The sequence below is a fragment of the Hypanus sabinus genome, chromosome 17, assembly GCF_030144855.1.
Source record: "Hypanus sabinus isolate sHypSab1 chromosome 17, sHypSab1.hap1, whole genome shotgun sequence".
Classification (NCBI taxonomy): domain Eukaryota; kingdom Metazoa; phylum Chordata; class Chondrichthyes; order Myliobatiformes; family Dasyatidae; genus Hypanus; species Hypanus sabinus.
The window spans coordinates 83,608,029-84,055,665 of NC_082722.1; the positions used below are offsets into that span (position 1 = coordinate 83,608,029).

Below are 447,637 nucleotides of genomic sequence, written 5' to 3' on the forward strand. Positions count from 1 at the left end.
CGTGACTTAAGCTGCCATTCTCGACGATAACATCACCGGAACCCCCCCCCCCCCAAAAAAATGAGCTTTTTGACCATCAGACTGAATGCTTTGTTTGGCACAAGTCAAACACTATGAAGCATGGTGGTGGTGGTGGTGCTTCATACTGTAGGGATGCTTCACTGCAGCAGGTCCCGGAAAGTGTGTGAAGGTAGAGGGTAAAATGAAAGCAGCTAAATACAGGGGAATCCTGGAGAAAAACCTGATACAGTCTGCAAGAGAACAATGGCTTGAGAGAAGATCTGTTTTTCAACGAGACAATGACCCCAAGCATAAAGCCAAAGCTAAACAGGAATTGCTTAAAAAGAACAAAGTTAATGTCCTGGAGTGGCCAGGTCAGAACCCAGACCTCAATCCAACTGAGAATTTGTGGCTGGACTTGAAAAGGGTGTTCACTGATGATCCCCATGCAATCTGACAGAGCTTGAGCAGCTTAACAAAGAATGGGGAAAAATTGCAGTGTCCAGATGTGCAAAGCTGGTAAGGACCTCTCCACACCGACTCAAGGCTGTGATTGCTGCCAAAAGTGCATCTACAGAATACTGATTTCAGCAGGACTGGGAGAGCAGAAGTAATCACAGCAGGGGAGCAGTGAGAGGTTTTCACTGAACTCCTATCAAAGAGAAGATCTCAACTTCTTCAGGGAGGCACCCCTGGAAGAGACTTGTCAGAGTAGTAATCCAATCACAAACAACAGAACATCTGCAGATGCTGGAAAACCCTGACAAAACGTCGACTGTACTCTTTCCATAGATGCTGCCTGGCCTGCTGAGATCCTCCACCAGTTTGTGTGTGTTGCTCAGATTTCCAGCATCTGCAGATTTTCTCTTGTCAGCTATGAAGAAGTGGCAGAGCAGACTCGATGGACCAAATGGCTTAGTTCTGCTCCTTATGGTCTTGCTCTCAATGGCACACGGCACAGGCAGCAATCCAGAGATTACAACCCTGGAAGTTCTGTTTTTCAGCTTTCTATCTAACTCCCTAAATTCTCTCTTCAGGACCTCCTCTATTCCTACTTATTTCATGACTTCTAGCTGCTCAACCTCCCCTTTTAAAATGCTGTGGATCCGATCCGAGACATCCCTGGCCCTGGCACCAGGCAGGCAACATACCATCCGAGAGTCTCTATCAAGCCCACAGAATCTCCTCTCCGTTCCTCTGACTATGGGATGTGGAGGAATGGAGGCCCCCCGGCCTTGTCGGACCCGCTTCTGGCCGAGGGTCCAGCTAAACAAACACATGGCGTTGTCGTCAACGTTACCGTCCGGGTCACGTGACCTCCGCGCCTGCGCCAGCGCACCCCGCCCCTTTACCACCTGGAACGGCGCAGGCGCAGGCGCAGTGTCGGCAGCCGCAGTGGACGGGAGGCGAGCGGAGGGGAAAGGTAAGGGTCTGGGCGGGGTAACCACGGTGACGGGGGCCAGCCGGCAGCCGGCAGCCGGGACGGAGGGTCTTGGCTGGCGGGAGGGAATGTCGTTCGGCCGGTTGGCCGGCTGCTCTGGATGGAGTCGAGCCTGCAGAGTGAGGTTCGATCTGAACGCTGAGCTGGTCCTGGGACGGAGGGGCTCGGTTAGTCTGAGGTCAGTCGCTGCTGGGCTCTAACGCCTTGGCGTATTTGTAGTCCAATCCACAGAAAATCGGACGCCACTGCACCCAATAAAGGGAGCTCGAATAAATATTAGGAAAGCCGAAGTAGATAGATTATTGACAAGAAAGGGGTGGAGGGCAAAAATGTGCAGCTGGAGACCCAATCCACTTATTGAATTGCAAAGCAGCCTCAACTTCCCCTTAATTTTCAAGTCTGTATGCTAAGTGTCTCAGAGTCCCAAATAATAATTTGTTTTAACTGAAGAATAATCAGATTAGTCAGCATTTATGGAGGAGACACATTTGGCATTATAACTAAAATCTTGCTTAAAACTGCAGAAGCTGGCCCATTACTAATAGGCTTTTGTTTTGGAGAATGTTTACTTGTGAATGAGACTGATTTTATGATAAAATGTTTGCATCTTTTATACATTTTGCATTTATTTATATGTAATTGTTTCATTAAAAAAGATGTGCTATAACATTTAAATCGGGATTGTGTGCAAAAGCTGCAAGGTTATGATGCAACTGGAAAAACTCTGTATCATTGTGTTCAGTTCTGGTCGCCTCATTATAGGAAGGATGCCAAGGCAGGAAGTCAGGAGAGAGAGAGAGAATCCTGAGGATTACCATCTCAGCTGATGAAAGGTCATCACTTGAACTGGGAATTCTGCACAGATGTATCCTGATCTGTAGGGAGCATTTTCTTTGCTTCCTGTTTTTATTTTATGTTTCCAGCCTGCCTGGTATTTTGCTCTTTGGAATTGATGCACGGTGGTTTCACAAGGATGCAAGGCATACATCTAAGGCTTATTATATCTACAGTCCTGTTCTTTATTACCTAGACATCTGTTTTTATTGTGAAGTTGGCTTCTAAGAGCAAAGATGTAATGCTGAAGTTTTATAAGGTATTGGTCAGACCACACTTGGAGTATTGTGAACATCTTTTTGGTGCCCTTATCTAAGAAAATATGTTCTGGCATTGGAGACAGTTCACAGGAGGTTCATGAGAATGATTTGGAAATGAAAGAGTTGATGCATGGGGAGCGTTTGGTGACTCACTGGAATGGGGAGGGTGGGAAATCTCACCCTATTGAATGTTGAAAGGTCTGGATGGAGAGGATGTATTCTGTAGCGAGTGAGTCTAGGACCAGAAAGCACAGTCTCAGAATAGAGAGGATGTCCATTTAGAATGAGATGGGGAGGAGTTTCGCCAGCGAGCTCTTGAGACATTAGGTTGAATGGAGTCAGAATGAGGAATCGTACTTAAAAGTAAAATGAGAAAGTGCTGTAAGTCGTTAGCAGATCAGGTGTGTGGGGGTAGTGTCAGCAGGGTGGAGGCCATGCATTCATCTGGGGAGGTGTAAACAGAGGAATGAAGAGAAAACAGAAATGCTGAAATTGTGAAGAGCATGGCAGGATGTTGAAAATGTCTAGCAAGGCTGTCATCTGTTTTTTAAAAAAAGATTACAGGTGTCCCCCATTTTTCGAACGTTCGCTTTACGACACTTCACTGTTACAAAAGACCTACATTAGTTACTTGTTTTCGCTAACAGAAGGTGTTTTCACTGTTATGATAAAAGGCATCGCGTGCGTTGAGCAGCCAAGCTCCTCCCCCGGAACTGCATTCTAGCCGGCATTGCTTAAACACGTGTCTGTGAGCATCTGTGCTTTATGTCGATTTATCTTGTGCATCCGTTAGCAAGATGAGCTCTAAGGTATCGGAAAAGCCTAAAAGAGCGCGTAAGTGTGTAAAACTAGACATAATTAAGTGTTTCGATCGTGGTGAACGAAGTAAGTACATAGTGAGTTTAGCTAAGGAGGCTGGGTTTGTGGAAGCTGATGAAGATGATGTTGAAGAGGTTTTGGCATCCCATGACCAGGAACTGACAGATGAAGAGCTGATGAAGAGGAAAGGATAACAATTGAAGCCGCACACAGTAGCAAACTGCTCCAAAGTGATGTTGTCCAGGAACTGAACGTGAAGCAATTACGTGAGATTTTTGCTGCGATTGACAATGTTGTGATGATTGCAGAAAAGCATGACTTTAATTTTGAAAGGGTATGTTGGTTTAGGGCATATTTGCAGGATGGTTTGAGTGCTTACGAAGAACTGTATGATAGAAAAATGCGCAAGGCTAAGCAGTCAAGCATACTATCGTTTTTCAAGCCTTCCACATCAGACACAGCAGACAACGAATCTCAACCTTCAACATCGAGGCAGGCAGACATAGAAGATGACCTGCCTTCCCTGATGGAAACAGACGACAATGAGATGACACCCCAGTCTCCCACCACCCCAACCTCCGACAACTCAGACTCTGCCTAACACACCTCCATCAGTGTGTTCAGTCTTCCTGATTCTGGTAAGTGAAACTACACTGTACATACATTATTTCTACTTTATATAGGCTGTGTATTTTTGTGTTATTTGGTATGATTTGGCAGCTTCATAGCTCAAAGGTTACTGGAAAAAGTGCTTCTGCCGAGAGCGCTTGCGTGAGATTTTCACTACGGTGGACAGTGCTGCAATAATTGCAGAAAAGTATTCCCACTTTATATAGGCTTTATATCTGTATTTATCAGATCATTTCTGCTTTTACTGTATATTACTATTATTTTAGGTTTTATGTGTTATTTGGCATGATTTGGTAGGTTATTTTTTGGGTCTGCAAACGCTCACAAAATTTTCCCATATAAATAAACAGTAATTGCTTCTTCACTTTACGACATTCCGGCTTACGAACCATTTCATAGGAACACTCTACCTTTGAATAGCGGGTGAAACCTGTATTTGTCATGTGTACATTGAAAAATCCAGTGAAATGCATCATTTGTGTCAAAACAAATCAGTGACGATGTGCTGAGGGAAGACTACAAGTGTCAGCGTGATTCTGATGCCAACATAGCATGCCCACAACTCACTAACCCCAAACTGTACGTCTTTGGAATGTGGGAGGAAAGTGGAGCATCTGGAGGAAACTCGAGGGGATATGGGGAGAATGTGCAAACTCTTTAGGGGCAGTGCAGTAAAGTGTTAGGCTGACCATGTCATACTCTGTTATAGTTACGACACTGTTAATCAACATTGGATAGTTCTGATTGGAGTTGGAAGGCCTTGTTAGCTGAAATTGTCAAACACAGTGAGAATTATAATGTGCTGAGATAGAAGATGAGATTCTCACCTTGTTTATTTTTAAGGAAAGATGCAGTGTGGAGCAGGTTGACCCTGCACCCCTGATTTAATCCGAGCTTAATCACGGGATAGTTTACAATGACTAAATAACCGGAAGAAATAGGAGCAGAATTAAGCCATTGAATCTGCTCCACTACTTCATCATGGCTGATTGATTTTTTTCCCTCTCTGCCCCAATTTTCTGCCTTCCCTCCCCCGCCCCCACCCTGTATACCCTCATGCCCTGACTAATCAAGAATCTATCAAGCTCTTCTTAAATATGCATAAAGATTTGGCCTCCACAGCTGCCTGTGGTAACAAATTCCACAGATTCGCTGCTCTCTGCCTGAAGAAATTCTGCCTCCTCTCCATTCTAAAAGGACGTCCCTCTATTCTGAGGCTATATCCTTGGGTCATAGACTCTCCCACCATAGGAAACTTGCTCTCCACATCCACTCTATTGTTGTGGCGGAAGAGCTATTCCACACTGTATCTCTAAACAAAATAAAATCAATAATGGATAGCACGTTTGACTGAATTGTTGGAGGTGTGTGTATAAAGAGGAAACAAAGGATAGTGCAAGGTGCATCAAGGATCATTGTGGAAAATAAAAGCTGAATGTTGCTGATGCAGGAGGTAAAATGTTGCTGTAGATAGAAGATTGGCTGGAGAATAGGAAATAGAACTAGTAGAAGTATGACTTTCCATTTGGCAAGATATAATCATGACTGTAAAACCCAATCTTTTGATCAGCCGGTGAAATTGTACACTTGGTTTACTCCCTACCATGTTTCTTTATTCTCTTCAAATAAATGGAAAGCAATTCTATCACTGATGTTAAATATTAATTGCTTGTTTCCTAGCTGACTGGGATTCTGATGCTGCTCATGTCCCAGATGTGAGGTTCCTCTTCCATGTTGACTGTGGGTCTCAGAGCCGTCAATCCCAATGGACTTAACGTTTCTTCTTTTGTCTTTATCCCAATTTCAGATTATTACATTAATCAAAATCTATATAAGCCAATCAGACACAAGGGAGAATGGAATTAATTGCTATGATAGTTTTCTTATTATGGGTTTCATGACCAAGTTTCCTCAAACCAGTATTTTGATATTTTAACCTCGGCCTTTAGTTACCTCTTATTAAACACAGCGATATGTAGCTGTCTGCCCTCTGAGGCCTTGGATATAATAGCAGATGTTTCCAAGTGACATATATATTTTTATCTCACCATCATATGATAGCCTCTTATGTCTTGTTTTCAATTTATTAGATTGAGACCTTGGGCCTCTGACTAATAATAATGAGATTTAGAGAATGTAGCCTTGTAACTTTGTCCCTTTTATCTCATGAAAATTTAGTCTGTTTGTATTTCACAGCATAATTGCCACACATGGTTTTTCAAAACAGCATCTGAATCAGGTTTATTATCACAAACATGAGAAAATCTGCAGATGCTGGAAATCCAAAGCAACACACAGTGCTGGAGAAACTCAGCAGGTCAGGCAGCATCTATAGAAATGAGTAAACAGCGACATTTTGGACTGGAAAGCAGTGGGAAGGGGAGAAAGAGATACAAAGTGGCAGACGACCGGTGAGACCCGACTTGAATTGGGAGACTACTTTGTTCTGTCTGCCACAAAAATCCGGGTCCCTCTGGTGGCTACCCATTTCAATTCCACTTCAGATTCTCATTCTGACATGGGTGCCTCTACTGTCGTGATGAGCCCACACCACAATCAAGTGGGAGGAGCAACACCTTGTATTCTGTCTGAGTAGCCTCCAACCTGTTGGCATGAACATCGATTTCCTGAGCTTCTGGTAATTGCCCAGCCCAGCTCCCCCACCTCACTATTCCCTATTCCTGTTCCCCTCTCACCCAATCTCCTTACCTGTTCACCACCTCCCTCAGGTCCTCTTCCCCTTCCTTTTCTTCTGTCCATGACTATCAGATTCCTCCTTCTCCAGCCCTTTATTTCTTCCACCAATCAACTTCCCAGCTCTTTACTTCAGACACCCTCCCCCTCATGGTTTCACCTATCACCACTTTTATTTCTTCCTTCCCTCCTTCCACCTTCTTGCTCTTACTCTAATTCCCCCTCTTAACACCCCCTCCAGTCCCAAGCAAGGGTCTCGGCCCAAAATGTTGACTATTTACTCTTTTCCATAGATGCTGCCTGGCCTGCTGAGTTCCTACAGCATTTTGTGTGTGTTCCTCAGGTTTATTATCATGACATACTTTCTGTGCCTAATAAAGTGGCCAGTGTGACCTATATATAGGTGAGACCCGACATAGATTGGGGGACCACTTTGCCGAACACCTATGCACCAGCCACCAGGAAAAGTGGGATCTCCCTGTGGCCACCCATTTTAATTCCAATTCCTGTTCTGACATGTCAGTCCGTGGCTTCGTCTACTTTTGTGATGACGCCACACTCAGCTTGGCGGAGCAACACTTTGTATTCTATCTGGGTAGCCTCCACCTTCATGGCATGAACACAATTTCTCGAACTTCCGGTAATGCCCCCCACCCCCAACTTTACCATTCCCCATTCCCTTTTCCCTCTCTCACCTTATCTCCTTACCTGCTCCTTTTCTTTCTTCCATGGCCTTCTGTCCTCTCCTATCAGATTCCCCTTCAGCCCTGCATCTCTTTCACCAATCAACTTCCTAGTTCTTTACTTCACCCCTGTCCCTCTCCTGGTTTCACCAAATACCTTGTGTTTCTTCCTCCCCTCGCCCACCTTCTACTCTGACTCCTCATCTTTTGTTCTCCAGTCCTGATGAAGGGTCTCAGCCCGAAATGTCAACCGTTTACTCTTTTCCATAGATGCTGCCTGGCCTGCTGAGTTCCTCCAAAATTTTGTGTGTGCTGATTGATTTCCTGCATCTGCAGATTTTTCTCTTGTTTGTTACTGAATGTATGTTCATGGTTTTCTGCTTCTGCACCCCACATGGTTATTTGAGTTACTGTCACCTTGCTGTCATTTTGATCTGGTCTGGTTATTCTCTGTCCTGTCTTTAACAGGGTGTTTTATCCCATAGAACTGCTGTCCACTGGATGCTTCTGTTTTGTTTTTTCTTTTTTGCACAATTCTCTGTAAACTCTAGAGCAGGGGCTCCCATGGACCCTCTACTGTTAACAGAGGGGTCATGGATCACAAGTTGGGAAACCCTTCTAGAGACTGTTGTATGAAAATCCCAACAGTTTCTGAGATACTCAAACCACCTTGTCTGGCACCATCATCAAACTCACTTCGATCATGTTCTAAGGTATAGACAGACAGACGTACTTTATTGATCCCGAGGGAAATTGGGTTTCGTTACAGTTGCACCAACCAAGAATAGAGTAGAAATATAGCAAAATAAAACCATAAATAATTAAATAATAATAAGTAAATTATGCCGAGTAGAAATTAGTCCAGGGCCAGCCTATTGGCTCAGGGTGTCTGACACTCAAAGGAGGAGTTGTAAAGTTTGATGGCCACAGGCAGGAATGACTTCCTATGACGCTCAGTGTTGCGTCTCGGTGAAATGAGTCTCTGACTGAATGTACTCCTGTGCCTAACCAGTATATTATGGTGTGGATGGGAGTCATTGTCCAAGATGGCATGCGACTTGGACAGCATCCTCTTTTCAGACACCACTGTCAGAGAGTCCAGTTCCACACCCACAACATCACTGGCCTTACGAATGAGTTTGTTGATTCTGTTGGTGTCTGCTACCCTCAGCCTGCTGCCCCAGCACACAACAGCAAACATAACAGCACTAGCCACCACAGACTCATAGAACATCCTCAGCATCGTCCAGCAGATGTCAAAGGACCTCAGTCTCCTCAGGAAATAGAGACAACAACTTTGAACAACAACTGAGTCTTGACTCTTTTGTGTATTGAGATTGGCTGATTAGATATTTGCATTATCGAGCAGGTATACCTAATAAAGTCACCGCTGAGTGGATGTTGTGCAATTTGTTGTTTTGAGGCAGCTGGACAGTGCAATACATAAAAATTACTGTAAGTGATGAAATAACTAAGTACAACAAAAGATGAATAACAAGGTAATACTCTTGAACTGTTCAGCAATTTGATAGCAGATGGGAAGAAGCTATTCTTAATAAAAAGGAGTACACCCTATCCTCGTTATATGTTTTCAGACTATGCAGATTCACAGTTATGAGAGGAACCTATTTCTACTAACCCCTCCTTATATGCATCCAAAACTCTCAGTAATGTGAGGAGCACCGCTTTCCCGTCAATACAAGTCAGGTGTGTGCACCTCACAATCTCACTCCAGCTCATCTCGCATTAGTTTTGGCAAGGTGTGGATGTGCGATCTTGTACTCTTAAACTTCTGTTGGATTTAACTATGGTGCAGTGATTTTGTGCTTGAAATATTTAACTGTGCCTCCTAAGTGTCTGATGTCATGTCCTGGGCTATCAGCCGAGCGGCAGAGAACCGCTTTAACTCTTGAAGAAAGGTTGGAAATTATAAACAGCGCAGCAACAGCTGAAGGTAACACAGCTCTGGGACGCTACTACCGGGAACAGAATCTTGCCTTTTAAAGTTCTTTTGCTGCTTGACAATGTGCCAGCTCATCCTAAACATTTGGACAGCATTCATCCTAACATAACAGTGCATTTCCTGTCACCCAACACAACATCGCTGATTCAGCCACTCAACCAAGGTGTGATCCACATTCAAGGTTTTTTTTTATGGCAAGCTATCTCTCAGATGCTACAAGCAACAGACAATTTTGAAAATCCTGGGAGTTTACCAATGGTGAGGGAATGGTGGAAGTCGGAACACTTGCCACAAGTGGCGATGGACATGGACCCAAGTTTAGAATGGAGTCAGCATTTCCGTCGTTCCCTGCCATCAACCCCTCTTCCCTACAAGCAAATTTATGCTGAAAAACAAAATGCTGCCAAGCAAACAACCCTCACCACTTTCTTCAAACCAGTGCCAGCAGTTCTAAGAGTTCTGTGAGACTTCCTTCATCCCTTGCTGTGCTTGATATGATCCCGACACCATAACACCCACTCATCTCCCGGAGCGAACACACCTGCCACTGTTGGTGAGTACTGTACAACATAGTATGTTAAATTTCAACTTGCGCTGAATAGTACCTTAAATTGATGAAATATAATACAAATGTTGCCTTGTGGTACTGCTTTTGTGTCATATTGGTATGAAAATGTGAATAAATTACAGATAAAACATTCAGGAAGCCCTCTGGAACTCATCCCTATTTTCTCCATTTAAATAATTATTCACATTATGCATTTTCACATTATGCGTCGGACTGTGAGGAGCCTATCCCCCGCATATAACGAGGATAGGGTGTATGTGTCTTCAGGCTCCTGTTTCCTCTCCCTGATGGTAGTATTGTGCAGAGGACATGTTCTGGAAATTGATGGTTTTTAGTGATAGATGCTGCCTTAAAACATAGAATGTGGTACTGCACAAGAACTGGGTATTCAGTCCACATTCATGTGCCTATCTAAACATCTACAGTGGCATGCAAAAGTTTGAGCATCCCAGTCAAAATTTCTCTTACTGTGAATAGTTAAGTGGGTAGAAGATGAACTGATCTCCAGAAGTCATAAATTTAAAGATGAAACATTCTTTTCAACATTTTAAGCAAGATTGCTTTCAAGAAGGAGCTAGATAGGTATCTTATGGATAGGGGAATCAAGGGATAGGGGGACAAGGCAGGAACCGGGTATTGATAGTAGATGATCTCAGAATGGCGGTGCAGGCTCGAAGGGCCGAATGGTCTACTTCTGCACCTATTGTCTATTGTCTAAGATTAGTGTTTTATTTTTGTTTTGTACCATTTTAGAGTGAAATAAAGGAAAGGAGCACCATGCAAACGTTTGGGCACCCCAAGAGATTTGAGCTCTCAGATAACTTTTACCAAGGTCTCAGACCTTAATTAGTTTGTTAGGGCTATGGCTTTTCCACAACCATCGTTAGGAAAGGCCAGGTGAAGCAAATTTCGAAGCTTTATAAATACCCTAACTCCTCAAACCTTATCCCAACAATCAGCAGCCATGGGCTCCTCTAAGCAGCTGCCTAGCACTCTGAAAATTAAAATAAATGATGCCCATGAAGCAGGAGAAGGCTGTAAGAAGATGAAGCATTTTCAGGTAGCCGTTTCCTCAGTTCGTAATGTAATTAAGAAATGGTGGTTAACAGGAACAGTGGAGGTCAAGTTGAAATTGCCCTCTCTCGCCTTAAGTACATGCCCTCTGCACCACCACATTGTCTGCACTGCATTTTCTGTGTAGCTGTAACACTTTATTCTGTACTTTGTTATTGCTTTCCCTCAGTGTACTGTTATAATGAAATGATCTGCATGGGTAGCATGCAAAAGTTTTTTACTGTACTTCTGTACATGGTAGATTGTTTATTATTGGTCTAAATAATTATGCAGACTATCTGAATGTTAGGAGAATTGAATGCAAAAGCAAGGAGATTATTCTTCATAAACAAAAAGCTTCAGAACCTCGGTGTCTGTACCTCCCTCTGCAACTGGATCCTCAACTTTCGAACTGGAAGACCACAGTCTGCACTGATTGGAAATAACATTTCCACCTCACTGACAATCAACACTGGTGGACGTCAGGGTTGTGTGCTTCGCCTACTGCTCTATTCAAGTGCTATCTATAAATTTGCTGGCAATGTAGCCATTGTTGGCAGAATCTCAAATAGTAATGAAAGAGTGTGTGCAGGCGGGAGATATACCAACTAGTTGAGTGGTACTGTAGCAACAATCTTGCACTCAGTGTCAGTAAGACCAAATAACTGATTGTGGACTTCAAAAGGAACAGACACACTAGTCCTCATAGAGGGGTCAGAAATGGAGAGAGTGAGCAATTTCAAGTTGCTGGGTGTCAATATTTCTGAAGATCTGGACCCAACATATTGATGCAGCCACAAAGAAGGCACAACAGCGGCTGCATTTCATTAGGAGTATGAGGTGATATGGTATGTAATCTAAAACACTTGCAAATTTCTATAGATCTACCGTGGAGAACATTCTAACTGGCTGCATCACCATCTGGTGTTTGGGGAGGGGGGAGGTGGTATGGGCCTACTGCATAGGATCGAAGAAAGCTGCAGAGAGTTGTAAAATTAGCCAGCTCCATCATGGGCCATAGCCTTTGTAGTATCCAGGACATCTTCGAGGAGTGGCGCCTCAAAAAGGCAGCATCCATCATTAAGGACCCCCATCACCCAGGTCATGCCGACTTCTCATTGCTGCCATCAAGAAGGCAATACAGAACCCTGAAGGCATGCACTCAACGATTCAGGAACAGCTTGTTCCCCTCTGCCATCTGATTTTTTGAATGGACACAGAACTCTTGCCTACAACTTCATTACTTATTACTTCCATTTTGCACTATTTATTTAATTTAATTATTTTATATATTTCTTCTCTATTATTATGTACTACTGCTGCAAAGTTAACAAGTTTAACAACCTACACTACTGATACTAATCCTGATTCTGATAAACGCAGGAGATTCTGCAGATGCTGGAAATCTAGAGCAATACACACCAAATGCTGGAAGAACTCCGCAGGTCAGGCAGCTTTCATGCTAAGACTCTTAATCAGGGCTGGAAAGGAAGGGGGAAGATGCCAGAATGAAAAAGAATGAGGGGAAGGAGGAGAAGCTAGAAGGTGATGGGTGAAGCGAGGTGGGTGTTGAGGGTATGAAATTGTAGCGGCGTGCTACACGCAGCGCTAAAATTACGACACGGAGTTGGTAACTGCAGTCGAAGGAAAAACTTTATTCGAAATCCTCAGCCTTACTTTTAAGCCTCCCTCAACCTGCCCCCCATGGCGCAGAGGCTCCAAAGCTCTGTGCTCGCAAACCCCCGTAGGCTATCTAATTGTGAGCCGGTTCGGATGTGCCAGGAAATGGGTCGCCACATAACCCCCCCCCCCAGAACCAGCGATACACCCCCCAATGTCCACAGTCTGGGCCAGAACCTGCTTGGGAGGTCGTCCTCTGCGCCGAGGTGCCGGAAACTCGGCCGGTTGCGCCAAGTCCACATGGGCCGGTTTGAGGCGGTCCACCGTGAAAACCTCTTCTTTCCCCCCAACGTCCAGCACGTACGTGGACCCGTTGTTCCGGAGCACCATAAACGGCCCCTTGTATGGCCGCTGCAGCGGTGGCTGATGCCCGCCCCTTCGTACAAACACAAACTTACAGTTCTGTAGGTCTTTGGGTACGCAGGTCGGGTGCCGCCCATGCTGTGAAGTGGGTATGGGGGCCAGGTTACCGAGCTTCTCGCGTAGTCTGCCCAGGACTGCTGCGGGATCTTCCTCTTGCCCCCGTGGGGCTGGTAGGAACTCCCCTGGGACAACCAGGGGCGCGCCGTATACCAACTCGGCCGACGAGGCGTGCAGGTCGTCCTTGGGCGCTGTGCGGATGCCGAGTAGGACCTAGGGAAGCTCGTCCGCCCAGTTGGCTCCTCGTAGGCGGGCCATGAGGGCCGACTTCAGGTGACGGTGGAAACACTCCACTAGCCCATTCGACTGTGGGTGGTAGGCAGTGGTGTGGTGCAGCTGAGTCCCCAAAAGGCTGGCCATAGCTGACCACAGGCTGGAGGTGAACTGGGCGCCTCTGTCGGAGGTAATGTGGGCCGGTACACCAAAGCGAGATATCCAGGTGGCGATCAGGGCTCGGGCGCAAGATTCGGAGGTGGTGTCGGTGAGCGGGACCGCTTCTGTCCATCTTGTGAACCAGTCCACGACAGTCAGGAGGTGCCGCGCTCTGCGCGACACTGGCAGGGGGCCCACGATATCCACATGAATGTGGTCGAAACGCCGGTGGGTGGGATGGAACTGCTGCGGTGGGGCTTTGGTGTGCCGCTGCACCTTGGCCATCTGGCAGTGCATGCACGTTTTGGCCCATTCACTGATCTGTTTGCGGAGTCCGTGCCAAACGAACCTGCTGGAAACCATCCGGACAGTTGTCCGGATGGAGGGATGCGCCAAGTTATGAATGGAGTCGAAAACACGGCGCCGCCAGGCTGTCGGGACGATGGGACGGGGCTGGCTGGTGGCGACGTCACAGAGTAGGGTCCTCTCACCCGGGCCCACGGGGAGGTCCTGGAGCTGCAAACCGGAGACTGCGGTTCTGTAACTCGGAATCTCCTCATCCGCCTGCTGCGCCTCTGCCAGTGCCTCAAAGTCTACCCCTTGGGAAAGGGCATGAACGGTAGGGCGAGAGAGCGCATCCGCCACGACATTGTCCTTACCTGAGACGTGCCGGACATCCGTCGTGTATTCAGAGATGTAGGACAGGTGGCGTTGTTGGCGGGACGACCAGGGGTCGGACGCTTTCGTAAACGCAAAGGTAAGCGGTTTGTGGTCCATGAACGTGGTGAAGGGCTGACCTTCTGGGAAGTACCTGAAATGCCGGATTGCCAGGTAGAGCGCCAACAGTTCCCGGTCGAAAGCACTGTACTTGAGCTCGGGTGGCTGCAGGTGTTTGCTGAAAAACGCCAGGGGTTGCCAGCGACCTGCGATGAGTTGCTCCAGCACCCCACCGACTGCCGTGTTAGATGCGTCCACTGTGAGGGCGGTAGGGGCGTCCATTCTGGGATGTACTAGCATTGCGGCGTTCGCCAAAGCTTCCTTCGTTTGAACGAAAGCGGCGGCGGACTCCTCGTCCCAGGTAATGTCCTTGCTCGGACCCGACATCAGGGCGAACAGGGGGCGCATGATCCAGGCAGCTGAAGGGAGGAAGCGGCGGTAGAAATTGACCATACCTATGAATTCCTGAAGGCCTTTGATCGTGGTGGGTCGGGGAAAGTGGCGGACTGCCTCTACCTTAGCGGGCAGAGGGTTGCCCCGACTTTAGTAATCCTGTGGCCCAGGAAGTCAATGGTATCGAGTCCGAACTGGCATTTGGCGGGGTTGATTGTAAGACTGTACTCACTCAGTCGGTCGCAGAGTTGACGGAGGTGGGACAGATGCTCCTGATGACTGCTGCTGGCCATGAGGATGTCATGCAAATAGATGAACGCGAAGTCCAGGTCCCGTCCCACCGCGTCCATTAACCGCTGGAACGTCTGTGCGGCATTCTTCAGGCCGAACGGCATGCGGAGGAACTCGAAAAGGCCAAACGGGGTGATGAGTGCCGTTTTGGGGATGTCGTCGGGATTTGATGTTACCCTCGGACGAGGTCTACCTTGGAGAAGATCCGTGCGCCGTGCAGGTTTGCTGCAAAGTCCTGAATGTGCGGCACAGGGTAGCGGTCCGGTGTGGTAGCCTCGTTCAGCCTGCGGTAGTCGCCGCACGGTCTCCAGCCTCCCGTCGCTTTGGGCACCATGTGCAGGGGGGAGGCCCATGGGCTGTCGGACCGCCGGATGATCCCCAATTCCTCCATCCTCTGGAACTCCTCCTTCGCCAGTCGGAGCTTGTCCGGGGGAAGCCGCCGAGCGCGGGCGTGGAGGGGTGGTCCCTGGGTCGGGATGTGGTGCTGTACGCCGTGCCTGGGCATGGCCGCTGTGAACTGCGGTGCCAGAACCGATGGGAAATCCGCCAGGACCCTGGTGAAGTCGTTGTCGGACAGCGTGATGGAGCCGAGGTGAGGGTCTGGCAACTGGGCTGCACCCAGGGAGAACGTCTGAAAGGTCTCAGCGTGTACCAGTCTCTTCCTGGGCAGGTCGACCAGTAGGCTGTGAGCTCGCAAAAAATCCGCACCCAGAAGTGGTTGGGCTACGGCGGCCAGTGTGAAGTCCCACGTGAACTGGCTGGAGCCGAACTGTAGTTGCACCTGACGGGTGCCATAGGTCCTTACTGTGCTGCCATTCACGGCCCTCAGGGGGGGACCCGGTGCCCTGCTGCGGGTGCCGTAACTCGTCGGAGGTAAAATGCTGATCTCAGCCCCAGTATCGACCAAAAACCGGCGTCCCGACCTTCTATCCCACACATACAGGAGGCTATCCCGATGGCCAGCCGCCGTAGCCATCAGCGGTGGCTGGCCCTGGCGTTTCCCGGGAACTTGCAGGGCGGGCGACAACGGCGGGCTTCTGTGCCCCACCGCTGGTGGTAGAAGCACCAGTGTTCATTGGGCCGGGGGTTGGCGGGCTCTGCGGCCGGGCCTGGACTGGTTTGCTGCCGGGAGCGTGGCTGGGAGATCTGTGCGATGGACGCCCCGCTCACCTTTTTGGCGTTCCACAGCAAGTCCGCCCGGGCTGTCACCTTCCGGGGGTCACTGAAATCTGCGTTGGACAGCAGCAGGCGTATGTCCTCGGACAGCTGCTCCAGGAATGCCTGCTCAAACATGAGGCAGGGTGTGTGTCCGTCGGCGAGAGACAACATCTCATTCATTAAAGCCGATGGAGGTCTGTCGCCCAAGCCATCCAGGTGCAGTAAACGGGCAGCCCACTCGCGCCGTGAGAGTCCGAAAGTCCTGAGGAGCAGGGCTTTGAATTCCGTGTACTTGCCGTCTGCCGGGGGCGACTGTACGAACTCCGCGACCTGGGCCGCTGTGTCCTGGTTGAGGGAGCTCACCACGTAGTAGTAGCAGGTGTCTTCTGAGGTGATCCGGCGAACGTGGAATTGGGCTTCGGCTTGCTGGAACCATAGGTTCGGTCGCTGTGTCCAGAAACCCGGCAGTTTCAACAAAACCGCATGAACAGAGGCGGCGTCGGTCATTTCTGGTCCAAAAATCGTTTGGACCGTCGGGGTCACCAATTGTAGCAGTGTGCTACACGCAGCGCTAAAATTACGACACGGAGTCGGTAACTGCAGTCGAAGGAAAAACTTTATTCGAAATCCTCAGCCTTACTTTTAAGCCTCCCTCAACCTGCCCCCCGTGGCGCAGAGGCTCCAAAGCTCTGTGCTGACAAACCCCCGTAGGCTATCTAATTGTGAGCAGGTTCGGATGTGCCAGGAAATGGGTCGCCACAAAATAAAAAGCTTGGAGATAATAGGTGGAAAAGGTCAAGAGGAGGAGAAGAAAGAGTCTGATGGGAGAGGAGAGTTGACCATGGGGAGCAAAAGGGAAGGAAGAGGGGAACTGGGGGAGTTTGCAGGCAAATTATGCTTGAGTTATATAGATAATTGGTGACCTCACATCTGGAGTACTGTCAATAATCCATTCATCCTTGTATAAGGAAAACAATATTGGAGGCAATTCAAGGTGGATAGAATGAAAAGTTGTGTTATAAGGATGAAATGTTGGTCCAGCTAGGGTTACATCTACTGCGGTTCAGAATAATGAAAGTCAACTTGATTGAAAGGTATCCTGAATGGTCCTGATAGAGCGAATGTTTTCTAATGTGAGAGAGTCTAGAAACGCAAGTACATTGTTTAAAAGGAAAGAGTCACTCATTTAAGACAGATGAAGTATTTGGAATTACTTTCTCAAGGAGCTGTGGCAACAGTATTTGAATTATTTTAGAGCATAATACATAGGAGCAAAATTAGGCCAGTTTGCTCTGCCGTTCTATCATGGCTGATTTATTATCTCTCTCAATCCCATTCTTCTGCCTTCTCCCCATAACCTTTGACACCCTGACCAATCAAGAACCTATCAATCTCTGCTTTAAATATACTTTATTGCCTTGACTTCCACAACCCTCTGTGGCAATGAATTCCACAGATTCAGCACCCTCCAGCTAGAAATTCCTTCTAATCTCTGTTCTAAATTGATGTCTTTCTATTCTGAGGCTGTGCCTTCTGGTTTTAGACTCCTGTGCTATAGGAAACGTTCTCTCCATGTCCACTTTATTTAGGCCCTTCAATATTTGATAGTTTTGAGGCTGATGCAGATAGATTCTTGATGAGCAAGGGGGTGAAAGGTTATGGTGGGTAGCAGGAACATAGAGCTGAGATTACAATCTGGTCAGTTGTAGCCTTGTTGAATTGTACATGTAGCTCAAGGGGCTGAGTGATCTACTTATACCTGTAATTCACATGATGTACAATTAGATTACTTACAAGAGCCCGAGTGATGTAAAAGTTGGAGAGCTCATTCTCAATCACTTAGCCAGTCAGCTAGGTTGCTTCATTTCAACAGGGCCTTGGGTCAAAATCATCTGGCACATTCAAAATGCTGGAGGAACTCAGCACATCTATGGAGAGATAGTTGATTTTTCAGACTGAGCCCCTTTATCAGGAATCTAGAGTACTGCTTTCATTTCAGAAAATCACAGCTTGTTGAAGGTTGTTCTCTCGGAGAAACATACATAGCATCTTCTGCAGAATCTCTTGTGTTTATTATTTCTGTCTGAGATGCTGCTGTGCGGATTAATGAGAATCATACTGGGACTTGAGAAATTACATTGCACATCTCCTGTTTTTTTAAATAAAGGTAATCTAATTGAGTTCCTGAAAAATTTTTAAAGGATTTATTTGTGTAAATATCAATATCCTATTTTCCCGGGCAGTGATAATCTATCAGTGAGAAGTCTTATTCAAAATGAAATTGATGTGGTTTGGAAATGGTGTGCGGTGACATACGGTCCCTCGTGTGCGTGGGCTAATAGGCTGTCAGATCCTCACTGAGCTTTTTCATCTCTTGGGGAATGTGTAATACAGTTCAAGATGGATGTAATTAAATTTCACCACAGTATGTGCTAGATTCCCCCTGGGAGCAGTTGTATTACATTGATCGTTAGCCCCAGCTTTCTCTGAGGCTGCTCTAGCTATGTGTTAGTTTGCTGTAGATCTGACAAGGTAAGGACAAAGATTTATGAGCAGAAGCCTTAAGACAGGCTTGCAGATTGGATTAGTTTTATTTTTTTTCTAGCCTCTTTCCCAAACCCGTAAAGTACTACTACATTTTAAATTTAATTTTATTTAGTGACACTGCGTTGGAACAGACCCTTCTGGTCCAATGAGCTGCACTGCCCAGCAACTCCCAATTATTCCGAGCCCAATCACAGGACAATTTACAATGAACAATTCGCTTACTTAGCAGTACATTTTTGGACTGTGGAAGGAAACCAGATCACTCAGAGGAAACCCACACCTTCCATGAGGAGGATGTACAAATTCCTTACAGAGGAAGCTGGGATTGAACTCCAGTGCGCTGAGCTGTAATAGTATTACGCATAGTATTTTCCATGGAACCATGGAAAATCCCTTAGGCACAGAATGCCTTCTCAAAGATTCCCCTTCTTCACAAATATGTTCATAGGATATCTGATTCTGTCAAACCACGTCTCTGATCTTCTGTGTCCTTGGAGTATTCACCTCATATTACCCAGAATGTTGATGCTAATTTCAGTAATGCTGTTGTGCTTGATGTAGTACAGCATGACAGGAGAGACAGAGAGGGTGCAGAATAGTTTCATCACCATGTCGCTTGGAGTGGGAGGCTGTAGTTGTTAGGTAGGCTGGGGTTATAATGTTTAAGGTGAGGGAGAGTAAGAACAAAGGAGATGTGCGAGGCAAATTTTTACACAGTGGTGTGTGCCTGTTGTGATGGTGGAGGCAGACATGGCGTTGTTCAAGAGGCTCTTGGATAGATACATGAATGTGCAGTAAATGGAAGGATGTGAACATTGTGCATGCAGAAGGGGTTAGCTGGGTATTTGATTACTATTTTAATTATTTTGGCCACGAAGTGTGTCGATCCTTTAACTTGCTCTAAGATCAATCTAACCCTTCCCGCCTGCATAGCCCTTAAATTTTCTTTCATCCATGTGCCTCTCTAAGAGTCTCTTAAACATCATTTCTGTGTCGATGACTGTGACTCCATGGGACATTGTCAAATGCCTTTATTGCAATCCACATATATTGTATCAAATATGCTACCCTAAAAACCTGAGTTAATGAGTTCACAAGGATTTTATTTTTCATGATGGGTTGAGAGGAGGAGAATCTGTGTACTGGCGGGAGATTGGCCAGTCTGATGATGAGATTACTGAGAAGGAAATGGGGTAATCATTTGCTATTTCTATTTTTCAAGGAAATCAGTGATTCTCTGCCAGAAAGCTGGAATCCAGGAGTTGAAATTTAGCCCAGCAAAATTCCATCTTTTAGCATACTAATTTTGAAATGTATTGGGAGTAACGTTCAATATTTGCATTGGCTAATTCATTGAAACTCAGGTGCCAGCATCCTTGTTAGTTTTCTCTGTAGATGACAAGAACTGCGTACAATACTCCAAATGTGTCTGTTTGCAATGCAAAAGGTTCAAAGGTCCATTCATTATCAAAGCATACGTATCCATATACGACTCTGAAATTTGTCTTCTCCAGATAGCCACAAAACAAAGAAAGAACATGAAATTGTTTAGAGAGGAACATCAAAACCATCCCCCCATACAAAGAAGAACAGCATCTCAATCAACAACCTCCCCCCCCCCCCAATCCCCTCCGCATGAAACAGAACAGGAACGTCAATCCCCGTAACCCCTCCCCCACACGTTACTAACAGAACACGACAGAACATCGCCCTCCAAACAGCCCCACCTCTCTCAAAACAAAATGGAAAAGGAGCAGATGATTTTTAAAAAAGTCCCAGCGTATGAAAACCATTAGTCTGAAGAAGTCCACATTCCATAAACACTGAACCACAATACCTTCCTACGCTATCACTGACAATCATTGAAAGAGGGACACCACACGAGGTAGAGAGGACTACCTGCCTGCCTCAGCAAGCCACACAGCCATAGGCTGCTCACAGAATCCTTACTGACAGCGATCAAAAGTAAGGCAGTCAACACTGAGCTGTCACTCGCCTTCTGCTTTCGCCTCCGTAACTTCAATCATCCTCAGTGCTTTAATCGGTGATTATGGATGCTTTAACCGGCGAAATGGAGTTGAACATTGGCTCATGCCCCACCTCGAAGTTTCTTCACATCAAGACTGTCCGAGAAATGCGCCCACCTTCTGGAGCCTTCTCAGAGACAGCAAAGCACTGGATCACTCAATCGATCACCAAGCTGTAAATCACAGGCTCTGACAGTTGCAGAAACATATTTAGGGTGAAAAACAGGTGTAAGAGAAGTTTTAAAAAAAGACATTTTTCAATAGTTCTACTTAATATTAGAAAAATATCAGAGAAATACAAAGCACATTCTGAATTCTTTTTTTCGCCGACATGCCTGAAAACAGAGTGCCCCAAAGAATGAGTGACAGTTCAAACGTTAGAGCCGAAAAGCCCCCGACTCCCCCTCCCACACTTAAGCACCAGCAAAGCAACAACCCTCCCCCACCCACCCATTTCTGCAAAAAAGCATCAGCACCCTCCACCCACCAGCAAGCAATAACAAAGCCCCCAGTAAAGACCATAATCTGCAGAACAAAAACTAATCGTTCACCCGCCAATGCAACATGTCTCTGACTCTGAGAACCAGAGAGAGAGAGAGAACGAACAACAAGCTTCAGTTAGTGACACCAGCTTAGATTCAGCCCATCCGCAGCGCTGCAATGCCTCGCAACCCCGAAGGGTCGTGTGTCTTCTAGGCCACGTCCAATGTTCCCTCTAATTTTTAGTAGTCAGTGCACAAAAATCTTATGTTGTGCAATTTTTTTTCCTGTGACAAAAGTATGTGTGCACTGAATGCAGATATGGCACAGTTTATGTAGGTTTACAAAATATTTGACATAAAACTGCACAGAATAACAACAAAATAACATACATATTTAAGTCACTCAGTTATTTTTTTCTCTCCTGTCTTTGGCATTTACCCATTCTTTGATCTCCTCTGGGTTTGATCGTTTTCGCTCTCACTCATCTGCACTCAGCCGTAACGTGTGTAGCACTCCTGTAACGGATAATGATGGGTCCTGTTGCCTGAGCTTTTGTACACCGTCCAAATGGGATTTACTTGCCAAATGACACTTCAAGTGTCCAAATATCATCCCACTTCTTTCCACTAGCAAATTCCCCAGCAACTTTCACATCACAACAATACAAACAGATAACTCCAGTTTCCAAATCATAAATATTTCTTGTAGCTGAATGTTCATGACCTCATGAGCTTTCAGTGTAGCAGTTTCTATTTATTAAGCCATTCAACTTCACACAAATTTGCAGTTCTTTTGCGCTTCACGTTCTTTGCTTCTTTTGAATTCAACATAGTGAATCAATTTTTTTCAATAAAAATTTAGTAAGTTATCTACAGGATTTGAAACAGATCTTTGTAATCTTTACGATAAGAACACTGTCCGCCAAAGATGGCTGCCGCTGTGATGCAGCTGTACAAACTGGACCAGGAAAGGTGAGGTGACGTAAATTAGTAACGTGCATTGTGGTATTTGAAAACTGACTAGCTAGTTAACAGAAACATTTAACTAAAATATTATTTTCAATAAGTATAATTATTAATTACTACATTATTTTAAGTAACTAACCTTTTGTGTGCACGTTAATTTCCTTTGTGCGCTAGTTGAAAAACACACAGCTTAGAGGGAACATAGGCTATGTCCTTGGGATATCGGCTGATTGTGACCCCACACTGCTCTGCAAAGTACCGAGGTCAGGGTCTTCAGCAGGACCCCATCCACCCTGAAAGGCAAAAGGAGAGGCATTAAAGGTAGAAATTAAGCTGTTTCCATAGGTTAACATGAAGGAGTTGCAATTTAGCACCATCATGACTCCGCTTCTGCCTTTTCGAGAGCTAGCTGGAAGATATCGGCCGAAGAAGCGTTGTACGCTGGTGCCATCTTGACCCGAAGTAGCAAATGTGTCTGAAGAGGGGGATGTACAATGCACGAGCTTGGTCTGCAGTTTCTCACTAACACTGGGTTACGGTGCTGCTGGGTACAAATTTTCAGAATCACCAGCTTGTGATGTGAAATATGTTAACTTAACAGCAGCAGTTCAATGCAATATGTAAAATAAAAGAAGAAAAAGAAATAAAATAATAATAAATAAATCTTATTCAGTATACATATATTGAATAGATTAAAAATTATGCAAAAAACAGAAATATTATATTTATATTAAAAAAAAAGTGAGGTAGTGTCCAAGGATTCAACGTCCATTCAGGAATCGAATGGCAGAGGGGAAGAAGCTGTTCCGGAATCGCTGAATGTGTGCCTTCAGGCTTCTGTACCTCCTACCTGATGGTAACAGTGACAAAAGAGCATGCCTTGGGTGCTAGAGGTCCTTAATAATGGACGCTGCCTTTCTGAGACACCTCTCCTTGAAGATGTGCTGGGTACTTTGTAGGCTAGTACCCAAGATGGAACTGACTAAATTTACAACTCTCTGCGGCTTCTATCATAGTAACATAGAAAACCTTCAGCACGATACAAGCCCTTCGACCCACAGAGTTGTGCTGAGCATGTCCCTACCTTAAAAATTACTAGGCTTACCCATAGCCCTCTTTTTCTAAGCTTCATGTATCTATCCAAAAGTCTCTTAAAAGACCCTATCGTTTCCGCCTCCACCACCGTTGCCGGCAGCCCATTCCACGCACTCACCACTCTCTGAGTAAAAAAAACTTACCCCTGACGTCTCTGTACCTGCTCCCCAGCACCTTAAACCTGTGTCCTTTTGTGGCAACCATTTCAGCCCTGGGAAAAAAGCCTCTGACTATCCACACAATCAATGCCTCTCATTATCTTATACACCTCTATCAGGCCACCTTTTATTCTCCTTCACTCCAAGGAGAAAAGGCCGAGTTCGCTCAACCTGTTCTCATAAGCCATATTCCCCAATCCAAGCAATATCCTTGTAAATCTCCTCTGCACCCTTTCTACGGTTTCTACATCCTTCCTGTAGTGAGGTGACCAGAACTGAGCATATTACTCCAAGTGGGGTCTGACCAGGGTCCTATATAGCTGCAACATTACCTGTCAGCTCCTAAATTCAATTCCACGATTGATGAAGGCCAATGCACCGTATGCCTTCCTAACCACAGAGTCAACCTGCACAGCTGCAGGACCCCAAGAACCTTCTGATCCTCCACACTGCCAAGAGTCTTACCATTAATACTATATCCTGCCATCATATTTGACCTACCAAAATGAACCACTTCACACTTATCTGGGTTGAGCTCCATCTGCCACTTCTCAGCCTAGTTTTGCATCCTATCAATGTCCTGCTGTAACCTCTGACACTATCTACAACACCCCCAACCTTTGTATCATCAGCAAACTTACTAACCTATCCCTTCTCTTCCTCATCCAAGTCATTTATAAAAATCAGGAAGAGTAAGGGTCCCAGAACAGATCCCTGAGGCACTCCACTGGTGACCGACCTCCATGCAGAATATGATCTGTCTACAACCACTCTTTGCTTTCTGTGGGCAAGCCAGTTCTGGATCCACAAAGCAATGTCCCCTTGGATCGCATGCCTCCTTACTTTCTCAATAAGCCTTGCATGGGGTACATTATCAAATGCCTTGCTGAAATCCATATACTCTACATCTACTGTTCTTCCTTCATCAATGTGTTTAGTCACATCCTCAAAAATTTCAGTCAGGCTCGTAAGGCATGACCTGCCCTTGACGAAGTCATGCTGACTATTCCTAATCATATTATACCTCTCCAAATATTCATAAATCCTTCCTCTCAGGATCTTCTCCATCAACTTACCAACCACTGAAGCTAAGACTCATTGGTCAATAATTTCCTGGGCTATCTCTACTCCTTTTCTTGAATGAAGGAAAAACATCCGCACCCTCCAATCCTCCAGAACAGCTCCTGTCCCCATTGGTGATGCAAAGATCATCGCCAGAGGCTCAGCAATCTCCTTCCTCGCCTCCCACAGTAGCCTGGGGTATATCTTGTCCGGTCCTGGCAACTTATCCAACTTGATGCTTTCCAAAAGCACCAGCACATCTTCTTTCTTAATATCTACATGCTCAAGCTTTTCAGTCTGGTGCAAGTCATCACTACTATCACCAAGATCCTTTTCCATAGTGAATACTGAAACAAAGTATTCATTAAGTACCTCTGCCATCTCCTCCAGTTCCATAAACCCTTTTCCACTGTCACACTTGATAGGTCCTACTCTTTCACATCTTATCCTCTTGCTCTTCACATACTTGTAGAATGCATTGAGGTTTTCCTTAATCCTGCCGGCCAAGGCCTTCTCATGGCCCCTTCTGGCTCTCCTAATTTCATTCTTAAGCTCCTTCCTAGTAACCTTATAATCTTCTAGCTTGCTAACGTTACCTAGCTCTCTGAACGTTTTGTAAGCTTTTCTTCTTGACTAGATTTATTACAGCCTTTGTACACCACGGCTCCAGTACCCTACCATAACTTCCCTGTCTCATTGGAATGTACCTGTGCAGAACTCCACACAAATATTCCTTGAATGTTTGCCACATTTCTTCTGTACCTTTCCCTGAGAACATCTGTTTCCAATTTAAGCTTCCAATTTCTTGCCTGATAGACTCATAATTCCCATTACTCCAATTAAACACTTTCGTAACTTGTCTGTTCCTATCTCTCTCTAATGCTATGGTAAAGGAGATGGAATTGTGATCACTATCTCCAAATTGCTCTTCCACTGAGAGATCTGACACCTGGCCAGGTTCATTTCCCAATACCAGATGAAGTACAGTCTCTCCTCTTGTAGCTTATCTACATATTGTGTCAAGAAACCTGCCTGAACACACCTAACAAACTCCACCCCATCTTAACCCCTAGCTCTAGGGAGATGCCAATTGATATTTGGGAAATTAAAATCTCCCATCATGACACCTTTCCAGGATTTGTTTCCCTATCTGCTCCTCGATATCCCTGTTACTATTGGGCGGCCTATAAAGATCACCCAGTAAAGTTATTGACCCCTTCCTGTTTCTAACCTCCACTCACAGATACTCCATAGACAATCCCTCCATGGCGTCCACCTTTACTGCAGCCGTGACACTATCTCTGACCAACAGTGCCACGCCCCCACCTTTTTTGCCTGCCTCCCTGTCCTTTCTGGAACATCTAAAACCTGGCACTTGAAGTGACCATTCCTGCCCCTGAGCCATCCAAGTCTCTGGTGACTGCACAGGTCCAAAAGTCTCTTCTTTCAGTCCTGTGCAGTCGTCTCTCTATACCAGACAGTGATGCAGCTTGTCAGAATGCTCTCCATGGTACATCTGTAGAATTTTTTGATTGTATTTGTTGACATACCAAATCATTTCAAAGTCCTAGTAAAGTATAGCAGTTGTCTTGCCTTCTTTATAACTGCATCAATATGTTGACACCAGGTTAGATCCTCAGAGACCTTGACACCCAGGAACTTGAAACTGCTCAGTCTATCCACTTCTGATCCTTCTGTGAGTATTAGTATGTGTTCCTTCGTCTTACCCTTCCTGAAGATCACAATCCGCTCTTTTGTCTTGCTGTCATTGAGTGCCAGGTAGTTACTGCGGCACTAATTCACTAGTTGGCATATCTCACTCCTGTACGCCCTCTTGTCACCACTTGAGATTCTACCAACAATGGTTCTATAAACAATGGTTGTATCATCAGCAAATTTATAGATGGTGTTTAAGCTATGTCTAGCCACACAGTCATGTGAATACAGAGAGTAGAACAGTGGGCTAAGCGCACACCCTTGAGGTGCACCAGTGTTGATCGTCAATGAGGAGAATATGTTATCACCAATCCCCATAGATTGTGGTCTTCCAGTTAAGGAGTCGCGGATCCAGTCCTGGATCTGTATCCAGGGGTGGTACAGAGGCCCTGGTTCTGCAACTTCTCAATCAGGATTGTTGGAATAATGCTATTTAATGCTGGGCTATAGTCAATGAACAGCATCCTGATGTAGGTCCTGCATGAAACTTTATTCATATTCCCACCAGAGATTATTCATGGGACAGAAGAAATAAGGTTAAGAACAGTGCTCATTCTTAATTAAAAAAAATTATATTTACAATTAAAGAAATTACACCCAGAAGTGATTGTGTTCCCCTTGCAGTAAGTACAGGAGGTACTGAATAACGTGGCCACTAAGTGTATGTCCTATACAAAGAAGAGTTGTGGTATGTTCACTGAAGGCCTGCCCTTTAAGTATCCTGTGTCCTGTTGCCTGCAGGGTTTCTCCTCTTGGTTTCTGCCCCTCTGCTCCTCTCCCTTTTTGATCTATATAGTAATTAACCATTCCTGAATTATATCCCTTCATTCAATTGTACATCTTTGTTTTATTTGTTATTAGCTCTGTTCCTCCTTTCTGAAACTGAACCACCCGTGATCCGGTATTTCCGCATCACTGAGTCATTGCAAACCACTCCCCTGTAGTGGTAAAGCCCATTAAACCGGCCCCCCCCCCCCCGGAATTGTTCGGTCTCCTAATTCCTGTGTCCACTGTTATATGTGGAAAACAGATAACCAGAATTCAGTTAATGTTCCATTCTAGTCAACTATCTATTGTTCCAAGCATAATATTTCCCCAGCACATTCTCTAATCTTTTACATTCTGCATGTTTTAACTGTATACAGGAACCCAGCAAGTCAGGCAACATCTGTGGATAGGAAAGTAAAGTTAACACTTCATCATGTAGATAGATAATTTATTGATCCCAAAGGAAATTATAATGTCACAGTAGCATTACAAGTGCACAGATATAAATATTAGAAAAATAGAAAAAATAAAAAAAATAAGTTACTTATTTGCTATCCTGCTATAGGTTGACTCATTATAGAGCGTAATGGCCAAGGCTGAGAATGACCTCGTATCGTTCTTTGGAGCAGCGCAGTTATCTTAGTCTATTACTAAAAGTGCTTCTCTGTTCAGCCAAGGTGGCGTGTAGAGGGTGAGAAATGTTCCAGAATTGCCAGGATTTTCCATAGGGTCCTTTGTCCTGCCATGGCCTCCAGTGTGTCCAGTTTGACTCCCTCTACAGAGCTCTATAACAGTGTGTCCAGTTTGAATCCCTCTACAGAGCTCTATAACAGTGCGTCCAGTTTGAATCCCTCTACAGAGCTCTATAACAGTGTGTCCAGTTTGAATCCCTCGACAGAGTTCTATAACAGTGTGTCCAGTTTGAATCCCTTGACAGAGCTCTATAACAGTGTGTCCAGTTTGACTCCCTCTACAGAGCTCTATAACAGTGTGTCCAGTTTGACTCCCTCTACAGAGCTCTATAACAGTGCTCCTATAACAGGCACTGTGAGAGGAAAAGGTTAGTTTTAAGTTGTAGAGAAGGTAGGAGAGTAGAGACCAAAGAAAATGTAGGTGCGGTTGTAAATGAATGCTCACAGCTATATTCATCAAGAATGCTATTTATAGTTGGAGAATTTGGGGAGGAGGACAGTGACATTCTAGAACATGTTATGAGAAAGGAAAGGTTGGATTTTTTTTTGCCGGCTTAAACATAGCAATACAGGGCCCTTGGTCCACAATGTTGAGCTGATCTTTTTACCTACTCTAGGATCAATCCAATCCTCCCTTTTATATAGCCTTTTATTTATCTTAGATCCATGTGCTGATCTAAGTCTCTTAAATATCCCTAATGTATTTGCCTCTCCCACCAGCTCTGGTAGCATGTTCCACACATCCACTGCTCTCAGTGTATAAACAAAAAAAACTACCTTTGACATCCTCTCTATACTTCCCTCTGATCGCCTCAAGATTACACCCCCTCGTATTGGCTGTTTCCAGCCTGGGAAAATGTCTCTAGTGTTCACTTGATCCATGCCTCCTATCTTGCACACCTCTATCAGGTCACATCTTGTTGGTAAGTTTCATCATTCTTCATCTGTTAGTACATAGTTTGAGCAGTGATGTAGTTACCTCTAAGTTGCAGGAGGTAGATACCTGGGTGACTGTTAGGAGAGGGAAAGGAAGTTGACAGCCCAACAGCTGTTCCCTTCAGTAATAAGTTTACCATTTTGGATACTATTGAGGGGGGACAATGTGTTGGCATGTGGCCAAGTGGTTAAGGTGTTGGTCTAGTGATCTGAAGGTTGCTAGTTCGAGCCTCAGCTAAGGCAGCGTGTTGTGTCCTTGTGCAAGGCACTTAACCACACATTGCTCTGCGACAACACCATTGCCAAGCTGTATCAGCCCTTGCCCGTCCCTTGGACAGCATCGGTGGTGTGGAAAGGGGAGACTTGCAGCATGGGCAACTGCCAGTCTTCCATACAACCCTACCCAGGCCTGTGCCCTGGAATCTTTCCAAGGTGAAAGGATGGTCTCTCAACTAAGAGGTGTGTGTGTGTGTAAAAAAGAGGGGGGCAACCTACATTGCTGGAGATGCAGCGACCAGCTCTCTGGCACTGAGTCTAGCGCTGTGGCTTAAAAGGGGAGAGGCAGACTGCAGTAGTGATAGGAGTACCTTAGTTAAAGGAGTAGAAATGAAATTCAGTGGATGCGATAGAGACAACCAGATGGTATGTTGCTTCCCAGGTGCTAGGGTCGGGGATGTCTTGGATTAGAAACATAGAAAATAGGTGCAGGAGTAGGCCATTTGGCCCTTCGAGCCTGCACAGCCATTCAGTATGATCATGACTGATCATCCAACTCAGAACCCTGTACCTGCTTTCTCTCCATACCCCCAATCCCTATAGCCACAAGGGCCATATCTAACTTCCTCTTAAATATAGCCAATGAACCAGCCTCAACTGTCTCCTGTGGAAGAGAATTCCACAGATTCACCACTCTATGTGTGAAGAAGTTTTTCCTCATCTCGGTCCTAATAGGTTTCCCCTTTATCCTTAAACTGTGACCCCTCATTCTGGACTTCCCCAACATGAGAAACAATCTTCCTGCATCTAGCCTGTCCAATCCCTTTAGAATTTTATACATTTCAATAAGATCCCCCCTCAATCTTCTAAATTCCAGTGAGTATAAGCCTAGTCGATCCAGTCTTTCTTCATATGAAAGTCCTGCAATTCCAGGAATCAATCTGGTAAACCTTCTCTACACTTGGCAAGAATGTCTTTCCTCAGATTAGGGGACCAAAACTGCTCACAATATTCTAGGTGCGGTCTCACCAAGGCCTTGTACAACTGCAGTAGAACCTCCCTGCTCCTGTACTCAAATCCTTTTGCTATGAATGCCAACATACCATTTGCCTTTTTCACTGTCTGCTGTACCTGCATGCTCACCTTCAATGACTAGTGTACAATGACACCCAGGTCTCGTTGCATCTCCCCTTTTCCTAATCGGCCACCGTTCAGATAATAATGTTTTCCTGTTCTTGCAACCAAAGTGGATAACCTCACATTTATCCACATTAAATTGCATCTGCCATGAATTTGCCCACTCACCTAACCTATCCAAGTCACCCTGCATCCTCTTAGCATCCTCCTCACAGCTAACACCGCCGCCCAGCTTCGTGTCATCCGCAAACTTGGAGATGCTGCATTTAGTTGCCTCGTCTAAATCATTAATATATAATGTAAACAACTGGGGTCTGAACACAGAGCCTTGCGGTACCCCACTAGTCACTGCCTGTCATTCTGAAAAGGTCCTGTTTACTCAAACTCTTTGCTTCCTGTCTGCCAATCAGTTCTCTATCCACATCAATACCATACCCCCAATACCGTGCACAATAATCTCCTGTGTGGGACCTTGTCAAAAGCCTTTTGAAAATCTAAATATACCACATCCACTGGCTCTCCCCTATCCACTCTACTAGTTACATCTTCAAAAAATTCTATAAGATTCGTCAGACGTGATTTTCCTTTCACAAATCTATGCTGACTTTGTCCGATGATTTCACCTCTTTCCAAATGTGCTGTTATCACATCTTTGATAACCGACTCTAGCATTTTCCCCACCACCGATGTCAGACTAACCAGTCTATAATTCCCCTGTTTCTCTCTCCTTTTTTAAAAAGTGGGGTTACATTAGCCACCCTCCAATCCTCAGGAACTAATCTAGAATCTAAGGAGTTTTGAAAAATTATCACTAATGCATCCACTATTTCTTGGGCTACTTCCTTAAGCACTCTGGGATGCAGACCATCTAGCCCTGGGGATTTATCTGCCTTTAATCCCTTCAATTTACCTAACACCACTTCCCTACTGACATGTATTTCCCTCAGTTCCTCCATCTCACTAGACCCTCAGTACCTTACTATTTCCGCAAGATTATTTATGTCCTCCTTAGTGAAGACAGAACCAAAGTAGTTATTCAATTGGTCTGCCATGTCTTTGTTCCCTATGATCAATTCACCTGTTTCTGACTTTAAAGGATCTACATTTGTCTTGACCAATCTTTTTCTTTTCACGTATCTATAAAAGCTTTTATAGTCAGTTTTTATGTTCCCTGCCAGCTTTCTCTCATAATCTTTTTTCCCCTTTCCTAATTAAGCCCTTTGTCCTCCTCTGCTGGTCTCTGAATTACTCCCAGTCCTCAGGTGTGCCGCTTTTTCTGGCTAATTTGTCTGTTTCTTCTTTGGACTTGATACTATCCCTAATTTCCCTTGTCAGCCACGGATGCACTACCTTCCCTGGTTTATTCTTTTGCCAAACTGGGATGAACAATTGTTGTAGTTCATTCATACGATCTTTAAATGCTTGCCATTGCATATCCACCGTCAACCCTTGAAGTATCATTTGCCGGTTTATCTTAGCTAATTCATGTGTCATACCTTCAAAGTTACCCTTCTTTAAGTTCAGAACCTTTGTTTCTGAATTAACTATGTCACTCTCCATCTTAATGAAGAATTCCACCATATTATGGTCACTCTTACCCAAGGGGCCTCGCACAACAAGATTGCTAACTAACCCTTCCTCATTGCTCAATACCCAATCTAGAATGGCCTGCTCCCCAGTTGGTTCCTCGACATGTTGGTTCAGAAAACCATCCCGCATACATTCCAAGAAATCCTCTTCCTCAGCACCCTTACCCATTTGGTTCACCCAATCTATATGTAGATTGAAGTCACCCATTATAACTACTGTTCCTTTATTGCACGCATTTCTAATTTCCTGTTTAATGCCATCCCCAACCTCACTACTACTGTTAGGTGCCCTGTACACAACTTCCACCAGTGTTTTCTGCCCCTTAGTGTTATGCAGTTCTACCCATATCGATTCCACATCCTCCGGGCTAATGTCCTTCCTTTCTATTGCATTAATCTCCTCTCTAACCAACAATGCTACCCCACCTCCTTTTCTTTCCTGTCTATCCCTCCTGAATATTGAATATCCCTGGATGTTGAGCTCCCATCCTTGGTCACCCTGGAGCCATGTCTCTGTGATCCCAACTATATCATATTCATTAATAACTACCTGCACATTCAATTCATCCACCTTGTTACGAATGCTCCTCGCATTGACACACAAAGCCTTCAGGCTTGTTTTTAGTCCTTATACAATTATGTTGAAAAGTGGCCCTTTTTGATTTTTGCCCTGGATTTGCCTGCCTGCCACTTTTACAGTTCACCTTACTACTTTTTGCTTCCACCCTCATTTTACGCCCCTCTGTCTCTCTGCACTTGTTCCCATCTCCCTGCCACATTGGTTTAAAGTCTCGTGAACAGCAGTAGCTGTCCCCTGGGACATTGGTTCCAGTCCAACCCAGGTGCAGACCGTCGTGTTCATACCGGTCCCACCTCCCCCAGAACTGGTTCCAATGCCCCAAAAATTTGTATCCCTCCCCCTTGCACCATTTTTCAAGCCACATATTCATCTGAAATATCCTCCTATTTCTACTCTGACTAGCACATGGCACTAGTAGTAATCCAGAGATTATTACCTTTGTGGTCCTACCTTTTAGTTTATCTCCTAACTCCCTAAATTCACCTTGTAGGACCTCATTCCATTTTTTACCTATGTCATTGGTACCTATGTCCACCACGACCACTGGCTGTTTACCCTCCCATTCCAAAATGTCCTGCAGCCGCTCAGAGACATTCATGACCCTTGCACCAGGGAGGCAACATACCATCCTGGAGTCCCTTTTGCGGCCGCAGAAACGCCCATCTATTCCCCTTACAGTTGAATCCCCTATCACTATAGCTCTCCCACTCCTTTTCCTTCCCTCCTGTGCTGCAGAGCCAGCCATGGTGCAATGAACTCGGCTTCTGCTGCCTTCCCCTTATGAGACATCTCCCTCAACAATATCCAAAACAGTATATCTGTTTAGGAGGGAGATGACCCCAGGGGACTCCTGCACTACCTGCCTACTGCTATGCTGTCTAGTGGCCACCCCTTCCCTTTCTGCCTGTGTAGCCTTTACCTGTGGTGTGGCCAACTCACTGAACGTGCTATTTACGACTTTCTCAGCATTGCGGATGCTCCAGTATGAATCCAATTGCAGCTCCAGACGCTCAATGCGGTCTGCCAGAAGCTGCAGTTGGACACACTTCCTGTACACATAGTCGTCAGGGACACTGGAAGTATCCCTGATTTCCCACATGCTGCAAGATGAACAAACCACGGGGCCGATCTCAGCTGCCATGACCTACCCAATACTTGCCTCAACTTTTGAAACTTTCTCCTTTGAAAGGAACTTACCCGGCCTCACCTCACTTGGAGTGGATTGGGTTCACAGCATTCTAAAAGGGGAGAGTGAGTAACCAAGTGTCTCGGTACTTATTGGCACCAATGACATAGGTAGCAAAGGGAAGGAGGCCCTGAAGAGATCATTTAGGGAGTTGGGTAGAAAGATGAAAAGCAGGACCTCCAGGGTAGTGATCTCTGGATTGCTGCCTGTGCCATGTGCCAGTGAGGGTAAGAATAGGATGATTTGGCAGATGAATGTGTGGCTGAGGAATTGGTGCAGGGGACAGGACTTCAGCTTTCTAGATCATTGGGATCTTTTTGGGGAAGATATGACCTGTACAAAAGGGACGGCTTACACCTGAACCCAAGGGGGATCTATATTCGTATGTGTGTGTGTTGGGGGGCCGATTTTCTGCAACTGTTGGGGAAGGTTTAAAGTAACTTGGAGGATGGGAACCAGAGTGATGGGGCAGCTGGTATTCAAGCAGAGGCAGTGTGTAGACTATCAGGAAGGGCAGGAGATTGATAGGGAAAAATTGCAGTCAGTGGGATGAGTTGCAGTGTAATGGAGACAAAATTGAAAAGCAAAGTGTATAGTCATGCACTTTAGTAGAAGGAATAAATGCATAGATAATTTTCTAAATGGGGAGAAGACAAAGAAGTCAGGGGTGCAAAGGGACTTGGGAGTCCTTGTGCTGAGGCTTTATAAGTACTGGTAAGGCTTTACTTTGGAGTATTGTGAGCAGTTTTGAACCCCTTGCTGACATCAGAGCGGATTCAGAGGAGAATCATGAGAATGATTCTGGGAATGAAAGGGTTATGATTTGAAGCATTTAATGGCTGCACTGGCTGGAGTTTAGAATGGGGGGGGGGGTGGGGAATCTCATTGAAGCCAAACAAGCATTGAAAGGCCTAGATAGAGTGGATGTGAAGCGGATGTTTCAAATAGTGGTGGAGTCTAGAACCAGAGGGCACTGCCTCAGAATAGAGGGACGTCCATTTTGAAGACAGATGAGGAATTTCTTTCGCCAGAGGGTGGTGAATCTGTGGAATTTGTTGCCACAGGTGGTGGTGGAGGCCAGATCATTGGGTGTATTTAAGGCAGAGGTTGATAAGTTCTTGATTAGTGAGGGCTTGGAAGGTTGCAGGGAGAAGGCTGGAGAATGGGTTTGAGAGGAAAGTGAATCAGCCATCATGAAATGGTGGAGCAGGCTCAACATCTGAATGACCTAATTCTGCTCGTATGTCTTGTGTTCTTATGGATAAGGTGCATAAATCCCCAGGCCTGATGAGATGTATCCCAGGCTGCTGTGAGAGGTCAGGGAGGATATGGAAACAGATTTGAACATCTTCGCTGGCCACTAAGGTGCTAGATGACTAGGGACAGCAAATGTCATACCTTATTCAGGAAGAGCAAGGATAAGCCTGGTAGCTGTAGGGACAAGTCTGACATTGGTAGAAGACATTGGGGGGAAGAACTGAGGAAGTTTAATTGGCACTTAGTAAAACTGGGGTTCTGTAAGGGGAGATCCTGTTTGACTTTTCAGAGAGATGACATCAATGTGGGCAGTGTGGCTGATATGGTCCTCGTGGATTTGAGTAAGATCTTTAAGGTCCTGCACAGGAAACTGATTCAAAAGGATAAAGCCTATAAGATTCAGGACAAGTGGGCAAATTGGATCCAAAATTGACTTGGTAGTAAGAAGCAGAGGTTGGTGGAGGGTTGTATTTGTGATTGAAAACCTCGAACCAGTGATATACTACAGGGATCAGTGCTGGTACCTTTGCTATTGGGTATATAATGATTTAGATATAGATGTAGAAGGTATGATAATAACTTGACAGGTGACGTGAGATAATCAATTTTGTTGATAGTGACGAGGATAGTCAATGTAGAACGTAGAACAGTACAGCATTGGAACAGGTCTTTTAGCCACAATGTTGTATAGAGCCAATTTTGATTACCTTTGCTTCAACTAACAAAGGTAAGCATGCCATATGCATTCTTAACAACCCCCTCCCCTGCCATCAACCTGTGTAGCTATGAACTTGAATCCCAAGGCCCTCTGCTCATTCATGCTGTTCAGGTTCTTGCCCTCACCAGTGTACTCTCTCTTTACACTTCACCTTTGGCTGGGTTAATCTTCACCTGCTATTTCTCCCGCCATATCTGCAATTGATCTATATCCCATTGAGTTCTCTGCCAATCATCTACACCACTGATGTTCATATTATTGTACTGTTGATGGGAGGATAGCTGTAGGCTACAAAGTGATATTGTTCATTTGGTTGGAACAATGGCAGATTGAATTTAATCCTGATAGTTTGGTAGGACAATCACAATGAAAAGTGGGTCGCTAAGGAGTAGGGAATAAAGGGACCTTGGTGCACAAGTCCAAGGATTTTTGAAGGAGCAGCACAGATAAGGTTGTGAAGAAGACGTGGAATATTTGCCTTCATTAATCTGGGCATAGAAAATGAAGCATGGAGGCTATAAGTCAACTTTATAAAATGTAGGATGGGCTACAGCTGAGGTACTGTATCCTGTTCTGATCACCACACTGTAGCAAGGAAGTGGTTGCTCTGGAGAGGCTGTGAGGGGATAAAGTGCTTTGGTGAGAGCAGGGAAATGGAATGTGTATGCTGGGCTTTGCTGCAGTACACAACCAAAGTGCACTGGTGATCCATTTAGAGGTGCTGTAAGTGAAGCTGGGAAAGGGATGCTGTATGCTGTACAATGGTTTTAACTTTAATTCTCTTAAACTAATTTTTAATTTATAGAGATTTTTGTGAATGTGGTTTATAGAACGGCACAGGAACAGGCCCTTCAGCCCACAGTTTCTGTGCCAACTGTAACATCAATCCAAACTAATCTCATTTGTTCATATCCTTCATGAACAACTGAATCAGAATGAGGTTTAACATCATTGGCATATGTTGTGAAATTTGTTTTTATGCAGCAACAGTATACTGTGATACATAATAATAAAATCTATAAATTACTATATATAAGCAGATATATATACATAAGTAGTGCAAACAGAGAGCAAAAACATTGAGGTAGTGTACATGGGTTCATTGTCCATTCAGAAATCTGATGGAGGAGTGGAAAAAGCTGTTTGTGAAATATTGAGAGTGTGTCTTCAGGCTCCAGTATTACCTCCTTGAAGATAGGAATGAGAAGAGGGCATGTCCTGGATGATGGGGATCCCGAATGATAAATGCCACCTTTTTGAAGCATGGTCCTTTGAAGGTGTCCTCGATGCTGAGGAGACGAGTGCTCATGATGGAGCTGGCCAAGTCTTCAACTTCCTGCAGCTTTTTCTGATCCTGTGCAGTGACCTTTCCACAGCAGATGGTGATGTAACGATTTAGAATGCTCTCCATGATATATTTGTAGAAATTTGTGAGTGTTATTGATGCCATACTAAAACTCTTCAAACTCTCAATGAAATATAGCTGTTGTTGTGCCTTCTTTGTGATTGCATCAATATGTTGGGCCCAGGATAGATCGTCAGAGATGTTGACACCCAGGAGCTTGAAACTGCTCACCCTTTCCACTGATGATCCCTTCATGAGGATTGGTGTGAGTTTCCTCAACTTTTCTGTCCTGAAGTCCACGACCAATTCCTTGGTCTTACTGATATTGAATGCAAGGTTTTGATTGCGACCCCACTCAACCAGCTGATCTGTCTCACTCCTGTACACCTCCACATCGCCATCTGAAATTTTTTTTTATTAGTTTTTTTATACATTTTCTACATAACTACAGATAAAAAAACCCAGACCAAAATGAAGAACATTGATACAGTGCAAAAATAAACATACAATAACAATATGATACAAAGAAAGATAATTGAAAAAGCACCCAAATTGAAGACATGTAAAATTAGTATCCTCCCCAAGCCCAGCAACAAAAAAAAACTCCAAACCAACCACAACACAATATAGAGAATATAAATCAGGACAATCAAACCCCCAAAACTGTAAATACACTTAGCAACAGAAGATATTAATGCCTACTACCAAAAAAAAAGAGCTGAAAGCAAGGGACCGAAAAAAAACCTTAGTTAAGAGGAAGGTTATGAAAGTACTCAATAAAAGGTCCCCAGACCTTATGGAACTTTAAATCCGAATTAAGAACTGAATAATGAATTTTTTCAAGGTCTAAGCAGGCCATAATATCATTAAGCCATTGAGCATGCGTGGGCAGGGCAACATCCCTCCATCTAAGGAGGATTAAACGTCTAGCCAGGAGAGAGGCAAAAAATAATATTCGACACTTAGTCGAACTCAGACATAAATCTGTCTCACCACAGAATCGAACAAAGCAATTAAAGGGTTAGGTTCTAGGTGGTGATTCAGAATATACGATAATGTTATGAAGACAACTTTCCAAAATTTCTCCAAGATAGGACAAAACCAGTACATAAGAATGAGAGAGGCCTCGCCCCTTTTGCATTTATCACAAAGCGGACTAATGTTAGGGTAAAATCGAGATAGTTTAGGTTTAGACATATGGGCTCTATGAACAATCTTAAACTGTAAAAGGCAGTGGTGAGCACAAAGAGAGGTTGAATTAACCGATTTGAGAATTGAGTCCCAAGTCTCATCAGATAAGGAGGTATTTAAATCATGCTCCCATGCCATTTTAATTTTATCCACAGGGGCACGTCGTAAGGCTGCTAATTTATCATGAATAATTGATATTAAACCTTTACCTAGTGGATTAATAGAAAGAAATAAGTCCATAACATTTTTCTCAGGCATTTCAGGGAAGTTAAGAATTAAAGGAGTAATAAAGTGTCTAATTTGGAGATATCTAAAAAAATGAGCATTGGGCAGATTGAACTTAGCAGAGAGCTGTTGAAAGGAAGCGAAGCGATTATCAATAAAAAGATCTTCAAAATGTCTAATGCCCTTCCCATACCAATCCCGGAATGCTGAGTCATACGTAGTAGGTAAAAAAAAAAGGTGATTATGTACGACAGGGCTAGAAAAGGAAAAACCATGGAAACCATAAAATTTCCAAAACTGAGCCCATTTACACAAAGTGTGTCTAAAAAGAGGATTAACTATTAATCTGGACAAACTACTAGGGAATACAGAGCCAAGAAGTGCAGAGATAGATAATTCTTTAGTGGAGCTCAACTCCATTGCCACCCAATTAGGGCACTCGGGCTGGCCATGGAAAAAGGACCAAAAGGTAGCACAACGTATATTGGCTGCCCAATAATATAAACGAAAGTTTGGTAAAGCCATGCCACCCTCTTTTTTAGATTTTTGGAGATAAACTTTATTAATTCTAGAGTGCTTATTCTTCCACAGATATGACAAAATAATAGAGTCTAAGGAATCAAAAAAAGATTTAGGAATAAAAATTGGGATTGATTGAAATAAATATAAAAATTAGGGAGAACATACATTTTAGCAACATTAATACGACCTACCAAAGACATAGATAGAGGTGACCATTGTAACAGACTCTGTTTTATAGTATATGAAAAATTGGCAAAATTTTCACGAAAGAGATCTTTAAACTTCCTTGTGACTGTAATCCTAAGATAAGTAAATTGATTGCCATCTGAAATTCTGCCAGCATTATATAGTTACTTTGTGGCATGGCTTGTAATCTGTCTGGCAAGATTTATTAACCAATTTCATCTTTGCTCAATACCAGATGAACACAAAAGATTTCTTTGTTACAAAGTGTTTTAACAATTTCATGTATCATAACCTTGGAATACAGATGAAATAGCACTTTATTTTACTTTATTTATTGAGTAATCATTTAACCACAATACTCATTGCCTTAGGCTCAGGGCAATTAAAAGATTTTTGACATGTTTATTTCTACACAAACAGCCAACAGGATCTCAGTAGTCTAGTTAAGGAAATCTCACATGGACACTTCACTGAACAGAAGCTGGTGGTTCCCAGTTGATGCACAGGTCTGTCTGTACTACAGACAGTTCTGAAACGTGACCTTGTATATGTAATTGACAGAAGTTAAGGAAAAATAGAAAAACACTGCATAAAGCAAAAAGTGAAGATCTCCAGATGTATTGGAAGAGTGAATTCTTCAGCGTCGGAGTGAACACAGGCTATTTAAAGATATTCTGATCATGAAGCAAGCAAAGATCTATCACAACAAACTGAAGATTGAAGGTAATTGTGAATGTTCAGCAGACTAATAGCAGAACTTTAAGCAAAAGCATGGCATTACATTTAAAGCATCTGCTGATCATGAAACAGCTGAGAAATTCATTGAGTTTGCCAAGGTAATTGCTGATGAAAATCTATCACACTGAATGACTTCTTCGGTATATATGTGTGATGAACAAGTGTAAGATAAAGACTGCTTACCAATAGCACTTAAATTCAGTGTCAGAAATGATGCAAATCCCATGCTATATCATTATATATTACAAAATTCAAAATCTGGAAGATTTCCAGCTTCAAGCATTTTGAATAGGGGGTACTCAACCTGTAATGATAATAATAAATAAGCAATAAATATCAAGACATAAGATGAAAAGTCTTTGAAAGTGAGTTTACAGTTTAGTGCTGTGATGAGTGCAGTTATTCCCTGTGGTTTCCGAGCTTGATGGTTGAGGGCTAATAACTTTTCCTGTGTTTGCTGGTGTGGGTCCTCCTTCCTAAAGGCAGCAGCAAAAAGAGAGTGTGGCCTGGATGGAGCAGGTCCTTGATGATGAATGCTGTTTTCCTGCAACAGCACTCCATGTAGATGTGCTCAGTGGTGAGGAAGGATTTACACGTATGTTATGACATCTGTAATCTCAGTGTTCCTTGATTAGAGAGGGAAACATCAGTTCCAGCAACCTCCTGCCTGACTCAGTTTCTGTGTGTGGTCATTGTGGAAGGATGGGAAGAGAGGTTTTTGAATAGAGAATTCTTGGGCTATCCTGTGAGGGTGAACAATGAGTTAATTTCTCTTGGTGATGCATACAGAATGATGACGTGACCTGCAGAGTACAAATGATCCCATGCGATATAAAGTATGGCTAAGGGCACTGGATATAACAAAAGCTAAGAAACTATTGTACATAAAGATCACATCCTGTCTGTGATCCAAAGGCACATGTCCTCTGGCCAAGTTAGACTTTAAGACCATAAAACATAGAAGCAGAATTAGGCCATTCAGTCCATTGATACCATAAGATGAAGAGTTGTTGAAAGTGATTCTTTCAGACAGTAGAACTTGGGCTAGAGGTCGTCGACCACAGACAGAGACCATTGACCACAGACCGTCATGGCTGATCCCAGATTCCATTTAACCCCATACACCTGGCTTCTCACCGTATCCCTTGATGCCCCAACCAATCAGGAATCTATCAACTTCTACTTTGAATATACCCACAGACTTGGCCTCCACTGCAGTCTATGGCGGAGCATTCCACAGATTCACTACACTCTGGCTAAAAAAATTCCTCTTTACCTCTGTTCTAAAGGGTCACCCCTCAATTTTGTGGCTGTGCCCTCTAGTTCTGGATACTCCCACCACAGGTAACATCCTCCCTATATCCACCCTATCTAGACCTTACAACATTCGGTACATTTCAAAGAGATTCCCCCCATGTTCTACTAAATTCCAATGAGTACAGGACCAAAGCTGTCAAATGCTCCTCATATGTTAACCCCTTCATTCCCAGAATCATCCTCATGAACCTCCTCTGGACTCTTCAATGACAACACATCCTTTCTGAGATATGGGGTCCAAAACTGTTGACAATACTCCAATTGTGGCCTGACTAGTCTCTTATAAAGGCTCAGCATTATCTCCTTGCTTTATATTTTATTCCCCTTGAAATAAATGGCAACATTGCATTTGCCTTCTTTACCACAGACTCAACCTGTAAATTAACTTTCTGGGAGTCCCTCTGCACTTCCAATGTTTGAACCTTCTCACTATTAAGATAATAGTCTGCACTATTGTTCCTTTAACCAAAATGCATTATCATACATTTCCCAACACTGTATTCCATCTGCCACTTTTTTGCCCATTCTTCAAATTTTTTCAAGTCCTGCTGAAATTGCATTGCTTCCACAGCACTACCTACTCCTCCACCTGTCTTCAAATTATCCGCAAACTTCACAACAAAGCCATCAATTCCATTATCCAAATCATTGACGAACAATATGAAAAGTAGCAGTCCCAATACTGACCCCTGAGGAACTTCAGTAATCACTGGTAGTCAACCAGGAAAAGCCCCCTTTATTCCCACTCGCTGCCTCCTGCCTGTCAGCCATTCCACTATCCATGCCAGTATGTTGTTAAGCAGCCTAATATGTGGCACCTTATCAAATGCCTTGTGAAAATACAAATAAATGACATCCACTCCCTCTTCTTTGTCCACCCTGCTTGTTAATTCCTGGAAGAATTCTAACAGGTTTGTCTGGCAATATTTCCCTTTATAGAAGCCATGTTGACTTTGACTTATGATTAATCTCCAAGTATCCTGAAACTTCATCCTTAATAATGGACTCCAACACTTTTCCAACCACTGAGGCTAAGCTAACTGGCCTGTAATTTCTTTTCTTTTGCCTTCCTCTCTTAAAGAGTGGAGTGGCATTTACAATCTTCCAGTCCTCCAAGACTGCCAGAGTCAAGCGATTCTTGAAAGATCATGACCAATATCTCTTCAGAAACCTCTCTCAGGGGTTGTAGTCCATCTGGTCCAGGTGAGTTATCCACCTTCAGACCTTTGGCTTACCTAGCACTTTTTTCTTTGTTATAGCAACACCACTCACTCCAGCTCCTTGACACAAACCTCTGGCACACCATTAGGTTCAACTGCCAATTCTTTGTACCCCCTTACTACTTCACCAGCATCATTTTCAGTGGTCCAATATCAACTCTCACTTCCATTTTACTCTTTATATAATTGGAAAAAACTTCTAGTATCCTGCTTTATATTATTGGCTGGTTTCCCCTTATTTTCCTATAGATGCTGTCTGGCCTGCTGTGTTCCACCAGCATTTTGTGTGTGTTGCTTGAATTTCCAGCATCTGAAGATTTCCTTGTTTTCCCCTTATATTTCATCTTTTCCATTCTTGTATCTTTATTAATTACCTTTTGTTAGATTTTAAAAGCTTCCCAATCATTCAACGTCCCATTCACATTTGCTACCTTATGCCCTTTCCTTGGATTTTATGTAGTCCTTAACTTCCTTTGTCAGCCATGGTTGCCTACACCTGCCACTTGAGAACTACTACTACTGTGGGACATGTCTATCTTGTGCCTTGTGAACTATTCCCAGAAATTTCAGCCATCTCTGCTTTGCTGTCATCCCCACCAGTATCCTCCTCCAATCCACCTGGGCAAGCTCCTCTCTCATGCCTCTGTAATTTCCTTCAGCCCTTCTCCACCACCTTCCTTCTTACCTGGTCTCACCTATCACCTGCAAGTTTGTACCGCTCCCCCCCCTCCTCCAGTTTATTCTGGCTTCTGCTCCCTTCCTTTCCAGTCCTGATTCTGAAACAATTGTTTATTCCCTTCCTGCCTGACTTGCTGAGTTCTCTTGCACCGACATTCCAAGACTTACTGATTAGGGTTAGTAAGTTGTGGGTTTGCTATGTTGGCACCAGAAGCATGGTAACTTTTGTGGGATGCCCAGCACATCTTTAAAATCATACAGGATGCACGATATACACAATGTACAAAAATACAAGAAATGTTAGTGCTTGAATTATTTTATTATTTATGTAATTGCTTCATTCTTTTGGGTGTAAATTGAATTGCAGAATTATATAGTGTACAATATTGATGATGTGCTCACATCCTAATCCCATTCTCTAGATTTGTCTATAAAACCCTGCAACTCCAAACATTGTGACCACATTGCACACACAAAATTTATCACAAAAGTCTAGCTGACATGAAGGATTCTGCCCCCCACTATGGACTGTTTATCTCACTCCCATCAGGGAGGAGGCTATGTAGCTTCCACACCAAGAGAACCAGACTCAAAAACAGTTATTTTCCCCAAACTGTAAAACTGATCAACACCTCCACCCACTAACCCACCCCTCCACACCCCCAACCACCACTACCTTATCATTGCCTGTGCCCAGCATCACTTTATGGACATAAAATAAACCTATGTATATAAGCTATCTTCTGTACTTGTACATTCTTGTGTGTTTCTTAAATTATTATTATGTTCTGGTTGTATTTTTGTGCTGCATCGAATCTGTTGGTTTGATGCCATTGTCTGCTTCCTTGTAACTAGAGGTGGTGGTAGCTCCTATCTGATTAGAAGAAGCAGGTCTTTATCTTAAAAAAAGTCCATAGTGCTGTGCCACAGGATTTTGGCTACTTGTTGAAGCTTGTTGTTTACTATAAGACCATAATACATATGAACAGAATTAGGCTATTCATCCTGCCATGTCATCTTTGCCATTCCATCGTAGCCAATTTATTATCCCTTTCAACCCCATGCACCTGTTTTCTGCATGTAACCTTTTATGCCCTGACTAATCAACCTTACTTTAAATATATTCCATGACCTGACCTCCACACCTGAATTTCACAGATTCATCACATTCTGGCTAGACTAAATGGGAGTCCCTGTATTCTGAGACTGTGTCTTCTGGTCGTAGAATTCCCCATTATAGGAAATATCCTCTCCACGCCCACTGCATCTAAGCCTTTCAGTATTTAGCAAATTTCAAAGAGATCCCACCTCAATCTTCTAAACATCAGTGAGTACAGGCCCAGAGCCATCAAATGCTCCACTCTTACTGGCACTCTCAGGACAACAGAGACCCTTGCTTAGATTCTCCAATAGTTTTCCTTTGTCAGTTATACCTTTCAGAACTCAGGTGAGTCACAGGAATTTGTAATTTGCTCCTTGGTATTGAGTGGAATTTGTGCAACCTTGGGAAAGATTAACCTCTACAAATTGCAAGGGTTATGGTCTGGGTGGGACCATGAGATCAACTACTTTGAAGCCATATAGAGAGATTAATGATGGCTTGTCATGGGTTGCAAGAGAATCACAGTAAAAGAGCAGATCTTGCACCTGCTTGGCTGTCAGATACTCAAAGGAATTTGTGTAACTCTAATGCGGGGGACTTCCGGTAAGATGGCGATTGCTTAGCTGCCCCAAACTTTTGCTCCGTCATTCTCTCTATCTTTGCACTATATGTCTCCATTCTTAAACCTTAGTTAGGAATTCTATTAGGTCTCTTTTACTCGCCTGCAAACACATCTATCTTATAATGTCTACCAAAAGCTCTAAATCCGGGAAAAAGGAAGCTATGGCTCTGCTGACTGAGATTCTCGCTGCTCTGGAACAACATCAAGAAGATATTTTAAAGGAATTTAGAACTTCTTTCAACCAGCTGGATGCCAAATTGGATCGGATCAACGCTAGAGTGGACGAACATGCTGAACATTTATCTCGCATCGACTCGACCTCTGAAGATTTAAAACGCTGTGTCCAATACCTTGAGACCCTCTGTTCCAGCCTAGAGGAGAAGAATAGTAAACTTTTTTTCCAAAATGGTGGATCTTGAAAACCGGAGCAGACGTTGCAATCTATGAATTCTTGGTTTGCCAGAGGCCACCGAACAGGGTTCCCTCGTGAAGTTTTTTTCCAATTTTCTCTGTGAGATTTTTGGGAAAGAATTTCTTCCGAATCCACCTGAGCTTGAAAGGGCACACAGGGTCTACGTTCCCCACGCAACTCTGGGTTCCCGCCCACGACCGGTAATTTTGTGCTTTCATCAATACCAGGTGAAAAAACGTTTGATTATGGAGGCACACCGCAGAGGTACTTTTGCTTTTCAAAATACGGTCATTCGTTTTGTGGACGATTATGCCCCCCAGGTTCTGAAGATGCGTGCTGAGTTTAAAGGTGTAATGAAAGTGCTTTTTGATCGTGGATTTAGACCGGGGGTCGGCAACCCGCGGCTCCGGAGCCACATGTGGCTCTTTTACGTCTGTGCTGCGGCTCCCTGTTGCTTTGGGAAATAATTGGTTGTGGCGACCCTTTTCCTGGCACATCCGAACCGACTCACAATTAGATAGCCTACGGGGGTTTGCGAGCACAGAACTTTGGAGCCTCTGCGCCATGGGGGGGGGGGGCAGGTTGAGGGAGGCTTAAAAGTGAGGCTGAAGATTTCGAATAAAGTTTTTTCCTTCGACTGCAATTACCGACTCCGTGTCGTAATTTTAGCGCTGCGTGTAGCACACCGCTACATGGTCAGTATTTAATTAAAATGTATTTTATGTTAGTTTGTTAGTTTTTGAAATGTAAATCTAAATTTGAAGATTATGGTGATCTTGTACAATCTAAATAAGACGTTGTGGCGACCCATTTTCTGACACATCCGAACCGGCTCACAATTAGCCAGCGTTCAGGCTAAGGGAGATAGCCTACGGGGGTTTGTGAGTACGTGTCTTTTGGAGCATCCGCGCCCATGGGAGGGCGGGTTGAGGGAGGCTTAAAAGCAAGGCTGTTTAGTTCGAATAAAGCTATCTTTGACTGCAGTTTACTGACTGCGTGTAGCATGCCGCTGCAACTTGTTTTTATCGCTGGCTGTCCAGAGGGGAGGTGCTGAAACGCTTTGTCGCGTGTCTGGAAGAAGTGAAAACTTTCCTGGGCAGCAAAGGGCTCACCTTTCCTGTCAGAAACACACTGAGTCTCAGCAATTTGCAGAACGGTAAACTTTATTTTTCGAGTCTGCAGAGTCGGACCCAACCAGCTCCTGCTAGATTGAGTGCCGAATTACACTTTGCACAGTTTTTTATACCCTACTTGTTTACGACTTTGTGAGTTGCACCCATGTGAGGTGCAGACATTCTTCCTTAATCTCATTACAAAATTACAAGTGTGATTACCCTTTGGCCCACTTATCAGCCTCAGCGCATTAACACCGTTATTGTTCAACCGTTAAGCATGTCTTCCCGTTACCCGTATCGCTTCTTTAATCAGCAAGCTATTGTTTCATCCTGATTTTGCAAATTGGTTTATACGTTGCCCTGCAAGTTGCTTTGCTCGTTCTTTCTGTGTCAGCACATTCTAAATGGACTCCTTAAGAATCATTTCTCTCATTTCCTGAGCTGGAACAGCCAGAGTGGCTGGAAAAGCTACACTTCATGGTAGACATGACAGCGCACCTGAACAAGCTGAACACAGCTCTTCAACGGGGTAAGGACGTACAGCCCTGCACATGTTGGAGGATGTTTTGGCATTCGAGCGCAAGTTGACGTTGCTTGCCAGAGATTTACAGAAAGGCACTTTGTCTCACTTCCCCAATTTGAGAGAGTTCAAACAAGGTCACGACATGATAAATTCGGAGTATTTACATTCTGCAATCATCGCAATGCAAACATCGTTTGGGAAACGCTTCTGTGAGTTCAGAGAGGAAAAAAACACATTATCCTTCCCGGTCACTCCCCTAAGCATCGATCCATCCCTACTGAATACGACTGCATTGTCAGGTGTGAGTCAACCTGAACAAGTATGATAAATATTTTAATTGCCTATTATTTTACGTATATTCATATGTTTTCATTGTTCAGTGAAATAGTCCTTTTATTTTTCAGGTTGACAGCTGGCTGACGTTATTTTTGGTTTGCTGCTGGCGGCAAATTTAAGTTTGGCGTTTTTCATAAATACAAGAAGGACTCAAATAGACGTTGAGTATTTTACTTAAAAGTAACCTTCAACCCAACGTCTCTTTTTCGGAGTTCAAAATGTTTTTGTTGCATGCAGAAATGTAATTTCGTTTTCTCTGCAGGAGTTCATCAATTTCATAAATGCAACACATTATAGTTTGTTTATACATAGCATAAAGGCAAAAAAAAACGTTGTATGCAGTGTTATTTCATTTTAAATGTCAAACGGGTTTTGCGGCTCCCAGTGTTTACTTTTCTGTGGGAAACGGGTCCAAGTGGCTCTTTCAGCGGTAAAGGTTGCTGACCCCTGACTTAGACCCTCCCTTCGTAACCCAGTCGACCTTCGAATTACACTTGCTACTGGAGAATATAAGTGGTTTAAGTCAGTGAAGGAGGCTGAGGCATTTGTTGGAAGTCTTCCGGCTATCCAGTCTTCTTCGGAACCCAGTCGGACCTCCTAAAATGGTGGATAAGTACCTCTCGTAGTAGAATTATTTTTTCCTGACTCAGACTTGAATTACTTGAATAACTCAGACATTATCTATTGAAACTCTAAGGGCTGTAGACAATCCCTCCTGGTCTTGGTGCGTTTTTTCTAAATAGATATTCTGTGCTTAATGTTTCCCTGCGGACGTTTAGATTGTACTTGAGTATTCTATTTTATTCCTCTATAACTTTATCTATAGAGTTCTACAATTGACTCTAACTTGTTTGGAGGTTTGGAGTTTTTATTGAAGGCCTCCCTGTTGGTTGATTTACAGTTTAAGTTTTGCTGCCATTTTTTTTCTGTAAATGGTTGATAAGTACTCTCCTCGAATCTATAATTTCCCCCTTTTCTCCCTCCCTTTTTTTTTCTCTTCTTTTAATCTTCTATAATTTTTTGTGGGTAGGTTAGTTTTGGTTTTTCTTTGATTTTCTTTGTATTAAGTTTTATACTTCTGCAGAAGTTGTTCCTATTTGTAACTATGTTTTCTAGTGCATAAACTAGTTACCATTTGCTATAGTATTTATACGGAACTGTTGTTAATGACACAGATCTGGAAGTCATATTTGGATTAATTTTTTTGGTAGAGCTAGCTGCTTTTTTTGGTAGCCGTCTAGTTTTGGGTTGCGAGGGTGGGGTGGATTTTCCAGTTCTAACATCACTCACTGTTTCTATTGCTTTCCTTTGTTACTCAGGACATGTTTATATTTTGATTCTACGAATCTATGTTTACATTTCTGCTCCCAGACTGTTATTGTACTGCCTGACTTTTTATATGCCTGCTGCCTTTTATGCATTAACAATTGATAATGGCTAGTACACTTAAATTTGTGAGCTGGAATGTAAAGGGATTGAATCATCCTGTTAAAAGAAGGAAGGTCTTCTCACATATTAAACAACTTAAAGCTGACATTGCTTTCCTTCAAGAAACTCGTATTTGTTGTTCTGATAACTCCCGGCTTTTGTCAAAGTGGGCGGGTCAGCATTTTCATTCATCCTTTGCCGCTAAAGCTGGGGGGGGGGGGGGGGGGGTCTCCATCCTTGTTAACTCAAATATTCCTTTTGAACATAATAAGATATCTGATACAAATGGCCGTTTTATTATTGTTTCTGGTAAACTATATAATACTAAAGTTGTACTAGCAAACCTGTATGCCCCCAATTTTGATGATGTTAATTTTTTTGAACGTTTCTTTTCCTCACTACCAGACTTAAACTCATACTCTCTTATACTGGGTGGTGACTTCAATTGTTGGTTAGATCCTAATTTGGATTGATCGTCCTCTGTTACTAGACCACCTACTAAATCTACCTTAGCTATCCAATCGTTTCTCTAGTTATGGTATCTCTGATATATGGCGTTTCCTTCATCCTACTGAGAGAGATTATTCTTTTTTTTCACATGTTCATCATACCTTTACTAGAATTGACTACTTCTTACTCGATAACCAACTCATTCCATTTGTCTATTCTTGTGATTATCAGAGTATACTGATTTCTGACCATGCCCCAATTACTCTCTCTTTAAACTTTCCTGGTCTCCCTCAGAGGATTAAACACTGGCGGTTTGATTCGACTTTATTATCGGATGATGATTTTCTAAAATTTATTAAGGATCAGATAACCTTTTATTTTAACACTAATACATCACCTGAAGTGTCATCCCAGATTGTCTGGGATGCGATGAAAGCATATCTGAGGGGTCAAATAATCTCCTATACAGCAAATCTTAATAGAAAGTCCTGTGCAGATCGATTAGACCTCATTAACCAGATTAAAGAATTGGATCAACTGTATGCTCAAACTAAGAACCCTGAACTATACAAGAAGCGTGTAGAACTTCAAACTAAATTTAATCTTCTGTCTACTCAACCTGTCGAACGCCAACTTCTCGAAAGTAAGAGTTGCTTTTACATTCATGGTGACAAATCTGGTAAATTTCTAGCCAATCAGCAGAGGCGTTCCAAAGCCAAACAACATATTACAAAGATCCGGAAGGAGAACGGAGACTTTACATCGGATCACTTAGAAATTAATGACGCATTTTAAAATCTCTATTCTCGACTTTATTCCTCTGAATCTTTGAATGACAATGTTGATCATTTTTTAAATAATCTGAATATTCCTTTGCTTTCATCTGATTTTAAAGCCAAACTTAATGCGCCTATATCATCAGAAGAAATATCTTTTGCAATTTCTGCATTGTCCTCAGGGAAATCTCCTGGACCTGATGGGTTCCCCATAGAATTTTATAAATCATTCTCTTCACTTCTTTCTCCTCAGTTACTCTCAGTATTATCTGACTCGTTTAATTACGGCAAATTGCCACCCTCTTTTAATGAGGCATCTATTATTCTTTTATTAAAAAAGGGTAAAGACCCAACAGAGTGTTCCTCGTATAGGCCGATTTCTTTGCTTAATGTTGATGTTAAAATCTTGGCTAAAGTTTTGGCTTATAGATTAGAAACTGTTATTCCCTCTATTATCTCTGATGGCCAAACTGGTTTTATTGAAAACCATCTCCCTTTTTTTAACATTCGGCGTTTATTTAATATTTTATATTCACCTCCAACTGGGATTCCTGAATGTGTTATTTCCCTTGATGCGGAGAAAGCATTTGATCTTATAGAGTGGAACTACCTTTTTACAGTTTTAAAAAAATTTGACTTTGGTCAAAGTTTTATCTCTTGGATCAAATTGCTGTATTTGTGTCCTACTGCCTCTGTTTTAACTAATTTTCAAAAATCCCAGTTATTTAACCTCAAACGTGGCACCCGTCAGGGATGCCCTTTAAGTCCCTTTCTCTTTGATTTGGCTATGGAACCTTTGGCGATAGCATTTCGAAATTGTCCTGAATTGACCGGGATTTGGAGAGGGGGTGTTGAGCATAAAGTTTCTCTTTATGCTGATGACTTATTACTCTTTCTCTCAAATCCGTCTACATCCTTACCTCCAATGTTTTCACTTCTTGACCAGTTTAGCCAGTTCTCTGGCTATAAACTTAATTTACATAAGAGCGAACTTTTCCCAATTAATAAAGAAGCACAAGAATTAACATTTCGTGATCTCCCCTTTAAAGTAGTCCATAATCAATTTACCTATCTTGGGATTACAGTCACAAGGAAGTTTAAAGATCTCTTTCGTGAAAATTTTGCCAATCTTTCATATACTATAAAACAGAGTCTGGTACAATGGTCACCTCTATCTATGTCTTTGGTAGGTCGTATTAATGCTGTTAAAATGTATGTTCTCCCTAAACTTTTATATTTATTTCAATCAATCCCAATTTTTATTCCTAAATCTTTTTTTGATTCCTTAGACTATTATTTTGTCATATCTGTGGAAGAATAAGCGCTCTAGAATTAATAAAGTCTATCTCCAAAAACCTAAAAAAGAGGGTGGCATGGCTTTACCTAACTTTCGTTTATATTATTGGGCAGCCAATATACGTTGTGCTACCTTTTGGGTTTTTTTCCATGGCCAACCCGAGTGCCCTAATTGGGTGGCAATGGAGTTGAGCTCCACTAAAGAATTATCTATCTCTGCACTTCTTGGCTCTGTACTCCCTAGTAGTTTGTCCAGATTAATAGTTAATCCTCTTTTTAGACACACTTTGCGTATATGGGCTCAGTTTTGGAAATTTTATGGTTTCCATGGTTTTTCCGTTTCCAGCCCTGTCGTACATAATCACCTTTTTTTACCTACTACGTATGACTCAGCATTCCCTGAATGGTATACGAAGGGCTTTAGACTTTTTGAAGATCTTTTTATTGATAATTGCTTCGCTTCTTTCCAACAGCTCTCTGCTAAGTTCAATCTGCCCAATGCTCATTTTTTTAGATATCTCCAAATTAGACACTTTATTACTCCTTTAATTCCTAATTTCCCTGAAATGCCTGAGAAAAATGTTATGGACTTACTTCTTTCCATTAATCCGCTAGGTAAAGGTTTAATATCAATTATTCGAGATAAATTAGCAGCCTTACGACGTGCCCCTGTGGATAAAATTAAAATGGCTTGGGAGCAGGATTTAAATACCTCCTTATCTGATGAGACTTGGGACTCAATTCTCAAATCGGTTAATTCAACCTCTCTTTGTGCTCGCCATTGCCTTTTACAGTTTAAGATTGTTCATAGAGCCCATATGTCTAAACCTAAACTATCTCGATTTTACCCTAACATTAGTCTGCTTTGTGATAAATGCAAAAGGGGCGAGGCCTCTCTCATTCATATGTACTGGTTTTGTCCTATCTTGGAGAAATTTTGGAAAGATATCTTCATAACGCTATCGTATATTCTGAATCACCACCTAGAACCAAACCCTTCAATTGCTTTGTTTGGTTCCTGGGGTGAGACAGATTTATGTCTGAGTCCGACTAAGTGTCAAATATTATCTTTTGCCTCTCTCCTGGCTAGACGTTTAATCCTCCTTAGATGGATAGATGTTGCCCTGCCCACGCATGCTCAATGGCTTAACGATATTATGGCCTGCTTGGACCTTGAAAAAATTCATTATTCAGTTCTTAATTCGGATTTAAAGTTCCATAAGGTCTGGGGACCTTTTATTGAGTACTTTCATAACCTTCCTCCTAACTAAGGATTTTTTTTGGTCCCTTGCTTTCAGCTCCTTTTTTTTGGTAGTAGGCATTATTATCTTCTGTTGCTAAGTGTATTTACAGTTTTGGGGGTTTGATTGTCCTGATTTATATTCTCTGTATTGTGTTGTGGTTGGTCTGGAGTTTTTTTTTGTTGCTGGGCTTGGGGAGGATACTAATTTTACATGTCTTCAATTTGGGTGCTTTTTCAATTATCTTTCTTTGTATCATATTGTTATTGTATGTTTATTTTTGCACTATCAATGTTCTTCATTTTGATCTGGGTTTTTTTTATCTGTAGTTATGTAGAAAGTGTATAAAAAAACAAAAAAACTCTAATGCTGCTCAGAATGCCAAACTGTATAGCATGCTTGCCTTTGTTAGTCTGGGTCTGGAGTATAAAAAGTCAGGAAGTAATTTTTCAGTGATGTAAATTCCTGGTTAGGGCACGTATGGAGTATTATGTGCAATTCTGGTCACCCCATTTACAGGAAGGGTGTGGTGGCTTCGGAGAGGATGTAGAAGAGTTTCACTAGCATGTGTCCTGGAATAGAGGGTATTGGGTATTAAAGGAGGCTGAGGAGTGACATGATGGGGTATATAAAATTTGGAAAGGTATAGACAGAACAGAACCTTTTTTCACAGAGTAAAAATGTCAAATAACTACACCATGGGCAGTCCCAAGCCCAGCTACAAAAGGAGGATGGTTTGGCATGGGATAGCAACCCGTTCTGTCAAAACCCAGAGTGTCCCAGACACTTACCCTCTTGCTGGTAAGGTCCAAACACTGCTTTTCTTCCGAATTATTCATTGTAGTCAAGTCAGGTCAAGTCGTTTTTTATTGTCACTTCAACCATGAACTGCTGGTACAGTACACAGTAAAAATGAGACAATGTTTCTCCAGGACCCTGGTGCTACATGAAACAACACAAAAGCTACACAAGACTATGTGAGACGACTCTCATCCTCCATCACTCAAAGGAGAGAAGGCCGAGTTTACTCAACCTATTCTCATAAGGCATGTACCCCAAACCAGGCAACAACCTGGTAAATCTCCTCTGTACCCTTTCTATGGTTTCCACATCCTTCCTGTAGTGAGGCGACCAGAATTGAGCACAGTATTCCAAGTGGGGTCTGACCAGGGTCCTTCGTAGCTTTGACATTACCTCTGGGCTCTTGAATTCAATCCCACAGTTGATGAAGGCCAATGCACCGTATACTTTCTTAACCACAGTCAACCTGCGTAGCAGCTTTGAGTGTCCTATGGACTCGGACCCCAAGATCCCTCTGATCCTCCACACTGCCAAGAGTCTTGCCATTAACGTTATATTCTGCCATCATATTTAACCTACCAAAATGAACCACCTCACAATTATCTGGGTTGAACTCCATCTGCCACTTCTCAGCCCAGTTTTGCATCTTATCAATGTCCCGTTGTAACCTCTGACAGCCCTCCACACTATCCACAACACCTCCAACCCATCCCTCCATTTTCTCATCCAGGTCATTTATAAAAATCATGAAGAGTAAGGGTCCCAGAACAGATCCCTGAGGCACTTCACTGGTTACTGACCTCCATGCAGAATATGACCCGTCTACAACCACTCTTTGCCTTCTGTGGTCAAGCCAGTTACAAAGCAATGTCCCCTTGGGTACCATGCCTCCTTACTTTCTCAATAAGCCTTGCATGGGGTACCTTATCAAATGCCTTGCTAAAAACTATACACACTACATCTACGGCTCTATCTTCATCAGACAGACAGAGATATTTTATTGATCCCGGGGGAAATTGGGTTTCGTTACAGCCGCACGAACCAAGAATAGTATAGAAATATAGCAATATAAATCCACAAATAATTAAATAATAATGTTAATCACGCCAAGTGGAATTACATCCAGGACCAGCCTATTGGCTCAGTGTGTCTGACACTCCGAGGGAGGAGTTGCTAAATTTGATGGCCGCAGGCAGGAATGACTTCCTATGACGCTCAGTGTTACATCTCGGTGGAATGAGTCTCTGGCTGAATGTACTCCTGTGTCTAACCAGTACATTATGGAGTGGATGGGAGTCATTGTCTAAGATGGCATGCAACTTGGACAGCATCCTCTTTTCAGACACCACCATCAGAGAGTCCAGTTCCACCCCCACAACATCACTGGCCTTACGAATGATTCTATTGGTGTCTGCTACCTTCAGCCTGCTGCCCCAGCACACAACAGCAAACGTGATAGCACTGGCCACCCCGGACTCATAGAACATTCTCAGCATCGTCCAGCAGATGTTAAAGGACCTCAGTCTCCTCAGGAAGTAGAGACGGCTCTGACCCTTCTTGTAGACAGCTTCAGTGTTCTTTGACCAGTCCAGTTTATTGTCAATTCGTATCCCCAGGTATTTGTAATCCTCCACCATGTCCACACTGACCCCTTGGATGGAAACAGGGGTCACCAGTGCCTTAGCCCTCCTCAGGTCCACCATCAGCTCCTTAGTCTTTTTCACATTAAGCTGCAGATGATTCTGCTCACACCATGTGACAAAGTTTCCCACCGTAGCCCTGTACTCAGCCTCATCTCCCTTGCTGATGCATCCAACTATCAATGTGATCAAAGGGTTTTGTCACATCCTCAAAAAAAATTCTATGTTATCTGCAAATTTAACTGACCATGCCTTCAATTCTCATCCAACTTATTGATATAGATGATAATAACACTGAGCCCAGCACTAAGTGCTAGGGAACACTGCTAGTTTCTGGCCTCCAGTCTGAAAAATAACCTACTACCATCACCCTCTGTTTCTTACCATTAAGCCGATTGTGCATCCAATTCGCCAGCTCTCCCTGGATCCCTTGCAGTGTAATCTTCCAGAGCAGCCTAGCATGTGGAACCTTATCGAAGATCTTAGTGAAGTCCATAAAGTTCGCCCTAGCCTCATCAGCCTTTTTGCTTAATTCAAAATAACTCAAATTCATGTGACATGATCTGCCGTGCACAAAGCTGTTTGTTTATCCATTACCATAAACAAACCATTGCTTTCTAAATACTCGTATATCTTATCCCACTGAGAGAACTCATTCAGCTCCATCATAGGCACTAGCCTCCCCACCATTGAGAACATTTTCAAAATGCAATGCCTCAAAAGATGACACCCATCATTAAGGACTCTTACCACCCAGGACATGCCCTCTTCCCCTTTCTACCAACAGAGGGGAGGTACAGGAGCCTGAAGGCTTGTACTCAATGTTTTAGGAACAGCTTCTTCCCTTCTGCCATTTTCTGAATGATCCATGAATAATACCTCACTATTTCTTACGCTACTTGATTTTAATTATATACTATAGTAATGACATGTCAGTAATTATAAACGTAGTTCTGATTCACTGAATCCCCTGGAGTAACATAACTACTACAAATGTTAGGCTTATTGGTGTATAGTTTCTGTCCCTCCTTAAATAAAGGTGCAGCATTGGCCACCCTCCAATCCTCCTGCACCTCACCCATCACTACTCATGATGCATATACCTCAGCCAGGGCTCCTGCAAATTGTTCTCTAGCTTTCCGCAGTGTTTTTGGTTATAATGGGCTGCCAGCGATGGTGGTGGAGGCAGATCTGATAGGATCTTTTAAAAGACTCCTGGACAGGTGTATGGACCTCAGAAAAATAGAGGGCTATGGGTAATTTCTTGGGCAAGGACGTGTTCGGCACAGCTTTGTGGGCTGAAGGGCCTGCATTGTGTTGTAGGTTTTTTTATGTTTCTATGTTTACCTGAGCCGGCCTGGAGATATGTCAGCTCAGATGAAAGGTCTTGACCCAAAACATCAACTGTCCATTTCCCTCCATAGATGCTGACTTCCTCCAGTTTAATGTGCTTATTTATGAGAGGAAAGAAGGGGTTAATCCTTATTTGCCATATTAACAGTTTTGCCTGGAATGATTTGGCAGTGACATCTGTCATTGGATAGGTGTGCAAGCTTGATTTTTCCCATGGGCAGTGCTCTTCCTGCAATTAAAACTTGGTCTGCCTCATGTGCAGTGCGCATGACTTTCTAGTGCATTGTTTTCGCCTAAGATGGATAAGATTACACAGGATCTTTGCCGTGAATAGTAATTTATTCTTGTGTGAAGCACAATGCTAAACATGCTAAAAGAACAGCAAAGTCCCGATTCCATAAAAATCTTGTTTAGTTTTGGGATATAGTGTTTGTACAATTCTAGAGCATAGACCAGTACAGCACAGGAACAGGTTCTTTGGTCCACAATGTTGTGCCAAACCAATTAAATTAATAATCAAATGGCTAACTAAACTAATCTCTTCTGCCTACACAATGTCCACATCCTTCCATTTTCCTCACATTCATGTGTCTACCTAAACGTCTCCTAAAAGTCTCCAATGTTTCTGCCTCTATCCCTACCCCAGGCACCCACCATTCTCTGTGTGTTTTTTAAAAAAAATACTTTGTCCCTCATGTCTCCTTTGAAATGATCCCTCTCATTTTAAATACATGCCTTCTGGTATTAGACATTTCAACCTTTGGAAAAAGAAATTGTGTACACTTGTATCTTTTCTTGGAGGCTCACTGTTGGTCGAGGTTGACCATGGATATTGCATACTAGCTGACCACATGATACCCAAGCCAGGGCAGTACGAAATGGAGAGCAAGCTGTTTCCCTTACAGCAGGCTTTGCCTCTCCACGCAGCCCATGAACCTAAAGGAACAGCATAGACTGACACAGTTTGGCACCAGCAGCATTGCAGGAATTGCCAGACGGTGTAGAGCTGAACATCGGGCTGCCTTGAGGACTCCAGCTCCAGACTTTTCCTCAAGAGTTTACTCGTGCCTTGAGCCAGTATAGACACAAGGCAGTGGAGGTTTGAGATCAGGGTTTTCCTTTTGGATGAGCTGCCAACCACGGCTGATGAGCCCCATCTGCCCAAAACAACTGGTTTTAAGGCATCAGTAACACGCTTTGCCCCTACTGTCAATAGAAGCGGTTCTGCCGGGCTCAGTAACTAGGTTACATGTGAAGGTTAGGAGCTGACCTTAGTTATCAGAGTCTATTTGAGACGCACACCATTGGGAGTATTTGCATAGGTTGTGCAAGCTTATCCCCACCCTCCCCCCTTCACACCCCCCCCCCCCCCACCCTGAACCCCTGTCTATGACAGCCTTAAAAAACCCTACTCCATCTATCTGGCTCATAATCTTATAAACCTCTATCAGATTTCTGCTCACCCTCCGCCACTCCAGAGCAAGCAACTCAAGCTTCTTTAATCCAGCCTCGACATCTTCCCTATTATGAGGCAAGCAGATATTTTGCTAGCTTTGCTAATGTTTGATAGGTTCGCTTCTGTCTGTGTCCTGCTGAAAGCCTCCTGGGAGTTCTGGTTCTTTCCCTAGTTTAGAGTAAGCCAGTGGAAAACTGGGCGCACTGCATACTTCTTCACCCGAAGGACTGCAATTCAAAAAGGTATTCACCTCATCTGAAGGGTATTTGGGGTTATAAATCCTGATGCATGGGGAACCTGAGGGGGAACATCACTAAGAATGTGGTGCAAGTGTAGAACGAGTGTAATTGGAAGTGGAGGATGAGGATTCAATTTCACCAATTAAGAGAAGGTTGGATAAGTACATGGATAGGAGGGGGGGATGGAGGACTATGGTTCAGGTGCAGGTCAATGGAGCTAAGCAAATTAACAGTTCCACAGTAACTAAAATTCCAAGTAAATTTATCATCAGAGTAAGTATTTGTCACCGTATACTGTCCTGAGATTCATTTTGTTGCAGGCATTTACAGTAGATACAAAGAACCACAATAGGATTGGTGAAAAACTGCATACAAACAAAGATGGGCAAATAACCAATACATAAGAAGACAAACTGTGCAATTGTAAAAAGAGAGCATGGCCTGGATGGTAGCAGTCCTTGATGATGGATGCTGCTTTCTTCTGGCAATGGTGGGACTAGATGGGCCGAATGTCCTGTTTTAGTGGTGTTTGTTCTATGATTCTTAAATGCTGGCCTTACCAGCGGGAGCAGATTCTGAAAATTGCTTATAATTTTTTAAAAAGCTGTGGGATTGGCATGTCAGCCTAGATTTTTGAGCAGTGGGGTTGGCGTGTGACTTGAACCCTCATCATTCTTTGGAAAGAGTATTGATGAGGGTGGAGTGGTAGATGTGAGTTACATGACTTTGGCAAGGTCCCATGTGGGAGACTGGTTCAAAAGGTTAGGACCCAAGGGGTTGAACATTTTCCAAAGTTGAATCCAATATTGGCTTAGCAGTAGGAGGCATGGGTGATGTAAATTGTTATGATTGTATCCCTTGGGTATTGGTGGTACCGAGGTACAGTAGAAGCCTTGTTTTGCATGCCATCCGTACAAATCACGTCAATACACTGAGATGGTACAAATGAAAAACACTAACAGAAAACAAAATATAGTTTTCTTCTTCTTTTTCAGTTGTCCATCGGAATCCGCTCCTTTAACGGTGAGATCTTTGATGACAATACAGTCCTATCCTGGACCCACAAGCTCTATTGCAGGTGGGACATGTATATGTGGTAGTGGTGGTAGTGATGGCAACCATGGCTGTATTTCTCCTGGCTCTCTTCTGCTGTCTTCTGATTGTTCTTTCCATCTCCAGAATATGAAACCCATCCCTACACAGCTGTCGCCAAGTGTTACGGTCAGCAGCAACATTTTCCAGGTCCTCAGGTCTGATCTTGCACGTCCTTAAAGCATTCTTCATCTGATCCTTGTAGCTGGCGGTATAACACTCTGCTGGGTAGCCTTCGTGGGGGCATCCTTATTACATGCCCCAGCCACTGCAGCTGACACTGGGTGATCATGGCCTCAATACTTATGCAGTTGGTCTTTACAAGTATTTCAGTGTGAGGTACCTGCTCGCGCCAGGTAATTCCCAGGATGTGCTGAAGGCAGCTTATGTGGAAGCGCACCTAGAACTTGATGTGATGGCTGTAGGTTACCCAAGCTTCACAGCTATAAAGGAGGATGGTGACACAGACTGCTTGGTATACAGCGACCTTTATGGAGGGATGAAGGCTCCCAAAGGCAGCTGATGCCTGTTTAATGCAGCTCTGGAGTGTTACAGTTACAGAGAAAGCACAGTGCAGGCAGACATTAAGGTGCAAGGCCATAACAAGGTAGATTGTGAGGTCAAGAGTTATTCTTAACCATTCAATAGTCTGATTATGGTGGGATAGAAGTTGCCTCAGCCTGGTGGTATGTGTTTTCAGGCTTTTATATCTTCTGCCTGATGGGAAATGGGAAAAGAGTGTGTTCAGGGTGGGTGCTATATTTAATTATTGAGGCAGTGGTCTTGGAGGACAGTTTGATGATGTCAACTTTCTTTAGCCTCCTGAGGAAGTAAAGGTGTTGGTGAGCTTTCCTGGCCTGAATGGCATTGTGGCTGGGGACCAGGTCAGGATTTTGCTGATGTTCACACCCTGGAATTTGAAGCTGTCAACTTTGTTGACCTCAGCATCTTTGATCTTGACAGGAGCATGTGCACTGTCCCCTTTCCTGGAGTAAATGACCAACTCTTTTGATTTGCTGGCACTGAAAAAAGGTTTGCTGTCATCACACCATGTCACTAAGATCTCTATCTTCTTCCTGTACTCTGGAATATCATCCCTCTACGCTGGTATCACCAGCAAACCTGCAGAAGGAGTTGGAGTAGAATATGGCTACACAGTTGTGGGTGTACGGAAAGTTAAGGAAGGGGCTGAGGAGACAACCTTCTGGGGCACCAGTATTTCGTGGCAGAGGGGTTGCTGCCTATCCTTGCTGATTGTAGTCTGTTGGTCAGGGAGTTGAGGATCCAGTCACCAAGGGAGGTGTTGAGTCTCAGGTATACAAGCTTGGAGAATGAGTTTGCTTGGAAATACAGTACTGAAAGCAAGCTGTAGTTAATATATAGTAATCTGACATGGGTATCTTTAATATTGAGATACTCCAGGGAGGAATGTAGAACCAGGGAGATGGCATCTGTTATAGACCAGTTTTAGCAGTAGGGGCATTGCAGTGGGTAGAGGTTGTGTGGGAGGCTGGAACTGATGCACTTCATGATGATGGATGTCGGAACTACAAGGTGGTAGTAATTAAGACACATTACTTGTTTTTTTTTAGATGCTGGGATGATAATGAACTTTTTAAAGCAGGCTGGAACCTTGAGTTGATGTATAGGCAGAGTGGAGACCTTTGTTGTTTTATCATAAATGTGCACAAGTTGGATGTGGGAGGCAAGGTGAGTAAGTTTGTGGATGGCACAAAGATTGTTCATCGTGCAAAAGGTCTTCAGGCTTCACTGTGCTGGTGAAATGGTCTGCAAATGGCAGATGGAGTTTAATCCAGATAAACGGGAGGGCATGCATCTTGAGAGTACTGGTGAGGCTATGGCATGCACCTTGGGTGTACCGGTGAGGCTCAGGTTTGCCCCTTGGGTGTACTGAGGCTAAGATATACACCTTGGGTGTACCAGTGAGACTAAAGCATGCACCGCAAGTAAGGTTTTAGGGAGTATTGAGGAACAGAGTGGATCCATCAATCCTTGAAGGTGACAATATTCTGGTGGGGATGCTCCCACTTTCTGCCTGTTCAAAGGGCACAAGGTGCTGGTCACTGCCATTCAGATGCATGAGTGTGAGCCACGGCCCATGGAGAAGGCAGGAAAATTTGCGTATTACAGGAATCTTTTAATGAACTATATCACTCTTGACTTGCAGACTCTGCCAATTAAATGCTAATGACATTTCCCTCAGGAGATATCAATGAATAATTGTTTATAGAACACAAGCTTGCTTAGCAAATAAAACCATGTCTGGGGAGTTCACCATCAGCTTTGATTCATCTGTGTAGTTTAGTCAGCCGAGAAGATAATTGGGGTCTCTCTTCCTGCCATTTCAGACATTTACACCACATGCTGCATCCGCAAAGCTAACAGCATTGTGAAGGACCCCACGCACCCCTCATACAAACTCTTCTCCCTCCTGCCATCTGGCAAAAGGTACCAAAGCATTTGGGCTCTCACGACCAGACTGTGCAACAGTTACTTCCCCCAAGCCATCAGACTCCTCAATATCCAGAGTCTAGACCAGGCATGGGCAAACTACAGCCCGGGGGCCATATGCGGCCCATTAAGCTTTTTAATCCGGCCCGCAGAACTTGATGAAATTATATTAATAAACCTTGTTAACGTTTTTTCCCTGCAATTCTGGCGTTTTCCCAATAGATGACGCACTCTATATACATTTGTGGCGACCCATTTCCTGGCACATCCGAACTGGCTCACAGTTAGCCAGTGTTCCGGCTAAGGGAGATAGCCTGCGGGGGATTTGCGAGCACAGAGCTTTGGAGCCTCTGTGCCACGGGGGGCAGGTTGAGGGAGGCTTAAAAGTAAGGCTGGGGATTTCGAATAAAGTTTTTTTCTTCGACTGCAGTTACCGACTCCGTGTCGTAATTTTAGTGCTGCATGTAGCACACCGCTACACATTGACCTTTGTTGAGGTGCAGCGTATTACTCCACATTTGCGCTTTACTCTTTGTTCGGCTCGACCTATTTGTGTGAACAGGCGTTCAGCGTCATGAACATCAACAAAGCCAGCCACAGATCCAAGTTAACTGACCAACACCTCAGATCCATCCTGAGAATCGCCACAACAAAACTAAATCCAGACTTTGATGCGCTGGCTAAAAAGGGAGACCAACAACACTGTTCCCACTGAAATTAAAAATAAGTTTCTTCGTTGTGTTATGTAAAAAATGCATTTGAAAATATTTTTTTCAATAAGCCTTACATGTTACATGTCATTTCTGTTAAGTGATGGACATGAGTAGTGTGCAGGTGCACGTACGTTCTCAAAATAAAAAATGCGCTCCAGATCAAATAATGCGCTCCGCATACTGGCGCACTGTCACTGTTCTGTCCTTGTGCTGGTCGTTGTTGAGTTTTGGCACAGGGGACAATTGAATAAGAAGGAGCAGGACAAGTAGACCTGCATCTCCTACCGTTTTTGAAATAAAGACAGGAAGGAAGAGAGTGATGTTGATAATATCTTGAAGGATAACAGAATTTTCAGTGCTTTAAAATAATAACTGTTACTATTAAAAAAGCTGTATTTTATTCATTTAATTTTCAGTGTTTTAAAAGTCATTTCAATAAATAGCTAAATACCATGGGACTTCAAAGACAGATATTTTGTTGTAATGCATTTGTTCATTTTCAATTGAAATTAAAGCACATGTTTTCTACATATCCCATGATATTGTGGCGACTCATTTCCTAGCGTATCCGAACCGACTCACAATTAGATAGCCTACGGGGGTTTGCGAGCACAGAGCTTTGGAGCCTCTTCGCCATGGGGGGCCGGTTGACAGAGGCTTAAAAGTGAGGCTGAAGTTTTCGAATAAAGTTTTTTCCTTCGACTGCAGTTACCGACTCCGTGTCGTAATTTTAGCGCTGCGTGTAGCACACCGCTACAATATTTTATTTTCTCTTATGAGGTGTATTACCAAAACACTCCGTCCATCTGCTCCTGGTCCGACCCCCCCTGTCAAATTTTAGAACCCTTTGTGGCCCACAAGTCAAAAAGTTTGCCCACCCCTGGTCTAGACTGACATCTACATCATTTATTATTATATTGAAATTTGTCCTCTACTGTGCTTATTGTCTTGTTTATTAATTATTAATTAATTATTATAATGCCCTGCCCTATTTTGTGCACTTTATGTAGTCCTGTGTAGGTCTATAGTTTAAGTTTTGTGTTGTTTTACGTAGTCTAGTGTAGTTTTGTGTTTCATGTAGCACCATGGTCTTGGAGGAGCTTTGTTTGGTTTTTACTATGTATTGTACCAGCAGTTTATGGTCGAAATTACAATAAAAAGCGACTTGATGTGACTTGATGAGATGTGTTCATTCCTTGTATCCCATTAAAATGTGAGCTTGCAACACACACAGAATGCTAGAGGAACTCAGCAGGCCAGGCAGCATCTATGAAAAAGAGCACAGTCGACATTTCCGGCTGGCATCTTTTCTGTGGATGCTGCCTAGCCTGCTGAGTTCCTTCTTCATTTTGTGTGTGTTGCTTGAATTTCCAGCATCTGCAGGTTTCTCTTCTTTGAAAATGTGAGCTTGGGCAGTGTTCCTTCCAGAACTTTCTCTTGTTAATGAAGAAGGTGACAGTAACCCTGATCCCTACAAATATTCCTCCTGCAAAGCTCTGGAGTGACCATTGAGTCATAGAGCATTACTGCACGGATATAGATGCTCAGGCCCATTGAGTTCATGTTGACCACGGTGCTTAACCAGCTAGTCCCAATTTCCTGTGTTCAGACCATCTCTTTAAACCCCACTCCTTCATGAACCTATCCAAGTTCTTCTTAAATGATACTATTGAACTTGATGTCTTTTTGAAAATCCCTATCAAATGGTTTGTGTAGGATTAAGAAATAAGAGTTACAGGTTGATTCTGGCGACCAATGGTAGTGTGTGTGTGTGTGTGTGTGTGTGTGTATATAAGGTGGTCTGATCAAAGGAAATCAAACAGTGTTCATGTTTCAACTTAATTCGACCATCCCTTCCTTCAGGCTATCATCTCAATGAAGTTTCGATAGTGAAACAGGTTTAAAAGGGAGTGTTATGTACTTTCAACACTTCCCCGAAAATAAACTGAATAGAAACTGGTTAGTCAGTGACTGGATGCCAGCATGCTCCTTAGGGAAAGAGTCTTTCCAAACCTGTTAGTTGAGCAGGTTTCTCTCGCTGCAGAGTGTTGCAACTGGCAGTCATGTTCACTTCACAGTTTCGATGAACTATGCAGCCAATGAGAGGTGTTAAAGTTAGGAGAGTCCATGATCTGTCTCGTAACAGCTTGAGCTTTGGTTAATCTACCGCAGTGTTGGTTCAGTACGACATCAGAATCAACTTAGCAGCTGCAGTTCAATTCAATACACAATATAGAAGAAAAAATATAATAATAATACATTAATAATCAATTACAGTATACATATATTGAATAAATTAAAAACATGCAAAAAACAGAAATAATAACAGGGTTGTCATGATGTGAGATTTTGGTGCAATAATAATAGGGTTGTCGTGATGGGAGATTGTAATTTCCCTCGTATTGATTGGCATCTCCTTAGATCAAGGGATTTAGGTGGGGTGGTTTGTTAGGCGTGTTCATGAAAGTTTCCTGACACAATATGTAGATAAGCCTAGAAGAGGAGAGGCTGTACTGGATCTGGTGTTGGGAAATGAACCTGGTCAGGTGTCAGGTCTCTCAGTGGGAGAGCATTTTGGAGATAGTGATCATAATTCTATCTCCTTTACCAGAGCATTGGAGAGGGATAGGGGCAGACAAGTTAGAAAAAGGTTTAATTGAAGTAAGGGGAAATATGAAGCTATCAGGGAGGAAATTGGAAGTATAAATTGGAAACAGATGTTCTCGGAAGTGTACGGCAGAATGTGGCAAATGGTCAGGGGACGTTTGCGTGGCGTTCTGCATACGTATGTTCCAATGAAATGGGGGAAGGATGGCAGGTTACAGGAACCATAGTGCATAAAGGCTGTTGTAAATCTAGTCAAGAAGAAAGGAAAATCTAACAAAAGGTTCGAAAAACTAGGTAATGATAGAGATCTAGAAGATTATAAGGCTAGTGGGAAGGAGTTTAAGAATGAAATTAGGAGAGAGAGAAGGGGCCATGAGAAGGCCTTGGTGGACAGGATTAAGGAAAACCCCAAGGCATTCTACAAGTATGTGAAGGACAAGAGGATAAGATGTGAAAGAATAGGATCAATCAAGTGTGACAGTGGAAAAGTGTGTATGGAACTGGAGGAGATAGCAGAGATACTTAAGGAATACTTTACTTCATTATTCACTACAGAAGAAGACCTTGGCGATTGTAGGGATAACTTATAGTGGACTGAAAAGCTTGTGCATATAGACATTAAGAAAGAGGATGTGCTGGAGCTTTTGGAAAGCATCAAGTTGGAAAAGTCACTGGGACTGGATGAGATGTACCCCAGGCTACTGTGGGAGTCGAGGGTGGAGATTGCTGAGCCTCTGGCAATCATCTTTGCATCATCATTGGGGACAGGAGATGTTCTGGTGGATTGGAGGGTTGCAGATGTTCTCTTATTCAAGAAAAGGAGTAGAGTTAGCCCAGGAAATTATAGACCAGTGACTCTTACTGTAGTGGTTGGTAAGTTGATGGAGAAGATCCTGAGAGGCAGGATTTATGAACATTTGGAGAGGCATAATATGATTAGGAATAGCCAGCATGGCTTTGTTAAAGGTAGGTCATGCCTTACGAGCATGATTGAATTTTTTGAGGATGTGACTAAGCACATTGATGGAGGTAGAGAAGTAGATATAAAGTATATGGATTTCAGCAAGGCAATTGATAATAGACAATAGACAATAGGTGCAGAAGTAGACCATTCGGCCCCTCGAGTCTGCACTGCCATTCTGAGATCATGGCTCATCATTCACTATCAATACCCAGTCCCTGCCTTGTCCCCATATCCCTTGATTCCCCTATCCATCAGATATCTATCTAGCTCCTTCTTGAAAGCATCCAGAGAATTAGCCTCCACCGTCTTCCGAGGCAGTGCATTCCACACCTTCACAACTCTCTGGGAGAAGAAGCTCTTCCTCAACTCTGTTTTAAATAACTGACCTCTTATTCTCAATCCTATCAAATCCTTTAATTATCTTAAACGTTTCAATCAGATCCCCTCTCAATCTCCTCAATTCCAGTGTGTACAAGTCCAATCTCTCTGCGTAAGACAGCCCTGCCATCCCAGGAATCAACCTAGTGAATCTACGCTGCACTTCCTCAATTGCCAGAATGTCCTTCCTTAAACCTGGAGACCAAAACTGTACATAATATTCCAGGTGTGGTCTCACCAGGGCCCTGTACAAATGCAAAAGGACATCCTTGCTCTTGTACTCAATTCCCCTTGTAACAAAGGCCAACATTCCATTTGCCTTCTTCATTGCCTGTTGCACTTGCTCATTCACCTTCATTGACTGATGAACTAGGACTCCTAGGTCTCTTTGCATTTCTCCCTTACCCAAGTCTACACCGTTCAGACAATACTCTGCCCTCTTGTTCCTGCTTCCAAAGTGGATAACTTCACATTTATTCACATTGAATGACATCTGCCAAGTATCTGCCCACTCACCCAGCCTATCCAAGTCTCCCTGTATTCTCCTAACATCCTCTTCGCATGTCACACTGCCACCCAGTTTAGTATTGTCAGCAAACTTGCTGATATAGTTTTCAATGCCCTCATCTAAATCATTGACATAAATCGTAAAGTGCAAGGCTTATTGAGAAAGTAAGGAGGCATGGGCTCCAAGGGGACCATGATTTGTGGATCCAGAACTGGCTTGCTCACAGAACGCAAAGAGTGGTTGTAGATGGGTCATATTCTGCGTAGAGGTCAGTCACCAGTGGTGTGCCTCAGGGATCTGTTCTGGGACTCTTCTTTTCATGATTTTTATAAATGACCTGGATGAGGAAGTGGAGGGATGGGTTAGTAAATTTGCTGATGACTCAAAGGTTGGGGGTGTTGTGGATAGTGTGGAGGGCTGTCAGAGGTTACAGCGGGACATTGATAGGGTGCAAAACTGGGCTGAGAAGTGGCTGATGGGGTTCAACCCAGATAAGTGTGAGGTGGTTTGCTTTGGTAAGTCAAATATGATGGCAGGATATAGTATTAACGGTAAGACTCTTGACAGTGTAAAGGATCAGAGGGATCTTGGGGTCCGAGTCTATAGGACACTCAAAGCTGCTACGCAGGTTGACTGTGTGGTTAAGAAGGCATATGGTGTATTGGCCTTCATCAATTGTGGGATTGAGTTCAAAAGCCGAGAGGTAATGTTGCAGCTATATAGGATCCTGCTCAGACCCCACTTGGAGTACTGTGCTCAGTTCTGGTCGCCTCACTGCAGGAAGGATGTGGAAACTATAGAAAGAACGCAGAGGAGAATGACAAGGATGTTACCTGGATTGGGGAGCATGCCTTAAGAGAATAGGTTGAATGAATTTGGCTTTTTCTCCTTGGAGTGACGGAGGATGGGAGGTGACCTGATATAGATGTATAAGAAGATGAGAGGCATTGATTATGAGGATAGTCAGAGGCTTTTTCCCAGGGCCGAAATGGCTAACATGAGAGGACACAGTTTTAAGGTGCTTGGAAGTAGGCACAGAGGAGATGTCAGGTAAGTTTTTTTTGCAGAGAGTGGTGAGTGCGTGGAATGGGCTGCCAGCGACAGTGGTGGAGGTGGATGCGATGGGGTCTTTTAAGAGACTCTTGGATAGGTACTTGGTGCTTAGAAAAATAGAGGACTATGGGTAACCCTGGGTAATTTCTAAAGTAAGTACATGTTTGGCACAGCATTGTGGGCTGAAGGGCCTGTATTGTGCTGTAGGATTTCTGTGTTTCTAAATAATATACATTAAAAAGTGAGGTAATGTTCAGGGGTTCAATGTTCAATTAGGGATCAGAGGGGATGAAGCTGTTCCTGAATCACTGACTGTGTGTCTTCAGACTTCTGTATCTCCTACTTGATGGTAACAATGAGAAAAGGGCATGCCCTGGGTGCTGGAGGTGCTGAATAATGTATGCTCCCTTCTGAAATGCTGCTCCTTGAAGATGTCCTGGGTACTTTGTAGGCTAGTACCTAAGATGAAGCTGAGTAAATTTACAACCCTCTACAGCTTCTTTTGGTCCTGTGCAGTAGCCACCCCCCCCCCCCCCCCCAAACCAGACAGTGAGGCAGTCAGTATGGTCTCCATGGTACATCTATAGAAGTTTTTGAGTATTTGTTGACATACCAAATCTCTTCAAGCTCCTAATGAAGTATAGCCACTGTCTTGCCATCTTTATAACAGCATCAATATGTTGGAACCAGTTAGATCCTCAGAGATCCTAACTCTTGTACTCAGTGCCCCAACTGATGAACGCAAGCATAGCATTTGTCATCTTCAGTACTCTGTCTCAGTGGTAAACCCTCACTCTATTGATTCCAGCAATGTAAAGCTGAATTGTGTGTGTAAATGTGGGGAGTGGGGGTCATGCAAGTTTTGGTTTAAAAGGATGAAACTTAGAGACCGCATTAGTCCATTCTCTTGTGGACCCAATGTCTGTTAGCTCAGTGCAAGCTGACCTGAGGATAGTTTAGTTTGCTATTTGACTGTTAATTTATTTGGTTTTGCACAACATTGTCGGGTGAAAGCCCTGTTCCTGTACTGTTCTGGGTCACCCCAGGGTAGTTGCTCTGAGTTTGTGTACTGATAGTGTTCAGTTGCCTCTCTTTGTTTTAGCAGAGTGCTTTCTGTATGAAAGCAGTTTGTACCACCAGGCACAGAACTGTTTAATTGGGTTCTTGTCTTCTTTCTGTTTGAGGACAGGCTGTACTTTTCATATCCACCTGATATGTATAAATAGTTTTCCTTTTCAAGTCACGTTTGTTGACTCAGCTGAACATTGGATCTGGTTCACCGTCCCTGCCCACTGCAGGCTGGCCTTGGCGTTTGTAGATCCGGCCTTGAAATGTTGAAATGAAATGTGGGATTGTGTGACAGGGTAGTTTATCACTGGGTTTGGTGATCACTGCTCTGAAGAAGTTGTCATTTCTTACCAGTGAACGTGTTTCAGAAGAAGAAGAGATAGTTGCATCATCCCTCGTGTTCATAATAGAGAAGTACAGCTCAGAACAGACCCTTCGGCCTGTCTAGTCCATGCACGTTAGTTGCCTACTCCCATCAACCGGCACAGGGACCATAGTCCTCCATATCCCTACTATCCATGGACCTGTCCAAACTTCTCTTAAACATTGAAATCAAATTCGCATGCACCAGTTTGCACAGTCAACTCATTCCACACTCTCACTACTCTCTGAATGAAAACATTTTTGCTCATGTTCCCTTAAACATTTCACCTTTCACACTTAAACCATGACCTCTGTTGCCCAACCCGAGTGGGAAAAGCCTACTTGCGTTTGCCCTATCTATACCCTTCATAATTTTGTATATCTCTATTAAATCTTCCCCTCAGTCTACTATGTGCTAAGGAGTACAGTCCTAACCTATGCAGTCTTTCCTTATAACTCAGGTCCTCTAGTCCCGGCAACATCTTTGTAAATGTTCTCTGTATTCTTTCAACCTTGCTTATACCTTTCCTGTAGGTAGGTGACCAAAACTGCACACAATACTCAAAATTAGACCTCATCAATGTTTTATGCAACTTCAACATAACATCCCATCTTCCGTACCCATTACATTAATTGCCAAAAGCTTTTTTTATGACCCTATGTGCCAAAAGCTTTTGTCTCATCCAGATGGGTGTAAGCCTGTTGAAGCAGGAAGAGAATGGCATTCAATGTGCCAAAAACTTTCTTTATGATCCTATCTACCTGTGGCACTACTTCCAACAAAGTATTTCATTTGTTCTACCACATTCCTCAGTGCCCTACCATTCATTGTGTAAGACCTACCCTGGTAAAAACCTCACACTCATCTTCATTAAGTTCCATCTGCCAGCTGGCAGAGATCCCTTTGCAAGCCATGATCGCCTTCCTCATTGTCCACTACACTCCCAATCTTGGTGTCATTCACAAATTTGCTGATCCAGTTAATCACATTATCATCCAGATCATTGATATACACTAGATGATAAACAACAGTGTCCCAGCACCGATCCCTGAAGCACCCCATTTGTCACAGGCCTCCAGTCAGAGGGGCAACCATCTACTCCCACTCTCTGGTTTCTCCCACAAAGCCAATGTCTAATCCAATTTACTACCTCATCCTGAATGCCAAGTGACTGAACCTTCCTGACTGACCTCCCATGTGGGACCTTGTCAAATGTTTGGCTAAAGTCCATGTAGGATACATCCACTGCCACTTCATCAACTTCCCTGGTAACTTCCTCAAAAAACTCTACATGATTGGTTAGACATGACCTGCCACACACAAAGCCATGCTGACTATCCTGAATCAGTCCATGTCTGTCCAAATTCCTATATGTCTAGTCCCTTACAATACCTTCCAATAACCTTCCCTCTACCAATGTCAAGCTCACGGGCCAATAACTTTGTGGTTTATTTTTAGAGCATTTTTTCAACAGTGGAACAACATTGGCTACCCTCCAATCATCTGGTACCTCTCCTGACACGAATGATGATTTAAATATCTCTGCTAGGTCCCTGGCAATTTCTACACTTGCATCCCACAGGGTTCGAGGGAGCACCTTGTCGGGCCCTGGGGATGTATCCACCCCAAGCCTCGGATAGCAAACAACACCTCCTCTGTAATCTGTACAGAGTCCATGAAATTGATGCCACTTTTCCTCACTTCTTTGCTTGCCAACCACATATTGGGAGTTGAGAACACCATTCTCTTCCTGCTTCAACAGGCTTACACCCATCTGGATGAGCCAGGCAGTGCTGTGAGAATCATCATCTTTGAATTCTCCAGTGCTTTTAACACAATACGACCTGCTTTACTAGGGAGTAAGCTCACAGAGATACAGGTGGATGCTTCACTAGTGTCCTGGATTACAGACTACCTGTCCAGATGGTCACAGTATGTGAGATTGCAGAGATGTTTTAAAGGTACATTTAATGTCAGAGAAATGTATACAATGTACATCCTAAAATGCATTTTCTTCACAACCATCCATGAAAACAGAGGAGTGTCCCCAAAGAATGAATGACAGTTAAATGTTGGAACCCCAAAGTCCCCCTCAGCTCCTCTTCCTTTCACACGTATGCAGCAACAAGCAACGATCCCCCCCCTCCCTCCACCGACCAAAAATAGCATCGGCACCCACCACCGAGCACTCAAGTGTGAGCAAAGCAACAGCAAAGACACAGATCTGCAGTACTCCTAAGACTGCTTGTTCACCCAGTATTCAACATTCCACAGGCTCTCTCTCCCTAATAAGGGAGAGAGAGGTATCTCCATTTCACAGCAAGAGGGGAGACATAACAAACAACTCGCTGGTTTACGATGTAAAAAGTCTGTTGCATCACTTTTACCGAACTCTGTACCCAAAGATCTCGGGTCTCTGGGCACACAGCCTTAGATCTTCCATCTCCCACGACATACCAATCTCCCGCCCGGACACCGACCTCCAATACCCGCTCTGTCTTCAGAGCCACAAAATCTTGAACTTCCAAAGACGAGCAAAGCTCTCAGGGGGTGCCCTTGGCATGCTGAATAACGGCCAGTCGTGAAACCCCAAGATCGGGTCCCATTCCCACAAAGAACCAAGGTCACTGTGTAACTCCAGGTCAGGGTTTTCAAAAGAACCCTGAAAGGGGAAAATAGAAATATTAAAGATGGAAATAGAGCTGTTTCAGAAGATGCAAGCAAAGGAGTCGCCGTTAGGCGCCATTGTTTTCTTCTAAGCTGTGTGTCAGATACTGTGGTCAGCAGCACAGGGGCAGCTCAGGGGACTGTCCTGTCCCACTCTGTTCTCCGTCTACACTTCAGACTTTAGATACAACTTGGAGTCCTGCCACCTGCAGAGGTTTTTGGATGATTTGGCAGTTGTGGGCTGTATCAGCCAGGGTCAAGAGACCGAGTACAGAAGAGCGGTGGACAGTTTTGTTGAGTGGTGTGGGCTGAATCACCTGCAGCTCAACATCACTAAGACAAAGGAGTTGGTGGTGTATTTCAGGAAGGTGAAAACACCCTGCATTCCCACCTCTAGCAAGGGAACAGATGTTGAAGTTGTCTGGGACTACAAACAACTGGAAACAGTAGACTGTTCAATAAACTGGACTGGACTAAAAGTACAGGGTCTCTGTACGAGAAGGGACGGAACCGTCTGTACTTCCAGAGGAGGCTCTGGTCATTCAACGTCTGCAGTACTGTGTTCTACGAGTCAGTAGTGGCCAGCATTCTATTTGACGCTGTAGTCCGCTGGGGCAGCTGGGTGAGAGCAGCGGGCGCCAGGAAGATCAATAAGCTCGTCAGGAAGGCTGGTTGTGTTCTGAGGTGGAACTGGATTCCCTGGTGGTTGTGTCTGAGAGGAGCATGCTGCAGGAGCTAAGGAGCACTATGGACAATCCCTCTCATCCCCTCCATGACGTACAGAGGAGCACTAAGGTGCACCTCTGAATGCCGCAGGGGATCCTTTCTCCCCGTGGCTATCAGACTCTACAACTCCTCCTCCTCAAGTATGCAAGTATAGGGTTTCATTGCTCATCTGTATTTTGCACTGTTACTTTTTAATGCACATTTTGTCTTTTTTGTACCTCAGTGGTGACATTTTGTATTTTGAGGTATATATTTCTGGCTGAGCAGCCTTGCAACAATAACTTCCTTCAGGATAAATAGTTTTATCTTATCTTCTATACATTCTGTGTCTGTCTCCTGAGTAAATACAGATGGCAAAAAATAGTCAATCTAATGTGTCCTAGACCCTGGCACCCAGGAGGCAATGTACCATCCGGGAATCTTGTTTTCGCCCACAGAAACTCCTAATGTACAATGTACCGCAGCAGCTTATCACAGAAACAAAACAGACCCTTTTTGCTGTTCCAGCTATCTTGTAAAATCTATGATTCTGGCTGAAGAACCTTGTCCCTGAAGACCATGAGACATAGGAACAGAATTAGGCCATTCAGCCCATCGAATCTGCTCCGCCATTCCATCATGGCTGATTGCAGATCCCACTTAACCCCATCCACCTGTCTTCTCACCGTGTTCTTTGATGCCCTGACCGATCAAGAAACTATCAGCTTTCGCCTTAATATACACACGGACTTGGCCTCCACAGCAGACTGTGGCAGAGCATTCCACAGATTTACTACTCTGGCTAAAAAAAATATCCTACTTACCTCTGTTTTAAAAGGTCACCCCTTAATTTTGAGGCTGTGCCCTCTAGTTCTGGATACCCCCACCATTGGAAACACCCTCTCCACATCCACCCTATCTACTCCAGTATTAATCTTCATGTTGGAAGCAAATTTCACATCACGTAAGACTCAGTAGAGTCTCTATGGACTGTAGGACTATCAAACTCTCCAACTTTAGATGAGAGGAATGCTGAAATGGTGTTCCTGGACCGCAGGACCCTATCAGATTCTCCAACTTCAGCTAACTCGCCCTCTTTGTTCACATTCAAACTGGCCACTTCTGCCTATCATCATCACCATTGTGTAGTTTCCTGTTTTTCTGTATAGTTTGGCTTCTGTGTATATCCCCAAGCCTTATCAGCACAAGGCAGAGAAACATAATCTGTCTTTACCTTTTCTTCAGCTGCCATATTAGAATCAGAATCAGGTCTGTTATCACTGACATTTATTGTGGAATTTGTTGCCTTGTGGCAGCAGTGCAGTGCAATGCATAAGAAATTATAAGTTACAATAAGAAATCCATATAAATAATAAATAATTAGTGCAAAAAGTGAGGTAGTGATCATGGTCTGTTCAGAAATTTGATGGTGTGGGAATGAAGCTGTTCCTGAAACATTGTGTGTGTGGATTCAGACTCCTGCACCACCCCCTCGATGGATGGTAGCATTGAGAAAAGGACATGTCCTGAGTGTTGAATGATGGATTCCGTCTTCTTGAAGCACTGCCTTTAAAGATATCCTCGATAGTGGGAAGGCTAATGTCAATTTTGGAGCTGCCAGAGCTTACAGCCCTCTGCAGCTTTTTCCAGTCCTGCAAATTTGCCCCTCCATATCAGATGGCAAGGCATCAAGTCAGAATGTCCTCCACAGTACTTTTGTAGAAATTTGTGAGTCTTTGACATACCAAATCTCCTGAAACTCCTAATGAAATACAACCACTGTTGTGCCTTCTTTGTAATTGCATCGATATGTTGGACTCAGGATAAATCCTCAGAGATGTTGATACACAGGAACGTTACATTCTCATCCCATCAGAGAGATTCCCTTTGTTCCATAAGTGACTTCCTCACCTTCTCTAATATCTGAAATGCTTATTTTCTCCAAGTTTTCACTGGGATTCCAGACCTGTAATGTTAAGTATTGCTGCCTAACTTACTGAGTTTTCCCAGCTGCGTATTTAGTTCTAAACATCTACTTGTGGTGGGGGCATGAATGGCCTTAGGGAAGAGGTGGGCATTTCTGGTATCCTTGGAGATGGTTCAGTTGAAGCATTGGTGCCCACATGTCTGACCTACTGAGTAAATCCAGCACCTCCTGTTTCTGATCACTTTTACATCCATTTGGACAGAGTGTTGAAGTCGGTGTTTCTGATGACTGCTAGTTTGCGTTGATGTAGAATGTGTCATTGAAGGGCAGTGCTGTGTCTTCCCTGATCTAATCTAGGACGTTAAAAACAGAAATCACAAAGTGCATAGCAGAACAACTAAGCTGCTTTTAAGTGGGTGACATTCAGCTGTCTTCTAAGCTCAAGCATGCTTTCATTTGCACCTATTGATTATGGCGATTGGGCGAATTGTACTAAGCATAAGATGTAGGAGCAGAAATGGGCTATTTGGCCCATCGAGTCTGTTCTGCCATTCCATCACCCCATTCTCCTGCCTTTGACACCCAGACTAATCAAGAACCTATCAACCTCCACCTTAAGTATACCCAATGACTTGGCCTTCATAGCCATCAGTGGCAATGCATTCCACAGATTCACCAACCTCTGGCTTAAGATATTCTTCCTCATCTCTGTTTTAAATGGATATCCCTCTATTCTGAGGCTGTGCCTTCTGATCCTAGACCTCCCACTATAGGAAACTTCCTCTCCACATGCACTTTATCTAGCCCTTTCAGTATTCAATAGGTATCAATGAGATCCCACCTCCATAAACAGTGAAAGTTTAACTGCATGGTTAAATTGGACAGAAAATTATCAAGATTCCAGACACAGAACTTTATCAAAATAAATATTCCTATCTGGCAGTTAACCTGTCACTGCCTTCTCAGCAATTGGTATGAACTATATTGACTAACTTTATGTGCCTTGTAAAAGTATTCATCCCCAACCCTTTGTTCACATAAAAGAGTATTTCAACAGGGATTTGGTCAATTTAGTTGACAGCTTTTATTTGTGAATTGCATGCCCCTTCTTTCACAATAAAGCCCAAAATCAGGGAAAATTATGAACAAATGAGAAAATCTGCAGATGCTGGAAATCCGAACAATGCTGGAGGAACTCAGCAAGTCAGGCAACATCTGTGGAAAAGAGTACAGTCGAAGTTTTGGGCCAAGACCCTTCAGCAGGACTGAAGAACAAATGCTGAGGGGTAGATTTAAAAGATGGGAGTAAAGAGCTGGGATGTTGATTGGTGAAAGAGATACAGGGCCGGAGAATGGAGAGTCTGATAGAGGACAGAAGGCAATGGAAGAAAAAAGAGGGGGGAGGAGCACCAGAGGGAGGCAATAGGTGGGCAAGGAGATAAGGTGAGAGGGGGAAAAGGGGATGGCAAATGGTGAAGGAGAGGGGTTGGGTGGGTATTACCAAACGTTTGAGAAATTGATGTTCATGCTATCGGATTGGAAGCTACGCAGACGGAATATAAGATGTTGTTCCTCCAACCTGAGCGTGGCATTGCAATATTGGAGGAGGCCATGGATAGACATATCTGAATGGGAAGTGAAATTAAAATGGGTGGCCTCTGGGAGATTCCACTTTTTCTAGTGGATGGAGCAAAGGGGCTTGGTGAAGCAGTCTCCCAGTCTACGTCGGGTCTCACCAATGTACAGGAAGCCACACCTGGAGCACCGGACATAGTATATGACCACAACAGACTCGAAGATGAAGTGTCGCCTCACATGGAAGAACTGTTTGGGACCCTGAATAGTTGTGGAGGAAGTGTAGGGGTAGGTGTAGCACTTGTTCCACTTGCAAGGATGTGCCAGGAGGGTGATCAGTGGGGAGGGATGAATGAACAATGGAGTCACGTCAAGAGTGATCTCTGTGGAAAGCAGAAAGTGGGGCGGGGGAGGGAAAGATGTGCTTAGTGGTGGGATCCCGTTGGAGGTGGCGGAAGTTCCGAAGGATTATGTGCTGGATGCAGAGGCTGATGGGGTGGTAGGTGAGGACAAGAAGAACCCTATTCCTGGTAGAATGGTGGGAGGATGGAGTAAGAGCAGACATGCGTGAAATGGAAGAGGTGCGGTTGAGGGCAGCGTTGATGGTGGAGGAAGGGAAGCCCCTTTCTTTAAAGGAGGACAGCTCCTTTGTTCTGGAATGAAAATTGTGAAGCATGAAAAACTAAAGATTCAAAAAATATAATGTCAGCAGTTCAAAAGTATTCATCCGCCTTTGCTCAGTACCTAGTTAAACCACCTCTTGAACCTATTACAGTCTTTTTAGATAAATCTCTTAGCTTTGTACAATGTGATGAAGCAAGATTTATTCATTCCTCCTTGGAAAATTGCTCAAGCTGTGCTAGGTTAGTTGGGGAGAGGCAATGGACAGCAAACTTGAGATCTTGCAAGAGATGTTCAACTGGGTTAAGGTCAGGATTCTGACAGGGCCACTTGAGGACATCAATTTTCTTCATTTGAAACCGCTCCATATTTGCTCTGGCAGTGTGCTTTGGATCATTGTCCTGCTGAAAGACAAACCTCCTCCCCAGTTTAAACTTTCTGGCAGAGGTGCTCAGTTTTTATCCAGGATCTCCCTGTATTTAGCAACATACATCTTCTCAACAATTCTGACCTGAATTCTAGTCCCTGCTATTGAAAAGCATTCCCATAGCATGATGTTATCATACTTTCAGTAGGGATGGTGTCACCTGGCTGTTGAACGGTATTGGATTTATGCCACACATACCGTTTAGTGTTGAAGCCAATAAGTTCCACTTTAGTCTCATCTAATTACAAGACCTTCTTCCACATCTTTACAGCATCTTCTAAGTGACGCTTTGCAAAGTCCTTACGAGCAAGGGTATGATTTTTATTTTAGCCTGTGTTTCTTCCTTGCCAGTCTTCTATAAATAACTTTTTTGTGCGAGGCCTTAGAGATTATGGAGCCATAAACTTCATCTCTAGTTGCAGCCTCTGACTTGTGCAGCTCACTCCGAGTGACTGTTGGCCTCACAGCCTCTCTAAGTGCCATTCCTCTCCGGCAGTCTGACTTGGGCAGTGTGGCTGTAGTTTCAGATTTTTTTTCCATTTTTTCACAATGGAATACACTGAGCTCCAAGGTATCACAAACAGGAGAAAATCTGCAGATGTTGGAAATCCAAGCAACACGCTCAAAATGCTGGAGGAACTCAGCACACCAGGCTGCATCTGTGGAAAAGAGTAAACAGTAAGTGTTTTGGGCTGAGAAGGTATGTTTAGCGCTTTTGAGATGGTCTTATGCCCTTCCCAGATTTATGCTTCTCTATTATCATCTCCCTGACTTGTCTTGGATGCTCTTTTGGCTTCATTTTGATTTGTTATATTGAAAATCTACCATACTGTTAGGGATGAATAACCTTTTTCAGCCTCTCAATTTTGATTTTTAATTTTAGTAAATTGTTGGTAAGTTTTGGAATTTTTCTTTTGATTTGATGTGATGCACAATGTTCTGTAGATTTAAAAAATCCTACTTCAATATACAGGTATTTTAAATTTAGAAAAGTTAACAGTAAAATGTGAAAGTAGTTGTGGGGGCTGAATACTTTTTCAAGGCACTGTATCTCTTTACATGGAATGCTCTGCCAGGAATGGTGGTAGAGGCAGTTACATTAGGGGCAATTAAGAAACTCTTCGACCCAATAGAAGACCTGTACCCAAACTTGTACCCAACGGTTTTAAAGGAAGTGGATGAAGCAGTCGCCCCAACAGTTAAAATTTTCAGAACGTATTAAATTCCACAAGAGTACCCAAAGATTTTAAAAACAGTCCATGTGACTCCCTGTACAACTTGGAGGGAAGACAGAAAGTAGGGGTTATAGGGCATATATCGGTGGAAGTATGCTGGAGTTAGGTTGGAACATTGCATTGTTAGGCAACGTTCATATGCTGTTGTCTGGAATGGAGGGGGTGACCATGAAGGGCTGTGGATAGTCAGTCTTTATCCTAGGCTACATTATCGAGAATTAAAGGGCATAGGTTTAAGATGAGAATGGAGAAACTTAAAGCAGATCTGAGGGGTTTTCTACACAGAGGGTGATTAGTATCTGGATTGAGATGCCTGAGGAAATGAATGAGGCAGTTGCAATTACAACTTTTAAAGGCACTTGAATGAGAAAGGCAAATGGGACTAATGTTGACAGGCATCAGGGTTAGCAAGGAGGAGTTGGGCTGAAGGGCCTTTTTCCTCAGTGATTCTGTGGAATGGTGGGGCAGGCTTCTTCTATACCTACGTACCATTGACTTTTCCTCCTAGTTCTATAATAGCTTGCTTCTGTAAATCAAAGTAAAATCTATTTTGGAGCAAGATGCAGTTTTCACTTACTTAAAATTACTCCTTTGCAATCTCCTTCCCTCCTCCTGACTTTATCATTGTGCAACAGTTTGTCGGGTCAAACAGGTGGTGTATTTGTGCAACAGTGAAACTCTTGAGTTACAACTTGTTGAATTCCAGCTTGAACACTCTTCTCCCACTCCTTTTCAATTGGTTCATTGTTGTCAAATGTACAGAGATGCAGAAAAGCTTATCTTGCATACTGTTCATGCAAATCAGATCATTACACAGTGCATTGAGGTAAAACAATAATGGAATGCAAAGCAGCACACACAAAATGCAGGTCAGGCGGAATCTATGGAGAGGTTGAGACAGAGATGTTTCCGGCCGAGACCCTTCATCTGGACTGGAACAGTGTAAAGTGCAACAGCTACAGAGGAAGTGCAGCACAGATAAACATTAAGGTGCAAGATGATAATGAGGTAGATTGTATGGTCTAGTTCAATTTATTGTACTAGGGAGCTATTTAATCGTTGACAATAGGGTCGAAGCAGTTATTGACTAGTGGTATGTGTTTTTCAGGCTTTTTTATCTTTTGCCCCATGGAAGAGGGGTGAAGAGAGAATGATACTGCCTAGTTTACTGAGACAGTGAGAAATATCGGGAGGGTCCATAGTGGGGAGGCTGCTTTCTGTGATGTGTTGATCTGTGTCCACAGCAATCTGCAGTTTCTTACAGTCATATGCAGAGCAGTTACAGAGCTGTTATACATCTTGATAGGTTGCTCAAGTTTAATATGATCATTGCCGACAAGTTAGTGGGTAAACTGTCCTCGATGGATCTCAGCACCTCTCTGTAGCTGGATCTTGGACCTTGACTGAAAGGCCACAGTCAGCCCATGTTGGCAGCACCATTTCTAACTCCATCACACTGAGTACCGGTGCACCCGCCAGGGCTGTGTGCTCATCCTGCTGCTGTTCACACTGCTGATACATGACTGTACTGCTGGAACCAGTTCAAACCAAATCATCAAGTTCGCTGATGACACAACAGTGGTTGGTTGGCCTCATCAACAACAATGATGAGAGGTGAGCACAACAACTTGAGTCTCAATGTGGACAAGACCTAAGAGATGATTGTGGACTTTAGGAAGGTACAGGCTGACTAGTCCTTACTGCACATGCATAGCTTCTTCATTGAGAGAGATAGAGAGAGAGGAGCCCTAGGTTTCTGGGAGGGCACATTGGATGATCTCAACTGGTCTTCACCATCATCTCTTTGGTCAAGAAAGCACAGCAACATTTCCACTTCCAGAAGACATTGAGGTGAGCGAAGACTCCTCCCCCCCACCTCCCATTCTAACCATTTTTTACAGGAACATCATTGAGAGTCCTGACCAACTACATCACTATTTGGTACAGGAATTGCAAGCTACCTGACCACAAGACTTTAGCAAGGATTGCAAGGACTGCTGAGAGGATCATCGGGGTCTCTGTTCCACCCATCAGAGATACTTATCAGTAATGTACACAGGGCTCCCAGCGTTGTCAGTGATCCCTCCAATCTATCTTTGACCTCCTACCATCAGGACATTAGAACAAGAACTGTTAGCATGGGAAACAGCTTCTTCTCCCAGGCCATAAGACTATGGAACTCCCTGCCACCACACAAGTCTCATTACGTATGAAATGCCGGTAGTATTATAATGTTTGCTTTTTAACTTGTATCGTAAATTAATATTATTATTTGTCAGTTTATTTGTGGTAATATTATTTTGTTATATGTGTGAGTAATCAGCACCTAGGTCCAGAGAAATATTGTTTCATTTGGTGGTATACATGAGTATGTCCTCAGCAGCAAAATAAAGACAATTATCATTATTTATCACGTGCATTTAAACAGTTAAATAGACCATGACATACGTTGTTTACATCAACGGCCAACACGGTTTGAGGATGTGCTTGGGCAGCTCATAAGTATCACCAGGCTTCTGGCACCAACGTAGCATGCCCACTATTATGTACCCTGTAACTGGGTGTCTAACCAGCAGAGAAAGAAGAATCCGTTGGAGTCTGGTGGTACTATATTTAAAAGTGTTTGTTAGTAAAATAAGCAAATCAATACCAATAATGCAAATATATAGATAACACACATTAGCAATAATAAACCTAAAAGTGTAGGAATAATAATGAGCAATAATAAACAAGCTCTATCGATGTCTAGGGGTAAATGAATTGTCATAGAATATAAAGTTCAGTTCAGTTCATGTGTGCTGAGGTAGATATTGGTTGTTGTGTTGTAATCGTTGGAGAGAGAGAGAGAGAGCAAGCAAGTTGCAACAGCTACAGTCAGGCAAACCTTCCTTTGCGATCTTGATCCGTTGTGTCGTTGTGGTCATTCAGTTATGACCCCTCTGTCCTTCAGCTAGACCGTTCTTCTGTGGTGGACTCGTCACTCTGGCATGAGTGGACACACACACAAGTCCCCACCGGCCCTGCTATAACACTGTGAGTTTAACTGACCGGTCTCTGATGCCCCACACCTTCCCGTGGGTTCCAACACTCAATCAGTGTCCACTAGTGTGTCTCCTGGTGTGTCTGAAGGGTGTCTCTCCAGACCTCACTTTTATCCCTACTCACAGGGTCTCAGCTATCAATCACTTTTGAATGGCTGTGTCCATCAAACCAGCCCACTCCGGCTGTCCACTGAGGAATGTAAATGAACAGAATGGTACAAGATAAATAACCCTCTCAGAAGTCATAATACGGTGAATCAACAAGTCTCTCTCCCCTCTCTTATCAGTAGCAGATGTTCCCGCATGTTTCCTCCTCATCTCTCTCTCTCATGAGCAGCATAACAACAGTAAAGGTTTGTGATTCTCCCGATGGGGGGGAATATGGGCAACTCTGCACCCTTCTGCCCATCCGAGCTGTTCATCCTTCATAACACCACTAATTCACTAACCCTAACTCTATGTACATCTTTGGAATGTGGTAGAAAATAATAATAATAATGATAATAAATATTGGTCCCAAGTGGGAAATGCTTTCATTACAGCAGCAACATTTAAAAACACACTTGGCAGTGTGCAGACTTAACTAATAATAATGTACAGAATAATAATATACATAACGTAGCAATGTGCAATAATAATGTATGAAATAATAAAGCAGAGATTATTGTACTCCTGTCACACAGAGATGGATTGTTGTATATGCTTATTGCATTTGGTGGGAAAGATTTTCTGTAACAATCCTTGTGACAGCAGAGCTGAATGAGTCTGTTTGAAAAGGTGCTCTGCTGCTCATTCAGTAACTCATGGAGAGGATGTGCCTGATTGTCCATAATGGAAACAGTTTGTTTAGTGACCTCCTCTCCACCACCAACTCAAAAGTGTCTGGGTTGTAGCCAAGGATGGATCCAGCCTTTTTGATGAGTTTATTCAGTCTTTTTGCTCCACCAGCATATTTGCTGCTCCCCCAATATAAAGCTGCAAAGAAGACTGCACTCACTGCATCAGAATAGTAAAAGATCTCCAGCATCCTGCTGCACACGTTGAAGGATCTCAGCTTCCTTAGAAAATTGGAGCACTCAGAGGAAACCCATGCAGTCATTGAGAGAACTTACAAACTCCTTATAAACGGTAGTAGGAATTGAACCCTGATTGCTGACACTGTAAAGCATTAGGCTTGCTGCTATGCTACTGTGCTACCCATAATAGGCAACAACATGACAGATTGAGTAGAGTTGGGCACATGTAAAAAATATCTGTAAAGCGAAGATGTTTTCAAAAATAATGAAAGAAAAGTTTCAAAGTATCAAAACAATTACTATTAAAGAGCAGTAAACAGTTAAAAAAAATAAATCAAATCTATATTTGGTGAGACCATCCTTGCCTTTAAAACTGCATCTATTCTGCTAGGTATACTGTCGTGCAGTTTTATAAGAAAACCGGCATGCAGATTGTTTTGTTTTTGTTCTTAATAAAAGACAAACTTAGCATACTTATTTACAGAATGGCTTCAGCCCCACAGGAGCATGTTCCCAGCTCACCAGCGTCACTTCTGGTTCTGGGTGCACAATGCGCATTGCCCACTGGAAACTGCAGTTCTTTATTAAGTATACACAGAATAACAAATTTTCTGGCTTTAAAGAAAAAAAACCAAACACAATACTATGTCCTCATAAACCTGAAACAGACAAGTGAAGACCACTTTGCCGGATGTTGATTGCAGTTTTTCAACCTCTGGATAATTTGAAAAGTAGTCCAATTCAACAATGTGACTCTTCTCATTACAAATCCTCTCCAACTTTGAAATACAGTCTGTCTGATACAGGGTATGATGTAAACAGTTCTGCTTGTTGCTTTGGTCTGTCAGTTAGACCTATTTCACATGGTCTGGTGATACCGTGGTTCATTCGTGGCCAGTACATTGCTTCCTGAGCCCTTCGTTTACATTTTTCCCACCAAGATGCCCTTCATGTATCTCCTGAGCATTTCTTTGCATTGGAATCTTCCACTACTGACTGTTCAGCTCCACGTGCCCAATAATCCTGAATAGACATTGGACAGTTATCCTAAGATGCTGGCCATCCTTTATGTATTGTCTTTTTGATGGTTTTCATTGTTTCATGCTGTCCTAACCTTTCTGTTCTATGGGGAGGTACTGGACTGGAGGTGACAATTATGTCAACATAGGCCTGTATATCTACATTCATCTCTTGGTCACTCTTTTCTGTCCTGTTGACTGCATGAACCAATGCATCAGCAGCAAACAGGTATTTTCCCGGTGTGTAGATCATCTTCACATCATATTTCTGCAGCCTGTATCCTCATGGGACAGTCATTCAGTGGTTTGGACATAATTGAGTCCAGTGGTTTTGGTCTGTCTCCACTTCAAAAGTTTGCTCATAGATAATATTGATGGAACCTTTTACATGCATATGCACTAGCAAGAAGCTCTTTCTCTATCTGATGCATAGACCACAGGTTGCCATGTGTCATCATGTTGCTGCAGTAGTACTGCTCTAAGACCATAGCAGGCCACATCAGCCGAGATCCTTTCTGGATCATAAAACTTCAACATGGGCTTTACAATTAGAACTTTTTTCTGTGTCTAGAAACACTGTTGTTGCTTGTGGGACTAAATCCACTCATTACACTGTTCAAGGAATGACCTCAGTGGTGCTGACACAGTAGACAATCAACAATGAAATTAGCCAGGTAAGACACTGTCCCTAGGAAACGTCTCACCTCCTCTTTGTTTTGGGGCGTCTCCATGTTCTCAATGGCACTTAGTGGCCTCCCTCACTAGTCCCCTTCTTGCACAGTCATTCCATTTTTGAGGATGGCCTGCTCTGGGCATATTTACAACTGTGCCATATTCTTTCCATTCTTGATGATTGACTACTCCAAGGGATATTCAGCGACTTGGAAATTTTCTTGTATCCATCTCCTGACTTGTGCTTTTCAATAACCTTTTTGCGGAGTTGCTTGGAGTTTTCTTTTGTCGTCTTGGTGTAGTTTTTGCTGGGATACTGACTCACCAGCAGTTAGACCTTCCAGCTAAAGGTGTATCTTTTATTACAATCAATTGAAACACCTTGACTATACACAGACTCCAAAAACAGAATTTTGCTTTTTGAATGAAACTGTATTTGACTCGAAAAACAGATCTCCATTTAGTGCATCTACTAAATACTGACTTGAAAGGGGTGAATACTTATGCAATCAATTATTTTGTGTTATATATTGCTAATTAATTTAGGTCACTTTGTAGAGATCTTTTTTCACTTGGACACGAAGAAGTATTTTTCTTTTGATCAGTGTCAAAAAAGTCAAATTAAATCCACTGTGATTCAATGTTGTAAAACAATAAAACATTAAGACTTCCAAGGAGGGGTGAATACTTTTTATAGTAAGATAGCTTATGTACTTATATTGATTTTATGTCCATATAGTGACGCTAGGCACAGGAGTGTCTGTACATAAGGTAACTGACAGGAAATAATGAAAGTAGTGATGGTGGGGTTATGGAGGGGTGGGTTAGTGGGTGGAGGTGTTGATCAGCCTTACTGCTTGGGGAAGGTAACTGTTTTTGTGTTTGGTGGTCCTGGTATGGATGCTATGTAGCTTTCTCCCTGATGGGTGTGGGACAAGCAACCTATAAGCAGGCTGTGAGGGATCATTCATGGTGTTACTGGCTCTTTTGCAGCTCCTTTCTGTATTATTTATCCTTGATGGTGGGTAGGCTGGTGATGAGTTAGGCAGTTTTGACTACCCATTGTACAGACTTTTTGACGGCTACAGTGCAGTTTCTATACCAGCTTGTTAGGATTCTCTCTACTGTGTATGTGTAGAATTGAGGACCAGGAGGAAATATGCCTAGGAACATACTGTGCAGGGCCGTAGTGAGACTGCATTCAATTTATTGTGTACAATGTGGTTCTCGTTATCTGAAAAGGACATGACAGGCAGACTTTGGGGTTACGCAAGTGTTCTGTTCCTGAGAGCTGTCTGACGGATGACTTCTCACAGTCAGAAGCAACCCTTTTCCACGGTAACCAACTGAAGATAATTCACCCTCACACTGCCCATAATTAAACCTGACGGATTCTATACTGTATTTAGTTATTAATATACTCCACAAAAAGCTTTTACTATCTTGAAAGATGCTTTTAAAGTGTTAGATAAGTTGTCAGTTATTTGTAAGTCAGGCCTTTGCTGATCTGATGAGCCCCTGAACTTGCTATAAAGCAAGGTGAGCTAAGATTCTCCAGCTTGCTTCCAGGGATGCCAGCTCTTTCAGATGAGCAGAAACTGGGCAGGCTAGGCTGGTGTTCTCTCAAGTCTTGAAGAGTGAAAGGAAAATATCTACATCAGGCTGCTATTTATTGACTACAGCTCTGTGTTTAATGCCATCATACCCTCAGGACAAAATCAACAAGCTCTAAAGACAAAATATTCTGCAGATGCTGGGGTCAAAGCAACATGCACAACACGTTGGAGGAACTCAGCAGGTTGGACTTCATCCGTGGAAATGAACAGTCAACGTTTCGGGCTGAGACCCTTCGTCAGGAGTTTTAAAACCTGGGCTTCTGTACCTCCTTCTGCAACTGGACCCTCAATTTTCTCACCTGGAGTCAACAGCCTGTGCAGATCCAAAATAGTATCTCGCTGACAAGCAATACTGGCACACCTCGGTAATGCTTGCTTAGCCTGCTGCTCTACTCTCTCTACACCCATGACTGTGTGGCTAGGCACAGTTCTAGCTCCATCTATAAATTTAGCAATGACACAACTACTGTAGGCAGAATTTCAGGTGGTGGTGAGGAGGTGTTTAGGAGTGAAACAGCTAGTTGAGTATAATAACCTTGCACTCAATGTCAATAAGACCAAGGAATTAATTTTGGACTTAAGGAAGAGGAAGTTGAGGGAACACCCACCAGTCCTTATCGAGGGATCAGAAGTGGAAAGGGTGAGCGGTTTCAACATCTTCGGTGACGTGATTACAAAGAAGGCATGACAGCGGCTATTTTTCATTAGGAGTGTGAGGAGAATTGGTATGTCATCAAAGACACTTGCAAATTTCTACAGGTGTGCTGTGGGGAGCATTCTAACTGGTTGCCTCATGGTCTGGTAAGGAGGGAGAGAGATTACTGCACAGGGTTGGAGAAAGCTGCAGAAACTTGTAAACTCAGCCAACTCCATCACAGGCATTGGCCTCCCCAGCAGTGAGGTCAACTTCAAAAGGCATTGCCTCAAAAAGGTGGATCAATCATTAAGGACCCCTGTCACCCAGGACATGCCTCTTCTCATTGTTACCTTCAAGAAGGAGGTACAGGAGCATGAAGACACACACTCAACATTTCAGGAACAGCTTCTTCCCCTCTGCATTTGATTCTGAACAGATTTTGAACCCATGAACACTACTTCAGTATTTTCCCTTTATGTTCCCTACTTAATTTTTTAAAATTTATACTTATTGTAATTTTTCAATTTTTGATTGATACTAAACCTGATATTAAACCTGATTCTGATTATGTTATTGCATGCCATGTACTGATGGTAGGTTGAGCTTTAAGCCAATCCTGGTTAAAACAGGAGGACACTCTAGTAGGAGCTTCACTCTGTATCCAAGCCACGCTGTACCGGTCTGGGTTGGTTTAATGGACAGTATCAACATCCTTTGTCCCAGTTCTAATCTATGCAATTTCTGCCAGGAATATGGAAGCTTTTCATCCCCCTAACTATAACCTTTATTGAAGATTACACTGTAACAGGTATGGATTGAGGGCCTCTGGTACAGACAGTATGATCTAATTTCATGTACTTTGTTTAACAGCAAGTCTTGTGTTCCCAAGTGCTGATCATGGGACCTGTGCTGGTGCACATTGGATTTCTGGACTCCTGGCTGGTTTAACAAGCTTCCTGCACCCTTTGTTTGGTCTGCATTTACACTCTCAGCAGAATGGGGACCCAGGAAATTCCTGTTGAGAATCTTCAGGACGTTGATTGTGTTGTGAGCAAGGATGAGCCCTTGTCTTTGCACAAAGCTGTTGGCTCTGGTCACATCCAGCAGAATGATGGGACGGGCAGAACCGGGAGTGATGGCACCAACTCTGCTGATAGCGATCCAGAAGGCTCCCCAGTGAACACCTCATGGGACAATTCCAAAAGAACCTCTTCCGTCGAATCCCTAGCTTCATATCAGAGCCTAGACGCGGTGTCGGAGGATGAGACTGCATCGGAGTGCAGAGAGTTCATGAGGAGATATGTGGAAAAAATTTTCACTGGGAGGTGAGTGATGAAAAATATTATGTTTGTGCAGAGCAAGAGCAACAGCAAAGCCATATGATTAAACATTCTCACTGAGTAATGGTCATCACGGTAGACAGCTTGCAGTGTGGAAGCTATGAACAGAGACAGCTGAGATGAAAACGTGCACACATGAAAGCCCAAGTGCAAAAAAAAGCCTCTCCTGTATGTAGAAAGCCCGATCAATTAATTCCACGATCAGTCGGCCACATGTGTACTCGTCATATTCTCACAAACGATCTGATACCTTTCAGAAATGGCTGTCACCACTGTGAGATCATTGCAGCCATTATCAAGAGCATAGAATGTAGACAGAGTGTACAGAGTGATGGGGTGTAGAGGGTGCAGAGTGATGGGGTGTAGAGGGTGCAGAGTGACGGGGTGTACAGGGTGATAAGGTGTGTGGGGTGACGGGGTGTACGGGGTGATAAGGTGTGAGGGGTGACGGGGTGTACGGGGTGATAAGGTGTGTGGGGTGACGGGGTGTACAGGGTGATAAGGTGTGTGGGGTGACAGGGTGTACGGGGTGATAAGGTGTGTGGGGTGATAAGGTGTTTGGGGTGATAAGGTGTGTGGGGTGATGGGGTGTACGGGGTGATAAGGTGTGTGGGGTGACAGGGTGTACGGGGTGATAAGGTGTGTGGGGTGATAAGGTGTGTGTGGTGATAAGGTGTGTGGGGTGACGGGGTGTACAGGGTGATAAGGTGTGTGGGATGACGGGGTGTACAGGGTGATAAGGTGTGTGGGGTGATGGGGTGTACGGGGTGATAAGGTGTGTGGGGTGACGGGGTGTACAGGGTGATAAGGTGTGTGGGGTGACGGGGTGTACAGGGTGATAAGGTGTGTGGGGTGATGGGGTGATAAGGTGTGTGGGGTGACGGGGTGTACAGGGTGATAAGGTGTGTGGGGTGACGGGGTGTACAGGGTGATAAGGTGTGTGGGGTGACGGGGTGTACAGGGTGATAAGGTGTGTGGGGTGACGGGGTGTACGGGGTGATAAGGTGTGTGGGGTGTGTGGGGTGACGGGGTGTACAGGGTGATAAGGTGTGTGGGGTGATGGGGTGATAAGATGTGTGGGGTGATGGGGTGTACAGGGTGATAAGGTGTGTGGGGTGATGGGGTGATAAGATGTGTGGGGTGACGGGGTGTACAGGGTGATAAGGTGTGTGGGGTGATGGGGTGTACAGGGTGATAAGGTGTACGGGGTGACGGGGTGTACGGGGTGATAAGCTGTGTGGGGTGATGGGGTGTACGGGGTGATAAGGTGTGTGGGGTGACGGGGTGTACAGGGTGATAAGGTGTGTGGGGTGACGGGGTGTACAGGGTGATAAGGTGTGTGGGGTGACGGGGTGTACAGGGTGATAAGGTGTGTGGGGTGACGGGGTGTACAGGGTGATAAGGTGTGTGGGGTGATGGGGTGTACAGGGTGATAAGGTGTACGGGGTGACGGGGTGTACGGGGTGATAAGCTGTGTGGGGTGATGGGGTGTACGGGGTGATAAGGTGTGTGGGGTGACGGGGTGTACAGGGTGATAAGGTGTGTGGGGTGACGGGGTGTACAGGGTGATAAGGTGTGTGGGGTGACGGGGTGTACAGGGTGATAAGGTGTGTGGGGTGACGGGGTGTACAGGGTGATAAGGTGTGTGGGGTGACGGGGTGTACAGGGTGATAAGGTGTGTGGGGTGATGGGGTGTACAGGGTGATAAGGTGTACGGGGTGACGGGGTGTACGGGGTGATAAGCTGTGTGGGGTGACGGGGTGTACGGGGTGATAAGGTGTGTGGGGTGACGGGGTGTACGGGGTGATAAGGTGTGTGGGGTGACGGGGTGTACGGGGTGATAAGGTGTGTGGGGTGACGGGGTGTACGGGGTGATAAGGTGTGTGGGGTGACGGGGTGTACGGGGTGATAAGGTGTGTGGGGTGACGGGGTGTACGGGGTGATAAGGTGTGTGGGGTGACGGGGTGTACGGGGTGATAAGGTGTGTGGGGTGACGGGGTGTACGGGGTGATAAGGTGTGTGGGGTGACGGGGTGTACGGGGTGATAAGGTGTGTGGGGTGACGGGGTGTACGGGGTGATAAGGTGTGTGGGGTGACGGGGTGTACGGGGTGATAAGGTGTGTGGGGTGACGGGGTGTACGGGGTGATAAGGTGTGTGGGGTGACGGGGTGTACGGGGTGATAAGGTGTGTGGGGTGACGGGGTGTACGGGGTGATAAGGTGTGTGGGGTGACGGGGTGTACGGGGTGATAAGGTGTGTGGGGTGACGGGGTGTACGGGGTGATAAGGTGTGTGGGGTGACGGGGTGTACGGGGTGATAAGGTGTGTGGGGTGACGGGGTGTACGGGGTGATAAGGTGTGTGGGGTGACGGGGTGTACAGGGTGATAAGGTGTACGGGGTGACGGGGTGTACAGGGTGATAAGGTGTGTGGGGTGATGGGGTGTACAGGGTGATAAGGTGTGTGGGGTGATGGGGTGATAAGGTGTGTGGGGTGATGGGGTGATAAGGTGTGTGGGGTGACGGGGTGTACAGGGTGATAAGGTGTGTGGGGTGATGGGGTGATAAGATGTGTGGGGTGACGGGGTGTACAGGGTGATAAGCTGTGCGGGGTGACGGGGTGTACAGGGTGATAAGGTGTGTGGGGTGACGGGGTGTACGGGGTGATAAGGTGTGTGGGGTGACGGGGTGTACGGGGTGATAAGGTGTGTGGGGTGACGGGGTGTACGGGGTGATAAGGTGTGTCGGGTGACGGGGTGTACATGGTGATAAGGTGTGTGGGGTGATGGGGTGTACGGGGTGATAAGGTGTGTGGGGTGACGGGGTGATAAGGTGTGTGGGGTGATGGGGTGTACAGGGTGATAAGGTGTGTGGGGTGATGGGGTGATAAGGTGTGTGGGGTGATGGGGTGTACAGGGTGATAAGGTGTGTGGGGTGACGGGGTGTACGGGGTGATAAGGTGTGTGGGGTGACGGTGTACGGGGTGATAAGGTGTGTGGCGTGATAAGGTGTGTGGGGTGACGGGGTGTACAGGGTGATAAGGTGTGTGGGGTGACGGGGTGTACGGGGTGATAAGGTGTGTGGGGTGACGGGGTGTACAGGGTGATAAGGTGTGTGGGGTGACGGGGTGATGGGGTGATAAGGTGTGTGGGGTGACGGGGTGTACGGGGTGATAAGGTGTGTGGGGTGACGGGGTGTACGGGGTGATAAGGTGTGTGGGGTGACGGGGTGTACAGGGTGATAAGGTGTGTGGGGTGACGGGGTGTACAGGGTGATAAGGTGTGTGGGGTGACGGGGTGTACATGGTGATAAGGTGTGTGGGGTGACGGGGTGTACAGGGTGATAAGGTGTGTGGGGTGACGGGGTGTACGGGGTGATAAGGTGTGTGGGGTGACGGGGTGTACAGGGTGATAAGGTGTACGGGGTGACGGGGTGTACGGGGTGATAAGGTGTGTGGGGTGACGGGGTGTACAGGGTGATAAGGTGTGTGGGGTGACGGGGTGTACAGGGTGATAAGGTGTGTGGGGTGACGGGGTGTACAGGGTGATAAGGTGTGTGGGGTGACGGGGTGTACAGGGTGATAAGGTGTGTGGGGTGACGGGGTGTACAGGGTGATAAGGTGTACGGGGTGACAGGGTGTACGGGGTGACGGGGTGTACGGGGTGATAAGGTGTGTGGGGTGACGGGGTGTACAGGGTGATAAGGTGTGTGGGGTGATGGGGTGTACAGGGTGATAAGGTGTGTGGGGTGATGGGGTGATAAGGTGTGTGGGGTGATGGGGTGATAAGCTGTGTGGGGTGACGGGGTTTACGGGGTGATAAGGTGTGTGGGGTGATAAGGTGTACGGGGTGATAAGATGTGTGGGGTGATGGGGTGTACAGGGTGATAAGGTGTGTGGGGTGACGTGGTGTACGGGGTGATAAGGTGTGTGGGGTGACGGGGTGTACGGGCTGATAAGGTATGTGGGGTGACGGGGTGTACAGGGTGATAAGCTGTGTGGGGTGACGGGGTGATAAGGTGTGTGGGGTGATGGGGTGATAAGGTGTGTGGGGTGACGGGGTGTACGGGGTGATAAGGTGTGTGGGGTGACGGGGTGTACGGGGTGATAAGGTGTGTGGGGTGACGGGGTGTACGGGGTGATAAGGTGTGCGGGGTGACGGGGTGTACGGGGTGATAAGCTGTGCGGGGTGACGGGGTGTACAGGGTGGTAAGGTGTGTGGGGTGACGGGGTGTACAGGGTGATAAGGTGTGTGGGGTGACGGGGTGTACGGGGTGATAAGTTGTGTGGGGTGATAAGGTGTGTGGGGTGACGGGGTGTACGGGGTGATAAGGTGTGTGGGGTGACGGGGTGTACAGGGTGATAAGGTGTGTGGGGTGACGGGGTGTACAGGGTGATAAGGTGTGTGGGGTGACGGGGTGTACGGGGTGATAAGGTGTGTGGGGTGACGGGGTGTACAGGGTGATAAGGAATACGGGGTGTACAGGGTGATAAGGTGTGTGGGGTGACGTGGTGTACAGGGTGATAAGGAATACGGGGTGTACAGGGTGATATGGTGTGTGGGGTGACGGGGTGTACGGGGTGGTAAGGTGTGTGGGGTGATGGGGTGATAAGGTGTGTGGGGTGATGGGGTGTACAGGGTGATAAGGTGTGTGGGGTGACGGGGTGTACAGGGTGATAAGGAATACGGGGTGTACAGGGTGATAAGGTGTGTGGGGTGACGGGGTGTACGGGGTGATAAGGTGTGTGGGGTGATGGGGTGTACAGGGTGATAAGGTGTGTGGGGTGACGGGGTGTACGGGGTGATAAGGTGTGTGGGGTGACGTGGTGATAAGGTGTGTGGGGTGACGGGGTGTACAGGGTGATAAGGTGTGTGGGGTGACGGGGTGTACAGGGTGATAAGGTGTGTGGGGTGACAGGGTGTACGGGGTGATAAGGTGTGTGGGTGACGGGGTGTACAGGGTGATAAGGTGTGTGGGGTGACAGGGTGTACGGGGTGACGGGGTGTACGGGGTGATAAGGTGTGTGGGGTGACGGGGTGTACAGGGTGATAAGGTGTGTGGGGTGACAGGGTGTACGGGGTGACGGGGTGTACGGGGTGATAAGGTGTGTGGGGTGACGGGGTGTACGGGGTGATAAGGTGTGTGGGGTGACGGGGTGTACAGGGTGATAAGGTGTGTGGGGTGACGGGGTGTACGGGGTGATAAGGTGTGTGGGGTGATGGGGTGATAAGGTGTGTGGGGTGACGGGGTGTACGGGGTGATAAGGTGTGTGGGGTGATGGGGTGATAAGGTGTGTGGGGTGACGGGGTGTACGGGGTGATAAGGTGTGTGGGGTGATGGGGTGTACAGGGTGATAAGGTGTGTGGGGTGACGGGGTGTACAGGGTGATAAGGTGTGTGGGGTGATGGGGTGATAAGGTGTGTGGGGTGATAAGGTGTACGGGGTGATAAGATGTGTGGGGTGATGGGGTGTACAGGGTGATAAGGTGTGTGGGGTGATGGGGGGTACAGGGTGATAAGGTGTGTGGGGTGACGGGGTGTACAGGGTGATAAGGAATACGGGGTGTACAGGGTGATAAGGTGTGTGGGGTGACGTGGTGTACAGGGTGATAAGGAATACGGGGTGTACAGGGTGATATGGTGTGTGGGGTGACGGGGTGTACGGGGTGATAAGGTGTGTGGGGTGATGGGGTGATAAGGTGTGTGGGGTGATGGGGTGTACAGGGTGATAAGGTGTGTGGGGTGACGGGGTGTACAGGGTGATAAGGAATACGGGGTGTACAGGGTGATAAGGTGTGTGGGGTGACGGGGTGTACGGGGTGATAAGGTGTGTGGGGTGATGGGGTGTACAGGGTGATAAGGTGTGTGGGGTGACGGGGTGTACGGGGTGATAAGGAATACGGGGTGTACGGGGTGATAAGGTGTGTGGGGTGACGGGGTGATAAGATGTGTGGGGTGACGGGGTGTACGGGGTGATAAGGTGTGTGGGGTGACGGGGTGTACGGGGTGATAAGGTGTGTGGGGTGACGGGGTGTACGGGGTGATAAGGTGTGTGGGGTGACGGGGTGTACGGGGTGACAGGGTGTACGGGGTGATAAGGTGTGTGGGGTGACGGGCTGAGGTAGGAAGTATGTGTGTGAGGCCTATTTTCTGTGCTTGGTGTCAGATGTGGGGATCCTGGAGTCTCCCAGCCTACTAGGATGGAGCTTAAGGAAATTAGGAGAGCCAGAAGGGGCCATGAGAAGGCCTTGGTGGGCAGAATTAAAGAAAAAGTCAAGGCATTCTACAAGTATGTAAAGAGCAAGAGGATAAGACATGAAAGAAAAGGACCTATCAAGTGTGACAGTGGGAAAGTGTGTATGGAACTGGAGGAAATAGCAGAGGTACTTAATGAATACTTCAGTCTTTACTATGGAAAAGGATCTTAATGATTGTAGTGATGACTTGTAGTAGACTGAAAAGCTTGAGCAAGTAGATATTAAGAAAGAGGATGTGCTGAAGCTTTTGCAAAGCATCAAGTTGGATAAGTTGCTGGGACCAGATGAAATGTACTCCAGGCCTTCTCATGGGAGGCAAGGGAGGAGATTGCTGAGCCTCTGGCGATTATCTTTGCATCATCAATGGGGATGAGAGAGGTTCCAGAGGATTGGAGGGCTGCGGATGTTGATCCTTTATTCAAGAAAGGGAGAAGAGATAGCCCAGGAAGTTATAGACCAGTGAGTCTTACCTCAGTGGTTGGTAAGTTGATGGAGAAGATCCTGAGAGGCAGGATTTATGAACAATTGGAGAGGTATAATATGATTAGGAAGGCTTAGTTAAGGGCAGTAAACACAAAGTACACTGCAGATGCTGTGGTCAAATCAACACGTACAACCAAGCTGGATGAACTCAGCAGGTCAGGCAGCATCTGTTTCAACGTTTCAGTGGCTCATTTCAACGGAATGTTCCCGAACTGCTGAGTTCATCCAGCTTGTTTGTACGTATTAATTAGTCAAGGGCAGGTCATGCCTTACGAGTCTGATTGAATTTTTTGAGGATGTCACCAAACATTTATGAAGGAAAAGCATTAGATGTAGTGTATATGGATTTCAGCAAAGCATTTAATAAGTTACCCCATGCAAGTCTTATTGAGAAAGTAAGAAGGCATGGGATCCAAGGGGACATTGCTTTGTGGATCCAGAACTGGCTTGCCCACAGAAGGCAAAGAGTGGTTGTAGACAGGTCATATTCTGCGTAGAGGTCAGTCACCAGTGGAGTGCCTCAGGGATCTGTTCTGGGACCCTTACTCTTTGTGATTTTTATAAATGACCTGGATGAGGAAGTGGAGGGATGGGTTAGTAAGTTTGCTGATGACACAAAGGTTGGAGGTGTTGTGGATAGTGTGAAGGGCTGTCAGAGGTTACAACAGGACATTGATGGGATACGAAACTGGGCTGAGAAGTGGCAGATGGAGTTCAACCCAGATAAGTGTGAAGTGGTTCATTTTGGTAGGTCAAATATGATGGCAGAATATAGTATTAATGGTAAGACTCTTGGCAGTGTGGAAGATCAGAGGGATCTTGGGGTCCGAGTCCATAGGATGCTCAAAGCAGCTGCGCAGGTTGACACTGTGGTTAAGAAGACATATGCTGTATTGGCCTTCATCAATCGTGGAATTGAATTTAGAAGCCGAGAGGTAATGTTGCAGCTATATAGGACCCTGGTCAGACCCCACTTGGAGTACTGTGCTCAGTTCTGGTCGCCTCACTACAGGAAGGATGTGGAACCCATAGAAAGGGTGCAGAGGAGATTTGCAAGAATGTTGCCTGGATTGGGGAGCATGCCTTATGAGAATAGGTTGAGTGAACTCGGCCTTTTCTTGTTGGAGCAACGGAGGATGAGAAGTGACCTGATAGAGGTGTATAAGATGCTGAGAGGCATTGATTGTGTGGATAGACGGAGGCTTTTTCCCAGGGCTGAAATGGTTGCCACAAGAGGACGCAGGTTTAAGGTGCTCAGAAGTAGGTACAGAGGAGATATCAGGGGTAAGTTTTTCACTAGAGTGGTGAGTGAGTGGAATGGGCTGCCGACAACAGTGGTGGAGGCGGATACGATAGGATCTTTTAGGAGACCTTTAGATAAGTACATGGAGCTTAGTAAAATAGAGGGCTATAGGTAAGCCTAATAATTTCTTTCTAAGGTAGTGACATGTTCTGCACAACTTTGTGGGCCGAAAGGCCTGTATTGTGCTGTAGGTTTTCTGTGTTTCTAAAAGAGCACGCCCTCAGTGCTGGAGGTCCCTAATAATGGATGTTGCCTTTCTGAAACACCGCTCCTTGAAGATATGCTAGGTACTTTATAGGCTTGTACCCAAGATGGAGCTGACTAAATTTACAACCCTCTGCAGCTTCTTTCGGTCCTGTGCAGTAGCCCCTCCATACCAGACAGTGATACAGCCTGTCAGAATGCTCTCCATGGTACATCAATAGAAGTTTTTGAGTGTATTTGTTGACATACCAAATCTCTTCAAACTCCTAATAAAATATAACCACTGTATTGCCTTCTTTATAACTGCATCGATATGTTGCGACCAGGTTAGATTCTCAGAGATCTTGACACTCAGGAACTTGAAACTGCTCACTCTCTCCACTTCTGATCACTCTGAGGATTGTAATGTGTTCCTTCATCTTACCCTTCCTAAATCCAGTTAGCTCTTTCGTCTTACTGATGTTGAGTGTCAGGTTGTTACTGCAGCACCACTCCACTAGTTGGTATATCTCTCTCCTGTATCCCTCTACTCACTACCTGAGATTCTACGAACAATGATTGTATCATCAGCAAATTTATAGATAGTATTTGAGTTATGCCTAGCCACACAGTCATGGGTATAGAGAGAGTAGAGCAGTGGGTGAAACACACATCCCTGAAGTGCGCCAACACTTGATCGTCAGCAAAGAGGAGTTGTTTTCACCAATCTACACAGCTTGTAGCCGTCCAATTAGGAAGTCCAGGATTCAATTGCAGAGGGAGGTACAGAGGCCCAGGTTCTGCAACTTCTCCACTGATCTCCCTCCTGGCATTTATCCTTGAAAGTGGAACAAATGCTATATCTGCTCCTACTCCACCTCCCTTACCACCATTCAGGGCCCCAAACAGTCCTTCCAGGTGAGGCGACATTTCACCTGTGAGCCTGTTGGGGTCATATCCTGTGTCTGATGCTCCTGGTGTGGCCTCCTGTATGTCAGTGAGACCCGACGTAGATTGGGAGGCTGCTTCGCCAAGGACCAATGCTCCATCCGCCTGAACAAGCTGGATATCACAGTGGCCACTATTATAATTCCACTTCCCATTGCCATTCCAATATGTCAATCCATGGCCTCCTCCACTGTCGTGATGTGGCTACACCTAGATTGTAGGAACAACACTTTGCATTGGCCTGGGTAGTCTCCAACCTGAAAGCATGAACATCGATTTCTCAAACTTCTGGTAATGTCCCCTCTCACCATTCCCCATCCCCTTTTTCCTCTTCCACTTTATCTCCTTGCCTGCTGATTTCCTCCCTCTGGTGCTCCCCTGCCTTTTCTTTCTTCCATGGCCACCTGTCCTGTCCTATTAGATTACCCCTTCTCCAGCCCTGTATCTCTTTTGCCTATCACTTTTCTTCCTCCCCCCACCTTTTAAATCTACTCCATCTTTTTTTTAATCTTCAGTGCTGCTGAAGGACTGGAATGTTGACTGTACTCTTTTCCATAAATGCTGCCTGGCCTGCTGAGTTCCTCCAGCATTTTGTGTGTGTTGCTTGGATTTCCAGCATCTGCGGATTTTCTCTTGTTTGTTTTAGACAGTAATAATTATATTTTAATTTGAATTTATTCACTATCTTGTAAATACTTAATGTTTGTACATTTTCTATGTAAATACACTTTTTAGTTTTGTTAAAGAAAATAAAAGGTGTGGTGCTGAGGAAGATTCACTCTGTGGGAGGGCTATGCTTTGTAGCGGGGAATTGCTATCCTGATATACCTGGTCCTAACTCTGGTGATTGTTTTGTTGCAGGGACGACATTGGCCAAGAGGAAAAGGCCCGATTTGGGGAGCTGTGCTCAGAAGAAAACAGTCATGGCAGGGAGTGGTTTGCGAAATACGTTAGTGCTCAGGTGCAGACAGTTGGTGGCTTAGTAGAAGGTTACAAGTTGTGATTGTGCTACACATATTCTGGCTTCAGTTATTGCTGGGTTTTGACTATAAGGAGACATAGGAGCAGAATCAGGCTACTCAGCCAATCATGTCTGTTCTATCATTCAGTCATGGCTGACCCTTTTATCCCCTCCTTAGCCCCACTCCCTGGCCTTCTCCCCATAGTCTTTGATGCCGTGTCCAGTCAGGAATCTATCAATCTCTGACTTAAATACACCCAATGACCTGGGCTCCACAGCTGCCTGTTGTAATAAATTCCACAGATTCACCATCCTCTGGCTAAAGAAATTTCTCCACATCCCTGTTTTAAGTGGATGCCCCTCTATCCTGAGGCTGTACACTCCTGTCCTAGACTACCCACCATAGGAAACGTCCTTTCCACATCCACTCTGTCTAGGGCTATCACCATTCAAAAGGTTTCAATGATATTCCCCCCCCATCCATAAATTCTAGCAAGTACAGACCCAGAGCCATCAAATGTTCTTCGTATGATAGCCCTTTCATTCCTGGAATCATCCTCTGCACCCTCTCCAATGCCAGCACATCATTTCCTAGATAAGGAGCCCAGAACTGTTCACAATACTTAGATGAGTCCTCACCAGTGCCTCAGCATCACATCCCTTCTGTTGTATTCTAGACCTCTTGAAATGAATGATAACACTGTATTTGCTCTCCTCACCACCAACTCAACCTGCAAATTAGCCTTTAGGCTGTTCTACACAAGGACTTCCCACGTCCCTTTGCATCTCAGATTTTTGGATTTTCTCCCTGTTTCGAAAATAGCCTGCACGTTTATTTCTTCTATCAAAGTGCATGACCATGCATTTTCCAACATTGTATTTCATTTACCACTCTCTTGCCCATTCTCCAAATCTCTCTTAAGTCCTTCTGCAGCCTCCCTGTTTCCTCAATACTACATACCCCTACAACAAATCTTCATATCATCTGCAAACTTGGCAACAAAGCCATCTATTCCAACATCTAAATCATTGATATACAGCATCAAAAGAATCGGTCCCAACACCAACCCTTACGGAACACCACTAGTCACTGTGCTTCAGTTAGCAGTTCTCTCAGGGACAGCTTCTGAGCAATATTTCAGAATCAGAATTGGGCTAAATATCACTGATATATGTTGTGAAATTTGTTATTTTGTAGCAGCAGGCCAGCCCAAGGCATAAAAATTACTAAGTTAGAATAGTAAATATATAAAATGCAAAAAGAGCAAATAGTGAGGTAGTGTTCATGGACAGTTCATAAATCTGATGGTGGAGGGGAGGAAGCTGTTCCTGAATCATTGAGCATGGGTCTTCAGGCTCCTGTACCTCCTCCCTGATGGTAGCAATTAGAAGAGGGAATGTCCTGGGTAGTGAGAGTCCTTAGTGAGGGTGTTAAGGTCTTGTACTCTCTCCAGGTGATACATTATGAATTGTCCAAACTTGCAAATTTAATTATTCTGTCTCAGCAAGTATTGTGGTGCAGCGGACCTCTAGTTGTCTATTCCAGGGAACATAGGGTATTCTGTCCTCCAAAATCTTTTAATTGCATTTATTTATTTAGAGATACAGCAGAAAAAAGGCCCTTCCAGACTTTGAGCTGCACTACCCAGCAACGCCCCAACAACCCTGATTTCACTCGAACCTAATCACGGGACAATTTACAATGACCCATTAACCTACCTGGGAGGAAACCAGAGCACCCGGAGAAAACCCATGAGTTCCATGGGGAGGACTTGGAGAGACCCCTTACAGAGAATGTTGGGATTGAACTCTGAGCTCTGACACTGTGAGCTGTGGTGCATAATTACATTTGTACATCTGCAGGAAAAGGGTAGGAGTCAGACAGTTTGAAGAGTTCGTTCTGAGAGCTTGTCACTGGCCTGCAGGACTGTATGCTTAGCTTGGTTGTCTGATTTTTAAACCTTTGTCACTGAATCCTGCACCACATCTTCTGAAATTCTGATCCTAAATAACACTGGATGATTTCTCAAAGAGTATGTAAATGCAAGAACAGAGCAGGTAGAACTGACTCAGACTTCCAGCAGTCCTCACCTCCGTGTGAAGTTTGCACATTCCCTTTAAACACAACAGGCCATTTAGATCACAATTCCAAGATCATGTCTATTCGACTGATGTAAATTCCCCCAACTAGTACAGTTGGATGACAGGTAAATTAGGGAGTCCCATCCCACAATATTAACTGTTTATACTCCTCCATAGGTACTTCCTGACCTGTGTGTTACTCTGGGCTTCTAGCATCTGCATTGTCTCTTGTGTTTATGAATTGGGGAGTTAATAGGGATTAACAGTGAGAGAAGATGTTGCAGAAAAATAATGAAGCATGGGAATTACTCTGAGGGCCAGTTTGGGCTCGATGGACCAAAAGGCCTCCCATGTCATAAAGAGTGATCGGAATCAGGTTTTTTTGCCAATGATTTGAATGATGTGAAATTTGTGATAGCAGTACAGTGCAAATATATAAAATTAAAAATTACAAAATAAGGAATAACGAGGAGTAATGTACAGATTCATTGTCCATTCAGAAATCTGATGGCAGAGGGGACAAGCTGTTTCTGGAACATTGAGTGTGGGTCCTTAGGCTCCCTGGTAGTGGTAATGAGAAGACAGCATGTCCTGGGTGGTGAAGGCAGCATGTCCTGGGTGGTGAAGACAGCATGTCCTGGTAGTGGTAATGAGAAGACAGCATGTCCTGGGTGGTGAAGGCAGCATGTCCTGGGTGGTGAAGGCAGCATGTCCTGGGTGGTGAAGACAGCATGTCCTGGGTGGTGAAGGCAGCATGTCCTGGGTGGTGAAGACAGCATGTCCTGTGTGGTGAAGGTCATTCATCACCACCTTGAGGCAACATGTTGTGAAGATGTCCTCGATGGTGAGAGACTTGTGCTCATAATGGAGCTGGCACCCTCTGCAGCTTTTTCTGATCCTTTGCAGTAGCCCCTCTCTACCAAACAGTGACATAACCAGTCCAAATGCTCTCCACCATACATCTGTAGGAAATTGCTAGGGTCTTCAGAAGCAGAATCAGGTTTAATATCACCAGCATATGTCATGAAATTTGTTAACAGTGCGTCAGCAGTACAATGCATTATGTGATAAATATAGAAAAAATAAATGAATTACAGTAAGTATATTTGTGTATTAAATAGTTACATCAAAAGTAGTGCAAAAACAGAAATATTTAAAAAGGTGAGGTGGTGTTAATGTGTTCAATGTCCATTTAGAAATCAAGACAGCAGGAGGAAGAAGCTTCAGGTTGACGTACCTGAGTGCCATGTCCCAGTTTGTCTGGGGAGGGTATTATGGCCACTATGTCTGTGACCATCAACTAGTAAGGACAGACTTTATTCCTTCCCTTTATTCTCATTAACTCCCTGCAGATTCTGTTGCCTGCCTACCCACCCACCTGGGACAGGCTATGGATGTAATTATGTAATTAACCGATCATCCTCAGTGTCTTGGATTGTTTTGGGGGACAATCTCACAGTCACCAGCAGAATGTACAAACTCTCTATGCAGGATCAAGCCCAGATCTCTGGCGCTGTGAGATAATGGCTGTACCTGCTGTCTGTTGTAATGCCCCAGAAGAACAGTACCAGAAACTTAATTACAGTCCCAGCAGCCAATGAGGGGATAGAACACGCACACAGGGGCCACAATGAGTGCAGTTCTGGTCACTGCACGAGATGTAATTCCACCAGAGAGAGGTCAATGGGGATTCCACAAGATTGAGCATTTTGGATGCCAGAACAGGATGGGCAATCTGCCTTTGTTTTCTATGGGTGAGGGAGGCTGAGATCTGGAACACATTGTCTGATGAAACATATTTGATAAATATTTGAAATGCCAAGACAAGTATTGGGAATACTTTGGGCCAGTGCTGGAAAATGGGATTAGTATGGATAGGTACTTGATATCTGGCATAGACAGATGGGCTGAAGGGTCTGTTACTGTATTCCAGTGCTTTGACTCTGAATTCTTTCCATCTTCCCAGCGGTGCCATTCCAAATGCATTTCCGAACATGCTTTCTACCGATTGGTGCAGTCTTTCGCTGTGGTTCTGTTTGAGTGAGTATTTTTTCATTTGTGTTTGAGTTTCTTGTAGTATTATGACCATTTCCAGTTGCCTCATTATAGGAAGGATGTGGAAGTTTTAGAGAGAGTGCAGAGGTGATTTACCAGGATGCTGCCTAGACTAGAGAGTATGCCTTATAGCAGTGGTCCCTAACCACCGGGCCGCAAAGCATGTGCAAGGAAATGATATGATCTGGCGGTATGAAACAATACGGGTCAGCTGCACCTTTCCTCATTCCCTGTCGTGCCCACTGTTGAACTTGAACACACATGAGGTCATTACAATACCCTAGTGCCAGGGATCACTGGTTGGCCTTGGGTAACCGGCTGCCTCGTGCGGCCGGCGAGAAGTGCCGTTGCTACTGGCCTGGAGTGCGGACAGATGGGCGCCGCCTCTAAACCTGTTCAGCACACCGAATGTTTGTGGGGAACTTGGTGCTAAAATATTCACAGATGACCTAAATCAGGCTCATGATTTTCTAAGTAGCAGAGCAGCTACCTCGCTGCGATCTACTGAAAGTCATCCCTCGAGCCAAACTTTTGTCGGCCGATAGATCCTACCTACCTACAAGGAGGGCAGGCACGCGTCCTGTTGCACTCCTCCTCGCTCGGTCGGTTGCTCTCTCCGGACTGCGACTGCTAGGGCCCCGGCACGGGGACCTCTGGCCCTTACCTTGTCCTCTCACTGGTGTGTTGCAATAATTTTATATGTTCATACGAGGAAAATATGCACTGTGTGTTTAATATCCCCCAAATGTTACTTAAAATGTTATGATGCTATTGACTTATAAGTGAGTTATAATTGACTTATCACTATGTTCATACAAGGAAGATAAGCACTGTGTGTTCAATATTAAATTCATTAGATAAACCCTTTTAGAAACGAAATTGAGTGTATTAGCCACTTATAAGTGACTTATAGTTGACTTATCACCTATATTCCAGTTGTGATTAACACCCCCACCTCCCCCACACCCCCCCCCCCCAACCGGTTGGCCAGTCCCCCTGTCTTATATGAAAGGTTGAGTGTGTTAGAACTTTTCTCTTTGGAGTGAATGAGAGGTGACTTGATAAAAGTGTTCAAGATGATAAGACCTATAATTCAAGTGGTCAGCCAGAGACTTTTTCCCAGGGTGGAAAGCTAATACAAGGGGCATAATTTTGAGGTGATTGGAAAAAGTATAGGGGGATGTCAGAGTTAGGTTATTTACATAGTGGTGGGTGTATGGACTGCGTTATCGGGTGGAGGTAGAAGCAAATAGAATTGGAACAATTAAGAGACTATAAGATAGGCCCTTGGGTGAAAGAAAAGTGGAGGACTATGTAGGAGGAAAGGGTTAGATTCATCCTAGAGTAGTTACAGAGTTGGCATAAAATCATTGGCTAAGGATGTGATGTTCTGTGTTCTGAAATGTAATCAATTGCATATACCACATACTCTGGCATTTTGAAAACAATACGTTGATCTTCCCTGCCCCTTCTACAAACTGCCCTGCAGACCCTTGGCCAATAACTCCACATGACCTCCCAGACCCAACACCTCCATCACCAAATAGACCGGGGCAGTGGGTGCGTGGGACACCGCTTTCTGCAGCTGCCCCGACAATGCACGGGCTTATCATTGGTCCCTTTAACACCTCTAGATCTAAATGATGGAATTCTCTCCCCTACTGCACAATGAGGTCACCTCCACCAGGACATCAGCAGCTCACCGCGGCCTTCTTGAGGGCGGTGAAACCTGGTCATTCTGGGACACTGTTAACCCAAAAAATCAGTGTGCACTTGTTAACAGCTGCCACCCACAGGCTGTGTGGCCTCACAGCTAACTCTACCCTTCTGTGTTGCTCCATCTCCCACGCTGCCAGGAAGGTGTGGAGTTAGTATCTGCTGGCTGGTAGGGCTCATGACTCGGAAATAGATGCGCATGTGTGCAGCTGTGATGTGAGGACATGTCTGTGTGGCCGCTCACAGTTTCCCACTGCTGCCCACACAGAGACTAGCCTCAGCCATGTTGCTGTCTGTGTTTGTGTGAACCCAAATTCAAGTGAATATTTACCCTCAGGAGAAGAGGAAAGGAATTGGAAATTAAAATGTATAATGAAAATATGTAAATAGCAAATTTTAGTCGATAAGTTTCAACCCTTATAGAAACGTTGTGCATGATGCAGGCAGCGAAACTGTTGCAGCAGAGTAGTTCACATTGCTGCCCCTCTGTTCTGTGGGAACTGAGATGAGAATTCAGTGGCATGGTGGCGCAATGGTTAGTGTTTACACTTCAGCATCAGTGATCAAGATTCAATTCCCACTGCTCTCTGTAAGGAGCTTGTATCTTTTCCCTATGACCGTGTGGGTTTCCTCCCACATTCCAAAGACATAACGGTTAAGGTTCATAAGTTACAGTTGTGCTACGTTGATATTGGAAGCACGACGGCATTTGTGGACTGTTCCCAGCGCATCCTCAGACTGTGTTGGTCATTAACACAAACAACACATTTTACTGTACATTTCAATGTACCATATGAATCAGAATCGGGTTGAATATCATTAGCATACTGTATGTTGTGAAACTTGTTATTTTGAGGCAGCAGAACATTGCAATACATAATAAGAAAACAATAAAGTACAATAAGATACATATACTGTGATAAGTAGTGCAAAAAGAGAGAAAAAATACTGAGGTAGTGTTCACGGGTTCATTGTCCATTCAGAAATCTGATGGCAGAGGGGAAGGAGCTGTTCCTAAAATGTTGAGTGTGTGTTTGCAGGCTCCTGTATCTCCTCCTTGATGGTAGCAATGAGAAGAGATGGGTGATGGGGGTCCTTAATGATGTGTACAATGTCCTGTGTATGTTACTCAAAATGGGTTTTTTGGTTTGTTAAGAGTAGGAATGCTTCTTTGATAAGTGTTTCTCTCGCAGTTGTTTTGCTTTATACTTGTTGATATGGTAATTGTATTCATTTGTTAACCAATGGGGAATGTTATTTTGTCTTGTGAGGCTGGGAACTTGGGGGAGGGGTTTTTCACGGGCTTTTTGGGAGAGAGCGGGAGGAAGATGTCGAGGAAGGTGGACGTGCGCTGCACTGCTCGGAAGACCACCGGGCGTGGTCCTAGGTGCGAAGACGTGGAGGTTGGAGGCAAGCGACGAGGGGTCGAATGGTTCAATGTTTGAGCTCCAACGATGTGCACTAAACTGACTGAACTTTAATAAGTTGGCGCCTTTTTGTTTGTTTACCTTGCATATATATTGTATTGCCTAATACTCTTTTAATTTTAGTAAACTCTTTAAAGTGTATTTCATAACGGTATTCGTTGTGGGTTTGATACTGTGGGGGGGTGCGAGGCATAAACTCGATTCTCACAGCACCTGCGTGTATGGGCGGTGGGATTGGTGTGTGGCTGGATCTCCTTTTCCCCTAGACATATAGCAGCCTGTTGGGTAAGTGTTACATTTGTGGGGTGCTCGTCCCGGATTGGATTGTCAGGGGCTGTGGAATCGCACAGGCAGCAGAGCGGAGATGGATAGAGAGAAGATTGTTAGCTGGTGCGAATTTGAAGGTGTACCGGCGCAGTATGCTTGTGCAGTGAGCGGATTGAATTTTCGAGTTTTGGGAGACGCGATAGTGCAGGGCTTAAGTTCGGTGAAGGGTATTGGGCAGGTAGAATTTGTAGCTAGATGGTGTGGTAAAGAAGTGGAGTCTAGCTGGGTGTTGGTTCGTACGAGTGCTGACGACAGGACGGTGGAACTGCCGGCGACGGTCAGTGTTCCGGGGGAGGAGGGGCCGTGGGGGCTCCACACCCTCTCCGAGGATGAGGCTGAGGAGCTAGAGCTAGAGGTGGACCCCAGAGAGGTGCCTGGCACTAGTAAAGGGAGGTGGGAGAAGGGAGTCGTGACTAAGCCCCGCTCCCCAGGTAGGGTGGAAGCCTCAGAGCTGGCAGCCGCACTTAATTCCCTGGTGGGGGTGGCCGAGAGGCCACGGCTGAAGCTGGGGGTGTTCTCCGGAACTAAGCCTAATCCAGACGGGGAGGTGGACTATGAGACCTGGATTGAGCATACGTCTTTGATGTTAGAGGAGTGGCCAGGCTCGGAGGAGGAGAAGAGGCAGCGATTGGTGGGAAGTTTTGAGGGGTTTAGCAGCCAAAATAGTCCGGGAGTTGAAAGCTGAGAAGCCTGGGGCCTCAGTGGAGGAATGCCTAGAAGTTTTGGAGGGAGCGTTTGGGTTGTCAGGGGAACCCTGGCTGCTTTTAGCGGAGTTCCAACGCCTGGAACAACGGAGAGGGTAAAAGCTCTCCGAGTACATATTTTGGATGGAGGGGATGCTCTCGGGGCTGCGGCGCCGGGGGGTAGTGAAGGCGACTGACTTGGCTAGCCTGAGGATGAGTCAGCTATTCAGTGGCTCTCTGGAGGAGGACAAGGTGGCGTGGACTATCCGGCAGGCTTATAGGAAAGGCCCCCCTCCATCGTTTGGGCAACTGATTAGAGAGGTGCGGGAGGAAGAGAGAGCGTTGGGGCGGAAAAGGGGCGCGGGCCTACGGGAGCGATCTTCAGCGATACAGGAAGTGGTGGCTGGGTGGAGGATTGACAACCCCCCAGGGAGTAGGGAACCCCCTCTGGAGGGGAGGGACAGGGGAGGTACCCACTCCCGGGGGCGACCAGTGCAGTGGGTTAGGAGCGGGAGCCGTCCTGGGAGAGGAGGAGCGGCCGGCAGTGTTTGCTTTAACTGTGGGAAAGAGGGGCATTTCAGGCGGGACTATGGATGGCCGAGGGTGTGCTATAGCTGTGGAGAGGAGGGACACTTTAGGTGGGATTGTGAGAGACAAGGAGTCCCGCGGAGGACAAGCCCCCCTACGACTAAAAAAGGGAGAGGTGTCGGGAAACTTAGGAGAGGCTCAGTGAGGGAATGGACTGGAGCCTCTGGAGGAACACGTTCCCAGAGATCAGCTGGAAGACCACTGGGTGCTCACGCCTCTATTCCGGATGGGCTGGTAGGACCCCGTGCCAGTGTGGGTCTACGGATAGAGGGAATTTACGCAAAAGCCGTTCTTGATACGGGATCGCAGGTGACCTTATTGTACTGGTCTTTCTACAACCAATATCTAAAGCATTTGCCCGTAACCCCATTTGACGCCCTGCAGATTTGGGGTGTGAGCGAGGGTGACTACCTGTACGATGGGTACCTATCGGTGAGATTGGAGTTCTCGGAGGGCGACGTGGGAGTGTCTGAAGCTATTGAGACGTTGGTGTTGTTGTGTCCTGACCCGGTGGAAACCGGTGGTGCTGCCCTCCTGGTGGGGACTAACTCCCCCATTGTGCAACGGCTCCTGGGAGCTTGTAAGGAGAAAGTGGGGGAAGACTTTCTGGAGACCCTCTCGGTGCATCCAGTGTTTCGAGCGGTGTTCGAAGAAGGGGTTGCCTCCCAAGGGCTGGACCCGGAGTGTAAACGAGGCTTCGGTGTGGTGTACGCAGGCGAGGCCCAGGGTGATCCGACCAGGGAAGGTAGCACTAGTGATGGGGACCCCCAGATTCCCAGGAGTGCCGAAGGGCGAAGCCCTGTTAGTAGACACCCCGGACGATCTTGAAGGGGAGACACGATTTCCGGCAGGGGCGCTGGTGAGGCCCGAAGTGCAGAGACCAGAGGTGGTACATGCGAGGCGTATAGCTATAAGTGTCAGGAACACCACGGCAAGAGAAATCACCTTTAAGAGGGGAATGCCGCTGGCACATCTGTTCCCGGTGACGGTAATGTCTAGCGCACCAGTGAGGACCCCTACCGGGGAGGGATTAGAGCATCGAAGGGAGCTGACTGCTGAAGCCTTTAACTTCGGGGATTCCCCAGTGTCGCCGGAGTGGAAACGCAGGCTAGTGGAGAAGATGCTGAAGATGGAAGCTGTTTTTTCTCAGGGCGAGTTTGATGTTGGCTGTTCCAAAAGCACTCACCACACCATCCGGGTGACGGAGGACACCCCGTTCCAAGAGAGATCCCGGCGTCTGGCTCCGGCAGATGTTGAGGACGTGCGACAGCACTTGTGCAAGTTGAAGGAGGCCGGAATCATAGCTGAGTCTCGAAGTCCTTATGCGTCCCCAATAGTGGTGGCACGGAAGAAGAATGGGAGAGTGAGCATGTGTGTTGACTACAGGACTTTGAATCGGCGAACTGTCCCTGATCAATATACTGTCCCAAGAGTCGAGGATGCGTTGGCCTGCCTGAGTGGTGCGAAGTGGTTCAGTGTGCTGGACTTAAGAAGTGGGTATTACCAGGTCCCGATGAGTGCGGCTGATAAAGAGAAGACCGCTTTTATCTGCCCGCTGGGGTTCTTTCAGTTCGAACGAATGCCCCAAGGCATATCGGGAGCCCCAGCCACCTTCCAGAGGCTCATGGAGAGAACTGTGGGGGATATGAATCTGTTAGATGTGCTGGTGTACCTGGATGATTTGATTGTATTCAGATCGACTTTGGAGGAACATGAGGAGAGGCTGTTGAAGGTGTTGGGCCGGCTTAATGAAGAAGGGTTGTAGCTTTCCCTAGACAAATGCCAGTTCTGCAGGTCATCGGTTAGCTACGTTGGCCATATCATTTCGCAAGAGGGAGTGGCTACTGATCCAACCAAGATAGAGGCCGTGACCACCTGGCCGAGACCCCAGAAAGTGGTCTCTGCGCTCATTTTTGGGGTTCTGTGGGTATTACCGCCGATTTGTGAAAGGATACACAAAAGTGTGTCATCCGTTGACTCAGCTGTTGTGTGGCTATCCCCCGGTGGGAAAGAAAAGGAAGGGGGACCCGAGACAGGATACTGGAGGATACTGGAACCCGGCGGAACCTTTTGGCTCAAGATGGGATGATCAATGTGAAGAGGCGTTCCGATCTTTGAAAAGGGCACTGACCCAGGCCCTGGTGTTGGCTTTTGCTGATCCCCAGAAGCCATATGTGCTACACACGGATGCCAGCCGAGAGGGTCTAGGGCCGTTCTGTACCAGGAGCATGGCAAAGCATTGAGGCCGGTAGCCTTTGTCAGCCGAAGCTTGTCGCCATCTGAAAGAAACTATCCCACTCACAAGTTGGAGTTCCTGGCGCTGAAGTGGGCGGTGGTGGACAAGCTGGGTGATTACCTGTACGGAGCCAAGTTTGATGTGAGAATGGATAACAATCCCCTCACTTATATTTTGACTTCGGCAAAGCTGGATGCCACAGGACATCGGTGGCTGGCGGCATTGTCGGTATATGATTTCAGCCTGAGGTACCACCCCGGAAGCAGGAATGTCAATGCGGATGCGTTGTCTTGTCGGGAGCTGGGGGAGGAGGAGAGGGACGAGGAGTGGGAGAGTGTCCGTGCCCCTGGAGTAAAGGCGTTGTGTCAGTTTGCTATCACCGTGAAGGTCGAGGGAAGAGAGAGGATGGAAAGAGCCATGGACCACTTGGGGGTTTTTGACGACGCCATACCCCTAGTTTACTGTGACCTGACCGCACTGCGGACTAAACAGTTGCCGGAACTGAGTCCGGGGGAAGTGGCAGCTGCTCAGCAAAATGACCCGGGCATTGGCACAGTGTGGAGAGCGGTCGAGAAGGGGGATGGGGCATTGGCTGAGAAGGTGAAACACCCATTCGTGCCTCTGTTGTTGAAGGAGTGGTCTCGGTTAAAGTTAAAGAACAAAATCTTGTACCGGGTAACGACGCCTCCGGACCAACCCCACTGTTGGCAACTGGTCCTGCCGGAGGAGTATCGACAGGCTGTACTCCAGGCCTTACATGATGATTCTGGACACTTGGGGGTGGAAAAGACATATGGATTACTCAAAGACCGGTTCTACTGGCCCTGGATAAGGGGGGAGTCGAAGAATACTGTAGGGGATGCCGTCGTTGCATCCGGAGGAAGACCCTGCCAGCGTTGGCGGCTCCACTGTCGCACTTGCAGAGTGTGAGACCTCTGGACCTGGTACGTATGGATTTTCTGTCGATCGGGCCTGACACCAGCAACACCGTGAATGTCTTGGTCATCACCGATCATTACACTCGCTATGCTCAGGCATTTCCCACCAAGGATCAGAAGGCGACGACAGTGGCGAAGGTGTTATGGGAGAAGTACTTTGTGCATTACGGCCTTCCCAGGCGAATCCATAGTGAGCAGGGGCGGGACTTTGAGAGCCGCCTTATCCATGAATTACTGACTATGCTTGGGGTTGAGAAATCCAGGACTACCCCTTATCACCCACAGGGAGATCCTCAGAGGTTCAACAGGACCCTGTTGGATATGCTCGGGACACTGGAGATTGGGCAGAAAAGTAGATGGAGTCGTCATATTGGACAATTGGTTCACTGTTACAATGGTACTCGCAATGATGCTACAGGGTACTCGCCCTATTATCTGATGTTCGGGCGGGAAGTGAGGTTGCCAGTTGACTTGTTTTGGGGGTGACGTGGGTGAATTACCCGGGAAGTCCTATCTAAAGTATGTGTCCGACATGAAGAGGGAGTTACAGTGGGCGTATGAGTTGGCCAAGGTGGCGGCTACCAAACAAAACCAGAGAAATAAGATGCGGTATGATCGAAAGGTGAAGTTTGTCCAATTATTGCCGGGCGACCGGTTCCTTTTACAGAATTTGGGACTCCCTGGTAAGCACAAGTTGGCAGATCGATGGGCGGCCAGCCCCTATGTAATAGAGAGCCAGATGCCGAAACTGCCAGTTTACCAGGTGAAACCTGAGGATGGGAAAGGGCCTATCACGGCACTCCATCTGAATCACCTGCTGCCCTTGGGTCAAGCGGTGCAGGTGGATAAGGAGCCTGAGTGGGAGGTTACGCCTAGTACAAGGACTCTGCGAGGATGCGGAGAACGGGAAGAGCCCGCTGCTGAAGAGCGGGGACAGGTCCCTCACCTGGGAATGGCTACCGATTCGGAAGAGGGCGACTCAGATGAGTGGGCCCTGTTCCTATTCGCTGGCGCTCCAGTACCAGAAGAGGAGGCTCCTGGCCCTTCCCATACTGAGTTGGGTGAGAGGAGGGAAGGTCTTGAGGGTCAGATGGAGAGGCAGCCAACATTGGGGGGAGAGAGGGTGGAACCCGAGCGTGAGCCGGAGAGATTTCAGGTGAGGGAGGACCCCCGTGAAGAAGGGGGTGAGGGTCTGTCATGTAGACCTGGGGAGTCCGAGACAGTGGATTCGCAGGTGAAGAGAGAGCCCAGTGGGGCAGAAGGAGTATGGAGATCTCAGAGGATTAGGCGCCCCCCGGAGCGGTTGACATATGTGGTACCGGGAGAACCGAGTGTGATTTCTACTGCTCTGGGTAGTTATGTCACTTTTCTGCACCTGGGTTGGGTTTTGTGTGTTACAAGAAGCGTTGGGGAACTCTGGTAATGCCATGAGGGCATGACATTTGCAGGTGGGGAGAGAATGTACAATGTCCTGTGTATGTTACTCAAAATGGGTTTTTTGGTTTGTTAAGAGTAGGAATGCTTCTTTGATAAGTGTTTCTCTTGCAGTTGTTTTGCTTTATACTTGTTGATATGGTAATTGTATTCATTTGTTAACCAATGGGGAATGTTATTTTGTCTTGTGAGGCTGGGAACTTGGGGGAGGGGTTTTTCGCGGGCTTTTTGGGAGAGAGCGGGAGGAAGACGTCGAGGAAGGTGGACGTGCGCTGCACTGCTCGGAAGACCACCGGGCGTGGTCCTAGGTGCGAAGACGTGGAGGTCGGAGGCAAGCGACGATGGGTCGAATGGTTCGAGGTTTGAGCTCCAACAATGTACACTAAACTGACTGAACTTTGATAAGTTGGCGCCTTTTTGTTTGTTTACCTTGCATATATATTGTATTGCCTAATACTCTTTTAATTTTAGTAAACTCTTTAAAGTGTATTCCATAACGGTATTCGTTGTGGGTTTGATACTGTGGGCGGGTGCGAGGCATAAACTCGATTTTCACAGCACCTGCGTGTACGGGCGGTGGGATTGGTATGTGGCTGGATCTCCTTTTCCCCTGGACATATACCAGCCTGTTGGGTAAGTGTTACAGATGGATGCTGCCTTTTTGAGTCGTCGCCTTTTATAGATGTCGATGCTGGGGAGGCTAGTGCTCATGATAGAGCTGGCTGACTTTGCAACTTTCTGCAACTTTTTCTGATCAATGTGGCAAATAAAGCTGATCTTTAAGCAGTCACTTGTGGACTGCTGGTGACTTAAATTTGCTTTGCTTTCCTGCCACTGTGGTAATTATGTGGCAGTCACAATCTTCAGAAACACTATGCCAAGAGAGATTCCTGGGCTGGTCTTCCCACAGGGTTCATGTGTGCTATCAACTCCATCTGATGTCCCAGCTCCTTCCCATTTTGTGTGCACGCGTGCGCAGTGGAGCCCTGAATCGTGTGGTGTTTATATTGCAGGTGTTACCAGAGGGATGACTTCGGCCCAGCCAAGAATCTGATGACCATGTGCTTCACCTTCTATCACATGGGTGAGTGAGAGCTCTGGCTCGATTCTGCTGACTTGGTGAGGCTGCTCCAGGGATCTGTAATGGGGCTGAAGAGCGAGTTCATGCTGAACCATTAATCTGTCTAGTTGTATCGACCAGCATCCAGACCATAGCCCTCCATACCCCTACCGTCCATGTACCCATCCAAATTTCTATCAAATGGGGAAACTGAACCCACATCCACCACTTCCACTGACAGCTCGTTCCACACTCCAACCACCTTCAAAGTGAAAAAGATCCCCCTCATGTTCCCCTTAAACATTTAACCTTTCACCCTTAACCCATGACTTCTAGTTGTAGACTCACCCAACCTCTGGAAAAAGCCTGCTTGCATTTACCCTATCTACGTCCCTCATAATTTTGTACACCCCTATCAAATATCCCCTCAATCTTCTATGCCCAAAGTTCAAAGTGCATTTATTATCAGAGTTTATATACTATATACAACCTTGAGATTGGTCTCCTTACAGGCAGCCACAACATGAAGAAACCCAATAGAACCCATACTTTTAAAAAAGAGAGACTGTCGAGCATCCAGTGTACAGAGGGGAAAAAAGGTATGCAAACAGTGAAAGTAAGCAAATAATATTCCGAATTGAAGTTCATGAAAGTGAATCCACAGACATGAAGCCATTCACAGCCAATCCAGGCTACAGTCTCAGTGGAGCACAGAGATGAGTAAAGCTTGCTGAGCAGCAAGCTGAATACTGGCCTGGTCTTCTCCTCCAGCCCCAACACCCTGACTTTTTCAACCTTAGGGAATAAGATCCTAACCTATTCAATCTTTCCCTATAACTCAGGTCCTCCAGTTCTGGCAACATCCTTGTAAATTTTCTCTGTATACTTTCAAACTTATTTACAGCTTTCCTGTAGGTAGGTGATTGAAACTGCACACAATACTCCAAACTAGGCTTCACCAATATCTTGTACAACTCCTGAACACAATACATTGATTTAAGAAACAGGAAGAGACTGTATCCTGAACATACTGGAGGCAATATTCAGAGTGCTGTGCATCCTGGTGATAGACATCACTTAATGTACATTTATACTCTTGACCGGTGTGTTGGTCATCACATCAGACTAAGTACTGATACAAACCTCAAATACCAGGACTTGTGAGGTCAGCGACTGTGTGGATGATATTGAGACAAAGCTTAAGCATTTGTAATAGTGTTCAGCCAAAGTGACTTCCATCAGCTTCAGATTTCATCTCAGTCTTGGTCCAACATAAATCAAAGAGCTGAATTCCAGCGAGAGTGGCAGTGACTGCCCTTCACCTCAAACCAACATATCAAAGAGTATCATAGAGCCCCATAAAATAGAGGATCATCAGAAAGTAGGTGTAGGTGTTATCCAACTGGTCCCTCAAACCTACCCACCATTCAATATGATCATGGCTGATCTACCTCAGGTCTCATCTCTTGCTCTGACGGTACCCAGTTCAGTGGTTATTGAGGGTAAAACACAGGCACAGCAGTTAGCAAATCACTTTCTAGAGCCAGTGACCTGGGGTCAATTCCCACCGCTGTAAGGACATTCTCCCTGTGACTGTCCTCACACGTTCCAGAGACTTACCATTTAGTAGGTTAAATGATTATGTGGGTGTAATTGGGTGGTGAAGGCTAATTGGGCTGTTAGGGCCTGTTACCATGCAGTACAGTGCCTATAAAAAGTATTCATCCCTCGCAGAAGTTTTCATGTTTTATTGTTTTACAACATTGAATCACAGTGGATTTAATTTGACCTTTTTGACACTGATCTACAGAAAAAGACTCTTTTGTGTTAAAGTGAAAACAGATCTCTACAAAGTGGTCTAAATTAATTACTAATATAAAGCACAAAATAATGGATTGCACAAGTACTCACCCCCTTTACCATGACACTGCAAGTCATCACTGATGCAGCCAGTTGGTTTCAGAAGCCACATCGTCAGTGAAATGGAGATCACCTGTGTGCAGTCACGTGTTCCAATCGATCACAGGAGAAGTACACCTGTGTCTGGAAGCTCCCACTGCTGGTGAGTCAGTGTCCTGAACACTCCAAGCAACTCTGTGAAAAGTTATTGAAAAGCTCAGTTCAGGAGATGGATACAAGAAAATTTCCAAGTCACTGAATATCCCTTGGAGTACAGTTAGGTCAATCATCAAGAAATGAAAGAATATGGCACAGCTGTAAATCTATCTAGAGCAGGCTGTCCTCAAAAACTGAGTGTCAATGCAAGAAGGTGACTCGTGAAGGAGGCTACCAACAGATCAATGACAACTCTGGAGGAGTTACAGGCTTTAGTGGCTGAGATGGGAGAGACTGTGCATTCAACAATTGTTGCCCGGGTGCTTCACCAGTCGCAGCTTCATGGAGAGTGGCAAAGAGAAACCCACTGTTGAAAAAAATGCACGTGAAATCTCGGCTAGAGTTTGCTGGAAAGCACATGGGAGATTCTGAAGTCAGCTGGAAAAAAGTTTGCATGGACTGATGAAACCAAAATTGAGCTTTTTGGTGAACAGACTAAATACTATGGTGTAAGCCAAACACTGCACATCATCAAAAATACACCATCCCTACTGTGAAGCATGGTGGTGGCTGCATCATAAGGCATAAAAGCAGAATTGGGCAATTTGTCCCATTGAGTCTGCTCCGCCATGTAATCATGGCTGATCCTTTTTTCCCCTTCTCAGCCCCACTCCCCAGCCATCTTCCTGTAACCTTTGATGCCCTGTCCAATCAAGAACCTGTCAAGCCCTGCCTTAAATACACCCAAAGATGGCCTACATAGCTACCTGTGGTAATAAATTCCACAAATTCACCACCCTCTGGCTAAAGAAATTCCTCCAGGTCACTATTTTAAATGGATGCCCCTCTATCCTGAGGCTGTTTCCTCTGCCCTAGACTCCCTCACTATGGGAGACATCCTTTCCATTTCTACTCTGTCTAGACTTTTCAACATTTGAAAGGTTTCAATGAGATCCCCTTTTGTTCTAAGTTCCAGTGAGTACATTCCTTGTATGATAACTCTTTTATTCCTGGTATCATCCTTGTGAACCTCCTCTGAACCCTCTCTAATCCCAGCACATCTTTTCCTAGATGAGGAGCCCAAAACTGTTCACAGTACTCAAGCTGAGGCCTCACCAGTGCTTTATAAAGTCTCAGCATCACATCCCTGCTCTTGTATTCTACACCTCTTGAAATGAATACTAACATTGCATTTGCCTTCCTCTCCACCGACTCTACCTGCAAGCTAACCTTCAGGGTATTCTGCACAAGGACTCCCAAATCTCTTTGCATCTCAGATTTTTGGATTTTCTTCTCATTTAGAAAACAATCTGCATATTTATTTCTACTGCCAAAGTGCTTGACCGTGCATTTTCCAACATTGTATTTCATTTGCCACTCTCTTGTCCGTTCTCCTGATCTAAGTCCTTCTGCAGCCTACCTGTTTCCTCAACACTCCCTGCCCCTCCATCAATTTTCATATCATCTGAAAACTTTGCAACAAAACCATCTATTCCATCATCTAAAGCATTAATATACAGCATAAAAAGAAGTGGTCCCAACACCGATCCCTGCAGAACACCACTGGTTACTGGGAGCCAACCAGAAAGGATCCTTTTATTCCCACTCGCTGCCTCTTTCCAATCAGCCAATGCTCTATCTATGCCAGTAACTTTCCTGTAATGCCATGGCTCTTGGTAAGCAGTCTCACGTGTGGCACCTTGTCAGAGGTCTTCTGGAAGTCCAAACATACAACACCCACTGTGGGATGCTTCACTGCAACAGGCCTTGGAAGGCTTGTGAAGGTAGAAGGTAAAATACAGGGAAATCCCAGAGGAAAATCTGATGCAGTCTGCAAGAGAACTGCAAGTAGATTTGTTTTCCAGCAAGATAATGACCCCAAGCCAAAGTTACACAGGAATGGCTTAAAAACAACAAAATTTCATGTCCTAGAGTTGTCAAGTCAGAGTTCAGACCTCAATCCAATTGAGAATTTATGGCTGGACTTGAAAAGGGCTGTTCGCTCACGATCCCTGTGTAATCTGACAGAGCTTGAGTAGTTTTGTGAAGAAGAATGGGGGAAATTTTCAGTGTCCCCATGTGCAAAGCTGATGGAGACCAATCCACACAAACTCAAGGCTGTAATTGCTGCCAAAGGTGCATCTACTAAATACTGAAGAGGTTGAATACTTGTGCAATCAATCATTTTGTGTTTTATACTTGCAATTAATTTAGATCACATTGTAGAGGTCTGTTTTCACTTTAACAAAAGTCTTTTTCTGTTGATCAGTGTCAAAAAAGCCAAGTTGAATCCACTATGATTCAATGTTGTAAAACAATAAAACATGAAAAATTCCAGGTTGTGGGTGAATACTTTTTGTAGGCACTGTATCTCTAAATAAACTAAAAACCATTTCAGTGATGGGAGTCGTACCTAGCATGAAGAATAATGGCTGAAGTTATCAAGGGTCAACCATCCCAACTCCAGGATGTCACTGGGATTTTCACTGACTTCACCCCACCCATCTTCAGCTCCTTCCTCAGTGATCTTTCTTCCATCACAAGGTCAGACGGGCTGAGTATTTACTGGATTTTCCATTTCCTTTCCATTGTGCAGCATCCCTTGGTTAGCTAACCCTCCCCAATACAAGCCAATCTCCCCACACAGGTACAGTTCCTCATCCTGTTGTAGTTCCAACTAGTCTGGTGTATACAAATCCCATTGGCCCCATAATCTAAAACTATTGCACTTCCCTGCCTACAACCTAGGCATTCACTGGCACAAGCTTAGGTAGTGAGTAACTAGCAGATTGCTCTCTTTGACCTCTCCTCCAGCTTTCTATAAGCCTCCTCCTTTCTTTCCCTTGTCATGGATTGTGACCAGTGGCTGCTCAGTGAGTTCCTGCCCCCTGTAATATATCTGATGTCCCAGCCACAATCCCAGGCCATGCTCATCTGTGAATCCCCATTAATATATCGGATGTCCTAATATAATGGAGTAGAGAGAATTACAGAGGAATGAGGGAGGAATTGGCCAGATTTGATTGGAAAAGAACACTTGCAGGGATGATGGCAGAGCAACAATGGCTGGAATTTCTGGAAGCAATTCGGAAGGCACTGGATATGCACATCACAAAGAGGAAGAAGTTTTCTAAAGGCAAGATGACACAGCTATGTCTAACAAGGGAAGTCATAAAAGCCAAAGAGAGGGCATATAATGGAGCAAATATTAGTGGAGAGTTCGAAGATTGTGAAGATTTAAGTACCAACAGAAGGCAATGACAAAAGTCATTAAGAAGATAAAGATGGAATACAAAAGTAAGCTAGCCAGTAATAAACAGAATACCAAAGTTTCTTCAGATACATGAAGTGTAAAAGAGAGGTGAGAGTGGATATCGGACCTCTGGAAGACGATGTTAGAGAGATAGTAATGGGGAACAAGGAAATGGTAAACGAACTGAATAAGTTTTTTGCATCAGTCTTCACTGTGGAAAACACTAGCAGTAATGTGGAAGTTCCAGGTGTCGGGGGATGAAGTGTATGGAGTTACCATAGCTAGAGAGAAGGTCCTTGAGAAACTGAATATCTGAAGGTAGTTCAATCACCTGGACCAGATGGTGTACACCCCAGGGGTCTTGAAAAAGATGATGAAGCGATTGTGGAGGCATTAGTAATGATCTTCCAATAATCACTAGATTCTGGAATGGTTCCAGAAGAATGGAAAATTGGAAATGTCACTCCGATCTTCAAGAAGGGAGTGAGGCAGAAGAAAGGAAACTATAGGCCTGTTTGTCTGACCTCGGTGATTGAGAAGATGTTGGAGTCGTTAGTTAAGGATGTAGTTTTGGTGTACTTGGAGGCACATGATAAAATAGGCCGTAGTCAGCATGGTTTCCTCAGGGGAAAATATTGCCTGACAAATCTATTGGAATTCTTTGATGAAATAACAGGCAGGATAGACAAAGGAGAATCAGTTGATGTTTTGTACTTGGATTTTCAGATGGTTTTTGACAAAGTGCGACGTGAGGCTGCTTAAGAAGCTACAAGCCCATGTTTTTACAGGAAAGATTCTAGCAGGGATAAAGCAGTGGCTGATTGGCAGGAGGCAAAGAATGGAAAGGCTGGCTGCTGATGACTATTAGTGTTCTACAGGGGTCTGTGTTGGGACTGTATTTTTTTTACATTATATTAATGTTTTGGATGATGGAATTGATGGCTTTGTTGTAAAATTTGCAGATGATATGAAGATAAGTGAAAGGGCAGGTAGTTTTGAGGAAATAGGCTATAGAAGGATTTAGATTGAGTGGGGAAAGAAGTGGCAGATGAAGTACAGTGTCAGGAAGTGTATGGTTATGCACTTTGGTAGAAGAAGTAAAAGAGTTGAATATTTTCTAAATGGAGAGAAAATACAAAAATCTGAAACTCAAATGAATTTGGGAGTCCTTTTGCAAGATTCCCAAAATGTTAATTTGCAGGTTGAGGCTGTGAAAGGAAGGCAAATGCGATGTTAGCATTCATTTCAAGACAATTAGAATATAAAAGGAAAGGTGTAATGTTGAGACTTTATAAGACAGTGAGGCCTCACTTGGAGTATTGTGAGCAGTTTTGGGCCCCTTAGAAAGGATGTGCTGAAACTGAAGGGGATTCAAAGGAGGTTCACAAAAATGATTACACGATTGAACACCTTGTATTATGAAGAGTGTTTGGTGCCTTTCGGTCTGTATTCTATGAAATACAGAAGAATGAGGGGTGACCTCATTGAAACCTATCGAATGGTTAAAGGCTTTGATAGAGTGGATATGGAGAGGATGTTTCTTATGGTGGGAGTGTCTAAGACCAGAGAACACAGCCTTAGAATACTCCTTTTAGAATGGAGAACAGAAGGAATTTCTTTAGCTAGAGAGTGGTGAATCTGTGGAATTTTTTGCCACAGGCAGCTATGGAGGCTGTCTTTATGTATATTTAAGGCATGGATTGATAAATTCTGGATTGGTCAGGGCATAAAGGTGTAAGGGGAGAAGGCAGGGGATTGGGGCTGAGAGGAAAATTGGATCAGCCATGATGAAATGGTGGAGCAGACTCAATGGGCCAAATGGCCTAATTCTGCTCCTGTATGTTACATTCCAGTCACAACTCCAGGCCCTGCTCATCTGTGGGTCCCCTTTATCCAGCGGCCTGCTGTAGCTGAACTCTGTCCGATGTGCCACAAGTGGCTGGGAGCTGACGTGGCAGTGGGATCTGAGTAGTTCCTCAGCTCCAGGCTGGTGTGCCTGTGTGCAGATGTTTGCCTCTGTGCCTGACCGTGTTGTGTGTGTGTCCAGACTTCACAGTTATCTTTGTACTCTGCAGGCAAATCACATCCAAGCATGCTTGAGCTGAAGAGAAAGGCCGCGGGGTCTGGGGAGAAAACTGGGAATGGCTGGCTGGGTCGGAGAGACCTGCTGAAGAACACGGAAAACATGAAGGGATTCTTTGGGGCTCTGGAGATGAAGCTGAAGAATGGGTAAGTGTACTGCAGCAAGTTGCCAAGCATAGCTCGGCCCCCTTCCAACACGGTAGCAGGTGCAGACTCAGAAGATTCTATACTGCAGTGAACAGAGTCTTAGAGTGAAACTATACAGACGCAAATACTCACCATGTCAACCATAGTGTCCACCCAGCTAGTCCCAATTCCCTCCAAACGCTGCCCTTTCATGACCCTCTCCATGTGCCCCTCGCCACCTCTTGCATCATTACTCTGTTTATTTTTCGACCAGAGCAGTCAGTTCTATCTCCTCTGAGCGAGTTGCTTCTGGACCCAACATTACACTCACTCAACTGTAAAGGAGTGTGAGCTGTCACAAGTCTGTAATTGTAGATGAGGCCAGTCTCTGTTCTTTTGAAGGGGTCTCACTGGAGTAGCAAATCTCTTGATTAAATCGGGCTGGGATAGAGAGATTTGGTGTAGCCTCTGCTGCCGTGCCCTGGTGGTGAGCTAAGGGGGAAGGACGCACATCCTGCTGTTCACTTATTGTTCAGGCAAAGCCACTAACTCAGAGCCTTGCTTACGTTGCAGACATGCGGTAAACCGGGCCCAGGAGAAGCCCAAGCATGGAGGTAAAGATCCTTAAAGGTTTCTCTTAATTTGTCATTTGTGCATCGAAACATACAGTGAAATGCACCGGTTTGCATCAATGGCCAACATAGACTGAAGATGTGATGCTGGCACCACACCATGCTTCTGGCACCAACACAGCTTGACAACATCTCATGAGCCCTAATCCCTATGTCTTTGGAATGTGAGAGGAAACTGGAGCACCCAGAAGAACATAGAAATCTACAACATGTTACAGGCCCTACGGCCCACACTGTTCTGCTGACTATGTAACCAACTCGACACTGCCTAGAATTACCCTACCAAATCACCTTCTATTTTTCTAAGCTCCATGTACCTATCTTAACAGTCTCTTAAAAGTACCTGTTGTATCCACCTCTACCACCTTCGCTGGCAGTGCATTCCATGCACCCACCACTCTCTGTGTGGAAAAACTTAGCCCTGACATCCCCTCTGTACCTACTGCCAAGCACTTTAAAACTATGCCCCCTCGTGTTAGCAGTTTCAGCCCTGGGAAAAAGCCTCTGGCTATCCACACAGTCAATGCCTCTTGTCACCCATACACCTCTATCAGGTTACCTCTCATCCATTGTTCCAAGGAGAAAAGGCCGAGTTCACTCAACCTATTCTCATAAGGCGTGCTCGCCAATCCAGTCAACATCCTTATAAATCTCCTCTGCACTCTCTCTATAGTATCCACATCCTTCCTATAGTGAGGTGACCAGAACTGAGCACAGTACTCCAAGTGGGGTCTGACCAGAGTCTTATATATCTGTAACAATATCTCACCACTCCTGAACTCAATCCCACGGTTGATGAAGGCCAACACACCAGAAGCCTTCTTAACAACACTGTCAACCTGTGCAGCAGCTTTGACTGTCCTATCGACACAGACCCCAAGAGCCCTCTGATCCTCTACACTGTTAAGAGTCTTACCATTAATGCTATTATTAAGAGGTATTTATTGAATACTTTACTTCAGTATTCACTATGAAAAAGGATCTTGGTGATTGTAGTGATGACTTGCAGCAGACTGAAAAGCTTGAGCACGTAGATATTAAGAAAGGGGATGTGCTGGAGCTTTTGGAGAGCATCAAATTGGATAAGTCACCGGTACCAGCTACTGTGGGAGGCGAGGGAGGTGATTGCTGAGCCTCTGGCGATGATCTTTGCATCATCAATGGGGAAGGGAGAGGTTCCGGAGGATTGGAGGGTTGCGGATGTTGTTCCTTTATTCAAGAAAGACAGTATGATGGAGAAGATCCTGAGAGGCAGGATATATGAACATTTGGAGAGGTAAAATATGATTAGGAATAGCCAGCATGGCTTTGTCAAGGGCAGGTCGTGCCTTACAAGCCTGATTGAATTTTTTGAGGATGTGACGAAACACATTGATGAAGGAAGAGCAGTAGATGTAGTGTATATGGATTTTAGCAAGGCATTTGATAAGGTACCCCATGCAAGGCTTATTGAGAAAGTAAGGAGGCATGGGAACCAAGGGGACATTACTTTGTGGATCCAGAACTGGCTTGCCCACAGAAGGCAAAGAGTGGTTGTAGACAGGTCATATTCTGCATGGAGTTCGGTCACCAGTGGTGTGCCTCAGGGATCTGTTCTGGGACCCTTACTCTTCGTGATTTTTATAAATGACCTGGATGAGGAAGTGGAGGGATAGGTTAGTAAGTTTGCTGATGACACAAAGGTTGGGGGTGTGGAGGGTTGTCAGAGGTTACAATGGGACATCGATAGGATACAAAACCGGGCTGAGAAGTGGCAGATGGAGTTCAACCCAGATAAGTGTGAAGTGGTTCATTTTGGTAGGTCAAATATGATGGCAGAATATAGTATTAATGGTAAGACTCTTGGCAGTGTGAAGGATCAGAGGGATCTTGGGGTCCGAGTCCATAAGACGCTCAAAGCAGCTGTGCAGGTTGACTCTGCATACGGTGCATTGGCCTTCATCAATCGTGGAATTGAATTTAGGAGCCGAGAGGTAATGATGCAGCTATATAGGATCCTGGTCAGACCCCACTTGGAGTACTGTGCTCAGTTCTGGTCGCCTCACTACAGGAAGGATGTGGAAGCCATAGAGAGGGTGTAGAGGAGATTTACAAGGATGTTGCCTGGATTGGGGAGCATGCCTTATGAGAATAGGTTGAGTGAACTTGGCCTTTTCTCCTTGGAGCGACGGAGGATGAGAAGTGACCTGATAGAGGGGTATAAGATGATGAGAGGCATTGATGGTGTGGATAGTCAGAGGTTTTTTCCCAGGACTGAAATGGTTGCCACAAGAGGACACAGGTTTAAGGTGCTGGGGGTTAGGTACAGAGGAGATGTCAGGGGTAAGTTTTTTTTCCTCAGAGAGTGGTGAGTGTGTGGAATGGGCTGCCAGCAACAGTGGTGGAGGCATATACAATAGGGTCTTTTTTTATGCAGCTTAGAAAAATATAGGGCTATAGGTAAGCCTACTAATTTCTAAGGTAGGATCACGTTTGGCACAACTTCATGGGCCAAAGGGCCTGTACTGTGCTGTAGGTTTTCTATGTTTCTACTATATCTTACCATTATATTTGACCTACCAAAATGAACCACCTCACACTTATCTGGGTTGAACTCCATCTGGCACTTCTCAGCCCAGTTTTGCATCCTACCGATGTCCTGCTGTAACCTCTGACAACCCTCCACACTATTCACAATATCACCCAACCTTTGTGTCATCAGCAAACTTACTAACCCACCCCTCCACTTCTTCATCCAGGTCATGTATAAAAATTAACTAAGAGTAGGGGTCCCAGATCAGATCCCTGCTTAACACCACACTGGTCACTATTCTCTATGCAGAATACAAGCCATCTACAACCACCCTTTGCTTTCTGTGGTCAAGCCAATTCTAGATCCACAAAGCAATTTCCCCTTGAATCCCATGTCTCCTTACTTTCTGAATGAGCCTTTCACAGGGAACCTTAACAAGTGTTATTGAAATCCATATATACTACTAACACTGCTCTACCTTCATCAGTGTGTTTTGTTACATCCTCGAAGAATTCAGTCAGGCTCGTAAGGCATGACCTGCTGCCGATTCCTAATCAGATTAGGTCACTCCAAACGCTCTTAAATCCTGCCTCTCAGGATCTTCTCCAACAACTTGCCCACCACTGAAGTAAGAGTTGCTGCTCTATAATTTCCTGGATTCTACTCCCTTTCTTGAACAAGAGAACAACATTTGCAACCTTGCAGTCCTCCAGTACTTCTCCCCTCTGTATTGATGATGCAAAGATCATTGTCAGAGGCTCAGCAATCTCCTCCCTTGCTTCCCACAGTAGCCTGGGGTACATCTCATCTGGTCCTGGCGAATTATCTAACTTAATGCTTTTCGAAAGCTGCAGCACATCCTCTTTCTTAATGGCTATATGCTCAAGCATTTCAGTCTGCTGTAAGTCATCCCCACAATTGCCAAGGTCCTTTCCACTGGTGAATACTGAAGCAAAGTATTCATTAAGTACCTCCATTACCTCCTCAGACTCCATGTACGTTTCCACTATCGCACCTGATTGGTCCTATTCTCACTTGGCTCATCCTCTTGCTCTTCATATACTTGTAGAATGCCTTGTGGTTTTCCTTCATCCTGCTCACCAAGGCCTTCTCATGGCCCCTTCTAGCTCTCATCGTTTCATTGTTAAGTCCCTTACTGGCAACCTGTAATTTTCTAGAGCTCTATCAGTACCTAATTTCTTAAACCTTTCAAAAGCTTTTCTTTTCTTCTTTACTAGATTTTCCACATCCTTTGTACACCATGATTCTTTTACCCTACCATCCTTTGCCTGCCTCAATGGAACATACATTTGCAGAACGCCATGCAAATGTTCCCTGAATATTTGTCACATTTCTGCCATTCATTTCTCTGAGAACATCTGCTCCCAGTTTACGCTCCCAAGCTTCTGCCTGATAGTATCATATTTTACCTCACCCCAATTAGATGTTTTCCCAAAGTGTCTGTTCCTATCCCTCTCCAGCGCTCTGATAAAGGAGGACTATCTCCAAAATGCTCTCCCACCGAGAAACCGACACAGTCATGGGGAGTACATACACACTCCTTACAGCAGCTGGAATTGAACCCAGATCATGGCACCGTAAAGCGTTGCACTAACAGCTACACCACTGCTATGAGTTGTTGAGAAAAGAAGCAGTTTCAATTCTGCTCTGGGTTTTCGATTCCTTCAGCTTTCAGGGACTCTGGGTACGAACTTGAATTTATTGTCACTTACATGTGTACGTGTACACGTAGAACAAAGCAGCTGCATCACAGACATGGCATCAGATAAGCAGAATTTACAAGAAAACCATCAATTAAACATAGCTTCTATGCTGATTTTAGAAGAAAGGACACAATAAGAACAAAACAACAGAATAAAAGTGTTCAGAGTGCCAAACTTGTAGGGATTAGGGTTCAAGCAACACACACAAAATGCTGGTGGAACGCAGCAGGCCAGGCAGCGTCTATAAGGAGAAGCACTGTCGACGTTTCGGGCCAAGACCCTTCGTCAGGATTAGGGTTCTGCTGGTTGGTTCAAGAACTGAATGGTTGAAGGAAAATAACTGTTCTTGAACCTGGTGGTGTGGGGCTTCAGGCTGATGGTAGGTGTGAGATGTTATGTCCAGGGAGTGGGGAATCTTTTATGTATATTGCCTTCTTCAGGCTGTATTTCCTATAGATAATGCTGATGGTGGGGACAAATATGGCCATGATGTACTGAGCTGAGTCCACTGCTCATCGCAGTTTTTGCAGGTGCGTCACATTGTTTGCATTTCTTTGTGGTGCTTACCCCAAATTTTTCTTTTCACTCTGAGTCAACTTATGCCTCAATTTAGAATTTATTAATTTAAGTATTTCAGTTCTCTCTGCGTGAGACCCAATGCATCAATGAAAGGATCTGAAATGAACTGCTCCTTCAGGGCCCTCTGTGACATCTCAGGAGCAGCAGGGACAGGAATCATGGGCTGAGATTTAAGATCAGTGACAGGAATCATAGGGACAGAATGAAAATTGAAACAGAATGAAGATCAGGGTCACAGAATACAGATCGGGGCAGGAATCATGGGCAGAGAATGAAGATCAGTGACAGGAGTCACAGGGACAGAGACTGAAGATCAGGGACAGAAATCACAGGGACAGAGACTGAAGATCAGTGACAGGAATCACAAGGACAGAGACTGAAGATCAGGGACAGAAATCACAGGGACTGAGATGGAAGATCAGGGACAGAGAATGAAAATCAGGGACAAGGAATCACAGGGACTGAGACTGAAGATCAGGGACAGAAATCACAGGGACTGAGATGGAAGATCAGGGACAGAGAATGAAAATCAGGGACAAGGAATCATAGGGACTGAGACTGAAGATCAGGAGCAGGAATCACAGGGACTGAAACTGAAGAACAGGGACAGAGATGAAGATTGGGGACAGGAATCACAGGGACTGAGACGGAAGATTGGGGCAGAGACTGAAGATCAGGGGCAGGAATCACAGGGACAGAGACTGAAGATCAGGGACAGAAATCACAGGGAGTGAGACTGAAGAACAGGGACAGGAATCACAGGGACTGAGACCGAAGATCAGGGACAGAGATGAAGATCAGGGACAGAAATCACAGGGACTGAGACTGAAGAACAGGGACAGGAATCACAGGGATTGAGACCGAAGATCAGCGAGAAGAATGACAGAAGCAGAATTAAAATCAAAACAGACAATGAAGATCAGGTTTGAACATGAGAAATAGGAGCAGGAGTAGGCCATCAGGCCTGTTGAGCCTGTTCTACCATTCAATAAGATCATGGCTGATCTGGCCATGGACTCATCTCCAACTATCTGCATTTTCCCATTAACCCTTAATTGCCCTACTATGCAAAAATCTATTCAATCTTGTCTTAAATATATTTACTGAGGCAGCCTCCACTGCTTCATTGGGCAGAGAATACCACAGATTCACCATTCTCTGGGAAAAGCAGTTCCTCCTCATCTCTGTCCTAAATTTGCTCCCCTGAATCTTGAGGCTATGTCTCCTATTTCTAATCTCACGTATCAGTGGAAACAGCTTTCCTGCTTCTACCTTACCTATCCCCTTTCATAATTTTTTATGTTTCTATAAGATCTCCTCTCATTCTTTTGAATTCCAGTGAGTTCAGTCCCAGGCTGCTCATAGTCTAATTGCTCTTCATAGTCTAACCCCCTCATCTCTGGAATTAACCTGGTGAACTTCCTCTGCACTGCCCCCAAAGCCAGTATATCCTTCCTCAAGTAAGGAGACCAGAACTGCACACAGTACTCCAGGTGCGGCCTCACCAGTACCCTGTATAGTTACAACATAACCTCCCTGCTCTTAAATTCAATCCCTCTAGCAATGAAGTCCAACATTCCATTTGCCTTCTTGACAGCCTGCTGCACCTACAAACCAACCTTTTGTGATTCATGCACAAACACTCCCAAGTCCCTCTGCACAGCAGCATGCTGCAATTTTTTACCATTTAAATAATAATCTGCTCTTCTATTTTCCTTCCAAAGTGGATGACCTCTCATTTACCAACATTGCACTTTGGAAGGACAAACCAAGGTAGAACATACAAAGTAAATGGAAGGATACTGAGGAGTGCAGTAGAACAGAGGGATCTGGGAATACAGATACAAAATTCCTTAAAAGTGGTGTCAAAGGTAGATAGGGTCGTAAAGAGAGCTTTTGGTACATTGGCCTTTATAAATCAAAGTATTGAGTATAAGAGTTGGAATGCAATGGTGAGGTTGTATAAGACATTGGTGAGACCGAATTTGGGGTATTGTGTGCAATTTTGGTCACAAAATTACAGTAAGGATATTAATAAGGTTGAAAGAGTACAGAGAAGGTTTATAAGGATGTTGCTGGGACTTGAGAAACTGAGTTGCAGAGAAAGGTTGAATAGGTTAGGACTTTATTCACTGGAGCGTAGAAGAATGAGGGGAGATTTGATAGAGGTATATAAAATTATGATGGGTATAGATAGAGTGAATGCAAGCAGGTTTTTTCCACTGAGGCTAGGGGAGAAAAAAACCAGAGGACATGGGTTAAGGGTGAAGGAGGGAAAGTTTAAAGGGAACATTAGGAGGGGCTTCTTCACACAGAGAGTGGTGGGAGTGTGGAATGAGCTGCCAGATGAAGTGGTAAATACGGGCTCACTTTTAACATTTCAAAAAAACTTGGACAGGTACATGGATGAGAGGGGTATGGTGGGATATAGTCCAGGTGCAGGTCAGTGGGACTAGGCAGAAAATGGTTCGGCACAGCCAAGAAGGGCCAAAAGGCCTGTTTCTGTGCTGTAATGTTCTCCGGTTCTATTGTACTTCATCTGCCAGACCCTTGCCCACTATCTCTCTGCAGACCCTCTGTGCCTTCTGCACAATTTGCCTTTGCATTCTTTTTAGTACCATCAGCAAGCTTAGATACACTACACTTGGTCCCCTCTTCCAGATTGTTAATGTATATAGTGAACAGTTGCGGGCCCAGCACCAACCCCTGCGGCAAACCGCTCACCACTGATTGGCAACCAGAGTAACACCCGTGTACCCCAACTCTCTAAATTTTTTTAGTTAACCAATCCTCTATCCATGCTAATATATCACCCCCAACTCTATGCATCCTTAACTTATGGATAAGTCTTTTATGTGGCACCTTATCGAACGCCTTCTGGAATCCAAGTAAATAACGTCTATCTGTTCCCCTCTATCCACTGTGCTCGTTATATCCTCAAAGAACTTCAGGAAGTTTGTCAAACAGGACCTGCCTTTACAGAATCCATGCTGCATCTGCCTGATGGATCCATTTCTTTACAGATGCCTCTTTATTTCTTCTTTAATGATAGCTTCAAGCATTTGTCCAACTAAGATGTTAAACTAACTGGCCTATAGTTAACTGCTTTTTGAACAGTGGCATGACTTTCACCTTCCAATCTGCCAGGACCTGCCCAGAGTCCAGACAGCTTTGGTAAATTAACACCAAAGCCTTTACTATAACTTCTGTCATTTCTTTCGCTACCCTGGGATGCATTCCATCAGGACCAGGGGACTTGTCTATCTTCAGACCCACAAGTTTGCTCAGCACTGCCTCTTTAGTGATAGCTATTGTACTAAGGTCCTCACCTCCTATCGCATCCACAACATCTCTCTTGCATGTTAGATGTGTCCTCCATCATGAAGACCAACACAAAATAGTCATTCAAGGCCTCAGCCATTTCCTCATTACCCATGATGAATTCCCTCTTCTCATCCTCCATTTTCCACTTTATATAATTATAAAACCTTTTATTATCCTTTGTTATATGTTGTGCAAGTTTTTTTTCCTAATCTAGCTTTCCTTTCTCTATTGCTCGCTTAGTGGTTCTTTGTTGCTTTTTATAGTTTTCCTAATCTTCTAGTTTCCCACTACTCACGATGACTTTGTACGCATGAGCTTTTAGTGTGATGCCTTCTTTTATTTCCTTAGTTATCCATGACTGGCTCTCCCCACCCTTACTGTCCTTGCTTTTAACTGGAATATACTTTTGTTGAGCACCGTGAAAAATCTCTTTGAAAGTCTTACACTGTTCAGCTGTTCCCAGTCTACACTAGCCAAATCCTCCCTCATCTCATTGTAGCATCCCTTGTCTAGGCATAATACATCGGTTTTTGATTCAACTATTGTACACTCCATTTGTATGAGAAACTCAATCATACTGTGATCACTCTTTCCAAAAGGATCTCTAACCTGTCTTATTGCACAGGACCAGATCTAAGATGGCACATTTCCTTTGTGGGTTCAGTAACATGCTGTTCAAGAAAGCCATCACGGATGCATTCTGTGAAGTCGTCCTCAAGACTGCCATGACTAACTTGATTCACCCAATCTATGTGCAAGTTAAGGTCCTTCCCCCCCCCCCCCCCCCCCAATAACTGCTTTTCCATTCTTACATGCTTCAGATATTTCTCTGGTTATTACCTGTGCCACTGTAATATTCGGTGGTCAATAGACAATTTCTACCAGTGATTTTTTTCCTTTACTATTCCTAATCTCTACCCAGATGAATTCAACATTCTGCTTCTTAGATCTGATATTATCTTTCACTATCGCCCTGATCTCATCTTTAATTAAGAGCGCTTTCCCATCTCCCTCACCTTCCTGCCTATCCTTCCACATTACCTGATATCCTTGGATATTTAATTTCCAATCCTCTCCACCCTGCAACCACATTTCTGTAATGGCCACTAAATCATACCCTTTTGTGCTGGTTTGAGACACAACTTGACTGACCTTGTTTCAAATACTACGGGCATTTAGATAAAGTGCCCTTCCACCCATTGTACTTTTAAAATCTTGTAATCTTTTACTCTTTTTCACTTGACTTTTCTTCACTCCACTCTTAGTTTACTCTTTTTTTATCTTTTGTTTTTTCTTTATCCACACTTTTCTCTTTTACGTTATCCATACTTCTCCAATCTGTTGAATCCACCCCCCCCCCCCCCCCGCTATTTATGTTAAAGCCCTAGTTATGCAATTCACTAGGATCCAGATCCCATCACGGTTCAGGTGGAGCCTGTCCCATTGGTACAGTTCCCTCCTTCCCCAATACTTGTGCCAGTTTCCTACAAATTCAAACCCACTTCTCCCACACCAGTCCTTGAGCCACACATTTAACTCCTTAATCTTCTTGACCCTATGCCAATTTGCTCAAGTAGTAATCCAGAGATTACCACCTTTTTGGTTTGGCTTTTTAATTTAGTTCCTAGCTGCTCAAATTCCCTCAGCAGAACCTCTTTCCTCATTCTACCTATGTCGCTGGTACCCACATGGACCACGACAACTGGACCTTTCCCCTCCCACTGCAAATTCCTCTGCAGGTCAGATAAGATGTCCTGAAGCCGGGGTACCAGGCAGGGAACACAATCTTGAAGATGCTCTGTCCTCGTGACAGAGAACTCTGTCTATTGCCCTGACTATACTATCCCCAATTACCACTACATTTCTCTTCTCTCCCCCCTCTTGAATGGCTCCCTGAACCATGGGGCCACAGTTAGGTTGTTCAACCTTCCTACAGTCCCACTCTCATCCACACAGGGAGCAAGAACCTCACACCTGAAGGACAAGCTCAGGGGCTGAGGCTCCTCCAGCACTGTCTCTTGGATCCCACTACCCACCTCACTCGCAATCACACCCTCTTGTCCCTGACCACAGTCCGAATTTGAGGCAGCAACAGTGGCGTGCAAAAGTTTGGGCACCCCTGGTCAAAATTTCTGTTACTGTGAATAGCTAAGTGAGGAAAAGATGACCTGATTTCCAAAAGGCATAAAGCTAAAGATGACACATTTCTTTAATACTTTAAGCATGATTACTTTTTTCATTTCCATCTTCTACAGTTTCAAAATAACAAAAAAGGAAAAGGGTCCGAAGCAAAAATTTGGGCACCCTGCATGATCAGTACTTAGTAACACCCCGTCTGGCAAGCATCACAGCTTGTAAGCACTTTCTGTAGCCAGCTAAGAGTCTTTGTTACATACCCGTGGGTATCTTGTACCTGTCACGTGACCATGATGTAATTGAGGCTATGCTGGAGATGGAGGTAATGTGATGGTGGAGTGATGTCATTTTCCCACCAGTGAGAGGTCACGTGATAGTTTTTGTTTGCAAGGTATAAAAGGAGAACCCCACCCTGTGACGTTGGCAGTTCGTGGCTGAATTCACCACTGACTCCATGTTGCTGCGTATTCCGATATTATGACGCAGTTTCGTTTAAAAGTGGAGTTTTACTTTCTGTTTTAAGTCTCAGTTATTGCTAGCAGTTTCACTATTGTACTACCAGTTTGGTCAGTGGAGAGTGAAGATTTTAAAGGAGTTCGGAAATCCCAAAGAATTGGGAAAGTTAATGTCGACGGTGAAACAGATTCGACCTTTGTTTAATCTTCGCACGAGGAATTAGTAACAAGTATCCATGATAACTTCTGTTCTGCCAGAAGAGCTGAGGGTTGGATACAAAGTTTCATCAAAGAAAGGCCAGTGCCTTTAAGCCGTTTTATTTCCTTCGATCGCAAATCCTCCGGGGAATAACATACTTCGGCTGGGATCAGCAGTAACTCCACAAAAGAAGATTTAAATCATTTCAAGAAGTCTCTCCTTTAACGGACTGTGTAAGCATTTGGACTTTTGCATTACTACTTCTAGGAACTATTTTCGCATTATCGCTTTAAGAACTTTCGCATTCTCGCTTTAAGAAGTGTTCGAGCTGCTGTATCGCAGCTGACTTCCGGTTAAGTTAATCATTTGTTTACTTTTGGGTTTTTTACAGTGTTTAATAAATGTTTTATTTGTTTATTAAAAAAAACTGTCTCAAATCATATATTCATTGTTGCTGATTTGTAACTTTCAATTCTTGTTTGAGGAATTTTTGTCCATTCTTCCTTGCAAAAGGCTTCTAGTTCTGTGAGATTCTGTGGCTGTCTTGCATGCACTGCTCTTTTGAGGTCTATCCACAGATTTTCGATGATGTTTAGGTCAGGGGATTGTGAGGGCTATGGCAAAAACTTCAGCTTGCACCTCTTGAGGTAGTCCATTGTGGATTTTGAGGTGTCTTTTGGATCATTATCCTGTTGTAGAAGCCATCCTCTTTTCACCTAAAGCTTTTTTACAGACAGTGTGATGTTTACTTCCAGAATTTGCTGGTATTTAATTGAATTCATTCTTCTCTCTACCCGTGAAATGTTCCCCGTGCCACTGGCTGCAACACAAGCCCAAAGCATGATCAATCCACCCCCGTGCTTAACAGTTGGAGAGGTGTTCTTTTCATGAAATTCTGTGCCCTTTTTTCTCCAAAAATACATTTGATCAATGTGGCCAAAAAGTTCTATTTTAACTTCATCAGTCCACAGGACTTCTTTCCAAAATGCATCAGGCTTGTTTAGATGTTCTTTTGCAAACTTCTGATGCTGAATTTTGTGGTCAGGACGCAGGAACTGTTTTCTTCTGATGACTCTTCCATGAAGGTCATATTTGTGTAGGTGTCACTGCACAGTAGAACAGTGCACCACCACTCCAGAGTCTGCTAAATCTTCCTGAAGGTCTTTTGCAGTGAAACGGGGGTTTTGATTTGCCTTTCTAGCAATCCCGAGCAATTCTCTAGGAAAGTATTCTTGGTCTTCCAGACCTCAACATGACCTCCACAGTTCTTGTTAACTGCCATTTCTTAACTACATTATCAACTGAGGAAATGGCTACCTGAAAATGCTTTGCTATCTTCTTACAGCCTTCTCCTGCTTCATGGGCATCATTTATTTTAATTTTCAGAGTGCTGGGCAGCTGCTTAGAGGAGCCCATGGCTGCTGATAGTTGGGACAAGGTTTGAGGAGTCAGGGTATTTATAAAGCTTTGAAATTTGCATCACTTTGCCTTTCCTAACAATGACTGTGAACAAGTATTATCCCTAACAAACTAATTAAGGTCTGAGACTCAAATCTCTTGGGGTGCCCAAACTTTTGCATGGTGCTCCTTTCCTTTTTTTCACTCTAAAATTGTACAGAATAAAAATAATACACTAATCTTGCTTAAAATGTTGAAAATAATGTTTCCTCTTTAAATTTATTACTTTTGGAGATCAGTTCATCTTCTAATCATTTAACTATTCAGAGTAACAGAAATTTTGACTGGGGGTGCCCAAACTTTTGCATGCCACTGTAATCTAATGGATGTGACTACCTCCTGAAACAGAGAATGAAGAAACTCTCCCCCCTCCCTGATGTGCCTCTCCCAAAGAATGAAGATTAGGGATGAGAATCGCAGGTAAAGAGAATGAAGATCGAGGGAGAAATCACACGAACAGAGTATGAAGGTAAAGAACAGAATCACAAGGACAGAGAATGAAGATCAGGGATTGGAATCATAGGGACAGAGTATGAAGATAAAGAACAGGAATCACAGGGACCCAGAATGAAGATTAGGGTCGGGAATCACGGGTACAGAGAATGTAGATCAGAAAATGAAGATCAGGGAGAGGAATCACAGGACAGAGATTGAGGATCAGAAAGAGGAATCACACGGGCTGAGAATGAAGATTAGGGACAGACTGAATCTCTGTGAATGGTTCTAAGGGAGGAATAGGCAATGTATCAGACTGTATCTGTGGGAACATTTCTGAGGGAGGAACAGCCCGCAGGTCAGAATGTATCTTGGAATGGTTCTAGGGGAGTATTAGTCAGTGAGTCACACTGTATCGGGAAAGGTTTTGAAGGCAAAATAGTCAGCAGGTCAGACTGTATCTCTGTGAGTGGTTCTGAGGGAGTAAAAGGCAGTGGGTCAGACTGTATCCATAGGAACGTTTGAGGCAATAATTTGTAGATCAGACTCTTACATGTGGGAATGGTTCTGAGGGAGGAACAGCTAGTGGGTCCAAATGTATCTGTAGGAATGATACTGAGGGAATAGCCAGTGGATCAAACGGTATCTGTGGGAATGATACTGAGGGAATAGCCAGTGGGTTAAACGGTATCTGTGGGAATGATACTGAGGAAATAGCCAGTGGGTCAAACGGTATCTGTGGGAATGATACTGAGGGAATAGCCAGTGGGTCAAACGGTATCTGTGGGAATGATACTGAGGGAATAGCCAGTGGGTTAAACGGTATCTGTGGGAATGATACTGAGGAAATAGCCAGTGGATCAAACGGTATCTGTGGGAATGATACTGAGGGAATAGCCAGTGGGTTAAACGGTATCTGTGGGAATGATACTGAGGAAATAGCCAGTGGGTCAAACGGTATCTGTGGGAATGATACTGAGGAAATAGCCAGTGGATCAAACGGTATCTGTGGGAATGATACTGAGGGAATAGCCAGTGGGTTAAACGGTATCTGTGGGAATGATACTGAGGAAATAGCCAGTGGGTCAAACGGTATCTGTGGGAATGATACTGAGGAAATAGCCAGTGGGTCAGACTATCTGTGGGAATGAGGGATCTGTCAGCAGGTCAGATTGCGTGCAGGAGAACAGTTCTGAGGAAGGGCCTCCAATCTGAAATTGTGAATTTGTTTCCTTTCCTACAAACGCAACCCGACCTGCTGAGTGGGTCCAGCACTTTCTGTTGGCGTATTTAAAGAGACTGGTGCAACCAGAATAAAGCCTACAAAATGCTAGAGGAACTCAGTAGGTCAGGCAGCATCTGTGGAGTGGAATAAACAGTCAATGTTTTGGGCCGAGACCCTTTATTGGGACTGAAAGGAAGAGGCCCAGAAGGTAGCTTCTTGTGTTTGTGTGTGTTGCTGAAGATTTGCTGAATCTGCAGAATCTCTTGTGTCAGAGTGAAGAATGAGACTGTTATCCTGAGAAGTGCTGCCACACAGGCTAAGGGGAGCAGTTTCACCTAGAAAGTCTGGAGTGGAGCTGGAGAAGTCTGCAAGGATGTGGAAAAGCAGGGCAATGAGACCTGCTATAAGACACAGGAGCACATTTAGGCCATTCCATCCATTGAGTCTGCTCTGTCATTCCATCACAGTTGATTTAAAGTTCAACCGTACGCGTGAATACAGCCAAATGAAAGTGTTGCTCCAGTACCAGGGTGCAAAACACAGCGCATACAGTCACACACTGCACATATAATTCAGTTAGCAGCGTTTGGACCTGGAAACCCAGATGCATCCACGTGTGCCGCCTTCTCATGGGACATTATCCTTCTCAACCTCAGTCTCCTGCTTTCTCCCCATAACCTTTGATGCCCTGGCTAATCTAGAACCTATCAACTTCCACTTTAAATATACCCAATGACTTGGCTTCCACAGCTGTCTACGTTAGCAATTTTAACGGCTAGCCAGATGAAAACCATATCTCACAACTGCACACACTACTGTAGTTGATCCATAATCTCACATTTTCTCCTCCCTTGAAATACAGCCTTCAAAGAGTGAATTTGTAATGGAGCAGCTGGCATTGAGGCCCCTGTGCATGTGCTTTTGGTTTCTGTGTGGGGATTTGTTTAATGGTGGGGGTGGGGGCAGGAGAGGAGATACAGCAGAGAACAGCCCAGTAACCCCCCGATTTAACCCTAGCCTAATCAATGAATGCTTTACAATGTCCAATTAACACACTAACTGGGACATCTTTGGAATGTGGGAGGAAACCCATGTGGCTCATGGGGAGGGGGGATAGTCTCCCTACAGAGGATGCCCGAGCTGCAGTGGGGCCCCGCTGAGCAGAGAACTGGGTGATGAAATGCCTGTTTCTTTCTGCAGCCTCGGAGAAGTCCTGTGCGGAGGAGACAAGAGGGCTGAAGGTTTACCTGTACACTCACCTGAAGCAGCAACCCATCTGGTAATGTTTCACTATACCTGAATTAATCACAGAATGCTCAGTGCAGGATGTCCATTCGGCCCATTATACGTGGTGCTGAGGCTGAGGTGGTACATTGGATGCGAGCCTCGCTTTGTGGAGGAATCCGGAGAGTGGTAATAGGCAGTTGCCTCTCTGACTGGAGGTCTGTAGAAGAGGTTGTTGATACCTAATATGGTATTGTGGGCAGGTTTGGTTGCCTACCTACAGGAAAGATGCAATTAAAGTTGAAAGAGTATAGAGAAAATTTACAAGGATGTTGGGGGACTGGATGGCCTGAGTTATACGGAATATTCAATAAGTAAGAACTGTATTTCCAAGCATGTAGAAGATTAAGGGCAGATATACAAAATTATGAGGGGTATAGATAGAGTAAATGTAAGCAGGCTTTTTCCACGGATGTCGGGTGAGACTGGAAATCAAGGTCATGGGATAAGGGTGAAAGGTGAAATGGTTCAGGGAAACATGAGGAAGAACTTCACTCAGAGGGTAGTGAAAATGTGGAATGAACTGCCAGTGGAAATGGTAGATGTGGGTTCAGTTTCAACATTGAAGAGAGATTTGGATAGGTACATGGATAGGAGGGGTATGGAGGCCTATGGTCGAGGTGCAGGTCGATGCGACTAGGCAGGTAGTTTGGCATGGACTAGATGGACCAAAGGGCCTGTTTCTGTGCTTTAGTGTTCTATGACTTTATGATATAACCTCTGGTCCTCAGTACCTCTGATAAAGAGAACTCATTGACCCTGAGAACACCATCTGTGCAAGTCCCCCATTGGCTCTCTCCAATCTATCATTGTGATTGAAGTCCTGGTCCTAAAACCCATTCTAGTAAGTCTACTGCCCTCTCATCCTTCCTGTCATGAAGTGACCAGATTAGCTTTATTTATCATGTGTATATTGAAACACAGTGCAATGTGTCAACAACCAACACACTCTGAGGGGTAGCCTGCATGTCGCAACGTTTCTGCTGCCAATGTGGCATGCCCACAAAGTACTAACCCTAACCTGTGCGTTTTTGGAACGTGGGAGAAACCACGTGGTCACTGGGAAAACATAGGACCAATGTCCTAGGAGGAGCGTTTGCTACTGCTGTTCAGGAGCATTTAAGCTAATGTGGCAGGGGGATGGGAACACGTGCAGAGAAACAGAGGGGTGTAAAATGAGGGTAGAAACAAAAAGTAGTAAGGTGAAAAGTAGAAGTGGCAGGCAGGCAAATCCAGGGCAAAAATCAAAAAGGGCCACCTTTCAACATAATTGTATAAGGGCTAAGAGTGACGTCAAAACAAGCCTGAAGGTTTTGTATGTCAATGCGAGGAGCACCATTCGATCCCCTCCGAACTCCTCGACTCGCAGCTCAGGACCCTCCGAGTGGTCAACCAAGCACATCTAGCTTCATCCCCCCTCCTCAGAGTACCTCCTGGCCTCAGACCCCCGCTTGGGGTCCATTCCTCGCCCAGCTTACAGCATTGCGTCCTCTCTCTCGACCCCCTCGCGCCGATCTGCCCAAAAGCCCGTCAACAAAAGCTTACAGACTCAGAAGAAAGAACATTAATCCCCATTTGGTTTACAAAGGAATACAATTCTCGTTATCAGTAAATTTTAACCCAAACAAGCTTCCAGCACTCTCTCGCAACAAAGAAGCATTCCTGCTTTTAACAAAACAAAGAAAAAAGAAGAAGCCCCCATTCCTGCTAGTTATCAAAACAAAGAAGCCCTTTTGATTACATACACAGTAACAAAGAAAAAAGAAGAAACCCCCTTTACACTTTGAAGGTGTGAGATGTGAATTAGCTAAGATAGACTGGCAAACCATACTTAAAGGGTTGATGGTAGATATGCAATGGCAAGCATTTAAAGATCACATGGATGAACTACAACAATTGTTCATCCCAGTTTGGCAAAAGAATAAACCAGGGAAGGTAGTGCACCCATGGCTGACAAGGGAAATTAGGGATAGTATCAAGTCCAAAGAAGAAACAGACAAATTAGCCAGAAAAAGCGGCACACCTGAGGACTGGGAGAAATTCAGAGACCAGCAGAGGAGGACAAAGGGCTTAATTAGGAAAGGGAAAAAAGATTATGAGAGAAAGCTGGCAGGGAACATAAAAACTGACTGTAAAAGCTTTTATAGATATGTGAAAAGAAAAAGATTGGTCAAGACAAATGTAGGTCCCTTACAGTCAGAAACAGGTGAATTGATCAAAGGGAACAAAGACATAGCAGACCATTTGAATAACTACTTTGGTTCTGTCTTCACTAAGGAGGACATAAATAATCTTCCAGAAATAGTAAGGGACCGAGGGTCTAGTGAGATGGAGGAACTGAGGGAAATACATGTTAGTAGGGAAGTGGTGTTAGGTAAATTGAAGGGATTAAAGGCAGATAAATCCCCAGGGCCAGATGGTCTGCATCCCAGAGTGCTTAAGGAAGTAGCCCAAGAAATAGTGGATGCATTAGTGACAATTTTTCAAAACTCCTTAAATTCTGGATTAGTTCCTGAGGATTGGAGGGTGGCTAATGTAACCCCACTTTTTAAAAAATGAGGGAGAGAAACCGGGGAATTATAGACCAGTTAGCCTGACATCGGTGGTGGGGAAAATGCTAGAGTCGGTTATCAAAGATGTGATAACAGCACATTTGGAAAGAGGTGAAATCATCGGACAAAGTCAGCATGGATTTGTGAAAGGAAAATAGTGTCTGACGAATCTTATAGAATTTTTTGAAGATGTAACTAGTAGAGTGGATAAGGGAGAGCCAGTGGATGTGGTATATTTAGATTTTCAAAAGGCTTTTGACAAAGTCCCACACAGGAGATTAGTGTGCAAGCTTAAAGCACACGGTATTGGGGGTATGGTATTGACGTGAATAAAGAATTGGTTGGCAGACAGGAAGCAAAGAGTGGGAGTAAACGGAACCTTTTCAGAATGGCAGGCAGTGACTAGTGGGGTACCGCAGGGCTCAGTGCTGGAACCCCAGTTGTTTTAAATATATATTAATGATTTAGACGAGGGAATTAAATGCAGCATCTCCAAGTTTGGGGATGACACGAAACTGGGCGGCGGTGTTAGCTGTGAGAAGGATGCTAAGAGGATGCAGGGTGACTTGGATAGGTTAGGTGAGTGGGCAAATTCATGGCAGATGCAATTTAATGTGGATAAATGTGAGGTCATCCACTTTGGTTGCAAGAACAGGAAAACATTATTATCTGAACGGTGGCCGATTAGGAAAAGGGGAGATGCAATGAGACCTGGGTGTCATTGTACACCAATCATTGAAGGTGGGCATGCAGGTACAGCAGGTGGTGAAAAAGGCAAATGGTATGTTGGCATTCATAGCAAAAGGATTTGAGTACAGGAACAGGGAGGTTCTACTGCAGTTGTACAAGGCCTTGGTGAGACCGCACCTAGAATATTGTGTGCAGTTTTGGTCCCCTAATCTGAGGAAAGACATTCTTGCTATAGAGGGAGTACAGAGAAGGTTCACCAGATTGATTCCTGGGATGGCAGGACTTTCATATGAAGAAAGACTGGATCAACTAGGCTTATACTCACTGGAATTTAGAAGATTGAGGGGGGATCTTATTGAAACGTATAAAATTCTAAAGGGATTGGACAGGCTAGATGCAGGAAGATTGTTTCAGATGTTGGGGAAGTCCAGAATGAGGGGTCACAGTTTAAGGATAAAGGGGAAGCCCTTTAGGACCAAGATGAGGAAAAACTTCTTCACACAGAGAGTGGTGAATCTGTGGAATTCTCTGCCACAGGAGACAGTTGAGGCTGGTTCATTGGCTATATTTAAGAGGAAGTTAGATATGGCCCTTGTGGCTAAAGGGATGAGGGGGTATGGAGAGAAAGCAGGTACAGGGTTCTGAGTTGGATGATCAGCCATGATCATACTGAATGGCGGTGCAGGCTCAAAGGGCCGAATGGCCTACTCCTGCACCTATTTTCTATGTTTTCTATGTTTTTTCTATACCTCCTCCTTACAGACACTGGCAGGAACCGAATCCCTATTACATTTACTCCACTGAGGCAAATCGCTTACGTGAGGGATACCTGCTTTGTGTAAAGGTTCAGTGTGACTTCCACACCATAACATTCCTGATAAAACCCAGAACTGTCTTTCTCCAGCTGCTCTGAAGAAGGGTGAGGTATTGTGGTGTGGGGGAGGAGAGTGAGGGAGGTACTGGGATGGGGGAGACAGAAAGTGATTAGGGTGGGGCAGGAGGGCTGACAGAAGGTGCAAGGGGCTTTGGGGAATAGTGAGGACTTGAACCTGAAGAGCCTGATGGAGGTGTTGGGGAAGTGAGTCCAGTGTCAGGGTAGGAAGCTGGCAGAAGGCTGCTGGGTACACATGGAGGTGAGTGCATTAGTTGGACCTGGATTGTGGACAGTGTGCCCAACTATGCTGCAGTATTGCACTGTTTATTATCACTGACATATGTCATGAAATTTGCTGCTTCCAGGCAGCAGTACAGTGCAAAATTCATAAACATTATAAGCTACAATAAGAAATATTACAGTAGAACATTATATGTAGTGCAAAAAGAGAAAATCATGAAGTGTTCATTCAGAAATCTGATGGGAGAGGGTAAGAAACTGTTCCTAAATCATGTGTGTCTTCAGGCTCCTATGCTTCCTCCCTGATGGTAGTAATGAGAAGAGGGCATGTCCTGGGTGGTGGAGGCACTTAATGATGGATGCTGCCTTTTGAGGTATCGCTTTTCAAAGGTTCCCATGGTGGTGAGAGGGTTTGTACCCAAGGTGGAGCTTGTTGGGTTTACCATCCTGTGCAGTGGTCCCTCCATAACAAATGGTGCTACAGCCAGTTAGAATGCTCTCCACAGTGCATCCATCTGTAGATATCTGCAAGTGCCTTTGGTGACATACCAATTCTTCATAAAGTCCTAGTGAAATATAACTGCTGTCATGCCTTCTTTGTAATTGCATTAACATATTGAGCCCAGAATAGATTCTCAAAGATGTTGACACTAGAGAACTTGAAACTGCTCCCCTTTCCACTTCTGATCCCTCATCAAGGACTGGTGTGCGTTCCCTCGACTTCCCATTCCTGAAGTCCACAATCCATTGCTTGGACTTACTGACGTTGACTGCAAGATTGTTGTCGCGACACCACTCAACCAGCTGATCTAATTCACTCCTGTACGCCTCCTCGTCACCATCTCAAACTTTGCCAACAATAGTTGTGTCATCAGCAAGTTTCTAGATGGTGTTTGAGCAGTGCTTAGCCACACAGTCATGGGTGTAGAGAGTGTAGAGCAGTGGGCTAAGCACAGTCCTGAGGTGCTCTAGTGTGGATTGTCAGCGAGGAAATTTTATTACTATCCACACAGACTATGGTTTCAATCGCAGACTGAAGTCAAGGATCCAGTTGTAGAGGGGATACAGAGGCCCAAGTTTTAGAGCTTGTTGATTAATAATGAGGGGTAGGATTGTGTTGAACGCTGAGCTGTAATCAATAAGCATCAGCCTGACATGTTGTCCAAGTGGAGAGCCACTGAGATCGCGTCACTGTAAATCTGCTGTGGCAGAGACACTGCCTCCTTGACCTCAGGCTAACCTTCAAATGTCCAGCTCAGCTTCCCCTTCTGCTGTCCCACTGTGGGTGGGGGTTAGTGGGGGAAATGTGCTGGTCAGGCTGCAAGGGTGCAGGTCATGTGGGGGAAGGTTTGAACGTGTGGGTTGCATTGTTTCTGAGCAACGCATGCAAAATGCTGGAGGAGCTCAGCAGGCCAGGCAGCATCTATGGAAAAAAAAGTACAGTTTACGTCTCAAGCCGAAACCTAGACTATACTTTTTTCCATAGATGCATTTCAAAGGTTCCCATGGTAGTGAGAAAGATTGTACCTTCTGAATTCCTCCGGCAATTTTGGTGATTTGCTGGATTTCCAGCATGTTGTTTGCACAGTTTCTGACTCAGCTTCTCCCTTTGTCTAAGGCACAGTTTGCGGTTCTGGAATGCTGCTTTCTTCGACGCCGTGCACTGTGAGCGCAGGAAACGATCCCCCACCACCAGGTATCAGGCAACAGGAGAGATCTTCACCTTCCAGCCTCCCTCCCCACCAGCTTGTGCACCCCCCAACCCTTACTCCCTCTCATCCACCCATGAGGTCTCCACCAGCTGGGGTTGGAATGGAAGGACTAGGGAAGTGATTGGGTGAGGTGGGGTGTCATCTAGTTGGACACTGACACTCCCACCTAGCACCCTTCCCCATCATTTACCCTCCAGCAGCCTTGCCCCCGCTGGGGGCCTTGGCTGCTCTGTTGAGTGGGGAGCCTTGCTCAGCTGTGGAGAGGATCCTCAGTGTTGCCCACTCCAGCCCCAGCGCCGGAGGAGGTGTGTCACTGCTGGTCATCGCTGTCCATGTCTCCCATTGTCAGGCTGCCTCTCACTGTACACAGGCTAATCCCACCCTCCCTCACTAACATCTGTGAATTCCCCAACACAGGGAGAAGTGGTGCCACATGACCCCAGAGGAACGGGACGACACCCATTGGTTTGACAAGAACATTGCCTTTGGACAGCTAGGGTAAGGCTGGTGCATGCAAGTCACTCACAGGAAATGGGTGTGCCCGTGCATGCTGCATTGTGTGTGAGCTACAGAACTGTGTCCGGTTGTGAACGTCCTTCGGATCATACGGATCATTCGGGAGGCAGAGGCAGAGATAGATAGGAGTTATCAGGAGGTAGTCACACCAAAAATCCAAGAAGTAGGCAGATGGGTGACGGTCCAGAGAGGCAGGGGGAGCAGGCAGAGAGAGCAGAGCACCCATGCGGCCATTCCCATTAACAATAAGTATACCGTACTGGATACTGTTGATGGGGATGACCTACCAGGAATGAGTTGTAGTGGTCCTGCCTCTGGCACAGAGGTTGAACCCTCAACTAGGAAGGGGAGGAGGGAAGAGAAAAGAGCGATAGTTTTAGGGGATTCTATAGTCAGGGGGGCAGATAGGAGATTTTGTGGGGCAGATCGGGAGTCTCGGATGGTATGTTGCCTCCCTGGTGCCAGGGTCTGGGACATCTCAGATCGGGCTATTCTTTAGAACGAGGGCATGAACCCAGATGTAGTGGTCCATGTAGGGACCAACGATGTAGGTAAGGTGAGTGAGGGGGTCCTGAGAGTTAGGAGTGAAGCTGAAAGGCAGGACCTCCAGGGTGACAATCTTGGGATTGCTACCTGTGCCACGTGCGAGTGAGGCGAAGAATAGAATGATTATGCACATTAATACGAGGCTGAGAGCATGGTGCAGGAAGGAAGGGTTCAGGTTTTTGGACAATTGGTCTTTGTTCCAGGGACGTTGGGATCTGTTTTGAAGGGACGGTCTACATCTGAACTGGAGGGGTACTAACATTCTTGCAGGAATGTTTGCCAGTGCTGCTCGGGGGGGGGGTTTAAACTAGATGTGCAGGGGGCAGGGATCCAGAATACGAGAGAAGATGATATGAAGGATAAGGGACAGGTGGGGCATACACGTTTCCCAAATATTAATTGTGTAAAGGAGAAAGGTGAGACAGAACATGTGTTGGAAAAGTTACATGTACAGAGGGTTGGTCAGAAGGAGCATGGGATTAAATGTGTAGAAGGTTTGGGTGATCTTGAGAAGGTCATCAAAATTCAAGGTGCAATTAGCCCGATGGAAGTTCAAGGAGCTGGGTTAGGTACAATAGACAGTCTTTTAAGCAAAGAGAGGAGGAATGGGCTAAGAATTCTATACTTGAATGTGCGTAGTGTCAGAAATAAGACAGATGAGCTTGAAGCTCAGATGAAAATGGGGAACTATGATATTGTTGGGATAACGGAGACATGGCTGCAAGGGGATCAGGCCTGGGAATTGAGTGTACCAGGGTATACGTGCTATCGTAGAGACAGAAATATGGGAAGAGGGGGTGGGGTGGCCCTGTTGGTGAGGAATGAGATTCAGTCCTTAGCAAGGGGGGACTTAGGAACAGGGGAAGTAGAGTCTGTGTGGATTGAGCTGAGGAACAGTAAGGGTAAAAAGACCCTAATGGGTGTTGTGTACAGGCCCCCTAACAGTAGCGTGGATATTGGGTACAAGTTGATTAGGGAGTTAACATTGGCATGTGCTAAAGGTAATGCAGTCGTTACGGGAGATTTCAACATGCAGGTGAACTGGGAGAATCAGGTAGGTGCTGGACCCCAGGATAGGGAGTTTGTGGAGTGTCTAAGGGATGTATTTTTGGAACATTTTGTGCTTGAGCCAACCAGGAACGAGGCTATTTTGGACTTGGTGATGTGTAATGAACAGGAATTGATAAGTGATCTTGAAGTAAAGGAGCCATTAGGAAGTAGTGATCATAACATGATAAGTTTTTATCTACAATTTGAGAGGGATAAGGGCAGATCAGAGGTGTCAGTTTTGCAATTAAATAAAGGAGACTACGGAGCCATGAGGGAAGAGCTGGCCAAAGTTAAATGGGCGGATGCCCTGGCAGGAAAGACAGTGGATCAGCAGTGGCAGATATTCTTGGGGATAATACAAAAGATGCAAAAGCAGTTCATTCCAATGAGAAGGAAGGATTCAAAGAGGGGGAAGGGGCCACAGTGGTTGACAAAGGAAGTCAGAGATTGTATAGCATTAAAGAAAAAGAAGTACGACAGGGCTAAGGTAAGTGGGAATACAGATGATTGGGAAAGTTTTAAGGAACAGCATATCTTAACCAAAAAAGCAATACGGAGAGAAAAAATCAGGTATGAGCTCAGTCTAGCCAGGAATATAAAAGGGGATAGCAAAAGCTTTTTTAGCTATGTGAAGAGAAAGAAGATAGTTAAGAACAATGTTGGCCCCTTGAAGAATGAATTGGGAGAAATTGTTATGGGAAACAGGGAAATGGCAACAGAATTTAATGCGTACTTTAGATCTGTCTTCACCAGGGAGGACACAAGCAATCTCCCAGATGTATGGATGGGCCAGGGTCATAAGATATCAGAGGAATTGAAACAGATTGACATTAGGAAAGAAACTGTGATGAGTAGACTGATAGGACTGAAGGCTAATAAATCCCCGGGTCCAGATGGTCTGCATCCGAGGGTTCTAAAAGAGGTGGCTCAGGAAATTGCGGATGCATTGGTAATCATTTTCCAATGTTCCTTAGATTCAGGATCAGTTCCTGAAGATTGGAGAGTGGCTAATGTTATCCCACTTTTTAAGAAGGGAGGGAAGAAGAAAACGGAGAACTATCGCCCTGTTAGCCTAACGTCAGTCGTGGGGAAGATGCTTGAGTCCATTATTAAGGACGAAATAGTGGCATATCTTGATGGCAGTAATAGGATTAGGCCGAGCCAGCATGGATTTACCAAGGGCAAATCATGCTTGACTAATCTGTTGGAGTTTTTTGAGGGTGTAACAAGGATGTTAGACGAGGGTAAGCCAGTGGATGTAGTGTACCTAGATTTTCAGAAGGCATTTGATAAGGTGCCACATAGGAGATTGGTGAGTAAAATCAGAGCTCATGGCATTGGGGGCAGGGTTTCAACATGGATAGAAAACTGGTTGGCAGATAGAAAGCAAAGGGTAGCAGTGAATGGGTGTTTCTCGGACTGGCTGGAGGTGACTAGTGGGGTACCACAGGGCTCTGTATTGGGACCACAGCTCTTTACGATTTATGTCAATGATTTAGATGAGGGCATTGAAAACTATATCAGCAAGTTTGCTGACGATACTAAACTGGGTGGCAGTGTGACATGCGAAGAGGACGTTAGGAGAATACAGGGAGACTTGGATAGGCTGGGTGAGTGGGCAGATACTTGGCAGATGTCATTCAATGTGAATAAATGTGAAGTTGTCCACTTTGGAAGCAGGAACAAGAGGGCAGAGTATTGTCTGAACAGTGTAGACTTAGGTAAGGGAGAAATGCAAAGAGACCTAGGAGTCCTAGTTCATCAGTCAATGAAGGTGAATGAGCAAGTGCAACAGGCAGTGAAGAGGGCAAATGGAATGTTGGCCTTTGTTACAAGGGGAATTGAGTACAAGAGCAAGGATGTCCTTTTGCATATGTACAGGGCCCTGGTGAGACCACACCTGGAATACTGTGTACAGTTTTGGTCTCCAGGTTTAAGGAAGGACATTCTGGCAATTGAGGAAGTGCAGCGTAGATTCACTAGGTTGATTCCTGGGATGGCAGGGCTGTCTTACGCAGAGAGATTGGAGAGATTGGGCTTGTACACGCTGGAATTGAGGAGATTGAGAGGGGATCTGATTGAAACGTTTAAGATAATTAAAGGATTTGATAGGATTGAGGCAGGAAATATGTTCCAGATGTTGGGAGAGTCCAGTACCAGAGGGCATGGATTGAGAATAAGAGGTCATTTATTTAAAACAGAGTTGAGGAAGAGCTTCTTCTCCCAGAGAGTTGAGGAGGTGTGGAATGCACTGCCTCATAAGACAGTGGAGGCCAATTCCCTGGATGCTTTCATGAAGGAGCTAGATAGATATCTGATGGATAGGGGAATCAAGGGATATGGGGACAAGGCAGGGACTGGGTATTGATAGTGAATGATGAGCCATGATCTCAGAATGGCGGTGCAGACTCAAGGAGCAGAATGGTCTACTTCTGCACCTATTGTCTATTGTCCTGTGTTTGCTACCATAGGACCTTCACACACAACATGCTGGATTTCGGGCTGAGCAGGGAACTGTGCACCAACTTCCTGAAGAAACAGTCAGTGATTGGGAACCTGAATCAAGGTGAGAACGGACGAGGCACAGCTCATCATTGAACAGTGAACACCACAGGCCCTTCGGCCCACCAGAGATCAATCTAACCTTTCTCTCAGAGCTCCAATACACCTGATGGTCTACCCCTTTGTGCCAGGCCTTCACCCCCTTGGTGTTGATGAGAGACGGTTCAAGTTTTAATGGACAGCCAGGCCATGATTTTTGTCTCTAGGCCCTGCCAGTTTGCCAGTCAGGTCTCCCCAGGAGGACTCCATAGACTTCCAGGTAGAGGAGATGCATGGCCTCAGGCGTCCATCTTCCACACTAAAAGTCCAAACAGTTTCCGCAGTTGATCCTGGTGGAGTACACTGCCAATAAAACCTCCTGGCACTCGTGGACCCTCCATCAGGAGTCAGGAGCCAGTCCTTGGCATAGACCTATTGTATCTAGTGACCACCAAGTCATTAGTTTCAAAGTAACCATGCAAAAAGATGAGTGAAAATTCTAAATTGGAGATTAGAGGGCTTGTTTAATGAGGCCATATGGGTGGAGCTGAGAATCAGGAAAGGTATGACCACATTAATGGGGTTGTATTATAGACCACACAATAGTCAGCGACAATTAGAGGAGCAGATCTGCAGAGAGATAGCAGACAATTGCAGGAAACATAAAGTCGTGAAAGGGGATTTTAATTTTCCACATATTGATTGGGTCTCCCATACTGTTAAAGGTCTAGACAGGTTAGTTTGTAACATGTGTTAAGGAAAGTTTTCTAAATCAATATATAGATGTACCGACTAGAGAGGATGCAATATTAGATCTCCTATTAGGAAACTAGTTAGGACAGGTAACAGAAGTGTTTGTAGGGGAACACTTTGGTTCCAGTGATCATAACACCATTAGTTTCAACTTGATCATGGATAAAGATAGATCTGGTCCTCGGGTTGAGGTTCTAAACTGGAAAAAGGCCAAATTTGAAGAAATGAGAAAGGATCTAAAAAGCATGGATTGGGACAGGTTGTTCTCTGGCAAGGATGTCATTGGGAAGTGGAAGGCCTTCAAAGGAGAAATTTTGAGAGTGCAGTGTTTGTATGTTCCTGTCAGGGTTAAAGGCAAAGTGAATAAAAATAAGGAACCTTGGTTCTCTGGGGATATTGGAACTCTGATAAAGAAAAAGAGAGAGATGTATGACATGTACAGGAAACAGGGAGCAAATAAGGTACTTGAGTATAAAAAGTGCAAAAAAGTACTGAGGAAAGAAATCAGGAGGACTAAAAGGAGACATGAGGTAGCTTTGGCAGTCACAGTGAAGGATAATCCAAAGAGCTTCAACAGGTATATTAAGAGCAAAAGGATAGTAAGAGATAAAATTGGTCCTCTTGAAGATCAGAGTGGTCGGCTATGTGTGGAACCAAAAGAAATGGGGGAGATCTTAAATGGGTTTTTTGCATTTGTATTTACTAAGGAAACTGGCATGGAGTCAATGGAAATAAAGCAAACAAGTAGGGAGGTCATGGAACCTATACAGATTGAAGAGGAGGAGGTGCTCGCTATCTTGAGGCAAATCAGAGTAGATAAATCCCCAGGACCTGACAGGGTATTCCCTCGGACCTTGAAGAAGACGAGTGTTGAAATTGCAGGGGCCCTGGCAGATATATTTAAAATGTTGGTATCTACAGGTGAGGTACCGGAGGATTGGAGGATAGCTCATTTTGTTCCGTTGTTTTTAAAAGGCTCTAAGAGTAATCCGGGAAATTATAGGCCTGTTAAGTTTGACGTCGGTAGTAGGTAAATTATTGGAAGGAGTACTAAAAGATAGGATCTACAAGTATTTGGATAGACAGGGACTTATTAGGGAGAGTCAACATGGCTTTGTGCGTGGTAGGTCATGTTTAACAAATCTATTAGAGTTTTTCAAGGAGGTTACAAGGAAAGTGGATGAAGGGAAGGCAGTGGAAGTTCTCTACATGGACTTCAGTAAGGCCTTTGACATGGTCCCTCATGGGAGGTTAGTTAGGAAGATTCAGTCGCTCGGTATACATGGTGAGGTAGTAAATTGGATTAGACGTCTCAATGGGAGAAGTCAGAATGGTAGTAGAGGATTGCTTCTCTGAGTGGAGGCCTGTGACTAGTGGTGTGCCACAGGGATCAGTGCTGGGTCCATTGTTATTTGTCATCTGTATCAATGATCTGTATGATAATGTGGTAATTTGGATCAGCAGATTTGCTGATGATACAGAGATTGGAGGTGTAGTGAACAATGAGGAGGGTTTTCAAAGCTTGCAGAGGGATTTGGACCAGCTGGGAAAATGGGCCGAGAAAATGGCAGATGGAGTTTAATACAGACAAGTGTGAGGTATTGCATTTTGAAAGGAAAAACCAAGGTAGAACATGCAAGGTAAATGGTAGGGCACTGAGGAGTGCAGTAGAACAGAGGGATCTGGGAATACAGATACAAAATTCCCTAAAAGTGGTGTCACAGGTAGATTGGGTCATAAAGAGAGCTTTTGGTACATTGGCCTTTATAAATCAAAGTATTGAGTATAAGAGTTGAAATGTTATGGTAAGGTTGTATAAGGCATTGGTGAGGCTGAATTTGGAGTATTGTGTGCAGTTTTGGTCACCGAATTACTGGAAGGATATTAATAAGGTTGAAAGAGTGCAGAGAAGGTTTACAAGGATGTTGCCGGGACTTCAGAAACTGAGTTGCAGAGAAAGGTTGAATAGGTTAGGACTTTATTCACTGGAGCGTAGAAGAATGAGGGGAGATTTGATAGAGGTATATAAAATTATGATGGGTATAGATAGAGTGAATGCAAGCAGGTTTTTTCCACTGAGGCTAGGGGAGAAAAAAACCAGAGGACATGGGTTAAGAGTGAAGAGGGAAAAGTTTAAAGGGAACATTGAAGGGGGGGCTTCTTTACACAGAGAATAGTGGGAGTGTGGAATGATCTGCCAGATGAAGTGGTAAATGCGGACTCACTTTTAACATTTAAGAAAAACTTGGACAGGTACATGGACGAGAGGTGTATGGAAAGATATGGTCCAGGTGCAGGTCAGTGGGACTAGGCAGAAAATGGTTCGGCACAGCCAAGAAGGGCCAAAAGGCCTGTTTCTGTGCTGTAATGTTCGATGATTCTAAAGGCCAATTTTGATGATATCAGAATTGATCTGGCAAGTGTGGATTGGGGCTGACTGTTTTCTGGCAAAGGTGTACAGTACTTGGTAAGTGGGTGGCCTTCAAAAGTGAAATGTTGAGAGTACAAAGCTTGTATGTGCCTGTCAGAATAAAAGATAAAGGTAACAGGTCTAGGGAACCTTTGTTTTCAAGAGACATTGTAGTCGTGGCTAAGAGAAAGAAAGATGCATTGCAGGTATGAACGAGAGAGGTGCTTCTGGAGTTAAGAAATGCAAGAGAACGCTTAAAGAAATCAGGAAGGCAAAAGAAGGTATGAAGTTGCTCTAGCAGACAATGTGAATGAGAATTTTCGGGGATTCTACAGATATGTTAAGAGCAAAAGGATCGCAAGGGACAAAATTGGTCCTCTGGAAGATCAGAATGGTAGTCCATGTGTGGAGCCAAAAGAGATGGGGGAGATCTTAAAATAATTTTTTGGTGTCTGTCTCGTGAGTAAATACAGATGCTGAGTCTATAGAAGTGAGCAGCTTCAACGTCATGGACCTTTTACAGATTACAGAGAAGGTGTTGGCTATACTGAGGCACATTGGAATGGATAAATCCCCTGGGCCTGACAATATATTCCTTCAGACCCTACAGGAAACAAGTGCAGAAATTGCTGGAGCCCTAGCAGAGATATTTAAATCATCCTTAGTGGCAGGAGAGGTAGCAGAGGATTGGAGGATAGCAGGGTTGGTCCACTGTTTGAAATAAAGCTCAAAACCTTTCCCTGGAAACTTTTGGCCAGTGAGTCTGATATCAGTTGTGGGAAAGTTATTGGAAGGTATTCTAATGGACCAGATATGTAAGTATTTGGAGAGACATGAGCTGGTTAAGGATATTCAGCATGGCTTTGTGCGTAGTAGGCCATGTCTAACCAATCTTATAGAGTTTTTTGAGGAAGTTACCAGGAAAGTGGATGAAGGCTAGGCAGTGGATGTTGTCTACATGGACTTTGGTAAGGCATTTGACAAGTGTCCCACATGGGAAATTGTTCAGTCATTTGGCATTCAAGATGAGGTAATAAATTGGAGTAAACATTAGTTTTGTGGGAGAAGCCGGAGAGTGGTAGTAGAGGATTGCATCTCTGAATGGAGGCCTTTGAATAGTGGTATGTTGGGTCCTTTGTTGTTTATCATCTATAGGTGATTTGGATGATAATGTGATAAACTGGATCAGCAAATTTGTAGATAACACCGAGATAGAGGGTGTAGTGGACAGTGAGGAAGGCTGTCATGGCTTGCAGAGAGATCTGCATCAGCTAGAAAAACTGGGATGAAAAATGGCAGATGGAATTTAATGCAGACAAGTGTGAGGTTTTGCACTTTGGTAGGACCAACCAGGTTAGGTCTTACAGAGTTAGGCACTGAGGACTGTGGTACAATGAAGGAATCTGGGAATACAGGTCCATTATTCATTGAAAGTTGTGTCATAGTTAGATAGGGTCGTAAAGAAAGCTTTTGGCACATTGGCTTTCATAAAGCAATGCATTGAGTACAGGAGATGGAATATGTTGAAGTTGTATAAGGTGTTGGTGAGATCTAATTTGGAGTATTGTGAGCAGTTTTGCTCATTATCTACAGGAAAGACGTAACCAAGATTGAAAGAGTACAGAGAAAGTTTACAAAGATGTTGCTGGGACTAGAGGGCCTGATTTATAAGGCAAGATTGAATAGGTTACCGTATAACATATAACCATATAACAATCACAGCACGGAAACAGGCCATCTCGGCCCTCCTAGTCCGTGCCAAACTCTTAATCTCACCTAGTCCCACCTACTCGCACTCAGCCCATAACCCTCCACTCCTTTCCTGTCCATATACCTATCCAATTTTACCTTAAATGACACAACTGAACTGGCCTCTACTACTTCTACAGGAAGCTCATTCCACACAGCTATCACTCTCTGAGTAAAGAAATACCCCCTCATGTTTCCCTTAAACTTCTGCCCCCTAACTCTCAAATCATGTCCTCTCGTTTGAGTCTCCCCTACTTTCAATGGAAACAGCCTATTCACGTCAACTATCTATCCCTCTCAAAATTTTAAATACCTCGATCAAATCCCCCCTCAACCTTCTACGCTCCAATGAATAGAGACCTAACTTGTTCAACCTTTCTCTGTAACTTAAGTGCTGAAACCCAGGTAACATCCTAGGAAATCGTCTCTGCACTCTCTCTAATTTATTGATATCTTTCCTATAATTCGGTGACCAGAACTGTACACAATATTCCAAATTTGGCCTTACCAATGCCTTGTACAATTTTAACATTACATCCCAACTTCTGTACTCAATGCTCTGATTTATAAAGGCCAGCATTCCAAAAGCCTTCTTCACCACCCTCTCTACATGAGACTCCACCTTCAGGGAACTATGCACTGTTATTCCTAGATCTCTCTGTTCCACTGCATTCCTCAATGCCCTACCATTTACCCTGTATGTTCTATTTGGATTATTCCTGCCAAAATGTAGAACCTCACACTTCTCAGCATTAAACTCCATCTGCCAATGTTCAGCCCATTCTTCTAACCGGCATAAATCTCCCTGCAAGCTTTGAAAACTCACCTCATTATCCACAACACCTCCTACCTTAGTATCATCGGCATACTTACTAATCCAATTTACCACCCCATCATCCAAATCATTTATGTATATTACAAACAACATTGGGCCCAAAACAGATCCCTGAGGCACCCCGCTAGTCACTGGCCTCCATCCCGATAAACAATTATCCACCACTACTCTCTGGCATCTCCCATCTAGCCATTGTTGAATCCATTTTATTACTCCAGCATTAATACCTAACGACTGAACCTTCTTAACTAACCTTCCATGTGGAACTTTGTCAGAGGCCTTGCTGAAGTCCATATAGACTACATCCACTGCCTTACCCTCGTCAACATTCCTCGTAACTTCTTCAAAAAATTCAATAAGGTTTGTCAAACATGACCTTCCATGCACAAATCCATGCTGGCTACTCCTAATCAGATCCTGTCTATCCAGATAATTATTAATACTATCTCTAAGAATACTTTCCATTAATTTACCCACCACTGATGTCAAACTGACAGGTCTATAATTGCTAGGCTTCCTTCTAGAACCCTTTTTAAACAATGGAACCACATGAGCAATACGCCAATCCTCCGGCACAATCCCCGTTTCTAATGACATATTAAAGATCTCCGTCAGAGCTCCTGCTATCTCTACACAAACTTCCCTCAAGGTCCTGGGGAAGATCCTGTCAGGACCCGGAGATTTATCCACTTTTAAATTTCTTAAAAGTGCCAGTACTTCCACCTCTTTAATTGTCATAGGTTCCATAACTTCCTTACTTGTTTCCCACACCTTACACAATTCAATATCCTTCTCCTTGGTGAATACCGAAGAGAAGAAATCGTTCGAAATCTCTCCCATCTCCCTCGGCTCCACACATAGCTGACCACCCTGATTCTCTAAGGGACCAATTTTATCCCTCACTATCCTCTTGCTTTTAATATAACTGTAGAAACCTTTCGGATTTACTTTCACCTTATTTGCCAAACCAACCTCGTATCTTCTTTTAGCTTTTCTAATCTCTTTCTTAAGATCCCTTTTACATTCTTTATACTCCTCGAGCAATTCCTTTACTCCATGCTGCCTATATCTATTGCAGACATCCCTCTTTTTCTGAACCAAGTTTCTAATATCCCTTGAAAACCATGGTGCTTTCAAACCTTTAACCTTTCCTTTCAACCTAACAGGAACATAAAGATTCTGTACCCTCATAATTTCACCCTTAAATGACCTCCATTTCTCTATTACATCCTTCCCATAAAACAACTTGACCCAATCCACTCTCTCTAAATCCCTTCGCATCTCCTCAAAGTTGGCCTTTCTCCAGTCAAAAATCTCAACTCTAGGTCCAGTCCTGTCCTTCTCCATAATTATATTGAAGCTAATGCTATTGTGATCACTGGACCCGAAGTGCTCCCCAACACATATATCTGTCAGCTAAGACTGCATTCCTTAGAATGTAGAAGGTTGAGTGGAGATTTGATAGAGATATACAAAATTATGAGGGGTATAGATAGGGTCAATGCAAACAGGCTTTTTCCTCTGACTACAACCAGAGGTCATGGGCTAAAGGTGAAAGGTGAAAAGTTTAAGGAAAACTTCACTCAGAGGATCGTGAGAGTGTAGAATGAGCTGCCACATGTGGCATGTGAGCTCAATTTCAGTGTTGAAGGGAAGTTTGGACAGGTACGTGGATGTGCTATGGTCCTGGTGCAAATCGATGGGAGTAGGCATAGATTAGATGGGCCAAAGGACTTGTTTCTGTGCTACACTTGAATTGATTTTATTACTTGCATTCTTCACATACATGAGAAGTAAAAATTTTTGTTACATATCTGTCTAAATGTGCAATTTATACTAATTTATAATAAATAGTATGTACAACAAGGTAGTCAATATAACAGAAACACTGTTGTGTCAACATGAATTAAGCAGTCTTATGGCCTGGTGGAAGAAGCTGTTCCGGAGCCTGTTGGTCCTGGCTTTTATGCTGCGGTACCGTTTCCCGGATGGTAGCAGCTGGACACATCTTTGTTTCCCACTGGTAGGAGATTCTGGCTCTCAGTTCACACAGCTTATTTTCCAGGGACTGAACTTTAGACAGGAGTATGCTAGGGAGCAGCGATCAATTAGCACACCACCTCAACCTCACCAGGATGCCGGCCCTTCTCCCTCACCTCCAACACTGCTTCTGAGGTAGAGACGGTGTAGAAGGTGAGCTTCCCATTGATAGTGCAAGCAGGAGATCCCAGCGTAGGAAAGGCCACCTTCCCAATGTTCAGAAGAGTCATTCTATAGTACTTGATGTGACTACCAGCTTCTTGAACAAGAAATGCAAGGAAATAGCGGAAATTAACAGTATACTGTACAGTTGGAATGGAGCTCGTAACACAGCTGCCATTCACAGCGCTATCTTTTGACTCCAGGTGGATGTTCACTCTGGGTGTGTGTGATGGGATGGTGTGGAGTGAGTCTCTGTATCTGATACCAGGAGAGTGTGATAGCATGGTTTGGAGGGAGCTTTACTCTGTGGTGTGTGTGATGGGTGGAATCTCTCACTGACCTATGTGTTCCTTTGGATTTACAGAGCAGTACAAGTTGCTGTGTGACCACATCGAACAGAAGGCACTGGAGTAAGGGAGATGAATTTATCACCATACATAGAACTTTGGGGAACCGCACCTTAAGCTGCCGTCCTTCATTGCTGCTGTCACTGTGGTTGCTGTGCCAACATCTCTGACCTTCTTGCAGTTCATCCCTGTTCATTCTGCTGGCAGAGTGACACAATTGTTGGCTCCAGTAATATCCCTGACATGCAGGAAAAAGAAGATGTAGCATTGAGATACAGAGCCACCAGTGAACCTTTCCAAGTCTAAAGATGGTGAAGACGTTGGTCTGTGTGTTCCACAGGAACCAGGCTGACCGCAGTTTGGAATGCTCTGCAGTCCTCACTAAAACCTGGCAGGAGCCAGCACTGGAACACATCACAGGTTTACTGAGAGCAGAGGTTAAATTCCCTTCTGTAATAGTCTCAAGTGCTGAGCCCCACAGCCTCAATAATGTGTCTCACAATGCCTTGTCTATGGAGCCCTGCTCTGTGGTTTTGGGAGATTTCAGTGTTAGCACCTGCCACGTGAAATTCCTATGCCCCTTTATGTTAGTATGACTTTTTTTTAAACAAACATAACTGCTCTAGTCAATGTTTTAAGCCCTTTTAAGCAATAACCTGGTTTTCTGTCTATTCTGGCCCTGATTCCTGTGTTTTCACAATGTTTTAACCTGTGACTTTATGGAAAAGCCCATCGTGTTCCTTGCTACACCCAGATCTGGTAGAAGTTTTCTCCATCGACACAAGATGGCCTCAGACTATCACATTCTTTAAAGAATCTGGTGCAAAATGTGTTTGCATTAGAATATGAACTCTGTAAGAGTCTCTACAGGAACTGGTGTGACTTCAGTGGTATTGAAGGAGGGTAATTGTAGGATCTTCCTTCCTGAAATGTACAGTGAAGAAGAGATGGCGGAGTTACTTAGCTGGGAGTTAGCAGGAAATTGTCTTTTTAGTGAATTGGCTGGTTCTTGTTACACAGATTTATCCTTAAGTGCTTAATATTCCTGAAACTTGGAGCTAATTTTGTTTTATAGTCATAGAACACTACAGCACAGAGGCCCTTTGACCCATCTAGTCCATGCTGAACTATTAATTTGCCTCGGCCATTTGACCCTCACTTGGACTATAGCTCTCCATTGCCCTTTCTCTGTACCTGGACTGTAGTTCTCCATTTCCCTCCCATCCATCCAAATTTCTCAAATGTTGAAATGAACCCACAGTCAACATTTCTCCTGGCAGCTTGTTCCACACTCCCACCACCTTCTGAGTGAAGCTATCAGAGATCACAGCTCTTGAGGCCCTGGTTTTGAACCTTCTGCCCAACACAGAGCACCAGGATGGAATAGTGGTTAGCATGACACTATCACGGCTTGGGGTGTCTCATTTCGGATTTCAATTCTGGCAGCCTCTAAGGAGTATGTATGTCCTCCCCGTAACCTGTGTGGGGTTCCTCTGGGTGCTCCAGTTTCCTCCCACAGTCTAAAGATGAAGGTTAATTGGTCATTGGAAATTTGTCTTGTAATTAAGCTCTAGCTAAATTAATGGTTGCTGGTAGCTTGGCTTGAGGGGGTGGACTTCCCTATTTTTCACTATCTTTAAATAAAAAATAAAAAGGGCTTTATCCATTTTCCTGGCCACGTCAATGGCACCAAGATCTCTGGCTACTCGCCCTCCTTCCAGAGTATATTCTGAGGCTGCTTGGAGACCTCCTGGATCCTGATGATGAGTGTGTGTGGAAGATGGGGGGGGGGAGGGGGAGGGAAGAGATAATTTATTGCTTGTCACTTCTGTGATTAATGTTGCTATGCCAGCCTGAACTGAATGTTTCTTGACTTGCTACAGACTAATCATTCAGTTCCAGTGAACGAGTTTTGAGTGGCAAATGGGAACTTGCTTTCCAACTAAGATGAAAAACTGGCCCAACATTGACCTCCTGAATCATGTGGAGCTCGGTCACCAGTCTGTTGCTTGTTTATTTACTGAAGTGCCATCGCCTGAGTATTGTAGGGATAACCTGTTGAAATGACTACTGTGCCTGTGTGGATGTGTTGACCTGATGCTGTAAATAAATGTTTCTCATTGAATTACTGAGGAATTTTTGTGTTGTCTACAACATTTGAGAGAGAACCTGTATTTTTATAGAGCCATGCAAGTTTACCAGGCTCTCAAACTTACTGACTTTCTGAATGAGCCTATCATGGGGAACCTTACTAAATGCCTTACTGAAATCCATACACACCACATCCACTGCTTTGTCACATTCAGATTCAGATTTCAATCCTGGCAGCCTATTTCCTGTAATGCCATAGGATTTTACCTTGTTAATCAAACACCTTCAAGTAAATGACATCCACTGCCTCTCCTTTGTCCCCACTGTTTGTTACTTCCTTGAAGAACTATAACAGATTTGTCAGACCAGGTTTCCCTTTAGAGAAACCATACTGACTTTGACTTATCCTCAATCTCCAAGTACCTTGAAACCTCATCCCTAATTATAGACCACCACTTTCCCAACTCACTGAGGTTAAGCTAACTGACCTATAATTTCCTTTCTTTTGCCTTCCTCTCTTCTTAAAGTGGAGTGATATTTGCAATCTTCCAGTCCTCCAGGACTATGCTAAGTGATTTTTGAAAGATCATGACCAATGCATCTATTATCTCTTCAGCACCCTCTCTGGACTCTGGGATGTAGTCCGTCTGATCCAGTTGACTTATCCACCTTAAGACCTTTGAGTTTGCCTCGCACGTTTTCCTTTGTAATAGCAATGGTATTCACTCTGCTCCCTGACACTCACACTGTTAGGGTAAAAAAAAATCATTATGGGAATCCTACAAGCCTCCAGCCAGTAGCCAAGATGTGGGATTGAGATGGCAAAGGGAGCTGGAAAAGCCATATAATGACACAATTGTAATGGGGGACTTCAATATGCAAGGGGATTGGGAAAATCAGGTTGGTGTTAGATTGCAAGAGAGGGAAGTTGTTGAATGTCTACAAGATGTTTTTTTTAGAGCAGCCTGTGTTTGAGCCTACTCGGGGAAAGGCCATCTTAAATTGGGTGATGAGTAATAACCCAGATATTAGGGAGCTTAATGTAAAGAAACCCTTGGGAAACAGTGGTCATAATACAGTTGAATTCATACTGCAATTTGAGAGGGAGAAACACAAGCCACATGTTTCAGTATCACAGTGGAATAAAGGGAGTTTCAGAGGCAGGTGGACTGGAGGAGGAACAAGCAGGGTGCATAAAGGAGAGGTAGTGGATGTCATTTACTTGGATTTTCATAAGGCATTTGATAAGATGCCACACATGAGGCTGCTTAAGATAAAATTCCAGTGCATTACAGGAAGATACTAGCATGAACAGAGGAATGGCTGACAAGTAGGAGCCAGAGAGGGGTTTTCTGCTTGGCTGCTAGTGACTGGTGGTGTTCCTCAGGTGTCAGTACAGTATTCGGACTGCTACTTTTCACATGGTTGAATTGACTAGTTCTTATCCTTCACATACATGAGGAATAAAAATCTTTGTTACATCCCCGTCTAAATGTACCATGTTCAATCACAGTAATTTATAACAAATAGAACAGTCAATGTAATATAGTATACTCAAGACAGCGTGAGTTAATCTTTATTACTTACATCCTTCACATACATGAGAAGTAAAAATTTTTGTTACATATCTGTCTAAATGTGCAATTTATAGTAATTTATAATAAATAGTATGTACAACAAGGTAGTCAATATAACAGAAACACAGTTGTGTCAACATGAATTAAGCAGTCTTATGGCCTGGTGGAAGAAGCTGTCCTGCAGCCTGTTGGTCCTGGCTTTTATACTGCGGTAATGCTTCCCGAATGGTAGCAGCTGAAATAGATTGTGGTTGGGATTCTTGGGTCCCCAGTGATCCTACAGGCCCCTTTTACAAACCGTCTTTGTAAATGTCCTGAATCATGGGAAGTTCACAACTATAGATGCGCTGGGCTGTCCACACCACTCTCTGCAGAGTCCTGCGATTGAGGGAGTTCCCATACCAATCAGTGATGGAGCCAGTCAGGATGCTCTCAATTGTGCCCCTGTAGAAAGTTCTTAGTATTTGGGGGCCCATATCAAACTTCCTCAACCGTCTGAGGTGAAAGAAATGCTCTTGTGCCTTTTTCACCACACGGCTGGTGTGTGCAGACCATGCCGAGGAACTTGAAGCTGTTTACCCTCTCGACCCCAGATCCATTGATGTCAATAGGGGTTAGCCCATCTCCATTCCTCCTGTAATCCCCAAACAGCTCCTTTCTTCTTGCGACATTGAGGGAAAGGTTTTTTTTTGATGTTATTGTGTCAGAAAGATGACTTCTTCCCTGTAGGCCACCTTGTTAGTGTTTCAGTTAAGGCCAATCAATGTAGTGTTGTTGGCAAATTAGCAGATTGGAGCTGTGGGTGGCTATATAGTCATGGGTATACAGGGAGTAAAGGAGGGGACTCAGTACACAGCCCTGAGGTGCTCCTGTATTGAGAGTCAGAGGGCTAGAGGTGAGAGAGCCCGCTCTTACAACCTGCTGACGATCTGACAGGAAGTCTAGGATCCAGCTGCACAAGGCAGGATCAAGGCTGAGGTCTCTGAGCTTCTTGTCGAGCCTGGATAGAACTATGGTGTTGAATGCTGGACTGTAGTCCAAGAACAGCATTCTCACATAAGCAACCTTCTCCAGAAGTGTAAGGACAGTATACAGAGCAGTGGCTATTGCGTCATCTGTCCATCGGTTGTGTCAGTAGGCAAATTGCAGGGGGTTCCAGACTGGGTGGTAGCAAGCTGCAGATGTAATCCTTGACCAGCCTCAAAGTATTTGCTTATTATTGAGGTGAGTGCGACAGGACGCCAGTTGTTCAGGGATGTGACCTTGGTCTTTTATGGTACAGGGACAATGGTGGATAATTGGAAGCAGGAGGACACTCTACACTGTGAGAGAGAGAGAGAGAATAAAAATATAAGTAAACACACCTGCAAGTTGTGCTGCGCACATCCTGAGTACTTGCTCTGGGATGCCATCTGGTCCCACAACCCTGCAACTGTCCACTCGTTGGAAACATCAGAGATGACCGGGTTTCCTCGGAGGCTCAGAGTTAGTGATATCGAACAGAGCATAAAAATGATTGAGCTCATCTGGGAGAGGCCACGATGTTGGCGGCACCACAACGTTTGGCTTTGAAGTCTGTGATGGTATGCAGCCCTCGCCACGAGTCATGTGCTATTCGTTGTGAATCTTGATTCAATCTTCTCCCTATGTTGTTTCACAGCCTTGATAGCTTTGCACAGATCATAGTTGCTTTTCTTGAACTCTAGTTGATCGCTAGCAATGTAAACTCAATGCCACGCTGTAAGTGCTGCTCACATGGAACTATTATCAATGATTTGGTTAGTGGAACTGATGGGCTTGTGATGAAGTTTATAGCAAACTGTGTACTGCCCCTTTACGTTACATCTCCTGAAGTGCAACATGTCACATTTGGCAGATGAAGCTCCATTGGCCTTTCCCCACCCATATCTACTCTTAGTGGCCACTTTATTGTGTACCTCCTATACCTATAAAGTGGCCAGTGAGTGTACGTTTATGGTCTTTTGCTGCTGTTACCCATCTGCTTAAGGTTTGATGTGTTGTGCATTCAGAGATGCTTTTCTGCATAGCACGTGTAATATGTCATTTGAGTTACTGTTACCTTCCTAACAATTTGAACCAATCCCACCATCCTCCTCTGACCTCTCTCATTAACAAGGAGCTTTTGCTCACAAAATTGCTGCTCACTGGATTTTTTTTTGGGTTTTTTTTGTGCACTATTCTCTAAATTCTAGAGACTTGTGTGAAAATCTCAGGAGATCACCAGTTTCCGAGATACTCAAACCATGCCACCTGACACCAAAAATCATTCCATGTCAAAGTCACTTAAATCACATTTCTTCCCCATTCTGATGTTTGGTCTGAGCAACAACTGAACCTCTTGACCATGTCTGCATGCTTTTATGCGCTGAGATGCTGTAACATGATTGGCAGATTAGATAATTCCATCAATGAGCAGATGTACCTAATAAAGTGGCTACTGAGTTATATGTTCCTTTCCACACCACCAATCTTAATAGCATCTCCAAACTTACTAATCCACCCAGCTATACTTTCATCCAGGTTATATACAGTATACATACACATCACAAACAGCCGAGGTCATAATACAGACCACCAACCAGAATAAGTCCCATCAATCATATCCTCTAACTTCTGTAGGCAAACCAAATCTGAATCAAAAAGGCCAATTTACTGTGGATCCTGTGCTTCTGAATGAGTCTCCCATGAGGGATCTTGTCAAACTTCTTACTAAAATCCATGTAGATAACATCCACAGATCTACCTTCCCTGATCACCCTCGTCACTGTGTCAAAAAAAATTAATTCAAGTTACTACATAGAACATTACACACAGGAACAGGCCATGTGGCCCACAATGTTATGCCAAACCAACTAAAAAGCAAAGCAAAAACACCCAAGCCCCTCTTACTTATATCCCTCATCTTCCTCATATCTAAAAGTCTCTTTAAATCCTCTCATGTATGTGCCTCTACCACCACACCAGGCAATGCATTCCAGGTATCCACCACTCTGAATAAAAAAAACTTACCCCTCAAATCCCCTTTGAACTCATCTCCTCTCGCCTTCAATGCATGCCCTCTGGTATTAGATGCTTCAACATGGGAAACAGATATTTTCCGTCCATTCTATCTTCTCAGTCTTATAAACCCCCATCAGATCTTCCCTCAGCTTCCACTGTTCCAGAGAAAACAATCCAAATTTATCTAGCCTCTCAACCTGCACTCTGAACCAGATAGCATCCTGGTGCACCCTCTCCAAAGCCACAACATTGTTTATATAATGGGGTGACCAGAACCGTGTGCAATACTCCAGATGTGGCCTAACTAGAGTTTTATAAAGTTGCAACATAACGTTTTGACTTTTGAACTCAAGCCTTGACTAATAAAGGCAAGCATTCCATGAGCCTTCTTACCCACCTTATCAACCTGTGTGGCCACTTTTAGGGAGCTAAGATCTTTCTGCTCAGCAACACTGCTAAGGATCTTGCCCTCAACAGTGTACTATCTCCTTGCATTTGCCCTACTGAGGTGAAACATCTCACATTTATCTGAGTTAAATTCCATCTGCCATTTCTCAGCCCATATCTGCAACTGATCTATATTGCACTGTATTCTTTGCCTGTCTTCTACACAATCCATATCTCTACCAATCTTGTTATCATCCACGAACTTACTAATGCAGCCATCTACATTTTCATACGTTACTTATATACATCACAAACCGCAGAGGTCCCAGCACAGATCTCTGTGGAACACCTCTAATTACAGACCTACAGCTCAAATAAGTCCCTTCAATTACTACCCTATTTTTCTATACATAAGTCTGTTATGAATCCAAACGGCCAATTTGCCACGGACCCCATGCATCTTAACCTTGTGGACTAGCCTCACAAGAGGGACTCCCATGCAAGTCCTGGATGGAGACTCAGGAATACCAACGCAGTCAGATATAGAAGGATTTTTCATTGCTGCTTCCATAATAATTTTGTTTTACCAGTCAGGGTTGTTATCCCTGAGCTGAACCCTTGAACTGGAGGACCTGTGGACCTACAATACTCCCAGCATTAAAATGTACCCATTTCAAACAATCCGATCCATCATACCTTTCAATACTTCCCCAACATTTACCTTCCCTTACTGATCTGGTGCTCCAGTTCCCAATACCCTGCAAAAGCTGATCTCGCCCTTGGCTAGAGCGGACACAACAATCTTGGTCAAGGCCCCAGCAATCTCATCTCACATCTTTTAATAACCCCGGTACATCCCTTCCAGCCTTAGGGATTTATCCTCCATAACGTTCTTTAAGAAACCCAACACTACTTTCCTCTTTACCTCAACATATATTAGCACATCAGCACACTCCACACAGATCTCCTGATCCTCCTCAGTAAATACTGATGCTAAGTATTAGGATTTAGCACCTCACCCACATCCTCTGCCTTCAATCACATAGAATGTGGAGTACAGATACAGATCCCCGTCTTTAGAACCTAGTGTTCTCACAACCCTTACAGCCCATGGAAATGCAAGCAGAGACTGTGGCCGTGACAAGAAGCAGCAGAGGATTGTTGCAGCATCAGAGCACCAGAATTAAAATAATTTATTGCAGGGATAGCAAAGTACATTGCAAATAAAACAAAGACTGGTTCCATTTGTGACAAATTCTGCCTCCATCACAAGACAGTACTTCAGTACTACTTGTCTTTCAGCCCAGGGAGCCTTAATAATATGGAACAAACAGACATCTTACTAAAATCTCACAGTGTACATTCCAGCACCCTCACCTCTCAGCACCAGTAGAGGCCATCTCACTATTCTCAGCCAAACCACTTTCATGGTTTAATAAAACCCTTGCTCACTGCATTTGTGTTGGAGGAGAGGTCTGGAAAGAGGCAATGCAGGGCACCTGGACAGAACAGGAAGCTAGTCCACAGCTGACCAGGTCCCGGGGGGGAGGAGGAGGATTTGAGGAGTTAATAAAACTAACACACTGTGGGGTGTGACCTTTGCAAAACATTGCAAGGAGAGGGCATCGACTAGAGCAGCAGGTTGTTCAATGACAGCACAGCCCATCTCCACGGCAGCTAACAGCTCCCCAACTCACCCATTTGTATGCCGGAACAAAACCAAACCTGAGAAGATGGGAGGCTCCCAGCAGGTTGGACGGTGTCAGTGCAGGGAGAAAGTCATTGCTTCAAGCCAGAAAATGAGGACCCAAGTGTTTGAACGGAAAGGATGAGCGAACAGAAGGACAGATTTGGCAGGGTTCCCATTACTAGAAAGATAGTTGTTCAAGATGAAAAACAAGAACACAGAGGATATGGACTCAAGGGTCTTCAACAGAATCCCCAATTTCCTCACTGCACAGACAAGTTCCCTGAAGTTATGTTGGGTGGCCTGGGAGCTGTGTAGGAAGCAGAGGGTAGAATAGGAGGGTGGCAGAGATTTCATGTGACCTTGTGTATTTGAATTAGCCAGGTCAGTATTGAGCTTCAAGCTTCTGTTGAGAGAGTCTGGCTGCTGCAATCCTTTGAGAGAGTTTCTTCACATCCCACCTAACTAACAGCATCACGTCATCTCCAAAGGTACACACCCGTGCCACAGACAGACCGCTCACTTCCTTGCAAAAATCACAAAACAATTCATTCTTTGACTGATATTTTGGAATGCAGGGTACAACTGTGCAGAATATGGATGATCCCAGTGAAACAATGACAGTAGGACAGGTCACCACCGAGAGGGTGTTGTGAATTATAGTTGCCTGCCGCAACCATCCCTGTGTAGATGAGATTAGCCAAGGGGAGACTGAGGTACCTCATGAATGTCCTGGATAAAGTAAACAGCAGGAGTCTCCGGAAGCTGCAAGTTGGACAGTGGACAGAACCTCCACCAATTCTTGGATGAGCACTGAGTAGCTGAAAGGACCAGGAAGTGGGGAAGTAAGGAAGGCAATATCCATCTTGGCCAGACGGGCAGAAAGTGGCCTCCTTCACAACTCTACAGGCTCAGTTCACCTAGATGTGTCTGCAGTCAAACACTAGGAGCCCTCGGTTCCTGCTAACACTGCATGCATTCAGAGCTCAGCACGTCTAGGAGTCAGATAATTCCGTTGGGCTTGTATGCTATGAACTGTCCCATCTCATTCCTGGCAGGGTAGGTAACCCAGTGGCCAGAGGGAGTCAGCTGGCTACAGAAGGGGAAATACTCGTCGTCACTGGTGTCAGACAGTGAAGACTCCTCACTGGATGAGAGCAGCCTCTCGTCCGGGCTGCCCTGAGCCATTGCCATCCGTTTGCTCACAGTCCAGCTGGCACTATCTGCCTGGCACTGCCGGGGCCTCTTTCGCAGGTTCCAGTGCCAGGGAGGGGTGGGGGCTACCTCGCCCAGCTGATGGTGGTTCCCACTGACCACGGGACGCTCTCGCTGTCGCCAGTGGCTCCCGGCGGCTGCGGGCTGCCCCTTCTGCCCAGAGCTCAGTCGGAAGAGCAGAACCCTGGGCTGGAACTGTGAACACTGCAGGAGCCTGCCCTGGACCTCTGGTGAGAGGGGAGCTGTGGCCAGCAACTCGATTTCCAGCCCCTGGTTTGGTGATCGTGGACACTGGTGGGTCCGTTCTGTGGTTCCTGCTTCGGCACCACTGTCCTGGGGCAGAGGGCAGGCTGTGGCTGGGCACTCTCTTTGCTGAGACTGCAGGGGATCAGGGGGGGACTGGGTCAACGAGGGGAACACACCCACCTCCTCGTCAGACAACTGGTCAAAGTGTAAGGCAGAAAAGACAATGGGCTGCAGTCTTCTGCCACAGTTCTCTCCGCCACCATCTCTCTCCATCAATCCCCTGCTGAATAGATGCCCTGTAGGAGAGGGTTTTGTGGATGCCTCAGACACTGTCTGCTCCTCCTCCGATGCCTGCTCCCTCGATGACACACTGTCTTCGCCCTCCTGAGTGTTTGCTGTCACTGGCTCTGTGCCAGGATGGTGTCCACATCTCAGCCCACACTCTTCCCCGGTGCTGCTTCCAGAGGCTCCTGATGCCAAATCACCACTGTCCTGACCGCCATCTATGAAAGAACGCAGACACCTTAGTGCACAGGTGAGGCAGAGGTCCTCACCCCCACAGGGGAATCGATAACCCCACAGGCTACCCACTGACCATTCCACTGTCAACTAACAAGTCTTGCTGCCCCAATCAACCCCAACCATCACCACCCTGCATCCTCTCCCACAGCCCACAAGTACATTGCGGGCCGCTGGAGGATGCAAGGAGAGAGGAAGGGCTGAAGACCCTGATATTGCCTGTCCCTTCCACCCTCTGCACTTGTCTCCCCAGTCAGTCAACCCGGGCATGAGCGAGTTCCTTCCAAAGACATTTCAGACAGCCTGTATGGGGCATCTTGGTCAACACAGATGAGCTGCGCTGTAAGAGCCTGTTTCCGTGCTTTTGGACTCTGTGATCATTTATTTACCTTCTGCCCCCCCCCCAACAGCTCTCCCCCATCATAACCCCTTTCAGCAAACTCTGCATTACCTGGCTCTCTGAGCAAATGGGAACTCCTGTGTTGTTGCCTCATCCCCAAGGTTGATCTCCATAAGGACACTCACTGAACAGCAATGTCTGCAGCTTCTCATGTTTTCAGCACCAACCCACAGCACTCAGGGAGGGGGGAGAGGGGCAGAGCTGATGGGACAGGGGTCACACACGCACAAAGCCATCTGTGGTGCTTCAGGTTGCCAGCCCAAGTGAGATTTACTTTCCCTCAATGGCAGCCCCTTGGCTGGCAGTTGTGATCAGCTTGGACAATGCCTCTGTTCCACTCACCGCTCTTCTCCCAGATCCATGGCTGCTGCAGGAGAACGTCCGGAATGGATGCACCAGGATCAGTAAGCAGACACACGAGAGACTGCTCCCGCGGGGAAAGGCTGCCTCGGTCCACACACGAGGCAAGGAGCTAGAGAAAAAAGATTAGCTTTACTTCTCACATGTACCTCAAAACACAGTGAAATGTGTCATTTCCATCAACAAGCAGTACAGTCCGAGGAAGTGCCAGGAGCCCGCAACTCCCCAACCCTAACCCGTACATCTTCAGAATGAGGGAGAATCATGGGGAGAACGTACAAACTCCTTACAGCCGTGAAAATGAATCCTAAGTGTTGGCTCTGTAAAGGGTTATGCTAGCCGCCAAGCTATCCTGCCAAGAAGGCAATGAGGAGAAGAGGGGAGAGGTTGAACCACAGCCCAGAGGATAGGGGAGAAGGGGGGTGGAGGGGGTCAATGATACAGTTGGGCGGGATTGTGAACAGCTCCAACTCTCCAAGTGAAGAGAAACTGAAGCTGGAGCCTTGAGCCATGTCACTATGTGAAGTTCCAGGCAACAGGACACAGGATGCAATGGCAGGGGTTAGGTATGGGGCTAGTTCTGTGTGACTGGATCCAGTGCAATCTAACTCCACGTCCCTACCCCAATCAGTGTGTGTGATCCACACCAGACTTTCTCCTGTCCCTAACCATATGGGCAATAGACCTCCCAGCTCCAGGGCGTACGCGTGGTGAATGCAGGATGAAGTGGGTGGGGGTGATACCTGATCGAGCCGGGGAGGCAGCAGGGCATTCTCAAGCCTCTCCAAGAACTCCCTCAGCAGGTTCTGAGCCGCCACCATGAACGAGGTGCCGTACGCATCCTCCAGCTCATCCTTGGGCAGAAAAACAACACAATCAGATCCTCCTCAACTGCAGGAGAACAGACGCCGATCTCTTTATCCCCACTCCTTGACCTGACCCCGCACTCCTCGACCCCCCTCTCCCTGACCTGACCCCAACTCCCCGATCAATTCCCCGATCTTCAACCCGACCCCCACTCCTCGACTCCCATTCGTCAACCCAATCCCCCCTCTCCTCGACCCGACCCCTCACACCCTGACCCCACCCCCCACTCACCTTATCTGCAGGGGTAGGATACAAGAACACAGCTCTCCAACATAGACACAAAGAGTCCTACCAACTGAAATGCACACCCTGGCAGAGCATTCGCCCCCACTGTGGAGGTAGATTACCCAACAATTCCCCCCACCAGCCTCTCACACAGGAACTGTGGTGTCCAGCTGTGCTAATGTCCCTGGTATCCAGGCAGACTGGACCATGGGAACTGTAGTGTCCACCTGTGCTAAGATTTTTGCTTTATATGACCAGACCACACCACAGATGTTACTGACTCCCCAGGGTAAAGGGTACTTGGAGAATTGTGCTTAGTTCTGGTTATAGGGAGGATGTGGAAGCTTTAGAGAGGATGCAGATGAGATTTACCAGGATGTTGCTTAGACTGGAGAGCATGTTGATGGGAAAGGGCTTTTTCTATTTGGAGTGAAGGAGGTTGAGCAGTGACAGAGGCGAATAATACAAGAGGCAGAGATAGCGTGGGCAGCCAGTGCCTTTTTCCCCAGGGCCAAAATGGCTAATGTGAAAGGAATTGATTTTGAGAAGATTAGAGGAACATTTTCGAGGGGTTGTCATGGTTAGTGTAATGCACTATCAGGGGTGGTGGTAGACGCAGATACATTAGGAACATTTAAGAGAACCTTAGATGAGCACATGGATGATAGAAAATGGAGGGAAGAAGTGTTAGAGGGTCAGCACAACATTGTGGGCTGAAAGGCCTGTACTGTGCTGGTCTATGTTTCTAGGTACAGGGCAAGTACTGGTGAACTGGATCCTTACCCACCGCCTCGTCTCCAACACCTACCCGCAGGAACCACTCCTGGAAATCCCTGTCTCGGATCAACAGCAGGACCAGTTTCCGGAACTGCAACCGACACTGTCGCTCCTTCTGAATGTCACTTGTGCTCTGTCGATGAACCAGACAGAGGGTTACATCCCCACCCCTGTCCCTGAGCCTGGATCTCTAAAACCCTCCATGGACTCATCCCACCCGTACCAATTCCCAATGGATCTGCTACCAAGGACTTACCCCACCCCCACAGCAGCTGTTCCCCTTGATTAGCACCCACAGACAGCCACCCAGCACCCATTCCCCATGGGTCTGCATCTACAGACAACCCCAGCACCCGTCCATAGAAACATAAAAAACCTACAGCACAATACAGGCCCTTTGGCCCACAAAGCTCTGCCAAACGTGTTCCTACCTTAGAAATTACCTAGGGTTACCATTAGTCCTCTACTTTTCTAAGTTCCACGTATCCATCCAGGAGTCTCTTAAAAGACCTTATCGTTTTCGTCTCCACCACCATCGCCAGCAGGCCATTCCACACACTCACCACTCTCTGCATAAAAAACGTAACCCTGACATTTCCTCTGTACCTACTTCCAAGCACATTAAACCTATGCCCTCTCGTGCTAGCCATTTCAACCCTGGGAAAAAGCCTCTGACTATCCACACAATCAATCTTGCTCATCACCTTATACAGCTCTATCAGGTCACCTCTCAGGAGAAAAGGTTACATTCACTCAGCAAAGTTCCCCCACAGACTCCCCCCCCCCCCCCCAGCACCTGTTCCTACGGATCTGCACCCGCAGACTGCTCCCTGTACCCGTTCCCCACAGATGTGTACGCACCATCTCCACCCCCCACCCCCAGTGTCTGCGAGATCTGGGAGAGAGCCGAGAACACCATTCCGGGGGAAGCCAGGTGCCGGCTGCTTCCCGCTGATTGCAGCATCAGTGGCTGCTCAAACACTTACCGCTCTGGGGTCAGCTGGGAGCAGCTCGGGGAAGAATTTGTCCAGCGTTTGCAGGATGTCCAATAAGCTCCTTTGCTTTACAAACATCTCCATCACCATCTGTACAGAGACAGGAATTCAGAGAAAAGAGCCATTGGCATAATCTGGAAACACTCCAAATTTACAGTCATCAGCTCCTGGTGCAAGACACAGCAGTAAAGGACTGACATCCATCACTGAGTGCCCCCGTCATCCAGTACATGTCCACTTCTCATTGTTATCGCTGGGGAGGAGCCACAGGAGTCTGTGCCAGTGATCCAGGTTCAATTCCAATGTCAGTCAGTGTAATGCTTCACTGTGCCAGTGATCCAGGTTCGATTCCAATATCAGTCACTGTAACATAGAACAATACAGCGCAGTACAGGCCCTTTGGCCCACAATGTTGTGCCGACCCTTAAACCCTGCATCCCATATAACCTTCCACCTTAAATTCCTCCATATACCTGTCTAATAGTCTCTTAAATTTCTCTAGTGTATCTGCCTCCACCACTGACTCAGGCAGTGCATTCCACGCACCAACCACTCTCTGAGTAAAAAACATTCCTCTAATATCCCCCTTGAACTTCCCTCCCCTTACCTTAAAGCCATGTCCTCTTGTACTGAGCAGTGGTGTCCTGGGGAAGAGGCACTGGCTGTCCACTCTGTCTATTCCTCTTAATATCTTGTATATCTCTATCATGTCTCCTCTCATCCTCCTTCTCTCCAAAGAGAAAAGCCCTAGCTCCCTTAATCTCTGATCATAATCCATACTCTCTAAACCAGGCAGCATCCTGGTAAATCTCCTCTGTACCCTTTCCAATGCTTCCACATCCTTCCTATAGTGAGGTGACCAGAACTGGACACAATACTCCAAGTGTGTCCTAACCAGAGTTTTATAGAGCTGAGTCATTACCTCGCGACTCTTAAACTCTATCCCTCGACTTATGAAAGCTAACACCCCATAAGCCTTCTTAACTACCCTATCTACCTGTGAGGCAACTTTCAGGGATCTGTGGACATGTACCCCCAGATCCCTCCGCTCCTCCACACTACCAAGTATCCTGCCATTTACTTTGTACTCTGCCTTGGAGTTTGTCCTTCCAAAGTGTACCACCTCACACTTATCCGGGATGAACTCCATCTGCTACTTCTCAGCCCACTTCTGCATCCTATCAATGTCTCTCTGCAATCTTCGACAATCCTCTACACTACCTACACCACCACCAACCTTTGTGTCGTCTGCAAACTTGCCAACCCACCCTTCTACCCCCACATCCAGGTTGTTAATAGAAATCACAAAAAGTAGAGGTTCCAGAACAGATCCTTGTGGGACACCACTAGTCACAACCCTCCAATCCGAATGTACTCCCTCCACCACGACCCTCTGTTTTCCGCAGGCAAGCCAATTCTGAATCCACCTGGCCAAACTTCCCTGGATCCCATGCCTTCTGACTTTCTGAATAAGCCTACTGTGTGGTACCTTGACAAATGCCTTACTAAAATCCATGTAGATCACATCCACTGCACTACCCTCATCTACATGCCTGGTCACCTCCTCAAAGAACTCTATCAGGCTTGTTAGGCACAAAGCCATGCTGACTGTCCCTGATCAGACCATGATTCTCTAAATGCCCATAGATTCTATCTCTAAGAATCTTTTCCAACAGCTTTCCCTCTACAGACGTAAGGCTCACTGGTCTATAATTACCCGGACTATCTCTATTACCTTTTTTGAACAAGGGGATAACATTCGCCTCCCTCCAATCCTCCAGTACCATTCCCATGGACATAAAGATCCTAAAGAGAGGCTCAGCAATCTCTTCCCTTGCCTCGTGGAGCAGCCTGGGGAATATTTCGTCAGCCCCCGGGGACTTATCTGTCCTAATGTATTTTAACAACCCCAACACCTCTCCTCCCTTATTATCAACATGCTCCAGAACATCAACCTCACTCATATTGTCCTCACCATCATCAAGTTCCTTCTCATCGGTGAATACCGAAGAGAAGTATTCATTGAGGATATCGCTCACTTCCTCAGCCTCCAGGTACATCTTCCCACTGTCACGTACCCCGTGACGGATTAAAGAACCAGCAGAAATGGAAAACACATTGGAGTCTGATATTGCTATAGACTAATAGTGTTTATTAGTGGCTACGCAATACAGTACTATAAAGGTAGATATATTACACAGGTTAGCAATGATAAATATGTACATGTGTGGAAATAGGAACAAAACTAGGCTCTTTCAAACCTAGGGGTGGATGGGTACAGTCTTACAATGATGAAGAGAGTTCAGTTCTGTTCGAGGTGGTCAGTTGAGTAACGTTGGAGAGAGAGAGAGGTGACGTGAGCCGATGCCGTCGATCTTCCCGTTGTCTTCCGAAATCCTGTTGTCGACACTAACTATGACCATAACACGTGTGACCATTCTTCAATGATGGAATTATCACCCAGGCAAGGATGGACAAATAATTCCCCACTGGTCACACTTTTTCACACTGTTAGTGCCACTGATCGATTTCCCCGAATCGATCCTCCAGAAACCCTACCTTCCTGTGGGTGCATCAAAGCTCGTTCAGTGTCCGACACTGTGTGTCTGTCTGTGTAACAGTGGACCTGGTATTTATCCCCATGTGTTGGACACCAGCTGTCCATCAACCTGCTCCGCCCTCCTCTCTCTGTAAGAACTTTACAAGCAGGCAAGTGTCCTTGTGGAAAGGTAAACAACTTGTAGAGAAACCATAACATCAATCTTTCAAGCTGTCTCTGTCTCTCTCTCTCTCACTGCGTTGGACGCCTCCCTCTCTCTTTTAATAACAGGGTCTCTGCGTTGGACACCTCCCTCTCTCTCTTTGTAACAGCTCAAACAGTGTCCAAAAGTCAGTCTCATTCTCCCGACATTTTAAAGTGATTGCCAACAGAAAATATGAACCCTAGAGGTTTCTATGTTTCTAAATCATTGACAATGTGAAAAGCAGCGGTACCAACACTGACCCCTGAGGAACAGCACCAGTCACTGGCAGCCAACCAGAGAAGGCCCCTTATATTTTTACTCACTGCTGGTCAGCCATTCTTCTATCCATACTAGTATCTTTCCTCTAATGATCATGGTCTCAACGATGCATTTTTATCCAAAACATTTACATAAAATGAACGGAGGTCCCAACACTGACCCCTGGAGAATCCCACTAGTCACAGACCTCCAGTAAGAGAACCTACCTTCAACCGTCACCCTCTGTTTCCTATTCGAATCTCATAAGACATAGGAGCAGAATTAGTCCATTCGGCCCATCCAAGACTGTTCCTCCAATCTATCACAGCTGTTCCCTGATCCCACTCAACCCCATACACCATATTGCCATATCCTTTGATCTCCTGACCAATCAGGAAACTATCAACTTCTGCTTCAAATAAACCAATAATGGTGCCAGGAGAATAGTGACATGTGCAGACTGTCCCACATTCTTCCGGCTGTGTTGGTCATTGACACAAATGGCACATTTTACCGTAGGTTTTGATGTACGTGACAAATAAAACACATATTTACAACCATTTCAATGATCCATCAATCAGACAACTCCCCAGCATTCCGCTCGTCTGTCACCCCTCCACATCCTCTCCCCAGACTCCAGCTGCTGTCTAACTTGATTTCTCACCTCCCTGCTGGAGGCTCTCATTCTGAGATATTAACCCAGTCCCTCGCTTCAGAGACCCTGCCCAACCAGCTCAGCATTTATCTTCACTTCAGCACGTCTTTATCATCACCTTTTGTCCCCATTTCGGGCAGATGGGGTGCATCAGCCGTGGTTGGCTGCTCACCTAGAATGAAACCTCTGATCTCAAACCTCCACTGCCTTGTGGTTATACCCACTCATGGGGAAGGCTCTGGGAGTAATCCCCAAGGGAAAGATCTGGAGCTGGACTCCCTATGTTGAGTCCAACACTGACTAGCAAATCCTGCTACGCTACTGGTGCCAAACTCTATCGGTCTTTGCCATTCCTTTCGATTCATCAGCTGCACAGAAAGGGAGAGTCTGCTGCATGGGCAACAGCTTTCTCTCCACATTGTACAGCCCTGCCTTGCATATCGAGTGAACAGCTGGGGGCTTAACATCCATGGTTGACCCCGACCAACAGAATGATGCCAGAATCATCATTTTTTTATTTTAATTTACAAAACCCTCAGCTATTCACTCAGTTCCACGTTAATCTTCATTAGATAAAGTTAAAGTCCTCGTCTGCTAAATCAACTACTCTTGCTCAACGGGTGATTCTCACACGCAATCATGCAGTATGGTGGTGTAGTGTTTAGTCTTATGCTTCACAGTGCCAGTGTGCAGGGTTCAATTCCCATCGTGGTCTGTAAGGAGTTTGTAAATTCTCCCCATGAATGCATGTGTTTGCTCTGGGTGTTACGGTTTCTTCCAGTAACGATGTACAGGTTAGGGTTAGTGAGCTGTGGACACACTATGTGGATACTGGAAGCACTGAGGTACTTGCAAGTTGTCCTCAGCACATCCTCAGACTGTGAGGGTCATTAATGCAACTTTCAGTGTACCTGTGACAAACAAAGTTCATCTGCAGACCTTTAATCTTTAACCACTTTGCCACTGTACCTGTATTACTGAGAGTTACAGCTACTGAGAAACGACCTACCAGCAGCAGGGAGAAGCTTTCTCAGTCTCTACGAGCGAACCCAGCATTCACCCCCAGTGCTGTCAGCTGCGCACACTGTGCTGTCTGTACAATACATCAGGCCATTCAGCCCATCAAATCTGCTCCGCCATTCCATCATGGCTGATTTATTATCTCTCTCAACCCCATTCTCCCTTAACTTCTGACACCCTTTCTAATCAAGAACCCATCAACCTCTGCTTTAAAATATACTCAATAACGGCCTTCTGTCAATGGCATTGAATTCCACAGATTTACCACTCTCTGGCTAAAGAAATTCCTCATCTCCCTTCTAAATGGATGTTCCTCTGTTCTGAAGCTGTGTCCTCTGGTCCTAGTGTCTCCCACTATAAGAAACAGTCTCTCCACACCCACTCTTCTGAGGCCTTTCAATATCTAGTAGATTTTAATTAGATCTCCTCCCCCCCATCCAGTGAGCACAGGTCCTCTACCTTGGCTTTGAACACACCACTGACCCGAGCACACTGGGCTGTTTGTCCAATACCTTGGCTTTGAAAGCGATGCAGAGCTTGAGGTAGTGACGATAACTGATGAGGTATGAAGCCTGTTGCCAGACGATGTTCACAAAGTCCACCACCCTCCCGTAGTGTTCTGTACAGCGTCTTGTGACAGTGCTCCACAATGCAGCGCAGGCGATTCGAAGTGACAGAGGTCCACTCTCAGTGAGGCTGGCATCCCACCCCCGCAGACAAACTGCAGGAGAAATCACACAGGACTCTGGGTTAGTGAGTGCACCACTCCAACCTCAGCTCAGTGCTAGATAACACAACAGGCTAATGACATGTCGGTTCTCTCAGCCTTTCCACAGTTTGTGTGGATTGCTAATAATGTGAGGTTGGACAAACTTGGGCTGTTTTCTGTGGAGCAGTGGAGGGTGAGGGGAGACCTGAGAGAGGTTTATAAGATTATGAGAAGCACAGACAGTATCTTTTACCCAGGGTTCAAATGTCTAATACATGCATTAAGATGAGGGGGTAATTTCAAAGGAGGTGCGAAGGTCAAGATTTATTTTATAAATGTAAAGAGTGTTGGGCGCTTGGAACACACAGCCTGCGGTGGTGGTGGAGGTAGAAATATTACAGACTTCTAAGAGATGTTTAGGTGGGCACATGATTGAGGAAAATGGAAGTATATGGACATTGCGTAGGCAGATTTGTTTAGTTAGGCATTTGATTACTAATTTAATTGGTTTGGCAAAACATTGGGGGCTGAAGTTTCTGTTCCTGTGCTGTTCTATGATCCAATATCTGTTCCTCGCTGACAATCAAAACCATCACCAAGCTTCAGTACCTGGGCCCCTGTACTTCCCTTTGCACCTAGATCCTCGACTTCCTCATCAAGAGACCACAGTCAATGTGGGTCAGAAATAACACCTTATCCTCACTGACAATCAACATCTGCACACCTCAGGGATGCATGTACCCATGACTGTGAGGCTAGACACAGCTCAAACACCATCTGTAAATATACCAATGACAGAACTGTTGTTGACAGAATTTCAGATGGTGACGATAAAGTTCACAGAAGTGAGATTGGTTGGTTAAGTGATGACACAACAAAATCTTACACTCATCTTACTTCAGCAAGGCCAAGGAATTAATTGTGGACTTCAAGAAGTCCTCATTGAGGGGTCAGCAGTGGAAAGGGTGAGCAGCTTCAAGTTTCTGAAGATCTCAGCTTCAGATATGTGAACACGTGAACTATAGATATAGTTCACACAAAGTTCACTGCAGATGCTGTGGTCAAATCAACACATATAAATAAGCTGGATGAACTCAGCAGGTCGGGCAGCATCTGTTGAAATGAGCAGTCAACGTTTCGGGCCAAGACCCTTCGTCAGGACTGAAGGAGGAGGAGGCAGGGGCCCCATAAAGAAGGTGGGGGAGGGTAGAAAACCAATCAGAGGAAAGATCAAGGGGTGGGGGAAGAGAAGCAGGGAGGGGATAGGCAGGAGAGGTGAAGAAGGAATGTAAGGGGAAAGCACTATGGGTAATAGAAGAAGGCAGAATCATGAGAGAGGTGATAGGCAGCTAGAAGAGGAGACAGAGCGAAAGTGAGATGGGGGAAGGGAGAGGGAGGGAATTACCAGAAGTTGGAGAATTCAATGTTCATACCAAGGGGCTGGAGACTACCCGGATGGTATATGAGGTGTTGCTCCTCCAACCTGAGTTTGGCCTCATCATGGCAGTAGAGGAGGCCATGTTTGGACATATCCAAATGGGAATGTGAAGCAGAGTTGAAGTGGGTGGCAACCGGGAGATCCTGTCTGTTGTGACGGATGGAGCGTAGGTACTCGACGAAGCGGTCCCCCAATCTGCGTCAGGTCTCACCGATGTAGAGGAGGCTGCACTGGGAGCACCGAATGCAATAGATTACCCCAACAGACTCTCAAGTGAAGTGTTGCCTCACCTGGAAGGACTGTTTGGGGCCCTGAATGGTGGTAAGAGAGGAGGTGTAGGGACAGGTGTAGCATTTGCGTTTGTAGGGATAAGTACCAGGTGGGAGTTCTGTGGGGAGGGACATGTGGACCAGGCAGTCGCGAAGGGAATGATTCCTGTGAAAAGCAGAGAGGGGTTGAGAGGGAAAGATGTCCTTAGTGGTGGGGTCCTGTTGAAGGTGGTGGAAGTTGCTGGATCTGGAGGCTGGTGGGGTGATAGGATATAGTTCATTGTCCATTCAGAAACCAGATAGAGGTGGGGAAGAACCATCCATGAAAGGCTGAGTGTGGAGGCTGGAAAATTCTGACAGCATTCTCCACACTCAAGGGACAGGTATTCTCTTACAACCGAACACCTGCACTTGGGAGCTCTACACAGTCAGTGAACAGACAGCACACCTGGGCCCATGCACATAAAGGTATCTACACCTTTGATCTGTAGAAAGGAGGGAAAAAACCCCCACCCCCAACAGCCACCGCACCTGAAATACCCCCTGCCCCAACTGCCTCTGCACTCACCCCCTCAGCCCAGCTCACCACAACCCCGTGACCGTCCTCACCCCGCGTCAGCGGCTCCAGGCGGTGCCGGCAGCTGTACTCCAGCACCAGGCTGCGGAGCCGAGCCCCACCGGGCCGGCGGGCGTCCCGGGTCGTCTCCATGGGCCCGACCTGTCCCGACATGCCGGCAACGACCGCCCGCCTCCACCCCACCAGCCAATCAGCGCTGCAGCCTGCCATCAAACCACCAATCACAGGCGTGTCAGCATCAGAGCCACTTGATTGGCTACTACTTCATTTAAATCCAAATTTACCTCCCGGCCTCGGCATCTCCAACGGGAGTTACCCCGCGGGGATCGCTCCCTCCGCGACTGCCCCGTGCATTCGTCCCTCCCGGCCTCGGCATCTCCAACGGGAGTTACCCCGCGGGGATCGCTCCCTCCGCGACTGCCCCGTGCATTCGTCCCTCCCGGCCTCGGCATCTCCAACGGGAGTTACCCCGCGGGGATCGCTCCCTCCGCGACTGCCCCGTGCATTCGTCCCTCCCGGCCTCGGCATCTCCAACGGGAGTTACCCCGCGGGGATCGCTCCCTCCGCGACTGCCCCGTGCATTCGTCCCTCCCGGCCTCGGCATCTCCAACGGGAGTTACCCCGCGGGGATCGCTCCCTCCGCGACTGCCCCGTGCATTCGTCCCTCCCGGCCTCGGCATCTCCAACGGGAATTACCCCGCGGGGATCGCTCCCTCCGCGACTGCCCCGTGCATTCGTCCCTCCCGGCCTCGGCATCTCCAACGGGAGTTACCCCGCGGGGATCGCTCCCTCCGCGACTGCCCCGTGCATTCGTCCCTCCCGGCCTCGGCATCTCCAACGGGAATTACCCCGCGGGGATCGCTCCCTCCGCGACTGCCCCGTGCATTCGTCCCTCCCGGCCTCGGCATCTCCAACGGGAGTTACCCCGCGGGGATCGCTCCCTCCGCGACTGCCCCGTGCATTCGTCCCTCCCGGCCTCGGCATCTCCAACGGGAGTTACCCCGCGGGGATCGCTCCCTCCGCGACTGCCCCGTGCATTCGTCCCTCCCGGCCTCGGCATCTCCAACGGGAGTTACCCCGCGGGGATCGCTCCCTCCGCGACTGCCCCGTGCATTCGTCCCTCCCGGCCTCGGCATCTCCAACGGGAGTTACCCCGCGGGGATCGCTCCCTCCGCGACTGCCCCGTGCATTCGTCCCTCCCGGCCTCGGCATCTCCAACGGGAATTACCCCGCGGGGATCGCTCCCTCCGCGACTGCCCCGTGCATTCGTCCCTCCCGGCCTCGGCATCTCCAACGGGAGTTACCCCGCGGGGATCGCTCCCTCCGCGACTGCCCCGTGCATTCGTCCCTCCCGGCACTCATCTTTGCAAGCGGAACAAGCACTGCACCTCCTCCCTCACTACCATCCAGGGCCCTAAACGACACTTCACCTGTGGGGTCATTACTGTGTTCGGTGAGACCCGGCGCAGACTGCGAGACACAAAATGTCCTGCACTGAGTGTGTGTTGCAGATTTTCTCTTGTTTCTGATATTGCCCCTTCTGCATTTCCCATCCCCTTTCACTTTATCTCCGTCCTTGCCGCCCATCACCTCCCTCTGCTGCTCCTCCGCCTTTTCTTTCTCCCATGGCTTTGCTTTTCAACTTCATCCCTCCCCCTCCAGGTTTCTCTCGCTCCTCCCCCACATTTTAAATCTTTCCCTCTCCGCCCTGCTGGAGGGTCTCGGCCGGAAAAGCCGACTCTACTCCGCTGGCCTGCTGGCTTCCTCCAACCTTCCCTGCATTTCCAGTCCGTTGTTCAGACTGAAAACTGATTGGTTACGCTGTGTACAGGAACAGAGACTATTGCTTATTATGTCCATCAATCACCATAACTCGAGCCGCTATTGGTGAGAATGGGAGGAACTGTTGCGGATCAGACTGAAGGCGGGAAGTCGGACTGAGGTGAGTCTCTGCTTTTGCCTCGGAGCACTGGCATCCTCCCTCAACTCCCCACTCCCTTCATCTTCACAACCCAGACCCTCAGCCTTCCTCCCCCCCTACACACTTTCTCCCCTTCACCTGTCAGTCCAGACCCCCCCACACACCCTCCCTTCATCTCTGTCCAGACCCCCCACACACACCCTCCCTTCATCTTCACAACCCAGACCCTCAGCCTTCCTCCCCCCCTACACACTTTCTCCCCTTCACCTGTCAGTCCAGACCCCCCCACACACCCTCCCTTCATCTCTGTCCAGACCCCCCACACACACCCTCCCTTCATCTTCACAACCCAGACCCTCAGCCTTCCTCCCCCCCACACACTTTCTCCCCTTCACCTGTCAGTCCAGACCCCCCCACACACCCTCCCTTCATCTCTGTCCAGACCCCCCACACACACCCTCCCTTCATCTTCACAACCCAGACCCTCAGCCTTCCTCCCCCCCACACACTCTCTCCCCTTCACCTGTCAGTCCAGACCCCCCCACACACCCTCCCTTCATCTCTGTCCAGACCCCCCCCACACACCCTCCCTTCATCTCTCACAATCCAGACCCCCACACACACCCTCCCTTCATCTTTCAGTCCAGACCCCCCCACACACCCTCCCTTCATCTCTCACAATCCAGACCCCCCACACACACCCTCCCTTCATCTCTCACAATCCAGACCCCCAACACACACCCTCCCTTCATCTCTGTCCAGAACCCCCCACACACCCTCCCTTCATCTCTCACAGTCCAGACCCCCCACACACCCTCCCTTCATCTCTCACAATCCAGACCCCCCACACACACCCTCCCTTCATCTTCACAACCCAGACCCTCAGCCTTCCTCCCTCCCTACACACTCTCTCCCCTTCACCTGTCAGTCCAGACCCCCACACACACCCTCCCTTCATCTTTCAGTCCAGACCCCCCCACACACCCTCCCTTCATCTCTCACAATCCAGACCCCCCACACACACCCTCCCTTCATCTCTCACAATCCAGACCCCCAACACACACCCTCCCTTCATCTCTGTCCAGAACCCCCCACACACCCTCCCTTCATCTCTCACAGTCCAGACCCCCCACACACCCTCCCTTCATCTCTCACAATCCAGACCCCCCACACACACCCTCCCTTCATCTTCACAACCCAGACCCTCAGCCTTCCTCCCTCCCTACACACTCTCTCCCCTTCACCTGTCAGTCCAGACACCCCCACACACCCTCCCTTCATCTTTCAGTCCAGACCCCCCCACACACCCTCCCTTCATCTCTCACAATCCAGACCCCCCACACACACCCTCCCTTCATCTCTGTCCAGACCCCCCCACACACCCTCCCTTCATCGCTCAGTCCAGACCCCCCCCACACACACCCTCCCTTCATCTCTGTCCAGACCCCCCCCCACACACCCTCCCTTCATCTCTCACAATCCAGACCCCCCACACACACCCTCCCTTCATCTCTGACAGTCCAGACCCCCCCCACACACACCCTCCCTTCATCTCTCAGTCCAGACCCCCCCCACACACACCCTCCCTTCATCTCTCAGTCCAGACCCCACCACACACACCCTCTCTTCATCTCTCACAGTCCAGACCCCCCCCACACACACCCTCCCTTCATCTCTCAGTCCAGACCCCACCACACACACCCTCCCTTCATCTCTCAGTCCAGACCCCACCACACACACCCTCTCTTCATCTCTCACAGTCCAGACCCCCCCCACACACACCCTCCCTTCATCTCTCACAGTCCAGACCCCCCCACACACACCCTCCCTTCATCTCTCAGTCCAGACCCCACCACACACACCCTCTCTTCATCTCTCACAGTCCAGACCCCCCCCACACACACCCTCCCTTCATCTCTCACAGTCCAGACCCCCCCCCCCACACACCATCTCTCACAATCCAGAACCCCCCCACACACAGGCCCTCCCTTCATCTCTCACAGTCCAGACCCCCCCACACACACCATCTCTCACAGTCCAGACCCCCCCACACACACCCTCTCACAGTCCAGACCCCCCCACACACACCCTCCCTTCATCTCTCACAGTCCAGACCCCCCCACACACACATCCTCCCTTCATCTCTCACAGTCCAGACCCCCCCCCCCGCACACACCCTCCCTTCATCTCTCATAGTCCAGACACCCCCCACACACACCATCTCTCACAGTCCAGACCCCCCCCACACACACCCTCCCTTCATCTCTCAGTCCAGACCCCCCCCCCGCACACACCCTCCCTTCCTCTCTCACAGTCCCGACCACCCCACTCACACCATCTCTCACAGTCCCGACCCCCCTACTCACACCCTCCCTTCATCTCTCACAGTCCAGACCCCCCCACACACACCCTCCCTTCATCTCTCACAGTCCAGACCCCCCCCCACACTCACAGCCTCCCTTCATCTCTCACAGTCCAGACCCCCCCACACACACCCTCTCTTCATCTCTCACAGTCCAGACCCCCCCACTCACACCCTCCCTTCATCTCTCACAGTCCAGACCCCCCCACTCACACCCTCCCTTCATCTCTCACAGTCCAGACCCCCCCACACACACATCCTCCCTTCATTTCTCACAGTCCAGACCCCCCCCCCCCGCACACACCCTCCCTTCATCTCTCATAGTCCAGACACCCCCCACACACACCATCTCTCACATTCCAGACCCCCCCCACACACACCCTCCCTTCATCTCTCAGTCCAGACCCCCCCCCCCCCGCACACACCCTCCCTTCCTCTCTCACAGTCCCGACCACCCCACTCACACCATCTCTCACAGTCCCGACCCCCCTACTCACACCCTCCCTTCATCTCTCACAGTCCAGACCCCCCCACACACACCCTCCCTTCATCTCTCACAGTCCAGACCCCCCCCCACACTCACAGCCTCCCTTCATCTCTCACAGTCCAGACCCCCCCACACACACCCTCTCTTCATCTCTCACAGTCCAGACCCCCCCACACACACCCTCCCTTCATCTCTCACAGTCCAGACCCCCCCCCACACACACCCTCCCTTCATCTCTCAGTCCAGACCCCCCCCACACACACCCTCCCTTCATCTCTCACAGTCCAGACCCCCCCACACACACCCTCCCTTCATCTCTCAGTCCAGACCCCACCACACACACCCTCTCTTCATCTCTCACAGTCCAGACCCCCCCCACACACACCCTCCCTTCATCTCTCACAGTCCAGACCCCCCCACACACACCATCTCTCACAATCCAGAACCCCCCCACACACAGGCCCTCCCTTCAGCTCTCACAGTCCAGACCCCCCCCACACACAGGCCCTCCCTTCATCTCTCACAGTCCAGACCCCCCCCACACACACCCTCCCTTCATCTCTCACAGTCCAGACCCCCCCCACACACACCCTCCCTTCATCTCTCAGAATCGAGACCGCCCCACTCACACCCTCCCTTCATCTCTCAGTCCAGACCCCTCCCCACTCACACCCTCCCTTCATCTCTCAGTCCAGACCCCTCCCCACTCACACCCTCCCTTCATCTCACAGTCCAGACCCCCCCACACACACCCTCCCTTCATCTCTCACAGTCCAGACCCACCCCCACACACACCCTCCCTTCGTCTCTCACAGTCCAGACCCCCCCACACACACACCCTCCCTTCATCTCTCACAGTCCAGACCCCCCCACACACACCATCTCTCACAGTCCAGACCCCCCCCCCCACACACACCCTCTCACAGTCCAGACCCCCCACACACACACCCTCCCTTCATCTCGCTTGTAGCAGGATCAGACCACGCAGTCATGAGTGTATAGGAGTGATGCACCATCAATAACTCTTGGAGACGATAGGCTTTAATTAGTAGCAAAAGGGAGCACGACATCTCGGAGACTGAGGGAGGAGCAGTGCCCCAATCGCCTTTATCCAGGGGTCTGTGGGAGGAGCCACAGGAGCAGTCAGCGGGGGGGGGGGGGGGGGGCGTGTGCAGACAGGTATACATGGTTCACTACAAGGAGGTGAGTCGGAGGCTGAGAACACAACTTTGTGGAACACCAGTGTTTAGAATAATCGTGATGGAGGTGTTGCTAATTGCAGTCTGTTGGCCAGAAGTTGAGGACCAAGTTGCAGAGGGAAGCATTAACTCCCGAGGTCTGGAGTTTGTTGATGAATTCTTCAAATTCTAGTGTTGAAGGCAGAACTATAGTCAATAAACAATAGTCTGATGTTGGTGTCTTCACATTCCAGATGCACCAGTGATGAGTGTAAAGCCAGGGAGATGGTGTCTTCCGTCAACAGGCAAATTGCAGTGGGGCGAGGTTATCTGGAAAGCTGGAGCTGATGTGTGTCATGACCAGACTCTTGAAATCCTTCATAATAGGAAGTATGAGTTGTCAAAGCATGTTACCTTGTTTTTCTTAGGTACCAGGATGATGGTGTTCTTCTTAAAGACTGAAGCAGGGAGAAGTTAAAAATGTCTGCAAATACCCTCACCAGCTGATCTGTGCAGGACCCAGGGACATAACCAGGCCCAGTACTTCCCACGGGTTCATGTGCATCGGAGGCTGGGGGTGGTGACATACCAATCTGCTTCTATTCCTAATCTAGCTAGAACGCATTAAGTTCGTCGGGAGGGGCTGTGCTGTTGTTGCCAATGTTCATCCCATCCGTTTGTATTTGTTTATTTCCTAGGCTTGTTCTGCAGGAGCCACATGTGACAGTTTGCCACGCGTGTTTCCTGGCAGCCACATGTGACAGTTTGCCACGCGTGTTTCCTGACAGCCACATGTGACAGCTTGCTAGACATGTTCTGCGGAGACACGTTCACCGGGTGATGGTTCCATGGATGCATTACTGAATTTGAGTGTGTGTAACACTTCGGTCCGAGCAGGGGCCAGCGCAGTTCCCTTTGGACACGTGATTGTGAATGAGAAGTGGAGGGGTTCAGAGCTGGCTCTTGGCTGTCAGGGTAAGTGGGAAAGACTCTTAACAGACCAGCAGAACTGCTCCTTCCAGAACAAACTTCACATGCCTTTTTCTCTCTCCAGCCCTTGACCTGGCCCTGTTAACCCAACCCAGTAGTCTAGGCCATTATCCTGCTGAGGCCTCCTATCTACAGCACTCTGAATTAAAATCTCATTGTGTCCCTGTGATTTCCATTAGAATTGTATCAACTCCCTCACCCTCTCACACTCCGTCACTCCTGTGTCCTCCCTCCACACTTCTGTCTCTTCTCTCAGCCCACTTCCACCTCTGCGCTGTCCCTTCAGTCTCAGAAACGTGGCTGACTGTATGGTCTCACATACTCTTTCCTCCAGGCAGGATTACTGTCATCTTTGAGGATGGTTTGGGCCTGGTCGATTTCCACCTCTCTAAACGACTCTGTGTCTTGTACATTTCTGAGGCAGACCTCGTGGCTGGAAATAGTTACAAGAAGAAACTTGTGCAATTTCGGAATGTAAGTAAGGATAGTTTCTCTTGGGCCAAGATATCGCCTGTTCTGTCAAGTTCAGAGGAACATTTCAGAATCAGAAACAGGTTTATTATCACCGGCATATGTCGTGCAATTGGTTAACTTAGCAGCAGCAGTTCAATCCAATACATGATAACAAAGGATCAGACATAATTGAATGGTGGAGCCGACTTAATAGGCCAGATAGCCTAATTTTGCTCCATGTCTTATGGCCTTGGGGAAAAAATAAATAAGCAACTCAATTACAGTAAATATAAGACCATAACATATAGGAGGGAGTATAAGTAGGCCATTTGGCCTATTGAGTCTGTTCCACCATTCAATCATAGGATGGGCTGATCCAATTCTTCCAGTCATCCCCACTTCCCTGCCTTCTCCCCATACCCTTTGATGCCCTGACTAATCAAGAACCTTTCTATCTCTGCCTTAAATACACCCAATGACTTAGCCTCCACAGCAGCTCGTGGCAACAAATTCTACAGATTTACCACCCTGAGACTGAAGTAATTTCTCCGCATCTCTGTTCGAAATGTCAGTCAACATCTCAGTCCTTCAATCCTGAAATCGTGCCCTCTTGTCCTAGAATCTCCTGCCATGGGAAATATTTATCTAATCTGTTCAGACCTTTTAACATTCACAATGTTTCTGAGATTCCCACCCCCACCCCCAACCATACTCCTGAACTCCAGGGAATACAGCCCAAGAGTGTCAGACGTTCCTCATACAATAAACCTTTCATAAAGTCACAGAAAACCTACAGCACAATACAGACCCTTTGGCCCACAAAGTTGTACCTTAGAAATTACTAGGCTTACCTATAGCCCTCTATTTTTCTAAGCTCCATGTACCTATCCAAAAGTCCCTATCATATCCACCTCCACCACTGTTGCCGGCAGCCCATTCCACGCACTCACCACTCAGAGTAAAAAAACTTACCCCTGACATCCTCTGTACCTAACCCCCAGCACCTTAAACCTGTGTTCTCTTGTGGCAACCATTTCAGCCTTGGGGGAAAAGCCTCTGACTATCCACACAATCAATGCCTCTCATCATCTTGTATACATTTATCAGGTCACCTCTCATCCTCCTTCACTCCAAGGAGAAAAGGCTGAGTTCACTCAACCTATTCTCATAAGCCATGCTCTCCAATCCAGGCAACATCCTTGTAAATCTCTGCACCATTTTTATGACTTCCACAGCCTTCCTATAGTGAGGTGACCAGAACTGAGCACAGTATTCCAGGTGGAGTCTGACCAGGGTCCTATATAGCTGCAACATTACCTCTCGGCTTCTAAATTCAGTTCCACAATTGATGAAGGCCAATACACCATACGCCTTCTTAACCACAGAGTCAACCTGCGCAGCTGCTTTGAGCGTCCTATAGACTCGGACCCCAAGATCCCTCTGATCCTCCACACTGCCAAGAGTCTTACCATTAATACTATATTCTGCCAATATTTTTGACGTACCAAAATGAAGCTCTTCACACTTATCTGAGTTGAACTCCATCTGCCACTTCTCAGCCCAGTTTTGCATTCTATCAATGTCCCGCTGTGACCTCTGACATCCCTCCATACTATCCACAACACCCCCAACCTTTGTGTCATCAGCAAACTTACTAACCCATCCCTCCACTTCCTCATCCAAGTCATTTATAAAAATCACGAAGAGTAAGGGTCCCAGAACAGATCCCTGAGGCATTCAAATGGTGACTGACCTCCATGCAGAATATGATCCATCTACAACCACTCTTTGCCTTCTGTGGGCAAGCCAGTTCTGGATCCACAAAGCAATGTCCCCTTGGATCCCATGCCTCCTTACTATCTCAATAAGCCTTGCAATAACTATCTCAATAAGGGGTACCTTGTCAAGTGCCTTGCTGAAATCCATATACACTACATCTACTGTTCTTCCTTCATCAATGTGTTTAGTCACATCCTCAAACAATTCAATCAGCTCGTAAGGCACGACCTGCCCTTTACAAAACCATGCTGACTACTCTTAATCATATTGTGGTGGCATCTGTCTGTCTCGAGAGACCATGGATCTGCGCAGGGTTGTATGGGAGACTGGCAGTTGCCCAAGCTGCAGGCCTTCCCCTCTCCACGCCACCGATGTTGTCCAAGGGAAGGGCACTAGGACCCATGCAGCTTGGCACCGGTGTCGTCGCAGAGCAATGTGATGTTAAGTGCCTTGCTCAAGGACACAAACACAATGCCTCAGCTGAGGCTCGAACCAGTGACCTTCAGGTTACTAGTCTGATGCCTTACCCACTAGGCCACGCGCCAACACATAATTATACCTCTAATTAATCATATTATACTTCTCCAAATGTTCATAAATCCTGCCTCTCAGGATCTTCTCCACCAACTTACCAACCACTGAGATAAGACTCACTGGTCTATAATTTCCTGGGCTATCTCTACTCCCTTTCTTGAATTAAGGAGTAACATCTGCAACCCTCCAATTGTCTGGAACCTCTCCTGTTCCCATTGATGATGCAAAGATCATCACCAGAGGCTCAGCAATCTCCCTCCTCACCTCCCTGGGGTACATTTTGTCTAGTCCCGGCGGCTTATCTAACTTGATGCTTTCCAAAAGCTCCAGCACATCCTCTTTCTTAATATCTACACGCTCAAGCTTTTCAGTCTGCTGCAAGTCATCACTACAATCACCAAGATCCTTTTCCATAGTGAATACTGAAGTAAAGTATTCGCTAAGTTCCTGGAATCATTCTCGTGAATCTGCTCTGAACCCTCTTCAATATCCTTTCTAAAATAAGGAGCCCAAAACTGCACACAATACTCCAAATGTGGTCTCACGTGTGCTTTATAGAGCCTCAACATCACATCCTTGCTCTTGTATCCTATACCTCTAGAAATGAATGCCAACGTTGCATTTGCCTTCTTCACAACCAACTCAACCTGGAGGTTAACCCTTAGGGTATCCTGCACAAGGACTCCCAAGTCCCTTTGCATCTCTGCATTTTGAATTCTCTCCCCATCTAAATAATAGTCTTCCTGTTTATTTCCTCCACCAAAGTGCATGACAATACACTTTCCAACATCGTATTCCATTTGCCAGTTTGCCCATTCCCCTAAACTATCTAAGTCTCTCTGTAGGCTCTCTGTTTCCTCAACACTACCTGCTCTTCCACCTGTCTTTGTATCATCAGCAAATTTAGCCACAAATTCTTTAATACCGTAGTCCAAATCATTGACGTACATTGTAAAAAGCAGCGGTCCTAACACTAACCCCTGTGGAACTCCACTGGTAACTGGCAGCCAGCCAGAACAGGATCCCTTTATTCCCAGTCTCTGTTTTCTGCCGATCAGCCAATGCTCCACCCATACTAGTAACTTCCCTGTAATTCCATGGGCTCTTAACTTGCTCAGCAGCCTCATGCGGCACCTTGTCAAAGGCCTTCTGAAAATCCAAGTACACCATGTCTACTGCATCTCCTTTGTCTACCCTGCTTGTAATTTCCTCAAAAAATTACAGTAGGTTTGTCAGGCAGGATTTTCCTTTCAGGAAACCATGCTGGTTTTGGCCTATCTTGTCATGTACCTCCAGGTACTCTGTACCCTCTCATTCCTAACAATCGATTACAGCAACTTTCTAACCACTGATATCGGGCTAAGAGGTTTATAGTTCCCTTTCTGCTGCCTCCCACCTTTTAAAAAGCAGAGTAATATTTGCAATTTTCCAGTCATCTGGTACAATGTCAGAATCTATCATTTCTTGAAAGATCATCATCAATGTCTCCACAATCTCTCCAGCTACTTCCTTCAGAACCCAAGGATGCATTCCATCAGGTCCAGGAGATTTATCCACCCTCAGACCATTAAGCTTCCTCAGCACCTTCTCAGTCGTAATTTTCACTGCACATACTTTACTTCCTTGACACTCTTGAGTGTCCGGTATACTGTAGGTGTCTTCCACTGTGAAGACTGATGCAAAATACACAACACACTAAATGCTGGTGGAACGCAGCAGGCCAGGCTGCATCTATAGGAAGAAGTATAGTTGATGTTTCGGGTCAAGACACTTCGTCAGGACCAATGGAAAAAGAAATAGTAAGAGATTTGAGAGGGGGAGGGGAAGACCTGAAATGATAGAAGAAGACGGGGAGGGGGAGGATTGAAGCTAAGAGCTGGGAAGATGATTATCCCTTTTGCCAATCAACTTCCCAGCTCTTAGCTTCATCCCTCCCCCTCCCCATCTTCTATCATTTTGGGTCTTCCCCCTCCCCCTCCCACTTTCAAATCTCTGGCTATCTCTTTTTTACGTTAGCCCTGACAAAGGGTCTCGGCCCGAAACATCGACTGCACTTCTTCCTATAGATGCTGCCTGGCCTGCTGCGTTCCACCAGCATTTTGTGTGTGTTGCTTGAATTTCCAGCATCTGCAGATTTCCTCATGTTTGCAAAATACGCATTCAGTTCCTCTGCCATCTCTGCATCTTATTACAATAACTCCAGCATCTTTTGGTATTGGTCCCATATTTACCCTCAACTCTCTTTTACCTTTCATATACTTGAAAAAGCTTTTAGTATCTTCTTTGATATTAGTCACCAGCTTCCTTTGGTAACAAGTATAAATGTATATTAAATCATTAAATTAAAAATATTGCAAAAACAAATAATAAAAGTGAGGTGGTGTTGTAGGGTTTAATGTCCACTTAGGAATCGAATGGCAGAGGGAAGAAGCTGTTTCTGAATCACTGAGTGTGTGCCTTCAGGCTTCTGTACCTCCTACCTGATGGTAACAGTGAGAAAAGGGAATGTCCTGGGTAATGAACATAGAATGCATTAAGGTCATCGGGAGGGGATGTGCTGTTGTTTGCTTCTCACTCATCCCATCCATTTTGATAATAATGGACGTCGCCTTTCCGAGGCACCACTCCTTGAAGTGGAGGCTATGGAGGCTAGTACCCAAGTTAGGGCTGATTAACTTTACAATTTTCTGTAGCTCCTTTCAATCCTGTGCAGTAGCCCTCAGCCCCCCCCCCCCCATACCAGACAGTGATGCAGCCTGTCAGAATATTCACCCCCCCCATACCAGACAGTGATGCAGCCTGTCAGAATATTCACCCCCCCATACCAGACAGTGATGCAGCCTGTCAGAATATTCACCCCCCCCCATACCAGACAGTGATGCAGCCTGTCAGAATATTCACCCCCCCCATACCAGACAGTGATGCAGCCTGTCAGAATATTCACCCCCCATACCAGACAGTGATGCAGCCTGTCAGAATATTCACCCCCCATACCAGACAGTGATGCAGCCTGTCGGAATATTCACCCCCCCCATACCAGACAGTGATGCAGCCTGTCAGAATATTCACCCCCCATACCAGACAGTGATGCAGCCTGTCGGAATATTCACCCCCCCCATACCAGACAGTGATGCAGCCTGTCAGAATATTCACCCCCCCCATACCAGACAGTGATGCAGCCTGTCAGAATATTCACCCCCCATACCAGACAGTGATGCAGCCTGTCAGAATATTCACCCCCCCCCATACCAGACAGTGATGCAGCCTGTCAGAATATTCACCCCCCATACCAGACAGTGATGCAGCCTGTCAGAATATTCACCCCCCATACCAGACAGTGATGCAGCCTGTCAGAATGCTCTCCACAGTCCATCTATAGAAGTTTTTGAGTGTGTTAGGTGACAAACCAAATCTCCTCAAACTCCTAATGAAATCTAGCTGGATTTAAATTTAAAGGAGGAAGAGGTGTTCAGTCTCTGGAATGTATTCCATTCAGTAGGATCTTTGCCTCCCACCACATCCCCAATGTCCCCACACCCCTCTATTTGGTTGTAGTTTAATTAACACAGTCACTCCCCAAATCATGCACTAATATTTTCAGTGTTCAAGATTTAAGGTTGCTTAGTGTCATTTACAGTGTGTAAGCGTAAAGGAGAATGAAATAATTGTTACTCCGGATCTGATGCAACACAAAACTCTAAGTAAAGTAATACAATAATAATAAAAACATAATTAATATAAATACACAAGACCAGACCAGGAGTGTCTGTACATAAGGTGACTCCGACAGGAAATCATAAAGTGGTGGTGGTTGGGATGTAGAGAGGTGGGTTAGTGGGTGGACTGTTGATCAGACATACTGCCTGGGAAAGGAACTGCTTTGGACTGATCCAAACAGGACTTGCTGAGAGTGCAGCACAGATCACTAGGAGTTCTGGATGGTTTTCAGTATGTGCTGAACCCTGCACAGTGAGGCAACCTACTGCTTTTTATAGGTAACTTAGGATTCATTGGAGACAAAACCAGTAACAGGCAAATGCTTGAAAAAGCAGGTCAGAGAGGGATGTGAAATTAATGTGAGCAAGTGGGATGAGGATAGGAGGGTGAGGTGGTAACAGTAAGCTGGAGGGCCTGTTTCTGTGCTGTACAACAAGGCATTGAAAATCCTTCCATCTGCCCCTTTCCCCACTGAAACCAGGCGAGCACGTTGAATGGGATAGTGCTGGTGGAGAAGACCCGGCTGAGTGAGCAATATTTTGCTGGAGTGCAGAAGTTTGTCGTGTTGGAACTGGGCCTGACGCTGTTACCTGTGGCCAGTCAGTCTGAGGCTTCACAGCTCATTGCCCAGCTGGTAAGTGACCTTCCCTTGAGCCGAGCTCGGTGCATGTTGAGTGGGCACGTCTCTAGCCCGTGTGTGGAGGCAGTGTTCAACCTCTTTACCCAAATCTTGTTTCTTCCATCATCAGGAATGGTTGGAAACGATGAGCAGGATCAGTGGAGGGATGGCTAATGTTACAGGGCAGTGACTCCTCCTGAAGACTGCAGACTGTGGAGGTGGGAACCCTGAGTGGAGAGCAGAGCTGGAGAAACAGTGATGATTAGGAGGGAACTATATTACCACCACCACTCCTATGTACACTAGGGCTTGGAGCAGGGGTAGCAAGTCTTTCTGAGTTGTGTGTGCCCATACTGCTGATGATCTAAAAAAATTCTCCCTCGTGCCTTGGTAATTTTGAGCAGTGATTATCATTGATGAATTAGTAATGGTAATTACAGACTTTAAGAATTGGGGATGAGTTCTATTGCTTATTTACGTGTATACATGGTACAGACTAGATGGGCTGTAGTGTTCTATGACTAAGCTATTAATCTAGTCCTATCAACCTTCACCTAGACCATAGCCCTCAATGCCTGTCCCATCCACGTACCTATCCAAGACACCCACCACTTCCACTAGCACATTGTTCCACAGTCTCACCACAATTTGAGTGAAGTTCCCCCTCAGATTCCCCTTAAGTACCTTTCACCTTCAGTCTATGACTACTAGTTTTAGTCTCGTCCAACCTCTGGGGGAAAAAAACCTGCATGCATTTACCCTAAATATGGTCTGGTGTGGTTGGAATTCCTGTGTTCTGGTCCAGGTCTGATCTGTTTGTGATTTCTCCTGGAAACTGGTTAACACTGTGGTTATAACATAGACCAGTACAGCACAGGTACAGGCCCTTTGGCCTGCAATGTTGTACCAAACCAGTTAAATTGGTAATCAAATAGCCAACTGATCTCTTCTGTATAGACAATGTTCATATCCTTCCATTTTCCTCATTCGTGTGTCTATCTAAATGTCCCTTAAATATCCCCAATGCTTCTGCCTTTACCAGCACCCCAGACAACACATTCCAGGCACCTGCCATTCTATGTAAAAATAAATAAATACAAACTTGCCCCTCACATCTCATTTGGTTCTGTGGTACAGTTCTCTCATCTGAAGCTCCAAGAACTGCAGGGCACCCCAGTTAGCATAAAGGTCTTTGGGGGGCATTGCTGTGTGGAACAGGCTGATGCTGGAGGGTGAGCTGACCTCAATTCTCTGTGCAGGTACATGAGGAGAGTAGGGACCGGGACCACAATCCATTTCTGCGTAACAGCCGCTCTATTTTGTCTGACGCTGGGATCCTCGCCTCCGTCCAGAAGATTCCTGGAGTCGGGAAGGTGAAAGCCATGAATCTCCTCTGTCGGTTCCCCAGTATCCAGCAGCTCAGTGTTGCTACACAAGAGGAGCTGGAGCCAGTAACCGGACCAAATGTGGCTCAGCAGATCACAGAGTTCTTTTCACCAGTCCCCTGAGAGTGTCCCAACAGCCAGATCACGCAGTTTACCACAGTTAAAGATGCGGGGCACAGGAAACCTTCTCCATATGGAGCTGTCTGACCCTGGCTCTTCCCCACTGCTTGGTGTCCCATGAACAGTCCACCAGATCCCTGACACATGTACGCATCAGCTGCAGCTCCACCGAAGCCATGCAGGTGCAGGATGCAACAACCTCTCTCCTCTATACGGGGTTGTTTGCTCTGAGCTTACCCCGCTGCTTGGTGTCTTGTGGACGACTTGCCAGCTGTGGCGTCACAGCTACACACCTCTATATGGGGCTGTCTGCTCCAACCCTACCCCACTGCTTGGTGTCTCTCACACAGCTGACTGCTGTAGCTACACAGATGCAGGCAACAGGAATCTCTACCTTCATACAGGGCTGTGTCTACTTCACACCCGATATTTCATGAACTTCTCGCCACTCCCCTGAAAAGACTCAAATCAGCTGTCTGACAGATACTCAAACATGTGGCTTAACCGTAGCTAGAGACACAGGGATCAGAAACCTCTACCCCCACAAGGGGCTGTCTGCTCCAACCTTGCCCCACTGTTTGGTATCTCGTGAACTTCTCACTACTCCCCTGACACAGGCACACACCAGCTCCACAGGAGTGAGGCATAGGAACCTCTAACTCCCTTACCCCACTACTTGTGCTTTTTCAGTTGTTGGGTCAAGCTGTGTGACTGCAGGGTACCACGGATGTTCCTCAGCTCCAGTGAACAGCACTCCCACTGCTGTCCTGCGGAGCCACATCAGGTGGGGAGGGGTGAGAGATCTGTTCCTGTTGCAGGTCTGACTCTGCTGTGGCCACAGAAGGAGGAGATGCTGGAGTTGGATGTGTGCTGCTGGATTCCACACTGGGTTGGAGACTGGCCCGTCCCGTCAGTATTCACTTGGTGGGAGACAAAAACTGTTCTTGCAGAAATGAGGCTCCAGGATACCATCCATGCACCATCAATCTGAAGGCTGTGACACTCAAGGACTTGGGCTATATTATTTTTTTATTTTTTTGGTAAATGTTTTTCTGCTTTCATAATTATATGTGCTGTGTGTCTGTTGATTCTGTGTTTTGTACTTTAACCCCAGTAGAATGCTGTTTTATTTAGCTGTATTCAGGGGTAAGGTCGAATGACAATTAAACAAACTTAAAATAACGAAGCTCAAGGATCTTCTGAATGTGCTGTGTACTGGGAACTGGCACTGCGTTTGTACGTAGACCTATTTCTGCCTCCTGTAATTTGGGACTCTGGGCCAAATTAGGATGCAATTTTCGTGTAAGGGGACTGCAGGGTTGGGGTGGGAGGGAGGAGTTCTGGCCAAGATACTGGTGTGGTGTTGAGATGTAACCCCGTCTCCTCCCCAGCTAGTCTCATGGCACTGAAAAGACTGGATACAGTCTGTCTGGGGATGGGTACAGAAAGGACACATGGTAATGTGATGACCAGCTCAGTACACCAGTCCTGTGATTGGGGGGGAGCTTCTCAGATACAGTCTGACTTGCCAAATGTTCCCTTGGAACCTGGGGCATGTGCTTCACAAGGCTGTGATCAGACCCATCCTGTGATGTGTTGTTGACAACAGCACAGGAACAGGCCATTCAGCCCACAATAGTGTTACCAGATAAAAAGCAAATCACAAACACTGCTCCCTCCAACCCATACTGTATCCCACCATCTTCCTTGCATCCATGTACCTTTCCAAACATCCCTGAAAGCCTCCAATGTTTTTGCCTCTGCCACCACACCAAGCAGCACATTCCAAGCATCCACAGTTCTGAGTTTAAAAAAAACTTGCCCCTCCCATCTTGTTTAAACCTACTCCCTCTCACCTTCAAACAAGAGAAAGTTTGCAGATGCTGGAAATCCATGTAACACACAAAAAATGTTTGAGTAATTCAGCAGCATCTATGGAAAAGAGGACTGGGAAAAAATGGTGTAGTGGTAGATTTAAAAGGTGGCGGGAGAGAGAACCACCAGGTGGTAGGTGAAACCAGGAGGGTGAGGGATAAAGTAAAGAGCTGGGAAGTTGAATGATGAGATGAAGTGAGAGAGGGAAAAAGGGATGGGAAATGGAGAAGTTGGATGGTGGGGGAGGCATTACAGGAAGTCTGAGACATTGACGTTCATGCCATCTGGTTGGAGGCTAGCCAAACAGAATGTATGTGCTGTTTCTCCAACTTATGAGTTGTCTCATCCCGACTGTGGAGCAGGCCACAGACGGATGTATCAGAATGGGAAGTGGAATTAAAGTGGGTGGCCACTGGAAGATCATGCTAAAACAAGCGGACTATGTGAAGCGGTCTCCCAATCTATGTTGGGTCTCACCAATGTACAGGAGGCCACACTAGGAGCACCAGATACAGTAAATGACCCCAACAGACTCACAGGTAAAGCGTCGCCTCACCTGGAAGGACTGTTTGTGGCCCTGAGTGGTATTGAGGGAGGAAGTGTAGGGGTAGGTGTAGCACTTGTTTCACATGGATAAGTGCCAGGAGGGAGATCAGTGGGGAGGGAAGAATGGACAAGGGAGTCGCGTAGGGAGCAATCCCTGGGGAAAGCAGAAAGTGAGGGAGGGGGAGGAGATATGCTTAGTGGTGGGAACCCATTGGAGATGGCAGAAGTTTTGGAGAATTATGTGATGGGCGCAAAGGCTGGTGGGGTGGTAGGTGAGGACAAGAGGAACCCTATCCCTGGTAGGGTGATGGAATGAACTTGGATCCCCAAGATCTCTGCTCATCAACACTGTTAAATGTTCTTGCCCTTAATTGTGTACTGTCTCTTTGCATTTGCCCTACCAAAGCACAATATCTCATATTTATCTGGGTTAAACTGCATCTGCCTTTTCTCTGCCCATATCTGCAACTGATCTATATTGTGCTGTATTCTTTCCCAGTCTTCTACACTATCCACAACTCCACCAATTTTGGTATCATCTGAAAACTTTATCAAACCCATCTACATTTTTATTCAGGCCCATAAGGCCATAAGACATGGGAACAGAATTACACCAGCCAGCCCATTGAGTCTGCTCCACCATTCCATCATGGCTGATCCCAGATCCCACTCAACCCTGTACACCTGCCTTCTCACGATAATCTTTGATGCCCTGACTGATCAGGAAATGATCAACTTCCATCTTAAATATACCCACAGCCTCCACCACAATCTGTGGCAAAGCATTGTACAGATTTACTACTCTCTGGCTAAAAAAATTCCTTCTACTCTGTTCTAAAGGGTCACCCCTCAATTTTGAGGCTGTGCCCTCTAATTATGGATACCCCCACTATAGGAATCCTATCCACATCCACCCTATCTAGTCCTTTCAACATTAGGTAGTTTTCAATGAGATTCCTAGCCATTCTTCTAAATTCCAGTGAGTATAGGCCCAAAACTGCCAAACACTCATTTGTTAACTCTTTCATTCCTAGAATCATCCTCGTGAATCTCCTCTAGACTCTCTCCAATGACAACATATCCTTTCTGAGATATGGAGTCCAAAATTGTTAACAATACTCTAAGTGCAGTCTGACTAGTGTCTTATGAAGCCTCAGCATTGTCTCCTTGCTTTTATATTATATTCCTAATGAAATAAATGCTAATATTGCATTTGCCTTCTTTACCACAGACTCAACCCGTAAATTAACCTTCTGGGAGTCTTGCATGAGGACTCCTAAGTCCCTTTGTACCTCTGATGTTTGAAACTTTTCCCCATTTAGATAATAGTCTGCACTAGAGTTCTTTTTATGAAAATGCATTAGCATACATTTCCCAACACTGTATTCCATCTGCCATTTTTTGTCCATTCGTGGGAAACTTGTCTAAGTCCTGCTGCAATCGCATTGCTTCCTCAGCACTACCTATCCCTTCACCCATGTTTGTATCATCCGAAAACTTTGCCATCAAACCATCAATTCCATTATCTAAGTCACTGAAAAACAGCAGTCCCAATACTGACCCCTGAGGAACACCACTAATCACTGGAAGCCAACTGGAAAAGGCCCCTTTTATTCCCAGTCACTGCTTCCTGCCTGTCAGCCATCCCTCTATCCATGCCAGTATCTTTCCTGTAACATCATCCACTGCCTCTCCTTTGTCCACTCTGCTTGTTACTTCCTCAAACAGATTTGTCAGGCAAGATTTTCCTTTACAGAAACCATGCTGACTTTGACTTTAGTCTCCAAGTACCTTAAAACCTCATCCTTAATAACAAACTCCAACACTTTCCCAGCCACTGAGGTTAGACTAACTGGCCTATAATTTCCTTTCTTTTGCCTTCCTTCTTTCTTAAAGAGTGAATTGACATTTGCAAACTTTTAGTTCTCTGGTCTGGGACCATGCCAAAATCAAGTGTTTCTTGAAAGACCATGGCATCAGCAATCTCTTCAGCAACTTCTCTCAGGACTCTGGGATGTAGAGATTAGGAAGAGTAAAGGGAAAAAAAAATCAATGGTGGGAGTTGTCTTTTGGCCACCAAATGATAAAATTACAGTGGCACAGGCAATAGAGAAATAGCTGAGGCGTGTAAGTATGGAACAGCAGTTCTCATGAGGGTCTTTAACTTACACATAGATTGGGTGAATCAAGTTGGTCGAGGCAGTTTTGAGGAGGATGTCTTTGTAGGTTCGGTAGCATCCGTGGTGTTACTGAACCTACAAGGGAACGTGCTATCTTAGATCTGGTCCTGTGCAATGAGACAGGTAAAATGAATGATCTTATAGTTAGGGATCCTCTTGGAATGCATGATCACAGTATGATCGAGTTTCTCATACAATTGGAGGGTGCAATAGTTGGATCTAAAACCAGTGTATTGTGTCTAAACAATGGAGACTACAGTGGGATGAGGGAGACTTTGGCTGGTGTAGACTGGACTGGGAACACAGGAACAGCAGAAGACTTTCAAAGAGATTTTTCACGGTGCTCAACAAAAGTACATTCCTGTTAAAAGCAAGGACAGTAAGGGTGGGGAGAGCCAGCCTTGGATGACTAAGGAAATAAGACATCAAACTAAACGCTTGTGTATACAAAGTCGCTAAGAGTACTATAGTGGGAAACTGGAAGATTGGGAAAACTTTAAAAAGCAACCGAGAACCACGAAGATTAGGAAAATAAACTAGCAGAAAATATATAAAACAGATAGTAAAAGTATTTACAATTATATACAGCGGAAAAGGGTGGCTAAAGTGAACGCAGGTCCCTTGGAAGACGAGAAGGGGGAATTGACATTGTCCCTGATTAGCTGTGCAACTCTGCCCCTCCCCCCATGGGACTGGTCTTGGGGGAGCTCCTCAAAGATAGTCAGCAGAGTCTGAGGTCTGAAATTAATGACTACTGAGTGATTGGATGAAACAAACATTTTGCTGGGAAAGGCCAGGAGAGATTATCAACCAGAACCTCCCAGCCTACCCGATCAGAGGGGACAGGCTAATTACAATCAAACTTACCCCCTCCCATATCCCCTCAGTCAGCAAGAGTCCATCACTCTCCCCAGCACAGCTGACCACGGTCTCTGCCTAGCTGCTTTTAACAAGTGTGCCACTCCTCTGGTTCAATAAACATGAGACACAGGCAGATTTACATGTGTTTTTAATTCCTGCACAAATAGAAACAGTACAGATGAGCACAGATGCACACAGAAGGGCATGTACATTGTTTTAAGCAGCTCCAGTGGTAACAAATCACCTGTTTGTAGGCAGGCGAGGGTTTTATTCTCTCTTAGAATGAGAAAGGGACATCACCTTGTGGTCAAGGATCACCTGTGCTACAGAAGGCTGAGGAGACCAAGTTATTGAGTATACTTAAAGTGAGATTGGTAAGTTGCTGATTAGTCAGAGTGTCAAAGGTTACAGGGAGAAGGCAGGAGAATGGGATTGAAAGAGATAAAATGGCAGAAGAGACATGATGGGCCAAATGGCCTAATTCTGTTCCTTTGTGTTAACATCTAAGGGGCAGAGGGATCGTATTTTGATCTCAGGTTGGCATCAATGAACTTCGGTTCCAGTTTCTCATGCAAGGTAGACTGGGAGAATGTAAAGTGCTCATCACAAACATGGGGTTTGAAGGATTGTAAATAGCAAAGCATGTACAGCATAAACAGTTCATTTACAGTCGCACCCACGCAAACCCTGGTGACAATGATTTATACTGGAAAAATAAAACTTGCCATATAAATTTGCTTCATTTATAAAAATCATTCTCTAGTTATAGGATTTTCTTATTTCTAGTCTATTTGTTAAATTAAGATAATTTCCATTTGAGTATCAAACAGTAATATTTTAAATCTACGCTGTAGACATCGATGATCTAAGTGTATAGAGGTGAGCTGGTTTCCACTCCACCCAAATCTGGACATTAATAGCCACAGATTGTGAGGAGAGTTTCATGTAGGCACCATACATTGACGCCATCTCTGTTCTTACCGGTTCCCCGACAAGGTGGCCGCCACTGCCCATCTTGCACAAGCAGCAACTGAACCAAGTCAGTGGCTGCGGGGGTTGGAGTCTGCATGGCACCTGTTCTCAACGTGTTCTTGATTAGTCAGGGCATCAAAGGTGATGGAGAGAAGGCAGGAGAGTGGGGATGAGAGGGATGATGAATCTGCCACGGTGGAAAGGCAGAGCAGACTCAATGGGCTCCCATACTTCAGACATGAACTGTAAAACCATGCGTTGTGGAGTGAAGCCAAGGAGAAATATCTGGGGACCGCACACACGTCTGAAGGTCAGACATCCCATGAGAGAGGCTCAGAGGTGAGTGAGTCACCAAACTCACAATTCATGAGGTGTTCAGGTTATGACTGTTGGTTAGATGAAAGAGCTGGAGCAGGCAACGAGTGTCGCTGCACCGAGTCATGACGATGGACGGTCGGTCAGTAGAGAGAGCTGTCATCGGGGAGATTGCCTCCAGAGAAAGACTTGAATCCAGTGTCCATGGCTGAGTGAAGACTGACCGTGCTTGAAGCCTTCTTGCTGCCCTTGCTCCCCCAGCTCAGAAATGACAGCTTCTTTGAGACTTTCTTGTTTTTACTGTTCTTCCCCTCATCAAGAGCCCAACAGGACAGGGAGTAGGCTTTGGACAACCCGCTGCTGTACGTGGCACACTTGGGCTGCAATCAAATCATCAAGACATGCAAAAACACCAGCTGTGAGATCATGGATGTTAAATACCTGCTAAACCCCAGGGAGGGCCCAGGTGCTCAACAATATAAACACGAGATTCTGCAGATTATGGAAATACTGAGCAACACAAAACAAATACCAAGCAACATGAAACTCAGCAGGTCAGGTAGCATCTATGGAGGGGATTAAACAGTCAATCATTTGGGCTGATACCCTTCATCAGGACTGGAAAGGAAGGGGGAAGAAGCCAGAATAAGAAGTTTATGGAGGGAAGGAGCACAAGCTGGTAAGGGATATGTGAACCCAGGTGTAGGGGAGGATACGCCTGGCCTGCTGAGTTCCTCCAGCATTTTATGTGTGTTATAGGGGCGGAGGAATGAAGTAAGAAGCTGGGAAGTAATAGGTGGAAAATGTAAAGGGCTGAAGACAAAGGAGTCTCATGGGAGAGGTCCACAGGAGAAAGGAAAGGTGAAGGGGCACCAGAGGGGGGAGAGGAGAAAGGAAAAGAGGGGAGAGAGAGAGAGAATGGGAATGGAAAAAGAGAGGAAGGGAAAGGGAGAAGAATTTAAGGGAAGTCAGAGAAATTAATATTTATGCCGTCAGTTTGGAGGCTACCCAGATGGAATATGAGACATTACTCCTCCAACCTGAGACTGGCTTCATGGCAGCAGAGGAGGCCAAGACCAACATGTCAAAATGGGAATAGGAAGTAGAATTAAAGTGTGGGCCCTCTAGAAAATCCCACCTTTTATGGTGGATGGAATGAAGGAGCTTGAAAGGTCATTAACAATCCTGCCCCACCAGGAAACTTATGGTGAGCATTTAATGGCTCTGGGCCTATACTTCCTGGAGTTCGGAAGAATGAGGGGGAACTCACTGAAACACTGAATATTGAAAGGCCTAGATAGAGTGGATGTGGAGAGGATGCTAGTGCCTTGATGATATATGGCATCAAAAGTTACAAGTAGAAGGGAGGAGAATGCGGTTGAATAAATCAGCTATGATTGAATGGCAGAGCAGGTTTAATGGACTGAATGACCTAATCCTGCTCTTATGTAACAGAAGGACCTCAGCAGCTGAAGAAAACAGGGATCTCCAGCTGGAAGCTGGGATCATCTCCTGTACTTGTTTAGGACTGCAGTTCTTGTGGGGAAAGCCCGGGGTAGATGGCAATGAGAAGGACATTCAACACTCAAAGACCAGCCTCTCTAACATCTGGAGTCAAAGGAGCAACTGTTTCCAGGTGGGAACAGGGGATTAGGCTTGAGGGGGCAAGCAGCCAGCTGATACTAGTTTCAGAGAGGGTAAATCTGTCCTGGGAATAGGTAACCAAAGCCTGGCTGTATAGATCACACCAGAGACTGTAACTGGGCTGGTGGGTGAAGGGGAAGCATGACACACACACACAAAATTGGTGAACAGCCCAGATAAAGCAAGTAAAACACACAAAATAAGAGGCTCAGATAGAATAGACAGCCAGAGACTTTTTCCCAGGATGAAAATGGCTAAGACTAGAGGAAAGTGTGGCGGGGGGGGTGGGTGTCAGAACTTTAAAAACACAGAACAGTGGGTACATGGAATACACTGTCATGGGTGGCAGATATATTTGGGACATTTCAGAGATGCTTAGTTTGGGAAATGGATGATAGAAAACCGGAGGGCTATGGGGGGCGGGGGGGGGGGGGTGGTGAGGGGTGAGATTGATCATAGGTTAGCACAATACCGTGAGCCAAAGGGCTTGTAATGTGCTGTACTGTCCTATATTCTAAAATGCTGGAGGAACTCAGGAAGACAGGCAGTATCTATGGAAAGGAGTAAGTAATCAACGTTTCAGTCTGAGACCCTTCATCAAGACGTTCAATCCTAATTGGGGGAGGGGGGAGTCAACTGCTTATTTCTTCCACAGATGCTGAGTTCCTCCAGCATCTTGTGTGTGTTGCTCTGGATTTCCAGCATCTGCAGAATCTCTTGTAAAGTAAATACTCCTAGTCAGCAATAAACACTTCCAATAATCTCAGGATTATTACCGGAGCCACGTGCTAGCCAGAGTTGGAATAGCAGGATAGCTAGAATGAATATGTGGCTTGAGCGGTGGTGCAGGAGAGAGGATTTCAGATTCTTGGAGCATTGGAACATCTTCTGGGCGAGGTGGGACCAGTACCGTCCAGATGGTCTACATCTGGACAGGGCTGGGATCAATGTCCTAGGGAGATTGTTTGCTAGTGCTGTTGGGGAGGTTTTAACCTAATATGGCAAGGGGATGGGAACCCACACAGAAAAGAAAAGGGAAGTGATGTAGAGACCAAAGCTAGATTTAGTGTAGAAAAAAAGAGTAGAGTGCATAAAAGCAAAAATCAAAAACCACATAGCTCACTAGATTCTAAAATGACAATGAGTAAAAGGGCACTTTATCTAAATGCCCGTAGTATTAGAAAAAAGATTAGTGAACTTGTGGCACAAATCAGTACCAAGACATATGATTTAGTGGCCATTACAGAAACCTGGTTGCAAAGTGGAGATGACTGGGAATTAAATATCCAAGGGTATCAGGTAATATGGAAAGATGGGCAGGAAGGCAGAGGAGGTGGAATGGCGCTCTTAATTAAGGATGAAATCAGGACGATTGTGAGAGACAATATAAGATCTATGTGGCAGAATGTTGAGTCCATCTGGGTAGAGATTAAGAATAGTAAAGGGAAAGAAGATCACTGGTGGGAGTTGTCTATAGGCCACCTATATTGCAGTGGCAGAGGTGATTAACCAAGAAAAAACTGAGGCTTATAAGAACAGCAGTTGTCATGGGGGATTTTAACTTCCACAAAGATTGGGTGAATCAGGTTGTTCAAGAAAGTCTTGAGGAGGATTTCTTAGAATGCATCCATGATGGCTTTCTTATGTATGTTAGTGAAACTACAAGGGAAAATGCTATCTTAGATCTAGTCCTGTGCAATGAGATAGGTAAGATTAACAATCTTGTAGTCACGGATCCTCTTGAAAAGAGTGATCATAGTATGGTTGAATTTCACATACAGATGGAGGATGAAATAGTTAGATCTAAAACTAGTGTATTATGCTTGAACAAGAGAGACAGGATGAGCGAGGAGTTGACTAATGTGGATTGGGAGCACAGGCTATTTAAAGAACAGTGGAATACTTTCAAAGAGATTTTTCACAGTGCTCAACAAAAGTATATTCCAGTCAAAAGTAAGGACAGTAAGTGTGGGGAGAGCCAGCCTTGGATAACTAAGGAAATAAAAGATAGTGTCAAATTAATAGCTCATGTATATAAAGTTGCCAAGAGTAGTGGGAGACTGGAAGATGGGGAAAACTTTAAAAAGCAACGAAGAACAACTAAACAAGAAATAAGGAAAGGGACGATAGAGTATGAAAGTAAATTAGCATAAAATATAAAAACAGCTAACTGAAGTTTTTATAAATATATAAAGCGGAAGGGTGGCTGAAGTCAATGTAGGTCCCTTGGAAGACGAGAAGGGAAAATTGATATCAGGTGGTAAGGAAATGGCTGAGGCATTGAACGACTATTTTGTGCCGGTCTTCATGGTGGAGGACATATCTAATATGCCAAAGAAGGATGTTATGGACGAAATGGAAGGTGAGGACCTCGATAAAAATCACCGTCACTAAAGAGATAGTGATCAGCAAACTAGAGGGCTTGAAGGTAGATAAGTCCCCTGGTCCTGATGGGATGCATCCCAGGGTGCTGAAGGAATTGGCGGAGGTTATAATAGACGCGTTGGCAATCATTTACCAAAATTCTCCAGGCTCTGGGCAGGTCCTGGTGGATTGGAAGACAGTAAATATCACAGCCCTTTTTAAAAAAGGACGTAGGCAAAAGACGGGCAACTATAGGCCAGTTAGCTTAACATCTGTACTCGGTAAAACGCTTGAAGCTGTCACTAAGAAAGAAATAGCGAAACATTTAGAAAGGAGTGGCTCCATTTGACAGACACAGCATGGATTCTGAAAGGGCAGGACCTGCTTGACAAACTTACTGGAGTTCTTTGAAGGACCTAATGAATGCAGTGGATAGAGAGGAACAAGTGGACATCATATACATGGATTTCCAGAAGGCATTCAATAAAGTGCTGCACAAGAGACTTAATACATAGATAGAAAAACACAGAAAATAGGTATAGGAGTAGGCCATTCGGCCCTTCAAGCCTGCACCGCCATTCAGTATGATCATGGCTGATAATCCAACTCAGAACCCTGTACCTGCTTTCTCTCCATACCCCCTGATTCCTTTAGCCACAAGGGCCATATCTAACTTCCTCTTAAATATAGCCAATGAACCAGCCTCAACTGTTTCCTGTGGCAGAGAATTCCACAGATTCACCACTCTGTGTGTGAAGAAGCTTTTCCTCATCTCGGTCCTAAAAGGCTTCTCCTTTATCCTTAAACTGTGATCCCTCATTTTGGACTTCCCCAACATCGAAAACAATCTTCCTGCATCTAGCCTGTCCAATCCCTTTAGAATTTTATACGTTTCAATAAGATCCCCCCTCAATCTTCTAAATTCCAGTGAGTATAAGCCTAGTTGATCCAGTCTTTCTTCATATGAAAGTCCTGCCATCCCAGGAATCAATCTGGTGAACCTTCTCTGTACTCCCTCTATGGCAAGAATGTCTTTCCTCAGATTAGGGGACCAAAACTGCACACAATATTCTAGGTGCGGTCTCACCAAGGCCTTGTACAATTGCAGTAGAACCTCCCTGCTCCCGTACTCAAATCCTTTTGCTATGAATGCCAACATACCATTTGCCTTTTTCACCGCCTGCTGTACCTGCATGCCCACCTTAAATGACTGGTGTACAATGACACCCAGGTCTCGTTGCATCTCCCCTTTTACTAATCGGCCACCGTTCAGATAATAATCTGTTTTCCTGTTCTTGCAACCAAAGTGGATAACCTCACATTTATCCACATTAAATTGCATCTGCCATGAATTTGCCCACTCACCTAACCTATCCAAGTCACCCTGCATCCTCTTAGCATCCTCCTCACAGCTAACACCGCCGCCCAGTTTCGTGTCATCCCCAAACTTGGAGATGCTGCATTTAATTCCCTCATCTAAATCATTAATATATATTGTAAACAACTGGGGTCCCAACACTGAGCCTTGCGGTACCCCACTAGTCACTGCCTGTCATTCTGAAAAGGTCCCGTTTACTCCCACTCTTTGCTTCCTGTCTGCCAACCAATTCTTTATCCACATCAATACCATACCCCCAATACCGTGTGCTTTAAGTTTGCACACTAATCTCCCGTATGGGACCTTGTCAAAAGCCTTTTGAAAATCTAAATATACCACATCCACTGGCTCTCCCCTATCCACTCTACTAGTTACATCTTCAAAAAATTCTATAAGATTCGTCAGACATGATTTTCCTTTCACAAATCCATGCTGACTTTGTCTGATGATTTCACCTCTTTCCAAATGTGCTGTTATCACATCTTTGATAACCGACCCTAGCATTTTCCCCACCACCGATGTCAGACTAACCGGACTATAATACCCCGGTTTCTCTCTCCCTCCTTTTTTAAAAAGTGGGGTTACATTAGCCACCCTCCAATCCTCAGGAACTAATCCAGAATCTAAGGAGTTTTGAAAATTTATCACTAATGCATCCACTATTTCTTGGGCTACTTCCTTAAGCACTCTGGGATGCAGACCATCTAGCCCTGGGGATTTATCTGCCTTTAATCCCTTCAATTTACCTAACACCACTTCCCTACTAACATGTATTTCCCTCAGTTCCTCCATCTCACTAGACCCTTGGCCTCTTACTATTTCCGGAAGATTATTTATGTCCTCCTTAGTGAAGACGGAACCAAAGTAGTTATTCAAGTGGTCTGCCATGTCTTTGTTCCCTATGATCAATTCACCTGTTTCTGACTGTAAGGGACCTACATTTGTCTTGACCAATCTTTTTCTTTTCACATATCTATAAAAGCTTTTACAGTCAGTTTTTATGTTCCCTGCCAGCTTTCTCTCATAATCTTTTTTCCCTTTCCTAATTAAGCCCTTTGTCCTCCTCTGCTGGTCTCTGAATTTCTCCCAGTCCTCAGGCGTGCCGCTTTTTTTTAGCTAATTTATATGTTTCTTCGTTGGACTTGATACTATCCCTAATTTCTCTTGTCAGCCACGGGTGCACTACCTTCCCTGGTTTATTCTTTTGCCAAACTGGGATGAACAATTGTTGTAGTTCATCCATGTGATCTTTAAATGCTTGCTATTGCATGTCCACCGTCAACCCTTTAAGTATCATTCGCCGGTCTATCTTAGCTAATTCACGTCTCATACCTTCAAAGTTACCCTTCTTTAAGTTCAGAACTTTGTTTCTGAATTAACTATGTCACTCTCCATCTTAATGAAGAATTCCACCATATTATGGTCACTCTTACCCAAGGGGCCTCGCACAACAAGATTGCTAACTAACCCTTCCTCATTGCTCAATACCCAATCTAGAATGGCCTGCTCCCCAGTTGGTTCCTCGACATGTTGGTTCAGAAAACCATCCCGCATACATTCCAAGAAATCCTCTTCCTCAGCACCCTTACCAATTTGGTTCACCCAATCTATATGTAGATTGAAGTCACCCATTATAACTACTGTTCCTTTATTGCACGCATTTCTAATTTCCTGTTTAATGCCATCCCCAACCTCACTACTACTGTTAGTTGGCCTGTACACAACTCCCACCAGCATTTTCTGCCCCTTAGTGTTACGCAGCTCTACCCATATCGATTCCACATCCTCAAGGCTAATGTCCTTCCTTTCTATTGCATTAATCTCCTCTCTAACCAACAATGCTACCCCACCTCCTTTTCTTTCCTGTCTATCCCTCCTGTATATTGATTATCCCTGGATGTTGAGCTCACATTCTTGGTCACCCTGGAGCCATGTCTCTGTGATCCCAACTATATCATATTCATTAATAACTATCTGCACATTCAATTCATCCAACTTGTTACGAATGCTCCTCGCATTGACACACAAAGCCTTCAGGCTTGTTTTTACATCACTCTTAGCCCTTATACAATTATGTTGAAAAGTGGCCCTTTTTGATTTTTGCCCTGGATTTGCCTGCCTGCCACTTTTACTTTTCACACTACTTTTTGCTTCTACCCTCATTTTACACCCCTCTGTCTCTCTGCACTTGTTCCCATCCCCCTGCCACATTAGTTTAAATCCTCCTGAACAGCAATAGCAAACGCTCCCCCTAGGACATTGGTTCCAGTCCAACACAGGTGCAGACCATACTGTTTATCCCGGTCCCTCCTCCCCCAGAACTGGTTCCAATGCCCCAGAAATTTGAATCCCTCCCCCTTGCACCATTTTTCAAGCCACGTATTCATCTGAAATATCCTCCTATTTCTACTCTGACTAGCATGTGGCACTGATAGTAATCCAGAGATTACCTTTGTGGTCCTACTTTTTAGTTTATCTTATTAATAAGATATTAATAAGATACAGATGCATGGAGTCGGAGAGAGTGTACTGACATGGATAGTGGATTAGTTAACCAATAGACGGCAGAGAGTTGGTGTAAATGGGTGTTTCTCCAGTTGGCAGTCAGTGGTGAGTTGGGTGCCGCGGGGTTGGTGCTGGGCCCACAGCTGTTTACCATTTACATTGATGATTTGGAAGAAGGGACTGAGTGTAGTAGAGCAAAATTTGATGATGACACTAAACTGAGTGGAAAAGCAAATTGTACAGAGGATGTGGAAAGTCTGCAGAGGGATATAGATAGGTTAAGTGAGTGGGCCAAGGTCTGCAGATGGAATACAATGTTGGTAAATGCAAGATCATCCACTCTGGAAGGAATAATAGAAAAGTAGATTGTTATTTAAATGGTTAAAGATTGCAACATGCTGTTGTGCAGAGGGACTTGCGAGTGCGTGTTCATGAATCGCTAGAAGTTAGCTTGCAGGTACAACAGATTATTAAGAAGGCAAACGGATTGTCAACCTTCATTGCTATAGAAATTGAATTCAAGAGCAGGGAGGTCATGCTGCAACTATACAGGGTACTGGTGAGGCCGCCCCTGGACTACTGTGTGCAGTTCTGGTCTCCATTCTTGAGGAAGGATATACTGGCTTTGGAGGCACTGCAGAGGATGTTCAACAAGTTGATTCCAAAGATGAAGGGGTTCATCTATAAGGAGAGATTGAGTCACCTGGGACTATACTCTCTCGAATTCAGAAGAATGAAAGGAGATCTTATAGAAACATACAAAATTTTGAAAGGGATAGATAAGATAGAAGTAGGAAAGTTGTTTCCATTGGTAGGTGAGAATAGAACAAGGGGATATTGCTTCAAGATTCAGGGGAGAAGATTTAGGACGGAGATGAAGAGAAACTGTTTTTCCTAGAGAGTGGTGAATCTGTGGAATTCTCTGCCCAGGGAAGCAATTGAGGCTTCTTCACTAAATATATTTATGATACAGTTAGATAGATTTTTACATAGTAGGGAAATTAAGGGTTATGGGGAAAAGGCAGGTAGATGGAATTGAGTTTACAGACAGATCGGCCATGATCTTATTGAATGGTGGGACAGACTAGATGGGCCGGATGGCCTACTCCTGTTCCTGTTTCTTATGTTCTTTTGTTCTCTACAGAAGTCTTGAATATAATTTAGTAACTCAGTGCTGATCTGTACTATATTTCCTGCTGGATCTTGGTAGGTATAGGGGTTGGAATGTTTGCTGAAATCTGCAGTTAGGTGCAGAGAGGAGGTGGGAAGCTCCTCACTGTGAGGTAAATGTTTGCTGAGGCTTACCTGATTTTGTGTAAAGGGAGCATGCCTACACCTGGCACAGAAGCAGCCTCCCCAGGGCACTGTCTGCTCCACCCCCACCCATAGATCCACCTTCTGAAACTCAGTACCCCAGGGAAATCAGGCCTGGAGGACACGGTTCCCTCTCATTTCATTTTAAACAGCTGTGCAGACCAACCATTACTCTCAGCAGGAAATTTTTACACTGAAAACTGCACAGCACTTTAATAAAATATCACATAAAAGAAAATTCCAGCTGCACGACACCAACGTTACGAGTGCAGAAGCATTTCAGTTACTGCACGGCCGCTCACCCATGCAGTTTAGAGGAAACAGTGCTCAAAGGACGCATGTCACAGCAGCTGATGATGTTAGCATATTGTCAGGGTTGAAATGTCTGATACCAGAGGGCATGCATTTAAGTAGAGAGGGGTAATTTCAAAGGAGGTGTGAGGGGCAAGTTTTCTCCCCACACAGAGTGATGGATGCCTGGAATGCACTGTCTGGGATGGTGGCAAAGCAGATATATTTAGGGGCTTTTCAGAAAGTTTAGATAAACACATGAATGTAATGAAAATAGAAGGACATGGACAACACACACAAAATGCTGGAGGAACTCAGCAACTCTGGCAGTATCAATGGAAATGAAAAAACAGTCGATCTTTCAGACTGAGGCCCTTCATCTGGGCTGGAGGGGAAGGTGTGGGGAGGACACTCCAGATTAAAAAGGCAGGGGGAAGGGAAGGAGAACAAGCTAGAAGGTGGTGGGAAAGGTAAAAGGCTGGAGATGGTATCTGATAGGAGAGGGGAATCGATCATGGGAGAAAGGGAAGAGGGAAGGGCACCGGGGGAGGTGATAGGCAGGTGAGGAGAAGAGGGAAGAGGCCAAAGTGGGGAATAAAAGAGGGAAGGGGAGGGAAAACACCAACAATATGTTGGCAGAGGGGATTAGTTTAGTTAGCCATTTGATTACTAATTCAATTGGTTCAGCACAATATTGTTCCTGTGCTGTACTGTTCTGCGTTAGGGTACATCAATGCGAGGAAGGGACTGAGTGGCATTAATTGTACCATTTCCCCAGTGAAGGGTAAACCAGGCTGAACTGTTAGCTTGTGCCACCCTTGAGGATGCCCCCCCTCACCCCAGAACCTCATCTCTTACAGAGAGAAAGCCAGCCTTTGGAAGTGCCAGAGATCACCTCGCCCCTTGCTCCTGTCACATCAAAGTTTCTGGGGCAGGGTCTGACTGGCAAATCTCAGCTGGATTTCTGGTCTGCCCCAGGGGATGGGAGCCAGTAACAACCTACTCCAGCCACCCTGACTCACCATCTGTGCGGGCTCCAGCCCCTGGGGACTGACCACCTCGATGTCCAGTCCATCATCAGGCATTCCCCTCATCATCTCCGCCACCTCGCTCACCGAGCTCCACTTACAGTCTGTCCCTGACACCCTCACAATGACATCTCCATCCTTCAGACCCAGAGCCTGCAGAGAGGGGCAAACATTCGGATTCAGAGACATTTAACTGTCACATCTGTATTGGGGCATGACCACACATTCCAGTGCTAACATAGCATGCCCACACTGTTCACCGAACACAACAAACAACAAAATCATAACAGCAGAACAAACCCTGTTCCCCCCTCACCCACACACCATCCTTCCCCAGAACAAACCCTGTTCCTCCCTCACCCACACACCATCCTTCCCCAGAACAATCCCTGTTCCCCCCTCACCCACACACCATCCTTCCCCAGAACAAACCCTGTTCCTCCCTCACCCACACACCATCCTTCCCCAGAACAAACCCTGTTCCTCCCTCACCCACACACCATCCTTCCCCAGAACAAACCCTGTTCCTCCCTCACCCACACACCATCCTTCCCCAGAACAAACCCTGTTCCTCCCTCACCCACACACCATCCTTCCCCAGGACAAACCCTGTTCCTCCCTCACTCACACACCATCCTTCCCCAGAACAAACCGTGTTCCTCCCTCACCCACACACCATCCTTCCCCAGGACAAACCCTGTTCCTCCCTCACTCACACACCATCCTTCCCCAGAACAAACCCTGTTCCTCCCTCACCCACACACTATCCTTCCCCAAAACAATCCCTGTTCCTCCTTCACTCACACCCCATCCTTCCCCAGAACAAAACCCTATTCCTCCCTCTCCCACACACCATCCTTCCCCAGAACAAACCCTGTTCCTCCCTCACCCACACACGGTCCTTCCCCAGAACAAACCGTGTTCCTACCACACCCACACACCATCCTTCCCCAGAACAAAACCCTATTCCTCCCTCTCCCACACACCATCCTTCCCCAGAACAAACCCTGTTCCTCCCTCACCCACACACCATCCTTCCCCAGAACAAACCCTGTTCCTCCCTCACCCACACACGGTCCTTCCCCAGAACAAACCGTGTTCCTACCACACCCACACACCATCCTTCCCCAGAACAATCCCTGTTCCTCCCTCACCCACACACCATCCTTCCCCAAAACAAACCGTGTTTCTCCCTCACCCACACACAGTCCTTCCCCAGAACAAACCCTGTTCCTCCCTCACCCACACACCATCCTTCCCCAGAACAAACCCTGTTCCTCCCTCACCCACACACGGTCCTTCCCCAGAACAAACCCTGTTCCTCCCTCACCCACACACCATCCTTCCCCAGAACAAACCCTGTTCCTCCCTCACCCACACACGGTCCTTCCCCAGAACAAACCCTGTTCCTCCCTCACTCACACACCATCCTTCCCCAGAACAATCCCTGTTCCTCTCTCACCCACACAACATCCTTCCCCAAAACATACCGTGTTCCTCCCTCACTCACACACCATCCTTCCCCAGAACAACCCCGTTCCTCCCTCACCCACACACCATCCTTCCCCAGAACAAACCCAGTTTCTCCCTCACCCACACACCATCCTTCCCCAGAACAAACCCAGTTCCTCCCTCACTCACACACCATCCTTCCCCAGAACAAACCCTGTTCCTCCCTCACCCACACACCATCCTTCCCCAGAACAAACCCTGTTCCTCCCTCAACCACACACGGTCCTTCCCCAGAACAAACCGTGTTCCTACCACACCCACACACCATCCTTCCCCAGAACAAACCGTGTTTCTCCCTCACCCACACATGGTCCTTCCCCAGAACAAACCCTGTTCCTCCCTCACCCACACATGGTCCTTCCCCAGAACAAACCCTGTTCCTCCCTCACTCACACACCATCCTTCCCCAGAACAATCCCTGTTCCTCCCTCACCCACACATGGTCCTTCCCCAGAACAAACCCTGTTCCTCCCTCACTCACACACCATCCTTCCCCAGAACAATCCCTGTTCCTCCCTCACTCACACACCATCCTTCCCCAGAACAACCCCGTTCCTCCCTCACCCACACACCATCCTTCCCCAGAACAAACCCTGTTCCTCCCTCTCCCACACACCATCCTTCCCCAGAACAAACCCTGTTCCTCCCTCACCCACACACGGTCCTTCCCCAGAACAAATCCTATTCCTCCCTCACTCACACACCATCCTTCCCCAAAACAAACCCTGTTCCTCCCTCACTCACACACCATCCTTCCCCAGAACAAATCCTATTCCTCCCACACTCACACACCATCCTTCCCCAAAACAAACCCTGTTCCTCCCTCACTCACACACCATCCTTCCCCAGAACAATCCCTGTTCCTCTCTCACCCACACACCATCCTTCCCCAAAACATACCGTGTTCCTCCCTCACTCACACACCATCCTTCCCCAGAACAACCCCGTTCCTCCCTCACCCACACACCATCCTTCCCCAGAACAAACCCAGTTTCTCCCTCACCCACACACCATCCTTCCCCAGAACAAACCCAGTTCCTCCCTCACCCACACACTATCCTTCCCCAAAACAATCCCTGTTCCTCCTTCACTCACACCCCATCCTTCCCCAGAACAAAACCCTATTCCTCCCTCTCCCACACACCATCCTTCCCCAGAACAAACCCTGTTCCTCCCTCACCCACACACGGTCCTTCCCCAGAACAAACCCTGTTCCTCCCTCACCCACACACCATCCTTCCCCAGAATAAACCCTGTTCCTCCCTCAACCACACACGGTCCTTCCCCAGAACAAACCGTGTTCCTACCACACCCACACACCATCCTTCCCCAGAACAAACCGTGTTTCTCCCTCACCCACACATGGTCCTTCCCCAGAACAAACCCTGTTCCTCCCTCACCCACACACCATCCTTCCCCAGAATAAACCCTGTTCCTCCCTCAACCACACACGGTCCTTCCCCAGAACAAACCGTGTTCCTACCACACCCACACACCATCCTTCCCCAGAACAAACCGTGTTTCTCCCTCACCCACACATGGTCCTTCCCCAGAACAAACCCTGTTCCTCCCTCACTCACACACCATCCTTCCCCAGAACAATCCCTGTTCCTCCCTCACTCACACACCATCCTTCCCCAGAACAAACCCTGTTCCTCCCTCACCCACACACCATCCTTCCCCAGAACAAACCCTGTTCCTCCCTCACCCACACACCATCCTTCCCCAGAACAAACCCTGTTCCTCCCTCACCCACACACGGTCCTTCCCCAGAACAAACCGTGTTCCTACCATACCCACACACCATCCTTCCCCAGAACAATCCCTGTTCCTCCCTCACCCACACACCATCCTTCCCCAAAACAAACCGTGTTTCTCCCTCACCCACACACAGTCCTTCCCCAGAACAAACCCTGTTCCTCCCTCACCCACACACCATCCTTCCCCAGAACAAACCCTGTTCCTCCCTCACCCACACACGGTCCTTCCCCAGAACAAACCCTGTTCCTCCCTCACCCACACACCATCCTTCCCCAGAACAAACCCTGTTCCTCCCTCACCCACACACGGTCCTTCCCCAGAACAAACCCTGTTCCTCCCTCACTCACACACCATCCTTCCCCAGAACAATCCCTGTTCCTCTCTCACCCACACACCATCCTTCCCCAAAACATACCGTGTTCCTCCCTCACCCACACACGGTCCTTCCCCAGAACAACCCCGTTCCTCCCTCACCCACACACCATCCTTCCCCAGAACAATCCCTGTTCCTCCCTCACCCACACACCATCCTTCCCCAGAACAAACCCTGTTCCTCCCTCACCCACACACCATGCTTTCCCAGAACAAATCCTATTCCTCCCTCACTCACACACCATCCTTCCCCAAAACAAACCCTGTTCCTCCCTCACTCACACACCATCCTTCCCCAGAACAAATCCTGTTCCTCCCTCACTCACACACCATCCTTCCCCAGAACAAACCCTGTTCCTCCCTCACCCACACACCATCCTTCCCCAGAACAAACCCTGTTCCTCCCTCACTCACACACCATCCTTCCCCAGAACAAACCCTGTTCCTCCCTCACCCACACACCATCCTTCCCCAGAACAAACCCTGTTCCTCCCTCACTCACACACCATCCTTGCCCAAAACAAACACTGTTCCTCCCTCACCCACACACCATCCTTGCCCAGAACAATCCCTGTTCCTCCCTCACCCACACACCATCCTTCCCCAGAACAAACCCTGTTCCTCCCTCACCCACACACCATCCTTCCCCAAAACAAACCGTGTTTCTCCCTCACTCACACACCATCCTTCCCCAGAACAAAACCCTATTCCTCCCTCTCCCACACACCATCCTTCCCCAAAACAAACCGTGTTTCTCCCTCACTCACACACCATCCTTCCCCAGAACAAACCCTGTTCCTCCCTCACTCACACCCTCAAAGAGATTCACAGACTAAGGGTCCCCCTACCCTCCCCCACCCCATAAACAAACACACACACACACACACACACACACACACACACACACACACACACACACACACACACACACACAATCTTGCAGCTATTTGAGATTTGCAAACCCGTGTCTCCAACCAGCAGGTCTGACTGCTGGATTTCCAATCAACCTTCTGGCTTTGATTTTTAATATTGACCCAGAACTTGCTGATGGCTTGTTTGATTAAAGTTATAGTGTGGAACAGGTGCTGGTGCATACTCTTTGGCCATGGGGAGGGGGGGTTTTGAGTTCATTGGCTACTTTACTGAGGCAGTGAGAATTTTTGACAGAGACCATGGAGATGAGACTTGCTCCTGTGATGGAGTGGGAAGTGGCCACAGTGATTTAACTTTTCTGTGTTTCATTAACTATTTAATTTATTGACTGATTCTTCAGGAACAGTTCCTAATTTGGGGTTTAATTCATTCAAAATTTATTTATTTGTAACCCCCTGGGTCGCCTCAGGCTCGCTCAGCTCATTCTTGTCTAGGGGGAGCAGCCTTCAGCCCCGCCAAACTGGGTAATCAGCTGGTGTGGATGCTGTGTGATGTCCCCGCCTCACCCAAAAACAGACAGTACACCATATGCGATTAAATGAGTACAATTTATAAAGGTTACTATAACTAAGTGATTAATAACGATACAGTATATATGAAGAGAAAATTAAAGAAAAGGCGCCAAACTTATCAAAGTCCAAACCACTTTGTGCACAGCCGTTGGAGCTCTATTTCTGAAGTCTTCTGGCCACCATTCGATCCCCTCCGAACTCCTCGACTCGCAGCTCAGGACCCTCCGAACTCCTCGGACTCTCCAAACAGCTCAGGACCCTCCGAGTGGTCAACCAAGCACATCTAGCTTCATCCCCCCCCCCCCCGTCCTCGGAGAATCTCCCGGCCTCGGACCCCCCTTTGGGGTCCAATCCTCGCCCAGCTTAGAGCATTGCGTCCTCTCTCTCGACCCCCTCGCGCCGATCTGATCTGCCCAAAAGCCCGTCAACAAAAGCTTACAGACTCAGAAGAAAGAACATTAATCCCCATTTGGTTTACAAAGGAATACCATTCTCGTTATCAGTAAATTAGCATTCCTGCTAGTTAACAAAAAAGAAGAAACCCTCTTTACATATTTATTCAGAGATACAGTGAGGAACAGGCCCTTCAAACCCACTGAGCTGCAGCACCCATCAACCCACCGATTTAATCTTAACCAAATCACAGGACAATTTACAATGACCTACCAATCGGTACGTCTGTGGACTGTGGGAGGAAACTGGAACGCCCACAGGAAATGGATAGAAGCACAAGTACATACAAACTTTCTCATGGAGGATGCAGAAATTGAACTACAAACTCAAATGCCTTGAGTTATTATAGCACCTGTACTAACCGCTGCACTACCATGGTGTCCAATGACAAATGAGGACCATGGATGAAGATCTGAACTTGAGACTCACCAACAGCATGACCCAATCACTAGACCTCAAACTACAGTCTTGTTGATTTGCATATGCTGGGGCTGGGAGATGCAGGAGCAGTCACTGTCACTCGTGCCTCATGTACATAGAAAATTCCCCAGCATCCAGCACAATACCATAGTATCGACTATTACCCAGTACACAGACAGTTCTCCCTGCAGCCTGCCTTAGATTGGAAGAACTGGGTTATATCTGCTCACCTCAGGGCCATTTTCTGAATCAGAATTGGGTTTAATATATCCGGCATCTGTTGTGACATTTGCTGTTTTGTGGCAGCAGTACATAATAATAAAAATACTGTAAATTACAGTAAGTATATACTAAAAAAATAAATTAAGTGCAAAAAGAGAAGAAAAGAAGAAAGGAAAAAAAAGTGAGGTCGTGTTTATGGATTCATTGTCCATTTAGAAACCTGATGGCAGAGCGGAAGAGGCTGTCATGAAACTTTGAGTGCGTGTCTTCGGGCTCCTGTACCTCCCTGACGGTAGCAATAAGAAGAGGGCACATCCTAAACGATGGGGAGTGTCTATACAACTCTGTTCAGAGAGAGGGAGTTTACTCACCGCGGCCACACTATTGGGGTCCATGCCTGTAACGTGCACCGCCACCTCACCCTGCAGCCTGAATCCCTGTTCCCAATCTCCCGGCTTCAGGTGGATCTTGCGAGGGGCTGTCCACCTCTGCCTGGCGGAGAAGACCGTTGGTGGGCCCTGCCAGAGAGAATTGCAGACATGGTAACAGAGAATGAGACAAGGAACCACTTCAGTTTGAAGTTGTTCAGACCAAATATCAGAATGGAGGAGAAATTTACTCAGTAGTTACTCAGAAGATGGACAAAGTATAGAAGTGAGGCAAAGCAGCATAAATTTTTGGGACACTCTCCAGATTACAGGGAAGGAGGTTCTTGTTGTCCTGAGGCAAATCAAGGTGGATCACAATCCCCAGGGCCTGACAAGATGTTTCCTCAGACTCTGTGGGAGGCAAGTGCCAGGACCCTAGCAGAGATAGTTAAATCGTCTTTAACGACAGGTAAGGTACCAGAGGATTAGAGGGTAGCCATTGTTGTCACACTGTTGAAAAAAGGGCTCTAAAAATAAACCAAAAATTTATAGGCTGGTGAACCTAACATCAGTAGTGGGAAAGTTTATGGAAGGCATTCTAAGGGACCAAATATATAAGTATTTGGATAGACATGGACAGCTTCGTGTGCGGTGGGTCATGTCTAACCAGTCTTATAGAGTTTTTCAAGGAAGTTACCAGGAAAGTGGATGAAGGCTAGGCAGTGCATGTTGTCTACACGGATTTTAGTAAGGCATTTGACAAGGTCCCACATGGGAGGCAGGTCAAGAAGGTTCAGTCAGTTGGCATTCAAGATTAGGTAGTAAATTGCATTATATTTTGGCTTTGCAGGAGAGTGGTAGTAGATGGTCGCCTCTCTGACTGGAAGCCTGTGACCAGCGGAGTGCCACAGGGACTGGTGCTGGGTCCATTGTTTGTCATCTACATCAATGATCTGGATGATAATGTGGTGAACTGGATCAGCAAACTTGCAGATGACACCAAGGTTTGGGGTGTAGTGGACAGCGAGGAAGGCTATCATGGCTTGCAGAAGGATCTGGATCTGCTGGAGAAATGGGCAAATGGGCTGAAAAATGGCAGATGGAATTTAATGAGGCAAGTGCAAGGTGTTGCACTTCGGGTAGACCAACTAGGGTAGGTCATGACAGTGAAGGGTAGGGCACTGAGGAGTGTGGTAGAACAAAGTGATCTAGGAATTCAGGTCCATAATTCATTGAAAGTGGCGTCATTGGTAGATAGAGTTATAAAGAAAGCTTTTGGCACATTGGCCTTCATAAATCAATGTCTTGAGTATAGGAGATGGAATGTTATGTTGAAGTTGTATAAAACATTGGTGAGGCCTAATTTGGAGTATTGTGAGCAGTTTTAGTCACCTACCTACAGGAAAGATGTAAATGAGGTTGAAAAAATACAGAGAAAATTTACAAGAATGTTGCTGGGTCTGGAGAACCTGAGTCATTCGGAAAGATTGAATAGGTTAGGACTTTATTCCTTAGAACATAAAGATTGAGAGGAGATTTGTATACAGAATTATGAGGGGTATAAATAGGGTAAATGCAAGCAGGCTTTTTCCACTGTGGCTGGGTGGGACTACAACCAGAGATCATGGGTTAAGGTGAAAAGTTTAAGAAGAATATCAGGGGTAACTTCTTCACTCACAGAGTTGTGAGAGTATGGAATGAGCTGGCCGCACAAGTGGTGCACGTGGACTCGATTTCAATGTTGAAGCAAAGTTTGGATAGGTACAAGGATGGTAGGGATATGACGGGCTATGGTCCCAGTGCAGGTCGATGGGAATAGGCAGATTACATGGTTTTGGTATGAACTAGATGGGCCGAAGGTCATGTTTCTCAGCTGTACTTTTTCATGACTCTAAATGTGCTCTAAGTGACTTTGACCATTGCTTGTGCCAAACATGATGGTTTGAGTATCTCAGACAACTGATGATCTCCTGAGATTTTCAGTACAGCAGTCTCTGCAGTTTACAGAGAATGGTGCAAAAAAACTAAAATCACCCACTGAGCAGTAGTCCTGTTAATGAGAGTGGTCAGAGGAGAATGGCCTGATTGGTTCAAACTGGCAGGAAGGCAGCAGTAATACAACAGTGGTGTGCAGAAATTTGTGGAACTTTGCTGTGCTAGTGGGTGAGAGAGGGTGTCAGGCTCGACCCCATCTCTGTCAGTGAAATGAGCTGCTAGTGGAATTGTCACGAGTTTCAGGGCAGGTAATTCTTGTAAAGGGACAAATTCAGGTCCTGAACTGGAGTGAAAACTACCAGAGGAACTCAGTATCTGTGGAACAAAAGAATGGTTAACGCGACAACACAGGCATGTGACAGGGTGACCTTCATAGGGTCCAGCACGGTGTAAGAGGCATAGACTGGCTGAGACTTTCCACAGGATGAAAAATGGCTAACACCAGATAGGCATAATTTTGGGGAGATTGGAGGAAAGTATGGGGAGACGTCAGAGGTAAGATTTTACACAGAAAGTGGTGATAGAGGCAGGTACATTAGGGACATTTAAAAGACTCTTAGACAGACACATGGATAACAGAACAATGGAGGGCTATGTGGGAGGGAAGGGTTAGATTAACCTTAAGAGTAAGTTAAAAGGTTAGCAGAACATCTTGGGTCAAAGGGCCTGTACTGTTCTGTATTGAATATTAAAAATAGGATGTTATAGTGTTATGTGACAACACAGTTTACGTACCAGCTTTTGGAAGAAGTCAACCACTTTCACATTGGACAACAGCGGCTTCACCGTCTCAGTCTGCTGACTGCTTCTACCTGTAGGGCGTAAACATTGAGACAGGGACTGACAACCAGGCTGGGGTCAGAGCAAGGGAGGGTGGCAGTGACATCTTCTATTGCCTTCAGTTCCTTGACCTTTCAAACTTTTATTTATTTCAAGACAGAGCACGGTAACAGCCCACACCACCCAATTACATTCATGGACCAATTAATCTACCTGTGCATCTTTGGATTGTGGGAGGAAACCCAGGTGGTCATGGGGAGAACATACAAACTCCTTACAGATAGGAATGGAATCTGGGCCACTGGCACTGTAATAGTTACACAATTGTGCTGCTCCAATTCATCTAGTCTCCACCACTTCTATGATCGAGAACTCCAGGATCAGCCCTCACTCTCTACCAGAAGTGGTTTGTACACACCTCAGTTTTAACAACCATGTAACCACGTCCCGCCATTCAAGACTGTCCCACTAGTGCAGACATCTGTACATCTCCATCACATCCCCTCCTGATCCATTCTGCTAAACTCAGATGGCGTAACCCATGGTAACCCTGAGCTTCCAGGAATTAGCCCAGATACAGAGAGTCATACCAATTATATTGGGAGCCTCCATCATGTCAAAGTCATCCTCCTGCTCGAGTTCGGTGTACTTGGTGAGAGAACGTTTGTGGGACACTCTGAGAATCTCCTGGATGGCGTCCATCTTCTTTAGAGTTTTGCAGAGACCCTGAACCCTCAGTGCCTCCTCGTACCCCATGATTGATGACCGCAGATGGGCCTTACCTGTGGACAGAAGGAAACACTCAGCCAAGCAGACCAATAAGCATGGTGATGGGGTGGGGGTCAGACTGAGGCTCCGCTCCTGGTAGGAGTTGCCGTCTCTGAGCTCAACCTGCATGCCTGTGGGACATCAGCACCCAGAAGGGGCCTGGATGAGGGAACTAGTAGGAAGGCACAGTCCAGCCTTCCCTCCTCCCAAAGGTGACCCGGCACTATCACACTGACATCAGATGTTCTTCTTTCAGATGGGTTTCCATAGCCTTCTGACCAGGACACAGGATTGGGGGTAAGCTGCTGGCCAGAACACCAAGGATTGGATCAAATGGGTCATTTTCCAACTGCCAAGTGATGGAATACCACAGGGATCATGCCAATACCAGCACCAGCCTACCTACCATCGGACATATATACAGAAAGGTGCCAGAAACGATTCAGTAACATCATGAAGGATCCCACCCACCCTGCCCATGGACTGTTTATCCCACTCCCATCAGGGAAGAGGCTACGTAGTATCCACGCCAGGACCACCAGACACAAGAAGTTACTTTCCCCAAGCAGTAAGGCTGATCAACACCTGCACCCACTAACTACCCAACCACCACTACTTTATCATTTCCTATACAGACTCTCCTGTGCTAGTGTCACCCTATGGACATACAATCAGTCAATATGTATATATTAATGTTTTTATTATTATTGTGTTCTTTATCTAATTGAATTTTTATTGGTGCTGCATCAGATCCGCAGAAACAAGTATTTAGTTTTCCTCTAAAGTTGTGTACAGGAAATGGTATGAAACCATCTTGAATTCACAATTAGATGCAAATGGCTTGGTTGAGGGAATTAATTAAATCTAGAAGTTTACAGGCAGCAGAGTTGTGAGGGAGGCTTGTGGAAGTTGTGGTAAGGCAAGGATAGACTCCAGCCAGCCCAGGCAAGAAAGGTCTTTGAAGAGCAGAGCTTCCCTTTGCACACCAGGGGTCTGTGAAGAAATAACAATCCAAAGCACACACACCAAATTGCCTTGCTAACTTTAAAGTATCATTGCTTGTCAGCTTGTACTTTCTATTGACTTTCTAACACCTGTATTGTGAATGGTGATTGATTTTGCAAGTAAGAAATTAAAATGTACACAATTTACCAAATCAACATACACAAAATCCTAGAGGAAATCAGCAGTTCAGGCAGCATCCATGTATATGAGTAAACAGTTGATCTTTTGAGCTGAGGCCCTTCTTCACAGCCAGAAAGGAAGGGGAAAACACCAGAATAAAAAGGGAGGGGAATGAGGATAGCTAGAAGGTGATAGGTGAAGCCAGGTGGGTGGGAAAGGTAAAGGGCTGGAGTGGAAGGAATCTGATTGGCGAGGAGTGTGGCGGACCATATCAGAAAGGCAAGGGGGGGCACCGAAGGAGGAGGAGGTGCAGGTGATAGGCAGTCAGAAAGAAGAGGCCAGCGTGGGGAGTAGACAAAAGGAGGCAGGGAAGGATTTTTTTTTAAACCAGAAGGTATTGCTTCTTCACCTTGTGCACAAGAGAACATGGAGCAACATGTCAGAACAGGAATGGGAATGGGAATTAAAATATTGGGCTACCAGGAAGCTCCACTTTTGGTAGATGAAGTGAGGTGGTCGATGAAGCAGTCCCCAAATTTACAATGGGCCTCACTAATGTGGCAAAAGCTACATCAGGAGCATCAGATACAATAGCTGATTGCAATAGCTTCTCAGGTGGAGTGTTGCAGGTGAACTGTTTGAGGCCCTGCAGGGAGGAGCTGAATGGGCAGCTGAAGTACGTTGGCCACTTTCAGGGATAAGTGGCAGGATGGAGATTAGTAGGGAGGGATGAATGAACAAAGGAATTGTGAAATTTACCAAATAGTCACTATCTCCAACTGAGAAGCCAATTTTGTCCAAAAATAGCAGTTTTCTCTTCAGACTTCAGAACAGTGTGGGTAACAGGGGGCCGTGCTGTTCTCCCAGCGCACATGGAAAACAAAATGTGGTTGAGTGTGACTGTTGCTGTGCATACGTGTCTATCTGTGTATCTGTCTCTGTGTCCATGTCTGCAGAAGTGTCTGCATTTCTGTGCGTGTCTGTATGTGTGTGTCTATGTCTGTGCATCTGTCTCTGTGTGTCTATGTCTGCGTGCATGCTTGCGTTTCTGTGCATTTGTGTCTGTGTCTGCGTGTGTGTCTGCTTTTCTGTGCGTGTGTCTTTGTCTGTGTCTGTGTGTGTGTCTCTGTCCATGTGTGTCCTGTTATTTTCTTTTATTATCAGTGACGAGAGCAGAGCCTTGAAGAGGATGCAGAAAGACTCCAGTGTGATTTAGACAGGACAAAGTAATGGGCAAGTACCTGTTGGGTGTAGTGGATGAATGACAGCCTATCAACTCTGGTGGCAATAACAGGAAGGCAGCTTATTATCTGAAAGATGTTTATTGGGAAATAGGTTCTTGCGCACCAGTCACTGAAGGAAAGCATGTTAATGATTAAAAGGGCAATTTGCACATTATTCAAAGCACAAGAATTTGGGCAGAGGAGGAGGGATGTCTTTCTGCAACAGCACAGCCTTGCGGAACTACACTGTCTGTACTGTGTGCAGTTTCTGCCTCCATATCTGAGGAAGGATGTTCTTGCTGTGTAAAGAGTTTAGCATGAGTTCCCCCAATGGGAGAACTGAGAGATCAGGAGTGAAGCCCCATTGCCAACAGTTCACCATTCTCTGCTGAGTCCAATTCTCATTCCCGGATTGTGACCCCTGGTTCAAGAGACAGCTTCCAGGGGAAACTGACTCCACATCCTGTGTGTGGAGCCTGAGGACACTGTTTAGCTCATTAATGTCACATTTCCTTCACATGATCTCCACACCACCAGTCTGGTCCACTAATCCTCTTCCAAGAGGACCCCACTGCCATCAACTCCTGCCCCCAGTACTAGATCAAACATGAATCCTGACCAGATGCTGGGTCAAACGCACGACATGTTGACACGTGACCTGGACACTAGCCTTACCGAGCCGTTGTCGTTGCTCTTTGGACCGGAGGATGGTGAGAGGGGTCAGTCCCTCAGGCATCTGCTGGTAGAGGTCGGTCAGCACTTTCTCCTGCTGATCAGTGTCATCGCTGGGGTTCACTGTAACAGGGACAGTGGACATTGAGTGTCCTGACACCCAGACTGGTTCCCCCCCACTCTAACAAGCAACCCCACTCTCCAATCACCGACACATCCTTTCCCTACCTCAGTGACTAACCCCAAACCACGATCACCCATACCTCAGATGTGCTGGCATCTGAATGAATGATATTGGTGCTGAAAGCATGAACGTATGAGAAGCATTTGATAGCTCTGGGCCTGATCTCACTAGAATTTAGAAGAATGAGGGAGCATCTCATTGAAACCTATTCAATATTGCAAGGTATTGATCGAGAGGATGTTTTCTCAGAATAAGGGTATGTCCCTTTAGAATAGAGAAGGGAAGAAATTTCTTCAGCCACAGGGTGGTGAATCTGTGGAATTCATTGCCATGAATGGCTGTGGCCAAGACATTGGGCATACTTAAAAGCAGAGATTGATGGGCTCCTGATTAATCTGGATGTCAAAGGCTGCAGAAAGAAAGCAGGAGAATAGAGAGGGAAATGGATCTGCCATGCTGAAATGGCAGAGAAGACAACATCTGAATCGCCTAATTTTCCTCTTAGGTCTTACTGTCACTACCAAAACATCCCTCAGATTGAGCACACAGCCCTCAACACCTCAACCCTCCCCATACTACAGTCACCCCCCCCTACAAATCCGACCCACACCCTGTTGACCAACCCTCCCCACACCACAGTCATCAACCCCCCCCACAGATCTGATTCCCTCCCCACCACAGTCATCAACTCTCCCCCCACAAATCTGATTCCCTCCCCACCACAGTCACTGAACCCCCCCACAAATCTGATTCCCTCCCCACCACAGTCATCAACCCCCCTACAGATCTGATTCCCTCCCCACACCAGTCACTGAACCCCCCCTACAGATCTGAATCCCTCCCCACACCACAGTCACTGAACCCCCCCCCACAGATCTGATTCCCTCCCCACACCACAGTCACTGAACCCCCCCAACAGATCTGATTCCCTCCCCACACCACAGTCACTGAACCCCCCCAACAGATCTGATTCCCTCCCCACACCACAGTCACTGAACCCCCCCAACAGATCTGATTCCCTCCCCACACCACAGTCACTGAACCCCCCCCCCACAATCTGACCCACTCACCCTGGTGACCAACCCACTCTATCATCAGCCTTTCTGCGATGCTGGCATACTCTTGCCGTTAACACACCCCTTCCCAAGGTGATCAACCCTGCACCATGATTATCACCCCTTGTACTCACACTGATGGTCCAGTAATGCGATAGAGACGAGGTAATGCGCCAGTGCGCGGTAGTGCTGCAGTTTCACCTGGACCGTGTGGCTCCAGGCTGCAGGGACGTGCTCCGCCACCGGAGCGTGGCTGATGCACTGATTCACCAACGTGTACGAGTCTGACAACTGCAGCCCAGAAACTGAGGTCAGTGGAATTGCAGAGATCCCTCATCCCTCACCACCAACCCCAGAGATCCCTCATGCCCGGGCCTGGCTGATGAATCGGTTCACTAGAGTATCTGACAGCTGTGGCCGAGAGACTGAAGTCAGAGCAACTGCAGAGGTCCCTCACCCCTGGACATCCCTCACCCTCGGACATCCCTCACCCTGGACATCCCTCACCCCCGGACATCCCTCACCCCCGGACATCCCTCACCCCCGGACATCCCTCACCCCCGGACATCCCTCACCCTCGGACATCCCTCACCCTTGGACATCCCTCAGCCTCGGACATCCCTCACCCCCGGACATCTCTCACCCTCGGACATCTCTCACCCTCGGACATCCCTCACCCTCGGACATCCCTCACCCTCGGACATCTGCAGGACTCCTTCACCACCACACCTCACACCTATGGCATCCCCTCTGTCCCACCCCTCCCTGCCGGTGACTCACCGCGGCCGCGTCCTGGGCCAGCCGCAGCAGGGTGTCGAAGCGGTTGGCGGTGCCGGGCAGTAGTGCCTCCTCGAAGGTGCACTCCTGCGCCTGGGTCTCCATCAGGCGCACCAGCAGCTTCTGCATGACTGGGCTAAGGTCAAAGCTCGGCGTGTGGGGGTATGTCTCCCGGAGCAGCTGCAGCACTCCTGTAATGGCACAGCATGTCACTTGGGGGGGGCAGGGCATGGTGTTGGATGGGGCGTGTACATCTCAGTACTCCTAGGTGAGGAGTTTTATGTACTGTGTTGTGCACCTTGGTCCAGAGGAATGTTGTTTCGTTTTGCGGTATAAATGTGTACGGTGGTGTATGAGTTATATGTACTGCGTTGTACACCTTGGACTGGGGGAAAGTTGTTTCGTTTTGCGGTATAAATGTGTACGGTGGTGTATGAGTTATATGTACTGTGTTGTGCACCTTGATCCAGAGGAACGTTGTTTCGATTGGTGGTATAAATGTATACGGTGGTGTATGAGTTATATGTATTGCGTTGTACACCTTGGACTGGGGGAACGTTGTTTCGATTGGTGGTATAAATGTGTATGGTGGTGTATATGTACTGCGTTGTACACCTTGGACTCGGGGAACGTTGTTTCGATTGGTGGTATAAATGTGTACGGTGGTGTATGAGTTATATGTACTGTGTTGTGCACCTTGATCCAGAGGAACGTTGTTTCGATTGGTGGTATACATGTGTACGGTGGTGTATGAGTTATATGTATTGCGTTGTACACCTTGGACTGGGGGAAAGTTGTTTCGATTGGTGGTATAAATGTGTACAGTCAAACCACAATAAACTGAACTGCAATTTGAGTGAGAGTGAGGTCATGGGGGTGGGGAGATTTTGACCCTGCCCAATTGTTGCCCCCCTCCACTTGCAATGGGACCTCCTACTGTACCCCTGTCCCCCACCCTCCTGTCCAGCTGGGCAGATCCCTTCTGGCCCTGTGAGCACAAAGCACAAACCACACAGAGACAGACCCTTTGTTCCAGTGGCCCATGCCTACCCTACAGCATTTAAACCCTTGTCATGGTCCCTCAAACCAAAATATGCCCCGCCTTCGATTGTCCACATCAACGCCAGCACCTTCACCTACTCTCCTTCACACACACTCCTCCAACTGCTTCCTCATCCCCAGCTGACCTGACATGGGGCATAGACTGGTAAGGAATCCATTTCCCCACCCCGCAAACAGCCTCGCTCGTTGCTCCTCTGCTACGTTTGCTCGGTGGAGGAATAAGCTGGGCCAGGACAATCCAGTCATGCTACTCAGGGATTTGAGCTAGATTACTTTTTTTCTTTGTGACTGTATGGTTTTCATATAGCACCATATGTGCTATTTACGCTGTGTGTTGTGAGTAATGTGTTTTACACCTCGGCCCTGAAGAACGCTCTTTCATTTGATTATATATGTGTAGAATTAAATTAAATTTGAACATAAACATGACCTCCTGACCCACACCTTGGGGGACAGGAGGAATTCTGAGCTGTGACCCTCTGGAAGACGGAGTAGGGAGTGGGGAGGTGGGGAGTCTGCGGAGAAACCAGGAAGATACTGATCTGCAGTGATCCAGAGGCAGAGATGAAGACACAGAAGGTAGGGGAGTGAATTGGTACTGGGGATTGTGGTGAAAGTGTGAGGAGATCCCGTGGGGGGGGGGAGTGAATTGGTACTGGGGTTTGTGGTGAAAGTGTGAGGAGATCCCGTGGGGGAGGGAGTTGATACTGGGGATTGTGGTGAAAGTGTGAGGAGATCCCGTGGGGAGGGGAGTGAATTGGTACTGGGGATTGTGGTGAAAGTGTGAGGAGATCCCGTGGGGAGGGGAGTGAATTGGTACTGGGGTTTGTGGTGAAAGTGTGAGGAGATCCCGTGGGGGGGGGAGGGAGTTGATACTGGGGATTGTGGTGAAAGTGTGAGGAGATCCCGTGGGGGGGGGGAGGGAGTTGATACTGGGGTTTGTGGTGAAAGTGTGAGGAGATCCCGTGGGGGAGGGAGTTGATACTGGGGATTGTAGTGAAAGTGTGAGGAGATCCCGTGGGGGGGGGAGGGAGTTGATACTGGGGATTGTGGTGAAAGTGTGAGGAGATCCCGTGGGGGGGGGGAGGGAGTTGATACTGGGGTTTGTGGTGAAAGTGTGAGGAGATCCCGTGGGGGAGGGAGTTGATACTGGGGATTGTAGTGAAAGTGTGAGGAGATCCCGTGGGGGGGGAGGGAGTTGGTACTGGGGATTTTGGTGAAAGTGTGAGGAGATCTCATGGGGGAGGGAGGGAGTGAGTTGATACTGGGGATTTTGGTGAAAGTGTGAGGAGATCCCGTGGGGGGAGGAAGGGAGTTGATACTGGGGATTGTGGTGAAAGTGTGAGGAGATCCCGTGGGATACTGACCTGCAGCGCTCTGGAAGGCAGAGATGGAATAGTGGAGGCCGGCCGTGGAGGTGCGGTCGGTGCGGGCCCCGATCTGCGTGTGAAGAGCAGCGATGTTGAAGAGCACGCTAGCCTTCTCCAGGGACAGGTGTTGCTGGCAGAGTGGCAGACCTGTCAGCGAGTCGTACCTGCAAAGGCAGCACCCTCAGTCTGGCTACAGGTGGGTGGGAGGAGGGAGAGAGGTGTAGGGAGGGGCAAGGAGATAGAGCGAGGGGCAGGGAGGGAGAATCTGTAGGCAATCACTGACTGGGTATAAGAAAGGGATTGAAGGTGGGAAGGTGTTGGTTAGACTGGAGGGTGGGAGGTTGGAGGATGGGAGGTTGGCAGGTGGCATAGGGGAGCAGACACCAGAGTGGAATGGGGAGGGAGGTGGGTTGGGGGGTGGGTGACAGACCAGGTGAAGAAGAGTCTGGACAGGGTGGAATGGGGAGGGAGGTGGGTTGGGGGGTGGGTGACAGACCAGGTGAAGAAGAGTCTGGACAGGGTGGAATGGGGAGGGAGGTGGGTTGGGGGGTGGGTGACAGACACCACTCACCAGGTGAAGAAGAGTCTGGACAGGGTGGAATGGGGAGGGAGGTGGGTTGGGGGGTGGGTGACAGACCAGGTGAAGAAGAGTCTGGACAGGGTGGAATGGGGAGGGAGGTGGGTTGGGGGGTGGGTGACAGACACCACTCACCAGGTGAAGAAGAGTCTGGACAGGGTGGAATGGGGAGGGAGGTGGGTTGGGGGGTGGGTGACAGACCAGGTGAAGAAGAGTCTGGACAGGGTGGAATGGGGAGGGAGGTGGGTTGGGGGGTGGGTGACAGACACCACTCACCAGGTGAAGAAGAGTCTGGACAGGGTGGAATGGGGAGGGAGGTGGGTTGGGGGGTGGGTGACAGACACCACTCACCAGGTGAAGAAGAGTCTGGACAGGGTGGAATGGGGAGGGAGGTGGGTTGGGGGGTGGGTGACAGACCAGGTGAAGAAGAGTCTGGACAGGGTGGAATGGGGAGGGAGATGGGTTGGGGGGTGGGTGACAGACCAGGTGAAGAGGAGTCTGGACAGGGTGGAATGGGGAGGGAGGTGGGTTGGGGGGTGGGTGACAGACACCACTCACCAGGTGAAGAAGAGGCCAGGGTGGCGACTGGAGAGGAAGAATCGGGTTTCCAACAGACTGAGCTGGGAGTAGTAGGAAGTCAGTAACTCCACTCCTGCTTCACTCCGGCTCGGGGTTCGCGTCGCCTGAAACCACACACACCAGATTTATCAGAAGTCATGGACAAGAGCAATGGAGTGACATCAATGAGGATGGAGTGGGGAGCCTGGGGAAGATACAAACACGTAGGGAATGGGTCTGCAGCTCAGACAGCACAGAGTGAATGGGCAGAATGTCATAACTGATCAGAGGGGGTGGGAAGTGAGGGATGTCACCTGTTGGTTTAGAACAATGGGGGGGGGGAATCTCATTGAAACCTATCAAGTATTGAAAGGCCTAGATAGAGTGAATGTCGAGAGGATGTTCCCTATAGTGGCGGAGTCTAGGACCAGCGGACGCAGCCTCAGAATAGAGGGACATCCATTTAGAATGGAAGTGAAGATTAATTTCTTTAGTCAAAGAGTGGTAAACCTGTGGAATTCATTACCACAGATGGTTATGGAGGCCAAGTCATTGTGTATATTTAAAGTGGAGATTGATAGGTTCTTGATTAGTCAGGCTGTCAAAAGTTACGGAGAGAATGCAGGAGGATGAGGTTGAAAAAGGACAATAAATCATCCATGATGGAATGACAGAGCAGACTCGATGGGCCAAATGGCCTAATTCTGCTCTGTTTTATGGTCTGCATGGGGTTGGGTACTGGGGATCAGAAATGGCAATGTGCACTGGTGTGTACCAAGAATCAGAGGGTGGGGTTGGGCAGGGGTGATGGTCAGAGGGAGGGGTGCTGGGGATCGGGGAGCTCACCTGTCGCAGGTCCATCAGGTCAAAAATCTGATCCTCAAAGTCAACTGGATTTTCCCCGTAATGTTCCTGGATGAAGTCCTGGGGATGAAACGGGACATTATGGGTCTCACTGTTTCCCCACTCCCACCTCACCTCACACCAGCCTCAGTGTAACCCACCCAAATCCAGCCCACAGTTGACCGAGCAATGGAACATTTTACTAGCTGCTTTCTTCTTGGGAATGGAGTTAAAATAAAATATTTCTGTAGATACTATACACATGGGTAGGAAGGTACCACCATCATTTTCAGAAGCAGAATTAGGTTTAATATTACTGGTATATGTTTTGAAATTTGTTGTTTTGTAGCAGCAGAACATAATAAAAAAGCTATGAATTACAATAAGTATATACATTGGATTCCAGTTAATTGGGCCATTGGTTAATAGCAGCAGCTGTTTACTTGGGACAACTCTTAAAGAACAAAAACTAAATCGAGAAGGTAGCCGGGATTCTCTACACTTATTTGGGACACGATGCCACTTAATTGGGACAGAAGATTGTTGCCAAAAATTAGTGTCAGTCGCATGAACTTGTGTGGCCATTAGACACTACACTGCGCTTACAGAGAACAGTTTTTAAATAGCATCAGTTGCATGTGCTTGTGTTCAAAAAACGGTGCTGTTTAAAGATGCTAGCTCCTGTCTCGCTGAGGTGACTAAGATATGGAAGAAGTTAAATGACTCGGAGGATGGATCCAGGAGAAACAATGTACGGCTGGTCAACTTACCGACAGGCACTGAGGACGACGATCTGAGCGCCTACCTCAGGAGATGCTGCCTAATTGAATTCCAGTGCTCAAAAAGTCCCACAGCACTCCATTGGAGATCGATAGAGCACATAGGGTCTTTTCCAACAAGACCGCAGACCATGGTCTTTAGGGTTCTACAGTACACCGCCCAGCAGGCTATCCTGGAGGGCGTGAGAAAGGCCAAACCTACTCTCCCTGATGGCACCCAGCTACAGTTCTTCGCTGACTACAGCCCTGGTATGATGCAGGAACAGCAGGGATACAAGGAGATTCACGCTAAGCTTCGATAGAAGGGCTTTGACTCATATACCCGGTGATTTTGAGAGTGAATATCAAGGGCATGAAGATGTCATTCAACTCGGCAGAGGAAATGAAAGATGCCCTGAGATCATCGGTGCTGGGAGATATGGAAGAAGACCCTGGGCAAAATCCACACGCTCCTCAGGAGGAGATGGAACTGCATTAAGAGCTCAGACCAGACTGTATGCGCAATCTAACCGGCACAGGCAACTTAACGTCCTAGGTGTGAAGTTTTCTGGTTATTCTTTTACTGGAAAATCATTCGATGCACTTTTGTATTTAGTTAATTAAGGGGCCAGTTTGTTTCTGAGTATTGCAGGTCAGAGTTTTAAGGTAATGGCTCAGTTAACTTGTTAGTACAAGGATAACATGGTAATGTAATATAAGTCCACCTAGAATATACTTTTTATCTTTTACTTTCTAAGGTGATATTCAAAACACCCAAATGTCATACTTCATCAAGAATGAAGCTGAAAAACAGCAGTGTGTTCTGAATACCTTTAGTTGTACATGCTCATTTCGGGTTATGTCTCCAGTAGACTTGTTTACGTTCCTGGGCGCAAGATAGGATGTCACTGGCATCATCGCTAAGCGATGGTCTATTAAAGCAACAGTCTCCTGCAAGAGAGCTGTTGGGGTCTTGATATGTGTTATATTATATTTGAGACAGGAATGACTTTAATTATATAGGTTAATGGGTTTGACCAGATTTTTTTTTCTTGTCTCTTTGATTTGATTGTCTATGAAAACCGCTTTGCCTTTCTGACGTGTTGGTGCTAGAGGGGGCAGTTAATGTTCAGTGTCTAACATTGCTAAGTGACACTCACAGATGTTACAGAGTAAAGGGTTGAATGGGGGGGGGTGATGGGAAGGGGGGTGGGTAGGGGGTAACTCAGGGCTCCACCACCAACTTACAACAACAGATCCAGGGGAAGATGAGAACACAAACAAATTAGAAAATCTTACTATTGTATCATTTAATGTTAGAGGATTAAACTCTCCCTGCAAGCATTCAAAGGTTTTAGATTTCTTACGCAGAAAGAAAATAGATATTGCACTGTTACAGGAAACATGTCTTAAACGTAATGACATTCCCAGGGTTCAAAACCGTTTTTATAAACCTGTTGTGGCATCAGCTAATGGTACTCATTTTAACGGAGTTGATATTAATGAGATGTAGTATTAATGTATCAATTGGAAGGACTGGCTCCGACAATGAAGGATGTCTGGCTTTTTGCTGTACATCCATTCAAGGTAAAAAAAAGTTGCATTCATTAGCAACTATATTCAACCAACTATATTCAAGGCTGAATTTTATCTCTCACAATCCTTTTGCTATTAATATAACTGTAGAAACCCTTTGGATTTATTTTCACCTTACTTGTCAAAGCAACCTCATCACTCAGAGTTTCTCAGAGTTATTTGACATTGGACGGGGCACACGACAAGGGGACCCTTTGTCTCCTTTAATTTTTACTATATCTATTGAATCGCTTGCACATTTAATTAGAAACTCTCCTCAGATCTCCCCTATTACAATGGGTACAACTTCACATTCAATATCACTCTATGCAGGCAAATATAGTTTATATGGCAACAAACTCTCCCCTATGTTTTAAAAACACTGAAGCAATTTGGATTTCTTTCAGGATACGTTAATCTGTCAAAATCAGCACTGATGCTGATTAATACAGATAAAAGTAAGGTGTCTCTCCCTCCACAGATTACGGTTACAAATGAGGTCCTCTACTTGGGTATTAAAGTTAATACTTCCCTATCACCTGTGGCTAAAACAAATTACTCTTTAATTTTGAAAAAAAAATAGAAGAGGATATTAATAAATGGAGACACCTGCCAGCATCAGTCCCAGCCCGTATATCAGTCATTAAAATGAACATCTTACCCCGCATTAATTTTATCAGCTCAACAATCCCAATTGCACCTCCAGCAAAATATTGGCAAAAACTGGACACCTTACTAGAGTGCTATGTTTGGAATAGTAAACGACCTAATATAAAGTGGTCTGCTCTACAATTCAATAAATCAGATGGGGGATTGGCATGTCCAAATTTTAAACTGTATCACTGGGCATTTGTATTAAAAAGTCTTAGCTATTGGATGGAGGAGGATAAAGTTTTGTCATGGAAAAATATAAAACAAGAGCTAAAAGCACCAATAAGGTTGAAGGACTTTCTCCTTATAGGTATGTCTACCGAAAAATATGATTTGTTTTACGGTCCGATTTTAACCCATATGCAACAAGTGTTTAGAGCAGCAGAACAATTCCTAAAATTTAAAAGCATATGGTGCAAATCATCTCCATTATGGAACAATAATCATTTTCTATCTGGGGGGAAACCATTCACTAACAGAACTTGGGAGGATAAAGGTATTACTACTCTTCAAGATATCCCCTCATACAATCTCTTCTCCCTCTTGCCGTCTGGGAAAAGGCTCCGAAGCATTCAGGCTCTCACGACCAGACTATGTAACAGTTTCTTCCCCCAAGCGATCAGACTCCTCAATACCCAGAGCCTGGACTGACAACTTGCCCTACTGTCCTGTTTATTATTTATTGTAATGCCTGCGCTGTTTTTGTGCACTTTACGCAGTCCTGTGTAGGTCTGTAGTCTAGTGTAGCTTTCTCTGTGTTGTTTTTTCATGTAGTTCAGTCTAGTTTTTGTACTGTGTCATGTAACACCCTGGTCCTGAAAAACGTCGTCTCATTTTTACTATGTACTGTACCAGCAATTATGATCGAAATGCCAATAAAAGTGACTTGACTTGACTTAATGGGGCAAGTACTATCCTTAGCTTTCAAGAACTGGTATCTCGAAATAATATTGATAAACACTCTCTTTTCTTCTACTTTAGAGTAAGATCAGCTTGTAAAGCCTACGGGGTTCCCTGGGGGTCAGATTTAAAGGAACATCCCATTTTAAGTTGGATACAGAGTGCTCCAAGATAGAGAATACGTATACAACACTGGAAGAACTCAGCAGGTCAGGCAGCATCCATGAGAAAAGAGTAGCTAACGTTTCGGGCCAAGACCCTTCATCAGGAATGGGGGAGAAGAGAGGGCCGGAGCCTAGTAATAGAGATAGGGGAGGGGTAGGGCCTAGAGGCGCCAGGTGGAAAACCAATCAGAGGAAAGATAAAGGGGGGAGGGGGAGGGGATAAGCATAAAAGAACTGTAGAGATAAAGAAGCAGAAAGTTGAAAGGGGAGAGAGGCAGAGAGGGACCTGGGATAGGGGAAGGGGGAGGGGAAGGGAATTACCGGAAATTGGAGAATTCAATGTTCATACCACCAGGCTGGAGGCTACCCAGATGGTATGAGGTGTTGCTCCTCCAACCTGAGTTTGGCCTCATCATGGCAGTAGAGGAGGCCATGTATGGACATATCTAGATGGGAATGAGAGGCAGAGTTGAAGTGGGTAGCAACCGGGAGGTCCTGTCTATTGTGACGGACGGAGCAGAGGAGCTCGACGAAGCGGTCCCGCAATCTGTATCAGGTCATGCCGATGTAGAGGAGACCGCACTGGGAGCACTCGGATGCAATAGACGACTACAGCAGACTCGCAGGTGAAGTGTTGCCTCACCTGGAAGGACTGTCTGGGGCCCGGAATGGTGGTAAGGGGGGAGGTGTGGGGACAGGTGTAGCATTTGCGCTTGCAGGGATAAGTGCCAGGTGGGAGTTCTGTGGGGAGGGATGTGCAGACCAGGTAGTCGCGGAGGGAACGATCCCTGCGAAAAGCTGAGAGGGGTAGGGAGGGAAAGATGTGCTTGGTGGTGCGGTCTTGTTGAAGGTGCAGAAGTTGTGGAGGATAATATGCTGATACGCTCCTAGACAGATAGTGTCATCTATCTATGATAAATTAAACTCCCAGAAATATATGCCCACATCAGGAATAAAAGCCTGGGATAGGGACATATCTGAATTGGGACAAGACTTTGACTGGGATGCAATTTGGGATAATTCTGCCAGTGCTTCAAAAGACCCAAATCATTGGTATATACACTTGAAATTTTGTCATAGAGCATATCTAACACCAAGAATTAGACATCAAATGGGACTGGTTCCTGACCCATACTGTTCATTTTGCCCCCACGGAACCATTGGCTCTTTTATGCATGTTATATGGGAATGTCCAGGGATTTTTGGTTTGTGGTGGAAGGTCATCAGTACGTACTCTTACAGAACTAACGGGGGCACAATTACCAATGGACCCCGCTGTACATCTTCTAAATGATAACTCCCACCTTCCCTTACGGAAAAAAATGCAAAATCTGGCTGGAAGGCCTGACTGCAGCTAAGAAGATTGTAGTCCAGCGTTGGAAACCTCCCCATGATATTTCAAGTACTCACTGGCTTCGGGGCTTTTCGGACATTTCTTACCTGGAATTATCATCAGCAAGAATAAATGATGCACGACCAAACACAATCTTAATGTGGACAAATTTGGTATCTAACTTAAAATATCTCCTGTTAAAATAGGAATGCTCTGTCTGTGTATGCACTACTATTCAGTAGGTTGGTGGAAGGGAGATGGGTGGGGGGGAGAGAGAGGGGTGGAGGGGGGAGGGATGAGGGTTGTGGGGGTCACTGGGTTAAACAGTCAAAATGTAATCGGGGCAACTGGTTGTATTGAACGTAATTTGTTAAGTGTTGCAATAAAAATTTGTGATTAAAAAAGTGATTTTTGGTACTGATAGTTGAAGAGAAAGTAAGACAATTCAGAACTGTTTTGCTGACTGTGGTTTCAATCATTCAGGGTTGGAGATGTCAGTAATGGCCAGGAGTGAAAATGAAACAATTTCACTACTTCAACAAGTTAGTAACTACGAAGAATTTGAAGGTATCACCAATCATCTTGAATGATACAATGAAAATGAAGATTTGGAGGAAGCAAATTTCAAAAGTATTGTATGAAAGCAGTCCTCTATTTACACTATGTGTCTGTGCTGATTTATATTCAATCAAAAAAACACAGCAGCGCACATCAGATGAATTCCTCTGTCAATAACTATCAGGAACTAATACACAGTTTTATAGTACTGAAATACTATTGGTAGTGTTCTACATTGTTTTGTATTTCACTTAAATACATAATTTGTTAGTTAAATGGTAGTTTGTATTTTATTATCGTTTTAACTATTCCCATGAAACTTCAGCTAATTAGGCCAAAATGTACTCATCCCGATGTGTCTCAATTAACAGGAATCCACTCTATATTTTTAAAAAATTAAATTAAATAACTAGTACAAAAAGAGAGCAAAAAATAGTGAGGTGGTGTTCATGGGTTCATTGCTTGTTCAGAGATCTGATGGCGGAGAGGAAGAAACTGTTCCTGAAACATTGCGTTTCATTTTTACTCTCTCCCAGCATAGGCCAGCGAAGAGCCCACCACATCCATTCTGCTCCTCACTCCTCTACTGTCCCAATCTGCAAAATCTCAGAAGCAGTCAATCACAGTCCAGATTCAGAATCACACTTCCTGTGAACTGAGACCCACCTTGCCCCTTTTTGACCCCAATCCTGGATCCTTTCATAAGTTCATAAAACACAGGAACAGGATTAGTCCACTTGGCCCATCAAGGGTTAATGTCTGCTTTAAATATAATTCAACCTCAGACATGGGTGGTGGATCAAGTAGAGGAGGGGGAAACCGGGGAGATAATGTTAGAACCCAATGACAACCCACAACCAATCCCACTCCTCCATACCAATACACATCCTCTACACCACCCCCAACCCCACCCTGAGAACTGTTCCTCCACACCTGCCCGGTGACCCCACTTACCCCTTCCCGCCTTCAACTTAACCATGACCTCCCTCATGGAACTAGCCCCCACACCTACCACCCAGACTGACCTTCAGTGGAGCTACAAAGTCCACCTCCTTGGTTTCCTTCAGGCCCAGAGGAATGAGGGGGAAACAGAGATCCTGCCTGTGGACAGAGAGAACATCAGTTTGGCTAGAAAATAGGGCCACTCATTGACCGGGACATGGGGCCACCCTCTGACCACTTGTTCCCTGGGACATGGAGCCACCTGCCACCCGCTCACTGCTCAGCGACCGAGACACGGTATTGTGCCGACCGCTCACTGACCAGGGCACAGGCCGCCCGCTGACTGCTCACAGACTGGGACACGGGCTGCCAGCTGACTGCTCACTGACCGGGACACGGTACTGTGCCGACCGCTCACTGACCGGGACACGGGCCGCCCGCTGACTGCTCACCGACTGGGACACGGGCAGCCCGCTGACTGCTCACTGACCGGGACACGGTACTGTGCCGACTGCCCACTGACCGGGACATGGTACTGTCCTGACTGCTCACTGACCGGGACACGGTACTGTGCCGACTGCCCACTGACCGGGACACGGTATGGTGCCGACTGCTCACTGACCGGGACACGGTACTGTGCCGACCGCTCACTGACCGGGACACGGTACTGTGCCGACCGCTCACTGACCGGGACACGGTACTGTGCCGACCGCCCACTGACCGGGACACGGTACTGTGCCGACCGCTCACTGACCGGGACACGGTACTGTGCCGACCGCCCACTGACCGGGACACGGGCCGCACGCTCACTGCTCACCGACCGGGACACGGTACTGTGCCGACCGCCCACTGACCGGGACACGGTACTGTGCCGACCGCTCACTGACTGGGACACGGTACTGTGCCGACCGCTCACTGACCGGGACACGGTACTGTGCCGATCGCTCACTGACCGGGACACGATACTGTGCCGACCGCCCACTGACCGGGACACGGGCCGCACGCTCACTGCTCACCGACTGGGACACGGTACTGTGCCGACCGCTCACTGACCGGGACACGGTACTGTGCCGACCGCTCACTGACCGGGACACGGTACTGTGCCGACCGCTCACTGACCGGGACACGGTACTGTGCTGACCGCCCACTGACCGGGACACGGGCCGCACGCTCACTGCTCACTGACCGGGACACGGTACTGTGCCGACCGCTCACTGACCGGGACACGGTACTGTGCCGACCGCCCACTGACCGGGACACGGTACTGTGCCGACCGCCCACTGACCGGGACACGGTACTGTGCCGACCGCTCGCTGACCGGGACACGGTACTGTGCCGACCGCCCACTGACCGGGACACGGGCCGCCCGCTCACTGCTCACCGACCGGGACACGGTACTGTGCCGACCGCCCACTGACCGGGACACGGTACTGTGCCGACCGCTCGCTGACCGGGACACGGTACTGTGCTGACCGCCCACTGACCGGGACACGGGCCGCCCGCTCACTGCTCACCGACCGGGACACGGTACTGTGCCGACCGCCCACTGACCGGGACATGGGCTGCCCGCACACTGCTCACCGAACGGAACACGGTACTGTGCCGACCGCCCACTGACCGGGACACGGTACTGTGCCGACCGCCCACTGACCGGGACACGGGCTGCCCGCTCACTGCTCACCGAACGGAACACGGTACTGTGCCGACCGCTCACTGACCGGAACACGGTACTGTGCCGACCGCCCACTGACCGGGACACGGGCCGCCCGCTCACTGACCGGGACACTGTACTGTGCCGACCGCCCACCGACCGGGACATGGTACTGTGCCGACCGCTCACTGACCGGGACACAGGACTGTGCTGACTGCCCACTGACCGGGACACGGTACTGTGCCGACCGCCCACTGACCGGGACATGGTACTGTGCCGACCGCTCACTGACCAGGACACTGTACTGTGCCGACCGCTCACTGACCGGGACACGGTACTGTGCCGACCGCCCACTGACCGGGACACAGGACTGTGCTGACTGCCCACTGACCGGGACACGGGCCGCCCGCTCACTGCTCACCGACCGGGACACGGTACTGTGCCGACCGCCCACTGACCCGAACACGGTACTGTGCCGACCGCTCACTGACCGTGACACGGTACTGTGCCGACCGCTCACTGACCGGGACACGGTACTGTGCCGACCGCCCACTGACCGGGACACGGGCCGCCCGCTCACTGCTCACCGACCGGGACACGGTACTGTGCCGACCGCCCACTGACCGGGACACGGGCTGCCCGCTCACTGCTCACCGAACGGGACACGGTACTGTGCCGACCGCTCACGGACCGGGACACGGTACTGTGCCAACCGCTCACCGACCGGGACACGGTACTGTGCCGACCGCCCACTGACCGGGACACGGGCCGCACGCTCACTGACCGGGACACAGGACTGTGCTGACTGCCCACTGACCGGGACACGGTACTGTGCTGACTGCTCATTGACCGGGACACGGGCCACCCGCTCACTGCTCACCGACCGGGACACGGTACTGTGCCGACCGCTCACTGACCGGGACACGGTACTGTGCCGACCGCCCACTGACCGGGACACGGTACTGTGCCGACCGCCCACTGACCGGGACACGGTACTGTGCCGACCGCTCACTGACCGGGACACGGTACTGTGCCGACCGCTCACTGACCGGGATACGGTACTGTGCCGACCGCTCACTGACCGGGATGCGGTACTGTGCCGACCGCTCACTGACCGGGACACGGTACTGTGCCGACCGCTCACTGACCGGGACACGGTACTGTGCCGACCGCTCACTGACCGGGACACGGTACTGTGCCGACCGCTCACTGACCGGGACACGGTACTGTGCCGACCGCCCACTGACCGGGACACGGGCCGCCCGCTCACTGCTCACCGACCAGGACACGGTAATGTGCCGACCGCTCACTGACCGGGAAACGTTACTGTGCCGACCGCTCACTGACCGGGACACGGGCCGCAAGCTGACCGCCCACTGACCGGGACACAGTACTGTGCCAACCGCTCACTGACCGGGACACGGGCCGCCCGCTCACTGCTCACCGACCAGGACACGGTAATGTGCCGACCGCTCACTGACCGGGAAACGTTACTGTGCCGACCGCTCACTGACCGGGACACGGGCCGCAAGCTGACCGCCCACTGACCGGGACACAGTACTGTGCCAACCGCTCACCGACCGGGACACGGTACTGTGCCGACCGCCCACTGACTGGGACACGGGCCGCACGCTCACTGACCGGGACACAGGACTGTGCCGACTGCCCACTGACCGGGACACGGTACTGTGCCCACCGCTCGCTGACCGGGACACGGTACTGTGCCGACCGCCCGCTGACTGGGACACGGTACTGTGCCGACCGCCCACTGAAAGGGACACGGTAATGTGCCGACCGCTCACTGACCGGGACACGGTAATGTGCCGACCGCTCACCGACCGGGACACGGTAATGTGCCGACCGCTCACTGACCGGGACATGGTACTGTGCCGACCGCTCACTGACCAGGACACTGTACTGTGCCGACCGCTCACTGACCGGGACACGGTACTGTGCCGACCGCCCACTGACCGGGACACAGGACTGTGCTGACTGCCCACTGACCGGGACACGGGCCGCCCGCTCACTGCTCACCGACCGGGACACGGTACTGTGCCGACCGCCCACTGACCCGAACACGGTACTGTGCCGACCGCTCACTGACCGTGACACGGTACTGTGCCGACCGCTCACTGACCGGGACACGGTACTGTGCCGACCGCCCACTGACCGGGACACGGGCCGCCCGCTCACTGCTCACCGACCGGGACACGGTACTGTGCCGACCGCCCACTGACCGGGACACGGGCTGCCCGCTCACTGCTCACCGAACGGGACACGGTACTGTGCCGACCGCTCACGGACCGGGACACGGTACTGTGCCAACCGCTCACCGACCGGGACACGGTACTGTGCCGACCGCCCACTGACCGGGACACGGGCCGCACGCTCACTGACCGGGACACAGGACTGTGCTGACTGCCCACTGACCGGGACACGGTACTGTGCTGACTGCTCATTGACCGGGACACGGGCCACCCGCTCACTGCTCACCGACCGGGACACGGTACTGTGCCGACCGCTCACTGACCGGGACACGGTACTGTGCTGACCGCTCACTGACCGGGACACGGTACTGTGCCGACCGCCCACTGACCGGGACACGGTACTGTGCCGACCGCCCACTGACCGGGACACGGTACTGTGCCGACCGCTCACTGACCGGAACACGGTACTGTGCCGACCGCTCACTGACCGGGATACGGTACTGTGCCGACCGCTCACTGACCGGGACACGGTACTGTGCCGACCGCTCACTGACCGGGACACGGTACTGTGCCGACCGCTCACTGACCGGGACACGGTACTGTGCCGACCGCTCACTGACCGGGACACGGTACTGTGCCGACCGCTCACTGACCGGGACACGGTACTGTGCCGACCGCCCACCGACAGGGACACGGTACTGTGCCGACCGCCCACTGACCGGGACACGGGCCGCCCGCTCACTGCTCACCGACCGGGACACGGTACTGTGCCGACCGCCCACCGACCGGGACACGGTACTGTGCCGACCGCCCACTGACCGGGACACGGGCCGCCCGCTCACTGCTCACCGACCAGGACACGGTAATGTGCCGACCGCTCACTGACCGGGAAACGTTACTGTGCCGACCGCTCACTGACCGGGACACGGGCCGCAAGCTGACCGCCCACTGACCGGGACACAGTACTGTGCCAACCGCTCACCGACCGGGACATGGTACTGTGCCGACCGCCCACTGACTGGGACACGGGCCGCACGCTCACTGACCGGGACACAGGACTGTGCCGACTGCCCACTGACCGGGACACGGTACTGTGCCCACCGCTCGCTGACCGGGACACGGTACTGTGCCGACCGCCCGCTGACTGGGACACGGTACTGTGCCGACCGCCCACTGAAAGGGACACGGTAATGTGCCGACCGCTCACTGACCGGGACACGGTAATGTGCCGACCGCTCACCGACCGGGACATGGTAATGTGCCGACCGCTCACTGACCGGGAAACGTTACTGTGCTGACCGCTCACTGACCGGGACACGGTAATGTGCCGACCGCTCACCGACCGGGACACGATAATGTGCCGACCGCTCACCGACCGGGACACGGTAATGTGCCGACCGCTCACCGACCGGGACACGGTAATGTGCCGACCGCTCACTGACCGGGACACGGTAATGTGCCGACCGCTCACTGACCGGGACACGGTAATGTGCCGACCGCTCACTGACCGGGACACGGTAATGTGCCGACCGCTCACCGACCGGGACACGGTACTGTGCCGACCGCCCACTGACCGGGACATGGTACTGTGCCGACTGCTCACTGACCGGGACACGGTACAGCACCGACCTCTCACTGACCGGGACAAGGTACTGTGCCGACCGCTCACTGACCGGGACACGGGCCGCAAGCTGACCGCCCACTGACCGGGACACGGTACTGTGCCGACCACTCACTGACCGGGACACGGTACTGTGCCGACCGCTCACTGACCGGGACACGGTACTGTGCCGACCGCTCACTGACCGGGACACGGTACTGTGCCGACCGTTCACCGACCGGGACACGGTACTGTGCCGACCGTTCACCGACCAGGACACGGTACTGTGCCAACCGCTCACCGACCGGGACACGGGCCGCACGCTCACTGACCGGGACACAGGACTGTGCTGACTGCCCACTGACCGGGACACAGTACTGTGCCGACCGCACACTGACCGGGACACGGGCCGCACGTTCACTGACCGGGACACAGGACTGTGCTGACTGCCCACTGACCGGGACACGGTACTGTGCTGACCGCTCATTGACCGGGACACGGGCCGCCTGCTCACTGCTCACTGACCGGTACACGTTACTGTGCCGACCGCTCACTGACCGTGACACGGTACTGTGCCGACCGCCCACCGACCGGGACACGGTACTGTGCCGACCGCCCACCGACCGGGACATGGTACTGTGCCGACCGCCCACCGACCGGGACACGGTACTGTGCCGACCGCTCACTGACCGTGACACGGTACTGTGCCGACCGCCCACCGACCGGGACACGGTACTGTGCCGACCGCCCACCGACCGGGACACGGTACTGTGCCGACCGCCCACCGACCGGGACAAGGTACTGTGCTGACTGCTCACTGACCGGGACACGGTACTGTGCTGACTGCTCACTGACCGTGACACGGTACTGTGCCGACCGCTCACTGACCGGGACACTGTACTGTGCCGACCGCCCACTGACCTGGACACTGTACTGTGCCGACTGCTCACAGACCGGGACACGGTTCTGTGCCGACCGCTCACTGACCGGGACACGGTACTGTGCCGACCGCTCACTGACCGGGACACGGTACTGTGCCGACTGCTCACTGACCGGGACACGGTACTGTGCCGACTGCTCACTGACCGGGACACGGTACTGTGCCGACTGCTCACTGACCGGGACACGGTACTGTGCTGACTGCTCACTGACCGGGACACGGTACTGTGCTGACTGCTCACTGACCGGGACACGGTACTGTGCCGACCGCTCACTGACCGGGACACAGGCCGCCCGCTCACTGCTCACTGACCGGGCCACGGTACTGTGCCGACCGCTCACCGACCGGGACACGGTACTGTGCTGACCGCTCACTGACCGATACATGGGAACATCTGCTGACCGCTCACTGACCGATACATGGGACCATTTGCTGACCGCTCACTCACTGATACATGGGACCATTTGCTGACCGCTCACTGATACACGGGACCATTTGCTGACCGCTCACTGATACATGGGACCATTTGCTGACCGCTCACTGACTGATACATGGGACCATTTGCTGAGCGCTCACTCACTGATACATGGGACCATTTGCTGACCGCTCACTGACTGATACATGGGACCATCTGCTGACCGCTCACTGATACACGGGACCATTTGCTGACCGCTCACTGATACATGGGACCATTTGCTGACCGCTCACTGACTGATACATGTGACCATTTGCTGACTGCTCACTGACTGATACATGGGACCATTTGCTGACCGCTCACTGATACATGGGACCATTTGCTGACCGCTCACTGACTGATACATGTGACCATTTGCTGACCGCTCACTGACTGATACATGGGACCATTTGCTGACCGCTCACTGACCGATACACTGGACCATCTGCTGACCGCTCACTGATACATGGGACCATTTGCTGACCGCTCACTGACCCGGATACGGGGCCATTTGCTGACCGCTCACTGACTGATACATGGGACCATTTGCTGACCGCTCACTGACCGATACACTGGACCATCTGCTGACCGCTCACTGATACATGGGACCATTTGCTGACCGCTCACTGACCTGGATACGGGGCCATTTGCTGACCGCTCACTGATACACGGGACCATTTGCTGACCGCTCACTCACTGATACATGGGACCATCTGCTGACCGCTCACTGACCGATACATGGGACCATTTGCTGACCGCTCACTCACTGATACATGTGACCATTTGCTGACCGCTCACTGACTGATACATGGGACCATTTGCTGACCGCTCACTGACCGATACATGGGACCATCTGCTGACCGCTCACTGACCGATAAATGGGACCATCTGCTGAACGCTCACTGACCGATACACGGGACCATTTGCTGACCGCTCACTGACCGATAAATGGGACCATTTGCTGACCGCTCACTGACCGATACATGGGACCATCTGCTGACCGCTCACTGACCGATACATGGGACCATTTGCTGACCGCTCACTGACCGATACATGGGACCATCTGCTGACCGCTCACTGACCGATACATGGGACCATTTGCTGACCGCTCACTGACCGATACATGGGACCATCTGCTGACCGCTCACTGACCGATAAATGGGACCATTTGCTGACCGCTCACTGACCGATAAATGGGACCATCTGCTGAACGCTCACTGACCGATACATGGGACTATTTGCTGACCGGTCACTCACTGATACATGGGACCATTTGCTGACCACTCACTGACCGATACATGGGACCATTTGCTGACCACTCACTCACTGATACACGGGACCATTTGCTGACCACTCACTGACCGATACATGGGACCATTTGCTGACCGCTCACTCACTGATACATGGGACCATTTGCTGACCACTCACTGACAGGGACACAGGGCCGACCACCGACCGCTCACTGACTGAGACAAGGGACCATTTGCTGACCGCTCACTGATCGGGACATGGGACTGCCCATCGACCGCTTACTGGGACACTACTAAGAGCAGCCTGGCTCTGCTTCTCCCAAACTCTCACTCCATCACCATACACACTCACGCAGACCCTCACGCTCCCCCTCCCCGGCGTGGGCACTCACTGTTTACATTGGCAGATCCTTACCAAACTGTTTAACCCCTGCACTGCCGCACCCTCTCCCACAATGCCGACACTCACTGCTCGCTCTGGTAGACCTCCACCGATCCGTTTAACCCTTCAAGCTCCTCCTTCAGCAGCTGCAGGTTGGAGTTGACGAAGCTCAGCTCCAGTAGAGCCACCTCTCGGACATGGGGGTTGTCTGTCGCCCTGGAACACCAAGAGAGCAAGTAGCCCACCTTCTGTTTGCTCCCCACACCCCTCCTCAACCTTCACTCCTGTTGTCAACCCCACCCCCCCCACCAGCTACCTAAACGGAGGATCATTCTGGAAAACCAGGAGAGTCCAACCTATCGTCCCCAACCCACAAATTGCTCCCCACCCCTCAACCCTCTCTCCATCTCTGCCCTTCCATCTGCCACCTCCCTCGCCCTCCCCTCCACCCCGCTGCCTGCCGACTCACTGGCCCTCCCCTCCACCCCGCTGCCTGCCACCTCCCTCGCCCTCCCCTCCACCCCGCTGCCTGCCACCTCCCTCGCCCTCCCCTCCACCCCGCTGCCTGCCACCTCCCTCGCCCTCCCCTCCACCCCGCTGCCTGCCGACTCACTGGCCCTGCAGTCCATAATGTTGTGCCAGCCTTTTAACTCTAAGATCAATCTAACCCTTCCCTCCTACACAGCCCCTCATTTGACTATCAACCAGCCTAAGACACTCGAAGGTCCCTACCTTTACCACCACCCCTGACAGCGTGTTCCAACTCAATGTGTAAAAAAGTTACTTCTGACATCCCTCCTATACTTTCCTCCAATCACCTAAAAATTATGCCCCCTTGTATTCCACCCTGGGGAAAAGTCTCTTGGCTGTCCACTCGATCTTCTATGCCTATCAACCTATCCTCATGAGACATGCACTCTAATCCAGGCCGCTTCCTGGTGAATCTCCACTGCACCCTCTCTAAAGCTCCTAGTAATTTCAACCTTTCTTTGTGAGACACGCTCTCTAACTCCCAGATTTCCTGGCTTTCTTGCTTTTGCCAAATGCCCTTTGCCCGCGAATGTCAGTAGAAAGGAGTAGATGGAGACTCAGCCAGCCAGAGGGACATGGATGTAGCACACAGGTGTGGACTTACCGCAGCAGGTTTTCTGCGCCTGCCCGTAGGCGCATCGCTTTGATGATCTGCTGGTTGAGTGTGACCCGGTGGCTCTGCAGCTTACTTCGGCCAGTCTGTGCATACGGATTACATCCCTGGAATGAGAGTCACCATCAGTAGGCACAGTGGGTGAAGCTGTTGCCTCACGGCCCCATATAACCATATAACAATTACAGCACGGAAACAGGCCATCTCAGCCCTTCTAGTCCGTGCCGAACACTTACTCTCACCTAGTCCCACTGGTCCGCACTCAGCCCATAACCCTTCATTCCTTTCATGTCCATATACCCATCCAATTTTACTTCAAATGACAATACAGAACCTGCCTCTACCACTTTTACTGGAAGATCATTCCACACAGCTATCACTCTCTGAGTAAAGAAATTCCCTCGTGTTACCCTTAAACTTTTGCCCCTTAACTCTCAACTCATGTCCTCTTGTTTGAATCTCCCCTACTCTCAATGGAAAAAGCCTATCCACGTCAACTCTATCTATCCCCCTCATAATTTTAAATACCTCTATCAAGTCCCCCCTCAACCTTCTATGCTCCAAAGAATAAAGATCTAACTTGTTCAACCTTTCTCTGTAATTTAGGTCCTGAAAACCAGATAACATTCTAGTAAATCTCCTCTGTACTCTCTCTAATTTGTTGACAGCTTCCCTATAATTTGGTGACCAGAACTGTACACAATACTCCAAATTTGGCCTCAACAAAGCCTTGTACAATTTTAACATTACATCCCAACTCCTATACTCAATGCTCTGATTTATAAAGGCCAGCATACCAAAAGCTTTCTTCACCACCCTATCCACATGAGATTCCACCTTCAGGGAACTATGCACCATTATTCCTAGATTACTCTGTTCTACTGTATTCTTCAATTCCCTACCATTTACCATGTATGCCCTATTTGGATTATTCCTACCAAAATGTAGCACCTCACACTTATCAGCATTAAACTCCATCTGCTATCATTCGGCCCTCTCTTCTAATTGGCCTAAATCTCTCTGCAAGCTTTAATGTATATGACAAACAACATTGGACCCAGTACAGATCCCTGAGGCACACCACTAGTCACCAGCCTCCAACCTGACAAACAGTTATCCACCACTACTCTCTGGCATCTCCCATTCAGCCACTGTTGAATCTATTTTACTACTTCAATATTAATACCTAACAATTGAACCTTCCTAACTAACCTTCCATGCGGAACCTTGTCAAAGGCCTTACTGAAGTCCATATAGACAACATCTCCTGCTTTACCCTCATCAACTTTCCTCGTAACCTCTTCAAAAAATTCAAAAAGATTTGTCAAACATGACCTTCCACACATAAATCCATGCTGACTGTTTCTAATCAGACCCTGTCTATCCAGATAATTATATATACCATATCTAAGAATACTTTCCATTAACTTACCCACCACTGACATCAAACTGACAGGCCTATAATTGCTAGGTTTACTCTTAGAACCCTTTTAAAAAAATGGAACCACATGAGCAATACGCCAATCCTCCAGCACCATCCCCGTATCTAATGACATTTGAAATATTTCTGTCAGAGACCCTGCTATTTCTACACTAACATCCCTCAAGGTCCTAGGGAATATCCTGTCAGGACCCGGAGATTTATCCACTTTTATAGTCCTTAAAAGCACCAGTAGTTCCTCCTCTTTAATCGTCATAGTTTCCATAATTTCCCTACTTGTTTCCCTTACCTTACACAATTCAATATCCTTCTCCTTAGTGAATACCGAAGAAAAGAAATTGTTCAAAATCTCCCCATCTCTTTCGGCTCTACACATAGCTGTTCACTCCGATTCTCTAAGGGACTAATTTTATCCCTCACTGTCCTTTTGCTATTAATATAACTGTAGAAATCCTTCGGATTTATTTTCACCTTACTTGCCTAAGCAACCTCGTATCTTCTTTTATCTTTTCTGATTTCTTTCATAAGATTCTTCTTACATTCCTTATATTCCTCGAGCACCTCATTTACTCCATGCTGCCTATATTTATTGTAGATATCTCTCTTTTTCCTAACCAAGTTTCCAATATTCCTTGAAAACCATGGCTCTCTCAAACTTTTAACCTTTCCTTTCAACCTAACAGGAACATAAAGATTCTGTACACTCAAAATTTCACCTTTAAATGACCTCCATTTCTCTATTACATCCTTCCCAAAAAACAAATTGTCCCAATCCATTCCTTCTAAATCCTTTCACATCTCCTCAAAGTTATTCTTTCTCCAATCAAAAATCTCAACCCTGGGTTCAGTTCTAACTTTCTCCATAATTATATGGTTCAATCCTGACCTCAGGCGCTGTCTGTGCAGAGTCTGCAAGTTCTCCCTGTGTCCAAGTGGGTTTCCTCGGGGGTGGGGGAGAGACTCCAGTTTGCTCCCACATCACAAAGACATGCATAGCCTCTCACCTGGATAGATATTTTATTGATCCCAAAGGAAATTACAGTGTCACAGTAGCATTACAAGTGCACAGATATAAATATTAGAAGAGAAGTAGAAGGAATAAAAAGTAAATTCTCACAAATATTCTAATGGGAGGGGGTCATCACTTCCCTGGATACAGGTTGACTCCTTAAAGAGCCCGATAGCCTCATATATCGCTCTTTGGAGCAGCGGAGTTGTCCTAGTCAAGTACTAAATGTGCTCCTCTGTTCAGCCAAGGTGGCGTGCAGAGGGTGAGAAACATTTTCCAGAATGGCCAGGATTTTCCAGAGGAGCCTTTGTTCTACCACAGCTTCCAGTGTGTCCACTTTCACCCCTATAACAGAGCCAGATTTCCTAATCAGTTTATGGAGCCTATTGGCATCACCTCTACTGATATCATTGCCCCAGCATACCACCACATAGAAGATTGTACTGGTGACAACAGGCTTGTAGAACATGTGAAGAAGAGGTCTGCATTTGCCAAAGGATCTCAGTCTCTTCAGAAAGTAGAGACAACTCTGGCCTTCCTTGTGCACAGCCGCTGTGTTGGTGCTCCACTCAAGTCTGTCATCCAGGTTCACCCCCAGGTACTTGTTGGTCCTCACCACATCCACATCCTCACCACCAATAGTAACAGGGAGCAGTGCAGGCCTTGTCTTCCTAAAGTCCATCACCACCTCCTTTGAGCTGCAATGATTCAGCTTGCACCATTTGACAAAGCTGTCCACCAGGCCCTGTATTCATCCTCCCATCCTCCCTTTATACATCTGACTGTTGCTGGGTCATCAGAGAATCTCTATAAATGACATGACTCAGTGTTGTATCTAAAGTCTGAGGTATACAGGGTAAACAGGAAGGGAGCCAATACAGTCCCCAATGTGTGACACACAGCTCTGAAGCCACACAAACTGTGGTCTGCCAGTCAGGTAGTGCATTATCCAGGATACAATGGAAGTGCCAACCTACATTGAACAGAGATTTTCTCCCAGCAGTGAGCATGGTATTGAGTACACTTGAGAAATCAGACAAAAATCCTTCATGATGTGTGAGGTTAAGGCCACTGGACGGTAGTCATTCAAGACTTTCATTTGGCCCTTCTTGGGTACTGGCACCACACATGACGTTTTCCCAGATAGAAAATGTACTGGAGAACTCCACACAACTGCTCAGCACACACTCCATCACACCATCTGATCCCAATGCTTTGCCATATCTGAGTTTGCAAGCCATTCTCACCTGCTCAGTAGTGAAGGTGAGCCCATGACAAATGGGAAGTTGATGGAAGTTGGGGGCTGGGGGACGTGAAGGTTGGGACAATACCAGTTGGTATGTGAAGGTATGGATGGTAGGTGAGGGCAAGGAAGGGAGGTAGACAGTGGACCTAATGGCATGAACATTGATTTCTCCAACTTTGGTAACTCTTTCCTCCTTTCCCTACTTCAATTCTCCACTCTGGCATGTTACCGCTTCTCACCTGCCTATCCCCTTCCCCAAAGCCCCTCCTCCTTCTCTTTCTCCCATGTTTCACTCTCCTCTTCTATCAGATTCCTACTTCTTCAAAACTTCACCTTTTCTACTGATGAGCTCCCAGTTTTTTACTTCATAGCCTCTCACCCACCCACCTGGCTTCACCTCTCACCTGCCAACTTGTCCATTTTTCCCTCTCCCCTTCTTATTCGGACATCTTCCTCCCTCTTTCCCAGTACTGTAACAGTGTTTCAGCCTGAAATATCGGCGTTTATTCAATTCTATTCGTGTTGCCAGGCCTGCTGAATTCCTCTAGAATTTTGTGTTCACACAGTTCAGTGGGTTAACTAGCTGCTCTAAACCTCCCCACCCCGTGTGTTCATACAGTTCAGTGGGTTAACTAGCTGCTCTAAACCTCCCCACCCCGTGTGTTCACACAGTTCAGTGGGTTAACTAGCTGCTCTAAACCTCCCCACCCCGTGTGTTCTTACAGTTCAGTGAGTTAACTAGCTGCTCTAATTACCCCCACCCCGTGTGTTTATACAGTTCAGTGAGTTAACTAGCTGCTCTAATTACCCCCACCCCGTGTGTTTATACAGTTCAGTGTGTTAACTAGCTGCTCTAAACCTCCCCACCCCATGTGTTCATACAGTTCAGTGGGTTAACTAGCTGCTCTAATTACCCCCACCCCGTGTGTTTATACAGTTCAGTGTGTTAACTAGCTGCTCTGGAGGGAGTCCTGATGAAGGGTCTCAGCCCGAAACGTCGACAGTGCTTCTCCTTATAGATGCTGCCTGGCTTGCTGTGTTCCACCAGCATTTTGTGTGTGATGTACCTGAATGAAAAGGGCACAGCGGGAGTTGGAATTCGTGCAGGCAAGTGGGATTGCTGTAGACAATCAGGCTGGGCTGAAGGACCTTTGTCCGTGATTTGATGCAGCAGGATTCCAGTCCAGATCAACGTGTGCCCCCAGCCTGGGCAGCAGTCAGCACCCCTGCGCTCAGCATGCGTAGATCAACGTGTGCCCCCAGTCTGGGCAGCAGTAAGCACCCCTGCGCACACCATGCGTAGATCAACGTGTGCCCCCAGTCTGGGCAGCAGTCAGCACCCCTGCGCTCGGCATGCGTAGATCAACGTGTGCCCCCAGCCTGGGCAGCAGTCAGCACCCCTGCGCTCGGCATGCGTAGATCAACGTGTGCCCCCAGCCTGGGCAGCAGTAAGCACCCCTGCGCACACCATGCGTAGATCAACGTGTGCCCCCAGTCTGGGCAGCAGTCAGCACCCCTGCGCTCAGCATGCGTAGATCAACGTGTGCCCCCAGTCTGGGCAGCAGTCAGCACCCCTGCGCTCAGCATGCGTAGATCAACGTGTGCCCCCAGTCTGGGCAGCAGTAAGCACCCCTGCGCACACCATGCGTAGATCAACGTGTGCCCCCAGCCTGGGCAGCAGTCAGCACCCCTGCGCTCAGCATGCGTAGATCAACGTGTGCCCCCAGTCTGGGCAGCAGTCAGCACCCCTGCGCTCAGCATGCGTAGATCAACGTGTGCCCCCAGCCTGGGCAGCAGTCAGCACCCCTGCGCTCGGCATGCGTAGATCAACGTGTGCCCCCAGTCTGGGCAGCAGTCAGCACCCCTGCGCTCAGCATGCGTAGATCAACGTGTGCCCCCAGTCTGGGCAGCAGTAAGCACCCCTGCGCACACCATGCGTAGATCAACGTGTGCCCCCAGCCTGGGCAGCAGTCAGCACCCCTGCGCTCAGCATGCGTAGATCAACGTGTGCCCCCAGCCTGGGCAGCAGTAAGCACCCCTGCGCACACCATGCGTAGATCAACGTGTGCCCCCAGTCTGGGCAGCAGTCAGCACCCCTGCGCACACCATGCGTAGATCAACGTGTGCCCCCAGTCTGGGCAGCAGTAAGCACCCCTGCGCACACCATGCGTAGATCAACGTGTGCCCCCAGCCTGGGCAGCAGTAAGCACCCCTGCGCTCGGCATGCGTAGATCAACGTGTGCCCCCAGTCTGGGCAGCAGTCAGCACCCCTGCGCTTGGCATGCGTAGATCAACGTGTGCCCCCAGTCTGGGCAGCAGTCAGCACCCCTGCGCTTGGCATGCGTAGATCAACGTGTGCCCCCAGCCTGGGCAGCAGTAAGCACCCCTGCGCTCAGCATGCGTAGATCAACGTGTGCCCCCAGTCTGGGCAGCAGTCAGCACCCCTGCGCTCGGCATGCGTAGATCAACGTGTGCCCCCAGTCTGGGCAGCAGTCAGCACCCCTGCGCTCACCATGCGTAGAACATAGAACAGTACAGCACAGTGCGGGTCCCTCAGCCCACACTGTTGTACCGACTCTAAGATCAGTCTCACCCTCCATTTTCCTATAGTCCATGTGCCTATCTAAGAGTTTCTTAAATGCCCCTAATGAATGTACCTCTACCACCACCCCTGGCAGTGCATTCCACATACTTCTCTGTGTAAAAACTTTACCTCTGAAACAGCATGGAGTCAGCCTTTCCAGCCACACCCCAGCAGCCCCATAACCTAATCACAGGACAATTTACAATGACCAATTAACCTACATCTTTGGATTGTGAGAGGAAACCGGAACACCCGGGAAAGCCACGCATTCCACGGAGAGATCCTTACAGAACGGCATCAGAATTGAACTCCCAACTCCAGAACACCCCAAGCTGTAATAATGCCTGTAAACTGCTACGTGACCTTGGCTTCTCCTCCGGACAAACTCCCTGGCTGTTCACTTGATCTATGCCTCTTATCATCTTGTACACGTAGGGCTGTTCTCTCATCTTGCCTCACTCCAGAGGGAACAGCCCTACCTCACTCAACCTATTCTCATAAAACATGCTCTCCAATCCTGGTAAATCTCCTCTGCATCCTCTTTAAATCTTCCACATCCTTCCAATAACCTCCACCCTCTAACCCACCCCTCCACACCCCCAACCACCACTACTTTATCATTTTTGGTTGGAGTCACCTTATACACAGACACTCCTGTGTCTAGCATCACATTATGGACATACAATCAATCTGTGTATATATCCTACCTTATGTATTTATATTTATTGTATTTTTTATTATTATGTTCTTTATCTTATTGTGTTTTTTTGGGTTGCATCAGATTCTGAATACAATTATTTTGTTCTCCTTTACACTCGTGTATTGGAAATGACATTAAACTATCTGGAATCAATAAGGAAGTGACCAGAACAATATTCCAAGTGTAATCTAATCAGAGTTTTATCGAGCTGCAACATTACCTCATGGCTCTTGAAGTTGCACCTGTATTTATGATTTGAAATTAAACACTGAAATGCAGCTGGCGTTGCTTACAAATTAGCAGTGACATACACACCCATACGTGCACACTGACACACACATAAACACACGTCACCACAAGCTCTAGCTTAACAACACCCAACACAACCTTTCTCAGGGCAGGGTGGAGTTAGACTGACAGGGCTGTGTTGTGGAGCAATCAGCAATGGATGTTGTCACGGCTTTGACATCTGATAGGAGCTCACACAGAGCGTCACCACGGACACGGTGTCATTGACAAGAAGTCGGGGCTGTTCCTTGCTGCCCAGAGTAAAGCTGATTCTCCCTGCCAGTGCCCAGCCTCAGGAGTGGGGGTAAGAGGTGGTGGTACGTACCAATCCCAATCCAGTTTACATGGGAGAGGACAGCTGAGAGCAATGCAAGAGCTCAGGGTCAGTGGAGGAGGGGTGGAAACCAGGAGTGTTCTCCCACCCTCACCCCCACCCTCTGTAATCCAAGCTGAAGGGGATTACAGAGGGTGGGGGGAGGAGGTACTTCAGGATCAGAATCAGGTTTACTATCACTGACATTGGTCATGCAATTTATTGCTTTGTGGCAGCAGTAAAGTGCAATGCATTAAACACAATAATACATAAATAATAGTGCAAAAAGAGAGCAAAACAGTGAGGTAGTGTTCATGGGTTTGTGAACTGTTCAGATATTGGTGGAAGGCAGGTGGAGCACCAAATGCAGTGAGTTCTTTCTGCATGCATGGGGGTTTTCCTTACTTTTTTTAAACCATAAAAGAGAGATAGGTTCTAGAGGAGAGACCGTTGTTGGAATGGAGGCCTAGAGTCAGAGTGGGAACTGAGAGACTTGGAATCAAGGAGCTTCGACAAGAAGAGGCCGAGGCCAAAGAAACAGGTAAGAAGGGTAGGATTTTCCTTTCGTGATTGCTGATTTGGTCTTGGTTGCCCACTGTACAGTGCAGGCAGGATGGCAGTGGAATGCTCCTCCTGTAGGATGTGGGAATTCATGGAACCTGATGGTCTCCCTGATGACTACACCTGCGGGAAGTAGCCAATTCCAGCTCCTGAAAGACAGCATTAAGGAGCTGGAGCTGGAGCTGGATGAACTTAGGATCATCCAGGAGGCAGAGCATTTGACAGATACGACTTCTCAGCAGGTGGTTACACCCAGAGTGCAGAATTCAGGAGTAGATGGGTGAACACTGAGAAAGGTAAAGGGAGAAAGAAGTCAGTGCTGGGTCCCCCTGTGGCCATTCCCCTCAGCAACAGGTATACCCCTTTGGCTTACTGCTGCCCAGGCTGGAGACACACATTGATCTGTGCATGCCAAGTGCAGAGTGTGGTTCTAGATGGTTCATATTCTGCATTGAGGTTGGTGACCTGTAGTGTTCTGCAGGGATCCGATCTGGAACCCTTTCTCTTTGTGATCTTTATAAATGACCTTAATGAGGAAGATGAAGGATGGGTTAGTAAGTCTGCTGGTGACACAAAAGTTTGGGGTGTAAGTGTGAACTGGTTCATTTTGGTAGGTCAGATTTGAAGACAGAATATAATATTAATGGTAAGACCCTTGGCAGTGTAGAGGATCATTGTAGAGTACTGTGGTCAGTTCCGGTCACCTCACTACAGAAAGGATGTGGAAACTATAGAGAGAGTGCAGAGGAGATTTACAAGGATGTTTATAATCCTGCCAAAGGGCCTCGGACCAAAACGTCGACTGTACTCTTTTCCATAGATGCTCCCTGGTCTGTGAGTTCCTCCAGCACTTTGGGTGTGTTGCTTGGATTTCCAGCATCTGCAGATTTTCTCTATTTTGTGATTGGTTTACAAGGATGTTGCCTGGATTGGAGAGTGTGCCTTATGAGAATAGGTTAAGTGAACATGGCCTTTTCTCCTTGGAGCAACGGAGGATCAGAGGTGACCTGATAGAGGTGTATAAGGTGATGAGAGGCATTGATTGTGAGGATAGCCAGAGGCTTTTTCCCAGGGCTGAAGAAGCTAACACGAGGAGACATAGTTTTAAGGTGCTTGGAAGTACTTTTAAGGGAATGTCAGAGATAAGTTTCTCACACAGAGAGTGGTGGGTACATGGAATGCACTACCAGCAATGGTGGTAGAGGTGGATAAAATCCCTCTAGCAACGAAGGCCAACATTCCATTTGCCTTCTTGATAGCCTGCTGCACCTGCAAGGCAACCTTTTGTGATTTATGCACAAGTACTCCCAAGTCCTTCTGCACGGCAGCATGCTGAAATCCTTCACCGCTTAAAGAACAATCTGATCTTCCATTTTCCTTCCAAAGTGGATAACCTCACAAATACCAACATTGTACTCCATTTGCCAGACCCTTGCCCACTCACTGAACCTATCTATATCCCTCTTCAGACTCTCCACATCCTCTGCACAATTTGCTTTTCCATTCAACTTAGTGTCACCAGCAAACTTAGATACACACTGTCCCCTCATCCAAGTTGTTAATGTGTATCAGGAACATTTGCGAGCCCAGCACCGATCCCAACAGCAAACTGCTCACCACTGACTGGCAACCAGAGAAATACCTATGTATCCCAACTCTCTATCCATGCTAATACATCACTCCCAATTCTATGCATCTTTATTTTATGGACAAGTCTTTTATGTGGTACCTTATTGAATGCCTTCTGGAAATCCAAGTAATTAATGTCTATCTGTTCCCTTCTATCCACTGTGCTTGTTATTTCCTCAAAGAACTCCAGGAAGTTTGTCAAAAGGACCTGCCTTTGCTGAATCCATGCTGCATCTGCCTGATGGATCCATTTCTTTCCAGATGCCTCACTATTTCTTCTTTAATGATAGCTTCAAGCATTTTCCCAACTACAGATGTTAAACTAAATTGCCTGTAGTTACCTGCCTTTTTCCTACACCTCATTTTGAACAGTGGCGTGACATTCGTCATCTTCCAATCAACTGGGATCTGCCCAGAGTCTAGAGAATTTTGGTAAATTATCACCAAAGCCTCAACTATAACCTCTGCCATACCTTTCAGTACCCTGGGATCTACTCCATCAGGACCAGGGGACTTGTCTATCTTGGAACATAGAATAGTACAGCACAGTACAGGCTCTTCAGCCCACAATGTTGTGCAAATCCTTAAACCCTGCCTCCCATATATCCCCCCACCTTAAATTCCTCCATATACCTGTCTAGTAGTCTCTTAAATTTCACTAGTGTATCTGCCTCCACCACTGATTCAGGCAGTGCATTCCATGCACCAACCACTCTCTGAGTAAAAAAACTTCCTCTAATATCCCCCTTGAACTTCCCACCCCTTACCTTAAAGCCATGTCTTCTTGTATTGAGCAGTGGTGCCCTGGGAAAGAGGCACTGGCTGTCCACTCTATCTATTCCTCTTAATATCTTGTATACCTCTATCATGTATCCTCTCATCCTCCTCCTCCTCTCCAAAGAGTAAAGCCCTAGCTTCATCATATTAATACTCTCTAAACCAGGCAGAGAGTATACCTGGTATCCTTATCTTCAGGCCCCCAAGTTTACCTAGCACTTTCTCTTTAGTGATAGCTATTGTATCAAGGTCCTCGCCTCCCATTGCATCCATAACATCTCTCTGTGGCATGTTAGACATGTCCTCCACCGTGAAGACCAACACAAAATAGTCATCCAAAGCCTCGATCATTTCCTTACTACCCAATATTAATTCCCCCCTCTCGTCCTCCAACAACCTACATTCACTTTGGCCACTTTTTTCCACTTTATATAATTATCAAAACTTCTACCACTTGTTTTTATATATTGTGATAGTTTATTTTCATAATCTATTTTTACTTTCTTTACTGTTCACATGTGGTTCTTTGTTGCTTTTTAAAGTTTTCCCAACATTCCAGTTTCCGACTACACTTGATGACTTTGTACACACAAGCTTTTAATTTGATGCCTTCCTTTATTTCCTAATTATCCATGGCCGGCTCTCTCCACACTTACTGTCCTTGCTTTTAACTGGAATATACTTTTGTTGAGCACTGTGAAAAATCTATTTGAAAGTCTTCCATAGTTCCACAACTGTTCCACCATATAGCCTGTGTTCCCAGTCTACCCTATCCAAGTCCTCCCTCATCTGGCTGTAGTCTCCGTTGTTTAGGCATAATACACTGGTTTTAGATTAGAGTATTACACCTTCCACTTGTATGAGAAACTCAATCATACTGTGATCACTCTTTCCAAGAGGATTCCTAACAAGATCATTAATTTTACCTGTCTCATTGCACAGGACCAGATCTAAGATAGCACATTCCCTTGTAGGCTCAGTAACATGCTGTTCAGGAAAGTCATCACGGATGCATTCTATGAAGTTGTCCTCAAGACTGCCTCGACCAACTTGAATCACCCAATCTATGTGCAAGTTAAAGTCCCCCATGATAACTGCTGTTCCAATCTTACATGCCTCTGATATTTCTCCGTTTATCGCCTGTGTCACTGTAATGTTATTATTTGGTGGCCGATAGACAACTCCCACCAGTGGTTTATTTCCCTTTACCATTCCTAATCTCCACCCAGATGGATTCAACATTCTAACCTCAGAGCTTATATCATCTCCCACTATCGCCCTGATCTCATCTTTAATTAAGAGTGCTACCCCACCTCCCTTACCTTCCTACCTATCCTTCTGTCCCAATCCTCTCCACCCTGCAACCACATCTTTGTAATGGCCTATAAACCATATCCCTTTACACTCACATAGGATCAGAAGGTGTAGCATCTCTATGGGTTGAGTTAAGAAATGGCAAGGGTAAAAGGACCCTAATGGCAGTTGTATACAGGCCTCCAAACAGCAGCCAGGATGTGGATTACAAATTATAGCAGGAGATAGAAAAGGCATGTCAGAAAGGGAATGTCATGATAATTGTTAGGGATTTTAACATGAAAGTGGATTGGGAAAACTAGGTCAGTACTGGACCTCAAGAGAGAATTTGTAGAATGTCTAAGGGATAGCTTTTTAGAACAGCTTGTTGTTGAGCCCACTAGGGGATTGGCTGTGCTGGATTGGGTGTTGTGCAATGATCCGGAGGTGATAAGAGTGTTTACGGTTAAGGAACCCTGAGGGAACAGTGATCACAATACGATCGAGTTCACTTTGAAATTTGAGAAGAAGAAACTAAATTCCAATCTATTGGTATTTCAGTGGAATAAAAGAAATTTCAATGGCATGAGAGGGGAACTGGCCAAGGTTGACTGAAAAAAGACACTATCAGGAAGGACAGCAGAGCAGCAATGGCTGGAGTTTCTGTGCATTATGAGGGAAGTGCAAGACAGATATATCCTCAGTAAGAAGAAATTTTCGAAAGGAAGGACAGTACCGTGGCTCACAAGTGAAGTCAGAGCCAAAGTAAAAGTAAAAGAGAGGGCATACAAGGAAGCCAAAGCCAGTGGGAAGGTAGAGGATTGGGAGGCTTTTAAAAACTTCCAGAAGGAAACTAAGAAGGTCATTAGGAAGGGAAAGCTGAATTATGAAAGGAAGCTGGCAACCAATATCAAAGAAAATACTAAAAGCTTTTTTAAGTATATAAAGGGTAAAAGAGAGTGAGGGTAGATATAGGGCCAATAGAAAATGACACTGGAGATATTGTAATGAGAGATGCAGAGAAACTGAATGTGTATTTTACATCAGTCTTCACAGTGGAAGACATTTGCAATATATCGGACATTCAAAAGTGTCAGGGAAGTTAAGTATGTACAGTGAAAATTACGACTGAGAAGGTGCTCAGGAAGCTTAATGGTCTGAATAAATCTCCTGGACCTGATGGAATGCATCCTCGGTTTCTGAAGGAAGTAGCTGGAGAGATTGCAGAAGCATTGATGACGATCTTTCAAGAATCAATAAATTCTGGCATTATACCGGATGACTGGAAAATTGCAAATGTTACCCCGCTATTTAAGAAGGGTGGGAGGCAGCAGAAAGGAAACTATAGACCTGTTAGCCTGGCATCAGCAGTTGGGAAGTTGTTGGAATTGATTATTAGGGATGAGATTACAGAGTACCTGGAGGCACATGACAAGATAGGCCACAGCCAGCATGGTTTCCTGAAAGGAAAATCCTGCCTGACAAACTTACTGCAATTTTTTGAGGCAATTACAAGCAAGGTAGACAAAGGATTTGCTGTAGAAGTGGTGTACTTGGATTTTCAAAAGGCCTTTGACAAGGTGCCACACATGAGGCTGCTTGGCACGATAAAAGCCCATGGAATTACAGGGAAGTTACTATCATGGGTGGAGCATTGGCTGATCGGCAGAAAACAGAGAGTGGGAATAAAGGGATCCTATTCTGGCTGGGGTCGGTGTTGGGACTGCTGCTGTTTACAATGTATGTCAATGATTTTGACTATGGAATTAATGAATTTGTGGCTAAGTTTGCTGATGATACAAAGGTAGGTGGAGGAGCGGGTAGTGTTGAAGAAACAGAGTCTGCAGAGAAACTTAGGTAGTTTACGGGAATGGGCAAAGAAGTGGCAAATGAAATACAATGTTGGAAAGTGTATGATCATGCACTTTGGTGGAAGAACTAAATGGGCAGACTATTATCTAGATGGGGAGGGAATTCAAAATGCAGAGATGCAAAGGGACTTGGGAGTCCCTGTGCAGGATACCGTAAACGTTAACCTGCAGGTTGAGTCGGTGGTGAAGAAGGCAAATGCAATGTTGGCATTCATTTCTAGGGGCATAGAACATAAGAGCAAGCGTATGATGTTGAGGCTCTATAAGGCACTCATGAGACCACGCTTGGAGTATTGTGTGCAGTTTTAGCCTCCTTATTTGAGAAAGGATATATTGACATTGGAGAGGATTCAGAGAAGATTCACAAGAATGATTCCAGGAATGAAAGGGTTACTGTGTGAGGAACATCTGGCAGCTCTTGGGCTGTATTCCCTGGAGTTCAGAAGAATGAGGAGAGATCTCATAAAAAACATTCCAAATGTTAAAAGGCTGAACAGATTAGATATGGCTAAGTTATTTCCCATGGTAGGGGATTCTGGGACCAGAGGGTACGACTTCAGGATTGAAGGACATCCATTTAGAACAGAGATGTAGTGAAATTACTTTAGTCAGAGGGTGGTAAATCAGTGGAATTTGTTGCCACAAGTGGCTGTGGAGGCCAAGTCATTGGGTGCATTTAAGGCAGCGATAGATAGGTTCATGATTAGCCAGGGCATCAAAGGGTATGGGGAGAAGGCAGGGGAGTGGGGATGACTGGAAGAATTGGATCAGCCCATGATTGAATGGCGGACCAAACTCTATGGGCCTAATGGCCAACTTCTGCTCCTATATCTTATGGTCTTATACTGATTTGAACCACAAGTTCACTGACCTTGTTCTGAAAACTATGGGCACAGATAAAGCGCCCTAACACTCATTGTGCTTTTAAAATCTAGTAACCGTTGTATCTTTTGCACGACTTTTCTGCACTCCACCCTTGCTTTTCTTACTCTTTTTTTAACTTACTCTTTTACTTTATCTTTATCCACACTTTTCTCTTTTACTTTATCCATACTTCTCCACTGTTGAATCCACCCCCCTGCTATTTAGTTTAAAGCCCTAGTTATGTGATTTACTAGGATCCAGATCCCATTATGGTTCAGGTGAAGCCCGTTCCATTAGTACAGTTCCCTCCTTCCCCAATACGTGTGCCAGTTTCCTACAAATTCAAACCCACTTCTCCCACATCAATCCTTGAGCCATGGATTTAGCTCTCTAATCTCCTTCACCCTGTGCCAATTTGCAAGTAGCACTGCAGTAAGCCAGAGATTACCATGTTTTTGGGTTCTGCTTTTTAATTTAGTCCAGAGCTGCTCAAATTCCATCTGCAGAACCTCTTTCCTTGTTCTACCTATGTCATTGATTCTGACATGGACCACGACAACTGGATCTTTCCCCTCCCTCTGCAAATTCCTCTGCAGGTCAGATAAGATGTCCTGAACCCAGGTATCAGGCAGGGAACACAGTCTTGAAGATGCTCTGTCCTCATGACAGAGAACTCTGTCTATTGCCCTGACTATACTATCCCCAATTACCACTACATTTCTCTTCTCTCCCCCCTTTTGAATGGCTCCCTGAACCATGGGGCCACAGTTAGCTTGTTCATCCTTCCTACAGTCCCACTCTCATCCACACAGGGAGCAAGAACCTCACACCTGTTGGTCAAGCTCAGGGGCTGAGGCTCCTCCAGCACTGTCCCTTGGATCCCACTACCCGCCTCACTCGCAGTCACACCCTCTTGTCCCTGACCACAGACCGAATTTGAGGCAGCTAATCTAAGGGATGTGACTACCTCCTGAAACAGAGAATCCAGCTAACTCTCCCCCTCCCTGATGTCCCCCTCCCAGACATGTTTAGATAGATGTTTGCATAGTCGAAGATTTAAAGGTTATGGGGAAAAGGCAGGTAGGTGGAGATGAGTCCAGGGTCAGATCAGCCATGATCTTATTGAATGGTGGAGCAGGCTCAATGGGACAGATGGCTTACTCCTGCTTCTATTCTTATGTTCTTATGAAATCAAGCCCACATCCACCACTTCCACTGATAGCTTTCCCACACTAACAGGTCCTCTTTAAATATACGTATCACCTTAACATATGACCTCTAATTCTAGACTCACACAACCTCAGTAGAAAAAACCTGTCTATACCCCTCATAACTTGGTAAACCTGTATCAAATCTCCCTTATCCTCCAGAACTCCAAGGAATAAAGTCCTAACCTTTTCAACCTTTCTCTATAACTCAGGCCCTCAAGTCCTGGCAACATCCTTGTAAATTTTCTTTGTATACTAAGTTACAAAAAATATTGATATATTTTTGTAAGTTATAGCAATGATTGAAGTGCTGAAAGGTTAACAGATTTGCTAAATGAAATATATGATGGTGAGGAAATGGGCAGGTCAGTATTTATTGCATTGCTGATTAAACTGAGAGCAATTAAATGTGAGGTACACTTCACAATTAGTTTGATGAGTCACGTTGTGCTACAAATCATGATGAGAGGAAGAAACAACATGAAACCAGAGATTGTGCAAAAGCAATGTGGCTTCACTGAAGATAGTACAATGCGAAATGTAATCTTCATCCTTAGAATGATATGTGTGCGCACCAGAGAGGTCAAGAAAACCCCATTCCTATGCTTCACTGATTACACCAAAGCGTTTGATAAGGTGAGACATGAGGAGCTTATCAAAACCCTGTAGCACTTGGACATTGATGGGGAAAATAGCAGGATCATCAGAAATTTGTGTTGGGAACAAAGGGAGTTGAAAAATGAGATAAGTGGTTTTGTCCAGATTAAGAGGGGAGTCAGACAGGGTTGTGTTCTCTCACCGACCTAGTCAACCTTTATAGCAAAAAGATTCTAAGATAAGTTAGCAGAGGATAATGGTGGGGATGACGGCAGAGAAGAGATGGCTGAAGTTTCTGGAATAGTTCACAAGCTGGAGGACAGATATGTCCCACAGAGGAAGAAGTTCTCAAATGGCCGGGGTAGGCAACTGTGTCTGACAAGGGTAGTTAAGGACTGCGTAAAAGCCAAGGAATGCACATATAAGTGATCAAAAGTGAGTGGGAAGTTGGATGATTGAGAAGCTTTTAAAATCCAACAAAACAGACAGACATACTTTATTGATCCCGAGGGAAATTGAGTTTCGTTACAGCCACACCAACCAAGAATAGTGAAGAAATATAGCAATATAAAACCATAAATAATTAAATAATAATAAGTTAATCATGCCAAGTGGAAATAAGTCCAGGACCAGCCTATTGGCTCAGGGTGTCTGACACTCCGAGGGAGGAGTTGTAAAGTTTGATGGCCACAGGTAGGAATGACTTCCTATGACGCTCAGTGTTACATCTTGCACTGATGTAAAAAACAGCTAAAAAAAGCCCTAAGAAGGGAAAAGGTGAAATATGAGGGCAGACTGGGCAATAATATAATGCAGGATAGTAGACATTTTCTCAGTTATATAAAGAGTAAAAGGGAAGTGAGAGTTAATGTTGGACCACTGGAAAATGATGCTGGTGATTTACTAATGGGAGATAAAGAAATGGCAGATAAACTTAATGGGTAACTTGCATCAGTCTTCACTGTGGAAGGCAGCAGCAGCATGCCAGTGGTTTGAGAGTGTCAGGGAGCAGGAGTGAGTGCCATTGCTATTACAAAGGAAAAAGTGTGAGGCAAACCTAAAGGTCACAAGGTGCTTAAGTCACCTGGATCAGATGGACTACATCCCAGAGTCTTGAGAGAGGTTGCTGAAGAGATAATGGGTGCATTGGTCATGATTTTTCAAGAATCACTTGATTCTAGCATTGTCCTGGAGGAGGACTGGAAAATTGCAAATGTCACTCCATTCTTTAAGAAGGGAGGAAGGCAATAGAAAGGAAATTATAGACCAGTTAGCCTCACCTCGGTGGCTGGGAAAGCATTGGAATCTATTATTAAGGATGAGACATCAGGGTACTTGGAGACTAATGTTAAAATAAAGTTTCTGTAAAGGGAAGTCTTGCCTGACAAATCTGTTTAAGTCCTTCAAGATTTTCAGAGGTGTTTGGTAAAGTACCATACATGAGGCTGCTTAACAAGTTAAAATCCTTTGGCATTACAGGAAAGATATTAGCAAGGATAGTGGAATGCCTGACAGGCAGGAAATTGATTGAGGATAAAAGGGGCCTTTTCTGTTTGGCTGATGGTGACTAGTGGTGTTCTTCAGGGGTCAGTATTGGGACTGCTGCTTTTCACATTGTTTGTCAGTGATTTAGATAATGGTGCTTCTCCCTATAGATACTGCCTGGCCTGCAGCGTTCCACAAGCATTTTGTGTGCATTGCTTGAATTTCCAGCATCTGCAGATTTCCTCGTGTTTGCTAGATAATGGAATTGATAGCTTTGCGGCAAAGTTTGTGGGTGATACAAAGTTAGGTGGAGTGGTAGGTAGTGCTGAGGAAGCAATATGATTGCAACAGGACTTAGACAAATTGGAAGAATGAGCAAAAACAGTGGCAGATGGAATACAGTGTTGGGAAATGTATAATAACGCTTTTTGGTAAAAGGAACAATAGTGCAGACTATTATCTAAATGTGCAGAAAGTTCAAACATCAGAGGTGCAGAGGGACTTTGAAGTCCTCCTGTAAGACTCTCAGATTAATTTACAGGTTGAGTCTGTGGTAAAGAAGGCAAATGCAATGTTCCATTTATTTCAAAGGGAATAGAATATAAAAACAAGAAGATAATGCTGAGTCTTTATAAGACAATGTCAGGCCACACTTGGAGTACCGTCAACAGTTTTAGGCACCATATCTCAGAAAGGATGTGTTGTCACTGGAGAGAGTCCAGAGTTCATGAAGATGATTCCAGGAATAAAGGGGTTAACATATGAGGAGTGTTTGGGTGCTTTGGGGCTGTACTGGTTGGAATTTAGAAGAATGTGGGGGGGGGGGTAGAAGAGAGATCTAATTGAAACCTACAGAATGTTGAAAGGAATAAACAGAGTGGATATGGAGAAATGCTTACTGTGGTGGGAGTATCAAGAACTAGAGGGTACCACCTCAAAGTGGAGGTGCGACCCCTTAAGAAGAGAGGTAAGAAGGAAATTTTTTTAGCCAGATAGTAGTAAATATATGGAATACTTTGCCACAGACTACAGTGGAGGCCAAGTCCATGGGTATTTTTAAGGCGGAAGTTGATCTTTTCCTGATTGGTCAGGACATCAAAGCATATGGCGAGAAGGCAGGAGTATGGGGTTGAGTAGGATCCGGGATCAGCCATGATGGAATGGCAGAGCAGACTCGATGGGCTGAATAACTTAAATCTGCTCCCATGCATTATGATATTATTTAAAAGACACGGGGAGAGGTACATGGGTAGGAAATAAAGGGATATTGGCCAAACAGGGACAAACGGGAATAGATTAGCGAACACTGGCTGGGCATAGCTTTGTTGGACCGAACGGCCTATTTCCGTGCTGTTAGAATGACTAACAGGGCCCGGTGAGGGCACCCACTTCTCCTGCCTACTGTCCACCCCCACCACGACCCGGCCACACTAACCTTGCGGAAATAGCCGTTCTCCCGCGGGTTTCCGGACCGAACGGAGTCGGTCATCGCCGCTCCTCCGCCGAGTCTCCGCTCCCGAGCTTCTGTCTCCTGGCCGGTTCCGTGTCCCGGACACCCGCTCTTCCTCCGTCACTCTGGTGCCGCCGACCCGCCGCTTCTGGGGACTGTGGGTGACAGGTTTAACCGCAGTGCCGCTCCCACCGCCTGCGGGCCTGCGGAACAGAGGCTGTGGGTGGGACCTGAAGGTGTCAGGTGTACAGGCTGCTAGTGTGACGAGGTTGCGGGGTTGCCTGCTGTGTGGAAACCTTGGAATTGGGTGTGGGACAAAGGGTGACAAGTGTCTGGACATGTCGGGTGTGGAGTCAAGGATGTTGGGGACAGTCAGTGAAGGGTGTGTGGACTGGTGACATCGGGTGTGGGAACCTTGGGTGACGGGTGTCTGGACTAGTTATGTCGGGTGTGGGGATAGCGGGGGATGCGGACTGGTAATGTCGGGTGTAAGATGTGAGAACTGTGGGTGAAGGGCGTGGGGGAGAGGGTGTTGGGGACTGTGGGTGAAGGGCGTGGGGGAGAGGGTGTTGGGGACTGTGGGTGAAGAGTGCTGACGACGGTGGATGATGGGTGTAGGATGTTGGGGAGTTTTGTTGAAGGGTGTGAAGTGTAGGGTTTTGGGAACTGTGGGTGCCAGGTCTGGGGCCAGGGTGTAGGGTGATGGGGGCTTGGTGTCAGGGTGTGGGGTGTTGGGGACGGTGGTGATGGGTGTGGGGTGTAGGGTGTTGGGGACTGTAGATGAAGGGTGTTGCTGTGTCTGTGGTGTGGGGGGCACCTCTCAGGCACTGAGGTGTGACTGTAAAGAGCAGTCTTCAGGCATTATTTGTCACCTGTTAAATGATCATGAAACCTGTTGGCAGTTTCACTGAACACTCCCCTATCAGCAATCTCTCTCTGTGGCTCACCCTGAAAAGTAAACATTGCTTCTGACCACACCAGTTGATTATATTTTCTCGCCTGTTCCCACAGCAACTGCTGAAAAGCCTTGGCTCAGCTCCAGTAACAAGGGATAAAGAGCAGCGATATGTGCCAGCTGGCATGCCCAACTAACACTCCAAGGGAAAACAAGGAAGCCAGTGTATGGAAAGGTGCTCAGCTGGTGCACCACAGAGCAGGTGTTCAACTGTCCGTGTTAGGTGAGGGGTCCACGTACACATTGGTCTCCCCTGGGGTCAGCATTGGAGACTGGCACACTGCCTCATGGCTCAGACCTCAGGTGTGGAGTTTGCATATTCCTGTCACCATGTTGGTTTCCACTGCGGATTCCCATTCCCTCCCACATCCAAATGGTGTGTGGGGTGGGTAGTTAAACCGGCTGCTTTTAATCAGGCCCTCATGTGGATGAGAGGTAGAATCTGGGGAGAAGTGAAATATTTTGAGAGGCTATATTTCATTAGGAGTTTGAGGAGATTTGGTATGTCACGAAAGGCTTGCAAATTTCTACAGGTGTACAATGGAGAGCATTCTAACTTGCTGCTTCAACATCTGGTATGTGGGAGGGGTACTGCACAGAATCAGAAAATACTGCAGAAGGCTGTAAACTCAGCCTGGTCCATCATGGAAACTAGTCCCCCCACACCCGCCACACCACCCTCCAGCATTGAGGATACTATCAAAATGCAATGCCTCATTAAGGACTCCCATCACCCAGGACATACTCCCTTCTCATTTCTACCAGCAAGGAGGAGGTTCAGGAGTCTGAAGATCCTCACTCAACATTTCAGGAACAGCTTCTTCTCCTCCACCTTCAGATTGCTGGATGGACAATGAATCCATGAGCACTAATTCACTTTTCTTTTTCTTTTCCTGATCTTTTTTGCACTACTGATTTAGTTTTATATATATAGTGTGTAAATGTGTATGCATGCACTGGAATCATTCCTGCACAGATCAGAGTGGAGCTTGAAAAACCCAGTCACCATTAAAGAGAGGTACCGTCTTGCAGAGCGGTTATTGTCAGAGTGCTGAGGCTTTGGCTCAACAGACTTTAGTGAGATTAGGCAGAGGCGAGGTAAGTTTACTTCTTATTTAACTCTAGAGAGAATAGGGGTTATGTCTGTAGGGCCAGTGGTCTGTTCTGGGTGTCAGATGTGGGATTTCAAGGAGACTCCCAGCCTCTCCGATGGCCACAGCTGCATCAAGATGCAGCTCCTCAGAGACTGAATTAGGGAAATGGAGCTGCAGCTTGATGACCTTCGATTGTTGGGGAAAGTGAGGAGGTGACAAATGGGAAACTACAGGAGCCAGATTAATGGGTGACTGTCAGGAGAGGGAAGGGAGAATGTCAGATATTGGAGAGCACCCCTGTGGCTGTCCCCCTCCATTTTGAGTACTGTTGGGGGGGAGAGTGGACCTACCTTGGGGAAGAAATAGCAGTTGTGCCTCTGGCCCTGTGACTCAGAAGGGTAGGGAACTGAAGAGCATGGCAGCAGTAATAGGGAACTCCATAGTCAGGGTGACAGATAGGCGATTCTGTTGACATGAAAAGGATACACAGATGGTAATTTGCCACCCAGTGCCAGGGTCAGAGATATTTCTGAACACATCCACAATATCCTGAAAAGGGAGGGTGAGCAGCCAGAAGTTGTGGTACATATTGTTACCAGCAACGTAGGCAGAAAAAGGGAGGAAGTCCTGAAAACAGAATACTCGAAATTAAGAGCATAGAACATGGGAATCTAGAGCATATTGCAGGCCCTTTGGTCCACAATATTGTGCCAACCATGTAACTGACTTCTCTACAAACTGCCTGTAACTACCTACTGCATAGCCCTCTATTTTTCTAAGCTCCATGTACCTATCAAAGAGTCTATTAAAAGACGTATTTTATCTGCCTCCACCACTATTGCCAGCAGCCCATTCCACGCACCCACCACTCTCTGTGAAATACTTACCCCTAACATCCCCTCTGTGCCTACTTCCAAGCACGTTAAAACTGTGCTGCCTCATATTAGCCATTTCAGCCCTGGGAAAAAGCCTCTGAGTATCCACACAATCAATGCCTCTCATCATCTTATACACCTCTATCAGGTCACCTCTCATCCTCCGTCGCTCCAAGGAGAAAAGGCCAAGTTCACTCAACCTATTCTCATAAGCCATGCTCCCCAATCCAGGCAACATCCTTGTAAATCTCCTCTGCACTCTTTCTATAGTTTCCACATCCTTCCTGCAGTGAGGTGACCAGAACTAAACACTGTTATCCAAGTGGGTTCTGACCAAGATCTTGTATAGCTGTAACATTACCTTACGGCTCTTGAAGTCAATCCCATGGTTGATGAACACACCATATGCCTCACTTAACAACACTGCCAACCTGTACAGCAGCTTTGAGTGTCCTATGGTCACAGACCCCAAGATCTCTTTGATTCTCCACACTGCCAAGAGTCTTACCATTAATACTATACTCTGTCTTCAAATTTGACCTACCAAAATGAACCACTTCACACTTGCCTGGGTTGAACTCTATCTGCCACTTCTCAGCCCAGTTTTGTATTCTATTGATGTCCCGCTGTAACCTCTGACAGCCTTCTAGGCTATCCACAACACCCCCAAACTTTGTGTCATCAGCAAACTTACTAACCCACCCTTCTACTTCCTCATCCAGGTCATTTATAAAAATCACAAAGAGGAGGGGTCCCAGAGCAGATCCCTGTAGAACACCACTGGTCACCGATCTCCATGCAGAATACAAACCGTCTACAACCACACTTCACCTTCTGTGGGCAAGCCAATTCTGGATCCACAAAGCAAGGTCTCCTTGGATCCCATGTCTCCTTACTTTCCGAATGAACCTTACATGGGGAACCTTATCAAATGCCTTACTGAAATCCATATACACTACATCCACTGCTCTACCTTCATCAAAGTGTTTTGTTACATGCCCAAAGAATTCAATCAGGCTCGTAAGGCACAACCCTGATCAGATTATGTCTCTCCAAATGCTCATAAATCCTGCCTCTCAAGATTTTCTCCAACAAATTGCCCACCACTGACGTAAGAGTCACTGGTCTATAATTTCTTGAGTTATCTGTACTCCCTTTCTTGAACAAGGGAACAACATTTGCAACCTTCCAATCCTCTGGTATTTCTCCCATCCCTATTGATATGCAAAGACCATCATCAGAGGTCCAGCAATCTCCTTCCTCACTTCCCATTGTAGCCTGGGGTATATCTTGGCCTGACTCAGTGACTTAAGCTTTTCAAAAGCTCCAGCACATCCTCTTTCTTAATGTCTATATGTTCATGTGTTTTAGTCATCCCCACAATTACCAAGGTCTTTTTCCCTGGTGAATACTGAAACAAAGTATTCAATAAGTACCTTCACTACCTCCTCCGACTCCATGCACAAGTTTCCACTATCGCACCTGATTGGTCCTATTCTCACATGGCCCATCTCCTTGCTCTTCACATACTTGTAGAGTGCCTTGAAGTATTCCTTAATCCTGCTCACCAAGGCCTTCTCATGGCCCCTTCTGGCTCTCCTAAATTCATTGTTAAGCTCCTTCCTGGCAACCTTGTAATTTTCTAGGATTCTAACAATAAAGTTTCTTGAAACTTTCGTAAGCTTTTTTCTTCTTAACTAGATTTTCCACATCCACAACCATGTACACCATGGTTCATTATCTCTACCATCCTTTCCCTGCCTCAATGGAACATACCTATGCAGACGCCATGCAATTGTTCCCTGAACATTTGCCACATTTCTGCTGTGCATTTCGCTGAAAACATTTCCCACCTTATGCTCCCAAATTCCTGCCAAATAGCATCATATTTCCCCCCACCCCAATTAAATGTTTTCCCAAATTGTCTGTTCCTATCCTTCTCCAGTGCTATGGTAAAGGAGATAGAGTTGTGATCGCTATCTCCAAAATGCTCTCCCACGAGAGACCTGACCCCTGACCAGGTTCATTTCCCAATACCAGGACAAGTAAAGCTTTTCCTCTAGTTGGCTTATCTACATATTGCATCAGGGAACCTTCCTGAACACACCTAACATAGAAAATAGGTGCAGGAGTAGGCCATTCGGCCCTTCGAGTCTGCACCGCTATTCAGTATGATCATGGCTGATCATCCAACTCAGAACCCTGTACCTGCTTTCTCTTCATACCTTCTGATCCCTTTAGCCACAAGGGCCATATCTAACTTCCTCTTAAATATAGCCAAATGAACCGGCCTCAACTGTTTCCTGTGGCAGAGAATTCCACAGGTTCACCACTCTCTGTGTGAAGAAGTTTTTCCTCATCTCGGTCCTAAAAGGCTTCCCCTTTATCCTTAAACTGTGACCCCTCGTTCTGGACTTCCCCAACATCAGAAACAATCTTCCTGCATCTAGCCTGTCCAATCCCTTTAAAATTTTATACATTTCAATAAGATCCCCCCTCAGTCTTCCCTAACAAACTCCATCCCATCTAAACCCCTTGCTCTAAGGAAGGATTTAGGAAGGAACCTGAGAAGCAGGACCTCAAGGGTGGTAATCTTGGGACTGCTACCTGTGTCAGGCAATAGTGAGAATCGGAACAGAATAAATGTGTGGCTGAAGAATTGGAGCGAGGGCAGGAATTCAGATTTCTGAATAATTGGGACCCCTTGTGGGGCAGGTGTGACCTGTGCTAAAAGGATGGGTTGCATTTGAATCTGAGGGGAACATATGTCCTTGCAGGCAAGTTTGCTGGAACTTATGATGAGTAATATGAATGTAAGGAGAGGACAAGCTGATGATTGGGTACAAATGCAGACAGAGCAGAGTTAAATTGTACCACAGAGGCAAAATTCAAAAGGGTGAAGAATGCAGGACTAAAGAGGCTGTGTTTAAATGTGCGTAGCATTCAGAATAAGGTGGACAAACTCGTGGCGCAAGTAGAGATTGGCCTGTATGACGTAGTGGGCACCACTGAGTCATGGCTGAAAGAAGGTCATAGTTGAGAGCTTAACATCGCAAGGATATATTTTATATCGCAAGGGCAGGCAGGAAGGCATAGGCAGTGGTGTGGCTCTGTTGGTAAGAGATGGAATTACTGTACATCTTTAGAAAGAGATGACATGAGGTTCCGGTGACGTCATCGTCCGGAATGGCAGCTTAAGTCAATAGCTCCTCTGGAAAAACACATATTTTGCCCCATTAATCCATCAAATATAAGATCTTTCAAAAATATCTGAATTGATAAGGGGGCAAGAATGGGGGAAAAAGAATGGAGATTAAAAAAAGCATCACTGTGGAGCCTGTGGACGAGAGGGGTGCAGTGAGCAGCTCTCCTACCTGAACGTGTGGTAGCAAGACTGACGATGGGCCTCATTCAGGTGAAGCGGCAAATATTATAAAAATTCTGGAAGAGATATGGGGATTCCAAAAAGATATAAAAAAGCAACTAAATGATATCAAGTCAGAACTCACCAACGTCAATCAAAAAATAGCGGTGGCAGAGACACTAATTGAGAAGGTGGAAAATTGCATGCAAAACGTGGAATGGATACTAAATACGACGATAAAAATATTAAATCAACAAGAAAGTAAACTGCTTGACCAGGAGGAAAGATCACGGCAGAAAAATATCAAGATATACAATGTTCTTGAAGGAGTGGAGGGTTTGTCAATGATGGAGTTTGTACGAAAGTTGCTGCAGGACGCACTGGAAATTCCTTCGACTATGGAGCTTGAAATTGAGAGGGCGTATCATGCACTCGCCCTGTGGCTTACTTAAGACAGAGAAGATAAGCCACACTCAATAGTAATTGGATTCCTTTGATACAATACCAAGGCAGAGATTCTACGAAGGGCCTGGGGAAAGAAGAGGTTGTTTTTGGATGAGAAATGAATATATTTTGATCAAGATTACCCCCGGTGGTCCTGCAGAAACGTAAAGAATACTCTGAAGTAAAGCGAATATTAAAGCAAGGAAAAATTAGGTTCCAGACTCCATACCCTGCTAAACTGTAAGTGTTTTATGAAGATGGTATCCAACTATATCAGACAGTGGAAGAGGTGACTACAGACATGAAGGCCAGAGGGTTGCCCGTCAGTGGGATCAAACCGACGGAAAACCTGGCTGAGCAGTTATCCTGCTCTGCTTGGGGAATAGTGAGAGAATTGAGAAAGCAGGGGATGGGAGGAGGGCGAGAGAAGTAGATCAGGAAGAGACTGTGAGTTTTCCGAAGACAGCCCTCACCCCCTCCAGAAGAGCCATAAGATTTGGCTAAATAGAGGCAGGTTCGGTATTGTCATTTAAAGTAAAATTGGATAGGTATATGGACAGGAAAGGAATGGAGGGTTATGGGCTGAGTGCGGGCCAGTGGGACTAGGTGAGAGTAAGCATTGGCACGGACTAGAAGGGCCGAGATGGCCTGTTTCCGTGCTGTATTTGTTATATGGTTAAATTAAAAAATGTTGATAAGCTAAATGGAAGCAAAAATAGATGGTGCTATACCTATCTGAAGAAATACTTACTATAATATGGATTTTATATTAAATTATTCTTTTTTATTCACTCCTTTTTCCCCACCTATATATGTATATGGGAGGAATACACAGGGAAATCTTTTCTGTGTAATTTACATAAATTTGTTCACTTACTTTTATGGGTACAGCAATGGGGGCCCTGAACTCACAGGTAGGAGGGGCTATCCCCCACAGCTAGACGTTTCCTCTAGCTCACCCCAGGTCACCTACCAGAGACCTCATCCTTGGAATTACACCTTTGTTGCCTTTTTATTATTTGTGTTTCTTGGTTCCTATTTGTTCAGGGAGTAGATCGATTAAGTTTTATTCTGCTAATTTCAATGATATATTGACAGATAAATATACATGGCTAAGGACAAAGTAAAATTAATTTCTTTTAATGTCAATGGGCTGTTAAATCAAATCAAATGCAGTAAAATTCTATCCAGAATGAAAAAAGAACAAGCCCATGTAGTATATTTACAGGAAACTCACTTAAGTGATAATGAGCATGGAAAACTAAAGAGAATGGGCTTCACTAATTTGTTTTTCTCCTCATAAATCAGGACATAGGAGAGGAATTGCTATTCTTACCTCAAGCAAGCTAAATTTTGAAAAAGTATTCGAAATGGGAGATAAAGGGGCAGATATATTCTGGTAAGGGGAAGTATAGACGGAAATTCAGTTACTCTATTGAATATATATGCACCCCCGGGAAGTGATATTCGTTTCTTTCAGATAATTACTAATATTATGGTAATGGAAATAGAAAGTCTCCTGATATGTGGGAGAGACTTAATTTATAATTACAACCAAGTCAGACTCTTCCAATAGAAAAACTTATCAAACAAAATCCTTACATAAGAAAGTCAATACACTTTTTGAGGATGTTGGTCTAATTGATATATGGAGGGACCTTTTCTCCAACAGAAGGGATTACACTCATTATTCTGCTCCACATTCTGTATATACAAGAATAGGCTATTTCATAACATTTGGAAAAGACAAAGACAAAATAAACACCTGTGGAATTGGGACAAAAGATGTAAGTAACCATGCACCTATATATTTATTTGTTGATTTTTGACCTACAATCAAGAATACTATTTGGAAACTAATTTCAAGTCTACTCAATGATCCCTACTTTAAGGAACAAATTAAAAAAGAAATTGGTCTTTACTTAGAATTCAATGATAATGGAGAGGTTTCACCTCCCATTCTATGGGATACTCTGAAGGCTGTTTTAAGAAGGAAAATTATAACGATATCTTCATATAAGGAATAAAACATTAGAGGAATTACAAAATAGGCTGAAGGAACTGGGAAAAAAACACAAATTGAATTTGGCACAGGATACATTAGAGGAAATTTAAATTAATAGTTTGGCTACGCAAGAAATCGGGAAAAATTTAATGTTTCTGAAACAGAGACATTGTGAAAGTGGATCTAAGTCTATGAAAATACTGGTGTGGACAATGGGGGAGAAAAAGATAGCAAAAAATACAATTCATAGAATTAGGGATCCAAGAACAAGCCGCTGTTACTTCCATATAACTATAGTCCTCCAAGAGAAATTTGATGCACCATCAAAAACTCTCTGAGACATGAGGCAAGATATAGGCTTTTATTGGCTGGAAGAAAAAACAAGCAACAATTGACCACCACACTGCATCCTGGAGACTGAGGCCGGGGTGGTGTCTCCAATCACCTTTATACCGGGGTCCGTGGGAGGAGATACAGGAGCAGTCAGCGGTGGGGGGGGCGTGTCCAGACAGGTACATGTAGTTCACCACAAAATTGTAAGTAGGTATCCTTGGGCATGGCAAACAGAGTCTTTCAAATATTTGGGCATCATTATGCCAAAAGGTTTGGCAAAATTATCAGAATGCAATTATCAGCCTTTATATAAAAAATTAAGGAATCTAATTACTTTTTTTTAGTCTCAGTTCAAGGATTGAATCTATTAAATTGAATATACTGCCTAGACTATTATATTTCTTTCAAACATAACCAATAGAGATTAATCAAAATCAATTCAATGAATGGAACAAAATATTATCAAGATATATTTGGCAAGGTAAAAGGCCTAGAATTTGTCTCAAAACTTTGCAATTAGCCAAGGAAAAGGAGGGATGGGGCCTACCTTCTCTTGGAGATTATTATTTTGCAGCACAGTTGAGAGCTGTGATATGTTCGTGCAACCCATCATATGACGCTTCATGGAAAAACATTGAGGAGCGGGTACTTCCCATCCCTATACAGGCAATTTTGGCTGGTAACAACCTGCAAAGGTACATAAATACTCTTGATATCCCATGAGTGAAATGGACTCTTAAAATATGGAAAACTATTATAAAAGAATATAAATTAGGGGGAGATATTGCAACTCTTAAATGGTGTGCATATGATGGATTTTACACAGAATAAACTGGATGCTAGATTTAAGGACTGGACAGCTAAAGGAATAACAGTTCTTTGCAATACAATGTAAGAAGGAACACTGTTCAGTTTTGAAATGCTTAAAGAGAAACACTTATCAGAAAAACAAGAGTTTTATCAGTATTTACAGATGCAACAATATGTTAATAGGATGGTTAAAAATGTAACCAAGGCAAGAACATGTTTGATAGAGCTATTTAGAAAAGCATATAATTCAGATAACGGTAGTAGAATCATTTCAAGCGTGTATAAGAGTTTGTCAAATTTTAAAACACATTCAACTTCATACATTAAAACAAAATGGGAGAAGGAAAGAGTGATAATTATATTTGAGGAAGAATGAACAACAATATGGAGGTGTCAATGGAAGTGTACCAGTGCACAGAAATGGAGGGAGTTCAGATGGGAAAACATGATAGGATATTTTATAATACCCTCTCAGAAATCCCATTATGATAGTAACCTCCCTGTTTGCTGGAGAAATTGTAGAAATCAAAATGCAAACCATTATCATATTTTCTGGGAATGCCCCGTTATCAAAGACTATTGGAGAGGGATACACAATGCCCTACAAGACATCCATAATGTGAAATACCTTTAGAAAGTAAGACCATATATTTTGGGTGTATACCTCAAGAATGGTTGAAAAGAGATAAATATTTAATGAATATAATGCTGGTGGCTGGTAAAAAGACTCTTACTAGGAAATGGTTATCACAGGAGAGCCCGACTTTAAATGCATGGATGGAAATTACAATGGACATTTACAAAATGGAGAAGATAACAGCATCTGTTAATCATAAGTTGGAACAATTTGATTCATACTGGGAAAAATGGTTTAACTACATAACACCTCGTTGGCCTGATTTTATACTCACAAATCAATAAATATGTTGTAAAAAAAAAGATCACTCCCTACTTGAACATAGTTTTCACCTTTCGCTTGTTCTTTCTTTCCTCTCTTTTCTCTAAGTGTATACCTCAGATAAATATCATGTGAAGATTTGTGGCATATATGACAATATGATATATATGTAAAATATCTGAAATACATCTTATGGAAATGTTTGATGATGATCTTCAATAAAATATAAATTACAAAAAAAAGAAAGAGGTGACATCGGATCAGAGAATGTCGCATCTTTGTGGGTGGAGTTAAGAAATTGCAACGGTGGGAAAAAAAAACATTATGGGAATAATATACAGGCCTCCAAATAGCAGCCAAGCTGTGGGGTTGAAATTGCAAAGGGAGCCGGAAAAGGCATGTAATAAGGGTAATGTCACAATTGTAATAGGGGACTTCAAACTGTGAAGGGATTGGAAAAATCAGGTTGGTGTCAGATCGCGAGAGAGGGAATTTGTTCAATGCCTATGAGATGGCTTTTTAGGGCAGCTTTTGCTTGAGCCTACTCGGGAAAGGCCATCTTAGATTGAGTGTTGTGTAATAATCCAGATTTTATTAGGGAGCTGAACTGCAAGAAATCCTTAGGAATCAGAATCGGGTTTATTATCACCGGCATGTGATGTGAAATTTGTTAACTTAGCAGCAGCAGTTCATTGCAATACATAATATAGAAGAAAAAAATAAAATAATAGTAATAAATAAATAAGTAAATCTTATTAAGTATGCTTTATACAGTATATGTATATTGAATAGATTAATAATCATGCAAAAACAGAAATACAACAGACAATAGACAATAGGTGCAGAAGTAGACCATTCGGCCCCTCGAGTCTGCACCGCCATTCTGAGATCATGGCTGAATACTATATATAAATACTATACTATAAGTATATAGTATAATACTATACTATAAATACTATATATTTTTTAAAATAGTGAGGAAGTGTCGAAGGGTTCAATGTCCATTTAGGAATCGGATAGCAGAGGGGAAGAAGCTATACCTGAATCGCTGAGTGTGTGCCTTCAGGCTTCTGTACCTCTTACCTGATGGTAACAGTGAGAAAAGATCTTGCCCTGGGTGCTGGAGGTCCTTAATAATGGACACTGCCTTTTTGAGACACTGCTCCTTGAAGTGTCCTGGGTACTTTGTAGGGTAGTACCCAAGATGGAACTGACAAAATTTACAATCCTCTGTTGCTTCTTTTGGTCCTGTGAAGTAGCCCCCCCGCCCCCAATACCAGACAGTGATGCAGCCTGTCAGAATGCACTCCACACTACATCTATAGATGTTTTTGAGTTTATTTGCTAACATACCAAATCTCTTCAAACTCCTAATAAACTATAGCCACTGTCTTGCCTTCATTATAACTGCATCAATATGTTTGGACCAGGTTAGATCCTCAGAGATCTTGACTCCCAGGAATTTGAAAATGCTCACTCTTCACTTCTGATCCCTCTATGAGGATTGGTATGTGTTCCTTCGTCTTACCCTTCTGGAAATCCACAATCTGCTCTTTCATCTTACTGACGTTGAGTGCCAGGTTGTTGCTGCGGCACCACTCTAGTTGACATATCTCACTCCTGTATCACATCCTGAGATTCTACCAACAACGGTTGTATCGTCAGCAAATTTATAGATGGTATTTGAGCTATGCCTAACCACGCAGTCATGGGTAAATAGAGAGTAGAGCAGTGAGCTAAGCATACACCCCTGAAATGCACCAATGTTGATCATTAGTGAGGAGGAGTTGTTATCACCAATCCACACAGACTGTGGTCTTCCAGTTAGGAAGTCGAGGATCCAATTGCAGAGGGAGGTACAGATGCCCAGGTCCTGCAACTTCTCAATCAGGATTGTGGGAATGATGGTATTAAATGCTGAGCTATAGTTGATGAACAGCATCCTGACACAGGCATTTGTGTTGCTAAGGTGATCTAAAGCCACATAGAGAGCCATTGAGATTGCATGTGCCATTGACCTATTGTGGTGATAAGCCAATTGCTACAGGTCCAGGTCCTTGCTGAGGCAGGAGTTCAGTCTAATCACAAGCAACCTCTCAAAGCATTTCATCACTGTCGATGTGAGTGCAACCAGGCAATAGTCATTAAGGCAGCTCATGTTATTCTTCTTAGGCACTGGCATAATTGTTGCCTTCATACTGCAATTTGAGAAAGATAAGTCAAATGAATTACAGAAGCACGAGAGAGGAGCTTGCCCAAGTGGATTGGAGGGGGATGCTGGCAGGGATAATGGCAGAGCAGAAGTGGTTGAAGTTTCTAGGAATAGTTCACAAGGCTCAGGATAGATATGTTGCACAGAAGTAGTTCTCAAATTACAAAATCTCCAGTGTCATTTTCTATTGGCCCTATATCTACCCTCACTCTCTTTTACCCTTTATATACTTAAAAAAGCTTTTAGTGTTTTCTTTGATATTGGTTGCCAGCTTCCTTTCATAATTCAGCTTTCCCTTCCTAATGACCTTCTTAGTTTCCTTCTGGAAGTTTTTAAAAGCCTCCCAATCCTCTACCTTCCCACTGGCTTTGGCTTCCTTGTATGCCCTCTCTTTTACTTTTACTTTGGCTCTGACTTCACTTGTGAGCCACGGTACTGTCCTTCCTTTCGAAAATTTCTTCTTACTGAGGATATATCTGTCTTGCACTTCCCTCATAATGCACAGAAACTCCAGCCATTGCTGCTCTGCTGTCCTTCCTGATAGTGTCTTTTTTCAGTCAACCTTAGCCAGTTCCCCTCTCATGCCATTGAAATTTCTTTTATTCCACTGAAATACCAATAGATTGGAATTTAGTTTCTTCTTCTCAAATTTCAAAGTGAACTCGATCGTATTGTGATCACTGTTCCCTCAGGGTTCCTTAACCGTAAACACTCTTATCACCTCCGGATCATTGCACAACACCCAATCCAGCACAGCCGATCCCCTAGTGGGCTCAACAACAAGCTGTTCTAAAAAGCTATCCCTTAGACATTCTACAAATTCTCTCTTGAGGTCCAGTACTGACCTAGTTTTCCCAATCCACTTTCATGTTAAAATCCCCGACAATTATCATGACATTCCCTTTCTGACATGCCTTTTCTATCTCCTGCTATAATTTATAATTTGCTGCTGTTTGGAGGCCTGTATACAACTGCCATTAGGGTCCTTTCACACTTGTCATTTCTTAACTCAACCCATAGAAACTCTCCAACTTCCAATCCTATGTCATCCATTTCTAATGATTTAATATTAATCCTTTTACACAGGGCCACACCACCCCACTCTGCCTACTATCTTTCCAATACACTGTATATCCTTGGACATTCAGCTCCCAATGGCAGCCAACCTTTAACCAAGTTTCAGAGATGGCCACAACATCATCTCTGACCAATCTGTAGCTGAATTTCAAGATCGTCCATTTTATTTCTTATGCTGGGTGCATTCAAATATAACATTTTCAGTCCAGTATTTGTCACTTGCTGTTTTAACTGCACCATGCCTCTATTGTCCTGTAACTCATCCCACTGGCTGTGATTAAGCCTCATCTCCTGCCTGTCCTTCCTATAATCTCTGTTGCATGTTGCCTTTGATTTATTTCTGTTCCCCCTTCCTGAGCCCTATCACTCCGGTTCCCATCCCCTGCCAAATTAGTTTAAACCCTAACAGCTGTATTAAACCTGCCTGCTAGGATATTGGACTCCTGTGAGCGCATACTGATGCACCATCAATAACTCACACCGAGACGTAAGGCGAGATATCGGCTTTTATTGACTGGAAGAAGGAACCAGGAGTGAGTGTCTATCATACAATGTCTTGGAGACTGAGGCCGAGCGTCAGGCCGCAGATCTCCTTTATACAGTGGCCTGTGGGAGGAGCCACAGGAGCAGTCAGCAGGGGCGTGTCCCGACAGGCACATAGTTCACCACACATACTCTGCTCACAGCTGACAAAAAGCCTGTGCCCACCCTGGGCACCTAGCCAGGAGGTGTCCTAATCCCCTGACCTCAGAAATGTGTTTTCCACCCCTACCCCCAGCCACCATACTCCAAGGGCTGGTGCTGTCTCCGGATGCAGATCAGGTCCCAGTAGCACAATGTGGGGGCATCCAGCCAGTCCGTGGCAAAGCCCAGGATCACTTCCCTCAGAGGCCGCTGGGCCCCAATGTTCTTGGAGATGTTATTGAAATTCTGCAATTTATGGAAGGGACTGTAGTTCATATTTGCCTCTTTCAGTTTAGTTTCTCTTCTATTTTCATGGGAATGGAACCCGCTCTCAGGGCCTCACAACTATCCAAGAATGCTGTCCAGAAGATGAGTGCTCTTTCAGGGCTCTGGGGACATATGGATTCTAGGCCAGTGCCCCGGCTGGTTGGAGAGCTGCGCTTGCTTTTTTAGTTCCGACTCTCCTGTGTGCAGAGATTGGAAAAAGCGAAGCAACAGACTTTTAACATCATAAATCTGCGAGTTGTCTGTTATATCTTCCCTCTCACCGTGAAACGGGGACACCTCTTTTTCCCTTATTAGGGAGAGGGGGAGCCTGTAGTATGTTGAATTACCAGGTGAACGAGTAATTTTTGGTATACTGTGAGTCTGGGTCTTGGCCTGAAACGTTGACAGCGCTTCTCCTTATAGATGCTGCCTGGCCTGCTGTGTTCCACCAGCATTTTGTGTGTGTTGTTGTCTGGGTCTTTATTGATGCTTTGCTGCATGCTTGAGTGCTCGCTGGAGGGCGCTGATGCTGGTGGGGGGAATCATTGCCTTGCTGTTGCTTGTGTGGGGGGAGCTGGGGGGGGACTTTAGGTTCTAATATTTTAACAGTCATTCAGTCTTTGGGGCACTTTTATTGTTTTCGTAGATGTCTGCGAAGAAAAATAATTTCAGAATGTATATTGTATACATTTCTCTGACATTAAATGTACCTATTGCCCATTCTTTCTTGGGTGATCTGTTAGTTTTTGTGCGGGGTGGGGTTTGGGGTTTGTGAGTTTTTGTTTCTTTTTCTTTGAGTTTTGTATCTCAGAGTTGTATTCTGCATACATACTTTGATAATAAAATGAACGTTTGACCTTTAAGACAGAATGTAATACAATACAGGCCTTTTACATTGGCCCAGCAGCAGAACCAGGAGATCCTGATCTATCCTCAGCAATTGTGCTGTACCAACAAACAGGAGTACAGGACTGAAGAACAACACAGAGCAGCTCCTGTAGTCTCACATTTCATGTTCATGGAATAAGGATAACTCCAGGCCACAGAAGTTACCCTTTCTGGGAATCCAAAAAAACAGTTTCAAAACTTTCTGGTGTGCATGAGGAAGGAGAACTACTGCATCGGCAGTCAAAGTTCAAAATAAATTTATTATCAAAGTACATACATGTCACTGTGTATGATCATGAGATTAATTTTCTTGTGGCATTCACAGTAATAGAATCAATGAAAGACCACAACCAATGTGTAAAAAAAACAACAACAAGCTGTTTAAATATAACCATATAACAATTACAGCAAGGAAACAGGCCATCTCAGCCCTTCTAGTCCGTGCCGAACGCTTACTCTCACCTAGTCGCACTGACCCGCACTCAGCCCATAACCCTCCATTCCTTTCCTGTCCATATACCTATCCAATTTTGCTTTAAATGACAATACCGAACCTGCCTCTACCAATTCTACTGGAAGCTCATTCCACACAGCTACCACTCTCTGAGTAAAGAAATTCCCCCTCATGTTACCCTTAAACTTTTGCCGCCTAAGTCTCAACTCATGTCCTCTTGTTTGAATCTCCCCTACTCTCAATGGAAAAAGCCTATCCACATCAACTCTCTATCCCCCTCATAATTTTAAATACCTCTATCAAGTCCCCCTTCAACCTTCTACACTCCAAAGAATAAAGACCTAACTTATTCAATCTTTCCCTGTAACTTAGGTGCTGAAACCCAGATAACATTCTAGTAAATTTTCTCTGTACTCTTTCTATTTCGTTGACATCTTTCCTATAATTCAGTGACCAGAACTGTACACAATACTCCAAATTCGGCCTTACCAATGCTTTGTACAATTTTAACATTATATCCCAACTCCTATATTCAATGCTCTGATTTATAAAGGCCAGCATACCAAAAGCTTTCTTCACCACCCTATCCACATGAGATTCCACCTTCAGGGAACTAACTATGTACCATTATTCCTAGATCACTCTGTTCTACTGCATTCTTCAATTCCCTACCATTTACCATGCATGTCCTATTTGGATTATTCCTACCAAAATGTAGCACCTCACACTTATCAGCATTAAACTCCATCAGCCATCCCTCAGCCCACTCTTCTAACCGCTCTAAATGTCTCTGCAAACTTTGAAAACCTACTTCATTATCCACAACGCCACCTACCTTAGTATCATCTGCATACTTACTAATCCAACTTACCGCCCCATCATCCAGATCATTAATGTACATTACAAACAACATTGGACCCAGTACAGATCCTTGAGACACACCACTAGTCACTGGCCTCCAACCTGACAAACAGTTATCCACCACTACTCTCTGGCATCTCCCATCCAGCCACTGTTGAATCCATTTTACTACTTCAATATTAATACCTAACGATTGAACCTTCCTAACTAACCTTCCGTGCGGAACCTTGTCAAAGGCCTTACTGAAGTCCATTTAGACAACATCCACTGCTTTACCCTCATCAACTTTCCTAGTAACCTCTTCAAAAAATTCAATAAGATTTGTCAAACATGACCTTCCACACCCAAATCCATGTTGACTGTTCTTAATCAGACCCTGTCTATCCAGATAACTATATATACCATCTCTAAGAATACTTTCTATTAATTTACCCACCACTGACGTCAAACTGACAGGCCTATAATTGCTAGGTTTACTCTTAGAACCCTTTTTAAACAATGGAACCACATGAGCAATACGCCAATCCTCCGGCACCATCCCCGTTTCTAATGACATTTGAAATATTTCTGTCAGAGCCCCTGTTATTTCTACACTAACTTCCCTCAAGGTCCTAGGGATATCTTGTCAGGACCTGGAGAATTATCCACTTTTACATTCCTTAAAAGCACCAGTACTTCCTCCTCTTTAATCGTCATAGTTTCCATAACTTCCCTACTTGTTTCCCTTACCTTACACAATTCAATATCCTTCTCCTTAGTGAATACCAAAGAAGTACAAATAAATACAATATAATAATATAATAAAATACAAATAAATACAAAAAGAAAAAAAAAGCAACAAATATAAAGAACATGAAATGAAGAGTACTTGAAAGTGAGTCCATTGGTTGTGGGAACAGTTCATTGCTGTGGTGAGTGGAGTTGGTTCAAGAGCCTGAACACCTTCCTCTGCAACCGGATCCTAGAATTCCTGACTGGGAGACCTCAGTCAGTCTGGATTGGAGGCAGCATCTCCAACACCATCACACTGAGCACGGGGGCCCCCCAGGGCTGCGTGCTTAGTCCACTGCTGTTCACTCTGCTGACCCATGACTGTGCTGCAGCACACAGCTCGAACCACATCATCAAGTTCGCCAATGACACGACTGTGGTGGGTCTCATCAGCAAGAACGACGAGTCAGCTTACAGAGAGGAGGTGCAGCAGCTAACAGACTGGTGCAAAGCCAACAACCTGTCTCTGAATGTGAACAAAAGAGTTGGTTGTTGACTTCAGGAGGGCACAGAGCGACCACTCCCCGCTGAACATCGACGGCTCCTCAGTAGAGATCGTTAAGAGCACCAAATTTCTGGTTCACCTGGTGGAGAATCTCACCTGGTCCCTCAACACCAGCTCCATAGCCAAGAAAGCCCAGTAGCATCTCTACTTTCTGTGAAGGCTGAGGAAAGCCCATCTCCCACCCCGCATCCTCATCACATTCTACAGGGATTGTATTGGGAGCATCCTGAGCAGCTGCATCACTGCCTGGTTCGGAAATTACACCATCTTGGATCGCAAGACCCTGCAGTGGATAGTGAGGTCAGCTGAGAAGATCATCGGGGTCTCTCTTCCCGTCATTACAGACATTTACACTACACGTTGCATCTGCAAGGCAAACAGCATTATGAAGGATCGCACACACCCCTCATACAAACTCTTCTCCCTCCTGCCGGGAAAGGCACCGGAACATTCGGGCTCTCACAACCAGACTATGTAACAGTTTCTTCCCCCAAGCTGTCAGACTCCTCAATGCCCAGAGACTGGACTGACACCAACTTACTGCCCTCTACTGTGCCTATTGTCTTGTCTATTATTTATTGTAAAGCCTGCACTGTTCTGTGCACTTTATGTAGTCCCCGGCAGGTCTATAGTCTAGTGTAGTTTCTTTTTTTCTGTGTTGTTTTCACGTAGTTCAGTCTAGTTTTTGTACTGTTTCATGTTGCACCATGGTCCTGAAAAACAGTGTCTCATTTTTACTATGTACTGTACCAGCAGTTATGGTCGAAATGACAATAAAAAGTGACTTGACTTGACTTGATGGTTGAGGAGTAATAACAGTTCCTGAACCTGGTGGTGTGAGTCCTGAGACTCCTGTACTTCCTTCCTGATGGCAGCAGAAAGAAGAGAGCATGAAGAGAGCATGGCCTGGGTGGTGGGGGTCCTCCATGATGGAAGCTGCTTTTTTGCAACAGCACACCATGTACTGTAGATGTGCTCAATGGTGGGGAGGGCTTTTCCATCTGGTAAATCCTCTGGTGGGATACCTCTCACTGCCAGAGGAGAAAAAAACCTAGGCTGACACAGACTAGTTGGGCCAAAGGGCTGTAATGCTCTGAATAGTCTGTCTGGAACACAAAGATGAGCCTGTGTATAGGAATCATAAAACGTAGGAGCAGAATTAAGCCATTCAGTCCATTGATCTGCTCTGCCATTTCATCACGGATGATTTATCATCCCTCTGAAACTTATTCTGCTGCCCTCTCCCTCTGACTAGATCTTTGCTCTGACTAATCAAGAACCTGTCAAGCTCTGCTTTATATATACTCAATGACTTGGCCTCCACAGCTGTCAGTGGCAATGAATTCCACAGATTCACCACTCACCAGCTGAAGAAATTCTTCCTCATCTCTGTTCTAAAATGATGTCCTTGCATTCTGAGACTGTGCCCTATGGTCCTAGACTCACTCACTATAGGAAACATGTCCATTTCCACTCTGTCAGCAGTATAGATAATGCCTTTGCTAGGCATAAAGTTGTAGAGGACCAGATGCAAAACTAGCTTTCCACTGCATGTTGGTATTTCTTCTTAAGCCCATCACCCGTACTGGAGCAAAGGCCACCGACGGCAGCTCCCCAGAGCCCTCAGTCCTGGGCCAGTCTTACACCTGCATCATACAACGTTAATCAGCCCTGTGACTTCCACGAGCTTGCGCTTTTCACCATGACTTCATATGTCTTGTGGGTGAAGATCCCACAAGATCCCTCTCCCAGGGATGAAGTCTTTTTAGCTTCTGTTGCCTTTTCTATAGCTCTGGATTTTTTATGGGATGGGATTGCTAGCTCCATACCCAATCCTTATCCTTACGTAGCCATGCTTGCAATGGTTCATGGCAGAGTTTACATGTTGGTTCATATGACAATAATAAGGCAAAACAAACCAAACCAGACCAGCCTCACTGGGGAGTGATTTAGTATCTGGTGTGATGTTGATCTAAGAAGATGACTCATTTGGGATAACCCCAGTTTTGGTGCCCACTTTGTTGGAATACCAGTGACTCTGGCCATGAGTCTCTGCAGTGTGTGACTTACTTCTCTGCTACTGGGTCTGTCTGTACATGTCTCCCTACCCATCCCAGTAGGTCTGGCACTGAAGGAACCTGTTTGGCAGATCTCAAGTGAGAACATAAATGGTCCATCTCAGTTCATCACATTCCTAGTGCCTGGTTGGAGGAACACACTCAAAATGCTGGTGGAATCTAGCAGCATCTATGAAAATAAATTAATGGTCGACATTTCAGGCCAAAATCCTTCATCAGGTTTGGAAAGGAAGAGGGCAGAAGCCAGAATAAGAAAGTGTGTGTGGGCGGGGGGGGGGGGGGGTAAGGGGAGTGTACAAGCAGGTGATAGGTGAGGGAGCAGATAGATGGATGGAGGAGGTGAAGTAAGAAGCTGGGAGGTGATGGTGTGAAGAGGTAAAGGGTGGAAGGAGGAGGAATCTGATAGGAGAAGAGAGTGAACCATGGGAGAAAGGGAAGGAGGAGATGATGGGCAGGTGAGGAGAAGAGAAGTGGAACCATAGAGTACTACAGAAACAGGCCATTTGGCCCATCGACTCCATGCCAAACCATTAATCTACCTAGTCCCATTGACTTGCACCTGGACCATAGCACTCCACACCTCCCATCCATGTACTTTTTTCTTAATGTTGAAATCAAACCTGCATTCAGCATTTCATTCCACACTCACACTATCCTCTGAGTCAAGAGTTCCCTACTGTTCCCCTAATACATTTCTGTTTTCACTCTAGCTCTAATCACAATGGGAATGGAAAAAGAGGAGGGGGAAGGAGGAGAAATTAGCAGAAGTTAGAGAAATGCCATCATGTTGGAGGATTCCCAGCCAGAATACAAAATGTCTGTAGAAACTCCTCCCAATAAATATTCCTTAGCTTCCATCTTATGCTGTGGTAATCAGCTCTCCCCTAATTTAGTGCCTTCCCACAAGGTCTGGTTTAATCCTCATTCATAACTATCTGAAAACTTAACGAATTGTAGTCATTATTCTCAAAATATTCACTCACAAGCAGGTTTGTCACGTGGTTCAGTTAATTTCCCAAGACCAGGTTGAGTAGGTTCTCCCTAGTTGGAATCCAGAGAATCAGGGCTGATGGCAGATTTGGGGCTGAGAATTGAGGGGTGAGGGTGGGTTTCAGTGTGAGGGGTATTTGGGGTTGAGGGCGGGTTTGGGCATGAGAGTCAGGGATGCGGTGGTTTTGAGGGTGAGGGTAGGTTCAGGGACAAGAATCGAGGGTGAGGGCGGGTTTGCAGTTGAGAATCAGTGAGGGTGGGTTTGGGATGAGAATCAGGCTGAAGGCGGGTTTGGGGTGAGAATTGGGTGAGGTGGGTCTGGGGCTGAGAATCTGGAGTAATGGGGGGGGGGTTTGGAGTGAGAATCGGTGATGAGGGCAGGTTTGAGGGTGAAAATCAGCTGTGAGGTCAGTTTTGGGAGTGAGGATTGGAGTTCTGTCTGGGGATGGGCAGATTTGGGGTGAGAATCAGAGTGGGAGTTGGGTGTGAGGGCAGGTTTCGGGTGAAAATTGGGAGGTGATGGCAGGTTTAGAGGTGAGAATGGGTTTGTGGAGAGTATCGGTGGTGAGGGCAGGTTTGACGGTGAGGAAAAGTTTGGAGTGAGGGTAGGTTTGGGGCTGAGAATCGGGAATGTGACTGAGTTTGGGGATGGCAGAGTTAGGGTGTGAGAATTGGGGGGGGTGAGGGCAGTGTTATGGGTGACAATTGGAAGTGAGAGTGGGCTTGGGGGTGAGAATCAGTGAGGGTGGGTTTAGGATGAGAATCAGGGTTTGAGGGTGTGAATTGGGGTGGGGGTTTTGAGGGTGAGAATTGCAGTGGGGGTTTGGGGTGAGATTCGATGAAGGTGTTTTGGAGGTGGGGATCAGGGTGAGGGAGTGTTTGGGGTGAGGGTGGGTATGGGGGTGAGAACCAGGGATGGGGGGGGGGAGTTTGGGATAAGAATCAGTGAGGGGGGTTTGGGGGTGAGAATCGGGGTGATGGTGGGAATTGGTGGTGAGGGTCGGTTTGGGGTGAGAAGCAGTAAGGGCGGCGGGTTTGGAATGAGAATAGGGATGATGGCGAGTTCGAGGGTGAAAGTCGGTGGTGAGGGGTGCTTGGGGTGAGAATCAGGGAATAAGTGCGGGTTTCGTGGTGGGAACCAGTGCTGGGGTGTCTAACGGTAATGCTGCGGGGGGAAGGAACGGTTGTTGAATCATTCAGGATCACGGCGAGGGGCCGAGTGGCCGGCCTCCTTCCTCTCGCCGTGCTCGGAGCCGCCCCTTGACCCGGAAGTGGAAGATGGCGGCGGCCGAGGAAGACGAGGAAGATTTTGTGTATTTGGGCACCCCGCTGGAACCGCTTGACGGTGAGCGTGGGGCGGGGGGAACGGGGTAAATGAGACCGGAGGGTGGGACGAGCGGGGTAACGGAGACCGGAGTGCGGGGGAACGGGGTAAATGAGACCGGAGGGTGGGGGAACGGGGTAAAGGAGACTGGAGAGTGTGGGGAACGGGGTAAATGAGACCGGAGGGTGGGACGAGCGGGGTAACGGTGACCGGAGGGCGGGAGAACGGGGTAAATGAGACCGGAGGGTGGGGGGAGAGCGGGGCAACGGAGAGGAGAGTGTGGGGTGGGTCGGGGTAAATGAGACCGGAGGGTGGGGGAGTGGGGTAACGGAGACTGGAGGATGGGGGGAGTGGGGTAATTGAGACCGAAGGGGGGGTGAAACAGGGTAATGGAGACCGGATGGTAAGGATAGTGGGGAATGGAAGGTGTGGGTGGGTTAACGGGGACCTGACAGTAGGGAGTTGTAATGGAGACTGGAGGGTGGGGAGGAAGCTTGGCAGTGTAGGGGTTTATGGGGACTGGGCCCTTAGAGTGAAGGGGAGCTGGGTAATGGTGACAGGAGGTTGGGGGTGATTTACAGAGACCAGAGGGGGGTATGTGGTTAATGGAGACCAGTGTTTGGGAGGGAGTAGGGTAACATGTAGGTGGGGTAATGGAGACTGGAGCAGAGTGGAATGAATGGGACCTAGTAGGAACTGGGTAACAGGTGAGGAGGTGAAGGGGCTTGTGGTGGCAAGCACGTCCCAGCATCTTGGCCTCTACCCTCTGGCAGGGTCCAGGGTTGACAGTCAATGTTTTGGGTGGAGACCCTTCATGTGAACCAAGTCTCCAGGTAAAGTGTCTCAGCCTGAAATATCCACAGAAACTGCTTGAAATGCTGAGTTCTTCCATCAGATTACTTGTTGTTTCAGATCTTTATGTTCTATGTTGGTTAAAACTCTTCTGTGCCAGGTCCATAATAACACCAATTCCTCAATGTTTCAAAGATCTATCTTTCTTCTGCTTAAATATATCCCACATTCTCTGGGGCAGAGAATTCCAGAGATTCACCTCCCTCTGAATGAAGAAATTCTTTCACACAGAAACATAGAAAACCTACAGCACAATACAGGCTGATTGGCCCACAAAGCTGTGCCAAACATGTAGCTACTTTAGAACTACATAGGCTTTACCCATTGCCCTCTATTTTTCTAAGCTGTATGTACCTGTTCAGGAGTCTCTTAAAAGACCCTATTGTTTCCACCTCCACCACCGCTGTGGGCAGCCCATTCCATACATTTATCACTCTCTGCGTAAAATAACTTACCCCTGACATCTCCTCTGTACCTACTCCCCAGCACCCTCTCATGCTAGCCATTTCAGCCCTGGGAAAAAGCCTCTGACTATCCACACTATCAGGGTCTTATCTTGTACACCTCTATTAGGTCACCTCTCATCCTCCATTGCTCCAAGGAGAAAAGGCCGAGTTCACTCAACCTATTCTCATAAGGCATGCTCCCCAATCTAGGCAACATCCTTGTAAATCTCTGCACCCTTTCTATGGTTTCCACTTCCTTCCTATAGGCGACCAGAATTGAGCACAGTACCCCAAGTGTGGTCTGACCAGGGTCCTATATAGCTGCAACATTACCTCACAGCTCTTAAGCTCAATCCCATGACTGATGAATGCCAATGCACATATGCCTTCTTAACCGCAGAGTCAACCTGCGTAGCAGCTTTGAGTGTCCTATGGACTCGGACCCCAAGTTTCCTCTGATCCTCCACACTGCCGAGAGTCTTGCCATTAATGCTATATTCTGCCATCATATTTGACCTACCAAAATGAACCACCTTACACTTATCTGGGTTGAACTCCATCTGCCACTTCTCAGCCCAGTTTTGCATCCTATCAGTGTCCCGCTGTAACCTCTGACAGCCCTCCACACTATCCACAACACCCCTAACCTTTGTTTCATCAGCAAATTTATTAACCCATCCCTCCACTTCCTCATCCAGGTCATTTATAAAAAATCACAAAGGGTCCCAGAACAGAGGCACTCCACTGGTCACTGGCCTCCGTGCAAAATATGAACCGTCTACAACCACTCCTTGCTCTCTGTGGCAAGCTAGTTCTGGATCCACAAAGCAATATCCCCTTGGATCGTATGCCTCCTTACTTTCTCAATAAGCCTTGCATGGGGTACCTTATCAAATGCCCTGCTAAAATCCATATACACTACATCTACTGCTCTACCTTCATCAATGTGCTTAGTCACATCCTCAAAAATGCAATCAGGCTCATAAGGCACAACCTGCCTTTGACAAAGCCATGCTGACTACTCCTAATCATATAATGCCTCTCCAAATGTTCATAAATTCTACCTCTCAGGATCTTCTCCATCAACCTACCAACCTCTAAAGTAAGACTCATTGGTCTAAAATTTCCTGGGCTATCCCTACTCCCTTTTTTGAATAAGGGAACAACATCCGCAACCCTCCAATCCTCCAGAACCTCTCCTGTCCCCATTGGTGATGCAAAAGATCATCACCAAAGGCTCTGAAATCTCTTCCCTCGCTTCCCACAGTAGTCTGGGGTACGTCCTGTCTGGTCCTGGTAACTTATCCAACTTGATGCTTTCCAAAAGCTCCAGCACATCCTCTTCCTTAAAATCTGCATGCTCAAGCTTTTCAGTCCACTGCAAGTCATCCCTGCAATCACCAAGATCCTTTTCTGTAGTGAATACTGAAGCAAAGTATTCATTAAGTACCTCTGCCATCTCCTCTGGTTCCATACACACTTTTCCACTGTCACACTTGATTGGTCCTATTCTCTCACTTCTTATCCTCTTGCTCTTCACATACTTGTAGAATGCTTAGGGGTTTTCCTTAATCCTGTCCACTAAGGCCTTCTCATGGCCCTTTCTGGCCCTCCTAATTTCGTTCTTAAGCTCCTTCCTGCTAGCCTTATAATCTTCTAGATTTCTATCATTACTTAGTTTTTTGAATCTTTCATAAGCTCTTCTTCTTGACTAGATTTACAACAGCCTTTGTACACCATGGTTGCTGTACCCTACCATCCTTTCCCTGTCTCATTGGAACATATCTATGCAGAACCTCATGCAAATATCCCCTGACATTTACCACATTTCTTCCATATGTTTCCCTGAGAATATCTGTTTCCAATTTATGCTTCCAAGTTCCTGCCTGATAGCCTCATATTTCCCCTTACTCCAATGAAATGTTTCCCAAACTTGTCTGTTCCTATCCCTCTCCAATGCTATGGTAAAGGAGAAAGAATTATGATCTCCCACTGAGAGACCCGACACCTGACCAGGTTCATTTCCCAATACCAGATCAAGTACAGCCTCTCCTCTTGTAGACTTATTTACATGTTCTGTTAAGAAACCTTCCTGAACACACCTAACAATCTCCACCCCATTGAAACCCCTCACTCTGAGGAGATGCCAATCAATATTTGGGAAATTAAAATCTCCCACCACAACAACCTTGTTATTATTACATCTTTCCAGATTCTGTCTCCCTATCTGCTCCTCGATGTCCCTGTTACTATTGGGTGGTCTATAAAAAAACACCCAGTGGAGTTATTGACCCCTTCCTATTCCTAACCTCCATCCAGAGAGACTCTGTAGACAATCTCTCCGTGACTTCCTCCTCTTCTGCAGCCGTGACACTATCTCTGATCAACAGTGCCACGCCCCCATCTTTTTTGCTTCCCTCCTTGTCCTTTCTGAAACATTAAAGCCTGGCATTTGAAGTAGCCATTCCTGCCCCTGCACCATCCAAGTCTCTGGAACGGCTACAACATCACAGCTCCAAGTGCTGATCCACACATCTCAGTTTTAACTGACCAGGTTCTTATTCTCTAGCTCAGTCTCTTGTCTCCTTGTGTTGGTGACTCTCCCACAGGTGGAAATATCTCAACATCTACTCTGTCAAGACCCTTAGGGTCATGTATGTTTGAATAAGGTCACTCCTCATTCTTGTAGACTGAAAGGAATACAGACCCAAACTGGTCTCACCTGGTAGGAAACTCTGTCATCCTGTTGAATCTCTTTTGGACTTCCTCCAAGGCTATTATATACATGGGATATTGCAGATGTTGGAAATCTGAAACAACATACACACAATGCTGGAGGAATTCAGCAAGTCAGGCAGCATCTATGGAGGGGAATAAACAGTTGACATTTTTGGTTGAGATTGTTCATCAGGGCTACTCTTTTTTTTAAATAGGTAAGGGACCCTCTGTGAAGAAACCAGTTCCTCTGCAGGACCAGACTGTGAAGGATGAAAAGGGACGATACAAGCGCTTTCATGGTGCATTCACCGGGGGATTCTCTGCAGGGTATTTCAACTCTGTGGGCTCAAAGGAAGGTAAGGACGTTCTGAAGGCACTTTCCCCAAGACCAGAGAATGATGGTGGCAGAGAAAATGAATTTACCCAATTATAAGATGGGCGGACTTCCCAAACACTCCTTCATTGAGAGCACCCATTACCTCTTCACCCAGGAACTGGCTATTTTTTAAAAACAGAGTAAAGATGAGCTTTATTTGTCACATATTTGTACATGGAAACATACAGTTAAATGTGTAATATGCGGTCCCCGGATGTTCTGTTGGGCAGCCCGCCAGTGTCACCATGTTTCCAGTGCCAACATAGCATGCCCACCAATGACTAACTTTGGAATGTGGGAGAAAACCGGAGCACCAGGAGGAAAACCACACAGTTGCAGGGAGAACATCCAAACTCCTTACGTATATTAGCACAATTGCTTGCACTGTACTAGCATTATGCCAACAAACTACTTATCACTTTTCATTGTTTAGGATGTGTGTTTTTGGCAGTAACTTGGCACCAATCCCTGACTGTCCTCAGAAGGTGAAGGAGAGCTGTCTTTGTGAACCACTGTAGTCCTTCTAGTGTACGTAGGTGTTTCTGGGTTGTTGGGGAGGGAGTTGTGCCATCTTTATATGGTGACAGTGGAAGTTTGTATGGTAGGCCTCTTTATTAGGTACAGCTGCTGCTTGTTAATGCAACTGTCTAATCAGCCAATCACATGGCAGCAACACAATGCATAAAAGCATGCAGATATTGTCAAGAGGTTCAAACCAAACATCAGAATGAGGAAGAACTGTGATCTAACTGACTTTGACCTTGAAATCATTGTTGGTGCCAGATGGGGTAGTTTGAAATTCCCAGAATCGCGATCTTCTTGGATTTTTACATAAAATTTCTAGAATTTGTAGAAAATAGTGCCGAAAGCAAATAACATCCAGTAAATGGCAGTTCTGTGGGCAAAAAAAAAAGTACAGAGTTGTCAGACTTTCAGGCTGACAGGAAGGCAAGAGTAACCACCATTACAACAGAGTGCTGAAGAGCATCTGTGAGTGTTCAACACATTGAACCTTGAAGTGGATGAGCTGGAGCAGCAGAAGGCCAAGAATATGCCACTACGTGGCCACTCTTTAGATATGAGATAAAGTGGCAGCTGCTGTATTTCCAGGTCCAAAGATGCAGAGGGAAGCTGCAGATCTGGTGTTTGCCTGTAGATTGTTCCCTTGTCCCACCTGAAGAGGTCCCTGGGATCTGTGGGGCTGTGTCTGGTCTGGGGTTTGAGGCCCTATTTGACTGACCTGATGCAACGTCATGCTGGTGGACCGTGAACAGACACTACCAGGCCTTTAGCATAAGGCTGGGACGTTTTCCAGTTTATCCCGTCATTCCCCAATGGGCCACCCACCTCCCTGGCTCAGTTTATGGGCAAGGGCGATGGGTGCCTCATGCACTTTGCTCACATGAAGTCTTTTGTGCATTTGGCCTGTTGTGCTGTGCATCACAGCGGCCTAAGTAGACTGCTTGTTTCCCCAGCTTGGGCACACGTATCAGTGAGTCATGTGTCGCCCAACTCACGTACGGAGGATTGTGAGGGATGCAGGGCTGACATATTAACCAATTTTTACAGTAGCACTGTTGAGAGTGTCCTGACCAACTGCATTACTTTCTGGTATGGGAATTGCAAGGCATCTGACCACAAGTCCCTACGAAGGATTGCAAAGACTGCTGAGAGGATCTTCGGGGTCTCTCTTCCACCCATCTTGAGTTATTTATCAGGAGTGCAGCGTACGCAGGGTCCTCAGCATTATCTTCTTTCTTTTTCAATCTTTTTATTAAATTTCATATATAAAAAAAAACAACACATAATAATGAATAGATTACAGATTCAATAAACTTGAGATTACATTAGTAATAGGATAATAATATCCTATTAAAACATCCATCAACAAAAGGTACATAAATCAATCAAGTCTATATAAATATATATGAAAAAAAACAAAAATAATCATCAAAAAAAGAAAAAAAAATTGAGATTATATATGAGAAAAAATATATATTGAAAAAAAAATACTAAACTATAACTAACATGGGCAATAATAGTACTTTATAAATATATGAAGGTGTCAAGAAAAGAACTCCGGAACTCCATACCTGAACAAGGATAAGTAGAGAAAAGGATCTGAAATAGGCCAAATTAATTCATATGAAAGTGTCGAATAAATGGTCCCCAGGTTTCTTCAAATTTAATTGAAGAATCAAAGATAGTGCTTCTGATTTTTTCCAAACTCAAATAAGAAATAGTTTGGGAGAACCACTGAAATGTAGTAGGAGGATTTACTTCTTTCCAGTTTTGTAATATAGACCTTCTGGCCATTAATGTTACAAAGGCAATCATTCGTCTGATTGAAGGGGAAAGCTGATTGCCATCTTCATTTGGTATACCGAAAATTGCAGTAATAAAATGGGGTTGTAAATCGATATTCCATACTGAGGAAATGACATCAAAAATGTCCTTCCAATAGTTATGTAAAGTGGGACATGTCCAAAACATGTGAGTCAATGAAGCCACTTCTAAGTGACATCTGTCACATTGAGGATTAATATGCGAATAAAATCGGGCAAGCTTATCTTTAGACATATAAGCTCTATGTACAATTTTAAATTGTATTAAAGCATGTTTAGCACAAATAGAGGAGGAATTAACCATTTGTAAAATTTTTTCCCATTTATCTGTTGATATATTACATCGAAGTTCTTTTTCCCATTCTTGTCTAATTCTATCCGATATTTCTGGCTGTATCTTCATAATCATGTTATAAATAAAAGCTACTAATCCCTTCTGACAAGGATTAAAAGTAAAAATCAAATCTGAAAAATCCGATGGAGTTGAATTAGGAAAAGATGGAAGAATTTTATGTAAGAAATTTCTAATTTGTAAGTATCTAAAAAAATTAGATTTAGGTAATTCAAATTTGTTGGATAGTTGATCAAAAGACATCAAAGTACCTTCAAAAAAAAGATCACGAAAACATTTTATACCTTTCCTTTTCCATATACTAAAAGCTTGATCTGTCAATGAAGGTTTAAAAAAAAAATTACATAAAATAGGGCTGTCCAGAGCAAAGTTTTTCAGATTAAAGAATTTGCGAAATTGAAACCAAATTCGTAGTGTATGTTTAACAACAGGGTTAGATATCTGTTTATTGAATTTGGCTAAATCAATAGGAAGAAAAGAACCAAGAACGGAAAATATAGAATATCCCTTAACCTCACTACATTCCAAATTTACCCACTGTGGGCACACAGGTGAATCCAAATCTAGTTTCCAGTACATTAGGTTACGAATATTATTCGCCCAATAATAAAATCTAAAGTTAGGTAAAGCTAGACCACCATCTTTTTTAGACTTTTGTAATTGCCTTTTGCTTAACCTAGGATTTTTATTTTGCCACACAAATGAGGAAATTTTTGAATCAATATTATCAAAAAAAGATTTAGGAATAAAAATTGGTAAAGCTTGGAATAAATATAAAAATTTCGGTAAAATCATCATTTTAATAGCATTAATCCGACCAACTAATGATAAAAATAAGGGAGACCATCTTGTAGTAAGTTGCTGAATTTGATGAAGCATAGGTAAAAAATTCAGTCCAAATAAATCTTTATATTTCTTGGTGATTTTTATACCTAAATAGATAAAGTTATCAGTAACAACTTTAAATGGCATCCTATCACTCAATAAAGTTTGCGCGTTTAAAGGGAATAACTCACTCTTATCTAAGTTTAACTTATAACCAGAAAAGCTACCAAATTGAGCCAACAAGGATAAAATAGCAGGAATAGACCTACTAGGATTAGAAATATATAACAACAAATCATCAGCATAAAGCGATAATTTGTATAACTTCTCATTACGGGTAATACCAAAAATATTAGGAGACTCACGAATAGCAATAGCTAAAGGTTCTAATGCAATATTAAATAATAAAGGACTTAAAGGACAACCTTGTCTCGTACCACGAGATAATTGAAAAAAAGAGGATCTATAATTATTTGTAAGAACAGAAGCAACAGGTTTATAATATATTAATTTAATCCATGATATAAAATTAGGACTAAAATTAAAGTTTCTCAATGCATTAAATAAATATGTCCATTCAACTCTATCAAAGGCTTTTTCAGCATTAATGAGATAACACATTCTGGGGTTGCAGGTGATGAAGTATAAATTATGTTAATCAATTTTCTAATATTAAAAAAGGAATACCGATTCCTAATAAAACCAGTTTGATCTTCTGAAATAATCTGTGGTAATACCTTTTCTAATCTAATGGCTAAAATTTTTGTAAGAATCTTAGAGTCTACATTTAATAATGATATAGGGCGATAAGATGCACATAAAGTAGGATCTTTATCTTTTTTAAGAATTAGAGAGATAGTAGCTTCATAAAACGATTGAGGTAATCTCTTCTTAACAAACGCATCATTAAAGATTTCACATAGCCAAGGAGAAAGCAATAAAGAAAAAGTTTTAAAAAATTCTACAATAAAACCATCAGGACCAGGAGCTTTCCCTGAATTCATTGATGAGATAGCCTCTCTTATTTCATCCATAGAAATAGGAGCATCAAGCAAGCTACAATCTTCATCTATCAGTTTAGGAATATTCAAGTTATTAAAAAAATTATCCATCGTAAACCGGTCACCGTCAAATTCTGATTGATATAAAGATTTATAAAAATCTTGAAAAGTGTTATTGATTTCTTTATAATCAGTAGTTAAATTACCGTCTTGTTTACGAATTTTAATAATTTGTCGCTTAGTCGAAATAGCTTTTAATTGATTAGCTAACAATTTACCAGTTCGATCACTATGAATATAAAATTGAGCCCTAGTCTTAATTAATTGATTCTCAATTGAAGAAGATAATAATAAACTATGTTCCATTTGAAGCTCAACTCTCTTCTTATAAAGTTCTTTGGTAGGAGTAACGGAATAAATCTTATCAATTTCTTTAATTTTATCCACCAATAAAGCTATATTTGAATATCTTTGTTTTCTTTTACCAGCGGAATATGAAATAATTTGTCCACGAATAAAAGCCTTGAAAGAGTCCCAAAGTATTCCTTTGTCAATCTCTTCATTATAGTTTGTTGAAAAAAATAAGTCAATTTGTTGTTTTATGAAGGTAATAAATTCTGGATCTTGAAGCAAAGTAGCATTAAGTCTCCAAGATCTAGTATTGATAGAAGAGTCCGGAATCTTAATAGATAACTTCAAAGGCGCATGATCCGAAATAGCAATAGAATCGTATTTACAATCAATAACATCTGCTAATAAACGATGATCAATAAGGAAATAATCAATTCTAGAATAACTATGATATACATGTGAAAAAAATGAAAATTCTTTATCTTTAGGGTTCAAAAACCGCCATATTTCAGTAATTCCAGAATCAACCATAAAAGAATTAATAAGTAAAGCTGATCTATTCGGAAGAGTTCGAATAGGTTTAGATCTATCCATCGAAGGATTCAAACAACAATTAAAGTCTCCACCCATAATCAACATATATTCATTCAAATTAGGAAGAGAAGTAAATAAACGTTTAAAAAATTCAGGACAATCAAAGTTTGGAGCATAAATATTAACTAAAACAACTTTCCGATTAAAAAGTGAACCAGTTATCAACAAAAATCTACCCTGTGGATCAGAAATAATTTCATAATGTGTAAACGAAATTGAGGCGTCTATAAAAATAGACACACCCCTAATTTTAGCGGTACAATTTGAGTGAAATTGTTGTCCTTTCCAGAACCTAAAAAAACGTTGATTATCCTCCCTCCTAATATGGGTCTCCTGTGCAAAAATAATATTAGCGTTCAATCTGTGGAATACTTTAAATATTTTTTTACGTTTAATCGGATGATTTAAACCATTAGTATTCCACGAGATAAAGTTAATAGATTTATCCATCATACCAATATTAATTGTGTGTATCATAAAAGGTTAAAAAGACACATAACCCACAATTTAGGAAGGAGGAAAATTGATTCAGGAGCAACCGGAGATCCTGACACCTCAACAATATTAACAATTTAAAGTCAGCCCATAAACTAAAAGCAAAAAAATAAAAAGCAAAAGCATGAAAAAAGATCCCTCCCCCCTCCCCCCACCCTTTGAAAGAAAGCCAAGCGGCAGGCGCATAAACTAATACTAATATTACCCCCATTTCAAGATGGCAGCTCCATAAGAAAATTTTTTTAAGAAAAAACTATATAATTAAAATATAGAGTTGCAAAAAAAAAAAAATATATATATATATATATATATATACCTACATATATATATATATACATACACATACACACACATATCAGACAAGTCAAAAAAAACTAAAATAGTAAAACCAGAAAAATCATTAATAAAAAAAAAATGAACATTAAAGTTTAAAAATGTGATACACCTTTAAAAAAGAAATTCCATATTCAGATACAAAGATGACGTTTCACAAGCCAAGACTTATGGGAAGAAGAAACGACATTTTGAGAAAGCCATATTACAAAATATGAATATAAATTCAGCAATCTAATAAGAAAATTTAGTAAAAAAAGTTATCAAAATAGAATTTTTTTTAAAAAAAAGATTTAATAGACACTACAACATATATAAAAAAAAGACTAAAAAAAAGAATTCAAAACCTTTGTTCCATTTCTAAATACAGGCAAGCAAATAAACGCTTATAAAAAGTAAAGACTTATGGGAAGAAGAAACGACATTTTGAAAAAATAATTCATTATTACAAAATACAAACGTGTATAAAAAAGGATATTATAAAAATTAAAACAGCATCTATAAGCAATAATAATAGTAGTAAAAAAAAAGACCCAGACCCATAGTTCAAAATAAAAAGTTATAACCCAACTTCCAGGGTTAAAACTTAAAATGAAATGGCATCCTCTCTCCAAAAAAAAAATCTTCAATGTAACTCATAGTTCAAGTTGCACTAGAGCAGGGGTCAGCAACCTTTACCACTGAAAGAGCCACTTGGACCCGTTTCCCACAGAAAAGAAAACACCGGGAGCCGCAAAACCCGTTTGACATTTAAAATGAAATAACACTGCATACAACGTTTTTTTTGCCTTTATGCTATGTATAAACAAACTATAATGTGTTGCATTTATGAAATTGATGAACTCCTGCAGAGAAAACGAAATTACATTTCTGCATGCAACAAAAACATTTTGAACTCCGAAAAAAAGACGTTGGGTTGAAGGTTACTTTTAAGTAAAATACTCAACGTCTATTTGAGTCCTTCTTGTATTTATGAAAAACGCCAAACTTAAATTTGCCGCCAGCAGCAAACCAAAAATAACATCAGCCAGCTGTCAGCCTGAAAAATAAAAGGACTATTTCACTGAACAATGAAAAAATATGAATATACATAAAATAATAGGCAATTAAAATATTTATCATACTTGGTTAATGGGATTTCTGCTCCTGGACCTCAGCGCACAGCGTCTGCACATCAGGGCTGTATGACGTCACCTTCATCTTTACACAGGATCGCAAGCTGTCATCTGTGAGGCGTGCGCGATGTTTGTTTTTAATAAAGTTCATGTTGGAGAACACCTGCTCACATACATATGTGGATCCAAAGATCGACAGGACTCCAAGCGCATACTTTTTCATGTTTACATAAATGTCGGGCATAGCATTCCATGTTTCGAACACAAGTTTGTCCGGTTTTGGAAGGTTTTCAATATCACTCCATTTGTGATTCTGAGCAAGAACGGCCTTCTGACGGGCAATATCTTCAAGGTCTGCTGTCAAGCGTCTAAACTTGGACACCCATATGTCTTTGTCGGCTATGTCGGCCAGTTCCATCTCAAGATCAGGTTGACTCACACCTGCCAATGCAGTCGTATTCAGTAGGGAAGGATCGATGCTTAAGGGAGTGACCGGGAAGGATAATGTGTTTTTTTCCTCTCTGAACTCACAGAAGCGTTTCCCAAACGATGTTTGCATTGCGATGATTGCAGAATGTAAATACTCCGAAATTATCATGTCGTGACCTTGTTTGAACTCTCTCAAATTGGGGAAGTGAGACAAAGTGCCTTTCTGTAAATCTCTGGCAAGCACTGTCAACTTGCGCTCGAATGCCAAAACATCCTCCAACATGTGCAGGGCTGTGCGTCCTTTCCCCTGAAGAGCTGTGTTCAGCGTGTTCAGGTGCGCTGTCATGTCTACCATGAAGTGTAGCTTTTCCAGCCACTCTGGCTGTTCCAGCTCAGGAAAGGTGAGCCCTTTGCTGCCCAGGAAAGTTTTCACTTCTTCCAGACACGCGACAAAGCGTTTCAGCACCTCCCCTCTGGACAGCCACCGGACTTTGTCGTGCAGCAGGAGATCAGAATATGCGCTTTCCATCTCGTCCAGTAACAAACGGAATTGACGGTGATTTAAACTTTTTGCCATTATTTTATTGACAATCTGAATGACAACATCCATTACTTCTGTGCATTCCGGAGGAAATGTTTGAGCGCACAGTGCCTCTTGGTGCAAGATGCAGTGAAAAGTCAGCAGCTTTCTGTCCAGCGACTTCTGCAGTAAAGCCACAAATCCCTTGTGCGTTCCCGTCATATTCGGAGCCCCATCAGTAGCTACTGACACCAGATGGGTGGTCTTTATTCCTTTGGCTCTTAAACAATTCAAGACAGCCTCACAGATGTCCTCCCCCCGTGTTTGGTCTTTTAGAGGTATCAACTCAATCAGTTCTTCCTGTGGCCCGGCAGAGTTTACATACCGGCAGAACAACGCTATTTGTTCAATATCACCTGTGTCTTTAGACTCGTCACAGGCAATCGAGTAGGCCACAGCTGAATTGATGTCTTTAATTTGCTGTCTTGTGATGTCTTCTGCCATTTTTATGGTTCTGTCTTTTTTGCAGAGAGGGGCATATCCCTGATTTTCTGCACAATTTCACTCTTGTTTTTAAAGTCCGTGAATAGATGTTCTGAAATCTTAATGAAAGATTCTTTTATATATTCACCATCTGTAAACTGCTTCCCGTGCCTGACTATTTCCTGAGCGGCAATATAACTGGCGTATGTCGTTGATTTTCCAGACTTCATCCATTTCTGGAAATGATTTTTGCTCAGATCAACCTTCCGCATCAGTTCCGAAACGGCTTTTTTTCTCTCATCTCCATCCGGATATTTTTGAGCAAAGGCTGCGTGTTTACTCTGGAAATGCCTTGCGACATTTGACTTTTTGTTGTTTGCTAGTTTCTCATTGCATATTAAGCATACCGGTAAACCAGTCTCGTCAACAGTGAAAGCAAATGAATCTGTCCACGTATCATTAAACGTTCTGTTTTCTTCAGTCACTTTTCTTTTTTTAGAATTCTCCATAGTTGGCTTACCTTGGATCGAAAAATTAAAGAAATCGCGCACTGGCGGGTGTCAGGTATTGGTAGTGGTGACGTATATTAACAGCGATAAAAACACGTTGTAGCGGTGTGCTCACGCAGTCAGTAAACTGCAGTCGAATAACTTTATTCGAACTAAACAGCCTTGCTTTTAAGCCTCCCTCAACCCAGCCCCCATGGACGCAGATGCTGCAAAAGACGCGTACTCACAAACCCCCGTAGGCTATCTCCCTTAGCCGGAATGCTGGCTAATTGTGAGCCGTTTCGGATGTGCCAGGAAATGTGTCGCCACACTTAGATTGTACAAGATCACCATAATCTTCAAATTTAGAATTACATTTCAAAAGCTAACAAACTAACATAAAATACATTTTAATTAAATACTGACCAATTATTTCCCAAAGCCACAGGGAGCCGCAGCACAGAGGTGAAAGAGCCACAAATGGCTCGGGAGCCGCAGGTTGCCGACCCCCGCACTAGAGGATCGATATTCTTCAACAAATTTCTTCGCTTCTTCAGGAGTGTTAAAAAAGTGTAGACTGTTGTCGGGCAGCACAATTCTAAGCTTCGCTGGATACATTAAAGCTTGTTTAAATCCAATCGAATGAATCTCTGCCATCACTGGTTTAAAAGCGATCCTGGCTTTCATTACTTCATACGAATAGTCCTCAACAATTCGAAATGAGTAATTTTTGTAGGAGATCATACCTTTTTTACGAGCTAACCGAATTAGAAGCTCTTTCTCACGAGGATAATGAAGGCGAACAATCACCGCTCGTGGTTTATCAGACACAGACGAAAGCCTCGCAACTCTGTGAGCGCGGTCGATAACAGGTTCATTTTTCAAACCTTCACCACCGAAAATTTCCCACAGTAATTTAGAGAAAAATTCAGTTAAATCACCGGACTCAACTTTTTCGGGAATTCCGATGATGCGCAAATTCTGTCTGCGAGAACGATTTTCAAGATCAGTAATTTTAAACTTATACTGATCTAAAGTTTTAGCAGTCGACTCTATCTTCTTCTCTAACACTTCAATTGTACGTGCTTTTTCACAAATTGATTGTTCAAGAGTCGTGATCTTATTTCCAAGCTGCTGAACCACTAACGCCTGCGACTGAAACTTAGTTTCAAGCGATTTAACAACTCCTTCAAAATCGGATATTTTCGTAGTAATCCTCCTTTCCAAACTTAACAGTTTACTGTCCAATTTACCTTCTAGTCTGCCTTCCAGACCCGCAAATTTAGCATCCAGTTTATTGTCTAGCTTCCATACCCGCAAATTTAACATCCAGTTTAATGTCCAAAAGACCAGAAATTGCGTCGATGGATACAGGATCCTTAGCCGATTTCTTACTTGTAGCCATTTTAGGTTTGACAAGATTAGATCAACTATTATTTTAGGAAAAAAGGGTCAATCAAAGGTAGCAACTCATATGATTAAGTTCGAAAAGATCTAATTAAAGGGTGATTATAGTTAAAAAAATAAAGAGCGCCTAAAAGGCAGATGCTTACGTCGCCATCTTGAAACTCCACCCCCCGTCCTCAGCATTATCAGTGGTTCCTCCCATCCATCCAACAATCTCCTTAACCCCCTACCATTAGGCAGGAGGTCCTGCAGCATTAGGACAAGAACGGTTGGGATGGGAAACAGCTTCTTCCCCCAGACCGTAAGACTATGGAGCTCCCTGCCACCACGTCTGAATCTCATTGTACGATTTAATATCACCCAGCATTTTTTTTGTGAAATTAGTTGTTTTGTTACAGCTGTACATCGCAATAAAAAGTAATAAAACTATAAATTATAATAAGTGTATGCTTTTAAAAAATTAATAAATAGTGCAAAATGAGAGGCAAAAAGTAGTGAGGTAAGGTTCATGTGTTCATTGCCCATTCAGAAATCTGATGACGGAAGGGAAGAAGCTGTTCCTGAGATGTTGAGTGTCTTCACACTCCTGTACCTCTTCCCTGATGGTAGCAATGAGAAGAGGGCATGTCCTGGTGATGGGGATCCTTAATGATGGATGTCACCTTCTTGAGGTCTCGCCTTTTGAAGGTCTCTTCAGTGCTGGGGAGGCTAGTGCCCATGATGTAGCTGGCTGAGTTTACAACTTCCTGCAGCTTCTTCCGATCATGTGCAGTGGCCCCTCCATACCAGACAGTGATGCAACCAGTTAGAATGCTCTCCATGATAAGTACAGTCGGCCCTCCTTATCTGTGAGTTCTGCATGCGCGAATTCAACCAACCGCGAATCGAGAAAACCCGGAAGTGCCCTTCAAGGCCTTGTTGTTCGAGCATGTACAGGCTTTTTTCTTGTCATTATTCCCTAAACAATGCAGTATAACAACTATTTACATAGCATTTACATTGTATTAGGTATTATAAGTAATCTAGAGATGATTTAAAGTATATGGGAGGATGGGCGTGGGTTATCATGGATCAGGATCGAAAAAAATCGGAAGTTCTCCTACTAAGTAAGTCGGAACAGGTACATCCGGTTTTATTTAGCATCAGTTAGTCAAACGTTTGTCTTAGTATATAGTATATATTTTACCTTTCTATGCATATAAAACGCTTAAGAACATATGTTTCAGTGCTGGGCTCAGGAACGAAAGCTCCCGAGTTTGCTTCAGTGACAGACCGCTCCCGAGTGCACTTTCCATCTGTGCATCTGTGGAGGATCAAAAACCCAAAACCCAATAATTAAACCACTATGTTGCTTGTAGTTTTCATTGGGGCAGAGCCTTTCTCACTTTATCCTTTAAAATTGTTCCGATCGTTGACCGACGTAGCTTAACGCTTTTCCAATGACTGATGGCGTTTCACCTCTTTCTGATCGCTTTATTATTTCCACTTTATTTTCATTCGTGATCGTGATTATTTTCATGAACAAAAACACTGTGGATTCAGAGCTCCGTTGCCAGGTCCTAATGTCCACTGCACTGAGACAGGTTAAATAAGGTATGGGGTTCTGCTGGGTCCTAAGGTCCACTGCATTGAGACAGTTTGAATAAGGGACTTGTGCATCTGCGATTTTTGGTATCTGCGAGGGGTCCTGGAACCAATCCTTCGTGGATAAGAGGGCCGACTATATACCTGAAGAAATTCGTGAGCGTCTTTGGTGAAATACCAATACTCTTCAAACTCCTAATGAAGTATAGCTGCTGCCATATCTTATTTGTAGATGCATCAATATGTTCGGCCCTGGACAGATCCTGGATAGACACCCAGGAACTTGAAACTGATCACCTCTTTCACTTCTGATCTCTCTGAGGACTGGTGTGTGTTCCCTCAACTTGCCCTCACTGCAGTTCACAATCAATTCCTTGGTCTTACTGACATTGAGTGCAAGATTGTTGCTGCAACTCTTCCCAACCAGCTGAACTATCTTGCTCCTGTACACCACTGCCATCTGAAATTCTGCCATTTGAGCAGTCTCTACCCACACAGTTGTGGGTAAAGAGAGGGTAGAGCAGAGGAGTAAGCTCATACCCTTGAGGTGCACCAGTGTTGATTGTCAGTGAGGAAGAGATGTTATTTCTGATCTGCACAGACTGTGGTCTTCCTGTCAGGAAGACAAGGATCACCAGTTGTCCTGTGTTACAGTGAAAGGTAAAGCCTTTGAGTTATAGCACTGTGTCTGAAATGGCGGGGGATAGCCATGTTTCTGTGAAGCAAAGTACACAGTAGTTCCTGATGCCCCTTAGACAATGTTGCTCTGCTACCTTCAGTTTTATTTTCCACAGACTGTATATTCAACAGAAAGATAGACGGGAGTGAGGATCAGAAACCTCTGCATTTCAATCATTGCAGCCCAGCCCACTTCTCATGCTTCCTCTTTCCTAACGGGAAACTGCAGTCTGGAATCCTTTGATTTTGAGTATCAAATGATTTGCTTACTGAAGTGCCCATGGCTGTGTGACTGTGGATTTCAGCTGTGGTAGTCCTGAATGGGAATATTTGATGATTCTCATCGAAGTTATGCTCAATGAGTCGCCCCTTATTGGCACCATCTTAAAGTATGAAGTGCCAGGAGTGTTATACTGTTTACTTTTTAACTTATATATGCACCTTATTATTTGTTAATTTATTTGTGGTGAGTTGTATGCCGTGTGTGTGAGTTGTATGTTCTGTGTAGTGCACCTTGGTCTGGAGGAATGTGGTTTTGTTTGGTGATATACAAATGACAATAAACTGAACTTGAACTGAATGAATGATGTGACTCTGTGCAGGATGGACACCTTCAAGCTTTGTGTCTTCACGACAGAAAAAGGCAGAGAAGCAGCTGCTCAGCCCTGAGCACTTCATGGACGAAGAGGTACAATGGGAGGAGGTCCCTGGCATCTTATTCTGTGACTGGGTCTGGAAGTAGGAGAAGAGGTACAGTAGAAGAGTGTAGAGGGAGGAGGTCCCTGGGAACTGTATGGCTGGGTGCGGGGGGCAGGAAACGGGGTACAGTAGAAGACTACACAGAGGGAGGAACTCACAGGGGGCTATAGGGTTGGGTCGGGGTCTGGGAGATGAGCTCACTGTCCACATGATGAGGATTCAAGGTGAGCAAGGTGACGTTCTGTTCTGAGCTGACTTTGGCAAAACCATAAGATATAGGAGCAGAATTTGGCTATTTGGCCCATCGAGCCTGCTCCACCATTCCAATATACTTCACAACCACTTTCTCCTGCCTTCTCCCCACCTCCCTTCATGCCCTGCCTAATCAAGAATCTATCAACCTCTGCTTTAAGTATACCCAATAACTTGGCCTTCACAGCCGTCTGTAGAAATGAATTGCACAGATTCACCAGCCTGTAGCTAAAGTCATTTCTCCTCATCTCTGTTCTAAAAAGATATCCTTGTATTGGCAAAAGCAATGTTGGCATTCATTTCAAGAGGGATATAATATAAAAACAAGGAGATAATACGGAGTCTTTATAAACATAGAAACATAGAAAATAGGTGTAGGAGTAGGCCATTCGGCCCTTTGAGCCTGCACCACCATTCAGTATGATCATGGCTGATCATCCAACTCAAAACCCTGTACCTGCTTTCTCTTTTAAGACACTAATCAGGCCTCACTTGGAGTATTGTCAACAGTGTTGGGCCCTATATCTCAGAAAAGATGTGTTATAATTCGAGAGTCCAGAGGAAGCTCACGGGGATGATTCCAGGAATGAAGGGTTGAACATATGAGGAGCATTTGGCAGCTTTGGGCCTGTACTCACTGGAATTTAGAAGAATGTGTGGGAATCTCATTGAAATCTACTGAATGTTGAACAGATTAGATAAGGTGGATGTGCAGAGGATGTTTCCAATGGTGGAGGTGGCCAGAGCTAGAAAGCACTACCTCAAAATTGAGGGGCGACCCTTTAGAACAGAGGTAAGGAGGAATTTTTTTTAGTCAGAGAGTAGTGAATCCGTGGAATGCTTTGCTACAGACAGCTGTGTAGTCCAAGTCTGTGGGTATATTTAAAGTGAAAATTGATAGTTTCCTGATTGGTCAGGGCATCAAAGGTTATGCCATAATGGAATGGCGGAGCAGACTTGATGGGCTGAATAGCCTAATCCTGCACCTATGTCTTGTGGTCTTATTCTGAGGCTGGGTACAGAGCTGAGGGCACAAACGGTGTGGAGGGCAGTGCTGATCGGAGGGAGGTGGTGGGGGGCTGCCAGGTTACTGAATGGAGGTTAACATTCTTCCCCCCCCCCCCCCCCCCACCCTGTGCCAGGAGGGGAGAGGAGGGCTGAGAGCTGAGATGAGAGGGAGACAAAGGTGCTGGACAGTGTCATGTCTCAGCTTTCAGTTACCATCCCCTGTGAAAATGAGGAAGAACTGCTCTTACAGGAAAGCGAGAGAGACAAAGCTGAGTTAGTTGGAGGATCAACATTGTATGCCAGTGTCAGTAGAGCTGTTCCCTTAACACATGAGTTGGTAACCAGGCAATGTTCCGACACAACTTCCAAGGCAGCAGTGAACACAAGTGTAATGGGAACTTCCCTGGATGGAAGGGCAGCTGGGGACAAGGGGATGGGGAGTTGATGGATGGTGGGGTGAGATATATAGGAGGCTGAAGTAGAGGAATAGTGGTGGAGATTGAGGAGGGGAAGAAAGGAGGAGGGATGGTGGGGTAGAGGGAGGGTTTGGGTATATGGAAGTTGAGGGAGGTGGAGGAAAGGTGGGGTATGGGGTGAAGGGAGGGGTAGGGTATTTGGGTAATTGAGTGAACTGGATTTGGGAGGAAGAGAAAGGGGTGAGGAATGAGGGGAGAGCTGGGAGGGGGAGTTGGGGAAGGAGTTAAGGATATAGGAGTTGACTGAGATGGGGAGGAAGTGGGATGAGGTGGAGGGAGGGGAATGGTGGGGTACATGGGAGGTTGAGGGTTGTGGAAGGGGAGGGATGCGGCAACAGGGCTGTGGGAGTTGGTGGATAGTTGTATGTGAGGAGTTTCATGGACACTGGGTAACTCTGTACTTTGAAGGATCTTGAGGAGCACGGCATTGCACCGAGGAGAATCGTGACTACGGGAGAGTTTGCCTCCAAGGCGACAGACAGGCTGCAGGAGAAGTCCCGGGCTTTGGCGAGTGTAATGGGTCCAATTCCTGGGGCCACCATCTTGGAGGACCTGATCTGCCTGGCAAAGTAAGAGGCTTCTGGGGCAGGGTTGGGTAGAGGGCTTTATCAGCTGACCTTTAACTTTTCCCCTTGCTCTTCCACTTGTGTCAGGGCTGGCAGGTGGTTGGTTGGACTGGGGATATTCCAACCACACTGTGAGGGGAGAGGGGTCTCAGGCATTTTCACCGAGGCCACAGGCACTAAACACGTTCTGTGCAGATGCTGAGCAGTCTGAAAGCAAAGGAACATAGCCCTTGTAGATTCTGCGGAAGCTGGAAATCTTGAAAACGCACGCGCGCGCACACCCACTCTCTCTCTCTCTCTCACTCACTCACACACACACACACACACACACACACACACACACAGTGCTGGAGGAACTCAGTAAGTAAGGCAACATCTCTGGAGCAGAATAAAACTTTGATGTTTCGTGCTAAGGACTGGGTCTTTGCCTGGAGTGGCGACAGTTGTGGAGGACTTGATGTTGAAATCGCTCTAGCCATCAAGGCTGTAATAGAGAGCAGGAATCGTGTCTGTGGGGATGGTGAGCTGCTTGTTTTCTGGAGCTCAGTAAAGGGGAACCTGAGGATCTGCTTCAACAGTCATTACGTCATGAAGCTTAGGTTGCTTTGGTACTGTTCCCTGGCACCAGGATGGGAGTAATGGGGAGGGATCTGTTCCTTCTCTGGATCTGTTCAGAATCCACTGGGTTGGTGATTATTTGCTTAGGCTTATTAAACTCACTACATCTCACTGACATGACCTGGTTAACTTCTATCAACCAACTTTGTTAATCCGAGGATGTAAATTAAAATGCCTAAATGTTCCATGCAGGATAACAATTGGCATGCAGCTGCTGCGGAAAATGGGCTGGAAAGAGGGCCAAGGATTAGGACCACGTGTGAAGAGAAAAGCTCAAAGACAGCAGACTGGTGAGACCATCCCACTATCACTCCTAAATATGAGAAATGCTGTCTATACCAATTAACTGGACTCTGACGACTTGCACTTGTTCCTCAATGACATTTTATTTAAGTATGCACAATAAGTATAGCCTGTTACCACACTGCTCTGAAGTTTGAACCGAGAAATGTGATTTTCATACAGAATTGACCCAATAGAAACTGTTCTTCTCAATCCTATCATTTGCATGTTTAAATACCAATCATAATACATATCTTAGGGTATTAACTAATTAAATTCTTGTGTGAAAGGCCAATAGTACTTGAGAATTAGTAAACTAACTGTCCAATTGTAAGTATTCTTTGTTTACATCTGTATCTTGTCTTGGTGTGCTCAGTGACCTTGGTTCCCAGGGTTGAACAGAAAGCCTGTACAAGAGTTCGGCTTTCAATGACCATGTTCACCCTGGTGACTGCACTATGTCTGTGCACTGTCTCTGTCTGTTTATAATTTCCGTTGCCTTAGTGAACTTTCACACAGAGAAAGGCTACACAAGGTGACTGCACTCTGTTGGCTAGCCTTGCTTTGCTGAAAATTCCACAATGCTGGAGATCCAGAGTAACACACACAAAATGGTGGAGCAACTGTGCAGGTCAGGCAGCAATGTATGGAGAGGATTAAACAGTTGGTGTTTTGGGCAGAGACTTTTTAGCAGTCCTGATGAAGGGTCTCGGCCTGCAATCTCAACTACTTATTTATTTCTGTAGATACTGCATGACCTGCTCAGTTCCTCCAGCATTTTGTGTGTGCCACTATCGCTCTTAACTGGTTTAGGTTTCAAGACCCCTAGATGTAGGAAGAATGTTGCATTACTATAGCATCTTCAAGAGATTGGGTCGTCTCAAAGGCGATGAAGTCATTTTGACAATGAGGTCACTTCTGTGGCTTCTAACTTGTGTCATAAGGTTCAACAGAGACAGTGTGTCACTGAGTGGGTGACCTGTTCCAGTGACGGTAAGGAATAATTATTGATCACACTAAGACCATAACACATAGCAGCAGAATGAGGCAATTTGTCCCAACGAGTCTGCTGTGCATTCAATCATTGCTGATTTATTTGCCCCCTCAACCCCTTTCTCCTGACTTCTCCCCATAACTTTGATGCTGTTATTAATTAAGTACAATCAACCTCTGCTTTAAATATATCTAAGGAACTAGATATGTGATTATTTGGATAGACAGGGACTGATTAGGGATAATCAGCATGGTTTTGTGTGTGTGGTAGGCAGTGTGCAGCCAATCACAGATGTCCAAGGATGTTACCATGGAAGTTGATGAAAGCAAGGCAGAGGATGGTTTCTACATGGACTTCAGCAAGGCCTTTGACAAGGTCCTGCATGGGAGATTGGTCAAGAAGGTTAATTTGTGTTCAGGATGATGTAGTAAGTTGGACTAGACATTGACTTCACATGAGAAGCCAGAGTGGTTGCCCCTCTGACTGGAGCCCTGTGACTATTGCAGTGCTGGACCATTGTTGTTTGTCATCAATATCAATGATCTGGATGATAATGTAGTTAACTGGATCAGCAAATTTGCAGATGACACCAAGATTGGTGGTGTAGTGGACAGCGAGGAAGATTATCAAAGCATGCAGTGGGACCTAAGACACTGGGAGACCTAATATAAAACATTGTGTGCAGTTTTGGTCACCTACCTACAGTTAAAGTCTGTCCCGAGCCTTATAGGCTGATCAGGCCAGTGCTTATGCCGATTTCTGTGGCGTGAAGCGAATGAGAGTACAAGACTAACCCCCCACTCCCGTTAGGATGCCAGTCTATCATGAGGTTGACCCCCCCAGAATTTTTTGCCAGTACTCATTTTTCAGCTGGGTGGACTGGAGCAATGTGTGGTTAAGTGCCTTGCTCAAGGACACAACAGGCTACCTCTGCTGGGCTCGAACTCTCAACCTTCAGATTGCTAGTCCAACGCCTTAGCCACTCGGCCACATGCCACAGACCTACCTACAGGAAGGATGTAAATAAGATTGAAAGAGTGCAACGAAAATATACAAGGAATTGCCAGGTTGAGTACTTCAGCACCGATGGGCTGAAGAGCCTGTTTCTGTGCTGTAGTATTCTGTGACTATGACTAGCTGTGTTGTGGGGTGGCTGAGAGAAGCCACCAATTGAGCCAGTGGATGTGTGAACGGTTTATCAGAATGGAAGTTGTGCTTTGGCTAGCAGTCTGCTGAACCAAAGGATTAACTTAGGTGCAACTTTTAATCAAATTGGCAGTCTTGTGTGATTTCATTGCCACTGAAGGGAGTGGAGGCCAAGTTGGTGGATATATTTAACAGATTCTTGAGTAGTAAAGGTGTAAAATCTTACAGGAAGAAGGCAAGAAAGTGGGGTTGAGAGGGATAATAAATCAGCCATGATTGAATGGGGAGCAGATTTGATGGGCTAAATGACCTAATTTTGCTCCTGTGTTTTATGGTCTTATGTTTCTCCCCCAAGTACGGTTCTGCCCCTGTTGGATTAAGAGACACCCAGTGCAGAGCAAGGATCAGACATCACTCATTGCCTGCCTGAACAGTGATACACCTCAGAAGAATTGAGAACATACAGAGGACTCATTTTCACCAACTGTTCATGTTATTTGCCACACAGATACTGGTGTGAAGGTGTATGGCTGTTCCCTGCCCGATAAAGATTTGCAACAATCACAGGTATGTGATGTAGTGTCCATTCTTGTCCCATGTTGTTTCAACTTCCTGAATCCTAGTGTATATGGTATTGATTTATTATTGCCATGTGTAATAGAACTAGCTTCTACCCTGTTACAAGACTATTGAATAGTTCCCTAGTACAATAACAATGGACTCTTGACCTCACAATCTACCTTGTTACGGCCTTGCATCTTTCTGCCTGCACTTTGTTATTATAACACTTCATCTTGCATTCTATTATTGTTTTCCCTTGTTCCACATCAGTGTGTTGTTTAATAAAATGATATGTAGGGATGCATAGAAAACAAATCTTTTCACTGTGCCTCAATAAAGCAGCCAGTATAATCAAAGACTCCACCCAACCCAGACATTCTCTCTGTCCCCACTTCCATTGGGCAAAAGGTACATACCGCCAGGTTCAAGGCCAGCTTCTACCAGGCCATTATAAGAGTATTGAAAGATTCCCTTGTATAAAAGGGTTTCTTGACCTCATAATTTACTTTATGACCTGCTCTACACTTCCTCTGTAACTGTAAGACTTTAAACTGCATTGTTATTGATTTACCTTGTACTAGCTCAACTATCTGTAATGATCTGATCTGTATGAACAGAATACAAGACAAGTATTTCACCACCTCAGTATCTATGACAATAATTTACTGTGAACAACTTAGTTTTTGCAGGTTGTGTTGTTCAATGTCTTATGCCCTGCTTTTCGCAGTCGGGACCGGTACATTTTGGCCTAATTAAGCGGCTGCCCCAATTCGCCAAAATTTCATGGGAATTGTTAAAAAGGACAAACTATCATGTAACTGAGTAACAAATTGAATTGAATTGAAATTATGTATTTAAATTAAAAACAAAACAAATCAGAACACTGTCAATAATATTACAATTCTATAAAACTATGTATTAGTTTGCTATAGTTATTGACAGATGAATTAATCCACTGTACACTGCCGTGTTCTTTTGTTTGACTGTAAATTAACAAAATCAGCTCAGATACTGAGTGCAGATAATGGACTGCCATCTTACAACACTGTTGATGATTGCATCCTCCAAATCTTCATTTTCATTGTAATATTCAATACCTTCAAATTCTTTGCGGTTCCTAACTTGTTTCATTTTCACTCTCGGCCTTTTCTAGCAACTCCAAGTCTGAATGCTTGAAATCGCAGAGCGCAAAACAGTTCTGTATTATCATATTGCATATTTCTCACTAACTATCAGTGACAGAAATTGCTACATCCGAACATAAGCAAAAACAACTGATGCTATTTAAAAACCGTTCACTCTGAGTATGGTGTAGTATCTAACAGCCACACAAGTGCATGCAGCTGATGCTAGTTAGAAGCTGTTCAGCAACAATCTCCTATTCCAATTAAGTGGCATAATGTCCCAAATAAATGCAGGGAATACCAGCTATTTTCTCAATTAGTTTTTGTTTTTTAAGAGTTGTCCTAAATAAGCTGCTGCCCCAGTTAACCGGAATCTGCTATATCTTAAGGACACTGTGTGATATAACCAAGTGCTGGTTACCTCTCTGTAGGAAGAGCACGAGGAGGACTATCTTCCTGAAAACATTACCTTTGCACCAAAAGACGTAACACCGATGGACTTCATACCGAAGGATGACCAGCGTGGGCTGGGATACAGTGGAATTGATCCTCGCAGGGCTTTGTATGGGCTGCCCACAGAGGAGCTTGACAGTGTGTTCAACACAGACTCCAACCGGTCTCACAGCCTTCTGGGTGATGTCCAGTCCAGCAGGGAGAGGAAAATTGGGATCACTGGTCAGGTGAGTCTGGCGTCTGATGAAAGAGAGCTTGTGGAGACTTGGGTGGACAAAGGGCCTGAGTCCCTCACTCGGAACAGCCGAGAGTGTTTTGTGGGGGATAGAAGCAGACTCTTAAAATGGAGGCTTTGCTTCATCTGGAGGGAGTTGGAGAAAGGGCAGTGTGAGATGTGACAATGTTGGGGCAGGGGGTGCGAGGTGACAGTGGGTGTTGGTGATGAGGGGTGACAATGGGTGATGGGGTCAGTGAGGGGTGACAATGGGTATTGGTAATGGGGTCAGTGGGGGTGACAGTGGGTGATGGGGTCAGTGAGGGGTGACAGTGGGTAATGGTCAGGGGGTCAGCGAGTGTGAATGGTGAGTGTGGATTGCTCAGGTGGGGGGAGTGGATGTTCAGTATGTGACAGTTGGGGAGGTGAGGATGAGGATAAGGGTGAACCGTTCAGGCTTGGCAACACTATTTTGATGTTGTGTTCCTTCTCAATATGTCTGAAAGGCGTTTGGTGTCGGGGCTCTGGAGGAGGACGATGATGATATCTATGCCAGGGATTCACTCTCGCGCTATGATTCAGTGTTGGGTGAGGTGGAGTCGGGAGACGGACTCTATGGATGGACTGCTCCACAAATCCACAGGAAGGCAAAAGGTGAGGTCACGATGTTTGTGGTTGTGAGAGCTTCCTGCACGATATGAGATGGGGCAGTGTTGTGGGACAAGAGATGCCCCTCTGAAGAGTTGCAACGTGAAGGCAGAGCAACACACAAATACTGGAGGAACTCAGTAGGTTGGGCAGCATCTACGGAATGGAGTAAACAGTTCTGCTGGGTTCTGCTAACAATTTCGGTGATGCTCTGGATTTCTAACAACTGCTTAATCTTTTGTGATGAAAATTAATGCCAAGATTCTTAGCAGTGCATCTTGGGGTCCACGTCCATAGATCGCTGAAAGTTGCCACATAACTTGATAGACGAGTTAAGAAAGTACAGAGTGTTGGCCTTCTTTAGTTGGGGGATTGCTTTCCAGAGCTGTAAGGTAATGTTGGAGAAGACAAATATCAGAGTTGTTAAAGCACATGCGTACTTTAACAATAAAATAAACCTTGTAATGTTGCAGCACTATGAAAACTCTGGTTAGACCATACTTGGAATATTGTGTTCAGTTCTGGTCACATCTGTATAGGAAGGATGTGGAAGCTTTGGAGAGATTTACTGGAATGCTGCCTGGATTAGCGTGCATTTCTCATGAGGATAGGGCTTTTCTCTTTGGAGTAAAGAAGACATTTTTTCCTAGGGCAGAAATAATTAATATAAGGTGGCAAAGTGTTAAAGGATTGGTGGAAATATGGGGGGGGGGGGATGCCAGATGGGGGAGATTGTTTTTTAACACAGGGAATGATGGGTGTGTGGAATGTGTTGCTAGGAGTGGTGGTAAGGTTGATACATTGAGGGCTTCTCAGAGGATCTTAGATAGACACATGGCTGATTTTTAAAAAAAAAGATGCAGGGCTGTGTGTGAGGGAAAGTTAAATTGATCTTAGAGTAAGATAAGGTCAGCACGACATGGGTTGAAGGGCCTTTACTATTCTATGTTCTTCCAGCATAATATGTGAGGATTTTACTCACTTGCTGCATCATCACATCTACGTGCTGGGGTTTAAAAATAACAAACTCCGCTTGCAAGCTAATAACAAACCACATGCAGGATATTGCCGGGATTTGGGGCTCTGAGCTACAAGAGTAGGTTGATGGACTTGTATGTTATTCCTGGTACACTGAGAGGTGACCTGATAGAGGTATATAAGGTCATAAATGGGCAAGTTATTGAAAACAAGAGGGCACAGGTTTAAGATCAGAGGGGAGAGATTAGAGACAAGATCCTCATCATAGGAAGGATGTGGAAGTTGAGAGAGGGTGCAGAGGAGATTTACCAGGATGCTGCCTGGATTTGAGAGTATGTCAGGAGTGAAGGAGACCTTTTTCTAAGGCAGTAATAACACTAATATGAGGGGGAATAATTTTAAGGTGTTTAGCGGAAATATAGGGGCAACGTCAGAAGTTTTTTTTTAAACACAGAGACTGGCGGGTGTGTGAAATGGCCTGCCAGGGGTGGTGGTAGAGGCAGATACATCAAAGGCATTTAAAAGACTCTTAGACATGCACATGGATGACAGACAAATGAAGGGTTGTGTAGGAGGGAGAGATTAGTTTGATCCTGGAGTAGGTCAACAATGAACTATACTATGTTCTATGAACATTGGATCAGAGTGAGGGGTGCAGGTCTCCACCATCCCTCTTGTTCCCCTCTGTCACCAGCCTAATTCACTCTGTGTTGCAGGCTCAGATATTCCGACAGGATACATCGGCAAGCTGCTGGAGGGTTTCACATTGGGATCCAAGCTGCCCAAATCAATGAAGGTACTTGTGCCACCTTGTATGCCTGTGGGGTGACCAAAGGATGGAGCATTGTGGATGGGCTTCGGCAGCCTAGTAGGTGGGTTCTTTGCCCTGTTGATCCCAGGATGTGCTATGTGGCAGTCTTGCTCTGTGTAAGGGAAGAACTCAGAGCCAAAGGGCTAGCCAGGGAGCCCAGTCTGTGAGTTCACCCCTGGGGCTGGGAGGGACAACACTGAGGCTCTTGGCATCCTGGCCATCATCAGTGAGTACACTGTACAGGAGTTAGGCCATCACATTACAGCTGTACTGTACATTAATGAAACCTTATTTGGAGAATTACATGCAGTTCTGGTCACTCAACTTTTGGAAGAGTTAAAGATAAAGATTAGATTTATTTGTCACATGTACATCAAAACATTGAAATAAACAGTAAAATATATTGTTTGCATCAATGACTGGTATAGTCTGAGGATGTGATGGGGGCAGGTTGCTAGTGTCATCAAGCTTCTTGCCCCAGCTGAGCATGCCCACAATTCACTAACCCTAACCTGTATGTCTTTGGAATGTGGGAGGAAATCAGCATCCAGAAGAATCACATGAAGTCACAGGGAGAACAGTCCTTCCAGATGAGGCGACACTTCACCTGTGAGTCTGTTGGGGTCATTTACTGTGTTCGGTGCTCCCAGTGTGGCTTCCTGTACATCGGTGAGACCCAACGTAGATTGGGAGACTGCTTTGCGGAGCATCTATGCTCTGTCCACCAGAACAAGCGGGATCTCCCAGTGGCCACCCATTTTAATTCCACTTCCCATTCCCATATGTCCATCCATGGCCTCCTATACTGTCATGATGAGGCCACACTTGGGTTGGATGAACAACACTTTATATTCTGTTTGGGTAGCCTTCAACCTGGTGGCATGAATATCAATTTCCCAAACTTCCGGTAATCCCCCACTTTCACCATTTCCCATCCCCTTTTTCCTCTCTCACCTTATCTCCTTGCCCATCCATCACACCCCTCTGGTGTTCTTCCCCACTTTTTTTTCTTCCATGACCTTCTGTCTCTTTCACAATCAACTTCCTGGCTCCTTACTTCATCCCCTCCCCCTCCAGGTTTCATCTATCACTTGGTGTTTCTCTCTCCTCTCTCCCCTCTCCCCACCTTTTAAATCTACCCCTCAGCTTTTTACTCCAGTCCTGCTGAAGGGTTTTGGCCCGAAACATAAACTGTACTTTTTTCTCATAGCTGCTGCCTGGCCTGCTGAGTTCCTCCATCATTTTGTGTGTGTTGCTCAAACATTCTTTACTGGTATCTCAGCTTAGTGGAAGAACAAGCTGGACCAAAACTATCTATAGTCATGCTACTCAGACTCATGGGCTATATTAGACCATAAGATATAAGAGTAGAATTAGGTCATTTGGCCCTTTGAGTCTACAGCCCATGTCATCAGGCTGATCAAATTTTCCTCTCAGCCACATCCTCTCCACATCCACTCCATCAAGACCTTTCACCATTTGAAAGGTTTCAATGAAGTTCCTCCTCATCCTTCTGAATTGCAGTGAATACAGGCCCAAAGCCATTACACACTCTGCATATGACAAGCTGTTCAATCTGGAATAATTTCATGAATCTTCTTTGAACCCCCTTATTTTTTTTCTTTGTGACTGTATCTTTTTCTGAAACTGTAACAGTATGTGTGGTGTACTGTTGGTAATGTGTTTTGCACCTTGGCCCCGGAGGAATACTGTTTAATTTGGCTGTATTCGTATATGGTTGAATGATTAAACATGAACCTGATGTGCATTCAAAATAGAGAAAAAAAAACATTGGTCAGTAAGAGGGGAAACAGGCCACATTCCAACCTGACACTTGCAACTTCCATTTTTTGGTATGCACTAAGGATGAGTCACAATTTACTCTTACCTTACAGACAGTGGGGAGAGGGACTGCGATTGTCTTTAACTGACAATATTCACCTGTTCCTTGCCCCAGGTATACGGGCCTCCAGAACTGCCCAGGGATTACCGACCTGTTCACTACTTCCGGCCAGTGGTGTCTTCGGGTGCCGTTAGCACTACAGTGGCACAGGCCCTGATGGAATCGACAGGGCAGCTCAGCAGTGACACAACCACAAAGAGCCGTCACCAGCTGAATGCAGCTCAGCGCAGAGAACTGCTTGGAGAGAGAGCCCTGCCAGGTACAGCACCTCAGCACCCAGCCGATGAGAGACACCAAAGCATAACTCATGGAGTACCTACGTGTAGAAGTCAAAAGTTCAAAGTAGATTTATTATCAGAGTATATGTATGTCACCATATACAGCACCAAGATAATCAGTCAGCAGTATGTCATGTGTACACTGAGTCACTCTGTGCTAAATAGAGAAGGAGCGTGCATGGGTACAGAACCTTTCACAACATTCATGTGTGCCGAGCGAAAGAGTGACATTGAAGAACATTCCGGCCTCTTGGTCATTACTGTGACTGATGACTGCACCGTATTTATACTACCCAAACACTGGGGAGGGCTTACTCCTTCAAGATCCCAGTTTGTCTTACCTGACAGTGGCATTCCGCCTGTAATGCTGCTAGGGCTATGTGGCACTCTGCCTGTACAGTCCCACCAGCTGTGTGGGATTCTGGCTGTGTGGCACTCCACCTGGCACTGCCCTGCTGGCTGTGTGGCACTCTGCCTATACCACCCCTCTAACTACATGTACTGCACCTCTTGCTGTGTGATTATCTCCCATAACCTCCCAAGAGGGATTTCTGTCTTGTAGTTTGAGAAGTTTCCTGGGACTTGTTAAAACCTTAAATTTACTTTGTAAGCTTAAGTTATTGGTTATTGACAGCCTGGGATTGATAAGTTACTGGTTATGGATGGACGATTGGAAAACTTGATAGTTATTGATGGAAACAACACACACAAAATGCTAGTGGGACACAGCAGGCCAGGCAGCATCTATAGGGAGAAGCACTGTCGACGTTTCGGGCCGAGACCCTTCGTCAGGACTTCGCCAGTCCTAACAAAGGGTCTCGGCCCGAAACGTCAACAGTGCTTCTCCTTATAGATGTTGCCTGGCCTGCTGTGTTCCACCAGCATTTTGTGTGTGTTGTTTGAATTTCCAGCATCTGCAGATTTCCTCGTGTTTGCTAGTTATTGATGGAACAGTGCTGGTGAGTTGCTAGTTATTGATTGTGTGGGTGGATCATATACTTGCTCCCTGGAGATCTGAAGGTTCCCTATGTTACCTGCAGGACCCTGCTCAGTGTTTGATCTCCTTGCTGAAGAGGATAAGTTGAGACTACAGGAGGTGCAGCGAACAGCGAGCCATGTTCCCAGCCCACACCCGCCTCCGTCACTGCCCTCCCAGCCCAGCAGCAGTGAGTGCTCAGCCAGATCCAGTGAGTTTAAACCCTTCTTGAAGGACCCTGAGAAGCAGAAGCGGTACGAGGAGTACCGGAGGAAGCTGAACGCTGGCCATCATGGTAAGAATGGTTGGTGCCTCTGGTTTGTGTTGGCCCAAACGCTGATGTCTTCTAACTCTCGACACCCCCACCCCAGTAGTAGGGAGACCATTCCAGACTTACATCCCTCGTGTGAAGAAGTGAGTGGTGAGAATCGAAGGGTGAGAGGGCAGGACAGGAATCAGAGTTGGGTTTAATATCTCTGGCGTTTATCAGGAAATTAGTTTTGTGGTAATAATACAGTGCAATACATAATAAAACTATAAATTATAGTAAGTCTATATATTAAAAAAAATCAAGTACAGTTGGCCCTCATCCTTGGGGGATTGGTTCTGGGACCCCCCCCCGTGGATACCAAAAAATGCGGATGCTCAACTCCCTTATATAAAATGGCGTAGTATTTGCATATAACCTATGCACATCCTCCCGTATACTTTAAATCATCTCTAGATTACTTATAATACCTAATCCAATGTAAATACTATGTAAATAGTTATTATGCTGTATTGTTTAGGGAATAATGACAAGAAAAATAATGTACACAAGATGCGAGGCGAACAATGCTCAAACAACGAGTGCTGGAGAGTGTCACGTACCCCGTGACTGGATTACTAAACCAGCAGAAATGGAATGATACGTTGGAGTCTGGTGGTACTGTAACTAAAGGTGTTTATTAGTAAACTAAGTAATACGGTATCAAAAATGCAAATATACATATAAAACAGGTTAGCAATGATAAATACAGAAGTGTAGGAATAAGAATCAAAACCAAGCTGTATCGTAGTCTAGGGGTAAATGAATAGTCTTAAGATAATGCAGAGTTCAGTTCAGTTTGAGTTGAGGTAGCTGCTGTTGTGACGTTGGAGAGAGAGCAAGAGAGAGATGAGCAGTCTTCTTGTTCCGTTGTACTGTTGTGGTCATCGATTTATGACCCTTCCGTTCCCGGCTAGACCATTCTTCAGTGGTGGACTCATCACCCAGGCAAGGATGGATACACACACAAGCCCCTACCGGCCTGCCTTCACACTGTGAGCTTCGGACCGATTCCCCCGAATCGATCCTCCAAGCCCTCACCTTCCTGTGGGTGCACAACGCTCGTTCAATGTTCAGTGGCATGTCTGCCTATGTCTCAGCAGACTCGTCTTTTATCTCCCCAGCTGGGGTACCAGCCATCCATCAACTCATCATGTCCATCAAACTGGCCACTCCCTCCTGTCTCAGCAGGCACTTAGCATCACTCTGCTGTGTCAGCAAGGGTTCACACAAGCAGGCAAAGTCCTTGAAAGTAAAGTCAACAATCAGCAAAGAAGCCATAATTTTAAATCCTTGTGACTCTCTCATTATCAGCATGTGTAGCATGGCACCTCTCCCCCTCTTTATCTCTCTCTCTCTCTCTCTCTCGTTAGCAACATAATTCACGGGGGTCAACTCTGGACCCCATCTCCCCATGGTTTTCTCATCACACCTAAAAAGAGAGAACTTACGGGTTTTCCCGATCCGCGTTTGGTTGAATCCGCGCATAAGGAGGGCCAACTGTAGTTCAAAAAGATGTTGAGATAGTTGCCTCTGGCAACTCAATCATATACTCACCACCCTCTGCATGAAAGTGTTCCCCTCAGTCCCCTTTTGAATCTTTCCCATCTCACCCCAAGATTTGGTCTCCCCTTTCCTGGGGAAATAACTTCACTTATCATTGCCTCTCACAATTTTAAACATTTCTGCTAGGTCATCCCTTATTCTCCTACACTCCAAGGAATAAAGACCCAGCCTGGCCAACCTCTCCCTCTTGGCCTGGCAATATGTTTGATTCCCTGCTGTTCATCCAGGAGGGGCCTGATGCGGCACAGCTCACAGGAAGAACTGATTTCTTGGGTCAGCTGGTCACCTTCTGGTGTGAAAGTGTGGAGGCTTGGTTGGACTGCCTGCCCCCTGTAATCCCACCCTGTTGTGTGTGACATTCCTTAGATGCCCTGAACAGCAGCCTGGACCCCAGCATGACGGAATGGGAGCAGGGACGCGAGCGGGAGGAATTCAGCCAAGCTGCAGCTCTGTATCGCCCCGTCAGCACCTCGTTGTCCTCCCGCTTCACTCGTGCCAAGCTGCCGGATGACACGGACCAGGTGGAGGTCCCGGAACAGCAAGAGGTAGACTGAGGGGGAGGGGGAGCATGGGTAAGAGTCACAAGCACACATTTTTAAGGGTATCTTCTTTACTCAGAGGGTGGTAAGAGTGTGGAATGAACTACCAGCTCAAGTGGTGAATGCAGATTCAATTTCAATGTTAAAGCAAAGTTTGAACAGGTACAGCCGGTGGTGTAGTGGCATCAGCACTGGACTTTGAGGTGGATGGTCCTGGGGTCATGAGTTCGCAGTTGGCTGCGCAGAAGAAAAGCCTGGCAGTTTACTTTAGTATCTTGCCACGAAAACCCTATGGACAACTACACTATTGATAGGGGTGCCATGAGTCGACAATGACTTGATGGCACTCAACAACAACAGCATGGATGGGAGGGCTGTTAGTGGTCTATGGTCTGGATGCAGGTTGATGGGACTAGGGATTAATAAATTATGAATCTTGGTTCAAAGGGCCTGTTTCTGTGTAGTGTTCTATGACTCTATGTGTAAGTAGTGCAGAGTCGTGAGGGCCACGTGTCTCATGTCTTAAACAGAAGAGCAACTTTGGCCACATTTCAGTACTCTGGGAACTCACCTGGGGATAAAGAGGATAGAAACCCAGCAACCTCCTGTCTCGCCTCAATTTCACAGGACAGATCCCATCGGGCTCTGGGGACTTGTACAGCTTAATGTTCTTCAGGAGATTTGTGTTCTCCTTCTTAATGTCAGTATCCCGTAGAATGCCAACACACCAATGACTGATCTCCTTTATTGTAACTATACAAAATACTGATTTAGTACATTGCCCAGATTCATAGCAGGCAAACAGGCCCTTCAGCCAACTCATCCGTGCTGACGGTGTTGCCCAACTTGTTAGTCCTGTCTGCCTGCCTTTGAACTTTAGCCCTCTGATCTGCTCCTATCCATGGACTCCTACCCATCCTCGGCTGACCCCTCCTCTCTCTCTCTCCTCCCCTCAGCTGACCCCTCCTCTCTCTGTCGACCCCCTCAGCTGACCCCTGCTCCCTCTGTCGCCTCTTCCCAGCAAACCCCTACTCTCTGTCGACCTGCTCAGCTGACCCCTGCTCTCCTTTTTCCCCCTCCCCTCACTGACCCCTGGCTCTCTGCCACCTCCCCGGCTCACCTCTGCCCCTGTCGCCTCTGTCGCCTTCAGATGACCCTTGCCCTCTCTCTGTACAGGGTGACGTCAATGACAAGAAGGCTGCAGTGAAAATGAAGATGTTTGGGGCTCTGACCAGAGACAAGTTTGAGTGGCATCCTGACAAACTGCTCTGCAAACGGTTCAATGTCCCAGACCCCTACCCTGGGTACGTAAAGTTTTCAGTTCTCGTTGGATTGTGGGTGTCAAAGACCCCTACCCTGGGTATGTACAGAGTTTTCAGTTCTCACTGGACCATGGGTGTCTGACCCCTACCCTGGGTATGTACAGAGTTTTCAATCCCCACTGGTTGTGGGTGCCTGAGACCCCTACCCTGGGTATGCACAGAGTTTTCAGTTCTCACTGGACCATGGGTGTCTGACCCCTACCCTGGGTATGTACAGAGTTTTCAATCCCCACTGGTTGTGGGTGCCTGAGACCCCTACCCTGGGTATGCACAGAGTTTTCAGTTCTCACTGGACCATGGGTGTCTGACCCCTACCCTGGGTATGTACAGAGTTTTCGGTCCCCACTGGACTGAATATCTGGTACCCTGACACTGGGTACATACAGCATGTTTGGTCACGTGCTGACTCTGTCATCTCCACCCGCTCTCCTACATAGGAGATTGGTGAGTAAAATCAGAGCTCATGGCATTGGGGGCAGGGTTTCAACATGGATAGAAAACTGGTTGGCAGATAGAAAGCAAAGGGTAGAAGTGAAAGGGTGTTTCTCGGACTGGCTGGAGGTGACTAGTGGGGTACCACAGGGCTCTGTATTATGACCACAGCTCTTTACGATTTATGTCAAGGATTTAGATGAGGGCATTGAAAACTATATCAGCAAGTTTGCTGACGATACTAAACTGGGTGGCAGTGTGACATGCGAAGAGGATGTTAGGAGAATACAGGGAGACTTGGATAGGCTGGGTGAGTGGGCAGATACTTGGCAGATGTCATTCAATGTGAATAAATGTGAAGTTATCCACTTTGGAAGCAGGAACAAGAGGGCAGAGTATTGTCTGAACGGTGTAGAGTTAGGTAAGGGAGAAATGCAAAGAGACCAAGGATGTCCTTTTGCATTTGTGCAGGGCCCTGGTGAGACCACACCTGGAATATTGTGTACAGTTTTGGTCTCCAGGTTTAAGGAAGGACATTCTGGCAATTGAGGAAGTGCAATGTAGATTCACTAGGTTGATTCCTGGGATGGCAGGGCTGTCTTACGCAGAGAGATTGGAGAGATTGGGCTTGTACACACTGGAATTGAGGAGATTGAGAGGGGATCTGATTGAAACGTTTAAGATAATTAAAGGATTTGATAGGATTGAGGCAGGAAATATGTTCCAGATGTTAGGAGAGTCCAGTACCAGAGGGCATGGATTGAGAATAAGAGGTCAGTTATTTAAAACAGAGTTGAGGAAAAACTTCTTCTCCCAGAGAGTTGTGGAGGTGTGGAATGCACTGCCTCGGAAGACGGTTGAGGCCAATTCTCTGGATGCTTTCAAGAAGGAGCTAGATCGATATCTGATGGATAGGGGAATCAAGGGATATGGGGACAGGGCAGGGACTGGGTATTGATAGTGAATGATCAGCCATGATCTCAGAATGGCGGTGCAGACTCGAGGGGCCGAATGGTCCACTTCTGCACCTATTGTCTAATGCAACCTGCTCGTTGCTTTTCCCCCTTCTTCCATCCCCCAGTCATCTTGGCCTCCAGTCTCACCACTCACCTCTCCTTAGGACCTGAGGTGTTGACATTTCCTTTCCTGTCACTGATTCTATCAACCTGCGGAATTCCTAAATCATCAGATTGCTTGTTGTTTTTGTAGTGAATTACAGTTGTTGAGTGTACAGGAAATGTGCTCTCAGATGAAAGAGGGTCTCGTGCGACCCTTCAATGTTCGCTGAGCAAGCAATCAACATAGCTCTCCCTCACAGTGTCAAATTGACTGGACAGGACTTTCAACCTGAAATACTAGCGGCAGGTGACAGCAGAGTCGGCGGGTGAGTGAGACCACGGGTGCCAGAGGTATGGAGGTTGTTGGCTCTGGGAGTCACATAGGTTCTTTGGCCCACTGGGATGATGCTATCCATTAATCACTCATTTAGAGTGATAAAACACTTCAGCACAGAAACAGGACCTTTCATCAATAAGTATATTGTTTTGGATACTGTTGGTGGGGACGACCTACCAGGGACAAGTTGTAGTTGTCGCATCTCTGGCACCAAGACCGGATCCTCGGTTCAGAAACAAAGGAAAGAAAAGGGGAGAGCAGTAGTGATAGGGGATTTGATAGCTAAGGAGACAGATAAGAGGTTCTGTGGGAGAGATCGAGAATCCTGGATGGTCTTTTGCCTCCCTGGTGCCAGGGTCTGCGATATCTCGGATCGAGTTCTCAGTATTCTCAAGAGAGCGGATGAGCAGCCAAATGTTGTTGTCCACGTGGGGACCAATGACATAGCAGTAGGGATGAGGTCCTGAATAAGGAATATATGGAGATAGGAAAGAAGTTAAAAAGCAGGACCTCAAGGGTGGTAATCTTGGGATTGCTGCCTGTGCCATGAGACATAGAGGGTAGGAACAGGAAGTTATGACAGATGAATGCGTGGCTGAAGAGTTGGTGCAGGGGGCAGGGATTCAGATTTCTGGATCATTGGGACCTCTTTTGGGGTGGGTGTGACCTGTACAAAAAGGATGGGCTGCACCTGAACTGGAAAGGGACCAATATCCTGGCGGGCAGGTTTGCTGGAGCTATTGGGGAGGGTTTAAACTAGTTTGGCAGGGGGGTGGGAATCAGAATGTGCTTTTCCATCTTTTTATTATCATTATTAATAACAACAAAATAAAATTGGTACATAGGTAATGGGATTACAAACGTACATATTTCAACTAACTATAAAAGATTCCAAAAACAATGATTACAGTATAAATGAGTATTCCCACATCGTAAAAGATACAATATACAAATAGACAAGGCAGGAATCAGAATGTGAGTGCAGAGATTAGGCTAGAAGGACAAGGGCATGATGCTATAGAAATAAAGGGGATGGATCAGTACGTGGAACTACGATGCTGTGACCATTACTGAAACTTGGCTGGAGAAGGGCAGGATTGGCTGATGCAGGTACCGGGGTTCACGTGTTTTAAAAGGAATAGGATGAGAGGTAGAAAAGGTGGGGGAGTAGTATTACTGGTCAGGGATAGTATCATGGCTATAGAAAGGGAGGACACTGCAGGGGGAGTGTTCACTGAGTCAGTGTGGGTGGAAGTCAGAAATAGGAAGGGATCAATCACAGTGCTAGGAGTAGTCTATAGGAACCCAAGTAGCCCTCGGGACTCTGAAGAGCAGATAAGCAGGCAGATTTTAGAATGGTGCAGGAAATACAGGGTTGTAGTTATGGGTGATTTCAACTTCCCTCATATTGACTGGCATCTCCTGACTGCAAGGGGGATAGATGGGCTGAATTTGTCAGGTGTGTTCAGGAAAGATTCCTGACACAGTATATGGACCGGCCGACGAGAGGAGAGACCATACTGGATCTAGTTCTGGGTAATGAACCTGGTCAGGTAACAGACCTCTTGGTGGGGGAGCATTTTGGTGAGAGTGACCACAACTCCCTTAGCTTCAGCATAACTATGGAAAGGGATAAAATCAGACGAAATGGTAAAGTGCTTAACTGGGGAAGGGCTAACTGAAGGGATGAGGCAGGAACTAGTGAGAGTAAATTAGAAACAGATGTTTGACTTAGATTAATACAATATAATTTTTTACATCAATTATATATAACACCACAGAAAATAAATAGATTAAATTCAAATATGTCTGACCAATGTTTTCGATGTAATCAAGAAATTGGTACTTTTTTACATTCTACTTGGTCTTGTTTTAAAATTCAACCATTTTGGATAAATTTAAGACTTTCATTGGAACAAATTATTGGAGTACAACTCCCACATAGTCCACTATTATTTTTATTAGGAGATATTGAAGGGACAATAACAAAATTTAAATTGAATAAGTATCAGAAAAAATTTATAAAAATTGCATTGGCAGTAACCAAAAAAGTTATCGCAGCTACTTAGAAATCTGATTTATATTTAACTATGGATCGTTGGAATAATGAAATACATAGTTGTATTCCTCTTGAAAAAATTAAGTATAATCTAAGAAATGAATATGATATATTTTTGAAAATTTGGTTCACATACTTACAAAAAATAGGATTAAATACATAGGTCCTTTGAAGATAAAATTATAATAATTGGGGAAAGTAAAAATAAATATCAACATTATTTTGAACTCCATGGAGCATGTGGGGATCCTCCGATATCCAGGCAATCTTTCTCTTCTTTCCTTTTTTTTCCTTTCTTTGGATAAGGGTTAAGGGGGGAGGGGGAGGGTTAATATTATTTTTCTTACTATTTTACTACCACATTTATTCTTTGTAATTTCTGAAATTTAATAAATAATATTAAAGAAAAAGAAGAAAGAAAGAAACAGATGTTCAAGGGTGAAAGCACAGAAGTAATGTGGAGGAAGTTTAGGGACCACTTGTGCTGAGTTCAGGATAGGTTTGTTCCACTGAAACAAGGAAAAAATGGTAGGAAAAGGGAACCGTGGCTGACTAAGCAATTGACAAGTACGATGTTGTGGGAATAACAGAGACATTGCTTCAAGTGGGCAGGGCCTGGGAAATGAATATTCAAGGATATACATCTTATCGAAAGGACAGACTGACTGGCAGAAGGGGTGGGGTGGCTCTGTTGGTGAGGAATGATATTCAGTCCCTTGCGAGGGGGGACATAGAATCAGGGTATGTAGAGTCAGTATGGATAGAAAGGTCCCTAAGGGTAGAAAGACCCTAATGGGAGTTATCTACAGGCCCCCAAACGGCAGTCTGGATGTAGGGTGTAAGTTGAATGAAGAGTTAAAATTAGCATGTCGCAAAGGTAATGATACAGTTGTCATGGGGGATTTCAACATGAAGGTAAACTGGGAGAATCAGAATGGTACTGGACCCCAAGAAAGGGAGTTTGTGGAGTGCCTCCGAGATGGATTCTTAGAATAGCTTGTACTGGAGCCTACCAGGGAGAAGGCAATTCTAGATTTAGTGTTGTGCAATGAACCAATCAGGGACCTCAAGGTAAAGGAGTCATTAGGAGGTAGTGACCATATGATATGTTTTAACCTACAATTTGAGAAGGAGAAGGGAAAGTCGGATGTGTCAGTATTACAGTTGAACAATGGGAACTATGGAGCTATGAGGGAGGAGCTGGCCAAAGTTCAATGGAACAATACCCTAGCAGGGAAGACAGTGGAACAACAATGGCAGGTATTTCTGGGAATAATGCAGAAGATGCAAGATCAGTTCATTCCAAAGAGGAAGAAAGATCCTAAGGGGAGTAAGGGGCGGCTGTGGCTGACGAGGAAAGTAAAGGGCAGTATAAAAATAAAAGAGGAGTATAACGTAGCACAGATGAGCGGGAAGCCGGAGGACTGGGAAGCTTTTAAAGAGCAACAGAAGATAACAAAAAAGGCAATATGTGGAGAAAAAATGAGGTACGAAGGTAAACTAGCCAAGAATATAAAGGAGGATAGTAAAAGCTTTAGGTAAGTGAAAAGCAAAAAAATAGTTAAGACCAAAATTGGGCCATTGAAGTCAGAAACTGGTGAATTTATTATGGGGAACAAGGAAGTGGCAGATGAGTTGAACAGGTACTTTGGATCTGTCTTCACTAGGGAAGACACAAACAATCTCCCAGATGTAATAGTAGCCAAAGGAACTAGGGTAATGGATGAACTGAATGAAATTTATATTAGGCAAGAAACGGTGTTGGATAGACTGTTGGGTCTGAAGGCTGATAAGTCCCCGGGACCTGATGGTCTGCATCCCAGGGTACTTAAGGAAGTGGCTCTAAAAATTGTGGACACATTGGTAATCATTTTTCAATGTTCTATAGATTCAGGATCAGTTCCTGCGGATTGGAGGGTGGCTAATGTTGTCCCACTTTTCAAGAAAGGAGGGAGAGAGAAAACAGGGAATTATAGACCAGTTAGCCTGATGTCAGTAGTGGGAAAGATGCTGGAGTCAATTATAAAAGAGGAAATTACGGCACATTTGGGTAGCAGTAGAAGGATCAGTCCGAGTCAGCATGGATTTATGAAGGGAAAATCATGCTTGACTAAATCTTCTGGAGTTTTTTGAGGATGTAACTATGAAAATGGACAAGGGAGAGCCAGTGGATGTAGTGTACCTGGACTTCCAGAAAGCTTTTGATAAAGTCCCACATAGGAGATTAGTGGGCAAAATTACGGCACATGGTATTGGGGGCAGAGTACTGACATGGATTGAAAATTGGCTGACAGGAAACAGAATAGTGATTAACGGGTCTCTTTCGGAATGGCAGGCTGTGAATGGTGGGGTACCGCAAGGTTCAGTGCTGGGACCACAGCTGTTTACAATATACATTAATGATTTAGATGAGGGGATTAAAAGTAACATTAGCAAATTTGCTGATGACACAAAGCTGGGTGGCAGTGTGAAATGTCAGGAGGATGTTATGAGAATGCAGGGTGACTTGGACAGGTGGGTGAGTGGGCAAATATATGGCAGATGCAGTTTAATGTGGATAAATGTGAGGTTATCCACTTTGGTGGCAAGAACAGGATGGCAGATTACTATCTAAATGGAGTCAAGTTGGGAAAAGGGGAAGTACAACGAGATCCAGGTGTTCTTATAGATCAGTCAATGAAAGCAAGCATGCAGGTACAGCAGGCAGTGAAGAAAGCTAATGGCATGCTGGCCTTTATAACAAGGGGAATTGAGTATAGGAGTAAAGAGGTCCTTCTGCAGCTGTGGTGAGACCCCACCTGGAGGATTGTGTGCAGTTTTGGTCTCCAAATTTGAGGAAAGACATTCTTGCTATTGAGGGAGTGCAGCGTAGGTTCACTAGGTTAATTCCCGGAATGACGGGACTGTCATATGTTGAAAGATTGGAGCGACTGGGCTTGTATACACTGGAATTTAGAAGGATGAGAGGGGATCTGATTGAAACTTATAAGATTATTAAGGGATTGGACACGCTGGAGGCAGGAAGCATGTTCCCGCTGATGGGTGAGTCCAGAACTAGAGGCCACAGTTTAAGAATAAGGGGTAGGCCATTTAGAACAGAGATGCAGAAAAACTCTTTCACCCAGAGAGTGGTGGATATGTCGAATTCTCTGCCCCAGAAGGCAGTGGAGGCCAAGTCTCTGGATGCATTCAAGAGAGAGATAGAGTTCTTATAGATAGCGGGGTCAAGGGATATGTGGAGAGGGCAGGAATGGAGTATTGATTGTGTATGATCAGCCACGATCACAGTGAATGTTGTCTATTTAACACTTGAGGCAACTCGTCAAGAGGATGAAGGAAGCAGATGTTAAATATAAGAAGCAGGAAGGGCTCATGAGAAATATAGGGTAGACAGAAACGAGCTAAAGAAAGAACTTAGGAGAGCTTGAAGGCGGCATGAGAAGACCGTGGCATGTAGGATTAAGGAGAACCCCAAGGCATTCTATGCGTGTGTGAAGAACAGAAGGATGACAGGAATGAAGCTGGGTCTGCTAAAGAAGGCAGCATGCCTGGAGGTGGAGGAGGTTGGGGAGGTCCTAAATGAATACTTTGCTTCAGTATTCACAAGTGAAAAGGACCTTGATCAGGGTGAAGTCAAAATAGAATAGGGCAGTGTGCTGGACAATGTGGAGATTAAGGAAGAAGAAGTGTTGGATCTTATTAAAAACATCAAGATTGGTAAGTCCCCAGAGCCGGATGTGATATACCCAGGTTGCTATGGGAAGTTAGAGGAGAGACCACTGGAGCAGTAGCTATGATCTTTGAATCTGCTTTGGCTGCAGGGGAGGTACCGAAGGATTGGAGAATGGCAAATGTAGTTCCTTTGTTTAAGAAAAGTAATAGGGAGAATCCTGGGAACTATAGACCAGTGAGACTTACGTCAGTGGTCTGCAAACTATTGGAAAGGATTCTTAAGGATAGGATCTACGAGCATTTGGAAAAGTACAGTCTACTCAAGAATAGTCAACGTGGTTTTGTGAAGGGAAGGTTGTGCCTCACGAGCCTAATTGAGCTTTTTGAAGAGGTAACAAAAGAAATTGATGAGGGTAGGGTGGTAGATGTGGTCTACATGGATTTTAGCAAGGCATTTGACGAGGTCCCCCACAAGAGACTCATCCAGAAAGTCATGAGGCATGGGATCAGTGGAACCTTGGCTGTTTGGATAAAAAATTGGCTTATAGGAAGAAAGCAGAGGGTAGTAGTGGAAGAAAAGTATTCTGCCTGGAGGTTGGTGACTAGTGGAGTGTCACAAGGATCTGTCCTGGGACCTCAGCTCTTCGTGATTTTTATAAATGATCTGGATGGAGAGGCGAAAGGATGGGTGAGGAAGTTTGCGGATGACATAGATTGGAGGAGTTGTGGATGGAGCTGCAGGTTGTCAAAGGTTACAAGAGAATATAGACAGGATGCAGAGTTGGGGAGAAAGGTGGCACATGGAGTTCAATCCGTATAAGTGTGAGGTGATGCATTTTGGAAGGACAAACCAGAAGGCTGAGTACAGGGTTAATGGTCAGTTACTGAAGAGTGTAGATGAACAGAGGGACATTGGGGTTCAAATTCATACATCCCTCAAGGTCGCTGCACAGGTTGATAGGGTAGTTAAGAAGGCCTATGGCCCATGTTAGCCCATGTTGCAACTCTACAAATCTCTGGTGAGACCACACTTAGAGTATTGTGTTCAATTCTGGTCACCTCATTATAGGAAGGATGTGGAAGCTATGGAGAGGATGCAGAGGAGATTTACCAGGATGTTGCCTGGTTTGGAGAACAAGTCATATGAAGCAAGGTTAGCAGAGCTGGGACTTTTCTCTTTGGAGCTTAAAAGAATGAGAGCGGACTTGATAGAAATCTACAAGATTACGAGAGGCACAGATAGGATGGATAGCCAGTACCTGTTTCCCAGGGCACGAATAGCAAACACCAGAGGACATATGTACAAAATTAAGGGAGGGAAGTTTAGCAGAGATATCAGGGGTGAGTTTTTTACACAGAGGGTTGTGGGTGCCTGGAATGACTTGCCAGGGATGGTGTTGGAGGCTGAAACATTAGGAGTATTTAAGAGCCTCTTAGACAGACACATGGATGAAAGAAAAATGGAGGGTTATGGGGTAGTGTGAGTTTGGTACTTTTTTAAGGAATATATGGGTTGGCACAACATTGAGGGCTGAAGGGCCTTACTGTGCTGTAGTATTCTAGTGTCTCGTCCATGCCACTGTATGGTATGGGTGCCATGGTAGCACAGCAGCTAATGGTTGGGGTGCCGGGGATTGGAGTTCAGTTCTGAAACCCTCTGTAAGAACTTCATACGTCCTCCCCGTGGGATGTGTGGGTTTCCTCCCACAGTCTAAAGAGGTTCCGGTTAGTAGGTTAAGTTGTTCTGTGATTAGGCCAGGAATTACTGGGTGGCACGGCTCCAGGGACCGGAAGGCCTGTTCTGTGTATCTGGAAATAAATAAATACCAAGCAGTTATTCTGCATCTGGGCCATGGCCCAAATGATGAATCCTGTTTCCATCAACTCCCTCAGACCTACACTCTCAGGACAACTGACCATGGTAGTACTAATCTGCATAGCTATGGGATTTGTTCGACTTTCTGTCTGGACTGTTTTGTGATGATTCTATTTACGTTGATGCTTGATTTTACAGGTCAACAGTTGTTGGACTGCTTAAGGTGAAACGAGACAAGTATTCGGTGTTCAACTTCTTAATGGCTCCCTCTGTTCCTGCATCCAGTGGGACGGAGCCAACAAAGGGATCTGGACAGTCAAGTACATCATCTAGTGAGTGGTTATCAGCATATAGGGACTTCAACTACCCTGAGAGCAACAGGCACTCAGTCAGGTGCAGGAGGTATTGAGGGAATTCAGTTATCCTGAGAGAAACGGGAACTCTGGTGTAGAGGGTATTGAGGGACTTCAACTACCCTGAGAGCAACAGGCACTCAGTCAGGTGCAGGAGGTATTGAGGGAATTCAGTTATCCTGAGAGAAACGGGAACTCTGGTGTAGAGGGTATTGAGGGGCTTCAACTACCCTGAGAGTAACGGGAACTCAGTCAGGTGCAGGGGGTATTGATAGCAGAGAACTCCTGAAGCACATTTGGGTTCTGTGTAGCATTCCAGGCAAGTGAGGAATGAGCTGGTCAATGCATATCCAAAGATAAGAACATTAGAAGGTAACTAAGGATAGAGTAGGGACTGTTGAGTTTTGAATAGGACAAGTATGCACAGTGCTGGATAATGTTTCCAGTTGAGGACAGGTGTTGGCTGATGTTTCTGTGACTGAAGGCTGTTAACTCTGCATCGGCGGAGCTCAGCACTGAACCCTGACGTTTTGGTCTACACAGTGTTTTAGAATTAAATGTCGAGTATTGGTCGTGCTCGTGACAGTGAGGAAAAGAGCTTCAGTCTGCAGGAATGTATCAACAGTCTGGTCAGGGAGGAATCAATGGTCTAGACAGGGTGAGGCGGATGGGGTGGGGGCACACAGAAGGAAGGTGGGGGGGAGATGATGGGGGACCAATCTCAGGGAGAGAAGGATTGATTGGGGCTGGTCAGTGGGTGGAGTGGCAGATGGATGGGGTCCAATGTCAGGGAGAGAGACAAGGCTGGTCAGTGGCTGGAGGGACAGATGGATGGGGGGTTATTGTCAGGGAGAGGCAGACGGGGCTGGTCAGTGGGTGGAAGGACAGATGGATGGGGGTTATTGACAGGGAGAGGCAGACGGGGCTGGTCAGTGAGTGGAGGGGCAGATGAATGGGGTCCAATGTCGGAGAGGTAGAAGGGGCTGGTCAGTGGGTGGAGGGGCAGATGGATGGGGGTTATTGTCAGGGAGAGGCAGGTGGGGCTGGTCAGTGGGTGGAGTGGTTGATGGATGGGGGGTTATTGTCAGGGAGAGGCAGATGGGGCTGGTCAGTGAGTGGAGGGGCAGATGGATGGGGGTTATTGTCAGGGAGAGAGCAGTCAGGTCACCACATCACAGGAAAGCTGTGACTCTGTTGGAGCGGTTGCATACTGCCCTGACTGGAAGAACTGGATAGACTGAGGCTGTCTTCCATAAAAGATGCTGAGGAAATTACTTCAGCAACACGGAATTGCTCGAGGTCGTATCAACAAGAAGGGTTTCTTTCCCATGGCAAGTTTGCAGTTCCCACCTGGGGAGGGACATCCATTTGAGTGGAGGCAATAACCCCAGTAGCATGATGCTGTTACTCGGGGTGCTGGAGCTTGGAATTCAGTTCTGGTGTTCTCTGTGCATCCTTCCCATGGAATGTGTAGGTTTTCTCTGGGTGCCCTGGTTTCGTCCCACAGTCCAAAGATGTACTGGTTGGTAAGTTGATTGGTCACTGTAATTTGTCCAGTGATTAAGCTAGGGTTAAATTGGTGGCTTACTGGGCAGTGCAGCTTGAAGGGCCAGAAGGAGCTGTCCTGTGCTGTATCTTGATAGATAAGTAAATAAATAAATTATATAAGTAAATAAATAAATCTCACTGGAGGGTGGCAACCTTCTGAAAGGTTAGCGGAAGCAGTAACTGTATCTCAGTGAGCACGAGGTGAAGCTGAGGTCTGCAGGGCCCTGGGCTGAGTGCGGTTCTCTGCTGGTAGTTGGTCAGTGGGTAGGTTTCCAGTGTTGTCAATTCTCTGTGCTGTTATGAGCTATATTAATCCATCCCACAAATTCTCTGCTGTCTGATCCAGAAGCTCCTGAATTGAAGCGAAGGTCCAGGTGGGACCTGTCAGCAGAGGACAAGGGGAAAGGTGCTACTGGACAGCCTCGGGCTGTGGCTGGACCTGAAACAGTGCCGGAAAGCAGCTCAGTTCTGCCACAGGGAAAGAAACCTGGACACAGCCAGCAAAACCAACTGGAAGATAAGGTATAGGTACAGCTCTGGTGGCCAGTGTGTGAGCTCCTGCTGCAGTCTGAGGGTCTTGGCCTAAAACATTGACTCTTCATTCCCCTCTATAGATGCTGTCTGACCTCCTGAGTTCCTCCAACATTTTGTGTGTGTTGCTCAAGGTTTCTAGCATCTGCTGAATCTCTTGTATCTATGAAAACCTCTAGAACTCAGGGAGCATCTTTTTCAGATGGGTCCTGATATGCAGTGCCTTGACCTGAAGCATCAACTGTCCATCTCCCCCCACAGATGCTGCCTGACACACGGGGTCCCTCCTGAATCTTGAACAGCATGATCCCTGCAAGCCCCTCTCCCTCCAACATGTTACTCCCTTGCGTTTTTCACTGTCTGGTATTTCATGATGGAAGAGCACACATGTTACACATAGTGGCCACTTCCTGTACCACCTGTATCTAATAAAGTGGCCATTGAGTGTACATTCATTTGATGTGGGTTCAGAGATGTTCTTCTGCACACCGCTGTTGTAACATGTGATTATTTGAGTTACTGTCGCCTTCCTGTCAGCTTGAACCAGTCTGGTCATTCTCCTCTGGCTTCTCATTAACAAGACAATTTCTCCCACATAATGCTGCTCATTGGATTTTTTTCTGCACTATTCTCTGTAAACTCTAAATACGGCTGAGTGTGAAATCCCCAGCAGTTTCTGAGATACTTAAACCACTCCACCTGATACCAATAATCATTCCACGATCAAAGTCACTTAGATCATATTTCTTCCCCATGCTCATGTTTGGTCTGAGCAACAACTGAATTATTTCACCATGTCTATATGTGTTATGCATTGAGTTGCTGCTAATTGGATATTTACATTAAAGAGCAGGTGACCAGGTGTAACTAGTTAAGTGGCCACTGTGTATATATTGAATAATTCCAGCCTTGGACCCACTGTTACACAATTCTGTTGGGTCACATTGTTGTACAGCACAGCAACAGGCCCTTTGATCCATCGTAGCCATCCAATAATTAATACAATTAGGGTCATCCCTGAAGGCTAACTTACGGTTGTGAGGAAGACAAATGCAATGTTAACGTTTGCTTTGAGAGGACTAGAATATAAAACCAAGGATGTGATGCTGAGGGTTTATAAGGCATTGGTCAGACTGTTGGAGTATTGTGAGCAGTTTTGTGCCCCTTATCTAAGAAATGATGTGCTGGTATTGGAGAGGGTCCAGGGGAGGTTCACAAGAATTATTCTGGGAATGAAAGGGTTAATGTATGAGGAGTGTTTGATGCCTCTGAGGATGTATTCACTGTAGTTTAAAAGAATGAGGGGAGGATCTTATTGAAACTTATTGAATATTGAAAGACCTTGATAGAGTAAATTTGGAGAGGATATCTAGTGGGGGAGTCCAGGCACAGCCTCAGAATGCAGAGACATTTATTTGCATAAGAACAATAGAAATAAGGCTATAAGATATAGGAGGGGAAGTAGGCCATTCAGCCCATTGTGTCTGTTCCACCATTCAATCATGGGCTGATCCAATTCTTCCAGTCTTTTCCACTCCCCTGCTTTCACCCCTGCTTTCACCCCATACCCTTTGATGCCCTGGCTAATCAAGAACCTATCTGTCTCTGCTATAAATACACCCAATGACTTGGCCTCCACAGCTGCTCATGGCAACAAATTCCACAGATTTACCACCCTCTAACTAAAGTAATTTCTCCACATCTCTGTTCTTGATGGACGTCCTTCAATCCTCAAGTCAGGCCCTCTTGTCCTAGTATCCCCTACCACGGGAAATAACTTTGCCATATCTAATCTGTTCAGGCCTTTTAACATTCGGAATGTTTCTATGAGATCCCCCCCTCATTCTGCTGAACTCCAGGAAATACAGCCCAAGAGCTGCCAGACGTTCCTTATATGGTAACCCTTTCATTCCTGGTATCATTCTTGTGAACCTGCTCTGAACCCTCTCCAATGTCAGTATATCTTTTCTAAAAGAAGGAGCCCAAAACTGCACACAATACTCCCAAGTGTGGTCTCCCGAGTGCCTTATAGAGCCTCAATGTCACATTCCTGTTCTTATATTCTATACTTCTAGAAATGAATGCCAACATTGCATTTGCCTTCTTCTCAACCGACTCAACTTGAGGTTAACCTTTAGGGTATCTTGTACAAGGTCTCCCAAGTCCCTTTGCATCTCTGCATTTTGAATTTTCTCCCCATTTATTTCTTCCACCAAAGTGTGTGATCAGACACTTTACAACATTGTATTTAATTTGCCATTTCTTTGTCTGTTCCCCTAAACTATCTAAGTCTCTCTGCACGCTCTCTGTTTCCTCAACACTACCTGCTCCTCCACCTATCTTTGTATCATCAGCAAACTTAGCCACAAATCCATTAATCTCATAGTCCAAATCATTGATGTACAGCGTAAAAAGTAGTGGTTCCAACTCTGACCCCTGTGGAACTCCACTGGTAACTGGCAGCCAACCAGAATAGGATCCCTTTATTCCCACACACTGTTTTCTGCCGACCAGCCAATGCTCCACCAATGCTAATAACTTCCTTGTAATTCCATAGGCCCTTATCTTGCTAAGCAGCCTCATGTATGGCACCTTGTTAAAGGCCTTCTGAAAATCCAAGTACACTACTTCTACTGCATCTCCTTTGTCTACCCTGCTTGTAATTGCCTCAAAGAATTGCAGTAGGTTTGTCAGGCAGGATTTTCCTTTCAGGAAACCATGCTGGCTTTGGCCTATCTTGTCATGTGCCTCCAGGTACTCTGTAATCTCATCTCTAATAATCGATTCCAACATCTTCCCAACTGCTGATATCAGGCTAATAGGTCCAGAGTTTCAGTTCTGCTGCCTCCCACCCTTCTTAAATAGTGGAGTAACATTTGCAATTTTCCAGTCATCCGATACAATGCTAGAATTTATCAATTCTTAAAAGATCATTGCTAATGCCTCTGCAATCTCTCCAGCTACTTCCTTCAGAACCCCAGAGTGTATTCCATCAGGTCCAGGAGGTTTATCCACCCTCAGACCATTAAGCTTCCTGAGCACCTTCTCTGTCATAACTTTCACTGCACAAACTTCACTTCCCTGACACTCTTGAATTGCCGGTATACTGAAGACACCTTCCACTGTGAAAACTGATGGAAAATATGGATTCAGTATCTCTGCATCTCTCATACAATATCTCCGGCGTCATTTTCTATTGGTCCTATATTTACCCTTGACTCTCTTTTACTCTTTATACCTTCTTAGTTTCCTTCTGCAAGTTCTTAAAAGCTCCCCAGTCCTCTATCTTCCCACTAGCTCTGGTTTCTGTGTAGCCCTCTCTTTTGCTTTTACTTTGGCTCTGACTTCACTTGTCAGCCATGGTAGTGTCCTTCTTCCCTTTGAAAATTTCTTCTTATTTGGAATATATCTGTCTTGTACTTTCCTCATTTTTCACAGAAACTCCAGCCATTGCTGCTCTGCTGTCCTTCCTGCTAATGTCCCTTTCCAGTCAACTTTGACCAGTTCCCCCCTCATGCCATTTTAATTTCCTTTATTCCACTGAAATATTGACACGTTGGATTTTATTTTTTCCCCTCTCAAATTTCATTGTGAACTTGATCATATTGTGATCACTGTTCCCTTAGGGTTCCTTAACCTTAAGATCTCTTATCACTTCCAGATCATTGCACAACACCCAATCCAGCACAGCCAATCCCCTAGTGGGTTCAACAACAAGCTGTTCTAAAAAGCTATCCCTTAGACATTCTGCAAATTCTCTCTTGCGGTCCAGTACTGACCTGGTTTTCCCAATCCACTTTCATGTTAAAATTCCCAGCAATTATCATAACATTACTTTTCTGACATGCCTTTTCTATCTCCTTTTGTAATTTGTAATCTTGTAATCCACATCCTGGCTGCTGTTTGGAGGCCTGTATGCAACTGCCATTAGAGTCCTTTTCCCCTTGCCATTTCTTAACTCAACCCATAGAGACTCTACACCTTCCAATTCGATGTCATCTCTTTCTAATGATTTAAGATTATTTCTTATACACAGAGCCACAGCACCCCTTCTTCCGACTAACCTATCTTTCTGGTACACTGTATATCCTTGGACGTTCAGCTCCCAATGGCAGCCATCCTTTAGCCAAGTTTCAGAGACGGCCACAACGTCATACTTGCCAATCTGTAGCTGAATTTCAAGATCACCCATTTTATTCCTTATGTTGTGTGAATTCAAGTACAACACTCTCAGTCCAGTATTTGTTGCTTTCTGTTTTAACTGCACCATGCCTCTATTGCCCTGTAACTCATGCCAATTGCTTTGGTTAAGCCTCATCTCCTGCCTGTTCTTTCAATAATCTCTGTTGCATCTTTGATTTATTTCTGTTTTCCCCTTCCTGAGCCCTATCACTGCGGTTCCCATCCCTTTGCCAAATTAATTTAAACCCTCCCTAACAGCTCTATTAAATATGCCCGCTAGGATATTGGACCCGTTTGGATTCTGGTGTAACCCGTCCTTTTTGTACAGGTCGTACCTCCCCCAGAAGAGGCCCTAGTGATCCAGGAATCTGAATCCCTGCCCCCTACACCAGTCTCTTAGCCGTACATTAATACGCCTGATCCTGATATTCTTGCACTTGCTAGCATGTAGCACAGGCAGCAATCCTGAGATTACTACCCTACAGATCCTGCTTTTCAGCTTCCTACCCAATTCCCTGAATTCTCTCTTCTAGACCTCCTCCCTTTTTCTACCTATATCATTGGTACCAACATGTACCAAGACTTGTGGCTGTTCACCCTCTCCCTTCAGAATACTATGCACCCAATCCGAGACATCCCATACCCTGGCACCTGGGAGGCAACACACCATGTGGGGAATTCTATCAGGCTGACAGAACCTCCTATCTGTTCCCCTCACTATGGAATCCCCTATGACTACCGCATTCCTCATCTTCCTCTTTCCCTTCTGTACCATGGAACCAGGCTTAGTGCCAGAGACCCAGTTGCATTGGTTGTCCTCTGTCAGGTTACCCCCCTCAACCGCATCCAAAACGAGATAAGGATTACTGAGGGGGATGGCTACAGGGTTGCTCTCTACTATCTTCCTGAGCTCCTTCCCTCGCTTCCCTGACCATCACCCACTTATCTAAGTTCTGCAGCCTCGTGGTGACTAACTCCTTGTAGCTCCTCTTTATCTCCTATTCACTCTTCCTAATAAGCTGTAGGTCAGCAAGCCAGACAGCTAAATAGGAGCAGGAGTTGGCCATCTGGCCCGTCGAGCCTGCTCCGCCATTCAATAAGATCATAGCTGATCTGGCCATGGACTCATCTCCACCTACCTGCCTTTTCCCCACAACCCTTACTTCCCCCACTATACAAAAATCTAGACAACCTTGTCTTAAATATATTTACTGAGGTAGCCTCCACTGCTTCATTGGGCAGAGAATTCCACAGATTCACTGTCTTCTGGAAAGCATTTCCTCCTCACCTCAGTCCCAAATCTACTCCCCCGAATCTTGAGGCTATGTCACTCATCTATCAGTGGAAACAACTTCCCTGCCTCTATCTTATCTATCTTTTTAAATTTTATATGTTTCTATAAGATCTCCTTTCAATCTTCTGAATACCAGTGAGTACAGTCCCAGGCAACTCAAGCTCTTCATAGTCTAACCCCCTAATCTTTGGAATCAACCTGGTGAACCCTCTCTGCACTGCCTCCAAAACCAGTACATCCCTCCTCAAGAAAGGAGACCAAAAATGCACGCAATGCGCCAGGTGCAGCCTCACCAGTGCCCTATACAGTTGCAGCATGACCTCCCTGCTCTTAAATTCAATCCCTCTAGCAATGAAGGCCAACATTCCATTTGCCTTCTTGACAGCCTGCTGCACCTGCAAACCAACCTTTTGTGATTCATGCACAAGCACTCCCAAGTCCCTCTGCACAGCAGCATGCTGCAATTTTTTACCATTTAAATAATAATCTGTTCTTTCATTATTCCTTCTAAAGTGGATGACCTCGCATTTACCAACATAGTGCTCCATCTGCCAGACCCTTGCCCACTCACTTAACCTATCTATATCTCTCTGCAGACTCTCCGTGTCCTCTGCACAATTTGCTTTTCACTCAGTATCATCAGCAAACTTAGATACACTACACTTGGTCCCCTCTTCCAGATCATTAATGTGTATCATGAACAACTGCGGGCCCAGCACCAACCCCTTGGCACACCGCTCACCAGAGTAACACCCATGTATCCCGACTCTCTACTTTCTATTAGTTAACCAATCCTTTATCCATGCTAATACATCACCCCCAACTCTGTGCATCCTTATCTTATGGATAAGTCAAACAGAGATGAGAAGCAATTTCTTTACCCAGAGGGTGGTAAATCTGTGAAATTCATTGCCTCAGACAGGTGTGGAGGCCAAGTCATTGAGGATATTTAAAGCAGAGGTTGCTAAATTCTTGCTTCATCGGGGTGTCAAAAGGTTACAGGGTGAAAGCAGGAGAATGGGGTTGAAAGGGATAATAAATCAGCCATCATGGAACAGCAGAGCAGACTTGACGGCCTAATTTGCTGCTATGTCTTATGGTGTAATGGCCTTAATACCCTCTACATTTACCCATTTACAAGTGCCAGACCTGTAGTAGGATTGAGATGCTTCCTGTTTGATCATCCCCACTGCCAGCCTTGCGAGGCAAGTCTGGAGTGTAGATTCTGGTTTCCAGGGTAACCCTCCACTGTCCTCACAGGCAGATTCTGAGGAGGATGAGAAAAGCCGACTACCCATGGACTTGTTCAAAGCCGTCTTTGCTAGCTCATCAGAGGAACAATCATCATCATCCTCCTCTGACGAAGATGACGAGGACAACAGTGAAATAGAGGCTCCTCCTGAGCCACAAGATGCTGTCTCGCCTGGACTACAAGCTAATTCTACCAACGATCAGCCAGGTATGGTGATGTCTCTGAGAGCTCCTCTCTGATTGGTTAATTTCACTTTTGCCTTTCCTTTGAATATTCCAATTCCTTGTATGGATCTCTACCATGAGCAGCTCTAATACTGCACAGTACAGGAGGAAGTTTCACTCTGAGTCTGACCCTGGGAGTGTGTGATGTGATGGTGTAGAGGGAGCTTTACTGTGTGTCTGACCCCGGGAGTGTGTGATGAGACAGAAGGAGCTTCACTCTGTCTGAGTGTGGGAGTGTATGAAGTGACGATGCAAAGGGATCTTCACTGTGTGTGGAGGGAGCTGAGCTCAGGTCAGTGTGAAAGGAGTTTCTCTGTCTAATACAATGAATTGTATCGCGTGTGTTTAGCACCTCACTAAAGCAGATTGTATTGATGCTTGCTCTTTGCTTGACCTTGTAGCAGCTCGTCTGGCTGAAGACAGTTTGTTGTTCCAGATTCGGTGAAGGAGGAGCTGGGTTTCAGAGCAAAAGGACATGATGGCACGACACGACCTGGGCAGTGCAATCCACAGATGTCTCCTGACACAGAGGAGTTTGGGCCTCGGCTGCCCCCAGCTCTGCTTCACGGTGAGATCAGAATCTTTGTAAATGCCTGGTACACCACAGAGAAATTAAAGTCGTAAGGTGATCAATGAAGGTAGAGCTGTAGATTTTGCCTATGTGAGCTTTGTGGACAAGATCCCTCACAGTGGACTCATCCAGAAGATTAGGTTGCATTCTGACCTGGCCAAGTTGATTAGAATCCGGCCACACCAAACAAGACAGAGGGTAGTGGTTGGTGGGACTTATTCTGACTAGTGGTGTTTTAGAGCACTTGCTGTTGTGATGTATATCAATGACCTGCATGAAAATGTAGGTGGGTAGCTTAGAAAGTTTGCAGATGGTAGGAAGTTTGGTGAAAAATGTAGAAGGTTTCCAAAGGGTACAGTGGGATATAGATTAGTTACTGTCGATAACAGGTCCTGACGAAGGGTCTTGACCCAAACCGTTGACTGCTTCTTTCAATGGATGCTGCCCGACCTGCTGAGTTCATCCAGCTTTTTTGTACATCTTGATTTGACCACAGCATCTGCAGTGTACTTTGTGTTTACTGTAGATAACAGGAAGGTTGTTGGTGTTGGATCGCAGAATGATGTTGATCAGCTGGTCACTTGGGCTCAGTAATGGCAAGTGGAAGTTGGCCAGGTCAAGGTGATGTATTGGGGGTATCTCAATGGTGGGAAGGGTTGTGCTTATGACAGCGCTGGCTGTGTCTACAACCCTCTGAAGCCTCTTTCAATCCTGTGCATGTCCTCCATGGCATATATATATGTATATTTATAGAAATTTACTGGAGTCTTTAGTGATCTCCTGCAGCTCCTAATGAAATAAAGAATTAGAATTTGTGGATGGCATGTGTGAGCTGTCCCTGGCCACACAGACATAAGTGTAGAGCAGTGAGCTAAGTATACCTCTTTGAAGTGTGCCTGTATTGATTGTGAGTAAGAATGAGATGTTATTACCCTTACAACTTTTCCCAGTAACATTAACATCTAAAGCCTGTGAGTATTTGATTAAGGTACAGAGTGAGAGGTGTAGAGGTTTTTTAGAATCTGGACACACTATCTGAGGGGATGGTGGAGACAGAGACGGTCTGTGTTTGACAAATACCTGGATGAGCCAAGGCATAGAAGGTTACAGATCGAGTGATGGTAAATGGTCAGCAGGGATGTTGTGGGCCAAAGGACCTGATGCCTGTGGTGTAAGACATTGTGATGTAGATTGCAGAAGGTTGGCCAAGGAACTGGAGAGGAAATATGTTCTCACAGTGAGCTCAGGCAAATAGGAAAATGTGACATTCAGTAAAGCAAACAGCACATTATCTGATGGTTAGCGGCAGCAGCACCCTGAGATCTAAGGGATCTGCCTGTCATTGTGTGTAGTCTGCACTATATATTTGAAGTAATTCAGAAAGTTAACAATGTTGTTGTTCATTGTTAGGGAAACCGAATACAAAAGACCGCAGCTATTTACAATATACATTAATGATTTAGATGAAGGGATTAAAAGCAACATTAGCAAATTTGCAGGTGACACAAAGCTGGGTGGCAGGGTGAAATATGAGGAGGATGTTAGGAGAATGCAGAGTGACTTGGACAGGTTGGGTGAGTGGGCTGATGCATAGCAGATGCAGTTTAATGTGGATAAATGTAAGGTTATCCACTTTGGTGGCAAGAACAGGAAGGCAGATTACTATCTGAATGGTGTCAAGTTAGGAAAAGGGGAAGTACAACAAGATCTGGGTGCCCTTGTTCATCAGTCACTGAAAGTAAGCATGCAGGTACAGCAGGCAGTGAAGAAAGCTAATGGCTTGTTGGCCTTCATAACAAGGGCAGTTGAGTATAGGAGCAAAGAAGTCCTTCTGCAGTTGTACAGGGCCCTGGTGAGACCATGCCTGGAGTATTGTGTTCAGTTTTGGTCTCCAAATTTGAGGAAGAACATGCTTGCTATTGAGAGACTGCAGCATAGGTTCGTTCCCGAGGTTAATTCCCAGGATGGCGGGACTGTCATATGTGGAAAGATTGGAGCGACTGGGCTTGTATACACTGGAATTAAGAAGGATGAGAGGGGATCTGATTGAAACATTTAAGATTATTAAGGGATTGGACACACTAGAGGCAGGAAACATGTTCTTGATGTTGGGGGAGTCCAGAACCAGGGGCCACAGTTTAAGAATATGGGGTAGGCCATTTAGAATGGAGTTGAGGGAAAACTTTTTCACCCAGGGAGTTGTGGATCTATGGAATGCTCCGCCTCAGAAGGCAGTGGAGGCCAATTCTCTGGATGCTTTCAAGAAAGAGTTAGATAGAGCTCTTAAAGACAACAGAGTCAAGGGTAATGGGGAGAAGGCAGGAACAGGGTACTGATTGTGGTCTTTTAAGAGACTCTTAAATAGGTACACGGAGCTTAGAAAAATAGAGGGCGGATTGGTTGATAAAGCATTTTATTAAGCATTACAAGAACAAAAACAACAAAGTAAACAGTTGTGTCATTGCAAACTCAGTCTAGAAATAACAATATTCCAGTGAGAACAATTCACCTGTAAAATAGCCAGATTCAAATGACATGACATCTACTACAGAAAAACTGAGAAGCTTCTGGAAAATATAGGATCAACTATACACAATTACTGGAAAATTTACTGAACAATTACATTTCATTATATAAAAATATAAGCAATCACAGGAAAGTTAAACTACAAGAATCAACAATTCTACACCCTAATGCAAAGTGGTAAAGAATGCATTTAATATGCTGGCCTTCATTCAGGACCTTGAGTTTCAGAGAAGGACATTATGTTGCAATTATATAAAAGCTGTTGAGACTGCACTTTGAGTACTGTGTCACGCTGCTTTGGTAGCCCTGCTCGTTAAGGAAAGACATTGTTAAGCTACTGAGGCAGCAGAAGAGATTTACAAGGTTGCTGCCTGGACTAAAGGGCCTGAGTAATAGGGCGAGACTGGTCATGCTGGATCTTTATTTGTTGCAATGCAGGAAAATAAGGGGTGACCACATTGAAGTTCATAAAATCGTGAAGAATGAACAGTCATAGTCTTTTCCCCAGGTTGGGAGTTCTAAACTAGAGGGTGCAGATACAAGAGGGGAAAAATTTTAAAGAGGCTTCTCTACACAGAGTAACGAGCACCTGGAATGAGCTGGAAGGCAAAGTAGTCGAGTGGGGCTCAACTGCAACATTGAGGTATTTGGATAAGTACACAGAAGGGTGGGGCTTGGAAAGTTGTGGGTTAAATTTCAGCACCTCAGGCTAGCAGGGAGGATGCTGGTTGAGCTGAAAGGCCTGCTTCCATGCAGTGTTACTCTGTGACTACATCTGAGTATTCTGTCGCTCTCCTCATTTGAGGGAGAGCGAGAGTTTCGAAAAGGTTTACAGAATTGATACTCAGAATGGGAAGGTAGTCTTATGAGGAAAGTTGGACAAGGCAAGGCTTGTGTCCACTGGGCTTTAGGAAGGGGACCTGACTGAGGGATCCTCACAGGGTAGATGTTTGGAAGATGTTTCTTTTTGTGAGAGAAAAGTATGAGGGCTATAGAAAGGCTAGATTGCAGGAAACTGCCCCCTCCACTGGAGGCAGGCAAAACTGGACAATGTAGATTTAGGGCAGGTTTCCTAACCTGGAGTCCATGGACACCTCAATTAATGCTAAGTCTCCATGGCATAAAAAAGGTTGGGAACCCCTGATTTAGGGAGGGGGGAAGAGTCTCGGAGGGGATCTGCAGGAGCCCTTTTCATTCAGACACCAGTGAGTACGTAAAATGTTCTGCATGAGAAACTGGTGAAACCAGAGTCATTGTGGAGATGTTTAAATGAATATGAGAAGGTTATGGATCAAAGGCTGGGAAATGGGTTAGCACAGATGTGTGTGTGCTGGCCCAAATGGCTGAGCTGGAACCGGGCTCCGCATTTCTGCTTGTAGGTCAGTGATTTGTAGAGTTGCTGTTGGTGATCTGTAACTTATTGTTGGTCATTGTACCTCAGGAACCCCGGTGCCCGGATCTTTAAGAGCAGAAGCACACAGTGGCAGCAGTCCCCCATGCTCGGCCGACAGAGAGCGACAGATGTACAGAAGCAGCACCTCACGCTCTGAGGAGAGAGAGCAAAAGAAACATAAAGATCGACAGAAAGCGAAGAAGCAGAAAAAGGTCAGTGCTGGGCTGGGTTGTTATAGAGTTGGGTTGTGCCAGGCCGTGTAGAGTTGGGTTGGACCAGTCAGCTTGAGCTGGGCTGTATAGTGTTGGGTTGGACCGGACTGTGTAGAGTTGGGGTGGGCCAGGTCAGGTTGGTCCAGGCTGTGTAGAGTTCTATGGACCATGTAAGGTTGGACCTGCTTGTGTAGAATGTGAGAGGTTGCCACAGTTATTTGAATATCTTAAGGGGCTGCTCCTCAGGTTTTGGTTGCACTTCAGCCCTGTGTTCCTGATATATAGGCACCATTGTGGAGGGTGGATAGCTCGGTGAATCTACTGGTGGGTTTGCTCCTGGGCCTGGCCAAGATGGCCATTCATGGGTCCAGGTGGTGGACAGTTGAGGGCTCTGCCAAGGCTGAATGCTTGCCCCTCTTCTCTGGGTACCTTCATGCCCATGTGAGCATGTGGTCAGAATAAATAGTGAGAGACTTCCAGGAATGGTGGGCAGCCTGGGACTGTTTCATTGACAGTAATAATCATATTTAATTTGAATTTGTTCACTGTCTTATAAATACTTGATGTTTGCATTTTGTGTATTTTTGTGTGTGTTTCTGTAGTTTTGCAAAAAAAATCAAGCGACAGTACTGAGGGAGGGTCACGCTGTGGGGGGTGGTGGTGTTGGTGTATAGCTGGTGAAAAGCCTGGTAGGAATGTTTGTTCTGTTTTGCTCGCTGTAGAAAAAGAAACACAAGAAGCACAAAGAGCGACGAAGAGCTAAAGGTCGGAGTCCAAGCAGCAGCAGTGAAGGGGTTGGAGGAGAATCACGGTCCCCCCCTATTGTGGATCTGTTGCAGAGGTGAGCCCCTGCAAATGTAAATTAGTAATCCAGCAACATGGCCTTGAGATTGTAAAGGGAGCTGGAAAGGGCATGTAATAGGGCAATGTCACAATTGTCATGGGGGACTTCAATATGTAAGGAGATTGGAAAAATCAGGTTGATGTCAAATTGCAAGAGAGGGATCTGTTGAATGCCTACAAGATGGCTTCTTAGAGCAGCTTGTGCTTGAGCCTACTCGGGGAAAGGTTGGGTATTGTGTAATAATCCAGATTTTATTAGGGAGCTTAGGGTAAAGAAACCCTGAGAAGACAGTGATCATAATATGATTGAATTCATACTGCAATTTGAAAGGGAGAAGCATAAGTCACATGTATCGGTATCGCAAAGGGCATTACAGAGGCATGAGAGAGGAGCTTGCCCAGGTGATACTGGCAGGGATGACGGCAGAGCAGAGATCGCTGAAGTTTCTAGGAATAGTTCACAAGGCGCTAGTTAGATATGTCCCACAGAAGAAGAAGTAGGCAATTGTGGCAGACCAGGGAACTTAAGGTCTGCATAAAAGCCAAGGAAAGGATATATAATGTAGCAAAAGTGAGTGGGCAATTGGGTCATTGGGAAGTTTTTAAAATCCAACGAAAGGCTAGTAAGAAAGCCAAATGAAGGGAAAAGATGAAACATGAGGGCAAACTAACCTATCATATAAAGCAGTTTTTTAAGGAGTAAAAGGGAGGTGAGAGTTGATATTGGACCACTGGAAAATTATGCTGGTGAGGTAGTAATGAGGATAAAGAATTGGCAGATGAACTTAATGGGTGCTTTGCATCATTTTTCACTGTGGAAGACACTAACAAGTGTGCTGGATGTGCCTTACAAAGGAAAAAGTGCAAGGCAAACTCAGAGGTCTTCAGGTGGATAAGTCACCTGGACCAGATGAACTACATCCCAGAGTCCTGAAAAAGGTTCCTGAAGAGATAGCAGAGATAAGATTTCACATGAAAATGGACATCTGGTATTCATAGAAATCTAGACAATTTTGGCACAGAAGCTGTTTGGCCCATAGATCTGAATAATTGTGCATAGTTGCTGCAATTCTCTAAATTTTTATTGTTATAAACTTCTCTTGATCCACTAATCAGAAAAAACATTTCCATATTAAATCTAAATCCATTTGTTCTTGATTATCAACTCAAAATAATTGAAGTATGCAGATGAGAACATTATGTGACATGATATCTGTAAATTTAAGAAAAAAATTCAGATTCTCAACTCAAAGGCCAGTAGAAATGTCTCCTAATTTTTTTTCTCTTTGATTCTGATTCTCAATAAAGTTCTCAAAAGATCCAAACCATCCCAGCTATGCCATCTCTTCACACTACCATCAAGTCAGGAGGATACTGTGAATAGCAAGGGGAGAGCACCGTAGTAGGGGTGTGGGACAGGTGACAGAGAAGGAGTGCTGGGGCAGGGGGTGAAGCAGGTGGAGACACACTCAGCCCTCAGACACCAAGCTCCAAACAATTGGTTTATTGATCATTACAGAATGTCTCTCTAGTGCTTCCTGCTCCTTCCCTTCTCCCATCCCCTTTTCCCCATCTATAATTCCCCTCGCCACCTTCCCACTCTCAGTCCACAATAGAGACCCATATAGAACCAGGTTTATCATCAGTCACATATGTTATGCAGCAGTACAGTGCAATACAAAAAAATTAGTACAGTATTGTGCAAAATACTTAAGCACCCTAGCTACATATGCTGCACATGTCAAATCATCTGTTTTTGTGCTGTTAGTTCTATGCAGAGTAGATCAACAATAATTCAGTATCTAGTTGGGAATTTCAACCAATGCAGCAGCTTAAGTACATTGAATTACAAGGTTGTGTGGAAAATCTTCCAATCTGGCACTGTCAAAGTCCTAAGGAGACCAAATCATCAGAATTCTATATAGAAACTAGGTACAAGTCTCTTCTTCATGTGGCATGAAACCTTCACAGAAATCTTACATAGGGACTAGAGAAGGCCATTCAACAAGTTATATATTTTCTGTGGGGGTGGGGAATGTAACATAGAGGTTAGCATAACGCTTTATAGTGCCAGCTGTAAGATTGAGATTCAGTTCCTACTGCTGAGTTTGTATGTTTGCCCCATGATCACATGAGTTTCCTCTGGGTGTTCTGGTTTCCTTCCACGTTCCACTTAAGTAAGTACATGTTTGGCACAGCATTGTGGGGTGAAGGGCCTGGATTGTGCTGTAGGTTTTCTAAGTTTCTATACTTGGTTATGATCTTTCAAGAATCACTTGATTTTGGTATAGTTCTGAAAACTGCAAATGTCACTCCACTCATTTAGGAGGAAGGCAAAAGGAAGGAAATTAAAGCCAGTTAGCCTAACCTCAGCGATTGGGAAAGTGTTGGAGTCCATTATTAAGAATGATGTTTCAGGGTAATAAGTCAAAATCAGCATGGTTTTTGTAAAGGGAAATCTTGCCTGACAAATCTCTTAAGAGTTCTTTAAGGAAGTACAAGCAGGGTGGGCAAAGGAGAGGCAGTGGATGTTATTTACTTGGATTTTCATAAGGCGTTTGATAAGGTGCCACACATGATGCTGCTTAACAAGATAAATATTATGGCATTATAGGAAAGATACTGGCATGGATTCGGTATTGTCATTTAAAGTAAAATTGGATAGGTATATGGACAGGAAAGGAATGGAGGGTTATGGGCTGAGTGTGGGCCACTGGGACTAGGTGAGTGTAAGCATCAGCACGGACTAGAAGGGCTGAGATGGCCTGTTTCCATGCTGTAATTGTTATATGGATAGTGAAATGGCTGACATGCAAGAGGCAGTGCATGGGAATAAAAGGAGCCTTTTCTGGTTGACTGGTGGTGTTCCTCAGGGTCAGTATTGGGACTGCTACTTTTCACATTGTTTGTCAGTGATTTAGATAACGGAATCAAAGTTTGTGGATGATATGAAGATAGGTGGAGGGGCAGGTAGTGCTGAGGAACCAATGTGATTGCAGAAGGACTTAGACAAATTAGAAGAATGGGCAAAAAATTGGCAGATGGAATACAGTGTTGGCAAATGTATAATAATGCATTTTGGTAAAAGGAACAACATTGCAGACTATTATCTAAATGGGGAGAAAATTGAAACATCAGAGGTGCAGAGGGACTTAGGACTTCTCATGCAAGACTCCCAGAAGGTTAATTTACAAGTTGAGTTTGGTAAAGAAGGCAAGTGAGCTGTTGGCATTCATTTCAAGGGGAGGAGAATGTAAAAACAAGGAGATAATGCTGAGGCTTTATAAAACACTAGTCAGGCTGTTAGGTATCTAACACTAGTTAGATATTGTTAACAGTTTAGGGCCCCATATTTCAGAAAGGATGTGTTGTCATTGGGGAGTCCAGAGGAGGTTTATGAGGATTCCAGGAATGGGGGTTAACATGTGAGGATCATTTGTCAAGCTTTGGGTCTGTACTCACTGGAATTTAGAAGAATGCGGGGGTTTCATTGAAACCTACCAAATGTTGAAAGGTCTAGACAGGGTGGATGTGGAGAGGATGTTTCCTGTGGTGGGGGTATCTGGAACGAGAGAGCACAGCCTCAGAATTAAGGGGTGACCCTTTAGAACAGAGGTAAGGAGGGATTTTTTTAACCAGAAAATAGTGGATCTGTGGAATGCTCTACCACAGACTGCGGTGGAGGCCAAGTCCATGGGTATATTTAAAGCAAAAATTGATAGTTTCCTGATTGGTCAAGGCATCAAAGGTTATGGCAAGAAAGCAGGTGAATGGGGTTGAGTGGAATCAGGGACCAGACTCAATGGGCTGAATGGATTAATTCTAATCCTTTGTCTTATGTAGAACTATGGATGATTGGAATCCACTGACATGCAAGGCTAATGATCAGCGTGATCCAGTAACGTATGGAGCTGCGGATCAGTGCGATCCAGTGATGTACAGAGCTGCGGATCAGTGTGATCCAGTGACGTACAGATCTCTGGATCAGTGTGATCCAGTGGCGTACAGATCTCTGGATTGGTGTGATCCAGTGACGTACAGATCTCTGGATCGGTGTGATTCAGTGACGTACAGATCTCTGGATTGGTGTGATTCAGTGACGTACAGATCTCTGGATCGGTGTGATCCAGTGACGTACAGATCTCTGGATCAGTGTGATCCAGTGACGGACGGAGCTGTGGATCGGTGTGATCCAGTGACGTACAGATCTCTGGATCAGTGTGATCCAGTGACAGACGGAGCTGTGGATCGGTGTGATCCAGTGACGTACAGATCTCTGGATCAGTGTGATCCAGTGACATACAGATCTCTGGATCAGTGTGATCCAGTGACGTATGGAGCTGTGGATCGATGTGATCCAGTGACGCGCAGAGATGCGGATCAGTGTGATCCAGTGACGTATGGAGCTGTGGATCGATGTGATCCAGTGACGTACAGAGCTGCGGATCAGTGTGATCCAGTGACGTGCAGCACTTTGGATCCATGTGATCCAGTGATGTACGGAGCTGCTGATCAGTGTGATCCAGTGACGTACAGAGCTGCTGATCAGTGTGATCCAGTGACGTACAGAGCTGCGGATCAGTGTGATCCAGTGACGTACAGAGCTGCGGATCAGTGTGATCCAGTGACGTACAGAGCTGCGGATCAGTGTGATCCAGTGACGTACAGAGCTGCGGATCAGTGTGATCCAGTGGTGTATGGAGCTGCTGATCAGTGTGATCCAGTGCCGTACGGAGCTGCTGATCAGTGCGATCTGTGTCATATACACCCTATCCTCGATATATGCGTCTTCAGACTATGCGTATTCACAGTTATGAGAGGAACCTATTTCTACCAACGTCTCCTTATATGCGTCCAAAACTCTCAGTTATGCGAGGAGCACCGCTTTCCCGTCAATACAAGTCAGGTATGCGCGCCTCACAATCTTACTCCTGCTAGTTTCGCATTGGTTTTGGCAATGTGTGGATGTGCGATCTTGCACTCTTAAACTTTTGTTGGTTTTAACTACGGTGCAGTGATTTTGTGCTTGAAATATTTAACTGTGCCTCCTAAGCGTCTGATGTCATGTCCTGGGCCATCAGCCGAGCGACAGAGAACCGCTTTAACTCTTGAAGAAAGGTTGGAAATTATAAACAGTGTGGCATCATCTGAAGGTAACACAGCTCTGGGACGCTACTACCAGAAACAGAATCTTGCCTTTAAAGTTCTTTTGTTGCTTGACAATGCACCAGCCCTTCCTAAACATTTGGACAGCATTCCTCCTAACATAATAGTGCATTTCCTGCCGCCTAACACAACATTGCTGATTCAACCATTCGACCAAGGTGTGATCCACATTCAAGGCATATTTTTTTTATGGCGAACTATCTCTCAGATGCTGCGAGCAACAGATGATTTTGAAAATCCTGGGAGTTTACCAACGGTGAGGGAATGGTGGAAGTCGGAACACTTGGCACAAGTGGCAATGGACATGGACCCAAGTTTAGAGCAGAATCAGCATTTCAGTCGTTCCCTGCTGTCAACCCCTCTTCCCTACAGGCAAATTTATGCTGAAAAACAAAATGCTGCCAAGCAAACAACCCTCACCACTTTCTTCAAACCGGTGTCATCTCCTGCTGTCGTTCTGTGAGTCTTCCTTCATCCCTTGCCGTGCTTGATATGATCCCGACACCATAACACCCACTCATCTCCTGGAGTGAAAACACCTGCCACTGTTGGTGAGTACTGTAATCCCTAGTATGTTAAGTTTCAACTTAAGCTGAATATTACCTTAAATTGATGAAATATATTACAAATGTTGCCTTGTGGTACTGCTTTTGTGTCATATTGGTATGAAAATGTGAATAAATTACAGATAAAACATATTCAGGAAGCCCTCTGGAACACATCCCTATTTTCTCCATTTAAATAATTATTCACATAATGTGATTTCACTTTATGCATCGACTACGAGGAAAGTGTCCCCCGCGTATAACGAGGATAGGGTGTATAAGCCTCCAAATAGTAGCCAAGATGTTGGGTTGAGATTGCAAAGGAGCTGGAAAAGGCATGTAATAAGGTTAATGTCACAACTGTAAAGGGGGACTTCAATATGCAAGGGAATTCGGAAAAACTGGTTTACTTCGATCACAAGAGGGAGTTTGTTAAATGCCTACGGGATGACTTTTTAGAGCAACAAGTGCTTGAGCCTACTCTGGGAAAGGATATCTTAGACTGGTTAGTGTGTAATAACCCAGATCTTATAAGGGAGCTGAAGGTAAAGGAACCTTAAGGAGATGGTGATCATAATATGATTGAATTCGTACTGCAATTTAAGAGGGGCAAGTATAAGTTGCATGTATCAGTATCACAATGGAATAAAGGAAATTACAGAGGCATGAGAGAGGAGCTTGCCCAGGTGCACTGGAGGGGATAGTGGCGAGGATGACGCCAGAACAGTGGTGGCTGAAGTTTTTGGGAATAGTTCATTAGGTGCAGGATAGATATGTCCCACAGGAGAAGTCTCCTAGCCTTCCGGACGTCCACATCTGTGCCAGGTGCACCGAGCTGCAGCTTCTAAGAGACCATGTTAGGGAACTGGAGCAGCAGCTCGATGACCTTCATCTGGTCAGGGAGAGTGAGAAGTTGATAGAGAGGAGTTACAGGCAGGTGGTCACACCGGGGCCACGGGAGGCAAACAGGTGGGTCACAGTTAGGAGAGGGAAGGGGAAGAGTCAAGTATTAGAGAGTGCCCCAGTGGCTGTGCCCCTTGACAATAAGTACTCCTGTTTGAGTACTGTAGGGGGGGACTGCCTACCTGGGGGAAGCAACAGTGGCCGTACCCTGTAGCTCAGACAGAAGGGTAGGGAAAGGAAGAGGAAGGCAGTAATAATAGGGGACTCGATGGTTGGGGGGGTCAGGTAGGCAATTCTGTGGACGCAGTCAGGAGACCGAAATGGTAGTTTATGGTGCCAGGGTCTGGGATATTTCTGATCGTCCAAGATATCCTGAAGTAGGAGGGTGAGGAGCCAGAGGTCATGGTACATATAATTATCAATGACATAGGTAGGAAAAAGGAAGAGGTCCTGAAAGGAGAATATGGGGAGTTAGGAAGGGAGTTAAGAAGAAGGACTGCAAAGGTAGTAATCTCAGGATTACTGCCTGTGCCAGGCAACAGTGAGAGTAGGAATGGAATGAGGTGGAGGATAAATGCGTGGCTGAGGGATTGGAGCAGGGGGCAGGGATTCAAGTTTCTGGATCATTGGGACCACTTTTGGGGCAGGTGTGACCTGTACAAAAAGGACAGGTTGCACTTGGATCCAAGGGGGACCAATATCCTGGCACGGAGATTTGCTAAGGCTACTAGGGAGACTTTAAACTAGAATGGTTGGGGGTGGGAATCAAATTGAAGAGACTGGGAGAGAGGAGGATAGTTCACAAATAGAGAAAACTTGTAGACAGTGTGTGAGGGAGGATAGGCAAGTGACAGAGAAGGGGAGCGCTCAGACTGAAGATGTAGGGGAGAAGGAAGGAAAAGATAATAAAATTGTTTGCACCGTTAGGGATAAACAGAGAGTAAGAGGTGGAGAATTTCTTAAATGCATCTATTTTAATGCTAGGAACATTGTAAGAAAAGTGGATGAGCTTAGAGCATGGATTGATACCTGGTAATATGATGTTGTAGCTATTAGTGAAACATGATTGCAGGAGGGGTGTGATTGGCAACGAAATATTCCTGGATTTTGTTGCTTCAGATGTGATAGAATCGGAGGGACTGGAGGGGGAGGTGTTGCATTGCTTGTCAGAGAAAATATTACAGCGGTGCTTTGGCAGGATAAGTTAGAGGGCTCATCTAGGGATACTGCTTGGGTGGAATTGAGGAATGGGAAAGGTGTAGTAACACTTATAGAGGTGTATTATAGACCACCTAATGGGGAGCAAGAATTGGAGGAGCAAATTTGCAAGGAGATAGCAGATATTTGTAGTAAGCAGAAGGTTGTGATTGTGGAAGATTTTAATCTTCCACACATAGACTGGGAAGCCCATTCTGTAAAAGGGGTGGATGGTTTGGAGTTTGTGAAATGTGTGCAGGTTAGTTTTTTGCAGCAATACATAGAGGTACCGACTAGAGAAGGGGCAGTGTTGGATCTTCTGTTAGGGAATGAGATAGGTCAGGTGATGGAGGTATGTGTTGGGGAGCACTTTGGGTCCAGTGATCACAATGCCATTAGTTTCAATATAATTATGAAGAAGGATAGGACTGGACCCAGGGTTGAGATTTTTGATAAGAGGAAGGCTAACTTTGAGGAGATGTGAAAGGATTTAGAAGGAGTGGATTGGGACAACTTGTTTTATGGGAAATGTTACGTACCCCGTAACTGGGTCACTTACCAGCAAAGATAGAGAGGTCCGTTGAAGTCTGATGGTACTATTTTTAACAGTATTTATTGATAAAAATACACAAAAATAATATCAATGCAAACATACAGATAATATACGTCGTCAATACTAAATCTAAATCGCGGGTATAATAATAATCAATAAGAAATAGCTCTATCGTTGTCTAGGGGATAATGTATTGTCCGATGGAAATATAAAAGTCACTCAAGTTCATTCAAGCTGCAGCTTTTGGTTGGAGAGAAAGACAGATGTTTAACTTGCCCATTCCTTTTATGATGTCAGTCCTTCGAGAGTCGTTGGGGGCTGATTTCCCCTTTGTTGTTAGCTAAAGCCGTTCTTCTGTGGCAAGGCCCACCAATTCCGAGGCAAATGGAAAAGGACGCACGTGGCTTTCTACCGGCTTTCGCTATTATGCTGTTACAGGATTTCGAGCGTTTCTTCTGGTGCGTCTGAGGGGCTGTTCCCACAGACCCTCTTTTATCCTGACTCACAGGGTCTCAGATGTCAATCAGGTTGGGGAGGATGCCATCCCCCCCCCACGTTGCCTGATTCCTTGAGGGCATCAATGAATAGCACAGCGCTCAATACACAATTCCGTCTCCAAGAGACAATAGCCGTTATCAGTAGTTCCACCTTTCAGAGGCCAAGACACATTCCAAACTCTTTGTGGATTCTGCATGTCTTTCATTTCCTGGGTCTCCTGACCTGACTTAATAGCAATCTTGCGATTCTCAAAAAGGAGGCGGGGGAGCACAGGCGTAACACCCCCTTTCTTTAATGCGTTTTTTACCATCGGAAAAAAACGAAGTAATACAGAGTCTTACAGGATTTTAGAATCTTAACACCATACAAAAGTTTTTTTTTAACAGGGTAATACAGTTATACATTCAATTCAGTATCTAGATGGTTACCCATTACATTGTCACTTCCTTTGATATCTTAACATTTTGTACCTTACTAAAGTCTTGTAGCATCAGACTCCAATTTAATAACCACCTATTTGTAGGTCTTATTTTTCGTTAGCAAACAAAAACTAAGGAGTTGTGATCTTAGCTTACGGGTATACTACAAAAGTTCATGCAAATACTAATCTTTATGTTGCTTTCAAACTTAACAGGCAGGCTTCCATGGGGTTGTCTTTATTATTCTCGTGTTTTGTCGAAATCCCGTAAAACCAGCTTTTGCTATTTAAAAATGGCGTCCCCATTAACCCTCGCCTCTTTTCCGGTTAATTCCCACGTAGGGAGCTTGTGCACCCTGACGAAATAGGCTTTCGTCCGCTCCTTCCATAGGAGTTATTTTATCAACAATGTGTCCCAAACTTAGACCATCTTCTGAATTTCCACCCAATTCTTTAATTTTACGCAAGTGGCTAGTTTTCTCTTCAGGACCCTTCAGGCTATTAGTTTTCAGTTCAAACTCTTTGTTCAAACAGCATTTCAAATTCTGCCTTTTCACGCCACACTCTGGAATAACAATTGCGTGTGGGGCCCCGTTACCTTCCAACTCAACCTGTAATTGATTCACAGGCTTTGTGGTACCACGCCATTGTCTCTGTAGCGTGGTTGCTGCCTTTGATATCAGTCCAGCCTTTAAATTTTCTTCATTCAATTTGGGAACTACATATTTCCCTTTTCCTTCAATAATAATATTCATCTCCCCACTAACTTTTAACACACCTTCGAGCACAAACACCTGGGAATTCTCACTTCCCACTATTACCAAGGTTAACCCTTTCTTCACTGAACCAAGGACTGCATTCCTTTTCAACTGAATCCGATACCTCCGACTTTTTCTGAGCTCCATTACTAGGTTCAGTGCCACGTGCATCCACATCTTGGACACACTCAAACGGGACATTTGCCTCTTCCAGGCTTTCAATACCCGTACCCGGTCCAAATTCTAAATTCCCCTGATTCTCCCAGCTACTCTCTGGGCAACTCCCTTCCGGAGTAAACTCAACCCTGCGGGCTGAAACAACCTCATCTGCCAACCCAGCAGACTTCTTCAAGGTAATGGTATCCTTTTCATCTAGGACTGCCCTCATTTCATTATCGGGAACACCTTTAGAATTTTCAAGTTCTTCAAACAGTTCTGCCAAACCAGACAGATCATCCATGTCCAACTCTGGACCTTTTAACAGCTCTATCTGTTTCTCATCTTTATTTCGTGCCTCTAGAACTTTTCTCCTCACTAAGGGCAGGTCTACCCCCTCTCCCTTATTCTCTTTCACTTTCCTATTTTCCGTTTTCCCACCCTCCTGGTACAGGATCGGTAAAAACGTCTCAGCCAAATCGATACTGGCCTGATTTAAACTGCTCTCTGTCTCAGCTGCCTTTCTCAACATGCTGTGAGTGACCGCGCATGCGGGATAGATCTTGGAATCTAGGGGCGGAGCCTCCACTGGCTGTCTGGTCAGCGTCATTGCTGCATAAAACCTTACAACCGGCTAAATCATTACCCAGAAGGACGTCCGCATCAGTTCTCGGGAATTCTGATCGCACCCCCATTTCAACTGGTCCAGAGACTAGCTCACAATTCATAATGACTCTATGCAAGGGCACCATTTCTGTCCCTTTTCCTATTCCTTTCACAGCTACCATTCCCGTCTTGCGACCAAAATCTAGTACCTTACTGCTGATCAATGATAGTTCTGCCCCCGTGTCTCTCCAGATCTGTACTGGAACTGGTGTGTCTCCCTCCCTCACAGACATGGTTTTATTTGACATACAAGTCTCAGACCCTTCTTGTACTCTGTCTACCCGGGGCTCTCTTGTCGATTTACTGATTACCACGGCACATCCGATAGGGACCGCGGCTTTCCCTTTTCCTGTCTCCTTCCTCGGAGCAAAGCACCTAGATGCAATATGTCCCCCCTTTCCACAATTAAAACAGGTCAAGCCCGGAAATCTCTGGCCGTCTTGCCTTTCCCCCTCAATCTTACCGCTAGCTCCCGGAGGGACCTCTGCCTCAGCCGGCGGGCTTTCTCTATCATTCCCACGGTCTCTCTGGTAACTTTTATTCGAGGAAAACTTTGTCTTGTGGGTTAGGGCATATTCATCTGCGAACCTAGCAAAGTCTGAGATGGACTTATTCGGCTTCTCATTCAAATACATCCGGATATCCTCCAAAACACAACTTTTAAATTCCTCAATCAGAATTAACTCCCTGAGACGTCAAAAATCCTCTTCCACTATCTCTGCTGTGTACCAACGGTCCAAGAGCACACCCTTCTCATAGGCAAACTCGGTATACGTCTGATTCCACCCTTTCTTTAAATTTCTGAACTTTTGTCTATACGCTTCAGGTACTAATTCATAAGTCCGGAGAATGGCCGCTTTTACTTTGTCATAACTCCCCACCTCTTCCTCCTCCATGGACAACGCCATATATGCTCATTGTGCCTTCCCTTTTAACACACTTTGTAACAGCGCCACCCACTGATCTCTGGGCCACTTCTGATTCACTGCCACCTTCTCAAAAAGCAAGAAATAACTATCAACGTCTGTCTCCTCAAATGGAGGTACTAACTTCAACTCCCGATTAACATTAAACCGCTCCTCTCGGTCTGACCCTTGATCACTTCGCTCTTGCCTTAACTTCTCCATCTCCAAGTCATGTTTCCTCTGTTTCTCTGCCTCCCTCTCCTTCTCGGCTCTTTCTTTTTCCTTCTCAGCTGCTTCCAGCTGCTTTAACTTAATTGCATGTTCCAACCTTAATTTCTCCAACTCTAACTGAGCCGTCCCACTAGCTGGTACCTTTTCAGGGATATTTTCGAATACCTCAGCTGCAAACACATTCTTCCCAATATAATACTGAGTTATTGCCCTTCGCACCTCCCCTTTTTCATGGACAACCTCACCTCTGCAAGGTTTAGCCCTTTTGCCAGATTTATCAAGTCTGATTTGGTAGCCGCCTCTCGAGTCGGGCTTTTCTATAAATACATCCACGTCCATCTTTGCTGGTTTCCCGTCTGGCTACCCGCGTAACCAGATCCAAGTTTGGACTTACAGGCCCGATTCACTGGCCTCCCAATTTGGTGTCAAATCTTGAGACGAGAACCCCAATTGTTACGTACCCCATAACTGGGTCACTTACCAGCAAAGATAGAGAGATCTGTTGAAGTCTGATGGTACTATTTTTAACATTATTTATTGATAAAAATACACAAAAATAATATCAATGCAAACATACAGATAATATACGTCGTCAATACTAAATCTAAAAGTGCGGGTATAATAATAATCAATAAGAAATAGCTCTATCGTTGTCTAGGGGATAATGTATTGTCCGATGGAAATATAAAAGTCACTCAAGTTCATTCAAGCTGCAGCTTTTGGTTGGAGAGAAAGACAGATGTTTAACTTGCCCATTCCTTTTATGATGTCAGTCCTTCGAGAGTCGTTGGGGGCTGATTTCCCCTTTGTTGTTAGCTAAAGCCGTTCTTCTGTGGCAAGGCCCACCAATTCCGAGGCAAATGGAAAAGGACGCATGTGGCTTTCCACCGGCTTTCGCTATTACACTGTTACAGGATTTCGAGTGTTTCTTCTGGTGCGTCTGAGTGGCTGTTCCCTCAGACCCTCTTTTATCCCCACTCACGGGGTCTCAGATGTCAATCAGGTTGGGGAGGATGTCATCCCCCCCCAATCAGCCCACGTTGCCTGATTCCTTGAGGGCATCGATGAATAGCACAGCGCTCAATACACAATTCTGTCTCCAAGAGACAATAGCCGTAATCAATGGTTCCGCCTTTCAGAGGCCAGGACACATTCCAAACTCTTTGTGGATTCTGCATGTCTTTCATTTCCTGGGTCTCCTGATCTGACTTAATAGCGATCTTGTGATTCTCAAAAAGGAGGGAAGGGAGCACAGGCGTAACAGAAGGATGTAATAGAGAAGTAGAGGTCATTTAAAGATGAAATTTTGAGAGTACAGAATCTTTATGTTCCTGTTGGGTTGAAAGGAAAGGTTAAAAGTTTGAGAGAGCCATGGTTTTCAAGGGATATTGGAAACTTGGTTCAGAAAAAGAGGTCTACAATAAATATAGGCAGCATGGAGTAAATGAGGTGCTCGAGGAATATAAGGAATGTAAAAAGAATCTTAAGAAAGAAATTAGAAAAGCTAAAAGAAGATAGGAAGTTGCTATGGCAAGTAAGGTGAATATAAATCCAATGTGTTTCTACAGTTATATTAATAGCAAAAGGATAGTGAGGGATAAAATTGGTCCCTTAGAGAATCAAGAGTAGACAGCTATGTGTGAAGCCAAAAGAGATGGGGGAGATTTTGAACAATTTCTTTTCTTCGGTATTCATTAAGGAGAAGGATATTGAATTGTGTAAGGTAAGGGAAACAAGTAGGGAAGTTATGGAAACTATGATGATTAAAGTAGAGGAAGTACTGGTGCTTTTAAGGAGTATAAAAGTGGATAAATCTCCGGGTCCTGACAGGATATTCCCTAGGACCTTGAGGGAAGTTAGTGTAGAAATAACAGGGGCTCTGACAGAAATATTTCAAATGTCATTAGAAACGGGGATGGTGCCGGAGGATTGGCATATTGCTCATGTTGTTCCATTGTTTAAAAAGGGTTGTAAGAGTAAACCTAGCAATTATCGGCCTGTAAGTTTGACGTCAGTGGTGGGTAAATTAATGGAAAGTATTCTTAGAGATGGTATATATGATTATCTGGATCGACAGGGTCTGATTAGGAACAGTCAACATGGATTTGTGCATGGAAAGTCATGTTTGACAAATCTTATTGAATTTTTTGAAGAGGTTATTAGGAAAGTTGACAAGGGTAAAGCAGTGGATGTTGTCTGTATGGACTTCAGTAAGGCCTTTGACAAGGTTCCACATGGAAGGTTAGTTAGGAAGGTTGAATCGTTAGGTATTAATATTGAAGTAGTAAAATGGATTCAACAGTGGCTGGATGGGAGATGCCAGAGAGTAGTGGTGGATAACTGTTTGTCAGGTTGGAGGCCGGTGACTAGTGGTGTGCCTCAGAGATCTGTACTGTGTCAATGTTGTTTGTCATATACATTAATGATCTGGATGATGGGGTGGTAAATTGGATTAGTAAGTATGCAGATGATACTAAGGTAGGTGGCGTTGTGGATAATGAAGTAGGTTTTCAAAGCTTGCAGAGAGATTTAGGCCAGTTAGAAGAGTGGGTTGAAAGATGGCAGATGGAGTTTAATGCTGATAAGTGTGAGGACGAATCAAAATAGGACATGCATGGTAAATGGTAGGGCATTGAGCAATGCAGTAGAACAAAGTGATCTAGGAATAATGGTGCTTAGTTCCCTGAAGGTGGAATCTCATGTGGATAGGGTGGTGAAGAAAACTTTTGGTATGCTGGCCTTTATAAATCAGAGCATTGAGTATAGGAGTTGGGATGTAGTGTTAAAATTGTACAAGGCATTGGTGAGGCCAAAATTGGAGTATTGTGTACAGTTCTGGTTACTGAATTATAGGAAAGATGTCAACAAATTAGAGAGAGTACAGAGGAGATTTACTAGAATGTTACCTGGGTTTCAGTACCAAAATTACAGAGAAAGGTTGAACAAGTTAAAGGAAGAAGGAAGAAAGCAGAGGGTAGTTGTGGAAGGAAAGTATTCTGCCTGGAGGTCGGTGACTAGTGGAGTGCCGCAGGGATCTGTCCTGGAACTCCTGCTATTTGTGATTTTTATAAATGACCTGGATGTAGAGGCGGAAGGATGGGTGAGTAAATTTGCGGATGACACGAAGATTGGAGGAGTTGTGGATGGAGCTGTAGGAGGTGGAAGGTTATAAGAGGATATGGACAGGCTGCAGAGTTGGGCAGAAAAATGGCAGATGGAGTTCAATCCAGTCAAGTGTGAGGTGATGCATTTTGGAAGGACAAACCAGAAGACTGAGTACAGGATTAATGGTCAGTTACTGAAGAGTGTAGATGAACAAAGGGACTTTGAGGTTTAAATCCATACATCCCTCAAGGCCGCTGCACAGGTTGATAGGGTGGTTAAGAAGGCCTATGGGATGCTAGGCTTCATTAACAGGGGGATTGAGTTCAAGAGTAGAGAGGTCATGATGCAACTCTACAAATCTCTGGTGAGACCGCACTTATTGTGTTGTATCCACCTCCACCACCATCGCTGTTAGTGCATTCCATGCAAACACCACTCTCTGTGTGAAAAATTTACCTCTGACATCCCTCTTCTACCTACTTCCAAGCACCTTAAAACTACGCCCCCTCATGTTAGCCATTTCCAGCCTGGGAAAAAGCGTTGTGAAGGGACAGAGTTCTTCGAGGAAGTAACAAGCAGGGTGGACAGAGGAGAGGCAGTGGATGTCATTTACTTGGATTTTCAGAAGGCGTTTGATGAGGTGCCATACAAGGGACTGCTTAACAAGATAAAATCCTATGGCGTTACAGGAAAGATGCTGGACAGAGGAATAGCTGATAGGCAGGAGGCAACATTGTGCAGAGCTATGTACGGGTGTAATCCAGTGACGCACAGAACTATTGATCAGTGTAATTCAGTGACCTACAGAGCTGTGGGTCCATGTAATCCAGTGACATACCGAGTTACGGATCAGTGTGATCGCGTGACCTGCTTGAACTATTGATCAGTGTAATTCAGTGACCTACAGAGCTGTGGGTCCATGTAATCCAGTGACATACCGAGTTACGGATCAGTGTGATCGCGTGACCTGCTTGAACTGTGCACTACTGACATGCAGAACTATGGATCCATGTAATCCAGTGATCTGCAGAATTATGGACCAGTGTAATCCAGTGATTTACAGAACTATGGATCCATGTAATCCAGTGATCTGCAGAATTATGGACCAGTGTAATCCAGTGATTTACAGAACTATGGGTCCATGTAATTTAAAAATGTTCAGAGCATTGTATTAGTGTAATCCAGTGTCGTGCAGAGCTACAGATCCTGTGGTGTACAGAGATGTGACTGCAGTGGACATTGAGGAATGCTGAGAGCTGTGGACCCAGAGAGATCAGACCTGGGAAATGAATGTACAAGGGTATACGTGCTATCACAGGGATAGAAATGTGGGCAGAGGGAGTGGGGTGGCCCTGTTGGTGAGGAATGAGATTCAGTCCTTTGCAAGGGAGGGACATAGGAACAGGAGAAGTAGAGTCTATGTGGATAGAACTGAGGAACAGTAAGGGCAAAAAGACCCTAATGTGTGTTGTCTACAGGCCACCAAACAGTAGCATGGATATTGGGTGCAAGTTGAATAGGGAGTTAACATTGGCGTGTGGCAAAGGTAATGTCGCAGTAGTTATGGGGGATTTCAACATGCAGGTGAACTGGGAGAATCAGGTTGGTGCTGGACCCCAGGATAGGGAGTTTGTAGAGTGCCTATGGGATGCATTCTTGGAACAGCTTGTACGAGAGCCGACCAGGGACAAGGCTATTCTGGGTTTAGTGTTGTGTAATGAACAGGATTTGATAAGCGATCTTGAAGTAAAGGAGCCATTAGGAGGTAGTGACCATAATATGATAAGTTTTTATCTGCAATTTGAGAAGGATAAGGGCAGCTCGGAGGTGTCACTGTTGCAGTTGAACAGCGGAGACTATGGAGCCATGAGGGAGGAGCTGGCCAAAGTTAACTGGACGGATATCCTAGCAGAAAAGACAGTGAAACAACAATGGCAGGTATTCTTGGGAATAATGCACAAGGTGCAAAATCAGTTCATCCCCCAGAGAAAGAAGGATTCAAAGGGGGGAAAGGGGCCACAGTGGTTGACAAAGGAAGTCAGAAATTGCATAGCATTAAAAAAAAGGAAGTATGACAGAGCTAAGGTGAGTGGGAGGACAGATGATTGGGAAATTTTTAACGAACAACAGAACTTAACTAAAAAGACAATACGGGGAGAAAAAATGAGGTACGAACGCAAGCTAGCCAGGAATAAAATGGAGGATAGCAAAAGCTTTTTTAGGTATGTGAAGAGAAAGAAGATAGTTAAGAACAATGTTGGGCCCTTGAAGAATGAATTGGGTGAAATTGTTATGGGAAACAGAGAAATGGCAGAAGAATTTAATAAGTACTTTAGATCTGTCTTCGCTAGGGAAGACACAAGTAATCTCCCAGATGTATGGTTGGGCCAAGGACATAGGGTAACAGAGGAAATGAAACAGATTGACATTAGGAAGGAAACCGTGATGAGTAGACTGATGGGACTGAAGGCTGACAAATCCCCAGGTCCAGATGGTCTGCATCCTAGGGTACTAAAGGAGGTGGCCCTGGAAATTGTGGATGCATTGGTAATCATTTTCCAATGTTCCTTAGATTCAGGATCAGTTCCTGAGGATTGGAGAATGGCTAATGTTATCCCACTTTTTAAGAAAGGAGGGAGGGAGAAAACAGAGAACTATCGTCCTGTCAGCCTAACATCAGTAGTGGGGAAAATGCTAGAGTCCATTATTAAAGATGAAATAGTGGCATATCTAGATATGGATATGGGCCGAGCCAGCATGGATTTACCAAGGGCAAATCATGCTTGACTAATCTATTGGAGTTTTTCGAGGATGTAACCAGGAAGTTAGACAACGGAGATCCAGTGGATGTAGTGTACCTCGATTTTCAGAAGGCATTTGATAAGGTCCCACATAGGAGATTGGTGGGTAAAATCAGAGCTCATGGCATCGGAGGGAAGACATTGACATGGATAGAAAACTGGCAGATAGAAAGCAAAGGGTAACGGTGAATGGGTGTTTCTCGGAATGGCAGGTGGTGACTAGTGGGGTGCCACAGGGCTCGGTATTGGGACCACAGCTGTTTACGATTTACATCAACGATTTAGATGAAGGCATTCAGAATAACATCAGCAAGTTTGCTGATGATACTAAGCTGGGTGGCAGTGTGACATGTGATGAGGATGTTAGGAGAATTCAGGGTGACTTGGATAGGCTGAGTGAGTGGGCAGATACTTGGCAGATGACGTTTAATGTGAATAAGTGTGAGGTTATCCACTTTGGGAGTAAGAACAGGAAGACAGATTATTATCTGAACGGTGTAGAGTTAGGTAAGGGAGAAATACAAAGAGATCTGGGAGTCCTTGTTCATCAGTCACTGAAGGTGAATGAGCAAGTGCAGCAGGCAGTGAAGAAGGCTAATGGAATGTTGGCCTTTATTACAAAGGGAATTGAGTACAAGAGCAAGGAAATCCTTTTGCATTTGTTCAGGGCCCTGGTGAGACCACACCTGGAGTATTGTGTAGAGTTTTGGTCTCCAGGGTTAAGGAAGGACATCCTGGCTGTAGAGGAAGTGCAGCGTAGATTCATAAGGTTAATTCCTGGGATGTCTGGACTGTCTTATGCAGAGAGGTTACAGAGACTGGGCTTGTACACGCTGCAACTAAGGAGATTGAGAGGGGATCTGATTGCAACATATAAGATTATTAAGGGTTTGGACAAGATAGAGGCAGGAAATATGTTCCAGATGCTGGGAGAGTCCAGTACCAGAGGGCATGGTTTGAGAATAAGGGGTAGGTCATTTAGGACAGAGTTAAGGAAAAACTTCTTCTCCCAGAGAGTTGTGGGGGTCTGGAATGCACTGCCTCGGAAGGCAGTGGAGGCCAATTCTCTGGATGCTTTCAAGAAGGAGCTAGATAGGGGAATATGGATAGGGGAATCAAGGGATATGGGGACGAGGCAGGAACCAGATATTGATAGTAGATGATCAGCCATGATCTCAGAATGGCGGTGTAGGCTCGAAGGTATGCTATTTTTTGGATCCAGTGTAATCCAATAACATACAGTGATGTACAGGGATAGGATTCCTGTCTGATCCAGTAACATACAGGGATATGATTGCTGTGTGACCCAGTGACACACAGAGCTCTGGATCTGGAGTACTGTATATTCAATGATGCATGACATTGCAAGTCCAAGAGTTATACAGTGTAAAAACAGGCCTTTCAGCCCAAATTATCAATGCTGACCAAGTTGCAGAACAGAACTGATCCCATTTGTCTGAACGTGGCCCATAAGCAGAGCACAAATATGCAGAGAGTGAAGGTGTATTGACACTGAAGACAGAATGGATTAGCTTTTGCATTTAGTTAGTTCAGTATGACATGATGGGCCGATACCCTCTAATCATTTCCTATCATGACCCTGTCTAAAGGTCTTAAAATGGAGCAGACTCAATGTCTTATGTACCCCAGAGCCATGTACCCCAATTACATGTGGGGATACACAGCTGTGATTCAGTTGCAGGAGGTGGGAAAGGTTGCTGCCCCTGTTTCAGCCTCTGGAATGGCCTTCTCTACTGTAAACGCCAGCCCACCTGTAGTTACCCACTATGTCCTCCTAGTGGTGACTGTCTGTACACCTAGATGAGATGCAGAGCAAGACCAGCCACAATCAGGCCCTTAGCCCCTGAGCAACAAGACCAAGTTGCCTGATTGTGAACAACAGGATGGTTATTGGGTCCTACTGAAGGGTGTGAACAGGAGAGAATGTCTTATTGTTACCAGGAAAGTGGATGAAGCCAAGGCAGTGGGTATCGTCTACATGGACTTTATCAAGGCCATTGACAAGATCGCACTGTGGAGGCTGGTCAAGAAGGATCAGTCTCCTGGCATTCAAGATGAATTAGTCAATTGGATTGTGAGACAAGCGAGAGAGTCTAATGCTTCTCTGGAGACCAGTGACTAGTGGAGTGGCGTAGGGATCGGTGCTGGGTCCGTTGTTGTTTGTCATCTGTATCGATGATATGGTTAACGGGATCAGCAAATTTGCAGATGACACCAAGATTGGGTGTGTAGGTAGACAGCGAGGAAGAATATTAGCAGTGGGGTCTGGACCAACTGGGAAAATGGGCTGAAGAATGGCAGATAGAATTTAATGTAGAGAAGCATGAGGTGTTGCACTTCGGTAGGGCCAAACAGGGTAGGTATTACACAGTGAGCAGGAGGCACTGAGGAGTGCAGTAAAACAGTGGGATTTGTGAATATACACCATAATTAATTGAAGTAATGTCACAGGTAAAGAAAGCTTTTGGAACATTGGTCTTGATAAATCAATGTAATGAGTACAGGGGCTGGGATGTTATTTTGCAGTCATACAAGACATTGATGAGGCCTAATTTGGAGTATTGTATGGTCATCAGTCTCCAGGAAAGATGTAAATAAGAGAATAAAGGGAAATTTGATAGGAGTATACAAAATTATAGGATGTATATGTACAATGTCCTGTGTATGTTACTCAAAATGGCCTCTTTGGTTTGTTACAAGTAGGAATGCTTCTTTGTCGGATAAGTGTTTCTCTCGCCGTTGTTTCGCTTTAGAATGGCTGATATGGTAATTGTATTCATTTGTTAATCAATGGGGAATGTTATTGTGCCTTGTGATGCTGGGAACTTGGGGGAGGGGTTTTCGCAGGTTTTTGGGTGTGAGGAGGAGGCCAAGGAAGACGCCGAGGAAGGTGGACGTGTGCTGGACTGCTCGTAAGACCACCGGAGTGGTCCCAGGTGCGACGGCCGGATGGGTCGATTGGTTCGTTGATTGAGCTCCAACGAGTGCACTAAACAGACTGAACTTTGATAAGTTGGCGCCTTTTGTTTTTTTTCCTTGTATATATAGATGGAGTAAATGTAAGCAGGCTTTTTCCACAGAGGTTGGGTGAGACTCCAACTAGGAGTCATGAGTCAAGGCTGAAAGGTGAAATGTTTTAAGGGGAACATGCTTCTCCCAGAGGGTGGTGAGAGTGTGGAACGAGCTGCCAGCACAAGTGGTGGATGTGATTTTGATTTCAATGTTTAAGCCAAGTTTGGATAGGTACATGATGGGAGGGGATATGAAGGGCTGTGGAACAGGTTCATGTCTGTGAGATAAGGCAGATTATTGGTTTGGCATGCACTAGGTGGGCCGAAGGGCCTGTTCTGTGATGGACGTGATTTCCCCACCCCTGGTGTGAAGTCGCTCTCTGTTAGGAAACTGACACCTGTTTTTCTTCCCCACAGGTTGAAGAAGGTTCCACTGATGCATCATTGAAACAGGGTGTGGAAATGTCAGCCATCAATGACTGGATCCCTCCGCTCTCCTGACCGGGCAGTCTGCGTAGTGACAGAGGCTGCTGACCGACATTTCCTGCCTTGCACAGACTGATCTCTCTCTCCCTCCTCCTTTCCATGGTGCTGTTGCTTCGACTGACCCCCAGCCAGCAGTACCTTTCCTCTGTGGTGCAGCCGGTAACCTGTTCTCCATCACTTTAAGGTTGGCTCGGGTAACAGCAGATGATACTGGCAGGATTCAGCTGGTTGGAGAGAAGCAGCATCGATACTGTACCCCTCTTCATTTAGCCTAGATTGTGAATCTCTTGTATCGTGTATCAGTGTTTGTATAGTTTCTGACTAGAGACTTCACCAATCGAGGCCAGCAATGGCACAGTTTTATTTAAATTGTTTTATTCAGAGATGCAGCACGGTAACAGGCCCCTCCATCCCATAAGTGCCCGACGTCTATTTATACCCACGTGGCCAAGGAACATACAGCAGGGTCTCATCGTGACTAGCATAAGGGATTACAGTACCAGTGTTCGGAGTTCAGTTTCTGCCGCGTATGTAATTGGCTGGTGCAGCTTCATTGGGCTTGAATGGTTAAATAAAATGCTGTGTTGTTAAATAAAATATATGAAGGTAATGTATTCCCGGGGGTATGGGGTGGGGAGTGTTTTTCCCACAGGGTGAGGGTGGGGCACTGGTGGGGTGTGGGGCATAGCAGAGTATTTTTCCCACAGTGTGTTGGTTGAGGGAGTGTTTTCTTACCATGGGGTATGGTGTGAGGGGGTGTTTTATTCACGAGATGTGGGGTGGGGAATATAGGGTGGGGGAATTTATTTCCCCATGGAATGTGGGGTGGGGGAGTTTATTTCCTCGAGGAAAGTGGGGTGGGTGAGTGTTTATCCCGCCTGGTGTGGGTTGGGTGAGTATTTTTTCCCACAAGATGTGAGGGTGAGGAAGTGTTTTTTCCCATGGGATGGGGGAGTGTTCTTTTCCCCACGGCATGTGGTGTGAGAGTGTGTTTGTTCCCAGGGTGTGTGGGGTGGGCATGTGTTTTCTCCATGGGGAATGGGGTGTGGTGATTTAACCACAGATGCTGGAGTTTTTCTCTTATGGTATCTGGGGTTGGGATGTTTTTCCCCACAAGGTGTGGGTGAGGGGGTGTTTTTCCCATGGGGTGTGGGGTGAGTAGTGTTTTTATCACAGTGTGGATGAGGGAGTGTTTTTATCACAGTGTGGGTGGGGGAGTGTTTTTATCACAGTGTGGGTGGGGAGTGTTATTCCCATGGTGTATGGGGTGAGTAGTGTTTTTATCACAGTGTGGCTGAGGGAGTGTTTTTATCACAGTGTGGGTGAGTAGTGTTTTTATCACAGTGTGGGTGGGGGAGTGTTTTTCCCATGGGGTGTGGGGTGAGTAGTGTTTTTATCACAGTGTGGGTGGGGGGGGGTGTTTTTATCACAGTGTGGGTGGGGGAGTGTTTTTATCACAGTGTGGGCGGGGGAGTGTTTTTCCCATGGGGTGTGGGGTGAGTAGTGTTTTTATCACAGTGTGTGGGTGGGGGGGTGTTTTTCCCATGGGGTGTGGGGTGAGTAGTGTTTTTATCACAGTGTGGGTGGGGGAGTGTTTTTCCCATGGGGTGTGGGGTGAGTGGTGTTTTTATCACAGTGTGTGGGTGGGGGGGTGTTTTTCCCATGGGGTATGGGGTGAGTAGTGTTTTTATCACAGTGTGTGGGTGGGGGGGTGTTTTTCCCATGGGGTATGGGGTGGGTAATGTTTCTTTCAGAGGTTGTGTGTGGGGTATTGCTTTTTTCCTATGGGATGTGGGGTGGGGTGCATTTTTCCCCACTGGGTGTAGGGTAGAGGAGAATTTCCACTGAGTATGGGGTGAGGGAGTGCTTTTCCCACAGTGTGTGGGATGAGAGAGTTTTTTCCCCAATGGGTATTGGGTGAAGGAGAGTTTTTCCCATGGGGAGTGGGTTGTGGGAGTGTTTTTTCCACAGGGTATTTTTCCCTGTGGGATGTGGGGTGGTGAGTTTTGTTTTCCACCAGGTGTGGGGTGAAGGAGTGTGTTTTCCCACAGATTGTTGGTTGGGTGAGTGTTTTCTTCCCACGGGGTGTGGATCGAGGGAGTTGTTTCCCCCATGGGTTGTGGGTCAAGGCCAGGTTTTCTTCCCACAGGTTGTGGGGTGGAAAATTGTATTTTCCCGCAGGGTATGGGGTGAGGGAGTGTTTATTTCCCCAGGAGGAGTGGGAGGTGGGGGAGACTTTTCTCTCGCAGGGTGTAGGGTAAAGGAGTATTTTCACTGGGTATGGAGTGAGGGAGTGTTTATCCCCATGTGAGTTGGGGGCATGTTTGATCCCTGCGTGCTGTGGGGTGGGGCATGTTTTTTGGCAGTGGAGTTGTGTGGCAGAGAGTTTACTCCCATGGGCTGAGGGGTGGAGATGTGTTTTTCCCATGGGATGTTGGATTGGAGTGTATTTTTTCCCAGGAGATGTAGGGTGGGGTACATTTTATCCATGGGATTTGGGGTGGGAGGAGTGTTTTCCCACATGGTGTGGGATGGGGGAGTGTTTTTCCCATGGGGTATGTGGTGGGGGAGTTATTTTATCCAGTGTGCTGCAGTTTTTTTCCCCTTGGGGTGTGAGGTAGGGGTGTGTTTTCCCTCAGGGTGTCAGGTGGGGGTAGTTTTTCCTTCTTTGGGTGGGTGAGTTTTTTCCCACGGGGGTGTGATGTGGGTGGGTGTTTTTTTCCACAGGAGTTGTGGGTTGAAGGAGTGTTTTTTCACATGGGGTGTGGATAGGGGTACTGTTTTCTCCCATAGCATGTGGGTGTTGGAAAGTTTTCATTCCACAGTCTGTGGTGAGGGAATATTTTTCCTGGGGTGTGGGGTGGGGCATGTTTTTTCCTAGGGGTGTTGGGTGGTAGAGTGTTTATTCCCACATGATGTGGGGTGAGGGATTGTTTTTCCATGAGGTTTGAGGTGTGGGAGTGCTTATCCCACGGTGTGTGGGGTGAGGGAGTTCTTCCCATGGGGCATGGGTTGGGAGTGTTTTCCCCACAGGGTGTCAGCTGTGGGAGTTTTTTTTTCACCGAGATGTTTGGGGTGAACAAGAGTTTTTCCCATTGGGTGTGGGTGTCGAAATGTTTTTTTCCCACTGGGTGTGGGTCGAAGGAGTCTTTCTTCCCGCGGGGTATGGTTTGGGGGTGTGGGATGGTTGTGCTTTTTCCGCAATGTGTGGGGTGGGGCATGGTGGTGCTGACGTGTGTGGGATGGTTGAGAGATTTTTCCCATGGCTACGGAGTGAGGGAGTGCTTTCCCCCACAGGATATGGGGTGGGGGGTGTTTTCCCATGGGATATGGGTGGAATAGTTTCTCCTGCGGGGTGTGGACTGAGCGAGATTATTTTCCCACAGATGTGGATTGGGAATGTATTTTTTTCCAGATATGTGATAGGGGGATTTTTTCTACATGATTTGGGGTGGGGAAGTGTTTTTTCCTACATTGCAATATTTTTTTCCCCACGGGATGTGTGGTGGTGGAGTATTCTTCTTATGGGGTTTGGGGTGGGGTGTCAGAATGATTTCCCATGGTTTATGAGGTTGGGGGATGTTTTTCCCATGGGCGGTGGTATAGGCTAATGTCTTTTTCCATGGGGAGCGGGGTAGGGGAGTGTTTTTTTTACCCACAGGATCTGGAGTGAAGTGTGTCTTTTCCCATGGGGTGTGTGGTGGAGGAGTGCCTCTTTCCCATGGGGTTGTTGGGTGGGGAGCTTTCTCCCCACAGGCTGTGGGTGGTGGATGTGGGGTGCGATATTGTTTTCTCCCCACAGGGTATTGGTCGGGAGAGTGTTTTCTAAAAACAAGGTGTGGGGTGAGCAAGTTTTTTATTCGCCACAGTGTGTGGGATGGGTGACTGATATATCCCAAGGCTATGGAATGAGGGAGTGATTTTCCCCATGCTGTGTGGTGTGGGAATGTATTTTTCCCCACAGGATGTGAGGTGGGAGAGCATTGGTTTTCCACGGGTTGTGTGGTGGGGGAGTGTTTTTCCTTTGGGGTGTGAATTGGGGGAGCTTTTTTCCATGGAGGTGGGGTGGAAGTGTATTTTTCCCAGGGGATGTGGGATGGTGGAAATTTTTTCCACAGGATTTGGGGTGAGGGCAGTATTTTCCCACAGAATGCCGGTGTTTTTGCTCACAGGGTGAGTTAGGGGAGTGTGTTTCCTACAGGGTGTCAGGTGGGGTAACAGTTTCTTTCATCATGGTGTTTCGGGTGGGTGAGTGTTTTCTTACAGACTGCATGTGGGATGTGCTGAGATTTTCCACATGGAGTGTGGCTCGAGGAAGTGTTTTCTTCCCATGGGATGTGGGTTGGGGAGAGTTTTTTTCATGTGGTGTGAGGTGATGGAGTGTTATTTCTCCCAAGAGGTGGTAGAGTGTTTTCCAGCGGTGTGTGGGGTGGGGAATTTTTTTTCAGAGGCTGTGGAGAGCGCAAGTTTTTTTCCCTACAGGGTGTGGAGTGGGGTAGTGTATTTCCCATTGGTATGTGAGGTGAGGGGGTGATTTATTTACCATGGGGTGTCGGATTGGGGAGTGTTTTTCCCACAGGGTGTGAAGTCAGGGAGTGTTCTTTTTCTCAAGCGGTAGGGAGAGGGGAAAAGTTTTTTTCACACTGGATATGGGGTGAGTGAGTTTTTCCCCACAGAGTGTGTGGTGTGGGAAGTGTTTATTTCCACGAGTTATGAGGTAAGGAAGTGTTTTTCCCTGCTGGATGTGGAGTGGGGGGCGTTTTTTCCCATGTGTATAGGGTTAAGGGACTGTTTTTCTCACGGGATGTCAGATAGGGGTGTGATTTTATCCCATAGTCTGCGGTGTGAGGGAGTATTTTTTCCCATGGGATGTAGGGCATGGGAGTGATTTTTCCCATGGGATGTTGGTTGAGTAAGTGTTTTATTCGCCGTGGTGTGTGGTTTGGGAGTGTTTTTTCCCCACAGGGTGTGAGGTAAAGGAGTGTTTTTCCCACTGGGTGTTGGGTGAAGGAGTGTTTTTCCCCACACAGTGTAGGGTGATGACATGTTTGTTTCCATGGGGTGATGGGTGGGGTGTGTATTTTCCCAAGGACTGTGGGGTGAGGGAGTGTTTTTCCAATGTGGTGTGGAGTGAGAGGGTGATTTTTCCCCTGGGGTGTTGGGTGAAGATTTTTTTTCCCATGGGGTGTGTGGTGTTGGGAGTGTTTTCCCCACAGGGTGCTGAAATGTTTTTTTCCCCATGGGGTGAAGGGTAAGGGATTTTTTTCCCTGCAGGATGTGGGGTAGGGATTGTTTATTCCACTGGGTGTGTGGTGGCAGTGTTTTTTCCATGGGGTGTGGGTATGGTAGCGCTTTTCCCACAAGTTGTGGGTTGGGTGAGTATATTTTCTTCACTGAGAGTGGGGTGGGTGAGTATTTTTTCTCATGGGGAGTGGGGTGAGGAAGTGTTTTTCTCACGGGTGTGGAGTGGGGTATTTTTTCCCCTGTGGGTTATGGTTTAGGGGAGTGTTTTTCCCACAGGATGCCAGGTGGTGTGATGTGGGTGAGTATTTTTTCCCTCGGGATATGGGTTGAAGGAGTGTTTCTTCCCACGAGATGTGGGAAGTGTTTTTTCACATGGCATGTGGTTTGAGTGAGTGTTTTCCCACAGGGTGTGGGTGTGGGAGTTTTTTCACATGAGATGTAGTTCGAGGGAGTGTTTTCTTCTGTTGGGGAATGAGATTGGGGAGTGTTTTCCACGTGCTGTGGGGGTGAGGGAATGTTTTCCCATGGGTTGTGGCAGTGTTTTTCCCACGTCATTTGGTGTGGGGTGGTACTTTTCCCGTAAGGTGTGGGGTGATGGAGTGTTATTTTTCCCCATGGGGAGTGGGAGAGGGAGTGTTTTTCCCATGGGGTGTGGGGTGGGACATTGCTTTTTTTCTTATGGAGTGTTGGGTATGACAGTGTTTTCCCCCATGAGGTATTATCTCTGTGTGTGTGCCCTACTGAGGTGCAACACCTCACATTTATCTGCAAATTCTCAGCCCATATCTGCAACTGAGCTATATTGTGCTGTATTCTTTGCCAGTCTTCTACACAATCCACAACTCCACCAGTCTTTGTATCATTGCAAACTAACCCACCCATCTACATTTTCATCCAGGCCATCTGTGTTCATCACAAACAGCAGACGTCCCAGCACAGATCCCTGCAAAACACTTCTCATTACAGACCTCCAGCTTGAGTAAGTCCCTTCAACAACTACACGTTGTCTTCCATGCAGAAGGCCGTTCTGAATCCAAACAGCAGAATTTCCACGGATCCCATGCACCTTAATCTTCTGGATTAGCTTCCCATGACTGACCTTGTCAAATGCCTTATCTTTACTGGCTTTGCAGGAGAAGCCAGAGCATGTAGTGGATGGTTGCCTCTCTGACTGGAAGCTTGTGACCAGTGGTGTGCCTCAGCAATTGATGCTGGATCTGTTGTTTATCATTTATATCAACACTCTTAATGATAATCTGGGAAACTGGATCAGCAAATTTGTGTATGACACCAAGACGGGTGGAGGGGGGGGGGGGGGGCATAGTGAACAGTGAGGAAGACAGTCAAAGTTTGCATCAGAATCTGGACCAGCTGGAGAAAAGGACTGAAAATTGGCAGATGAATTTAAAGTAGACAAGTGTGAGGTGTTGCACTTTGGGAGAACCAACCAGAGTAGGGTTTACACAGTAAACGGTAGGACACTAAGGAATGCGGTAGAACAGAGGGCTCTGGGAATACAGATCCATAATTCACTGAAAGTAGTGTTACAGGTAGGTAGGGTTGTTTAAAAAAAAACTTTAGCATATTGGCCTTCATAAATCACTGAGTACAGGAGATGGGAAGTCATTTCATCATGGCTGATCCAATTTTCTTCTCAACCCCTCAATCTCCTGTCTTCTCCCTGTATCAATTCATGCCCTGACCAATCAAGAATCTTGTACGTTCCAAGGAATACAGTCCTAACCTATTCAATCTTTCCTTATAATTCAGGTCCTCCAGATCCGGCAACATCCTTGTAAAATTTCTCTATACTCTTTCAGCCTTATTGTCAAGAAAACAACCTCTCCCTCAATGTCACAAACACAAAGGAGCTGGTTGTGGATTACAGGAGGGATGGAGACAGGCTCACCCCTATTGACATCAATGGATCTGGGGGGTGAGAGGGTGAACTGCTTTAAGTTCCTTGGTATACACATCACCAAGGACCTTACTTGGTTCTGTACATACCAGTTTTGTGGTGAAAGAAAGCACAACAGCGCCTCTTTCACTTCAGATGGTTAAAGAAGTTAGGCATGAGTCCCCAAATCCTAAGGACTTTCTTCAGGGGAACAACTGAGAGCATCAGTACACTGTACACTGCCTGATATGGGAACTGTACTTCCCTCAATCGCAGGATTCTGCAGAGAGTGCTGCAGACAGCCCAGCGCATCTGTAGATGTGAACTTCCCACTATTCAGGACATTTACAGAGACAGGTGCATAAAAAGGGCCTGAAGGATCATTGGGGACCCAAGTCACCCCAACCACAAACTATTCCAGCTGCTACCATCTGGGAAACGGTACCACAGTATTAAAGCCAAGAACAACAGGCTCTGGGACAGCTTCTTCCTCCAGGCCATCAGACTGATTAATTCACACTGACACAATTGTATTTCTAAGCTATACTGACTGTTCTGTTGTATATCTTACTGTAATACTATTTATTACAAATTACTATAGTTCGTACATTGCACAATCAGATAGAGACATAATGTGAAGATTTTTTACTCATGTATATGAAGGGTGTAAGTAATTTAGTCAATTCAATTCATATCTTTCCTGTAGGTAGAGCATACAGTGCTCTAAATGAGGATAAAGCTTCAACGTAATATCCCATCTCCTGTAATATATACTTAATACTAAATAGGCCAGCATGCTGAAAGCTTACTTTACGACCCTGTCTACCTGTGACACCACCTTCAATGAATTATGTACCTGTATTCCCAGATCCCTCTGTTCTACCACACTCATCAGTGCCCTACCTTTCACTGTGTAAGACCTACCCTGGTTGGTCCTACCAAAGTACAATGCCTCACATTTGCTTGCGTTAAATTCCATCTGCCATTTTTTAGCCCATTTTTACAGCTGGTCCTGATCCTGTTGCAAACTATGATAGCCTTCCTTGCTGTTCGACCCGAAAGGTTGACTACTTTTTTCCATAGATGCTGCCCAGCCTGCTGAGTTCCTCCAACATTTTGTGTGGGTTGCAAGAACCTGCAGCAGATAGTGAGGTCAGCTGAGAAGATCATCGGGGTCTCTCTTCCCACTATTACAAGCATTTACACCACACGCTGCACCCGCAAACCTAATAGTATTGTGAAGGACCCCATGCACCCCTCACACAAACTCTTCTTCCTCCTGCCATCTGGCAAAAGGTACCGAAGCATTCAGGCTGTCATGACCAGACTGTTCAACAGTTTCTTCCCCCGAGCTATCAGACTGCGCAATTAACAGAGTCTAGACTGACATCTACATCATTTATTTTTATATTGTAATTTGTCCTCTACTGTGCCCATTGTCTTGTTTATAAAATTATTGTTCTGCCCTGCACTGTTCTGTGCACTTTATGTAGTCCTGTGCAGGTCTGTAGTCTACTGCAGTCTTTATGTTTTACGTAGACTAGTGTAGCCTTGTGCTGTCTCACATAGTCTAGTGTAGTTTTGTGTTTTATGTAGCACCAGGGTCCTGGAGGAACGTCGTTTCATTTTTACTGTGTACTGTACCAGCAGTTTATGATTGAAATGACAATAAACTTGACTTGACTTGTGTTGCTCGGATTTCCAGCATCTGCAGATTTTCTCGTTTGTGAGGACAGAACAGTGTTACACAGGTAGGACAGTACAATTTTACACAGGTGGGTGTGACACAGGTAGGGGAGTGTAGTTTTACACAGGTGACACAGGTATAGGAGAGCAGTTTTACACAAGTGCGTGTTAAGAGGTAGAGGAATGCAGTTTTACACGGCTGGGTGTTGAGAGGTGGAGTGTAGTTTTACACAGGTGACACAGGTATAGGAGTGCGGTTTTACACGGGTGGGTGTTGTGAGGTAGAGGAATGCAGTTTTACACGGGTGGGTGTTGAGAGGTAGGGGAGTGTAGTTTTACGCAGGTGACAGGTATAGGAGTGCAGTTTTACACAGGTGGGTGTTGAGAGGTAGGGGAGTGTAGTTTTACACAGGTGACACAGGTATAGGAGTGCAGTTTTACAGGTGGGTGTTGAGAGGAAGGGGAGTGTAGTTTTACACAGGTGACAGGTATAGGAGTGCAGTTTTACACAGGTGGGTGTTGAGAGGTAGGGGAGTGTAGTTTTACACAGGTGACACAGGTATAGGAATGCAGTTTTACACGGGTGGGTGTTGAGAGGTAGGGGAGTGTAGTTTTACACAGGTGGGTGTTGAAAGGTAGAGGAGTGCAGTTTTACACAGGTGGGTGTTGAGAGGTAGGGGAGTGTAGTTTTACACAGGTGACACAGGTATAGGAGTGCAGTTTTACACGGGTGGGTGTTGAGAGGTAGGGGAGTGTAGTTTTACACAGGTGACACAGGTATAGGAATGCAGTTTTACACGGGTGGGTGTTGAGAGGTAGGGGAGTGTAGTTTTACACAGGTGACACAGGTATAGGAATGCAGTTTTACACGGGTGGGTGTTGAGAGGTAGGGGAGTGTAGTTTTACACAGGTGACACAGGTATAGGAATGCAGTTTTACAGGTGGGTGTTGAGAGGTAGGGGAGTGTAGATTTACACAGGTGACACAGGTATAGGAGTGCAGTTTTACACGGGTGGGTGTTGTGAGGTAGAGGAATGCAGTTTTACACGGGTGGGTGTTGAGAGGTAGGGGAATGCAGTTTTACACAGCTGGGTGTTGAGAGGTAGGGGAATGCAGTTTTACAGGTGGGTGTTGAGAGGTAGAGGAGTGTGGTTTAACACAGGTGATACAGGTATAGGAGTGCAGTTTTACAGGTGGGTGTTGAGAGGTAGGGGAGTGTAGTTTTACACAGGTGATACAGGTATAGGAGTGCAGTTTTACACAGCTGGGTGTTGAGAGGTAGGGGAATGCAGTTTTACAGGTGGGTGTTGAGAGGTAGAGGAATGCAGTTTTACAGGTGGGTGTTGAGAGGTAGAGGAGTGTGGTTTAACACAGGTGATACAGGTATAGGAGTGCAGTTTTACAGGTGGGTGTTGAGAGGTAGGGGAGTGTAGTTTTACACAGGTGACAGGTATAGGAGTGCAGTTTTACACGGGTGGGTGTTGAGAGGTAGGGGAGTGTAGTTTTACACAGGTGACAGGTATAGGAGTGCAGTTTTACGCAGCTGACAGGTATAGAAGTGCAGTTTTACACGTGGTTGTTGAGAGGTAGGGGGGTGTAGTTTTACACAGGTGACAGGTATAGGAGTGCAGTTTTACACAGGTGAGTGTTAAGAGGTAGAGGAGTGCAGTTTTACAAGTGGGTGTTGAGAGGTAGGGGAGTGTAGTTTTACAGGTGGGTGTTGAGAGATATAGGAGTGCAGTTTTACACAGGTGGGTGTTGAGACGTAGAAGAATGCAGTTTTACAGGTGGGTGTTGAGAGGTAGGGGAGTGTAGTTTTACACAGGTGACAGGTATAGGAGTGCAGTTTTACACGGGTGGGTGTTGAGAGGTAGGGGAGTGTAGTTTTACACAGGTGATACAGGTATAGGAGTGCAGTTTTACATAGGTGGGTGTTGAGAGGTAGGGGAGTGTAGTTTTACACAGGTGATACAGGTATAGGAGTGCAGTTTTACATAGGTGGGTGTTGAGAGGTAGAGGAATGCAGTTTTACAGGTGGGTGTTGAGAGATAGGGGAGTGTAGTTTACACTGTTTAACTAGTTTACACCAGTTTTACACTGGTGTAAAACTGCACCAGGTTCCGGGCCCGAGGCCCTTCCAACTATCAGAATCCAGTCGTACACTAGTCCCCTCTGATTCTATGCTTTGACAATCCGGAGCAGCCAGGGCCTCCCTGCTGGCGGGGATCGGGGTATCAAACCCGGCCTGAAGGACTGGGTAGCTGCGCACGCGCGGTGCGGGCCACGTGACCCCGGTTGTCAGGGTGACGGGAACATCGCCATGCCGCTGAGCTGCCCCCGGGAGGAGATGGCGGAGAGGCCGCCCGCCGATCCACTGGGGGTGGAACCGCTGAGGGGAAGCGGCCCAGGCCCGAGCTGCTATCACCGCGAGCAGCAGAGGCTGACACAGGTAGGCCGGGGGAGACCGGCACCAACCGCCCTTAACCTGTACTACACCCCAACCCCACAGCCTCATGCCCACCCTCGCTTATACTCTCTAAACTTTAGGTTGGCCACGTTAGCATTGTCTGTCGTTTTGAGGCTTTGGGGAGGGTTACCAGCATGCTGCCTGCTAGGAGAGGTTAGAGTACAATCTAGGGTTGTTTGCTCTCGAGCCGCGAAAGCTGAGCAAGGATCTGATAGTTTGTCAGAACATGAAACAAATAGATAGTGAAATTAAAGTCTTTTTCCCCATGTTTGGAAAATCTAAATATTAGAAGGCTTAGCTTAAGTGAGAGCGGTAAGTTTAAAGGAGTTTTACAAACGGTACATAGCAAATAAGGCTGTCATGTGAGTAGTGGAGGCAAAGGTAAGGTGCTCATGTTTCAGAGAGAGTTTAGCAATGTGCACGCAGTCGTGTATTTTAAATTGGCATCATGGTTGAGACCAACCATGCCCTGTACTGTTCTGTGTTCTATACATAAACAACCTGGATATGGATGTGAGTGACATGAGCAGTAGGTTTACAGACTGGTGAAGTTGTTGACAGTGCAGAGGATAGTCGAAGGCATGGAGTGATTGCAGTGTGTCCGTGAAATCAGTTGTGTTATACAACATAGAAACAGACCATTCATCCCAACTCATCCATTCTAGCCAAATTGACTAGCCAACTGCAACCATTCTATATCAGCCTTTCTATATTCGATAGGCTTCAATGAGGTCCCCCCCCCCCCCATTCTTGTAAACCTTTGTGAGTGCAGGGTCCAAGTCATCAAGCACGCTCCTCGTCTAACTCTGGTGGACAATTGTGCCATACACCTTTTTCACCACCCTGTTTACCTGTGTGGCCACTGTGTGAACTATGTCCCATATTCCTAGGTCTCCCTCTGTTCTACAGCACTCCCCAGTCCCCAGGGCTCTGCCACTTCCTGTCAATGTCCTGACCTGGTCATCTGTCAGAGTTAATTTTGTCTCCACAGAAATGGCAGATGGAGTTTAATCCAGATAATATGAGGGAACACACAGTACGCTGGAGGAACTCAGCAATCCAGCAAACATCTATGGAAAAGAGTAAACAGTCGATGTTTCGGGCCACGACCCTTCATTCGGGACTGGGTAGGAGGTAGAAACGGGAGGTGCAGGGTAAGGGAATATGAGGTTGGTGGAAGTAGATAGGAGATCCCCAGAGTCAATAAGGTAGGTGATGGTGCGGGAGACAATGGCCAGATTTTCCTTAGTGGGGTTCTGTTCAAGGGATAAGTAAGAGGAAGGGTCTGAGAGGTGCCGTCTGGCCTCAGCAAGGTAGAGGTCAGTCCACCAGGCTAATCCAGCACTCCCCTTATCTGTGAGTTTGATGGTGAGGTTAGGATTAGTGTGGAGAGCAGTGTGTTCGGAAGGAGTGAAGTTAGAAATGGAGAGAGGAGTAGAAAAATCAAGATGGTTGGTGGCAGTTAGCAATGAAAAGATCCAGAGCAGACAGAAGACCAAAGCAAGGTGTCAAAGAGGACAAAAGTTTAAGATGGGAGAGGGTTGGAGAGTCCTTGCCAAAGCAGGCATGGAGACAGGCGAGAGAAGAAGAGCTTGGCATCATGGCAAGTGGAGAACTCACTGAGGTGTAGGCACAGATGAGGGTTGCTAGTGTCTGAGGAGAGAGGAGGGTTAGGGTTTTCAGGGAAGGTGTGGTGGAAGGAAGAGGGAGACTTAGAGGACCCAAGAGTTGCAGTGGGGTCTGGGAGATGCAGGATTGCAGAGATATGGTGGGAGAAGGGAAGACTGGGTTTGCAGTGGCAGCACGTGAAGTCTCACTCTGGAGGTGCTGTCGGTCAAGATCCAGGCTGGAGCCAGAGTTAGAGGTTGCACAATTAGCAGTTCGAAGGTGTCTGGGGTCGTAGGAACTGACATTGACAGCAATGGAATCCAGTCGGGGTTGTCGGAACCGGTGTTGGTGATAGTAGTGTCACCATTACAGAGGTGACTAGAGCCATCAGGGCTGAGGATGGATTCAAAAAGATCCGTAACCTGGAGGTGTCTGATGGTGTCAAAGCCTGAGTGGGAGGCAGCAGGGATTGCGGTCTGGGAATATCTAGGGCAGCCAGGGTTGGAAACAGCGGGATCTGTGATCTGAAGGTGGGTGATCTTCTAATTCTTGCTAGACACGAGGAAGGTGAAGAACAAGCGTGGATCCAGCTGAGGATAAAGTATCGTAGAAAGAGAATACCGGAACTGGGAAGCGACAGGGCCACCAGGTATCTCCACATGGCAGAAAGGGTGGCATGTGGAATGCAGAGAGAGAAGCAGTTATTTGAATGTGATCAGTCCTCGGTGAGTGCGAATTGAGAAGCCAGAAAATGGATCTGAAATCCATGTGGCATAAGGTGGCAGCAAAGTCAAGTTCCCAGGAAGGATACATGGCTGTGGTAGCATGTCTGGGTGAGCACATGTTCAAAGAGTTGGAGGGCAGCAGAGATCACAGATGGGGAGCAATTACAAGGGGTCTCACTGAACTTCCATCAAAGGAAAGATTTTAATTTCTTCGGAGTAGGCATCCCCCGAAGAGTCCACGGAGGTACAGTAAATCATAAACACAAGAAATGATGTTTTGGATTTCCAGCTTCTGCAGATCTTCTCATGTAATTGTAAGGTATTGGACTCTGGAAGCCTAAATGAGGCTAGGACATGTGGCATGAATGGTAAGGGCACTTGGGAGTGTTGAGGACAAAGAGACTTGCATGTGTAAGTCCGCTGATCCTTAAAGATGATGTGGTGAAGAAGGCATATTGAAGATTGGATCAATTATTAGAAAATTAATTGAATAATTACATGTTTGTGGGTGATTATGTAATGATTTGAAGATTAGCTTTATTTGTCACATGTACATCGAAACATACAGTGAAATATGTTCACAAACAACAGAAAATCTGCAGATGATAGAAGTCCAAGCAACACAGAAAATGCTGGAGGAACTCAGCAGTCCAGGCAGCATCTATGAAAAAGAGTACAGTTGACATTTCAGGCTGAATCCTGATGAAGGGTCTTGGCCTGAAACATCGACTGAACTCTTTTAGCTGCTGCCTGGCCTGCTGAGTTCCTCCAGTATTTTGTGTGTTGAGTGCAATATGTTGTTTACATCAACAACCAGCATAGTCTGAGGGGGAAGTGTTGTCATGCTTCTGGCACCAACATAGTATGTCCACAACTGACTAACCCTAACCCACAAGTCTTTGGAATATGGGAGGAAACCGGAGCACTGGGAGGAAATCCACACAGTCATGGGGAGAGCAATCTTACAGACAGTAGCAGGAATTGAATCTTACAGCTAGCTCCATAAAGCATTGCACTAAACATATAAAAAATACTAGCAAGCATAAAAAGGTTAAACTAGAAAGAAAATAGAAAACAAATAATAATTCTCCACCCAATCCTAATACATAACATTGTGGAGGAACTCAGCAGGCCAGGCAGCATGTATGGAGACCAGGGAGGATATACTGTCGTTTTGTAAAACTTTGTCAGACCTCAAATGAAGTCCTGCCTGCAGATCCTGTCAAGTTGGAACATGCTGTGGTAGCGCTGGAGAGGGTGCAGATGAGATTCACTAGGGAGTTTCCTGGGATTGGAACAGATCAGTTACAAGACAAATGGAGAGCCTAGGTCAGTTTTCTGTGGAGCAGGGTGAGAGGATGACGTGACTGAGGTGCATAAAATTCTGAGGATTAAAGATAAGGTGAGGACCGCTGTTGGTCATGATTGACCATAGATGTCGTGCCCTAGCTGTCGACATGCCAGTTGTTACACAAGCCAATATGCAAGTGCAACATGGAGAGCTAGCTGTTGGCCATGCAGCAGGCACCCCATCTCCCTGCAGCTGATGGATCCATGGGAGTGGCACCTCAAGAGTTGTCAGTCAACGGGGATCAGAGTTTACTCCCTAAGCCTCCCCATGTGTGGGAATAGCCATTAGGCATTGCAGGATTGAAGTCAGAGATTACCTTCTCCTCAATCAGTTGCCAAACATGGCTGACGAGCCTCATCTACCAGATGGGGTAGACTGCAGGAAACATTCCCCAAATCAGTGTTGGATAAAACTAGTAGACACAAATTTCGGGTACCAGGGAAGAGATTTGGAAGGAATTTGAATGGGACCCTTCTCAGCAAGTGTATATGTTGCACTGGCTTGGAGAGAGGTGGGTAGTGAATGTACGTGTGGGGAGGGGAGGTGTAGGAAGGCTGTGTGGGGTGGGTAGAGGAGGTGTCAGGTACCCTGTGAGTCTCTAATGCAATTATGTCTGTGTGCAGATTCCATTCCGGGACTTCCATGGCCATACTCAGCAGGTGAGCTCCTGTATGTTCTGCTTCAGTGACACGAGGTTTCTCACATCTTCCTTTGATGAAACTGCAGTCCTCTGGGTAAGAGTCCTTTTTCTGTGTTCATCCATTTTACCATGAGTTGTTCAACTGCTGGGTGTCCATTGTTTGAGTAAAGTGTGGATTCCTCCTCCTCCTGCAGCCCTCCCTCCCCAAACCAATATTTCACTGAGCAGTGTGCAGGACCCCGAGCTGTCTCTGTTGTCTCACCCCACTCTCACCCTCAGAGGCTGCTAGGCAGTGATGGGTAGCAGAGCAGACTCCACGCTTCTGCCCCTCCTGCAATTGTTCGACTTCTCCCTATCCCTCTCCCTGTCCCTCACCAATCCTCACCATCCCCTTCCCCTCCACCCCCCCTCACCCCTCTCTCCCTCACCCCTCGATCTCCCTCACCTCTCTCCCCTCTTCCTCTCTCCCCTCTTCCTCTCTCCCCTCTTCCTCTCCCCTCTTCCTCTCTCCCCTCTTCCTCTCTCCCCTCTTCCTCTCTCCCCTCTTCCTCTCTCCCCTCTTCCTCTCTCCCCTCTTCCTCTCTCCCCTCTCCCTCTCTCCCCTCTCCCTCTCTCCCCTCTCCCTCTCTCCTCTCCCTTCCTATCTCTGCCCCTTTCTTCCATGTTTTATTTTTAATTTTATTTTGAAGTTCAAAGTGAATTTATTATCCAAGTGCATGCATGTCACCACATACAGTCCTGAGATTTGTTTTCATGTGGGTATGCTCGATAAATCCGTAGAATAATAACCAGAACAGAATCAATCAAAGACCACACCACACACAAAATGCTGTTGGAACACAGCAGGCCAGGCAGCATCTATATAGGAAGAAGTACAGTCGATGTTTTGGGCCAAGACCCTTCGTCAGAACTAACTGAAAGAAGAGATAGTAAGAGATCTGCAGATTTCCTCGTGTTTGCGTTTTTAAAGACCGCGCCAGCTTGGACATTCAACCAGTGTGCAAAAGGCAACAATATGTCCAAATACAAAAGGAATTAAAAAAAAGGAATAAATAATGAGATAAAGAGTTCTTGAAAGTGAGTCCATTGTTTGTGGGAGCATTTCGGTGATGAGTGGGCCAAGTGAAGGTGAATGACATTATAGACAATAGGTGCAGGAGCAGGCCTTTTGGCCCTTTGAGCCAGCACCACCATTCAATGTGATCATGGCTGATCATCCACAATCAGTATCCTGTTCCTGCCTTCTCCCCATATCCCTTGACTCCGCTATTTTTAAGAGCTCTATCTAACTCTTTCTTGAAAGCATCCAGAGAATTGGCCTCCACTGACTTCTGAGGCAGAGCATTCCATAGATCCACAACTCCCTGGGTGAAAAAGTTTTTCCTCAACTCCGTTCTAAATGGCCTACCCCTTATTCTTAAACTGTGGCCTTTGGTTCTGGACTCCCCCAACATCGGGAACATGTTTCCTGCCTCTAGTGTGTCCAATCCCTTTATAAACTTATATGTTTCAATCAGATCCCCTCTCATCCTTCTAAGTTCCAGTGTATACAAGCCCAGTCGCTCCAATCTTTCAACATATGACAGTCCCGCCAATCCAGGAATCAACCTCGTGAACTTTCGCTGCACTCCCTCAATAGCAAGAATGTCCTTCCTCAAATTTGGAGACCAAAACTGAACACAATACTCCAGGTGTGCTCTCACCTGTACAACTGCAGAAGGACCTCTTTGCTCCTGTACTCAACTCCCCTTGTTATGAAGGCCAACATGCCATTAACTTTCTTCACTACCTTCTGTACCTGCATGCTTACTTTCAGTGTCAGTGACTGATGAACAAGGACACCTAGATCTCATTGTACTTCCCCTTTTCCTAACTTGACACCATTCAGATAGTAATTGCCTTTCTGTTCTTGCCACCAAAGTGGATAAACTCACATTTATCTACATTAAACTGCATCTGCCATTCATCAGCCCACTCACCCACCCTGTCCAAGTCACCCTGCATTCTCCTAACATCCTCCTCATATTTCACACTGCCACCCAGTTTTGTGTCATCTGCATCCCCTTTGGTTCAAGAGCCTGATGGTTGAGGGTTTCTGAACCTGGATGTGGGGGTTATGAGGCTCCTATACCTTCCTCCACATGGTAGCGCAAAAAGTAAGCATCACCTGGGGTGGTGGGGGGTTCCTTGATGATGGATGTTGCTCTCTGAGACAGTGTGTCATGTAGGTGTGCTCAGTGTTGGGGAGGTACAGGCCTTTCAGGTCCATTGAGCTGCACCGCCCAGCAACACATCAATTTAACCTGAGCTTAATCACAGGAGCATTTACAACAATCAATTAACCTACCAACCAGTATGTGGGAGGAAACCAGACACCCAGTAAGATGTACAAATTCCTTACTGATGGCACTGAAATTGAAATCTGAACTCTGCTACTTGATCTGAAATAGCATTGAGCTAACTATGAAGCTACTGTTGTGCCCATGATCTGAGGTTCTTCCCATGTCAAGAATGAGGCTTCAAACTTGTTGCTTCTGATTGTTATTAAGTGTTAAGAGAACAAAGGGATTGGGAAGAGAGTGAGAGAGAGACCTAATGGCAAGAAAGAGACTGAACAAACATGGTTTCATCCTTTTATGCTGGTTCCACACAGCAGAGCAGGCAACATCTATAGGAATATGTACACAACGCTGGAAGAACTCAGCAGGTCAGGCAGCATCCGTGAGAAAGGAGTAGCCAACATTTCAGGCCGAGACCCTTCATCAGGAATGGGGGGGAAGAGAGGGCAGAAGCCCAGTAATGGAGATAGGGGAGGGGGAGGGGATAAACATGAAAGAACTGTAGCGATAAAGAAGCAGAAAGTTGAAAGGGAAGAGAGGCAGAGAGGGACCTGGGATAGGGGAAGGGGGAGGGAATTACCGGAAATTGGAGAATTCAATGTTCATACCACCAGGCTGGAGGCTACCCAAACAGTAGATGAGGTGATGCTCCTCCAACCTGAGTTTGGCTTCATCATGGCAGTAGAGAAGGCCATGTATGGACATATCTAGATGGGAATGAGCGGCAGAGTTGAAGAGGGTGGCAACCGGGAGGTCCTGTCTATTGTGACGAATGGAGCATAGGTGCTCGACGAAGCGGTCCCCCAATCTGCATCGGGTCTCGCTGATGTACAGGAGGCCGCACCGGGAGCACCGGATGCAATAGACGACTACAGCAGACTCGCAGGTGAAGTGTTGCCTCACCTGGAAGGACTGTCTGGGGCCCGGAATGGTGGTAAAGGGGGAGGTGTGGGGACAGGTGTAGCATTTGCGCTTGCAGGGATAAGTGCCAGATGGGAGTTCTGTGGAGAGGGACGTGTGGACCAGGTAGTTGCGGAGGGAACGATCCCTGCAAAAAGCTGAGAGGGGTAGGGAGGGGAAGATGTGCTTGGTGGTGGGGTCCTGTTGAAGGTGGCGGAAGTTGCGGAGGATAATATGCTGCCTCAGTTCTTCCAGCGTTGTGTATGTATTCTTTGATCCACAGCATCTGCACTTGTATTTTTGAGCATCTATAGGAAAAAGTACTGTTGATGTTTCAGGCCGAGACCTTCAAGACTTTGGCCCGAAACGTCGACAGTGCTTCTTCCTATAGATGCTGCCTGGCTTGCTGCACTCCACCAGCATTTTGTGTGTGTTGCTTGAATTTCCAGCATCTGCAGATTTCCTCGTGTTTTCGTCCTTTTATACCAGTTTGCTCATTCCATTGAATTTCCACAAATAAGAGACATTCCATTCAAATTCTGTTGGTCAAGTCAACCAATCAGAAAGCCCCCATTCAAGTAATATGATACTCCACCACTGCAGCCAAAGGGAACTGTAACCACTAGAAAACGCTCTGAAAAATTACATGTACATATCATCATCATCATTCAGTCCATATTGTAAGATGTGGGAAATCATGGTCTTCTGTCTGTCGTGACCATGATTGTTCTTGTGAAATTTTTCTACAGGTTTGCAATTGCCTTCTTGTGGGGAGTTACAACATGGGTGACCTTAGTCATTATCAGATTGTCTGCCTGGCATCATTATTGCATAACCAGGACTTGTGATCTGCATCTTTTGCCATCAGGTAGGAGATACAGAGCCTGAAGGCACACACTGAGTGATTCAGGAAAGTTTCTTCCCCTCTGCCATCCAATTCCTAAATGGACATTGAACCCTGAACACTACCTCACTACTTTCTTATTTGCTTTTTTGCGCTACTTATTAATCATTTAATAGACATATATGTACTTAATGTAACAAAATTTTGTTTCTCTGTATTCGTTGATCATGTATTTCATTGAACTGCTGCCATAAAGGTAACAAATTTCGTAACACATGCCGGTGATATTAAACCTGATTCTGATTCTGATCTCATCCGAACATCCATGTGACCCTGATTGGGGGAGACATGTACTTGAGTAATTACATAAAAATACAAACAAGCATAAGGAATTTAAACTACAAGGGAAGTAACAATTACACAGTCTAATCCAGCATTTCCTCTCCTTTGATTCTAAATCACACATTTTGAATCATTACATCTAAAAATTCAGAAGCAGAAAAGCTTGTATCTACAGTAAGTATAAAATAATCAAAAATTCACCTATGTTATGGAAATAACAAAGTGATTAAGTTATTGTTAGATAGATCATCTTTATAAGTAGGCACACTTGTGTGAGTTTGAACTATCCTTACACTTATTGTCCATTGGGTACCACTTCAACTCACTTACAGAGGCAGGCATGGATCCACTTACTTTAACCTTCTACCTTCACCGCAGAGTTGGTAATTAACAGTGCTTGATAAGGTCCCAATGGTTCCTTATGTGGTTTCTTAATCAGGACCCACTCACAGGAATCAGGGTGTGTCCTCCTCCTGATGGATCACTCCATGTGACACAAATCTGTTGAGAAGCAGACTGGACAGCTTGGGTTAATTTTTCACACAATAGTTAACTAAACTGTAGGCCATAATGTATATATCTGCTTCTCTGAGTTCGAGGACTCCCATCAGGGATATAGGACTCCCTCTTCCTGCCTCAAATGGACTTATTTTAAGTTTCTTGTTTGGGGTTGCCGTGTTGCTTCATAGGACCACCTTCCTCATGATACTTAGTCGTTGTTTGATGTTCCATTCATCCAGATGACTCTTGAGTGATGTGGACAATGAAAAGACCATTCAAAGTTCATCAGTCAACATAATTCCCACAAGCACTCCCAGTGAGATGTGTTCCTTGGTTAGAGTCATTGTGACTTGGCAATTACCATCTAGGAATATAGTCCTTGATCAAACTAGATCAAGTTTAATTGTTGTTCAAACCGTACATGGATACAGCCAAATAAGGCAGCATTCCTCTGGGGCCAAGGTGCAAAAACATACAGGTGCATTCAAAATAATAAAAGTGGGGGGGGGGGGGGGGAGAACATAGTCACTTTAAAAAAAAACGTATTTTTAGTCCAAGATCCTGAGCGACAAGCCACACAAGTTGTTGGTTCCTGACCTGTAATTCCACCGATTCAACACTGGAGGACAGCACCGACAGGAGAGGCTACCACCAACCGAGTCTGGATGCCAAATTACAACACAAGTCCAACAGGGCCATGTGATTGCAAAAGAAACATCCAAGACAATCACTGATGGTTTCACTACATGCCACCTTTGTACCAACTCTGGTTCCTTTGAGTAGCAGGCAGCAGCAAGGTCTTCACCCAGGTCAGCACTTCTGAACCCAATCCATTTCTTCCTGTGGTCTGACCCCAATTCCTTGGCCTGACTTGAATTGCTTGGCCTGATGGCCCAACCTGATTCTCTCTCTGACAGGTAGACTCACCTTCTCTGAACCACTGGCTGGCTCTTACAACATCCCAGCTGGCTACTTCGAAAAATGAGCAGCTCATTGGGGTCAAGAATGGTCTTACTATGTATAAAAACACATTTAACAAAGAAAATAGCACCCCAAGAGGCCGCTGCAAATACATGCCGTCATCTTACCGGAAGAGGACTGTTAAGAGTTTTTAACTGTGTGTGTGGCAATGGCTTTCTTTGCTGGAATAACTTCCACCCATCCTCAAAACTCGTCCACTATTACCAGTGCTTCTGAGTATCCTTGACACTTTGGTAAAGAAATGTAGTCCACTTGTAAAATAGACCCAGGTGGGAAGGGAGCACTTAATTGTGGTGGCTTTTCCTCTGTTCCAGGATTTGTTTCCTGACATGTCATGCATCTTTCAAACATTTGGCAAGCTTGTTCCCTGAACGTTGGATTCCACCTCCAATGGGAGAATCTGTTGATCATCTTTTGCACTCTAATGTGTCCTAGGGAGCGTATTTGCTGTGCCAGATAAGGAAGGAACATAGTTGGAGCTCCTGGTCTGTGGCTCGTGCCATATCTCCATACTCCATTACTGTTTAAACTCGCACCATTCTCCATCCAGAACCACTTTTCCTGATTAGAGCACTGACCTCGCATCTTTTGAATATCTGTGAAACAGGGCTCAACTTCATTTCCATAATTCCATTGTTGAGTTTACTACATATTTTCTCATTACTTGTTTTAACTCTGAGTTTTTTTAAAATTCTACTCATTTTATTTCTTTTACTCCATTCCATGCTGCCTTCTTTTGGAATTTCATCCACAAATGCATTTCCATGGCTTTCCATTGTAGTCATCTTTGAGTGTATTTTACATTTTAGTACAGCTACTTCTGAGACCAATCATATAAGATTCATGAGCTCCTTTACTAGTGGCCATTCTTGATTGGGGTCCCTGCAGCTTTAAGAAATTCTCTTTGCCTCCCTTAGTTTCCAAGATCATGAACAACTCCAAAAGCATATGGAGAATCAGTATAGATATTAGCTGATCTTTCTTCCACCAACTTAAACAAGCATCAATCAGGGCCTTCAGTTCTGCCTGTGGCACAGAGGTATCAGAAGCCATGCCCATGATGTCAGCACTTCAGTTTCAGAAACAACTATCCATCCAGCCATTTGAATTCTTTCCTCAATCGTTGAAAAGCCATCAGTGTACAGTATCAGATCTGGGTTCAATAGAGGTGTTTCTTTGTAATAATTTACATCTTCAGGGCAGGTTATCAGTCATGGTCATCATAATCTAACAAGAATTCAACAAATTCACTTCCAATTAGTAAGTTAAGACATAAGCCACCTGGTTTTCATTCTATCAGGGTAAACAAGAGCTGCAGGGAAGGGCTTAGTCATTTTTTTGAATGAGACATCCAACATTGTTGAAACCGTGTTAAACTGTTGCAAAACAAGGGAATGACGTTTCTGTAGAGTTTGTCTCTGCTGTCCATCTTGTTTCCTATACCGGCAACTTCTAACTCCTTTCTTACCTCAAAAGCGGCATTTTGCTTTAGGGGATTAGCTTTGGAGCTGTGGCTCAGACTGAGATTGCTGCGATACACACAGTGAATTCTAGTTCAGCTTCTTCTGTTGACTCAGTAGCAGTGGCTGTTGACTAGCAAGCAATGACTGTTATAGAAAAGTGCAGCACAGAAACAGGCCCTTTGGACCATCTTGTCCATGCTGAATAATTTAAACTGCCTACTTCCATCAACCGAAAGAGTAGTGAATCTGTGGAATTCTCTGTCCAATGAAGCAGTGGTGGCTATCTCAGTAAATATATTTAAGACAAGGTTGGATAGATTTTTGCATAGTAGGGGAATTGAGGGTTATGGGAAAAAGGCAGGTAGGTGGAGATGAGTCCATGGCCAGGTCAGCCATTATCTTATTGAATGGTGGAGCAGGCTCGACGGACCAGATATCCTACTCCTGCGCCTGTTTCTTATGTTCTTATGTAACCTACATTGAGACCTTAGCCCTTGATCAGTTGCTGTTGATCAACAGATAAATGACCCATCTGTAATTATCTTACACGAGGAAATTTGCAGATGCTGGAATTTCAAACAACACACATAAAATGCTGGTGGAACACAGCAGGCCAGGCAGCATTTATAGGGAGAAGCGCAGTTGATGTTTCGGGCCGAGACCCTTCGTCAGGACTAAATGAAAGGAAAGATAGTAAGAGATTTGAAAGTAGGAGGAGGAGGGGGAAATGCGAAATGATAGGAGAAGACCGGAGGGGGTGGGATGAAGCTAAGAGCTGGAAAGGTGATTGGCAAAAGTGATACAGAGCTGGAAAAGGGAAAGGATTATGGGATGGGAGGCCTCGGGAGAAAGAAAGGGGGAGGGGAGCACCAGAGAGAGATGGAGAACAGGCAGAGTGATGGGCAGAGAGAGAGAAAAAAACAAACAAATATGTCAGGGATGGGGTAAGAAGGGGAGGAGGGGCGTTAACGGAAGTTAGAGAAGTCAATGTTCATGCCATCAGGTTGGAGGCTACCCAGCCAGTATGTAAGGTGTTGTTCCTCCAACCTGAGTGTGACTTCATCTTGACAGTAGAGGAGGCCATGGATAGACATATCAGAATGGGAATGGGACATGGAATTAAAATGTGTGGCCACTGGGAGATCCTGCTTTTTCTGGTGGACAGAGCATAGGTGTTCAGCGAAATGGTCTCCCAGTCTGTGTCAGGTCTCACCAATATATAAAAGGCCACACCGGGAGCACCAGATGCAGTATACCACACCAGCCGACTCACAGGTGAAGTGTCGCCTCACCTGGAAGGACTGTCTGGGGCCCTGAATGGTGGTGAGGGAGGAAGTGTAAGGGCAGGTGTAGCACTTGTTCTGTTTGTCATGTGTGAGATGCCAAGAGTGACGGAGTGTTTCTCATTTGCCTCCTGCAGGATGTGTCAACTGGAGCTCACATCTCTGTCTTTGGGCTGCATTCTGCCCCAGTCACTGAGTGCTGCATGAGTCCCGACAATGACAGGTGAGCTTTCCGCTGTCCAGCATTGCTTGCTGTTGGCTAGGGCCTGTGGCAGAGACATTGAACCAACCATACTGCACACTGGCACAGGGAGACTGAATGTGTGTACGTGTAGGTGTGTGATGGTGCAGGCATGGGTGTGTTTGTACATATACGTGTGTGTGGTGGGGGGATCAGGGGTTGTGTGTTTGTGTGTGAGTGGTGTATGCATGTACCAGTGTGTTAGCACATTTACGTGTTTGTGGGGATCAGGGGTTGTGTGTGTTTGTGTGAGAGTTACATTCTTGTGCATGTGTGTTAGTACATATACGTATGTGTGAGTACATAGTACGTGCAGGTCTACGGGCTATACGTGGACCAGAGTTTGCATCTGAGGCTGTACACGGATCAGGACGTGCAAGTATGTGTTATTGAGGCTGGAGTGCATTTTATACTGTTGTACAGATGTGTAGGGGGCAGGGATCCAGAATACAAGAGAAGATGATATGATGAAGGATAAGGGACAGGTGGGGAATACACATTTCCCAAATATTAATTGTGTAAAGGAGAAAGGTGAGACAGAACATGTGTTGGAAAAGTTACATGTACAGAGGGTTGGTCAGAAGGAGCATGGGGTTAAATGTGTAGAAGGTTTGGGTGATCTTGAGAAGGTAATCAAAATTCAAGGTGCAATTAGCCCGATGGAAGTTCAAGGAGCTGGGTTAGGTACAATAGACAGTGTTTTAAGCAAAGAGAGGAGGAATGGGCTAAGAATTCTATACTTGAATGCGCGTAGTGTCAGAAATAAGACAGATGAGTTTGAAGCTCAGATGAAAATGGGGAACTACGATATTGTTGGGATAACGGAGACATGGCTGCAAGGGAATCAGGCCTGGGAATTGAGTGTACCAGGGTATACGTGCTATCGTAGAGACAGAAATATGGGAAGAGGGGGTGGGGTGGCCCTGTTGGTGAGGAATGAGATTCAGTCCTTAGCAAGGGGTGACTTAGGAACAGGGGAAGTAGAGTCTGTGTGGATTGAGCTGAGGAACAGTAAGGGTAAAAAGACCCTAATGGGTGTTGTGTACAGGCCCCCAAACAGTAGATATTGGGTACAAGTTGATTAAGGAGTTAACCATTGGCATGTGCTAAAGGTAATGTAGTCGTTATGGGAGATTTCAACATGCAGGTGAACTGGGAGAAACAGGTAGGTGCTGGACCCCAGGATAGGGAGTTTGTGGAGTGTCTAAGGGTTGTATTTTTGGAACAGCTTGTGCTTGAGCCAACCAGGAACGAGGCTATTTTGGACTTGGTGATGTGTAATGAACAGGAATTGATAAGTGATCTTGAAGTAAAGGAGCCATTAGGAAGTAGTGATTATAACATGATAAGTTTTTATCTACAATTTGAGAGGGATAAGGGCAGATCAGAGGTGTCAGTTTTGCAATTAAATAAAGGAGACTATGGAGCCATGAGGGAAGAGCTGGCCAAAGTTAAATGGGCGGATGCCCTGGCAGGAAAGACAGTGGATCAGCAGTGGCAGATATTCTTGGGGATAATACAAAAGATGCAAAAGCAGTTCATTCCAGTGAGAAGGAAGGATTCAAAGAGGGGGAAGGGGCCACAGTGGTTGACAAAAGAAGTCAGAGATTGTATAGCATTAAAGAAAAAGAAGTATGACAGGGCTAAGATGAGTGGGAATACAGATGATTGGGAAAGTTTTAAGGAACAGCAGATCTTAACTAAAAAAGCAATACGGAGAGAAAAAATCAGGTATGAGCTCAGTCTAGCCAGGAATATAAAAGGGGATAGCAAAAGCTTTTTTAGCTATGTGAAGAGAAAGAAGATAGTTAAGAACAATGTTGGCCCCTTGAAGAATGAATTGGGAGAAATTGTTACGGGAAACAGGGAAATGGCAACATAATTTAATGCGTACTTTAGATCTGTCTTCACCAGGGAGGACACAAGCAATCTCCCAGATGTATGGATGGGCCAGGGTCATAAGATATCAGAGGAATTGAAACAGATTGACATTAGGAAAGAAACTGTGATGAGTAGACTGATAGGACTGAAGGCTAATAAATCCCCGGGTCCAGATGGTCTGCATCCGAGGGTTCTAAAAGAGGTGGCTCAGGAAATTGCGGATGCATTGGTAATCATTTTCCAATGTTCCTTAGATTCAGGATCAGTTCCTGAAGATTGGAGAGTGGCTAATGTTATCCCACTTTTCAAGAAGGGAGGGAAGGAGAAAACGGAGAACTATCGCCCTGTTAGCCTAACGTCAGTTGTGGGGAAGATGCTTGAGTCCATTATTAAGGACAAAATAGTGGCATATCTTGATGGCAGTAATAGGATTAGGCCAAGCCAGCATGGATTTACCAAGGGCAAATCATGCTTGACTAATCTGTTGGAGTTTTTTGAGGGTGTAACAAGGATGTTAGACGAGGGTAAGCCAGTGGATGTAGTGTACCTAGATTTTCAGAAGGCATTCGATAAGGTGCCACATAGGAGATTGGTGAGTAAAATCAGAGCTCATGGCATTGGGGGCAGGGTTTCCACATGGATAGAAAACTGGTTGGCAGATAGAAAGCAAAGGGTAGCAGTGAATGGGTGTTTCTCGGACTGGCTGGAGGTGACTAGTGGGGTACCACAGGGCTCTGTATTGGGACCACAGCTCTTTACGATTTATGTCAATGATTTAGATGAGGGCATTGAAAACTATATCAGCAAGTTTGCTGACGATACTAAACTGGGTGGCAGTGTGACATGCGAAGGGGACGTTAGGAGAATACAGGGAGACTTGGATAGGCTGTGTGAGTGGGCAGATACTTGGCAGATGTCATTCAATGTGAATAAATGTGAAGTTATCCACTTTGGAAGCAGGAACAAGAGGGCAGAGTATTGTCTGAACGGTGTAGAGTTAGGTAAGGGAGAAATGCAAAGAGACCTAGGAGTCCTAGTTCATCAGTCAATGAAGGTGAATGAGCAAGTGCAACAGGCAGTGAAGAGAGCAAATGGAATGTTGGCCTTTATTACAAGGGGAATTGAGTACAAGAGCAAGGATGTCCTTTTGCATTTGTACAGGGCCCTGGTGAGACCACACCTGGAATATTGTGTACAGTTTTGGTCTCCAGGTTTAAGGAAGGACATTCTGGCAATTGAGGAAGTGCAGCGTAGATTCACTAGGTTGTTTCCTGGGATGTCAGGGCTGTCTTACGCAGAGAGATTGGGCTTGTACACACTGGAATTGAGGAGATTGAGAGGGAATCTGATTGAAACGTTTAAGATAATTAAAGGATTTGATAGGATTGAGGCAGGAAATATGTTCCAGATGTTGGGAGAGTCCAGTACCAGAGGGCATGGATTGAGAATAAGAGGTCAGTTATTTAAAACAGAGTTAAGGAAAAACTTCTTCTCCCAGAGAGTTGTGGAGGTGTGGAATGCACTGCCTCGGAAGACGGTTGAGGCCAATTCTCTGGATGCTTTCAAGAAGGAGCTAGATAGATATCTGATGGATAGGGGAATCAAGGGATATGGGGACAAGGCAGGGACTGGGTATTGATAGTGAATGATCAGCCATGATCTCAGAATGGTGGTGCAGACTCGAGGGGCCGAATGGTCTACTTCTGCACCTATTGTCTATTGTACCCTCACACCCACAATCTCACTCTGTAGTACTGCAGCTTCAGAAAACATTCTTTTGCATCTGTTTGGCTACTGAGTCCAGCTTTAGACATGGTCCCTTAAAAGATGGAATTATTACTTGGTTAGAAGAGGAGACGAGATTCTGTGGATGTGATAGAGACACCCGGATGATATGTTGCCTCCCAGGTGCCAGGGTCAGGACCATCTCAGGCATTCTAAAAAGGGAAGGTGAGTGGTCAGAAGTCTTGGTACATATCAGCACTAATGACATAAGTAGGAAAAGCGAGGAGGTCCTGAAGAGAGAATTTAGTGAGTTATGTAAAAAGCTAAAAAGCAGGATCTCCAGTGTAATAATCTCTGGATTGCTGCCTGGGCCACATGCCAGTGAGGGTAAGAATAGAGTGATTTGGCAGTTAATTGTGTAACTGAGGAACTTGTGCAGGGGCATTTCGTCAGTTTTCTTGATCATTGGGATCTCCTCTGGGGGTTCAACCTGTGCAAAAGAGACAGGTTACACCTGAACCTAAGAGGGACCAATATCCTCATGGACAGGTTTGCTCGAGCTGTTGGGGAGGGTTTAAACTCATTTGGCAGGGGTATGAGACCCTGAGTGATAGGGCAGTTGGTATATAGGCAGAGATGGAGTGTAGTCAGACTGCCAGCAAGGACACAGATGATAGGGCAAAATTGCTAATGGGAACAAAATCAAAAAGGGTGATGAATACAGGACTAAAGGTGTTATATTTGAATGTATGCAGAATATGAAATATGGTAGATGATTTTGTAGAGCAGTTAGAAATTTGCAAGTATGATGTTGTGGGCATAACTGAGATGTGCCTGAAAGAAGATCATAGTTGGGAGCTTAAAATCCAAGGATACAGATTGTATTGTAAAGACAGTCAGCTAGGCAGAGAGGGTAGTGAAGCTCTGTTGGTTTAAAAAAAAAATGAAATCAAATCATTAGAAAGGGGTGACATAGGGTCAGAAGATGTAGAATCGTTGTGAGTAGAGTTAAGGAACTGCAAGGGTAAAAAGGCCTTGATGAAGGTTATATACTGACCTCCGAACAGTAGCAAAGATGACTACAAATGGTCAACATATTACAACAGGTGATAGAAATATTGTAGTGGGATTTCAATATGCAGATAGATTGGGAAAATCAGGTTGGTGCTGGATCCCAAGACAGAGAATTTGTAGAATGCCTACAAGATGGATTTCTAGAACAGTTTGTAATTGAGCCCACTAGGGGATCAGCTAGTCGTGATTGGGTGTTGTGTGATGATCCTGATTTGATTAGGGAGTTTAAGGTAAAGGAACCCTTGGGAGACCGTAATCCTAATATGGTAGGATTTACCCTGCAATTTGAAAGGGAGAAGCTAAAGTCAATGTATCGGTATTACAGTGGAGTAAAAGGAATTATGGAGGTGAGAGAGGAACTGGCCAAAGTTAATTGGAAGGGAGCACTAGCAGGTCTCAAGGCAGAGTAGCAATGGCTGGAATTTCTGGAAGCTATTTGGGAGGTTCAGGATATATACGTCTCAAAGAAGAAGAAATATTCTAAATGCAGGATGATGTAACAGTGGCTGACAAGGGAAGAAAAAGCCAACATATAAGTAAAAGGGAGGACATATAATAGAGCAAAAATTAGTGAAGTTAGAATATTGGGAAGCTTTTAAAACCAAACAGAAGGCAATTAAAAAGCCTTAAGGAGGGAAAAGATGAATTATGAAGGTAAGAGAGCCAATGCTATTAAAGAGGATACCAAGGGCTTTTTTCCGATATATAAAGAGAGGCAGGAATAGATATGGGACTGCTGGGAAAAGGCACAGGCAATATAGTAATGGGGGACAAGGAAATACCAAGTGAACTGAATAAGTATTTTGCATCAGTCTTAATTGTGGAAGATGCTCGCAGTATGTTGGAAGTTCGAGAGTGTCAGGACAGGGGTGAGTGCACTCGTTATGACTAGGGAAATGGTGCTTGGGAAACAGAATATAAATGTCACCTGGACCAGTTAGACTATATTCAGGGTTCTGAAAGAGATAGCTGAAGAGATTGTTGACACACTAGGGACAATGTACAATACCCCAGTAATCTTCCAACCTATATGGCTTTGGGATGTGGACTACAGCATGCAGGGGAAAGCACACGGCTGTGCTGTGAGACCCCACACAGACAAGCAGAAGGCCGCTTCAACAGGACAGGAGTGAGACAGATCAGCTTGTTGAGTGGTGATGAGACAACATCAGTAAGACCAAGGAATTGATTGTGGACTTCATGAAGCTAAAGTCGAGGGAACACACACCAGTCCTCATTGAGAGATCAGCAGTGGAAAGGGTGAGCGGTTTCACGTTCCTGGGTATCAACATCTCCAAGGATCTATCCTGGGCCCAACATATTGATGCAATCACAAAGAAAGGATGACATTTGCTGTATTTCATTAGGAGTTGGTATGTTACCTAAGACTTTTGCAAATTTCTACAGATATACCATGGAGAGCATTCTAACTGGTTGCATCACTGTCTGGTATTGGAGGAGCCACTGCACAGGATCAGAAAAAGCTACAAAGGGTTGTAAACTCACCAGCTCCATCGTGGACACTAGCCTTCCTAGTATTGAGGTCACCTTCAAAGGCGGTACTTTAAAAAGGTGGCATCCATCATTAAGGACCCCTGTCACCCAGGACATGCCCTCTTCTCATTTCTATCATTGTGGATGAGATACAGGAGCCTGAAGACATACACTCAATGTTTCAGGAGCAGCTTCTTCCCCTCTTCCATCAGATTTCTGAATAGATATTGAAACCATGTGCACCACCTCATTACTTTTTTCATTTTTTGCTCCCTTTTAGCACTACTTAATTAATTATATATATATATATCTACATCTTCATATATGTGTGTGTGTGTGTATATATAAGATTAAATATATGCTCATATGTATGTATATGTGTGTGTGTATATATATATATATATGTCTAGGGAATACAGACTCTGGTCCTGCTAAACCCGTGAGATTGAGATGACTCTCCCACCCCAAACCCCGGTTTGTGTGGATGCTACCCTGTTACAACTCGTTGCCAAGAAACAACAGACAGCACACTGCAAACAATTAAAATAATTCTACGTATGAATCTTAATTAAAAGGTTAGTAAAGCAAAGAAAACAAAAAGAACCCATTATAATTAAACTGTCAAATGTGCTCAATTTGCCGATCCTCAATCGACCTTGCCGCCCGGCTCCCTTGAATCACTATCTCCCCACTGGGTCGTGTCCTATGATCGGTTCTCTCCAGCATCCTTTCCCGCCAAACAAAAGCCCCAGCTCACATTCCAAAGCACTCAATATCTCTAACCATAACACAAACATTGCTTCTACAGAAAGACCATTACGTTAGCAGTGAACCCTTTCCCAAGGTGTTATATGTAATCTTATTGTAATTTATAGTTTTATTATTATGTATTGCTGCTGTAAAAGAACAGATTTCCCAACATATGCCAGTGATATTAACTTGACTCTGACATCACTAGATGTTCAATTGCCTCTAGAACCAGCCTGACCTTGGTTTTGTTTCCAACTGCAGACTGTTCACTTGCTCTTGGGACAAGTCATTGAAGTGTTGGGATGTTGAAACTGGCAAAGTTCTGGTATGTGTTTTTTTGGTGATTCTTCTGTTTGAAGTCTTCTATACAAGGATAGTAAGCACCCGCTCTACACACACACAGCTGGCTTGTAATCTCAACTCTAACACATATCTCCTCAGTGAAGTTTTATCATTGTGCTTTGCACCGCTGCCATAGAAACCAGGGGTGGGGGGGGTGATGCTGAAGGCCATCAGCAGTGGGATCCTCCTCCTGTCTATGTCCCTATGGCCTGGAATGTGTGGACAACGTTCAAACATGGACAGGGAGGGTGGGATTGGATGGATGAGCAGGAATTTCCATGGGAAGTGGCTAGACAGAAAATGGGAAATGTTTTGAGAAGCCAGCAGGCTGATGGGCTGAATGACTGTGTCTCCTGTCTGACCCTGGTTCCTGTCCCCCCCACAGTGGGCCGTTGTTCACTGCCGACCCCTGACCTGCTGTGATATTTCCCCCGATGGAAAACATGTTGTGTGTGGGAGCGACATCGACAATGCTGTCTACGTGAAAGCAACCGAGTCCGGGAGTTCTGTCCTCAGTCTGAAAGGCAAGGGGTAGGGGAAGAGAGGGAGAAAGAGGTGTTGAGGGTGTGGGGAAAGAGTGGAGGGTAAAGTAAAGTAATCCTCAGTGTTGGGGTGTCTTTAGTCAGAGGGGACTGGTGGGCTCTTTCTGTGCTTATCAATATTAGATTCGCTGGGTGGACACCATGGCCCTCTCCTTGCATCAGCTCCCACTACCTATCTATTGAGTGATACCCCCACACCTCCCATCTGGATCCCACCCTTTGTCACCCACTGCTCAGCTATAGTCCAAAATTGCCACTCCCTGTCTGAATCTCCCCCTCAACCAAAACCTTGCCCTCTTGTTGCCTCCGTGCCTCACTCATTCCTCCGCTATGATGCATCCTATCCCACAACCCCTCCCCGCGCACAGAGCTACCTTCTTTCTGATGTTTGTCGGCACAGATCAGCACCGCAGTACCGTGACCCGGTGTCGGTTCAGTCCTGATGGACAACGCATAGCCTCCACATCCTGTGACCGCACGGCTCGCATCTGGGACATGCTGGCAAACAGAAACACCATGACTCTGGAGAGGTGGGTGCTGTGGGTGCTGTGCGTGCGTGTGTGTGTGTGTGTTTGCACTGGTGAAGTTAGGGTGGTGCTGCTAGTCCACAGTGATGGTCTCCATTCCCTCTGTCTGGGTGTTTCAGGTAGTGCTACATCCATGGTTTACAGTTTACATTCCCCCACTCTGGGTGTTTCAGATGGTGTTGCTGGTCCATTGTTTATGGTCTGCATTCCCTGGCTGTGCCTGCACCTGTTGCTGTGATGTCATGTTCGAGTCCGGTATAACTGAATATTTAGAACAGTGATGCGGAAAAACTTTTTCACCCAGAGAGTGGTGGATATGTGGAATGCTCTGCCCCAGAAGGCAGTGGAGGTCAAGTCTCTGGATGTTTTCAAGAGAGAGTTAGATAGAGCTCTTACAGATAGCGGGGTCAAGGGATATGGGGAGAAGGTAGGAACGCGGTACTGATTGTGTATGATCAGCCATGATCACATTGAATGGTGGTGCTGGCTAGAAGGGCCGAATGGCCTACTCCTGCACCTACTGTCTATTAACTGTGTGGTGCTGTGGGCACCAGTCTCCTCTTTACAGCAGCTGCCTGAGAAACGGTTCCCTCAAAAATTGTGGAAGAACTCAGCAGGTCAGGCAGCATCTGTAGAGGGGAATAAACAGGCGATGATTTGAGCTGAGACTTTTCATGAGACCGTAAGGCATAGAAGCAGAATTAGGCCATTTGCCCCATCGAGTCTGCTCCACCATTCAATTATGGCTGACTCTTTTTTCCCCTCCTCAGCCCCACTCCCCAAACTTCTTGCCGTATCCTTTGATGCCAAGTCCGATCGAGAACCTATCAAGTTCTGCCTTAAACACACCCAATGACCTGGCCCCCACAGCTGCCTGTGGTCATAAATTCCACAAGTTCACCACCCTCTGGCTAAAGAAATTGTTCAATGTCTCTTTTTTAAACGGACACCCCTCTATTCTGAGACCATGTTCTCTTGTCCTCGTCTCCCCCACCATAGGAAATAGCCTTTCCACATCTATCATGTCTAGGCCATGACTGGACTGAACTCCTGCCTCAGCAAGGACCTGGACTCATTGCAATTTGCCTATCGCCACAATACGTCAATGGTAGATGAAATCTCAGTGGCTCTCCATGCGGCTTTAGACCACCTGGACAATACAAACACCTATGTCAGGATGCTATTCATCGACTATAGCTCAGCATTTAATGCCATTATTCCCACAATCCTGATTGAGAAGTTACAGAACTGGGCCTCAGTACCTCCCTCTGCAAATGGATCCTTGACTTCCTAACCAGAAGATCATAGTCTGTGCGGATTGGTGAAAACATATCCTCTTTGCTGATGATCAACACTGGTGCACCTCAGGGATGTGTGTTTCACCCACTGCTCTACTCTCAATATGCCCATGACTGTGTGGCTAGGCATAGCTCAAATACCATCTATAAATTTGCTGATGATACAACCATTATTGATAGAATATCAGGTGGTGACAAGAGGGCGTACAGGAGTGAGATACGCCAACTAGTGGAGTGGTGCCGCAGCAACAACCTGGTACTCAACGTCAGTAAGATGAAAGAGCTGATTGTGGACTTCAGGAAGGGTAGGACGAAGGAACACATACCAATCCTCATAGAGGGATCAGAAGTGGAGAGAGTGAGCAACTTCAAGTTCCTGGGTGTCAAGATCTTTGAGGATCTAACCTGGTCCCAACATATCGATGCAGTTATAAAGAAGGCAAGACAGCGACAGTACTTCATTAGGAGTTTGAAGAGATTTGGTATGTCAACAAATACACTCAAAAACTTATATAGATATACCATGGAGAACATTCTGATAGGCTGCATCACAGTCTGTTATGGGGGGGGGGGGGGTGGAAGCTACTGCACAGGACTGAAAGATGCTGCAGAGGGTTGTAAATGTAGTCTGCTCCATCTTGGGTACTAGCCTACAAAATACCCAGGGCATCTTCAAGGAGTGGTGTCTCAGAAAGACAGTGTCCATTATTAAGGACCTCCTGCACCCAGGGCATGCCCTTTTCTCACTGTTACCATCAGGTAGGAGGTATAGAAGCTTAAAGGCACACACTCTGATTCAGGAACAGCTTCTTCCCCTCTGTCATCTGATTCTAAATGGACATTGAACCCTTGGACACTACCTCACTTATTTTTTAATACTTAGTATTTCTGTTTTTTGCATGATTGTAATCTATTCAATATATGTATACTGTGTAAAGTATACTGAATAAGATTTACTTATTATTATTACAATTATTTTTTTCTTCTATATTATGTATTGCATCGAGCTGCTCCTATTAAATTAACAAATTTCACGTCACATACAGGTGATAATAAACCTGATTCTGATTTGAAAGGTTTCAATGAGATACCCCCTCAGCCTTCTAGATTCCAGCAAGTACAGACCCATCCTTCTGTGATAATCCTTTCATTCCCATAATCATCCTTGTGAACCTCCTTTGAACCCTCCAACGTCAGCACATCTTTTCTTGGATGAGGAGCCCAAAACTGTTCACAATATTCAAGGTGAGGCCTCACCAGTGCTTTACAAAGCCTCAGCATCACATCACTGCTCTTGTATTCTAGACCTCTTGAAATGAATGCTAGCATTGAATTTGCCTTCCTCACCACCAGCTCTACCCTAAACACCTTTAGGGTGTTTGTGCAAGAATTCCCAAGTCCTTTTGCATCTCAGATTTTTGGATTTTCTCCCATTTATTTCTTCTACCAAAGTGCATGACCATGCATTTCCAACATTTGTATTTCATTTGCCACTTCCTTTCCCATTCTCCTAATCTAAGCCCTTCTGAAGCCTACCTGTTTCCTCAACACTATCTGCCCCTCCACCAACCTTTGTATCATCAGCAAATTTGGCAACAAAGCCATCTATTCCATCATCTAAATCATTGAAATACAGCATAAAAAGAAGCGGTCCGAACACCGACTGGCAGCCAACCAGAAAAGGATCCTTTTATTCCCACTTGCTACCTCTTACCAATCTGCCAACCCTTTAACCATGCCAGTAACTTTCCTGTAATACCAAGACCTCATAACTTGGTAAGCAGCCTCACGTGTGGCACCTTGTCAAAGGCCTTCTGAAAATCCAAATGTACAACACCTACTGCATCCTCTTTATCTATCCTACTTGCAATCTCCTCAAAGAATTCCAATAGGTTCATCAGGCAAGATTTTCCTTTAAGGAGACCATGCTGATTTTGTCCGATCTTGTCACATGTCACCAAGTATTCCGTTAACTCATCCTTAATAAATGACTCCAACATCTTCCCAACCACTAAGGTTGGGCTAACTGGTCTGTAATTTCCCCTCTGCTGCTTTCTCCTTTCTTAAAGAGAGGAGTAACAGTTGTAACTTTCTGGTCCTCTGGCACCATGCCAGAGTCCAGTGATTTTTGAAAGTTCTTTGCTAATCCTGCCACAATCTCTACTGCTACTTTTCAGAACCAGAGGGTGCAGTTCATCTGGCTCGAGTGACTCATACCCCTTAGGTCTTTCAGCTTTTTGACCTTGTAATAATTTCTGCACTCACTTCTCTTCCCTCATACCCTTCAACATCTGGCTCACTGCTCGTGTCTTCCAAAGTGAAGCCTGATGCAAAATGCTCATTTAATTCAACTGCCATCTCCTTGTCTCCCATTATTATTTCTCTGGCCTCATTTTCTAGCAGTCTTATATCCACATTGAGTTCTATTTATTTTTTACCTGCTTGAAAAATCTTACTATCTACTTTAATATTGTTTGCTAGCTTGCTTTCATATTTTCATATTTCATATTTTATCTTTTTCTAATGATTTTAAGTTAATCTCTGTAAGTTTTTAAAAGCTTCCCAATCCTCTGTCTTCCTACTATTTTTTGCTTTGTTGTATGCCCTCTCTTTTGCTTTTACATTAGTTTTGACTTCCCTTGTCAGCTACAGTTGTACTATTTTGCCATTTGAGTATTTTTGAGGTTTTGGAATACACATGTCCTGCTTCTTCCTTATTTTTCCCAGAAACTCAAGCTATTGCTGCTCTGCTGTCATCCCTGCCAGCAGCTCCTTCCAATTTACTTTGGCCAACTCTTCTCGCATACCACTGTAATTTCCTTTACTCCACTGAAATATTGCTATGTCAGACTTTACTTTCTCCCTATCAAATTTCAAGTTGAACTCAATCATATTGTGATCATTTTAAGGGTTCTTTTACCTTTAAGCTCCGTAATCGCCTCTGGTTCTTTACATAACACCAAATCTAATATAACTGATCCCCCAGTAGGTTCAACAACAAACTGCTCTAAAAACCCGTTTTGTAGGTTTTCAACAAACTCACTCTCTTGAGATCCTATCAGTGCTGCCCTCCAGGTTTGATCAGTGGAATAACAGACTGGATTATATGCACATGTTTGACTGTGCACTGCCAGGAACTGCACTAACAAATTGTGAGACATATGGCATAGGGACTTGGGCTATATATATGTCTTTTTTGCATGACTGTCTTTTTGCACAGTGTTTTGAATGTGCTGTGTATGTTTTGTGCTTTGGCCCCTGAGGAGCACTGTTCCATTCAGCTGTATCTATGGATGGTTGAATGATAATTAAACTTGAATTTGCTTTGATTTTATATACATGAATTGATTGTATGTCTATAAAGTAACTGACAGGAACTGATAAAGTAGTCATGATGTTTTTCCAGCACCTTTCAGTATACAATGCCTATAAAAAATAATCACCTGTTCTCCCCCCCCCCCAACACCTCTGGAAGTTTTCATGTTTTATTGTTTTACAACATTGAATCACAGTGGATTTTATTTGTCTTTTTCGACATTGATCAACAGAAAAGACTCTCACGTCAAAGTGAAAACAAAGTTCTACAAATTGCTCTAAATTTATTACAATTATTAAGCACAAAATAAATGATTGCCCAACTATTCACCCCCTTCAAGTCAGTATTTAGTAGATGCCCCTTTGGCAGTAATTGAGTCTGTGTGGATAGGTCTCTATCAGATTTGCACATCTAGACACTGCAATTTTTCCCCATTCTTCTTTACAAAACTGCTCGAGTTCTGTCATTTTGCATTGGGATCCTAAGTGAACAGCCCCTTTCAAGACCAGCCACAAATTCTCAATTGGATTGAGGTCTGGACTCTGACTTGGCCACTCCAGGACATTAACTTCCTTGTTTTTAAGCAATTCCTGTGTAGCTTTGGCTTTATGCTTGGGGTCATTGTCTTGCTGGAAAAACACCTTCACCCAAATTGCAGTTCTCTTGTAGACTGCATCACGTCTTCCTCCAGGATTTCCCTGTATTTTGCTGCATTCATTTTACCCTCTCCCTTCACAAGCCTTCCAGAGCCTGCTATAGTGAAACATCCCCACAGCATGATGCAGCCACCACCATGCTTCACGGTAGGAATGGTGTGTTCTTGATAATGTATGGTGCTTAGCTTACGCCAAATGTAGTGCTTAGTCTGATGGCCAAAAAGATCAACTTTGGTTTCATCAGACCATTGAATCTTCTTCCAGCTGACTTCAGAGTTTCCACAAGCCTTTTAGCAAACTCTAGCTGAGATCTCATGTGAGTTTTTTTTCCAACAGTGTCTTTCTCTTTGCCACTCTCCCATAAAGCTGCGACTGGTGAAACAGCCAGGCAATAGTTGTTTTATGTGCAGTCTCTTCCATCTCAGCCACTGAAGCTTATAACTCCTCCAGAGTTGTCAGGTCTGTTGGTGGCCTCCCTCACTAGTCCCCTTCTTGCACAGTCACTCAGTTTTTGAGGATGGTGCACTCTAGGCAGATTTACAGCTGAGCTATCTTCTTCCCAGTTCTTGGTGATTGGCTTAACTGTACTCCAAAGGATATTCAGTGACTTGGAAATGTTTTTGTATCCATCTCTTGACTTGTGCTTTTCAATAACCTTTTCGCGGAGTTGCTTGCAGTGTTCTTCTGTCTTCATGGTGTAGTTTTTGCTGGGATACTGACTCACCAGCAGTTGGACCTTCCAGATCCAGTTGTATTTTTACCACAATCAATTGAAACACCTTGGCTGCACACTGGTTTATATATAGCTAGGACACCTTAGCTAATTATGTGACTTCTAAAACCAACTGGCTGCACCAGTGATGATTTGGTGTGTCATATTAAAGGGAGTGAATACTTATGTAATCAATTATTTTGTGTTTTATATTTGTAATTAATTTAGATCACTTTGTAGAGATCTGTTTTCACCTTGACACAAAAGAGTCTTTTCTGTTGATCAGTGTCAAAAAAAGGCAAATTAAATTCACTGTGATTCAATGTTGTAAAATAATAAAACATGAAAACTTCTGGAGTGGGTGGGTGTGAATGTTTTTTATAGGCACTGCGTAGGTTCTTGGTGGCAGGTACGCTGATGTCAATGATACATTGGGCAGTTTTGACTACCCGTTGTAGATACTTCCAGTCTGCCGCAGTGCAGTTTCCGTACCATGCAGTGATGCAGTTTGTTAAGATGCTGTCTGCAGAATGACATGAGATTAGATGTGTATAGTTCAGCTCTCTTCAGCCTCGACAGAGAGTAGAGGCATGGTGAGCTTTTCTGATTGTGTAGAATGTGTTCTGAGACCATGAGAGACCAACCATTAGATCTCTGATTAACCCCTCCTGATGATATTGGACCATATCTGACATAGTCTGTTCCCAGTTAACTCCTCTAACATACTGATTCTACAAACGTTTGTAAGAAGCAATCCTTTGCTCTCACTTCACAAGTGTTTCTATGGAATCCTGGTTAATTTGGTTTGTTCAATTAATATATGGATTAACAATGAAAAATTGAGTTGCTGAAATGAAGAAAAGATGCATTCATGGGCCCCAGCTATGCCTGCCTTTTTGTTTGTACATGGAACAGTCCATGTTCCAAGCCTACACTGGCAATGCTTCTCAACTCTTTATGTGCTACATTTACCGACTGCATTGGTTCTGCATGCTGAGCTCATCAATTTCACCTCCAGCTCCACCCTGCCCTCAAATTTAGTGTCTTGATGAAGTCTTGGCCTGAAATACAGACTGTTTATTCCCCTCTGTAGATGCTGCCTGGCCTGCTGAGTTCCTCCAGCATTTTGTGTCTGTTGAGAATCCCAATCAGCTAGTATATGCCATGAAATCTGTTGTTTTGTGGCAGCAATATATTGCAATATGTAATAATAAGTCAGCTATAAATTACAATAAGAAATATATATTTAAAATTTAAATTAAATAAGTAGTGCAAAAAGGAAACAAATATCTTCCAATAATTTTCCCACTACTGATGGCAGGTTCACTGGCCTATAATTTCCTGCCTTACTTACAATGGAGCAACATTAACTATCCTCCAGTCCTCTGGCACGTCAACCATGGCTAAGAATGTTTTCAATATCTCTGCTAGGGTGCCTGCAGTTTCTGCACAGGCCTCATACATGGTCTGAGGAAGTGGGGACACCAGTCAGTATGTTCCTCAGGCCTGTGTTGGGGCCTCAATACAGCAGTAGGAGCGGTCACAAGCTGATTAGGGTAGGGGTGAGATTGGGAAGTAGAGTGGTAGCAACGGGAATCTCAGGACTGAACCCCTGTGACTGAACACCCATTCTGTGTTTGGTCTTGTTTCTCCAGTGCAAACAAACCACACCATTGATGCTGAGTGGTAGATTGGAAATGCAAAGCTTACCCCTATTTTTCTTCTGTTTTTGTTTTTTCTCTTCTACTCTCTTTCCTCTGCAACCCTCTCTCCATATATACCTCCCTCTCTCTCTATACCTCTCACTCTCTATCAATACCTGCTTCTCTTTTCCTCCCTTAATTCTTCCTCTCCCTTTACCTCCGTTCCCTTCCCTTCTCTCTCCCTTGCCCTAACCCCATTGCCTATCTCCACTGTCATCTGCCTCCAGGCACAGTAATGTGGTGTCAGATTGCTGCTTCACCCAGCTGGGAAGCACATTGCTCACGGCTTCCTGGGACAGGATGTTGCTGATTTGGGACGTCGCAGTGGGACAGTTCCGCCTGCAGGGACCCCAGAGGCTTCTAGGTGGTCACGATGGCTGCATCAGCTCCTGCGTGATGTCCAGAGATGGTGAGTTTTACACAGTCACCAGAGGTGACCACTGTAGTGTCCCAGGATGGAGGCAGCAGACGGCAGACACTGGGATCTACATCAACAAAGTATCCACAGGAGGACATCAGCAGGTTGAGCTCTGTCTGTGGTGGAGAGGAACAGTTGATGTTTCAGTCAGAACCCTGCAATATTCCCAATACTCAAAGCATCCACAGTTCCCATCACCCATAGACACTGCTGGAACTGCGGACGGAGAGCAAGAAGCCTGACTAATACTGTACCCGCTCTCTAAGCAGAGTGACTGGGCAGTGGTAGGGAGCAGGAACTCTGATTTCTCCACCCTCAATCTTGACTGATACCCTCCTCTCCCCGTAAAACTTCAGGATGGGGAGCAGGAACCCTGGCTGATTTCCACTCACTCAAACCCCTGTGTCACTGGACAGTGATGGGGAGCAGGAACCCTGGCTGACTTCCCCTCTCTCTAACCCGGAGGTGACTGGATGGTGATGGGGAGCAGGAACCCTGGCGGATTTCCCCTCTCTCTTACCCTGAGGTAACTGAACAGTGATGGGGAGCAGGAACCCTGGCTAATTTCCCCTCTTGTCTAACCCCAGGGTCACTGGACAGTGATGGGGAGCAGGAACCCTGGCTGATTTCCCCTCTCTCTAACCCTGAGGTTACTGGACGGTGATGGGGAGCAGGAACCCTGGCTGAGTTCCCCTCTCTCTTACCCCAGGGTCACTGGACAGTGTTGGGGAGCAGGAACCCTGGCTGATTTCCCCACTCTCTAACCCCAGGGTCACTGGACAGTGATGGGGAGCAGCAACCCTGGCTGATTTCCCCTCTCTCTAACCCTGAGGTGGCTGGACAGTGATGGGGAGCAGGTATCCTGGCTGATTTCCCCTCTCTCTAACCCTGTGGTGACTGGACAGTGATGGGGAGCAGAAACCCTGGCTGATTTCCCCTCTCTCTAACCCTGTGGTGACTGGACAGTGATGTGGAGCAGGAACCCAGGCTGATTTCCCCTCTCTCTAACCCTGAGGTGACTGGATGGTTATGGGGAGCAGGAACCCTGGCTGATTTCCCCTCTCTCTAACCCTGTGGTGACTGGACAGTTATGGGGAGCAGGAACCCAGGCTGATTTCCCCTCTCTCTAACCCTGAGGTGACTGGACGGTGATGGGGAGCAGGAACCCAGGGTGATTTCCCCTCTCTCTAACCCAGGGGTGACTGTATAGTGATGGGGAGCAGAAACCCTGGCTGATTTCACCTCTCTCTGAACCCAAGGTCACTGGACAGTGATGTGGAGCAGGAACCCTGGCTGATTTCCCCTCTCTCCAACCCTGGGGTGACTGGAGAGTGATGGGGAGCAGGAACCCAGGGTGATTTCCCCTCTCTCTAACCCAGGGGTGACTGTATAGTGATGGGGAGCAGAAACCCTGGCTGATTTCACCTCTCTCTGAACCCAAGGTCACTGGACAGTGATGTGGAGCAGGAACCCTGGCTGATTTCCCCTCTCTCCAACCCTGGGGTGACTGGAGAGTGATGGGGAGCAGGAACCCAGGGTGATTTCCCCTCTCTCTAACCCAGGGGTGACTGTATAGTGATGGGGAGCAGAAACCCTGGCTGATTTCACCTCTCTCTGAACCCAAGGTCACTGGACAGTGATGTGGAGCAGGAACCCTGGCTGATTTCCCCTCTCTCCAACCCTGGGGTGACTGGAGAGTGATGGGGAGCAGGATCCCTGGCTGATTTCCCCTCTCTTTAACCCCAGGGTCACTGGACAGTAATGGGGAGCAGGAACCCTGTCTGATTTCCCCTCTCTGTAACCCCAAGGTCACTGGACAGTGATGGGGAGCAGCAACCCTGGCTAATTTCCCCTCTCTCTAACCCTGAGGTTACTGGACAATGATGGGGAGCAGGAACCCTGGCTGATTTCCCCTCTCTCTAACCATGGTGTTACTGTATAGTGATGGGGAGCAGAAACACTGGCTGATTTCCCCTCTCTCTAACCCTGTGGTGACTGGACAGTGATGTGGAGCAGGAACTCTGGCTGATTTTCCCTCTCTCTAACCCCAGGGTCACTGGCCTGTGATGGGGAGCAGGAACCCTGGCTGATTTCCCCTCTCTCTAACCCTGAGGGGACTGTATAGTGATGGGGAGCAGGAACCCTGTCTGATTTCCCCTCTCTCTAAAAGCAGTGTCACTAGACAGTGATGTGGAGCAGGAACGCAGGCTGATTTCCCCTCTCTCCAACCCTGGGGTGACTGTATAGTGATGGGGAGCAGAAACCCTGGCTGATTTCACCTCTCTCTGAACCCAGGGTCACTGGACAGTGATGGGGAGCAGGAACCCTGGCTGATTTCCCCTCTCCCCAACCCTGGGGTGACTGTATAGTGATGGGGAGCAGAAACCCTGGCTGATTTCACCTCTCTCTAAACCCAGGGTCACTGGACGGTGATGGGGAGCAGGATCCCTGGCTGATTTCCCCTCTCTTTAACCCCAGGGTCACCGGACAGTAATGGGGAGCAGGAACCCTGTCTGATTTCCCCACTCTGTAACCCCAAGGTCACTGGACAGTGATGGGGAGCAGCAACCCTGGCTAATTTCCCCTCTCTCTAACCCTGAGGTGACTGGACAGTGATGTGGAGCAGAAACCCTGGCTGATTTCCCCTCTCTCTAACCCTGAGGTTACTGGACAATGATGGGGAGCAGGAACCCTGGCTGATTTCCCCTCTCTCTAACCCTGAGGTGACTGGACAGTGATGTGGAGCAGAAACCCTGGCTGATTTCCCCTCTCTCTATCCCTGAGGTGACTGGACGGTTATGGGGAGCAGGAACCCTGGCTGATTTTCCCTCTCTCTAACCCGAGAGTCACTGGCCTGTGATGGGGAGCAGGAACCCTGGCTGATTTCCCCTCTCTGTAACCATGGTGTTACTGTATAGTCATGGGGAGCAGAAACCCTGGCTGATTTCACCTCTCTCTAAACCCAGGGTCACTGGACAGTGATGTGGAGCAGGAACCCTGGCTGATTTCCCCACTCTCTAACCCTGAGGTGACTGGACAGTGATGGGGAGCAGGAACCCTGGCTGATTTCCCCTCTCTCTAACCCTGAGGTGACTGGACAGTGATGGGGAGCAGGAACCCTGGCTGATTTCCACTCACTCTAACCCTGAGTTGACTGGACGGTGATGGGGAGCAGGAACCCTGGCTGATTTCCACTCACTCTAACCCTGAGTTGACTGGACGGTGATGGGGAGCAGGAACCCTGGCTGATTTCCCCTCTCTCTAACCCTGAGGGGACTGTATAGTGATGGGGAGCAGGAACCCTGTCTGATTTCCCCTCTCTCTAAAAGCTGTGTCACTAGACAGTGATGTGGAGCAGGAACCCAGGCTGATTTCCCCTCTCTCTAACCAAGGGGTGACTGTATAGTGATGGGGAGCAGAAACCCTGGCTGATTTCACCTCTCTCTAAACCCAGGGTCACTGGACAGTGATGTGGAGCAGGAACCCTGGCTGATTTCCCCACTCTCTAACACTGAGGTGACTGGACAGTGATGGGGAGCAGAAACCCTGGCTGATTTCCCCTCTCTCTAACCCTGTGGTGACTGGACAGTGATGGGGAGCAGAAACCCTGGCTGATTTCCCCTCTCTCTAACCCTGAGGTGACTGGACGGTTATGGGGAGCAGGAACCCAGGGTGATTTCCCCTCTCTCTAACCCAGGGGTGACTGTATAGTGATGGGGAGCAGAAACCCTGGCTGATTTCCCCTCTCTCTAACCCTGAGGTGACTGGACGGTTATGGGGAGCAGGAACCCAGGGTGATTTCCCCTCTCTCTAACCCAGGGGTGACTGTATAGTGATGGGGAGCAGAAACCCTGGCTGATTTCACCTCTCTCTGAACCCAGGGTCACTGGACAGTGATGTGGAGCAGGAACCCTGGCTGATTTCCCCTCTCTCTAACCCTGGGGTGACTGGAGAGTGATGGGGAGCAGGATCCCTGGCTGATTTCCGCTCTCTTTAACCCCAGGGTCACTGGACAGTAATGGGGAGCAGGAACCCTGTCTGATTTCCCCTCTCTGTAACCCTGAGGTTACTGGACAATGATGGGGAGCAGGAACCCTGGCTGCTTTCCCCTCTCTCTAACCATGGTGTTACTGTATAGTGATGGGGAGCAGAAACACTGGCTGATTTCCCCTCTCTCTAACCCTGTGGTGACTGGACAGTGATGTGGAGCAGGAACCCTGGCTGATTTCCCCTCTCTCTATCCCTGAGGTGACTGGACGGTTATGGGGAGCAGGAACCCTGGCTGATTTCCCCTCTCTCTAACCATGGTGTTACTGTATAGTCATGGGGAGCAGAAACACTGGCTGATTTCCCCTCTCTCTAACCCTGTGGTGACTGGATTGTCATGGGGAGCAGGAACCCTGGCTGATTTCCCCTCTCTCTAACCCTGAGGTGACTGGACGGTGATGGGGAGCAGGAACCCTGGCTGATTTTCCCTCTCTGTAACCCCAGGGTCACTGGCCTGTGATGGGGAGCAGGAACCCTGGCTGATTTCCCCTCTCTCTAACCCTGTGGTGACTGGACAGTGATGGGGAGCAGGAACCCTGGCTGATTTCCCCTCTCTCTAACCCTGTGGTGACTGGACAGTGATGTGGAGCAGGAACCCAGGCTGATTTCCCCTCTCTCTGTCCCAGGGATGACTGTATAGTGATGGGGAGCAGAAACCCTGGCTGATTTCACCTCTCTCTAAACCCAGGGTCACTGGACAGTGATGTGGAGCAGGAACCCTGGCTGATTTCCCTACTCTCTAACCCTGGGTTGACTGGTCGGTGATGGGGAGCAGGAACCCTCGCTGATTTCCCCTCTCTCTAACCCTGTGGTGACTGGACAGTGATGGGGAGCAGGAACCCAGGCTGATTTCCCCTCTCTCTAACCAAGGGGTGACTGTATAGTGATGGGGAGCAGAAACCCTGGCTGATTTCACCTCTCTCTAAACCCAGGGTCACTGGACAGTGATGTGGAGCAGGAACCCTGGCTGATTTCCCCTCTCTCTAACACTGTGGTGACTGGACAGTGATGGGGAGCAGGAACCCAGGCTGATTTCCCTTCTCTCTAACCCCAGGGTCACTGGACAGTGATGGGGAGCAGGAACCCTGGCTGATTTCCCCTCTCTCTAACCCCAGGGTCACTGGACAGTGATGGGGAGCAGGAACCCTAGCTGATTTCCTCTCTCTCTAACCCTGAGGTGACTGGACGGTGATGGAGAGCAGGAACCCTGGCTGATTTTCCCTCTCTCTAACCCCAGGGTCACTGGACAGTGATGGGGAGCAGGAACCCTGGCTGATTTCCCCTCTCTCTAACCCCAGGGTCACTGGACAGTGATGGGGAGCAGGAACCCTAGCTGATTTCCCCTCTCTCTAACCCTGAGGTGACTGGACGGTGATGGGGAGCAGGAACCCAGGCTGATTTCCCCTCTCTCTAACCCTGTGGTGACTGGACAGTGATGGGGAGCAGGAACCCTGGCTGATTTCCCCTCTCTCTAACCCTGTGGTGACTTTACAGTGATGGGGAGCAGGAACCCAGGCTGATTTCCCCTCTCTCTAACCCTGTGGTGACTGGACAGTGATGGGGAGCAGGAACCCAGGCTGATTTCCCTTCTCTCTAACCCCAGGGTCACTGGACAGTGATGGGGAGCAGGAACCCTGGCTGATTTCCCCTCTCTCTAACCCTGTGGTGACTGGACAGTGATGGGGAGCAGGAACCCAGGCTGATTTCCCTTCTCTCTAACCCCAGGGTCACTGGACAGTGATGGGGAGCAGGAACCCAGGCTGATTTCCCCTCTCTCTAACCCTGAGGTGACTGGACGGTGATGGGGAGCAGGAACCCTGGCTGATTTCCCCTCTCTCTAACCCTGAGGTGACTGGACGGTGATGGGGAGCAGGAACCCTGGCTGATTTCCCCTCTCTCTAACCCAGGGGTGACTGTATAGTGATGGGGAGCAGAAACGCTGGCTGATTTCACCTCTCTCTGAACCCAGGGTCACTGGACAGTGATGTGGAGCAGGAACCCTGGCTGATTTCCCCTCTCTCTAACCCTGGGGTGACTGGAGAGTGATGGGGAGCAGGATCCCTGGCTGATTTCCGCTCTCTTTAACCCCAGGGTCACTGGACAGTAATGGGGAGCAGGAACCCTGTCTGATTTCCCCACTCTCTAACCCTGATGTGACTGGACAGTGATGGGGAGCAGGAACCCTGGCTGATTTCCCCTCTCTCTAACCCTGAGTTGACTGGACGGTGATGGGGAGCAGGAACCCTGGCTGATTTCCCCTCTCTCTAACCCTGATGTGACTGGACAGTGATGGGGAGCAGCAACCCTGGCTAATTTCCCCTCTCTCTAACCCTGAGGTTACTGGACAATGATGGGGAGCAGGAACCCTGGCTGATTTCCCCTCTCTCTAACCCTGAGGTGACTGGACAATAATGGGGAGCAGGAACCCTGGCTGATTTCCCCTCTCTCTAACCATGGTGTTACTGTATAGTCATGGGGAGCAGAAACACTGGCTGATTTCCCCTCTCTCTAACCCTGTGGGGACTGGACGGTGATGTGGAGCAGGAACCCAGGCTGATTTCCCCTCTCTCTATCCCTGAGGTGACTGGATGGTGATGGGGAGCAGGAACCCTAACTGATTTCCCCTCTCTCTAACCCTGAGGTGACTGTATAGTGATGGGGAGCAGGAACCCTGTCTGATTTCCCCTCTCTCTAAAAGCAGTGTCACTAGACAGTGATGTGGAGCAGGAACCCTGGCTGATTCCCCTCTCTCTAACCCTGTGGTGACTGGACAGTGATGGCGAGCAGGAACCCAGGCTGATTTCCCCTCTCTTTAACCCCAGGGTCACTGGACAGTAATGGGGAGCAGGAACCCTGTCTGATTTCCCCTCTCTCTAACCCCAAGGTCACTGGACAGTGATGGGGAGCAGCAACCCTGGCTAATTTCCCCTGTCTCTAACCCTGAGGTGACTGGACAGTGATGGGGAGCAGGAACCCTGGCTGATTTCCCCTCTCTCTAACCATGGGGTTACTGTATAGTCATGGGGAGCAGGAACCCAGGCTGATTTCCCCTCTCTCTAACCTTGAGGTGACTGGACTGTTATGGGGAGCAGGAACCCTGGCTGATTTTCCCTCTCTCTAACCCCAGGGTCACTGGACTGTGATGGGGAGCAGGAACCCTGGCTAATTTCCCCTGTCCCTAACCCTGAGGTGACTGGACAGTGATGGGGAGCAGGAACCCTGGCTGATTACCCCTCTCTCTAACCCTGAGGTGACTGGATTGTGATGGGGAGCAGGAACCCTGGCTGATTTCCCTTCTCTCTAACCCTGAGGTGACTGAACGGTGATGGGGAGCAGGAACCCTGGCTGATTTCCCCTCTCTCTAACCCCAGGGTCACTGGACAGTGATGGGGAGCAGGAACCCTGGCTGATTTCCCCTCTCTCTAACCCCAGGGTCACTGGACGGTGATGGGGAGCAGGAACCCTGGCTGATTTCCCCTCTCTCTAACCCTGAGGTGTCTGGATGGTGATGGGGAGCAGGAACCCTGGCTGATTTCCCCTCTCTCTAACCCTGAGGTGTCTGGATGGTGATGGGGAGCAGGAATCCTGGCTGATTTCCCTTCTCTCTAACCCTGAGGTGACTGGACGGTGATGGGGAGCAGGAACCCTGGCTGATTTCCCCTCTCTCTAACCCCAGGGTCACTGGACGGTGATGGGGAGCAGAAACCCTGGCTGATTTCCCCTCTCTCTAACCCTGAGGTGACTGGACGGTGATGTGGAGCAGGAACCCTGGCTGATTTCCCCTCTCTCTAACCCTGAGGTGACTGGACGGTGATGGGGAGCAGGAACCCTGGCTGATTCCCCTCTCTCTAACCCTGAGGTGACCGGACAGTGATGGGGAGCAGGAACCCTGACTGATTTCCCCTCTCTCTAACCCTGAGGTGACTGGACGGTGATGGGGAGCAGGAACCCTGGCTGATTTCCCCTCTCTCTAACCCTGAGGTGACTGGATGGTGATGGGGAGCAGGAACCCTGGCTGATTTCCCCTCTCTCTAACCCTGAGGTGACTGGACGATGATGGGGAGCAGGAACCCTGGCTGATTTCCCCTCTCTCTAACCCTGAGGTGACTGGACGATGATGGGGAGCAGGAACCCTGGCTGATTTCCCCTATCTATAACCCTGGGATGAGTGGACAGTGATGGGGAGCAGGAATGGAGATGGGATGATGATTTGTACGGCTGCCTTTACCACTTTTCTGCTCTAACAGATTCTCTTTTGCTCTCTTGATTTTCTCACAGCTAAGCTGATTGTGGCTGGATCCTATGACCGAACTGTATCTCTCTGGGACACCACTGGCCTGTATACGAAGCTGGCTTTGAAGGTGCTGACCTTGCTTATAGTCAGAGCACTGTTAGATTGTGGGATCTGTCCCAGATTGGGAGGGGGTTCATCCCAGGCTGGAGGGGATGAGAAGGGGCATGCTAGTGTGGTGATTGGTATAACCCTTTACAGCACTAGTGCTAGCGATTGGAATTGTGATTCAATTCTCACTGCAGTCTGTAAAGAGTTTGTATGTTCTCCCCATAACTGTATTGCTTTATTCCTAGTGCTCCAGTTTCCTCCCACATCCCAAAAACATATGGGATAGGGTCAGTAAGCTGTGGGTATGCTATGTTAGCATCAGAAACATGGTAACACTGTGGGCTGTCCCTGGCAAGTGCTCAGGCTGTGTTGGCCATTGATCCAATTGATGCATTTCACTGAATATTTCAATGTACATGTGACAAATAAAGCAAATCTTTGAAGCAGGGTCTTGTGTCATGGCTCAGCTGGTTAGGGCTGGGATATGAAGAAATGCCTTCACAGGCTGTCAACATCTCACCCCAGTCTGTGGATCAGAGTGCAGGTGTACTCGAAGCTAAGAAAAAACAGGAGCAGAATTAGACCATTTAGCCTATCGAGTTTGCTCCACCATTCCATCATGGCTGATTTATTATCCTTCTCAACCCCATTCTCTTGCCTTTACCCCATTACCTTTGATACCCTGACTAATCAAGAACCTATCAACTTACACGTTAAATACTGTATACCCAATGACTTGACCTCCACAGCCATCTGTGACAATGAATTCCAAAGATTCACTACCCTCTGGGAAAAGAAATTCCTTGTCACCTCTGTTCTAAAGGGATGTCCCTCAGTTCTCATGCTGTATTCTTTGGCCCTAGACTCACCCATCATAGGAAGCATCATCTTCACATCCGCTCTATCTAGGCCTTTCAGTATTCAGTAGTCTTTGCTGCAGGAAGGAAACAAGGAGAAGGTTGATCCATAACAGTGGGGTTGGGAGGGGTGGGGCACTGTTGGGGAGGGTGCTGACAGGGAAAGCTCAGCTGGCTGGGGATTCCAGTCTGTAAGACTATATCTCACTGACAATACTTCACTCCACACCAGTAGCCAAACAGCCCTGGTTGAACACATCTACAAGGAGCACTGTCATAGCAAAGCAGCATACATCATCCAGATCATACCCTCTTCTCACTGCTGCCATCAGGAACAAGGTATAGGAACCTCAGGGCTCACACCACTAGGTTCAGGAAGAGCTAATACCTCTAAACCATCAGGCTCCTGATGGTAACTTCACTCACTTCAACAGTTTAAGATGCCACAGGTGAAGCCCAAGCAACGACTTATTGACGGCTATCAAAGAATACAACTAAATACTTTTTTGTTAACATTTTTTGTGGTAGAATTACTCTCAAAGGATCACTGCAAACAATGAAGATGAGGCAAAGCTCATTCACCAGAACTGAGAGCGAGTAAAGACGCAAGGTTTGATCGATCTAAGTGCCAGACCGATTTGGAAAGGTTGGGTATAGGCTGAAAAATGGCAGCAGGGTCCGAGCCCCGAGGATATTTAAGCAACAGGGCCTAGGTCCTAGAGTGAGGAACAGCGTGATATTTGGATGATCTAAATACCAGGCCAAATTGAAAAGGCAGGGTATTAGGTCCAGAGGTGAGGGTCGGGCTGCTTGTACTCACTGCTCTGTGCTGAACTCTGGCTGTGGCCTGCCCTGGCTGCACTGGTGCCTGGCATCAGATCTGTAGACTCACTTTTGTTCTGAATGTTATTTGCTTACTTTTATTGTTTCAAGGATTTGTTCTTTTTTTCTCTCTCTCTCTCTCTCTGCGCATTGGGTGTTTCTTGTAAGGAGACGAATCTCAAAAGTTATATAATATATACATACTTTGATAATAAACGTACTTTGAACTGAACTGGACTCATTTTTAATGACTCTACGACTCATTTTTCATATTTATTATTTATTCATTGAAGTTTATTTTTGCTTTTTGCAGAGTTTGTTTTTTGCACATTGAGTGCAGTTTTTCATTGATTCTATTGTGTTTTTATGTACTTACTGTGAACACCCACAAGAAAATGAATCTCGGGGCTCAATAGGGTGACATGTATGGTATATACCTTGGTAATAAGTTTACTTTGAGCCGTTGGGTCTGGGGCTGTGGGTAGGCTCAGAGCAGCTTTACACTTAATCCAACAGAGAAGATGCAGCATTTCGAGAGCAGACTTCCCATTAGAACAGAGATAACCAGGTATTTCTTCAGCAACAGCGTGATGCTTCTGTGGAATTCATTGCCACAGACATCTGTGGAGGTTAAGTAATTGGGTAGATTTAAAGTGGAGGTGGATAGGTTTCTGATTAGACATTAAAAGACATTAAAAGATATAGAGAGAAGGCGTGAGAATGGGGTTTAGAGGGATAATAAATCAGCCATGATGGAAGGACACAACAGACACAATGGGTTGAATGGTCTCACTTTATTCCTGTGTGATCCTTGGCCAGAATTCTTGTTAGTGTTTGAAATGTTCCCCCCAGCTGCCTCCTCCTGTACTGCGTCGTCAGAGTAGCTAAGAGAAGACAGAATCCGATTTATTATTATGGACATATGCCATGAAATTTATTGTTTCGGTGCACCAGTTCAGAGCAATACATAAAAATTACTATAAATTACAACAAAAAATACATTAAAAAACTAAATAATTGGCACACAAAGGGATCCAAATAGTGACCCAGTGTTCAGACATCTGAAGGCAAAGGGGAGGAAGCTGTTCTTAAAATACTGATTGTGTGACTTCAGGCTCCTGTACCTCTGCATTCCTTACTCCAAGTAATGTAACCTGCCCTGGAGGGTCTAGAGCAGAAACTCAAGCATAGGAAAGAGGGGTTGAATGGCCTGCGGGTGTCAGAGAGACAAGCAGGTCTGGGAGCAGAGGGATAGGGTATATACTGCTATTAACCAGTTTGTCATTCTTCCCTTCACAGGATCACAATGATTGGGTGATGGATGTAGCCATCTCTGCTGACAACAAAAGGGTTCTGTCTGCCTGTAAGGTACTGACTCCATCCCTCACTCTGTCAGTTGTCCCAGGACCTGCATTGCCTCCAGTGCCTGCCAGTCACAGCAGGCCAGGGAAGGCCAGCATGTCAGTGTAGCAATTATCATAACACTTTACAGCGCCAACTACCTAGGTTCAATTTCCGCTGCTGTCTGCGAGGAGTTTGTATGCTCTCCCCGTGACCATGTGGGTTTCCTCGGGGTGTTCCAGTTTCCTCCCACTTTCCAAAGGATTATAATTAGTAGGTTATAGGACCATAAGATATAGGAGCAGAAGTAGGCCATTCAGCCCATCAAGTCTGCTCTGCAATTCAATCGTGGGCTGATCCAATTCTTCCAGCCATCCCCACTCCCCTGCCTTCTCTCCATACCCTTTGATGCCCTGACTAATCAAGAACCTCTCTGCCTTAAATATATACAATACCTTGGCCTCCACAGCCACTTATGGCTACAAATTCTACAGATTTACCACCCTCTGACTAAAATAACTTCTCCTCAGCTCTGTTCTAAAGGGGTGTCCTTTAATCCTGAAGTTTTGCCCTCTTGTCCTAGCCTCCCCTACCATGGGAAATAACTTTGTCTTATCTAATCTGTTCAGGCCTTTTAACATTCGGAATGTTTCTGTGAAATCCCCCCTCATTCTCCTGAACTCCAGGGAATACAGCCCAAGAGCTGCCAGACATTCCTCATACAGTAACCCTTGCATTCCTGGAATCATTCTCATGAATCTTCTCTGAACCCTCTCCAATGTCAGTATATCCTTTCTAAAATAAGGAGCCCAAAACTGCACACAATACTCCAAGTGTGTCTCATGAGTGCCTTATAGAGCTTCAACATCACATCCTTGCTCTTTTGTTCTATACCTCTAGAAATGAATGCCAACATTTCATTTGTCTTCTTTATAACCAACTCAACTTGGAGATTAACCTTTAGGGTATCTTGCACAAGGACTCCCAAGTCCCTTTGCATCTCTGCATTTTGAATTCTCTCCCCATCTAAATAATAGTATGCCCGCTTATTTCTTCCACCAAAGTGCATGACCATACACTTTCCAACGTTGTATTTCATTTGCCACTTCTTTCCCCATCCCCCTAAACTGTCTAAGGCTCTCTGCAGGCTCTCTGTTTCCTCAACACTACCTGCTCCTCCACCTATCTTTGTATCATCGGCAAACTTAGCCAGGAGTTCAGGAGAATGAGGGGGGATCTCATAGAAACATTCTGAATGTTCAGAGGCCTGAACAGATTAGATATGGCAAAGTTAATTCCCGTGGTAGAGGGGCCTAGGACAAGAGGACATGACTTCAGGATTGAAGAGCATCCATTTAGAACTGAGATGTGGAGAAATTACTTTAGTCAGAGGGTGGTAAATCTGTGGAATTTTTTTGCCATGAGCAGCTGTGGAGGCCAAGACATTGGGTGTATTTAAGACAGAGATAAATAGGTTCTTGATGAGTCAGGGCATCAAAGGGTATGGGATGAAGGCAGGGGAGTGGGGATGACTGGAAGAATTGGATCAGCCATGATTGAATGGAGGAGCAGACTTGATGGGCCTAATGGCCTACTTCTGCTCTTATATCTCATGGTCATATGCTCTTAATCTAATTTTCCAACTGTCTGATATCCACTTTCGTCTCTCTTTTACACTTCATGTATCTGAAGAAACTTTTCCTATATTCTTTGATATTATTGGCTAACTTACTTTGGTATTCCATTTTTACGTTCTTAATGACTTTTTTGTTGCCTTCTATTGGTTTTTAAAAGGTTCACAATCCGTCAACTTTCCAGTATTTTTTTCTCTCTATTATATACCCTCTCTTTGGCTTTTATGTGGCTTTGATTTCTCTTGTTAGCCATGGTTGTGTCATCTTTCCTATAGAATACTTCCTCCTCTTTGGGATGTAAAGGGTGCAGAGGAGATTTACAAGGATGTTGCCTGGATTGGGGAGCATGCTTTATGAGAATAGGTTGAGTGAACTCGGCCTTTTCTCCTTGGAGCGAAGGAGGATGAGAGGTGACCTGATAGAGGTGTACAAGATGATGAGAGGCATTGATTGTGTGGATAGTCAGAGGCTTTTTCCCAGTGCTGAAATAGTTGCCACAAGAGGACACAGGTTTAAGGTGATGGAAAGTAGGTACAGAGGAGATGTCAGTGGTAAGTTTTTTACTCAGAGTGTGGTGTGTGCATGGAATGGGCTGCTGGCAACGGTGGTGGAGGTGGATACGATAGGGTCTTTTAAGAGGCTTTTAGATAGGTACACGGAGCTTAGTAAAATAGAGGGCTATAGGTAAGCCTAGTAATTTCTAAGGTAGGGACATGTTTGGCACAGCTTTGTGGGCCAAAGGGCCTGTATTGTGCTGTAGATTTTCTGTGTTCTATGTTTTCTATGGATCTCATTGAAACCTACCGAATGTTGAAAACATAGGTGGATGGGGCAAGGATGTTTACCATGGTGAGGGTATCCAGAACTAGAGGGCGCAGCCTCATAATTGAGAGGTGAGCCGTTATAACAGAGGTAAGGAGGAATTTCTTTAGCCAGAGAGTAGTAAATCTGTGGGATTCTCTGTCACAGACTGCAGTGGAGGCCACTTCTGTGCTTATATTTAAAGTTTCCTGGTTGATCAGAGAATCAAAGGATATGGTGAGAAGGCAGCTGTATGGGGTTGAGTGGGATCTGGGATCAGCCATAATGGAATAGTGGAGTAGACTCGATGGGCTGAATGGCCTAATTTTGCTCCTATGTCTCCTGATCATATCTCACATCTTTCTACTAATTTGATGCCATTCTTTACCAGCAGAGCCATGCCTCCCCCTCTGCCTACCTTCCTATCCCTCTGATACAATGTGTAACCTTGGACATTCAGCTCCCAACTACAACCATCCTTCAGTGATGGCCACATCATACCTGACAATCTGTAATAGTGCAGCAAGATCGTCCACCTTGTTTCTTATATTCCATGCATTGAGATATAACACTTTGAGTGCTGTATCTGCTAAGTTTTTTGATTCTGCATTCCTAATGCACTGATACTCACCCTGCTGCCTGCAATTTTGTCCTGTCATCTGCCTGCCCTCCCTGACAGTCTAACTTCATGCTATCTTTGCTTTTTTACCATTCATTCGATCCTGAGTCCCTTCTCTTCTGTTCCCACACCCCTGCCAAATTAGTTTGAACCCTTCCCAACAGCTCTAACAAACCTGCTCGTAAGAATATTGGTTCCCCTCAGGTTTAGATGCAATCTGTCACCTTTCTACAGGGCATACCTCCCCCAGAAGAGATCCCAATGATCCAAGAACCTGAAGCCCTGCTCCCTGCACCAGCTTCTTAGCCACACATTAATCTGCCAAATCATCTAGTTTTTACCCTCACTGGCTGATGATACAGGTAGCAATCCAGAAATTACTACCTTGGATATCCTGCTTCTCAGCTTTCAGCTTAGCTCTCTAACTCCTCTCTTCAGAACCTCTTTGCTTTTCTTTCCTGTGTCATTGGTACCATTAAGTACCAAGACATCTGGCTGCTCTCTCTCCCTCTCCAAAATGCTATGGACACGATCTGAGTTGTCCCTGACCCTGGTATCGGGGAGGTAACATACCATTTGGGTGTCCAGTTCATGTCCACAGAATCTCCTGTCTGTTCCCCTGACTATTGAGTCCCCTCTCACTACCACTTTCCTCTTCTCCCTCTTTCCCTTCTGCACCACAAATCCATGTGCAGTGCCAGTAACCCAGTGTCCGTGGCATTCCCCTGGAGGTCATTCTGCACGACAGTATCCAAAGTAGTGTACTTATTATTGAGGGGAATGGCCAGAGGCATGTGCTGCGCTAACTGCCTGTTCACATTTCCATTTCTCCTGGCAGTCACCCAGCTACTCTCCTCCCTCAACTTCAGGGTGACCACTTCCCTGTAACTCCAATAGATGATGATCTCTCTCTCCCATGCAAGCCAAAGGTCATCCAGCCGCTGCTCCAGATCCCCAACACGGCCTTCAAGAAGCTGCAGCTGGATGCACCATGCAGATGCAGTTCCTCGGGAGAATCTGGGAATTCCCAGGACTCCCAACATTCAGCATGAAGAACACACAACGGCCATTTATTACACTAAGTCCAGTAAGAGGAAAAAAAAGGGAACCTTAACAGAAACTTATCCAGAATCAAAGCCTCCTTTGAACCAAAGCCTAACACTCCTACTCTCACCACTGGCCTACTCCCAACAATGGCCACCCCTCTAATCTTTTCTGTACTTTTAAACCAGCGTTACTGATCTGTGAGAAACTTCATCACTGTGGCCTGATCCCACTGCTGATTGGGCCATCGGAATGAGCCTGAACACCCGTGAAATTCTCCTTTTAAACCAGCATCTCCAATCTGTGAGAAACTTCACAACTGTGGCCTGATTCCACTGCTGATTAGGCCACCAGTTTCGGCAAAGGGGAGAGAATGGGAAGCACCAGAGAGACATTCTGTAATGATCAATACACCAGTTGTTTGGAAACAAATTACCTTGCCTGGTGACTCACGGCTGTCTGTGTCTGCACCCACACTAACCCACTGCCACCTGTCCCGCACCCCTCCCGTAGCGCTCCACCCTCACCGTTCCCAACTTCCTTTTTCCTGCCAGATTTATAAACACCTTCTCTGCTCCAAATTGACAAATACAATCTCAATGTGGAGTGCTCCAGCTACATATATAAGAACATAAGAAATAGGAGCAGGAGTAGGCCATCTGGCCCCTCGAGCCTGCCCCACCATTCAATAAGATAATGGCTGATTTGGCCATGGACTCATCTCCACCTACCTGCGTTTTCCCCATAACCCTTAATTCTCCAACTATGCAAAAATAAATCCAACCTTGTCTTAAATATATTTGCTGAGGTAGCGTCCACTGCTTCATTGGGCAGAGAATTCCACAGATTCACCAATCTTGGGAAAAGCAGTTCCTCCTCATCTCTGTCCTAAATCTACTCCTCTGAATCTTGAGGCAATGTCCCCTAGTTCTAGTCTCACCTACCAGTGGAAACAGCTTTCCTGCCTCTATCTTATATATCCCTTTCATAATTTTAAATGTTTCTATAAAATTTCCTCTCAATCTTCTGATTTCCAGTGACTACAGTCTTAGGCAACTCAATCTCTCCTCATAGTCTAACCCCCTCATCTTTGGAATCAACCTGGTGAACCTCATGTCCCTTCATGTTAGTCATTTCTGTTCTGAGCTAGTCTCTGGCCGTCCACTTAATCTATGTCTCATCATCTTGTGCATCTCTATCAAGTCAACTCTTATCCTCTTTCACTTGAAAGTCAAAAGTCCTTGCTTGCTCAGCCTATCCTCATAAGACATACTCTCTAATCCAGGAAGCACCCTGATAAATCTCCTCTGTACCCACTCTAAGGCTTCGACATTCTTCCTGTAATGAGGTGATGAGAGCTGAACACAATATGCCAGATGCGGTCTAACCAGGGTTTTATAGATCTACATTACCTTGTGGTGTAGCAACTTTGAGGAATATATGGACGTGGACCCCAAGATCCTCCTGTTGCTCCTCACTGCTGTTATTAGATCAGGTATCTCTTTAGATCATAGCTCATCAGTTATATCCTTGTTCCCAGGACTCCACAGTGCGTTTATGGAACATTGAAAGTCTGGACCAAATTCCAGCCGTCAAGTCCCAACAGAAGCTCTATGGAGGAAAGGTTACACAGGTTTGGAGTTTAATATCTTCCTCTCCCACTGGATCCTATCCTTCAACTCTCTAGTACTGAGTTATCTGCTGGTTCCAACTGCTGGTGCATGCAGTGAAAACTCCGAATTGGAAAGTTGACTTCTTGACAAAGACCAAGATTGCCACAGATGGCTATAATGCCAAGTCATTGAGTATATTTAACATGAAGGTTGATAGGTTTTTGATTAGTCCGGGTGTCAAAGTTTGCAGGGAGAAGGCAGGAAAATAGGGTTAACAGGGAAAATAAATCATACATGATTGAATGCTGGAGCAGACATGATGGACTGAATGGCCTAATTCTGTTCCTATATCTCATAGTCCTATGGAGATGGAATCTAATGGAGATGACAGTGAAGAATGGAATAAAAGGAGGGAGGTGGGGAAGGGAACCGTGGGAGGAATGTGTGGGCGGAGAGGGTGTGAGAGGCAAAAGAGATGGGATGATGGGGGCCAGATGGAACAGGATGGAAAAAGGGTAGGGGGAGGGTCAGAGGGGAACATTTTACCTGTAGAGAAATTGACATTCATGCTGAGATTGGAGAAGACCAAGATGAAATGTGAGCTGTTGTCCCTACAACAATGAAGTAGTGTGTGGAGGTGCGCAAGTCTGAAGTGTGTCCACTAAATGCTGCACAGAGTAAGATATGATGACCCTACCCCTAACATCAGTAGCCTTTCAACAGAGCTGTAAAATTAGAGGTTAAATATAATATGTACAGAAAAAGCAGCCACCTTGTTATTTTACATTCTTTTTGCACTATTGATGTGTACCATTGTGTGAGTATACAGTGGATGTGTACCATCAGTATCAGAATCAGGCTCATTATCACCAGCATGTGTTGTGAAATTTGTTAACTTAGTAGCAGTTGAATGCAATATGTAATGTAGAGGAAGAAGAAGAATAAAATTATAATAATTAAATAAGTAAATCAATTACAGTATACATATAGTGAAAAGATTAAAAATCATGCAAAAACAGAAATAATATATATAAAATATATTATTGTGGGTGATAATATCTCCTCCTCACTGACTATCAACACTGGTGCACCTCAGGACTGTGCTTAGCCCACTGCTCTACTCTCTCTATACCCATGACTGTGTGGCTAGGCATAGCTCAAGTACCATCTATAGATTTGCTGATGATAGAATCTCAGATGGAGATGAATGGGCATACAGGAGTGAGATATGCCAACTAGTGGAGTGGTGTCACAGCAACAACCTTGCACTCAATGCCAGTAAGACAAAAAACTGATTGTGGACTTCTGGAACACATACAAAGGAACACATACCAATCCTCATAGAGGGATCAGAAGTGGAGAGAGTGAGCATTTTCAAGTTCCTGGGTGTCAAGATCTCTGAGGACCTAACCTGGTCCCAACATATCGATGCAGTTATAAAGAAGGCAAGACAGTGACTATACCTCATTAGAAGTTTGAAAAGATTTGGTATGTCAACAAAAACACTCAAAAACTTATATCGATGTATCTTGGAGAGTATTCTGACAGGCTGCATCACTGTCTGGTATGGGGGTGGGGGCTACTGCAAAGGACCAAAAGAAGCTGTAGAGAGTCATAAATTTTGTCAGCTCCATCTTGGGTACTAGCCTACAATGTACCCAGGACATCTTCAGGGAGTGTCTCAGAAAGGCAGCATCCATTATTAAAGACCTCCAGCACCCAGGACCTGTCCTTTTCTCATTGTTACCATCAGGTAGGAGGTACAGAAGCCTGAAGGCGCACACTCAGTAATTCAGGAACAGCTTCTTCCCCATCCAATTCCTAAATGGACTTTGAACCTGTGAACACCACCTCACTTTTTCAATATATATTATTTCTGTTTTACACAATTTTTAATCTATTCAATATATGGGTATACTGTAATTGATTTACTTATTATTATTTTCTTCTATATTATGTATTGCATTGAACTGCTGCTACTAAGTTAACAAATTTCACAACACATGCCAGTGATAATAAACCTGATTCTGATTCTTCTGACTTTTTTACTTCCCTTGTCAGCCACAGTTGTACTATTTTGCCATTTGAGTATTTTTTTGTTTTTGGAATACACATGTCCTCCACCTTCCTTATTTTTCCCAGAAACTCAAGCCATTGCTGCTCTGCTGTTATCCCTGCCAGCATCTCCTTCCAATTTACTTTGGCCAGCTCCTCTCTTATACTACTGTACTTTACTCCACTGAAATACTGCTATGTCAGACTTCACTTTCTCCCAATCAAATTTCAAGTTGAACTCAATTATATTGTGTAAGGGTTCTTTTACCTTAAGCTCCCTAATCATCTCCAGTTCATTACATAAGATCCAATCCATTATAGCTAATCCCCTAGTAGGCTCAAAGACAATCTGCTCTAAAAAGCTATCTCTTAGGCATGCAACAAACTCACTCTCTTGAGATCCATTACCAACCCGATTTTCCCATTCAACCTTAATGTTAAAATCTCCCATGACTATCATAACATTGCCCCTTTGACATGCCTTTTCTGTTCCCCATTGTAATCTGTGGTCCACATTCCAGCTACTATTGGGAGGCATGTATATAACTGCCATCAATGTCCTTTTTACCCTTGCAGTTTCTCAACTCAACCCACAAGGTTTCAACATCTTCTGATCCTACGTCACATCTTTCTACTGATTTGATGCCATTCTTTACCAGCAGAACCACACCACCCACTCTGCCTACCTTCCTATCCCTCCGATAGAACACGTAACCTTGGGTTTTAGCTCCCAACTACAACCATCCTGCAGCCATGATTCAGTGACAGCCACAGCATCCTATCTGACGATCGGTAATAGTGCCACAAGATTATCCACCTTATTTATTATACTCTGTGCATTTGTGTGAGTGTGTATACTTTTGATGCATACCATTGTAGGGGTGCGTAATATTCATGTGTACCATTGTGTGAGAGTGTACTGTTGTGCGAGTATGTGTACAGTTGATGTGTACCATTGTGGGTGTGTACTGGGGTTAAGTGTGTGCACACTGTGCCTCCTGCCACTGACCTCTCTTCTCCCTCCATAGTGCACTGTGTGTGGGAAGCCAGTCTCCATGTGCCTACAGGATGTAGTCTCACCGACTCTCTGCATGTTCTGCCAACTGCCTGGGACATCTGCACCCCCCACCAACACCTGTGTGACCCTTGACCCTGACCTCAGCTCTGACCATGTTCTGTAACCTTGGTTGCAAACCCAAGACTGATGCCTGCACAACACGCACAACGGAAGGGATTGTAGGAGCCCCAATGCACCATTGTTAGTCATGCGTGAAGTAGCCAGAGGTCTGATGTTGTGCTGAACTAATTAGTCCTTAAATGCTTTAATAAACTAACCATTCTATGTACAAGGTCCATATTCTATTTTCTGCACCACAATGTGTGGAAATGCAGCCAAAGGAAATAATAACAGTGGGTACATTTATAACCATTAAAAACCAGTTGGACAGGTAAAAAGATCAAAAGGATTAGAGAGAACTGGGCCAAACACAGGAAAAATGGGACTTGCTGGGGTAGGCACCTTGGCTGACACAATAAGGCTGTATAATACTCACTCATAAGAGCATTCTCTTTCTTCTCAGCAGGGTCTGGGGATTAAAGAGAGTTGGACCAGGGCAGTGGGATGTGGGAAATCGGATATTTCCAATGTTCCCATGACCATTATGGAAATCATATATAGGCCTCCAAATAGTAGCCAAGATGTGGGGTTGAGATTGCAAAGAGAGCTGGAAAAAGCATGTAATAAGGGTAATGACACAATTCTGAAAGGGGACTGGGAAAATCAGGTTGGTGTCACAGTGCAAGAGAGAGATTTTGTTGAATGCCTGTGAAATGGCTTTTAAAGCAGCTTGTGCTTGAGCCTACTAGGGATCAGAATCAGAATCAGGTTTATTATCATTGGCATGTGATGTGAAATTTGTTAACTTAGCAGCAGCAGTTGAATGCAATACATAATCTAGCAGAGATAAAAATAAAATAATAAATAAATAAATAAATAAACAAACAAACAAGTAAATCAGTTATGTATAGATTTTTTTTTTAAAGTGTAAAAACAGAAATACTGTATATTAAAAAATGTGAGGTCGGGTCCAAAGATTCAATATCCACTTAGGAATCAGATGGCAGAGGGGAAGAAGCTGTTCCTGAATCACTGAGTGTGTGCCCTCTGGCTTCTGTACCTCCTACCTGATGGTAACAGTGAGAATACCCTGGATGCTCGAGGTACTTAATAATGTACACTATCCAGATCTTATTAGTCAGCTTAATATAAAGGAACCCTTAGGAGGCAGTGATCAAAATATGATTGAATTCATATTGCAACTTGAGAGGGAGAAGCATAAGTCACATGTATCAGTATCGCAATGGAATTACAGAGGCTGGGAACTAGGGTTGAGGAAGACAAAAAAAAATGATCAGCCATAATTGAATGGTGCAGCAGACTCGATGGGCCAGATGGCCTAATTCTGCTCCTAAGTCTTATGATGGCATGAATATCGATTTCTCCTTCCAGTAACTTTTTTCCTCTGTTTCTCTTCCCTACTCTGGCCTCTTACCTCTTCTCCTCACCTGCCTATCACCTTCCCCATGGTCTTTCTCACATGGTCCACTCTCCTCTTCTATCAGTTTCCTCTTCTCTGGACTTTTACCTTTTCACATTGTGTTATTATGTGTGCATATCATAAAGAACTGCAGTTCTCAGAGTGCAATGTGGGCAGTTCACTCGGAACTCGTAGGACTTTGCTGAACATGTGACACACGCTGTTGGCGGGCTTGAAATTCCAAGTAAAATCTAATTGAGCTTAAACGATGGCTGTCTCCTGTTAATAAAATAGTTCTAGCATTTTTACCTACACGCATTTGTCTATGTTAAAGAACAAACATAATGTGGTGTCAGAGGTCGGCATGATGTTTAAATATGAAGCATAACTGAATACCGCAAGCGACTAAGAAAGAGACACTAGGTTCTGATGGAAAGGAATTGCTGACAAGAAAGCACATTGTCTCAGAGTTCACCAAGAAACTAAGGTGAGAGCCTAATAATCCTCAGTAGATAGTCTCAGTAGATAGCTCTGCTGTTTACTGGCAACCTAGCTGATTGCTTCAGACAGCGATTCAATATATATGTAGTGGTGAGCAGAGCCTTAAGACCATAAGATATAGGAGCAGAATTAAACATTCTGTCCCATTGAGTCTGCTCTGCGACTTCATCTTCACTGATCCAATTTTCTTTTCGACCCAATCTCCTACCTTCCCCCCATACCCTTTCATTCCTTGACCAATCAAGATTTTTTGACCTCTGCCTTAAATATACATAAAGACCTAACTTAGCTTCCACAGCTGCCTTTGGTAAAGAATTCCCCAGTTTCACCACTCTGGCTAAAGAAATTCCTCCCCAAACTTGTTTTAAAAAGGTATCCCCTCTATTCTGAGGCTGTATCTTCTGGTCTTAGCCTCAACAACTATAGGAAACATTCTGTCCACATCCATCAAGGCCTTTCGCCATTCAATAGGTTTCAATGAGGTCACCCCCTCATTCTTCTGAATTCTAATGAATACAGGCCCAGAGCCAACAAATGCTTCTCATATGATAAGCCATTCAATCTTGGAATAATTTTCATGAATCTCCCTCGAATTCTCTCCTTTGAATCCTTGCTGGAATACTGAATGAGAAATTCAAAGCGTCTATCATTCTACATATAATTAGCGAATATGCCTTGAACATTTGGAATAGCTTTCAAATTGATGAGACAGACTTTAAACTGAACACTCTGAAAAGAAAATTTGAGGAGTATTTTGTCCCAAGTAAAAATGTCATTTCTGAAAGAATTAAGTTTTTTTCCCTTGTGACCAGAAACAAGCTATTAGCTTTTACCAATACTTAGCTAAGCTTCACATACTAAGTCCTATGAGCTTGGAGCTTTGAGAGACTCTCTAGTCAGCGACAAAATAGTTTATGGAATCCCAGATAATAAGTTCAGAGTAAGATTGCTTTGCGAAAAATATTTGACATTAGTAAAGGCTGTGGGCATGCGTAGGGCAGTGGAAACAACACAAAAACAAGCTAAGGAGCTGCACAGAACAGAAACAACAGTGAAAACAGAGGGGCAGAGCACAAGGCATTTCACAAAGCAACTGCAAACCAAAGGAAGGCTCGTGGAGGTCGGCTTATCCCAAAAATGTGTCCTGCTGATGGAGAGTCCTGTAATAATTGTGGGAAGAAGAACCAAGTGCTGCAAAGCTGGGGCTACCAAGAGAAAGGTGCACATGGTTGCTGAGAAATTTGAGGAAGTTTTTGCAGATTCTGTGCAGGCCGCTGGTGCTGGTAAGAAGAATGGACTGTTCCAGTGACTATGAATGCAACAGTAATTCTATTGAAGCTTGACAGCAGAGCCCAAGTGAATCTATTGTCTATGGATAATACAAGACTCTCCAAGTTAAGAGCAAGATTTACCCAGTGAAGTTAAAAGTGCCTGGCTATACTGGAAAGAGTATACTAGTAAAACTGGGCTGTATAGTGATCTTGAAGCACAAAGGGCAGCACCTAAAGGCACAGCTCCTGATCGTAGAAAAGAGAGTACAGTTAATATCTGGTCTAAGTGCATGAGAAAAGCTCAATGTAGATTTTGTAGTGGCTTTAAAAACCCAAAATGAACAAGCAACATGCGTGGGAAGAGTACACAACTGCCTTTGAGGGGCTCAGCTGCTTACCCAATGTAATTCAAGAAACTCATAGCAGCATCCATGAGAGCTCCAAAGAGATTATGCAAGAAAAGCACAAGAACTTCACCTTCCATAGACATCCAAAGCAGCCTCACTAGCATGACCGTCATGATGCCAGTGCTGAACAATGATCATGATGAAGAAGTTCCACACCATGCAGCTGTGGTTCAAGATCTGTCTCTCAACTACTTAAAGATTGGAAATCAAAAATATCTCCACAATCCTTGTTGAAGTTGAAGAGGAAAAATAAGAAGAAAGATGGGAAGCCACACAAGACCTCTGGTCAGAACAACAGCAACAGGTCAGTACAAACCAACAGGAGGAGTTGCTATCTATGATATACAGCCAACAGAAGCAGCTATGTGAATTGAGACATAATCATTTGCAACTTGTGCAAAGACTTACTGATCACATGGACATAATCCAGGGCTCCATTATAAGGTGTGTGGAGTGAATAATAGCCACACATCAAGAACAAGAACAGATAATGAACACAGAGAATGAAAGCTATACATCTGTGGAACCAAATAGCAGATCAAAAGAATCATTAAACCACCACAGAAGTGGATTGAAAGAAGATGAGTGAATAAGGGACTGTATTTGTTCATTACAATTGAAGTTAATGTAAATATCTTTGTTGGAAAGCATTATTGTTTTTTGCAGGTTTATGAGGACATAGTATTTTTCTTTAAAGTGGGATGATGTGGTATTATGTGTGTACATAATAAAGAACAGCAGTTTCCAGTGTGCATTGTGGGTGGTTCACCCGAAACAGGAAGGATGTTGGTGAATAGATGACATACACTATAGATGGGCTGAAAGTCCTGAGTAAAATGTGGTCAAGCTGAAGCCATGATTGTCTCCTGTTAATAAAATAATTCTAGTGTTTTTACCTACACAAGTTTGTCTTTGCTATGAACAAACATAACAATCACCTCCCTGCTTCTTATTTCATTTCCTCTCCCCACCTTCTTATGCTTCCTTTCCAGTCCCAAGGTAGGGTCTTGGCCTGAAATATTAACCATTTGTTCATTTCCATAGATACTGCTTGACATACTGAGTCTATCCAGCATTTTGCTTGTGCTGTTCTGGATTTCCAGCATCTGCATAATCTCTTGTGTTTAAAACTTAAGGAGTTGTAATTACTGTTTCCTAACTGTTCTCCCACTGAAAGGTTGGTCAATTGGCCAGGCTCATTACCCATCACCAGGTCCAGTATGGCCCATCTTCTTGTTGGAATATCCACATTTTGATTTATGAAACCCTCCAGGATTCACTAGAGAGGTCCCAGATTATATTATAGAAGTTCAAGTCGCCCTATTTATTTTCAGGAGCTTTCTAAGAAATTTATGAGCATTGGGAGAAATATAATCTAATTAGTGATAGCATAGCTTTGTGCAGGACAGGTCATGCCTCATGAACCTGTGACAAAAATACATTAATGAAAGTAGAGTGGTGGATGTGGTGTATATGGATTTTAGGAAGGCATTTGATTAGGCTCATTCAAAATGTTAGCAGGTATAGTATCTATGTAAAGTTGACTGTGTTGAGACAGAAATGGCTAGCCCACAGAAGACAGAGGGTGTTTGTAGATGGAGTATATTTTGCCTGGAGGTCAGTAACTAGTGGTATTTCACAGGGATCTATGATGATGATCTTCATAAATGATCAGAAGGGTGAGTTAGTAAGTTTTCAGATGATACAAAATTGGTGAATAGTGTGGAGGGTTCTTATAGGTTGCAACAGGACATTGACAGGGTGCAGATCTGAGCCAAGAAGTGGCGGATGGAGTTGAGCCTGGAAAAGTGGGAAGTGATTCACTTTGGAAGGTCAAATTTGATGGCAGAGACATTAATGGCAGGATTCATAGCAATGTGGAGGAACAGAGGGATCTTGGGGTCGACACCCATAGGTCTCTCAAAGATGCCATGCAAGTTGATAAAGTGGTTAAGAAGGCCTATGGTGCACTGGTTTTCATTAATTGGGATTAAATTCAAGAACCACAAGATAATGTTGCAGTTCTATAAAACCCTGGTTAGATTACACTTGGAATATTGTGTTCAGTTCTAGTCACCTCAATATAGGAAGGATGTGGTAGCTTTAGAGAGGATGCTGAGAAGATTTAGCAGGATTGGAGAGTATGTCTTATGAAGATAGGTTGAGTGAGTGAAGGTTTTTCCCTTTGGAGTGAAGGAGGATGAAAAGTGAGATGTTAGAGGCAGAGATTATTAGAGGCATGCAGGATGATTAGAGGCAGAGATCAAGTGGCAGCCAGAGACTTTTCCCCAGTGGAAATGGATATTGTGAGAGAGCATCATTTTAAGGTAATTGAAGGAAAGTATGGGGGGGGGGGGGTGTCAGAGGTAAGTTTCTTTTACACACAGAGGTGAGTGCCTGGAATGCACCACCAAAGATGGTGGTAGCCTGAGATAGTTTAGGGACATTTAAGTAACTCTTAGATAGGTAAAGGTGATGGAAAAAGATTGGAGGGCTATGTGGGAGAGAAGGTTTAGAGAGATCTGAGAGTTAAGGTAAAGGATGGACACAATGTGGACTGAAGGGCCTGTACTGTACCGTAATGTAATGTATGTTCAAATTGATGAAGGCAAGGCAGCAGATAGGCTGGTCTACAAGATTAAGACACAAGTCGCTGACCTGTGTCATAAAACATAGAAATCTGCAGCACATTACAGGCCCTTCGGCCCACAATGTTGTGCCAACCATGTCATCTACTCTAGAAACTGACAAGAATTTCCCTACTGCATAGCCCTCTATTTTTCTAAGCTCCGTGTACCTATCTAAGAGTCTCTGAAAAGACCCTATTCTATTTGTCACCAGGAGTGTATTCCACAAGCCCGCCACTCTCCGTATGAAAGACTTAACCGTGACATCACCCCTGTACCTACGTCCAAGCACTTTAAAACTGTGCCCCCTCATGTTAGCCATTTCAGCCCTGGGAAAAAGCCTCTGGCTATCCACATGATCAATGCCTTAATCATCTTATACACCTCTATCAGGTCACTTCTCATCCTCCGTTGTTCCAAGGAGAAAAGGCCAAGTACACTCAACCTATTCTCAGAAGTTATGCTCTCCTATCCAGGCAACATCCTTGTAAATCTCCTCTGCACTCTTTCTATAGTTTCCACATCCTTCCTGCAGTGAGGTGACCATAAACGAACACAGTACTCCAAGGGGGTCTAACTAAGGTTTTATATAGCAGTAACATTACCTCGTGACTCTTGAACTCAATTCTATGGTTGATGAATGCCATATGCTTTCTTAACAACACTGTCAACCTGTGCAGTTGCTTTGATTGTCCGATGGACATGGACCCCAAGATCTCACTGACCTCCACACTGCCAAGAGTCTTACCATTAATATTATATTCTGTCTTCAATTTTGACCGAACAAAATGAACCACTTCACACTTATTTGTGTTGAATTCCATCCGCCACTTCTCAACCCGGTTCTGCATCCTTTCGATGTCCCACTGTAACCTCTGTCAACTCTTCAGACTATCCACAACACCCACAATCTTTGTGTAATCAGCAAACTTAATAACCCACCCTTCTATTTCTTCATCCAGGTCATTTATAAAAATCACAAACAGGAGAGGTCCCAGAACATCACTGGTCACTGACCTCCATGCAAAATATGAACCATCTGCAACCACCCTTTGCCTTCTGTGGTCAAGCCAATTCTGGATCCACACAGCAAGGCCTCCTTGGATCCCAGGCCTCCTTACCTTCTTAATGAGCCTTGCATGGGGAACCTTCTTAAGTGTCTTACTGAAATCCATATATACTACGTCCACAGCTCTACCTTCATTAATGTGTTTTCCTACATCCTCAAAGAATTCAATCAGGCTCGTAAGACATAGTCTGCCCTTGACAAAGGCATGCTGACTGTCCCTAATCAGATTATGTCTCTTCAAATACTGATAAATCCTGCCTCTGAGGTTTCTCTCTAATAAGTTGCCCACTACTGAAGTAAGACTCACTGCTCTATAATTTCCTGGGTTATCTCTACTCCCTTTCTTGAACTAGTGAACAACATTTGCAACTTTCCAATCCTCTGGTACTTCTCCTGTCCTTATTGATGATGCAAAGATCATCGCAAGAGGCTCAGCAATCTCCTCCCTCACTTCCCACAGTAGCCTGGGGTACATCTCATCTAGTCCTGGCAAGCTATGTAACTTAATGCTTTTTAAAAGCTCCAGCACATCCTCTTTTTTAATGTCTATATGCTCATGCTTTTCAGTCCATTGTAAGTCATCCCCACGATTGCCAAAGTCCTTTTTCCTGCTAGATTCTGAAGCAAAGTGTTCTTTAAGTACCTCCACTACCTCCTCCGACTCCATGTACGTTTCCACTATCGCACCTGATTGGTTCTATTCTCACTCAGCTCATTTTCTTGCTCTTCATATACTTGTAGAATGCCTTGGGGTTTTCCTTCATCCTGCTCACCAAGACCTTCTCATGGCCCCTTCTAGTTCTCCTGATTTCATTCTTAGGCTCCTTCCTGGCAACCTTGTAATTTTCAAGAACTCTGTCAGTACCTAGTTTCTTAAACCTTTCGTATGCTATTATTCTTAACTGGATTTTCCATATCCTCTGTATACCATGGTTATTTTACCTTACCATCCTTTTCCTGCCTCAAAGAAATATAACTATATAGAATGCTATGCAAATGTTTGCTGGCTGCTCACTCTCCCTTTTCAGGATATCGTGGACACGTTCAGAAACATCCCGGACCCTGGCACCTTGGAGGCAAACTATCATACGTATTTCTTTTTCGTGCCCACAGAATCACCTATCTGCTCCCCATCCATAACCATAGAGTCCCCTATCACTGCTGCCATTCCCTTCAGTTCCTTACCCTTCTGAGGCACGGCCTCTGTTTCTTCCCCCAGGTAGCTCACCCCCCCCCCCCCACAGTACTCAAAATGTACTTATTGTTAAGGGGGACAGTCACAGGGGTCTCTCCACTACCTGATGCTCTCCCTTCCCTCTCCTGACAGTCACCCATTTTTTGTCTCCTGGAGTTCCAGTCTGACTACCTGCTTGTAGCTCCTATCAACTACCTCCTCACTTTCCCAACAAGCTTAAAGTCATCGAGCTGCAACTCCAGTTACCTAATTTGATTTCCAAGTAGCTGCACCTCACGGCACCTGGTGCCGATGTGGCCATCAGGGAGGCTGGAAGTCTACTGAATATCCGATATCTAGAGGCAGAGCAGAAAACTAGCCCTGCAGTCATGCCCGCTAATAGAGGAAAAAAGATTTCTGAAAGTAACTCACCTCGTGTCTCTGAATACCATCCTTGCCAAAGCCCTACTACCCTAACTCACACTACTCTGACGACTGCTCTGCTAGGCAGTCTCCCTTTAATCCCAGAACCTTCTCAGTGGCCTGATGCAATGATGAGCTAGTGTGCCTGCGTATTTCTCCCAAACGAATACCTGATGACCAGGTCACTGAGTTTATACACTTGCTCACCTGTCTTACTGGTGACTGGGTCACTGACTTTATACCGTTGTTGACCTGACTCCCCGGTGACCAGGTCACAGACTGACCTGTCTCCAAGGTGACTGGATCACTCACTGACCTGACTCCCCGGTGACCAGGTCACAGACTGACCTGTCTCCAAGGTGACTGGATCACTCACTGACCTGACTCCCCGGTGACCAGGTCACAGACTGACCTGTCTCCAAGGTGACTGGATCACTCACTGACCTGTCTCCTCAGTGACCAGGTCACAGACTGACCTGTCTCCAAGGTGACTGGATCACTCACTGACCTGACTCCCCGGTGACCAGGTCACAGACTGACCTGTCTCCAAGATGACTGGATCACTCACTGACCTGACTCCCCGGTGACCAGGTCACAGACTGACCTGTCTCCAAGGTGACTGGATCACTCACTGACCTGTCTCCTCAGTGACCAGGTCACAGACTGACCTGCCTCCAAGGTGACTGGATCACTCACTGACCTGACTCCCCGGTGACCAGGTCACAGACTGACCTGTCTCCAAGGTGACTGGATCACTCACTGACCTGACTCCCCGGTGACCAGGTCACAGACTGACCTGTCTCCAAGGTGACTGGATCACTCACTGACCTGACTCCCCGGTGACCAGGTCACAGACTGACCTGTCTCCAAGGTGACTGGATCACTCACTGACCTGACTCCCCGGTGACCAGGTCTCTGACTTTATACATTTGTATCCTTTTAAATCTCAAGTTGAAGGCAATGTCAGAACTGAGCTGTCACTTGGTTGATGTAATCTTTTTGTTCACATTTACAGGATATTTAAAGGACTTTTACAAGGACAGGTCTGTAAAAAGAGCCCGAAGGATCATTGGGGACCCGAGTCACCCCAACCACAATTTATTCCAGCTGCTGCCATCTGGGAAGTTGTACCACAGTATAAAAGTCAGGATCAACAGGCTCCGGGTCAGCTTCATAGAACCTAAGAACATAAGAAATAGGAACAGGAGTAAGCCATCTGGCCCATTGAACCTGCCCCACCATTCAATAAGATCATGGCTGATCTGTCTGTAAACTCACTCCATCTACCTGCCTTTTCCCTATAACCCTTAATTCCCTTACTATGTAAAAACCTATCTAACTGTTTCTTAAATATATTTAGTGAGGAAGCCTCAACTGCTTCCCTGGGCAGAGAATTCCACAGATTCACCACTCTCTGGGAAAAACAGTTTCTCCATATCTCCGTCCTAAATCTTCTCCCCTGAATCTTGAAGCAATGTCCCCTAGTTCTCATCTCACCTACCAATGGAAACAACTTTCCTACTTCTATCTTATCTATCCCTTTCAAAATTTTGTATGTTTCTATAAGATCCCCTCTCATTCTTCTGAATTCCAGAGAGTATAGTCCCAGGTGACTCAATCTCTCCTCATAGGTTAACCCCTTCATCTCTGGAATCAACCTGGTGAACCTCCTCTGCATCGCCTCCAAAGCCAGTATATCCTTCCTTTAGTATGGAGGCCAGAACTGCACACAGTACTTCAGCTGTGGCCTCACCAGTACCCTGTATAGTCACAGCATGACCTCCCTGTTCTTGAATTCAATCTCTATAGCAATGAAGGCCAACAATCCATTTGCCTTCTTAATAACCTGTTGCACCTGCAAACCAACATTTTACCATTCATGCACAAGCACTCACAAGTCCCTCTGCACAACAGCATGCTGCAATCTTTCACCATTTAAATGATGATCTGCTTTTTTGTTATTCCTTCCAAAGTGGATGATCTCACATTTACCAATGTTGTACTCCATCTGCCAGACCTTGGTCCACTCACTTAACCTATCTATATCCCGCTGCAGACTCTCCACATCCTCTGTACAATTTGATTTTCCACTCAGTTTAGTGTCATCAGCAAATTTTGCTCTACTACACTCAGTCCCCTCTTCCAAATCATCAATGTAAATGATAAACAGCTGCGGGCCCAGCACCCATTCACCACTCATTGCCAACCAGAGAAACACCCATTTATACCAACTCTCTGCCTTCTATTGGTTAACCAATCCACTATCCATGCCAATACACTTCCTTCGACTCCATGCATCTGTGTCTTATTTATAAGTCTCTTGTGCAGTGCTTTATCAAACGCCTTCTGGAAATCCAAGTATACAACATCCACCTGTTCCCCTCTATCCACTGCATTCATTATGTCCTCAAAGAACTCCAGTAAGTTTGTCAAACAAGATCTGCACTTTCTGAACCCATGCTGCGTCTGTCTAATGGAACCACTTCTTTCTAAATGTTTCGCTATTTCTTTCTTAATGACACCTTCAAGCATTTCCCCAACTACAGATGTTAAGCTAACTGGCCTATAGTTGCCTGTCTTTTGCCTACATCCTTTTTTAAAAAGTGGCGTTACATCTGCTGGCTTCCAATCCACCAGGAGCTGCCCAGAGACTGGAGAATTTTAGTAAATGATTGCCAACATGTCTATTATAACCTCCGCCAATTCCCTCAGCACCCTGGGATGCATTCCATCAGGGGACTTAACTACCTTCAGGCTCTCTAGTTTGCTCATCACTATCTCTTTAGTGACAGTGATTTTTATCGAGGTCCTCTCCTCTCATTTCATCCATAACATCCTTCTTTGACATATTAGAAGTGTCTTCTACCATGAGGAACAACACTAAATAGTCATTCAATGCCTCAGCCATTTCCTTATCACCCAAAGCAATTTCCCCTTCTTGTCTTCCAAGGGACCTATGTTAACTTTAGCTACTCTCTCCCGCTTTATATATTTATAAAAACTTGTTATCTGGTTTTATATTTTGTGCTAATTTACTTTCATATTCTATCTTCCCTTTCCTTATTTCTTGTTTAGTTTTTCTCTGTTGCTTTTTAAAGTTTTCCCAATCCTCTAGTCTCCCACTACTCTTTGCGACTTTATATACATGGGCTATTAATTTGACACTATCTTTTATGTCCTTAGTTATCCAAGGCTGGCTCTCCCCACACTTACTGTCCTTACTTTTGACTGGAATATACTTTTGTTGAGCACTGTGAAAAATCTCTTTGAAAGTATTCCACTGTTCCTCAACTGTCCTACCAAACAGCCTGTGCTCCCAATCCACATTAGTCAACTCCTTCCTCATTCCATTGTAGTCTCCCTTGTTCAAGCATAATACACTAGTTTTAGGTCTATTTCATCCTCCATCTGTATGTGAAATTCAATTATACTATGATCACTCTTTCCAAGAGGATCCCTGACTAAAGATTGTTAATCTTACCTGTCTCATTGCACAGGACTAGATCTAAGATAGTATTTTCCCTTGTGAGTTCACTGACATGCTGCTCAAGAAAGCCATCATGGATGCATTCCATGAAGTCCTCCTCAAGACTTCCTTGACCAACTTGATTCATCCAATCTATGTGGAAATTAAAACCCCCTAAGACAAGTGCTGTTCCGTTCTTACAAGCCTTAGATTAATCACCTCTGTCACTGCAATATTTTTATTAGGTGGCCTATAGACTACACCCACCAGTGATTTTTTTCCCTTTACTATTTTTAATCTCTACCCAGATGGACTCAACACTCTGCTCTGTAGATCTTATATCATCTCTCACATTTGCCCTGATCTCATCCCTAATCTAGAGCGCCACTCCACCTCCTCTGCCTTCCTGCCTAACCTTCCATATTACCTGATACCCTTGGATATTTAATTCCCAGTCATCTCCACCTTGCAACCAGGTTTCTGTAATGGCCACTACATCATATGCCTTGGTACTGATCTGTGCCACAAGTTCACTAACCTTGTTTCTAATACTACGGGCATTTAGATAAAGTGCCCTTATACTCATTGTCCTTTTAGAATCTAGTGACCTATGTGATTTTTGCTTTTTACTTTTATGCAATCTACTCTTACTTTTTTCTTCACCAACTCTAGTTTTGGTCTCTGCACCACTTCCCTCTTCTTTTCTGTGTGGGTTCCCATCCCCCTGCCATATTAGTTGAAAGCCTCCCCAACAGCACTAGCAAACAATCACCCTAGGACATTGATCCCGGCCCTACCCAGATGTAGACCGTCCTGACGGTACTGGTCCCACCTCCCCCAGAAGTAGTTCCAATGCCCCAAGAAGCTGAAACCCTCTCTCCTGCTCCACTGCTCAAGCCACATATTCTTTCTAGCTATCCTGCTATTCCAACTCTGGCTAGTACATGGACCGGTAATAATCCTTTATTATAACCTTTAATAACCTATAATAATTATTACCTTTGAGGTCCTACTCTTTAATTTATCTCCTAGCTCTGTAAATTCAGCCTGTAGGACCTCATCCTGCTTTCTTCCTATATCGTTAGTACCTACGCGCACCACGACAGCTGGCTGCTCACCCTCTTTCACCAGGCCATCAAACTGATGAACTCACGTTGGATTGAATGTACTCTATATTACATTGACTGTTCTATTTATTATAAATTATTATGACTGCACATTTAGATGGGGATGTAGCATAAAGATTTTTACTCCTCATGTATGTGAAGGATGTAAGAAATAGTCAATTCAGTTCAATCATTCTTTTCATCACTCTGTCCCATCCCTAATGCAAATGCCTGCACTCACAGATGCTGAAACATAGAGGACACATGGTAGGGAATTTGTAAACTGGTTCCCAGTGTGACTGGGGGCTTTAATCTCACTGTGACTGACCCATCGACTGACAGCACAAACCTCTTCCACCTTCAGCAAGGAAGAAGCTGGCACCGCGCTGGAATATTTCCCACTCACCTGGATGAGGGTTCAACGTTTGAAATAAAGTATTATCAAAGTACATATGTCGCCATATACAACCCTGAAATTCATTTTCTTTTGGCCCTCATTTGCACTACAAAGAGACAACAAAAAACAACCAAAATAATCATAATAATAATTATAATAAATAAACAATAAATGTCAAGAACATGAGGTGAAGAGTCCTTGAAAATGAGTCCTTGGTTTGTGGGAACAGTTCAGAGTTAAGACGAGTGAAGTTATCCCCCTCTATCTAGAGTCTATTGGTTGAGGGGTTGAGGGTTCCTGAGCCTGGTGGTGTGAGTCCTGAGGTTACTGTACCTCCTTCCTGATGTCAGCAGCGAGAAGAGAGCTTGGCATGGATGGTGGGGTTCACTTGTAGTACCAGAGGAACCAACACGTTGGACCACTGTTACACCACCAGCAAGAGTGCTAATCCATGCCCACTCTTCAGAAAGTCTGATCGGTTGGCTGTATTCCCTAAGTATTGGCAAAGACTGAAGACGGTAGCACCAGTAGCAAGGACCAAGAAAGTATGGACAAGGGAGGCACAGGAGAACTTAAAGGACTCTTTTAAATCAGTGGACTGGACTATCATGGAGTCATCTTTGAAGTCTGAATGAATACGCCACAGCTGTCACTGTTGGTAGAATCTCAGGTGGTGACGAGAAGGCGTACAGGAGTGAGATACCCAGGACATCTTTAAGGAGCAGTGTCTCAGTGTCCATTATTAAGTACTTCCAGTACCCAGGACATGCCCTATTCTCACTGTTACCATTAGGTAGGAGGTACAGAAGCCTGACGGCAGACACTCAGCGATTCAGGAACAGCTTCTTCCCCTCTGCCATCCAATTCCTAAATGGACACTGAAGCTTTCAACACTACCTCACTTTTTTAAAAATATACAGTATTCCTGTTTTTGCATGTTTTAAAATCTATTCAATATACATAATTGATTTGCTTGTTTATTATTTTTATTTTATTTATTATTATTTGTTTTCTCTGCTAGATTATGTATTGCATTGAATTGCTGCTGCTAATTTAACAAATTTCACGTCACATGCCAGTGATAATAAACCTGATTCTGATAAACTGACTTCATTAAAACCTGTGTGGATGAGTGTGTGCCCATGAGAACTTACTATACATACCCAAATCAAAAGCCATGGAATAACCAGGAGGTTTGTGATTTGAGAGCTAGATCTGTCAGGCATGTATAAGAAAACCAGGTTGAGTTGCAGAGGGCTATTTCAAGAGCTAAGGAACTTATTCGAGCGAGGTTAGAGGCGACTTCAGATGCATGGCCTGCAAACCTGCCAGAGTTGACATTACTTCCTACAAAGCAAAACCCAAAATTGTGAGTAGTTGTGATGCTTCACTCCCAGATGAGCTCAATGTCTTTATGTTCACTTTGAAAGGGTAAATAAAACTACAGCTATGAGAATCCCTGAAGCACCTGCTGAACGTGATCTCTGTCTCAGGCTGACATCAGACAAGGTGACAGGGCACAATGAAAATCTCTGCCAACTAACTGATTCAAAGACATTTTCAATCTCACTGCTACAGTCAGAAGTTCCCACCTGCTTCAAAAGGGCAACAATTAGACCAGTGTCCTAGAAAAGCATGGTGAATTGCTTTAATAACTATCGTCCAGTAGCACTCACACCTACTGCGATGAAATGCTTCAAAAGGTTGGTTATGGCTACCATTAACTCATCTCAGCAAGGACCTGGACCCACTGCAATTTGCCTATCGCCACAATAGGTCTATGGTAAATGCCATCTTTTTGGCCCTTCAAGCAGTCTTGGATCATCTGGGGAATATAAATACTAATATGAAGATGCTGTTTATTGACTACAGCTCAGCATTCCTATAGTTCTGATCAAAAAGCTCTAGAACCTGGGCCTCTGTACCTCCCTCTGCAACTGGAAGACCACAATCTGTGCGTATTAGACCATAAGACATAGGAGCAGAATTAGGCCATTCATTCCATGGACTCTGCTCCATCATGGCTGATCCAGATCCCACTCAACCCCATACACCTGCCTTCTCATCGTATCTTTTGATGCCCTGACCGATAAGGAAACAATCAACTTCTGTTTTCAATATACCCATGGACTTGGCCTCCATTGCAGTCTGTGGCAGAGCATTCCACAAATTCACTACTCTCTGGTGAAAGCACTTCCTCCTTACCTCTGCTCTAAAAGGTTGCCCCTCAATTTTGAGGCTGTGCCCTCTGTTATATTACTTCTGTTTAAGCGTACCATGGGTTAACAATGAAGAATCATCTTCTGGAAGAATTAGAGAACTTTTATTTACAGTAGTAAACAAACACGACTTAACCCGGCCACGTGCTGGAACATTCTAGTAATTCTGTGCATGCTCAGTGCTCTGTCCAATCATGTACTGGCACATCATTGCATGTGATATCACCACATCTTCCTTTCCTTAAAAAGAAAAAAAAACATTAACCAATAAACAAATCTATATCAGCTACTGAAACTCTGAAGTTGGCTCTTCGCTGTCTGTGCCATGACTCTTCTTGTACTTCTTTTTCTACTTCTTTTCTGCTTCAAGCTTTCCTTCATCTATCTCAACTGAACTTTTTGGTATACTCTCACGTCTCCTGGTTAGAATCCGTAATTTCAGGTAAGCAGTTCACACTATCCTCCTCAGCAATCTGCTTCCCTGCTTCTGTTTGGATTGTATCTTTCCTAATTCCTCCCACTTCCATTTGTAATTAAATACAAATCTTCTTTTCTTCATCTAATTCATTCATTAACTATGTAATCTCTTTTTTATGCTGAGACTTCATCATTTCAACAAAACTTCTCAATTCCTTCACTTGTGCTTTCACTTCTTCCTTGTACTGTGCCCACTGTGAGCGTCTTGCTCTAGACAGTGATTAGACTGAATCTGATATTCTCTCACTGTCTCTTTCATTATCGCTTGCATTGAAGCAACCTCCTCCTCCCACTGCTTTTTCACATCATCAATTGCCTCCTGTTTGGTTGTCTCAGACACTGCAGTTACAGCTTTTCTATTCTCCATGTCATAAAGCACATCTATATAAAACTCCCCACATTCATCTTCAATCACTGCATTTACTAGTTTCATTTCATTTTCTTTCTTTCTACTTCTGCAACAGCGCGAAAAATGATTAATCTTATCGCAGATGTAGCAAATTTTGCCATATGTGCAACACTGATTTGGGCGATGTTCCCGTGCACAGTGATCGCATGACTTTTTTCTTTCAAAAGCTGTCTTGCTGTAGGTTTTGTTGACGTATTATTATATTTCTTGATATATTCGTGCCTTTTTACAGCATTTACATTGCAGTTTTCAGCAAAAAGCTCTTCAGCCTGCAACATTACAGTCTCAGAAGCTTTGCAGAGCGCGAAAGCTTTTTCAAAATTTAAATCTTCCTCTCTCAACAGCCTTTCTCTCAGCGCATTATCTCGACTGCCACAAACTAGTCTATCTTTAATAAGAGAGTCTGTGAGCAATCCAAACTCGCACGTTCTACTGTTTTCTTAACTCAGTCACATACTGATCAAGTGTTTCAGTAGCTCTCTGCGCACATGTGAAGAATTTCAATCACTCATACATTAAATTACGCTTAGGTATACAAAATACTCCAAATCCGTCCATTATTTAAATTGAAATTATCTCCATCTTCAAAGACAAAATTATTATATACTTCTACTGCCTCACTTCCGATTACATGGAGTTTTTCTCATGATCGATCACTGATAAGTACAGTTCAAACTGTTGCTTGAATATCCTCCACTTCTCAGCTACATTGCCAGTCAGCTGAAGTTTTGATGGGAGTTGCAAACCTTCCATTTTACGGTTTACAGTTCAAAAATTTTTCCTCTTCTTCTTTCTTCTCCGATTATTTTTGATTCTCCATATTATTCTTCCAGAACCACTTCTGACACCATGTTACGTGTCTTCTGTTTAAAAGTACCGTGGGCTAATAATGAAGAATCATATTCTGGAAGAATTGGAGAACTTTTATCTACAGTAATAAATAAATAAATAAACCCAGCCATGTGCTGGAACATGCTAGCAATCCTGCACATGCTCAGTGCTCTGTCCAATATCACTGCACCCTCTAGTTCTGGATACCCCCACCACAGGAAATATCCTCTCCACATCTACCTTATCTAGTCCTTTTGGAAACTGGGTATTGGAAATAACATCACCACTTCACTGCAAATCAACACTGGTGCACCTCAGGGATGTGTGCTGAGCCCCAGCTCTATTTTCCATACCCATGACTGTGTGGCTAGGCACAGCCAAAACGCCATCCATAAATTTGCTGACAATACAATCGTTGGCGGAATTTAATATAGTGATAAA

The 447,637-nt window shown here is 45.7% G+C and overlaps 4 protein-coding genes across 16 annotated transcripts; 2 read left to right on the forward strand and 2 right to left on the reverse strand.

Annotated features, from left to right (window-relative positions):
* The first annotated feature begins 1,328 nt into the window (after positions 1-1,328).
* LOC132407086 (Fanconi anemia core complex-associated protein 24-like) lies at positions 1,329-197,269 on the forward strand. 10 transcript variants are annotated; one of them, XM_059993372.1, is made up of 15 exons: positions 1,329-1,423; positions 58,316-58,398; positions 86,568-87,022; positions 97,069-97,168; positions 101,217-101,290; positions 111,668-111,738; positions 119,098-119,251; positions 119,804-119,844; positions 135,110-135,188; positions 141,168-141,245; positions 141,679-141,759; positions 145,845-145,939; positions 183,520-183,659; positions 190,150-190,302; positions 191,547-197,269. In XM_059993372.1, the coding sequence occupies exons 3-15, from the start codon at positions 86,694-86,696 to the stop codon at positions 191,793-191,795; spliced, it is 1,644 nt and encodes a 547-aa protein (XP_059849355.1). In that variant the 5' UTR covers positions 1,329-1,423; positions 58,316-58,398; positions 86,568-86,693; the 3' UTR covers positions 191,796-197,269. The 10 variants fall into 10 exon arrangements, 9 of the variants coding, with proteins under 9 accessions (XP_059849355.1, XP_059849349.1, XP_059849346.1 ...); XM_059993366.1 differs by lacking the exons at positions 183,520-183,659; positions 190,150-190,302; positions 191,547-197,269 and adding exons at positions 58,500-58,570; positions 154,228-154,813 and having other exon boundaries at positions 1,339-1,423; XM_059993363.1 differs by lacking the exons at positions 183,520-183,659; positions 190,150-190,302; positions 191,547-197,269 and adding an exon at positions 154,228-154,813 and having other exon boundaries at positions 1,339-1,423.
* On the reverse strand, positions 157,862-177,860 carry LOC132407085 (uncharacterized). 3 transcript variants are annotated; one of them, XM_059993360.1, is made up of 8 exons: positions 177,678-177,860; positions 176,280-176,450; positions 173,767-173,975; positions 168,569-168,667; positions 167,614-167,715; positions 166,457-166,567; positions 165,696-165,825; positions 157,862-164,937 (listed from the first exon to the last, which is right to left on the reverse strand). In XM_059993360.1, the coding sequence occupies exons 1-8, from the start codon at positions 177,832-177,834 to the stop codon at positions 163,976-163,978; spliced, it is 1,941 nt and encodes a 646-aa protein (XP_059849343.1). In that variant the 5' UTR covers positions 177,835-177,860; the 3' UTR covers positions 157,862-163,975. The 3 variants fall into 3 exon arrangements, with proteins under 3 accessions (XP_059849343.1, XP_059849344.1, XP_059849345.1); XM_059993361.1 differs by lacking the exon at positions 177,678-177,860 and adding an exon at positions 176,564-177,671; XM_059993362.1 differs by lacking the exon at positions 176,280-176,450.
* Positions 197,270-197,385: 116 nt separating the features above from the next.
* rhpn2 (rhophilin, Rho GTPase binding protein 2) lies at positions 197,386-264,912 on the reverse strand. Its single transcript, XM_059993359.1, has 15 exons — positions 264,418-264,912; positions 245,108-245,223; positions 244,060-244,188; positions 235,572-235,647; positions 228,611-228,688; positions 227,765-227,889; positions 226,627-226,793; positions 224,201-224,388; positions 223,555-223,711; positions 222,185-222,304; positions 218,984-219,175; positions 218,349-218,425; positions 215,622-215,768; positions 209,060-209,218; positions 197,386-198,921 (listed from the first exon to the last, which is right to left on the reverse strand). Exons 1-15 carry the CDS (start codon positions 264,469-264,471, stop codon positions 198,685-198,687), a joined length of 2,022 nt encoding a protein of 673 aa, XP_059849342.1. The 5' UTR covers positions 264,472-264,912; the 3' UTR covers positions 197,386-198,684.
* Positions 264,913-287,262: 22,350 nt separating this feature from the next.
* Positions 287,263-368,771, forward strand: gpatch1 (G patch domain containing 1). Of its 2 annotated transcripts, none has more exons than XM_059993356.1 (20): positions 287,263-287,342; positions 291,553-291,693; positions 305,316-305,401; positions 307,557-307,717; positions 308,525-308,622; positions 311,263-311,321; positions 312,871-313,119; positions 313,613-313,760; positions 315,449-315,528; positions 317,501-317,705; positions 318,765-318,995; positions 320,940-321,118; positions 322,289-322,416; positions 332,007-332,140; positions 334,056-334,231; positions 340,977-341,175; positions 341,629-341,760; positions 345,731-345,894; positions 346,617-346,735; positions 368,089-368,771. In XM_059993356.1, the coding sequence occupies exons 1-20, from the start codon at positions 287,276-287,278 to the stop codon at positions 368,117-368,119; spliced, it is 2,787 nt and encodes a 928-aa protein (XP_059849339.1). In that variant the 5' UTR covers positions 287,263-287,275; the 3' UTR covers positions 368,120-368,771. The 2 variants fall into 2 exon arrangements, with proteins under 2 accessions (XP_059849339.1, XP_059849340.1); XM_059993357.1 differs by having other exon boundaries at positions 334,059-334,231.
* The last annotated feature ends 78,866 nt before the right edge of the window (positions 368,772-447,637 follow it).

What these genes read in the sequence shown, in the direction of transcription:
- LOC132407086 (XM_059993372.1), top strand. Translation starts at nt 86,694, where the DNA reads ATGGGGACCCAGGAAATTCCTGTTGAGAATCTTCAGGACGTTGATTGT. An exon ending in CGAAATACGTTAGTGCTCAG is followed by an intron (nt 97,169 to 101,216) that starts GTGCAGACAGTT and finishes CCATCTTCCCAG; the next exon opens with CGGTGCCATTCCAAATGCAT. An exon ending in AAACGATCCCCCACCACCAG is followed by an intron (nt 141,246 to 141,678) that starts GTATCAGGCAAC and finishes TCCCCAACACAG; the next exon opens with GGAGAAGTGGTGCCACATGA.
- LOC132407085 (XM_059993360.1), bottom strand. Translation starts at nt 177,834, where the DNA reads ATGGGCGGCAAGGACGGAGATAAAGTGAAAGGGGATGGGAAATGCAGA. An exon ending in TCCAGGAGTGGTTCCTGCGG is followed by an intron (nt 166,568 to 167,613) that starts GTAGGTGTTGGA and finishes TTTCTGCCCAAG; the next exon opens with GATGAGCTGGAGGATGCGTA. An exon ending in ATGGATCTGGGAGAAGAGCG is followed by an intron (nt 164,938 to 165,695) that starts GTGAGTGGAACA and finishes GTTCTTTCATAG; the next exon opens with ATGGCGGTCAGGACAGTGGT.
- rhpn2 (XM_059993359.1), bottom strand. Translation starts at nt 264,471, where the DNA reads ATGACCGACTCCGTTCGGTCCGGAAACCCGCGGGAGAACGGCTATTTC. An exon ending in GGCGCAGAAAACCTGCTGCG is followed by an intron (nt 244,189 to 245,107) that starts GTAAGTCCACAC and finishes TTGGTGTTCCAG; the next exon opens with GGCGACAGACAACCCCCATG. An exon ending in ACTTTGTAGCTCCACTGAAG is followed by an intron (nt 228,689 to 235,571) that starts GTCAGTCTGGGT and finishes TTTCATCCCCAG; the next exon opens with GACTTCATCCAGGAACATTA.
- gpatch1 (XM_059993356.1), top strand. Translation starts at nt 287,276, where the DNA reads ATGGCGGCGGCCGAGGAAGACGAGGAAGATTTTGTGTATTTGGGCACC. An exon ending in CTCTGTGGGCTCAAAGGAAG is followed by an intron (nt 291,694 to 305,315) that starts GTAAGGACGTTC and finishes GACTCTGTGCAG; the next exon opens with GATGGACACCTTCAAGCTTT. An exon ending in AAAACCAACTGGAAGATAAG is followed by an intron (nt 334,232 to 340,976) that starts GTATAGGTACAG and finishes CTGTCCTCACAG; the next exon opens with GCAGATTCTGAGGAGGATGA.